Raw genomic sequence first — 548,560 nt, forward strand, 5'->3', positions numbered from 1 at the left:
TTCTTTTTTTCTCTGTTTTAATATTAGAATTAGGCAATCGAGTTTAATACTACCTTCGTTTTAAATATTATGCAACGAATTTTGGTTTTGGTTTTTTCTTGTTTTTTTTTGTGGTTTTTGGTTTTGTTTATGAATTTTTAAATGTATATATTTAATAAACTCATTTCCGTTCTGGCTAGGGCAACGTCCTATGTGTGTGGTTAAGGGTTCTTCCCTCCAGCCGCACACTTTGGGGTTGCTCTCTTGGTTTTTTTTTTAATTTTTTTAATTTTTACCTTTATTTGTTTGATGTGCTTTTCAACTCGTTTTTTGTTTTTGGTTTTTCCTTAATGCCGTGGGCGCTTAATGTACAGTTGCCTTGTAAAAATGTACAATTTAAGCGCTTGCTTTTAAAATATGTTTGTGTTTTTTTTTTCGGTTTTCATTTATTTATTTATAATCTATATTAGCTGAAAGTCGATTTTCAACTCTGCCCTAGAAATCACTTTAATAAATAGCCGCCATATCATTTTCATCGTTCTATTTATTTGTTTTAGCGCTTGGTTGTAATTAACATTTGTTGTTCGGGTTGTTTTTATGTTTAACTTGTTTTTTTTGTTTTTGTTTCTGGCTTAGATATAATACAATTTGTTGTTTATTATTATACTGCACTAACGATCGTGTGGATTGCATGACTCTGCTGCCTCATCATCATCATCAACATCATCATCATCATCCTCTTCTATCTGCATTTTTTTCGGGGACTTCTCGAGTTCTAACTGCCTGCGGATCGGCTCCTCTTCTCCAACTTTGATTTAGCTTATACTCTGCTTTTTTTTTTGTTAATTATTCAGATAATGTATGTGTTTTTATATGTCTGTGTGTGTTATGGTGTAACAATAGTTTAGTTTTAGTTTTTTAGTTTAGTTTTAGTTACTAATTTAGTGTAGCACATCCATGAGATGAGACGAGATTTTGCGTGTTTTCGGTATTTGGGATTTCTTTCATTCGCTTTTCGATCTAAAAAACTCTATTTATGTATTTATATATATATATGTATGTATATATATGTAATGTATGTATATATAGTATGTATGTATATAGTAGTATGTTTTTGTATGTATATTAATTTAAGTTCTTTAATTAGTATTTTGTCAAACAAAAGTAACGCAAAAGTTTTTCATTTAGTGCTAAAAACAAGTGTATGCCTATGCAATCTTCACATCCATGACATATTTAATATATGTATGTATGTATGTACTATATATTTTATGTATATAGTAATGTATCATGTTTATGTTGTAGAGAAGTTTCGGTAGAGTAGATAGCTCAGGAGTTGTTAATTTCTTACTTTCATGGAAATTCGTAAAGTTCGTTAGAAATCTGATGAAAGTTTCCTTAAAGTTTTTGGTTTTTTTCCCTTTCGGGGTATATCTCCCAATTTATTCAATAAACTCTTTACATTATCATAAATTACTTAACTAAATTGTTGGGTTTCTTCTTCACCATCTTCTGCTTGTTTTTTTTGTTGGGTTTTTCCTTTGCTTTTGCCATAGCCATACAAAATTGTTGTGTTTCTATTAAATGTATAACTTTAAGTACATACATAATATATACTCGTATATGCCATCTTTTTTGTTTGGTTTCTTTTAGTTTAATGAACACTTTGTTGGGTTCAATTTCAATATTAGTTTAAAAAGTTAGTTATAGTTAAGATTAGCGTTGGTTTTTTCACTTTTCACTTGGTTTGTGTTTGTTTGTTTTGTTTTTTGTTTGTTTTTTTTTTTGGTTTGTTTTCGGTTTTTAGAAAAAGTTCTTCGGCATTTCGAAATCAATAATATAGTTAAGAAGCGCTGTGCCCTGTTGACTTGTTTGTGATTGGTTTGTTTTCTTCGGTTTTAGTTTTAGTTTCCCGTAATTCTCATTATCTATGCATATGTATATACCATAATTTATATATATAAATTGCTAAAAATCATAGATACATCATCGATTAGCTTGAAACAGTTTTTGGTGTCCTGCTTTTCGGTTGAAGACATTTTCTACACAAAAAAGCAGTCAAAAATAAATGGAATTTTCTTTGGGATGATTTCGGGACATTATTTTGAGTCGTTGAGAATGGCACTTAATTGATTTATTTCATTTATTAGTTTCCCCAAAAAGATTCCATTTATTTCTATCTACCCCGTGTGTGTGTGTGTGTTTTGGATTAAAGAATACTTTTTACTGTCTTTCAGTTGTTTTTGGTTTTGTATGATTTACTGTGTGTTACCCGTAGTTTTAACTGGTTTCTAGATTATTTCGCTGATGTCATATCTATCCCCCTTCCCACCCCCCTATAAGGCAAAGTCACACGTTTTGCTCTCAGCCGATTAGGGAAATGAAATATAAAAGTTAACACACTTTCATTATTCTTTTTTCTTTATATATACTTCTACTGAAACCCTAAGGCAATTTTTCTTGTTTTCCTACTGTTTGTTTCTCATTTTTTTACACTATTCGTCTGGGTCTTTGAGGAACATAAAGGTAAGGTTGGAACCGGGTTTTTGGGCTTTCATTGGGTGGAAGAGAACCCTCTGCCTGGCTGGCTGGGGATTCCCCATTAACATTCTTCTGAAACTTATCCTAGAATTGGAATTCCTACAAAATGTGTGACTTGCCAAGTGTGGATCGTTGAGAAATGTGTGTTTAGACTTTTCTCTGGCCAGGCATACAGTGCGTTTCGAAACTGTAGGTGAGTTGAAGCTTCGACATAACTATGTAGTTGTTTAAATGCCTTAACAAGTGTCGGATAACTGAGATTTTTCATACACTATATATATCTTTATTTTTTGTTGTTGTATACTATCAGTTTTAATATTTTCGAAGCGCACTGTATGCATCGTCAGACAGAGGCCGAGACAGTTGTTGCAACGAAAGCCTGAAAGCTCATTCCCTCATCCCGCTCTAACATCAAGGCATCTCCTATGGAAAATACTCAAAAATTAATATTTAAAAAAAAAAAAAAAAAACTAAGCTTAAATAAAATACCCAAAATGTAAAAATATGTTTCACTAGATTTCTTTGGATTTAACTAATTTTTGCTTGCCTTCGGTGAGAAAACAAATGTGTGTGTTCCATGCTGAAGCTTTTCTTTTAGTTCTTAATTTTTTGTTTCGGTTTCGGCGAATTTTTCCCCGTCCAACATTTGGCTTATGCGACTAATTAAAATTACTTGCAATTGCTAATATTATTTATGCATATATTTCATATATATATAATATATAATGTTGTCATACCGTTCTTGTGTTTGTTTTTGTTATTAGAACTTAATTAGAACTTGATCTGAGGTTTAATTTATTTTTTATAGCGTGAGAGTCGAAAAGTGTGTGCCAAGAAATTCTGCATTTAGTTTTGGGGGGTTTCTTCTTTCTTCGTTTTTAGGTAAAACTCAATAGTTTAAAAACAAAGGAAATCATTTTGAAAGGACACTGAGAGAGGGTTCGTTAAGTATACACGATTTATGTTTTTCTGTTTGTCAGGCTTAGTTCTTGTTATATCGTATGTTGTTGTCGTTTGTTTTTCTGTACAAAAAAAGACATACAATATTGCGTATGTAGTTGTTTGTATATAAGTGTATATCTAAGTAATGTATAGTTTCCCTTTTGTTTTTTGGTAGTAGTATGTATATAGGCAATAGTTGACGAGTGTTTCGAAGTTCGATTTTGGTTGGGTTTTTACGCTCTTTGTGGTACGTGTGTCGTATGTATTATTTAGTTGTTGTTGTCGGTTGTTCATTCATTTTGTCGGTGTTGTGGGTAACATTACGTCATACAATATAGCAGTAAATAGGTATCGTAGCTGTTGTTCTTGTTCTTGTTCTTGTTCTTGTTGGGTTTACATTTTTCAGTTCAAAGAGGTTCTGTTCAGGGATGTCGCTTTATATGGTGTGTGTGTGTGTGTCAAAACAAGAAATAGAACAAAATCCAATTGAAATGAAAATATTTTAAGGATAGCAGGATAGTAGTAGCATAAGCGCTCCCGTTTTTAATGTACAAACATACATAAAAATAGATCAATATTTGATGATAGTTTAGTAGTAAGTAGTAGTTGTTCTTTTGTCACTAATAGTTTGTTATACACAAATAAGCCACAAAAACTGTACAACAATTGTACATGAATAAAAAACTTATGCACGAGAATTTTCTATCGACGGTTTTCCAAAAAGTCTCCTCATTCTAGGCTATTTATTGACCCCACTACATGACCCCACATCATTTTCTTTTTTTTTGCTGCTATTTTATCGTATTTGTATATAGTATAATCTAGTTAATCGAACATGCCACACACACACGTGCTTTATATGCTTTGTATAGCAATTATATATACTATATATGTACATATAACAAGAACTTTTCCAGGGTTTTCTCTCGGTTTGGTTATAATCAATTTATTTTATTTAGTTTACTATACAAATCTCGTACCGTACTCACGTCTTTGTGTCGTTTAACATAATTTTCATTTAATTAATTTCCCATTTTTCTTATAATTTTGTGGTTTTTTGGTTTTTACTGAGAACACAGTTTACTATGTAAATATTTAAAGCTTTGGTGGCGGCGAAAAATGATCCCAAAGAAAACAAAACGTACACGAATTAAGGACATACAGAAACATAAACTAATATTAGAGTTTATATCTCCATATTATATGTATGTATATGTATGTAATCTATTTATGATTACGAGCTGAAGATGTGAATTGAAGACCGCTTTAGGTAATACATACATAGTTGTTGTCCCACTTATTTTTTGTTACACACAATGCTTCACATTACATTTAAACAACCCAAATTAACAACAACAGAAATGAATTAACAGAGTTTTGATTTTGGTTTTTTTCTAGTTTTTAGTGTTTACCAAAAATGAGGCTAAGCAAATAGTACTGAACTTTACAAGTTTTGGCAGTACGCATCAGATTTTTCATCATCTTTCTTTATGTATCTTAGTTTTGTTTTTTTGTTTTTTGTTCTTCTAAAATTATGCAATATACAATGTTCTCGCTTCATCATCCGTCGACTACTTCCGGTATTAATCCTTTAAAAATATACCCATAACGCGCTACTTAATTGTTTAAAAAGTTCATTCTTCATTTTCATGTTCATTATTTATATATGTATATTAACTAAGTTTAATAAACAAAGTTCTTTTTTTAACATCGCCTTCTCATTTAACAGTGTTCCATTTTTCTTCCATTTATTTTTGCTGCTGTTGCTGCGGCTGATCTTCCTCTTGCCAATCGCCGCCATTTATCTGTTATTGTTTCTGTATCGATCGCCACGGGGCCCAAGTAAAGCCTAACCTCAAAATATAGCTACCTAAGAAATCATAGTCATAGAAAAGTTCCTTGCTGGGATACTGAGAGAGAGAGAGAGAGAGCGATAGAGACAGAGAGAGGGCCGTTGGTACGTTTTCGCGTACAGTACAGACACAGTAGAATTCCCTTATTTTGCTTTCCTTTTTTTCTACCATTTCACATTCAAGTTTTGAGATTATGTACAATATTATTTTCTTCGTTCTCTTGCATGACTTGGGAGAGTGAGTGGGTGAGGAGTGGTGTGGAGTGGAGTGAATAGAATGAAGTTGGGGTGTCCTGTGTTTTCTTTTAGGTTTCTACAGTCCAGATATTATTATTTGTTTTTAAGTAAGATATTCCATTTAGTGTTCGTTTAACTGCTATCACTTTCCGTTTTTAATATTAATTTCAGTTTTTCCTTTTTAGTTTTGTTTAATATTAATGGTTTGATTTTTTTCATACTTTAATAAAATACAATTTCACTAAACAAAAGTTTCTTGCAGTTTCTGGGAACAGTACAGGACGGGGACAGGGAATAGATAAATAGATGAAGATGGGCTGAGTTGGGACATAGGTGTAGGCTCTTGTGACTGACTTTTATCCATTTATGTTTGTATGTTCTTGAACCTTCAATTTGTTATCTCATTTTTGCTAGTTTTATGTATTTTATTTTATGTAATGCATGGGTTTTTCCTCTCTGTTATTGGTTTATGCTCAATATTTAAATCTTCTTTTTTGTTTTGTCTGCTATTATTTTGTATGCTGTTCTGTTTAGGAAATTTAATCATAATTTCTCCTTTTCTTTTTCCTGCAATAGAAACAAATTGCAAAATCGATTGAATTAGTTTTCTCTGTGGTTGGTTTGTGGTTGCTTGGAAATTCAATTTAAAAAAGGATTAAAGATTAAAAATTAGAAAGGAGAGAGTGGGAATTAAAGTGGCAATCAATCAATCAATCAATAAAAGATTCTATGCACCAAAATAAAATATTTAAAACAATACAGAATTTGATACTAGTTAGTACAAACATTATGCTACTTTTTGTTTTGTTTTCTAGCTTGGTTTGCTGGTTGCTGGTTGCAGTTGCCTTGCAGTTGTTTTTGTTATTATTTTTGCTATTGCTATAATCATAACTATTATTATAAATTATTGTTGTGATTGTTGTTGTTGTTGGAGTTGTTGTTGTTGTAGTTGTTCTTGATGTTAGTTACGACGCTGGGCACATTTTGGATCAGATTTTGGTTAGTCAAGGCGGGTTGAAGATGTGATTTGATCGCAATTTGGTTTTGGTATTTGGTTTTTGTTTGATTATTGGGGAGCGAGGATCTTTAAGGTTAGTTGTGATGATGATTTGCAGAGTACAGTCAACCAATTAATCGATCGAATCAAGCTGCAGGCTGTCTCCTATGTTAGCTTTTCTTTTAATTCAATTTTCGTTAAACTACGAGTAGAGAATGAATTTGATCAACTACCCAAAGGAAATTTCGGTTTATATTTATACGGATATTAATGGGAAAAATAAGAAAAGAATGGAGAAGACGTTTGATTAGCTTTCCATGATTATCGACTACGACGAATCACGCACAGTGGTTACCAAAAGCAATTCAAGCGTAAAGGGAGCCAATAAAAAACAAAAGAGAACAAACAATATGCAAGTACAATCCAATCCCTGGATGTACTGCACGACAAGCAATGCAAAACACTCAGGATCTCTATGAAAATAATATATACTATACATATATACACCGACAGATAAAATGTAACACAAAATCCAATTATTAGGGGTACTCCCCACAGCAAGCTTCAATGCAAAAAACTCAGGATCTAAGGAAAAATAAGAATTATTCACTGATAAATTAAACATTAAAAATGCAGATTGATTGGTTTTTGTTCTTTTTTTTTTGTTTTATTTTTTTAAAATCTTTTTTTGTTTAATTTACAATTGTATTTTTTTCTGGTTTGTTTGTTTGTTTTATATTTCAGTTGAAATCAATCTCAAAACGCACAAAATCATAATGAATAAGGTAATAATAGTCGGTAAGCAATAGCACAAGTGTTCAGATACTAGATAAACTCGTACAATAGAATCAGAGTCATTCAAAAATGTATACACAGCGAGAAATCAACAAAAATCAGAGGCGACAACTAAAGGGGAAATTAAACATACTAGTAAAGTGCGGGGGTAGGGAGGGTACTGGCGATACTGGGTGTACTCGGGCTTAGGGAAAATACTCTTATTTTCTTCATTTTTTTGTTGTGTGTGTACCATATACAAATAATTCTAATTATTATTCAAAATCAATGCAAAAAGGTGTGGAGCTAAGTGTGTGCGTGTGTGTGTGTTTTACTGCCAAGAAATTAATAAGCTTATATAGTCATTAATAATATACATAAGTAACGATTAAATCTGGTTTCGTATCTCTCCAAATTTCGAAATTTGTGGTGTGTTTTTTTGTTTTTTTAATGTATACAATTAAACAATAAGTACTTAAAAACAAAAGTTGATAACATTTTTGTTTGTATTCTTTTACACGATATAATAATCATTATAATATGGACTGGACTTTGATATAAAAAAGAAGAAAAGGTATGTGTGTGTGTGTGGTTTTTCGGGCAACAGAAACAAGCACAGCGAAAAACATACATATAAACTATTTTGTATTATTATTAATTGTTTTTTGATTGGAAAAAGGCAAAAAGAAAACTTTAAGGCGGCGGCGATTTATATGATGAATTATACAATTAATTATCTTATTTTAGAGCTAGAAAACTACATATTTTTTGTTTGTTTTTCCATCTCTTCGGGTGTGTGTATTTGTTTTGAGTGTTTGTTTGTTTGTTTGTGTGTGTAATCTGTTTCCGTTTCCGTTTTGTGTTTGTCAGAGAGGTTTGTAGGGCGCATCAAAAAAAATATATACTGCTCAGGCATATATCCCTTATCGCTTAGCACACATTGAAGAAATTATAAAGATCTACCAGTTTAGGTTTAGGCTTTGTGTTCACATTCTCTTCTCTTTTCACTTTTCCATCGTATAATACAAGAAATTAGCAAAGATTATCCATATACATGGTTCCATATCTAAACTTCTTTTGTTAACTTTCATTATTCTTCATTCACTTTTCATTTTATTTGTTTTTTGTAGTTATTAAAAAAATTGTTAACTAAGAAAATTTCACTAATTGTTGTAGCTGCTGCCGCTGTGTCCGTGTCCGTGCCATCCGTCCGTCAGTTGGTGTGTCTCTGTCTCCGTCTCAGTCTCCGTCTGTATGTATTTATGTAAGTACGTTGCTTCTGTGTCTCCGTAATTCCAAGGTGTTATGTTTTTTTTGTCTGTTCTGCATTGACTGCAGCTTCAACGTCTTTAATTTGCAGTATTTATAGTATATCTAAAAAAATTTCAACTTTTCTGTTTCCCTTTTCTGCTGCATTTTGTTTTTTTTGTGTTTAATAATATTTGGTGTTCTTTGTTGTTGTGGTTTGACAGTTGTTTCTTGTTGTTGATGTTGTTTGCTTTTGTTTGTTGTGGTTTTTTGTGTGTTGGTGTTGGCTGTTGTGGCTGTTGTATTGGCGGATTGGATATTTGGCAAACTTACTGTTCTTGGGGATCAGTATCACTCTCCTCCAGTTCACTCTTGTTGCGTCGCTTCTCATAGATGAGAATGATCAAGCAGAGAATAAGCACCTCAGCGCAGATGCCCAGGAAAGGCCACAAGGCGGCAAATTTGCCTGCAAAATTAACAGTGACATATTAATAAAGATTCATTTTGGGGTACATTAATCTCCCTAATCGTTATATAATACGATATATTGACTTACCCTTAACACGCACAGTTGTAAAGTCGCTGGCAACAGTGCTGTTTCCATAATCATTGGCCGCATTGCGTCCAATGCATTTGTACTCGCCTCTATCATCCAAAGTAACATTGTCCATTGTCAGAATGGCGTTCTCAATATTGTTCTCAGCTTTCAGTACAAAGCGATCTGTATTGTTTTTTAGCGTCACATTGCCTGCCACACAAAAAAGAGAAGAATATACAAATAAACTCTCCGTAAAGATCATTGAAGTAAAACAAAAAAAAAAGTCTTACCAAAAGTCCATGACAATTGTGGTGCAGTACCCAAGACAGAGCAGGTAACTGACATTTTTTCACCCTCCACAACGGCTGTATTTGAAGGCACTCGTACAACAACGCGAGCTGCAGGTTGCAATATTCATTGTTTGTTTAGTGTTTGGTCTTATTTGTGAGGGACTATCGTTCTACTCACCAACAGCATGGATATCCCTGGACTCCCCATTGATCTCACAACTGTAGAGGCCATCGTCGTGCGCTTCCGCTCTATCGATGATAAACTTCTTCTCGTCGTTGATTAACTTAAAGCGACCCTTCAGCACATCTACGTTCATCACGTTGGTGTGGTTCTTTTTCCTATAAAGGGAAATGGAATCAGGAATTAGTTTTAAATAAGATATGGATATGGATATGAATAATGAATGTGGTAACGTGCTCCCTAGTTTGGCCCAGACACAAAATATTTGTTGTGTAAATTAAATTCACATTGATGCTCCATTTAATTCACGCCCATAAGTGTGTTTCAACTATTTTTTATGCATTTAGGAGTCGACTGTTTACGGACAGCAAGTTCCCAAGAGTAAAAATCTACATTAGACCTCCCAAAATGTGTATAATTACAATCTCAACCATTTCTCTCTTAAGCGATATTCCCAATGGAACCATTTGTAGTTTAAAAACCCAAGAGCTTTTACTGTGCGATTTTTTATTTTACTTTCCCCTTAAAAGTTTTTTAAATAGTTCTCCTACACTATCCTCTTTGTTGAGAACAAAAAAAACTCATTTATTTAAATGAATTCTATAGTTATCGGATAGAGCGCGAAAGAACCTTCTTGAGGAGGAACTTGGTGCTGTTTTTTTTTGCCAATTATTCAAAGACTAATTCCGCAGCGAGGCGGCACACGCAAAGTTTTTGGCCCTGGCCCCCAGACAAGGGGTTCTGGAATGAACAAAAGTGTCATTACCATTACACCAGAGCCAGAGCCCCAACCACCAGTCACAGTCACAGACAGGAAGGCACTTTACAGGCACCACACCCCTAGGGCCCTCCCTCCACTGCAGAGCGAACCTCAACCACCACTCAACCACACAGAGAGAACGGAATGGAATGGAACGTTGTTACCAGGTTATGTCAGTCAAGTCAGGCAGTGAGGCAGTCAGCCCAGAAGAGTCAGTTAGTCAGTCAGGCCAACATAATTAAGCAAAAGTGCTTAGCTGTGCCGTATTAAAATGATTGCTCTTATAACTACTAACTATGTGGGACATAGTCTCTTCTCCATCCTCCACTGCCAGTACCATCCCTTCGCTGGCATTTTTCGGGGGGTGGTGGTAAATTATATTTTTTGATGACTTACCATATAAGCGGGTCTGTTGATTCGGATTTGCAGGAGAGCACCAGCGGTCCTCTAATATCATAAAATTTCATTCGATGCTCGACATTGTCGTAATTTGGCACCAACGTATCTATGGTAGAAGGTCAAGAAATAGAACAAACATAAAAGAAACAAATTAGTTTCATGTTTATAAGGCATCGTCGTCGTAAAGTTAAATGCATTCTAATACAAGAAAAACGTTTACATAAAGAATTATATATTATTAATAATATTTGTTGTATGTATAAAATATATTTAGGAATAAATCGAGGAACGAGCTTAAAGTATGAGAGGTGGAGCCATGGCTGTTTATATTTTTTTGGGTGTTGAGATATTTCTGAGGTTGGTTCTGAGAGATGAGAGCTTGAGGTTTCTGGTTGTTTTTTTTTACTAAATATTTGCTTATGGAAATAATACAAAAATTAGCAACTAAATTCACAATTCACTAAGACTAAACAATAGACGAGGGAGAGATGGCAAAAAAAATGTAGAAATTATATATATATTTAACTAAAACTAAGTAATCAAATAAAATAAAAGAGCATACATTTTTTGGGTGTAAATCGAATTTATTTGGTTCTCTGTTTAACATATGGTACGAGTATATGAATAGGTATATATTTATTGATACTATTTTGAAACTTGGTCTGAAATCAAATAAATTTGACTTTTACGCTGCAGATGAGAATTGAGAGATTACTTTATCGATTATTTACGCTTATGTTGATTGATTGATTTGGTTGTGGTGTTTTTTCGTTCTTTTTTATGTATAATTTTATTTAATTGTTTTTATTGGTAAGGTTAGCTGCAATGTAAAATAGTAGAGCAAAAGTTGATTGATTTATAAATTGATCGATATACGATATACGATTAAGCTACAAAATGAGTTGGAATCGATTTTTCGATCGATATACAGAGCGCGCAAGCAATAGAAACAACATGAAAAAAAAGTGTATGACATTTAGTTGAAATTCTAACAAGTTTGTTGACTGAAAATTAGCTTATTATAATATTTTCAAGCTGCCTGGTAGTAAATTGAATGTAAATTATCGAGAAAGCTGAGTAATAGTCTGAGAACCAGAAGAATTATCTGATAGCTGCTAGGAGAATGAGAAGCAGCAGAGAGGTAAAAGATTTATCTTATAAAAATAGTAGATTGATTAATTAAAAAAGCAGCATCTTATTCTGTGAAGCTGTAGACCAAAATAAAAATTTAAGCACAACATTGAAAGCAGCTTATTATGTCCTTCAAGTAAAAGTTTTAACCAAGTGTCATTACTCGTACTGCTTTCGACATTGTGTATTTGTTTGTATCCGTTGTTAAGTTTTCTTATCGGCGGTAAATCTTTGGCCAACGGATAAAAAATCTATAAGCTAGCCAAGGCCAATCACAAAACGTTGCCAATTGTAAAATGATGCGTCATCGTAAAGTGGGGGCTGCCAATCAAATTGAAACCGAAATCGAAAACGAAATCGACGCTGGTGCACCTGCCAGCTGTGTGTTCAACCAAAGTAAACAACTAAAGCACAAGGACAAAAAGATATAGAAGAAAAGAATGAAAGAAAAAGGAAGAAAGCAAAAACAAAATAAATTTGGCTTCGGCGGTCGAAGCTTTTGACACCCTAGAAGATAGCAGCTACATTCATATGTACATCCATATGTAATTTACATAAAATTTACATATAATTGAAGGAATTATATTTTAATAATTTGCATTTAAATATGGTAATATGGTAATCCGATATTAATCAACTTTAAGTCAGTTATGTAAAAACAAATGAAGCCATAGATTCTCGATAAAAGTGTTTCTATGATTTGGGGATCCGAATTTATAACATTAATATATTAGAAAGAGTCTAGTGTATTTAAAACAGACAGACGGAACGGCAAACATGGCTGTATCAAAAATAAATGAAAATATATTTTACTGTTGGAGTGCGAAAAAGGTTTCTTCCCTATGTAACAAATTATTTCTGCTGAAAGGGTATAAACACACAAAGAAAGGGAGAGAGATACAGCTACTCAGGCGATAAGAAATAAAGTCAAAAAGAAGAAGACGAATTGGCAAAAACAAAAAGAAAACAATTGTTGAAAAAGGTTCAAGCAAACACACACATCAACTGGAGCTTAAACTTAAAGGTGTTACCATATGTGTGGGTGTGGATGTTGTTTTGTGTGTGAGAGCCGGAGAGCAAACAGGGTGAACCACAGAGAAAGAGAGCAAGAGCGAGAGGGGGAACTAGAGCGAACGAGCTAGCAGCTAGGCGAGCGATTAACAGATTAATAAAAACCAACAACACCGAAAAATTAGACTAGCGGTTGATGCAATGGAGGGAGGGTAACAGCAGAGGGATAGAGCGAACGAATGAGAGAGCGAGAGAGTGATTGTAGTGGTGAGTGGGAGATATGCAGCGATGCGTAAGCTGATGAGCTCAAGGTATATTTATGTGAGGTGAGACTGTGCCAGTGGGCGCGCTGCTATGGCTGTGCCTGGATCTACCTCAAATATAAATACACCTTGCATGTAAGCTGATGTCAATGCAGTTTTTAAAATGTGACAAATACAAAGAGAGTGAGAGACTGACTGGGTGGTAATGACGACGCAGCATTTTTGTTTTTGCAGCGTATGACGTACACTTACGATTTGCGAGAGAGCAAAGCCGAATAACAACAAACGAACAACAACAACAAATGTGGACAAATTACAAGTTCAACTTTTAATGAGTATTAGTGTGTGTGTGTGTGTGTTTATGTGTGTGTTGTGTGCGTGTGTGGCTCACCCAATTTAACAGGCAAGACCGTCTTGGGCTGTTGCCTCATTTGACCACCCATCGAAGCGATTGTTGCTGTTGTTGCTACTGCTGCTGCACCGCCCCCCACCGCTGGTGGCACAAAGTGCGGCGCATATGTCTGATATCTCTCATTTTGAGCTGGAACTGGAACCGGAGCTGCTGGACTCTGTGCTGGATACGGCACTGGCGGCGGCAGCGGGAGCTGGAAGGCATTCAGCGTATGCTGCGCCTGCTGCTGCAGCTGCTGCTGGTGGTGCGAGTGATGGTGCGCCGTGGACAGGAGCGTGGATGAGGGGGAACCGTAGGAGCCGGCACTCGAATCGGTGGCCGTGGCAGTGGCAATAGCTGTGATTGGCTGATGCTGTCGATGATGCGGCAGCGTCTGATTGTACAGTATGGTGGGTGGCTCTGGCGGTGCCACAGTGTGCTCCATCATGTTAAGGCGTGGTGGCGGGAAATCAGGTGGCGTGGCCGAGTACACACGATGAATGCCGCCACCGCCCAGGCCATGGACACCCGTCGCCGTCGAGGATGGATGCCAGGGCAGTGTGGTCAGATCGTTGTACCGACTTGTGGGCGGCGGGCCTGGGGCGTACAGATCCCCCCGAGAGCTGCCGCTGCTGGTATTCCCATAGAACGGATGAGTCTTGTGCTGCTTGTGCTGGTACGGATGCTGATGCTGCTCCGGCTGCTGCTGATGATGCGTGGGCGTCACTGCCACTCCCGTTTGCTGCTGCTCCAGCCACGTTCTTGTGAAGATATCATCAGCCGAATTCGGCGTCAGCTCGTCAATGGTCTGATAGCCCGACTCTGTGGCCTCGCCGCCTCCGGGCGATGCTGCACCGCGTACGTGCAGCATGTGGTAGCTGCCATGTCGATGATTGCACTGGTACCGTCCCTCGTGCACCTTCAGTGCATGCCGCACACTCAGATGCGCCTCGATCTTGTGCTTCTCACCTTCAAGTCGGTCGAAGAAAGTTCAGGTCAGACCGGTATCCGCATTTCCGCCCTCGGAGCTAGGAGATACTCACCCTCGATGGCGCTCTCCGCCAAAGTGTAGGCATGCTCATCCCGTCCATGCCGCAGATTGTGACGCGTTATGGGCTCCCCGTTCTTGAGCCAATGGATCTTCTCCGTGATCGGTATGATGCAGGTTATCGAGAAGGGTTCGCCCAGATTCACATTCGAATCGCCATAGTAGATGGCTGGCGTCACCTCAAACAACTCTGCGGAGCTGGCGGAGGCTCCACCCTCATCGCTGGTGTCCACCAGAAGGTCATTGGCTACTCCAATGGGGAGAACAATCAGCAGCAGCATTTTTAAGGGGGGGGTCACGGATGGGATATTACACAGAGATCAGTGACAAGATCGGTTACAAGTATTTGATTCGATCCAAACTTAGAAAACCATAAGAATAAATCAAAACAAAAGTGGAAACCCAAAACAAATCTAGAAGATAATTGAATACATATATAATATATAATCTATTGAATCAGATAGTAGCTGTGTGCTAACGATTAATGGTGGGCTTATATTTAGGTGGATTTTTCTTTCTTTTGGTTTCTTTTGTTTTTATGGTTGGAATTAATTGCTGGTTGATCCTGTAGTTTCAAGCGATTATTTGATTTCAGCGCCAAGTTGCAAAATATATAGTACAATGTATATATCCATCAATGTTGTGGAATTTATTTGATCGAAATTCTTATGCTGTCTGGGGAGGGGGGGCTAATAAAACACACACTTACACATGTATGTACATATTTTCATAGGAAAAAACACACACAAACCGAACGAAACAAAAATAAATAAAACTTAAATAGAATTATAACCGAGAAAATTTGTTTTCTCAAATACTGGAAATTAACATTAATTTATGTATCGATAAATGGGCATTGGTGGGACTACACTCTGAGTGATTTAACGAGACTTAATCGATTTTTTGGTGGGAAAGGGGGACTTATATAAAGAGAGATTTAATATTTGTGTTGTGTAGAGAGGAGAAACAATTTTGAGTTGCAGAGAGTTGAGAGACAATTTTTATTAACAGAGAAACTATAGAGATAGATTAATAGTCGAGTCATGGCTGTTCCACATTTAAATTTATGTGAGAAATGTACATCTGAGGGTTCGCTCTTTGTTCGTCAAAACATAACTACAATAAGTATTATAGAAACGAATTGAATTTGCATGAACTTTATGCTGTTGGATGGATTCTAATTATTTTTCTTCCTTAAGACATCAAAAGTCATCATTTTTTCAAGGACTTCTGCATCAGTCTGTACCATTTAAAGGAAATGAATCAACAATTACGTGTCAAAACAAGTTTAGGTCACACGCTTCTGTTACGGTTGTCAATTTCTTCTTTGTTTTTGATCAAAAGTTGTTCCACATAGATAACCGTAACGATGACGTCAATGGCTGTCTGGTATGAACTGCATCGTCAGCCAAGCCAAGAACCCTCCCTCAACAATGACGTCAATGATGGCACCGGTTTGAACTGCATAATCCCGCCCGTTACCACCCCCAAGACCTGGCCATGATGCAACCTTGTGCCATTAACTTGTTGGATTTTGTTGGCAACACGGCTCGGCATCAGAATTGTTATCGTCGAGTGCGACTGTATGTTTTGATAACACAGGGACTAAAATGGCCATAAATATTTTTGTAATTGTAGTATATAAAGAGAGAGGATGTTGTGTTAGCGCGGATGTATTACAAAACGCGTAAAGTATAAACACACAATCTTATCAGCTGATTAAACGAGTCATCCAAACGGACAATTTCTTTATCCTTATCGCGCCGACATGTCAACGCACGTTTCTCCGTTCCTCTGTTTTCCCCACTTTCGTTCAGGCCCACACACACATCCGTCAGTCAGTCAGTCAGCCTTTGCATACACTCGTACTGTACATAACTGTATTTAAATTACGAGTATGTTTACGTCTCTTTTCGCCATCTGCTGACATTTTCCTGCCTCTTTCTTTCTTCCTGTCTGCCTGCCTGCCAGCCTGCCTGGCCTACACGCCTTTTGTTCTGTCTGTGGAAAAATTAAGCGCAAAGAAATGTAGATTTTTCCGCACTCGCAAACACACACACAGACACATCTGCAGAAAGCAACTACACCAACAATTTATTGTGCAAAAGTCTCCTGGGGATTGAAACTTTTGATACCCTTTAAGTATACAAAATTCCACTGGTAGAAAACATAACATTTTGATCAGTTTCATAGATATACATTTGCCAGATCGATTGCAAAAGTCCAGGAAATATCATAATGTTCTTTCCGCAAGGGTATGCCATAAATGTTATATGCGCTAGTCGCGGTGCCGCATTTACCCCGCCAAGTGAAAGCACCCATCGCATTTAGCCACCCAATGCTCGCCGAAAATGCTTTTGTCACTTTGGACAGCACTCACACACACACACACACACACACACACACCAACATTACATAGCAAAAGAGAAGACGAAGAGAGTCTTCAGGAGAGAAATGGCAGCCAAGGGAAGCATATTGCAAGCCGGTAGACGGACGACAACGGGGCCACAGCTGAGAAATATTACAAATTTATACAACACTGTCACGCACACACACAGACAAGTTCACGTATAGGTGCCAGGGCATCCAGGGCATCCGACATGGTCCAAATTGTAACTGTCTCTTTAAGCTTACGTTCAAAAAGATAAAATGTTCAACTATTACCTAAAAGATGCAGTAATTTGCAGGTATTTCCCAAAAAGTACAGGGGCACAGTACAGTAGAGCAACGTTAAGCAAAACTTTATCAAAAGCGAAGAAAATACTAAGCATTTATACACTTTGGGCAGCCCTAGGCAATGCATAAAACACACCTTAGTATTTCCTTTCCTCTTCTTTCGCTTGTGATTTGCCGTTTTCGGCCTTCCAGCTCTCTCTCTCTCTCTCTCGAACTACTCTCTCTAAAGATTCTTTCGACCAAAAGGCAAGCCCTTAACGTTTAACCGCTTGTGTGTGTGTTGTTGTTGTGCTTTTTTATTTATTCTTGTAGGCTGACAAGAAATTTATGGTTTATTGCTTGTTCATCTAACATAGTTTTTGTCGCATTCCTTGTGCCAAATAGAAAACGAACAGAACGAATGAATGCGGGGCGAGCCAGAGAACACAAGAGACCGTGCAGCGCGACACACAGACTGCAGACACTCAGACTGCACAGAAAAACAGAGAGAGAGAGCGTGAGAGAGAGAGAGAGAGAGAGGGAGAGAAAGCACCGTCAAAAAGCGCAAAAACTATAACTTTATTTAATCAAATTTATGGGGCTGGCTGTAGTCTATAGACCTCTGGCTGCTCGGCACTCTCCATCCCCACAAATTGTGACATATTGTTATAGGTATTTGTCTCAGTCTCTGTCCGTATTGGTATGCATGTGCCTGTGCCAGCCGCTTCGTTATGTGCGTACAAATTGGCATGCCCACAATCGTATGTAGGTACATACATGCACTTGCATGTCTTAGAAAGTGTCTTTGTGCATATACCTCGTACTATGCATATAGTTGTGTGGAAGGGTATGCACGGGCAGATGGAACTGCAATTATTCTTGCCCAAGTGTTCTTGGAAAAATATTTTCCTTGTTTCCTCTATTTCCAAAAAGTTGTAACTAATTAAGCACTTCCTTGTTCGCAACTACTCCCACATGACGGCACACACTCATACTCGACACGCACAAGCGAATGCTGTAAAAGAGAAAGACTTCTAACCGCTTATACCGATGAAAAGTAAATGGAATCACAGGTTCTTTTTTATAATAATCGGGTATTCTATCGTCGTAAGTTGTATTTTATTTTTCATCTATCATGTTTAAAGTTTTATTAGTTTTTAATGAACTCATATTAGTGCGGTTGTGCTCTGGGAAACTACAGGGCAATACAAAATCAAACAAATGGCCTCACTGCATCTACTATGTACATATGTACATATATCTGTTGTTGTAATACTTTGTGTTTCTGCGGTTGCTGTTTTGATCTGCTCTGAAGTGCTGTTTTGCTGTTGCTGCTTTGGCCAAAAGCAATTTAAAAAAATGTACACAGAGAATTGGCTAAAAGCCGCGAAAACGAACGCCAAAGTGCGCGAACTATACATTGTACAACACATGAACAAACGTTAAAAGGGGGCAACGAGAGGGTGAAAAACAGGCTGGATATATCTCAAAAAGAAAATAAAAAATTTAATTAACATCAAGCTAAAATTGTTGAGTGTACCTCTGTGTGCACTGTGAGTTTTTTGTAGGTGTGTATCTGTGTATCGGTATTATTGTATTAAGCATTCCCCTGCGCACGTGAAAAAGCACAGTTGAACAGGAACTGAAGAGGCAGCAACAGCCTGCGCAAACTCTTTGGAAAAACCGCACAAAACATGTTCCAAACTTTATGGGAATCAGATTTCAAAAGTTTCTTCCGAAAGTTTTGGCCCCGATTTGTAATGGGCAATTAGAAAAAGGGCAAAGCGGGGCCTAACGGGTCGAATACTTCATATTTAATATTTGAGAATAAATTTGCAAATAAAATATTAGTTTGTAATGATTTTGATACATTTAAATTTAAATATTTAAAATTAAACTCAATGATTAGAGTCGCTTACTTGGTTTTTTACACTCTCAAAAGTGGGCTACAAATACGCTGCTTAACCATGACATTTCTTTACTTTTTGTTTTGTTTTTCATGCTAATCATACTATATTTTTCACACCGCTTTGTGAAACATTTAAACGGAAAGTGTAGTTATACATAGCTACTCGTATTTCATTATATCTAATCAATAAATAATTAAATTATTGTTTGTCATGCTGATTGCAAAAACTTCCATGGATATGTGACAAAGCAAAAATATGAATGATTAAATCTTCCCAAAACAGGTATAAATCTGTGCAGCATGTAAGAAAAATAACCTTCGAAACATTTCTGTTTTTCTTTCGACAATTATTTACTTAAATTTAATTGATTTAATATAAGATAGGATAAACAAAGCAATTAAAAAATTATATATCTCATGTTTTACCTACACCGCACAGAACGGATACGGAATTGTCTAATTACACAATATGTAGAAACTTTTGTTTGAGAAATGTTCAATATGTGCTTGCTCAAGTGACTGACTGATTGATTCAATTGGAAGACAACAAACGATCGACAGACCGGATCGATCGCATCGAATGGAATTGTATCGACCGGAGTCGATGGGTCAGTGAACGCCAGGCCAAACGCACGAAACAAAAGCAAAAACAAAGAGAGTTCATTAAGTAAATTGCATGAGAAATGGCAATTAGATGCAAAGAAGCGCTAAACTTGACAAACAACGAAAGCAAACACACACACAGATACGGGTACATTAACACATACTCGTACATACATTTACCGAATGCTTACAAAACAAAGTAATTTAAATAAGAGCAACAACAAACACGAGCAAGTACTCATAAGGCGGGGCGGCAATGTGTCACATTTTTAAAATGCGCCAACTATCCATTATTGCGATTATCATTATCATCCTTATCATAATCAAAGCCCGAGATTTATAAATAAATATTTAAATACGCAGCCCGAGTTACGCGAGGAAACGCAAACAGAACAAAGGCGGGGTCACCCAGGGGTAGGAACGGGGCTAAAGCAGATTGCTAGAGCGGAAGAAGAGACGTCAGAGCGAGATGGCATCGAGTCATGTGTCTCGCGTGTCTGTGCTTTTGTACGGGTATATGTACATAAATGTGAATACATATATACATATGTACATATGTATGTGAGTACATATATTTTCTGTTGGCAGGAGAAGGTACTATGATTTTAAATAGTTGTTTTATAGAGATTGCATCTCCAAGCGACACTGCCAATAATATGTACATACAAATATACATATGGATGTACCAATATTTCCCGGTAATACAGACATTTATGGCAGCTTTTAGGCTTTTAAATTGTAAAGTGCTTTTCACTATCTTTGATTGATTTTTATATTTTATATTTATATTTTTATTATTTGTAAAACACAATCAAAATTAGTCAAAACAGATCACTAGATCTTCACTTTTGCAAGGGTATACAAATCTTCGGCTACCAAATGTTGGTCTTTTCAGTCATGTCTGGTACGTCTGATCTTGCGTGTTTGGCTGTATTTTGTGTGTGTATAGGTTGGTGTAAATTGAAATAAAAAATTGTTTCGTCTATTTTAAAATTAGCAAAAGGCAACCAAAATGAATGTGAAAATGACGAGGCGCGCTCTGGTCTGGGCTGGTTGCTCTGTTCTGAACTACCCGTGCGATGATAGTGCACACATGTGTGTGTCCTCGGCAGCATCCCCACTACACACTGCCAATACCACTTGCAGCAAGCACTACACCATATCTCTCTAACAAACTTGTGCAGTTTAACCTCAAAACAAATAAACATGTCCGCCGACACCGCTGCCGCACAGGAAGAAGGCGTAGCGGCAAAACGCGATGGCAGCGGAAGGAAGAAACTAGCTGGAAATAGCAGCAGCAGCAACAACAGTTACAGTAAACTTTTACAGCAAGTAAATTGGGGGCAGGGATCCTGATGCCGCCTGCCCCGCAGCACCTATCGATAGTTAATGATTCATCGAAACGTGACAGCAGCTTATGCTGGAATACCCTTAATGGGATAAAACAAGACAGATGGATAATACATGGGATTAAATAGTTGGCATACGAGTAGCAACAGAACTTGAAAAATTGATTTTATACTTTAACATTTTCTGCTCTCTGTGCTTCCATTCATTTATCATTTTATTTTGTTTGTTGCTGTAGAATTTTATAAATATTTTATAATGTTCTTCATTTATTTATTTTATATTAACTTTATGCTTTTATGTTTTATTTTTGTATGTTTCATTTATTTTAGCATTTCTCATAATTGACTTTTAAAAGGTTTTTACGATTTTGAGCTTATGAAAAGTTTTCAAAGTGCCGAAGCCAATTGAATGCTCACGTTTGGCCTTCTTAATTGTTTCTTTCTTTTCGTTTAATTTCGTACCAAACCAATGCACATTTGAAGTATTTAAAGCAAACAAAAAACATTAACAAAACACTTGTTTAATGTTTTCAAGTACTATGTAGAAATAACAGAATAGAATAGCTATATGGAATAGTACTATTTGTCTGTGGCTGTGCCTGCCTTTTGCCTTGTGTCGGTACATAAATATTTTATTTGCTTGCAGTTGTTGTGTCTAATGAAACGAAATAAACATGGTCTAAATTTAATTTCAAAATCTCTAGTGGCCGTTTTCTAATGGCCATGGAAAAGAAAATAATAAAATAAACCCGGAACGGTTAACACAATAGATGGAACTGAATAGAACGTCGTTCTAGATGTGAAATTTCGAGACATGAATTGTTTTTGACTGAGTTTTTGGACCAAAGTTTATTCTTCTCCGAGTGTAAGATAATTCAAATATCTTAAGGAGACATATACCACGAGAGAGCTAATTGGGGATTTGTGTTAGGAAAATTGAGTTTAAGCCGTTGCATTTCAAGTGAGTGGCAAAAAGCCAGTCGAGCGGCTACCTTGAATGATAAAAAGGCATTGGAATTGCTTCGCTTTGAGCACTTGCTTGTACTCCTAAATCGGGTTGTTAAACGGATCGTAAATTAACAATGGCAATAAAACAGCTTTCAAGTAATTGAGAGTAAGACGGGCACATTGAATAATGAAATATAGTTTCCAGCAGAAACACTATGAAAACCAAGTGGGAACTATTAAAGGAAATTTAAATGATGAAGCTGCCTTGCAGATTGAATATAACGAATTATAAAACTCAAAGAAATTGCACGAAAAAAATAATTTTATTGCATAATGAGAACTGATCTGAATATTTACAAATTCTGTCAGAACGGAGGGAATTGTCAGATTTTGCTATGAAACCTTGCGAGACGCCACTGTATTGGCTACAGTTTATCAGCCACTGTGTGCCTGACCGATCATTGTGTTTCGTGTACGTCAGAGAGAAGCCGTCAGAATTGATCAATAAATTTGTGGGGCTGTGTCAGCGTTTTTGTTGAATATTTCTCCATTTATGTGGTTGTGCCCTGCTTTCAATTCCATCTCCCCCTCTATGGGATGGATCCCCTGTCTGCGCCATTTATGTCAATTATTATTGGCTTTGGCACAATTGGAAACGTAACGCAAATTGATGCAAAGAAAAAGGAAAGCTCGTGCCTATGTGGATGTGGATGTGTATGTGCAGCGGTTGCCAATTTATTTATGTATTTATTGTACTTGTAAAAAATACACACTTCTACAGTGAATGCTGCCCATGTGGAAGCTACTTCGTGTTCAATTGTTTTCGAAAATTAACGCAGTTCACTTGGAATTTGTCCTTCGAACGGATCTCTATATTGAGTCATCACTGTGTGTACACTGTATCTGTACTTTTGAACTTTGAAACGCCATTATTTAATTGTTGCTTAGAGCCCACAAACCGAATCGAGTTCCAACAAAAAACAAAGCGATAAGACAACTCAGCTCTCGGTTCTCTTCGCATTCGACTTATCAATATTGTTTTTTATATGTATGAACAGTAATTCCGATATGAAATCATAAAACATATGCAGGCACCAACACCGCACACCAGTAATATAATAATAAAACCAAGAATGATATTACAATATATAAAATAGAAGTAAATGAAAGGCGTTTAAGAGAAAGAAAAAAACACCCACGATCTTTTGCAGATATTTTTGATGTATACTCAAAAAAGTTGAAGCCGGCTAATAAGGATAGTAAGCCGTGGAGTAAGCCAAAAAGAGATATTTTCTTAATAAATTGAACAAAGAGATGGTGGATTCGTGTTCCATGGATGGCTACAATTTCGTAGTTCGAGTATCGTGGCAAAAGCCTTAGATTCCCATGACCGTACCTGCTGCATTTCGCCTGTCTGTACATTTTCCTAGCATTTGCGTCCCCTCCGGACACAATGGAAAAATTCCTCTGGTCTTTCTGCACAGCGACAACATTGGCCAGACAGACAGTCAGTCAGTCAGAATGAAAATATTTGAGCAAAACGAACCAAGGCAATGGAAAATGAGAGAAAATTCCGGGTCTCTGGTCTGGCCAGGGGCCAGGGGCCACGGGCCGCATGGGGTCTGCTGGCCTGCTGATTGATTTGGCCAACCAGCAAAGGGTTGGCAGACGATGGCATACAGAGGGGAGACAGTGGCAGAGGCAGATAAACAGGCTGGCATTTTCTTGGTGACGTTGGCGACTTTTTTGGCATGGCTTTTTGTTGCTGCCATTTGCTGTCGATGAAAAGCCAAACACACAACAAAAACTGTGGGAGTGCTTCTTTCTGGCAGACAGGCAGACATTTAAAAAAAATACAACAACAAAAATTTATAAATACTATACGGATAGATACTTATAAATGCCATTGACTGCACAGTGGGCACCAGACGTTTGTCGCCAAGTGCAAAACGCAAACAGAATATGTGTAAGCACAGAAAAAAGCTAAAGATCAGTAGCGAGATTTATCCCCCATGCATTCCGTGAATTAAGAACCCATTTTGGATGTTCCAAAATAGTAATGCCCCCCGCTAAGGGTACAATAAAAACAAAAAGAAACCAGAAAGAGACAACTTGACATTTCACGCTCGAAGATGACAAACTAACATAATGTGAGTATGAGAGAGAGAGATTGAAGAGAGATGAAGCCTCAGAGAGAGGCAGGCAGAAGAAGAACGCGCCCGGAAAGAAGCACTCTCTTCTTTGTCCGCAGTGTGAGTGCGTCCGCAAAGAAGAGAGTGCGAGAGAGTGACATCAAGAGCAATGAAAATAAATATGTATGTTTGTATGTAAATGTAGACAGTCGCCTGTACGTAAAATGTACGAGTGTGTATATTTTTATTGTTCTCAGAAAAACAGCAACAACACCAGTATATTTATTTATATTTATTTTTAAATTAAATGCTTTTGCAGTATAACAAAGGCAGAGCAAATATTCAAAAGCACCTATAAAGAGACAACCAACCGTACAGATCTACTCGTATGTACATATGTACCCATCTTTATAAAAGGTCTTTAGAATGTGTGAACTCTCTCTGTGGTAGGTTTTTATCAGGTGCCCGCTAATATAAGAGCAGCTGTGGAGGGGAAACAGTGCGGATAAATTCTAGATAAAAGCGTTAAAATACAACTTTGTTTTTGCTTTGAAATGCCTTCTGTACTATACCATCTTTTTCTTTGTGTTCTTCTTGCTCTTGCTGTCTTGCTGCCTCCTTCCTGCCCACTCCCCGCCTACCACTCATTCCGAGTACAGTAAATTAGCATGGAATGAAATGGGAATGGCAATGCAACGGCAGTAAAAGGTGCACACACGCATATTCGCAGACTTCTTACAGTGGCGGCTAATAGAATAGTACCATAAACACTTATAAAGCTTTATATAAGCATATAAACAATATGTTGGTCCAAAGTAAATAAATATATACATACATAGGTATATTTTACAACAAAAAAACCCAGTCCTAGAGTCTCTTCAGAGATAGATTCTCTAACTGAGAAACTTGACCAAATGTAGCTGTAATAATTGCTCTTAGTCTACACTCAACATGTTTTATAATTTAATTCTGTAATGTGCAATACTACAAACTTTTAGTGCTACATTTAGTGTTTAAAACCGTTTGTGGGTCACTATTTAGTGCAGTTTTTATATGGACATTTGTTGAATTTTCCGTGACTCGAACTGAATGAGTGGAAAAACTGGTTGTGAATACAAATTCTATAAAGACTTATGTGCCAATACACACAAAATGTATCTACAAATCAAAGCGAAAGATTTGAGCATGCATTTTGTCAAATTTTATAGTGAAATCCCAGAGATTTTAACGTCGCTAAAATTCACAGTTTCTTTGCTATTAAGAAAGGTTTATTTCTTTAGACAGGCAATTAATTGGTTTAGTACATATCGTGGTAGTACAAATGTTCTGAGTGCATTTTGAAAATGTGTACATAAACTCTAACATTTTGACCCCAGGTGTGCGTACGGCCCTGTTTAAACCAACCATTATCTGGTACGTACCGGAAACACAAGGCAACCTCTATATTGAAGAAGCAGAACAACAAGAATAACAAGAGAAGATGAGAGAAGGACAGCAGAACAAAATGTGCCGAAGGCATTGAAAGGGAGAGAGAGAGAGAGATAGATAAAAAACGACCAAAGAGTTGTGTTGTTGGTGCTGCTGCTGCAATCGGCATGGCCCCAGACAATGTGCAATCAGAACGGGAGAGCTCAAAGGAGAAGGAAGCCAATGCCACGCCCCGCCTCCCCCCCACTATAGAAAAATGAAACTGGCAGCGGCAGAGACAGCGGCAGAGGCAGTAGCAGCAGCAGCAGCAGAAGCCTTTCTTTCATTCAATATGACGACGCCTTTCTCTCTGTCCATCCTCCTCTCTCCTCTGTCCCCTCTCTCAGGAATAAAAACCAACCTGAACCGTACCCCAAACCCCATATCAAACAGAGAACTCAAGCGCCAACGCCATGCAACGACGACATTGAAAGGGAAATTACATTTCATGTTTATTGTCTTAATAAAAATAATGTTTTCTCGCAAAACGAGAGAGGCGGGCACAGAAAAGACACCACAGAACACACAACATCCATCCCCCCACATTTCACACACACAAATCATCTCTCAGATTCAATGCAAAATGCAGATAGATACCCCAAGACAAACTGGGGAGGAAAATCTCTGTGTTTTCAATGTATAATGTGTTTTTGTAGCCAAATGCAACAACAAACCATTGGAAAATCTCTGATCTCTCCAAACAAAAAAACCACTTTGAATTATAGTTTAGCTGCACACAGTTCAAGGAGTTAAAACGTAATCCTCTTGAGTTAGTGGGTGTGCGGTTGAGGTGATTTATTGTATGCCCAGACAAATGTCCGTCAGAAGTATTTGTTCATTTAAACAGAATGGAATTCTCAAGATAATAACTTATGGGAAGGTTTCTCTGCTGCGCTGTAATATGGAATTGAGATCAAGGATTATTGAAATCTACATTTGTATGTTGCTCTCTATAGCAGACATCTGGGATCTTGGGGTTCTTCTTTAATTTTTTTCATATCCAAACAGAAAGGAAAACAAATTTCAATCTCGTTATAGGATTATCTTGAACTTTATTTCTGAGACTCTCAGGTTCAAGTTGCGTGATGTACGTAGAAACATGAAACTACTACGAATTGAGCTAACCCTGAAGAGTACTCCCAGTACAGGTGTAAAGCCACATATCATACAACTTGACGGAACCCGCTACCACACGAACACACAAACAATTACTTTAGCACGTTTTTCCAACTGCCTTTGTCCCACAGTCGACTTTGTGTCGACAGCACAGGTTTCGCTTTACTTTACTTTGCCTTTTGTTTGCGCTGGCTTCGCGTCCCGTCGTCGTGTCCTCTTTTTGGCTCTCTTTTGGGTGAGCCAAAATTTAAATATTTGACATTTATTAATGTAATGAAAATGTCATTAAATAAACATGCCAAAATGAAACTGGTTAGCCGAACATACACACCACACACAAACACACACACACAGTAACAAACAAGGGCAGATAACAGAAGAAAAACAACAAAAAACATTCGTGACATTTGGAGTTGCGGCAAACGTGAAGCGACACTAAGATGCCTGGTGTTCATATGCAATTAGCTATATCTATACGAACATGTGAACAAATCTACATACATATATCGAAACAAGATCTGCATTGCTCCAGTGCTCACCGACAGGGTGGACTTTAATTTGATATCTGTTCATTCTGGAAATAATTCCATTGCAACCAGCTTCCATTTTAATTTTTTATTTAATTTTAATTATAAAATTGGTGATCATGTCCTGGACTTAATATACTTTATATATTAAATATTTATTTTTTTGCTTTCCCAAAATACTCACTGTCTGCTGCTACAACAATTGTATATACACGCTTATTATCTTTGAGTACCAGTTGTAAAAACACTTGCCCATCGCCAAATTCCACCTGCTCAGTGAGGGAAGCACAGAACACTCAACCAAGACATGTGACAAGAGAAAAACAGACCATACCGAACCAGAGGGACTGTGAAATTGGAAGCAACATTATTTTTGGACTCTGCGCAAAATTTCGCGTTCGGCAACATAAACACCTGGACAACACGTGGTTTTTTCTCAGTTCTTTCAGAACAATTGGCTTTGAAGTAGCTTTTGCCTGTACTTTATATTGGCTTTACCTCCACAGACACGAACCCAAACAATTCAAAAGTGATTCATAAGGTGCAAACATATGAATGTACCCTCCCACACGCGTATGTTTCTTCTATCTGTCTTCCTTCCCCGATCTTGCCTTGGAGAGTAGAGCACCCTCTGGTCTATGATTTTTTTAATGTATTTCGTGGGATATCTTTTTTATTTCAAACCCATTGTAAATTGTATATTTACGCGAAGAATTTCAGAAATCATTGAGAATAATGGTGCGAAAATAACAAATGTTTAGTCATAATATTGATGAGGTAGAAGGCAAAGGACAGTGTAGAAATCCTATTTAAGCGAAAAGTACATTGATACATTAATCCCGAAACTTTTGATGTGATTTCATAGTACTGATATACGATCTACACATCCAAGGGTAAATTACTTGAATGATTGATTGATTCAATGAATCTGCATCAGACGAAACCAAATAAAGATACATAAATATTCATAGAAACTTATATAATTATTTATTCCTGACGTTGCTTATTTGGAAGATACTATATGTACCTATCTCAGATACCCTCAATCAAATGTGAATAAAAGCATGAATATGATAGAAAGAAAGAAAACCAACAACACAAAAAAACTCAATTAATACACCTTGAATGTGAAAATAGCTGCATACGGGGCATGGGGCATACGGGCTAAATAATGTACACGAAAAAAGAAAAAAAGAAAATCAAAATTCATGAACATACGTAGGTTTTTGGTCAGAAAGACAGACAGTACGGACAGTACGTATAGACATAGATATAGATATATGTAGATGGAATAAAATAGCATGGCTAAGGTAAATGGATAGTATGCATAGAATAATAAATAGATGGTTTGGAATAGAGCCCCAGTGGCATTATAGAATAGACTCCGAGCTGGGAGCGAGGTACGAGGTGGACGGAGATCCATTCCAAAACTGAATGTAAACAAAATGCAGTCCCGATGGACGGGCGTGTCGTATCGGCGGGGTAAATCGTTTCGTTTCGGTTCCGATCGGTTCGGTATAGAGAAGTTAATATAAACAAATCGGCCGGGGGCTAAAAGCCATTATTGGACCGCATGTAAAATTGCCTTAAAGCTAAACAAAAATTTAAAACAGAATGAACTTGATACTGGGTTCTTCTCCTGCTTAGACTAGTCTCTTCTGCTGCTACTGCTCTTCTGTTCTTTCCTTTTGCTTTTTTCTTTCATTTTCCTTTGCCAATTGTGTGGAAAATTGAAAATCAAATGAACAAGGGCAAGAGAGAGAATGAGAAAAATGGAAAAACTATACAATGTGGAGGAATGGTTGCAAGTCCAACAATATAAACTATAAAAGGCAACAACGAAAATATATCGAAGAAGCACCAATCAGCCCCTTCCGTCCGATTGCTTGACCAAGGGCCAAAAAGAGTGTAGAGATTGGTAGAAGAGACCTCGGACAACAGTCGTTGAACATGGGGAAGAGAGGGTGGAGAGCTAACAATATGAAAAGAGAAAAACATAAAGCCAAGCTGAAGGAAAATTGTGTGAGTGTACATCCACTACGTTCTCTTCGCTTCTAGAGGTGTGTCCGTGTCTTTAAAATGTATTCAAACATTTGAGCATTAACTAAATTTATACCCCTACTTTAAATTATATTTGAACAATCCGAATCTATTCCCAAGGAAATAAATCGATTTATTAACTTATTTTAAGCGCTACTATCTTTATTTAATTGATATCACTGCAAGAGCGAGGCACTGCTCAACTTAATCAATACGGTTCAATGACTTTTTAGACTCATCATCAAATCGTGAACATCAGGGCCGGATCTGGGGGTTCAAAGGCCCTAACGAAGGACATTCATTCTTTTTCGAATAAAAGGCACATTTGTTTCCCGTCAAGTCTTTCCTCAATTTAGGTACAAAAAATAAAATTGTAATGTTTTAATTATTTAAAGTCAAACAATTTGGTAAGGCCTGCCTGCCCAAAGTCTCCAAAATTCGCCCCTGGTAGACATGAATCAATATTTTTATGGAGTGGGTTCTACTTAGAGATGTACCCAGGTATGTTTCTTCAATTATAACGTACTTCGATTGAGTCGACCACAAGCTCTCTCTCTTGGGCTCAACTCCTTATGTGGATTTTTTTCAGTTTTTTTATAGTACCTTAAAAATACAAATAAATAAGTAAAAACTCTCTTCTCAATTCGTCGCCTTATCCTTATTTATTGAAATTCCTTCGATTAATAATCGATTCGTGTCACGCAACTAGCGCCTGCCCATCACTAATTTCGATAATGTACGTTTTCTGTTATTGTATAGAGTGTTAGGTTAGGTGGTAAAAAATAAAGACTTAGAAGGGGGAGAACGAGTAGAGAAAGGGGCTGGAGCAAGGGCCAACCTCTCCCTCAATTAGGGGGCGTAAAGGGTGTTGTTGCAGGGCCTGGTAAGGGGGTGTCTTATACATATACGTTTACGTATATGGTATAACCGCATACAATCTGCTTTTATTTATTTCTCTTGTTGGCTTTCTTTTTTTTTCTTGTGTTTTGTTTTGGGTTCTCTTGTGTGTTGTGTTTTGCAATTTCTGGGGGGTATTACAGCTGCATTTTCCATGTTTTTCTTTTAAGGGGTTTTCTAAAGGTAGGGGTTCTGAGAGGGACAACTTATAGGTTACAACGGTAGGGGGAGGGGTATGAATGTTTTCCATTGTTGTTGTTGTCGTACTTACCAAGTGATTGAGCATAAATCGCTAAAAATATCGAGAGGAATGAAAGAGCGCTAGCCAAGAATTTTGCCTCCATCTTTGGTATTGATCCGTTGTGGTTGTTGTTTGTTGTTGAATTTTCTTGGTGTTTGTTGAAGATGTTGTTGTTGCTGTAATTGCTGCTGCTGCTGCTGCTGCTACTTTGTTGTAGTTGTTGGTGTGGGTGTTGTTGTTGTGGATTTTTTTGTATTCGTTATTTCTTTGTCATTTGCATTGATTATTATTTTTTTGTGAAATTACTTATTTTCTTTTTTTAATTAATTAATTCATTTGTAGTTGTGTTTGTTGTTGTTGGTTTTTTTTTTGTACTTTAATCTTAACTTACTAAATCATTATGGTAGATATTAATTTATAAATTAGTTTTTTATTTTTATACGATTATTTTTAATTTGATATTTAGTTGATGCGATTGATTTTTCTGTTTGTTGTTGTTGTTTTTTTCTGGTTTTTCGTCTCCTTTTTGTGTTTTGCTATTTCAACTCGAATTTTGTTTCCTATTTAAATATTTAATCAGCTATTCCTTCCAGCTCTTCTTAATTTCGTTAAGCCTATGTATTTTCGCAAAATAAAATAGAAACAAGTTGTACTTTTCGTATTCTTCTATTCTGTTGTGTGCTTCGTTCGGTTTTAATTTTATGCTTTTTGCGAGAAAAAAAAGAAAAAGAAACAAACACACAAAAATTAGTGAGCGAAAGAGAAGGGAAAACATTTTCAAAATACATAAATTTTCACAAAAATAAAGGAAAGTAGAAGAAAATGAAAGCACGCATAGCGGGCAGAGGCGGAGGGACTGCGTGGGGCAGCGCAATCAGATATAAACGCAACTCAAGGATGCGACGACAGCCAAGTCGGCCAAAGACAGGCGCAGCGCCAAAGGAGGAGACAAGAACCGAAAAGCGAACAAAAAAAGAAGCCACCCGACTATAGGATACCCTCGCTACTCTAGAGGAACATATCGAATTATGCAGATGAACATATTTTCTGGTTGCTAATATATTTTTGAACAATCACAGACTTTTTTCATTTGCAGGGCTACAGTCCTCTTTGCTATCCACATAATACCATTCTCTATTTCCTCTTCGTGTAACGGGGTATCAGAAAAGCCAAAAACCGAAAGCCGCACAAACAACATTAAACATTCAACTAAGTATGTATATAATTTTATAATATTTGCGTTTTTGTGTGTGTATGTTTTTTTCAATTTCTTTATTTTCCTTCCTTCTACCCAGCCCCACCCCCGCATTTAGTTTGTCTTTCGTCAACGTCGTGCTGCACACGTGCTGGCTACACACTTGGGTGATGGGTGACGGTGGGCGGCAACGGGTGGAAGAGCCGTTGCAGCTTGCTAATTTGATGTTAACTTTTCTTCTCAGCTTTATTAACCATTTCCACGCACAGGCCACGAAAAGCTCACACCCCGACACGCACACACGAGCACACACCTCTGCACATAAATATGTACATATGTACGTACAAATACGAGTGCGAGGTATACCCGAACGAATCTGTCTCAAGTCCAAGAATTTTCAAATGATTTTTGTTCGGTTTGGTTTTTTTGTTGTTTTTTTTTTGCACCTAAAACCGAAAAACGAAATTATGGCACGTTGACGACGAAAATACTATTTTCTGGCTAGACACAAAAACGTAACAGGACAGAGTGAGAGACAGTGCAAGAAAGAGGCGAGAGAGACCACACAAAAAGAGCAAAAAATTATGATTTTTACTCAAGAAGCGCAACAATTTGTAGTTTTTTTTTAGAAACACTTTTTTCTGTTTTTTTTTTTTTATTTAGAAGCAATCTTTGGTATTTAGAGAAAATGTCTGGTTTTCTGTATATTTTGGTTTTTGTGTTAATAGTGAATGGGGAGGGTGTCTTTTTTTGGGTAGGAAATTGTTTTAAGTACCAGTCTTTTTTTATTTAGGAAAATTTGTTGTCTTTTTAATTCGATTTTTTATTTTATGTAAACTATATTGGATTTTTCTTTTCGTTAAGATTTCGAGGGAAATTCTTATAATCTTGCTCTATTTATCTTCAAAATCTTTTTTGTTGTTGTTAAGGACGATATATTCTTTGCACTCTTTATATTTTATGGTATTTAGAGACTTTATTTTATTGTCAATTGGTATTTAATCCAAAACCATAACATACTCTTCAGAACAGTTACACTACAAAATCGGCCCAAAACTATGGCCAGCGGACACACGGGGGAAACAGAGATGAACGAACGAACGAGCGAACGAACGGAACGGAACGAGCGAGCGAACGCAACGGATTGGAGCAACGGAATGAATGCCGCACATGACCAGGCGTGAGAGAGTAGCCTCCTCCTCGCGCTGCTGCTTCTGACCGAAGTCGGCCGCTGCGACTGCGATGTCTCTGTGTCTGTTTCTGTGCGAGTGTGTATGTTGGTGAGTGAGTAAGTGGATTGTACTTGAGAGCCTTATCTTAATAGTTGGGGCGGACCGTTATCTTGACCAGGTCCGATTAGGGATTGTTACACAAAATGGCGAAACCCAGGCAAATAACAGTAATTATCTGCATTACAAAGGTGATCCACAATTTGTGTACAAAAGCAGTTTGTAAGAATTTATGGGGCGATTGTTTTGAGTGACTTCTAGTGGAATTCTCTGAGTTTCAGTGCAACGCTTACGGAATAGTCAAACAATCTGAGGTGGAAAAGACCCATCCAAAAAGCAATACCATTTGGACAGTACACCATCCACTCAATTGACTTTATACTCCCAGTAATTCCAAGCATTTCGATGTGTGGATCGTTGTAAAAACATTTCGGTTAGAATTTGCTGTTCCGCCGCATGACGTCTGCGGATACTGATAACGACAGGCAGCCTAGCATGGATCACAGTTATCTCTAGCCTTAAGTTTCGTATTGCGGCTGAAAACTACAGCAAAGCGGGTGGACAAACAATCAGGAGAAGATAGAGCCTCAGCTGAAGCGTTTTTTGTTTGTCCGGAGGCGACGTGCTGGGCAGCAGCAGAAGGCAGTGACAAGAATCATATCACATTAAGATAAAGCATGCCTCAATGCAGTGCTTTATACAAACAATAATTATGTACATACGCGACCAATCGCCGTCACCGTCCACAACTGACCAGTGCTTCGACCTGCAAGCAGTTTCAAGCAGTTCTGTTTGGTTTATACATGTTTTCCTATTGAGCAGGGAACTTTGCTAATTTCGTACTGCTAGCGGAACAAAAGACGAACAGCCAGAATACACATAAAGTCGTCGTCAACTATATTTATTTTTACAAATTTGGCGAGAAAAATATAAAAATGTGCGGCAGCGTAATCAGCTGTTTGCCGTAATACAGAAGAGAGAGAGAGAGAGAGAGAGACAGTGCAGAGGCAGAGGTAGTGGGCCAAGAGAAAGCGGCTTGACATGTTATCGATCGAACAATACTATCGATTTGCTTTCCAGCTGCTTCGAGGTCAATCGAATGGAAGTGTGCTTGGGTATATGTGTTGAACACATTTCTAGGAAACTTTTTTTCGCCATTCTTTATTGGCAAACTTAGAGCATAAACACTTTGGAGACAAATTGCTTTTAACCACAGCTAAGCAGCATAACGTCATCGTCAGCCATGACTCAGTTTATTTGCTCTCTTTCTCACACTCACAGCCCACTAACACACACACACGCAAGCGATGCTCTGCCTTGCCTGATAGATAGAACGTGGGAGGAAGAGGGTGAGGCTGAGCAAATATTAATAAGTGAGAATTTAAATGAATTAAACTTATTTAATTGGTTTAATTAAAAGGTTTAGTATACGTAGCGCGCATGGCGTTCGAAACAGCAATCAAATTCACGCATCCCAAGAGCAGAGGAAGGCCTCCCAGTCCCAATCCCAATCCCCCATTGCCTCCAGGCTCCCTGCCGCTGAGGCACTGGGCCAATAAAAGTTCATTCAAATGACTTTATAGTGCACACGTGTGAGTGTTTGTTTGGTCATTGATGTTGAGTACAGTAAAACCAGGCTTTCGTGAAACATGTAATTCATGATTTTGCAATTTTTGCTGAGACCCAAAGATAGGCAATGTAATTTTCCGTACTACGCGGATAGAAAATATAATTTCTCAATGGTAGGCAAAACCTGTTCAAAGCCCATCTTTAGCTTTCATTATTCACTGTGCGGTTGTAGATGTTGGTGTGTCATGGCGCAGGCTGGATGACGTGATTGTCGTTGTCTCTCCTCTGCGCCCGCATATGATTAAAATGGGGAAAACAAGATAAAACTCGCTGGAGCAAAAGGAGCACTGCCTCTGCTGCTTCTCTGTGGTTGTCGATAGGCTTAGCCAGTGGGTCAGCAGGGGGAAGTAGTAGAAACAGGGGGGCAGCAAAATATACGCATGACACTCCTTGCCACCGCACACTCACACATATCAACACTAGCGCAGGCACGCGACACATGTACGCGAGGTCACTCACACAGGCGCACCCACCCGCACTATTCCACCGCTCCTTTTCACTGCCCCCTACCTCTCACCACAACCAATTCACCACACAAGCATGGCAAATATTATTAGTTTATTTTCCACATTATATGGTCAATAATTCATCGATTTTTACTTCAAACATCACTTATACATATCTTTATGTACATATGCAGACTGAGAGGCACAAACAATTGGTATTTTTCGCGAAAATAAGTAACGCGTTTTCTTTCGGCCGCTCGCTGCCTGGCTGGCTAGCGGTACCTAGCGGGGGCTGCTCTTCCTTTTCTTCTGCATTCTTCTTCTCTTTCTTTATTTCTCTTTTTTTACTAGGCGATGACGACAGCGTGCGCGGCGGCGCTTTTTTTTGCCTTCAATAACATTTACACTTTGCACTATTTATGTAATAGTTTTTCAATCGGTGGCGCGGTGTTTCATCTCAATTTGATTTGGGGTGGGTATGGGCAGGGAGGCGGGCACTGGCTGCATACTTGAGATACGGAATTATGTACATTTTTTCACATTTTTCCGTCGAGATGATTTTTCTTTTGTGTTTTACTACCAAAGAGAACAAACTACCAACACACACGCACGCAATCACGCACACATACACTGGAACGAGGCACGCACAAAACACACACATACATGCACACACACACTCTTCTTCTCAATGACGAAATTCTTTGCACAGCGTTGACAACTCTAGGTTCGGTTCTAGCTCTCCAAGCTCCCTCTTTCCATGCAAGAGTATGCGTATAAGCACATGTGTGTGTGTGCACGAGAGGAGTACTGTGGTGCTTTTCGTCATAATTTTTGCGTTGGGCAACCAAGCACCTTCGATTTCTTGACAATTTTTCACATCTTCACCGCTTGTTAATATACACACATCCACCGCTGATGCACAGGCATTTGATTAAACTTCTTTATTTTGCACACTTTTTGGAAATTACCTAGCACACAAAACACAAAAATTCGATTTTTTCCTCGCTGATATTTTCACGCGAATGACCTTACATCACACGCATACAATACACACACACACATACAACTAATACGCTGGTGTAGCCAGCACCAGGTTAGGTAGAAAATACCAAAAAATCTTTCGGAAATATACCAGAACGGGGCACCAATGTCAATATCGATATGTTGCTGCGATATTTTGTCGACATGCATTTGTCGTCTCGAAAATAATTTGTCATCTCTGTCATCTCATGTAAAATCAAAAACAAATCAGCTGATGAAAGATAAATTTGATTTGTTTTTGGGCGTCTGCTTGAAGAATCCAAATCAAAATCCGAAAAAATAACTACTATGCAATAAATCAAATCAATAATGCAATCAAGTCAAAATATGATAGAATTAAGCTAAGGACCCTAGTTTGAGCCCGTAAACGCTTGTTAAAAGTGCTCTACCTGAAGAAGTGAAAACGAATGACGGCACCATTAGTTACAAGATTGCCATTTCGGGATGTATACACATAGAAAGTAAATAAATAGTAAATCATTTTAATATTACGATTTGAAAAGCAACAAGCGGTTAAATACGTCCAATTCCATTTTCCCTTACGTTACGTTGTATGCTATTTTGTTTCTTGACCGTATTAGCTTGAAGCTTATTTTCTAAACAATTCAATAAACGGAAGTCCTAAAAGGTCTCGAATGTTGTGGGAAATTAATTCATAAACGGATAAAAATTATGTTTTGAGGGCTGAGGGTTTTATCCAACAAGTAATATTAAAGCGAACATCGAAATCGAGGAATATGATTTTCGATCATGGACACGCATCGGTATATTACGGTATATCTTTAAAATTAGATGGTATATTTCGACCTGAAAGTCATTCGGTGTATTTGATCGATAAATCCGCGGTCACACTGGAACTGTTTGTCATTGCGGGGTGTGTTCGTTCTGTGGTTTTGTTTAATTTAGTTCAAATTTAAGTTTAAAAGTTAGTTTTGAGTTCATTTTGTTGTTAAATATAATGAGTTTGGTTTGCCGCCTATCGTGAAACAACTGATTTCTGTATAGAGGTGAGTTCTCGTTGTGTATTTGAACAAATTCTAATGGTGACCCGCCCAAAATTTTGTTTGGTTTGTCCAAACGCCTGTCGTTGTTATTGTTGGTGTTGGCACATGGGCGTTGACCGAAAAATTGAAGAAAAGTCTTGAAGAGACGCGCTTAACTTTTTGACTATTGTTTGTTCTGAGGCAATAATTCCCAATAATCCAAATCCTTGAGAGACGCGAAAATGCTTTCACTGCAATTGTTATTTGTGAAAAATGGGAATACGCCAGAGTACGGCGGCCACCTGCTGCCCAATTGGATTTCGCGCGTCTGTCTCTTCTGAAGGCCTACTCAAATTTCCTTGTCGCTGTCGGGTAATGTCCTGGCCACTCTTAGGTCCTTTGACAATTGCAATTGCTCTTTTGCCCTCTTACACATTAAGTTTTGAATGGGTCTTCTCTCCGCTAATTAATGCCACTTTACACATCTACTTTTACACGACACACACACGCACACCCGTGTATGCATGTGAGCATGCTGTCTGCCTGTGTGTGCATTTAGCTGAGGCGTCTGCAGCGGCCAGCAAAGGGTGGATTACAAGCGTCTCAGTCGGCCGTTGAAATTATTACGAGTTGGGTTTTCTCGTTTAGATATTTGTTTTCACTTGCTCCGGGTTCCGGTACCCCCATAGGCCAGTAACTTCTGCTGCTTCAGTGCACCACAAACACATTGACATTGAGCGTATGTTTGTGTAGGTGTGTGTGTGTGTCTGGTCAGGTAGCGTGTGGTGCTCGTTCCACTACGCTTGCCGTACCGGCAACTGCATTTGAAATGATCCCTTCCTACTTATTCCTTCTCCTCTCCCTCTCGCTATCTTTGCCTGGGGGTCAAGTGTGGACGCGGCGAGCCGGTGCCTTATTGTTACTACTATTATGTCTCTTTTGTTTTGTATGGTTGCCTTGCCTGATATGTGTGTGTTGTCTTTTTACCTATGCGGCTTGTAGGGAGGGTCCTGCCACGAAATAATGCATTTGCGAGTATCCGTTTTCATTTTTGATCGCGTGGTGATAAAGCCAGGATAGGGTCCCGGGTCCTTGCAGTTGTGCCCACATTTTTAGCGGCCATTTTCCACGCCATAAAAATAACCGTAATTATGGATGAGTAATTTATACATTATGGTCGTGTGACACTACCATTGAAAACAGTTATAGTGCGGAAGCCGATTTATTTGTACCCTCAATTTTTGAGTGTGCAAAAAAAAACCAACAAAAATACGCACATTATAAATTATATTTCATATACAAACAAACAACTCTTAAGATTGCATGTGGGCATGTTCTCGAAGTCATTTCACTTTGAATTTTCCTAATCGTTTCTGGCTCAACATAAATTATGAGAGGATTTAAAGAACATGGAATGGTTTTGGTCATAGGAGAAAAAATAAAAGCTGTCAGCAATCCCTCTGTTGCTGGCACACAAATACCCGCCCGAAGATTCCTCAAAAGACTAATTGCGAGCACCCACTTGAATGACATTTTACTTAAAATTTGACATAGTTTTAATAGTGCTACACGCCCGCCATCCCCTCCCACCAATCCACACGTTCATTGCTCCTGCCAGAGCACGTATCAGTGTTGAGTGTGGCTGTGTGGGGAATCTATTAATAATACCAAACAAGCGCCCTCATTAATGCAATGCCCTGTGTGCTCACAGCACGCGGAAATCAGCCACCGAGAGAGTAAACCAACCGTAAACCGACAACCGACAACCTCTCGAAACAGGCCACAGCCTCCTCTGACTATTTATAGTGTATTATAGATAGATGCAACTTTGTTCGTTCACTAATTCATTCACTGACTTTTACTCCAAGCAGCCAAGCAGGCAACACTCTATGATGTGGCACCTGCAAGCTGTTCTGCTGACAGCAGCAGCAGTCGTCCTGGTAGCGGGTCAAAGCGACACCTACTACAACCAGCAGCCACAGCAGCCACAACTGCCCAGCAATCAGCAGCCGCAACTGCCCAACAATCAGCCACAGTGGGGTGGCAACACAGGGGACTACAATAGTCCAGGATACCCAGGCTCCCCAGGACTAACACCCAATCAGTATGGCAACAATGTGAATCCCCCTTTGACGAATCCTCCCTATCGAAGCGATGCAGGAGGCAGCTACAATGATCTGACAAACCAAAATGATTACAGCAAGCGACTGGGTGGTGGCTCCGGCTATCTTGACAGCGAGGAGCCCAGCCTGACGCGTGGCAAATCCTCGTACAATGTGAAAGCCACCTTCCTGGAGTCGCTGCACTCGCGAGAGCCCACCTACTTTATAGTGGCCTCGCGCATGGTGCGCCCTGGCCTGATCTACCAAGTGTCAGTGTCGATATTGCAGGCCCAATATCCCATCACAGTGCATGCGAGTATCTCCTGTGATGGCGTACAGATCAGTGGAGATTCCAAGGATGTGAAGGAGGGCGTGCCCGAAACACTGCTCATGCGGATACCCCCAACCAGTGTGACGGGAAACTATCGACTGCGAGTGGAGGGCTTCTATCAGAATGTGTTCGGTGGCTTGGCATTCCTCAATGACACACGCTTGGACTTCTCCCAGCGCTCGATGACGATCTTTGTGCAGACGGACAAGCCACTGTATATGCAGGGAGAGACAATACGCTTCAGGACTATTCCGATTACAACCGAACTGAAGGGCTTCGATAATCCTGTGGATGTGTATATGCTGGATCCGAATAGGCACATACTAAAGCGTTGGCTATCGCGGTAGGGCAAAGCACACAAGTAACCCATAGTTCTCGCTTATTCTCTTTCATTGTTCTCTTTGTAGCCAATCGAATCTGGGTTCTGTTTCGCTGGAGTACAAGCTGTCGGATCAGCCCACATTTGGAGAGTGGACCATTAGGGTGATCGCACAGGGCCAGCAGGAGGAGAGTCATTTTACTGTCGAGGAGTACTATCAAACCCGCTTTGAGGTGAATGTGACGATGCCCGCGTATTTCTTTACCACCGATCCCTACATTTATGGCCGTGTGATGGCAAATTTCACCAGTGGCCTGCCCGTGCGTGGCAATCTCACGCTTAAGGCCACCATACGACCAATTGGCTACTTTAGCAATCAAGTCTTGAACGAAAAGTTCCGCCTGGGCCGCAGTCCCTTGGAGCAGGCGAATCGCTATAATGAACGCTGGCGCTACAACAATGTCAATCAGAATCCACAGGTGCAGTACAATGTGCCACAGATATCGCAGGATGGCGCAGATCTCGGACAGGACATACTCTACCGAAATCAATATGTGGTCGAGCGACACTATCAGTTTGAAGAGGAATGGCCATTTTGGGTGAAGAAGCCCGAGTACCAAGAGTCGTACGACTCCTGGACGAGCACTTATCGTAAAGTGTTGCCTTTTCTGCGTTATTTTAATGGCACCTTTGACTTCAAATGGCCGCTGCGTGAGCTGGAGCTGCTTGTGCCGAATCTCTCACAAATGGAGATCCTAATAACCGCCACCGTGGGTGAGAAATTCTACGATGAGATCATCAGCGGCTACTCCGTGGCGCGTGTCTACAACTCGAGTCTGCGTGTGGCCTTCCTGGGCGAGTCGCCGCAAGTCTTTAAGCCTGCCATGCCCTTTACCACATATTTGGCTGTGGAATATCATGATGGTTCGGCCATTGATCCTTTGCTCCTGCGACAGGGCTTGATGGAGGTCACGGGCTTTGTGGAGAGTCGCAGCGGTGGACGCCGCGACTGGCCCGCCCAGCGGCTGGCCATGTCACAGCAAAGCGATGGCGTCTGGGAGGTCAAAGTGGACATACGCAACGATTTGAATCTGGATGATCGGCCACAGAGCAGGGACTTCCTCAATGGCATACAGAACATGCGCCTGCAGGCGGTGTTTATCGATCCTCGTGGCGATCGTGTGCAGACAGAGCTGCTGCTAGTGTCCCACTATTCACCGAGGAATCAGCACATAAAGATCACAACCAGCACAGAGGCCCCCGTGGTGGGCGAGTACATAATATTCCACATCAGGACCAACTTTTATCTGGAAGAGTTCAATTACTTGATCATGTCCAAGGGTGTGATCATTGTCAACGATCGCGAGACCATCACGGAGGGCATCAAGACCATTGCCGTGGTGCTGAGTGCCGAAATGGCGCCCATGGCCACGATGGTCGTGTGGAAGATCACACCGCAGGGACAGGTGGTGGCGGATTCGCTTACCTTCCCCGTCAATGGCATTTCCAGGAATAATTTCACCGTGTACATCAATAATCGCAAAGCCCGAACTGGAGAGAAGGTGGAGGTGGCCATATTTGGTGAGCCCGGCTCCTATGTGGGCCTCTCGGGCATTGACAGCGCCTTCTACACCATGCAGGCGGGCAATGAGCTGACCTACGCCAAGATTATCACCAAAATGTCCAACTTTGATGAGCAAACAAATGGCACATACAAACACATTTGGTACTCGCATGAGGGCAATCCCGATGAGCTGGTTTACTTCCCTGCGTCGTCCTTCGGCATAGATGCCAATCGCACGTTCGAGTACAGTGGATTGATTGTCTTCACGGATGGCTATGTGCCGCGACGCCAGGACACTTGCAATCGTACCCTGGGCTATGGCGAGTGCCTGAGTGGACGCTGCTACCGGCTGGAGAAGCAATGCGACGGGCTGTTTGACTGTGACGATGGCACAGACGAGATTGGCTGCCACACCAGGAATGACACGGAGTTGCTCAACTATCGCAAATATCGTTTCAATCGCGTGCTGCGCCACTACGAGAATGTGTGGCTGTGGCGGGATGTCAACATTGGGCCACATGGTCGCTACATCTTCAATGTGGAAGTGCCCGATCGTCCGGCCTACTGGATGGTGAGTGCGTTCAGTGTGAGCCCCTCCAAGGGCTTCGGGATGCTCAACAAGGCCCTCGAGTATGTGGGCGTGCAGCCGTTCTTCATCAATGTGGAAATGCCAGAGACCTGCAGGCAGGGCGAGCAAGTGGGCGTGCGCGTGACCGTTTTCAACTATATGACCACGCCCATTGAGGCTACGGTGGTGCTGCACGGCAGTCCGGACTATAAGTTCGTGCACGTCGAAGAGGATGGCATTGTGCGGTCGTATAACCCACGCATAAGCGGCGGCGAGCATCAATTCTTCATTTACTTGGATGCCCAAGGCACGACAGTGGTGTATGTGCCAGTGGTGCCACAGCGACTGGGAGATGTGGATGTCACACTGCATGTGGCCACCCTGCTGGGCACGGACACCATCACGAGGCGGCTGCATGTCGAGTCCGATGGCCTGCCACAGTATCGCCATCAGTCGGTGCTGCTGGATCTCTCGAATCGTGCCTATGTGCTGGAGTATATGCATGTGAACGTGACACAGACACCAGAGATACCCTACCAGGTGGATCGTTACTTTGTCTACGGTTCGAATCGCGCTCGAATCTCTGTGGTGGGTGATGTGGTGGGTCCCATCTTTCCCACAATGCCCGTGAATGCCAGCTCCTTGCTGTACCTGCCCATGGAGTCGGCCGAACAGAATGCTTTCAGCTTTGCCGCCAATCTGTACACGATTATGTACATGCGACTGATCAATCAGAGGAACAAAACGCTGGAGAAGAATGCCTTCTATCACATGAACATTGGCTATCAGCGGCAGTTGAGTTTCATGCGGCAGGATGGCAGCTTTTCGCTCTTCCGTTCGGACTGGAACAACTCGGACTCGTCGGTGTGGCTGACCAGCTATTGCCTGCGCATCTTCCAGGAGGCCAGCTTCTACGAGTGGGAGAACTTTATCTGGATCGATGCCACGATCATTGAGAAGAATATGCGCTGGCTGCTGCAGCATCAGACGCCAGAGGGTGCCTTCTATGAGGTTACCTGGATGCCGGATCGTAAAATCAATCGCACGAATTTCGCCAGCTATACGCATTTGAGGAATCGTAATATTACGCTGACATCGCATGTTCTCATCACCTTGGCCACTGTCAAAGATCTGTCCGGGACTCTGGGCTCACGTGTGGCCTTGGCCACGCAGCGTGCTGTGGCCTGGATTGAGCGAAACATGCAATTCCTGCAGGAGACACCCGAACCGTATGATGTGGCCATCACAGCGTATGCTCTGCAGTTGTGTAATTCACCCATTGCCGAGCATGTCTTTGGCATATTGCGCAAGCATGCCAGAACCATAGGAGAATTTATGTATTGGGGAAATCGAGAGATACCCCAGCCGCCGCGCAAGCTGGAAAATCAAAAATGGTTCTCACTGCCACGACTGCCATACGAATATGATTCATTGAATATCGAAACGACTGCTTATGCTCTGTTGGTGTATGTGGCACGTCGCGAGTTCTTTGTGGATCCCATTGTGCGTTGGTTGAACTCGCAGCGATTGAATGATGGTGGCTGGGATTCGACACAAGATACAAGTGCTGCCCTAAAAGCGCTGGTGGAGTACACAGTGAGGTCCAGGATTCGCGAAGTCTCCTCGCTTAGTGTGGAAATAGAGGCCTCGTCGACGGGTGGCAAGACACAAACGCTGCACATTGATGACACCAATCTGGCGCGTCTACAGAGCATCGAGGTAAATATTACACAACTTAATTTTATGTTAAAAGATTTCTAAACGATTTTCGTTTGTCTCGATAGATACCTGATGCCTGGGGCACCATTAAAGTACAAGCCAAGGGCGCTGGCTATGCCATCCTGCAGATGCATGTCCAATATAATGTGGATATAGAAAAGTTCCAGACCAAACCGCCAGTGCCTGCATTTGGGCTGCACACCAAGGCCATTTTCCATGGCAGGAATCAGTCGCATATTTCATATGTGGCATGCCAAAAGTATGTTCAGCGCAGGAGTAAAATAAGTACCTGACTAACCCTTGCCTTTGCTTGCTTTTATAGCTGGATAAATACTGAAGAATCAGAGCGATCGGGCATGGCTATATTGGATGTGGCCATACCCACTGGCTATTGGATACAGCAACAGAAACTCGACAGCTATGTACTGAGCAATCGTGTGAGGAATCTGAGACGTGCACGCTATCTAGATCGCAAGATTATCTTCTATTTTGATTTTGTAAGTACAAGAAATGATTTTAAGCAATAATCCACTCTAACACTTAATTAAATCTTAAACCAACAGCTGGATCAGGAGGATATTTGTGTAAACTTCACCATAGAACGCTGGTATCCAGTGGCCAATATGTCGCGTTATTTGCCTGTTCGCGTTTACGACTACTATGCACCAGGTATGCACTCTTATAAATAACCAAAGAATGACAGAAAATAATGATTTCTCTTTTAGAACGCTTCAATGAATCAATTTTCGATGCTTTGCCCACCTATTTGCTGAATATATGCGAGGTATGCGGCAGCTCTCAATGCCCATACTGTTCTATCTACAACATGGGCTGGCGTGCCTCCATGTCTGTGTCGCTGCTGTTCTTCAGCGTCTTTATCTATCTGCTGAGAAGTCGCACGCATTTGGTACTGAACATGATGCATTTGCTCACATAGAGAAATCCATTGAGAACAATCCCCACTGCACAATTCAATTATCCCCACAAAATGCATTGCTAAAAGAATTAGTTTTTATTTTTATTTTTTTGCCAAACGAAATTGCATTCCGTCCCAAAAATGCTGGTCAACATTTTTGTTTTTATTTGTTTAAATATTTTTTGTTTTTGTTTGCTTGACCCTGACCGCTGTAGAATCGAATGAATGTACAAAAGCAGTCCAAGCCACAGAGTTGATTCATGAATTAATTTTGTAACTTTATGTTTAAACGCTGAACAAAGAGAAGATTTTTTACAAAACCAGACACAGAACCTCCCCTAAACCCACATCTAAAATGTAGCCACCTAAAACCTAAAAAAAGAAAACGTATTTTATAAGCTATATTCGAACCATCCATGAAATGAACAACCATTATCAATGCCTTACCACAGAGCGGGCTCCAAGTGCCGCTGGAAGAACGGAAAGAGAAGCGTTCGAATATTTTGTAAGTGTCTTTTCACAAAATGATGCCTTTAATAGATTTTAGAAATCGTGTTAGCAAAATGTAACGAGACAGAAATGTTTTTGCATGCATATCGAATTGAAATTGAAACCTATCTATATAGTATAAAATAATGTATAATCCTTACGTCTTACTTTTCGAATTAATTTTAAAACGAAAGCGTATCGGAGTCGCACGTTGAAGGAACCGTAACCGTAACCGTCCAATTTTATTTATGCAACTTATGAATCTGCATAGTTTGTAAGTTTTATACGTACTTTTTCCCCCACTCCACAAATAGTTTGTATTGTAATCGCTCTTGACAACATAGCCATGTAAACGGAATGAGAATATATCTATGCTCGTTCGTGTGTAAAGTCCGTCCCTACTTCCTCCTTTACAAATAAGAAACGAAGAACCGAATCTCTCCATGAAATACATAATTTTGTGTGTTTTCTTTGTAATGAAAGAAATGTGAAAAATAAACGAAAGTAATACAAGTGGTTTTATGTGTGTTGGGTTTTTATGGTAATTATAAAATGCAAAAGCACAAATGAGTTGGTTTTGTAATAAAAAATGTAATGGCTGCTCGAGTTCCTGGATTCCTCGATCGTTCAAGGGTTCATCGTTAAAATCGGACTAAATAAAACTAATCCAAAAAAAATTCAAAAAACTTGCGTGACTATTTTACAAACCATTTTTATGTGTAACATTTTTTTGTAGAATGGAAATGCATGCATATATGTATGTAAGTATGCACATATGTATGTATGTACATATGTATATTGCTTATGAAAGTTAATCATAGTAGCTACACATCTAAATAATGGCATTGTTCGTAAAAAGGCGTATAAAAATGTTCTTAAAGTACCCGCAATAATAACCAACCCCCAGCAGAACGCTTCGTTTACGTCTTCCGAAAGCTTAACAGGATAGGCGAAATGGCGTCTAGACAGTCCATGATATCCTTCCGTGACTTGGCACCCGTAAATACCACCTTGCCATTGACAAATATCAGCAACACAATTCGCGGCTTGACCATGCGGTATATGAGGCCGGGAAACATTTCTGGTTCGTAGGAACTAAACTGGCCGTGCACTTGATTGAGGTTCTCCAGGCGTATGGGGAAGCGCAGGTCCACCGTAGCCACAATATTCTGCAGCTTGTACTCCATAAACTTAACCGGGAAGCCCAGTTTCTGGAGAATGCGCGCAAACTTGCGGGAACCAATGTCCGCGTCCATCTCGTTGCGGGCTCCCGTGCATATTATTTTACCTGTCCGAAAGATGAGCGCCGTGCAGCGGGGTGAGTGCATGCGCATGATAACGCCGCGGAAACGCTTGGGCGAGTATTCCGAGTTGCGGGTCCGGGAATTGATGGTCTTGAGGTCCAGTTCGCAGTTCACGGAGAAGGTGGCCACAATGTTTCTGTCACAGGGTAACGAAATCCAAAGGTTAAGGCTCTTTTATTGTAATATTTGGGTGTGGGACTGACTGCAACTTAATTTCATGTTGTGCATCCTTCGGCTCCACCAGAACTGCGGGCTGCTGAGGCTGCAATGAACTGTGCGGGTTGATCACATGGCTGGCAGCCGCCGGCACAAGGTCCTTGTCTTCGATTTTAAAAATAAATTGCATTGCAAGTAATTTAACTTAACAAACAAATAATGTACAATTCACACTATAAAATCAGACACAACGAACAGCTGATTGGTCTACGCATGAGAAAATAGTGATGGAGTTGAAATTCCGCGATTTTGATATTCGGCAGCGGATTACCAGCTAAATAGCATCCCCAGCACTGAACATACAATTTTCTGGAATAAATTCATAAATTTCCTAAAAGATTAGCTGGTTTTGGGTACTCATTTCTGTTATATTATTAATAAAAATAAGGTTTACTTAAAAAACGTTTAATAGTTTTTCCATAGGCAGTGTGACCGCGATGTGATCGATAAAATATACCGACAGACCTTCGAAAATATACACAAATATGCCCTTGTATTTTCAAAATATACTGTAAATATAAATTAGTCTTCAATCAGATTCCTCGATTTTGATGTTCTATTTGTTATTACTTATTAATATTATTATATTATCTGGCCTTGTGACCAGAAATACCTCAGACATATATATACCGAAATATACACCATGTCAAATGTGACATCAATCTTTACCGGTTTACCTTATTAGTTTCAGCGCCACCTGGTTTATTTTGCTTGCAAGTGAAACTCTAAATTTTTGGATGCAACAGATTCTTGTTTTAGTTTTGTAGTCAACTTTAATATACAAAATAGTCTGTACATGGAGTGATTATCACAGTAAAAACTGAAAAGAAATTTAACTAAGGATGGAGCTGGCTCAATCAGGGAGATGGTACTGTTATCTTCTTAAAAATATGACATTACTAGTGCTAAGTGCTGATTTAGTTCTTCTTTTTCTTTTTGTCAGGTTGGGAAGATCCTAGCGTCTCTTGATATTGTCGCACAATCTGTTCCTGCACATCGGGCAGGCACGGGGAGTATCGGGAGTACTCCATGGTGAACTCTCCTTTGCCTTGGGTACTGGATCTGTGGAAGTATATAGATCATAAATGTCTACTCTTAAGTGGTCTTAAGGGTGCTGCCACTTACCTCAATTCGCCCGCATAGCCAAACATATCATTCAGAGGCACCTCTGCGTAGACAGTGAACCAACCTTCCGTTCCCTCGGTGCCCGTGATGATGCCATGACGCTTGCTCAGCTGCCCCATGACGGCGCCCTGGAATTCCTCGGGTGCTGTCACCTCCACCATCATAATGGGCTCGAGAATTTGCCAATTGCCATTTTGGAAGACCTCCTTGATGGCTCCGTGGGCGGCCAGCATGAACGCCAGCTCACTGGAGTCCACAATGTGATGGCCACCGTCCTGCAGGCGGAATTTAATGCCCGACAACCTGTGTCCGGAGAGCATGCCTCGCTCGGCCATCTCACGGTAGCCCTTCTCCACGCCAGGCACAAACTGTTTGGGCACATTGGTGCCCACCGTCTCGTCCACAAACTCCAGCAGCGTGTTCTGATTTGGCGGCAGTGGCTCCATCACGCCAATGATGCGGGCATACTGACCCGATCCTCCAGATTGCTTCTTGTGCAGGTAATCGAATTCGCAGGGTCCCACGAGGGTTTCGCGGAAGGCCACCTTAGGCTTGCCAAGCGTCACGGGGCAGCCATACTCTCGCTCCATGCGCTGGGCATAGATCTCCAGGTGCAGTTCTCCCATTCCCGATACAAGCGTTTCCTTGACATCATTATCGAAGAAGAAGTGGAAGGTGGGATCCTCTTTGGTGAATCTGGCAATGGCTTTCGAGAAGTTATCCCGATCCTTTGTGTTGCTTGGCTTGATGGCCATGGATACCACTGGCTCTGGCACAAAGATCGACTCCATGGCCAGGTTGTTCTTAGGGTTAGTGGTGAAGGTATCACCGGAGGCGCAGTCCACTCCAAACAGTGCAAAAATATCCCCAGCGTAGACCTCGTTGACATCCTCCATTTGGCTGGAGTGCAGACGCACCAGGCGGGCGATCCTCACCTTCTTATTCGTGCGGGCATTGAAGATGTTATCCCCTTGCGGAGTACGCCCTGGTAGCAGCGGAGGTACGTCAACTGACCGAAGCGTCCAGCCTCCAGCTTGAAGGCCAGACCCACAAATGGATCCTTGCCATCGCGTGCTGGATTGAGGACAATCTTCTCGGGATCCTTGCCCTCCTGCTCGATGAAGCCCAGATTCTCCACTTCTCCAGGATTGGGCAGGTAATCGATGACAGCATCCAGCAGAGGTTGAACGCCTTTGTTTTTCAGTGCTGTTCCCACCAGAACGGGGGTGAATGTTCGATTTATGGTGGTCCTCCTCAAGGCAGCCCTGAGATCTGCCTCCGTGAAGGGTTTCTCCTCGAGGAAGAACTCCCCAAAGGTCTCGTCCGCATTGGACAGATGCTCAATGAGCTCCTGTCGCCGCTCCTGGCTCTCCACACGCATATCCTGCGGAATCTCGTCCAGCCTCACGTCCATTCCGTTTTCTCCCTCAAAGTAGATGGCCTGCTCTCGTACCAAATCCACTAGACCCTTGCAGTGGCTCTCCACACCAATGGGCAGTTGGATAAAGGCAGCATTGTGGTTCATTTTGGACCGCATTTGGGAGAGCACGCGATAGGGATTGGATCCCAGGCGATCCAGCTTATTGATGAATGCCAAGCAAGGAACATTGTAGCGCTTCATTTGCCTGTTGACGGTCAGCGTCTGGCTCTGAACTCCACCCACGGCACACAGCACGAGGACAGCGCCATCAAGCACACGCAGTGCACGCTCCACCTCCACCGTGAAGTCCACATGGCCGGGCGTGTCGATGATATTGACATTCGTGTCCTTCCACATGGTGTAGGTTGCTGCCGACTGGATGGTGATGCCACGCTGTCGCTCCAGCTCCATGCTGTCCATGGTGGCGCCAACATTGTCCTTGCCGCGCACCTCGTGCATCTCAGCGATGCGACCGGTGTAGAAGAGGATTCGCTCCGTCAGCGTCGTCTTGCCGCTGTCAATGTGCGCGGAGATTCCTATGTTGCGGATCTTCTCGATGGGCCGGTGCTCAGAGAACTTGGCATGCGAGCTGTAGCCGCACTGTGGGAAAATCAGTTAATTAGAGGAAATTCTTACAACAATTATATAACATGCCGACTGGGCTGGAGAAGGTCTCCCCTGTTTAGGCCTTACCCGACTCAATGTCTGCAGTGCATTGATGCGTAGCGGCAGATTTCCCTGCAGTACACGAGTTATCAAAGACATTTTACTTAGTTTTTAATTGATAAATACAAATTTAAGTAAAAAACACGCGCTCAGTGTGAGCCCCAAACAGCTGACGTCTGACCTACAGAAATATACCAAAATATATCTTCTCACTTGAGAAATATACCGTAAATATGCCGCAATCTCAAATCAAATTCCTCTATTTTGATGTTCAATTGGATATTACTAGCTAGTTAGGAGTCTCAGCGCTAAAACTTTAATTTGATCCGATTTACCAATTAATTCTCCACAACATTGGCTTGTTTTAACAACTTTGTCTTCTTGTTAAACCACAAAAATATCACAAAACGTTACGTGAGTGGAATGGATGTTACGCATTTGACAATTTGTCGCTTGTCAACTGGTAGGTATAGTATATGCATTTTTATACCCTGTTTCCACCTAAAACAAGCGATCCCAAATATATCTTTTCTGCAATTCGCATCTTGTTCCCATAAAATGTTGACAAACTTCAATTTTACACATTTATTTCAATAAATTGCATAGATTTAGGGAGGTATATCAGATTCAGTTTCTGCTTTGCCTCTTGATATGTTGCAATTTCGAGAATAATAACCAACGCACTTGCGAGATTCATATTACGTGACGGTTGGTACATACATACATACACATAAGATATAGACAGAGTAGTAGTTAGACACACAAATAATTGTTGTACTTATATTGTACAATTAGACACTAAAAAATAAAATTAAATCATTGACTCAAACGGATGTTTCTGTTGGTGTAAGATATCCACGCCACAATTGCTTCGACGTATCAAATTTTGTGTTCTGCAATAATGAAATGCCATTGTTAATGGGATGTTATCGGTAATCACATAAAGGGTAACCTAGACAGGCGTTTCTATAATTATAATGAATACATACGTACAATTTGAGGGTTACATAGACAGACATCAATCATAATGCAAATGAGGCCAGGCCATGAGTTTTTATTTAAATTTGTATTATGGAAAACAGAGTTCGTGAAAATAGGTAAAGTATGCATGAAAGAAGGAAGATATTTAAGTATTTGCCATCCATGAATGATATTTGCACAAACTCTGATTCCATATCTAATTCTTGAGAGATGGCTGATTGATGCTTGATTCGTTTTGATTGTGTGGTAGACAGGCAGAGTTCGAGTCTGGTGCTGGATGGTATGTATTACACAGAGATAGAGTATAGAACACTATGTGCCACACGCAACACTCACAACTATGCACAAAATACACTGAAAGAAAAACGAACGATGCATACCAAAAGTAATCAAAATGAAATATACAAAATTGGGTTTCGGTTTTCGCTTCTCTTGATAATTGATGTATTTTTCCACTTTAATATTTATTCAATATTTATTTGTATATATCATAATATATTCATGTGTGTGTGTGTGTGTGGGTATCTTAGGTTAAGGCATAAATTATAATACAATGGTTAATAGCTCTCTCTCTCTCTCTCCATCCTGGCTAAATGAGTGGCTTCCTTTTTCTAAAATCCCCTACCCCCGAAATTCACATCAAATCACAGCTTATCAAACTCCCCCTAAACCCTTCCGTAACACAGAATAAATCCAGCCAAAAGAAGAGCACAGAGCACATACATACATACATATAGGAAAAATGGTTCTGCTTCGGAGGAACCGAAGACTCGGGGATCTGTTCGATCAGTTTCTTCTTTGGAATTGACAATCGTCTCTATAAAAAATCGCCTCAAAAGTGTATACTTGGAATGTTTTTTGGGTTTTCTACTATACTTCTATTATATTTATAAATAATACTTGTATAACTTGAACCTGCTCCTGCTGGGTACAGCTAAAAATCTTTACCAAAATGTTTCTGGTGGAAAAACTACTACTACTTGTTGGATGTTGGATAAATTGAGAGTACAGTGAAAGATATTTCCACTCTTTATAGAGATTATGATGCTGGTTTATCTATGATGAACTACTACAATAGATGTGTGTGTTGAGTGTATGTTTTGTGCATTTGTTCGGTATAAATTGGATTCCTTAGTGTTCCTTAGACGATCTTAGACGGGTGTTATGTTGGCTGGATTCTGGCTGGCGAGCATGGATCCTTCGAGCTTGGCTGCCGCCTCCTTGCAGTTGCTCATCTGCTGTGGATTCGTCGGATTGATGGTGACTTCGTTCTCATCCGCCTCGTGCATGGGCGACAGGCGTGGCGAGAGGGCAGAGGCATTTGTTGACGCACTGAAGAGAGGGTAGCATGTGGGGGGAATGTATAGACGAGCATGAATGATATTATAGTCGATAGGCGGGAGATTGGGAAGCAGAAAGATAGATTTATATGTACAAAAGATCGAGCAGAAGCGTTCTAGCAGCTCATGATTGTGTGCGTCTGAATGGCTGAGTGTCTGATTCGCGGCTGCACTCTCTACTGGAACACTTACTGATTGCCATTGATCTGACGAACTTTGACGGTCACCGGTATGATGAGCTGCTCGGAAATGCCATTCCCATCCTTGTTGATCTGCTGCCAGACTGTGGTGCGATTCACCGCCTCCTGGGGTATATTCATGCCCGCTCCATTGCCCGAGACCGGCTTGCTGCCAGAGAGAGGAATGTGTATGGTGGTTGGACCCGCATTATTGGCATTATAGTTGGCTCCTGTGGCAGTACCCGCCCCAGGCGGTTGCTGATGCTGATGGTGATTATCCTTCAATAATAAAATTTCCATTGTTTTGGGTCCAAAAAGAACTCACAGAAACAGAGTAAGAGAGATGCAGATAGGTAGAGTGAAATAGCTTGGGTGTAGGCAGAGAAAGTGTGAAGAGAGAACGGGTGATATACGTATTGTGTCTATGTTCCACGATAGATATTTCCCATAAGCGAACGGACACACTGTCCTTCGCTCATGTGAATGTTCTGTTAATGGAACTGTGGATTTTATACGTTAGCCAATATTCTGCTGGTGAGTGTTGTACAGGTGAGGTGTATCCGTGTTCGATCTACGAGCCAATGGGTGTGTACAATTTTCTTTTATGCCAAATTTTCAGTTTTATTTTTCTGTGTGTGTTTTTTCTTTCTATTTGCCTATTAAAATTTACATCAATTTCGCTACAAATATGTGGGTTGTGGTTTTGTTTTGTTTTTTATCCCTGGCTAGTTTTTGGGGGCGGTTTGCGGTTAGTTACTGGGAACTTTTGATCCGACGATGACTATAAAATAACATAACAGGTTCCATTTAATACATTAAGGTACTTGTTGTACAGTGTAAACGTTTTGCGCACAGCATGACATGACTAACAATGGCTTATGGCTAGAATTTCATTTACATTTATAAATATCTATCCATTATGTGTACGTATAGTAAATATTTATAGAGTAGGAGTAGTATTTAGAGTAAGTTTCGGATAGATAACACATTTGATTGCACTACAAAAAACGACAACATACTACAATTTCTCTTCTTTTTTTGTTTTGTTTGTTTTTGGGGTTAGCATTTACAGTTGCGATCGATTTACGATTGGCAATTGGAAGTACAAATATATATAAAAAAACAAAATGCAAAAATATATATGTAGCTGCATGCCAAGATTTAAAATTAGGAAATGGAAATAAGGGGCAGAGGATAAACATTTACAAAATACTGGTAAAAACATGATCAAATAATAAAACATGTAAAACAGAGTAGATAGAGTATTATGCATATACAAGTAATATAGAGATATAGTTATAGTCGTGGAAATGTTTCATTACCGACAAAATGCAATTCAAAAGAATGATAGCTAAGAATAATTTAGTTTAAAGAAATCGGCACCATCGATGATCGATGTTGAACTGCAAACGCAAATGAAATGGATCTCAGATCTGAACGTGGAGGTGACTGTGCAAGTGCCAGTGCCAGTGCCAGGTGCGAGTTTTACTTTTTGAGCAGACTACTCTGTGCCTCGAACTCCTTTTCATTTGCATTTGAGCTGTTGCACTTGATCAGGCCTAGGCCGACGGCATTGCCAGCGCCGGCACCCTCAAGACCGGCCTTGGTCTCGGGCCGGCCGCGACCACCGCCGAAACAGGGTAAATATTTCTGAACAAAGCCCACCTCAGCGTCCAATTGATGCAGATCATCGGCGGCCGCTCGCTTCGTCATCTCTGGCATAATATCGTCGAGGATCTTCAGCTCGCGACGCGTGAAGACCAGATCGAGGGCCTTGCGTATGCCGATCATCACCACCAGCATGAGGGGGAAGAGTATGGAGGTCTGCGAGAAGGACTTGATCAGCCAGAGTATGATCAGACAGGCCAGCTGTATGATGGTGAACAAATGGACTCGCTTGATGGGAACCTGTCAGGGGAAATAATCATTTATTTAGTAAGGTTTGTGGTGTGCTTGGATGATCTCTCTCTGATAGTTTTACCTGTCGCAGGAACATGTAGTCTGGCTGGTATTTGGCTGGCATGAACATGATCAATATGCGATCGAAGAACTGCAGACCCTTGAGCGAGGCCACGCCCATATAAAGGAACACACCGAAGAGCACAGGCATGGGAATGTTACCGAGCAGCGGTGTCAGGAGCACCGAAACGCCGATCGTCAGGAAGATCATGATGTGTGTCACACGCTGCTCGCGAACACCCAGGAACTGTGGCTTCTCGCCAGGGGCCGAGCACTCCGATTCCAGTTTCAATGAATTCACATGGTTGATGCTCAAAACAGTGGCAGCCACGAACCTGCGAATAGAATGGGGTTGGGATCATTGATTGAATGAATCGAATAAATAGAGAGAGAAATCTCACCATGGCAGACCCATCACACTGCAAATGGCAATAAGAATTGAGAGAATAAACAGATCCAAGTGGTAGCCGCAGCCCTTCTTCAATTTGTTCTCCTTGCGATTGACAATCACAGCGGTGATCTGCTGATCCATGAAGATCAGAATGGTGCCCAGCAGAGCTGGGAACACGGCAATGATCGGCGACCACCAGGGATTCCTCTCGCTAAAAGGTGGAATGAGCCAACCCCTCGAGTCCAGCGTGGGCTTCAGCTCTGCAGGCACCTCCAGCTTCTGGGTGGGCACTCCCAGCGAGTAGTCAAAGAATGTCATGGCAAAGATGGCAATCAGCACGGAAAAGTCACTGATGTACTGGCGCACAGCCGAGGGGAAGAACAGGGCGTTCTTAAAGTCCTTCAGAATGGTGGAGATGATGAAGGTGCCGGTGCACAGAACCACCGACATGAGGAAGACATTCTCGGTGGGTGGAGTGCCACAGTCGCCGCCAATCAGCGTGCCATTGTTCGGCTGAGGGAGTCGCGAGTAGCGAGTTAGAGATTGATCGAGTCAAGACTTGTTTGTACGTTAACTTACCTCACAATAATCCCAATTGTATTTAGCATATTCCACAACACTGGCGTTGCTTCCCGGCGGCGGTATACAGACACAGTCGTATATGCCTTGATTGACGGGGAAATTCTTACCGATGACAACCACATTCTCGATGGCCTTGTAGATGAAGATGAACGCAATCAGGGTGGCAAAGTTCTCCTCGGTGAAGCGGGTTATGTAGCAGACGAGGGCACTGGCATCAATCGCGGTCAGGACGATACAAATGCCGGCGACCCACATGCCGATCCAGAACCGGAATGTCATATAGTCCCAATCCATTTTGGCGCAAAACTCATAGATAATTGACTCAAAGACCAGCACTGGACCGGTGGAACCCAATATTGTCAACGGCTGACCCGAAAAGAAGCCATAGCCCATGCCACAGACGAACCCCGACACCAGACTCTCCATCGCTGCCATATGCTTGCCCGTGGCCTCCGACAAGAGTCCGCCGAACGTGATGATGGGCGAGAGGCAGGCAAAGTACAGGAAAATCCACGATGCCACGCACTGCATGGAGAAGGCATCGCGATAGTCGCTCCAGTACCAGGGTACCTTCCGCTTCACATCGTTGATCAGACCGCCAAAGAGACGACCTGTCCGCGAGAGTCCCGACTCTTCCCTTAGACGCGCCTCCTCCTCCTCCTCGTCGATCTCCTCCTTTGGCAGCTCTGGTGGACGCTTGCGCGGGTCCTGCGAGGGTATGGCCGCCGGCGGCTCAATGCGAATGGTGGGATCCCACTCGCCAGGGGGCAAAACGGTGACCGCATCGAGGAACTCATCAACGCCGGCCAGCAGATGCTCCCGCTTGCGTGCCCGATAGGCAACCTCGTGGAAGATCTCATCCGACATCAGGGTAGCCATGGCACGTCCAATCTCATGGAAATTACTCTGACTGCCAGGCGGACCCAGCAAAATGAAGATGAATCTGCGGGAGGCAAAGAAGAATCGCTGTAGGTACTTCTTTATGACAATTTTAAAGCAATGACGCCCTTACCTTGTGGGCACTGGCACCTCTGTCAGATCACCCATGAGCGCCGCCTGGCTCAGGCGTATGAAACAGGAGAGTGTTCGCTCCAGAAAGTCCACTTCGCCCACCAGAATATTACTGGCCTCCGCACCCGGAGGGATCTTTCTCATAAAGTGTGTGTTGCCCTTGTGCTGCTGCTCGTTGAGCTCCGTGCCGCTGCTCGGACGTGCCATCGACTGGCTGCTGGGACTCTTCACCATATCCTCTGTGATCACCGGGAGATTTTGTGCGGGTCGCAAGTTTTTAGAATTAGATTTTTTCTCTGCATTAGTCGGGGGATTTGACACGGTTTACGGTTCACACGGGTGCAAGAATCGGTTGTGGTTGAGTTCGGTTTGATTTATTTTTTGGTGCAGGGTACGTGCGTTGATAGGTATTACAACAATAATAACAACAGCAACAACAACATGTCGTTCAACACGTTAAGAAACGGGCACAGTACAACAAATAAAACATACGAAAAAAGAAGTGCAAAAAGATATATTTTGGATTAAAGATCAAGAAGTAAATTCGCATTAAAGAGGTGCTGTAAGAAAGTTCAAATTGAGTTCAAAGAATGATCCATACATTATAAGGTGCTAAAAGCATGCATAAGTATAAAGAATATATTTTAGTTATTGGTTAGGTGATAAGCGTGCAGAGTGTATGTAAAATTGATTAATATCTTCTACAGAACCATTTCCTTCTTCTAGTAAACCTTCATGCAAAATATTTGTTGGGACTGCTGCTGTGGGAAGGGTTTTAGATGTACAAAAACTAATACCAAACGAACATTAGATAGTACGAGTATAGGAAGGGATTATTTATGTTGCTGTATTCTTTATAGAACCATTTTCAAAACCATTTCAAACAATTAACAGACACGTAAAATCAAACACGAACGATTAACATCAGTTCTTGAGTTGGTTTTTTTTTGAGGTTTGTGATTTTCTTTTGGGTTCTTTACCGAGCGTTCTGGTGCTGGGCTTTCCGGGTACTGTTAGAAAACGGCCCATGCCGCCGCCAGTGTTGGTAAGGCTCGCATTGCCATTGGTGCCAGGCGGTCCCGGTTCACTCGCCGCCAGAGAAATCGGCGTGGTGGCCCCTAAAGTGTTTCCGGACTGCTCTTCCACTGGAAAATGTTTGGTTTTTGTTGGTTGGTTTTTAGGAGTATTTGCAAAGTAGAAAAATCTCTAGGATATCTAAGTGTCTCGAATGGGAACTTGGATCATCATAAAGTATAATCGATTTGAGTCTTTGGAGCCATTCGGTGTGGTTATTCATATTTTGGTTGAGCAAAATTGTGTAGATAGACAGCACAAAAATGGGTAGTAGTCATCAGAGTAGAATAAGGGCTTAAAGAGCTTTAAATTGGTGGGGGGATATAAGTTTGCTATTGGATTTAAAGTGAAGATCAAAGTTTGAAGTTTCAAGTTTAAAGATAGAAGGAGCATAGTAAAATAGTTGATAGAGTTTCGAGAGACAAGACATTATTATGATCGATAAACGCAGCGTGCTCTTGAGATACGAGTAGTAGGTACAGTAAAAACCATTTGATAGGCTATAGAATCGGCTATTACTTGGCATTGATTGTGATTGTCCTTGCTGGCCCTGGCCTTGTCCCCTGGATTTGTTTGGGTGATGCTGAGGCGATGCCCCAGCATGGAACCAGGTGGTGACACCAATGGAACCCAGATGAGTTGAGGCGTCAGCTTTTTGTTTTGGTTTGGAATTTAAACAGGAGACGAACGTAGCGTGGTTTTGGTTAACGTTGGACAACACTGGTTCTCCTAGTGCTAGTAGTAACCCCCGCACGACTCACTTATGTAACTAAATGAATGATTTACTGTATGAAATGATGCTTGAAATGAGTGCCAAAGTGCTCTCTAAAAGGGTTGGATGCTTCCCAGTATGGTCCTAAGTTTAGCTTTGGTTCTGGGTGTTTAGTGCAAGGCAACTGAAAAATATTATTGGCAAGAGACAGAGACTGAGAGAGAGAGAGCGCGTGTGATTGAGTGTATGAGTGGGTTATTGCTGGATGGTGGGTTGGGGAGTTTTCTTTTCTAGTCATAAGGCTATACCTGTGGGAACAGCGAGATAACAACCACGCTGATCCTTACTCGACACACAGACGGCTGTCGTCACGAGGGGCGTACGGCATCCATCCAGACCAGTCGACGAGCCATGCAGTGAGTGCAGTGGATTGCTAATGCTCTTGCCCAGGTCTGCTTTCGACCCGGTTCGACATAATGATTGTTGTTGGTTTTTTAGTATTAGTTTGGATGAGTGAAAACTTTTAGTAGCGCTCTAGGACACACTTAATAGAATGAACCTCATGGACTCAAGATGATTTCTGAGTTGATTTGTGTGAATGACTTGAATGTAAACACCAAACGAACGAGATGAGCTTAGAGTATTCTAATGATTCCTGCGGAGGGCACCTACTCCTCTATCTATTCCCCTTTATACTCACTTTTCGATGACGAATGATTGCGCATATCGGCCAGAGAGCGAATGATGGGCAGCCGTGACTTTTTGGCATACTCGTGCTGATGCCGATGGCGACGCAGCAGCGCATCCTTGACCTTGTCCTTGACACCGGGCGGCAGGGTGCCGGCACTGACCATCTGGTCGCAAACCAGATCGGCCATTACCTCCAGATTGTGAGCCTCCATGTCGAGCATGACGGTGCCGTTGACCAGCAGGCGTCGCAGCTCGAACAGCGAGTGCAGGGAGAGCGTGGCCACGTGGGGCTTGGACCACCGATTGCCGCCCTCCTCCACATCCTCCTCGAACTTGATCCAGCGCGCCGTCTCCTTCCACTCGATCTCGTCGCCCTCCTTCACTAGCATGCCCATTTCCGAGAACAAAGGATGCGATACATGTGACCCATCATCCACATCCTCGCCGAGTATGAATTGCACACGTTGTGCGGGCGGTGTAACTGTTGAGGGATTTGCAACCAAGCAACGAGACACACAGAAGAAAAGAGTACAAGATTAGCGAGAGACCTTCATTAGCGTAATAAACATTTATGTATGTGTCCGCCCATTGTCCCTCCCCCGCATGTCATTAATTTTATCTTCATCATCCTTGACCTTAGTCTGCCTGCCGCCTGCCGCCTGCGTGTGCCGCAGAAGCAGCAACTAATTGGGGTAATAATTTTTGCCCTGATCCGTAAAGGGAATTGCCACACTGACCCATGTCCATAAGTCCTGTTTAGTATTATGTCCTTTACTCGTATGCGCTGCATGTCAGGATTGCGTGAGGCTTTTGGCAACAGGAATGCTCACATGAAGGTTTACTTGCGACAAGTTTGTGTGAATATTTATAAGGCCAAATGGATTCACATTGTGTGAAATTGTGGGGCCTAAAGTTGCAGTCAAAGGTAGACATTTTTTCACGGCATGAAGGAACATTCGCGAACACTCCCCGAAGGTGGCGATTGTCGTTGTTTCGCTGTGAAATTTTCCACATAATTGTATAAATCTTAAAATCTTCTTGCAATTTCTACGTTGACAACTTTCCATGCCGCTTCACACATTCAATCCCTAAGCCAATCATCTGTCATTTCCATTATCCCAGTGATGAGATGTGCGAGCGTAGAGCTATAATTTGTGCCACCCTCACAGATGTACAATGTAGCTCCTGCCTTTGCTAGGGCTTCCTGTAATTTGCAACAATTCTCAGAGCTTGCTGCAAAACTGATTGGCGGCATTTGTTGCCATTCCATTTCGTTCTTCACATCATTCCTCTCCATCATTCTTCAGCAACCATTTCGTAATTATATTTGCCATTCACACAATGCACACACACGAATACGGACACGGACATGGGCACGTTCACGGACACGCGTTCATGGACACCAGCCCACTCCCACTCCATTCCCCATGGCCACAGGATACCCGAGGCTGTAATAAAGCAAATTCTGGAACTCTACCTGGACGCTCCACTTCCTGTTGCTTCTCGCTGCCGCTGTCCTTGCTGGAGATGCCACCTCCCATGCTGCCGGAGCCACCGCCGGAACCGCCACCTCCGCCTCCCCCTCCTCCGGGGCCGCTGTGATGATGCTTGCGTCGGCGCTGGGAGTGGCGTCTGCCTCCGGGCACATGGACACCCACATAGACGGTGTGTGCGCGATGTCCTGCGTGAGAGTAAGAGGAGACAGGTGGGTTTTCAAAATTGTTATTATTAATTGCAATCGAGTTTCGTAATTCTGTTAGCTTAAAGTGTTTTCTTTTAATTTTTTTTGCGGTTTTCCTTTTTTGTTTGTTTCAATTTCTGTGAAACGTATTTTAAAACTCGCATCGCTCTCAATTAGAATCAAAGCTTAAAGTTCACTGTTGGGTTTAATCTACTGATAAGACCAGACATTTACTACACACATAAATATGTAGTCCGTCTGGCATGTGTTTTTCAATGAGCATTACGTGTGCGAGTCGATTCAGTTGATTCATCGACAGAACCCCAAACTAAGAAAGACTACAAATAAATTTATGTTTATTACCTATTTCCCTTGATTTTTGTCCTCGGCTTTTTACAGCAATTTATTAGCTCATAGACATTGCTCAGTTTACTAATTGTGATATCATCTGGTAGTCTTGCCTTTGTAGTTTTTCATAAATTTAAATTAATTATACACAGCACATCGCACGGCTATAGCTAAATTCTTTTTCAGTTATCTTCGAGTCACGCTAGCCGCGGTCTTACATATAAGGTTTACCCGTACGATACACTAGTGGGCGTTTTATAGAGACAAACCAAACAGATTTCTTGTTTAATGCAGTTTTTTTCAATGCAATTTCTGACAGACTACAGTGGGGATTGACATACATGGAATGTGTTTATATATAAAATTTTATTAAATGAATATTGAATCTACTCAAGAATTTAGAGGAATATTAGAGGACCAATCCCTTGTGCTTCTGAATTCTTTATCTTCCAACAAAGTCTAGACAAACATCTTCCATAATTAGTAAATCAAACACGACAAAAAACATCCCATTTAAACAACCTCCATTGCCCATTAGAATCCAAGCTCCAGTTCCGGTTCTTTCTACCATATTTCTGATTTCCCTTGGAGATCTTTTTAGTCCGTGTCCACTTTACTCTTGACGTGTTGTTCGAAAATGTCAACTTGCAATTAACACGACGCAAATTTCTTGTTCCAAAACACCTTGATTTACGTCCAACGTGTGACTTGTGGCTGGTTTTACTAGTCCGCCATCGATTTTTGGTATAGGCTTTCCATCAATCGTGCAGTCAGGTTTTGGCAAATTAAAAATCCAAAAACTTGTAAGAAACTTACCCTCGAAATCGTTCTCTGTAAATTGTTGCGTAAAGTCCTCGCCTCCGGTACGCGGGTCCTTGGGCGCCTCATCGTCACCACTCGAGGAGTTCATGGTCCAGGGTCTGCAAAGAGGAAAAGCATACAAATATAGTACACATTTTATTAAGGAATAAATTTTTGTGTGGGTGGCTATTGAAAAGGGTCGGCAAAAGTGTCAGAATCTCATAAAAGAAAATACAAATTATTCTTAATTATGCCAAGAGTCTCTTATCAGGCGAAAGTGTCTGTTAATTAGTGGCATTGTTACTGCAGCCTCTAGCAAAGGTCTGGATCCTGAGCTGCATAGGCAAATAGTTGTTTGTCAAGCGGCTAATTGAAATGCGTTTTATAAGTCGCTACTGAGACGAGTGGTGGGACTGGTTCAAATATGCAAAATCGACATAAATTAAATAGTACTTAGAGGTGTTTACATTAGATGATGGGTAGATACCCTATCCAAATGGGTAGAGTAATATTCTTGCTAAGTATTTATCCGATAATATATTTATATCCCTTCAGACTCAAAGTAATTCCCAAAGTTTGTTCCGTCTGTGACCCACCAACACCTTCTTAGGAGTATCATACCCTATTGATGATAGCAGAACAAGTGACAACGAGTGTGGTGTCATTACCATAGTCATTGTCACAGCTTCTGGCACACCACCAACACCCTTCGGAATCACTTGTCACAGCGAGTGGCACCCCCCCTAACGATTCGATGGGTAAACAATTTTTTAGAATCATTTTGCCTGTCGGGCGGTCTGTCGTTGGTTGCATTTCAATTCCCCGCATCGTATCCATTTCACAATTCAAACAGATGAATAATATTTTACGAGCCATTGGCACTCATTTCGCTTTTATTGGAAGTGCATTTTTGTTTTACTCCTGAGGCGGTGGCGTCGGGAAACTCTCAATGGGGAATTGGGACTTGCTGGCTGCTTGATTGTATAATTTTGATAAATACACGTGCTTCAGTTGCTTAATTGCCATATGAATATGGATATTTACGAGTATTTGGCCAGCAGCAGAGTTTACTAATGAATTCATTAGCATTTATTGTTGTTCTCTCTTTTCAGTTGGACTTACTCGTACTTTTTATTTGGTCTTTGCCTTTCGCAATGCAAACTGCACTTTAATTTGTGCGACGTGTTCCAGGTGTCATCTTGCATTAATGATCTAATGGTGGGCGTGTTTACGATGGCGGGGGGGAATCCATTTAAATGATATTTAGCAAGGGATTACATTGTTTCAATGTTAACTAATTCTTTTGGGTTCTCGTGTCAACATTTCAAATCAATTTCAATGTCGATTGAGCAACCGGAATTGAGGTGAAACTTCAGTCAGTTACAGGCACTTTATCTAGGGTCTTAGTGTCTCCAAAATAATATTTTATCTGGTGGCTAAATTTATTTCATTGATGGAAAAGCTTTGTGGGTTTTTGGTGTAGGGTTTTAGGGTGCTTAAGAGCTCTGCTTTGTGTCAAAAAATCACATTTCCCAGTCGTGAATAGACTTCTATTTTCAGCTGATTTTGGTTATTTCAAAGATTAAAAACAAGTGATGGAAAAATTTGCATTGCATAAAGGTTTATTTCTATACAGCCTATCATCTCGTTCTGTCTTATCAGCCAGTCAGATGTTTAATCTGCATTATATAGAAATAAAATAAACCGACAAACAGACAGAGAAAATTCACAGACAGATAGACAGTTCAACACTCCAGACTGTCTGCCATTTGCCGGTAAGAACTGGGTCCATCCAGAGCTTAAAATGTGGTAAGCCACCTGTCGCCACATTACTTTTGATATCTTTATCAGCAATGACTCAGAATAAGCAGCGTAATTTGGCTTTCAATATAAACTTTATGGCTGGCATATATTGTGTCAACACACTGAAACGAATTCCTAGACAATTTGCACTTGGCATTGTTTAATTAAACGCTCGTTGGTTGCTCTTGCTGTTGGTGTTTAGGCAAAGAAAGTCGCTAAAAGCGGTCTGGGCAAAGAAGTACTTGAAGATTATACTTATGGCATATCTGCTGTCTGATACTATCGCAGAAGTACTCGGAAAGTTGTTGTTTCCTATATTATATTTATGATTTCAATTGCTTTACTTTATCAGAGGGTATAAAGGTTTATTCTATGGCTTCGTGTCTTGGGTTTCTTGCTAGAAATGGGATGACGGATGAAGGATTTATGGGAAAACTGAGGTCGTCAGGATATGAAAGAACTTTTTCAGATAATTTAACCACACAGTGGAAATTTCTTGTATCTATTAAAGATATCAATACCATATCCCTTCTGAATCACGTACAAAAATAAATGTTGGGGTAGTGTAGGGTACTAAAAGCTGCGCCAAAGCCACCTCTTCTTCGTCTGATTCACTTGCTCTTGTGAAAAGGGAAGATAATCACACAATAAAAACAGTTTCACAGCTGAATTGAAGCTTTAGAGATAAGAAGGGATGGAGATCTTGGTTTCAACAAAAACTTTGGACTTTCTTGTGTCCGTCTTGTGTATATTTCCATGAATCACTCTGCACAAGGGATTACTGCGATTACTTACATTTCGATGTATTCATTGTTCTTGGCCATTACTTGTCGGCAGTTGAGGTCTTATCGGCAAGCCTTCTTTCTGGAGCACAAACACTCAGGTGCCAACGATCGGAACCAACGGGAAATGTGCGCGAAACGGACTCACTACGATATGTTCTTCGAATATTTCTATATTATTTCACACACCACACGTCGCGATTATCAATAGAGCGTGGGGGCCAAAGCGAATTCGGCGATAGCCGGAATATTGGGGAGCAATAAATGTAGTACAATAAACGACAACCAATTTGTTGTGCTGTTCCGTTTTGTGTGTGCGTTGATTTTAATCTTGTTGTAAAGTTTCTATTGATTTGGATTATATTTCGGTTGCGAAGCCCCCGACCCGACTACGAGCCCAGGCGAATGCAGACTAACTAACTTTGGCGATCTTTAAACTGAAGCAACTGCGCTCGCTTAACTTAACCCGCTGCCGTGATCGCAGTCGCTGCTTTGCGCTGCTGCGCTAACCGCTGCCAAGGTATATTTATGAAAGGTGGGTACGTGCAGCTCTTTGCATATTTTGTTTGCTAACTGGTGAGAGCGGCCTCACCTTACCTTCATACTACCTGAAGCGCCGCTCTCTAACGCCAACAGCGAAGTTGACAGCAGACGGGGGCCGATTCGGCACGAGCGCCAACACATGCACGAGTGATAGCAGTGGGGTGTGTGCGAACGGGTGCGAGATAGTGTAAGCCGGGCGCCGAAGTGCGAGCTCCGCTGGACAAGAGCGATCGAAAGAGCGATATGCGTAATACAGAGTTCCTTATGAAATGTGTTTTTAAATGCCAATTTCGCATCTAAACTCATCTTTATCACTAGTTTGTTTTTGATTCCAAGTGGATTTATTATGCTACCTATCGGTCTTTCCCATCAAGGGCCCGTGCTGTGAAAGTGCATTTTACTGGTTTATTGGGGAGATTAGTTGTTGTTTTATGCCCACACTGATAGCAGCAGTCGATTGACAAAACTGTTGACAACTGGGCCCCCCCGCCACACACAGTCGTATATTAATTATGCCATCATGTTTTCGGCATGTACTTTACTATTATTATTCGTTGGATCAATGTATGATAAATTCTGTCTGCTTTCGAGAGCTTTTCGCAGTGGTTTGTCTATTCTTTTGTTTTGTTGACTAATGAATATCCATAAACATTTTATTATCTACAAATGCGTATATCTATATGTATTTCTTTTTCGTATACGCGAGTGGGAATTATTCTCTGTGACTCGTATCATTTTGTTTATTTTCTGCTTTGTTTTGTTTGTTTCTCGATGACGAAAATAATCAAATCTCTCAAAATGTTGGAGCCCTTGAATTGTAAATTGAATGTAGGGCAGTGGGTGCCGTATAAAAACCACTCATACAAATTGTATTTGTACCTAATATTTCCCTTTAAAATAGCAGTCAAACCACTTTAACTGATTTACTATAGATTATTTTATACATTTCTTAGATTATTGTTATTACTGCTAAAAATGGATCTTGGAACTTAGCTTTGATTTGTTTATTATTACCCACAATCTTTGGGTTTTGTGCGAATAATTCTTCATAATTTATAATACAATTGAAAAACTTTCGCTTGCTGATAAAAACGAAACTGGTTATTTATTTCTTTATTCTACTTTATAGTTTTTTTTATGAATCAAACTGCTATATTTAATTGTATAATCAAGTATGCAGTGTGTATGTTTGCACTTCAACAATAAATAAAAAAATAGATTTATTAAAACGTTCTTTAATGGTTCAATTCAATTAAAATGTCATAAAGGCATTTTTTTTTCATTTAAAAAACATTTCGTTTGAGTGCTTTTGTACAACATTTTTGTATTTTTTCCAGTTAATTCGGTTGAGCTTTTTTTCTACAGATTTTCCTTAATTTGTTTTTCCCTTTTTTCATCAAAACCTACGCCAACGCCATTGGGTCGCATTTTTAATCGCGTTGGTCGCCAAATGTTTGCTTGAAGGGCCCGCCGCTCCGCTAAGCATTGTAATTAATTATTCAAATTTATTCAATGACCAAAAAGAGTTGCTCTGCATTGGTCAACAGCTGTTCCAACAAACTGAAATCAAAACAAAACTGGAAAACAATATAGAAATAATAATAATAATGATATGAAAAGTTTTGCGTGCTTGGAAACTAGAAATTATTTTAATTCAATTTGTGGATGCTAATGTTTTTGTTGTTGTGTTTGAATCTGGTGGTGGATGTGGCAACAACGACAACTGGGACTGCAAGGCGAACGGAACCGGCTAGAACCGGTAAGAGCCAAACGGTTCGAGTTTTAAGCCAAGAAAATTATCCGGAGCAACCAGAGGGACACAGAGAGAGAGGCGTCGACAGATTAGCAGAGAGAGAGAGAGAGATTTATTTTTAATTGAAGGGGGATTTTTTGTTTAGTTGGTAACAGATTCAGACTCTTCAAAATACGTCCGAAGCTGTTGAATTAATTGTTTGTTTGTCCCTATATTATGAATTCTGGGGAAACGAGCTGCGTCGAATGAGATTTCATTGTTAATAAATCTATTTTCGTGGTCCCTAAATAATTAACAACAATTAGCGCATTGACAAAATTTTGAATGAATCCAGAACTGAGGTTAATGGAGTTGACGTGGGACAAGGCCAGGCCAATAAAGATCTTGCAACGATCTTCCTCATAGACGTCAACCAAAAGTCTTAACTAATCTCTAGCTTTTGGTTGCACTTGAAAGACCGAATTAATCATTGTCAGCAGTCACGTCATGGAAATTGTGTCACAAATAAGATTTGGTCTTATTTTGTCAGGGTCTGGAGCTTATCTAGAGCCCACTCGAAACACCCTGACAACTAAATTGTTTAATAAACGTAACTCTTGTCGATAAACCTCGATCCTTATCAACGATCGCAGCCAGTCAGCGCGTCACTTTAACCACTCGAGTGGCCACTCGATAAGCTTTAGCTTCGCTCTTTAATTGGCAAACCTTATCAGACTTAGACTTGCAGTCTAGATTCTTTGCTACACATACATACGAGTATAATATATGGCTGGTATATATCTGGCCCATGACAGGTGGTTGTGGCTGGGGATTATTTACTTGATCGGTTTATGGCCTGGCGAATTTTCTTTGACACCTTTCCGCTCAGATTTTTATGAGCACTCTAATGCGATTTTAAATATGTATTAATCATGATATGATGATAGTTATGTATAGGTTGTACTAAGTTATAGTTGGTCTATTGACTCTAGTTGGTTCCTGCATGTGTCGCTGGTGTGTTTATGATGGTCTAAGTATATTTTGATAAGCTTTTACCTATGCACCGTTGACAGAATATTCTTCATGTTCATGATGAGTGCGGCTTTGTGGCTTATGATTATTTTAGGATCTAGGGAAAAGCTTTAAAATGGTGAGAACATATACAAAAAAGGACCCAATGAATAGTTATCCACTTCATCATTTGAAACTTTATTTACTTAAAGTTACATAATCATTGAGATACTTCCACATGAAATGCCATCTAAAATTCCTTTCACTTTAGTCCACGACTTAGCCCCTAATCATTCTTTAAGCTCTTCATCCTACTTTCCCTTTTCTTTATGACTTTTCCTAACAATTTTTTGCACATAGCTGACCTTCCATGAGCTCATCTTAGACCTTACCAAAATGCCTCAACAACAAATCAAGGTCATTGGGAGAAGTTGTATATGAATTCCTCCGGGCAGATAGACAGTCGTACAGCCGTACAGTCCTGCTGGATCCCCACACGGCCCCATATCACAGCTACCACTGTCACTTCTGTGCTGTCAGTGCCATTCCCATTAGGTTCCTTTCCTCCTCCGAATTGTGCTCCGCTCCCTGACAGGCGGCAGTCGTGTGAAAATGTTTGCTTGCTGCTGGGGCTGATGTCATTCTGGCCATCCGATTCCATTTTTATTGTCTCTCAGGGCCAGTCTCTTTCAGTGTGGAAAAAGTTGGTTGCAGCAGTGTGTCAATGGATGAATATTTGTGAAACAAATTTACAGAATATACAAACAGAATTGTACTTAGTATATCTAAGGAGAGGTTACAGTGGAGCTTGAGGCAGGCTCGTGGGGTGGCAGTGCAGGTGTGAAATGTTACCTCGGGCGCGATATGGCGCGTGCCGCTCGAGACATCCGCTGCACGCGGAAGTGACACATAAATATAACAAAGAGGGGTAGGGGGTTGCTAGCGGGGGAAATGGGATCAATGTCCCCCAATGAAGCGAGAATGAGGCAAGCAAAACAGAGAAGCCTGGGTAAAAGAGCGGCAAAAGAGCAGGAGCTTAAGAGAGTTGGGTTTTCCCTGCTCAGTGTCTGTTTTTCTCTCGTTTTGTAACCCTCTCAATTTGCCTCTCTTTCTGTTGCTTGTTGTATGTATATTGTTTGCATATCGAACGTTTCCCCCCCACCAACACCACCCACACATCGCTTATCACAACAAACACCCGAACAGACAAAGAAGAGATAAACACAAAGACAGGCCCGTGGAGGAACTATAGCACGCATCATACAAGTATCTCCCACATGCACTTGACATGTTGTTGACCCAGTCAGACAAGACAGAAACAATTTCCAGCCACAACCTCAGCAAACAAAATAGAGAGTAAGCAAACCACAACTCAAGATGAATAGATATAATACCAAAGATACCCCAAAGTTCCTCAGCCTTTGCCATGAGTCATCATAGATAATATCCCAGACCAGACCAGACATAATCAGAATTTGTTGACTATATATTTTAGAGACAGTAGATGGACCCTCCTCCTCCACTCTGTGTTATTGTGTGGACCTTCGCCAATGTGCGTGTGGAACTGAATTGAAATTTGAATTGAAGTTGGAAATTGGATGTAGAATTCCCGTTCCCCATTGTCACTTAATTGGGGACAGCAATACTTGATTCGCCAACAGATTACCATCTTTATACAACTTGATTATGGTTTGTATTGTGATTTCATTTGGCATCTCCATTAGTTTGGCTTCACTTTGCATTGTGCGAGGTCTTTTGAGTCGTACGAGGAAGTGTTTTTGAGTTGAGAAAGGTACATATTTATAAATATTGAAAAACTAAAAACGGCATGGAGATTTGCTATACAAAACTTCGAACAGTGAAAACAGTAGCACATTGATATTGAAACAGGAAGAAAGTTTAGGCAATATTTTGCGATTCCGCTTAAAAGCTCCATAGACCTTATTAAGCAGTGTAAAGTATAAACTCCTTTCTCCTTTATTCTTACTCAGAAGACAAAGAAGCAATTGTTTGATATTAAAAACCAATCATCCCCCAGCAAACAAAGAGCCATCCATCCCCCAATGTTTTCTCTACACCCACACTTTGGTTCCCGCCCTCATGGTATTTGAATATCAATTCAATTTCCTTGCTATAAAATATAATTGAAATACAGGAAGCTGTCCACTTTACCTGGTGCTATCTGTGGCTATGACTCTGGGCAATCGGCCATGTCCGTGGATGTGTTTCAGATGCGCCTGCTGCGGCATCCTTCTGGATGGATCCTAGTTTTCTCCACCAAGAAGCGGGCCAGTGCAAATGGTATTGGTTGCCCAAAAACGACTCTTATTTCTTTGTTTCTGTTTTGGGGTGTTGGTTGTGGGTGGCTTAACAAAGACAAATGTTGACGGCGGGGCGGGTTAATGACACCAGAGGCAAGGCAGGAGAGCCTTTTGAGGGCGGTTTGAAGCAGGTTTACAGGCGACTGCCATTTGTCCCGAAATTAATCACAATTAACTTTTCGGCTTTGTACAATTTCTGTAGATATGTGTTTTAAGGGATATATATTTTCCGAGTATCCCGTATTTTCTCTGAACCGCTGCCCGGTACTTTACATCCTCTACGGTTTGAGTCGCGCCGCAGACTAATCCGGCCGGCAAGCCCCACCAAAGTTTGGAGCTCTGTTTCTCTCTCTTTCGGCTGTGGTTCTGTGTGGAACTGCATCTCGAGTGCACTCTCTGGCTCTCTCTTAACTACTGCACTCATGCTGCTAAGTGAAGAGCAAGTTCTCTTCTATTTTGGTCTCTCTTTGGAATTCTCGGGTGCTTAACACGATTGGAATTTGCGGCATTTCATGTTATCATTCTATTATGAGCACGTTGCATGTTTGATGAGGGCCGAAGGGGGCAGGAGGAGGGACTCTATGCTGAAACTGTAGCTCAGCGGCAGTAATAAAGGGGAGGGGCTTTCGGCCATGTCAATTTAATTCTGGGTGGAAATTCGCTTTCGTCGCACAGAACCAACTTAATATGTGAGGATGTGAGCAGCAGTAGCAGCAGCAGCTCTCCATGCAAATTTTATTTTAGGTTTTTTTGCTAGAGTGCAAATTCAATTAAATCTTAACGGTTCCTGTCCTTCCAGAGATGGCAGTTCTGATATTGAATTCAATTACCCTAATGCGAAAACCTTGATTTGGTTCTAGTTGCAGATGGTTAAACTGCTTCAAAAAAAAATGTGCCAGATAAGTGCAAACAGATGGCCATTGAATGGGGTTTGGTAACAGTCCGAGTTTTAAGCTTTGACAAAAAATAATCTAGGATGCATTTGAGCTAAAATAAACCTTTAAATGTTGGATATCCAACTTAGCACGTGGGCAAGAATATCATCTAAGACCTCTAAGACATCTAAGACTAAATGTAGGATTTCAGAGTTGTTTTTTTTTGGACAATAGATTTATGAGGCTTATACTCGTAAGAGAAATTTAAAAATACAAACACAAATCACAGTATGTGTTCGCTTCCGCTTGAGTGAAATTAAATTAAATACAAGTTTGATTCGATTTTCCCTTGGATGGGGAAAGGTTAAAAAGCTTTTAAAGTTATCTCCAAAGAAAAAAAGGAATATTTAAGTTCTGAGTTAATATTGCAATCCTTGATCCCATTTCTATAAACATTTAAGTCTTTCATTGCCCCTCCTAATTCCCTTGACTTTTCACCATTTAAAATTGGGCCTCAATTCGGTGGAAATTCGCGCAAAACGGATATGGGTGGAAAACTGTTACAGTTTTCTAACTACCCACGTGCACACAGCTTACGAGTATGTGAGGAAAATGACATGAAAGAGGAAATGTGTAGCGAAGGGAAAATGTGTGTCGCTGGGTAGTGGGTGGTGGCGAAAGAGGCCGGACGGACCCGTGCCTCTGTCAAGTGTAAATGAAATTTCCAATTTTGCTGCAAATGAAAGCAAAATGTTGTTGTTGTTGGCATGTATTGATTTTTTTCTTGTCATCCCTCATACGCCAGTACGTCTCCCCTTGCCACTGTCCCCACGACAACGATGCGGTTAAATAGTGTCATATGAGAGGGTCTGAGATGGTCTAGAGAGGGACTCGTGTTGGCTTGTGTATTTTGCATTTTGTGGGTAAGGTCGCGCTGAAAGTGTCGCTAAATGGGATGACAACAGAGCGCTGTAGTATCTAGTTACTTGATGGCTTTGTCATATATGTGGATACACACGGGGACACACATGCAGTGACACGCAACTCTCAAGAAGCTCTCAGGCGTCACTAGGACATTAAGACGTGCACTGTCTATATATAGTCAAGGATTTATGCCTGAGACACGAATCCAATTGCTTGGAAAGGTAGAAGAAAATCAAGCATGTCTCTCTCTCCCCTATTAAGTTTGAAGCATGGAATTTCTCTGCTCAGATTTCAAACGATGCTTCAACCAGTTGTTCCTTGGCAATATTCTGATTTCCATACGAAATTTCTATTGAATGAAAGCGAATTTGGGGGAAAACAAATGCAAAAATAATGTGAATCGCCAGCTGAAATTACCTGTGTCTGTGGTGCGACAACTCAATGGAAACTCATTTACATATTCATATCAGGATGGTAAATAAATGTACGCATACAAACATATGTACATAAATATGTAGACAAATATCTGGAATAAAAATTGCTATCGAATGATTGATGGCTGAATACGGAGGCACACTAAAACCTTCAATGGGGAAATGTTGTACCTGTCACAAGTGAATGCCACATTTCATTGATATCGATTACATCACAAATTATGATTACACTTTTAAAGAATTTATTTGCACACGCAAAGAATCAGCTGTTGTTATGCACAAAATCATATTTATTTCACTGATTTTAATACTCTTTTGTAGCGTCACTTTGGTTCATTTTAATTTTCCAATAAGTAAAAGTTTTTCAATTACATTTACTTAATTTGCCAACTTGTCCCTAAATGTTCTTTCCACCTAGTTAGTGGCACGTCAAAGCCCAAAGTTGTAACAGGGTTAAGTCTTGATTTTCACTACGAAATTTCCTACACAGTTTTCCCGCAAACTTTCCTAACGAGGTGTTGTTACACAGAAATTCATTAAAACTTGGAAGTGGTACAACAATCGTTAAAAGTGCCCCAAGTTCTTTGATACACATCTTTGATAGATACGAAGTGGACAATGGCTCGGTTTTTCTTTTACCCCGTTCCCAATCATGCTCAAATTTCATAGCAGGCATTTCCATTAGCCAACAGCAGGATATATGTACTTAAAAGGACACACGCTGTCACTTGACATACTCGTACCTGGGCCGGGAGTTTAATTACCCTCAGCCCCACTTTGCTTTAGGATTCGGTATTCATTACCATCTAGGCTAATTATAAGACGACCTCCTTAGACCTTCAACTAGGAATCCGTCGGCTTAGGGTTGCTTACATCTGGAATGAATTGGATTAGATGGCAGCCTCTTGGTGCCATTCAATCGATTCCTGCCTTCGCGATTGGCTTTAAGTTGGTTGGGGGCGTTTGATATAGGTTCCGCTGTGAAAACATCCATCGATTATGTAACGGCATTTGGTGCTGACTTTTATTTTACGGTTTTGTGCGCCTTCCCCAATCCCGACCTTCTCGCAGTGACACATTTTGTTTGTAATCGCTTAGAACATGTACTGTGTGTTGTGTTTTGTTCGCTTTTGTTTTCGTATACACCCCACCACACACACATGTCTATTATGTAAAATAGTTGTGTGAATAGTCAGCAGATGAGGAAGAGGAATTCCGTAGAGAGGCCTGCTAATGGTCATTAGCTTCTGCCATTCCCCGATGCCAGCGATTTAACTTTGCCTGTGAGTTGTTTGCTTAGTTGGCCAAGCCAAAAAGTGCTTAAACGGAAACCCATACGATTATGATATCGGAGGTGTTTCTGTTTGGACAAGCTGAAGTGAGTCGAATGGCTACCGATTGGCTTGAATAAACATTCAGCTAGCCATAAGAGTGGTGGCAAATATTCCAAATACTTTGATTTTTTATGTGGGAAAAAAAAACATGTTGGTGATTCCTTTAGCTCAAGGAGAACCAATGTAGGGCAATAAATTATTCAAGAACTTATTAAGTGGGTTCTTTTTGTTCTACTTTAATAACTAGTACCAAGAAAGTAGCCACCCCTATATTTAAGGGAACCTTTTGACCCTTTTTTCATAATTTTTGTTTAATAAATATGTTCCACTTACAACCCCTACCATTAGGATTAAGGCAGGAGATATTTGGTACGACCCTAACCCACATGACAGCAGCAAATTGGCAACTGCGAGGCTGGGCCACTTTAGCAGGCAACTGGCCTGCTTTAAGTATTCTGGCCCCAAGCCAAAGATGGTTAGGTCAGGCATATCCTAACAATAGTTAAAGGATGTGAACCAAATACCCTGTTTTGATCAGAATTCGAATCATGACAGCAATAGAGTGGAAACTTAGTGGAGGATTCAGTTACTTACCGCTTTGAAGCGCAATGAAGGTGGATGCAAGAATGAAGCCCTCGATGGAGAGTGGCTTGGCAGGCAGTCGGCGGGGAACTGGTCCTGCCTACTGACCCAGTTACTGGCGCTGGGTACTGGTTACTGGGGGGCTGTACTGCCTCTTAAATGCTCGTTAACGTTTCGCTTTCGGTTATCTTGAGGTTGGTCTTTGCCTAGACTATAGACCGTAGATGCCCCTTAGTCGGTGGTTCTGGGGGTTACTTTGGCAGTATTTTGTTACCGAATCGCATGGATTACGCGCTATGATTACGCGGCAACAATAGAGCGTGGTGTCGTTGGGATACAATATTTATTTTTAAATTCTTTATCGATTTGTATCGCTGTGGCGGGTGAGGGGTCCGTTGTTGTTGAGGCTGTGTTCACACCTTTTTCTTTGCTCAATCAGTTAACTCCATTTACCTGAGCCCCCGTCGACTCATTAGCATCGGCCGACAAGCACATTTTTGATTAACTATGGGGCTATATCGTATAAACACCGACTTTATCTAAATATAAACCTTTTGCAGAGTTGCGAACTCTTTCGTTTTGGGGATACTTTGGGGCTAGTTAAATGCACTTTTGGGCTGAGACACAAAACTTAATTCTCACTTATTTCCCCGTTGAGAGAGATTGTTTAAAAATTGATTTGGTTAATTGGCTTGGGTTTCGTATTTGAGGTTTTTCCCTTTTCGCATCGGTAGCAGATTTTCCCTTTTTGCAGTTTTCCCTCGACTCTCCGCCACCGCGCAGCGCAGCGCACGATAACAACAGAATAGGAAAACACGTCCGTACACGAGAAAGGAGAACCTACAATTCAGTACACGGTCGTACAGCTATCGCCAGCGGGGCGAATGCGTCCCAACCAGGGTATAGCCTAATGGGGTAGGAAAAAGTCGGTCACAGGCCTCTTTTCGTATTAGAGATTAGCGTGAAGAGCACGCGAGAGAGTAACTTAGCTGAAGTGTACACACCTTACAAGATTCTCTGCCTTGGGCTTGCCCGCACCCCCGCATCAAGCACATACAGGCACGCTTTCGCTCTCTTTCGGTAGGGCATGCCGTGCCTTTGGCTCTCTGTTTTTACCGTATATTTTGGCGCTTTTGCACTCTGCCTCTTCCTCGCTCATTCTCTTGGCGCCGCCGCCCAGCGCTGTCCTGTCTGTGACATTTACAATGTCAGAAGCCTCAAATCAAAGAGAAAGAGAACAAGAGAGAGAGTGAGATTTGAGTGATGTGAGAGAGTGGGTTGGCTTTGGGGCAAACTAATTTGTTTTCGGCTTTATTTGTTGGGCATCACGCTCCCACTCCGGTGGGAAACACCTTTGGGTTACTACGCGCTCTTTAGATTTTTAAGTGAGGGAACACATGCATTTATTTTTCTTCTTTTTTTTTTTTGGTAGAGACATTCCGCAATCATATGTTTTGGGGTTCACCTACAGGGAATTGGGAATGTGTGAGCTGTGTACTGTTCAAGTTGACCTTTCCGTGGATTAAAAAGCGTTAAGCATGGCCTACAAAAAGATTAAATACCTTGTAATCCTTCTGTAAATACACTTTCCATACACATCCAAGTAGATGCTGTACTCGAATTGTTATTAAAAGCCTTCTCTTCAAACTCCACTCATGTGTGAGCGAGCGAAGGGCAAACATGGATCCCCATTTGCTGCACCCTTGCGATGGCCATCATCAGGTGGCCTGCCTGGGTTGCTCATGGGTTTTTCATTACGGGCGCGTGCCTCTGTCCCCCAGTTGAGCTCCGGCTGTGAAGACTGATAGCTGGCCCCGTCCCGGCCCTGAACTGAGGCACACTGCTTATAAAGCAATTCAATTGCTGACGTCGTCCCCAGCTCATTTGTCCAATTTGCATGCGGATCAAAGAGGTTCCCTAATTACCATGGGACAGCCCTGCGTCCGCTCCAACTTGACTGATGTGTCTCTTGTCTGTGTTTTGGTGCACTTGTTTATTATGTGGTTAACTTTGTTACTGGGTGCTGGTTGTGGCTTACAAACTACAGCCCTGGGGCCTATGATTTAGGTAAAGAAATTCTTGGATTGCGGATAATCGTGGTCCGTCTGCTGGAGACGCTGTCCGTACAGTGGATGATCGTGCTCCGCCTGGCAGGGATCTATGCTGGGAGTGGGATTTGGTGCTCGCATCAGAGCAGCTGCCTCCTCCTCGAAGTAATGCTGATCCTCATTGCTCTCCCTGTCATTGTGATTGTGGGGCTGCTGCTGTTGCTGCTGCTGCTGCTGCTCCTCCTCTGAGCATCCCTGATATCGTGGTGGCGGAGAGGAACGATTGCGTTGAACTGGCGCTGGTCCCGCACCATAGCCAGGTGCCCTCTGGACAGAGCCATATCCTCCTGTCAGACGTCTCGGTGGCCAATTGCGTTGCCCCTGAGCTGGTTGGGTGGGTGCCTGCTGGTACTGACCAGCCGGTGGATAAGGGCCCACCTGTGGATAGGGTGGACTCGCAGTCACATCGTCCACGCAGTCCACACCCCTTATAATGTTATTCATGTAGATCGAGTGGGGCAGACGCTGCCTGTACTTGGGCCTGAGTCGTGGCACAATCTGCTTGTTGCTCACAAAGTAGTCGCGACGCTGCGGCTGGGGCTGCGTTAATCCGATTCTCTGGCGCGGTTTGGCAAAGGAACCTTCGTACAGAATGGGTTCCACATAGTTCTTGACGGGTTTCCGAAAGCGTGGTCCTGCCTGAGGTCTGGTGTTTGCTGTGAATCAATAGGAAAATGATGAAAAGAAAGGATTTATCTAGATCATACTTACAGTTGCTGTAGGCTGGCATAAACTGCGGACAGAGATTTGTGTCCTGATCATCGGTGTCTTCACAGGGCTCCTCCGTGGTTGAGCTTCCATCCATGTCTGTTGCTGAAACAAAGAGATCTGAAATGCAGTTTAGACTCAGCTGCAACCACTGCAACATTCTGAACCAACAACCTTCTTCTGTTTCCTCTTCGGTTTCTGGGAAATATTCTTCTTCTGTTTCTGTTTCTGCTTCAGTTTCAGTTTCAGCTTCGTTGGTGGTGTCTATTTCGTCTTCGCAACTCTCTTCAGTTGTCGTTTCCGGCTCGGATGTTGTGGTTGTTGAAGTCTCTTCCGCCGCCAGCCTCATTTCACCCACATCTTTGGGTAGAACGACGTGGATGACCTCGCTGGGTTGGCCATCGATCTTGATTTTGGGCGTGTCTGGAACACTCGCTTTGCCATTGGCTTTGAATGGTATGTTAATGGTCTTTGATGGGTTGCCTTTCATTTTGTTCATTTGGTTTCGAATTTTGGTTCGTTGAGTAGTGGTTGTGGGCTTCTCCGTAGGATGGCCACCATATTTTGCGGACTTTAGTCCGGGGTCCTCGTTGAGTGGCAGTGCCCTGGTGGTGCGCGGTGTGGCTGCTTTCTTTTTCGGTTTTTTGCTGGTTGTTCTGGTGGGTGTTGGTGTCGTTGTCGTTGTTGTTGTTGTTGTTGTTGGCGTTTTCTGCTGCTCTGTTGTGCTTGTCGTTTCTTCTTTCGCTTCGGTAGTGGTGCTGATCTCTGTTGTTGTTTCTTCCTCTGTTGTAGCCGCCTCTTCTGTGGTCGTTGTTGCGACTGTAGTTGTGGTTGGTTTAGTTGTGGTTCTCGGAGTGGTTTGCTTTTTGTTCTTTCGATTTGTAACTCTTTTCTTTGTGGTGCTGCTAGTCTCAGTGGGTGTTGCCGCTGTTGTTGAAGTCGAAATTGTTGTGGAAGTTGTATCACTTTTTGTGGTTGTATTTTCGACAGCGTTGGCAAGTATTTTTGTTGCATTATTTTCAGTATTGGGCATTGCTTTCACCTCTTTTTGGCCAGTGTTGGGCGTCGCTTTCTCCTCACTCTGAGTCCTGGCGTTCTTTGCCTTTGCCTTGGGATCGCATTTCTTTTTGGGTTTTGGCTTCTCAGTTGTTTTCGGCATCTCTTGTGCCAGTGTGAAGTTGGCGCATGGATCATGCTTCAGGAGTGGAGCCCGCAGAAGGATCAGCCGCAGAAAGCAGGGATGATTTATGGAATAATCTTGCACCACTGCCGGCTCACAGGGTGGTAGAAAGTCATCACACTCTACGCTCTCCTCGACGTCGCCGAACATGTTGAAGTCCTCCTCGGAATCGTTCTCATCGCAGCCAATCGATGAAGCCGGCAACACGGAGATGTCCCTCAGCATGCGTCCACTATTCGGGTATCCATCTCCATCCCGGAGCATCATCTCCAGCAGTTCCATATCTTCTTGGTCCATGGGGGAACTAAGTGCCACTTTGGGTTAGTTTTGGCAACATTGGACTCACGCTTGACAACTCACCTTAACACAGAGGTTCCAGAAAGCAACACAAATAGCAGCAGCATCATCGTCATTGTCGGGGGAGTGCTTCTCTCGATGGTTTCCATGGAACTGTGGCCCCAGCTCGATCGACATTTGGCTTTTGTTGACCATTTTTCTAGTGTCGAAAGTCAAATGGTCGTCGGCACACGTATCACACAGCTTTTGCTCTCACTTTCTGCCAATTGAGACATCGTTCTGGCCCATCTGTAAGCACCCACCCGAACACTCTTTGCCCTTTCCCCCTACCATCTGTAAAGAGTTCATAATTTTGTGATCAGCTTTCTCATTAGAACGAACCGCGCTGGCGCTCTCCATCTGGATTTCTGTCTTGTCTGATCTGTTTTCACTTTCGTTCCGTACGTGACTTCTGCTGAGATCGGCAATATTTTTGTGTGTTTTGCTTTACGTTTTTGTTGGCGCCTAGGGGCAACCTACCCTACAGGTGACAGCTCGTAGAGGGTGTATATGGCTAGAGATACAAGGCTGTATTGGGATTGTTGGACTTTTATGTGCATCTCTTTACAGGGTATTCCCCAGTCGCTTCTCTCTTTAATTTTCTGCACTTACTGTCGTATTGTGTTCGCTTTTTATTTAATTTGTTTTTGAATGTTACCATTTGATTCAACATCTCATCTGACTTGTTTCCGTTTTATGTTAATTGCTTTTATCATCGCTTTCGTTTTGGGAGGAGCCAAGTGGGTGTAGACTTAGGGGGAGGTTTACGGAGGGAGCCCCTTGGGCCCTTGGGGGTCTCTTACTAAGTAATTAATACCCTTAGAATTGTTGCGGCTGAGGCTTCAGTTTATTTTTGCGGTATTCCAGGGGAAACATCTGTTCAATTTGAAAAGCAGTCGGTGACTGTTCGGATGGCATAGAAAATACCAAAAGAAATAATATAAGAAACACTATGGCCAAGTAAGTATCTGGTGACTAAGTTATTGTTGTGACTGTTTTGGCTTAGAACAATCATATTAGGTTACATTTTGAATTGTTCGTGACTGTTTGTTTGGGCAAATATGAGCGGGGAGAAAGTGATGATAAAACACGAATGGGATTGTGTTCTTAACTTTCGCTTTTTGATGCCCTGACATTCTTTTAGATATTATTTTCCTACTTCATATCATGTGTGCATATATTAAGGTACATAAATCCAAAATATTTTTAATATTAATGTTTAAAGTCTGGATGTTGCCTGTCACATTCCCAAATGTCAGAGCTTAGAGGAAGAGCAATGCGTGTTGAATTCTTGACTCGACTTGTCATTACCAAATGGAATTCGTGTGTAATTTTTCGTTTCCAACATATTTTCCAGCTGCTTTACGTAAAACGATGTGAGCGCTTGGGGCGAGAGGAAAACGCTTTCTTTTCCGCTTTCCTCTCTCTTTGTCAATCAATATTTGCCTCTGGGCAAAACGTTTTCCAATCAAATGGCAACCAAAAAACGAATATATGTACTTTGTAAATATTGTTTTTGAAATGATTATTAAATAGAAACCGCAGGATAGCGACCCTGAAATGTGTCTTGAAGAAGATAGTCCTTTTTGCTATTGTCATGCCGAACATGAAACAGTTTTTGGGCTCGCAACACGAACCATGTTGACAGAAGCATATCAATGTCACAGTGGTTTAGCGGCAGGCTGGCTGTGGGGTGAGGCATGCCCCGTGAGGCATGACAGATGGCTAGACTTCCAGGCAAATAATGGAACAATAATGGAAATGAGACATATACAAGTTAATTTATGGGAAAATGTTATTCTGGTTAGAGCTCGAAGAGGATTTAACCTGACACCTGGTCTTCGGGGTTAGGGCTCGGGGTCTGAGCTCTGAGGTCTGAGGTCTTCTGTCTCGTGTTAAGCAATGTCGCGTGGACATCGTGAGCATTCAATTTGGCAATTCGATGGAAACCAGTTATCTAACAACACTTATCGCTGTGGGCCGCTGTTGTGGCTGTTGTTTCTTGGGCATGGGACTTGGACTTCTCCGTCGGTTCTGTCAAGTTTGAGGCTGTTGAAACGGCCGCAGGTGGGACGAGGCACACACACTGGTGACACTGATGTCTGCGATCAATGTAACCCACCGAAAGTTGATAAGAGTTTGCCATTTTGTCATTGACTCGATTGCTCGAAAATAATGTGATGTATCGACATTTTTTTATGACAGGAATACGTTAATTGCCGAAATGTGTGTGCATATCTCTCTTTGCTCTGTTTCTGGGTCGACGTCGTCCAATCGAAATCGAAGTTCTGACTCACATTCGTTTAAGTTAATGTTTTGATAATTTTTGTTTATTTATTTGAGAAATTTTGCGATTCCCAGAATTTCATCCTGCTGTTGTTATCACACTTGCGTCTTAATGCCCATAAGTATATGTACAGTTGTGTTCAATGAAATAGTAGTGCCGAGCCACTCAATTTTCACCACTATTTTTGAGACCCTTCCAGTCTTTCGAATTTAACAAGTGATACCTTTTTGGAAAGCCTAAAATGTACACATTATAACCCAGAAAGAATCCTGGAACATTTGCATTCCATCTTCTTGTTTTACATGACTTAAGAAAAATACCTATAAAAAATGCTGTTCAATAAAATAGTAGTGCTGGGTGCAAGTATTAAAAAAAAATTAAAAAACAAATTAAATCAATTCAAAAAAGTTACCATCAGTAAGCTTAGTTTATATATTGAATATTTTGATGAAAGAAATGTTTGAATATAGCGGTACTTTTGTTTTTGGAGCGTAGAAGTAATCAATGAACGGTCCAATATGGGAGACTTTAGAATTCGACTAAAAACTAAAATCAGGAGGTATAATGAAATTCAAAACTAATTTGAATGTGCTTTTACTGTTATATTAAATAGTTTAAACTAAAAGAAGCACCCTGAAAAATGATTTTTTATGCGAAAAAATTGTCTTTTAGTAGATAGTCGAAGATGGTTGAAGGCAAGACCAAGGTCTTCAATATCCTCAAAAGTTATGAAAAAAATTTTATATCGCTCTGAAAGTGTTTTGATAGTTAATACACGACTGATTACACATTATTTAGTTGCAAGAGGTCCCCGGAAGCTACGCGTTTGAGAATAAAAGCACATGGGTACACGACTCATGTTTTGAAAAATGAGGACATGAGGCATGTGGACTGGGCCGTGTCACAGTCCGAAAAATACTTTTGACAAATGAGTGTAAAGTTGCTTTATATGGTAAGGAAGACTCAAAAGAATATGTTTGGTGTTCACAGATATCTGATAACTGACCAAATTCTTGAAAAAAACAACATTGGGCATGTTGGGTTGACCCTTATGCGCTACAGCCCATATAAACTCTTACTTCCTAGCCTTATACTGACGTATTTCATAAAGTTGTGTGTGCCAACATACTTTTTAATACAATACAGTAATATTACTATTGAAAAATGCCTATCAAAAGGATCTGTCATCAAGATAATGGTCTGAAATACGCAAGAAAGCTCGCTAGGAATGGAATTTTATCCGAAGAGGTCGACACTTTTCCATGTCTTGCTCAGTCTCTAGACCAAAATCCCAACGAAATCTTATTGTAAAATGTGAAATGTGTTATTACTATTACAAATCCGTCAACCAGAGCACAGTTTTACCAAGGTGTTTAAGAATTATAGTCTCAGATCTTATTTAAGCTTGGGCAGTACCTTATTTACACATGACAGGTAGGCGTAAGGCCATAGTGAAAACAAATTTGATTAAAAACTACATATTAAACCTCAAGAAACATATAGAACATGAAACATATGCACTAATTCCAGTTTCGTTGTTTTTTTTAATTTTCTAAAAAAACACTACTATTTTTTTGAACAGCATTTTGTATAGGTATTTTTCTTAAGTCATGTAAAACAAGAAGATGGAATGCAAATGTTCCAGGATTCTTTCTGGGTTCTAATGTGAACATTTCAGGCTTTCCAAAAAGGTATCACTTGTTAAATTCGAAAGACTGGAAGGGTCTCAAAAATAGTTGTGAAAAATGTTTGGCGCGGCACTACTATTTCATTGAACACAACTGTATAACTGTGGAAAACATTTCAAATATTTAATTTAATTATTGCGCCAACAGAAAACGGCGAAAAATGAAACCAGAAGTTCACAAATTCGCTACTTTGCTTGGAAACTTTTTTAGCCACACAGTCTTGGCAACATGTATGAAATTATCAAATTAGCAACATGCTTCCGCAACACCCAGTTTGTTGACAGATATCGATATCGCCCCCTATCGGTCGATAGCCGTAACCGATTGAACCGATTCACTTCAAAAGTAAGCGCGATGTTCAAACACTGGCCTCCAGTGGGCAGAGCAGAATCAGGAATTACTTTAACAAAGGATTCCTGAACATAACTTTCGGGGCTTTTGGGCTGCAAAGGAACGGGGCAAGAGTGAAAGGCAAGAGTGCTTCTGCTGGGACCTGGAAATATCAGATCTGTCATGAAACTTGGGAGAGGACATCCTGCATTTGGGACACAAAGCGATTTAAAAAGGTCTTTGATAAGACTGGACCCAGTTCTTATTTTTATGTGAAACTTTTTATTTCATTTCATTTTTGTGATTTTTTTTTGGTTTGTTTTGTATGTTTAAATACTTATTAAAATGATCTGATCTGGTGACCAAATCCTTTTCTTTATTCATCTCTCGTTTTTGTTGCAGAGTGTGTGTGTGTGTCTGTTGGTGTTTGTTTGTTAGCTTCTCCATTGTTTTTGTTGTTGTTGTTCTTTGTGTGTCAGTGTGTGTGTGTAGTATTTTTTTTTGGATTTTCCTTTTTGCTAAAATGAAGTTTTTGCCATTTTTTTGAGATTTTCTTTTGCGGCGGTAGAGCTAACTTTTACATTTTTTTTTTTTGTTACTATATAGGGGATTTTATATATATATAGAGATAGATGTATGTATGCATGTATGTGAGTATGTATTTGCATGGGTATGTGTGTGTGTGTGTGTGTGTGTGTGTGTGTGGTGTGGTGTGGTGTGGAGCCTACTTTTTGGTGCGCTTTAACACGCGTTTTACATATCATTTTCGTTCATTTTGCTTATCATTTCGTGAATATTTTTGTTGTGTTTTGCTTAGTTAGGAATGGAAAAAAATTACAAGCATTGATGGAAATCAACTTTACAAATTACATTTTCAAAAAGCACAAAGGGGAAGAGACAGCGAGGAGAGAAAGAGAGGCAGGAGGAGGATAGCAAAAGAGACGGACAGAGTAAGAGGAGGAGTCAGAGGAGTTGCCTATTTACAAAAGTATTTATCCTCGTATCGCTGGCAATAGTCGCAAATCAGCTGGCAGCAGCGTCCGTTGTTGAAGCGGCAGCGACACTTTTCCACCTGCTTGAAGACCTGCGTGGTGTAGCCCCTGCCGCAGCACAGATTCGAACAGTTCTCGGGATGCAGGCACTGGCGATCCTTGGTGACCGAGCAGTAGGTGGGCGAGGTCTCCAGATAGTACAGTGTCGTATATTGGGATTGCTGTGGCTGTTTCGAATACATATAAGAGGGCTGCATGAGTTAAACTTGGAGCTGTAGCTACAGGAGAGCAGCGATCTGCCCCTTTGGGAGCGGAACTCACTTTCTTGCGTCGCTGTTTGGTCTTTTTCATGCGACTGGAGGGCATCTGGCGCTTGGTCCGCTGATTGGGTGCCTTGCGTATGGCCTGGTTGTACTTCTGTCGCAGCAGCGTGGCCGTGGCATTGAAATCGGCCATCTTCTTCCAGCAGGTCTTCATCGAACAGGAGCCGGAGACGCCATGGCACTTGCATTTGTCCTTCATCAGCGAGGAGACGGCTTCAATGCCAACCTTTGAAGGTACAAATAATCCATTTAAATGCATCCAAATTAGCAGATTTTATTGTATTGGCTTACCTCAGAGTCATGTCGCAATATCTCACTGACTTCGTCTCCATCGCCGCCACGCAAATCGAGGAAGCTGCGCGTCACCCGCTTGCCATGCTTCAAATTGTCGTTGCAGCCGCCCCACTGAAAGTCCTGGTCCACTCGGTTCTGCTTGCGCGGTCCACAGCTGCACTTGGTCATCCTGCCCTCGGCGCAGGCCCTGGCTATCGAGTGCGTCATGGCAGCCGCTGTCAGGGCATGCACGAACGCCGTCTCCTTGTACAGCTTCTTGAAGATGTTCCGCTTGCCGCGCGTCTCAATCGAGCAGTTCCAGCGATCGTAGCGGAACTGATCCTCGCAGTGGGTGGTGGCCAAACGACGGGCCTCGCTCAGGGTGCCCGGCAGACCCGTCTCCTTGCGGCATTGATGATTCTGCCGCCTCGTGGCAGGCATATACCGACAGGGTCCACCCACTTGTCCCTGGGACGTGAAGACAGCCATTACCGTGTGCTCCGAAATAAAGTGTTCGCTGGAAGAAAGGAAGATAATAATTATAAGAATATGAATAATAAGATTACAAATAAATAAAGTGCTCTGTCCGCTCAGTGGCGTTCCATTATGTCATATTTCGAACTACATATCAGTTTCATACCAGCCAGCCCTTGAAAGAGTGTAGTTCGATAAAGCGATATCGATTTCTCTAGGCGCGAGTATTAAATGTGTTCCATTTCTCTTCATTTTAAATTTCCCTTCCCTTTTACTACATTTAACAATTAATTTCCACTCAGAGATAAAAAACACACCCAAAGCTCTTTTATTTGATTTTTTAGTTACAACATTCTTATCAGCCAGGCAGTCTTCTGGGAATAGCCGAAAATTCTCTTTTCATTTGAATTGGTTTGGGTTTGGTTTCGTTTCAGTGGAAATAATTCGTTTCGGCTCGTTTCCATCTATTTCTATTTTATTTGAGAGCTTATTATGAGGCGCTTTTCTTGTGTTGAAATGCCGACGCGCGGCTGCACCTCACATTTCCTGTCCAGCTTCGGTTATCACTCTGCCCCCCCACTGCCCCTCTGGTGCGCACACTCTCCTCTGCTGATTTGCAGGAAATCTTAAATTCTCATAAAGTTTAAGTGCATCGTAAATTGGCGTATGAGTAACGAGCTCAGCATACATATCTCTCTCTTTCTCTCTCCTCCGACTATTTCCGTCTCCGTCTTCGCCTCGAGGCCCCCTCCCCTCCCATCTCTTGCTCTTAGTATCTCGTATCTTGAATCTCCACATCCACCTCTGAGTAGTAGTATCTCCCCTCGTGCACCTCTGTGGATCGCCTCCGATTGGTTCCCTCCGATTTTGATTTAAACTTTCGCCACTCAAACGTCTGGTAATAATATTCGCCTCCGATTTGCCACATTTTCGCCATCAATTAATTAATTGAATGTTTGAAATGTTTACAAGTTGTTTGCTTTTGCAAACATTTGTTTGGATCCACCTCCGATCGGAGTGGATGGGGGCTGGTTAGGCCAATTTGTTGTATCTGTTTAGCTCCCGCTGTTTTATTTCGTTATTTGACGTAGTTTCGGACTTGATTAAATTATCATTTGTCGATTGACGGAAAACTAGTCAGGGGATTACGATTTACGACTAAACATGGGTGGCCCTGGAAGTGGATGATCATATGTACATTGGCATGGAGTGTGGGAATATCTTTGGCTGGAATTCCTTAAATATATTCCAAAAGATACGTGACTTGACATGTGTCGAATGTTCCAATGATCTGCTCCATCGAACGCCCATTGCTCTGCGGCTCTTGGGTCAGTATCGAGTTCTTCGATGGCAAAACATTAATCTCGTGTAAGTCGTCGTGTAAGCTTTGTATTGTTATCACATGCGCTGTCGTTACGGCAAGTGCAGTGCAAAGCGCATTAGGGCCCTACCCTACCTCGCACCTCTTGGTCTTTTGCCCATTTCAAGTTTGGATAATGTGTGTCGCCTTAGCCATTGAAAACATTGGGCATTACATGCCCAGAGGGACCTGCGTAATAGCCCCAAAGCTCTCAAAGGTAGTTTGGCTGGAGTTAATCCTTTTGACAAAACGTTTACAGGGCAGCAATGGACAAGAGACGATTAGCAGGAGCAGGGGCAAGGCATGGAAAATGACTAAAACAATTAGCCAGACATCAGGTTGGGGTCTTCCCCTGCATTCTCTTTTGCCCGCATGCACTTTAATTTCACAAATCTTAGCCGCCAGCTAAATATACTGCACACAGTCTATAGATAGATTTGTATCTTGGAGAAACAAAGTAAAGGAAAGCTATTAAAATGGCCACAAAGCAAAACAAAATGTGAAGAGTTGCTGTTGGGCCAAACAACAAATTGGTAGACAGACAGACAGACAGACAGACGAATGGACGGATGTGTGCCAGCAAACATGAGCGAATGAGACAGTCCCATATTGTGGGAGAGAGACAGCAAGCAGAAAGAGAGCGCCGTAAAACAAAGAAGTGTTGATGGACATTTTCCTCGTGCGATGAAGTTGCTTTGAGTGCTGCTCCCTCTCCGCTCCGCTCCGCTCATGGTCTCTGCTTTTCCCTGTGCATTTGTGGAGATTCATCAAATTTTCAGAAACGTAAAATATTCAACGCACACACACACGTGAGAGTATACCTATGAACACACACATGCATAAATCCCATCCCTTTGTGATGTGCGGCAAAAGCATTTTATGGACTTTACAGTTTTTAGCTGCTGCTGCTGTTGCATGCAGCAAACAGCATAGTAAATGTGCAACAGCAGTTCGAAAATACAAAGAGGAAAAGACGAAAATTGAAATCATTCCAGGGGCGGCGCATAATCGTTTCGGGCAGAGCGGGAGGAGGGCAGCATAAGCATATCGAATGCCTCGACTCTTGGCCTCTTTATGGCACTTTTTACCATTTGCGTTTTATTGCCAAAACATAAATGCAGCAACTTTCACAATTTCTTATTAATAAAAGAAATGAAAACTCTTGCTATGCAGCCACAGTCTCCATTTATGTTCCCCATTCTAGATATTTCTCTGGGCTACCCAGTTCCCGCCTCTACTCGACTCGACTCGACTCCCATCGCCAGCGTCATAATCATCTCGATGTCTGTTCCCATTCTTGATTCTTCTCTGGTGGCACAACTAATTGTTTATTTGTTTGTTGGTTGGTTGGTTGGTTTATTTTGGTTTCCTTTTGTTTGCTTTTGGCGTAGCTGTCACATAATTTACGAAAAGCCCCAAGACACCCCAATCGAGTGCATTTGGTCAAGCGATCGCTGCAGAAGTACGTGGAGAAGTGCCCCTTGCGAATATTGAAACCCAATCGGACTCTTGGGCCACAGAGGCAATGGGAAAATCGTTGGATATCTGGCTGCCAAGTTGCTTGGCAGGGAAAATCTTTGGATCTGAAGATCCCAAGCTTTGTAGAGTGTAAATCTGTGGCCCTTTGGGAGGGAGAGGAAATTGATGAACTTAAGCAAAACGCGACTCGCTCGATTTGCTTTAATTGATGGCAGCCAAAAGAGGCAGAGGCGGAGGCAGCAGAATAGAAGGCTCTGGGCTTCTCGCTTGTCTGAAAACAATGGGGGCAATGAGGCGTTTTGCTCTTTGGGCAATTTGCTGTCATGAAAGCAGCAGAGCAGCCTCTCTATATATACGAAATACGCACACATAAATACATACGAATAATCGTTAATAGTGGAGATCATTTGTGTGTTGATTTGCCCCATGAATTTTCTAGGAATACTCAAATCTCTTGATATTAATGTCAGTTGTCTCTCGGAATATGTTTTTTGATTAGATTTTGCTGCTGCAACTTCCAGGAACAGTAGATAAAACTTAAAACTGTTGCACAATCTGTCTGTAATATTTATCTGAATGCTAAAATGTTCAGTGGAGCGGAACCACAGTTTCCATTTGTAAATCTTTGCACAAGATTTTTAACTCTGCCTGCGGCTGCTTCCATAACTCTTTCGCTCATCTTCGATAATTCATGTGCTCCCATTTGTTTGGCTTAAGAGAGCTTAACAGTGTCGTCTCCTTTCCCTCCACTTTGTCCACCTTTTGTCATTTGCAGCGTCTGTCCGAATATCTGTCTGTCTCGCCGTCCCTCTGCGGCTCTTACTGCACCTGTCAGCTTATTTATTCATTTGTTTTATGGGACACGAAACACACTCCGAAATGCGCTGTAAATACGCGCTTGAGTCGCTAAATTGCAAGCGTCGGCAAAGCAGTAGCAGAGGTGATAAAAACAAGCAGCAGCGGGAGGAACATGGGAAGGAACAGCGCTAAGCGGTAAAAACTGCAGAGACGAGGGGAACAGCGGTTGAAACAGCCCAAAGCGTCCCCAAAGCGGTAAAAACAGCAACAATTGCTGTGGCAGGCGAAAAAAAGAGTCGACAACAAAATTGCAAGCGGTGAAACCACAAGACATACGTCCGCCCCCCAGTCACACGCACCCCCAACACCACCGCTGTCGCCGCCTCCTATAAATTGCTCGCTGGATGAGGGATGTGGGATGAGGGATGAGGGGGGAGTCTAAATGCTGATGTATGGGCTGTATGCTGTTGTTGCTGCCCAATTTCGACAGCGTTAAAACATAAAATATGCTTCCGCTCCGGCTTCCGCCAACACCGCCAGCCACCCGACCCCCTCATGAATAATGTTCCGCGCAAGGGGGGATAGAGAGAGGGGCAATATCCGAGTGGGTGGTGGTGGCAGCTACAACAGTCGGTGGTTGTTTTCTCACTGCTGCAACGGCGCTTCATCATAAAAAGCGCATCCTTTGCCGTGCTCCTTCCCTTCAGCAGCGGCAACAGCAGCGGCAGCGGCAGCAGCAGACCCCTTCACGCAGCAGTTTCTGTTTCTGGTGGCCGCCCTGAAGATTATGGCCATCAATTTTGGCATCATCCAACAAAAGCAGCAGCAGCAGCGGCAGCGGTTGAGGCAGCAGCAATAACAGTTGTAACCGTAAACATTGTCGCCCCCGTTGCTGGCTGCCCTCTCTGTGGGGTTTTGCAGTGGCAAAACCAGCAGCGGTAGCAACAACAACAAATGTGCCCCATGAGAGTTTGGCAGAAACACCAAAAAAAGAAACAACAAACAAAATTCAAGCAGGAAGAAGTCAACAAACCGAATTGTATATACGCTTGCAGATTGGATAGAGCTTAACGCACTCCAACGGAATTCTATCATTAATCTCATTCTCAATGGAAGGAACTGCAATTCTACCGTCCATCCGAATCTCCTTCTTCATCCGAACAAGAATGTTTCGCTTTATAATTTATGAGATTGTAGTTCCTTCCTCTCTCCAAATTAGTAACACCCTCTCTCCAGCAAGGGTATAAAACCGAAAACAAAAACGAAGAACGGTAAAAGGCATTTTTATGGGTTGGCTCATAAAATTTGTGCATGGGATTTTGGATTTGGGCAGTAAGTAGACAATAAAATGACGTCGCTACTTTTTGGATTTTTAATAAAAGTTTGTGGCAAATGATTAAAAGCAACAACATCATCGCATGGAAATGGAGATGGAGCCAGCAACAACAACTGCGCAGTAGCAACGGCAGTGGCAGTGGCTGGGGCAGTGGCAGTGGCAGTGGCAGAGAAGCAATCAATTTATGACCACCCAGGCGGTGGCGAGGGTCGCTATGCCACTTGCTTTGTTCTCTGATGCTCTCTAGAGCTATGAATGTGCACTCGCAAAAATAGTTTAAGTTTCCAAGATTTCAGAGATTATTGATTGATGATTTTCCCTTCCAATAAATCCACAAGAAACCCCCTATCCTTTCTCTCTGTGTAGCTGTGGATATTTTCATATTGAAAGCATTTTAACGGCTTACTTAGCTCACATTGCTGTGGATGATGCTGCTGCTGCTGCTGCTCCTATGAAGGTTCCTACTCATTGTGCTGCTGCTGCTGTTGCTGTTGCTGCTGTTGCTGTTGCTGCTGTTGTTGCTGCTGTGGTTGCAGCCGTCTGTCCGTTTATTTACTCAAAAATGATTTCTGTGGCAAACAAGGAATCGGAAAATGCAAAAGCAACGTTAAAGTTGATCATTAAGCAGCAGAAGCCAACCAAAAATGCCATGTTGCTGGTTCCAGCGGAGGATGTTGCTGTTGCTGCTGCTGCTACTCCTAATGCTGCTGCTGCTGCTGCTGCGTGTGCGCCATAAAAATGCAATAAAAATCTTTACGACACATTTCGCTTGCAACCCTCACATAGGGCCACACTCACGCACCAACACACAGCCACGGACACGTATATCTGTATATATATAATTTTAGACGGAAGCTGGCCACACTTCACACCTTGCCACGCCATCGGAGGCATCTTGCTGGCTGCTCCGTGCCCGACTGCAGTTAACGCCATTACCTTTGCCACGCCCCCACCTGCGTGTTGCTGCTGCAATGGAAATCATTGTAGCTGCCACTGACACCCGCTGTTTATGTCATCAGCAACGATTTCCTTGTGCTCCGTTCTTTCCGCTTTCCAGTTTCTATGCAGCCTTCCCATGCACTTGACAGCTTCATTGTGTGGCATAAAAATTGAATTGTAATTGCCAGTTGCAATAATGCAACATCAGCAGCAGCAGCCTCTGATTAATATCCTCATTTGTGTTCCATGAATTTCTAATAGATTTATCTGGATTTATGTTGCACTGCAATTCGCAGTCTGCGATTGAGAGCAATGTCTCCAGAGGAGCCTAAAGATAGCTGATAATATTCAGGGTTGGGCTGCTGTAAAGACTTGCAGTCAACTGGTTTTTTGACACGCCAATTTACACGCCTACCATGCCACATGCCACTGCCACAGCAACAACCTGGGTGTGTTCTTGCACCCGCTACTCGAGGAACAGAAGGGTTTGTTGTATATTCGTATTAATGTTGGATTTAGACAATGTTGGGAAAGGAAGAGAAGGCTTGATGGTGAGTAAGTTTCACTCTAATACGAGTAGCTATTGGCAAACCCCTTTTTCCACAATTAATCATCCAACTACTCGTATGTACCTTTTGACATTTATCATCTTCGATCCCGCCTCAAAATGTCTGGAATTGGCTTCATTAGCCATCCAACTCCAACTCCATGCACTGCCACTCAATCTTGCAGTGCTTCTGATTTTCAGTTTTCAGTTTTGAGACTGCTTCCGCTTGTTGTTGTTGTTGCTGTTGCTGTTCGTGCAACATCCCATTGCATGCTGCCCGTGCCCGTGCCCGTGGCCGTGCCTCTTCTTATGGAATACATTGCCAAACTATTTTCCAGCTAATATTAGACGATGTTGTGGCTCTGTTGCTTCTGTTTCTGGCATTTTGCTCCCGCTTATGCTTCAGCGGCATTCCAGCAATTTGTCTGCATTTCTTTCCATTTTCTCGGCCAGCATCGCAGCATCTGTATTTTTCAGCGATCTGTTGTCTTTGCCACGCCCATTGATGCCATGCTTTTCCTGTCTTTTGGGTGGAGGGCGGATAAATTTATCAGGCATTTCGTTGGAATGTGAAAAGAATTGTTCGAAAGAGTTTTTGACTAATTTACGGGCGCCATTTCCATTCGATTACTTAAATTGACTTCCAATTCCAACCAAAATTAAGAGACTCAAATGGATTTCGGCTTCCGCATTGTCATAACATTAACTCAGACTTCTCTTTCCTACCTCTAATTATTTTTGCTTGGCAATTAATTTTAATGGCTGGAATTGTTCAGTCTGCAGAGTTTTCCCATCAAATTTGAGCAGCAGCAAATAGATTTAAATTCATTTTCTTGGCAATTTTCTTTTCAAGTTTTTTTGTTGGTGTTTCGCCAAGGCGACCGAGCAGGGAAACAAAGCTTAAGCTTGGCTATTAATGATTAATTTTCCGTTTTGGCTTAGATGTGCGGAGGGGACTGCGACTGGGGAAGAGCTTTGTACAAGAGACTGGCATAAAAATTAAACATCAACGCGAAACGCAATCAACATTAAAAGTTTGCGAGGGAGCGAGACTTACGGCTTACATTTTATTTACTTTCCCATAAAAGAGAAACGTACGAGAATAAACCGATAAGAGGCGGACCACAGCCCACACCACCCGCACCCCCCACACAGCCCATGTTGTGTTTGTCCCAAAAGCCAGAAACCCACAGCCAGTGCCTCAGACTCCGTCAATTGTGGGATCCACTCAAATGCGTTTCGCATAAAATGCGTTTTTATGACACCAAAAAGAAAAAAAGAGCGATCCTGATATCACACCCCGAACAGGCGGCAGAACTCTGATGAGAACTTCACTTTCCACACACCATCATCAGCTCATTTTCGGAAGGAAACCCCACACACACACACACACACACTGGCAGCCGTGTGGGGCGGAAAAGCTAAAGCACCGTAGCTAACACTGCCGCAATGATGTATTAATGGACGGTCACGTAGAGCTCATAAGATTTTTACAAGCAACCCTCGCGATGGCCAACAGTCATCTCAGCTCATAAATGGCCTTGGAGGTGGAGTGTGTTTTGTGAGAGAGAGTGGGAGAATGTTCCTCGACTGTTTGAATACCCAGTAATTGTCGGATAAAAGCTTTGGGCTGTGGGATGTTCATAAAATAGAAATAATTTCTGCACTACTTCCAGCTACTTTCCAAGTAGGATTTTTCTGTCCCAATTGCAGGGCATATCCTAGTCGTATAAACAATTCTAACTCATAAACGTACTCTCTTTTTTGTTCAGCTCTTCAAGTTGTTCATTGAGTGCTAATTAAGAAAAATCCCGCCCCACAAAAACGAGGCCAAGTTGGCGCCATATACACAAAAAGATACCACAACCAACAGCAGCAGCAGCAAGCCAGCAGCAACTAGGCATATATACAGATACGAGTACATACAATATAGTATAGCCATATACATTCATGGCATGGAAAGGTCTGTGTGCTGTGCTTTATTTTCTAAACAAATCAAATGCTGCCAGAAAAGCATTCAATCAGTAGAGTTCACTTGCTGTAGATACAAATACTCGTAATACTCGTTGCGATACATATTGCTGCTGCTGCTGCTGCTGCTGCTGCTGCTCTGGAGGTGATAGAACAAGTTCAGGCTGGTACAGAAACGGCTGCAGACCCAGAGACTAGAGGCAACAGATGCATAGATCGTTCCCTTAATGTATCTTGTGGCTGGCATTGTTTGGCTTGCAGAGTTTACAAATCAAATTATTGGCCAATTAATCGAGTGAGAGCTCAGAACTTCATGGATATGAAGCATTCCAGTTAATGAATATTGATTCCACAGAAAACACACAAAAATTAATGGCATAAACAATGGGATTATACAAAACTTCAGCCACAAATCAAGGGAAGTTCAGAGATTCAAAAACAAATTCAAAATGCATTTGAAAACAGTGTTGGACTCTGTTGTATTGCCAAAGAAGTAAAGCCAGCGATTATGATATCGTAAATAATATATTTTTGAGCATCTTGCATCTGTTTTTTAGTCTTCTGTCGCTCTTTGGGGCACTGCAGCGAGAGGTTGTCTAAAGAAATGGCTAAACAAATATCAAAACTAATTTCATGCCCAATCTGTTAACAACTTCCGCCTGGCCTGCCCCATTCCCACTCTAACTCGGCACTCGAACAAATGTAAGCCAAACAAATGGCCAAACATAGCCCGAAAATTTCAGCTGAAAACAGAATGTTCCTCGGGCGCTTTTGGGGGGGACAAACTGTTGCTGCGTGACCACACAATTCGCCTGCTTTTCTGGCTATTTTGTGTCGCATTTTCCGCCATCGGCCTGTCAACGCCAAGATGCGCTTAAGCATTATTAATCGTTTTTGAAATGAACTGCGCCTCAGCCACTAAGCAAATGATAATGAGAGGCGAAATATGCAACAGTGCGGCAGAGTTTGACAAACCGATGAATGGATGGGAAGAGCAGCCACAGCAGCAACAGGATGGGGATGGGGATGGGTAAGCAAAGCCTTCAATGCAGTCCGATTCATTGGCATCTGCCGCTGCTTTTTGCTGCTGGCCAGAAACACAGTCAGAAGGCAATTTTGCATAATTTCCGAAACACATGTTGCCTTCAATCATGCGCGATGCAGTGGCAGCAGCGGCAGCCCCAGAACCAGACCCATACTCATGCCCATGCCACATCCCATACCAGAGACAGGAATACATTGGCATACAGGGTAAAGCGCCCTCAGGGCACATAGACAAATTGACTGACTGACTAACTGACTAACTGGCTGGCTGCTTGACTGCATCTGCATCTGAATGAGCACTGAGGCCTGACTGACTGCCTGCCCGACTACTGACTGTGCGCTGTCCCTGCCCCTGCCCCGGTACACTGCCACTGCCTCGCACTGCCAGAGAATCAAGTGAAAATGTGGCGGAAAACATTTTAATACTAATTACAAAGAATTTGTGCCGCCGCCGTTTTGCCACTTTTACTTTTTGCTTTTTTCGAACGGGTACGGATACCCTTTCCCCGAGGGTGGAGCCACTGAATGCTTGCCTAGGAATAATGCATCCGAATCTGTGTGATTTAATCCTATTGAAATTACAACAGATAGAGGACGACTAATTACTGAGGGAGATCTTTCAGTTAGTTTTTTAAAAGTCTTTGAATTGGTTCCTCCTGACATCCTCCAGCTACAATTCTTTGCTTCCTATTCGATAAAGACTGCCTGGAAAAGTGCATTCGGAATTCGTTGGCCTCCCACATTCCGTTTCTCCCACAGCTCACTCTCACTTTCTGTGCCTCTCCTCTGAGCTCTGGCTCCTGTGCTCTACGTCTGGCTCCCTACTGGGGCTCCATGCTCCATGCTCCTTCTCCGATTCCGTTTGTGCCCCTTTCGTATTTTTTTCGATTTCCGAAAATAAATGTTAGCGCATTGCTCGAGGCGACACAGGACTCTGCTCGCTGCTCGCTGCACGCTGCCTCCGACTGCGTTTTAATTGGAAAACAGAGGGAATCCGCAGGCGACCAGAGCGGGAGGGAGGGAGGTTGGGCATGCAAACTCGGTTCCCAGCACCATGAGCCCATTCCAGCTGTTCGACTTCCCCCCTGTTCCCTGTATCTCGCTGTGGTCTCCGATTGGCAGTCGAGACTCCTCTGAGCCTCGAAGGCGGCGGCAAAATCGCTTTAATCAAATCGTTTTATGACAGCTGAGCGTGCGCGCTCCACTCGCCGACAAATGACACAAGACACACACACACACACACACACACACTTACAGTGGATACACACACAGATTGACAAAAGAGACACATGAACGTCATTAAGCAAACAATTGGCTGGATCGAGGGAGCAGAGGCAGGGAAATGGTACGCCATGCGGGTGGCAGGTGAGTTTCCCCTTGCTTGACATTAAACGCGTGTTAATTTCATTTAATTTGGGCCACGATTCGCTTTCCCAGCGATGGAAAGGAGTGGAGAGTGGAGAGTGGAGGGTGATGGGGTAGCGGGGGTAGGCGCAGACATTTACGGTAAACGACCCGTCCGTGTTCCTGTCCATCCATCAACGCTCCGATCCATCGGATCGCTCTGTTGCTCACTCCCCTCTCTGCCCCCGACACCCGACAGCGCGCTGCATTTGTCAATCAGCGAATGGGGAAAATGGGGAAAACTCGGTCTACTCGGTCTGTGGCATTTTCTTTGACTTTGCCTTTGCCTTTGCCTCCAAGGTCCATCATCTCTTCTGCTCTCCCTTGCCACAGATAGTTTTGCTCTTGAATTTCGCTTGTGCAAAGTGAAACTCAGAGAGGGGAGGAAGGGATGCCGGCTGCTGCAAGTGTGTGGGGTAGAAGATCTGTTTGTGGCAGGCAGCCCATCGCTGTGGAGATCCACAGCGCTTTGTCAAGTGGATATTTATGTTCTTAGAAATGATCTCGAAAATCTTGAGATGTCAAGTGGGTGGCGCGATTTAGTGATTTGTGGATGGGGAAAGTGATACCATCTAATGAGAGCACTTCTTGTGGGGCGTGAGTGGTGGCTGGGTGCAGAGGGTGGGATTTTGGGTTAATCTATAAAAATATTTGGAGCTTCTTATTACAAATACTGAAAATATCAGTTGCAGAAATGGTCTGATTAGATTAAAATATGATACTTATGGGTACTCTTAATTATACTCAACATTTTCAGTGGCATTTCCATATCGATGTTAATTGAAAGTAGCTTCAAGCCGCGGGCTTCTTTTCTCCCCTTCCATTTTCTATGCTTTTTCTTATGTAAGCTCATTAATTCCCTAAACTTCTCCTGCTCCGAGAATAACCCAATTTAGCTACCCTTCCTAGACCACAGTTCCTGTGCTTTTCCCACAGAAACCTCGCGCATATCCATTTCCATTCATTTTATCCCTCAACTCGACGCGACGCACAAATTGAATTAAAATACCAAACAAGTTCTTTTTTTTGTTGGGTGATGTCTCAGTCGTTGTCGTCATTATTGGCGGCTTCTTTGGACTCCTGCTCTTACACAGCTTTAGCTGCTCATTCCCATAACTGTTTTCCTCCGTCTGATTGGGTTGACACTGGTTGGGGGACTGGGATGCTGGATGCTGTTGAGATATTTAGAGCTACTTTGGTGTCGCCGCCAGTGTTGTCGCATCTGCTGTCGGTCTGCCTTTCCAGGGTCAAATTGCCAATTTATATCGATCTGAGCTACTGAATAGTGCCACGCCCCCGAGTATCCGGCGGTGGAGTATAAAAGAAATGCGCATTAACACCTACGCCCCACTGCATGCGGTCGAGTGTTACGCTTGAGGAGGAGCACGAGGGGACTTGACAACAAGTGCGGCATTATCGCCAGCATCTTGGTCACACCTTTGAAGCACCAGCACCATCCGCCTGTCCCCAGCCCCCACTCAGATAGAGAGAGAGAGATGAAAGCAAATAAAAGCCAAGTGAAGAGAACTGACTTAAAACCATTAGGCCATGGCCTAAGCATCAATTAGGTTTAAAGACCCCGTCGACGATGTTTGACGGCATGCCATGACTCTTGTCGCTAATTTGCGCAAATTATGTGCCGGGCCTCTTAAAGTACCGCAAAGTGAGTGCCGAGCCGTGACAACGGGCCACCAGCCCCCAGCCTCTTCTGCCTTCCCCCCAAAGCCAACCCAACGGAGTCAAAGCCAACTGATCCTAGGCCCAGGCAGCAATCCAACAATCCAGCCATCCAGCTATCCGCAGCAGCCATCCAAAACTCCAATTATGTCAACAGCAACCGCAACAGGCGCAACATCAAAGCTTAGACCCAGCTTCCCCCCTCCAGACTCCGACCCCCCACGGAAAAGTGCATGGGCTGCCGCCATCTAGGCAACATTCTGCCGCGGGAGAAAGGCGGCTAAGGGTGGGCATGGTCATGTTGCCAGCAACATCTTTCGGTGACAATCGAACAATGACAAGATACGATATGGGAAGATAAGACTGGCTCTAAAGGTACCGAAGTGCATGCCCTAACAAATGTCCACATATAAATGGGGAATGCAAAGGGAACTGCATATTTAAATATTAGATATTTATTATGATTTAATACAATGTTTGCCATATCTCTGTAGTATCTCATAGACTTGTAATTTATTTCCTTAGCTGCACGCACTTTAATTTAATTTCCATCTGCAAATGAAGTGACAAATCTGCCAAGATATAGTTTCTTAGTCCCTTCGATAGCCCTAAGAAATCATTGACCTTGTCCTTACAGATAAATACGATGCATGTACAATTTCCGTAGTTAATAGGAAATAAATCTGTTCATAATTATGTGTGAGAAAAACCCTCCCAATCCGTTGATGCCAAACACCATCTAAAAGTGAAGCTATCCCAAAATGGGTTAGATAAAAACGTCAAGATTTTCTGGGTTAAACCGTTTAAGCAGGATGTACGAGTATTTGTCTGAAGGGGGGGAGACTTTGACTGCAATTTGGAGTCGAGTCGAGTTGAGTCGCCAACTGCGTGTGGCAAACGCTTAGCCTGCCCCTCTTTGATCTCCCTCGCGCTTTGATGTGTGTGGTGCGTGCCTCAAGGTCCACAAAACTTCAAGGTCTCAACGTAGAGTAAATGTGGGATGTGTGTGTGTGTGTGTGTGCGGGAGTTGGTCGGAGTGTGTGTGTGTGTGTGGAGAAATTTGTGTTGTTTGTCTTTGATGCAACTTCCTCAATGCGCTGCCAAACAGACAAAACTTTGGACGACCCAAAGAGAGATAGAGTGAGAGAGAGAGCGAGAGAGATAGCTACAGATACAGATAGAGAAGAGGAATACATATAAGATCAAAGGGAACTCGAAAAGCCATCACGCTTTTAGACACACGACCAAAACACGGCAAAACTCCAAGAAAAAAGCAAAGGCAGCAAAAGATTGAAGAAGTGGCAGCCGCATCTTGCACTTGGCAGCCATCTCGTATTCCATCTGTGTCTGTGTATCTGTGCATCTCAGCATCTGCATCTGTGTGGCTGCATCTTGGGATCCTCAGGCAGAGTTTGTCTTACTTTTTACACCTTTAAAAATTTGTTTTGTTGTTTGATTTTAGGCTTCACGCTTGAATTGCTTCCCAGAGGCATTCAACATCGGAGAGCCGCCTGATTTGTTTAACTCATTTGGGTTTTCCTTTTACGCACTTTTCGTCGATTACATGAAAATGCATTTTTATGTCATGGGAACGCTCCTCCATCGGCTGGCTCTCTATCAGTTCCATTGTTCGGTTCGGGGCTGCAACCCTCCTGTAGTCGTACTGCAGTTTTCCGCTTCTCCGTCCCATCAGTGGTTCATCATCGCCAGCCTTTTCTGTGCTGGCATTTTTATTGGGTTTCATCATGGGCCAATTTATGACTCTGATCCTCTGCTTTGTGCTCCGTTTTCCGTCTTCCAGCTGCTTTTTGTTTAAACTTTTATGGCGCAGCTTTAGCTTTTCCCCCGCTCCTCGGACTCTCCATTCAAATTCAACAAAAGGACATTCGGCATAAAGGAATTTACCAAAATGGGGGAAAACTTACTCGGGGAAAAAATATAAAATAAAGAAAAACGAAGAAAACTGAACCCCAGTTTATCATTAAGAGACAAAAAACCACAGCAACGGAAACGCCAACAGGAGTTGGAGATGTAGACAAAAATTCAAGTTGAGAGACAACGGCCTCATAAAACGCAGCCATCAAAAACGACAAAATTAAAAAGTTCAAATGGCAAATGGCAGCAAATTGTTGGCAGCAAAGCTACTAGAAGAAAAATGTACGAGAAAGCAGATTCTAAATAAAAATACTGAAAAACCACGACGAACGGAAGATGCTGCGGCAAGGAAGGAGAATCTTGGAAGGAATATTCAAGATAATCATTTGTGTGGATCTTTAACCAACTCCCATTGAAATGGGATGAAATATTAGCTAGAGGTTCGATCAGTTTGAGTGCAGAGAATATCTTTCATTAAGTGTTATTACATGAGTCACCAGTTCCGCCAAACACCAAATAACAACTGATTACCATCAATGTGAAATGAAATGTAGAAAATGCCAGCACACTGAGTACCATAATTACAAGAAAGGGAACAATTTCATTATATTTTCGCAAATGTAGAGAAACGAATACACAAAGGGGCAGCCGGCAGGTTCAGAAGTCGTCCAGCTGTTGTTCCTCAGCCTCTGATTCGGATTCTGATTTGTATTCCAACCTCAGAACTGTCGACGTTTTCATTGTCTTCGTGTCGTCTTGTCGTCGTATTGAGACAAATAAATTTTGGGTGTTTCGTGCCACATGGCGCTGCCGACTGCAGTTGAAGGGGATCCAGAATTTTCCCTGGATATTTTTAATTTTGCGGAGAGAATAAAAAACAAAACTTTGCACATAATCGTTATCGTCAATGCTGCTACCCTCTCAGGAGCCCAAAGCAGCCAAGAGGCAAGCCCACTGGGCCTGGACCCTCGACCATAATTTGCGGCCAACAAAAGCGGCGACAAAAGCTTTTCTTCTGTTGTGGAAATTAACATTTTTATGCTTCCGCCAGGGCTGCAGAAGGAGCTTCAACTTCAACATCAACTTCAACTCCATCTCCAGACACTACCGCAAGAGAGTGAGAGATGATATAGACAATGTCGTAGAGCCAGAAAGTTTTTATCCAAACAACAATGGAGCAATGGAGCAACTTACACTCATAGTTATGAGCGGAACATGAAAGCCGAAGGATCTCGCAGGGAATCAGCGGTAGCCAAGGAAACGGTAAGTAAGTTTTAATTACTCTTTGACAAATATTTAACTTTTGTGAGAAGCAGTCAGGGAGCAGGGGGAACCAGAGACATCGTTGTCTTACGCACAATTAAACAGATTTGCCGCTTGTAAGGCGAATGAAATCACGGTGGGACCAAGGGGAGTTTCGGGGTCGGGTTTTTGGTCTGTTCCGGGTGGGGTTGGCTTCTGTTACCCTGTAACAACATAATTTTGCGCCGTATAATGTCATAAATGTCTGTTAAACAAAACAACAGACGTCATAGAGTGGGACAGAGGGACAGAAGGACAGGGGAGACAGAGAGGCAGAGAGACAGAGAGACAGCTACCGGGAGACTGTCAAACATTATTACATTATTTGCCTTTTGCTTTTGCTTTTGGGTTTGGTCTGGGGTCTGGTCTGGTCTGTCAAAATGCTGAAATTGAAACCAACCCCGTGAGTCTCAGCTCCCCCCCTTCCACCGACAGCCATCATCGTCTATACGGTTTTTGTTTCTATTTGCTTTTTGGGCTCGTCTCGTGATTTTGGGATTTCTGGTTCTTAGATTACTCACTGAATCGCCAATGCAACCCCGACATCGGAGATTAATTGCGACTGAAAAGAGTTCCCCTTCCTTCCCCTCCTTTCACAAAGGGAACTTGGAGTAACTTCATTATCGAGTGCCCCCTGACGGCAATTATTAAATGTTCATTACATCCCCTAATCAGCATTTTGTGCATATTAATTGTACAAACAGGCGTCAGTCCGGCCTGTCCTTCTGCCAGTGATCGAATCTCCGCGATTTGTTCGGGTAGATTTGAGTTGTTAATGTCGTTGAAGGGTTTTCGCATTTGAATACTGATGTGATTTGCTTTTTGACAGGTGTTGAAGTGTCTAAGTAGTGGTCTTAATGGAAAAGGGGCTGCCATTGATTCAAGCTTCGATTGAAGGGTTAATTGGTTAATGCAATTTGTGATAACTTTGTATAAAGTTGAAGGCATAATGGATGCTTTTCACATGCCATAAAACCATTCAATTATGCCACATTCCGTAACATTCATTAGGATTATTAGCGCTGCAAATTGATCTCACGAATCTGCAATTATATTAACTCCAAAGATATGCCACTGCAAATGGCCAACCATCTTCAAAGCCCTCAAATGTTTCGTCAGATCTTGTGTAACATTTGAGTGTGTTGTGTTTGATTTGACTTTTGCGATGTGTGCTGACATTTCGAATCAATAAAATCGCACTTTGCACTGCCACTGCAGGTGCCGCAATCCACTTCAGGGGATCGGGCATGTAAAGACAGCGAGTCGAGCCCCACACACACGCATCCCATCATGCAGGCAGGCAGGCAAATGGCAAGCAAACGACGATGTCTTCCTCAAATAAGCCGATTAATTGTAATCAAGCAGGTCTCAAATGGACACTGACTGAACCCAGCTGTGTCCCCCAATCTCTATTCCCCTCTCAATCGCACGGAACTGCATAGACTTCATGGATGTTCATGGTAGATGGCAGCGCTCTTTAATGGTTGCCCCCTGGTCTATCGATTTCTGTTGTCTAGCCCGTTGGGTCAATGCATGCGGCGTGGAGCAAAGAAATAAATAAATTACACCAGAAAAAAAACGAAGGAAAGGCAAAACACTTTCTACCCCCACTTGCTACCTGAAGTACTCCTGAAGTTTTGTGTAATAAAAAAGAATTCAAATGGGAACGCACTACACAATGCTCCAGCGGGGATATTATGGATGTGGGTGCTCTCCGTTTTGATACTCTAGGAGGGGGTATTATGGCTGAGATCAGGTGTGGGCCCCTTCAACCAGATGACTGTATCTTTTGCTTCAACATCAACCTTATAAAAATTGCATTCTTATAACAATTTGATGCTTAAAAGTGGGCTGAAATTGGTGAAAATATTTGATTCCAGGGTAGCATCGATACCAGAGCAAGCCGAACCCCCGTTACATGCTGTTGGGTGGTTTTGTAATGACAAATAATAACCGGTAGTCGCTGCTGCCTGCACTCCACTCCCTCTGCTGCTCCCTGTGCTGGTGTTCCCCATGTCAGTGCGCAAATTAATGGTGAAGTGTAAGTAAAATTTACGCTCTGCCACCACAGGCAGTTCTCGGTCTATCCCCCAGCCCGACGCTGTTCCCATCTGCTAATAATCATAAAAAAGGCGGCTAGCAGCATTTTGACAACAGGCAACCTCCCCACCAAATCCGCTGCATCCACCACAGACGAGCGGCAATCCATGGTCATACCCCAACCCCGTCTCTACAGCCATCTCCACGCCTTCCCATTAGCGGGCTTCCTTTTTTGGCTGACAGCCGCAAAATAAAGCAACTGAGCAACAAAAACAAATATAAATAATATTACTTTATTGTTTAACTCCCCGCCCCAACAGTCTGCTACGGAGCATTGTCTGTGTTTGGATGGCTGTTGCATTTGTCAGCAGACTTTAGCAAAGGTCCAAGAGGCCCCCAAGAGGAGAGTGTGGCCCATCCGATTGTCTTTCTGTCCGTCTGTCTGACTGTTGCCGACTGTTGCATATTTCGAGTGATATTTATTTATTTGACTTGGCAAAGCCAAAGCCACAGCCACAGAGCAGAGATCTCCGGAAATGAAATCAAATCTCGTCAGATTCAAGAGAAAAGCTCAGCACCAAAGAGTTTTCAGAATGATGACAGCTCAATAAGTGGCAATTTATACGGAAAATATTTCTAATTTTATATCTGGAATGAATTGTGAATAGAAATTGAAATATAAATATTATATTTCTTTGGAGGAGAAATCTGGAGAAAGCCAAACAAATAATTGTTAAAAATAAAATGAGATGTTGCCCAAGAATCTTCCAAGTTCTAATCAAGCTCAAATTTGTCCTCAATCTACATGTAATCATTTTAATTGCTAAACGCCCTCAGAGAGCGCCCTAAACTCACCTAATTACCAACTTCTGACCGAATAATTTCTTAATTTTTATGTTATCAAAGTTCAGCGAGGTCGAGCAATTCGAGATTCAAGCAAACCAAAGTTCAGTTCGTGGGTTAATAATGGAACATGTAGCCAAGTTTTAATAATTGCAGTCAAAGATAATAATTGTGTGCGTTGATTTCTGTCCATTGGGCCCCATGGGCTCTACAAATTGAACAGAAAATTGCGAGTTGGGGAGGAGAATACGAGTACGCCATAAAAAAGAACGCCCATAAAGTGTTCGCTCTGCACACATGGATGGTCGTAGGACAAAACAATTTGATGGCTGAGTGAAAGATCTTCATCAATTGATAAGGTTTCTGTTCAATTAAGATGCTGATGCGGAATAACTGTGTTCTGACTCACTTGTACAGGCTCTGCATGTCCATGCCGTTGCTGGAGGCAACTCCAATCATCCCAGCGCCTCCCAGCATGCCTCCAATGCCGCCCACTCCACCTGGCACTCCAGCATTGAGCATTGTTCCGCCGTATCCCAGATTGGCGGGCAATCCTTTGGTTCCGGGCACAATGATGCCAAGGTTTGCCAGTCCAGCCAGGGCATGTCCGTGTGGGTGTCCACCACCTCCATGCGTTGGCACTCCTCCTGGCAGCGCTCCTCCTGCATGCCAGGGAGAAATACCTCCACCGCCTCCGCCACCTGTCGCCACGGAGGGAGCACTCGATGTACTGCTGCCGAGGCCTGCCAGTCCACCCAACTGATTGATCAGTGCCCCTCCGCCAGAGCCCGATCCCACGCCCTGGCCGCCACCACCTGCAGCACCACCTCCACCCATCAGGGTGTTCAGCAATGTGCTGTTGTGGTTCATGTTCATGCCACTGCTCTGGTGGTGCTGATGCTGGTGCTGGTGCTGGCTGTGCTGTCCCAGATTAGAGCTGCTGTCCAGGTTGCCATTGCCCAAGAGCAGCTGATCCTCACTCCGCACCTGGCAGAGCCCCAGGCGACAGAGGATAAGCACCACAAAGATATTCGCTGTTGTTGGCATTTTCACTGGTTTGTTTGCTATTTTTATTGGTGTGTATTGGTGATTGTTGATTTGCTAAATGCGTTTGCTATAGTCTACTTTTTGGCGTGTTTGTCGTTTGATATTTTGTTGAATTGATGTCGTGAATGCTATGTCGTAAGTACTTTCTTGTTGTGTAGTTAATAAATTACTAAATTCTAGATTACTACCTCATTAAATATTTATTACTTTATAGTCAATATTCGGATTCGATTCTGTTGTTCGTGTAATAGAAAACTGGGTAATAAAATTGTGGTATAAAAATTGTTTAAATTTCTATTTTTTACTTGTATTTTCGATTTCCCTATGCCGAAATGCGTTTTATAATTGAGATTATGTATTTGATAATTGAATGAATTTTGCTTTTGTTTTTGCTTTTGTTCGTAAACTTATTTTGGACTTCGTAATACTTTTCGTTTGATTTCCACTTGGTTTTGTTTCTTTTTCTCGCTCCTACATTTTTGTTTCCTTTGCCGACGCTGAGAGCTCTCCTTTCTGGACCGATTCTCGTTGGAATTATTTTCACATTGGCACTTCAAACGGCAAAAGATGTTTTATTTATTTAAGCGATGTGAATGTGGCTGTGATGTGCGTTTGTGTCTGAGTTTTCCTTGTGGTTTCGTTTAGTTTCTTTGTTTTTGGCTTCCTGGAAAACGTTTAGCCAGAGGCTCTTGCTTGCTTCATTCGCTGATCAAATAGGGAACATCAAAAGGCCGCGCCACACGCAGGCGTTCGATTTGGCCCCTGCCCAGTGATCGGATCGGGCGTATCGAAAACCCGTTTGAAAAGAAGCGTCGATGTTGCAGTTACCGCCACCGACGCCGTCCCAGTCGTCGCCACCGCCTCCTCACACCGATCCATCCATCTAAGTAGCTTAAGGGTTTTCCGATGCACATAAAAAGACACCGCCTGGCATCTACACTTGTGGGCCGGCCGGCCGGCCACTAGCCATACACGCACAGAAAGATCTTGGTGGACAAGGACGCGCTTCGGTCTCTCACCGATAATGGTTCAATCACTTTGGGTGTTTCCCAATTCAAAACTCCTCACAGTTTGAGTTTCTGGTTGCCGGATATAAACAGTTTTTCACACTTTTACACACTGAATTCTGAATACTCGTTTTCTGGAGTTTCGATTTCGCTTTCAGTTTCTGTCTCTGCTTCTGTTTCAGTTTCTTGTTCAACCACCGCGGCACACGTGCGTCCATCAGCTCGCTCGAAACTCGACTGAACCATCGGGGAACGTCGTCAGTGCCGAAGTATTCGTTGCCGTTTGCCGATGGTGCCGTTGCCGATGGTGCTGGTTCTGCTGTTGCCTGCTTTTTGTGGCCGTTCTGATAGGCACAGCGTCGTGGTCGTGGTTGGCGCATGCGTGCACAGCCAGTGGGTGCCAGTGGATATGCCCGTGGAAGCTTGCAGCCCTTGCTTGCCAGTTGTGGCACTGCCACCAATTGATCGCCGTCACAATATATAGACAACACTTCATTAATTATGACGACAAGTTGTCAGCTGTAATTGCCCCGCAGCTAATTGCCATGCAAGTGTCTCGAACTATGGAGAGATGAAGAGCATTTCTGGCTGCAACTTCTTTGGGAAGTTTATCTGGGCGCTAGCTAACATTTTCAGATAAACCCTGTTTGGGTAGCCGAGGTTTCTCCTTGTTTGCTCGCTTGTGGCCATCCATCAGGCAGTCTCTCTCTCACACACTTTTCTCCTCCTTGGGCTTATCCATGGCATGGCACACAGCTCACCTTTCCACTTGTCTTCAACTCTGGGATGTTTGTTTTTTACCTTCTCTGGCTCTGCCTCCGTTCTCTCTCTCCCTCTGCAGCAGCGGTCGCAGCGTCAACACATTCCCGAAAGGGCAAGGCACTCACTTCGCGGACACTGGCTTAACTGAGTCAAAAATTGCAGCCACAACTTTTGACCCAAAACCCTTAGATACTCGTACAGCACTCACTCCGTGCGGCATCCAATATTTGCACAAGGTAATTACAAAAACAACATTCCTGATGGTCGGTGGTTGGGGGTCGGAGGTTGGGCCAGAGAATCATCATTTGGTTTGTCTATTTGTCCAAACATTTGTCAATTTCATTGAGCTCTGACCAGGCATATTTCCTCATGCGATCGAAGGCGGCGGCAAGTGCTTTTGATCGCACCATCCTCTCGCGCTCTCTCTCTCTCTCTGACATTGTTGTCGACTTTTTCGGTTCAATTAAGATTCATTTTAACGCTCCCCAAAAGAGAGAGGGAACGAACAAGCGACCGAACGAACGACATAAAGCATGATTGTTCATTCTCGGCGTTTATCTAATTTACTTTTACTTACACTTACACTCCGAAATACAAGCGCCCCCCTCCGTGTACCATGGTGATCCGATAAGTATCTGCCCGATGGGAATGGGACACCAACAACGACACGGACACGAACACGGACACGAACGCAGACTTGTGCCCGCTCTTCGGACTGATGACCAGTTTTATTGGCTTGACAATGGGCCCGTGTGTGTGTCTCTGGGCAAGAAGGTGAGGAATTGTTGTTCAAGTGCCCTTTGATTGCGGTACTTTAAGTGGAGGAGTGGAGCGGAGAGACGGCGTCTAGCTGAAGCCTCAGCCTCGGGCGCATCTCTCCAGCCAACATCCCCCATTCCACCATTCTAATGGTTTCTAATGAACTACTTAAGCTGCTGATAGGGAAGTGATTGACGATTGACGATGATTCGACTCTGGCCATGATCTGCTAATCTGCTCCGTTGAAGTGCTGTCAAGCCACGACTCGATATCTGGGATTTTATAATGTATTGGCTGTGCGTCGGATACTCGTATCCCTAGAGGTTTATCTACGGCATGAGTCACACAATTATCTCCTTAGGGTTTGTGCAAGTTTATCTGCGAAAAACATTAGTTTGTTTATTGGTTGTACGAGCATAATCATCGTGGCCACAATTTTTTGAGATTTTAGATTGATTATTTTACTATCTCAGGCTTTTGTGGTTGATTTAATTATTATTATTTGAGTTTCTCTTTCTGTTTTGCATCAAGGTTATACCTAAATATAGAATTTTGTGTCTCTGCGTACTTTGATTTTCTACTTATCAGATTAATTTGTATTTTTTTATAAACTATTGCATATTTATTTAAAGTTGAGATAGTAGACATCTGTCAGACTGATTTATCAATAATTTCCTGAACGTTTAGATTTTTGCATTTTGTATATTATTTCCCATGAAATGTTCTCTTAGTTTGTATTGTGAAACGCTTCAAACTCATACACCAAATGCATTTTAGACTTGTTTCAAATGCAATTATCTAGCATAATGCAAATATGCATTCTCCCTTTCGTTTTCTGTGCAAAGCAGTTCAGTGGCCGTGTTAAATGGAGCGTAAAATTGCAATGTCAAAACATTTTGTGCAAATCAAGAACCCCTCCATTATGAGACCACCACCTCCCCCCTGGTAATGCCCACTCTAATGCGACAATGGCATGACTGGGGACCGTTTAAGCTGTACGCTAATTGTCGCCGAAATACCCAAAAGCCTTTTGAAGTGGCAACTCCACTTTGTGTTTGCGCTGCCCTTTAAAACTGCATTTGAAAACTGTTGTTGTGTGTAGACGATTTCCTGTGTTTTCCCAACTGGGCAACGAAAGAAATTTTCATTTCTGTCGAATCTACTTCAGACATAACTCGTTGTTTATGGAAAACAAACTTTTGGTGTTTCTCTTGGGAACGAACACTCGGGCGTAAATCAAACACTTGCCAAGCTTTTGGTCAGAAGTCTAAACATTTTTACAGACACCTGCCACCAATGACGTCTTGTTTTTGGTGTCTGCCAACGATTGTTGTTGGCCTGGATCGCTCAATCATGTGGAGTCAAGTGATGGCACCGCTGTTGGTCAGTGATCTTTGGGGGCTCTCAAACTTCTTAATTGGGAACGGGGCGCCACCCGAGTGCCGTGCAGTTATTGCGAGTGTATGATTATGAGTGTACTTCAAAGAGATATTCCACTTCAAAGAGTTGTGCCAAGGGAATGAACCAAATGCCGAGCCGACACACAGGTACGACACTACCATGCCACACACACAGGTTGGGGTCGTGGCTGCTGCTGCTGCTTCCTTTCATTTTGCTGCTGCACGCGACATTAATTTCAGTTCCTGCCAGGGAACTGCGACTAACTGCTGCCCCTCTGTTGCCCCCACCGCCGCACAGCTTCTGTTGGAGTCGTGTCCTCTCCTGAAATTAATTTCATAGCCAATTGCTTCGTCATAAAATATACTTTTACATCTTCGACTTCCACCACGGCTACTGGCTACTGGCTGATGGTTTCTTCTTTTTTCGGCTTGGTTTTATGGTTCTTCAATTGAAGGAAACGAGGAGAATTCTTTAACTCGCTGCAATTAGTGCGTCATTATTATTTGCAATTCGAAAACTATGTGGGAATCGTCGGAAGAGTTCCCCGCATTTGGGATTACGAGTACGAGTGCTCCTCCATATGCACATGGTACATAATGGACCCGCATGGAGTGTTCTGCCTGTCAAATTTATGACAAGTTATGAGCGGCAGCAGCATAAACAAAGGCAAAAAGAAATCATACAATAAACCCATCATCATTAAAATTGAAAGCGATTTCTCGCGTGGGGCACAGGGGCCAAGACGAAACTAAAACTTCTCCAACTTCTTCAGTCTGCTAAACATGCGATAAGTTGGTGGTAGCCTCTTTAAGCTCCTTACAGGATAAGTCCCCAATTTATAGGCACAAATCGTAGTCCCACATGGACCACATGGAGCCGAGAAAATTGTTTCTTAAAGCTTTCATCACACACAGCCGTACAGGCACGCGGGCGGGCACACAGAATCCGCTTTCCCATTCCTTCGGGTCAACATGTTTATGCGACAAATATCCATAAATAGTTTTACGCTCTTACGGGTTCGAGTACTCGGCAAAAGGACTCTCAGCCCAAGGATACACGCAGAGCGAGCCTGCTGCTGCTGCTGCTGCCACTTAAGGTAACCAAGCAGCAGAGGCAAGGCGGCAGCTAGACACATTTGCCAAAAATAAAGAGAAGGGGGATAAAGAGTGTGTGAGAATGTAATGATGGGAATTGCGACTATAAGACACCCCGCTAACACTGGATAAGTTTCTTAAGAGAAGATGAAAATAAAAGGAATTTCATTTAACAGTCATTGAAATTATTACCAAAGAAGAGGTTTAAATAGTAGAAATCAGAGCATTACTTTGCATCACATTAAGTCTCACTTGATACTTATCAAAGCAGCATCCTCTCAAACAGCATACCCTTTGAAACCCAACGATTTACAGGGTACATTACCGCTTGCTATTGAAAAGGTGGAACAAAGGCGGCAGCGGCGACGACGATGGCGATGGCGATGGCGATGACGACAACGATGGCTACGTCGTCATCCTCATCGTCTGAAGTAAGTAGCAATTTAATCAGCTCGCCCCAAGGAAAGGGGCACTGGCACTCGGCGATGATGTTGTCAAATGGTTAGTCTTACCCCAATCTCTCCAACGGGGTCTGCAGACCCCGAGTGTGTTTAATGTGGCGCACACCGAAAAGCGGAAAGAGAAAAAGTGCTTTGGATGCTTTTGCCTCATTTGCCTCATCTGAGCCACGGCAAACCAACGGAATTTGTAATATGGTTTAAATGTTGTTCAGTTTTCGTTTCGTTTCGCCTTGCTGTTTTTTTGTATTTTTTATTCAATTCAATTAAAGCGTATTTTGCTTACAGTTAATTAGCACAAGTCAAGAGCCTGCGGGCCATGAAAAAAGGGTGGCGTGGCTGGCATGCAAATGGGGGGGAAAAATCGCTCGAAACAAACAAAAAATCTAGCGAAACGGAGCCCAGCAACATGTTGCCCCAAACCAACGGCAATTCAAAAGCATTCAAGAAGTGGCGTGGCGCGTGCTGGTTTCCGATTTGGGTTGCGAAAACGAGGTGATGGGGCTGTGCTATATTATTCACGTATTTCTATAGACTTCCGAACAAACACACAATCAATTATCAAGTGCAAGCCAATGAATGAATGCCAGGCATGCAGCTCGAGAACTTTAACAAACGTTGCACTGAGTTGCAGTTATAGAATGTACAATTGTGGGCATTATTCATAAAGATTTTATTCGAAATAAAGCCAAATTGTTGTTTAAAGTTATTGAGTTCTGACTGTTAAATTGCAAAATTTCATCTGGAGTGTTCACCAGGAAAACTTGATCACCGATCCTTCGCTTCTGGTCACACTTAAAGAGCCAGTTGCCAACGTTCCATTGGAGTTCCGGACATAGAATCTTAGAATTATTGAAGTTCAACATTCACGACTAGATTTTACGAGGCTACATTTTGAGGAATCCCAGGTGTAGTTTTGCCTGCAAATAAATGGCGCCATCTGTCGATTTATGGACGCAATCAAAGTGCGGCGAATTGGTAGGAACTTACACTAGATGGCGCCTGTGTGGAAATGTAAAATGTGCGTTGAATTGCCTAGATGGCGTATTTAATATTTAAGATTTTAATCACCATGGTAATTTTATAATTCTATTGTTTTCTTCTAGGGCCACATCTGCGCTATGCGTGCCTAATGGACAATGCCCATCTGCACTTTCTGAGTCCAGAGACAGACATTTGACTTTGTGCAGCGGTACCAAAACTTTTCCTTGATAAAGGAGTTCTAAAAAATAGTAAATAGATCGAAACATATTCGTATTGTAATAATAACGGCACAGTATGTACGAGTCACACCGTCTATTAGGGATATATCAAATCGAATGCATACCCTTATATGTGTGTAAAACGCACTGATGGATTATATTATTTAAATAAGCTCTTGTGAATGAATGAAAATTCCCTACCTCACATTTCAGCCCATTAATGCTGCAGATATCAGTCTCAGTTTCATTTGGATGCATTTTGCTTGGCACTCTTTTCGTTTCGTTATTTACCAGAAATGTTGCATATGGATGCGGTTCTCGCTTTCTCAAGCGCTCTTTGCTGCTGCAATGCTGAATACGATGATGATGATGATGACGACGATGACGATGACGAGGACGGCCGTTGAAGTTGAAGGATGCGTGCGCCATAATAAGGCCTATCTATGCAGCAGCGTCCTTGTGGCAGGTCTGCGGCTGCACCAAAATGCGAAACGCCCGCAGCAGCTGCCAGCACATTTGGCGGGGCATGGGCATGGGACAGGGATTGGGAGTGGGAGTGGGACAGTGAGTGCGAGTGGGAGTGGATGCAGTGGTGCAGGGTACACTTGACGCAATCTTAATAACCATGAAGCAGCGTGGCTAATTAGCACAAAAAGCTTGGCAATAACCATGCTCAATGAGGCACAGGGAACACACTGAACACACCGTACGACAGCGCACAGCAAAGCTGGGGCAGTGGCAGTGCCAGAAGCAGAGGTACAGTGAGGCAAGGCAAGGCACAAAAGCAATAACAATAACAACAACAGCAACAAGAACGCTTGCCCCAGCGAGGGGCGTGCAGTACGCGTCGTATGCTCAACGAGCCGAGGGCATGGATTCGTTTCTCCCTCTGTCCATGCCTCACGCCCCATTCCTGCTGCACTTGAGCGCGCCACTGCTCCGCTTCGCTCTGCCCTCGTCCTAACCCTGCTACGCCCCCATGTTGCGTGTTGATTTTTGGTTCTGCTTTTGGTTTACATATCAAAACAATTAGCTGTCGATGCTCTTCCGGAGAGAGTATCATGGTTTGGGGCATCAATTGGGTGGACTAAACAGAGAGAATAAAGTAACCGAAAGGTGCTTCTATCAATGGGAAAAGAGTATGAGGATTGAGCTCCATTTAAAGATATTCCCCTGGTTCTTTTCGTTCCAGAAGAGCATCTAATGCTCGTGTAATTTCTGTCTCATGTTTCCAAAAGGTGGTGATGGATTCAGGGAACCTCTCGGGGGAGGAGCATTCCTTCTCCGCACGCTGAGTGCATTTTGCAACATGAACTTTGGACTGAATGCACTGCTGGCTGGCTCGATGCTGATGTGCCCCCAAGGCCGTTGCTGATGAACTACCTGGGCCGCACTCTTGCTCCCTTTCCGTGTGTTTGCCCAATCACCGAACCAAACCGAATGCTCTGCCACTTTCCCCCAGAAGCTCTGCTCAATTGTTTACGTGATGTTTTGACAAACTCGGAAAAACGTAGGCGAAAGAACAATTCCTGGTCATTGCGTATACGCCAAGGTGGGGCATTGAATGGAGCTGGCAAAACTGGTAAAAACTTTTGCGCCGGAATTGCAACAGTGTTCCCCCCCGATGCCTCCTCTTTCACTTCGGGAACAGCCTTGAGCGAAGTGTTTTTTATTTTCCTAGCTGGCTGACGCTCGGTTCCAGTAATTGGGCGCACATATTGCCAATTAAGTTTTGGGGGAAAACGGAAAATTAATTTGAATTTGAAAGTTCGAAAGGTGGTAATTGAAAAGTCGGGTTAACACGGGGATCGAGAGGCAGTAGCTGGGGGATGGAGAGTGACTGTGGCAGGGGACTTGCAGGTGGTCATAAATTCAGCAAGAAGCCAAAACGGTTAATTGATAATGGCTGATTGGAAACTAGTTTTCGTGCTCGTTGTTGCTGTTGCTGTTGTTGTTGTTTTCGTTTTCGTTTGACCATTAACATAATCGCTTTAAAATTGGAACTCACAGACTCTGGAAATGCAGTCAAATAAATGTGTGCCAGCATCTGTATCTGTATCTGTTTCTGTATCTGTATCTACGAGATGTGTATTTGCATTCTCGCCGGTGGCAAGAGTATTAACATATCAACATTTGTTAAATGACGTTTGACTTTTGTGTGACAACGCGATATTAATTCAGATCGACCATGCCAAGCGATCTCCAAAGACCAACGGCCAAACAGGCCTCTTGGCCTACCCACCTCTGCCCTGCTCTGCTCTGCTCCGTCTGTCCGTCTGTCTGCTTTATCTGTCTGTTAACTCTTCTTTTTTGGCCAGATAAAATATTTAAATAACTCAATTAAGCATAAAACGCAACTGGTGGGCACTCTTGGTCACGAATTTGGTAGCCACGGCCACGGGGCCGGGCGGAATTCCCAATGAAATGCCCTGATATATGGCCAAATAACAATAACTGTCAACGAACATTTTTTAATTAGCAAAACCCCCTCATCGATGTATCGGCTCTCTGACTAACGTGGGGCGTTCGCAGAGCCCCCATTAGTTTATGAAAAATACTCGTAGACAAAAACAAACAAAATATCTAAAAATTATTCAACTGAAATAAATAAGCAATGGGAATGAAGCCAAGGGTTGGGTCGACCAAGAGGCTGCTTGATTATGTTTAAATAGGCCTATAAAATGCACTACATAATGAGTAATAGCTTACGAAATATCAATGACAGATCTTGCTCATCAATGAGAAAGAATAATCATTTTTCCACAAAGGAAAATCGATGGAAATATAGCAGACTGCCATACAACATTCTAAACTGTTACCGCATAAACACATAAATTGCTATTAGAGAATTTATATGTGCACTAAAAATAAATAAATTCTCTAATTTTTGTGCGAAAATAGTTCAATCTCCCTTCAGCCTACAGGGCATCAATGAAACCCTATGCCGAGCAAAACAGAAAACAAATCTTGTAAAAATATTTAGCATATTTTAGAGATAACAGCGAATGATGATGATATGTTTTACAAAAGGGGCAACTCGTCAGCTACCATAAGATGTCGAGCAGAGTTTTAAAAAATTGCTTATTAATATGAAACAAATGCTTTGGGCCACCAACGACTGGAGGTTTCTTGTTGGCCATTTGCATCTGATGAATATGCTAACGGATATCTGCCGGCTATCTCTCTCCCAATTGTATCTCAATCTGTGGCTGCCTGTGTGTGCAGCTTCATAGTGTGTGTGTTAATAGATACATTTGGCTTACATTCAAAATACATTTTGTGTTGGGCTGCCAAAGGCAGAGGCATGCCAAAGTGGCCACCAAATGAGCGTAGCTGTTGAAATAAAAACATTTGGAATTTTATTTGATTTTGATTTGGATTTTGATTATTAAGTTGTATGCATTTCATTATTGCTCGCCGTTTTCGAATGTCTCCCTGAAGTTTCCGACAGTTTTTATAGGCCTCGAGATATTTTCGTTGCCTTTGGCCAGAGATATTTTTAGTGGCTGACGAAAATGAATCAATTTTGTGTGTGTTTATGACTTAATTACTTTATTTGAGATCGCACTCTCTCTCTCTCGGTTTTATGGCCATTGCTAATGGAGTTTTAATAAGAGCCGATGGAGGAGTTTGCTTTTGAAGAGAGGTAAGAAACAGCCAAAAATATGGATGGATATGGATATTGTAACCACAGCGAAATGGTTCAAACTCCAACATATTCTAATCCCATTCCTTCCCATTGATACCCTCACCGTTTTTCGACTTAATTTAATTTATGGAGATTATGTCTTTGACTTGGCATTTCCCACACACAGCGCTCTGCTCAGCTGAGAACTCGAAGAGCACCAGAGGGTAGAGTGGAGAGGGGACATCCATATGTTTAATCAAGTTATTAACTCGTGAAATATCAACACATACGCTTGGACCCCCAAAAAGATTAAATTATAAATATTAAAGTGAATAGAAACCCAACAACAAATCAACAGAAACAAAACGAAGCATCGAAATGTATGTGATGTGAAGATATTGAGACATGAATAATTAATTTCACTGATGAAAACTTAATGAAGAAATAGAAATAAGTGGAATCTCCAGCACAACTTGAAATAAATTTGTCATAGTTTCGGATGCGACGCAAAATGCTAAAAACCAGAGGCCCAAAGCTCGCCACAAACCCCAAGCCAGAGACAAAACCAAACAAAAAGACAAAGATACAGATAGCAGACCACACACTTGGATCGTTGAACCGATCGATCGATCGATCCATCGGCTGATCTCTGGCATTGGTGTTCGTATTGCTACTCCAATGCCTAAGCAGATGGGCAAGTTTTTGTTGCCCCTTCACGACTATCCGACTATCCGACTATCTATAGATGGAAGCAGCCCTGGCTATGGGCAATTAATTTATTATTGGCAACTTGAAAATTTATCGAGGTTGAGCGCGCACAAAAAACGCTCGATCAATTTGTAGATCATAAAATTGTCTTGGGGCTGCTGCTGCTGCTGCTGCTGCTGCTACTCTTTCCTCCCTACTTACACGATCGTAACTTATACAAATTTGACATTTTTACAGCTTTCTCGCTATGTCTATAAGCATCTGAAGTAGGAAGAAGACGCTGCCCTGGCCATTGATCAAACCGCAAACGATTCGCAATCCATTAAACGCCAACAAACCCAGGCAGCATGATGGGATGAGAGAATCTCCAAAGATCTCCACCTCGATAGGCAACAAAAAATGTTTCCTCTAATCAGCAGGCCAAATAACAACTTAATTAAAGGCCCTAAAAGGCAGCAGCTCCCCATGGCTTCGGTCGGTGTGGTTCGATTCCGATTCCAATTCGAATCCTCACCTGCAGATCTGTCCACAAACTCTGTCCGGGGTCTGTCTCTGTGTGTTGTGTGTGTGTGTGGTGTGTGTGTGGGGTGCACCAAAAAAAGCATTTCCAATTTACACTTTGCTGCTAATTTGCGTTGACGCTTTTAGAACCGCCTGGGGCGCTATCCCCCAGTTTCCCCAGTCATCCCAGTCAGTCAGGGGATCTGCCACATTCCATATCCTGTCCGTCCAAGTGTCTCTCTCTCTCTCTCTCTCTGTCTGTCTGTTTATTTGCCTGTCCCTCCATCTGTCTGTCCTTCTCTCTGTCTGTGTGGATGTGTTTTATTATTATGATGCATGCAGGAGACGTTTGGCAGGAGCAGTCGCCGTCATCGTCGTTGTCATCATCATCATTGACATGCTCCTCTCCAGAGCTCGCTCGTGCTTGGGTGCTTGCCTCTTCCTCATCCTCAAACTCTCTTTCCAGCCTCTTGGCGAAGCGAAGCTGCTGTTGTCATTCAAGTTGGTCGTCAGCGTTGAAATTGTTCATTTCGAAAATGCCTCAATAACAATAACAATTGTCGTAAAACTGCACAGGATACTCCGGGACAGAGCACTCCTCTGTGTCTGTATTTGTGTCTGTGTCTCAAACTCCAACTGAGCAGCTTTGCGTGCACGATTATCTATAAAAGGATTTTCGAGCAGATTAATTGCGCGTGATTGAAGCTCGCTGCTTAGTGTCTCTGTCTCTGTGTGTGATTTTGGAGGGGCACATTGGTTGCCAGACAATTGCCAGCCTGACTAGGGGGAACAAAATGAGAAGCGCAAGGAAAGGAAACACTTTTAATGAGAGTTTGCAGTGAAAGAAATGGCTAAGGAGTACATATATTAATGAATACAAGTCTATAGTCAATGAGGATCTCAAACAAAATGTAAGATAGATGAGCAATGGGTTGGGAATATGAGTCTGATATAAAATGAGAAGTTACAGTGAAGGTTGAAGTTGTTTTTGTAAACTTCTCATCATCTAGAGGTCTTGTTTTAGCTCCCTAAAAGTACGATTAGCATTCACTGCCTCATAATGAATATTTAATCTCACAGGGAACACATTTCAAACACTGCAAAGGCATTTTCCATTGATGAAATGTAGCAACCACTGTGGTTCCCTCTCTCTCTTTCTTTTAAGCACTCTCTCACTCTCTCTTGACCAAATTGGCATCTGTTTGTACCTCGCAACGCATTGCCATATATTGCCTGGCCCCTGTCCCTGTCTGGCACTGGACTGGCTCTGGACTGTGGCTCTGTGCAGCTCGACTCTCTGCAAGCACGGCAGTAATATGAGCAGTAATAAAATTTGAATTTATGACGAGATTCCATTAAAGCTTCTTCACAACACTCGTACACAGACGCGACCCAATATGTGCCTTATGCGCGATACATGTACGACGTGAGGAACAGGACCAGGGGCGACTTTGGGCTAACAGCAAATTTCGATGGCAAAAACAAAGCAGCCAGAAAGATGAAGACCAACAGCAGCGACAGCAGCAGCAGTTGAGAGCAAGTTGAATGGCAAAACACTCGTAATATTGTGATTTGATGGGGGATACCCCACGAACAGCATCAGCAGCAGCATCTGGGAAACAACTTTGTCTGGCATTCAGATACAGCTACAGAGACAGCTACAGATACAGATACATATTCAATAACTGTCCACAGTCCTTGTGCGTGGAAACGTTTATACGACTTCCATTTCATTACGCGTAAACGAATTGAAATGAATTTTTATTGCACAAAAGGAAAAGCAACAAAAAATCATCATCAGCAGCAGCAGACACAGAATGTCCGTCTGGCTGTCTGTCTGTCCCACTGACTTTATCTTTTGTTTAATGTAAAAACTTTGTTCAATTGCCCAGCGAAATTAGTGGTCGATTAATAATTTTTCAATAATTATTTCTCAGCCTGCGTAATTGCCTGAACTTTTGTTAAATTTATAATTAGCATTGCGCTAATTAATTAATCGCTTTGTCATAAATACCACACGTAAAGTGTGAAGGGTGCGGAACGAATCGGATTGGAGAGGAGAGGAGTGGAGGTTAAGCAAGTAATGATACTCCCACGCTGCAGATAAGAGCGTTAAGAGCGTTTTCTCTTATTCTCCCACGCCAGAGAGAGAGAGAAAAGGAGGAGAGATATTGTCATTAAACATCGGTGGTCGGTCGACCAACAGGTTGTCGTCAGGTTGTAAAGATCTTTGCCGCAAATGCAATTTCCAGGAATTTCCTCTTGCTCGCTTGCTCTCCTTTTTACGTACAAAGTCAAACAAATTTCACGAACGAAACGTTCCCATCGCAATGGGAAATAAATATAGAAAAAAGTACCTAATATAAAGCACTCTCCGGCAGGGCCAGGGCAAACACACAAGCCAACAACAAATTGTTAAACAACAAAAAATAAATCTTAATTGAATTGTGATACACTCGTACTGATACTGACAGACTGTCTGGCTGGCTGCCTGAGGTTGGGCCTGTTCTGTTCTGTTCTGTTCTTTTTGGTGTGCGGTTCTCTAGATTCTCAACATGTGGTGGAGCACATGTTCCAATCTGTGGGGCTGGGGCTGGGAGACGGGTGCTTTGTGTTGAAAGTGGGTGTGGTTCGGATGTGTCGTCTCTTTCCCATAGCAATGGCGCATTCCACACAACTCGAGTCAAAGTTATCTCCAAGATATTGTATGGGTAAGTATGCTTTATCAGGCCTCTTTTTATAGTTTTGCCTGCAGTTGAAAGTCCTCGTCTTTTATGGCTCGGTACACATGTCTTTATTAATAACCTTTATTGATTCTTGTTTGTTGTTCTTGGTAAAGTGCGAGGAAGTTGCAAGAGCTGAATGGGCTGTGTGTGGTACCACGCCATGAGAGTTGTTCAGGGATTGTGAAAGCTACAGAGAATGGGGAAAGGGAATGGCTTTTCGGTCAAGGTATTACATGGTTATATGTATCTTGAGGTAAGCTTTATGAATGAGAATGCAATGGTTCACAGATACCAAATAGTGGATCTTTCTGTGGTTCAGATGAGGGATAAACTTAGGCTCTGTTAACACTAATAAAACTGGGATATAGAGAGAGGAATTGCATCAAGAATTTGCATAAACTTTACAACTATTAACTATAATGTGACATCTTCTACTCTATGTTTAAGGAAGTTCTCCTCAATGCAGAGTATAAAGAATTAACAAACGTCTTAGGATCCGCTGTTTGCATTTCATCCAATTGTTTCTGGCGCAATCGATACGCCAAAGTGTTTGCTTAGGCGATTGGGAAAAGATGTCAAGTTCCGTGCGAGTAAGAGTATTTGCTCTTGAAAGATTTTGCAAGGAGAGAGAAGAGACTGAAGCGCAGTTTGGGTAAAGGCCTGAGGAGGGTCTAATCTTAATGCTTACGAAATGTAGTCCAATTTCCAGGCATTACCCTAACGCCCTTTTGCCTCTGCATCAGCCTCTAGGGCAGGCCCCTGCTTAGCAGATACTCAGATGCACGCGTACTTGATGGAGACAATGGGAAGAGATGAGAGAGAGAGAGAGGAAAACAATAAACATAACAGAAACAGAAACAGAAACAGATCGGAAACGTGTACAGAGATTTGGATTTAAATTAAGCTAAATCCGCTCAAGCGCACAGATCGACGAGCCGTTTGCAGCGGGAGAGAACTTCTGTTCGCTAATAGACAACAAAAAGGTACACGACAATCTGCACAAGATGCAGATACAAGAGCAAAGAGGGAACACAACTGAACCGAGGTGAACCGATCTGAACTGAAGTTGAGCTGCTGCTGAGGCACTGGCACTGGCACTGGCAGTGCTTAAGTGCCGCGAGTACCTACCTCCTCCTCGACAGTTGGACAGCTCGACAAGTGCCACAGCCATGGTAAGAGGCAGTGGCAGAGCTGACACTGAGCAATGCCCATAAAGTAGGCTAAAAACTCACGCTGCTGCTGTTGCTGCTGCTGTTGCTTAATTTGCATACAACTTAAGATACTCCAGAGTGCGAGAGAGGGAGAGGGAAGAGGAGGCTACAGATGTGTAGTGATATGCTGAGTGAGTGGGGCAGAGAGACGAGTCTTGAGCCTCGCGTGAATGAGAGTTCGCTCGTTCGTTCGTTCGTTCGGCTGGCAGCTGCGATGAGCAGCGCGCACGCCAGGCGCAACTTCCCGGAAAAGGACCGCCAAAGTTGTTGCCGCTGCACTGCTTTGCCCTGCGCTGCTATCATCATCTTTGCTTCCTCTTTGGCTGCTGCTGCTGCACAACGTGTACCTGTGCTAGAGATGGCCACGTGAGTGTAGTTTCAGTCACGCAACCAAAAGAATGAAGAAGTTTTGGTTATATAACAGAAGGATGGTGTTAGACATATGTAGATGGAAGTACATATATGTACGGCATGGATAGCTGTATATTTCTCAAAGATATTGCAGTTCATCTCCCATCACGCTTGCCTCACGCGCCCATCGCTAAGCCCAGGCGGCGTGTGTGAGAAAAGAAATGAAAAAGAAATGCCGTCCCAGATCATCATTGATGTACCAGTTTTTTTTTGAGCCGTGTTTAGCCAAGTGCAATCGATACTTTTGGCCCGGCAATAGGATTGCAGTGCGAGTAAACAGGATAGGGATAGCGGGAGAGTTGCAGAGGAACTCGTTTCGGAAAGACACTCATTAAATCTAATATCTCAGCTATCTTTATGCATCTGAAGAAGTCTAGTGGGATTGTCAACTTTGTGCACTTTCATGAATGAAAGCAGATCGGCGATGTCTGCTTTGTGATTAGCAGGGAAAAGGTAGAACAGGGAGAGCATCTTTCCGCTCTGATATTCTGCGTGTGGGTCCTGGCTCTGGCCTATCTATCGATCGTGTGTTGCCGAAAGGGATCTCCTTTCATCAAAGTTAATCATTGGAAAATCACTTCCTTCTCAGCATCTCAGCATCTCAGGAGTATGTGCAAGATTAGGCAAAAATTGCATTTGCAGAAAACTCCAAAAGAGGAAAAGATACAAAGGATCTGCTCATACGCATGTTTGTTTGTTTATTTGTTGTTTGCAACTCTCCGCTCGAGTGCTCTGCTCCTGGGGCATTGATTGAAAATGGAGTCTGGACTTGTACTTCCTGTGAGTCGGTACATTTCGTTTGTCCATTCCGCACAACCGCACTCCAAGTGTTTCGGTACATTTGCATAGCATTCCCCCCCAAAAAATAAAAGGACAAGGGAAATTAAATGCTACGTTTCATTTTCGGGGCCCACAACTTGACAGCTGTCAAAAGAGTTTGGCAAATATTTTGTCAGTCGTCGAACTGGAAAAGTCTTCAAGGGTTTTCCATCTCCCGACAAGTAATTAAGCCATTTTCCCGTCTCTTGGCTTTGGCTCTCTGAAAGTGCATTTTGATTTTGTGTTTTTTTAACAAATTCTCAAATTCCCGAATGTTTGTTGTGTCAATTTGAAGAACTCACGCGCCACGACTTGCTATAGGTAGGGATGTGCTCGTATGTATAGGGTTGGGATCAGCGACAGGTAGGAGGAGAGTGGAAGAGAAAAAGGTTAAGAATGCATTTAGCCCTTTGTTTGTACTGCGCCTTGCACGCGTTCATAAAATGCATCAGCGAATTGGGAAATGTTTTGGACAAACAAATCGCAGACCAGACCAGACCAGACGGAGGAAGCCTCGGAATCGGAGGAGGAGTTGCGCAGTGTGCAGTGCGCAGTGGAGAAGGAGTTTAGGTCTAAGCGGCAAAACGCTAAAATCTCTTGCCTTCTCTCCCTCTGTTTGCTCACATTCATGGGAAGATGGAAGCATCTCGTACTCCTACTCTCCCTGGTCTCGTCGCAATCCACTTGCCACCAAGAGACTGCACACAGCCAGCGCTGCGCACTTTACGATATTTGATTTCCTCATTTACGGATTTAATTTTCTTTCAAATTTACCGATCGCCAAGATCTCTCCACCCGTTCACTGTTCACAGCAGCGTTCAGCGATGTCGGAGATGGAGTCGGAGACGGGCCTCGATCGCCCTGGGCGAGTCATCCAAATCCACATCGACATCCACAGATCTCCACGATCTCTATGCCCCTACTGTTGTCTCTTTCTGTTTGCTTCGTTTTGGATGTTTTATCGCTTGATTGGTTTAGTTCGGTTTGGGTTTGGGTTTGGGTTTGCCGCTTGGTGGCCACTGCCACTGCCACATCCATAGATGCTTTGACTGCTGTGGCTGCTTCTGCTGTGATATTGACCCAGGGGCGATGGCGCGATGGCATGAATTGAGTTATGCTAGTGGAGCACACAGCACTTAGATCCATGGCCCATTATCCATGATAATGATAATTATTCCCATGATAATGAAGATGATGGTGAGCGTGGGCTTTCGACCAGTGAGTTTCCACTCTAGATGGATTAGATATTGATTATCCACCACGGAACAACTTATTCCTGTTTTATTCACCCGTGAGTCATTTGTTGGCATTTATTACTCATTGGAAATATCAAATAAAATCGTATTTCTATTAAAAGTAAGTTCCATTCTCCCCACTGATCCATTCTATATTTATTTCCCCACCAATGACCTACCCCAATGACCCAAATGGTTGACCAAACGTTAACCTTAATTAATTCACTCGTAAAGCAATTCCTGTTCAGCCATCGCTCTCACAGTAGGCCACACATCAACACCCCAGCATGTGTTCCCGCGGAACGACGACCCCAGCCGGATCCCTTGGGGCTCTCACATACGTAACCTCAATTTGTCGCCACATGTCACACCAAACGAAGCGATTCCGCATCGCCTTTTGGAGGCGCCACCATCTGCTGTTGGCTGGTGGCTGGTGGCTGCCGCTGCTGCTCCTTTCCATACGCCCAAAACTGATGACATCTCCGATCTCGACTGATCGACTGGCGTTTCATTTAATTGAGTTCACAGCCCAACGAAGACGAAAAATGTAAGGATGGAAAGAGAGAGACTATAACAATAAAAAAAGAATTAATTCAAAGGCAAGAGCAACAATGAAATGTTGAACCTTTTAACCTTTTTCCGTGTTCATGTTGTGGCCCGCTGTCGCTTAATGGTCGGGTCCAACATGGAGTTGGGGATGGAAATGGAGTTGGAGGTGGAGACCACTCCTTGATCGAATCGGAGCGTAGTTGTTGCTGTTGGCATAGCGCCAGCTGCTGCCGTTTTCGGCTAGGGCAGGGGGATGTCAATTCAATTAATGCCTAGACCGAGACCGGCACCGGGACCGAGACCTGACCACGTTGCTCTTGCTCACGGCCTCATCTCAATTAGAACCTCTTAGGCCCGAGCCAATAACAAATTGTAAAACATTAGGAAACAAAACAATATTTTGTGTTTCGAGCCCAACACGGAAAAGAAAGAAAACTAAATGTGAGTTCTTAACATTCCTGTGGTGATTCGTACCCAAGAGAGATCCCATCTTAATGAAGATGAAGCCAATCATCAACGCCCGCTGGCGGGACTTGACTTGTTGATCTTTTGTGCTACAATTAATGCTGCATAGGGCTCTGGCTCTGGCTCTGCCTCTGGTGTGCACTTTGTTGTGGATTGTGTCGAACGCTGATCGCTGATCGACGATCGTTGATCGCGCAATGAAGATATTTCCTTTCTCACACTTTCCATACAAAAACCTTTCCGAAAAACCCCGAAAAGAAAGAGGCTGGCATGAAAAAGCACAAAGCCTGATACGATGGATGACAGCGCAAAAAGAAGCGCCAGCCAACGTCCCAGTACCATTAAAACTTGACCAATGGAAACACGAATGATCCATCCATCCATCCAAGGAGGAGTGTGTCTGTCTGTCTGTCTCTCTGTCTGGCTGTGTGTGAGATCGTGTGGAGTTAATGTGAGTATTAAAACCTTTTAATAAAAATCTTTAATGAATCAATGAGCAAGCGAGAGAGCGAGAGGAATGAATGAAGCCCCGAGTCAGAGTCAAAGTCAGAGTCAAAGCCAAAGCCAAAGAGATCCCACAGCACCATTGTGGCTGGAGCAGAGATGCTGGTTGCTGATTAGGAGCATTAATCGATTTAAGCCACAATCATTCCCTCATTCCGAGGCAAGAAACCCCAACAGGAATGTGGGAGCCCGGTTCGGCCGTCCGGCCAGAGGCCAACTTTGTCTGCGCTTATCAAAAGGCATTTTTTTGAATAAAAATTAAATTAATTAAATTACAGGCTCTCAGGAGAGTGGAGAGTGGAGTAGAGTGGAGTGGAGTGGAGAAAGACTCGAAGCAGCCAAGCGTGGAGTCCACCAAACTAAAGAGCTGCAATAAAATTGTTTTTAATCTTATCGGGTAACGAACGGACAACGACGACAGGCTGAGCCTTTTAGTCGTTTGCTCTCGTTTTATGCTCTCCTCGTAAAACCCACTAAATGTGCTCGACTTATCCCGCATTACTTTGTCCCACATCTCGCCGGATACCAGCCCGATACCAGCGCAGCCCAGCCATCCCACAGCCAGCTGCCCAACTGTTCCGCATTGCATCCAGCAGATAGTATTTATTCGTAATTCGTAATATATTCCCATTGAGCGACAGAGATATCAGTTAAGGCCATTTAGTTGTTAATATCAATTTGGGCCGGGGATCGCCTTCTCCCTTCCCTTCCCCTCCATTTGTAACTTTTTGTGGCATATGCGGCGCCGGAACTGCCAAATGACCAATGGGTCCACACTGCTGATCGAGTCTGGGGAAAGGGAAAGGGAAAGCAAACGGAAGCACTTGACGACCAGCTGCCAATTTGCGAGTACTACGACCGAGAGAGAGATGGATAGAGAGACACCCAAAGACACTCTTCCCATTTATCTCTAGTCAGGGGCGACGACAGCTCAAAGAATGCCATACGCAACGGGCAGTCTCCGTCCCAGTCTCAGTCCCAGTCTCAGTTCCATTGCCATTCCCATACGAGCGGTCCATACAATCCCAGGTCTCTGGCTTGGCTACGGGAGCTGGATCTGGGTGGTCGCCTGGCCGCCTGTTTTGTTGGGCTGCTGTGCGGTTGGTCCGACATAGACTTGTGCATATGTTGATGATGACGAGCGGACTCTCTGGTCTTGTCTCTGGCTACTGCCACACGCGGCATGCGGTCGGTCTGTCGGTCGGTGGACGTGGATATGTGGCAGGGGAGTATGAAGATTCGATGAAGGGAGACAAAATCAAAGAAGTGGAAGCACTGAAGTGATGGTCAAACTGCAGCGGAGCGGCAGCAAATGAAGTGATAAAGTTATGCTCGCCAGGGGAGCCCAAGTGCAGAGCTACTACAGTGGTTCAAAATCAAAAGAAAAGCGGTGTGAAAATAACTGAAGAATGGGATCACCATGAGGAATATTTTGATTACAATTTATGCTGTAAAAATAACAGAAAGATGTTTTTTAGCCTTTTATTTCTTCTCGTTTCAAAGTGTTTCTTTTACCACTGAATTTCTTATCGTTTCTTGCACCACTGTACCACTTGGTAGCCTTCTTTTGGCTTCTTGTGCGACATTCCCAGCAGCGATAATGCAGCCTCATGTTGCTGGCCATTTGAATAAAAATTGTGTCATGTCAACCGGCAGGGGCCGGACGCCTTATCACAGCAGCGATACGGGGACGGAGACCCACAGATGCAGAGAGTGAGGAATGGACAGACCATCGGACAGGCAGAGAGACGAGCAGAGAGTGAGAATGGAAGATGATCGCACAATTGTGGATCTGGCTGAGGCTGGGCTGTGCTCATTGATCGCTCGGGGACTGAGAGTTTGGGCCCACCTAGATGGCAATTTTCAACGCTGTCTTTCACCTTTCCCAGCGAGCTGGCTAATATGTGTAAACCGCGTTAGTTACGCTTCAACAATAATGAAGACATTATTAACTTGTATTTCTCTACTTCATAGAGAGGTATTTGGTTTTCTCTTCTGTTTCTTTATTTTTTGGGTGATGCTCTCTGTCCGTGTCCGTGTCCGTGGGCTGTGTGTTGTTGTGTTTCCTGCCCTGCCGCAGCTGACGAGCATTTACTTTCACAAACACACACACGCAGAGGGGAGAGAGAGGGAGAGAGAGAGAGGGTCTATGCCTCCTTATCGCAGTGTTTCGACTAGGATTTTGGGACATTCTTTAGCTGTCAGTTGCTGGCATACAAACGCCTCTGTCAGTCAGTCAGTCGTTGTGTCCTCCTCTTCATCTTCTGCAACGTGTGCGATGAACAGTTAGTTCCTTTGTCGGTGATTCCGCTCTCGCCATGGGAGCGGCACATCCTTCGGGTCCTTCATCGATGAGGGTGGCCCATCCACCGACCAAACCAATTGCAAATGTTATTTAAACGATTTGCGCCACAAGTGGCCTGCCTCAGCAATCCATTCTCTTGGATCATTCCTCCATCCATCTGTCTTATCATCCATAACCTCGCCCAACTTCCTCATTAATGCTTTTTGCATGTGGAAAGAGTCAATTAAGCTGAACAGATGGGAGGAGGAACAGATGGCCCCCATGCACACACACACACACACACACACACACACAACACTCTCTAGACTCCATTTCAATGTCAATTTTCATTTCGATTTTCCATTTCGAAATGTTTTGCAAAATGCCTGGAAACGTGTATGATAATGTCGGGCCTAATGGCCCGTGTGCGTCTGCCTCAAAGTCTGCAATTTTCAGATTGCCCAGCAGCTCCATTTGCTCCATTCCCCATTGCAGATACAATCCCATTCCAATTCACTCACTCCCCTTAAGATAAACTCTCTGCAAATTAAATTGAGGGTCGGTTATTGACTTTGAGTTTGAGTTCCAGCTGCTGCCAAAGAGAGTGTTTCCCGCGGCACAAGATTAAGTAATCGAATGGGCAAAAAATGTAGAAGAGAACTTTGCTACAGGAATAAGTATTTGTACTTCATAAACTCCCAATGATTCACTGAACATTCCAGCACCAGGGACTACTTATGGCTTCCAGAAATTGACGCGTTTTACTCATCATTCTAATTGCAAATTGATTGAATGTACAGATCATTCAAGTGGGGATCCCAGGGGTCCATTTCGAGGCATCCATACACCGAAAAATCCATTAGATGAATCAAATCAATCGCTAGCAAAAAAAAAAAGAATATGCGATTGTCGCTACACAATTTTGAACCCTCGTTAAAAATGAATGAAAGCTTATTAAAAATATTTCTTTATTATTGCTCAAAATGCCCAGAGAGAAGAAACAAAAGAAAAGTTTTTTCGCTGTTCCCTGGAGAAGTAAAAAATGTCTAAAAACAAACAAAAAAAGAGCGAATATAAATGGAAAAAACAGGCGTACAAATGTTAAACATTTGCCACGATGCCATGACGAGAGTTGACTGCTTAAAGGATCGAACGATGCAGGAGGAGCAGGAGAAACCCCATACCAGACACCGACTGACGTGACAGGGCATCAATGATGAGATCTGGATTTGGAATTGGAGTTGGTATCGGGTATTTGGTATAAAGATAATGACGAATCGTTGGGAGAGGATCTGCAATGCAAAACCCTTTTGCAAGAAAAAGAAATCCTTAACGAAAGAAATAAATCTCCGACTTGGTTCTAGTTTTTTGTGCTGCCCAAGACAAAAATGTCTCCGGAGAATTGCACGCTACGCCCTAAGACAACAACCCAAGCGAAAAAAGGCCCACTTCACTCCAAACTCCAATGAAATGCGTACACAAAAATGCCAAAAAGCAGCAGCAGCAAGAGACAGCAATTTTTTGTGCAAGTTTTTTGCGGCTTTCGCCGATGCGAAACTGTCGTCGTTCGGGAAAAAGGATTTTTTGGACTTTCGAGAGATTGGTTTTTTCTGGCGGGGTTCTGGTTCGCATCGTGACATATTTAAAGTTATGGCCTCCGTCTTAGCCATTTAAAACGTTTTCGAAATTAATATTGGAAGCAAAAACTGTGAAATGCTGTCCAAGGAACGCAGAAGACCAAAAGACAGGCCCCAGTCTCTGGCAAAAGGTAATTTTTGCTAAATCTCAAAAAAATCAACCAAACCAAGATCATGATCAGGCAGGGAGGATCATCATGATGATGATGGTCAGACAGACAAGCGAATGACGAATAGCCCATAGCTGTGTCTTGGAACGAATGCGAAATTTACGGAATCCGCGAAGACTCAACCAACAATTCCCCGAGACGACAATTAAGCACGAACAAAAGGCGAGTCAAGGCGAGGATCCAAAGCTTAAAGCCCAGGGAATTCTCAGAGTTCCCTCTGAGTATCTCTAAGTGTGTGTGAGTGTGTGTGTTTGTGTGTGTGTGTGTGTTTGCAAAACTCCCACGGCCCACCCAGTGCTACAATTTTCACTCTTTTGCCGACACTTTCCCATGGGCAGGCAGCCCTGTGCCACACCTACTACGAACCTCATGCCATCAGCAAACAAAGAAATAGAGGCCCAAAGACAAAAGGCATTCGGACAACAAACAGGGAGGGGGAGCGAGAGCGAAGAGCGGTACAAGTGACTATAAAAAGTATCTATGTGAAATATTCTGTAGTGAAACATTTTTATGTGCTTGTCCATCCGTCACAAATTATATAATTATCACCTGTAGATATTGGTTAGGCCGCTTATCGCCGGTGTGAATCTGACTCTGACTCGACTCGACTCGATCTGACTGTGTCTCTCTCCCTCCCTCTCCCTGCACGAATCTGACTCTGGCTCTCTGACTTGAGGCTGCTCGAAATGTTCGATTAGCCACGCTTTATGTCTTCATCTTTTCTTTCGGGTGTGCTCTGGAAGAGCGCGCTTGGTCAATGGGTGAGGTCGTGGCGGCGGCAAGGGTAGAGAGCCAAACCCGATTCCGATTCCGATTCCCTTTTGGCCTTATCTTTCCTACGAAAAATGCCACCCAAATTTTAATCTTTTTATGAACCCAAAAGTTGCTGCTCACAGAGAAAGTGCCGACACTCATCGCAACTTTCATTGAGTGGAAGGAAAGTAATCGAGAAGGGAGCAAAAGGAGCTGCAGGATGTGTGCCACATACTCGTATCTCGTATCTCTCTCTTTCCGGCCAAGTTGTCCTGTGGAATTACCCAAAGACACACACAGAATCCAGCACTCTCTCAGGCAGTTGTCTTTCGCCTTGGGACTGGGAATGTTTTTGGCTAATGCTGCACTTTGTTGACTCTTCTCATGGGAAACCTTTCGAGAGGGATTAGCATTAGCTACACAGGATATTGAGTAAATCAATTGGAGATCAGTTAGCATTTGCAGAATGGGTTTATGACAGAAAAGTCTCAATGAATAAACGTAATTCGAATATTCCAAATCACACACGTAGTCACATTCTCTAGCTATTAGACAGAACACACGACATGTCCACTTTAAATAACAGATTAATGGGGAAAAACAGGAAGAGAATAACCAAACAGCGGCTTAGTGAAGAGCCAGGCCCAAGACCTACTTAGAGATTGGATAGACAGACATCAACAACATGCAAAAGTCAATGTACCCTAGAAAAACAAGCCGAAAGTCCTTGATCAAGGCACGGCACGTGTACGTGAGTATTTCCACTTACATTCCCATCTTATCGCATCCCTAACCCACTGACTTCATCTGTGCCAACCACTTAAGCGTGTAAATTTCCCAAACTACTCAATGGCGACAATGGACAAAAACAACAGCAACGAAAGACCATTAAGACGACACTTGCATAAAATGTGGAAACTTATTAACTGCTGACCAAAAGTTGTTCGGGGTGGATCCGTTCGGCATCGGCATCGGCATCGGGAAAAACGCCAAGGAATGTGTGAAAAACCTGAATCAATTCAAATATAAACAACAAAAAAACATGCACCACACCACTCCGACACGAAACGAAACTCTCTCGAGGATTTGGCGAGCGACCGAGAAAATACCAAAAATAGTTGAGGAAAATCATCAATGAGCCAGCAGCGGCAGTGGCGGCGGCGGCGGCACAAGTCTCGACTGGCTCTTGGAGTGTGGATTGTGGAGTGTGTGTGTGTGCATGTTTTTGAGGCTGTCATCTAATAATTTAAATGACTTAATTATTGCGTCAGACTATGGAGAAATAGAAAATCGAATACCAAGTAGATCGGGGCGCCTCTTTGGTGTCGCGGCATTTCCTGTTCTCCCAAAACAAAACTTTACCTAATAATCCAATTTTCGTGGGAGGCCGGGCCCCCATTAGATTATGCATTTTATGAAGTGCGAATCCAATGGGATCGTGTGGGAGTGGGCATATTCCGACTTGAGGGCATTCTTTTTGGCGCCAAGACTGCGTCGCGACCTGGTGACGCCTCCGCTTCGCTTCAGCTGCCCTTTGACCCGGTGCCGCCACAAATCGTGCCACGTACGACATCGCTCTGTCTCCTATCATCAACAACAAAGCGTTCGGAATCATCCATCCCATTCCATACCATCCCGGCAGGCCCCATTCGCTATGGCTGAAGGATCCGATGTGATCCTCACGGCCCGCAACAAAATTGATTTTAGTGGCCAGCTGTTACCCTCCTGTATCTGTATCTGTAGCCGAATCTGTTTGTCTCCCTGTCCCGCTCTGGCTGTGTGTGGGTCCATCTACGTGTGACTTGTGCCGCAACAAAAGGTCAGTCGAGGCCGACAAAAGCCGTGAAAAATAATGAACCCTTAAACAACTTAATTATTTGTGTAATCTTCCTGGAAATCCTCAGCGATCGGTAGCTAAACAATTGTGCCAAAAAGGCCACATATTAATTAGTCATATAGAGCGAACAAAGTCTGCATTTCCAGGAAGTGAGTGTTCCATTTTGGGTGGTCGGCTACGTGATGATGATGATAATCGTGCGAAAGGATCGCGAGGTGTTGAAATCGGGTGGGAAGTGGAAGTTCTCGAGGGGTGATTTGAATCGTTAAATCGCTTTGAATATTAATGGATCAATGGGGATCCTCAATAGGGAGGAAACAATAATCTTATAGAATGTTTTAACGATCGCCAAAAGAACAACCAATTAGGAATGCTTTCTCCCTGCATCATGAGAGTGATCTTCTTTCATGATGTGTCAAGGATCTCCAATACAAATGAAATGTTCTTTATGGTAGCTGGATCATCTTCTGAACAAACTCCATTCAAATTCAATGGCCAGAATGATCATCTGGAACAAGAGCCACCCACTTGCGATCGCCATTTAACGCCAATGATCTTCAATAATCTCGATTCCGCTTCTTCTCGCTTCTTCGGTGGCTTTGCGCATCAAGTTTTGTTGGCTTTTCCCACAGCTATTGACAGGCGGACCGCCGAGCAGCTTAAGGCCATAAACAAATAGACAAACACAGCAGCTGCAAGTAGTAGCTGCGACCAAAAGCCACGGCGACCAGGCCACAAGACAAGCCAAGCCAAGTGGCTGAGTGGCTTTTGGCCAACTTGTTTTTTGTTGTTGTTTGCTATTTAGTGTTGTTTTTTTGTGCTTTGTATTTTGGATTCTGCTACTAAGATCTCTCGCTTTTGTGTGCTTTTGTGGCGGGTCAAAGAGGCAAAAGAAAAAGCAAAAGTAGCAGCAGCCACCACACTTGCGGTAGCAAGTTGTCTTTGGCTGTGGGCTGTTGGCTGTTTGAACAGCAAATAATGAAGACGAGGCGGTGGCTGGCTACTGATGGGCGATGGGCGACAGGCGACGACAGCTTTGTCATTGTGCAATTAACGCCAGGAAAAATTCAAATTAATTGCCTCCAAAATGGCGCCAATAACGTCAACAAAACAAAAAAGAAACCCCAAGCTTAGCTGAAGGCTAATGGTAGTTGATGGCTACCTGACACGCCCAAGTGAGGCGGCCTAGGAGCAGCCAAGCCCTGTCTTTTGACTGAGAATGAGGGCCATCCAACGTGTGGCAAAAAAATGACTAGGGGCGTGTATCGGCTGAAGAGTTGTCAGTTGACAGTTGGGCAGGGAGCCCAGACACAGTTTCTGTACAAAAAGAAGTGCGTTTAATCAGCATTGATTTTACTTACTCAGCCAATTAACTCAAAGGCAGTGATTTTGTACAGCTTTGATAGCTGGAAAATAGCTTGAAGAGCGTATCAATGGATCCCATTTCCGTGTTCATTTTCTCCATTAATATAATTCCCATTACGAAGCCTTGTTACCAACATGTCAGCACTAAAATGGCTTCCTCTTACCACCGAAAAAGTGTAGCAGCACCACCGAAAAACCACTCACCATCATGTTTTGCACATGCCACCACCATACGCTCCAGTGAGTCCCCTTCTCTTCCGCCATACTGCCACTATCCATAGTCTCTCCTCGATGGCTGCTGCTCGACCGATCGCACTTCCGGAGCGCGGACCACCGTGGCTCATAATGATAATGCATTATGCATTCCACCGGCTGTTTTTTAATTGTTATTAAGTCGAGATAAGGAGAACTTTAACACCTAACACTAGGCTCGGGCTCTCGGGGTCTCTATAATTTCCAACATTTTAGGGGCACTTAACCTGAGCAGACCAAAAGAGACCAACAAAAAAATGCTCGCTCATAGTAGTAATTTCTGTTAGGGTTTTTTCTTCTCTCTTTTTTTTACTCGCGGGTGAACGGGAACGGGAAATATAAATTGTCGGAGCCCCGAAATTCTACACTGTCATCAAAGCGTAACTAAACGCCCATTTTTCTCAACTTTTTCGAATCGAGTCGGGTCTGAGAGGTCTACCAGCGAGGTTTGTAAAGGCCCGGGCCTGAATTTTTGGGTCCGACAACCATTTTCGGTAGTTATTAGTGGCATATTTTGGCTTAAAGTGCGTGAACCATGTCGAAGCCAACAAAATTTATTGTTTAGTAGGGAAGTTAACAACAAAATGGACCTCCCCATGAGTGAGCCAGAAAGAGAAAGACACGCAACACGAAGCCAGCGATTTTGGGAAAGGGAACGTGGAGCGGCACAAGAGTTGGCCAGAAAATATTAACGCCTCGAGCGGCAAGCAGTGGTTAGTGGTAACTGTTGTTTTCACAAAGGTGAGAGGAGAAGGAGAACAGCCCAACCTCTTACCTTATTGGCTGATGGTCCATACTCGACCACCATCATCGCTGTGAGATCCACAATATCTGCTGAGACTCTGGCTCTGGCTCTGACGCTGACTGCTGCCGATGCTGATGATGATGGCGTTGATTATGGCTTATTTTCAAATCTTACCTATGTGTTCGAACTGGTACATCTCTCATCTCTTTTTTCCTCCTTCTTTCTGCTTCTTGGAAGTGGCCAAAGCAAATTATGTGGAGTCATCAATGGCAGGCCACAGACGGAGCCACAAGCCACACGATGCCCGCATCAGAATCGTAGCACAAAAGAGAAGGCACTGTGGGAGTGGGAAAGCACACGCAAAGTTTCTTGGCCATTGCTAGTGGTTATGGCCAACAGATTGCAGCCCAGAAAGACGGTCTCTGAAGATATTCAGCTGATTGTTTCTACGTTTTGTTTGGAGCACCCTTTGGTATTGAACAAGATTTAGTTGCACTTGTATTTAAGGTGATCTTTTATCCTACATCAAGCACTTCCCTGTGAGATCACTCCTTATCAACGCTCTTGCTGATCCTCTATAAGAACTTGCAGTACAAATGCCTCGAGTTAATAGTCTCATGTCATGGCTATTAGGGCCATCAGGTCTCGATCAATATCGCTTGATGGACGATCATCTGCCGTGATCTATGCACAGAGTTTAAGCATAAAATCGAGTGCAATAAAGTGTCCGGGGCAGACACAGCAAGTGTCCAACATTCTGAAGTCAACAAAGGACACGACACGCTCAGCTGAAGGGTCTCAGATCGGATCAGAGGACATGGGAGGACCAGAGATCGCGAGCTGCCCATGATCGGAGCAATGATCACGGCCCAGGACGAGTCGAAGCGTAGCATTTTGGCACGGCGCATTAGCTGTTGGAAAAAACACACAGTGAGAGAGGGAAACAAACGGGGATAACAGGGGAAACAAGCAATTTTCAAGCAGTGAAACAGGAGGCCCATAAACACAGGCCCATCGGGAACGGACAGTGGACTCGGAGTGTTGCAAATTTTTATTTGGAAGCAATTTTCACACCCTGTGTGTGTGCGCGAGACAACAACAGGCGAAAATCTCATGCAGCGCAGTCACGGAGGAACAGAGCTGAACAGAACAGAACAGAACCGGGCCAAAAGTGACCCCTGGCCAGGAGATGGCCGATCGTGTAGCTGCTGACAGGACACAGCGTGGCGAATTCGCAACCAGGAACCCGGTGACAACTGTTTTGGGAGTGAGCGGCCGATGCAGAGTGAGACGACGCAAAGTTGCAAATGATGCCAAATGATTGCCGACCATATAAATTTCGATTGTGACTGATTAGCAGCAGAAGCAGCAGCAGTACAGAAACCCTACCTGAAGGCAGACAACGCCCCCCGTGCCCCGTAGGACACCAAGTCAGTCAGCGTTTTAGTTGCGCTTCATCCTCACAGATTATTTGCAATTATGAGCTGAGATTTTACACTTTTAGTGGAAGAGCAGACAGCCATATGACAACTCCCCCTTTTGGTAGAACATTGCAACAGAAGTTTGACTTCTCGACTTGTTCTCTAATCACCTGGAACGGGAATGGGAAAACTGAGAGTCCACACAACCTACAATATACTCTTCGGCTCCTTGTTGGTTGACCAGACAGTTGACCTTGTGCAGAGACCAGAGACAAGAAGCCTGTTCCAAGGACACAGAAGAAATGCTCTTACAAGGTTGAAACTCTCGGGGGGTTTTGGGTTTCTCGGTTTGGTTCGGTTCGGTTTGGTTTTTGGTGTATGTTTAGAATTGTTGTGGCGCGTTGTTTTCGGCTATATATTTTGATGGATTAGCCATATCGCATTGAAGGTCGGCCTTCGGTTAGCCTCGCATTTGTTACGACTTGTTTTGTGGTGGCTAACCAAAATACGAACAGCAATAACAGAGCCAACGACAATTATAAAGAGAGAGAGAGAGAGCGAGAGTGGCAAGATCGTAAATGTTCCTCGGCATATTATTTATCAATCATAAATCCCACATGTCCGTAGCTTTCCTTAGCTAATGGTAGTACTCATCAGGTTTTTAGTTGATGCTTTTACAACCCCAGAGAGACACCCATCATATGGTACAGAGATCGCTACCTACAGCAGCGACGAGCAGAGAGAGAGGTCTCGATTTTTATGATTTGTTTGCGTTTCAGCCTTCTGTTCTTACTCACTCTTCATGAATGCCAGTCCAGTCCAGTCCGGGAGTACATCCGAGTGTGTGTCTCATCATTTGGATTTTCCGCAGCAATAAAATTAATAAGAACGCGCTAATTTTTCTGGGCCCGTTGCCCCTTGCCCAGGGCTCGGTGCCTAAGCAAATACTGAAGTATTTGTACCATTTCCTACTCCTCCTTGCTTTCCCTCTAACTCTTTCTCAGCACAGCGCCCAGACTGTGCTAATATTTGCTAAGGAATGTTTCGTCTAAAAGCAGCTAACGGCACAACCCATTGAATCGCCATTTTGTCCGCCACTGAGATGATCTCTGGCGTAATTCCACTCTGAATGCGTAATGCTTCTGAATAATCGTCCATTAATAGCTTTGACATAATCTTTACAGCGAACAAATGTGTAATTCATTGAAAATGGCCGAAAGATCCCACCGAAACGGGCCCAAAGAGCGGGGGCTCTTCTCCACTCTTCGTTTCTGGAGGTGCACACACACACACACATGGCCAGGTCTGTCCAATTAGTGGAAGCAGCCAGGCAATGGCACAGAAGAGCAGGAGGAAAAGGTAAGACATAAAGCCAGCTCTGCCTTGTGGCATGCCCGACTGGAAATGTATGTGTGAGTGAGTGAGTGGAGAGCGAGATGTTGCTGCGAGTACATAAGCGGAAGGCCACTCCGAATTTACTCCGAAATAATGAAGAAAACTCGTTCTGGAGGAGCCATACCATTCACAGGAGATCATCTATGTGAATGGGCAGGTGATGGTAGAAATTGAGGAAATTTTCATATAATTTTACTCAAAAATTTAGAAAATTTATATAAATGAACATTAAATATTTAAAATTTAAAAATCGATCTGGAAAATCTGCAAAAAATCTGTAATAAAAAGTTGTAGATCTGACATCAATAAATTATTAAATTACACTGTATTCAGATACAATTTGGTTTTAAATTTGAGACATTTTCTTCCAAGCAAGAAACTTTAAAAAGCACTTCCTATACCCACAAATTTGTTAGCTTTAAACTTTATTTTATCCTCTTTGGAATCAGTTGAAACAATACTCATAAAAACAAACCCACAATGTAGCCAAAAAATGGCCACAAATAAATATGTTTAAATGCACTTAACGGCTAGCGAGAGATTGCGAAATTGCATCAAATTGGGCAAATAATCGCGCAATACAATCGATTTTTGGGCCGAAAAATGTGAGCGTGGAGAGCAGATTTCCAGTGCAACAGTTTTTCCATTTCCGCCATTTCTTATTGGCTATGGTTATATATACGGGCTATATATACACCAGACATGCACGAGCACGAACACACGCGAGCAGACGAAAACAGAGACGGAAGACGAACACGAACGAGAACAGAGCGAGAGGCGCGCACACACGACCGCGAAGAGAGGCAGGCAGCTGCTCGGACTGCCAGCTAGCCGAACTCTTCTGGCGCAGGCTGCGATGCCAGACCGTGGCGATTGCTCCTCCCACTCTAGCACACACACTCGCATATACTGGCGCGCAGGCAGACAGACAGAGAGATTATGTAGACGGAGATCGTGTGTCAACCGAAGGTTCGACTGCGCCTGCGCCCCAGCGCCTGACGCGATCTCTCGGGCTCGCTCGCTGCTGACAAACGCAGAGTCGGGGCCAAAGAACGCACCGGTGTTTCATTTGAGTTTCAGCGCTGAACCGGGCAACAATCTTTCACTCCTCCGCTCTGCGTCGCTCGATACCGTCGCGACATCTACCGTACATATCGATCTAGCCGTACAACTAGAGCAGATTGAAAGTGTTTTCCCCGAATAGAGAAAGAGAGATTGAGAGCATAGAGAAAAACTCGACAAGTTTTATAACCATTAATGATTAATCCAAAGAGTGTGTCCCGTGCCGCATGATTACCGTGTGATCGACCCTCGAATCGAATTCATTCGAGTTCGGAAAATTAATTGCACAAATATGAGAATCAATATCAATACGCGTATGCTAATGATGATTATGCCTCATTTATAGTGCGTTAATTGAACGTGAAATTGCCATAGAAATATACGTAATAATAATTCGCATAACAGCCCATAACCCAAACAAATAGTTCGAATACCCAATCTCTAAGTGAGTGTTTTGTGAGACGCAGTGTGAGTCGCAGAGTCGCAGCAACAAACAACAAACAAATAATGGATATAAGCTATATCTTTGTGATCTCCCTGATGCTGGCCCTATGCAGCAGCCAGGCCGAGAGCAAACAAAAGTCTGGACGGGGCCGAGGCTCCATGTGGTGGTAAGTCAATCGATCGACAATTCGAATTTCAAATGCAATTGAAAGCATTTAAAAGCATTCACCCGTGGTCTCTTGTGGGGGTTGACAATTAGCATCGAGGCCTTAACCATCAGAGCAAACAGCATACGAAAATAAGAAAACAAACCCCAAATAACCCAAAAGGGGCACAATGTCACAGAACAACAACCGCAGAACTTTGTATTATTGCGGCCGGGCACGCGCCAGCACTACATAACTTTCGGGCAACATTTCCTACAAAAAGAAACAAACACAAAAAAACCACAGAAGAGAAGTTAAAGGTCTTGTGCGTCACGCACAATGCGGAAGCTACAAAATGCACACAATCCACACCACATCAAAAAAAAAAACCACAAGCCTCTCTCGATCTGCGCTTTATGAAAGCAATTAAAAATTCTAAGCGCGCATTCAGCTTTTACTCGAGATGGCCATTGGATTGCTTTTCTCAGCCTCTGTGTGTGTGTTTGACACAGTTTAAGATGTGAATGGGAGTTGTGGCAGACACAGAGTTGGGGGTCTTAGAAGGAAGTCAGCTTTTTGGGATCTACCGCAGAGCAACATTTGAGCTGTGGCACCTGCAGGGCAATCAAGTTTGTTGCTTAAGTCTTTTGTGTGTTAGGGAAAGGAAAAGTTGTAGATTATAAGAAGCATTTAATCACAATTAAATAGTTGTTTTAAATGCATTAAAAATAAAACAAATAAATAGAAACTCGTAAGAAAGAATCTGTGAATGGTTTCACATAGATAAATAATTTAGAAAACTTTCTTCTGTTGTTCATTTGAACATTATTGGGTGCAATTAAATTCTGAAAGAGTAGCAGTAGCTTTATTTTATACAAATCTTTATTCTCAACTTAAATGAAATGACAAATCTTTAATAAACTAGCCATAAATAGTAGATACTTAAATATTTACACACTTTGTGATGTTTGTGATTGCCATTATGCCCTGCTGCTGAAGAGATTCCGGGACTTTGGAGCTTGATGAGTTGTTTGTTTGACTTTTATCATGTGCAAAACTTCGGCTAAGCCTTAATAACTTTTTATAACGGCATAAATTTCAACCGCAACAATAAAAAATCAACACAAAAATAAACACAGAAGATACTCGCGTACTACAGATACAGATACAGCAGATACAGAACGATTTTTTTGCTGTTGGAGCGAGCGAGCGAGTGGCTGCTGCGGATTGCCGTCGCATAAATCTCCGATGGGGAATCGATTTAATCCGCCTGGGAATTGAAATCGATTGGCAATCGCATGCCATGCCCCCGTCTGCCCGTCTGCCTCCTCACCCTTTCTTTTTTGCTTGCAAGATGTTACACTTTCGATCAAGATTTTTGTTTTATTTATGTGCTTGCTTTATTAATTTTTGTGTGCTTTGTGCATTACGCAATTGTTTCAAATGGAGGCGGTTTTTGTTCCCACCGCAATCAGCATTCAATTGAGATGGCAATTAATTTGCATTCAGCGCGACTGGCTGTCAATATAAATTTTGTTTAAGTAAATATATTTCACTTTTCTGCTAATGAAGCGGCGGAAAATATTATAAAGATCAACAGTTAGAACAAAAGAAAAATAAACGATGGCAGGTCAATGCGAGCAAAGAGACCGACAAGTGTCTGCAAATATTTATCCATCTATGAGGTGTACCGATAAATACTACCACACATTTATGTATCTGTATCTTTGTGTGGTTTATGCTTGAGCAACGCCGGCAATTGACGTGCACCGACCAGAAACACAAAAAAACGCTGGAAAATACAGAAAAGAAAAGCCGCAAAACGAAATGCCGTACAAAAACACAGCTCAAACTCAAGTCAAGTGGAAAAACCTACAACAAAAACCTGAAAAATACTCATGACAAAAAAACCAAAAACTAATAATGAAAATGTTTGTTGTTTGTTTGTTCAGGGCAAAGGGTCTGTCCTCATACTCATCCCCAATCCCTGTACTCATAATTAGGCGCAAGAACCAACTCAACCATTAAATAGTTTTGACAACTCCTCATAAACCATCTCTGTGACTGCCAAGATTGCTCTATTAACTTTCGGTTTATCTTGCAACCTCTTCCTCTCTCCTTTTTAGGGGCATTGCCAAGGTCGGCGAACCGAACAATATGTCACCCATCACCACTGGCATTATGTACATGGATCCCGCCATACACTCCACACTGCGGAGGAAACAGCGTCGCTTGGTGCGAGACAATCCGGGTGTGCTGGGAGCCCTCGTCAAGGGTGCCAATCTGGCCATCAGCGAGTGCCAGCATCAGTTCCGCAATCGACGATGGAACTGCTCCACCAGGAACTTCCTGAGAGGCAAAAATCTCTTCGGCAAGATTGTGGATCGAGGTGAGTCACAAGAAACGAAACTAAATAGCAGTATGGCATTTCCTTTGCCATCACTTAAGGTTCCCCTCTCAATCTCATTAGCTCTTTGCTTCTCCTTTCTTGTGGAAATATGATCTACCGATTGTGTTCGTTTTTCCTTTAGCTACCATAGAAAAACGCATCAACAAATTGCTTGCATAACCCAACTGCAACCTCATTTTCCTTTCGGTTTCCACTTTATTTACGAGTATGTTATGAAATGTCACTCCCCTGGACATGGACATCGTGTATGTTTCTCTCCCTCCCTCTCTGGCGGAGTGTGTGTGGCGCTTGTTTGTTATTGTAATACGATCTGGGCACTTGGTAATATGGTATTACTTGTATGTATACTTTGTACAATGCTCACGTATGTCTGTCTGTATATATGGGTTGACTACCCTTCAAGAGGGCACTTTCCCTGGCTGGTTGGAGACAAAGGGTTCGCCTTGTCATCATCTTGCAGTCCTCCATCCTCCATACTCCATCCTCCAGTGCACTTGCTCCACTTGCATTTCAGCATGTTTATGCTAATTGGCACAAGTTGGCAGCACCACCAGACCACGTCTGTGTCACTCACAATTGCTCATTCAAATCAATCAAATGTGCTTGTCTCGCTCTCGTGTCGTTGCGTCTCTTCTGGGAGTTGTTCGTTCGCTCGTTCGTTCGCCTGCTGCGAGTCGACTCCGATCCCAGGAGAGCGGCGACTGCAGAGCTCCCCCCGAGCGAGGCTGTCAACTGATTTTCATATATAAATATAAACAAAAGTCGCGCATGCGACTGACTGTCCTGCTGCTGTTTTCATTGGAAATTCTGCACTGCCTTTCATTTCTCCTGCCGTTTTATTAGCTACTGTTTTGTCCTGAATCCCACCAGAGCGCACTACCTGGGATCACTCGGATCACTCTTGGCCTCTGATTCTGTATCTATATCGTATGTCATTTGTGGGCGTGCCCACGTCGCGTGGCTCTGCCTTTGCCTCTGCTCATCTGCGCCGTACCTCTGCGCTCTGCGCTCGGCGATCCTCTGTCCGTCTGTCAACGGCAGCTGACTTTTATAGCCAGGCTCTTGACCTTATCAAGTCATTTTTACTCTCCGCTAACATCCTTTTTATGAGTCTCTCCTCTCGAAATCCCTCTTGACATTTTATGGATTACATAAAACGAAAACGAAATGAAAGGCTGGGAAAAAATTGCCTCGCCCGCTGGTGGTGACAGCTTTTTATCGCAGCACTTTCATCGCTTTCCACAATCAAATTTTTAATGTTCGCTCTTGCTCTCTCTCTTTTCTGTTTGACTCTTACTCTGCCCTTGCCCTTGGCCCTAATTAACACCTAGAGCGAAACCATTAACACTTGGGGTACCGATCGGATCCGAACCGATCCGAACCGAACCCTAGTGCAGTTCCAGTGGCTCTCAAACCAACCGACTGACGACTCTTCCTGTCCGTGTCGACCCATTTGCCAGCGGGGCACATTCCACTACATTCTTGTGCATTATTCACCTTTTTGTGTAGTTATTTTTTCGGGGTTTTTGGGGTAGAAGCCTAACTTGTTTTCTAATTGGTGACACCTTGTCAATTTGCCACGGCACACGGTTTAACAGGCTGTCTCTATTAGTGATTTCAACTTGCTTTTTGCATGGAACGAGCATCGATGTCTGCTTTGGCAATCATCGGTCGTGACGAACGAACCCACCCCGGGGTTGCCACTGGTTCAGGGTCCCTGTGGGTTTTATATCAAGGCTCTAAACTATTCCCGGAACTGTCAGTCTGCCAGTGGTCTCCTTCTAAGCAGCTTATCCCACAGATGAGCTGAGCCCTTCTCTAGGGTCCCTCTCCCTCTTTCTGTGCGCTAGGTACGTTAGTCAAGCGCTGTGCTTAGCCGAGGCTCATCTTGTGGTGCAGCTCCTGCTCCTGCTGCTGATTCTCCTCTTGGTCCTGCTCTCAATTTCAATTTCAATCAGTTTTTGCCACGCCCACACACAACGGAAATCCGTTTGTGGCAATTACGTGCACCAAAAACTTCTCATATTACATGCGGAAATACACGTATGTGTTCGTGGGGTTCCTTTTTTATCAGGTTTTTTTTTTTTTTTTTTTGGTGGCCCATTGCTCCATTTTGTTCGTGGAACGACACACCCTCCCAAACTCATTTCGCATTTCTTTTGTTAATTACTCAGGGCTCTTATTCCCATTGCCCATTCCCATTGCCGTATTCTCTTTAATTTATTATCTTTTGTTCGTTAACCATTTACCAAGCGCTATTTACATAAGAAAACCCACAAAAGCAGAGTATGAAATACGAAATGCAAACATAAAAACTCTCGATCTTTCACTCCCCCACCTCGTAAAAAGGTAACGCGAATTCTTGCTAAGCTAATCACCCAAAAAGCAAATGTCAGGCGCAATGACTGTGTCACGCCTCTGGCTCTGACTCTGCTCTCAGATACCTCAGATACCGTGGCAACTTTCGGTTCAGTATTATTCCCGAACGTTTGCGCATGCGCCGCCCGTTGTATCGTTATCGGGGGCCAAACATCTTGCACATATTTACACATCTTCTTCATGCCTTAAATTTTGGTTACTTACGTGAAATTATTTAAGGAAAACCGAAACCGAAACTGAAACCACCAACGACAAACAAGCAAACATTAACCGGGAATCGGTGGAAGGCTCTCCCGTGCGTAGTTCAAGAAAACAAATCATTTTTTGGTCGAATTCCAGGAATTGGAAATCAAAAGCGGCAAAATGTACGAGTAGCGTGCTTCAAGCGGAAGTTGTGCCTCGTCAATCGTCAAGCAGAGACTTGAGGCTAGTCAATCATAGATACATCCATCCACACATTCACACAGAAAGAGAGACGGGGCAGAGTTACTGAATGGAAACCCTAAATACATCATCTATAAATATAATATCTCAAAGAGTTAACACCCTGACGAACCCCCAAAACTAAACTCTTACCCATGAGAGTACAACAGTTGACAGTTTTCTCGCTCAGAGCCCTCCGAGTTCTGCCCTACCCTCTGTAGATCTTCAGCTACCTGACCCATCCATCCAGACGGACAGACCAACCATCCATACATCCATACAGAGACATACAATATATCATATCTTTTGAGCTATGAACTGAAGCGAAACCACTTGAAAAATTATCTGCAACATGTAAATTCAATTTTCATTGTTCTTTATCTGTGATGGTTGGTCTTTCAGAACAGAGAGTAGGAGAGTAGACACGGACACGGACACAGAAACAGAAACAGAGGCGAACAGAGGCAGTTTCGTATACTAAAAATAAAAAGTAAAGCAGGGGTACGGGTACGGGCACGGGTACGGTCCAGTACCCAAGAGAGACACGGAGAACTGTCCACTCGAATGGATTGTGTAGAGATGGGCAAAAGTGTTAAGTTGGAATTTATAGTTGAGCGTTTAATCTGTGTCAGGTTTGTGTGGCGTTGTGGTTTCTCCCCCCTGCAATCTGTTTCTGTTTCTACCTCTGCTCGAGCCTCCTGTGGCATTGATAACTTGAAGTGTCATAATTGACCAGACTTTGGAGGACAAGTGCCATTACTCATACTCATGCAAACGCAATGCCCCAACGAAATATTTGTAGCTCTCTTGTTGCCCACGTCGCAATCACTTGAGAGCTGAGATTGAGATCTTGTCTTGTCGTGGACCCCATCCACGGAACACCCAGAAGGCAAGCACCTAGCACCAGGGGGATGGGGAGGAGAAAAATGTGGTCAAAACTCAAAACTCATTCGCTTTCATTTCCATTTGCACTTGCAGGCTGCCGCGAGACGGGCTTTATCTATGCCATCACCAGCGCCGCGGTGACCCACTCGATAGCCCGGGCCTGCAGCGAGGGCACCATCGAGTCCTGCACCTGCGACTACAGCCACCAGTCGCGCTCCCCGCAGGCCAACCATCAGGCGGGCAGCGTGGCCGGTGTCCGGGACTGGGAGTGGGGCGGCTGCTCCGACAACATTGGATTCGGCTTCAAGTTCTCCCGCGAGTTCGTAGACACTGGCGAGCGTGGACGCAATCTGCGCGAGAAGATGAATCTCCACAACAACGAGGCGGGCCGAGCGGTAAGTTTCCCCTAGTCTTCATTTTGTCAGCTGCTGTTCGATGCTGGCCTGTGTTTGCGATTTACGACTGGGCTACTAAAAACCAGCGACGCATTGCTTCGACAGTTTCCCGTACGCTCCCGTAATTAATTGGAGGCGAACGCCAATTGGCCTAGGCTTAAGCTTGCTCTCTCTCGCGCATGGGAGAGAGGCGAACGGGAAAGCTGGCAACAGCTGGAACTGGTAGGATTGGCAGGGGGAGGAACTGCACTCGTTTTCGCTTGTGGGCCTCGTATATTAGCTTGCTGACAGCTTCCAGTTCGCCTGCACTTTCAGGAAAAATGGTAGGCCTTTAGTTTTGGGGCGTACAGTGAGTAAAATGATTAGACATCGATTAATTATCGATAGCATATAGAAGCGATAGCTTCAACTTCAACCTCCAACTAATTGTATTTGTTCAATTTATATTTGATGACCAATTTGGGCATTCAACTCCACTGTGGCCCAATTATGCCTCCTCCGGCGACGCTCTCTTGGCTCTTGTGGCTCTTGTGGTGTATGGATGCTGCGAGTGGGGTGTATAAAGTAGCCCACTGAGCCAACATCCATTACAGCTAGAGAAGACAACTGTAGATCCGGGGCCAGCCAATCCATGGATGCAGTGCTCCTCCAGTGTAGGGGCCCACCATCTGTGTTATTATTTTATTACTTGTTATGGGCTTCATCTTCGACTCCATCTCGATCTCCATAATCATTGCGATGATAATGGAGATGATGATGAAGTTGGTGGCTGGCTGCTGTGGCTGTGACTGTGGCTGTGGGCCCCCCAACTGCGTTGATTTCTTACTCTTAGTCGACGGAATCTTTGGGGCCTTGCACAATTACAACAAGAGGCAGCAGCAGCAGCATCAGCAGCATCACATGCAGGGGGAACATGCAACATGCGCACAGCAAGTTTCAACAACATTTATTGATTTTTAATAACTGCAACAACGTGGCAGGCGGGCCGCCAATCTCCAATCGAACAACAGCCGAGCCAAAGCAAAAAACAGCAAAATAATTAAGTGAAAAACATATTGGGACTCCATCGAGTCCATGGAGCGTAATAAAGTCATACTAATGAACAATCTCTCTCCCCTCCACATCTGTCTTGCAGCATGTCCAGGCTGAGATGCGGCAGGAGTGCAAATGCCACGGCATGTCCGGCTCGTGTACGGTGAAGACCTGCTGGATGCGTCTCGCCAATTTCCGTGTCATCGGTGACAATCTGAAGGCACGCTTCGACGGCGCCACCCGTGTCCAGGTCAGCAACAGTCTCCGGCAGAGTGCCAACGCCGTTGCCGTAGTCAGCCCGAATGCGGCGGGCTCCAACTCCGGCGGTTCCAATGGCCTGCTGCAGTCTGCAGTCAGCGTCTACGAGGATGAGGAGCGCATGCTGAACGATCACATGCCCGATCTGCTGCTGGACAACACTCATCTGAGCAGCAAGATTCACCATCCAAATATGCCATCGCCAAACAGTTTACCCATAGCGGGAGCAAGAGCCAGAAACGGACGTCGACAGGGTCGCAAACATAATAGGTAAGCATCGAATGAGACTTCTCTTTACATCACTCATAAAACAGAATAAATGAATGGGAACTTTACAGCAAAAGATAGTCAAAATCCACAGCTAACCATTACATATTCTTTATTGTGTCTCTGCAGATATCACTTCCAGTTGAATCCACACAATCCGGAGCACAAGCCACCTGGCTCCAAGGACATTGTCTACCTGGAGCCATCGCCCAGCTTCTGCGAGAAGAATCTGAGACACGGCATACTGGGCACTCATGGCCGGCAGTGCAATGAGACCTCTCTGGGTGTCGATGGCTGTGGCCTGATGTGCTGCGGGCGTGGCTACCGAAGAGATGAGGTCGTCGTCGTGGAGCGATGCGCCTGCACCTTCCACTGGTGTTGCGAGGTCAAGTGCAAGCTGTGTCGAACCAAGAAGGTCATCTACACGTGTCTATAAGTAGTTCCCACCCAACCCCACCATCCATCCTCATTCTAGGTATCTAAATCCACTCCCTCTTTTCTATGTACGTGTTATGTATTTTGTCTACGCTTAGCCTTTGTTATTAGCCACTTAAGAGCCTAGACTGTAGCCTAGTTAAAGATACAGCTACCAAGCCCCCACCACCACACTCTCTCCAACCCCTACATCATGTTTAACTCTTACTTTTGATAGCAGTATTACGGGAGGAATCAATGAATAGATTTCATGAGGAATACAACTTATGTTTGCCCAGTTCTTAGTTATGTAAGCCAGCAAATTATTTTGTAAATTACAATTGCTGCACGTCCATCCCATCCCATCCCATCCCTTAGTCTAGGGTTTAATTTTAGTTTAGCTTAAAGTTTTACTAGCGCGTCCCCCTCCCTCTAGCCCCTCTACAAATCTTTGCTCTTTCTTTCTCTGAACGAAAAAAAGTTTTAAATCATTTTTAAATCATCGAAAAACAAGACTGAACAAATTCAACATCGCGCCGCTCTCCCTCCGTCGTCTATATCTTTCGAAAATCGAATATTGCTTCCATGCTGCTTTGGCCGGGCTCAAAGCGGATGGAAAGCGGGAATAGATCAGAAATCATTTAGCAAGTAAGCGAAGAGCCAAGGCTGGAAAACACATTGGAATGGATCTTCCAAGATGGTATTTCCACCAAGAACCTTGGCTACCTCCCCCCCTCCCAAAACCATTTACTAATTTTTGTGTACATAAATAAGAATTAATTTAATGTAGGAGTCCTTGTCCAAATGAATCATCCACCCATTTTGTTGCTTGGAATTTATGAAATTTTGCACATAAGAGAAGAAAATCATATAAAATATATTTTTTTTGGTAACTCATTTATTTATGGAAGTGTTTTTAGCCCACCCCGCCCCGCTCCAACCCATTGTAGGTATTACTAATTAATTAAAATGCACCTGGCTGGTTAGTCGAACTATAAATAATGTCTAGGCTTACAATAGCTATACGCACGAGTATCTATAAATAAATATATTTAATTAATTTATACTAGATGATAGACATTCAATTTTGTAAAGTATTAATGCGAGCGAGAAACAACAACAAAAATTAAAAACAAAAAACAGCAAAAAAATACGAATCGAAATGCAAACCGAAAACACACAACAAATCAATAAAAAAGCAAATCAAAACAACAATTACAAAATAAAACCTAGAGTGGAATTTATTTACCTGTGGCTTTGGGCAATTATTTGGATCAAGTGTGCGGCAATTAGCTAGAGGCCAGAGGCCAGAGGCGGGCAGAGGCCAAGGAGCAACCGCAGCAGGTCAGGGTTTCTGCTTTGTGGCATTTCAATATTTGATTTAAAGCAGCAGCAGCCGCAGCAGCTCTCTCGGTGGCAGTTTCCCAAGCGCATTTTTTGCTGCTGCAACTGCAAGAAACTGTCAACCTGGGGCAGGCCACACCAGCAACAGCAACAACAGCAGACGACAGTTGCATCTTTTGTATATCGTCGGCAAAAGTCAGCGGACCTGAGGCTCCCCGCACATCTGACAATGCGAACGACAATTCCGCGCTGTCAGCGGCAAGCCATCGAATGTGGCTTTCAAGTTTCAGCGACGACGACTACGACGACGAGGAAGATCGGACCACGACATGCAATTGCCCGACCAACTATGCAACCTGACATCCGACAGATCTAGACGAGAGCCACAGAGCAAGAGAGAGAGAGAGAGAGCGACGAGAGATCTGGAGCTGGATGAGGCTTACATTGATCCTGATTTCAGCTACTGATCTGCAGATGAAGATGGAGTTGGACCCTGGATAGCTGGATAGCTGGATAGCTATGCACCCAACAATCGTACATTGTATATATATAAAAAGTGATCGTGCTACATGTGTCCAATGCGGTTGACAGTTTTGTTTCGCTTTTTCTTTTCTTTTTTCCGTTTTTTTGTTGATACGGGTGGGAAAACAATTTTTCGTCCGGTAAACGGGATTCCACAGAGATGTTTGATTAGCCGGGTGTTTGGGGCCTTGAACTGGCATTGCTGGAATAAAAAGGATACGATCGGAGGAAGTGAATGGAAGATCATCAAGCTTTCATTGAGCTTCAGCTTGGCCTAGTTTTGAGCATCAACAACAAAGCATCGACATAGAGAGAGCAGCTTGAAGATACTCTAATTAGAAATGAAAACCAATAGAGAACAGGATCGGATTGATCATCTAAAGAGATTCTAAAAGAACTCTAAAAAATTCTCCAATCTTCGAATCATCAACCTACTGTCCACTCTCTATCCTCCTGTACAGCTCCATGCTCTGACCATTATGTCAGCTGTAATTAGAGAATAGATACAAAATGCCTGGCAAATGATTCACGAGCTGTTGCCTTCAACGCCTCAGCGGAGACTCATATAACACAAAGGCTCGAACGACATACACGTACAGACTCCACTCCATCTCTAAAGCCTAACGCGTTGGATCCTCATCCTCGGGCATTATTAAGCATCATAACCCCACGGGGCACATAGTACGCCTAGTTAGAGAGTGACGTGCCATTGTTGTTATGTTATGGCACAGCGAGGCGACAATTGTTGTCTCCAATGAGTCGTCGTTGTCGTCTTCGTCTTGGACTTGCACTTGGACTTGGACGTCGTCGTCGTCGCTGTCGCTGTCTGGTCCAAAGAGACATTGCTCCTAATCAATAAAACTAACGAGCGGATTAAGATTATGTTTGCCGTGGCAGCTTCAGGCTCAGCATCAGCTTCAGCTTCAGTTGCAGCGTCTCGCACAGAGGCGAGAGACCAAAAGCGGCGCACGCTCATCCCAAAAATGGTCAGGCGGCCTAATGAATTGCAAGTCGCCGGAGCCTGTCCAGCATATACAATAAAGAAGAAAACAAAACAGCAAAAACCAATCGAATTGAATCGAGGATCCTCATCTGGGGTTCCTACTCGATGCGAGAGTCGTCAATCGGTCGGTCGCTTCGCTCTGCCGTTGCTTCGATCGATGTATCGATGATCGGTGGTGCGGTTGAGCGTTCAATGGTTGGCTTGATGGGGATGTGACAATGACAGTTGTTGTTCGTCATGTTTGGTGCATGTATAGCCAGCCGCCCGGTTTGTTTCCACCGATCCGCTCTTCTTTTGTGTTGTAATTGCAGACGCCACACGTTTCGCGCGCTGTTTGATTTGGAAATTGCAACAGATCGGCTCGGAATGGGCAATATCGCGATGGGGGCATCTCATTGACTTGGCATTCCAGGCACGCGCATGCCTTGGCATGACAAGACTTTCAAGCCCTCGCTCTCTCACTCTCTCACTCTGTGCCACCAGAGCCCACAAAGGGCCACAGATGAACATTTTCGACAGCAAGCCTCATGGTGTGCGAGTGTGTGTGTGTGTGGTGTGTTAATTAAGTGGCAATTGTTGCGAGGCGTGAGAATTTGGCGGATTAGGTAAAGAAATGTAAGTGACCTAAGACACAAACAAGTTGTGGAGGGAGGAGCTGGGTTCCCCATTAAGGAAGTGATCGAAAACTCTTTGCAGAAGTTTCTTTTTAGTGACCCAAACCAAACACACAAAAGAGTACAAGACTTAGTTGGGTGTAAGTTTCTCAATAAGGAAGTACGCTGAGGGAGAGGCACTGCATAATTTGCTGAGCAAAGTGAACTAAGCTCAGGTGTGTCGCAGTCAAATTCCTCAAGGAAAAGGCACTGAATAATTTGGTGACCCAAACCCAAACCAAAACCAACTTGAAATCTAGCTCAAGTGACCCAAATCCCTGAAGGGAAATGCTGTTCCAACTAAGGACAGACTGCGACTGGTGACCCCCACAACGCAACATTATTTCAATCGACAATCTAGAGAGGTGTGGGTAGAGGTACCCTTTTGGTTAACTCGGTGCAAACATTGGCCTAGTGCCTATGGCTATCAATCATCGGCCCAAGGCTGTTAACATTGGCGACAACTTCTGCGATTGTCACTACCAGGAAGCAATGACCAAGCAAAGACCACCAGAGGCGACTCGGACTCCCCATGCCCTCAGAGACTAGACCAGAGGCCAGCCAGACAGACTGCGACACTGGACACTGGACTGTTGGACCATGTAATTAACGGCACGCAAAAAGTGTTTGTAAAGCATTTATGGGATGTATGACGGGGTTGGGGATGCAACTGGTGGACAGGGACACAGGGACAGGGGATCCTCTCTAGCATAGCCATTGGATATGGGTGTCCCATTGGCTAAAGGCGACACGCATGTAAACATTACCATTTTTGGCTAAAGACGCGACAGCTGCTTGGACATTGGACTGTCCACGCAGTTGCCTTCCCGGTTGGCTAGATGGATGGATGGATGGATGGCTGGCTGGACTTCGACTTTGACTTCGACTTCACGTCAGCATCCACTGGCACTCCGCTCTCCAATCTCCAATCTGGGTGGCCGTCAGTAGTGCTCTGACGTTCGTAATTGAGTTACAAAAAGGTCAATCGATCGACGGTGATGTGGAGTGTCAGTGCTCGACTTTAATTTATTTTATAATTACACGCACTTTATGCCTAATTAGTTTTGTTTTTATATTCCCGCTTCCTACATCTGTCCTCCGGTCTTGTCTCTTCTCTCAGGTTGCTGCCTGGTTCAGTATCTGTGTCTGCGTCCGCGGGTCGGGGCCACAAAAAAGTTTCCCATCATTTGGCTTCCATTATGCAGCGTTCGCGGCCACCGAATTCCAGAGGTGCGCGCGAATGGGCGTCAGGTTTGCACAAAAAAGAAACGAAAGAAAGAGAAGAAGAAATAAGCTGAAGCCGAAGAGGTAGATACCCTCGTAGACACGTTGTTTTTATGGGAATAATTATTATTATTTAAAGCATGAAGAAAATAAGTTTCCCGGAGAGTGCGACTCTCGCTCTTTACCAGTGAGACTCGCATTTTGAATGTCCTCTCATTTAAGTAACAAAATTATTCAAAATGCGCAAACATCTTGTAAAAGTCAAAGTACTCCTTTGAGGGCACACACAAATATTCCCTCCGAACAAAGGAGTAAGGCTGACTGTGGACAGAGGTGCACACAGTGAAGTGTGGAGTGTGGAGAGGGTGCGCCTGGGTGCCCACTACAATTCCCAGTCAACGGATGCGAGCGTTCCCAGTCCTCCGCCTCCGCCTCCTCCTCCACCTTGTAGTAGTTTACTCATTCAGTGTGCCTGCCCCCGTCCCTGTCTTCGTCCTCGCCTTGTACCGTTTTGAATCCAGATTGAGGAGTACGTACGAGTGGACTGGAGCGATCATCTCATCGGGGCGCTTTTGTGGCCGCGTCTTCGTCTTCATCGCTACATCAACGCACTCCTTTGTTTGTCCGGGCCCTTTAGCCTGACCCTAGTGCTATCTCTCTCTCTCTCTCTCGCGTCTCTCCGTTCGCCTGAGCCTCCCCACCCCTGCTCTCCTGATCCATGCTCGCTGACTGAGTGAGTCGGTCGGTGCGCCAACTTTGTTTAAGTTCGCGTTGGCTTATTGTTTGCTGTTCTTTTTTTTACTCTTTATTTTTGTCTTATTGCTCTTGTGTTGTTGCTGTTCCTGTTGTTGGTTTTGTGTGCTGATGCCCTTGCCGAAAATTAAAGAGGAAATTATGGGGTATTATGATTGAGTTAGGAACTTGGAAATGCCATTTGAACGGGAAGTTAAAATCGTATAAAGATTGTTTTAGTTACAACTGTTAGAGAGTAGTTCAGTTAAGGAGATAATTTGTTTCATCAGAAAAACAGGAGAGGAAGAGATCTGTATTTGAATACACTTAAACTTCACTCAATATTTCCCTTAACCACCAAAAAGGGTATCCACGAATAGCACTCAACTAAAGAGAATGTTTTTGGTTGGTTGGTGGGTGCGATTTGATAATACAACTTATAAAGCGCAGGGCTGGACATCCTTACCCCCAATTATGTGAAGATGAAAGGAACTGCTGTACGCCGGAGACACACCCTCTCCGAGACAACAACTTGACTACAGGAAGTTTCGCATATCTGCCACAACAAAAGATCATATCCAGGGAAGGGACTCACCGAAACCATATCTACAATATAAGCACACAAAATATACGAGTGTACGCGAAAGTATATATAAATCCGATCCATCTTGCAACTTCCTTTGGACGCAGCACTTGAGACAGTTTTTTCTTGCACTTGTGCAAGAAAATGAGGCAGAAGACGATGAAACTTGGCGGCATCTTCTCAGTGCACCTTGATTGTGAGAAAGATACCGAAAGCAACAACAACCAGCAGCCGGCAGCAGGCAGAAGGCAGCAGAAAGCGAAGGCAAACAATGAGAAGGCCGCAGGAATTCCTCGACAGAGATTAAGCCAGAGGATCGGAGACAACGGAGAGAGGGTTCGGAGAGAGAGAGAGAGAGGACGGTGCTCCAAACAGGTGCTGAGCAAATGGCAAACTATGCCACAAGGTATTGGGGCAATTAGTGCTCAACTAATTGATTTAAGGCATTTCCTTTCTGTCCCCATGCCAGCGATGCAAGCGGATGGAGGAGGAGGATGGAAGATGGAGGCGGAGGCGGAGAGGCAGAACGATTTCCGCATGAGACAAAAGTCGTCTCCTTGTCTCGAGTGGAACGTCTTTTCCAGGCATCTATGGCATTTGGACATCACATCGCTTTATCGCAATTCTCATACTCCTTCTCCCTCTTTACCTCGCCCTCGATATATATCTGGCTCCCTCTCTTTCTCTGGGGAGGCAATTAAAAGCGTCTCCGCACTGATTGCAACAATTTCAGGTTAAATAAATGGAACGAAGAGCGCTCAACAACGACGATATCTCTAAGCTGGAGCTAGCTCCAGGAGCACTGCTCCTCCAGCCTCCGATGCTGCAGAGTTGGGCATGGAGCTCCTCATCCTGTGGCTTCATCTTCATTTCCATGGTCCCCGACCTGAAAGTATTTAGTTTCAATTTGTTGCTTTGTTAGTGCGTGTTTCGAGATTTTTCATTTCTCTGCTTTATTTTTGTCGCTGGAGTGGAGAGCTAGAGATGAGTGAGAGAGTGTGATGTGATTGTGTGGAGAGTAAGTTCGGGCCAAGACTCCTCGTATAAATCGTATTCTCAAACCTACCCCCTTCGATATTCCACTCCCACTTTCCTATTTCCGTGTCACGTTGACATCTTTAGCTGTGGAGTAGGGAACCTGCTTCCAGTCTCCTTACATCGCCTCACTCCCATGTGAACCCACAACGCTGATTAATTTTTGCGCTATTTACACGCTCGTTGGCCCGTTGTGCTCCACTGTGTGTGCCTCAGTTGATGCCTTTTAGCTGCAGCTTTAATTTTGCAAAATTAGTCACGCGATTTTTATGTACTCTCCAAAACGGGAGGAGAGGCGCTGCGAAGAGTACTTCGCTACCTCAAAGAGGAGGAGGCTAGCAGGCAGGCAGGCAGAGAGGCAGGCAGGCAGGCAGCGGGCAGGTTAACTAGTCGGAGCTCCAGTCAGATGACAAATGATTTTATTAGCTTAGTTGAGTTAATCAATGTTGATGGTATTTATTAATTATGTTGTGGGCCTTCTTGTGTCTTGTGTTGCCTGCTCGTTTGGCTGGACCGTCTTGGGTTATTCGATCGCCGATCCTCGATCGCACATGACGTTCGATGGAGGAAGGAAGTGAACGACGACATGCAGCTATGTGGATGTGGATGTGGATGTGCTTTGGTCTAGGGTTGGAGGCAGCTCCGCTCTGCTCTGGTCTCTGGTCTGCAAATATTAGCTTGGTTGGTGGTGGCGCATCGAATCCGTATGCCAAATTCAAGGCAAAAGTCAAATTACACGCGCCGACCAAATTGAGTTCAATAATAAGCATGAAGGAAGGTACAGACCACAAGACTGGACCTCAGTCATCGTCACGAAACGTCTTCATTCGCCTTGGTTCCCCAGAGATACTCTCAATACACAGGGAGATAGAGCGGGAGAGAGAGAGGAGAGACCTCCGGATGCGCCTCCGACTCTTATGGCTTAAGCGACTGCACCCGATAGTAGTCATCAAAATACACAGACAGACACAGCAGATATCCAAAGTGCCCTCAGGCCAAAGGGATCTCGAGACTGCCGACTGGACCCTGCTCTTGGTGTTGGTGTTGGTCTTGGAGTGGTTTTCCAACTCCCAGGTAGTCACGGCTCCAGTCACGGGTGGGCGACCATATGCAAAGGCTTCCTCCCTCTCCCTCTCTCACTCCCTCACTCGATGGCAATTTAACACACTTTGGCGCGTGAATTAAGGCCAATTTGGGAATTAAGTAATCTGGCTTTAGCCCTCCTCCTCTGGCTGCAGTTCGCTTGCGTGATGGGATGGCCCAAAAGTGTATTAGTGACACTTTGCAGATTGCACATATAAATATATAGAAGTACTGGGGATGTGCTAGTATCAATCTGGGTCTTGGATAATGAGAGAATTTGTTTGATAAGAGTGAGGCTCCTGAAATGTAAATGTCTGCATATCTATGTGCAGTGTGTGGCATTTCTTGTAATGTTCTTCGAATCCTTAGGGTATGCAATAAGTTTACAAATATTCTACAATATTCCAAGTTTTTTGTTGAATCTTTAAGATACGATCCTCCAATATTAAGACATCATCCTCCCTGTCAACAGCTTCCTGCTACCAAAAAGACTTTCATGTCAAGGTCAGACCACGAAATGACTTCATCCAAAGCCCAACGATTGACAAAATGTAACAAGAACCAGTCGATGGCCCAAAAGAATAAGTTGCTGTTAATGAGAAATGTCGGTTGTCAGTTTTAGTTGAGTTTTCTTTGGCTGCCGTGCCCCTGTTCTTCAGGAGATGATGTCTTGGTCTGGGTCTGGGGTCTGGTCTGTCAGGGTAAAGCTCATTTCGCTAATCGCATCAATAAAGCTTATCAAGCTCACCAGCAACAGAAACAGAAACTGAAAGGAGCACCAAGAGCAAGAGCAGCCAAATTAAATGCCCTCAAATGTCGTCGTCGTCGTCGTCATCGCAAAATGCGCTTAAGCGTGTTGATCGATAAATTGGCACAGATCGGAGGAGATCGAGGATCCCCCGATCAGTTGGAGGATCGGTGATGAGGAGCAGCGTATATCCACTCAAGACAAAACGCACACAAAATGCGGAATGAAGTCATCTGCCAGAGGAGCCAAGTCGCTTTGTCAACCGATTTCGCGTGTAGTTCGAGGCCTAATCTGACAGTGGATCGCCATCGCCATCGCCCTAGCTTCAGGTCTGAGTTTCAGCCCGAGGGTTGAGGTTCAAAATCACATCACAGATTCCAGATTCCAGGTCCAGCCGCTGGGGCCCTTTATTTTTCGTCAGTCACACCGCCACCGACAGCTGAGCGACATTAATGCCTCCTGGCAGTCGCCCTGCACAAATTAGCAAAAATGTCGAACTGCCGGTTTGGCTTCAACCTTCTTCCTCTCCCTCTCTGCTTTTATTTTGTTTTTTGCTGGGCTATCTCCGTGATCTCTGATCGCTTATGATCTCGCTTATGTTTCTATGATTCAGCACCCCGATTGGTAGCCATCCATCCATCCATCCATTCGGGCAAACCATTCGGTTGTGCTTTATATTCCAATCGCCCTTCGTCTCATTTCGCTTTGAATTTGCTGTCTTTTTGTCTGCGATTTTATTTTGTTTGCGGTTTTCGGCTCTCGGCTCTCGGCCGCGCATCATAATGTTTTTGCGCATGGCAGATCTAATCTTTGTCCGAATAAAAAAGGGTTCCGGCGGCGCATTTTTCGACATTTTTATGGGGAAATTATTGTAACCCAATCTCGTTTGGGCGCACCACAGAAACCTCGCATTGCATTTTGTCCTAACGTTGACGTCTTGCGGTTAACATTACTCTCCCTCCTCCTCCTCTGTCTCGCATCAAGGCAAATTCGCACCGACAAATGCATTGAGCATGGCGATCCGACTGGGAGGGATACTTCGATTGGATTGTATCTGGAGCGTGGCAAGAGGTATTGGTGGTAAATGAGGATGAGAAGTAAGATTTATATTTACTAATACTATTAAAATATCTTCATATCTTCAGCAGTCTACATTTGTTATATATTTTTATATTCGGTAATCAAAAGAATGAACCAAATCAGTACTCAATAACACAGAGAGGAACGTGGACATAAATTGGACTTTGTATTAACTGCTCCTTTGGCCATTGATCAACCATCCTGAAGAGCATATTTTCAGCACCAAAATTACACATTAAATACTCGAATTTGTTTAAAAAATCTTCCACCAAATTGTGTTGTAATTATCATTAATATTAATGAATATTTACTGCCAATTTTAATGTTCCCATATCCATGAGAACAAATCCTAATTTACGTTTATCCAAGCTTAAAGATCACTTTAATTCCCACTGATTCTTATTGATTGAACATTAAGTATACCTTACCGTTTTGATCTTTATATTCTGCTTTAATCCACTGCCCCTTGGGGAGGTCTCTCGCTATAGTTTTCATCCGATGCGTCACAGCAGTAATCGTTGACTCACCTCGATACAATTTCAAGAATTCACGAAATTCGATTTAGTTTCTCTGCGCCCTTGAATTTCGGAGCATCTGACTAATACTTCCTTCCGTTGCAGGGAGACACAACGCCCGAGAGCACAGCTGTAACTAATTGACGATACGAGGGGGGCCGCTGAGTTGAGTTTGGGTATCGGGCCGCCAAAGTAGAGCAGAGCAGAGGCAGCTGCACACGCTTCAAGCGCTCCAAAGCGGCATTCAAAAAGGCCGCAAACACATGTAAAACTCAAATGGCAACATGCCACACGCACCAAGCGCTAAAGCTTGGGAGATCATCGGCGTCGGCGTCGGAGTCGGAGGGAGTCAGGAGTCAGAAGTCCGAGTCGCAGAGTTGGAGAAGCGTTGCCAAAAAAGGCAAAAGACCGACAAACGATGAGCCGCGGACCGACTCCGACCGCAAAGCCACAACAGAAGCTCAAACAAATACATAAATACATATGTACATATGTACATGTGTATGTATTTGTATGTATATGTATATCTTCTGTTATTTTTTTTGGTAATAGTTTGTTGGTGTTATACGTAGGTATTCCCATTGTTGCCTGCGCGCTCATATTATTCCGTTTTATTTGTATCTGTTTGTGTCTCTCTGTCTGTCTGACTGTCTGTTCCCTCGGTTGCCCCTTTTTTCGGCTCTTCTCATATTTTTTGTATGTGAAACAATTTTTCACACAACCTTCAATTTGTGGGGCCGGCTCCCGAGCATACAGCCAGACATATATTTTGTTTCCGGAGCACACCTTGCGTGTGTGGTCCCTGGCCTCTTAATTTGCCTGCCCGATGCCCAGGGAATCCAAAAGCCAAGATCCAAATTCAGAGTATGAAATGAAACTCAATTAAGCCGCCGCTCGTCCGTTAGACAAAACGCCGCGTGTCAAAACAAACGTTGCCCAAAACAGACCTCAACACACACACATATCTACATCAAAATCTACATCTACATCTACATCTTTATGTGTGTGATCATGAGGCTGGCAGCCAGTCCATTTCCATTTTCATTTCGTTTTCGATTTCAGTCGCGCAGCGAGGTGGAATGGCCCGACTGTGGGGCCGTTGATGTCATAATTCATGTATATTAACTCATAAATAAACGAATGCAACTTCATGCTATCGTTTCAACTTCCAACCCAAACTCCCAGTCCTAGACGTTGTCCTAGTCCTATCCCATCCCATCCCATCCCATCCACTGTCTGCAACTCTGTCTGCAGCTCTGTGTCTCACTGCGAAGTCTCAAGTCTGGGGTCGGTCTCTGTCTGCGGCGATCGGCGGGAGTCAAATCGTTTCTTTCTCCATCTGCGGGTATGTACGTATCTCTCCGCTAGGCAAGGTTGGTATTTAGTGCACTTAATCTACGCCAAAATACCAACTAAGCGAGATAAATAGCTGCGAAATAAACTAAGTCAGCGCGGAGTCAGCGCTCTGGCGCTCCACTCTGCTCTTTGGCATGGGATGTGGTTGGGGATGGACTTGTGGTTGGGCTTGGGCTTTGGTTCGGGTTCGGGTTCGGGAGATGGTACTCGTACTGTGTCCAGTACCAGTGAAAATGGCTATAAAATCGGCACGACTTTTCAATAAATGTTGACAACACAGCCAGCCACAACGCAATGCGCCAAGTTTTATGATATCCTGAAGGAAGTGAAATATGATATTATGAATCGCCCGCTCGGACAGTTGGGACAGTTTCTTCTGCTCTCCCCCTCCATGTCTTTCTAGATGGACTTTCAGCTGGAATCGGCGCTGGAGTTGGAGGTACTTGAACTGTCTCTCTCTCTCCCTCCTGTTGTTGTTGTTGCTGCTCAGCTCTGTGGAAACCTGTTGCCATTGCCGTTGTTGTCTTTGTCGTTGTCGTTGTCGTTGTTGTCGCTGATGTTGTGTACGAGTATTATGGGTTTGCGGTTTGTCATGTTAAAGTTAAATGCATGCAGCACATGCCCTGCATTCGGCGCTGAGTGCCATTGACAGCCAACAACAACAGCAACAACAAGAACAACAGCAGCAGCAGCAGCAAGTTGACGTCTCTGCCCCGTGTTGGCCTCTTGCTGCCGCTTCTGCTTAATCAGGTTAAAAACCGTTGAGTAATTATCGATGTAATCAAATCTCTAAGCATAGCAAAAAAAGGGGTTGGACATGCGTGAAATGCGATCCTACGAAAATAGTCCTCAAAGTGGAATGAACCTTCTGGAAAAATCTTGAGTTGAAAGGCACAATCTGTTGAGGTGAGTGTCCTATCCATTAACGGAGAATTTTCCAGCAAAAATATATCTGCTGGAGGAAGAGCATAAGCTGCACACCTTCCACGAATCATACTTTCAAAGAAAGAAAGAATAAAACACTTTCATCTCAAAAACACTAAAAAACTTAACCAAACATTAGCAGAAAATAATAAAAATAACCTTCTGTTAACCAAGACTTTATCTTCTCGGGAACTCGACATAATTCATGGAAATTCTAAATTAGTGTCGCTGCTGATTCATAGAAATCTGCTGCCGTGTGGCTATCACTGCGTATGAGCAATGGATAATGGTGTATGGACCCAACACGCGTTCGCCATAAACTCACAATGCGCATACGCAATATCGTCTGAGGCTTACACACATTTATACACAATTTACCATATGCATTCGGATGGATATATAGAGTAAATTTGTTCACAATTGCCAGGCGGCAAAGTTGCGATAAATTTCTACATGTTTTTCCCAAAAATTTTCCATTTTCCATTTGAAATCCAATTGGCCAATTGACCGTGCAACAAGGCAGCCAGCCGCCTTGAGGGCCAATAAATTTGCAATTTAATGAACTTCGGTGCATAAATATTAAAATAAATTTCGGCATTGGCCCCGGCCACTAAGGCAACTAAACTAAACAGCCAAACTAATGCTAGATAAACAAATCGTTAACAATAATTATAATTGCCCATTTTGACGATCATAATTTGTGGGCGCCGTGGCGGGCAGGAAGAGCTCTGGTCGAGACCAAAGCAAATTAATGGGCTGACAAAATACAAACAGAAGTGCACTTACCGGATTGGCTTGTAGTGAAATGGAATGGATCAGTACGGAAAGCAAAGTGGGGAAAGGCACCCTGTACTGGAAGCGGTACTCTATTGTATTTGTGTTGCACCATTCATACTTTACCATGAATAGAAAATCGAAAGACTAGTGGAATATTCTATGAATGTTCTCACAACTTCGAAAGCTGTGGACATACTCGAGAAAAGGGACTCGATAAGCCCAAAAGATTCACCTACATATGTATCTACCATAGAATTAGCTAGTTCTTGGATAGTTTATAAGTATAAAATATGATTTAAAAATAGTTCAATGTCTCAAAATTGATTTGAACATTAATTTCTAGATCTGCCCTGTACTTTGCTGCCCACTGCCAAAATCCCTTGAATATTCGAAACCTGCTGCGACATTCTTAAGTGGAACGATCCGTGACAGGTAAATTGTTATTAATTTTATACCCATCGTCACCGTGGTGGGTGCAAAAAAGTAATTTGTTTTAATTTGTTCAATCGCTTAATCCGCAACAGACAGTCGGACAGTCGAACAGTCGAACACTCGGACACTTCCCAGGGAGCAGGAAGAGCAGAGTGAGAGCGGTGGAAACCTGTTTGGCAAATTATACAGACCTCCGATCTGTGTGTGATCTCTGGTGGTCCTTTGGCAAGGCTGCCTGCCCATTGTTTTTGATCGGCCGCTGAGCCCCAACTTCGGCTTCAGCTTCAGCTTTAACACTAAGACCAATTTATGATGAGGCTGAACGGCAGAGCTCGCTTTGGATGTGGCTTAATTAAGCTTTGGCACTTATTTTTCGGTAGGTGATCGGGATGGGAAATGGCAATGGCAATGGGCTTACCAAAATATATGTATATAGTAGTCGAACTGATGTTGAAATCAATTTTTTAAAACAGTTTTGAAGCAGAGTGTATACAGTGAGTGAGCAGCTGACAAAATGTGCATAAATCTTTTTTACTACACCGCCGCTTCTGATGCTGACTGTCCATTTCAACACGCCTGTCAGCACACACACTCATAGATACTCACACACACACACACACACACACACACACACACACACACACACGCATACCTGTTTAAAGACTCTTCTTCGGGGGCTGGCTAGTAAATCAACTGAATCGCTCGTAAAAAAGCCAAGCAGTTGACTTGAAATATATATTTAATTTTTGTGTCTGTTTTTTTCTACCCTTTTGGTATTTCTTTTTAATTGTTTGGGCAACAATGGGTGGTAAAAGTGGTAAATAAATAATAATAAAAGCCCAAAATAATTTATAAACTTATTCTTGTTTTTTGGCTTTGCGGTTTGCGGGAAAGAATCATTTCCTGTAGCCACACACTCAGCACTGTCTACGTTAATTACGACTAAAAAAATACAACTCAACAACAACAACAAAAAGGGAACCAAAATAAATCCAATTAAATTAATAAAATTTTATGACCACCGTGTGTCGGCGCACACAGTAAAAACAATTGAATTATGAAGAGAACATTGCGTAAAAAAGTATTCGTGGCGGAGCATTAACAATGTTCACTGTGGCTGCTCGGTGGCTACTTTGTTGTTTCCAATTTATAGGTTTTTAATTACAAAGAGCCAGAAACTCAGGCACAGATATCTCAAAATGCGAGTGGAGATTGAATGAACAAGAGAGAGAGAGATACATTTGTAGAGCAGAGAGAAACTTGGTTGTGATTTTTGGGAATGCAGTTTCAGATGTTAGACATTTTGTTGCATATTTCCAGGTTGAGGTGGAGGCTCTGATATGGAAATTATAACGATGATCTATAGACTTCCTTTGGCACTCATATCTTCCAAAACTCTCCAATACTGACTGCCTCTTTGCAGGGTATCCCATACTTGGAGTGCTCCCATTCTGCAATGCCGTTTTCCAATTACGTTAATAGCTCATAACACGACGTTTTTGTTTGTTGTTCTTTGCCTTTGCTTCGCTTCGGAATCTTTGAGCTGCTTGAGCACAAAACGAAAATTGTTTCCTCGAATCGGTCATTCGGTTGAAGAATACCAAACAATATTTAGCGCCCTCTCGACCATAGAAACTCCAGCAATTTATGTAGATCTCTCTATATTTTAGCTGACTTTGAGTTTAGGAAAAATTACGAGGAAGGCACTTAAATGAATTGCTGCTGCTGCTGCTGAGTATGCGTGTGTTCTCCACTTTTTTGCTTGGGCCATAACATTTTTATGATCCGATCCCGATTGATAGTGCCAAGAAATACTATATCCCAGTGCACACTCTGGGAGTGCCTCTACAAAGTGTACTTTTGCTCGTACCTTTCAGAACGGAGGGCAGGTGAGTGGAGCACTGAAGTTTGACAGTTGATTCTGATATTGATCGAAGCCAAATGCAGCTCTTGGTTCGGTCTCTGTCTCCTTCTTTGTCTCTGTGTTCTAGCCATGATTTTTGTTTATAGAATTTCGAAAGCGTTTGGCATCCATTAATCATGGAACGCAGCAATTGCTCTGGATTCATGAGTCCATCGGTTCTATCTGTCTGACTCTTCGTCTGTCCAATCGTTTCGTTTTTATTGTTTTTTAAGCAAGTGAAAGAAACTATTCAGCGGCTTCGTCAGTGTCTATTTTCATTTAATAGACATATTTGCCTCACGACTGGATTTCGCTTTGTTTATTTGTTGAATCAGCCCCGTCAAACCCGAACCCGAACGTCAGTCAGCCTTGGTGGGTAATGTGTTAACAGAGCAGATAAGTCTCTGGGCCTCCGAGACTTGGGCGCAAACATTTTGACAACTTGTGAACTTTAGACTGAAACAATCAGTTCCCCCTCCCCCTCCGCCACCCTCCGCTAAGCACTCCACTCATGGTGGGGTATTGTATCATAAACCATAAACCACAAAATCCCCTACAACAATTAAGGAACAATCCCGAGACTGCTGCCGAAATCTAGTACCCCTCGGCAGCTGCCCCACACAGATTTCAACGAAAAATAACTTGGAGATGTATAAACAAACAGAAAAAAGCGCCAAGCAGCAGAAGCAGCAGCATCATCATCATCCGATTGGCCCATATACGAGGAGAGCCATCGGATCAGATCGCATCTATGTATAAGGAGCTGTCTAGCGATGTCTACTAATTTAGAAGGTTAATAAAACAGTTAGAGTATGTACTTCTAGTAACATAATTAATAAGTCTTTTTGGCCTAATCTTGGAAAGCTGGAAAGTTGAGTAGGTGATGGAGATGGACAAACAAACTGACGGACAGGCAAACAGGCAAACAGGCAAACAGTCCACGGATATGTGGACACATGACAGGGCGGAAAGGAACCAACAGATTCAAGAATGAACAAACTAGCAGATGAATTAACGCACAAATGAAAGTGAAGTGGGACAGGGAAACAAGCAGAAAATACTGAGCGTGATGCAACAGCGCTCATCGCTCGGTTTGGGTTGCTGCCTGAGAATCGGGTACTAAATGTATTTCGAAATATTACTCCCATGTCAATAACTTTCTTCCACCCATACCTTCCACCTTTGCATACAATCTCCAGAAATATAGGCCAGTGGAATCAGATGGTGGATGGGGGGAACACACCCCTCTCTTCTGAGCAGCAGCACGAGATTAGCACGCAACATACACAGCCCAGACTTTGGCTGGCTGTTTGACTGTTTGACTGACTAAGCTTTTGGTAGCTGCTTCTGCTACTGCTCCGTGAGTGAGCTCCTCTGTGAAATCTCTTATTTTTATGGTATTTGTGGATGATTAGCTGAACAGATAGGCAGGCGAAGCGCTGGTACGCGAACGTGTCTGGGGATGAAGATGAAGTCTATGCAAAGCCACGAAGATTCATAGATACAGATACATAGATCGGAGCACAACAGCAAACTCTGACGGTTTGACAGTGGGACAAAATGGCACTCGAACAGTGGGAGGGCAGTGTTTGGGCACAAAAGTGGCACAATTTTTATGATCATCCAAATTCTCTTCTCTTTTCTTCTTTTTCGAGTATGTTTCGCTTTTGTCTCTTCTTTAATTCGACCATGTGGGGCCTTCATCTTCTTACCTGAGCTCGTGGCCGGCCTAGCCCAACAACTGGAGAAAAATAGAAGAGAGAGAGAGAGAGAGAGAGAGAGAGATCGCAGCGACAAGCTAACCTTTTTTATCATCGGAGATGTACACGAAGGAAAAAAGATGACAAGTTTGTCGCGTGTAAACAATTTGCGGCGGCCAAAAAGAGAGTACGGGTGCGGGTGTTAGTTCTGGAGCAGTGGATGGATGGAGGGGAAGGGAAGGGAGGAGCAATGTCATTGAAACGGAAATCAAGAGGAGTGATGTCAGGCCCATGGTAAGTGAGCTCTGGGAAGACAGTTCACAGTGAGTGAGGAAAGTGTGCGGCAAAAGGTAAACGAGGATTGAAAATTTAGACATAAAGAGGTTGTCCATTCCTGCCGATAAATAATGTATCCTATTTTGGTATCCAGTTCTAATTCCACTTAAGTTTTCTTTTTCTAAAAATTGTTAGACATAATTTATAATTTTAGTCCTGGAAGTTTTCTTAATCAAGTTCCACTCAGTGCGCATACAATTCGTAAGCAGTGTAGAGCACATATTCACGAAATTTAACACAATCTTACAGATACATTAGGAAATATCTCAAAAATCAACACAAATCTAGAGGCAGCGCCGACAGCAACGCGACAGAGATCGCTTTCGAGGAACACATTTTGAGTGCCCGAAGCGCGCGCATGAGTGAAATAAATTTTCACGCTTCTAAACAGAGAGTGAGAGCAGTCAGTGGCAGCAGCTGAAGCAGCAGCAGAGGAAGAGACGAGACTCTTTCGACTGCGACGTATCACAATCAGAAGCGAACCGACAACCGACCGAAAACCGACAACTGCCGTCCATTCATAGCCCCATTGCCACTCAGCTAGAGTGGAGAGTGCCGCCAAACAACCCCCGCATACACGCCGGGCCAGACGCAGATCAGAGTCAGTCCGAGACCAAGTGAGATCTGGCGAGAACGTTTTCGTGAAAGTGTTTCGTTATTTATTCGCGTTTCCCCGAGCGAGAGGTTTTTGCGCGTTCTGAGGTGGAAATTACCCCACTCGCATAACCCCAAACATATCCCACAGTTTCGCCGGGGCGTGGGGGGAAGAAGATTTTACGTTCTATAATGACTCGGAAAAATATCCCTCAGAGCATTTCGAACTGCGGCGGGCAACGGTCAAGCGATCGGCGCGAGTGTTTATTCTGATTCCACTGAGGATCGATCGGTCGACAATTCTTTTTCAATATACAAAACATACATAAATATATACATAAGTATCAGCAGTGTGTGTGAAATGTTGGTTCGATTGGGTTCCCTTAGGCCACGGGCTGGGTGCTGAGAAGAACATGGGAAAAACGGCCGCCAAGGATTCGCCAAAGAAACTACAACGAAATTAACAAAAAAATCGAAACCGAAAAGGAACAAGTTTAAAAAGCCAAAATAAAAAGTGAACAAAGAGGAGTCAGTCGCGCGACTCGCAGTTCCAACCTCAACATCAACCTCAACATCAGCCTCGACTTTGACTTTGACTTCGACTTCCACTTGGTCTTGGTCTTGGGATCTTAAGAAGCAGAACAGATGAGGCAGAACTCTCTCAGGAACTTGGGATATTCTGCTGGTGGTGGTGGTGCCGCTGCTGCTGGGATTCTGATTAAAGCGCGCGTTTAATTTCATTTTTTACGCTACTCCCTGCCCCCCGAAAGCCAGGCTGGGACTCCACCCTTGGCGGAAGGCTTTTGATTCGCTGTTCAACTTTTTGGCCTGAACTTTTGCTTTGTCTCGCACGCCGTTCGTTTGGCTGGAACCTGGCCCGACGACTCCTTGGCTGGCTGGCTCCTTGGGCGCTGCTCAGTACGCCGGCAGCTTTCTCCGTGTGCGTACGAGACTCACGCAGCCGCAGCAACAGCAGCAACAGCAGCAGCATCGGCAACACCGGCAACAGCAGCACTGATCTGAGCCAGTTGCCACAAAAAAAGTGAAAGAAATCGCGTAAAAAACAGAAGAGGCAGCGAAAGATCATCGGCGAAAGATCGGTTCACATCGGATCGGATCAGGCAGCGATCATGTCGCCTGACCTCGTCAAGTGCACTGAGCTGCCAACCGCCGACTTCCCCCCAGAGTTCCAGTAAAAACCAACCCACAAAAACGCAAAAAACACAAAAAAGAACACCGTGAGTCGCTTGATTAATTCGCACACGTCAACGATATTCAAACAAGCATCTCGTGTACTCATCGTGGCCGCAATAAAAACGGCTTTAACTTTAACTGCCTGCCAAAAAAATATATAACACTTAAACACAGAGAGAGAGATACACACAGAAACATACAGAGATCATACGAGCACGAACGGGCCAGAGTTTGGTTTGTTGCCGCTGCATTTGGCGGCTTCAATCGATATGCGTTTGTTCATGGTAATTGCAATTTTAATATTCGCAATGCCAATGACTGGATTCGGCTGGTAAGTGTTTTGGCAACAAGAATGGTTTATCTAAGCATAAGAGGGAGTCATTAAGGAGAGCGAAGTAGAGAAGGGGAAGAATTTTAGATTTTAGATTAGAGATGATCGGCCATAGAATTGAATGATGTCTCATTATGTTGGATAAAACCTTAACGTAGATTGGAGGTTGAAGATGTAACGTGTTAATTTTCAGTTTCCCATTGAGATCAGCAACATATTTATATGAAACGCACGAGTTTAATGTTTGTTTACAAGTAATTACCATTAGATAATACAAGAAGTGCTTCATTCTTTTGAAATATATAAACAAAACATTTATACCAAACATCTTAATAAAATAATACACTAATTTTCTATTCTTTGTTGAATGATCACAAAATATTCGGGAAAAATTTAAATAAGTATTGACTGATCTTGACTACTAATTGGTAAATTGATAAATGCTTTATTTGTTGCTAGAATTTTTATTTGGATGTTTTGCTTTTGGAAATGATAGAAGATTATTTCTATGCGTTGAACCTTCGTAGCAATGTAAAGCACTTCCTTAGTCACCTAATTACATCTGATATGATGGACAATTGAACTAGATTCAACTAAGTAAATTCAAAATCACTCATCGCCGTGTCTTAGTCTGCAATATGTAATGTTATGTGGCTAACAAAGTACCATCGATTTTACATGTACAACGTGCAATTTATGTTATGTTTTCAATGCCAAAAAACCCATTACCACCCGCTTTGAGGTCTATGCAATGGCTACTCGAATGCTCTTGCTTTGCCATCTGTGCTCATGTCAAATCGCATCAATTTACGAGATAGAGATTGGCGTAACAGCTTCCGGTAGAGCGACACAGTGCAAGCACAAAAATAAATATTCAGCTTGGTGACTCAAATGCGGCAAAAGCGATCCCAATGGTCAAAATGCTAATGCGAATCCAAATTCAGAGCCAATCGAGCGTGTCGAGTGGCGACCCAACGCACCAACGAACCAACGTTCGATGTCAACGGATGGAGGACCTTCAAAATGTGACGTTTGATTTAGATTTAATTACATGGCATTTTCCTCTCTTTGCAATGGGTTTTTGTGGCCAAAATAAATAACGACAAAGAGGAAAAGGTGGCACTGGTGGCAGCAGCGTCAGATGATGAAGCCAAAACCAAATGACACTTGGAGCAATTTATGCGCGAAATTACAGACGAAAAGGCAGACGTCCAAGATGAATAAATAAACAAACCGAGGAGGACAAACATCAAATAGAAAGAAAAGTGTTGCCCAAAGGTAGATCATTCGCCAGAGGGGGAACTGGCACACACACACACATAAGTTATGCACTTTGCCAAATTTATTTGCCACCAAAGCGGCATCAATGAATTCGCCCCAAAGAGATCTCTCCACCCCAGCGAAAAGGTAGAAATATTGTTGCTGTCAGCGGCAACGAAAGCTGAAATTTTGATTTCGTTTTCCGCCGCAGCATCCAACGGGTGTGGGCGAGGGCGAGGGCGAGGGCGTGGACGTCTTCGTCGCGTGTCGTAGACTGCATGACGATTTCGGTGGCAAATACTGGCGATTTTTACTCTTGAATAATACGTAAGACACATGATTTTGGATTATGGTCGGAGCAGCTTCATATTTATCATTTATCGACGCAATTCTGTTTCTTTCACTTAGGGGAAAATTGGTACAGCGAATGAATATACTGACTGACTGCCGCATACCCTAATATTCTTACATCATTTTAATTGAAACTATGTGCAACTGAGCGCGTCAACAATCGCCTCGCCACCTGCACCATAAAAAAGGTGGGGGATTGCTGCGACACAGCCACGGGGCAGGACGAAGGGGACGCATTTGGGTGGGTTGCGTCTGCTCCATGCACCCGGCCAACTTCAGCAGTCCGATGCATCCAATCCAATTGCAACTTTTTCACAATAAATTAATTAAATAATTAGAGCTCAAGTTCAACGCTGTCAGTTGGTGCCGCTTTTGATGTCGAACGCTGAACGAGACCGAAAGAAAGAGGCACTGCAAAAAAAAAGCCCCAATTGTGCAGCCTTTTGGCTTTGGTTGTGCCACTTTCTACGCTTCATCTGTGCCGCCCAAGGGCGGGCGGGCAGAACAGAACAGAATTTGTAGTGGCGACAAATGACGGCCACCAGGGCCTGACGGGCGACATACTGACTGATGGATAAACAAGGTGGAAGAGCAAATACAATGGGTAATATGTGGGCCCATTGAGGGTTTTGGTTGAGTATGTGTTGGGATTTTTATCAATCAAGTGCAAATAACTTTGAATGAATTGATTGATAAATTAAGGATAGTTTAAAACTAAGAGTGGTGACAATCTTTATTAAATAGTAATCCGAATAATTGTTTAAGTGTTCATTTTAATCGTGTAAAATGACAGCTAATCCGATCCAAAAGAGCCCCTCGATAAGCTGCGCAATTTTCCATTTAAAATGGGTTCGACTCGGAGCTGGCAACCGGGTACTGGGCTTGATGGTTGGTGATTGTTTGTGTGTGTATTTTTCCAGGCAATGGTGCACTAAATCAAATGGTCATTGTGTGAGCTGAGCGATTGAGATCATAATCAGTGGGGCAGCGACGACGGGACCAGTCGGATCCGAGTTGTGGGTGTAGATCTTCCGTTAAATGAATGGAAATTCCATATGGACTGGGCACAATTACAGAGAAACTTACAAGAAATTGCCGTTGATCGGGCAACAATTCTGCGCTGATGTGTCTGGAATTTAATTAAAAACAGCCCGAGACGATGATGATGCTGATCATGACTCAAGCGATGAAGATCGTCTAACGATTTATTCGATTTTTCCATCTCATTTCGGCTTGCAGCGAAATGAGCTCATTTCCGCTAGAAAATCGTTTGACATTTGCATGGGACAGTCCCCCGATTGCGTTTCCTGCTTTTCATTCAATTTGCATTTGAGATTTTCATTCATTGAAAATCGTTTCATTCATTCCACATCGAAGAGTCTCAGTCGTGATCTTTTTTTTGGCACTCACAGCATGTGAAATGGTAATTAATGCCATGCGGGGCATTTATGGGTTAAGGCAGGGAGATAGACAAAGAGCGGGAGAGGGTGAGAGACAAGGGGCCACTTAGTCTCAAGCTGCGCTGGCTCCACAGTCGGTGGTTGCATCAACATTGCTCATACGCCACCCCCCGTGCTTCTGTGTCTGTGTGTGTCAGTGGAGCAAGCCAGAAATCTCATGATAATTATCTTCTCGAACAGAGCAGAATTTGACACACTTTATGAGACCCAAAACAGCCACCCCCAACAAGCAACAAGCACAACAAGAGCTCCTGCAGCAGCAATCTAATAATTATGTTCAACTAACGAGCAGACGGGCAGACGGGCAGAAGAACTCGGCCAATTGCCAAATTCTAATGCAGATGAGTTGATTATGAGCAGAAAAGAAGAGTAGAGTCTCTGACACGATTCGGTCGACATTAACGAGACTGTCTCACTGTCTGCCATGTGTGCTATGCTTTCCGACCCAGAGAAAGTTCTTCTGCTCTTGCATCGGTGCAAAATGTGGTTCACGTTCAAGTTTCTTGCCCCAGCCCCGACCTCAACCTGAACTTCCCAAGCCAAAAACATGCTGCAAATTCTTTTAATTAAACTCATGCCATTTGTTTATTTTGCTAATTTGTCGCTTTCCCCACATGTCACATTGACGAATGCGTCTGTCTGTCTGCGCTGAACGCTTGATGCATCATAATTAAATCGCATGATGCCACAAATATCAAGACATGGGTCAAGTTGAAGGACAGCGTTGGATGTGAAAAGGTACGGGGGCTAGAAGATGTCTAGAAAAAATTCTTGTCATCTTCCTAGGGGAGAGGAACAGCATCTAGCATAGCTGGGAATTGGCTTGGGAGACTGAATGCTTGTTACTGATAGAACAAGGGAAACTTGGCAGAAACCCTCTAGGATCATCAACGTAGTAGAAGGTTTATAAATAAAATGAATAAAATAATTACATTTGGTCTCGATTACCAGAATTCAGCGGAAATCTTCACAGAATTCCAAGCTAAAGCTGCTTCTTTTATCAGCCGCAATAACTCGCTTAAATGCTCATATAATCTCTCCCATTATAGCCTCATATCAACATATTTTGCTCTGTCAAATGTCCGAGGAACTCTGAACCTAAGCCTGAACCTGAAGCCTCTCTTTCTCTGCCACCAATCATTGTGATTAAGTGCACTTTGGGCATCCTTGACATGAACATGACCATGTCCGTCGATGATGATCATCGCTATGCCTAGCTACGCCTATTTGAGCCATAATTAAGTTAAACGTTGTCGCAATTTGCGCACCTCCTAGCCCAGCCACAAAGGCACAAAACGGAAAAGATTGATGTCACCTTTGTCTTTGTCCTTAACGTTGATGCGAAAGTTTAAGTCGTGCCCTGCCCACTGGCCACTGGCAGCTTGTTAAAGGAATGACAAAGGCCGCGGTGGGAGAGGGAGTGTAGTAAATATGCCTGAAATATTAGCCAAGTTTTTGTTGCGCCAATTGGACATGGCCATGCCTGGGAACCGCTCAAAAGTAAAGGAGAAACATTCCTGCGGCTCCCCCAAAGATGCGGAGACTCAGAGAGAGGCGGCGCCTAACCAAAAGGGTGAAGCCCCTCAATATGCTAATTGCCAAATGACAAACATATCGCTGCCCCCAACCAAACAGAAAAAGGTGCCAAAAGGCAGCGTGCGACGGGACGCCCACACACGATGCCGCACCCACAAAGAGACCACAGAGCCGAGATCTGATCGCGGGGCAGACTCTAAGTCATGTCAACACCTTTTTCGGGGTGTCTTTTGGCCAGTAGCTGTGCAACTTCTGTCGACTGCTGTGGGACACTAATCGATTGTCAATGCTGCCGCCCACATCAAAAGCCAGAGTCCCCAAGCTTCTCTCCTGCATACCCATACGTGTTCGCATATCTCTCGGAGCATATCCGCAGTTATATGCACAAGAGATCAACACTTGCGCTGAGGCATTCTGTAGACAAATATTTGAGCGCGTAAATGAAACTGACCAGCCACAACAGCACTTGACTTGGCCAAGGCAGGCTGGCAGGCAGGCAGGCAGGCGGTTCGAGTCGATTCAGTCCGTCCAGCCAGTCGGTTCGGGCCATCAGGCAACGCAACTCAGGCGACCAATCCACTGGCCATTCATTCACTTGTCAACGCTTTGTTTAAATACTTTGCCACTCGCATGTTGACAAGTGGTTTAAGTCGTTGATTTGTTTGCACTAACCCACGACGGAATCGAAGACGTGCACGGAGACCTGGACAAGAGACTCACGAAAATGAGTCAATCAAACGATTCTACATATTTACATAAAAAAATAACACAAAGAGCAGACTTTCCGTTGGAGTTTCAAGTGCAACGAAGCTGGAATGCTCTTGTGGGAAAGGGCAAAGGAATAGCCCCGGCGAATGTTCTTTAGGGTGTTACTAGAAGGAAATTAATGAATCGATTTCAACATGAAGAAGCATAATATTAGTTGCAACGTAATTAATTTACCATAAATAATGGATCCTTATCTAAATTTCAAAATGGATTTAAAGCAACGTTTCCTACTAAAACGATATCAGAATTATTGATTAATAAATCCAACTATAATCTTTGCAATATTTTAATGAATCCATTCACTTCCATTTCTTGGTGATAACCAATCCCAAAGACACTGCATTTTATTGAAACAGTCGCCAACACTTTCAATTTTCTGCATTACACATTCCAGCATTGTAATAGAGATACTCCAACCGGGGAGTATACGAAACTCTGCGTCGAGTATCGAGTACTCGGAGTACTCGGAGTCTTGGGTATGGGATGGTATGGGAAATTTCAACCACTTGTCTGTTCGGGGGCAACCATTCGAAAGCCAAACTAAACCGGGCACTTTGATCAGAGGCAAGGCATAGGAAACAAAGAAAGAAAGAGAGAGAGAGAGAGAGAGAGAGAGAGTGAGAGAAGTCCATTGAGGCCTATAACGACACCCAGACCAAGGCACGCACACACACAGATACGCAAACGGAGGCACACTTGGAGTTTGTATCTGTGTGTGAAGGCAAAATAAAGATACGTTGCGAGCCAAGTGTTGGCTTGGCCGCTGGTTCCGATGCTTCGGGATGGCATAAGTCGGGGAATGGGCATGAGAATGGGGATGGGATGGGACCTGAGAGACCTGAAGTTGTTGGCTCCTTTTCATGTTTGCCGACTGCCGGTGCGAGCGGCGCTGCTGACGTCGCTGCTGACGTCGCTGCTGTATCTGGTGCTGGTGCTGCCGCTGCTGTTGCTGTTGCTGCTGCCAAGTAAACTTCAGTTCAACTTCAAAAACCAAAAAGTGTCGAACAATTCGGAATGGACGATCGCTCAGTGGATGGATCTCTCTGCAGAACTCTCCTGCTCCACTCTCCACTCGCTGTGCGGCTATTTTCCGCTTAACACAAAAATCTCTGCCTCGTTTTTTTTGTGTGTGGTGGCAACTTGTGTGGTTACGTATGTACGTCCCTGCAACACGCTTGAAAGGTGTTTGAGTTCTTTAGATCTCTCCAGTCATCAACGCAATGTGCAGGAACGACGTCATCATAATATTCGAAGTAGCAGCCAGTCAGCCAGTCAGCCATCCAGTCAGTCAGTCAGCCAGTCAGCCAGTCACAGATGAAGATCAGAAATCGTAGATCGGTGTGATCGGATCGGAGCAGGCTCCAGATGATCATTGTGATTTTAACTTCAATTGTTTTTACTTTGTTTACAAGCACGTCCATCATTTGCTGTTGTTTGACTGTTTGCCGGATGAGATCTGTGTCTGTGTTTCTGCGTTTCTGTTGCTTTGTCTTTGGAGTTAATATTTTTGTGGAGTACTTATGAGAGGCGAGTGGTATGTGCGAGTGCGAGTGCGTGTGTTTGCTCTATTTGTGATTTGAATTTTTCATTTTGTAGCTATTAAGTTGTCATAATCTCCTTGAGATCGAATCACTGCAAGTGTGTCTGACTCTGTTTGTGTGTGCCACAGGGTGCTTGCTGCAAGCCGCAGGCAACCAGCCAGGTGGCAAAGCCAACATAGGTGGGCACTGTGTTAATGGAAATCTGAAGCTGTTCAAGTGGTTTATCTACTTGTGTTCCAGCGCAAAGGGAAGCAAGAGCCAACTGGTCAGCAGATACGCGTACTCCATGTGCCATGTCCATCAGAGGTTTAAGAGCGTTAAAAGTGAACTTTAGATAGCTATAAATAAATATATTTTGTGTCGGGCTATGATTATAAATAAATTATAACATAACTTAAAGCAAATAAACCAAATCTCAACATGATTGGTAAACTAATGCAGAGAAAAACGAAGGAAAAAAGAAATACATTTTATTTCTTCAGATGGAATCCACTATTTATACCCGGTACTCGAAGAGTAAATAGGGTATATTGTATTTGTGCGGATAACGGTTGTATGTAACGCACAGAAGGAAACGTTTCCGACCCCATAAAGTATATATATTCTTGATCAGCATCAATAGCCGAGTCGATTGAGCCATGTCTGTCTGTCCGTCCGTCCGTCCGTCCGTCCGTCCGTCCGTCCGTCCGTCCGTCCGTCCTTATGAGCGCCTGGATCTCAGAGACCATAAGAGCTAGAGCCACCAAATTTTGCATCCAGACTTCTGTATGCTCACACTGTTACAAGTGTATTTCAAAATGAGCCACGCCCCTTCCGCCTCCGCAAAGGGCGAAAACCTCCCAAATCTACAATTTTGAAGATAGCAGAAAACTAAAAACGCCATTCCGTAGGGAATGACCATATCTATCAGATCACCAAATTGGGATCCGATTGGATCATTATTATAGCCACAATGAAGAAATTAATTTGCAGTAGCAAATCCCACCCCGTCCCGCAGCATTCACACTCTGCTTCGCGCTGTTTATGGCCTGGCCCCTGACACGTCACTGCCTCTGCCGCTGCCGCTGCCGCTGCCTCTGCCGCTGCCTCTGCCGCTGCCTCTGCCCTGACTCTGCAGTGTGTGTTTCTAGGGAAGGGTGGCGAGCTAAAGGAGCGTGTTGGCGTGAGTAGTGTTGTTGATGTAGATGACAGATGAAGAAAAAATGTAAAATTGGACAAATAACCGCTAAAGTGCAGATGTAGTACTGAGTGCCGGGTATAAAAGTTGTGACGCGTAAGAAGCGTCTCACACGTCCCTTCTCTTTTATGATCAAAACAAGCAGAGAACATTCTTGCATTGCACAAAGAACAACCTGCCACTTGTAAAATGCATATTCTACTTCTTGCATAACAAATTTTGATTCACAGATCACTAAATTATTAGCATTTATGTTTAAGCTTTGCACTTTTGAGCGTGGCGGCGCCATCATTCCGGGCACAAGTTCATTAAAAATAGTATTATTTATTTTTGCCGCGCTGCTTGGCCGAAAGTCTACGTTTATTTTCATAGAATGCGCAAATACCAAAATCCATAAGATGAACTCAATTTTGGTTCAATTTGATGCCGCACACCAGACGTATACGCAATGACGACGACGAAGAGAGGACCTCTTCATAGTGAATGGGAATGGAATCGTTTATTGATTTAAGTTCGCAACGTTGCCAAAGTCGATCAATAGAAAAAACCCCCGGCATAGACAGACAGACACTCCCACTCCCGGATTTTTTCGTAATTTTCCCAATCGATGCAATTTTGGTTTTCATTTTGAATGCCATTTGGCGGGGGCTGCAGCGTTAAAATTTAATTTAGGTGGAAAATTAATAATTACCCAACAATGTGGGTGCAGTAGAGCATATGTATAGGTATAGGTGGGAGTGGAGGGGTGGGCATGTGTCAGCATTCGGCATTAGCATCGGGCCACTGGAAATTGTTGCTCTGGTTGCTCGCCTTTGGCGTTGATTTATGTTTTTCCATTTCAGATTTATGACTTTTTAATAGCTCAATTTTTGTTGGTTTTTCTCCGTGTATTGTTGCTATTGTTGTGAATATTTTTACTCGCTTTTTTCTAAAGATTGCACATTCGCGTGAAATTTACTTTTGCTGATCGTGAACTTTGCGCTGTGAGTGCTCTCCTCTCTGTAGTGTTTGGGTTTCGGTTCAGGGTAAATAAAGCATTTAATAGGGCCTGCTGCTGGCTGTTCCTGTTGCTGACTGGCTGCTGCTCTTTTGCTTCAGCTAGTGATTGATTGGATTGTCCATCATCTATTGCTTCCAAGGAATTACTTTTTCTGGTATTTTCAGTTTCAGCCATAAAACTGAACCCGTGAGTCAGTTGGCGAAAAAGAAATCAGTGCCCAGACATCGGTAAACTTCAAAATAAATGGGGACTTTTGCGCAACAATTATTCACCGATGACAAAGTGCTCGGCCTGATAAAGCCTCGAGGGAGACAAACCCTTAAAAAATATATTAAAGTTCGTCATAGATCATCGACTGTGTGATTGCATATCGGTTGTGACGTTATAATAGGGTAAACAAGTGATTTGGATGTAGATTAAGGTGTGTTTTGGGTTGTAAATATGTGGAAATATATTGGAAAAGGGTTTAGTCAGAGTTGGACACAAGGCAGCAGTTTCTAGCACACTTCTGAATCACTTTTTAAGTAATTTGGTTTTTCCTTTTTATGTTTTTAGGGCCGAGGGCACAAACATCCTACTCGATCCGAATCTAATGTGCAAAAAGACACGTCGTCTGCGTGGAAAGCTGGCCGAGATCTGCCGTCACGATTCGGCCCTGCTCAAAGAGATCATCAATGGCATTAATCTGGGATTCCGCGAATGCGAATTTCAATTTCGTAATCGCCGCTGGAACTGCACTGTTCTGCGCAAGAGCATGAGGAAAATATTAATGCGCGGTAAGTAACGAGTACTACAGCTAGAGACTAGAGACTAAAGACTGCAGACTGCAGACTAGAGAAAACCAGACCAAAATGTGACCACTTTGATATGCGGTGTGAAGAGTCAACCTGTCAACACGTAGACCCGAGACAGTGTCCAGGTCTGAGTCAGAGACCAGCTGGAGATGCTATAAAGAGTTGGCTGCCTAATTACAACTGCTCATCATTGCATGGCTCCTCCGTGCTGGCAGGCAGGGACTGGCAGCGACTGAAGACTGGCGACCGCATCATCCATCAAGTTACATAATAATAAAAATGCAGCGACCCGCGCTGATGAATAGCGCCTGAAATGAGCCTACAAAGCTGTCAATTTTAATAAATTATTGCACTGAGAAAGGCCAGAAAGAGGAAGGCCCGAGCTGTGGCTCGTCCTCGCGGACGATCTCTGCACTTAATGACAACAATGCGCAAACAAAACTCGTACCAAAATGTTGTGTGCCATAAATTCCGCCAAAAAAGAAAGAGAACACCGATGGAATTCAAGCCTCGCCCTGTCAAGCTGTCAGCAGGGAGAGTGCCCTCCCCTCCCATGTAACACTGCATTTTGGGGTGGCTCCAAGACATATCACCTGTCCAGACCGCTTGGCGGCTGCACTGCACTTCACTTCGCATCACATCACCTCACCTTCAGCTGAGAGTTCTGTCGGGGAGCATTACAAGCATATGCAAATGCGAAACTCTGCCCGATTACAATTGCGATTCCGATTTCGATTTCGTTTTCATTAAACGTGACTGTCCCGACTGGCCGACCGAAGAGCTGGCTGGTCTGAGTCTTTGAGTGACTGTGATTTGCATAGATCCAGCAATCGTCGATCGTTGATTGCCAATCGAACAAGTAATAAATCATTTTGTCGCCTTGGCTGACAAATTACCATCAATCAGGCAACACGTGCTGACAACATCAATGATTGGGGATTGATTAAATGGAATAAAGTGCCTCCAGTTATGGGTTTCAATAACTTCAAATCCTTATCCATTCCTCTCCCCTCTCTAGACTCCCGCGAGACAGGCTTCGTGAATGCCATAACAGCCGCTGGAGTTACCTATGCCGTGACCAAGGCCTGCACCATGGGCCAGCTGGTGGAATGCTCCTGCGACAAGTCCCACATGCGACGTAATGGCGGGCAGCCCCAGATGGTGAATGCCGCCACCGCGGAAGCGGCGCTGGAGCGGCAGCAGCGTCAGCAGTTGCCCCTCGAGGAGCAGCAGCAGTACCAGCGGCGCCAGCGGGTCCTCAACAACGGCAGCAGCCTGACGGATCTGTCGCCGCTGGAGCGTCTGGGCAGGAACCGCAAGCCGGGGGGCAAGCGCGGGCGTCGCAAGTTCTGGGACAACATCAAGTTCCCGCAGGGCGAGTGGGAGTGGGGCGGCTGCAGTGACAATGTGAACTTTGGCCTGCGCCACTCGCGGGTTTTCCTGGATGCAAAGCAGCGGCAGCGGCGCAGCGATCTGGGCACCTTGGTGAAGCTGCACAACAACAATGCGGGCAGATTGGTGAGTAACCCTCACCCAAGGGGATTGCCTAAACGTAACCCTCCTTGTCTCTCTCTCTCTCCCTCTCTTCTGTGCAGGCCATTCGCGATGCCATGCGACTGGAGTGCAAATGCCACGGCCTGTCCGGCTCCTGCACCGTGAAAACATGCTGGCTGAAGATGCCACCGTTCCGGGAGGTGGCCGCACGCCTGCGCGAGAGATACGACAGTGCCCGCAAGGTGGCGCTGCGGAACGATGGCAACAGCCTGATGCCCGAGATGCCGCACACGCGGCAGGCGAACAAGTACCAGCTGGTGTTTGCCGACGACTCACCCGATTTCTGTGCACCCAATCCCAAGACGGGGGCCCTGGGCACACAGGATCGGGAGTGCAATGCCACCAGCTACGGCTACGATAGCTGCGATCATCTGTGCTGCAGTCGGGGCCACAAGCATCGCGTGGTGGCCGAGTACACCAACTGCAAGTGCGTCTTCAAGTGGTGCTGCGAGGTGACCTGCGAAAAGTGCCTCGAACATCGGGAGGTCAACACTTGCCTCTGATTATCATTATCATTATCATTATTATTTTGTATTATTGAAAGCTTTCCATTTCGCGTGATAGAAAACACATACAGAGCAGAGTCCATTCTTAAGTATTAACTAACCGTAACACGAGTATCTCTAATCCCTTAGACAGTTGTACATATACCACCACGATCGCCCACAATCACATCAGTCCTCTGGCATCTATGTAAGCTTTGTAAATAGTTGTAATAAAAGCCAAGAAAAAACTAAACCAAAACTATGAATTTAGGTGCAAAAGGAACGAGCATGCGGTAGGTAAACATGTTCTTGATTTTCCATATTTATTTCCCCAAATCAATTCACCTTTTCCCTCCACTCTACACCCTGAGATTATCCCTAAATTAATTCCAAGCAAATTGAGTTTCGTATAACAAGTTTGTGTCTCCCCACAGGCAGAAATACAAAGTTGATGCTAAACGGAAATATATTTCAAATTGATTGAAATCTGCATAAGTGATTAAACTGAGATTAATGAAGACAACAGAGCACACAAATCGATTGAACGAACAGTGGACGAGACGGGAAAACAAGTTCCCCCATTCGCATTTCGGTTTCAAGTCACTCGAATGACTTTCCTATAAATTAACACAATTTTATTGTTGTCGACACGAGAGATATTAATCTATAGAAATTTGCCTAAACAGCAAACCAAACAGCAACAACAAACATAAGAGTAAAAATATAAAATTGAACAGAATGAAAATGAATTTGCCTCTCTTTGCATAAATTACGATGCCCAGACAGCAGATCGATCGAGCGCCATTCATTGTATCTGTGAATGCATAAATTAAGAAATCAATTCGCTGTCGCCAAATGCATGTAATTAAGTGAATATCATATTGTGATGTTCGATCGTGAGCAACAGAAGCAAACAAATAGCCATTATGCTGGTTGTCAGAGAGTGAATGGAGCATGGGAAATATACAGCTAGAAAGAGGGTTAAAAATGAGACAAAATTTGGAGAGAGATGAGTGGAAAAGTTGTCTGTGTTTTATTAGTAAACTTTCTTTCAGCTTAAAAGTAACATTCAAGATTTCTCCCTTTTCTTCGAATTTGTAACCCCTAAATTACTTATTCCTCTACTTATTCCTTCCTTCTTTTCCATCTGCTATGTAACCCAGCCTTCACCTTGAGCACATGCCACTTCTCCCATCATCTCCTCTCCAACAAATCACCACCATAATCTCTTGCAGCTTACGAAGCTTACACAAGAATCTTGAAAAAAGCTGAAACCGACTGCTCCAAGATTGTAAGTGAATTCCCAACCCATTTGCCTATGCGGAGCTGTGATTCTGTGCCTCTCTCTCTCATTTGGTTTATTATTTCGGGGCTTGGGTCAATCTGCCGGAGAGACAAGCCCATCCCAGCGATAAGATACACTCAGCCACTCGGCAGCAGCAGCCGCAGCACCAACAGCTCCAACTCTCCAACAACTAATTAACAATCGCATTCATTTTATTTATCGTACAAATGCAAACCGCTTGACTTCCAAAAAAAAACAAGAAGAAAAGAAACCAAAACTGTATCTGCATGCATTTATAAAGCCTCCGATGTGGGTTCGGGGGATTGGGATCGGGATTGAGATTGGGGATTGGAATCTTGTGCTGCCCGAGCTGACCGTCTGCCCGTCTGCCCGTTCGCTTTGGTACACTTGACTGAACAAAATGTATGGCGAGAATGCATATGATCGTACACTGGGAGAGCTCTCCTGAGAGCTCTTTGCCGCTTCATGTCGTTGTTCTTCCAGATTCCAGTGGCTTTATCTTGGGCTCGTTAATGAGATTTGCTTGTATCTGAAGCCATTCGGTAGATGCATATCAATGGGTTTCAATTAATTGTGGCGACGCTTATTAGTCATCCATCTAACAAACTAAACACGGCGCTGGCGCTACCAATCTCATCCCATCCCTTTCCCCATCCTGTTGCCTCTTTCCTTATCTTTATCCTAGAGTGGCATTGACCTCAGCCTGACCTTGGAACTTACAGCTGAAAGATCTTACGGATCATCTCAATAAAAATGCATTTTTATGGAGTTTCTAGGCCGATTCTCCGTCCACAAGGCGGCCTCCATCCTTTCATGTGGCGCTTAAAATGGCGCCTGCCTATAAATCTGAATTATATGTACATATGGGATATCTTTGATGCTGCAACTAATGGCTTAATTTGGCGGTGTACATATCGGTGTACGATCGGAGAGTGGATGGATCCTCTCTCAATGATCAACCATTGCAACCATTTTCGCCAAATTGCAGTTGTTCCTTGCTCTCTCTCTCTCTCTTCTTTTGAAGAAGGAACGGTGGAGGGGGAACGGCGGGAAGGCGCTACAAACAATAAAGGAGAACAACTATTAAGACCGCTTGAACGCCTGTCCGAAGATCCAAACAGCAACAGCAACAAAAACTACAGAAAACAAAACCTGAAACATGAAATTCCTGCGTAATTTGTAAGGAAAGGCGTGAAGAACACCAACGAAGGCAACACCTTAATTAATGTTATTAAAATGGAACGAACGACCGACGGATGGACCAACCAACCAACCAACCAACCAACCAACCGTCCGACTCTCCAACCGAACCTGAACCTCGCCTGAACCACGTATCCCGGCCCAGACCTCCTCAGCCTGTGGAAGGAAGACTCAAACCAAACCAAACTAAACCGAAAAAAAAGCAGAAGGCAAGAACGAAACCTCTGGGAGCAGTGGAAAAGAAGAAGGCAAGCGTAAGAGAATGTGGCAAAAAAGAGGGAAACGAAAGGAAAGGGATGGAGGGGGAAAAAGGGTCCGCAACTTCTTCTTTGGGCTGGTCATTCGCATTGGATCGGTCCCCGACTTTGGCTCTGAACATGCACGTTCCGGTCGCTCGGTCGATGGAGGGCCGGTCGGTGGTCAGTGTTTAGTGTACTGGAAAATAGGAGAACGGTGCGCAGGGGCTTGGCCCTGTCATGGCGGAGGAGTGCTCCATGGATTGGCACTTTCTAAATGTTTGATATACAAAATAGCAAATAGGAATAGGCCCCTGTGCGTGAGCTTCACAAGTGTTTGCTTGTACAGAGAGTAAAGCAATATAAACACATAGAAATTCGTAAGAATTGTGATTCTTCTTCTCAACATTTCAGGCCAGAAAAGCAACATTACTGGAGCATTTTTAGAGACTCATTCACGTATTCCATAATTATCTTCACTTCAAAATTTGCGTATATTTTTTAATACTTTTTACATCATTTTCGGCTTCCAAAAGTGCACACAAAGTAGCTCCCAAAGGTTCACAGTCGGAGAGACAAAATATTACCAGCCACGCTCCATAAGCAAACCACAGGGAGAGATGGGGAAAGAGAGAGAGGAGGTAGCTATATGGAGGTACAGACGGAGACTCCTGCCTCTGCTGTCAATTGTAGCTGCTCCCATCGTTCTAAGACGTTAAGGCAGATTTATCACTGGACACTCTGGAGCGCTGACTACTTGACATATTCATTAAATTTGCCACATTGTTGCCTGGGAGCCGAAGAACAGAGCGCTGGCCCAGACAAAGCAGATGATGCTCATCATTTTGACACCTTAATGCGGTAATTAGGGTTTTTTTCTTCGACCACGAATGGCTGTGGCTGCGGCGGCGGCTGCGGCTGCCGCAGATCCTTAAAAGCCGATGATCATGAGCAAATATTAACACAGAGCGTACAGAGCGCGATGCAGATCGGATCGCAGATGGACGCGCAACGCCCTGGACGCCTCCAACCGTTAACGGTTTACGGCGAATTGGCTTAAATTATTTAAAGATTACACAGACACCACACAGCCTGCCCTTGGAGAGGGCCCAACACACCACACAATAGGGGAAAAGATCATCATCCCGAGCGATCATGAATCCTTTTTCGGGTGTGAAGATTATGACACAGCAGAAAAGGGAAGACGGCGGAACGAAAACCGAAACCAAGAACCCAGAACCGAAACGGTACGAAAGTGGCAGGCGGCAATTAATTTCAAATTTTTCTCTGAGACTGTGAAGGCTCCAGCTGCCTTCAACTGCTCGAGCAGATCCAAGGGAAATTGCAGACAAATTAAGATAAATGAATTGTTTAACAGTTGCCAGGCGGCGGTGTGGAGCTCTGCGCTAATTTGACTTGTAATATGATAAATGTCGGAAAGGGTTTGGAGGTTGCATCTTCCTATACAATGTTGACATTGATCATTGATTTTTGCTGCAAAAAAAAAGCATTTTGCAGATGTTAAATGTTGGGAAATATCTTATGAATGCCGAAGAAAATTCTCTTCCTTAAAGTATATTCTTTTTCCGTATTATCGCATCCCTGAAAACATATTAGTTAATCATTAACACCCAGATCAAGTCAAAAAGAATCATCAATCAAAGTCCTGATGTCTAAATAATGCAACACTCGCACACACACACTTGCAGAAGGTTCTGTCTGTGGCACAAAGGACTACCGCACTAATTAATACTGCCGCCCCAGAAACTGATGGCCAGATCCCAGATGCGTTCGTGCCTCAGTCTCAGTCTCAGCCACAATCCCAATTCAGCTTAAGGTTCAGCTTCAACTTCAGCCACACACGACTCACGATCGCCATCTTCATCTCCATCTAAGCTAAATAAAGTTATTAAGCCTCTGGGCCAAAAAGGGAAATGTTGCAGTGCCAAAAAAAAAACAAAACATAGCGAAAAAAGATGAAAAATAAGGAAAGAAGTGGAGGGAAAGAGAGGCCCAAAACGCAGCATGTGTTAAAATTATATAGAGAGTGCGTGTGGACCGAGTGGCGATGGACCCCCCTAATGGCGATGGACTCGCACTGAACTTGGACTGCACTCTTTGGGGCCTGCCACACGAGGAGTCTCTCCGAAGGCAGAGTTAATAAAAAACACATAATTGCGTATGTTTTGGGGTCTCGGAACGGAACGGAACGGAGATCCTCCATCAGTTCCATACCCGCACACCAATCTGCTGGGCAGTGCTGTGCGCTGTGTGGCTGTGTGCAACTCAAGTGCGAAGTTCTGCGCAAACGCCAAGCGCCTGTGAAAATATGATTTTTGTTGCCATTTCGTGTTTTGCCACTTTGGAGGTCTTCATCATTTTTTCATCGACGCGTCCAACGTCGAACGTCCAACGTCCAACGTCCAACGTCCACCGTCCCTGGTGCCTCTCCAGGCTCTCGTGACTCTGGCTCTCAGTTATTGTTCGTTTGTTGGCTGCTTCTCCCGTTGTTCCTTGCCTGGATGCTGTTTGTGTGGATCTGCGTTTTTGTGTTTCCATAAAACTGACCCCATGGGCAGTGAAATTAAGTTGATTTTTAATGCAGTCATGGTGGGTATTCAAGCCAGGTGGGTCCCTTATTCCGAGTACCTCCTCCTCTCACCCAGAACTTGCTGCAATGCAGAAACGTTAGGCTGTTTGTTTCTTTGAGAAAATGTTGAGTGGGAAACTCAGATATTGAATTTAGATATTGAGCAAGTAAATGGGGAATTACCCATCTTCTAGCACTTAGAGTTTGCGGCATATTTTGAATATTTAAATGGTTCATTTAACTTCTGGAACTTACAATGGAAATACGAAAGCCGGAACTACTTAGGAGCAGAATTTAATTCATAGCTAAACATTTACGGAGCACTATAATATCACATTTGATGGCTTAACATTGATTGAAAGAATATCCTTCAGGGTCCCCAAACTAGTAGACAAATTTGATTTAGTTCTTCAAGCGTCGATCAATTAGTTATGAACTTTACATGGAATTACATTCTCTTTTTGATTTTATTATTTTTATTTTTATTTAATATTTATTGTAGAATAATCTTTATAGCCTAAAGCTGTAATCTTTTAAGTTTGGCATCGCTTCTATTACCTGTAACTATTCCTCCTCAAAACTGGAAATTCTAACCCAGTGTTACCACTGTTACAATTCCTCTTAATAGCATTCTCCCAATTAGTTGCCAGCTGTTTTCATTCAACCCGTTCACTTCCCACTCGCTCACACACTCTTCTCCTAATGTCATAATTCCAACAATAACACAAAACCCAAAATACTTCCGTCTGAAGCACACAAAACTGTGGACTCTCCACTCGTGCTCCACACACTGGACAACTGCAACCCGTTTACTTACTTCAACGTCGCCATAATAAATTTCAACTTGTCTACACCTATTTTTACAAACATTTAAAAATTATTACACAGTCTTTTTCATTATGCTGCGCCTCTGCAACCCGGACATGCCCCCCGATCCACAGACGATGCCCCATGATGCCATGAAGCCATGAAGCGACGGCTTGCCCATTGCCCATTGCCCGTTCCGGGGCCTGATGACCTTAAATTAAATGTGCAGCACATGAATTATGTAAGCTGTTTAATAAAGTGATTCCATTTGCATGCAAGAGCCCCGCACGCATGCGCAGCGGGAAGTCTTCTCTTCAGTCCACAGTCCCCAGTCCCCAGTCCCGATCTGGAGCTGCACCCCAACTTCAACAACTTACTCAGTGAGGAGTGGGCCCCGGTGCGGAGCTGGGGCAGGGAATGAAGCTGAAGGTGGACCTGGACTGGGACTGCGACTTGGACCTGGAGAGTCACTGAGCTGGACTTGGCGCAGCGCGCGCTGATTGTCGCTTAATAAAAATGGTTATTGTGTTTTACTTTTTCTTTATTTTTTCCCCCCTTGCTCTGTATGCGCTGGAGCTGGATGCTCCTCTGCAGATTGCCCAGACGGCTATTTATGTGTGGCTTTTGTAAGAATTATTAATGTAAATCTTTCATAATTTTCGTAAGAGGTGCGCGTGCGCGTGCGCGGGCTCGAAGGCGTGGAGAGAGGTGAAGAGGAGCAAGAATCCTTGGGTTTTGGAACTGCATTTACAGTGATTTATGATGCCATCTGGCAACGCTGTGTGGGCATCCTGTGCTTAAAGCTTTATCCACAAAGCTCCGAAAGCTCTTGCAGCTGAGTTCATTTGGAGTTGGCTCCACCCACACACATCGCAGGGCGTTCATTTTGTCCATGGAGTGAGCCGGGACCTGCGCAGTGGCCACCAGAGGGTTGCGATGCACTCCGGCATTCGCCGCAGCAAACAAAATGAAGTTCCCAGGATGGTATGATGGTAGGAAAAGCAGAACCCAACAATGACTGACAGCAGCAAATCAAAGTCACAGAGAGCGAGTTCTGCCATATGGCCAAATGTTTCTTGTTTCTGCTGCTGCCTCCAATGGGAGCCCCTGGCAGCACATCTGCAAATTCCTTGTGCCTCTGCGTGGTTCAGGTTCTGGCCAACTGTTGCTGCAACTTGTTGGGCTCTGTGCAGATGACGAATGCAGCGCCACATCAACGTCATAAAGCGGCACAACAATGCCTGGACAGAGGCCCCGGCCTCAGCCTCAGCCGCAGCCCCTGACTCTGCCTCATTCCAATCTCTCATCATCTCTTCTTAGGTGCCCCCCCACCATGCCATGTGAAACTCTTCTTCTGGTTGGCTGCCAGAGCCACTAAAAAGCCAAGATGGCCGCTTGAGCCAACGAGTGCTATGCACTTGAACTTTCATTTTGATGCTGATGATGATGATGACCACAACGACGACTACGACCGCGATGATGTGAATGAGCTGCTGGCTGGCTGGCCACCGAAGGGGTGCACAAAATCTGTGACTTTAAGTCTTCAAGTGTTTTGGGGCACGGTTGATGGTTGAACTTTGAATGGGGAATGGATCGAAAGAGCTGGAAATGAATGAGAAAGAAAAGTGAAGGTTGGCAAACGAAAATCTCGAAATGTGTTCGCTGGAAGGAGTACAGGTTCAGGCTATGGTTTCTCCTCTCAAGTGATAGTAAATGCTCCAGCCCTGGCAGCTGCTCCTCCCGTGCTATGTGCGTGCTGCGGTTTGTAAACCACTTGAAACAATTTTTAATTGTAATTTGCGCAAAGCAACGCCTTCCTCCAGCCCAGTCCCCGTGCCAATCCCCAGCCCGTTGACTGTTGCTAAAACTTGACATGACTGCCGCACAGGGGAACTCCGCTCCGTAGAGATAGCAGAGAGAGATGGGTGGAGTACAGAGTACAGAATACAGAAAACAGACTACGGAAGCAGCAGCAGCAGCAGCCCTCAGTGGTTGCATAGTTCAGATGGGAACATTGCTGGGATGCCAGCCGCGGCTGCGACGATGCCTGATGGCAGGAATTTTCATAGAAAGGCGCTCCCGGTATGCAGACGCGCTAGCTAAGCGAACTTTGTATGCCACCCCATTGGCTCTCTCTCACTCCCTCTCTCTCTCTCCCTCTCTCTGGCATAGGCTGCGATGGGATGAGATTTTGTAGGTGGGCCCTGGCATATCGACTGTTTAAATTTTGGGACGACAACGCAACGCAACGTGCAATTAAAATTGAAAAATTTTCCCACACATCTGCAACCGAAAATTGTATGTCGTCCAGCGAACCAGCAGAGAGCAGGAAGAGAGAAGTATGAGGAGAATGGAGGTGAGGCTGGGGCTGGTGCTGGGGCACTGTGGGGCCGTGGCCCTGCACTGATTTCTTTTTCATGTCAGAGCAATGCAAACTGTGTGCACTGATTGGAGGCCAGCGGAATTTTTCCCATACACACACCGACCGAAGCCCAACTCGAACCCAAAACCAAAATCGACAAACCCAAACCCAAACCCTTTTTACCCAGTGCCACTTTGGCCCCTGGAATGCCTCATGTTATGTTCGCTATGTCGCCGGACTTCGCTAGGGGAGTGCCACGGGAGGGGATGGACCGGGAAGCGACCGAAGAGGTGAGTGGAGAGGAGTAGCTGCCGAAGCAGAAGCTGCTCTCGAAATTACTTCGATTAATTTTCGCTTAATTTTTATGATTATTTCTTACTTCGCGGAGAAATATTTGCTTTGATGCGAAAATTTGTGTCATTTTGCGAGCTGTTTGTCGGGATTTATGGACGTTCCCGCATTTCGTTGCGAGTTAATTAAACAACAAAAAGCAGCCATAAAAATAATGAAATTCAAACGAAAATTAACTAAATTACGGGGTCCTACGGTGTAACCGTGGGCAACATCATTATAATGAATTTTTCATGGATTTTTCCTTTTAATGAGCGCAAATTGCTCTGAACTTTGGCGGGGGCACACCTGCAGCCACGACAGAGATAGATAGAGAGTGAGACAGAGAGGGATAATCTTTGGAAAATCTAGACACTGTTTTTGAGTATTTCTTTTAGATTTCAGTCCCTCAATTTGGGAATAATTGCCATAACAAGATAAGGAAGAAAACTAGTAATTAAATAACAAATGAGTCGACTTTGGAGTACTCTTAATATCAAATAAATTTCTCTAAGTTCTAAGTTTATGTTTTAAAATTAAACTCATCTTTATCCACGCATATTTAGCTCCATAAACAATCTCAATTAGTTGACATTATCAGAGTATTCCCATCGTAATATCACTTCGCCTATGAAAATGTAATAACAAAAGCAACCCCTTGATGACAGTGGCACTCGTATTCCATCAACACTTGCCCAGGACTATGGCCGTGTCCCAAAAGTACACACATTTATCCCTGTTAATATCTGTGAAATTGATCTGATTTTAATTTTAACATGATGCTTGCCCGAGGCTTACCCCCGGCACTTCCTACCCCTTTCCGTTCCGCAGGAATCCCTTTACAGTTCACTGAATATTTAGCCAACAGCAACAACAACCATTCTACCCTCTCCAAAGGGGTACCAGTACCAGTACTGCCCTGCCCGTGCACTCCCTTCCCCTGTCAGCTGTCTGAGTCTGGTTGGCTAATCCTTTCGGTAATTTATGCGCTCTCCCGGTGCCCCTTTCCAATCCTTAAAAACAGCGAAGCGCTGCCACTTACCGAACTAATCATCATGCTGATTCGCTCCTGCTCCTGCTCCTGCCCCAGATCTGGACGGACTCCTGGCTGCCCTGCCGCTGATCTCATCTCATCGCGTCACGTGTCCTCTCCTCTCCTTGCCATCATTGTTTCGGGCTGCTCTTGTTGTCGTTCCGTCGTCGTGGTTGTATTGTTTATTGTGACAATTCTTGTCAACGGTCCAAGGAAATGTCAACGGCACATTGATGGATGTTCAGCCAGACCTCAGACCCCGAGGCACAGGCACAGGCACAGACTGTTGGCTGTAGCTGTGGCTGAAGCCACCGCCAGCCAGCCAGCTGATGGTGATTCATGGCAACTGTATGCGGTAGATGAGATGGTCAAATGCTCGTTCTTTGGTTTTTTCTTCACTGTTTTTTTTTTGTGGTTTTCTTTGTGGTTTGAGGTAAAGAGTGGGGAGATGGGAGTGTGTGTGACAGTTGCATTGCATCGAGCTGTTAACGGATAATTTTTAATGAGTTTAAACATTAACCATGCCAAAAGGAATGTACACTACAGTGGAGTGCATCAGGAGCTGCCAGAAAATGAATTTCAAGTGAGTAATTTGACATTTCAAGGCGTATTTGAGCGGGAAGTGCATAGGAGAAATGTTTTTTACTACTATTTTTACTACTATCTACTCTGCACTCTTCAAAGATAACTTCCCATTTCTAATGCACAACATATTGGCAGTGCAACAGCCTCGTAGAACAGCTGGCAACAAGTGTGTGGCCGCTCGCGTGAATCCTTTGAAGTGTAACAAGTAGCAAGGAAAAGTCAAAGAGGGTTAAGTTCACACACACACGGAGTCAAATGGAAAATAAAAGAAAAACTGACAGCCTAAACGACCCATATTTTGAGTCACTCCCCTGATGCTGCGACTGGTCCTTGAACTAACCAAGGAAGCAGCCGTGAATCAATTGCCCTGGCCTTTGTTTTTTGCCGCCAGCCTATATAGAAATTAGCATATTTCAAAGGCAAACAACAACAGAAAAAAAGACTCCAACAACAAAGGAACGAAATTGCAATAATTGGAGTCCTTGAGAGCACAACAATGGGAAGGAAGGAAGAGAGAGAGAGAGAGAGTGGCAGAGCCAGGATGGGGCGAGGCAGTGCACCAGTTTCACTTTTGTTGTGTGTTAACCCTTTGATGTTCAGCAGAAGTGGCACTCGGTCGTGTGTCCTTGCCACAAGAACAACAGAGAACAACACGTGGAGAGTGGCAAACACCCCGCATCGGGATGTGGGCAACAGGGAGCTGCTTAATCAGCCTTTAAAGGGCACCAGGAACCAGAAACCAGGACAGGTGTCAAGCTCAAAGGTTAAATCTTTAATCAATGAAATGCAACACAAACATATCCCGATCCCAGGCATGACTATTCCAATGTGTTAATTGGACCAAACATGGAGGGCAGGAAAGGAAACACTCTCGCATGCGATAAATGCACGAGAATGAGCAGCCCTGCCTCAATATATCCGTGGGCACATGTACGTGCAAAGGTGTGTCTATCCTTTGATGTGCTTCTACTTTCGCCAGCCAGTCGCTGAGCAGGCAGGACACCAGCCAGGACACGTCTAAAAATCGCAATCACCCCAAGCAAAGCCACGCGCACGCATCCCCATCAGCCATCTCCAGCCATACCCCCGTGCCGCATCCGTCCGCAGTTGCCAGCCGAAGCAAAATGCACACAGGACGATGCCGAGGACGAGGATAACGAGTACGACGATGTCGATGCCGATAACGACGAAGCCTGCCTGCTTCTGTTTCAAATATTTCAAATTTAATTTGCATTTAGAGGCTGGATGGCTCAACGCTCGTTTCATAGTCGCGCGACTCGCTTCCCTGACAGGACGTTCGTGTCCTGTGTCATCCGTGCTAGGGAAATATATCCACATAAAACAATAATTATTCTATAATTGCAAAATTACAAAACCAATTTACATAAAAACATATAAACAAAATATAATATTTTACACCAAAAAATCAACGAAATATTTAAATACAATTTCAATTTAAGAATTGAAACATTTCCAGGTGCGCTGGATAAGTTTTTGTTAATTTAAAATGTTATTAAAACATTAAACAAACGCTGAACATTATTTAAGTTTAATAACTTAGAATCAAGACCAAAAAACAAAAACTATTTTTAGCTATGAAGCCATCTATAAAATAAATAAAACTCTTAACTTATTTATATTATTTTAAAATTTCAATGTTATGTGTGAGAAGAAGAAAAATTAATTTCAAAAATATTACAATCAATAACACGAAGTTTTTATTAATAACAAACACTTAAATAAATGAATAAACATTCTTTAAAATCATCATAAAATATATCTACTATAATGTAAGAAAAATTAAGGAATATTATATTTAACGTTAAAAAATTACCTGATGAGATATTTTTCATAAGAACTTTTCTTAATTTTATTAAACCACTTTAAAATAAAAGATTTCCAAAGACATTCGCAAATTGCAGAGGAACATTTAAAGGCATTTAAATTCTGCCAAATGTAAACAATTTTTCTGCCTAACCAAACCAACAGCAACTCGAAATCCAATCAAATAAAAATAATAGCCGCCATTCGCTGGTCATTTGCCACACACTAAGAAATAACTTTCCCAACAAAAACCACAAATCGAATCGAACCCCGAAAGCAAACCACACAGAAGCAGAAGCGGACAACAATAAGAGGGGTTGATAGAGGGGGGGAAAAACTATGAAATGAAGCAGAACCAACAAGAATCCAAAACTTGTATTGCAGGCCAATCGTACAAGCCCAGTCTCCTCTCGTTACCCACCAGAAAACGATTGTAAATGAACAAAACAAATGAAAAAATAACGAATGTAACGACAAAGATTACGAGAAAACGATTTTGCAAGCCAGCCAGTAGCTGGAGAGCGGAGCTCAAAGTTGAAAGCCCAGAGAGGCAGTGGCAAAGGCAAAGGCAAAGACAAAATAGATCGGTGAATGTTCAGTCTCCAAATGTCTATGATGAAGAGGTGGCAAATCACAAAATATGTTGAAAAAAAGTGTGCAAAAATAAAAGGAAAGAAAACCCTCTGAGGAATGTGTGTTCATAAAGCTAATTTCCAGCAAGTGAATTCCATTTAGTGAATAATTGAAAATGTGTAAGAATTAGCAACTCAGAAAAGAAGAACAAGTTCGATGGAACATTTTCCGTAAATAACAAAAGGAGTGATAAACTGTGCAATATTTAAAATCTCGTTAAGAACAAAGAATTTGCAAATAGATTTATAATTTTAATCAAAACTTCTTTCAACTCCCCGCAGAGAATCAATCTCCAATAATATCCAACAATTACTTCAAAAAAAATTAAAATAAAAATGTAAACAATCTAAAAGAAAAATCCATAAGGAAATTGTTCAAGATAATTCAAATGTGCTCAACAAAATGTTTCCTGATGCCTGGCCTCAGCAAACGAATACATCAGCCGACCCAACAGCAAGCCGAGCAGCGACAACAGCAACAATTGAGAGCAGTGATAAATTGATTAACAGAAATGTTGCACAATTAAACATTTGGCTACAATTGTATGAAAATTTATGCAAATCAAAGCCGAGCGATGACTGTGTGGCAAGAAGCAACAATCAAAGGCCACCACCAGAAGCAGCAGCAGCAGCAGCAGAAACCGAAACAACAGCAACAAGAGGCAGGAAATACCAACAGCAGCAACACAAACCACACCATCGTGGTTGGCACACAAGCCGCAACGCGTCATTGCAATTTGCATTTAATTGTTGTGATTATCTTGGCCTGCTGCACACGCTGGTAAGTACGAAGTGGCTGGAAGCTAGAGCAGCTCTCACACGTCCCATCTAAGACCGTATCCATCACAATTTACAATTTACGAGTATGTAAAGCACAACTCCCGAGTGTAAATAGCCTGTCAACAAATTAACTTCAAGCTTCAAGCTCATTACCCCATGTTATATTGTGTGTTGCTGTTGCTGCTGCTGCTGGTTTGGTGGCGAGTTAATTAATTAAACGACATGCTCCAGCAACAGCAGCAACAATCAGCGACTAGGGGTTAATGTTGCTGTTGCAGCGACAACAAATTAATCAATTGCTGAGGGGGCTGCCGCTGATGCTGCTCCGTCCGTAGGCTGGAGAGAAACAGCTGTCAGTGCTAGGTGTTGGCATAATTAATATTGATCTAGTGATAGGTTTGGGAAATTAAGCTTACCTAATTGTACTTGATTAGCACGAGATTGTTGCGGTCATGGTGGCGCGCAGACTGTCTGCACCTTCACACATGATTCTCCGACATGGGAAGGGCATTTGGGATGGGAACTGAAAGAAGGGCTTTCAGGAAATTTAGGCCAGCAGCTACCTGTGTGAAACCATCAAGAATACCGAATTTTAGTTACTAAAGAATTGTTGTAAAATAAATAGTTTAGGATTGGGGAAATCGATTCAACTTTTTGAGATACCACGGAGAAAAATCAGGGAATATAGAATTTAGAAATGGGAATAAGGTAAAATAATTAATTTAACAGCCCTCAACATGCATCAGTTATGGGACTAGAATAAAGTCATAATTATGAAATATTTCTATAAATTCTCACTATTTAAAATAGGATTAGATATAATATTTAAAAAATATCAATTTAATAGAAATCAGGCAGATAGATTTGTATTCAATTCATTTTTAAATGGGATGATGAGTTCTCCGCAAATTCTCTCTCTCGCAAAATCTCTTAAGAAAAGCTTACCACAATCCCAACAAAAAATGGTAACTTGCGCGTTAGCAAAACGCCATTTTGGAACGCAGAAAAGCGAACAAAAAAAAATTGCCAAAGGCTTCCTCAGTAGACTGCTCAATCCGCAGTAGATGATTGGACTGTGACTCTGGCTGGTGCCCCCCTCTGTACTTGCATTACTGCTCGTAGTGGGGGTACCAGGGGGGCCCCTACACACAATTGAGCTGATTTCAATTGCAGGGTGGTCCCTGGTACTCAAGTTTTATAATGCGCCTGGGCCGCTGTCAATCCGTGTCTCAGTCCTGGGCCTCAGCTCTCGGTGTGCTCGGTGCGCAGTCAGTCAGGCGGAGCAGGGCGATGTCTGTCCGGACCGGACTGCCGCCTGCCTGCCTGCCTGCATTGCTGCCTGCCTGACTGGTTGCCTCGCCTAGTAGTTGCAGCTTGTTAATCTCGTTACTCGTGTTCCTCTTGTTGTTGTTGTTGTTGCTGTTGTTGCATGGGGTTGTCAACATACTTTTTGCACTGCTTGTTGACAACGGCGCAGTGAACGTACGTTGCAGGCAGAGATGCAACGAGCGAGCGAGCGAACGTTGCAGTCAACTCGAGACGGTAAAAATGCAGGCTGAAGCTGAGGCTGAGGCTGAAGCTGCAGCTGAAGTGCAGCCTGCAATTCGTTGGCATCGTCATCGTCATCCACCTCCTTGTAGTTGCAACGTCATAATTGCAACGCATAATGAGGCGCAGACACACACACATCCGAGCACGAGTCAGGTGTTGGTGCACCACAATTTGGCCGTTTGAAATGCAAATGAATTGTCAAGCTGCCACGCCTCTTGCTGCCTCGGGCCACTGCAGTTGCAACTTAATTGGGTGCATCCACACACAAGCTGCCACAGCCAGGATTTCACACGTTCAAGTGTCCTCCAGCGTATCCTGGCGTATGCGCAGCCCGCACCGCTGCTACTTTGCCAGTCTCTTCAGCAACGCATCGGCCATGTTCCCGCACAGCAAACATAATTTATAAATAGGAAATAAATGCACTACACACTCGCCAGTTTATTGTTACACTTTTCAAACAAATATTAAGGAAACTCAAAGATCATTCTTGAAATTTAAATTCAAAGATCTTTCTGCGCGTGAATCATTTTGACTTTCGCTGGAAAAATAAATCTGCCAGAGGAATGCGATAATTTGATTTAATTACTTGAAGTCTCCTTCTTTGGGGAGGCATGGAGATGAAATATTTCGAGTCGCAGCCTGCTGCCAGGTCACCCTGTTTAGTCGGATTGGATCAAAGACATTCCTAGCTGTTGCTGTGGTCGCCCCGCTCCCCCCGTTCCCCCCGACTGCTGCTGAGGAATGTCTCCAGCAAAGTTATCTACCCAGTCTGAAATGCTTCAATCTCTGTCCGTCCGCCTGTCCGCCTGTCTGTCTGTCTGTATCTGCATCTCTTGCTACGTATTTGGGAAACATTGTTTTACTGGCTGAGGTCTATGGCTATTGGTCATGTCTGTGTGTTCGGCTTATGCCTTCAGCGAACTACACAAAAATCCTTGATTTATGCATGGGCTACCGTTTGACAGACTCCAAAGACCGAGCCAGAAACGAAAGAGTTTCGGGTCTACTCTGGCGGCGCCTATTAAAGCCTCAAACTTTTTATGGCATTTCAATAGAACTCGCGAGCGTGAGAAAGGACTGCAGCAGCAGTTCAAGTTATGAAAATCAAAATGAAATTTAAAGTTTTTATCTCGAAAGCCCCAACACTTTGGGTCTGATAAGCAAACGGAACGTCTTTCGAGTTCGCATGGGGAACGGCGCGCAGATCGATAAATTTTATAAGCGAATCAATTGCATTGCTATCGCATCGCGTGAAATACGCATAACTCAGGCCGCAGGATCGCTGGAGCTCTGGGAACTGGATTGTCCGATTGGAGCTGCTGAAATGCATGACTCAGAGGACGCGACGGCGGCCTGCCTCATTCACTTTGTGTGTTTCTGTGTTGCTTATCAGTTTTATTGAAGTCGGCAAATGGCACTGGCACTGCCATTGGCAATGGTAACTAAAAGCCATATGCTTTATAAAGCTGTTAACAAAATGTGCATCAGTTTAAATTCTTTATCGGACGGAGATGTCTGGCTGTCTGGATGGTGGACGGGCCGGGGCGAATGCCCAGCATTGCATTGCGAGTGTATTCGTATCTCGGAAACGTCAGCCAATTAAAATGCATTTTGCCTGTAGCATTTCCACTTTTTATCATCTCGTTTTCTACCCTGTTGATATTTCTTTTACTCTTATAAATTGCAGTTTTGTTTGCTTGATTAGCAAATGATGATAATAGGCTGTGTGCAGGGACAGAGAGAGAGCGAGAGAGATGGGAGTGGTAAGCTGGCAAAAGCCAACTTTTTAGCGACAAATTGAACCTGCTCTGCGAATCTGTTGGCATCTGTGCTGGCCAGACAAACGGCTGCAGCTGCTGATGCTCCTGGCCGTGAATGGCATACAAATGATGCCCAATGCTGATGAGGATCTCTAAATCTTCGGCTCGTAGGACGTGTGTGAAAATGGCACGTTTCTACATTTGAGGCAGTGTTTCGGTGCGACGTGCCACAATTAACCCCCAGCGGGGAGTGTGGCGCGGGCAGGCGGCTGCGGCAGTTTAGGCATTAAGAAAATATACATTTACAAAACGAAGAAGGCAGACGCCATCGAGCATCACGTATACGCCCGGTGTTCCTCCCCGACCGACCAGCCAAAACTGCGTGTCGTAGATCAACGTAGCGATGCGATGTGCTGCGATGCAATGTGCGATGTGGCAATGGTCTGAGATCCCAGCCACAGCCACAGCCAGCGAGACTGCCACAGACTCGATGAAGTTGTCCAACGTCAACTGGCACTCACTCAAGCGCACACCACACACACCACACACACACACACACACTCAAGAAACTCGTATCTGTATCTCTGGCCCAAGATCTGAACACCTCAACTCAGCTCAGCTCAACCCAATCTGACCTTGAATGCCATGGCGCGCTCTTAAATGAGTTCAGACCCACAGAGACCTGGGAATATAATTTACAGTACAGACCCCTTTGGTCTATTTCATATTTAAAAGAACGAAGCAAACAATTTTTGGAAGCTTCTTGCGACGGATGATGAGGCAGTGATTCATCGCTCAGCGATTTTGAAAAAGATTTATGACAAAGTTGGCCACAGAAATTATATTTTCAGCTACTGTCTGTCTACGGTCTTTGGGGTTCGTGTCTGCCCGATTTAATCTGTTGAAGCAAATTTAATTTCAAATCTAGTGAATCCAAAATACAACAAAAAGTAAATAAATAAAATTAAATTAGTTTACTCTCGGAGTGTTTTTGGGGTTTGTGTCTTGTCTGCGGTTTGTGTGCCCCGAACCTCAAGGTTAATTACTTTCGTTGGCTCCAGTTTTTGGTTCGGGTTTAATTGCCAACTGCGGTGGCTGTAATTAAAATTTGATTGGAATTTAAATTCTCAGCAATGCTTGAGCTTTGCCAAGATGGAGGGGAGGCTGAAGCATGGGAAACATTCTCTGATCTTATAAAATCTGACAATTTCTTTATCTTCCAGGCTCTATGGCTTACCCGATGGTCGTGCCACCTGCCGTTCAGTGCCTGGTCTCACCAAGGATCAAGTGGAGCTCTGCTACAAGGCGAGTGATGTGACAGCAGCAGCGCTCGAAGGACTCGATATGGCCATACGTGAATGTCAAATACAGGTGCAAAATCTCTACCGAAAAGCATTCTCCGTAGCATACTTACAAGGCCCTACAAATGCTCACATATTTATTGAATGTTTTCTCTCTTGAACAGTTTCAATGGCATCGCTGGAACTGCTCATCGCTGAGCACAAAGAGCCGCAATCCGCATGCCTCCAATCTGCTGAAGAAAGGTAAGCAAAGGAGGAGCGACAGTTCCCAGGTTCTGGAGCTGGCCGCCTCTGGTAGCCATGGCCAAAAGCCATTAAGCTGACACTAAAATGTGCAGTAAGCGTGGCTCAGCTTTCACGCAAACAAAATCGCTTTATGGCCAAAGTCAACTCCGCCAACTGTCAACGGGTTTTGCGGTGGAGAGTCGAGTGGGGGCCAGGGGAGTGGACACATTGTCGGCCCACACGCAAACCGCTAGGCAAAGAGTCTAATTAAAATTGCCCATAGCGGGTAGACATTTGGTCAAGCAGACAATGTCCAAAGCTATTAACCGTCGCATTATTAGACACGACATGGCATAAAAGCCACAGCAGGAGCATCTACAGTTTCTAATGCCCCCACAACGATCCCGGACTAGATCAAATTTCTATGTTTTTGCCAGTAGGAGTGTTGACTGAGACTGCGACTTGGACTGCGACTTGGGCTTGGGCTTGGGCTTGGGGTCCAGTCCATCGTTTTGTCACAGTCCGGTGCATCTGAAACGGCGGCGATACGAACTTTGACTTTGATATCTTAATCTGTCCTCGAGGCATTGTATTACGAGTGGCTCTCTGGCGAACCTCTGCTGCCTGTTGCCTACGCGGCGTGTGCCTTATGACGGACAGATCTCACACACTCACCCGTGGCGTTGCGACATCGCGAACGGTGGGGGCATCTACAAAGAGCTTGCCGCATTCTAAGCCGCTTTTGTTGGCCAAGCAACAAGTAGCGGTAACCCTGATCACAGGCGCCGATCTCTCTATCTAGTTTTGTGCAAAGTTGCAAAGCTTTCTGCTTTAGCGCTTACATTTCTAGCAGACTTTTGCCATGACTCACCGAAGGGTACAGTGGCAAGGGGAGACTGTACGAAGTTTGTTTTACCTGAAGATTGCACTCTATTAATTATATGGAACTTAAGCAATTACTCAGATTGTTTGACATAATTAATTACGATTTTTCTAGATATTTTTGGAAATTATTTCTTTTCAAAAGTAACAAAAACTTACGATAAAAGTTCAGCATTGTATTTTTTGCAACCCAATTTCGCCAGAATTGGCTTATGCTCAATGGAGAATGGAATCTGGAATCAATGTAGAACTTATTCTTTAGGAGTTTATTGTTATCATTGTGCCCATTATCATTGTACTGCTGTGACTCCCCTCTTGCTGTGGACATTCAGTATAAATCAGGGCTCGGCACCCATACAATTAACGAGCCGTTTTTGCGTTTGTGTGTGAAGACGCATGCAAAACGGAACATTGGTATTGGTACGAATCACTGTAATACGCTTGTACGTGAGGGCAGCGCAGCAGCAGCGCCTTGTCCCGCACCCATGGGATAGGGCCGTGCCGATCCCTGGTATAAATGTATCGACTGCTGCCCCAGCTAAGTTCAGTTAACTTTTATCTCTTAGCCTCTCAAGTTCTCAACATCCCAGCATGAAGCTCCTGCTGATCCTGCTAGTGTTTGCTGCTCTTGCAGCCAGCTCTCTGGGCGTGGGTCTGGGTCCAAAAATCGGTCTGTCTCCTTGAGTTTTCCTTCTTTTCTGTCACTGAAGAGTATCACTCGATCCCCACAGATGTCTGTGAACTACCGCATTCCCAGCGAGGACTTTGCAGGGCTGCCATGCGCCGCTGGTCTTACGATGCGGCGAACAGGGTTTGCACTAGGTTCATCTGGGGCGGCTGCGGTGGCAACGAAAATCGTTTCGAATCCCAGCGTGAGTGTGAGGCACTCTACACAAACAAATTATTTTCCTCTATCTATCAATACCTTCTGAATATATCATCAAAGTCTGACTATATTTCCTCCAAAGTGTCATCTTGTACTACAAATTTGTAGCCACTATTATTACAACTAGCCAACTACAAACTCTTCCTCTGCAACTCTGTAATCCCTCAGCATCCAGAACTCCATTAAAACGCATAAATTGCCACTTAATGGTAGAGGAATTTGCCACTTCTATGCGCATGTTTTGCTGTCCCTAAACAGAATGCTTCATTAGTTAAATTATGCATCATGCGATTGCTGTAAAAATAACAACAAAAGAAGAGGGGAGCCAAAGGAAAGGAAAATACAATGGAAAGCGCTCAAAATGGCGGCATGGCAATCCAGATGCAAACGATATACGAGTACGAGTGTATGGCTGACGTTGTTCAAGAGATTTCTCACAAATTTCAATGCGACATTCGGACAAGAGCAAACAGGAGCCACGGAAGAGACTTCTGAAGTAAAAGGGAAAGGCTTGAGGACAGCGGCTTGAGGACTGAGAGCTGAGAGCTGAGAGCTGGTGCTCATCTCGTTTCGGTCTGGCCGTAAAGTCCGGCGTAATTTATTTGCATTCATCGTATAAATTATATTGTAAGCAAACCACTTCATTCAATTTCAATTTAAAAAATTGTTATCTCCGTTGACGGATGCTGCCGCAGCCGCTGACAACGTACAGGGGGAAAGGGGAATGGGAGCGGGAACGGGAACGGGAACGAATGGGCTGGAAGACAGCCATGGGAGCGGATCGAATACGGATGCACACAATCCCATTCCCGTCCCAACATTGTCATTGTCATTGTCATTGTCGTTGGCTGGGCCAGCAGCCAGTCAGTGATGTGATTATGTTTGGAGGCTGTGGCTGAGGCTGAGGCTGAGGAATCTTTTGGCCAGCAATAAGTATTAGTGGTTCTGGTGCTTCATTTGTGCCCACAAATACTTCCATTACAGCAAATTCTGTGCATATTATTTGCATTTGGCGCTGATGCCGCCACAATCTTGAGTGGGCCATCATGATCGGTCCAAATGCCAGACAGAAACGCGCAGGTTAAAGTTAAAGTTAAAGTTAACAACATTGCCAGAAAACAATGCTAAACCATAAATCTCCAAATGCATGCCACACCAGCAGCACTTCCAAGTAACTCTCGACTAGCCTTCAGCCAATATCGAATATGGTAAACGCAGGCTTATGTCACCGACATGTCTGAGGATCGTACGTCTGTCCCAGTGTACCAATGTCCAATGTCCCACTGTCCAATGTCCACTGTCCGTTTGTCAACCCGCCCGTTTCGTGCGTCCATTAAATAAGGAAGGAACTGCACATAACGAGAGTCAATATTGACAGGCAACAGCAACGCGTGCAGCGACGACGAGGTACGACTTATAAGGGCACAAAAGGCAGCCACAAAGTCAGGGATCGATGGACAGAGATCGGGCCAGCGATCGCTTCGAGCAAACCAAGTGAAACGAAACAAATCAAGTCGCCGAGTCGAGCCGAGTCCGCGCACAATGACTGACAATCGAAACGGCGCACGGACAGGTCAACTATTTTGCATACATACTCGTATCTACTATAACTTATGGAACTCGTCGATCGTCGATCGTCGTTGAGAGATCGTCGTTGCAGATCGCTGATCTTGGTTGCTGTTGAGGCTGCTGCTGCTGCTGCTGCTACCATGCATTATTGTCAATCAACTGAGGATGGGGCATGAGGCACAAAAGTAGTAAAAGGATTACGTACGACTGAAGATCGACGATCGACCTTTATCTTCGGGCAGTTCTCTCTCTCTCTCTACCGCTCTCTCTGTGTGTTTCTCTCTGGGTTCCAGCCAAATGCATGTGACAACAAGCGAGCGACGTATGTCGCAAACAATTACTTGGGATTGCAACACACGGCAGACAACGAGACATTGGAGACAGGGTACTCTGTAGACTGTAGACGTGGTCGCCACAGAGACAGGTCGCCAAGCCAAGCCAGTGTCCAGTTCAGCCTCTCCTCGATCGCTTTTTGTGGCCAATTTATGCGCAAGAGAGAGAGAGCGAGACCCCAAGGCATTGTCAAATGTAACTGTTGGCAATGATGTGATTTGGATTTGCAAATGGCTCGACGAGGGGCAAGACAAAGCGTGCATAAATCAAGTCCGTGATCAGCGATCAGCGATCAGCAATCACAAGTTGGCAGAGATCCGCACAGATGAAGGGGAAGAGCAGAAGCTGAGCTGGTCTTGGGGTGGGGTGGACTTTTGGCGAGGCTACTGTTCCTACTGATGCATTGATTGATGGCGTCTTAATCGTCAATCAAATGCGCGCTATACATACATACAATTTCCCATTGCACTTGCACCTTCGATTGCAGTTTGCAACGATCGATGGATGGATGGATCGATGGATCGGTGGATCGGTGGATCGCTGGATCCGGATTGGTACGACAACTTGTCACAACATTGACATTTGCATTCGTGCGCATCCCGAGCTGAGTGACGGACTGGCCGGCTTGACTGACTGATTGTTTGACAGCTGAGGCGGAGCAGAGGAGTGTCCGTCCGGGGGCCCGCCCGAGAATGATGCAAGCCTGTCACATTGACATATGTACTGTCGCTCTCGTCGCTGGTCTCTGGTCTCTTGTTTGGGCTCTGATCTGGGATTGAATTGAGTTTGGTTTTATGCAAAGTGGCGCTGACAATTTGCATGTCAATCGCTTGACAAATGTTGCCAACTTTGGGGCCACTCATGGCCATGTCGGCCATGATTAACGTCAACTTTTTGACAGCCATTTGACAGCTGCTGTTGCTTTTGCTGCATAAGGCATTTCAAATATCAAATCTCCTTCTCTATCTACCTCTCCCCCCTCTGTGTCTCTCTTGTGGGTGTGGATACGGTGGACACAGCGCACTCGTGCGGCACACTGCACTGCATCATTAAAAACGATCTGGTGGCCTGGTTGAACGCTTGTCCAGACCATGTCAAAGTCGAAATGCCGCTGAAATTCCCAGAGCGGCCCACCGCTGCTTCGAATGCAGCGTTAAAAATAACACCGCATAAATTGCGATAGTTTCCCCCCAATCCAATCCAATCCAATCCAATCGAATGATTCCCCAGGGGTAGAAGCGTCTACCACTTTATGGCCATCATGAAGAAACATTTCTTTGCTTTTAGGCTACAGGGAGAGCGCGTTTGCTTTTGCCATTTCGGCTGCCGGGGTGGCCCACAGCGTGGCGAGGGCCTGCAGTCAAGGCCGTTTGATGTCCTGCGGCTGTGATCCGACCATCAATCGGAAGACCCTCAACAAGAACCTCCGCCAGTCGCTGGACAAGGAGAAGAAGCAATTCTTGCAGTACTTGGAGACCAACCAGATTCTAACGCCCGAGGAGGAAAAGAAGTACGAGCGCTCGAAGATCGCCAGCCGCTGGAAGTGGGGCGGCTGCTCCCACAACATGGACTTTGGTGTCGAGTACTCCAAGCTCTTTCTCGACTGCCGCGAGAAGGCGGGCGACATCCAGTCGAAGATCAATCTGCACAACAATCATGCAGGCAGAGTGGTGAGTCCATTCAACATTCCAGCATTCCATTTTCCATATTCCTAATCTCCCATGCCTTTCCAGGCCGTTTCGAATAACATGGAGTTCCGCTGCAAGTGCCACGGCATGTCCGGCAGCTGTCAGCTGAAGACCTGCTGGAAGTCCGCCCCCGACTTCCATGTTGTCGGCAAGGTGCTGAAGCATCAGTTCCGCAAGGCCATACTCGTGGATCAGTCGAATCTGGGTAACGGCGAGCCGGTCGTTGTGCTGAAGCGTTCCCGCAACAAAAAGTCAAACAGTGGCAGCAGCTCCGGCTCCTCGTCCTCCGACATGGATGCCGTCGATGCGTCTGGCACGCTCGATGGCCCGGCGGGCGATCACGGGACGAGGCGGCACGAGGATCTCGGCTCGGAGCGTGGCACGCGTCAGCCAAACTCTGATAAAAATGCGGCACGAATGGCACGCAAGCTGGAGACATCCCTGTTCTACTATCAGCGCTCGCCCAACTTTTGTGAGCGGGATCTGGGAGCAGATATACAGGGTGAGCCAGCACATTGTCTTATTGAACATTATTTCTCCACGGCAGCTGGCGAGCTCTTTCGCCGGTCAAAAACAAGTCGATAGAAAGTGAGTGCGTTAATGATGACGAGATAAAGATTTACAGTTAAAGACAGGCGAACCAAATTGCCCGTGCCCTAATGCAAGCGGGAGAGAGATCGAAAGAAGCGAGGGAGAGCGTAAGAACAGTTTGGGGCTGCTGCTAAAGAGAAGAGCGCGAGAGAAGTACAGCAACGAAGAAGGCGGGATAGATAGACGAGAGAACGGCCGCTGTGCGCGTAAACTTATGCAATTGACAATGCATGCATATGTACATGCGTACATACATACATACATACATATGTTCATTCATACATATGTACGTGTGTGCAGTTTGCAGTGCAAAGAATAAACAGTTAATGTGGCTTCACGCTAGGCTGCGCCACTATGAATGAGCCGATTTAGATGAAACTTGGAGACGTTGAATGGAAATATTAGGCTGACAAACCCGACAACTCCCATTACCCATTAGTTGCTTAATTTGCAGTTTTGTTGTCGTCAAATTCGGTTCAACTAATTAAAAATGATTTATAGATACGACTCGAGCGATAAATTTGATTTGGCTCTAATAAATAAATCACAAATGCAAATTAACAGCAACCGCAGCAGCAGCAGCAGCAGCAAAAATGCAGCAACAAAAAGCAAAAAAAAAAAGGAAAACGATTTATAAACGAGCTACCAAAACATGCCACATAACTCAGCAAAAACAAAAGCAACAACAGCAAAATGTTGCGACCCACAGACAGCGACGACCCATGCGCCGCACAGCAGCCTCAGACTCAGCATTTCAGCTCCATCTCGGATCAACTTGGATCAACGCTGATCTGCTGAGATCTGGCTCGGGTTTTGGGGCTCGGCTCGGCACGTCCACATCTAACTGCCACTTGCAATTTTTGTTGGCCATTTTTGCTGTTGACACATTTGCAAATTATCAAAGGCCGCTCCACGCCGGGGAAACAGTTTAAAAGTGTTAATTACGACGCAAATTTATAATTAATCGTCGTCCGAGCTCCAGCTCCAGCCCCTTTGGGCGTTTTGATTCATGTGCCCCGTGTGCCAAGTCGTGTCGTGTCTAGGCAAATGATGGCAATTAACGTTGGCAATTATCGTCCGTACAACAATTATGATACTTTGTTTATAGGCCTTAGTTTAATAGTTTATTTATGGAGTTTTAATAGTCGCTCGCCTGCAGCGACGGAGCTGTCACTTAATCAAAATGTAATGAAAGCAAAATAAAAGATAGAAATGACAACTATTATCATATAAGAATTATATTAAGTGAAAGTGCACTTCGTAAGAGAAATTTATGAGAGTCCTTTCACTTAGGAAACTTTTTAACCAAACCTTTCTAACTTCCTCCACTTTCTTGCATTATCTGTTCAATTCCAGGCACAGTGGGTCGCAAATGCAATCGCAATACAACAACCAGCGATGGGTGCGCCTCCCTCTGCTGTGGTCGTGGCCACAGCCAAATCATCGAGCGACGTGCCGAGCGTTGCCACTGTAAATTTCAATGGTGCTGTAGCGTGGAGTGCGAGGAGTGCCACGTGGAGGAGTGGATTAGTATATGCAATTGAGAAGGACAACCGATCGCCCCAGCGATCACATAAGAAAAGACTTTTCTTCAATCTAAACAAAACAAAACTTAACACGAATCAGTATTAAACAATAAAGAATATGTTATAGGGCCACCATAAAACAGAAAACGATAATTGAAATGTGTAAATTCAATGATTAGTTTAGCAATCTCAAGACATATTGAAATATATAAATATATTTTGTAAATACAAATAATAAGATGCATAATTAGTCTGTCAATCAGCTGAGTTTCAATCGGTTTTCCAGCTTTTCCCCCACGTTTTGTTGTTTTGGTCTGCACGTGAATGTCGGCAATGCTAATTGAATTAGTCGACTAAATAGTTGCCCAAGGTGTTTTCTGTTGCCACTGCTGGCTACTGCCCATCGAGATTGCGGGGCTTCCTGCCTTCCTCGAGTCGATAGACCCATAGTAAAAAACCAGCGAATGCATTTGACCAGCCTTTAGTTGGCTTACGGCAGTGATACGTGCTGCATGCGTGCGGTCGGTTCGGAATTCTAATTGGAAACACACCAACATTACCATCAAGCTACCAAGGGAACAGCAGAGGTCTGTGTGCTGAAAGGATCAAGGATTATGTGTTGAGTGTTGAAAAGTTGGAAAGTTACAGAAAAGCTGGAGAGATAAACAATAACTAAAACCAAGTGAAGTGATGCGAGAAAGGACTAGAGGATATTCCCACTAAAGCTCTTCCAATTTAAATTTATCTGTAACTTTTGCAGCTCCAATTGAAGCGAAAGTTATATTCGAATGGATTTTAATTCCCTCTTTTTAAAGCTCCCATAAATATGCCAAGACAAACCCCTTTCCAACCCAGTTCATTCTTCAGTTCTTGCGTAACCAAACGAAGCCCTGACAATGCAGACACGGAACCCCAAAACCCCATTTTTCAATACCTCTTTCTGCACTTTTAAACCAATTAACAATCCCACAGAATTCTAGTTCAACCGTCGAAGGAAAGGGAAACTGAATCAGGATGTATTTGCCGTATTCGCAATTGCCGGATCCAACGGATAAATTCGAGATCTATGAGGAGATAGCCCAGGGTGTCAATGCCAAAGTATTTCGGGCCAAGGAACTGGAGAACGATCGCCTGGTGGCCCTGAAGATCCAGCACTACGATGAGGAGCATCAGGTGTCCATCGAGGAGGAGTATCGCACGCTCCGCGACTACTGTGCCCATCCCAATCTGCCCGAGTTCTATGGCGTCTACAAGCTGTCGAAGCCCAATGGACCCGATGAGATTTGGTTCGTCTTGGAGGTGAGTGCGGGAGTAGAGAGTCCTTAACAGTTCCCGAGACTCAATGTAATCCTTGCAGTACTGCGCTGGCGGAACCGCCGTGGACATGGTCAACAAGCTGCTGAAGCTGGACCGCAGGATGAGGGAGGAGCACATCGCCTACATCATCCGGGAGACGTGCCGGGCAGCCATCGAGCTGAATCGCAATCATGTCCTGCATCGGGACATCCGTGGCGACAACATTCTGCTGACCAAGAACGGACGGGTGAAGCTCTGCGACTTTGGGCTGTCCCGGCAAGTGGATTCGACACTGGGCAAGCGGGGCACCTGCATTGGTTCGCCCTGTTGGATGGCACCCGAAGTGGTGGCCGCCATGGAGTCCCGGGAGCCCGACATCACCGTGCGGGCAGATGTCTGGGCTCTGGGCATCACCGCCATTGAGTTGGCCGATGGCAAGCCGCCGTTTGCGGACATGCATCCCACGCGGGCCATGTTCCAGATCGTGCGGAATCCGCCGCCGACACTGATGCGACCCACGAACTGGTCCCAGCAGATCAACGACTTTGTGGCCGAGTGCCTGGAGAAGAACGCCGAGAATCGTCCCATGATGGTCGAGATGGTGGAGCATCCCTTCCTCACGGAGCTCATCGAGAACGAGGAGGAGATGCAGTCGGATCTCGCCGAGATGCTGGAGCTGTCGAGGGACGTGAAGAACCTCTACAAGGAGCCCGAACTCTTTGTGGATCGCGGCTACATCAAGCGTTTCGATGGCAAGCCGGAACGCATGTATCCCGAGGATTTGGCTGCACTGGAGAACCCCGTGGACGAGAGCATCATTGACTCTCTGCGGAATCGCATGACGACGGGTGAATCGTTCAGCTTCATAGGCGACATTCTGCTGTCCCTGAACTCGAACGAGCTGCCAAGTGAATTCCCACCGGAGGTAGGCCTGCTCTTTGCTGCTTCTCTTTTCTCAGCCTAAAGTCTGTTCCCCCGCAGTTCCATGCCAAGTACCGCTTCAAGTCGCGCTCGGAGAACCAGCCGCATATCTTTTCCGTGGCCGACATTGCCTACCAGGACATGCTGCACCATCGCGAGCCGCAGCACATTGTGCTGTCCGGGGAGAGCTACTCGGGCAAGTCCACCAATGCCCGACTGCTGATCAAGCATCTGTGCTATCTGGGTGCCGGCAATCGAGGCGCCACCGGGCGCGTGGAGACCTCCATCAAGGCCATACTGATGATGGTGAATGCCGGCACACCCGTCAACAACGACTCCACCCGCTGTGTCCTGCAGTACTGCCTGACCTTCGGCAAGACGGGCAAGATGAGTGGCGCCGTGTTCAACATGTACATGCTGGAGAAGCTGCGCGTGGCCACCTGCGATGGCACCCAGCACAACTTCCACATCTTCTACTACTTCTACGACTTCATCAACCAGCAGAATCAGCTGAAGGACTACAACCTGAAGGCGGATCGCAACTATCGCTATCTGCGCGTGCCTCCAGATGCGCCGCCCACCAAGATCAAGTATCGCCGCGACGATCCCGAGGGCAATGTGGAGCACTTCCGCGAGTTCGAGAACATCCTCAGGGACCTGGACTTTAGCCACAAGCAGCTGGAGACGGTGCGCAAGGTGCTGGCTGCCATCCTGAACATTGGCAACATTCGCTTCCGGCCATCCGGCAAGTACGCCGAGGTGGAGAACACGGACATTGTGTCGCGCATTGCCGAGCTCCTCCGCGTGGATGAGAAGAAGTTCATGTGGTCCCTGACCAACTTTATAATGGTCAAGGGCGGTGTGGCCGAGCGGCGGCAGTACACCTCGGAGGAGGCGCGCGATGCACGCGATGCTGTGGCCAGCACCATTTACTCCCGATTGGTGGACTTTATTATCAACAGGATCAACATGAACATGTCCTTTCCCAGAGCAGTCTTGTAAGTCACAACACAGACTATAAAACGTAGCCTTAAACTATATTTAATCTCCTTCCCTAGTGGCGATTCTAATGCCATTGTTATCCATGACATGTTCGGCTTTGAGTGCTTCAATCGGAATGGCATGGAGCAGCTGATGATCAACACGCTGAATGAGCAGATGCAATACCACTACAATCAGCGCATTTTCATCAGCGAAATGCTGGAAATGGAGGCCGAGGACATAGACACCATCAACCTGAACTTCTATGACAACAAGACGGCGCTGGATAATCTGCTGACCAAACCCGATGGCCTCTTCTACATCATTGACGATGCCTCACGCTCTTGCCAGGATCAGGACTTGATTATGGGTGAGTTTACACTGTCATTACCCCCTAAACTATTATAAACTCTTCTGATTTCCCATATCAGATCGCGTTTCGGAGAAACACAGCCAGTTTGTGAAGAAGCACACTGCCACTGAGCTATCCGTGGCCCACTATACGGGGCGCATCATCTACGATACTCGCTCCTTCACCGACATCAATCGTGACTTTGTGCCACCGGAAATGATTGAGACTTTCCGCTCCTCGCTGGACGAGAGCATAATGCTCATGTTCACCAATCAACTGACCAAAGCTGGCAATCTAACAATGCCCTTTGAGGCTGTCCAGCATAAGGATGAAACTGAGCGCAAGTCTTATGTGAGTTGTTGTCTCTTAAACCCCTGAAAACTCTACAAAACCCTCTCCCTCTTAGGCCCTCAACACACTGAGTGCTGGCTGCATCTCGCAGGTGAACAATTTGCGCACTTTGTCGGCCAATTTCCGCTTCACCTGCCTGACGCTGCTCAAAATGCTCAGCCAAAATGCCAGTCTGGGAGTGCACTTTGTGCGCTGCATACGCGCGGACTTGGAGTACAAGCCGCGTGCCTTCCACTCGGACGTGGTGCAGCAACAGATGAAGGCTCTGGGTGTCCTCGATACGGTCATTGCCAGGCAAAAGGGTTACAGCTCTCGACTGGGCTTCGATGAGTTCCTAAGACGGTAGATAAAACTCTTCTCTTGACTTTATCATAACTTTATGTACGATATCCTTACAGCTATCAATTTCTCGCCTTTGACTTTGATGAGCCCGTGGAAATGACCAAAGAGAATTGTCGTTTATTATTCTTACGCCTCAAGATGGAGGGCTGGGCTCTGGGCAAGTCCAAAGTGTTTTTGCGCTACTACAATGATGAGTTCTTGGCCAGGTAGGAAACCCAACCCAAGGCTTTCTTTAGAGACTTCTTTAACATATTTTTGCTACCCCCAGAAACTACGAGCTGCAAGTGAAGAAAGTCATCAAAGTGCAGTCCATGATGCGAGCCCTTTTAGCCCGAAAACGTGTCAAGGGCGGCAAAGTCTTAAAGTGTAAGTTTCCACCTAAAACTTTATGGAAAATTGCAACCCAAAATGTAAACTCTTTTCTACCCTTTGTGTAGTGGGCAAAAAGGGACCGGAGCATGGCGATTTGGCTGCTGCCAAAATACAAAAAGGTAAAAAGAGTCAAGTTGATAAGCTTAAGGAATACGATGAGGAGCATATCGACATAAGTGAGACGCCATCCGAGGCCGAGGAAATGTTTCTCGAGACGCGCATGGATGAGGCGCTCGCGGCAGTGCGAATATCAAAAATAGAGCAGGCATCGGCCGAAGAGGAGAATCCACAATGAAGTAATCTCGTACACGTATCATTATGTCACTAATACTATATCGCAGTGTAGCACTCGATCGATAATACTCTACTACTACTACTCGTACTACTACTACCAATAAAAACTCAAACAAATGTAATCAAGAATCAAGAAAATTCCAACTACAAAACTAGTGGCAGGTGGCAGGTGGCCGTAGGGATAGTTAAGCCGCTTAGTGGCTGCCACCCCGTTCCGTAGTTACATTTTGTGATGCAACCAATCGGCTTATAGGCCCTCCCCCTCCCCACTCCTGCTCCGAGACATAACACTTGACGAGGCGACACCACAGCGCGAGAGATGGATGAATTATAAGTGCTGCGTAGAAAAGAAATGAAAATTTAATTAAATTAAGGTGACTTCTCCCTCTGACCCGCTCTACTTTCTTTTCGCTCTGTTTCTGTTCCTGCAGCCTATCGTGGGTTCCGTGACCGCGTTCGCCTGCCGCCGCTGGTCAACGAGAAGACGGGCCAACGGAACGAGAACACCGCCGACTTCATTCGTCCCTATGCCAAGAAGTGGCGAGAGAAGTCCATCTTCCAGGTCCTGCTGCACTACAGAGCGGCGCGCTTCCAGGACTTCGTCAATCTCTCGCAGCAGGTAAGGACTCGATCCATTGATGCGAACCACTGACTCATCGATCGCCCTTTAGGTGCACATCTACAACCAGCGCATGGTCGGCGGCCTCAACAAGTGCACTCGGGCGGTGCCCTTCGAGCGCATTAACATGCGGGAGGTAAGCTCCGCACAGCTGGGACCCCTGCCCGTGCCCATGAAGAAGATGCCCTTCCGCCTGGATCAGATACCCTTCTACGACACACAGTACATGGTGGATCCGGCCAATTCGATATCGCGGCAAACGTTTCCCAATCAGCTGCTGGTGCAAAACCTCGAGGACGATGAGGCCTGGGACAGTCCGCTGCAGCGCAACCCCTCGATGACTTCCTGTGCACTGACCTACAATGCTTACAAGAAGGAGCAGGCCTGCCAGACCAATTGGGACCGCATGGGAGAGAGCGATAATATTTACAATCAAGGGTTCTTCAGAGATCCACAGCAGTTGAGGAGGTAAAGGCAGACAAATTCTACCCAAAACCGATGGAATATCAACCTCTCTTTTGCAGAAACCAAATGCAACAAAATATGAATGCCTACAACAATGCCTACAACAACTACAGCAGCAGCAGCAATCCGAACTGGGGTCGCTCCGGCTCGCGTCGTAATTCCCTCAAGGGCTATGCGGCGCCACCGCCACCACCGATGCCCTCGTCCAACAATTACCATCGCAATAATCCCAGTCAGCAGCAACAGCAGCAGCGTAACTATCAGCAACGCTCCTCGTATCCACCTTCAGATCCCATAAGGGAGCTACAAAACATGGCACGCAACGACATGGGAGATGTAAGTGGGTCCAAATTCTGACTTTGCACTTGGAAATCCTTCACAATTTGTACTTTGCAGAACTCCGAGGAGCCTCCGTTCAACTTCAAGGCCATGCTGCGCAAGACAAACTATCCCAGGGGCGCGGAGACCAGCACCTATGACTTCAACAATCGCCGGGGGTCGGACGCCGACCAGCAGCACACATTCCAGGCGCCCAAGCTGCGCTCCACTGGACGCCGCTACGACGATGAGGGCTACAACAGCTCGTCGGGCAACTATGGGATAGCAAGAAACTTTGGCCAGCAGCGGGCACCGCCCCTGAATCAGAGCAGCTCCAGTGTGGGTCGCAGCTTTGAGAACAGCAATGCCAGATCCTTCGAGCAGGCGGGCTCCTATGTGGAAGAGGAAATTGCACCGGGAGTGACACTATCCGGCTATGCAGTGGATATATAAACAGCCCACCAGGCAGCTCCCACATCGATTATCGGCTTTAACATTGTGTGGATTTCATGTGGAACTTAAATGTTAACTAACATACAACTGAATTTTCTTAACATTGTTTCTGCTTCCAAGAGTATCCCTTGGTGTGTGTCCAAAATATATTCTAGCTTTTAGTTATTTGTTAGCAATAAATTGAATTCAGCAAACACATTTGCATTTTATTGACGCAGGATTAAAAGAATAATTCGACAAACTAACATTGCTTATGAATTTTTGTTGTAAATGATTTCAGATTCTCACTTTTTAGGGTCTAAAACGCAACAACAATACTCTCAGTATTACATACATAAACTATATCCATTATACACTGTATATATATATATATATAAACATTAATAGCTAAACAAAACGTCTTGTAGGAATGGATTGAACAAATACTCTTTTGCTCGCAGGATCTCACTTTTTGTGTTTTGTGTTTCTGTTTTGTGTTGGATTAGGGGACTTTCGATAGGGGGGGAGGGGCTAAAGTAAAATTGAATTAAAAATTTTAACTGCACACCCAAAATGGGCATGGTCTCGTAAATTCTTGAACATGATAAAACCAAGCTTGCATTTGGCTAACATTCAGATAATATCAATCATCCATGCCGGGCTCACGTAGACCATCTGAATGCATTGTCTTGCCGGCAATTTCCAACATTGCGCGATCCTCCAAATTGCCATCTAAGATTGAGCGTTTCTACAATGGATTGCAAAATATATTTAAAGATTAAATTTACGTATATTTTAGGCATAACTTACCTGACCATCACCACCTTCTTCATCTTCGCCTTTGACGGGTAAATCGCCCACGGCCCAGACCTCCATATTGCGTATTTTGAACTGCTTTCGTTTGCTTTAAATAAAAGAATATTTAATGCTGCATTTATACATTGTGTTTATGCTCACCTTAGCTGCACATAATCTCGGTATGTGGAACAGGTTTCCACACTTTGTCCATCGCCAAACATGCAGTCAATCCACAGGCCCCAAAATTCGAACTGTCCACCCATTCCCTGCTCAGCCAAAAGCAAAAGTAAAACCGGTAATTAGAAGGGCAATCAATCAATTGTATAAGAGCATGACTCACCAGGCCATTGGGCATTGTCTGCTGATTCAAATTCAGATACTGATAATGATCGTTGTAGCCGGTGGCCGAAAAGCACCGCATGGCGGGGCTTAGTGTGAACAGCAATGAGCTATCATCGCCGCAGAATTGCGGCTTCAGAGACCACGATTGGGACGCATAGCCGCCAAAGATGTACTGATCCTCGTCTTCGATGAAGAACAACGTGGGTCCCTTGTCCACGATTTTGCCCAGCATGGTGGAGAAGCTTTCGCCATGGATTTTCGATGAGAAGAGAAAACGCCACTTGTGGCGCAGCTCGCGGGTTAATTGAGCGTTAATGTACAAGACGTGCGGCAGTTCGATGATTGGGCGATACTGACTATGGCTGGGAGCATCTGCAAAAAGGGGGAGCATAATAAATATCTCAGCGATAATCGGAGCATTGCTTTTGCCATACCACACAGCTCTGGGAGTATGGGAATTTCCACTTCCTTGATTATGTGACGCTTGCTGCCGCCATGACGGGAATACAATTGAACGAAAACCTCGCGCCACATCAGCAGAAACTGCGGCGTGACGTGCAGCCAACGTTCCAGTGCTTCACTGTGCATACTATGCTCCAGCTCCTTGCCCATGTTCCGCATGAGACCCTTGGCTAACGAGCAAGCCGAACGCTCTGTGGTGAGGAAGCCCAACTCCTGCCAGTCCTTGATGCTGGAACCCTTGGCAGTGGTCTCCAAATGCACGTAGCTCTTGATGACGGAGTACAAATACTGCAAGCAGAGACAAACAATTAGCTCGAATGGAGCTCTCTGGGGCATCCGATTCGCTGCTTACCTGCTCCAGTTGCTTGACATTGAAGTGATCGGCTCCATTTCGTCGCAGGGAGCCCAACAACATGTGCATTTTCTGATCCATCGTGCCGCGCTCCATGATGTAGTAGGGTTCGGCGAACTTTTTCAGCGGTATGTTGACAGTTTGCTGGCCGGGCTTCGTTGGAATAAACAAAAACTGAGCCGTGCTCTCGGCCAGCGAACGTTCGATGGTCTGGGACCATGTTTCCTGTTTTCATAATAAATAATAAGCATCAATGGGCAAAAGGAAATGCGCATTGCGATATCTACTATATAAACAAGACATTAGTGCTGCTGTCAGCACATTCTTCCAAGGTCTGCGATATGCTGACACACACACACACACACAACGGCCCAGCCAAGTGCTTGAGCAGGGCCCCACGAAACGGGTTAATATTGTTTATTTTTAATTCAATTTTCATTTCGCCCTAATTGGGGGACCCCTTCCATCAAAATCACGATTAGTTCGTGATTCGTTAGCAAGCAAATTCAACAAAGCAAAAGGCAAACACAGCAAACACCGAGTGGAGCTAAGCGTCAAGCGCTCTGCAAACAAATTAGACAAATTATGAGGCACGTTGTGTGTGTGTTGCTGCTTGTGGAATTATCAATTGAAAACTACTGATAACCACACAGCCCACACATTTTCACTTGTCACGCAGGCAGGCAGGGCTGGGCATTCCGCTCGAAAACCTTGACCCTTTGACCGTGCCTGCAGCATGCACTTTTCCGCATCTGCTTTCAATTTACATTGATTTTTTTGACCCCGGACACGTGTCACACATGGCACGCGGTACGCGGCAGCGGCCGCGGCCGCCGCACACATATTGATCATATAGTATATCCTTCAACACTCACAACAAGTCGGTCTGAGGTCAGCCTTTCCAGAGCGCCGCCCGATGCATTCTTGTAGGCAGACTCCAGCATCCGCATCTCCTCGGAGGTGTACATGTTGTCCGACTCCCGTTTACCGCTCGCATTACCCATGGCGATGGCGTTTCAATTGTCAAACTAATTCGTGTAGCAGCTGGCACTGTTTATTGCGTTGGCGATCGGCGATTTATTGGAAAGGAAAAACGAAAACAAAACACGCTAGTAGTGTGACCGTGGATTTGTCGATTCAATATACCGCTGGACCACAAATATACTGAAATATACCTTGTCATGTGCTATTATGACATATATATGGCGAGGAAAAAACAAATTTAACAGCAACGTTCCATTTAAACAATTTGAAACACGTTACCTACCAGTTAACTAAACTTTCACTTAAACTAAACGCTACAATTCTTAATTTTATACAATATTGTCGTATGTATGAAAATACCAACTGGTCGACAATGGGTTAATCGTGCTCTGTTTGCAATCGCAAATCTTATTCCTTTATTTTGATATAAGTTATAAGATTACTAGGCAGCTAGCACTATCAGCATTGAACACTTAACTTTATCCTATTGAAGAGTTGTCTTTCCACAAGACTAGAAAGTAAATGCAGATATGTCGGAAAATGTCGGTATTTTTGTGCGATAACTGCAGTATTGGCAAACATACAATTTGTAATCGATAAGTCAACTACAGTAGGCGGCTTTTTCAAATTTCTGCTTGTGTTTGGGTTACCTAAGCAACCCACTTTCGTATTTGATCAATAGAAATTCCTTTACATAGAAAACACCTGCCACGAATAAATTCCGATACAAAAAATAAAAATGATTGGCACCGGTTCGAGCAATACAACGCGTCAGCGCAAGATTCGCGAGCAATGCGGCTCCTGTCCAAATCGCTTCTCGAAGGACAAGCGCCAGGTGGTGGCCGAGGATTCAGACTCCACTGAGGTGGAGTCCTCTACGGACGAGGAGGATCGCTGGAAGGAAGTGGCACGCACGGCCGAGATACCCGCCGACTACTACAACATCCAGAAGCTCGTGAAGTACATCAAGGCGGGCAACCAGACGGCCACCATTGTGTCGCTCTGCTGCCTCAAGGACTACGATCTGAGCACGCAAATCAATCAGTTTGCCATCCAGGACATTGGCGGGCTGGACGTACTGGTCAACATCCTCGAGTGCAGCGACACAAAGTGCTGCCTGGGCGCCCTCACGGTGCTCTCCGAGATTACGCTCAACATAGACATACGCAAGACGATTGTGGATCTGGATGGCATACCGCTGATTGTGGACATTCTGAACTCCTCCATGAAGGACCTCAAGACCATGGCCGCGGAGACGCTGGCGAATGTGAGCAAGGTGCGTTTGGCGCGCAAATATGTGCGCACCTGCGGGGGCATTCCCAAGTTGGTGGATCTCGTGGACATCAAGCTGAGGTGAGTCCTTCCTTCAGAGAGAGAGTTCCCTTTTGAGAGTTATCCTTTGAGCACAGCATCCTGCAAACTCCTCGCGATCAACTCAATGGCGACGATCTGGAGTCCCTCAACATGGCACGCGCGGGGGCACGTGCGCTGTGGACCCTCGCGGACTCCAAGCACAACATGGAGCAGATGCGGAAGAGCGGCATTGTGCCACTGATGGCACGCCTGCTCAAGTCCTGCCACATCGATGTGGTCATACCCATCATGGGCACGGTGCAGAAGTGCTCCTCGGAGCCGAAGTTCCAGCTGGCCATCACCACGGAGGGCATGATCGCGGACATTGTGACGCATCTGAGTGCCGAGTGCACCGATCTCAAGATGGAGGGCAGCACGGCCATCTACAAGTGCGCGTTCGACGAGACCACCAGGGATCTGGTGCGCGAGGCGGGCGGACTGGAGCCGCTCGTGACCATCATCAAGGACAAGACGGTGCGGGAGAACAAGCCGCTGCTGCGCGGCGCCACGGGTGCCATCTGGATGTGCGCCATTTCGGATGTGAATGTCAGCATGCTGGACAACATGCGCACCGTGAACCACCTGGTGGCTCTGCTCAGCGACGAGGACGACGAGGTGCTGACCAATGTCACTGGCGCCCTCTCCGAGTGCGTGCGCTTCCAGAGCAACAGAATTGCCCTGCGGCAGGCCGGTGGCTTGCCGCTGATGGTGGCGCTGCTCAACTCCTCGCACGCCCCGCTGCTCGAGAATCTCGCCAAGTCGCTGAAGGAGTGCGCCGAGGATCCGGACAGCATGCGCATCCTGGAGGACCTTGACGCTGTGCGTCTGATCTGGTCGCTGCTGAAGAACACCAGTGCCCGGGTGCAGGCCCACGCCGCCTACGCCATCTGTCCGTGTGTGCGCAATGCCAACGACTCCGCCGAGCTGGTGCGCAGCCTCGTGGGCGCCATGGAGCTGGTCGTGGGTCTGCTCAAGTCTCGGGACATTATGGTGCTGTCCGCGGTGTGCGCGGCCATTGCCACGATTGCCCAGGACCAGACCAATCTGGCCATTCTCTCCGATCTGCGGGTTATCTACAAGCTGGCGGACTTGGTCAACACCACAGACGATCTGCTGCGCATGAACCTCGCTGCCGCGGTGGCCGCCTGCGCCTGCTTCGGCAACAACACGGAGGAGCTGGGACGCCTGCGCACGGTCACCCCCATTGTCACCTACATGACCAGTGACAATCCCCTGGTGCATCGCAGCACGGCCATGGCGCTGGAGAAGCTCTCGATGGATCCACAGAACTGCATCACAATGCACCAGGTAGGCCACGCCCCTCCTCTCTCGTTCTGCCTGCATCTCATGTTCCCTCTCTTTCCTTTACAGAGCGGAGTTGTTCCCTTTCTGCTGGAGTGCATTGGCTCCACCAACAAGGAGCTGCAGCTGGCTGCCGCTGGCTGCCTGCGCAACATCCGTGAGTTGGCTCTGCGCGCCGAGGAGTATCTGCTCAAGATTGACGATGATTAGGTGGAGCTTGGGGTCTATTTTATCCAGTTGGTTTCTGTTTGAAATTAAAATATTTGTTGTCCCATTATAACAGCTATCTATGGCATTTATTTGGCGCTACATTTCGACTAACTATTCACTCAACCCCCTCCCCCCTCAGTAGCTGGCATTGCTGCCCCTCGTGGAAATGCTCATGCGTCGCTCCACGCGATTTGTGTGCGGCAGCAGGCAGCCCGGCGGCGGATAACGCCAGCGCCTGGGCCGCGACAACAAGGTGCCATCCGTTGAGGCTCGACTGCGGAACGGTGCATCGATGTCGCTGCGAGAGCTGCTCAGGCTGCTGCTCGCAATCTCATCTGTGGATTCTGTGTGGTCGCCGCTGCTCTCCTCCAGGCAGGCGCTGCCAATGACCAGGAACGAGCGCCGCCCCGCGCCCAGCGACGAGGCATCGTAGAAGGAACACGACCCGGAATCGGGCGTCAGAATGCCATCGGCCGCATTGGCCACATCGCTGGTGGAACGTTTGAGCTTGGGGAATTTGGTGAACACGCGCCAAAAGCGAAACACATCACGGAACACATTGAGTACCTGCAAAAGAGTGTAAACAGTTATTTGCTGGTCGCTCTCTCTCTTACTGTTAATTCCCACCTGATCCACGCTCTCTCTGACGGAAATCTCATGAAAACAAGCACAGGAGAGCTCCCTAAAACGACGCTGTCCCTCTTCCAGGCTTACCATGCGATCTCCGGGCTGATCTGTCTTGTTGCCCACCAATATTACAGGTATATCCAGAGTGTAGTCCTGAGCAAAGAGATAAAGAGAGTTAAAGTCTTGATTGAGCAATGTTAAGCAGACATTTTTAGTAGCAGCAGTGCTGTTAACTGCCAAAGGTGACAGGCTGTTGCCGCACTTCACTAACGTGCGCTCTCTCTCACGCTCTCATGATCCACACAAAAGCAACTGCATCTTCAAGTGGATCCCAATTCACGCTGCTCCCTACAACAGTTATTTTCCTATGTTTACTCACTTTACTGGCTGATCCCAGCTTGCGTCTTCGCTTGTTGTAGTTAATGAGAAACTTCAAGCGACTGCACTCATCGAAGGAGCACTTGTCCGTAATCGAGTACATCAGAATGAAGGCATCCGCCCAGCGTATATTCGACTCCAGTGTGACACCATCCAGTTCCTAGGGAAGGAGACCAGTAATCAAATTCGAAATGAGAGACCAAGAAATGAGCTCACCTGCAGCTGTCCTGTGGCATCGAGTATATCGAACTGCACCTGCTCCTTGTCCAGTGTCGTTTGACACGTGTAGATCTTCTCCAGATTCGGGTCATATTCCCCTATAAAGCGGCGTGTGATAAAACGCACCACCATGGCTGTGGGCGAGGTGCAGATTAACGTATTTAAGGTTTCTAATTTCACAAATGTCGAGCGAAAATACGCACCCGTCTTGCCCACACCGCTCTGGCCGAGCACCATCACCTTGAGCGTCTTTTGTTTGTTGGTGTGAAGGCCGAGCTTGACCAGCGATGACTTTGGCGAGGTGGCATTCATGGCAGCCAACTAGGAACAAAAGTCTGCAAAGAACAAAATAAAGAAAAGGAAAGAAAAAACAATAAGTGGTTGAACTTTAGGCAGCAGTCAACGTTTAGACCAAAGGTTACCCATTGCTGAGATTTATTTGTTTTATGTTCCTAGCCACAAAAACAACAAACAAATATCTCTTCCGATTCCTGGGTATCGGGCGGCTCTGTTTTGCGTGTCACTTGCTGTGCTGTGTGTGTGGGTGGCGGGTTTCCCCATGGCTGAGACAATATGTCTGACCCAAATGACTGACATAACCTTTGTGTGCATAGATTCCTGGGCCCCATAACCCACATCAAAGCAGCTCTGGCACTGCAGGCCCTGTGTCCCATGTAGTCCCCTATTGGCCTTTATTCCTCGAATCGGGCTAGACCAGGAGGTCGCATTCTTATTTTGGACCCCGCTCCAGCCTTATTGCATATTTTTGAGGGCCAAGACAAAAGCGTGAACCTAAGAAGCGAACAACAAAAGGTTCGCTGGGCGGGGGGAGGGTGCTCGTGTTTTTTATGGCCACCCATGGATATACTTTTAGATACATATATTATCCAATGCATAGTACATTCATTCATATGTGGCTTACCATCGGGGGTGAAAGTCTGTTTGTGCTCTTGATAAGGTCAACAATGTCAGCGGCAACGAGCCACCGACAACTATGGAACATTTATTGGACACTTTTTGCGTTGTCCTCCAGTCCGTGTCTGGAGTCGCAGTCCCTGCATCAGGGACAAGCCCCGCAATACTAAACAACGCGTCATTGTCATGGCCATTAATATTATCATGGCCACGCCCCGAAAGCCGATTAGCGAGGGATGTCAAAACACTTCAAAAAGGAAAGAAAAACACTCGAACAAAATAGCAAACAATAAAATATCAATTATCACTTGGCACCGAGTGTCACTTTGCTCGCTCATTTGTGTCCTTGGGTTCCCTCTTCGATTATTGTCGCGTCCTTACAGTAGGTGACAGCCATCCTGTCGTGTGCTGTGGTGTGTCTAAGTGTGTACAGGAAATGGCAAAGGAAGCTCTTAAAACAGTTCAATGACACGTACCGACGACATGTTACTCAATTAGGTGGCAAATACAGTGCGTCACAGCACGTTAAAGCAAGAGACAGATAAGAGAAAAATAAGTTTTCTATTTTGGCTTCGAAGTAACTTCAGTAATAGAAATTGAATTGACAAATGTAATGCATCCTTTCTAAGCCATAAATAGGTTGCCGGAAAATATTATGAACAAAGCGCAGTCACCGAAAGAGAGAGATTATTTTGATAGCAAAATCAAAGGATGAGGAACTACTCCACACATCCTGGCCTACAATTATTAATTATCTCGTGCAAACTGACATAAAATCCATAATTATAATATTATTTAAACAGAAAGAACTGGGGCAGACTCGAGAAATAATTAATCAAACTCGAGACACTGAAATGTCTCTCTGTTTGCTCACAATGGTCACACTTTCGAAGCGCACTGTACACTCTACAGTCGAACACTAAAGTGAAATAAATCTATCAGACATCAGTCGTCGGTTACCTGCCACTGCCAGAGCGAGAGAAAGAGAGAGAGTGAGAGGGATAGCCATGAACAGCTCTGTGCAGACCTGTGCCGCATTGCTTATTGCGTTCAAAGTTTTGCTGCGTAGATTTTAATTAGTTGGATTTGAAACTCAAACACTTGAGCGGTCCATGATAGCACTGTGCGTGCCTAATGAAGCGTTTACCCGGACTGCGTTGGCCTCCATCTCTGGCTTGTGCTGGGTGCTGCCAGGACCAGCTGACGCCAGGCTGCGATGGGCCCACGATTTCCGCTTAACCTAATGCAGAGCATCAAGTGGTTTTTGGCAGGGGCTTTAAGGCTCATCCGGAAAGTTTTTGCTGCAGCCGGGCAGGCGACTTCAATTCAACTTTTCTTGCTAATTTGTATTTAATTATAACGAACAATAGAGCGAGCAGCTCTCTCACTCACTCTCTGTCTCTCTGTTTGTCATGGAGCAATACCCTCAGAGTCAGCTAATCATCCATTCATCCAGCAGGCTTTGGTTCTCACACACGCCCGTAGCCCAATAAGTGTGCCACACTAAATTGAATTGTTTTCCCATCTTTCTCTATGGCTGTGTTCTCTCTCACTCTCCATGTTTATTTTTTTATTGCGCAGAATATTTTCTGATTCAGGGAAGGGGAATGGTGGGAGCGTGGTGCAATCAGGCAAGGTGTAAGAGCCAGCTCGGGCGCACATTAATGAGTTCTGAGAAGCATTCTAAGGGCCACACAAAAAATGGTTAGGGGTACTCCATTCGGTACTGTTACAAGCGAATTCTAAAATGAAATCAAATGAAATGGAAACGTTGGCAAAAGGTTTGTGTTTGCTTTGACGAAATATGAGAAATATAATTTAGTGTTCCATGGAAAATGAATACTCAATGGGCAGGCTTAATTTTGGTACAGTTGATCCCTTTTTTAATGTAATGTAAGCTGAACACAAGAGTGGACAAAATTGGTTAAAAGAATAACCAAGAAAAAATGCGCCCATGTTTAGTTCTCTTCGAAATTCGAGTCTTCGGAAGAGATTCTTCTTCAGAAACCGCTTGAAGAACGGCAAAAATCAGCCAAAAATCAAAGCTTCAACCCAGTTTTCAGTCGAATCCATCAAGGCGTGAACCATGTGCCCCGAAAATTAAGGCCCCTCCACACCACATTTATGCAACAAGTTCCACCCACAAAGACACACAAATATTTTCTCATTGGCTGATTAACTGCTCATCTTTCAACTCCAGAATCAAGCCTCAAATAAGTGAGTACCCCTTATGTGAGGTAATAACAGGACTCTTGTTTGCCCTTACTCATCAGGACATCGACCGGACCTTGGCATAGGCATTGAAAATAAAAACTCACACACGCCCAGGACCCTAAGAGTGGGTCCTGGACTCAGGAAGGAAGGAGGAGTAGCAGCACCCGAACCTGTCCGGTTGATGACCCGTTTGTGTTTATCAACATACTCGTCCTCATACGGAGAGCTCTATTGCGCACTCTGACGCTAACCAGACGAAGATTAAGTTACCGTTGCTCCTCTACTCACTGTATAAATAGAGCTGCCCCCCCCCCTAGATGGGCACGTGTCGGGTCAGTTGTGGTTGTCATCGCTGGATGTTGATGAGGATGATTATGCCTGCTTGAAATTCCATAGAAAACAAATCAAACTGCCAGCCAAAAACAACAAGTGGTTAGGATGTTGATGATGGTGCAGGAGGGCATTGGGGGGCATTAACGGGGGTACATCATGTGGGTTGTCATGGTGCCGACGAATTCCACTTTCGGCTAAGGTCATGGGAAGTGCGGCACTTGCTGTGACTCGTTGTGGTTGTACACTTACGCTGGCAGAGGGTATAATTATTCTGACAAAATGTTTGTACGGCTGAAGAGGTGCCACGCCATTAAATAGCAACGAGGGGAATAGGAATTTATAGAATTTTAGGTAACAGCTCCAGAGCTGACAGACTAGGGTAACAGCCTGTACCGCACTCCGCTAACAGCGGACTGTTAGCCCGCTCTCACTCTCTTACGATCCACTCAGCTTTCGAGCACCGTTCTTTGATTCTAAGCGAACACTTAATACACTCCCCTACCAGTTGCATCTTATTTCTAATTGATCAACATTCAATCATCTACTCCAGGAACAGTGGCTCTTGTAGTGTATCTTAGCTTTCGGCTTTTCCAAACTATTCACTCTTTTATATTGGTGATTGAAGTTGCGACATGGTACTCTCTGTGTTGTTCCCCCCTCTCTCTCTTTTTCGCCTCTCCCAAAACATTTCCCCGCTCCACATTTCCCGCCGTATTTGTGCTCGTCATTCCGTGTTTCAGTGAGGAAGCGGGGCCAGTGGCAGTGCGAGTGTTAACATTAACAACAACGACGACCGTTGCTATTGGTTTCTCTCTTTCGGTTTGTTGGCTATGACCATGAAATCGAAAATGCGTAAAAGTGGTTGGAGTTGGCGGTCAACCTGCCCTCCATTTCCCCCCACTGAATTGTAGTCTCACCTTGGCTGGGATTTTAAAAATATAAAAGTGAATTTCTGTGATGTAAAAAAAGAAAGAAAGAAATTGCTTTCATCGAGTCTTAGACTGGGGCATTGTCACATTGTCACATTGTCGGCCAAATACAAACACCAGTCGAGCGTCATAAATGTTGTTTCAGTCGGCTCAAATGGATGGGTCGGTCCATGGAGGTTTTATTGTATTGGCTAAGCGTCGTTTAACCGAAATAAACAGGTCTCTTTTACACTGCAACCAAAATAAAGCACAAGTCAAGGATGGGAAAAGGGGAAGCCAAAGCATGAGAGACGGGACCCAGCAGGAGGTGTTGGTAAGTAAATAATTCGGTGTCTGGTGGGGTTTACCAACTAGGATAAGGGGTAAAGGTAACTTTAAAAAGTTTTAAGCTGTTTGAAACATAATATTGAAGCAACAAGAGCAAGGTTATCCAAAGAAAAACAAGAAGTAAACTTTTAAAAGGGAAATAAACGAAGAAAAAGACGAAGTAACCAGTCCGTGAATATATCTTAAGGGAAATGCATTTTGCAAGTAAATCAACAATTTAAAATTCTCTTAACTAGCATCTCAGCATAAAGAAAAGTCTCTAAAATGCCGAAAACTTAATTTTTGCCTGTAATTTGATACTCCACTTTGACATTTCTTTAAAAACAAATCAAATTTCATAATAGAAAGCAAAACAGAAGCCTCACAACAAAAAGTTGTGCTATATTTTGTCTGGCAACTTTTTGATAGTCAAATTACTTGGCATTCCCTTTTGGCAGCACCCACTGTACATGCAGACATACTCGTATATAATTATTATCAAATACTGTTGGCTTTTATCTGCTTTCATTTGGGCCCTTTTCATTTCATTTTCAATCAAAATGTGTTTCCCCCATAAATATCGATAGGATTTATGAGTGCCAAGTGCCCCTGAAAGTGGCTTCCGCCTTGGGCCGTCTACTAAAATTGAATATAATTCTCTTTGCTGTAGACATTCCTTGCCACATTCGCCACTTGTCGTAGGCTGTGATGCAAAATATCAATAACTCGGAAGGACCCATTACATTGTGCTCCCTCTTTCCTCTTCACTCTTTTGGTGTGTGCCTTTTACGATCCCCAGCCTCATAAAGTGCTGTCGCACTCGTGTTCCGTTCCCCACTCACTGTGTCATCTGGTCGAAACGATGAATTATTTTGCATACCCTGGAAAGTTGGGTTAGTTTGGGTTTTGCGGGGAGTTGGTATATAAGTAAATATAGAAATTATGTTTATGTTTATAATTTTAAAACACTTAATCAACTTTGATTCACTTTGTCTCTAGTGTCACCATCACTATGCTAGGGTATCTCCAATTTGTGCCCACTAAAACCTTTCTCTTCTTTGGTCGTATATTTTTTCCTGGTGGCTGTGGCGTTTGTCAACGTTTGCTACTGTTTCTCCGCCCTGTCTGCGGTCGGATGGCAATAAAACGCTTTTGTTTGTGACACCACAAAGTAAAAGCCGGCAGCCACCGCAGCACCGAGTATCGGGTGCTATTAACTAGTTGCTTTATGAACGTGCTAGATGCTTTTTATGTACTCGTAGGCGGTGGTTAAAAGTGTTAAGCTTCGCTCATTATGTATTGTTGATTTTGAGAGTATCAAAAAGGCAGCGGATACTGGCTAAAGAAGTGCGAATAATGCGTAGAAGAAATCGGAAATTCGACCAATGATGGATAGGCGGAATATATAGAATAAATCCCGCACTCGTAGACAACAATTAAGAACCTCACGAATAATTTGCATTTCACTTTTGCAAAAATAAACAAGCAAAGGCCTTGCCGCCAAATTTAAAACATATCAAACAAACAAATCAAAAACAGAACTAAAGAAACACAGCGAAATTTTGTTTTAAGCGTATTTCGAATAGAATTCTCAAAGTCAAACAGTTTTGCACATTCATAGATCTAAAAGCGGAAGTACGGAATGAAACGATCAAAGCTAATTAATATGATTTACAAATCCAAAGAGTATGTAGGAAAAAAACATGAGGTTAAAAGTTATGAGTTCGCCTGAGTTATGGTCCGTGGATGAGACACGAGTCAAGGTTGCGTGCTGGAAAGGCCAAAAATAGCAAACAGAGGTGTAGCCCACAGAGGAAGAGGGGTTGACACACAAAAATGTTCCAAAATAACTTAATTAAGTTGAAGTTTGATTTGAGTTTCAGTTAGAAACATTTTAGGGGAAATTCTGTTGGAATTCCCCTCTCGAAAAACCCTTCACTATGCCACTGCCCGCGAAATAATTGTTTACAGAACGCACAAAACTAGAAACAAGAACAAAAGTCAAACATTTGTTTTTAATTTATTATTTGTTTATGAAATGTTTCCTACTTTGTTTCGGTGTTTGTTGTTTACGCTTTTTTTACATTCAATTTAATAATTCTAATAAATTGAATATTTTATTAAGTTGTATAAAAATTAAGTATGGATACGCACCACGTCTGATCCACAAAAAATAAAATTTATCTTTTTCGTTTTATGGTTATATTAATTTTTATAACAGCACATTTAAAACATTTACAACAGCTCGGTAAATATGATTTATTTAATATTTTTGGATAATATTTGTTGTTATTAAATCCGTTGAATTTACAAGCATATTTGGCACAATTTTAGTTTGTGTTTATTTATATCTTTTTTCTTGAAGATGAGTTTTGATTTTAATTTTATTATTTATAGGTTGTCTTTTATTTAAATTTTAAATTTTATTTGTATTAATAATTGTTCTTCTCTGTTGTGTCAATTTATTTTGTTACAAAATTCATTGTTTGCATTTAATTGTTTTCGCCGAATTGTTGACACTTCAGGTTCTCGATGCGTATTAAGCCGCTGGCACATAGCAATTATGCTTTTATACAATATCCGTGCTCGTACTCGTCCAGCCAATGCCAGTCCGCCCAACCACTATCGGGTCCGGTGTTGCGATGTCATCGAAGTGGGTTTATTGCGACGCAGCAGTAGAACGGCCAGATGCGCTCCAGCCATTGTAACACTTCACCCACCACCCACACCACCTGCAGATGCGATGCGGCGGCGGCGATGGCGTCAATAAAGTGTTGGCGCGCACTGTGCGTGGACAAATGTAAAATGCACTCTTGACAACACACACACGAACACACGTAAACGCCCACTACACGAAAACCGGGAGCACAGTGGGTTCGAGCGCGAAGGAATGACACGAATGATAACAGCAGGAGACAGGACAGACACCGGACGGACGATATTAAGTTTTTATGCTGAAACGAATACGACACGTCTGCTGCGCTGGCGTTGGTTGAATGAGACGAGGCAGCAGCAACAATAACAAAAGCAGCAGCAACAGTTAGCCACAAAAGTTGCCAGACAAACGCAGCAGCGAAAGCGCGCGCAACACAAACCGAAATGAATCAAGACACCACACGGAGACAGCGACCATTGCGGATAGAAGTGATTTACGATTGTTTCGCGTAGATTAATGATTTTCAGAAGAATACAAGAAGGTTCATGCTTGTCAATACCACAAAATTGCATTCTCCAAAGTCTCGTGAACACTTCGAGAACATGCTGCGTGTTCGTGTAGCTTTCCCTGGCTGCATGTTGAGAAACAATGTTGCTGGCGAATGTTTGTTGCTGTGGAGGCAGGACCAAGTGGCTGATTGTCGGTGCCTTCTGTGCATGCGGCGTACATACATATGTATGTGTTTAGGTCATTTCTTTTCATCTTTAGTGTCTGTATTCACGCCTTGAGCTGTTTAATTATTTAGGGATGAAGGTCAACATGGCTATCGTGACTATTGAGATACGTTATTAAGTATCGACAGCTGAGTTGGGTTACATTTAAATAATTTAGGCAAAAACTGGGGGGAATATTCTTTAATATAAATTTCATTCATAACTGCAAAGAAAATGTTGTAAGCTTTAGCTTTGCTCTATTTAATATATTTTATTGGGTGCCATTATAATATTCAAACATCTTGATTTTGAATGATGAACTTTGTTTCCAAATCATCTCCAAACGTAATGGGATAAAGGGATTTATTATCATCCAATCATGGCCTTTCGTTTCAGACTGTCATCTCGAATCAACTGACAGTAGCAAAAATGTATCTGTCTCTGTGGCACGCTTCATCCTCGTACAAACATGCCTCCTCGACAGGAGGGTGGCCGGCAATCCAGGTTTCCGCCCAACTGACCTTCACTTAACATTAGGCCCAAAAAAAAAAAGGAACAAACACAAGCAAAAATACAAAAAAAAACAGGAGGAGAGTGAGGAAAGTATGCAAACATTTTCCATGTAATTGGCAATAAGCCATGCCCTAATGCTAGGCGAAACACGACGCCCACACACAGCACAGACACAGACAGACGGCCGCACAGACACCACGACAGCTGTTTACACGCTGGAAGGGGGGGACTGACTGGTGGGTGGGCAACCTGTTGACATCGAGGCGCCTCGTGGCACGTACACCTAGCCGCACTCACTAATTGCTTCTGACAGTGGCAACAGGTTAGATTTTGTCAGATGAGCTGAACATCCATTTCGGTTAACTCCACTCCACGGCCCCCTCCCACACACTCGACTGCCTTGGGGAAGTAGCAAAAGCCTTTACCCATACCCCAATTCTCGATTGATTTACGGCGAGCACAAAAGTGGCACCCCCATCCTCCTGCGTGAAGGTCAACGTCGTAGTCATCTGTCATTTTGCATTCTTGTTGTTTACGCACCACGAACGAAAAGGTGTTCAAAACCATCTCCCAACCCCACAACATCCCCCCTGCGCGTGTTTTTATCTTTTTTTGCAACTAATTTACGTAGGTGGAAAGCTCTGACAATTTTAAGGCTGCTTGGGAGTTGTTTTTAAGCCAAAGAAAAGTCCCACTGCATTATGATAATTATGTCTCAGACTCAGCGATTTTAGAGCAGGTGAGACTGCACATGGTTTAACACGATAAATTATTTACTAAATTATTAACAAAGGAAAATGAAGTCAATCCATTTGTACATTCAGCCCAAAAGTAGACCTTAAACATTTTAAAATTATTTGTAGAAAATAGCATGGCACTTCATGAGGATAATGCATGAATAATGGATGGTTGTTGGAGCTTGAATAGTGTCCAAATATACCAAAAACACACTTAAATAAAAGTATAAAAAGTCACTTTTCCTTCAAATTCATTCATATAATGATTGAGCTTGAAAATTAAATTTCAGGGTTCTAATTTGGCAGCTAAATCTATGAAATTAGATCAAAAAAAAATTGATATTCAAGCAAAACATAATTAAAGTTATCTTCCACCTTCCAAAATTCATTACAATTACCCTTACCCCATGTACGAGCATTTCCAACCACTGTGCCCACTGTTTGGCTACTTTGCTAAGTGAGTTCTAAATTCTATTTATGACCGCGAAGACCTCCTCGGCCCCCGTGGCCCATTACCTGTTCAGCGAACTTGTTCTTCGAGCTTTTGGAAAAGCTTTCCGAGAAAAACAAAATTCCGAATAGAATAAAAACAAACAGATTCAATCATTGGCGAAAATATTTACCATTGAATTTGTTGCAAAGTGGCAGCTAGTTTTATTTCCATTAATTGACACATTTCGATCTGACAAATTGCGCAAATTAGGATCCGTGACAAACCAATCAGTGAAAAAATTGTTGCAAAAGTGAGTGAGGAAATGCATTTGGAAAACAGCGAGCGATGTGTCCGAGTCAATATTTTGATGTCTGTCTGAAGGGGGCAGCTCTTCCACCCACTGACCAATGTCCCAGGGAGCTGTTGTTCCAACTGTCGAGAGGGTGCGGACAGATGTGCGATGATGCCACACCAGACACTTGTTTACAGTGCAACAAATTTGTTGTGATCTAATTAAAGCGAAATTAGCAGTCAGATATATTCGTACATACATACATATGTATGTACATAGGCTTCTGTGGTCATGTCGATTGCCCCAATTCGATTATAAACAACTCTCGGCTTGGCCGAGACAGAGAGCGAGCGCGAGAGTCCATTCCCCTTGGATATGAGTGGGTTGTCTGCTCTGCTCTGCTCACACTCTCTCCCTGCCCACCTCTCCAACGATGCGATAATACTGTTTGTATCGCTAGTAAACAATTTGGTCAGGTCTGGGTCTGGGCCTCGGTCTGGCACTCTGTCTGCATCTGAGCATGCTTCTGGGGCATGTTCTGGTTCCCCCGACTGCGTGATTCACTTGCCGCAGCACGCTTACAACCCGTAATATCGGCTATAATCTAGCAATGTCTTTAGCCAGCCATTGATGACGATTATCGATGGGAGTTTCCTTTGTTTAGCAAGTCAATATTTTCCTTTGGAATTGTCTCATGTGGAGTTGGTAGACACCGTTGATAGTTGGAAACATTTGAAGTCTCAATGGAAAATCTCTCTAATTTATTTGAGATAAATGAAACCTTAGTCTGTAGATCATCGCTGTAATGCTTATTTATCAACAAAAACGAAGCCTGGGCCCGTTTTATCTGAAATAAAGATAAAGGAACAAAGTGGACTGCTGTTGTGTATTTTTTGGTTCCCTGTTCCGTAATAAGGAATGAGTTTCATCCAAGTTTTACATTTAATTTTTCAAAATATAGTATATTTTTGGACTAGAATTATATAATAATTTACTGGAACATGATCTTCCTAATGAGTAACAGTAATAAATAGTAATAAAAATAGTTATGTAAATTCCAATTTATATCATCCAGAAACGAGTATAATTATGCATAATATATCTTATAAAACAGATTGCTGCCAAGGACTAAAAGTCCTTTTATTATTTAATCCGCAAAGCAAACCGCTTGTCCGACTGTCCTCTAAATTGTATCTCCACAACACCCATTAACCCTTTGGCACTCATGTCTAAGTATCTCCCCTTCACCTCTTTGGCATTTGTGTCGCGCTCATGCTGTGGCTATTATTAGAGGCGCTGTTGTCGCCTAATCAATTCCAGTGCATGCAACAAATATTTGTGCCCCCAAATCGCGCGGCCAGATTCGGTTGGGATTAGGAGATGGGCTGAAGAGTGGGTTACCTCCTGCCGACAGACACGCGCAGAGTCACGTCAAAGGGATTTGTCGGAGGAGAAGGACAGGGTCGAGGACATAACCCGATTTGCATTCTCATTACCAATTAAAGCGGATTGAAAGGGGGGAAGGGAGAGCCCTGGGTTAAAGGCGGTTGCATGAAATTAATGAATTTTTGGGGATTTTGTTTTTATGACCATCGAAATGAAAATGAAAATGAAAATGAATGAAAGAGAAGGCAATGCACGCGCCAGCCACGAAGGCAATGCATGATGCATGGAGAACAGAGGACAGATGACCCTCTCTCTCTCTGCCTTTGTTCCCTGCCCAAACAAACAAACAAAAACAAAAACAACAAGAAAAAGTGTTTGAGGAAACGAACGGAAAATCGCCATATAAAACTGCAGTCGGCAGCGAGGCAGCAAGTCAAAACGCGTTGAAGATCCATCAGGGGCAGGTGTCTACAAGCCAAGCCAATCGATTCCATTGAGAAAAGGTAAAACTTAGAGAGAGCGGGAGAGAGCGGGAGAGTGTGACTTTACAGCAAATGCGATTTCTTATCAATAGAGAGAGAGAGGGAGAGAAACTATCAGCCGCTTTATAGGAGGCAACCCCTCACAGTTGTAGCTCAGACATTGAGACAGCAGCAAGCAGATAAGACCTCAAAACACGGAACTAATATTCTTCCATTCAAAATTCCAGTGCAAGTCCAAGCAAAATTCATATACCTTTTGGTACTGATCGTCAGCGTAGCCAGAAGTAATCCGGAAGAAATCATCAGAATGCCCGAGAAGAGAGTTGCACCCGTGATCAGCCGCCTGGAGGAGTTCGAGCAGAAGCTGCCTGGGTAAGTCCAAGGCATAAATCAGCGCTAATCTGCGATGACCTTGTCCCTGTCATGTAACCAGGCAAATTGCTGATAAGAGTAATCATCTCTCGCCTCTCTCCTCTCTCCCCTCTCTGATTTTAGCTACCTGAATAGCCACAACAAGTTGGCAATTCTTTTGGATTACGATGGCACTTTGGCGCCCATTGCGGATAATCCCAGCAAGACACAGATGCCCGTGGAACTGGAGAAGACACTCCACAAATTGGCCAAGCATCCGCAAGTCTTTCTGGCTGTCATCTCGGGTCGTGGCCTGAAGGATGTCCAGGCTCACGTCAGCATCAATGGCACCACTTATGCGGGCAATCATGGCCTGGAGATCGAGTATCCCGATGGCTCGAGGCACGACTACGAGCTGCCCGCCGAAATCAAAAAGAACTACACGGACATGGTCAGGGAGCTCAAGGAGCAGGTGGAGAAGAATGGCGCCTGGGTGGAGGATAAGCGCGTGTCGCTCACCTATCACTACCGCGACACACCTGTGGAGCTGAAGGACGCGCAGAAGCAGCTGGCCACGGAGATCTGTCTGCGCCATGGGTTCCGGGCAAATCAGGCCCATGAGGCCATTGAGGCTAAACCTCCAGTCAATTGGAACAAGGGCGAGGCTGCCCTCTACATTCTGAAGCAGAAGTTTGGTGACAACTGGCACAAGGATGTGAGAGTTGTTTTTGCCGGCGATGATACCACCGATGAAGATGCCATGAGGGTGAGTCTTAGTCTCTTTTTGTTGAAGAAGCTTTTTCTATTTACATTTTCTATGCCTTTTCAGGTTCTCCAGGGCTTGGGTCGCTCATTCCGCATTGCCACCGATGAACAGATCCAGACCTTTGCAGACTTTCGATTGCCCAAACAGGCTCTCATGACTGATCTTCTCAAGTGGATAGCCCAAGTTTATGTGTCCTAGAATTTATGGCTTAATTAGTGATATAATAAGTGAGATTTTAATGTATGCTCGAGGCAGATTAAACAATAAATGTTTTAATTATGAAGACTGTTTTGCTACTTTGGAAATTTATAGTTTTGTTTATTTTGTGAGTACCTCAGATGCGTATCGGAAGAGGCTTTCAACTTAAGATGTCGAGAACGGAGATAACGTAATTGAAATTTTGCGTTTCTAGCAATCAACAAACATTTTATAGCCACCAGCAATTGCTAAATAAAATGTATGAAAAACGAATTATTCTCCTCATTTCTTCAATTTCTTCATTGTGTGCGATTTTTGTAAGCAAAGGGTTTGCCACAAACCTAAGGATAGAAAAGGTAATGAAGGGGTTTCGTTTACATTCATACAAAACTAGACATATTTGTGTTATAATGATGACACTAGATGATTAATTAAATACGATTTATGAGAAAAACAAGGAACACATTCCCGCATGTATATGTACAAATTGTCTCACCAATTGGATCAAGATGTAGAGATTGTCATGTAAGCATAAGCCTCCCGTATGCACAGCCATTTGTATACCTCTGAGATCAGCGGAGATGTAAGAGATCAGTATAAAATCAAGAATAGATATACAAATCAATATAGAACAATTTTAATACAATAAGTGCTAAAATCTGCAGCTAATAATATTATCTATTTTGATCTTTCATCTACAAAACACCTGCAAGATGTCAACTAAGATTTGCTAAAAGAATTTTCCATCAATCGGGATTAAGAACTATAAGAAACTTCCATAAGATATACATTGCAAGATCTAGGTCTTGTTTAATTGATCTGCTGATAAATTTATAGATTCTTTAATCTCATAGGAAACACATAAATAATCGCTGTTTGTTTGAAGATCAAAGAAAATTATTGAGTAGATACTTCTGAGCACAACATCTATAGGAAAGGATTAATTGTACAAAGATAGTTGTTGAAATGAATATATACTGAGTAAATCCATGTTCTCCGATCGTCCACACAAAGTCAACGCATTTTTCTCTGCCCAATGTGTGTCAACCACTACCCAGAATGATTCCAAAAACACGAACGACCTCAAACAAAGGTGCATCAAAGGCATCGTCACCATATAACCACTCGTTCTGCCTCCCGTTCCGCCCCAAGACTCTGCTCTGTCATTAGAGATTTTTGTGTGTATAGAAGAATACGAAGAGATCGTGTGTGTATATTCATTCTGTTCAGTTATATATGTACAAACAGGCCAACTTATACACGAGAAGATCCATTATAGAATGTGTTTTTTTATGCGCATATGCCTCATAAATATTGTGGGAATTACTTGGCCAACGTACAGCTGCCAGGGTTGCCACCACCACTCAACGTGAGAGAGAGAGAGAAGTTGGTGAAGAGAGAGCATGAGAGATGAGATCGGATCGCGGATACTTATAGATCATAAGCGATGTGCGGTTGTTGAGGATCGCTGGTCATTAGTATTATTAAATCGGTCGAGGTACGTCCAGCACGGCGCGCAGTTTCCGGTAGATACAAAACAAAATCTTATAAAGAGTGGCATTAAAATGGCAGAGCAAAAGAAGGCACCGCTCTTGAAGAAGGAGGAGGAGTACGTCAAGGCGCTCGAGGGGTAAGTTCTCCAAAGGAAATGCAGCAGGACAGGAGCTAAGTTTCCATTTTTGTGCACAGTTTCATTGCACCCGAAAAGGATCAGGTTGTCCTGCTGCTGGACTACGATGGCACCCTGGCCCCACTCACCGAGGAGCTGTCCGTGATGCCCAAGGATACGGAGATCAACATCAAGAAATTGGCTGCCAATGAGAAGATCTTCATGGTTGTGTTCTCCGGCCGCGAGCTGAGCGAGATCAAGAACCATCTGAAGTTCCCCAATGTCACCTATGCCGGCAATCACGGTCTCGAGGTGGAGTATCCCTCCGGCAAGAAGTTCAAGATTGAAATGCCCGAGGAGCTGCTGGAGAAGCACAACAAACTGGTGGCCGAACTCAAGGAGAAGGTGGGACTTGAAAGAAGGAAAACTCTTCTCAGAATATCTGTAAAGTGTATTCCCTTTTTTGCTTCAGGTCGTGTGCTCTGGTGCCTGGGTGGAGGACAAGAAGATCTCCGTCACCTATCACTACAAGGGCGTCACCGATAAGCTGAAGGCCAAGCTCATTGCCGAGGCCAAGGGTCTGATCCAGTCCCATGGCTTCCAGCTGATTGAGACCCCCTATGCCCTGGAGGGCAAGCCACGCGTCAACTGGGACAAAGGTTAGTTTCGTTTCTAAATATATTCGATTTATATCATCAAACCACTTGAGCAACTGTTGCCATCCATTACGGTGACTGCCAAGGAGCTGTCCCGATGGCATTCCATTTTCAACCCGTCCACACTTCGGCACCTGCTCGAAACAATTCGATTTTTGACTCGATGGTTCGATGATTTAATTATTGCCAACATTTTTCCCTGTACGTGGGCGTCTTTCAGAAGACGAAAAATATTTTCACGAAACAAAAATCGGACTAAATTAAAATCTCTCACACAAAGATACAAAAATAAATATATGTCTGCGGATGCCTTTACATATAAAGAAATATTCTTCTAGACAAAACATCCCGCAGCCAACTGATGTCAAAAGCACGCCCAAACATTTATGTATATTCCCTCATCCTACGAGATATATACATAGCTATATACTCTTATATATAGTCACTCACTCGCCCGATTCCTTATGATAAATTAACAAAACTTTGTGATTTTTCACACACAAAAGTTTTCACTTTCGATTCGAATCTTTGAGTCACAATATTTGTAGGAAATTTTTTCCTGTTCTACCAGATTCCGTCTAAGTTTAGTGGTGGGGAATGCGTAATTTTAGATGAATGGAACCAAATGGGGGGCGAAACGAATTTGATTTTGGTGACGTTTTCAGCTAACTTCAAAAGATACAAACAAATGTGCATAAATATGGCTGCAAAAGTGGAACAGCCTTTGAGTGATGCATTTTTTAAATCTATTCCTCACTTTTAGGGTCAAAATACTTGTAGAAAAAAATTAGGGAAGTCAACAAAGGCGCATTAGAAATGTTTAAAATGCATTTAAAATATAGAAAGTATTTTTTTTTCATCCCAAACTATTTAAAAAATCTGCTTAAAATCTTTGAAAATATGCAATATTTATTACCTCTTCCATAATTTACTTTCATTAATATTCAAGCTAGTCTATCTACTATTTTCCATGCCAAACTATATACAATTTATGGCTTAAACCATCTGCAATAATATTCAATTTAAATAAATATCTTTTATTCCGTTTTTAAATCCTCTTAAAAAATTCAATAGATTCCAATGCATTGCTTAAATTCCCCAGGCTAAAATTTGCCACAGAAAACAGTAACAAAAAGTGTGCATATGTATAGCCCACTGGAGATTTATGAGACCCACTTGTCGCCTCTGTCCTCTAAGCAAAGTCCCATATCAAAATCATCTCCCAGGCCAATGAGCCGTGGCGACAAAATACAAGATAAATATATATCTTTCAGACAGATATATGTTTCGTGTATGAAATGCGTGAAAATCAAAAATTAATTATGATTGTGTACGCCTCCAAAGGCAATAAATTTCTAACAGGCAGAACCGAAATTATTGCAAAAAGAAAGAAAGCAAAAAAAGGCACACGGAAAAAATGTTTATTTCTTTTCCCCAAGATAAATTTGTTTGAAAAATTTTAAAGTCTCGCCGGACTTGTACAAGAGAGAACAGGGAATTGTTGGTGCCGTCTGAAAAAAAAGAGAAAACTGCAACATGGCTGTGGGTCTGGGGACTTAAATGATCTATAGACTGCGTCACCAATTAAACAAAAATGTGGCGTTAAACGCCACAGAGTAAAAAGACGACAAAATAAAATAATAATCCCCCCGAGAGAGAAGTACAGACAAATGATCCATATAGATGATATATGTATGTTCCACTCCTTACTGTGTACCGAGCGGACGAGCCGCTAAATGATTTCAATTTCATCTTCTCCTCAAACACTCATTTACTTGGCCAAAGCAAACCAACAGCCGAAATGAAACCCAGAAGATCCGCCCACGTAGGCGGCTATAAATAGTTCCATCCACAGAAAAAAAGAGAGAGAGAAAGAGGCAACACAGATTGGGGCAGCATTCAGTTCTGTTTCTTGGCGCTGCAGGCGTTTTCTACAATCCAAAATGTGTGTCTAGCAAAACAATTCTTAAACTTTAGAACAATTTTTGTGTTTTGGAACAATGGATGATTCCCAGCAGTTCAAGCACATTTGCATGCCCATCGCTGGGGGTATTGTTTCCAGATCAAATGGCAACCGAAAGCTGATCGCTTGAGATCAGAATGGGATGAGCTGGAATTTTTAGACATTTATTATTAATTTTTGTCTGCCAAAATGAAGGTATTCCTGTAGATCTTATAGCCTTAATAGATCTCTAGATAGTGTCAGGGAGTATCCACTCCTATCTTGGGTAATAATATTTTTGTAAGGGATTTTCTTTACCCTGTAAATCAAAGAATTCCTCTAAAAAATTCTCTCCCAAATAAAGTCCCTTCTATAAACCCAAAATCTTTTCTTCACTATTACAGGAGAGGGCGCCAAGATGATCCTGGAGAAGCAGTTCGATGCCGATTGGGCCAAGAACCTGAAGATCATCTATGTGGGCGATGACACCACCGATGAGGACGCCATCAAGGTGCTGCATGGCATTGGCAAGACCTTCCGCGTCTCGGAGCTGCCAACGCTGAAGACCTATGCCAACTATCAGATCAAGACCGTCGAGGAGGTGGGTTGGTTGCTGAAAGCCATTCAGGCCTACTACGAGAAGAAGAAGAAGGTCTAAGCGATGGATCATCGAACAAACAAGAGGATTAGAAGCATAAGCTAAAATTCCACGCGCACGCACACTCACACATACACAAACACACACCAACACACACTACAGGAGATGGAGATGGAAATGGAGAATGTTCTTAAGGATCGTTTTATGTGGATGTTGTCTTAAAAATTCAATATTAATTATACAAAATTATCTTAGAAATGTATCCGATGAAAAATGCTGCACAATCTCTCCGCATCTGATTTGTGTCTTTTCGATTTTGCAAAAATAAAACATAACTACAACATTTTAAACCATTTTTAGGCTCTTATTCTAATGCGAAATCCCTGTTCATGTCTTGGATCGATCCTAAATCGGCTTATCGCCGTTCTCCTTTGTGGGAGGCACCACGTCCGCCGCCTCTGCCACCGCGTGTGCCCTGCTTCACCACTGTCTGTGGCACAGTGGGTGCGGCTGCGACTGCTGTGGCGGGGATGGTAGGCTGCACCACGGCTCCGGGCAGAACCACCGGCACGACGGCAGGAGAGATGCCCGCCGGACCGCCTTTGGCTGGCACGCCCGAGGGACCCACAGCGGGCAGACCGCCCGGCAGGACCACGGGCGACGCCACCAGTGCTGGCTCGGGCCTTTTGGGTTCACTCATGTTGAGGTTCTCGTTGAAAATCATGCAGAATTCGCCGATTTTGAAGACTTCGCCATTCTTGCCGGAATAGAGGGTGAGGCAGTGCCGCCAGAGACAGGCATAGCCCTTCGTCAGCCGAATGATATCCCCTGGAATGATTAGTTTTCCGGGCTCGTCCCAAATGGAGACATTTATGCTGGCCGTGTGGTCGCCCACCTTGAAGTTCCGCACCTCACGGTTCTCCTTCGTGACAGTGGCGGAGCCCACCTCCAGGACTATGAAGATTACATTGATGTTCTTCAGGCCCGGCTTGATGTCCTTGATGGGTATACAATCCACGTTGTACATGTTCAAATCTAAAAGATCCCAAAATTAATAATTTTTCCAGGAAAATATTTGTTTTGCTTCATTTAGAATTGACTTAGAGATGGAACAAATATGCCGGAACCTGTTCCTTCACATCAGTGCCTTTTTGTTACAATGCTTACTTAAAGTTAATAACTTTATTCAGTTTACAGAATTTATTTAACAATTGCAGAAACTAAGCGCTGAAGGGTATAATTGAGTGAAACATTTAACACAAAATATGTAAACAATTTCAGGTGCCAAAAACTTACATCTCTAGAAGATGTGACCAGCAGTGTTGGTAAACGACTGCACTCATCGCTGGTCTGTTTTGGTATTTTAATGCCAGAGCATGGCTGGTCACAACAAAAATTCAAAATAATTGTAAAACAATTAATTAAAGCTTCTGAAAAAAAGGTTTGTATGGAAAATGTTGCTTGCGTTTCTATCCAGTTTCTAAACAAATATTTAAAGAAACATTCGCCAAGTCTATTTATGTGTGACCATCCATCGTGAAATACCGAAATATTATTTCCAGTAGTGTGAAACGTTTGAAGTACTTCTCCCCCTCCCGCTTACAATCATTGTGTTTTGTTGCTTAAAAAATCTTTGTGCGCTCAAAAAAATGGCCATGGAGTCGGGGACAAGCAGCTCAGAGTCGGGCAGCACATCAACAAGTGGCTCCACCAGCTGCACAGACACGGGCAGCTCCTCGGACACGGATTCCAGCAGTGCAACGCCCGAGGAGAAAACCGCGACGACAGCACCAGCCTCAAAGTCCCAGCAGCAGCAGCCACAACAACAAACATCGAGCTCCACAGCACAACGCCGAAAGGCGGCAGAAACAGAGAAGCCCAAGCCTTTCGGTTCGACGCTGACCTCCGCTGCGAGTAAAGTGCGCTCCGTGGCGGCTTCCAATCATCGTTTGACCAGCGATGACGACGACGAGGACGATACGCCGCCGCCTGTGAAGAAAAATGCACGCGCCAACAACACAGGAACTGCCGCAGCCACAGCAGCGGCAGCAAGGCGAAAGCCACCGCCAGCGATAGGAAGAGCAAAGCCTCCACCGGCATCCAGAAGCAACAACCCACCGCCGAGAACCGCGCCAGTAGCTCGGGCCACAGAGAATGGCGACTGCAAGCGGCCCTCGCTATCCTCCTCCTCCAACAGCACAGACGACTCGATAAAGGTGGCCAAGAACGGCCGAAAGGTGCCCCTCAAGATGGCCAGCACGGTGCGGGCCAAGCAGGCGGCAGTGCGAGCGAAATTGCCGCAAGTCAAGAAGAATGGAGGAGCGGGACCACCACCAGTGGCACCACCGCAAATCAGCAGCGAGGGAAGCGATTCGGAAAGCGGTTCCGGCTCCGGGGATGATTCCAGCTCGGGCAGCGACTCGGAGGGCAGCGATTCGAGCAACTCTTACAGCTCCCAGCCGCCCAAGAATCCCAAGGGCAAGCGACCCGTGGTGGGTGGCAAGCCGGCACGTTCGGACAGCGAGGAGGAGCGCAAGGACAAGGCCAATCCCATGCGAAAGCTAACCCGGTCGCTGAGCATGCGCCGGTCCAAGCAGCAGCCCAAAGAGGAGACCGACGACTCCGAGTCGGATGGGGATCTGGAGGATGACAAGATGCTGCTCACCAAGAGTCCCGCCAAGAAGCCAGCGCCCTCGATCCTCAACAGTGCCAAGAGCAAAGTGAAGAAGGAGGGCGTGGCCATCAGCAGCGGCGTCTTCAGCTCCCTCAAGTCCCGCCCAGTGTCGCCCATCACACAAACGGAGAAGAAGTGCCCCATCGAGGGCTGCGACTCCTCCGGCCATCTCAGCGGCAATCTGGACAAGCACTTTCTGCCCGAGGCGTGCCCCATCTACCACAACATGTCCGCCTCCGAGTGCAAGGAGCGGGCCAACGACAGGAAGCTGCGCAACGAGCAGCGCGTCAAGATGCCCATCAACATTGTGTCGGCGCCTGGCAATCAGCACACAAATCTCAAATCCCTGACGCCCGAACAGCGTGAATTTCTGGCCAAGATACGAGAATCTCGAGCGAGTTTTCGGCCCATCAATAATAATTTCTTGGACTCAAAGGTGGGTTTACATGCCACAAACTGTTGCACTTCCTGTACACGTTTCTGTTTGCTTTCAGGTTAAGCTTGAAAAAGACTGCACGGACGAGGATCGGGAGCCGAGTCTGACGGGCCTGGTGCCCGACTATGATCTGCAATTGTTTCGCGAGGCCCAGGCTCAGGCCTCCGAGCGAATAGAGGACGAACTCAAGGATCTGCCCGTGGGCAAGGGAATCAAGTGAGTATTTCTGCTGTACCCAAAAGAGACGCACTCAAACCTTTGCCCTTCCAGATACATCAGCATGGGCAAATACAAAATGAAAGTCTGGTATCAGTCGCCGTATCCGGACGATGCTGCCCGCCTGCCCAAGATGTACATTTGCGAGTTCTGCCTGCGCTACCAGAAATCCGAGACGGGCATCAAGCGGCATGCCGAGAAATGCGTCTGGCGGCATCCTCCGGGCGATGAGATCTACCGCAAGGGCAAGCTGCAGGTCTGGCAGGTGGATGGCAAGCGCTACAAGCAATACTGTCAGCATCTCTGCCTGCTGGCCAAGTTCTTCCTGGACCACAAGACCCTCTACTACGATGTGGAACCGTTTCTGTTCTACATCATGACGCTGGCGGATGTCGATGGCTGTCACATTGTGGGTTACTTCAGCAAGGTGAGTGCAACAAGGGGGAGTTTAATTGCGGTTGGGATTGAGATTAGAAATATTAGAGTAGGTTTTCCACTAGGTGGAACTTATTGGAATGTACTTTGGGATAGTAGCTATAATAGGAATACATTTGAGGAAATATTTGCACCTTTCATTTTAGTTCTCTTTCCAATTTAGAATAGCTAAGAGATCGTTTTGACAATCCTTGACTTTTGGGGAATAAAATTGAAACTTAAGGATGAGGCTACTATAAAAAAAAATATGATGGCACATTTAATTAGCTCAGTTCTTGCATACAACGAAATATCAACGAAAGGTAGTTCTGTGGCTGGTTTTTAGACCAGTAGAATCGATTTTTGGGTACCAAAGTTTGATTTTAACCATACTCAAAGTACTACTTTGTGGCTAGACTCTAGCCGCTAGAGCCACTTTCTACGCTTTCGAATATATCTAATCTATTTCCTATCGATTATACTCATTGTGTAAATTTAATTAATAATTAAGATTCCCATGGAACATTGCCTTGCTTCAATGATACAATGATACAAGAAACTCGTTGCAGCTAATGATTGTGTTAAATAATTGTAGAATCTCATTGTAATACACCACAACGTAACTCTATACTCTCAAAATTACCCTATCGGATCAACATTTAATTCAATTTAAGTCGATTTGAGCACTGAGAGATATTACTACACTGATATTACTACAATAATGCAATGCGCAGTGAATCTACAAAAATTCCGTGTTCTGTCGTTCCTCTGAGTGGAAAAAGTTCTGCAAAACTTCTACGACTCCTCTGTCCAAATCCTTTTTGCTGCATAAAACCTGCCAGTCTGTATTTTGAGGTTTCCTCAGTAATTGAATTATGACTGTTTATCCATTATGGAATTAGCTGAGTTATTGCCAAAAGCTACAATTAACTTATTAGCATAATTGTCGATTAAACACCATTGCGAACTTTAGTCAATTACGTTATTTCATTAGGGACTTGCCTTAGTCATAGAGTGGGCTTGGAATGGAATCTGTAATTTAAAGAAAACTTTCAATTAATAATTGATCAAGTACAGATTTACCCCACAAAGCTGCACCTCTAAAAGTCTGACAAAACTTACTCTAATTATGCGCCCCAAAAGTTTATTTCCCAAAATTTGTTTGCTAATTGAAAATAATTTTGATAGTTTCACCATTGGGCATAGAACTTTTCAGTGCTGATTTTCGTGTATCAAAATTGAATAATGACATTTAACAGTTTTATGATTCCTTTATGTCTGGAGACAGACACCCCACATCCCACCACAGCATCTCCCAGTCCGAATCGCAGCCGCGGCCACAACCCATGTACGGTGGCGGGTACATATGTACATATCCCAGGATCCAGACGTCGCCTGCCTTGACCATGCCCCACCAAAAACAAGATGATATTTCTCTTCTATTACTTGGTTTTTTTTCTACCTTTTTTTTTTGTCAACCGAACGAAGCTTTTTGGGTAAATAGCCAACAGACAGAGAGACGCAGAGAGCGAGAGCGAACGAGAGAGATTTCCCCAGCTTTAAAAATCAGCAAATGGTTTCTTGACCTCCCCCATGGTGTGGCCCCTCTGCTGCTGCCGTCGCTGCTGTTGCTCCCTCTGCTGCTGCTCCCGCTGCTGCTGCAGTTTTACTGCAGAATGCAAAAGTTTTCGGGGCGCTGGCAGAGACTGGGTTTGTGTTACAAATTGCGCATGTCGTTGGTTTGCCCCTCCAAAAACTTGGCGCAGCATCCCCGTTGAATGCTCGGGGATGCAGCTCCGAATTGGAAACATCATCGGAACACACACGGTAAATGCCTCCGTTCCTCGTACTATTTGGTTTACATGGCCTGCCCCTCCATTGACGGTGATAATTTTCGGCAATCCTTTGTCCCACAGTTAACCTCCAAGCACTCAGACTCCCAGCAGGTCCAGCAGACAGGCCCAGGTCGGGTCCCCCCACCGGTTTTGGGGCAGGCCCAGACAGCAGCTAGACATTGAGGATTGGGGCAGGCAGGCAGCCAGGCAGGCAGTCCTCGTGGATGCTGTGCATGTTGGACACGATTGAGGTCGTGCACCTCTGTGCACCAGGGCTCTGCGTCTGCGCTTGGTGTGCCCGGGAGCCCGGGAGTCTCTATGTGGCTGCGTTACCAGACATCATGGCAGACAAAGGAAAAACGTACAATACGAACAAAAAGGAAAAATGTAGGAAAAGCATCAAGGAAAAACCCGCAATGTACATAAATGTATTTCCGAATGTTGCCATAGATAGGAGCACCGAGAGCAGCAACAAAAAAAAACCCGGTCCCGAATTCACAGATCCCCCCAGAGCCCAGTCTCTCAGCTCTCTTTTTTCGGGGACAAACTGTTGGGGGATAAACGAACTAACTATGTGCGAGTTGTACTACGTTTTCCATTCCATTCATGTGTACATAGTGTGCGGCGGAGAGTATATGTCTCCTAGATCCCCCCAACTTGTTGTGGATCCTTCTCCTGTTCCCTGTCCATGAATCTGCTCTTTCTGTCTCTGTTTGTACTCCAACTCCTGGGCCATGTCTTTGGCTCTTCCTGGCTCTGTTTCGGCTCCTTTTCCCCATCCTCTTCACCAATTTTCCTGCTATATGCGTACGTTTATATTATTTACGCACAGCTTCTCTCTCTCTCCCTGGCTATAGCCATCTCTTTCAGGCTGCGACTCTCCTTCTCCACGAATGTTTCTCTCTCCCTGTCTATGTCTCTGCTGAGCATCGATTCATTTCATTTTGCTGGTCATTGAACTGCCGAAAAAAGCCAAAAGCGACAGATGAATGTTGCCGTCATCTCTCCACACAACCACACCCCCCGCACACCCCTTTACCCAGCACTCTGGGTGTGTGTGTCTGGGCCCCATGTCTGGCCGATCCCCCAGCCCTATCTCCGCCAAAAGTACATTCCATCCCCCATCTACCCGAGCACATACATTCGTACGTATATCTCTCTGTCTGGAATTGTTCTTAAGTATTTGCCATTGATTCAATTTTTATAATATCTTTAACCTTTTGTTTGTGCTGCAGAATCAATAGCCACATTGTTTTAAAGTGCTTTAGTTTAAGATTCACCTAATATAGAATTGATTTTTATACAATTTTCGGTTTTGTTTTTGTTCCAGCACATTCCTTTCCTGCAAGAGAAAAACTCGTTTTACAATGTCTCATGCATCCTAACACTGCCGCCATATCAAAGGAAGGGTTATGGAAGATTACTCATCGATTTCAGTAAGTATTCATTAAATATATTTTATGAACGTTTATGTGGGTATAAATAGATTTAAGGCAGTTCGTGGCAGAGGAACAATTAATGCAAAAATATGACATTAAGTGAAGGAAAAGTGGGAGCCCTTTATTGAACGCTTGTGGGAAGAAGTTATTCGTTTGCCTTGCAAACTAAAATGTTTATATCTATACCTTCTTTACAACTTATGCTCATAATGTTCATCTTTCAATGCAAATTCATGCTCAAGGGCAAGTACATAGTTTTATATTAATTTGATGCTGTCACGTACAGGTTATGCACTGCAGCTCCATGAGATCTACTGCACCTGAGTCTCCCTCATTCTGAGTCTAAATTATAACTACTAGTTCACAGGCAACCTTAAATCTATTTCTTGAAGCTTTGCATCGACTTATTCCTGAATAACATGGAATACCTCCAATTAATCCCTGAAAGACTAGCTCATAAGCCATTTTTGAAATTCCCAAACATTTCTTAGTTTCGAACTATAAATTATAATAATCCAAAATCAACCTGAAAAATGAAAACATTTCGTTGCACTGATTACCAAAGTCTGTCTCTATTCCATTAAAACATTTTATGTGGAATTTTCTCTTTTGTTAGTTGACGTGCAATTCTTTAACTAGAGCGCCAATCTGTAAATTGATATCATATTCGTTTGACTAACCAGAAGCCGACAATTCCATTGAAAATGGTGGCTAAATGAGGCGGCTAGTTAGTAATGCCATGGTTAGTGGTTAGTGCGAGTAAAAATGGTAGCTAAATCATGGATTATAAATAATGAGACACTAAAAAATGTCTGGCTATATTGATTATGGCTGTTGCCTCTTCGTTTTCTGGTTCTTTTTTCTTTCGTTTTGTGGGGTCTTCATGTGAGTCATGGGTGTGTGTGTGTATATTTTGATACCCAGTATTTATTTGGGGATTGTTAAATTCGTTTAAATGTTTGCAAAGGGCCAAGGGGATGAAGTAATGAAAAATGAAGAAAGCAAGTTATGAGTCCGTTCGAGTGCACCCTCCATCAATCATGAATTTATACATGTACATCGAGCACTGAGTATCCCTATGTCGAGTCATGTGTTTCCTACCGTAGCCTTTTTGACTGCTTTTGCGTGTATTTGTGGAAAATAATCATCATTGCCATTGCATGAGAAAAGTTTCAAGCATGCCAGAGTCTTGGGACTGGACTTTCCAATTGAAATTCCCCCTCGCTCCAGCTGCACACACCCCTCTCCATGCCTTTACCCGCTGTCCGCTCAGGTAAGCCGAAACGAAGAACATGCAATTTCTGCATCAATTAAACGTAGACCAAAAGCTGCACTTACGAGCACACACACACATTACCATGGATATGAACGTGGATCCAGTGCATAAGTAATTTTTAACGTTGCTTATTTTGTGCCTTTTTTTTTTTTCTCAAAAATTGCTTAAAATTAATCCAGGCGAAGACTACAAAAGCAGACATAAATAAGACAAGACATTAAAATATGAGAAAAAAAGGCTGTGTTGGGGTCTAAGCTTTAGATACCCTGCAATACTGATCTACCCCATGAATATAGTCATTAAAATATAATCAAGTCTTGGAGATACCCAGAAACATGGAACTAATGTTGCTCGAGATGATCAAGAAAAGGTATAGGAATATTCCTTATAGGATTGGGAAATGCTTCCATGTCTTAATGGCAAAAGTTTAGTCAGAACAGTAATACCCCCTTGCCCAGGTTACAACAAAAGAGTACCCACGGAAAGAATCACATCACCCTGCTGCATCAGACAGTGGCTTCCAGGAGCTTGGAAGAGAGTAGAGAAGAGAGAGCAGAGCAGCACTTGAGTCATTCATTGTTGTTGTTTCTGCTGCGTGGCTGAATAGCGTCAAAGTCGACGTCGACGCCGGCAGAGGCGACGGTCTGTATGTACAGTGTACATGCAATGTGGTCGTCGTTGATGGCGTCGGCGTCGTCCAGCGGGGGGAACGAACGAACGAAACGAAACGACATTGACCTTACACACACACAGACACAAGCAGACACAGACAAGTGCCGGCCGGCAAAAGAGTGATGTGTTGGTCAAAGAGAGAGAGAGCTTACTAGCAAGTGTGAGAGAGGAAGGTACTACTATGTGAGAGAGCGGGCAAATCATTTTCGTCATTATTCAGAGAGGGGGAATTGGCATTGGAGGCAGGTGAACGGTTTTTGGACAGACAGCTGGTTGTGGGTCCGTTCTAGGGGTTACCTTAAGGGCAGTGGGAACCCCTCTCTCACTCTCTCAGTCCAGAGCATGTGTGCCAGAGCGAGAAAGCTATACCATTATGTCCAGGTGTAATAACTGCAACACGCAAAATGCAAATGAGTTGCAAAAAGAGGGAGACGGAGCGAGATGGACAGAGACAGAGAAAACTTTACGCTACGCAAGGGTTGCCACCCTATCTCACATTAACCCATGTATTAATTAATGGGAAACCAGACCCTTGTGAAAAAAGTTTCTCGCCCAAAAAACGAGCAGCCAAAAACAAAAAAAAGTTTGCCAAAAATTTGTTCAAACGTGCCGCCTTCAAGTTTCGCCTTTTATCTTTTTTCGGACGCTCCCGCATACGCAGCGGAAAATAAATACAATTCTGCAGACACAACAACAACAGGCTCTGACGGCGGCAGACAACAAAGGTCAGGGCAGGTCACAATGAAAGGGCGTCGTCCTCTTCGTGTTGGTGGCTACAGTGGCCACTCAAAAATGATAACTTTCATGAGTCAAAAAATTCAAACAAACTGAAAATTTCCAGAAATGGAAACTTAATACGTTTGGACAGCGTTTTTGTTTTAAGAGTTTACGTAAAATTCATTTTTAAATTTATTTAAAAAATAAATTTGGAGCTGATCAGACAGTATTGTCACAGTTTTGAAGCCATGCTTGGACCACTGTGCTGGTGGCACTTCTCAACCCAAAGAGCGTACGTGGTACTCATTACTCACTTTGTTGTTATCGCTTCGCCGACTGTCTAGGTCTAGAAAAAGGAAGAAAAAATAATAATTAGAGCCTTGCTAATTTGAGTTAAAGTTGCTCTCTACACTGCATCTCTCTCTCTTTCTCTCTTTGTTTTATTAAACATTTTTAGAGAGCATTTTTCTTTCTGTAAATCCTTACTCGGGTACTCAAAGCGCCTGTGGCTATGCAACATTCAGCAGAACAGAACTCGCATCGTCAGCGTTCGAGTTCGCGTCGCGTCGCCCGCCGTCCACCGAATGGGAATCAAAATGGATCGATAAAGTCGTCTCGACATTTCCACTCACACTCTCCGCCTTCAGCCGCACCTCCGATGTACCCGCTCCTGCCGCTTCGCCGTGATAAATTCACGAGCAGAGGGACGGTGCCCGGTGAGAGAGAGCGAAGTGCGGCACAAAGAAATCAAAGTGGCACCCAAAACGTCCCCCAGCGACCAAAAGCCACGGGCCATCTCTTTCCCCCCTCTGGAGTGCATAAAATGGTCTATACAGTGGGATAACTATAGCAGACTATAACATTTTTGATTACAATTCTAAAACATGAAAATGTTTTGACAGAGAATGAATCGTGCCATGTATGTATGTAATGTAATTATACATGAAAGTGCTCCACTTATTTACCCTAATTTCAAAAATAATATTGGGTATTAATTAATTTAGTTATAATTAGCACACATTTCATATTTTGCTGCATTTTTCTCAATTATTTCCCACTGTTGACAGCCGTGCAAAAAAGCAGCGCAACCACGATGCTCGTGGAAGCTTTTGCCAGCGTGCAACCCTGCGCCCAGCAGTCAGGATTTCCCTCCCGTTCTCCCCCAACAGCTGTGTCTGCCGTCTGGCCCGTTGAGTGTGTCTGCGCGTCTACGTTCCTCTGCTTCTCGGCTGTGTGTCTCTCACTCGCTCTCTCTCTCTCGCTGTCTATGTGCCTGTATTGGTGGCTGACTGCAAGTTTTTTTCCCGAGCCTGCCTCAGTGGATTTTATGTTGTGAGGGCACCGTGTGTCCTCGTCCTCGTCAATTTACTTAGCTGCACTCATTGTTGCTGTTGCTGCCGCTGCGGCTACGACGGCTGCTTTCTCTGTCGCTGTGGCTGCTGCCTCTGTTTTATATACCCAGTACATATTACAATTTTCAACAGAGAAGGAAGTATATTTCATCCAACACGAGCTACAGAAGTCCCTCAGTTTGCAAGAGTTTTTAGACCTTATTCATATGGTTTTCCAAATCGGACTTTCCTTAAAAAAAATTATAGCTTCTTCTAAGATCACCCAAATGTAACCAACCATAACAGTATTCAGTCTTTGAGGGTATCTAAAACTTCGATCCTCAAAGCTCGCCTCTTTGTTATCTAGAGTTGTTGGGAATTGTTGCTGCCAGACGTCGTCGTTGTCCTCGGGTCTTTTGGGGTGGGTCTTTGGGGGTGACACTGTCGCTGGGTTGAATGTACGCCAGAACGTTGTTTAAATGTACCCCCCATTTCGTCCCTTTCCAACCATTGAATACTTTGCGGAATCCTGTCTAGACACAACACGCACACACTCCCAAACCAGGCCTGGGCAGAGCAGAACACTTCTTACCGCACCACACAGCCGGCTGAGGGGCGGGACAAAGTTGGTCACCATAAATAATACACCGGAACTTGGAGTTGTTACTCTATCTATAGCATACTTACAGGGCTTATGCTGAACCTTATTTGACGATAATTTGTTCCTTATTTTGCAGGCTATCTCCTGACACGAGTGGAGGGCAAAATCGGTTCGCCGGAGAAACCGCTATCCGATCTGGGCCTGATCTCGTACAGGTCCTACTGGAAAGATGTGCTGTTGGACTATTTGTGCAATCGTTCAGGGAATTCCCTGAACATCAAGGATGTATCTCAGGTAATGACAACTAAGAATTATTTATAAAAGAAGAATTTATATTTATTCCCCATCTTTAGGAAATGGCCATATACTCTTATGATATAGTCAGCACATTGCAGGCTCTGGGCATGATGAAGTACTGGAAGGGCAAGCACATAGTACTCAAAAAGCAAGTAAGTAATTCGATGCGATCTTTGATCTTCTATAGATCACTTTACTAATATGCTAATCTTATTTGCCAGGACGTTCTGGATGAGTATGAGGAGCGTGTTAAACGTCGCGGTACCTTTCCCAAAATCGACGACTCCTGTCTGCGCTGGCAGCCCTTCATTCCAGTACAGCCCAGTGCTGAATCGCCTTAACGCCGTAGCTGGAAGCATGCCGCGGCATGCTTTATGGATGACGATGACTCTGCACCCATGTACCCTGCATCATCATCCTGATGCGTATTTGCCTAGAGATTTTATTATTTGTGGTTTTACTGTACTAGCTCGTAAAGTATCGCTAAAGTATTTGTGTGTATGTGTACTTTATTTGTTGCTAGCTCTAGATAGTAATTTTAGTACGTAGGTTTATAGTGAAATTTGCCCAAAAAAATAAATCTTAAGATAAAGAAATACATATACTCGGTTTATGATCAAAGATGCTTTTCTTTGGAAGACCTACCAACCATTATCTGCTCCTTGTACTCGTTACTGTGCGATTCGTACTATCTCCAACGCTCAATATTAGCATAGAAATTCGTTCTAATCACATCTTGCTCTAGAAGACCGGTACCCTTCCCAACCCATCATCTGTGAGACTCTTTGCTTTCATCACATCATCATATGGTTGCATGAATCATGGAAGAAATACCGAAACCTACAACACGTTTACATGGCCGTCTGGTGAGACAAAGCGAGTAGCAGAAGGAGGTTCAAGAATGGGAGGGATAGGGTATGGATCGGCGTGTGTAGCAACAGCAGAAAAAGTGCACACAGGCGCACACAACACACCAAGAGACAGAGACGAGCGCATTGACATTGTCGCTTGATGCAGAGACAGGTAGACATAGGGGAAAGGGCGGCTCTGCTAGCAGCAGCGGCAGCAGCAGACAGGATGTGTTTGTAGTTGGCTGGGGAAAGAAGACAAACATGTTTATAGCCAAAAAGCATACATATGCAACGGGCAGAGAGTGAGAGAGCAGCAGCAGCAGCAGGGCCAGAGAGAGAGCCAGACCCAGAGCCAGAGCGAGCATAGAAGTGCACAGTGGGCGAAATTAGCACTAAAACATATGGCAAATGTACGTAATTGAAGCTTTAGGTTTATTATAGGAAACAACTGAAAGAATTCCAGGAATTCTAATGCAATACTTTCCAGATATTCGCAAACAATCATCCACTTTTTTTTTTAGCAATATGATACTGGGAATTTCTAGAAAAAAACCCTTTCATAATCTCAGTGTCAGTAGATAAGCGAACCGACTAAAATAATGTTGATTCAACCTGCAGTAAATTTCCAGAAACTTAAACTGTACACATGTACTTAAATAAGTAAAATGGGAGCTCCATGAAACGTTTCGAGTCATTACAAATTCCAATAGATAAGAGAAACAGCTGGGTTAGTGTTTTCGCTAATTTCCATGTGTTTCCAGAATACTTTATACGTTTCACAGATGTTGACTTATTTATTGGTTAAGCCCACTGTGCAAAGCTTTTCTGTTGCAGTCTGTTGGTTGGTGGTGCAGTTTTATAACAAAGGAACTCGCCTGAGAACTGGCAAATGTATATACAGTGAATATTCGTGATAATGAACTTCCTAACACAAAAGCTCTAGGCTAAATCTAATATGTTTGGCTTTAGTATTCAAAACCATTCACAAAAATGGTAAATTTTCTTCATATTCTTCTTGGCAGCAACTGCCAAACGGAATGAAAAGGTGTGAATTTCAAATTGTTTGCATTTTGCCATTTAAATCATATCTCCGTTCAAGAATACCCACTGTACCACCAGCACATGCATTTGTGGAAGCAGGAAACAGAGCTTCTCAGTATAATATCCCGCCACTGTGCGAAAGAAACGGCAACACATACAGTGAACACATACAGTCTCGCTCCGACGACGCCGCAGTCGACGAAGTCTCTGCCAATATGTGTGTGTGTGGAAATAAAATTCGCGCATTTGGGTTTTGATTAAGCAGAAACATTGAGCATTGAGCATTTTGATCGCAACAGCCGGCGTGCGCGGTTCGCTCGCTCCCCAAAAGCCCCAATCTCCACTCTTCGCTCTCCACTCTCTTGCCTCTGCAAAAATTTATCTCTGGCTTTTTTGGCTCGACGAAGAGCTTGGGCAAAGTCAAAATCAGACAGGCGGCGGCCCCCGGCCCAGACGACCACAACGACTACGACAACGGCGGCGGCGACGACGTTCTCAATAAATAAAATAAAAGGCCAGGCCGTGTCTGGGCGGCCGCACAGTCGTTCAGTTTGCACCAAATGAGAGACAACGAAGACGGCGACAAAGAGCAATGAGACGAAAAAAGTTTAAAACTGTTAAAAGTACACTCGCGTGTGTCCGTGTGTGTGGTAGTGTGCGTGAGTGTTCGGTGAACAATTTACAAGAAAAATGCAACGGAAATGCCAAAGAAAGAAAAAGTTCAAAGCGGAACTGCAAACATATTGTGAAATTTGCGAGAGGGAGAGGAAACTATCAACGTGGTTTCTTTCTCCTGGAGCTTCTGGGGTTTTCCGCGAAGAAAAAAGGAATTGCGAAAAGAGCGAAGAACAGTACAGAGAGGCCGAGAGAATTGCTGGTCGAAGAAGAGGTTCAAGACTTATTTATAGCATTTTGATATCACAAGGCAGCAGCAGCAGCAACAATTAAGTGACGCAAATGTTTGAGGCGGCAGCTTGTAGGCTGAGTGTGTGTGTGTGTGTGTGTGTGTGTGTGTGTGAATGCGAGCGACCACATGATTCTACATACTTCCAAATTTCCTTTTTGCCCACACGCGCCACTCACACCAGCACAGAGTACCGCAGTCACACTCATACACACTAGGACAGAGTTGCCCCTGCAAAAACTTTTTGTCGCTCAAATATTAATTTTAGACAACATTTTTTCTGCCCCAGACACCGCACAAACACACATGAAAATAGCAAATTGTTTATGTGTGCGTGTGGCTGATCGTCTGTGAGCTGGTTTTAGCTTCCATTTTTTTTTTGTCGCTCAGTCAGGGTTAAGGGCATAGAAGGCGGCTTGGCTGGGGCCAAAAGCATGTGCTTGCACTGCAGCGCTGCATCAAGAGAGAGAGAGAACCAGACAGAGAGGGTATGGGCACCCACTCACACAGACATGCACTCGGGACGGCAGTTGTCGTCGTTGTTACTATTTGAGGTTAGGAATGCCCCACCCAAGCAAGACACATACACATAGCAGACATGGCTGCCTCGCATACCTACATGTATGTACAAACGAATATATAAGCGATATATATATGTACATATGTACATATGTATGTACTCTGCGACATTCGAACAGAAATTCGCAATTATTCACAAGTCGAAAAGCAAAAGCTGTTCGCGATCGCTGCCGACATCTCTGACACATCATAAGCTCGCACACACCCATTCGCGCATACATTTTCGAAGCGCGGCTGCTGCAAAATTTATGAGGCGTTGTAAAAAAGAGAATTAAAAGTTTCGGCTGAGCAAGCTGGTAATTTAAACGTACCAACAAAATTTGTGTGCAAAATTTTAATTTTGAGTTTATACCTCTTTTTGCACATGTGTGAAATCGTGTGTGTGAATGTCTTGGACAAAAGAGAATTCGCGAATGTAGTGGGGCGGGCACGTGTGTGTCTCTCAGCTGCTGTGTGTGTACGTGTGTGTATTTGTGAGTGATCACGCACGTAGCTTTGCTGCTTCGTCGGCCTGTGCTGCTGCTGCGTCGGTTAGTAACAGCGGAGAGAGGCGGACAGAGGGAGAGCACAAAACGCCGGTTCTTTTTTCGCGTTTTCTTCTCCCTACTCTTTTTCGTTGCTTCTGTCGAAGCAGCGCTCTTTGTCATTACTTCTTCTCGGGCTCTCTTGTTCTTGGCTTTCAAAGCGGTGCTCCAAAGGGTATGTGATACAAGGTGAAGCCATTGCCTATCACTTTTTCTTTCTCTACAAATATCACAATTTGCTCGTCTCAACTGTTTCCACTTTTCTATATTCCATTTTCACACTCCTCTCTTTTTTCATGAGATATTTCTTTCTTTTCGTGATCCACTCCGTCTGTCTGTTCGCTCTTTGCAACTTTTTTGTTCACTATTTTTCACTGCAGTCGTTTCTTTTGCTTATTTTCTTTACAGAATTTCAAATATAGAATATCAAGGGTCTCTAGCTGCCGGGCCCGACACCAATTGCGAAAAAATTTGCTGAATGAATGTAATAATCGTCATTTTTCGCCTCTGATGACGTCACGTCCTCGGATGGCTGGCTGGCTGGCGGCTCTCTCTCTCTCTCTCTCTCTCTCTGTCCCAGTGTCTCCCTCTCTTTTATGTAGTCATTAGCACGTAATGTCTGTGTATGGTGGCCAGAACGAGGTGTGCAAAGAAGCATATGACTAATTTGGTATTGTTATTGCATAAAATCGACAACTGGCAAGAGCTTCAGGGGCAGACATCCGCAGCAACAGCAGCAGCAGCCGCCACAGCGGAGAGGAAAAAAGAGCAAAAGCTTAACCATTATGTGGCGGCGTCGCATGAAGTCATCAGCGGCAGCAGCAGTAGCAGAAAAAGCGGCAACAGCCTGGAAAGAGACAAGCATATGCTGAGAGCGAGAGAGATCGTTAACCTTTAAGCTGGACATGGGACTCGGCACAAGGTCGTTTCCTCCCGTGCTTATGGCGCATGAAATATGGTCTCGCGCGGCATGAAGTGAAGTGGAAGCGACGCCATTTGTTGCAGTGGCAGCAGAACACAAAACCGCGTTGCCAAGCCAGCACCAGCAAGCAACATCTGGTCTGGTCTGGTCCCGTCTCGGACCTGGCTTTGGGCTTGGCTTTATATCTCGTCCCACAGCCCACCTTCTTGAAAGTCTCCTACCATGCGCGCTAATCAGAGACCGGGGCTGGTTTTTTCACTGCAGTCAGGTACCTGAAGTAGCGCGCGTGGTGCTAGACACGAACATCTGTGTGTGGCATCATCTTTTCTACAGAATGCAATATATATTATTCCATGTGTCTCCCATGTCTATTGTACTTCATCAGGTGCTCTGGTGTGTCCTGTAACCCGGCACATGTTGAAGTACACTCAATATGAGGCGAATTTCGTGCGAAAAAAATCAGTTGTGATGTCTAATTTTATAAATTGTGTAAACATATGCTTAATCTCTAATTGATTGTTAATTAAGACATTTCAGGTTGTATTTTGTAATAGTTAAATCAACCAACTGCATGAAAATTATGCAAAATCTTCAATAAATATAAAATGTATTAAAATAAGTGCTTAAATGTACAGCCTTGAGATTTTTCTGGCAGTTTGAGTGGTTTTTTGGGTTCCTGGCCACCTGTTCTGGCTTTTCATACAGGTGGCGGGTTCTTAAAAGCTAAAAATAGATGGCCTTGCCGCTGTTTTGACCCAATAAACGGAGTGAATTTGAATCAATCCGGGTGCCATTAATCATTTCTATAAATGGTATAAATGTATGCAAGATTCCGCCTACAAAGCTTTTGAAATATTCAAACAAAAGACAACCCTGAACTAGGCGCCAACTATCGATAGACTGTCAGTGTGACCCTGTATCGCTTTGGACGTCAATAAGACGATAATGACTCCCATCAACGATTGGAATGCTTGAGCTATCGGCAGGGTGTTCGCTTATTTACTTACACCTTCTTAGTTTGAACTTTATTTAGTAAACAAGCCAATAAAAATAAGCAAAGAAAACTAGTAAATCGTGTGGAGAATTGATGCCTGAATCGGATTAAATTATAGTTCCTTGGCCAAGGGTCTTAGCTTGCTAGTAAAATCAAACCAAATATCTAAGGCGAGCAAAGTGATTTCCGTCGACGGACTGTTTATTTTGAAAATGATTAGGTAAATTTCGGTATATTTTTGTGGGTCAGCCAGTATATTTTGTCGATAAGTCCGTCACACTGTTATCACTAGAGGTCGACCCCGTAACATTTTGTAAATTTGTTCGACTTTGCCGCATTCGACTCGATCTATTTGTCTAAATTTTAAACACCAAAGCAACGCGTCTAGACCGCCCGCTGCCGACTGAAATTCAAACGCTAACACAGAGATAGAACGGAGATAGGACAATGCTGCGCTCCCTTGCAACGACACGAAACGAATTGGGGGCTCTGCGAGCGGTGCTCCTCCGACGACCAGCCACTGCCTGCCTCCGACGCGGCGATGGACAGGTTGGAGTGCGTGCCCTCAGCACCCGCCTGCTGACCAATGCCAGGAAACTCCAAGCTAGCAGGTACCATCAATTCACATCCGACTCTTGCCTGCTGCCTGCTCTCCCCCTATCGTTGAGGTTAGAAATTGTTGTGTAATATTGCAAATGCTGCAGCAGGAGCGACCCAGCAAAAGGGGGAGAGTGGGCGGCGAGTGAGGTGCAGAGGCAGAGGCAACGGCAGAGCTATCTGCTGATTGACGGCGTCGTGTCCAAGTATTTAGCAATGTGTGCGTGAGCGTGTTTCAGTGCGTGTCGTTGTCGTGCCTCAAGGTCGTGCATACATATGATGCGTGATAATGCTGATAATGATGGAAATGTTGGCCAAAATTTGCTGCCGTGTGCTTTCCACGTGTGCCTGTGTGTGTGTGTTTGTGTGCATGAACATATAAACAATGAGACAATCAGCTGATTGAACAGCCAGTAAATGAATGCAAATTCACGAACAATTCTCGATAGGTCCATTTTGGTCAACAGCCGGCCCCGGTCGGTCAACGCCTGGAGCTATAATTTTGCCCGCAACTATGCCAGCCTGCCGGAACATCTCCGTGTGCCGCTTCCTGCCCTATCGCCCACCATGGAGCGAGGCTCCATTGTAAGCTGGGAGAAGAAGGAGGGCGACAAACTCAACGAAGGTGGGTAGGCTCTTGCTTCGGGCATAATCTACGATCCATTTATATGCAACTGCCAATTTCAGGTGACCTTCTGTGTGAAATTGAAACCGACAAGGCCACCATGGGCTTTGAGACACCGGAGGAGGGCTATTTGGCCAAGATCCTGATACCCGGCGGCACCAAGGATGTGCCCATTGGCCAGCTGCTGTGCATCATTGTGAACGATCAGGCGAGTGTGGCTGCTTTCAAGGACTTTAAGGATGATGCACCGGCTGCCGCGCCAGCAGCAGCAGCAGCACCCCCACCACCACCGCCACCAGCAGCCGCTGCACCTGCACCAGTCGCCGCACCACCGCCAGCAGCAGCACCCGCACCCGCAGGTACCTCCCAGACCGCTGCCGAACAACGTGGCGATCGGGTGTATGCCAGCCCCATGGCCAAGAAACTAGCCGAAGCACAAAAGCTGCGCCTACAAGGTTGTACATCCCATATCCAACTCACCCACATCCTGCTGTGTGCATGCACCGCTCGACTAAATACCTCTTATCCCCGACCTAGTCCCCGTCCAAATGTTCTGTTACTAATCCCCGGCTTTTGTGTGCAGGCAAAGGCAGTGGCGTCCATGGCTCAATTAAATCCGGTGATCTTGCAGGCCAGCAGCCTGCTGCTGCAGCTAAATCGGCACCACCCAAGGCCGCACCCGGTGCCCGCTACACGGACATCCCGGTGACCACTATGCGGGCGGTGATTGCCAAGCGTCTGCTGGAGTCCAAGACCCAGCTGCCCCACTACTACGTGACGGCGCAGTGCCAAGTGGACAACGTAAGTAAGCGACAAATCGGAAGAGTTCTCCAAACTCACTTTTCCCCCCTTTGCAGCTGTTGAAGTTCCGCGCCAAGGTCAACAAGAAGTACGAGAAGCAGGGCGCCCGCGTCTCTGTCAATGATTTCATTATCAAGGCCACTGCCATAGCGAGTCTCAAGGTGCCGGAGGCCAACTCCGCCTGGATGGACTCGGTCATACGCCAGTACGACGATGTTGATGTCTCTGTGGCCGTTTCCACGGACAAGGGTCTCATCACGCCCATTATCTTTGGTGCCGATCGCAAGGGCGTTCTGGATATCTCCAAGGATGTCAAGGAGCTGGCTGCCAAAGCGCGCGCCAATAAGTTGGCGCCACACGAATTCCAGGGCGGCACCATCTCAGTGTCCAACTTGGGCATGTTCGGTATGGAAATCTCTTTCAAAATTGTGCAGAAGGTATACCTTAAATTTTGCCTTTTCTTTTCAGGTGTCAACCAATTCTGCGCCGTGATTAATCCCCCGCAATCGTGCATCTTAGCCATTGGCACCACAACGAAACAGCTGGTTCTGGATCCAGACAGCCTCAAAGGGTGAGCTCCACTCAGCGCTCTTCTGCGAACCCTTAAGATATAATCTTTGTGTTTCCATTTGCAGCTTCAAGGAAATCAATCTGCTGACCGTCACTTTGAGTGCCGATCATCGGGTGGTGGATGGCGCCGTGGCAGCCAGATGGTTGCAACATTTCCGCGACTATATCGAGGATCCCCAAAACATGATATTGTAAATCGGCCCCGGCACCAACACCAACACCCACCACCCCAACTCCACCACAAGATTCTCGTAGGGACACGCCAACGAAACCAAAATTGGATAAATGGATTCTATTCGATGTTACCCCTATATACAAGCATACGCGTCCACGTATCAAATATTGTAAATTTTCTATTGGTTTTGCCGTCTTTCCTGGCACACACGCTGGCACTCATCTGATTCTTAGCGCTATTTATATTTAAATATTTAATTGTGTAACATTCGGTGTAGTGTCCAATCTGGGGAAACGCAATAATACTATGAATGATATTCGAATTAACTCACTCTCAGAGCTGTAAATTTCCGTTTGATATACATTATAATACAATACAAAACAATCTATATAATAGTTTATGCTTTAATCAAATTTGTTGATCATGTCCACTATGAAAATGGAGGCTAACTAGTTGAATGTCCAAGGACGCGTTGAAATAAACTCATAACACACACACACACACTCGCACGCATGTACTAGCCAATTCTTAAAAAGATATGAAAAAGGATTTTCATTTGAAAATGGTTGGGGAATATTCTCGTATTAGTTTGAATTGTAAATATGTGGATGGTACACAGATCTTGCCTAGGGTTTATAGATTTAAAAAGAAAGGAATTAATGTTAGATACAGGATTGTAAAGGGAATTACTTTCTCGAATTAAAAAGTTACTTCAGTCGGATCAGTGTTGAATTGTAATAGTTGTTGAATCGTAAATACTCTTGAATTGGTAGAGCTGTTCAACATAAGTAATTTTTGATCACATTTTAAGTGGGAACAGGTAGTACCTACAGGTTGTATTCAAGTAGTTGGTGAAGTACGATTCAAGATACAAAACTACTCGTAAATGTGTATAATAGATAAGGTAATAGGCAGCTGGAATTGGAAGTGATTTACTCAAATGAAAGTGAACTGAAAGAGTTCCTAAAAAATATTCTTGGTAGGCGACTGGAACAATATTCAAATTGGTATAGTAATTGATAGGGTCTGGAATTTGTTGTTTAATTTGAGGGGAACTTAAGGTAATCGAATATGTTTAGTAGTGCATCGAAAGAACTTAATTGGAATCTGAAAACATGAAAAGTCTTTCTGCAAATACTCGTATGATACCCAACAAGTACCCGATAAACGAAGTAAAAGGGTTCCAAAGAAATCTTCATACGAATAAAGAGCTGGTCAACAGAACCATTAGCAAAGATATTCATATTCCGCTTAAAGTCTCCCCCAAAGTATGCCAAGAACTTGCAGCTTCCCCCAGAGTATGCCCAACAAAATCCACAACTAAAGTTTAGTTTTCTGTTTGGTTTATAGTATTATGTAACTAGTTAATTGCCAAAATGTTACGAACTAAGAAAACACATGTTGCAAGTATTTACAAATGTAGTAAGGATAAGCTAGGATCGAGTGCCACCTCTGGAATGGTTGGGAGAGATGTATTACCACTGGGCGGGGCCCAGCTCGCTCCATTCGGAGACGTACTGGGACTGCTTCTCCAGGGCGGGGAACCACTCCTGGCCGCCATAGTCGATGGCTGGCAGAGAGCCCTTGTAGTTGGCCGGAAGGATAGAGGGATCGAGGAACTTCTGCAGGGATTTCATGTCACTGCCATGGAAGTGCATCTGTTTCGAGCCAGAGAAGAGAAGATAAAAACTCAGTAAAATTCCCAATGGTTCGTTTATGGTTGTGGTAACACTTACGCGCTTGTTCAGCTTCTCCTTGACGAAGGGCTTGAAGAGCGACCAGACCATGTTGAAAATGAAGGGCTGCTTGACGAAGTGCACCTCCTTCATGCGCAGCGGCATTGCCTCCTGGATGAAGGTGAGCAGGCGCTTGGAGAAGCTCGGCGACAGTGCCTTCACCTGCTTCATGGCCAGGCCATCAAAGTCCATAATGCAGACAACGCCACGCACCTGGGTCTCCTCCTCCAGCTGGGCGGCAATGTGAACCATGTAGAGCATGCGGAACATCTCATCGCTGCTGATCTCGCTGGGATCCCACAGTTTGCCACAGTTGACGATCAGCATGCGACGTCCCTTCTGGTCGCAGTTTTTCAGGACATTGATCACGCTGCCCTTGATGAACTTCTCCTTCACCTGATCGACCAACAGGCCATGGACCAATGACGCATACTCCTTACGGAACGTGGCGGTGGTTTTCATCTGCAAATAAAAGAAAAAACAGTTGCCAAAGGGAAGCATTAGTAGCGCCACATTCTTAGATTACAATCGGACGATCGATAAGGCCATTCTTCTGACCGTTGGACAGAACAATAAAATGCTTATAAAACTTATGCGATGCCGGCTTCCTATGATGATAAAAACAAAATGGCGTGACTCGGATTTGTGGCATGACATGGTCGAGTCTCCAGGCCACTGGTGTTGTGTATTCAGTACATTACTCTCTACAAAAGATGTACATATAATATACGTACAGATGTACTTGGTATATGCATTGAACGAGTCCCATTATAAATCGAATCCGCTTAGCGTTTGACTCCCTCCTCGACTGCCTATTTGTGTCAGCGGGTTCAAAAGCGTATCAGCAGCGAGAAATGGGAACATTGACGAGGTTTTGTCTTGTACTTAATCAATGATCATTTGTGGATCATACGTTGTTGGTTAAAAACAGGAAGATGGTATGCTTTTTGTGCTCCTATCCCTACTATTTGGAATCTGCCATCTTTTTCAATGCAATTCATTGCTCTCTAGCTAATCTTTCCTTCAGTTTCTATCCATTTGCTTCAACTTAGGTTATAGACCTCCTCTTTCCAATAACTCTCGTCTCTGTCCGATGTTTGCTGCCGATAAGAGACTCGAGACGCCCTAAACATTTGATTATCTTTCAAATACAGAGAAAAACAAAAATACCAAGTCACTTCGTCAGCCATTTGTTGATAGCGTGACAGCCATTGGGTCTTGTTTCTAAGGCGTTCGATTTATGTGTTTGAAAAAAGTGAACGATTAAAAGCAAGAGATGCCATTGTAAGTGTATTGAATGTGGAAATCAGTAGATAATAAATTGTTGAGAATGCAGTGAAATGCAGTTACTAAAAGATATGCAAAGAGTTTAAGGATTTGATGGATGGATATGGCAAAGAGAAACTTTTTTGCATGACTTTGTTCAAATAAAAATATAATTTTCTAAAGGGTAAGAAAGCGAAGAACAAAGTAAAAGGAATGCTCAATATATTAATGCCATAATGAACAAAGGGTTACAAAGAGTAGCAATCCCAGAAATCTTTCACTTTCAGGACATTTGTGTACGTACCTTCTCCAAAGCGCCCTCGGGATAGAAGTGGCAGGCGCGCAGGAAGACCGTGAGGAAGGCATCGTCGTCCTTGTAGTGCAGCTCGGGTGTGGCTTTCAGCAGCTCCCGCAGCTTCAGGATGGCCTCGGCTTTCACCTCCTCCGTCTCACGCAGCTCCACGCGTGCAATTTCCACTGTCTCGGGCTTCAGATAGCCAACACGCAAATTGAATGCCTCCTCGCTGATATCGCTGGCCGCCATTGTAGCTTTTGGATTTGTATCTGGATTCTGGTATTACTTTGTGTGTGGGTGGCCTGCGTGTTTTAGAAATGCGTTTTAGCGGTTAGTTTTTGCTGGAGATCACTGAATGCATTTTTCGAAAATTGCATCTTAATTTTGTGTACAATTTTGGACAGCACTTTTGATTTGTTTGCTCAACGAACGAATCATTGATTGATCAATCATCCTGATTGACTTTAAGTTGGTTGTATTTACCTAAGTCTAGCGGTTAGTATTCGGCTCTTAACTTTCAGCAAACTTTTGATACTTTTTCTAGTAGTGTTCTTTGTTTGTGCTTCCTCGCGACTCGTGCGGCTCTAGACAACTGAATTTCGGTTTGCATTTGGAAACCCTTGTGAGTTAACTTCTATATTATATATATGGCGTCGTACAGCGATACGAAGCAGCGCGACTTGGCAGCGAAGGCAGCAGCAGCAGCAACAGCGCGATCGGTGGACGTCGACGTTGGGGCTTGACTTGATTCGACACGACTTCCATTCCATTCCTTATCTCTTGGACGAGCGTTGACTGGAAAGACAGAGAAAGAGAGTTTCAACAGCGAAAAAAAGGTCACCATTCCGACTGTCAATCACCTTACGCCCTTACACAGAGTGCAGCCCCAGATGAACCCGAACCCCAAACCCGAGCCCGAACCCAAGCCCGAGCTTTAGGCCAGACCTATTCCCGCCTGGGTTTTTTGTGTCGTCATTGATCGTTGAGATTGAGGCCTGACGATGTTGACATGTGGCTCAGATCTTGAACCCCTTACCTTAGCCTGCCTCCCATCTCCATTCCCCGTTTCAGTTGTAGCGTGATAAGTAAAGTAAATTTGCCAAAAATTATAAGTACGAAAAAGCAATTACAGAAAGGCCAGGCCAGCCGTGCCTGCCTGCCTACTGACAGCGGAAACAGTTCACAGTTTGTGAAGCTACTCATAATGCCAATAAAACATCATGTTGACGCTTCGAGGTTGACTTGCTATTACCGTGTAGATGCCTAAGATTGTTATCTACCAAAGATTTGTGCGCTCAAATTAAGCTTAAATGTAATTTTGAATTTAGAAAAATGTTTCCTTGGATTGGAGTTTTACGGACACAAATTTTACTACATTTTCTGATATATTTTAGGTGGAATTTCCCAGCAAGTATTACTCTAAATTACCTTTAAATTATACGCTTTCACGAAGTTCCCAATGTTACATCTACCCTTAATCTGTTCTTTTCATTCTACAGGGTGTGCAAAACTACTTTCGACTAAAGTCCAAAAGCAGAGTCCTCAAGTCAAGTGATAAGAGAGCCCAAAAATATTTTGCTTCTATGGCTATTATCGAATGTTTTATGTTCTTGTTAAACGTACAGTCGAGCCAGAGCACAGCGGCAGAGACATGGCAGCGACATCGAAAGTATTCTAATCACAGCTCATAATCCTTATCAGTGGGCGGCCGAGCAGCGCCAGCAGCAGCAGTGGCGTGGGCAGAACGATCGACAGGCGCTGGCAGCCAGTAAAAGCAGCGCCGCTTTCACATGCATTTTTGCTCTGCTTTCAGCGACAGCGGCAGCGCAGCGACAGATGCATTAATCAGCGCTGAATCAAGGTATAATAATGCAAGGTAGGGAAATATTTTGTTTTAAAGCAACACAAATTTTTCTTTTAAATGTTGTCTCCGAATTTGTCACAGATTTCACTGCCAAAAGAGTTATAGATCGAATGAGAAACGCGACTCACAAGCACACCCCACACTATCATAATACACCCTGCGCTGACTGATCGATTGTTGGTGTTCCTTGAGCTTTTTTGGGCCAGCGAGCAGGTAGCAGATCGCAAAGCAAAGGGTGGGAGTTTGCGGGGGTACTCTTTTCACACTTTTTGTTTTGCTTTTCTTTCGTTTTAGTTCTTTGGGGCATTGTATCGTGTGGTGAACGTTATCATTGTTTCTGCTGCTTTTGTCATTGATATTGTTATTGGATTCCGTTTGTCGTGTGATTGCGGGACGTGTTCGATTCTTTGTTTTGCCATACCCGCAAATATCACCCCAGCCCCTTGCTAAAGTCGACTTATACTCATTCTCAGGCACACTCTTGCATTTCCTCACAAAACAGATATCGTATAATGTGTGTTGTGTTGCTTAGCTGCACACTTGGTGTAGTCATAGGGCAAAGTCTGCACACTTGATACGATTTGTTGTCGCTGGCTAAGGCGTCGACGTGTAAGTATCCATTGGTAGTGGATGATGAGGGTATATAAGCTGTAGATGATCTATTGGATAAAGGATCATACTTGGGAGCTAGAAAACCAATGAAATCTTCCACAATCCTAATTAGAATGGGGTCGGAGATGGGGAAATACTTTTAATATGTTTAAAATAAAATTAAATATGTTCCATCCCATTAGTGGGTATCTCCTAGTCGCAATTGCTCCTCATTCTTTGTCGTTCTTTCATTGTTTTCGATTTCCCTGAAGTATTTGTTGTTTGTTTTTATTGCCGAGCATTTGGATTCCTTTTTTTTTCAGTTGCTGAGCCAAGCATTTTGTTCGTTTATTATTTTGCTATTGTTGCTGTTTTGCGACCTCACCTGCTTTAGCGAGCTCCGCTTCTGTCCCCCCGTTAATGAGTATTTAAATACATTTGTTAAAAAGATAACGCACACAAATGCACTCCGTTCGATTTTCGTTTGATTTACTAGCAAAACATACGAAAGATTCGATCAACAAACTTATCTTATGGCCCCACACGGCAGGCCTGGCATCGAGCACTTTCGGAACAGTGGGACAAAAGCGCTGCAAGAGCTACACAATTCCATGCTAATATTTCTATGTTCTCTTAGCAAGTCAACAACCTAATTATTTATAGCACAATGTTAGGCTTATCGCTGGATTGACGGGCAAATGTATTCCTAATTTTATGGCCTTCGTATCACAAATCACTTAACTTCCACGTTTCCATCAATGCCATGACCAATAAAGGATTATATATAGAGCCTCTCCCCGGGAGCTCTAATCTGTAGATTTGCAACGTATACAAAACAAAAAGTTTCCATGGATTCCCACAAGATAAGCTAAAAGTTAGCAGTGGAGAAGTAACAGCTGAAACACCTGAAGAAACTTAATAATTTCATATCGAAATGTTAAACACATGGATCCAATTAAGATAAACCAACAAGAACGAGAACTGAAACTTGCACTTTGAACATCTGAGGGGGGAAGAGCTTCACACCCGCTCGATCCATTCATTCATGGGTGTAAAAGAACAACAAAATACAAATACAAAAGAACTTTGCTTGCTGAGTAATTGTTGCAAGAGGTTTATACTTAACAACTGCTCAAAGTACACAAAATCAGTTTCATTCGATTGGTGGATCATTCCGTCACCAGAATGCTTTCACTTGTAGCTACATTTATTTGCAGCCGAACACATGTCTCCCGCCCAGACCAGAGTTAGACTTTGACTTTGAGCAATCCAAATCGCTGACGTCGCATGTGCTTGAACCTAAGCTAAACAAAGCAAAAAAAACTACAAATGTAAGTTTATGCCCATTGTACAAGCACTTAGGGTTTAACGAGGGGGAAACCATGAATGAATAATATCCAAGTTTTGGGAATGGCAAAAATCTCTAAATGGTACTCGAAGGGATACATTTTTGAGGGTTACTTGACAACAAGTATGAACAGAACTGAATAGTATTTAAATAATGATTAACAAACTATTTTTTCGAATTCTCTCATATTTAAGTAAACGTTGGAAACTCCATGAATGACTGACCAAAGACCAACACTCGCCAAATTCCCAGCAAAAGTCCTATAAGGGAAAGTAGTTTTAAAAATATTTAAGCCATACTTCAACTATTTATTCTAGCTATTAAATGTATACCCCTTTTTGGGCACTTTTCCCCAATATTTGTGTATTTATTTATGACGTCGTAAAAGTGTTTTACAGCAACAAATTGAAACATTTTAACAATTTACACCAAGAGACCGCATATCGGTGTTTGTTTTTATTGCCTAGAAACCGCTTTTGAAACTAAGCAAACAGCCATAACAATGTATGGCAAAGTACTTGTAATTATATGAATAAACTTGACGCTTCAGCGACCGTAACTGACCTTGCCAGAGAGTCGAAGTACTCGCCAATTGCTGCACTATCTTCGATAGTTTTAATTTTAAGCCTTGATTTGGAACAAAAATAAGTCAACATTTTCTCTACTTAATTAATATTTTATAGCTTCAACTATTTCATGTTGTTGGATAATTTTAGCCTGGCTAACCGTGTTTACATAACACAATTATGTCATTAATCAACAGGCTATTTGGCTCTCAATACGCGGTCATTATCTTTATAGCAGAACGCCTTTCATGCCCCTTCGGCACGGCACAAATGTTTACGGCTGCAATAATTTAGATAGCTCAGAACTGGCAACACAATATTTATCAGCCAAGCAGATAACCGAAAGGTGTTCCAAAGAAGGCCAAAAAACTGCACACACGGTCAACTGAAGCAAAAGAAACTGCCAAGAACAAATGCAATGAACTTCACCCAAATGACCTTCAGGTTCTTCAGTTGGGCTGGCCTAAAGAAAGTTAAAAATTTGGAATTTTAAAGTGCTGTACAATCAGCACAAATTTGACAGCAAAAAACACAGAAATTACTGAAGCATGAAGCAAAGTTCGAACCCCAAGGGGGCGTTTCCTATACATGTGTAGCTAATTAATAGATTAGGCACCGCTGATAAACGTATCTCCAAGCTGATTAAAACAAGTTTATTGTTTGTTGGGGCAAGCAATTATTTAAAAACATAATTTAATATTCAGGTAAGTGGAAGGACCAGAGCCGATGCACTTTGTTTATACTCTTTCCATCTAAGGAAGGTGGAAACCTAAACCGGACTGGAAACTCCAAGCAACTCGTCTTCTGCCATTCATAACTGTGTGCAAGCCGGGAGCACTGTGTCCTGAATTGTTGTGTGAGAGGAAGCTCTGAATCTGTTCCCCTCACTATAACCACGGTAACTATTGAGGTGCCATCCAGACCCGATGTCACACCTGCGGTGCGCGCCACGGGTGCTGCTGAGTCTGCCAAATTCACTCATGAGCGGGAAGAGCAAATTGAATTACTATCCGACGTACTTGCCATGTCAATCCACACTCAAGGTAAAAGCAAAAATATTTTTCCATCTTATTTTAAATATATGTATCTAAAACAATAAGAGCATATCTTTCTACATTCTTATAGATGAGCTGCATTTTCAAATACTGGGGTAAATAGCTTAAACTAATAAATATTCCCATATGTGTTTCACATTTTCGTTTTCAATTGTTTTCTTTTGAATTTTACGCGCCCTCCTATTATTTATCAGCCCTCGTATTTCGGTATAGTTTAAGTATTTAAGCTCAAACCTTGCTCTTGGTTTTCTCTTTTGCACTCTTAAATTTTTTTCACTCAAGCTTGTGGCTCTCTTTTATAACGCAAAAATGAGCACACTCAACTGAAATTCAGAGCCAGTGTTGCTAATTTAGCTAAATCACAACAGCCCGAGCAGCTATATTTTGAGTTTTTTGGCTTTTTCTAGCTTTTTTTTCCAAAGCTAGCTTAGCTTTTTAGTGCCCCGATGAGTTGGCAGCACTGCTTAAATCTGAGACAAGAGTACTAACTGTGGCCAAAATAAATGTTGTGCGCGCGCTCTGAGTTTGCATTTCTGCGCACTCTATTTGTATTATTTGTTGTTTTGTAGTTTTTGTTTTTTTGTCAAGCTTGAGCTGGCCAGTTAATTAATAAGAAGAGCTTGGGAACGCTATTCAATCGCCATACCTGTTTTAGCCGCGTTGCCATTTGGACGTCGCCGCTCCGATATTATCTCATTCCCATTATCCCAGCCCATTGTTGGATATTGTCGCGTTCGTGCTTGTCTTCGAAGCCTTTCCTCCGTTTCCGCCCTTGCACTGCGCACAACAAAAAACTTTTACAGTGAAACGTGAAAACTCTTACAGTACTCGAAGTACCGTTGCCAAAAATATTATATATTACTTTCGGTCCGTGCAGATCTTTGTCGGTGCGGTTCGGTTCGGTTTTTGCGGTAAGTTGCGTTAACATAGCGGCTTAGGATGGGGGGCTGTGTGTGTGTGTGTGTGTGTGTGTGCTCTGGGGGGCTCCAGGTAATGTTTTTTGGGCATTGTTGTTTTTGTTTGTGGATTATGCGCATGCGCGAAGCAACATTTGACACACTTTCTGCCTTTGAGAGCGGAGCGGAGTGGAGTGGCGTCTCTTTCTGTCTGTTTGACTGCCACCAGGCAAGTTATGGCTCTGTGGTTGTTGGCCATAAAAACAATTACCACTTGCCGCTTGCCCCTGCCACTGCCACTGCCGCCTGCAATGTTTGATGCATTTCGTCAGTGCGCAGGCGCTTTGATTCCGGACAGCGAACGCCACAGAGAGAGACAGAGAGCGAGCATGCGAGAGACCAGTTCTCAGACCATGTCCAAATTTATCATAAGCTGTTGCACTTCCCCCCTTTAAGCTGCCGCATTCTCACAGATCTCAGATGCACTCTCAGGGGCGGGGCTTGGGGGTGTCTTTAGCACGTCGATCTTCCTCAATAGATGATAATATCGCTGTAAAGTTTTTCTTTTTGTTTGTTTTCATTAAGTGGAAATTGCCAAAGGCGAATGCGGTATGCAGCTGATTATAGAGGATGCTTACGACTTACAAAACTAACAACAATTTCGTGTGTGAAAATAAGTTGAGCTCTGAGATGAGTTATAAGTATTTTGTTACTGAATCTGTGTGAAAATGTGATGAGAGTTTTTAAAGTGCCCGCAAGTGGTGGGGAAATTGAAGTGCAACGAGTTTAGTGATTAAAATAATTAAATATTCCGTTTAAACTTTTAAGTGATAAAAGAGAAACTTTAATTATACAAAATATAAAAAGAAAAGAAAGTAAAAGCAATGAAGTGTTACAAAGTATTAAAACATACTGGGAATTGTTATTTTAGAAGGTTAGTCCTGAAACATTTTAAATGATTTGTGTGGGACATTTATTTTCTGAGAGTTCTTCCATTGATTTGTGAGCCTTTCTACTCTCAACTTGATTGATAAAAATAAAATGAATGAAAATCTGTAAGGATTACCTTCGCTTCAATATGATTGTGGAATATGTGATGTTTTTCTTAGCATTTTTTAATGCTTTCTCATAATTGCATGAGGATACATATTTTAAATTTATAGAAATGGAGTTCTATTATTCATTATACCACTCCATTTATAAGTTAATTCCTCTCAACCATGAGCAAAGTCTTCCTGTTTTATTGTTTTCTGCATTGCTATTTGTTTTTCTTTTTCAATTGTTCTAATGCAACCTTCTCGTTAATTCATTCCTCACTGAAGGCTGTTCCAGATGCACCACAAAATGTATAATTCCCCTGTAGATCGTGTTTCATACTTCGAAGCAGTGTTTCCATTGCAATTGATTAGACTGCAACCTGCATATCTATACGTGTGCATATGTATGCATATAATTCCATGCAAATGTAACACAAATGAAATGTAAATTGATTGACGACACACCAGACTGCTGCTGCTGCTGCTGCTCACACTGGCTGGCAATTTTCTGCACTTGTTGGCACATTCCACATGGATCTGGCGTCCCGCTCAATTGGGTTTTAATTTGTGCTTTCTGATTCACGGGATCGATGGTCGCCGAAGCCTATAAATATTTCAGACACCGACTGTCGAACCACTTGTGCTAATGACACCAGAAAAAAGTGCCTGTGCGTGTTTTCCAATTCCAATTCCCATCGATTGTGTGGCCTATTTGGCTAACTAATTTCGGCCCTCTTTCCATCCATACTTCTAATGCACACAAGTGCGCGTATTCTATAACAATTTGACCTTGCTGCTGGTTACGAATGTTCGAGTTAGTTAAGTGAACTCAAAACCAGTTGGACATCTTTTTTAGGCGTTCGTTTATGTGTGGGCTTTGGAGTTTGCCTAAATTGTTAACATTTTGTCAAGTGAAGGATAAAATACTGTTGGTAGGTGCAAAAAAATAAACACAAAAAACGCCGTTATTGAATTAGAAAATTTACATATCTCTGATACACAACAGAAGTCGAAATTCGTACTTGGGAACTGAAGGCGAGTTTTTATGGACATTGCTCGTTTCGATTGGATCGATCGCTGCGGATAGAGTTGCTTTTGGTTTTGCTGTTGGTTTTGGTTTTGGTTTTGGCATTGTGAAAGAAAACGAAACCGGCTATTCCTGATTCTATAGAATGATATTTATTTAGTATATGAGAGCCGGTTCGTTCAGTGGGTGATTCTCGTACCAAAAGTATGGGTGGAGGTTTCCTATTTTAAATGCTATAAGTGAGACTGCAAGTGTGAGCTTTGTTGACAAATTCCGCTTTGTCTAGTTGCCCCAGATAGAGGATAAGCCCCCAAAAGGTGTGATAAAAGAGGGGGTAGAAGTATCATAGATTATGTAGGTTCCGGTATAGAGAATCATTGAGACGAGTTTGAGAAGGTAAAGGAGGAGTTTCTATTAAAAAAAGAGTGCCAAGCGTTCTATGACGACAGTTTGAATTCTACACACAATTCTCACTCAACAATTATAGTTTTTACACATTTATTTACAATTATTTTACCCTCACTCGTATTTCTGAAAGCTTTGCTGAACAATTTTCTGGACACTTGGCTGTCAATTGCTGAGAATTATTACACTTCAGAACACACTCGAGTGCATGACATCATTTAAGATAAAAAGGGCAAATTAAAAGTCTTGAATTTCCATTCCACTTGGTTGCATGCAAAGGATTATCTGAGTAAATTAAAGATGCAGTTTAATAGCGATAAAGTCTAACTTTAGAACCCCACTCGAAAGTTCAAAAGATCAATTCATCTTCAGCTTATAGAATTTTCCTCAACGTTCAACTGAAATTGAAGCTAATTTACATTTCACGCTGTGATTACTTTCATTGATTTGTTTATAACCGGCTAATTGCAGTGGAATCGTGCCTGTTTATATCACAACGAGTACGAGTAGAAATACAAATTCAAATCGTTTACACTGGCCAATCGATTGATATTCACGGCACGGGATAGGCATTAGACTTTTGATCCACGCTGGCATTGTACAATATATTGTAGAGTACATCACCACATAAATATCTAGTAGAGTGTCCCATTTATGAGTCAGGGACAGCGACTTGAACTGATCTTGAACGCGGTTACAGTTGACTCAGAAATGAAAGATTGGCACTTTTTCGGCACAATCAGTCGGTGATTTTGACCTCCCCTCCGACTCTTCTTTGAGACATTTTCAATTAGCTCTTCATCAAAAGTGAAGTTTAATTTATTATGGCAAGTCATGCATTTAGTTTTTTATACACTTTCAGAGGGTATTGAAAGACTTAAAATTCTTTGTTATTTAAGTAAAAAGAAAATTAAATAAAAATGATTTCAAGACAACTACGAGGCATTCCTCTCGCTCAATGTTCCCTTTGTTACTTATTCAATAAATAATACAAAGATTAAAGTGTAAAACCACACAAAGTGTACTCCAAACTTCGACCTTTATAAGCTTCGTTTCCCAACTAAACAAACAACTGCTCCGTCATCTTTTGAGGCACTACAATCACTGCTACAAAAAAATAAATATAAAGAAACAATTGAGAAAAAGCCATAATTTGCATTTAATAGCCAGATAGTTGCTGCTATTGACTGGTTTATTTATGCACATCATGGTGGCTTTTATACCTTAGATCTAATATATGCAAGGGGCGGGAATCAAGTGCATTTTGAAATTATATGACATTTTTAAGGCTCTCGTTTTGTTATTGTTTTGTTGTGCAGTTGTTAACTGGCATTAGATTAGACAGCACAGTTTGCTTTATGGATTAATTCAGTTCTAATGTGTATATACAATAATCGTCTGGGAGGGGCCCCCGACTTCGGTGTGTGGACACAGCCCCGATTAGACTCTCAAAAGAAATTTGAATTTGAATGGCAATGTGCCATTGCTTCTTTGTTCTTTATTTCTTTTGTGCGGCCAGATACCAGCTATCAGCTTAGGAGTGTTACTGCTACTGGCATTATGTATTATGTGTTTCCAGAGTGATAGTCGAACAAATTGCAGTTCGTTTCTTGGGTCCACAGTTTCCGCTTGTCGCTCGTTGCAAGTGACAGAGCAACGCCTCACTTCAGTTTGGATTGTGGCAAGAAAAAGGCTACAAAAGTTCAGCAAAAACAAAAAGTAAGATACAAGCCAGTGATGTATTGTTGTATTTTGTATAATTATTGAGGCAGGGTGAAGTTGAGTGAGGCACATACCGGTAATGCCTGTTTATCTCCGCTGGTGTACTTTAGTAATTATTTTACTGGCTACAGACTTTGATCAGTCTGATCAGCAAGTAGTTTTGCCACTGAAAACATCGAAAAGGTTGAGATCGAGGTACAGTGTGCACAGGTACATATTAAAATTAATCAGTCGTATGACAATAACAAAAACTAGACATAAAATATATACAACAAATTATTTACTAATTATGGAAAAGTAAAAGGGAAGAGAAAAGTTTGTGTAGCTCATAAATAGGATGCTGAAATGATCGCCTGATAAACTAAAGGTGAATGGAAATTTAAAAATGTATCTTATATCAATATAAATTTATTTAATCAATTTTTAAAAGATGTTCCCAAGAACAACAGATCCTTATGGTGACTCAGTCAAGATCGGAATCTTCCATCAAGAGCTAATGGAAGTTATATTCCTCTCATTAATGATTCGTTGAACAAAAGTGTAAATTGTATATCAAGGATTTAATGGTACCAATTCCTTTCACCCTTTTACAACTTAAGTTTTTTCTGTACACATTAAGATCTCCAAATTAAGAGTTGTTTCAATGTCAACCAGAATCAGGATCTTCCCTTCCACGAAAAATGTTCCTTTCATTTCAGAAACTTGTTTTGTTGTTCCATTGTTCCACCAAAAACAATAAACTTGATTATCTCTTTCTTCTGCCTTCAGAAGTGCATGTACATCTGTGTGCATATATGTATTTATATATGACCTTAAAGAAACAGAATATCTTAACGAACCTGATCTTTAACTGCTGAATCATCATGAGTGTGCTCTAGTTCCACAACTGTGGGGAATGCCTCAACAAAGAGTAGAGTTCTTCGACGCAAAATCAACTGGAGAAGAGCGATCAAATCTAATAATTTATTCATAGCTCAAAGGTCACACAGTCTAAAGATTACTCCAACACCTTTCCTCTTTGAAAGTGATGAAATTAGACAGAAATTGGGATTTGAATTGCTCGTTTTAGTTATTTGAAATTAAAGTAATTGAACGTAACATGAATTATAGTAATGGCCATAAATGGCATCAGCTGGGGAGTGTTTTTATGTCATATTTTCATCTAAAAGTTATCCCCATTTCGACTTGACATCTTGCATGCGCCTAATTGAATTTAAATTAAAGTTCCACACGACAGAAATAGACTTAAACCTAATATATAACTTGGAGTATGTCACTTTTGGTTTTTGTTTCTTGATTTAATTGGATTTTACAACAGACCGAAATGAAGACAACAAAAAAACTGACCAACTAATTAATATGCGCATAACTTTATGGGCTGTTGAACTTCAAAGCAAATACAAAAATATGACAAAGTCAAATACAAAACACAGAAAAACCCAAAAGCAAATAAAAGCAAAGCATAAATAACCCGGAGATTCATTGACGAGGTTTCTGGAGACAACCGAAAAAATAATAATGACACACAAAAGATTTCACACAGAAGTCTGAGACCAAACGCACGTCGGGCCATAATTGGTCTCTGACTTTCGGAGTTTCTTAGATATACAAAACTTAAAATTGGCCTTGACTTTTACCTTGATTCGTCTTGACCGCAACAATGTCGAGATACATAATAAAAATCTCACACACACACACACACACACACACAGGAAAAGCCAATATCAAAAACTTACTAATTGCTTCAATCACAAGAGCAGCACTAAATCAGATTTAATGGACTGCGATTTGCAGTACAATTTTCGGTAGTTCACTCCAAGCGATACACCGACTGCTTCCTCCACTCTCCGCTCATTTCTCATACGGTCTTTAGTGTGCCATTGTCAAGTCCTTCATGACAGGGCATGGAAAAGATAGCTGCCAGCTCACATATTGCTACGTCACCGAATCGAATGGTCTGTTCGATTTTGTTGTGCCAGCCAAGGTGTTGCCAAGGCGTCTACGAGCCAAAGGGGCGGACCACGTTTCGGTTTTTCGAATAGCCAAAATAAGCATAAAATATTATGGAGGGGAAAGTGATTTCGTGGCATGCAGAAGATGGGAGACTCTTTCCAGCAATATTCTTTGCAATGTTTCAATATAATAAGTGTTTGATTTAATAACGAATATTTAAGCGCTTTTGATGAATAAAAGAATAACGAAAATCCCCATCAAAAGCAATATGTTCTTCGATCTAGATCTTATCTTCAATGCTGATAAATATTCATAGAAATAAAATCATTAATAATAAGCAAAAACTATCCTTGAGATGATTATGTTCCGGGGACTGCACTTCTCTAATGATTGCGATCTGTTGCATGAGCCCTGACCAACATTTGATACCCATTGCCGGTAAGGGTATACACTTATGTATCTGAGTGGCTGTCGAACGCACGTTGTGCGACCAGTTTTGGGCGCTATTGTCTATTCGTCAAACGATCTTTTCCTCACCCATGCACCCCCTTTGACCGTAAGTCTAGCTGTTTGTGCGAGCCGCTTCTTCCGTCGTGGCTATTTTTCGGCGTTTTTTGTCTATGAAGATCAGCATTGAGTCATACATAAACATGGGCATACGGACATAGACACACACACAGACCTATTGGACAGTTTCAGGCATTGAACTGCTGCTGCTGCCGCTGCTGTTGCTGCCGCTGCGGAAGTAACCCAGTTGTGCCAATCGACTTGAGGAAACGCTTGCCAAACCACTCAAAATGTTTAAGCCCAAACCTAAACAATTTTATTCTCGTTCGCAGCCTGAATCAGTGAACAACATCACAGCAGATCGGACGATCATCAGCAACTCAGAAACACTACAATGGGAAAGGCAGAGTGCATTAGCTACGATGAACAGCAGCTGCCATACATTGATCTGGGATCGGCTCGCATTCGCATGGAAAAGGAGCCGGCACCCGAATGGGCACTGAAGAAGGCACAGGATGAACTTCGGGAGACGCCGGGCCACAAGGAGCAGGCCATCAAGGAGCTAAGGGAACTTATTCAGAGTAAGTGGGGAACAACAACGAACTTTGGTATTTGATTTCTGATGTTTGATTTCTTAAAATTTAGATGAAAAGTATTTAAACTTGCCACTGGATGATGAGTACATGATGATGTTCTTGCGTCCAACCCATTACTATCCAGAGAGCGCTTTGAAAAGGGTGAGTGTTCCGTGAATTAAAGATGTAAAATGTGCAGCAAGAGTAGAGCAAAGGGAAGGAGACATTAAATTATAATAAATTCTCTTTTGTTCCCTTTTCAGCTCAAGAACTTCTATCACATGAAACTGAAGTATGGCGCTGCCTGTGAGAATATAATCCCCTCAAAATTGCGCAATGTATTTGAGGCAAATATACTGAACCTATTGCCAGAAAGAGATCAACATGGTCGTCGTCTGCTAGTGCTAGAAGCAGGAAGTAAGTCGTCAACAAACCGCACTTAAAAGATCTCTCTTAATATTCATTTTCACAACAGAAAAATGGAAGCCCTCGCAGGTGCCTTTGCCAGATCTCTTCCGCGGCATTCAGTTGACAGTTTTGGGCTCCATGGTGGAACCATATTCACAAATTTGCGGAGCAGTTGTCATTATTGATATGGAAGGTAATCCGCAACTAGAATTGGGATTTCAGAGATATTAATCTTTGTGTTTGTAGGTCTGCCACTTAGCCATATTACGCAGTTTACACCCTCATTTGCGGCCATGTTGTTGGATTATATACAGGAATGCATCTGCGTGCGCTTGAAGGCCGTTCACATTGTGAATAATTCGTACATATTCAATATGCTCTTTGCCATATTCAAGCCATTCATTCGCGAAAAGCTGCGCAAGCGTGTAAGTACTCAGAGCTCTTAGATATGCCTTTTATCTATTTACCATTCCACAATTTATTTGCAGATCTTCTTCCATGGCAAGGACTACAAGGCTTTGACATCGCACATTGAGGCCAGCGCCTTGCCACCGAAATATGGCGGCACTGCCACATGGGAGGTGCCCCCTGGCAAACTTCTGGGAGAGTTCTTCGAGTGTTATTCCAAGGACTATGAACGTGGGTTACTCTTCACATTTTCTCTTAACTTATTAACTAATTGACTTCGGTTTTGTTCAACTTTCAGTTGCTGACAGCTATGGCTACACTGCGGGCTATAAAATCAAGAAGTAGTCTACAAATTTCGCCAAGTTTCCCTGCCCGTAATACCCACACTTTCCCCCTTTTCGATTCGTATTTTAGTCACTTAAGTTGGGTCATTTGTGATATTGCAAATATTATTGTACTATTGTTAAGTAAAAGCAACGCTCAAAGATTCCCATGTTCGTGAACGAACCAATAATATTTCTTAGGGTTTTCTAGGATGTATATTCGTATACCTCACGGCACGAGTATATTGTTCTATTTGATAATTAACTGTTGTTAAAATAAGAAAGATGTGAAAATTTGTTGATAAAATTAAATGAAATTTCCTGGAAAATATTTAATACAATTGTAGGAGCTAAAAGTCAAGACAGAAAAGAGCTTCAACACGTTTCATCTTGTTCCAAGAACACTTTTACCCAAAGCAAAGAAAAAGCAAGTGAAATGTTGTATAAAATATATGCACTTTGATATTTTGGCCTTCTGTCAGCTTCCAGCGAACTGCAGAGACACAATTTGATTAAGAAAAAATGTACAAAATACAAAAATGTCTTTGGACAATTAGAAACTAGGGAATGGAATGTAGAGAGAGTATTCGCATGCCGAGCAAATGGCCTCGCCGGCTAACTCATCTTTGGCATAGGCACTGGGAATGGATTTGAAATTTTGATGGTCTTTGGTACTGGCAAACACGTACTACCTAAACTAGGAACTACGACTAAAGCACTAGGACGGCTTAACTAGCTAAATGGCGAATGGCGAAATGAAGTTTCTGCGTTACTCCTGCTTGTTGTCGCTGACGGAGGTCGAGGCGGTGGCGACACTGTCGCCCGTCTGCGACTTGGACATGCTGGCCGGGACAATGGTGGCCTTTTGGCGGCGCGAGAGCAGGGGAGAGCTGTCCGGAGTGCCGCTGGTACTCTTCTCGCACACCAGAGTGGAGGCCTTGGACTTGAGCTCTTCGGCGCTGGAGTAGTGGGAGCGGCTCTTGTGTTCGCCGTTTTTCTTCGTTGGGGTCTTCAGATCGTAGCGACGACTCCGGCACCAGGACAACATGTGTTCGACGGGTGCCCAGCAGAGGAGGACGAGGCCAATGGCCAGGCAAACGCCAGCAAAGATCTGCCCCGACAGCAGGACAATGGGCAGCACCTTCAGTTGGTCGGCCATTTCCGGTGTGATCCGCACCTTCTGCTCGAACCAGATGAGCGGAAAGAATATCCTGGGTACATCCTTGTACAAGGCTATGCCCTCTATGGGCTCCACCAGCATGTTGACCTGGAAACGGGCTGCCACCTCCAGTGGAATGCCCGTATTTGGCTCGACAACCATGTAGAACTCGTGATCCTCCTGCTTGGGCTCCAGTCCCTCCACCTGATCCACAAAGAACCGATCGCCATTGTAGAAATGTGGATAGGACATGAAGACGGGCGACCCAAAGCGGCAGGCACTGATGTTCATCACGCCCGAGGGCGCGCACTGACCGCCGCAGTAGCAAAGATTCTCGGGATAAAGTGTGCCTAAAACGAGAATTTCATTAGCTAATCCTTCGAAGTATTATTAATGCCTCACCATTATCCACAGAACGTGGTCCACCAGCGAATTTGTAACCCTTCAAGCCTTCAACGTCCACCGTTTCGACATAATCCAGCGGAACTGTGCGGCACATGTCGGGCGTGAAAAGTCCCACACTGCCACCGGGTTTCAAATGCTGTGGCTGAAACTCCCCTGCCGAACCGTTGGTCATGCCGCAGAAGGACTCGAAGAAGCCCGTGTTCTCCTGGTAGTTCCACGTGTGCATCTGTCCCAGCTTGGCCAGATCGTCGGCACCCGTAAAGACATTGAAGACACCCGTGAGATCGGCACTGCCGTTGCGAGTGTAGAACCAGCCAAACTTGTCGAAGGGCACCTTGACCTCATCGCCAAAGATGGGCATGGCCATGGCCACGTCGATCATGACATCGTTGTAGCCCGTGAAAAGGAGCTCATCGATTTTCTTGCGCACAGACATCTCGGGGCCGTAGACCTTGAGGCCCACATCGACCATGGCACGCTTGACACTGGGCCAATGCTTGGCCGTGGCTGCAGCGGACTGGGGAGGTGAAAACCATTAAAGTAAGGGATTACGAGAAGGAATATTCCTACCCACCAGAGCAACCGCATTGAGGGTGATAATCTCATCGTCCAGACTGCCGTTGCTGCCCTCCTCGTCGAAGTAGAAGAAACTTCTGCGGCGATAGCTCACAGAAGCGTTCTCCGGATGCCAATCGATGTCCACCTTGTCGGGCCGCTCGCTGAATCTGTAGGGACCCACCTGCTCGAGGATGGGCTTCGTCGAGAGATTGCCAAACTCCTCGGGGTTCGTCCAGTTGTACAGATAAATATCCAAATTGAGTTCCAGCGGCGGCGACTTCCAGTTCTCGTAGACACGTGTGTCGGGTGCCAGAGCCATTTCCTGTGGATCCCCCCAATTGCAATTGATTAAAAATCTCAACAAGTTCCCCTCGATCTCTGACTGGCGCCAATTGGGGCGGCACTTCTGCTTTGACTCCCAATTGGGCGCGGGCGGCCAAAGCTAATCAAGTGCAGCTGCTGGTCGCATCAACACGTGTCCGAATGTTGTCATTCATTAATTACCTTGTGCATGATCCAATTGAATAGGTCCTCCCAGAACATGCCGCACAATATGCCAAACAGTCCCAGGCTGAAGCCGAATATGCCGATAATTAATTTGCGATTGCTCTTCTGGCCCCACATGGCGCTGCTCTGCGCTGTGGGCATGGCTCACTCACGCTGTGACTTTGGTGCTACTGTAAGTCCGACTGTAACAGTAATGATATGCACGTTCGCTATTAGTAACATTGGAAATGGAAACAGAAACAGAGCCACAAGTGCACATCAATTGGGATACAGCCACAATCATATGGGAATGAGTCAAGGTCTGCGGGAAATTCATTTATATAAATACGTACAGACAGCTATTTTCGGTTATTCGTGCTTCCAATAATTATGTAGAGAATGGTAAAATAAAGAAATAAAATATATATATTTTTCCACACTTAATATAATTCAAATCAATATCTTTCAATATCCCAATCTCCTCTAAGGTTTATCATTTATTTAACTTGTATTTTTCTCCTAGAAATGTTTGTGTGTAAATTGGAAATATATTTAAAAATTAAGCGAGTCCCAAAATCACCCGACAATTAGCACCAATTACTGGACTAATTAATGGTAACAAGTTAAGGCTGTTAACCAAATCACAATACATTTAATTGGACTTCTACCAATATTAGTTCCCGCTCTGACTCGCTCCTATAGGTAAATTCTACATGGAGTCTACACAGCACACTGCTGGATGCCAAACGAATTGCATACTTTGTGGGCGTATTGACTATAATTCAAGACAAATTCCATTTGGTCTGAAAGGAAGGAATAGCTTGAGACAAAACGTTAAATTTGTGTTGGTAGTGTGAGGACTGCGCCGTGTTTTAATTTGTCAAAGAGGTGTGCCATCGGTGCCACCATCTCGCCTTAGTTTTTAGATACTTTCAACTTTTGCTTCTACATTTTCTGTACCAGATCGACTACCAGCGCTCATAATGCAATGTTTGTCCCTCAAATTTTTAATATCCCGGTATCACTGCCTTTACTTGAAGTTCTAGCACAATAGGAAAACATTTTCATGGTACATAAAATGTTTAGCTTTGAATGGTCATAAATAACTCACAATGTTCGCTGGACACATTTTGTTGCTGCCCAATGCGGGAGCTCTTTCTTGTGCCACCTGTTGCATACAACTATTTACATTTCCCATCTGCCAAAATGTTTGAATATTATAGAGGGAACATCTTGCTACAAGTGCAATTTTCTAGCAGCAACCACTTGAGCTGAGCGTTGATTGCTATTCAATCAGTAAGGGTATCAGTATGTACATAAACATATGATTGCACCTATACAAAAATTGTAAATATGTTTATTTCGAACCTATATTATTTAGTCAAAATGCACACTGGCATTGCTTTAAATATAAACAAATAAAGAACCTTAGAGATGGAACTGCAGCGAGTACAAAATATTACTAACGTCTCCTTTTTAATCAATATAATTGAATCAATTTAAGCAAAACGTGACTTCCAATTGATGTTCACACTCGTGTCGAATATAACCCATAGTTATAAAGTAAACGCAAATGCCATATAAATATGTACACACGAGTAAATAAGTATATTCTGATGATTACCCCGTATCAGTGGTGATAATTACAAAGCTTCGCCTGACACTTTACAATGGATTGAGCGTTTTAATTAGTTGGAAGCTTCCCCTGTGCACACACTCGTGGCAGAGAGTTTTCCATTGGAAATGTATGCAATAAATAGCAATAGGTGTATAGGGAGATGTTATTTGTCATAGCGGGTATCCACTGCATTCCGATAAGCGGGATTTCGAGCCACGTCTAGGTGAACAGACCCATGAGGAAGACATTGGCGAACAATTGAGGAAATTGAACTGCACTGCACTTATCGCTTGAATGCAGACCCAGACCAGACCAGACCACAGCCTATCTGTCTATCCACACAATCTCTCAGAAGAGTTCTCATCAAGCGAGCCACATATATATGTAATACAAATCAGCATAAATATAAATATGTATAAAGGGAGAGATATATGTATGTACATACATATGTCTGTATGTCTGATGGCATTGTTCGCATCGCTCTGATATATCGTCATAATTGAGTCTATCAATTGACCCCACAGTGAGCTATGGTTGGGTCTTTGACACTTTCCGTTATTGCACATGAATACGAATCTATATACAAATACATATGTACACAGTATGTATATTTGGGAGCGTGTCAACTTGTTCAATTGATATGATTATGTCTTTTTGAATGATGAATGACTGTCGCGAGCACTTGTCGGCGCCTTTTTATTGTTGGGCTGCACTCTGCAAAAATTACGAGAGTGACAGATGTTTTAATTAAACTGGACATTGAACAGGTGGTTCCTGAACAGCTCATCACACATCTTCGCCACCAAATGAGTCTGTTAATTCAATTAGATCTAAGGCACAACACAACACAACACAGAAGATTCACATTTTCACAGCGAAAGAGGACGACTCCAACACTGAATAATTGCCTTCAATTAAGTTCAAAAATGTTCTTGTTATTCATTATTAAATTAAGGAATCGTGAGTGTCTGTTGATCTTTCGTATTAGCATTTTTGATGTGCATTGAACGTGTAATGCAAGTGACCAAAGAGCCCTGAACCTTGGACAGAATCAAGGAGAAAGTGAAACAATTGTTGGACCACAAAGTTGGCAGAGATTCTCTGGGAAAAGTTGGGAAAAGTGCCAATTAGTTAGAAAATAACTGCAAGTTCTGGGTTGGTTGGTTGATATAGTCATTGATGAATGATCGGTGGCTTGTAAACACACAAGTAATGTGATACATTTGTATACGACACATCTCTCTATTCAACACCTTCTCGAATTCTCAAACAATTTCCCAACGCAAGCCGCAAAAGCCACCCGAGCCACACTCAACCGCAACTGTAGATTCGACGCAGTTTGCAAATAGTTCCGTCTCATCTCAGCTACAATGCGATAATTACAACTTGCAGTAACATTAGCCTAATGTTTAGTGTTTTCGATAATGTGCCATCGTTTATCAGCATGCAATTAAATGCTCTCAGCCTTTAATTATAGAAATGGCAGCGCCGCAACAATTAAAGACCAAAACCTAAACCTATAAATATAATATTTATTTTGGGAAACTGAAAGACAAAGACTCTCGCCAGTTGGCACTGTGCAACGTATTCATTTGTTTCTAACAAGCCGCACGCAGCTGCAATTAGTGTGCATCTCAGTTTGGACTCAACTTGAACTTGAGTCACACAGGTCGTATGGGCAATTGGCACTGAAACAGCTGTTAATTTCCAGATTTAATGGTATATATTAAGCGAAGGATGGCCAACTAAGTAAGTCATTCGCGATTTCTTGTGTTTGTAATTAAACTAGAGAGAAATTACAAAGGCAGCGGTAGAACAAAGCACAAAAATGCTGATAAATGCAGTTAGAAAGGTACAGTGGAGGCTCTGATGGTGGATGTAAAACACTTGTAGCTGCCACTACCTTTGGGTGCGCATTGTACTGAATGTGAATGCTAAGGGAGGTGTCTGCTGTATGAAAATCTTTATTTCCAGAGATCAACTCCCCATTAAACGCACAAAAGTGCATTCTAGAACTTTCTTGATCCCCTCTGGAGAGCCATCACTGTACTGGAATTCTCCGTTCTCAGCGGCAAAGCGACTTCGATTTCTTTAATTGGCTGTAATCTTAACAAGTCTGCCGGCGATTAAGCCAAATCAAATCTAAATTTTAACCGTCAAAACGGAATTTTATGGATGAGCTTTCCGCCACACATGAGCTATAGCTGCTCTCTCACTCACTCTCTCTGGGCACTCACTTTGTGTTTGTTAAACAGAAACAAATCGGGAAACCAGTACGACAGATACGTGTATATCCTTCTGGTGGAAATTGAAATTCGATCAGGATGTGCTGGACACACTCGAGGGCACTTGAGCACGTGGAGGTATAATTTACACTCTTTAGTTCAGTGGGATAGACACTTGCCACGGATATTTATATGGATATGGATAGATGGAAGAGAGAACGCGACTCGGAGCAGTACCGTTAGCCACGAATGCTTGATTACGAGTGCGGCGGACGAGAGTCCACAGAAACTACAACGACAGCCGCCGGTGACCGACCGAGCAGAGCAGAGCAGAGAGAATCAACGCCGGAGCAGCAGCTGCCGCCGTTTGCTGCCTTTGCCGCCGTTGCTGCTGATGATGAATGTCAGTCAAGTGCGCCGGCACATGGAAATACGGCTTGAGAAGAGCTTCCTCTATGTGTGCGCGTGTGTGTGCGTGTGTGTGGGTGTTTGGGTTAATTTGCGCTTTAGATTTTCCATAGTTTTGTCATTGAATTGTGAATTAAACTTAATGAAATCTGAAACTCTGTGGAATCTCTCAAGCTGCACTTCCAACTGACCGCAAAACTAGGGCACATTTTTCTAGTACATAAATCCCTAATCTCTGCGTCGAATGCAACTAGAATTTGGAGTGCACTTTCGCATGTCCAAAGTAAACAAATCATAAATGAAATAAAAAACCAAAATTGATAACAACTTGTCGAAACCTTATCATGGCGGCTAATCGTTGAGATTAGCTGAGTACAAATCAGCACACACTACACATGTAAGCTGCGTAAATTGACCGGGGAACCGTTCAGAGTATCACAGAGCTTCCCATTTTTCGCACATCGACCAACTAACAGCGCCAAACATTCAGCCAAAGCAGCACCAATCCATCCGAAACAGAAAACCACCCACGATGACTGCCTGCGGAATTGGCTGAGGCAATAAAACATTCAAATGTCGGAACAGGGAACACCCAAGTGCTTCAGCGCGTATTCAGGCTGGCTGGGCTGGCTCCCTTATTGGATTATTGGCTCTCTGTGTGCCGCTGCTAGGGGCTGGTGTTGTGGTGTTGGCGTGCGTATATGGATTAGCATTTTCAGTTGAGTGAAAGTGAAAGGTGAGTTACCCAAACAGATTATGTTGCACAGAACTAAATTAGGCTGACGGGCACAAGTGGAACACACGACATTTCCTGATGTGTATGTGGGTCTTGTCTTGCATTATACAAAATCAAATATTGTAACGGTTTTTGCATTTGAATTTGACAGTGCTGGACAGCGTGCAAGTGAGCTGGTTGTGAGGAACCAACGAACCGAACCGAACTGAACTGAACCGAACTCTGTTACTGCACTGTTAAGTGAGTTCTGTTAAGCGCGCCTTATGGCACAAAGCTTTGCAGCTGCTGTAACCAATATTTGAATTCAAATTGAAATTTAAATTTAGAATATGTGGGATATAATATCAGATAGTACCACTGAGGCAACAGATTACATTTTATTTGCATTTACTCTGCTCCCAATTTTATTCTCTAAATTTATTGAAAGATACTTTATATCATTTAACCTTATTTAAACTTTTTGCATATGTATTAGTCATGATTTCTGATACAAATCGCAGCCATTTTTAAGTACATCAACACAACAAATTCTAGCATTCTAGAATTCTTTATCCTTGTCCTTGCCTTGGTGTTCACTTGCAATGCCCTTGAAAAATTCCCAAAATTCAATGCCATAAAGGAGTGCAGCTACGGAAAATCCGAGTCACTGCAGATCTACCATCCACAGTTTGAGACTGGATGGAAATAGTCTGTATCTAAATTTTCAAATATTTGCATATAAATGCATCTTTATTTGTATTTCAACTTCAAAAGCAACACTTCAACGTATAAATGCCTAACGCTAGTCATGAAGAAAGTGAATGTGGGTGGCATTTGCTCCGACTGCGTCTTCCATGTGATGCGTGGCCCGGAATTGGATGAGTATAATGAGATAGCAAGTGGCGGCGCCAGTTATCTGCAACGCAATAGAATACAAATCGATAGAAATACTCCGAAAATGAGTCCCACACACTGTACACACCGTAAAGATGAGCGTGCGGTCCAAGCGAAAGAGTCCGGCGGCGGTGAAGAGCACTCTCCTGTGGGAGAGCTGCAAGGACAGGCGGAAGAGGCGATCTCGCAGCTCGGGGTCGTCGGTGATGTTGAGGATCTTGTGCACAATGGCTGCACTCTGGTTGCTCTGCAAAATGGTGCGACTGCTGGCCTCCACGATCAGTATGATGATGACAATGTACCAGATCATTTGAATGAGAAAGAAGGCAAAGAACTCATCCGTCTCGAAGACATCCAGTCGCTTGGGGTTCAGCACCGCTTCGAGGATGTAAAAGTCATCGAAGAGTATGAACAGAAAGGAGATGGCAATGATGCCCAGCAGGGGATAGGTGAAGTACTCCTCGATGGTGTGGCAAATGTCGCACAGCAGGTTGTGGATGTTGGACACCTGCTTGATGGCGTACTCCGGGTTCAGGCGTATAATCGAGGTCACACTGTACCGCTTCATCGGAGTGCTGATGAAATTGCGCAGGCGATGGGAGTATCGCTTGTGATTCACCACGGAATGCATGGGCGAGAGCTCCACGGCGCTGTACTGCTCGATGTGTGCGTCCAGAATGTCCTGCAGGATCTACAGGAATCAAATTAGTTTGTAAATTAATCCCCGATCTGTGGCAAAGCTGAACTCACTTCGTTGAGCATGCTGAAACGACTCTTGGCCAAGTCCGTGGTGCAGAGGAACTTGAAGACCATCAGGCTGATGTTGATGTGTGGCAGGGCGAAGGTGGTGAAGGTCTCGAACGAGGGCGAGATGGTGGCACTCACCAGCAGGCCATAGCTCACACACAGATAGATGACGTTGAACAGCAGCATGCCCAGGGAAATGAGGAAGCTAAACAGCAGGATCCTGCGATAGTCCAGCTTCATGCCCAGCCGCACGAATATCTCATCCACCACAATGTAGTTCTGTATAATGCTGACCAAACGCTGCCGCTTGAACATGGCGAAGCCAAAGATGGTGGACATGGCCAGGATGCCGGTCAGCCGAAGGGTTTTGTCGCCCAGCCGCGTGATGTTCGTCTGGAAGAAGTAGCCAATTATGGAGTCACCCTCCAGGCCAGAGGTCACGAAACACAACACGAAGAACAGATAGTGCACGATGCCCGCGACGAATGAGTACGTGGAGGTTTGCACTTCCTTCCGCGGATTCAGATTGAGCCGAAACGGAGCCAGCCCCAGCAGGGAGATGTATGTCAGCGGACGCAGTGCCTGAAACACATTGTCCGCCTGGGAGATGCGCTCCCACAGCTTAAAGGCCATTTGAAACCAACCGAAGTCCAACTGTTGCGTAGAAGAAAACGTCTGCACGACTCGCGTATTATCCGCAAACTGACACAACGGAAGGAAGTGCCGCGCGCTGATGATGATTGCCCGTGTGGCAGCGCGAGTGAAGGCTCATATATCAGAATCGTTAAAGGGTCTCGCGGCACACACCCCTTGCCACAAGGCAGACAGGGGGACACGATGGAGCAGCATAATAAGCTAATATCAATAGCGACAAATATTTAATTAAGCTTAAATGAGCCACCGAGTGAGGCGGTTGGACAAGGTCATCAGCAAACACTTTGCCAGCGGGAGTTCAGCGGGATTCGTGACCTGCCGGCCCACGGGCTATACATTACAATTGGCAAACAATTGATGGTAAGCGTAAAAAGGCATTTAGTGCCCACGCAGAAACGAAAATTTCACTCAAGATATGAGGAGCAATAACCTGGGGCAGCCATTGGGAACACGCCACTTGAAGTTACCTTTAAAACAATTGTATTTATTGCCAATAGCTAATAGACAACAACAAGATCAAAAAAATACATTTTCTGCTTGCACAAACATAAAATATTAAACGTAAACATCTGGACGTATTCGTAGTTGTATTCTAAAACATTTCACCGGCTCCAACGCTCTCACTTCACACTCCCCCGTAATTGTTAGTAGCTAATTTGTGTGATTCGTTATATTAGTGAGTGTCTCGCAACAGGGATAGTAATTCCCATTGCCATTGGCATTCGCATTGCTGGGGGAATTCGATGTGAACTGCAGCAGGATGATGAGGTACGTGGTCAGCGCGCCACTGATCTGTGTAGGCAGATTAAGTTAATCTACAGAAATATACAATTAGTTTATATCCACGCCACTCACCGTAAAGTATAAAGTTCTATCGATATTAAAGAGTCCAGCGGCTGTGAAGTTGATTTTCAAGTGCATTAGCTGCATGGAAAATTGCTGCAGCTTTGCCTTCACCTCCGGGCACTTGGTCTTGTTCATCAGCGAATGGACTATGCCGCCCGTCTTCTCGCTCTTCTTGATGGCCCGATTGCTGCCCTCCACAATCGAGATGATGGCAATCAAGTAGAGTATCATTTGACACGAGAAGAAAGTGACGAATTCCACCGTTTTGAATTTGCTTTCGCGCTTCGATTTGCCCAGCAGCGTCTCCAGCACGTAGTAAGCATCGAAGACGATGATCAGAAAGGCAATGGAAATGATGGTCAGCAGTTGGTAGGTGAAGTATTTGTTGGCCGTGGCGGCAGCTTCGCAAATCAGGTGATGGATCTCCATGGATTCCTGTATAATCTCTGCCGGGTCCTTGGTCACGATTGTGTACATGGAAAAGGAGTCGAGGCATTGCAGGGAGCGTTGCTTCTGGGCCACCGCCTTCAGGCTGCGAGAGTCCCACTGATGGGAGAGGTTCTTCAGCACCTGCAAGGAAAATAAATGCAACATTTTTAATGAGAAATGAGCGAGATTAAACGCATCTCAACCTTATGCAGCGCACTCAAGTAGATGTACAGTTTGATTATCAAATTGCCAGCCAAAACGCAAACGGCACAAACTATAAAATGCGGCGAGAAATAACTTATGATGGCGGACATGGAGAAGGTGGCCGTGTCCCTGGTGCTGATCATGAGAAAACTGCCAGCGATGTAGGCCGTCGTGCTGCCACCCATGAACAGAACCAAGCGGTTCATCCTCCGCGATGCTGCTCCCTGGTGATGGGTTATCCCTACGCGCGGAAACGACTCGCGTTCCAGGGCATCGTATATGGCCAGCACTTGCAGCAGTTTGCGCCGCTGGATCAGGGATATGAGGAGTATGGCTATGATGCCAAACATTCCATTGAATTTCTGCAGGCCATCGATTGCATTCGAGATCTCCGAGAGAAAGAAGTTCGACATCAGGGTGCGACGATCCAGGGTGCTGTACACAAAGTTCACGGCGTACATGAGCAGCCGAAAGATGATGTTGAAGTAGCCAAAGTAGGAGGAACTGAGTCTGGTGGATGCACTCGTCACATGGTAGGGCACAATGCCCAGCCAGAGTGCCAGCCACAGGGTCACCCGGTAGCAGCTGTAAACGCCGTGTGGCTGCGTCATGTAAACCAAACGATTGAACAGCCACATGGCGTATGAGCAACGGAATGGACTGCGAACAGACCGAGTGCGTGGATTGTAATCTCTATGATTAATGAGACGCTAATGAAAGTGAAGGGACTACTGATAAGCTAATTAAATGAAGAGCTTTCAAACCTTATTCAATGCCTCAAAGTGCTGCCACAGACGATGGAGGAAGGCACCGAAAAGTATCACAGTGCTGAGCAGAAAGATTATTGGAACATAGAAGGCCACTGCAGCGGGATAGCTGGGCCTCACATCATTCCGCAGCAGCATCCACGTGGAGCTGGCCAAGTACGCCAACTGCACGGCGGACATTAGAAGGAGCTGCGAGTGCCTCAGCCGCATGATTGCCGGATAATTGAAGGCCACACCCACATCCAGGAGATGCCCATCAATGTGGGATATCAGATTGCAGAGATGGATGAGCAGGCGCACCCGCATGGTGCTGCACAGGAAGAGTATGGACATGCCGGTCATGCCAATGAATTTCTGTAGCGAGTCTCCGACCTCGGAGATCTCCGACTTGAAGAAATATCCCACAATGCTCTGCTGCTGGATGAGTGCCCTGAGGAAGCAGTAGCTGAAGAAGCTCAACTGGAGCAGGGCATTCAGGTAGCCAATTCTGCTCAGTTGGAACTGCCTTTGTCCTGCCCGACCCCTGAGTCTAAATGGCGTCAGTCCAAGGACGTAGGTGCACAGGAGCAGCGTCTGCTCCGCGCCGTGTGCATCTCTCGGGCTGAACAACTCCCTCCAAAATCCACTCATCGTGAGTGCAACGAAAAAACTGTTACCCCGTCGATGGACACAAGTTTCTTTTATAGTTTTATCCTTAAAGTTCAGTTCTCTGATTAGTTACGGAAGTTTTCATGACACACGCGGACCCACACCTTGGACTCAATGGCTGGCTGTTGTCTACTTTTCGCCGCTGACAGGTCAGGTAATGGAAACCCGTCCATCACACATTCAGCAAGTTTTTATTTAATGACAGTTCTGCACCCACCAACCGCCTTTTGTGTGGGGCCAACGTTTATGAAATTATAAAGCGTCCATCTCAACCAGCTAACTGGCGGGTTCATGGCTGGGGATTCACGGCCAGTGTCAGAGCTAATTAAATTAATTGAATGGTAGAGAAAATGCTTTAAGAAATTGTAAATTTTCACCAATCTTTGGTGCGAAGTTCTTTGGGGCAAACGTAGCTGTTCCTTACCTTATTTACCATCACCAGACGCATCTCCACCAAGTACGTGAAGCAACTGAATACAGCAATGGCTATGGAGATGACTGTGTGCTGAATGAGAAAGGTAAAGTGCAGAGCCATGCTGGGTGCCACCAGCGAGGAGTACAGCACGGAGAAGGTGCCACAGGTGAAGCAAAAGTTGACCATGAACATGGAGAACAGAATCATGTAGCTGAAGCGAAGCACTTTGCTGTACATGATTTTGATGCCGACGGTCTGCAGCTGCACGTCCATGGTGTGGAATTTCTGCAGGCAACGCTCCAGTCGATGGTTGGGTATGATGGCCGTGAGGTAGATGACAGTGACGCCAATGAAGCCGCTGACAATCTGCATCATGTCGCCGAAGTAGGTGATGCGCGAACGGAAGAAGTAGCTGGCAATGGACTCGCAGTTGTTGAAGATCGTGAGGCTGTAGCAGATCGTGTAGACGGTGATGTGCATGATGCCATTGACAAAGCCGAAAAGGGTCTTCTTGATGTCCTTGCGGCCTGTGGCAGCGTCGCTGCTGATGTAGAAGCATGTGAGGCCGTGCCAGTAGGTTACATGGAAGAGTGGATGCAGACACTCGTAGAGCTGCTTGGCGGAGAGGAAGCGACGCACGCGACGGCGCAACGGCTGGCACAGACCGCCGGACTCGACCTCTATCTCCACCGTATCCGTATCCTTGGCCACTTCCATGATTCGTGTGCGCTCCGCTTGAGCTTCGCCCGGCAACTGACGCCAGAGACCACAAAATGATTTGCATTTTTCTTTGCCAGGCGACCACGTCGAAGCTGAGGTGGGGCCCTGTTGCTGCCCCAGCAGGAAAAGTAAATAATTTTCCATTTTCATGTGCTCGCACTGTCCCCGGCTAGACAGTCGTTTCGACAAGCTGCTTTCCCGACCGGAACCATTAACCTATTAGCTTAAGCTGCTGCATTTTAATTAATGGCAATTTCCCCAACGTTTCCCAAGGGACATTTTTACCCCAGGGTATTCTCTGTCACGGTCCGATTTGCCCCCATTCGGGGGAAGTTTTTTCCCGCGTGTCATTGTCGGGGATATTCTACATTTGGATCAGTGAATGACCAGAGCCCAATAATTGAGTTCCTCACTCTCTCCTGTTTTTTTTTTTCCCTCTACGTTTATTGAGCCCCATCATAAGCCTAATGAGTTTTATGGTTTCCGTGAACTGTTCAAATGAATTTATGTCAATTGTTCCACAGGATATTGCCATGTTTATTGGGTGTGTGTTTGCCTGTGGGTTTCCTGTTATCAGGTGAGATTTTGGCCAGCTTGAAGAAGCCTGGGGCCATCGGACTTCAGTGTATCGTAAATGACATGATTATGATTATGATTATGGTTTCAACTGAGCTCGTTGGCTGATTTAAATACGAGTAATGCGTAGAAAAGTGAAACTTTAATGCTACAAATGATTCCAAGAATACGCCTGAATTTGCATATTTTTGCATTGGAATTCGTTGGGCTTAGAAAGGGTTGAATCACAGAAAGTAAAAGCTATTTTTGTTGCATAATTTTTGCATTTTAAACCGAGTAAGCAGAACGAGATGCAGGGATGATTTTCGATACGAATAACCCTGTCGTTCGGTCACATTAAACATTGCTAACTGTACTGTTAAGAAAGTTGCTAGCATGAGAGATAAAATGCCAAATTATTTTTAGACAAATCTACTGACTACTGACACAGCCAGCAAGCCATGAAAATTGTTTCTAAAAAGTACAAAGAAAAAGCCCAAAGAATTTCCCATAAGGCTATCCAAATTTTAGCGGCTATTCTGTCACCATAATTTGTTATTAGAAATTGAAAAGAAAATTAAAACGAACGAAAGATAGACCTCATTATGGCCATTCGATTCATAAAACAGTGGCTTAAAACAGGCCTCCGACACCTAAGCTGCAGTCTAAATTGGTTATCAGGTGTGGTAATTTGGAGCCAATCGAATAAGAATGACTGTCAAAATAATGTAATTTCTGAACATAATTGCATGCCAAAAGATAGGATGGGGACAATTTCGAAGTCGCCCGTTCGCGCAGGACACAGTTTCAGCTCCAGTTCAGCTCCAGCTCCGGGCTTGAAAAAGAAAGTTGTCGGCGTGCGACGCTCGAACCGCATCAGAGGGAAGACAAGGCTCGTGCAGAAAAGGGGCATGGCTGCCAGTTCGCTGCCCATCAGCTTGAGAGACCAATTGGCGGAGCTGGCCAAAATGGAGGCCATCAACAAGCAGTTTCTGCGCAGCGAGGGTTTGCTCACGTTCCAGCTGCTCCGCGAGAATCAATATCGATGCTCCAGGCAGCTGAGTCGGGAGAGAGAGGAGACGGAGACGGAGTGCGACTGCTCCTGCAGTGGCGACAAGACGGCAGCGGGTCACTGCGGAACGGACTGCATCAACCGAATGCTGATGATCGAGTGCGGTCCGCTGTGCAGCAACGGAAAGCGTTGCACGAACAAACGCTTCCAGCTGCAGCAGGGCATGCCCTGCCGCGTTTTTCGCACCGAGAAGAAGGGCTGCGGGGTCGCAGCCGAGCTGGAGATCCCCGCCGGCGAGTACATCGTGGAGTACGTGGGCGAGGTGATCGACAGCGAGGAGTTCCAGCGACGGCAGTATTTTTACGCAAGGGACGGCCAGCAGCACTACTACTTCATGGCGCTGCGGGGCGAGGCCATCATCGATGCCACGCTGGGCGCCAACATGTCGCGTTTCATCAACCACAGCTGCGAGCCGAATGCAGAGACCCAGAAGTGGTCGGTCAACGGGGAGGTGAGGATAGGCATTTTCAGCGTGAAGTGCATTATGCCGGGGGAGGAGATCACCTTCAACTATCGCTACCAGCAGTACGGCAATATTGCACAGCGTTGCCACTGCGGGGCGGCCAACTGTCGCGGCTGGATTGGCCTCGAGCCAGGATCGGACGAAGGGGAGGAGAGCGAGAAGAGAGAGAAAGAGCTGAGCAAAATAAAGGCGAAGAGCGAAAGCGAGGAGAGCGCAGCTCTCGGAGTTGCTCAACACTGATGATGAGCCTTCAACAGTACGCAACACTTGTTGGGCATAACACACACACACAAACTAAATCAAAGCACACAATCTTGGAGAAACAACAACCTGGTTAAAACAACAATAAATATGCACAACACTCTTGTGTGTGTGTGTTCCATGGATTTACATAAATTAATTCTTCACACTTCATTGGGGGCAATAAAACTAAAGGTGGAGGCGATTCCCCTGGGACCAGGACAGCCACGCTGTCTGCCGTCTGCTATTTGCTGGTAAATATTTACCAGCGCACACACTCACCTGATTGATGATACTGAGTCGCCGCTCGAAGCTGAACGCAATCACGCAGAACAAGCAAATGGCAATGGAAACAACCGAATGCTGCAGGAAGAATGTCATGCAGACACAGAACGAGGGCGTCACATCGAGGGAGACGAGCAGCCGGAACACGCCCACAAAGTACACACCCAAAATGAGCAGCTTGAAGACCAGCACCAGTATGGAGTAGCGAAAGATCCGGGAATACTTGACGCGCACTCCAATGTTGGAGAAGTTCGTGTCGAGGCTGTGTAGGATTGTGAGGGTGCCCAGCAGCTTGCAGCGTTTCAGGATGGCAGAAGTGTAGATCACAGCGCCGGCAATGAGGCCATTGAAGATTTGCAAGCGATCGCCGACTGTGGAGATTTCCGTGCGAAAGAAGTAGCCCACAATGGACTCGCCCTGCCGCAGCGATGAGATGTAGCAGAAGCCGCACAGGCAGATGTAGATGAAGATGTTGAAGACGCCAAAGCAGGACATCTTCAGGTAGGACTCGCCCATCTTGCGGCGCACCACATGGAACGGCGTCAGACCGTACAGAAAGGTGAGGAAGAACAGGGGACGCAGTGCCTCGTAGACCTGCGATGAGATAAAGTACTTGCGCACCCGACGCAACGCGGTGGACATGACTAACTCAGGGGAGCAGGCAGGCAGACAACCGTGCACAACCGTCGGGATGAAAGTGTCAACGCAAACTGGCTGACAAAATGGATAACGATGTCCTACGAAAGAATTGAGACGAGCAAACGAGGCGTTCGGGTGGGTGGTGTGCCGAGAATAAAAACAAATGCCGGCAGCAGGCGGAGCAGCCAGAAGCTCATTATGATGTTTCCTGCGATTTTTTGCATGGCAGCAACAAGTGCCCCTGTGTGTGTGTGTGTGTGTCCTTGTTGAAAGAGAAGATGGCCATGGCGACGCCTTGAATTTTATTCATTTGTTTGGCTAGAATGAAAGCTGCCAACCAGCCAGCCAGCATGTGTGTCTGTCTGTCTCTCGGTCTGCCTGTCTGTGTACGCTTCGTGACGGGCAATTCATTATCTTCATTATCGCGTGACACCCGGGTAATCGCATATCTGGTCACACTTCACCTAGGGGGGGTTTGCTATAGGGGATGTGGCTGTTCCTGGCCATTTGCTTACCATAAGCTGATCAGATTTCTTCTTTCAATTTGCATCACACGACATTTCTCATGGGCATTGGTTAGTTAAGACTCTCGTCTGATTGACAGGTGGAATATGAAGATGGAAATGGCAAAAGGATTGAGTTGGGCTTTAAGCTAAAGGTTGAAGGAAAACAAAATAACAACAGCGCTAATATTCGAGGAATATTCTTGGATATATTCTTCATGCTTCAAACTCTCTTCCACGCAAATATGTTCAATAATCATTAATTATATTTGCTTTATTATACCCGGTACTCGAAGAGTAAATAGGGTATATTGAATTTGTGCGGATAACGGTTGTATGTAACGCACAGAAGGAAACGGAAACGGAAAGGAAATCTGGATGCTATGAAACCGCAATTCATTTTAGTTACTTGGCGACTGAAAAATGAATTGCGGTTTCATAGCATCCAGATTTTGACACAGTGAAAAAACATGGAAACCAGTAACCTTCTGCTGACTTCTGTTCGCCTGGTACTTTGTCTGAAAATTTTCCTGTTTTCGGCCATTTCAGTGAAGCAATTTCAAAAGTTCACAGTGGCGTCCCAACACAGATCGGCCAATTCTCGAACTACGTTATTTTAGTTCCAGAAATGACCGTCTTCATCGCGTGGGCGCCACTGTGCAAAGAGGTGGCTGTCAAAATTTGACAAAAATAACAGGAGAGATTTGTTTTGTTGTTTTCTCCTTTATTTGTAGTTCGTCCAGGATGTGCCACGCCCCCTCGTGATCGGCACAATGTCCTGGATCCTTTCCGACCAGTTCGGGTGCAAGGACATTACGGATAATGCCATTTTCACGTTGTTTTTTCTTTTCAATCTCTACAAGGCTATAGCTCAGCTGTTTCCTGTCGAAAAAGGACATGTCACGCCTCCTCGGGATCGGCAAAATGTCCCGGATCACTTCGGGTGCTAGGACATTAAGGATAATGCCATTTGAATATTGTTTTTCTATATAATCCCCTTCAACGCTGTAACTGGGCTGTTTCCTGTCGGATCAGGACATGGCATGCCTCCTGGCGAAGGTACGAGTCTCCTGTATCGCTTGAGTCCATCAAGGACCACAAGGACTGCACGATATGGCTGTCCTACGCTATTTTGTAATTGGGAACTTTTCAGCCTAAAAGTATGCTATACTTTTGAGAACAAAAGCAGCCCCCAAAAGATACTTCAGTTTATTGGCCTCTGCCCCTGACACGTCTCTGCCGCTGCCTCTGCCACGACTCTGCCCTGACTCTGCAGTGTGTGTTTCTAGGGGAGGGTGGCGAGCTAAAGGAGCGTGTTGGCGTGAGTAGTGTTGTTGATGTAGATGACAGATGAAGAAAAAATGTAAAATTTGACAAATAACCGCTAAGTTGCAGATGTAGTACTGAGTGCCGGGTATAAAAGTTGTGACGCGTAAGAAGCGTCTCACACGTCCCTTCTCGTATTTTACTCACCTTGTGCAGATAATTGAAGCGACGTTGAACCGTGCGCGTGATTAAACAAAACAGAACTATTGTGATGGATATGGCCATGAGCTCGTAGACCAGGATGAAAGTCAGCTGCCAGGAGGCGCGCACCTCCATCTGGGCCAGGCATACCAGACAGGTGACAATGATGATGGTGTCCAGCAGGGCAACCAGGCCCAAGACCAACGTCGCCAACCCAAACACTGCATTGAAATTTACAGGGTTGCGCAGGCTGTCCAGCCGTCGATCCACCTCCATCACATGTTCGCTGAAACGCTGCAGGTGCCGCCGCAGCAGCAGGGGCATAATGAAGATGAAGACAGCCGACATAATGCCACCAAAGTTATGGATCCGAGTGCTGAACTGTGAGATCCGATTGCGCATGAAGTAGCCAATGAGGCTCTCGCTGTGGATATTTATGTGCGTGTAGCAGTAGGCCAGCAGCAGCCATCGGGAGAGGGCATTGACAAATCCGTACCAGGACTGCTGCATAGCTGACTGTCCGCTGGAGTTGTGCGACACCAAATACGGCGTAATGCCCAGCACATAGGCAATGGCAATCATCATCTGGATGGCTCCGTAGTAATCGCGAGCACTGAGCGCGTCGCGCAATCGACGCCTACACGCCCGATACGATGCCAAACCGCGGCGTATCATGGCTAAACTCTGACTAAATGCCACTCCGCGGCATACTTTTGTGCGGCTCTGTCTAATTGAAGCTGTCACTGAAGTGCTGCTCCCTATCGCTGATTAAAATGCATATCTCTGCCCACCATGGCAACAGGTTTAATTTGTGCCAGGCCCTCTTGAATGGCTCCGATGGCATCGGTACACCAATTAGGGAGAACACTCGATTGAAATTGTTTCCCGAATGAATTGACGGTATTAACTCATAATGTGATGTGATGGGCTTAGCTCAAGTGGAGTGAATAATGTGAATTAATTTGCATAGGTGCACAGGAGAATGAATATACGAATTGTAATAGCTAAAAGTAAGCCAACAAAATTCTTCCAGAGCACAAACACTACATAGATATTCCTCTGATTAAAAGTCATGTCTCCTGATGACGAAATTTGTGGGCTTTTAGGTCGATGAACTATGACAAACCCTGTTATCAGCACGCTTCCTATTTTTTGTGCATAAACAAACACCCAACTAATCCATTAAAAGGCCCAAGGGTCGCCCAAAATATCGATGTTTGCTAAAAGTCCCCATGGTCCTCCTTCTCTGTGTACGATTTTGGCTCTGATAATAATCTGAGAAAGCAATAGAAAACCCTCAAGCAGAAGCCAACCGAAATAGGAACAGCAACAGCAACGAGCAGCGAGTGCTGCCATCATCTTCATGTGCTGCCAGAAAAATGAACAATGCAAACGAGATTGCATAATGGATCCCCCGGCTTAATGAGCTCTCAGCTGCTGCGTTGTGTTGTCGTTGGCTCCGACATCGTGCCTGAATGCAACAAATCATGTGTCTGGCTCAGAATTTTTGTCACACATTTTAGCTAACAACACAGCAGCGGCATAGTAACTAAGCCAAAAACAAAAGCCAGTCATAACACCAACCAAATGCAGCCGCATTGAAAGAAGGTCTTGAGGGGTCTCTGTGCTGGAGATTTTACTCCGGCTTGGTCTGGTCTGGTTCGTACCGAGCTTCTCGGTTGTTCTTCCATGACAATGGCGCCGCGTCGGCATTGAGCAAAAGTTGCTTTGGATTCAAGTCGACTCATTTGTCTCTTTTTTCTCACACGTGCAATGGTATGGAAATTTCCTATTCACTTGAGTGGTTGCTGCAAAAAAAACTTCAGGGATTTGCAAGTAAAATTAACAAATCGGTTTGCAGTAGATGCAAATGGAATGGTTTCTAGTTAAATTGCAAACTAATGTGAAGCTAAACTTGAACCTGAAATGGTTGAGAGAGCGATGAAAGTATTTTCTGAATTTATATACATTTTTTGCAGAAAGAAATGATTTTAAGCTCTTTCCGTACTCCATTTCGATATATATTTGTAGCTATTTGGGATCCCAACTTGTCCCTCTTTGGCACAAATTCATCTTAAAATAATATTAATTTGTTGACTCACAGCAAAGTGCATTCATTCATTCAAATAAATAATATTGGTTCACCTAAATAAACGTTGTGCAAAAATTAACATAACAAACAGAATTCGAGTAGTGAAAAAAGTTCAAAAATGTTTCCCTTGACCAAAGTGAACCGAACCAAACCGAACAATTATTAGTTTTGATGCGAATTCATTTCATGGCCAACAACGATGAAGGTTTTCCTCAATTGACAAGAAAACGAAACAAATACATATAGTAGCCGCAGCTAAAGAAAATAAATAATTGTTTTAGGTGGAAAATATTTTGGATAAAACTCAGCAAAAGACTGACCAAAGACACGATCTGGCCAATGATGAAACCCCTCCAGCAAACCGTATGGCGAAATAGTTTCTTTTTTTTTGTGTATTGTTGCTGGGTTACAGAACCCAAGGTGCCGACGCCACGTGATGCGGTGGCAAAGAGTCAAAGTCAGTCACTGGGTTATGGTTACAGACAGACATTGGCAGCCATCGACAGCCACATCCACATCCACATCCACCAAGAGATGAAGAAGTTAATTAGCATCAGCGTCGTCTCAGGCAAGCATTAATTATGTTATGTTATTGTAAGTTATCTTGGATTACGCTTTGTTACCGCACTTCTTGTCGAATGGCAACCGATTCTCCCATGTCATCATCTGTCCCTGGGGTGCTGACAGACTTTAATGAATGAAGCGTTGAGAATTGGTTGGAATTGAAATGGAATAAATTGTATGAATGAAATGAGTCTAAAGTAAAACAAACTCTTCTACCACAGGTACTCTGGATCAAGTAGATCGTTCAAAGCAAGTCGCTGTCAATCCTGAACCACTTCTTCCCCTTCGTTCATTTCGTTCGCAATCGACTCGATAAAGAGTTTTTATGTCAATCTAATGATGACTTTCCTTTGGCAATCGCCACGCAATGCGAATGTTGCATAACTCGACACAAAATTGCTGCTCAAACAATGAGCCCAATTGTAATTAAAAAGTTGTCTGCTTAATGGGAATGAGGTTTGCCGGCTGAGAGACTGAAAGGCTGCGGAGAGATGATAGATGTCAAATGGTAGATTAAGCGACCCAATTATTAGTGGCGGTGGCGGTGTGGGATGTTGCCAATTTTTGTGAAATATGTACACACATATGTACATCGGTACATACATACATACATATGTATATGGAAAAGGAAAGTGAAATTGCAGGCAATGGAAAATTTAAATCCGAATGTGTGGCCCACACGAGACTCTAGCTCGAGCCTGAGGTTGAGGGCCATAAAATACGACAAAAATCTATGCTCCATGCTGTCTGTTGTCTGCTGTCTGTATCCATGACGCCTAAGGTCTCTCGTACTTAACTTCATGGTAAACAGAGTTTTATTTTTATTGTTGCGCTGACGGCGAGACCCATTTTTAATTGTTGCTCGCCTCTGGGTAACCATTTGGAGTGCAGATCTAATTGCAGCCACAGCCATGGATATGCTTTTTGAATTATCTATGTCTATTTTTATATTTTATGTTTTCAGTATATATGTTTCTGTGTGCGTGTGTGTGGCGGCGGCCTTTTGCAAGTCAGCGTTCTTCAAGTTCAAGTTCGGGGCGCTCCATCATTATGGCGATCAAAGTTTGGCGCTGTTCACACTTAATGATTTCACCCAACTAAAGTTTCGACTGATTTTCAGCAGCTCGGATGCATAAATCACTGAAGCAAATGCGTTCAAAGTCATACCACAAACAAGTAAGGCAGTTTGGATGTTATGGAAAGATGTTTGAAATACCCTTAAGAATATTAGCAGAATATTTCAAATAATAAATAAATCTTGGCAAAAGTAGAGATTACATTTTAATAGTGTCTTAAAGATAGATTAAACCTCTTTCTTTGCATTACAAAACCACAAATACCCTTATCAAGGGTATTTGCACGGGTGTCTCAGCAAAATGTGAAGCGATTTTGAATCGATTTGAAGTTGTTGGCTGCCACTTGAGCGCACTTCTCGCCTGCTGGAAAATGCAATTAAATTTAATTTACTAAACGACCTCACATCGCCATCGGATGCTGCCACATTTCATGTTTTATGCGCAAGTGTCTATCGACTTGTTGATATTTGAAATGCATTTTGAAGATGCGCTCGTAAAGTGCGACTGCGAGTGCGTGAGAGGACATCTCGAACAGAATCAGAAGCTGATTCGCCTTGTAGGGGTGAACTTGAGCCCACTTGAGCATTGACAGTGCATAACTAAGCAGTTTCCATTGTGGAATCGTCATTAAGATAACAGCTAGCTATTTTTATTAAAGAATTTTTAGGTCTGTGAGTTTCATTATAATCAAAATTATTTTATCTGTGAGCAAAAATTATAATCTTGCACTTTCTTCAAGGACTTTCAACAAATATTACGCTTTGTTGCTACAGTTCGGTACTTGAATATATCAATAATTGTCTGTGAAAATATGGACAACCCTTCTCTCTTTTTGCTTATTATTTTGCTTGCCATATTATTTTATTTATTTCTCTTTCACCCTTTCTGGTTTGCTTCTTCAACACCTTTTGGCTAATGACAAGCAAATTGTGCCGGAGGCAATTTAAGCTTTATTGATTTTATTGACACCGTTTTTGTGCATCTTTTGTATCTTCAAATAATATCCAATTGTTACATAAAAGATAGCAGACTCGAGGCAAATTAAAATAAAATCAACTATTAATGCATAATCATTTGTTTGAGCCAAGCATGTAACGGTCTTAAGTGATCAATGTCTTTTTGCATTTATTTCTTTTATATTTTCGGCAAAGCATGCCAAAACCAATGATTCAGGCAGCAAACTTGTCCAACGAACACGTTCGACACGGTTTGATGATGCACCAGCAGCAGCACACTGACACAGTTAAGTGGCTCCAACTGCAACTGCAACTGCAACTTCAACGTCAACTGCTGCCGTCAGATTAATGCTCTTAACTTGCAAGCAGCCTCAGCTCAGCTCTGACATTACCGTTTCTTTTCATGCAACTCAAGAAGTTACATGAAACAGAAAGTGAGGTTCGGCATTGTTTTGGCTGCCAATACCAGCGTAGTCGAGAAACAGTTTTTACTCAAATTTGGATATCAAGAATATTTAATCAAAAGTTGGAAAATGTCTGTGTTATATGGTACACCTTACCTTCCTTTTTGTTTACCTTCCGATCAAGCCCCCGTAAGTCTGCGTTGAAGCTATGTACACCTTCGAACATCGAACCAATTCTCCAAGCTTTTATTTTTGTTATTTTTCTTTGCTTCGCTTTGTATCGCTTTGCTTTTGTTGTTGTTATTGGGCTTGGGTTTGTTTTGCTTTTTGCTTTTGGCTCTGGCTTTTGGAGGCTTGGGGACAGGCTATAAACCGTGGCAAGATCGTCATTGCGTTCATTGGTAAAAGTGAAGCGTGCGCGTGCGGTTGCCTCAACTACTTACAACTGCAACATAAGTTTGTCTCTGTGCTGTGCGAGCTCTGAGCTTTGTTTGTGTCGTTTGTTCCAATCGAGAAAGGTGATTATCACAGTTTATGTATCCTTTAAGGACTACCAAGTGACTACTGACCAGTGAATACAGTTTTTTCGAGCAACTTTTAGCGTACATATTTTGTTTCTGATCAGTTGAATGGTTTGTGTAATGGAAATTAAGGTGTGGACTTGTAAAATGGGTCACTGTTTGCAGGTTTTCATTTTAGTAAATACAAAAAAAAAATCACTTAATTTTAACTACAAAGTATGATGGTGGTGTCGTAGGTTTATCTTTATTTTGGCTCTTGCGAAAACTCTAATAAAAATGCCAATCAGAAGAGAATTGTTTTACAATTTCTTGACCAAGGATAAGCTTAAGTTTTGTGTAGCACATCAGAATGTATAAATTTATCCAATTCTAGTCAGACCTACCTCATACCGCATAACAGCAAAGAATATTCACTTTTTGCACACATTTTTCGACCTACCTCAAATAAATCTGTCACAGTAGATTCTGTCAGTTTGAAGAACATTGCAAATAGTGTGAAAAACTTTGTCAGTTAACTCGACAATGATGAAGTGCCTTTTTGCTACATTTTGTTTGTATTATTTTGCATGCCCCCATTTCGGGCAGCTTTATAGACCGACACTCCCCACACGCCCCACAGTCAGGCCCGGCCCCCATGCATTGAGGCAGAAGATTACGCAATATGTTTTCAGTGCAAATGAGTGGAAAATCTAATTTTCCAGCAGCATGCAAATTTTTTGGGTTGTAATTGCCAAAATGTCACGCTGCAGATTGTAGCAGCTGGGGCAGCGGCAGCGCCAGCTTCAGCCAGTGACTGTGGCAGCGACAATAAGCTACTGCCTCTGGCTACTGTGGCAATTTTGAGGTCGTAAAACATTCAAGCAACATACCAATAATATTTAATGGCTTAGCCATAAACGAACTTGATAAGAGAAGAGGAGACAGGCCCCTTTGGAGATCCACCGTTTGACATTTTTACAACTGAAACTGGATGTGACCTCGAGAATTAATGGCTAAAACTAAATAGCAGAGAGATAGTATTTGAGTTCGACAGTCCAGGTCCCTGGTTAAATACCCACACGAAAAGCCAACTGTGGAGGAGTAGGATCTCCAGCTTCTGCCTCTTCGAGGCTGCATCCAAGACATTCCACAGTAGAAATCTCAAGTCACGATTCCGTCTGCAATTGAAAACAAAATAATTTATCTCCTCGGAATGCGGGAAAGTCCACAAAAAAAAAACAAAATTTATCTTCAGGCTTCTCCTGTCACTCTCTCGGATGGATTCTGTTTAAAGGAAAGTTTATTATTTGGGCACAAATGGGCGTTTCTTGCCATTCTGCTGTGACTGTAATTTGGGTTCAATATGCGAGTATTTCCCTTCTGATTGTAGTTCATTTTGTTGGTTAACAAATTGTGCGACAAATTCCAGACCCTGCAGCAGTCATCATCATTATGCGACTATGATATCTGGGGAGATAGTAAGAAAAGGTCTGCCCAAATTTTGCTTTGGTGTGCAATGATTGGCATCGAAATTATGGGAAGTTTTTGAAGGCCTAGGGTGGGTGTTGCATAAACAGATGCTTTAACGATCGTTTTGGGTAATTTTGAGAGAGTTGAAAGTGCAGATTGTAGCGTTGAAGATTCCCTTGGGGGCTGGCTATTTTTGGGTATTACTTGAACAGCTTTGAAGTTGAAGACAACAATAATCTGGGAGATACTCTGTGTAGATTGGAATGAGTAATAGTTTCAGGTTTTACTTTAAGTGTTGGGAAAATTCTTCTTGTTTTGCTGTTTTCACATAAAAGCTTTAAACTCTTTTCTCTCTCCATATTCTTTGCACATTTATCGGCTCTCTTTGGTTCGTACCTATTCGTACCTGACCATGCCAACAGTTTACAAAATCCATTAGCACCTGCTTCAACAGCGGATTGAAAGATGAAAGTGAATATCCCCCAGACGCTGAGAAGCTTCCACCTCTGCCCCAACTCTTTCTTCGACTCATCTCGCCGTACAGCGCCGACACCTTGTCAATATTTATCGATGTGGCCTGCACATATACATAAATACATTTTTATGTCATGACCAAAAACTGAGCGCAAAAAAGCAGCAGAGGCAGAGACCATACCATACCATACCATTTTCACTATCATTTCAAGTTGCTTTGCTGCGCGTTGATGTTCATTGTTATGGTTTTTTGCTGGCTGTCTTTTGCTGGCTTTTGCTCATCTGAGAAAACCTGTAACCTGCGCAACCTGTAGCATGGTGTATGGTGTCCAGCAACGAACGACCGCAAGCGGGTGCTCCTTCTCCTTTTCCTTCTGTGTGGTTTGGTGTGCAACTTGGCCACCGCCGAACAGTTGACAGACTTTCTTCTACCGCCTGTCCAGTTTTTCTACATATTACTTTTTGAGCGCGACTTTTGTTTACTGTTGTTCAGCTGCTGCTGCTGCTGCTGCTGGTGCTGTTGCTTCTGGAAAGAAAACGTTGGACCAGACCAGACCCGGCCAGACCTGGCCAATTCCAGACCGACCAAGATCTGGCCAAGACCAGACCCGACCAAGACCAGGCAATTAAAATGTCGCCTCCGTTTCGCTGTTGCAGCAGCAGCACATCCGCATGCAACTTTCTTAACGGCAGGCAGCCAGCGAGAGCCCGAGCATCCTGCTTGATTAGGGGGCGCAACCCTTCCACACTTTAAAAGAGGTCAAAACGCTGTTGCACTTGTGGACAAATGTTGCAGCACCACACACAACAAACAGGCAAACATTCTAATTAGCACTACAACAATCCGAACCCCTTGAACAACATCAAAAGCAACTTAGCAACATATTTATGCATGTACATGAGGTGGGGATACCTTGTTGGTTGTTGCAACAAGTCATCATTGTGATTGTTGTTGTTGTTGTGGCAGGTGCTACTGCTGCTGCTGCGGCTTGGCAAATCCGTCTTCTTTATAATTACTGTCATCGCTCGCTGCAGTTGTGCTTAAAAAAAAGAAACAAAAACAGAAACTCGTCTTGGCTTGGTCTTCGCCGTTCTACAAACAAGCTGCGACGACGGCGAAGCTGCAACTGCAACTGCAAGTCGCTGCCCCAAGAGATTTCTCTAAAGAAATGTGCTTGAATGCGATTTTATCGATTGATTTCTAATTAGCAGGAAATGCCATAAACAAATCTAGGTAGTAAAAAGTCAATCAAAGAGGGTTGCAGTCGAAAATGCTGCTTAATTTTAGAGGTAAAAGTTCTTAGAAGACTTTGAGGACGCTCTTGAGAAACTATTCATGAAAAAAGAGCTAACACATTTTTTTTGTAATATTTAAAAGGCAACAATTATGCACTTAAATATGTAAAGTTTACATAATTCTGCGAATTTAATTGAATAAATATTTATTATATCTGCAAACGTTTCATTAAATATTTTAAAGTGCATTTCGTTTGGAGTTATTTACTGGTTTTTGAGTAAAGTTTTGCCTAATCCTATATTATAAAACTAATCAATATTCGAGTCTCCTCAAACACCTGTTCCCCTGTGCAATATTTCGCGAGATTTACTTCAACTGAAGTAATGCTTCAGGCGCGTGATACATAAATAAAAAATGTGTTTGCCTTAGAAGAAGACTGCAACTGGCTGTAAGCAAAAACCAGTTGGTCTAAGGCTGTAAAATGTAATGTATAAGCCGGAGATTAATTGCCCATGTATGGGGTGTATGGAATGGAAAGGAAAGGAATGGTGGGGAGCCACAAATGCTCGGCAGATGCAGCCACGAAGCCGTGCCACAAGTGGCTTGGAATTAATTATTTAACACAGACACTGCCTGACACTGGCTGTGTCTCGCCGGATCGGAATGTTACGCAGATGTGTTCACGATAGTGCTTGGAAAAACATTATTCCAAAAGATTGCAGCGTGGAGCTGCGCTTCTCTCTTCTTTTGGTATGCTGCAGTTATTTTGTAATATTTATTTGGCTATTGGGCACGTTTTGAAGGTTGGTTTTTGCACGCCGAACAAGTGTACAATTATGTAAAAGAAATCCACATTTGAAGAGCCTAAGCCATCATTAGTCATATTGTATGTCTCGGAGGTACATCTCCCACAAGCCAAGCAAAAAAAGAGACACCTAAATGCCTTTCTCCAGCAGTTTATAACTACAAGTGCCCCCCATTGAAATGTTCAATAAAGCAAATATTGCGTAACAAAAGAAAACAAAGCAACAAAAAGTACCCAAAAGAAGACTCAAGACAAAAATGAGAGCTACTTGTGAGCTGAAGAGAGACTCCACAACAAATTGTGGGGACAATTGGTTCGGAAATATGTTTCTCTGGAGCTGCCAATGCCCTTACCCACGACAATTAGTCGGAAGACAAAAAAGCCAAACGAAACGTGTGCTCATACACATACGCGTATCCGTATAATATATTTTCTTGTATAGGAAATGAGTTGAGTTTATGAAGCAACGGAAATTCATATTACAAAATTTACAAGCCGTGAAAAGGCAAAAACAAAAGCCACATGCAATTGCGCGTGGCCAAAATCCAAGCCAGAGTATATTTTTTTTGGGAATGTTATCAGCCGGAAGAGTTTCGTATATTGGCCAGAGACCAGAGACCCTTCAGCCATCATGTGTAATGCATGACCATGGCTACGCGAGGCCTCCAGCCGAACTCTTACAACTTTCTCCATCGACGACAAGCATTTCGTATTGGTATGCACAAGGCAAACCTCGCACACCAGAGTTGAGCTAGAAACGAACGAGTACAGAAGAAGACTACATACATGGTGATAAATACGAGTGTGTACTGTGCACATGGCTGGCTGGCTCCAGAGTTGGGCTGGCCAGTGTATGGAGTTTTCTTGCTGTTGGTCAAGGCTTTGGGTAAGGTCAGTCGCACCTGTCACACAAAATGAAGGTCAGCTTTGAATGCAGAAAGACATTTTTGGGAAATTTAACTAAGTTTGATTGGGAATGATTTTACCTTGCCGCTGGATTGTTTCCCATCATCTGCACTCAACTGAATCGCTTCGTTAGTTGAAAATTAAACCTAAAAATATAGCACGCGTTTCAATCATTCCCCCAGACTTGGAATGACCAGACAATTCCAATGCGGATCTGATTGCAAAGTTTGTTTTTAGATTTTATGTAAGACTTGCTCGTTTACTTCATGTAATTTTGATGAGTGAGTGATAAAAAGAACCAGTTGGCAGCGTCAAGGGTGAAGGTAAGTTTTTTATGTAGAAAAGCATTAAACAATAAAGAGATTTGCATAGGAGATGGGTGGGTAGAGTGAGGACTCGCTAACGGAGAGCGACGATACAGTTGCTGGGTGAAAAAAATGATGGGATGTGGCTATGCTAATTGGGGGAACAATTCTCACGTTACGAAATAACTAGAAGCAAGGTTGAAGGCAAGGTTCTGTCCCGTCTAGTACCCAATTTTCAAATGGAAAACTACTCAATTAGATCAAATGGAATCAAATTGCACAGAATGACAATTGTGTGGGACAAATTCCATCATACACACAAAACTCACAGTCAAAATTGATCAAAATCGATGCAAAACATTTCCAATCACTGATTTCGCATAATGTCCCCCGCTGGTAACCATTCAAGCGGAAATGCTCTGGGTTGGGCACCATCTGATCTGATTTGAAAACAGTTTTGGGGCAAAAGCTAATGAATCGCCTACACTTGTCTCTTTGCAGTTGCCCTGAGATGTCTGTGCTGCGGACGCTGCTGCTGCTGGCACTGAGCGCCACCATGGCGCTGGCCCAGCGCCGCTTGGCCCTGCCCGATCCCCGGAGCTGTGCGAATCGGGTGCGCCACGCCTCCTACAGGGATGCACGCGGAGTCTCTCACTCGTACTTCTTCAGCTGGGAGCATGCGCCGACGCGCAGCCTGGAGGTGGACTGGCTGGATGCGAGAAATATTTGCCGTCGCCACTGCATGGACGCCGTGTCGCTGGAGACGCCGCAGGAGAATGACTTTGTGAAGCAGCGCATATCCCGCGGCAATGTGCGGTACATCTGGACGTCGGGCAGGAAGTGCAACTTTGCTGGCTGCGACAGGCCCGATCTGCAGCCACCGAACGAGAACGGCTGGTTCTGGTCCGGATCGGGCGCCAAGATCGGACCCACATCGCAGCGCAACACTGGCGACTGGTCGCCGACGGGAGGCTACAACCAGCCGCAGCCCGACAACCGGGAGGCTGCCCAGGGCAACGATGAGAGCTGCCTCTCCATCTTGAATAACTTCTACAACGATGGCATCAAGTGGCACGACGTCGCCTGCCACCACATCAAGCCCTTCGTCTGCGAGGACTCCGATGAGCTGCTGAACTTTGTCCGCTCCCGGAACCCCAATGCCCGCTTGTAATTCTACTCGTAATTCTAATGCTAAGCTTAAACAAAAACAAAAAACAAGAAACAAGAGAAGATGAAATTAAATATTTATGTAGCCTTAGACGGAACATTGTTTGGTTGATTGATTGATTCATGGACTCATTGACTGTTCAATCCAATACTGATGCCTTCCACGCGCTTCTGGCCAATTCTGTTAACATTTTTTTCGTGGTTTTGTTCGCAGTGAAAATTCTAAAAGCAAAATTTGAATAACATTTCAGTGTCGATCCGCGCATGAAAAACAAAATTGTTAAATAATTTTAAAAAATTGTTAATAAATACAAATTGAACCCAACAAAAAACAAAAACCCCTCCGAATGGTTACATCTTTTATCTCCTATAACGACTTAGTTAACTCTTTTACAATGTGGTAGCATAAGAGTTAGGATAGTGCGGATAGTCACTGCAACAGCAGTGACTCTAGCTCCAGCGAGACTGAAGATTTCGTTATTATATCCACCCATTCCTCCATTCAGGCGGTGGACGTGGTGAACATCGATGAACAAATATATGAATTCACTTTCGATTGGGCAGCCATCTTTGCGAAGCTGCCGCCTGATGCCCAGCCGCAGGCAGAGCCTCCTACCTTCTATATTTGGTAGAACAATTTTGAAACTATCATGAAAAATCGACTTCTTACAGAACTAAGATAACAAAAAACACTGCGATTGTGAACATTTAATGCATATATTTTTATTTAATTCATTATAGTAATATTTCACTAGAAAATGCATGTAAATATATATATTTATTTTGATATTTCCTTTATCTGAATACTTTGGTAAGTTCTTTTGCTTATTGCAGCTTATTTGCCTAGTTACACATTTAGGTTTAGGAATAGTTAAATTATTAAACAATTTGTTAGCCATTTGGAGTTTGCAAGAAGACACAAAGTTAGCAGATTTCATCTAATAAAGTAGCTGATTCAGGTTACACCATGTACGGTATAGATTCAATTCACAATTCAAATCAATTTCATTAAAATAATAATATACAAATCTAAGGCTAAGTGTTTCAATTAATTCGAGGTTTCATAAGTGATTTCGGGCATGTCATAAAAATATACAAATTATATTATATAAAGTCCAAAATGAATATACAATTAAAATCAAATCAAAGATCTTAGTCACTTAAAAATGAGATACAGAAATTAACAATGGTTTACATTGGGATATTCAATCGGTTATGGATTATTTAAGGAGTTCTGTGTGTGTATGTGGGGATGGTGGTGATGGTGGTGGTGGTGGTGGGTGGTGTTGGTATTTTGCTCGACAAAATACAATCCTAAAAAGGTAAAATTAGAGACAAATTAATACACTGGTACAGGAAGACCTGCGATGAGGGGGGAACATAATGGCATGGCAATTGGTGTTAGTAATTTTCCAATAAAGCTTACACTTAAATTCGATTCGTGTTAATTTTCATTTAGCCAATCGTTAGATGGATAGACTTTCTTTCCCTTTGGAGGATGTTAGTTGGCATGCACCTAAACCCAAAATTCTCGCATTACCTGCCACAAGGGAATTTCAATTTGAACAACAACATCAAAGAAAAGGAACACCAAAACAAGTTTTAGGCTTAACGCTCTCTACGCTCTACGCTCTCTACGATTATTATCTCTGTGTTTTTAGTAGCTGTGCGTGTACTGTTGGTCTTTGGTAACTTTTTTGAGTAACTTATGCAGTACTTGAGTTATGTGAGGCGCCACTGATCGCGTTGAACAAAGCCATGCTGTTGCGCTGATTAATGCTTTCGGCATCTTCGCTAAGCGGCTGGAAGGACTCGTCGTCGAGCAACTCACTGAGCGCCAGACACAGTTTCTCGTAGTTCTCCTTCAGCACATGATGATACTCCTTCTGATCGGCACTGATCATCCGCTCGTTCACGCACAAAGCCTTGTGGCAGACGCCAATGAAGTCACTGCATAAAAGGAAATTAAGTACAAGACACACGTGTACGATAATGCCATAAAACATACCGAAAAACATCCTTCAGATCACCAACGCGATCGAGCGAAAAGTTATTGATCACCTTGGCATCGAGAAAGGCGTGTGCATAGGCCAGCGGACCGGCATTCACAGTCACCGCCACGCTGCCTTGCAGGCGCAACTGCAACTTCTTGACATCGGCTGGCGGCATGATGATCTCCTCCAGCTCTGAAACCTTTGATTGCATCTCATCGATGGCCACCTCGATGGGACTCAGTTCGATAATCTCGCGGGACTTGACGGGAATGCGCTTCAGCACATAGGGAAACGAGTATGTGGCTGAGGGAAAGACAAACAAGTTAAAATCAATTCGAAATTGAATTCTTTTGCTCACTCTCTATGACGGTCTTGCGTTTCCACTGCTCCTCGACGCTGCCACGTGCTGCTCCCGACTTGGTGAACGGTGTCTCGTACATGAAGGTGTTCACATCGTGATTCTGCTCGAATTCATTGAGACGCTGATCGAGCTCTGTTTTGGTAAAGAAGGGAATCACATGGGTGACCTGTATGTAGGCCAACTTGGCATCCAGTTCATCGACTTTTACCTGCAAGCAAGCGGGGAAATCAATCGTTAAAAAGCTTCCACCCAAGTTATCCTTGAAAATTATGATAAAACAATTCATTCACTAGAATCCACAACAGCATCTCTACCAAACTCTATTAAATTGTGTGTTTACTTTGGATTTTTTAATAATATATTTATAACGAAAACCACGACAAAATTCTACAAGAATAAACCACAGAATGGACGATGGTTTATGGCATCGCCAACAGTCTCTGAATTTGTATACATTCGGGCAGGGGTTGAAGAACGAGGAGGGTCTCACCCAAAGCCAAGGTGAGTCTTCATTGAATCCCGAGGCAAAGGAGTTTGTGCCCTCGTTTAAGAGCTCCGAACGGAAGGAGTTGGCGAACTTGGACGTAAAGGAATTTGTGCGCAAGTGTAAAAACGAAGAGGTACAAGACTTTCTGCCCTCATCAGAGAGCTCAGAAGTGAAGGAGTTTGTACCTTCGTATAAGAACACAGAGGTAAAGGAGTTTGTTCCCTTGTATAAGAAACTGGAAGCCAAGGAGTTTGTGCCCTCGTTTCAGACCCCAGAAACAAAGGAATTTGTTCCCTCCCGTAAGCAAAAGTCCCAGGAGAAGGATACAGCGTCCACGTCGAAACCAACATCGAGGCATAGTGACAGAATTGACGATGCAAAGACATCCCAACGCCATATGCAGAAGGTCTACATACAGCGGCAAATCTTCGAGTTTCTCACCGAACTGGGTGATGAACAGATGCCCCTGGACACCGTCGCCGTGGCTCTCTTGCCCAATGGCCGCGGCCTTAATGTAAAGTTTACGACGAAGGAGTGTGTCGGTGGCAAGCATCTGCTGGACGAGGCATTGTGCAGGAACACTTGCCTCACGCTGCAACTCAATGAGCCCGAGGTGTTTGCCAGCAAACCGGAGACTGTGCTGGTCAATCAGTTCCTCATACGCGTGAACGATCAGCTAAGCGAGAAGCTGGAGCACACCCAGGCCGTGGTGACGCCCAAGGGTCGCATGAGCAGGCATCGCAGCTACACGGAGCTGGAGATCGAGCAACAGATCGAGGGTATCAAGCTCTTTGACAACTTCTTCAGCTACACCGAGTCGATGCGCACACAGGATAGGGTCACCCAATTGGCCTTCAAGGAGCTGTTCAACAGTCTTGGAATGATTTCACACCGAAGCTGTGCCGCCACACCAGTTGAGAGTCCCCGCAAGTCGAGTCAGCCATGTCCGAAAGCTGCCATGGTCGATGATGAGGATGAGGATGAGGAGGTGGTCTTTGCCTCTTGCAATAATTCCGAGTCGGAGGGCGATGACATTACACTACGCGGCAAACAATTGGGAACGGATCTACGACAGTATATGAGGGACAAGCGCTATCGCTTTGATGACGACAATGGCCTGCAGCTGGTGAACCAACTCAGCGATGTGGATCTGCAGGAGATAATGCCGAATGACTTGGAACACTGCGGACCGCCATCCACGCCAGCCATCTGCCAGACTTTGGCCTACAAGGCACCCAAGAGCCAACCGTCCGCAGCTCGCAAGAATCCTCGCTTCAGCCAGAAGGAAAGGGTGTCCAGAGTGTCTCAGGAAATGCGCCAAACATCTGCGGTGACCAAGAAGCTGCAGCCGGAGCGACAAACACAATTCATTGGCACAGGAGTGCACGCCAAAACCCATCAGCGTGTTGCCAAAACGGGAGCAGCTGCACATAGTCAGCCTTCAAGCAGCATGCCCGGTCGTGTGGCCAGTGGCAGGGCTGCGGTTACCCAAAAGCAGCAAGTGAATCTCGCGTAAGTCTCAAGGTTCAGGTATTAGAATTCTCCATTTAACACGGGTTCTCCCCCCTAAAACAGCAACCAAGCGGCAGCTACTGAAAGTGCCAACAATCGTGGAGGAGCGTCTGCCACGAAGACAAAAAAAGTAACACCCAAGGGGGCTCCAAAAAGATGCAGCCACGTAGCACACATGCTTCGATGATGCGACAGCTGGAGGTCAAGCGGGTAAGTGGATCAACAAGAGATGCAGAAACTTCCATTGATAATTCTGTTCACAGCGCCTGAGTCTTATGCACGGCGACAGCGATCACGATTTGCTCTACAATGAGTACCTATTCAAGTAATTATTTTGGCATCAAGTGCAATTGTGCGTTCCGTTTGAGTTGTTCCTTTTGGGATTCAAATAAAAGTGTTTAGTGCCCCAATTGTGGCCTCCTCCAAATGAGTTGATCGATGAGTTCGATAGCCTAAATCAATTCCTAACTTTCTTTCAGCTGACGGAGCAATGTGTAGAGAGTGTCAGCAGCAAGAAGTGCCTCTGCTGGCAGTAGATCCTCCTCCCTCATCTTCGAGTTACCCTTCCGTTTATGCTGTCACTCACCGGCGACGAGTCCATGATTAACTTGACAACATCCGCCCCAAACTTCTCCTGATATTGCTTGGCCAAACGCTCTGAAATCTCACTCAACGAAGTGAGCTTTGGTTCCTTGTACACATACTCGATGGCATGATCCTCCTCAAAGTACATCTGCAAGAAGGAGCAGCAGTTAAAGCGATAATTCTTCATTATACTCTGGTCTACTCACCATTCCATAAAAGACAACTCTGTAGAAGCGACCCAGCATGCGTTTGCCCGACCGATTGACCTCCACAATCTTGCTGTAAGCCTGTGCCAAATGCTCGTAACAGTTGGAGAGTTCGATGAAGTCGCGGGCTCTCTCGTGTATGGGCAGAATGAGCTTGTACAGATCGCCGAGGCACTCGAAGCGCTCGGCACGATCCAGCAGATCGGCGCACTGCTTTAGCTGCTCGAGCAGCATGTATTCGGTGTACTGCGAGTCCTGGGCGCCAGCATCCAGCTTGAGGCCCTGCTCGTCCAGCGGTATGTTGCGCGAGATCTTGCCAAAGGACGCCGAGGACCAGGTGAGGCTGGAGCAGGCGGTGCCACGCAGGCGCAGATACTCGCACATGAGGGCGGCGATGTGCAGATGACAGCAGGCGGCCTCCGAGAGATTGCCGTTCTGCTCGTGATTGCGTGCCATGGTGACCAGCCAGGTGTGCCGCAGCTCGGGCGTGGAGGCATACGAATTGGCCAGCGAATACTGCAGTTCGAGCAGCCGCTCCGGGTCCATGTGGTGGGCCTGCATCTGGGCGGTGGCCATGAGAACGGTGCGCACGCGACGCGTTAGATCCTTCACCTCCATGGGGAAGCCGGTGCCCTTCATGGCCTTGTCGCTGTTGGCATAGCTGTTGATGATCGACAAACTCTCCTGGAAGCGGGCATTGTTCAGGCCAATCACATTGCCAATCATCTGCGACACCGAGATGATGACCTGCAGGTGCACGCGGGTCAAGGCCTTGCGACCGCTAAACTCGAAATTGCTGCGCATCAGCAGATACAGCACGGCGCAGGATTCGTGTCGGATCTCCACCAGGCGACTGTCGCAGGCCTTCAGCAGCTCGTACACCATCTGGCCGCACAGCATGGCATTGCCCTTGAACAGGGCCACCGAATAGTTGTTGATGAAGGCGCGCAGGGCGGCAAACACATGCTTGGAGAGCCTCTCCGACTGTCCCAGCTGCAGGAAGCGCAGATATACCCGCGCCAGCTTGCGCAGCACCAGGCTGTCGGTCAGCAGCTGACGGAACTGCAGCACATACATGCCCAGGCAGTCGAGTATGATCATGCCCACCTCTGTGGCCAGATTTGATTCGTACAATGCCAGCTGTGTCCTGGCCAAGTCCTCCAGCAGATGTTCCCTTGGCTGATTCAGTGTGCCGCTGCTCGGCTGCTCCTGCTGATGCCCGTTATCCAGGCCCGTGGGTGGCGTAGTCCGCGCGGGCAGCGTGTGCGCCTTCGTGGCACGCAACTGCCGCGAGTCCGGCGTTAGCTGCACATTCTTCTTGCCCACATAGCGGAAGTGCTGCAGCGAGAGATCGAGTATGGCCAGGAACTGCAGGGTCTCCGTTTCGTTGCAGTTCTGCCACCAGGCCACCATCTGATCCTGCGACAAGTGCTTCACAATGAACAGGAAACCCAAGAGCAGATCCCGGCTCTCGCCCACACTAAACTTGTCGCAGCGTGACAGGATCTGGGCATGCGTGAAGCTCACAGAACGATTGTGACCATTCCGCAGGGCCACATCTGTCTCCCCGTTGGTGTACGCCCCAATGGTGGTGGTGTCCTGCGAGTGCTGTAAGAAACCAAACATTAGATGGGTTACGGCACTTGTGGGCTTCTACTTACGCCTGAATCCGTGTTGGAATTGAGTGATAGATTGGATATGCCATTGCTTATGGGCTGTCCCGCAATCGCGGCCAGGAAATTGTTCTCCTTCATGTGCACCGAAGTGCGGCACGGACTGAGCTGATCGTTGTGCAAGGTCAAACGATTCTTGGAGCGCGGTGTGGATGTCAGCGAGCCAAATGTGGAGGAATCCTTGCTGAAAACATAGCTGCTCGAGCAGCTCAGCCGCTTGGTGTACGAGGCCGAGTCCACATAGACATGTCCGTTGGGCGTGGTCGCTCCCGGCGTCTCGGACAGATCGTCTATGCGATGCAGATTGTCCATGACTATGCCCAGCCATGGCACGTAGAGCAGAGCTATGCGGGAGAGCTGTCCGCGCTGCTGGTAGCGTCCGTCCAGCTCGTGCTTGGCCAGCAGATCCTTGAAGATGGCCAGCGCATGCCGCCGCACATGTCCCACCTCGTTGAGGCTGCTCTTCAGCTCCTGCAGCAGCAGACCCGAGAGGAAGTGCTGGCGACAAAACTCCTCGGAGAGCGTAAAGTGTTGCATCATCTCGGGCGGCCGATTCTTTGGGTTCAGCACAAAGGGCAGGTTGAGCGGCACATAATGCTCGTGCTGGCAAATCTCCTGCAGGAAGTTGAACTTGTATTCGTGCAGCACCCGTGGATTGCCGGGTGAAAACTCCTCCATGTAGCAGCGTATCAAGCGATAGACAAATCCCCGATCCATGTAGCTCAGACACTGCCGCACAAAGCGGGCCAGCGAGCGATTGAGTAGCTGCGTCTCCTCCCCCAAGTCATCGTAGCGCGTCGTGATGTATATGATCAGCACCTTGATCAGCTGCTCCACCCGATCCGCATACTCCTTGGGAAACCGCTCGTTCCGCAGCATACGAATCCTGCCAGTGGCCAGCAGATGCTGCGCCATGCTCTTCACAATCAAGTCGAAGAAGATGGCCGAGTAGCGCATGAATTTGTTGACAATGAGGAAGTCCGTGTTCTTGGGATTCAGCAGATACGGCAGATGCCTGCACAGCTCTCCGTGCACCGTGCGCAGTCGTGCCGTCTGCTGGCTGTAGTAGGGCGCATGGAACACGAACTTCACATACGAAGCCAGCAGATCGGGCCGCTTCGCGTCGAAGCTTATCAGATGGATGATGTTCGTCAGCAGACGGATCACATTCAGGCCAATCTCCTCGGACTGCGTGTGCACCAGCAGCGTAAACAGTTCGTTGAGCAGCGTCGGCAGGTAGCTGATCAGCGAGCGCATATCAATGGCATGCGCCGCCTTCAGTATCTTGCAGGTCTCCGTCTCCGCTGGCAGTGCGCCCGTCTTGCCACCCTCCAGCAGTCGCTCGCAGTGCGCAAAGAAGTTGTGCAGATGCTGATCCGCCGTCAGCACTGTGGAGTCCAGGCGCAGGGCCACGGTGTACAGGGGACGCTGGTTGTCGATCCATTGGATGTCGGGGCCGCAGTTCTGCTAAGAAATTGGAAGGGTTTGTAGGAGAGCCAGAGATTGTGGATGGCGGGAAGGTGCAAGCATGCGGATGCAACGTGCGGCGGCAACACAGAGAGGGGAAACAGAGAGCGAAGGTTAGTTTTTGAGCCAGAATGAATGTGGAAATGATTTTGATGGGGTTTTGTAAGAGACACAAAAAGAGACAAACAAAATCATGAGTGTGATGAGAGCGAAGCTTCAGCGCAACATTCACTTACCCCCTTGCCCCAGCCCAGCGGCTGTATGGACAGGTAACCCACTGGCAATGTGGCAGCCACCGGCAGCGGCTGCTCCTCCAGACATATGCGATTCTTTTGCAGCAGCGGCAGCCAGGCATACCCAATGGGCGTCTCAAAGGCTGCCTGGGCATCGCGCTTCTTGCTCAGATTGCAGGACACATGGTAGAAGGAGAAGAGCAAATGGTGCTCGGGAAAGAGACCCAAGGGAAGACGCAGCTTGATCTCCTCGTACCACGTGGGCGTGACATTATGATGGAGCACAGGGCAGGCGATTTGTGAGACTAGCAGATCCTGTCCAGGTCGTCCATAGATGCACTGTGATAAAGGTAACAAGCAAAAGGTTATCCCAGAACATACTTAAACTTTAGCTGCCCATAAACATTACCTTCAAGGGCTTGCTGTACTCCCCGTCGCCGTCTCGGAGCTCCACAACGACCGTGATGTTTCGGGCACGCGAGAACAGCTTCTGGCTGTCGAATTGCAGACTCAGCGGATAGACATAAAGATGATTGCAGAAGCTCGTGTACGGATGAGCCTCCCGTTCGCTTTGGTTTTGGAATTCAGCCAGCTCCAGCGTGGGCGGCTGCTTGGAGGCCGGACTAAAGGTGGAGAGTGGAGCCAGCGACTTGCTCAGGCCACAGGGCACTGTGTCCACGATCTGCAGCTGCATCTTGAGGCAGCCCGGAATGATGGTCAGCTTGCTGAGCTTCTCTGGCTTGCGATAGTCCACGAGGAGCTTGAGCAACTCCTCGTCCTTGAGCTTGGGCAACTCCTGGCGATAGATGGGACTAAAGTCGAACTCCTTGTGCGGCTCCACGTCCAGCTCGTGGCTGTAGAGCTTGAACAGAGGCTTGGCCGCCCACGCAAACGGCTGGCGATAGTGTCCAATGTGCTGGGCACAGTTCTTGGCCGCCTTGCACACCTTTTGACCGAGCTTCGGATCCTTGCCGGCCTTCAGGTAGGGCTCTGCGGCCTGGGCGATGCCACACTGCAGCACCTTCTCCACGCGCACCACCAGATAGATGTCTGCATGGGGCGCACGCACCGAGAGCAGGCACTGCCGCAACTGCTGGAACTGCTGGCGGGGGCAGCGCAGCAGCTCCGCGGACACACCATCGAAGAGGGAATGCGGCGCCTGCGAGGCATTCCTGTCATCTCCGTCTGCGGCACGACGGGGCACACCACAGCCCGCCACGGACGCCGGCACAGGCGTATTCGGCAGCAGTTGGGCATTCCACGAGTCGTTCACATTGAAGTAGAAGCTCTCGCTGAGCTTGCGGCCCGCCTTGGCATCGTACAGCGCCAGGCTGGTGATATACGGCTCCACCTGCTGCTCCGCATCCACCCCGGGCCCAGCATCTGCGGCCACACACTGCAGCCGGAAGCGCAGACTGTGGCACGTGAGGAGCATTCGTGTGCCGAAATGCTCGCGATATTGCTCCACACTATCGTTGGCTGTGGCCTTCGAGGGAGACTGATAGCAGGCAAAGAGCCGCCTCCGCTGCTCCTTCCGCGCCAAGGCAATCGAGTGATCCGTCTCCCTGCCGTATTTCATTAGCTGCGGATGCAGCGATTGATCGAGTCCCTTGAGGGTGCCAAATGTGGGCTGCTGCTCCGCTGGCAGCGCCAACTGTGGACCCGCTGACGGCTGACGCTCGAGCGACGCCTTGCGCTTCTCCTCCTGTGCACGATTCTGGGCCAGCACCGAGGAGAGTTTGCCCAGCCAATCCTTAAAGTCCTGCTCATTCTCGGCGGCCAGAGTGAAGGACTTGTGACCCGCTGTCATGCGTAGCTCAAAGCAAAAGCGTCCACGTTTGGGATTCTGCAAAAGGGAACAACAAATAATTAATAAAAGGGAATGATGGAAGGGAACCTATGCCGTCTCCTACTTGAACGACTTCTGTGCAAAAATCCATGACAATGGTGGCCTTGGCATCGCCCTGCTTCTCATCCTTGTGCAGCTCCAACATGTAAGTGCCGTCGATCTCCTGCCGCAGATAGCAATAGCGACGCTTAAACGATTTGTTGCCTATATTGGCAAACATTCGATCGGCGGCCGAATCGGGTCCCTTCAGCAGATATCCCTGCTTGGTGATGGTGTCCGCTTGGGAGCGTGTCATTTGTTCATCAATGCGATCCTGATCGGCATCGATTTCGTACACTTCCTCCAGCAGTTCCTCGCCAGGTGAGATGCTGAACGGAAAGTGGGGAGTGAGCGCTTTATTAATGATTCCTGCATTACATTTCAAGCACTTACCTGGGCAAATCATGACAGTTGCCGCCATAAGCATTATATTTATAGTGAATCAAATGATTCTTGGCTCTGTAAGTGTAGAGCGCCTGTCGTGTGAACCGTGTGCACTCGGCACGTGACCCCTGAGTGCTGGAATCTTCGCCAGGTGCCTCTTCCGACAACTCATCCGCCTCTTCGGGCTGCGCCAGATGCGAGCGTAGTGTGATGGAGGACAGCGCTGACTCGTAGGATGATTCCTGTGACACTTTCTGACTTGTCGAACCATTCGACGAGCACTGGGAACTCTTGCGTGACAGCTGATGGTGCCCATTGGCGCTGCTCAAACTGCTGCAGCTGCTGTGACCATTCCCGTTCCCATTGTGGAGACTGCCATTCGATTGAGTGCTGCCCTGGCGGCTCACCTGACTGTGACCGTTCCCATTCCCATTCCCCATCAAAGCGCCATGCAATGGACACACAATCGCCTCGTTGGGTGGCTCGAAGCGATCCGCCACTGATTTGGCAGTGGTACGCTGCTTCCTCGGCATAATGATCTCCTAAAGGGGAGGAACAAACATTGAGTACGGGGAAACTTCTCTTTTAAATGTATTTTTTACTCACTGAAACATCATCTGCTGGATAGATGAGCAACTCCCTTTGCGGATCATTTTGGATTACTGTTTTATTTTTGGCCACAAATGCCTCAAAATCTATGGGCTCCACCACAAGATGTTTGTTCTGTAAACCAAAAAGGGGGCGAGAAAAACAGAAATTAGTTGAGTTTTTTCTATTATTTTTCTTTTGCTAATTTATGCGTGCCACTTGTAAAAGCAAAGACCCAACACATCGACGTGTCCGTCTATAAATAGTAGGAACAAATAGTAGCAAAAGTAATGCCCAAAATGTGCCTCTTTCGGAGAGATTTATCGGTACAACGCATGCCATAAATTTATCCCCACTTTGTGATCTCTCTCTTCCACTTTTCCTCACTTAGATTTCCATATAGAAAATGCCCCCAGAAAATATGGTAGACCTTGACCGCGTTACAAAACGGATGCACGCGCCACTCTGCCTTCGCTGGCTGTAATGATATCTTCCATGTCTGACTTTTGGTATAAACAAATTCATTTCGTCTAAACATTTTGCTTTAAATATTTTGCAGCCTGTTTTGTGTATCTTTTGTGGGGTTTTGCGCATTAGATTTACCCATGGAAGTGCTGCGATGATAACGTTAATAATGTTGTATCTGCGGCATTTTTGAGTGCCCAAACCTAAGCCAGTAAGTCCCAATTTAATATTTGCTATTAGCACTCTCTTAAGACTTCAATATTTATGTACATCATTTTTTAACATTTTTTATATTTTCACACATTAAATCAGGAGTTGAACTGTAATGCATTGAGTGGAAATCGTTCTTCCCAAATGGTTTCTACATCGTATCAATCTCCTTTCGTTTATGGGAAACGTCATTCGCATCATTCAACGTTTGTGCTGCTAATGGAAACGATTCCCGTTACTCTTTCTCTCCCTCTCTCTTTCACTCTGAAAGGGTTAAAGTATCACTTCCGTTTGACATTCACCGCTCCTCTCTTTGACCCCTCTTTCTGTCTTTTAGCGTGTTGTCATTTTATTGTTTTCTTGAAATTCAAGGTGTGTGTGTGGTGGGATCTCTGGTGCTTGGTGCTCAGGAAGCGACAGGTCACAATGTAGGCCATGGGATTGGGCTGCGATGGCACATTTGATGGACGTTTAACTGCGCAGATACCAAGCATATGAGGCCATCGAGGACATTGAGGACATTAAGGATAGGATTGTCCTAGGTTGGGTAAGAATATGAAGTAAGGTCGGGGTTTTTTTCAGATGGTTATGGGCATTTTTTATGTCGTTTTTCCATACTCAGATTAAAGTTTAATGATTGCGTTCCATCCAACTATTAACTGACTTTTCGGAAGGATTGAAATATGTAATTTAATATTTATTATTGCAGAATCAAGACGCTTCAATCGTTTATGCAAATCCAATAGAAATCCCAGCCTTAACCCTCGTCTCTCTGCTTCGTTGCACCAAAACCAATCTACATATAAACCAAAACACGCCCACAAGCGCTAAAACCTTCTTCTACTCCCGCTCCCCTTTCCACTCTTACTCTCCCTGTGCAATGTCAATGCACTTCTGCCACTTAGCCCGACGGGCGTACGCGCCACTTTGTGTGTGTGGGGGAAAGGCATTTTCCATTGCAAGCCCAGGCCTACTCCTCCTCCTTCGGCTCACGACTGTTGGCTCTTGGCACGCACTGCATGCAAATTGGCAGACGGTCGTCGCTTGCGTAATTAAAAACCGGCGGCAGAAAAAGGTAAACGAACAGAGCAGAGCAGCAGCTGCCAGCTACAGCCACAGGCCGGGCCGGGCCGACAACAAGTGCATGGGCATTACGCAAATAAAGGTGTAGGCTTGCAGCAAATCAATTTTTGGACAAGTCCAAAAGCTAAGGCGACAGGCGATGTTCGAGAAAGTTGAGCAAACATTTGGCGGCCACACAAGAAACCTAAGCAGCAGCAAGAAGGGGAAAGCAACACATAAACTGTAGAAGGAGGAGGAGTTGCCACGACTTAAAATGCAGCAAACTGCAGCTCCCTATTAGTCGACACGCAAATCTTCAGTAAAAAATGCTTCATCAACCACCAAATCCGAGTCGTCCAGCAAGGCGTGAAGACATCAAATAGAGGCATCATCATCATCATCAGAGGGAGTTATCATCAAGCGTGATCAAACTATCATCAAGGTGAAAGGAAAGATTTCAAGAGTCGCAGATGAAGATACTCTTTTGGAACATTTATAACACATAAAGAGAGGGTACAGTGCGTTAAAAGGTGCACGAACGAGAATGTTAATGTAGAGAATGAGAGAGGAAGCGGATTTAGACTAAAATGTTGACTGGAAACCTTTAATTTTCTTTCTTCTTCCCATTTTAGCTGTGCAAACATCTAACAATAGTTATAATACTCCTTCTCTTTATGCAGAGTATAATAGATAATAACATCAGACATCAACCATCAGCCATCAGCCAGATTCAATTTTGCAGTCAGCGGTTTTTGAGGTTTGAGGCGCCACCATGGCAGGCAGGCAAGCTAAAACGTGACGTTTTATATGCATATTTCACTTGTAAAATGTATTGCCTCTGGCAATGAGTGCCTCCTGCCTCAAGTGGCATGTGGCAGTGGCAGCCACTGGACCGCCACTCTCTACCATTACCATTAGCATTTCTCCTACTCCCCCCCAAGAGCTTGACTTTCATTGATTTTAGCAGAGGAATTGCCCTGACGAATGCCTTTAATGTCACTTGAGTTACATCGCCTTGCCTTGCCCCTCTTGTGCGCCTCTGCCACTCGCTTATCAGTTGAAATTGCAACAATGCGGCAGAGATGTCTGCATTAAAATCTCTTGGGAGCTGCCACAAATGGTGTGGCTCTGTGGCGGGGGTCACTCGGCTCATTTGTGTTTCGCTTTGAAGTGGAAACCATTCAAGTGGTCTATGAATTTATACCCCCATTTTCCCTTTCATTCTCTCCTTAGCACTCAACCCTTTCAGTCTTCCTGATTGGCATTTTCATGGCATGGAAAAATTGTGACTAAATTTAGCTTCAACTTGTGGCATATACGAGTATGTACATACATATATGATTTGTAATTGCTGTTGCTGTTGGCTGTTGGGCTTTCTGTCTGCTGAACTTTTGACCCACACGAAAATAGTTCTCGTATTTCGATTTCATAAGTGGAATATTTGGTACGTAAAATCATTTTAAGGGGAATATTTATAGAAGTTTTTGGTACCTAAAATGCTATTTCAAAATTGTTGGTTCGGAATGCAGCAATGGAAGTTTCTCTAAGAGCAATCTTAGGCTCGAGAGTACCGGTTAAATATATAATATATAATTTACACTTATCAAATTATTCAATTTCCGCTACCCAAGGTCCCTCTCATATCATATTTGCTGCTGAAGTTGCCTTGAAATTCCGCAGATACTTGAGGATTTCTCCTCGTTCTTAAGTGGATAACATTGCTATAAAACATTTGTATTTGTTTCTTGAGATAAACAGAAATTACACAACATTGTAGTTTACTTTATTTTTGCAGTTTATGCGATATGGCGGACAGCTGGCATCCGTTGTGGCATGAACAATGTGGCATACATTTACGTAGGAACGCTCGTAAATTCCACAAAATTATGCCCAAGCAGAGCCCAAGATCGCACAGATGCATTCCGGATTCATTTTGGATCGCAGGAACCACATTATAAGCGGGGCGAATTATATTTACAGACGGGATTGGATGCCATGGAATGCACTGATAAAAAAGTTGGCTTTGCATCAACGTTCAATGTTTATTTATCTACGCCATAAATATTTATTTTATGAATATACAAAACATTTCTTTATCAAACGAAGAGGTTTGTCCAGTCACGGGCAACAACTGTTTTCTGCCCAGTAAGACTTATGTTTTGGTCATCATTGGCGGGCTGTTACTGTCGTCTGGGTGTAGGGGTTCAACGAACCCACATTTAATATAAAAATAAAATGATATGTAAGTGGAGATGGTGATGGAAACACCTCTGTGGAAGATGGGTTTTTCAATGCTTTTGCCCACCCATAAAGGTGACGACAAGTCAGCAGTTTTTCTCAGTCATTCCTTAAAAATTCCACTCTTAAATGGTGTTACATGTTGCGAAAAAAAATACAGACACGAAACAGTGGCAGAAAAAGCAAACACAAACAACTGGAATTTCTCGCATTTCTCTCTATTTCTTATATAAAATAATATAATTTATTTAAAAACTTTCTTTAGCAACGAATAAACATAAATACGTATCCTATTCATTGAAATTCGTGTGCGGCCAAGAAATTTCACCCAGTTGGAACTCTTGATTTGTTTAGAAAATTTACATACAAACATGCAACAAGCCATGCCCCATACTATGGTTATGCTATTGTTGAACAAATGACAGACAAATGAGGAAACTTATCATTAGCCTGCTGCTGCGCCGTTCAATTCACAAGTGAAGCCATTCATTAGTTGACTTTTTGTTAGCTTCCACAATGTCGCGAATGCATAAAAAGCATTTAAATCATGCGACCACAATAATGCGACAGACTAAACCATGGCATTACTTATACTGTATTTATAATGCACTAATCGCTCGCTGATCAGAGCATTGCATAAGCAAAATCATCCGATATGCGATCGATGATGATTCCATGCGGCTTAGAGGTGGAGTAAAAGTTCCGCCAAACACTTTCATTTCTTGCATAAGCTTTGGCTTTGATTGCTGCCGATTTTCAGAGAAAGAGGGATGGGTTGAGGTGTAACAAAAGATTATAGAACAATAACAATGGCAAATAAATTGTAGAAGAAATAAAAGCGACTGACAATTAAAGAGAGGATTAAAAGCAAGCATTAAATAATACACGTATTCAGGAAGTGTATCAATGGAGACACATAGAAAAGGGAGGCTTATACATTAGCTGCAATTTATTCTAACAAAAACTTTGACTTTTGAGGATTATGTACACAAAAATTAAAGATTTATGAATCTTTCATTGGAAAGCTTAATGCAGATTACTCTCTCATTCTTTTCGTCACAAAATACATGTGTCCCAAGACTCTCATGCGTCCACCAAACCCATTAAAACTGCTGCTTAAATATGAAAATAACCCTGACCTCTCCCAAACTGCCATAGAATATTCCATAAATAACCAACGCTTCTATATTCGAGCCCCCAATTAGCATAGAAAAGCATTTGTATGCATAATGGAGCAGGCAGGTGGTGGAAACCGTTTAAGACTTTAATCTTTAAGCTGCTCAAGGTCAAAAAGGTATTGTAACTGGTTTCCCAATGAAGCCCTCTCGGGGGGAGGCTATTAGCCAATTTAACCAGAAGTGAAGTACGTAAGAAATACAAGAAAAACCAGAAGCAACCTTGAGGCCAAGCTGCACACACAGACAATACGAGCAATTTGCCCTCAAAGACGGAACCCAACAGCGGAAAAACAGTTGGGCGGAAAGCAGCAAGTGCAGAAAAAGCAGCGAAAAACGCGACGCAAGAAAAAGTTCCCACGCAGAAAACCAAAGAAAAAAGCTACAACAAAGAGGCGGAAAACAGACAGAGACGAAAACTAATCATATAGGAGGAGCAGAGTGCGAGTGTGCACTAGGCCTAGGCCTGGGCCTATCCTCAGTTGCTGCCTCAGTTCTTGACAATGTCTGTCTTCAGCGAGCAAATACCCGTAATTAAACATCGAAGCTCGCTCTGAAAAGAAAGTAAAAGAAAAGCAAGAAAACATCGAAAAGAAAAGCGTACGCGTGTACACACACATTTTTTTTGTTCAAGAAAAACGTGGAAACAATCAAGAAAAGAAGTGTAGCTTTGTGGGCTAGATGCGTGAGTACCCTAGAAGATGTTGAAGAACTATGTAATTAAGGCATCAATATGAATTAAGCATGAAGGGTGCCAAACAGCTAAGACACACTGGAAGAGAGAGAGAGTCATTCCCTTAGATTGAAAGATCCAATAGATTCCAAAGCCTTTTCAACCAGAAATTACTGCTCCTTCGTCTATTACTGCATGCAAGTTCCTGCTTCTCTGCCATAAATCCTACGAAAAACACAATACCCTCTCGCTCTTGTGTCGGAGACAGGGTATCGTCAAACCAATCAGCAGACAACACAACAATTGAGGCGGTGGCTGGCAAACATTTTGCTGTCTGCTGGTTGCAAGAATATTGTGTGTCGTTTCTTTAATTACAGACATCTGAAGATAGCACCGAAGATATCTGCTTCATTTGTTGATGCCACTGGAAAGTTGACATTTTCAGTGCAGTCGAAAATTGGGTGCCGCCCGGCAGAGAGGGGAGGCCATCAAATGTGAGGTTGATGCGTCTGCCATGTGTGGCTATGTGTATGTGGGGGCAACTTTCTAAAAAAGAGTACTTAGCACTTTCAATTACATTCAACAAAGACAAAGACAAAACAAGAATCTGGCAAACTAATTACATTTATAGCCGCCACTGTTGCCGGGTCTCACTCAGTCTCTACCGATGCGATGGTTGATGGCGAGTGTGAAATATGTGTTAATTACACACCGCCGAATGGCCATAATAAAATTCAAGTATCTTCCCATTAATTGCTCAATTGTGGCTTATGGACATCCATAGAGATCTACACACAAGCGAGAGGTCTTTTAGCGGGGTTAATAAACTCTTCTCTTTGGCCAAAAGCTCAAGTGCCACACCCGTAATTCCATAATCTTTGGCTTGACATTTCTCGAGTGGCAAGAGAGGGCTGGGCAACTGGGCAGCGTTTCGAGGGACCTATTCATACAACAAGTGGTGGAAAAACAAGTATCAAAGAACAAGCAACATTTGAAGGAAGGCAAATGGCTTTTTGTGCCATCCACTACACTGATCAAAAATGTGTTGGTGAAGGTTTTCGAAGAGCAAACGGTTGATGTAAAAACGTAGAGAAAATGTATTACAATTAAAGATAAGATGTAGAATCTACAGGAGGAGTCAGGCCACAAATAGCAGCCATCTCTTCGCAATTTTCCGGAGAGCAGGAATAAACATACAGAGAAATAGAAGAACCACGATGCCTGTCTTTTTTCCGCTAATACAATTTTAAATTTTATTGTATCCGTTTCCGTTCCTTCTACGGTGAAATATTTTCTCATCCAGAAACTTTTTAAAAAATGTTTAAAAATTAAATAAAAATGTTGCATTGTTTTAGAGCTATCACAAAAGATCTTTGAACTTTGAAGAACCATTTAAACTCAACAGCAGACACAAAAGTTAGCAACGCATTGCCAGCTACAACAAATAGAGCACACAGAGAGAACATCACTTTGTGCCATTCCATTCCCTATTTTGAGGGCAGTAGTGGAATGCCAAATCCAACTTTCATTCAAGTAAACAAAAGGCTTTCGTTGACAAAACGTTGCACAACACAAAGCGCAGAACTAGGAACGAAAAACTCAAGAATAAAGGTTACTGACATCGTCGTACGTGTATATGGCTGGTATTGTATGCAAAATGGGAATGAACTTTACTGGAACTATGCCACTAACTCTGGAACTCTGCAGCAATCCATTCCGTTGGGGTTTATATTTGCATGGAACTTCAGCAGCAGCATAGAACTCCAAGCAGACAGGGAACTGACATTGTGATTTGCCCAAACGGAAGCCGAGTTTTAGTTAGTTAGTTAGTCTACTTAGTTTACTCGTTTTGTTAATAACTTTTCGTTGTTTCTCTTCGGTTTTTGTTGTGCAAAGTGTGTCAGTGTGTAGAAAACTGTCTGGCAAGTGCTAACGACTGACTCACGCCCTGCTCTTGGTCTCCCCCTCTTTCTGGTTAACACTTTTTCTGGCCATTTCCATAAAAAAAAGGTGCTCTAGAGTCTGACCGTATAAGTAGAATCGCTTCTATTCGATTCAATGCAAATTCTCTAACCATACACAGGACAAGGAGTAAGTAGGTGCAAATCATTTTGCTGTAAACAAACTTAAATGAATACAAAGTTGAATGGCAAATGAATGAGGCAGTCGGCCTCACATGGCGGTGTGGGCGAATGGGTAAAAAGCCCCTCCACTGTGCTCTTCAACAATTGATTTGTTGTGTCGATACTCTACAGCAAAAGGTATTATTATTTGCAGCAGGAGTTTGTTCAGAAGAGAAGATTGATCGCTGCCGAGTGTCTGGAATTAATCTGCAACCCAAACATTTACATAATTTTAAACTAATTTGAAAATTATTTAATTTTATTGCACATTAAATGAGAGGATTTCTAGGGTATCTACGTTTTCCTATGACAGCTCTTTTCTTGATTATTTTCATTATGCAATAGAGCAAAGTGCAACAGCAACAAAAGCAAACAGCAGCCTCCACTTGTAGTCACTCCAACTCCCCCCCACACCCCATAACAGTTGTCAGCAATAATTGTCGCAAATGAACAAACAAAATGTTGTACGATATCAAGTGGAGAGAGAGGATGGCGGAGGCGAGAATGCCAAAACACTGAAGAAGCTGTTTTTAAGCCTTGGGGGCAGCTCCCACTGTGCATCACTGTGCACCACTGTGGGTGTGTCTGTGTGGGCGTATCGTGTGTGGGTGGGCGTGGCTGAAGTTGGAGTTTAATTTTTCGATGATTTCATAGACTTTATGAACATGTAATATTTGATTAGTGGGTGGGGCTGTGCATCTTTTAAATGTGTTTCTATGTATGTTATTTGTTTGTACTTTTTCCTTAAAATTAATACAGAAATTGCTTCAAATTCATAGCCATTAACAACATAATATTCCCACATGATCTTCCCTAAAAATCCTTCCCAATACCACCCCAGGAAAACCTAAAATTTCCATAGATCCCTTACCCAGAAAGACCTTAAGATTCAAATCTCTTTTAATTAATCCTGAATAGCCATCGATTTCATTGCAACGATGATTATGATTCCCTGAATCCCCTGATTTCCAATCATAATACAAATATTTCCTAACTAATCTTCCCTATTAAGCACATCCAAAAACTTTCCCATTTATTCCATATCGAAGGAGAAACCACCTAAATCTTAAGAAGTAGACAAAAGGCCCTTCAAAGACATTTGTGAACTTCCCTGCTTCTACTTTTGAGAAGCTTACACGACGATGACAAACCATTGAAAACCTCTTCCAATGTCTTACACCTTTCACTTTGTCCACATAGTGAGAGTTTCTCCACAACAGCATGAGCCAAGCGAGCACTTGATTTTTGGCACCTTTCTTACGATATTCTCCAACCATTACACGAAGTGTATCTCGAAAGTCAATTGGCATTCATTTCAGTTACAGTGTTTCCCCCAGTTCTCATTTTGCCTGTGGTTTATACCATAATTTATCAGTGCATAAAAATATCTGCAATGAGGGGAAGCTGATTTTCTGTGAGAGGAGAAAATTCTCGGTAGGAAAAATTATTATTTTTTGTTGTTTAAATGCTTTCAACAGCTTAAAAGTTGGTGAAATTCTTGGTAAATCATAAAAAATGAACAATAAATAGACACACAAATAAACCATAAATAAGCAAAGAGAACAAAGATTTATTCTTGTATTTATTCAATTTCCATTTATTTATTTTGGCAGAGCGGTTTGTGTGGGTTTTCTTTTTTTTGTTGTGGGTCAAACGAGAGCGAAATTCAAACAATTTAATTCAAGCAACAATTGTTTGAACAATTGAAGGTCCAACACGGACGGCAATTTGCAAACTCAATTGGAGCGTAGCCGGCAGAGCGGATACTTCTGATAGTGGCATGTGTCCATGAGTCAAACTATGAAATTAAATGTGCAAAGAAAAGCGTTCCACAGTTGTGCCACCTGCTGAGGCGAATAGAAAATCTCGTAAGAGGAGTGTTTTCGAATATTTCGACTAGAAGATACCCAAATCGAAGTAAGTAAATATTCTTTTTCAAGAGAAGAAATCGTAGTTTAGTAGGGGAAGATCCCAAAATGGATCCCAAACTAGCTTCCACAATACAATACTCTTTTCTTACATCCAATATACCCTTGCGCTCAAGCAGTACCTCCATCCCGACTCATTCTCACTTCAAGACCTGTTTCCGATGATGCTTCAATGCTTATTTTTGATGTAGGAGCTCTCGTATAGATCGTGTTCAGGCACTGGTTCTGCTTGTAGCACGTTTTCAATGTCAATATTTACATGGGCTGTCGCACGGTGGGGAGCTTTATAAGGCGTTAGAAGCCAATAAACATACTAAATAATCATCAAACGGCAACATCATCATCATCGTCATGGCGATGTTCATTGCTTTTAATTGCTGTGGAAGAGCTTCTTCCTTGTTTGTCCAGTAGAGAAAATATGCATACAAAAAGAAAGTTTATCTCTTGTGAAAAATCAAATTAAAAACTGCTCATGACATATTAAAATTAATCATGTGGTGTGGCCAGAGCGGGCTAAGGGAGACCACCGAGCAGAGAGATGTGCAGATTATGTGCCCCCAAAACGAGGCGAAGGCGAGTCCAAGGTCAGATCAAGGAATCGATAAAACTTTTACCGGCTCCAAGGAGGACACATTGAGGTCACCCGTTTATTCTTGTGCTGGCTGACTGTGGTTGTTGTTGCTGTTGCTGTTGCTGTGATTGCTATTGTCGTTCGGTGCAAGGCACGCACTCAACTGGAATTGTTCTGGATATACTATGACAATGTACTATAATTTATCACAGTGAGAACTGCGTTAAGCGGACATCTCAGGGAAAGGAATTAGGTTGCGAAATGTAAATTTCCTTAAACTTCTAACGTTAAACGTAATGGGTATAATTCGTACAAAAGCACTGAAACAGTAGGAGTCCGCCCCAGGAGACCATTTTGCATCTGCCAAACGAAAGCTGAACATGACAAGTGGAAGAGGTCTCCATCTGAGCGAACCGTATGCCGTCCCCCCATGAGTTATTTCACTGTAAATGCATTAACTATTCAAGTAGTATATATTCGCTAATAATATATTATTTTTACCGCAATAGAGAGACTACGCTGATAGCTCCCCGTGCTGTTCTTCTAAAATGATACAGAGAAAAGTTATGGAATTAGGAGTTGGGGTTAGTATTAGATGATTAGGTGAGAGATATGCATACGATGACCATGATATGAGCGATAACACCCCATAGCTACAGCTAAAGCTAAAGCCACAGGTACGAGTTCAGGGGTAAACAACGAAAACAGAACCGAAAGTAGCGACCATTAAACAGCAAACGTCACGACAACAACAAAAAAGCCAGACGGGGGGAGAAACAAACGCTGAAATAAAATAAAATGATATTTCCGGCGGGGGATGAGGTGGGGGGAACACACGGCGGGAGAAACTGTGACCAACAGACGAGATATAGAATAGGATAGAAGCGGCACGGGCATACGGAATACGTCGAAAATAAACAATAAAGAGGAGATGCGCAAAAAAGAGCAAGGCAGCAACAATAGCGACAACGAAAGCGACAGCAAGAGCAACAACAATAACAGAAAACGAAAAAAATTGGATAGAAACAAACTAAAGGTTCGACCGCAAGATGACCTGCACTGATAATGTGTGTGAGTAAAAGCGAATGAATGGTAGGTTTATTAATGAGCTTTAAACGTGTGCATATTTAATAAATTCAATCAAAGCTGGAAAAAATAATACATGTAATAATAAATAATAGTTATCGAACTGAGTAGGGAGAAATTTTCATTGTAAATATACCCCACGTCCCTGCAGTCACACCTCAAAGTTCGTTCATTAACCGGATACACCCCTCTACAAATTACACAGTACCAAGCCGCCGGGTAGCAAAATCACCTGAGCCATGACCATTTTACCTACTCCACTTCCTTCTCCACACACTCCACCGCACTCTCCACTCATTCACACGTCACACGAGCGACAGAGACAGAGAGAGAGAGAGAGAGAGCATTCAAAAACAATAAAACCCTCATTAAACAGAGGAAGCCCCCACCAGCTTGCCTTCAAACATTGTGACACATTAAATTTAATTAAAACATAAAAAATATGCATATTGTAGACAAATGAGACAAATTAAGTTTGCATTACGTGTACTTACTAATAATTGATATTACAATCAAATGGATTAATCAACCGAAAAAAAGCGAAAACGGTTTCCCCACTTTGGATCACCCGTTGAGACATTGAGAAAACTTTCGAGTGATCTTCGCAACAGTTCGTTTGATTCGAGATTTGGTTTTGTTTTGCTGACATATAAGGAACCTTTATACACATTTATTTATGTTTTTTTGATGCTCAACATTATTGCGAGATGAGGTCATGCCCCAAAAAGGTAGAAGCTGCCTTGAAAATTGCTACTCTGAATGGGGATACAATGAGCCATGTCTCATAAATCATTCGTGAATATTTAGGGAATCTGTTGACTATGTGAGAACTACACATGTTGGAGGATTATGTGCTAAAACAAGGCTATGTTAAGAGATCTTTCAAAGAACATTCTAATATTAAGAGTTAAAACTAATTCATTTGTTATTAGTCAAAACTATTTAAATGGCCTTGAAAATGCAGTTCGTGTTTTAGGATAAATTGTTTCTTATATAAACGCTGCCATATATGGTATATTGCTTTCCACAAATATTTCCTCGCGTAATCAAGTCGCAATTAGCTGATGCAAAACATATTCAGACCTCTTTAGACCTTTGGCAGGGCTGCCTTTTCCCCAACGTAAATTTTTGTGCTTAATGCAAACCACACAAATGATATTTACCCTGCGATATCGCATGACACTGCGGCACATGTTTCGACAAAAAAGAACCGAGAAAATAATTTAATGCATAATTATTGTTGGAAGTATTTTAAGACATTTTATCTTTATTATTTTTTTTGGGAAACGTAAATGTTTGTTAAGTTCATTATGTTATGACCCCATGAACTACATTAAAGTGGACAACATTTGTTTGGTTATAACGAAACATTTAATTAATATTGGAGTTGGAGATGATAGCAGGAAAAGAAAACAAAGAGAAATGTCCCCCAAAATAGACTTGGAGCAATTTTCTACCATTTTGGGATGTGCAAAACTCCATGACAATGTTGAAAGAAGACACACTCCACTGTGACCCACAATAACCCACTCAACCATCAACCAATCATTAGAGTCGGTATGGTAGGGAATACTCTACAGTATACAAAGGGTACATTTCATTCGAGAAAAGAGCTCAGTATAAACAACAGGTGACAAGACTCTCTAACGATTGAACTTCGCGTGCACCTGATCTGCAAGGGTATCCAATACTTTGGCCTCGAAATCGAACCTTCTTTTCTGGTTTTTTTGTTGTACTTATCCAAGTATCTGTCTATCTATCAACAGCTGCTTATTATGGCTTGATTGCCTGTCTAACAGAGTTGATTGTTGCTGCTCATTTGGCTTCGACTCTCACTTTACGCACTAATTGAATTATGGGAGAAGCATTGAAGCAGCGAGAGGTGGTGAAGGGAGAAGAGCCCCACTCGTAATTGACATTGGAAGCGTGGATAATGGCAGCTCTAATATGATTTTCGTTGGTCTATAATGCAATTAGTGGGAATATAATGTGTGGGAGGTGGAGAACGGACCGCTACACGTGGGTGAGGCACCAAAAAATGAAGTCATGCCTTGTGCACAGACAAACATCAATAAGAGGAATTTGAACAGTCTAAAAATAATCGAAAAACAAACACAAACATACATTTTTTATTGGCCTTACTCAAACTTAACATATCCCTTGATTAGCATTAAACAAACATAACATTTTCTTTTAACAACATAAATTACCCTCAGTGATCCCTTCACCTTAGGGAATTACCACTGTTTTGTGTTCTTAGGCACACCTCATTATCATTTACCACGGAATGTAAACAAACGAGGATGCTGGGAAACGCTCACGGCCTTGACGTGTCAAGCTCTCGATGTGGAGACTCTAATCAAATCAACTTCACTCAAAATAGAAGAGCAGGAAGAGTGAAAGAAACAAGTCCCACCTGAGAGTAGCAACCAAAACTGCAGTAAGAGTCAAAATTAGGGATGGACTTGGGCTCTCCATTCGTGACAGAACCTGCATGAGTATTTTCATGTCTCATGTCATATCTCTTCCCGAACAAAATATCTTTACCATGCCCTACCCGCTCCCATCGCTAATAACAAACAGACTTCCACTCGAGAACAAGACTTGTTTTGCCCTGCCCTCTCCCACTCCCAATCTTACGATGACTTGGCTTATGCAATGGAACTTGAATGAAATATTTTTCCTTATAAAAACTTATGATCTGACGATGAAATGTGCTAAGTAAAAAGAAAATAATATTAAAACACAAACATTTTGGATGTTTGCCAAAGAAAAAGAGCCTCTGATTGTGTATGTTGCAATAGGACAGAAGAGTGGGGAGAAATATTTGTGGGAAATTCCGTCGAATGAAGAAAATATAGACAAAATTCTATGTATGTACATAATTTCGGTTTTATATATTCCTCTGATCCCACGCACGGCCACGACAGCAACAAATACAAAGTGCATGAGAGAGAGAAATTGACACACCCACATGGACAACAAAAATGTGCAGTTTTGTACGAAAATAAAACTGTAAAACAAAAACAGAGAGCGCAGAATGGGGACAGTGAGTGAGAGACACAGAATCATGAATAGAATCAAGGTACATTTATCGAAAATATGATGCAGTTTTGACTGAATCTACCTTGAGTGGAATGAGATGCAGGTGCAGGGAGTTTTAATACAAGATGAGTCATTCTATGTGGCTCAATTGGTCCAACTGGAATACCAGGAATGTCCCCAGCTTGTATTACTTTGCCGGCAAAAACAACGATTACTTACCAAAACGGCGCTCTCACGCACCAGCTGAGAGACATTCTCTCTCATCTGTACCGCCGAGCTGAGCTTATTCAAGCCGCGCGTAAATTTTCGCTCCATTCTCTCGATTTCCTTTTCACCCTCCTCCTACTCCAGCGGCAAAGGCAAAGGGTTCGGGAAGCGTTGAAGCATGGAACAAACAAGTTGTTGTTGGTGTTTTTGCTGTTGTGCAAAAACCGGCGACTTTACAAAAATAGACACCACTACACACGCACACACGTGTAAACGTACACAAACGGACAGGATGCGCCGCAGTGGGCTGCGCTGCCCTTGATGACTAATTCGTTGTCCTTATGCTTTTTTCCACACACTTTTCTCCAGCACACACAACTTTTCCACTGGCTTTTCTTAATTTTCATCCACACACCCGGTAAAAGCGTAAAGGACTTTGATGTACACAAAACTGGACCGCACCAATACACATAAACACCACATTCCAGTCCCTTTTAGGGTGGAGAAGGGGCCGCAGGGAGTATATTTTTCTGCCTCTCTAGGCAAAGAGCATCCATCCCAAAAGAATTTAAACAATATATTTTAACGAGTTAAATACAGCTGTTTACACATTTCTATGGACGCACACGCACGACTTGTTGTTTTCAGTTTGGTCGAGAATTTGTTTTCACCATGTTTTAGCGGCAGCGCGGCACGAGTACTACTAGCAGCTTTTTCAAAGCGCCAAACAGCTCCAAGCTCCACACGACCGAATTCAAAAAGTTTGTGGCGGATGGCGGTGGGGAAGAAGTGCCGACGAATGACGATGGGAGGGAGAAAACTAAAAGTACCGAAACATACCAACAGTGTGACCGCGGAATTATCAGACCCTCGGAAATATACCGAGATAGCCCCTTGCATTTTCAAAATATACTGTAAATATACCGTGAATCATAAATTATTTTCCTCGATTTTGGTGTTCTATTTAATATAACCAGCTAGTTAGGAGTCTCCGCGCTAAAACTATAATTTTATCCGATTTATCAATCAATTCTCCACAAGAGTGGCTAGTTTTCACGACTTCCTTTTCTTGGAATGTTTCCAAATTAAGTTGTGGGAAGGAAATCCGACGAACGACGATGGGAGAAAGAAAACGAGAAGTACCGAAAAATACCTCAGAAATATACCGTGTTATGCTCGCATGTAGCACGCATTTGCGAGTAAAAATATACCGCAAACATACCAATGCACCAATGTAGAAAGCGTGTACAAACGCCATGTGTAGAAATGCCCGGCAATTTGAATGTTTACCATGGCTGATGAGAGCGATAAAGTCGTTGGGCTGTTGGACATAGTGTCTCCCGCCAAACTTTGTCTTTAATTTTGGTAATACCTACTTAGTTTTCAGGACAATGGGCCCACCCTCGGCAATTGTGCATTTCCACAGAACATTTATGTTGATCAGGAACCCGTACATATATTCCAAACTTTGCCTGTCTAACACGCTCTTCGAGAGAAAATTCCCCTTTCATTCTTAAGCTACTACATAGTATATCTCACATAATTATTATGCTATCCATTTCCTTTACTTGGCTCAACTCTTGTTTAGGATTACAGCCAAAAATAACTTTGCCGAATCTCTTATCCAAATCTTGATGATGCATCATTTTGCATGTACGACATGTGCTTACAATTTCAATAAGGGATCAGCTTTCTTGAAGCTGCAACGAAATACATACATAAGTACGTAGCATATACCCAAAGAGGATATCCAAACTTAAATGTCCGACACGTGAGCCGTGTCCTCTTCGGTGTGTAGCTTGCGACTACGTGGCTATTCATGACGTTGCTGCACCTTCTGGCACTTTGACCTTATGAAATCACCTTTTACTGACGGATAAATTCGAAATAGAATCTGATGTACAAAGGTGAAGATACGCGATGGAAAGTGTTCAACACCTAATGCCGAAGTAAAGTCATATATCTTTCTCCAGAGATTGCCACTAAAGAAGAGACTTGGGCTATGCATTTTTCCGAACTCCTTAAGATGTCAGATACACTAGTAGTTCCCTAAGGCGTCACTCCATATGTTGAACCGGTGGCACCACTCCTGTTATGCATGCTCTGGCTGGTGGTAGTTCATACAGTTCCATTGGCCAGCGCGTGATTTTTCGACTTTTCGGCAAGCTCAGCGGAATGCATCGCTGGATGACGGGCGACGACGACGGCGATGACTGCCGGAGATGGGAGGAGGGTTCGTTCATTGAAAGACGACACTCAATACCGAGAATAGCGAGCAAAAAAAATACCATACCTTATTACCTATTCGAATCCGAATTATTATTTGGTAGAATATTTTCAGAACTGTCTGATGTTTATCCCGATCCAATTCAATTCACTGACGACTTTTTCTTGTTTTCATTCGTTTTATTATTGTTTCTTTCCTCTTTTGTTTTTGTGTTATTTACGAACATTCGGTTTTAGACACAAATACAAATACATACTTAGATTTTTTGATTTTTTTCGGGTTTTTCTTTTTCGTTGTTTCTTTTAAAAAACTACTACAAAAATTGGTTGTTGTTGTGGTTGTTGTTGTTGTGGTTGTTGCTGTTAGCGCTTAAAGATCTACAACATATATCTTATGAACTACAACATATAGCATTCTAATAGCATACATATTTAATGGGCATGTATGCGGGTTATACTCGTACAGATACATCATATCATATATATATATATCTATATATCAGTATATATTCATATAAAAAAATACAACAAATTTGCAATTCGTTTCACATTTAGTTTTTATCATTTGTTTTCTTCATCATCTCATTTCTCTTCTTCGTTTTGTTTCGTTTCGTTTCTTCTCTCCTTTCTTTCTCTTTTACTTTCAAGTTTATATTCCTCCTCTGTTCTGTTCTGGTTCCGGTCTGCGCCAAAAGTGCAGACCAGTGAAAATCGCAGAGACAGAGGTCAGAGGATGGAAATCACAAACCAAGCAACAACAAAAATTCACAAAATACACAAATATTTCCATCTAACATTGAGGGTATGGCAAAAAAACGTCATCATCATTTATCAGCATGATTGATTGCGCATCAATCATATTTTAGAATACATTTAATCTGGTTCTTCTACGTATTGGTTTTTTCTCTTTTTTTTTTGTTTTCTTTTGTTTTGTTGAAACGCAATTTAAAAAATGGAGAATTAATTTTAAAACTTAAAAATACTACAACGTACGAGATCCGATCCGCCGAAATCTCATAGAATTTAAGCAAAATTGTATGAAACACACAAATTACAAGTTAAATAAATTAAACGTAAATTAGGAGTTACATATAGGCATAAAGTATGTGGAGAATAATTGTTAATTTATATATTATAAAGAGAAATATTTGAAAGACGCTCGCGTGTGTGTGTGTGGGTGTGTGATCGATTCGATTACGATTTCGATTAGCCAAGGGGAGAATGTATGATCGATTCGATTCGATTTCGAAAGCGAAGCCAAAGGAGAATGCATAACAGGAAGCACGAAAGAGGTGATCGAGCTCGAACGAACATTAAGGCTGGCACAAGAGAACAAAATGGGAACAACAACGGGAGGGGGGGGCTATATAATTATCGATATCATATAAAGAAATTGCACTCAATATTGTGTGTGTGTGTGAGAATATATCTGTTGGACATAACGGAAATTGCACTCAAACATAAATCTATCTTTTAATAAAAAGTTGTTTAAAAGAACTCGTAATAGCGTTTTTTTTTGCCAATTGCACTTATTTTTTTGTAGTTGTTGTTCTCGGGTTGAATTCCTTTTGTACATTAATTCTTTTCTTTGTTTTGCCAATCTGTTTCTGTGTATTTGTGTGGGTTCTTAATTGTAAAAAAAAAATATTATAGATATATTTTTTCAATATTGTTTAAAGGAAATTACTATTTTAGCAACAATCGAGTGATCACATCGTTTAAACATACGTACATTTGACTTAAAACTACATCAAAATCAATCATAATAAGTATAACAACAAATATTAGAGCCACGGCCCAGTGCGGGCACAGGCTGTGTGTGTGTGTGTGTGAGGTGCAGGAGAGAGGGGGCAGGGGCTGTATGGTTATCAAAACCTTAACCTGAATTCACAAATTTCTCTGTGTGTGGGTGTGTGTTTCCCCTTTGTTTCCGCAAGTACTTTATATATATTTACATGAACACACGAAACAAAATGGTTTGAAGAACTATCGTAGAATTTCTTCAGAGGGCTACCCCTCCCCTACATACATATATACTATACACTATATAAATATATATATTAACCCTCCCACTCGATGATGACGACAACGCGCAGCGTGATAACAATATAATTAAAGGAGCAGGAAAGGGTGTGGGGCAGGGGCTTACAACAGATACAACAGATGCTTGACTTATCAATTATCACGCGAAATGCAGTATTACAAAAAAAGGATACACAAATATATGTACATATATACCATATATCGACATATGTACATACATATTTATGTATTTTATTTATGCATATAAAAAGTGTGGATTTCCTTTGTGGCTTTTAAGGGCTTCTAGCAAGCCTTTGCGGCTTACACACATACATACACACATATATTTATATATTGCATATATATACATATATGTCTATAGTTTAAACAACATCTATATGATCACCAAAACACTGTAACTACTTTTCTGGAGCCTGGGTTTTCTCTTTGTTTGCGGATGGTCCCCGAAGCAGTTGGACTGCAACGCCATCCATCCATCACACGACAACAAAATATTCATATACGAATATATATATATATATTATAGATGATGTATATATCGTATATACACATAGAGATAGAGAGATATATAGCTTTAGAGCGGAGCGCGAGAGGTTAGAGAGAGAGAGAGAGAATGATAGATTTAGATACAATAGAAACGATAGCTAGCCTGTGAGGGAGGTAAATGTGTGTGTGTGTGTGGGGAAGGGAGGGCGGGAGAGATTTTAAGGGGCATGCCTACTGCGATGTGCTGAAGTTTGATGGCGAAATGGAGGCCGGTGGCGTCTCAGTCTCACCACCATCCACCTGATCCTGATCGGAACGTACCCTGGGCGTCGGTATGGGCGCACTGCTGCTGCCCAGCGATGTCTGTGACGATGCCGCTGCCTCCTGCTCCCGCTCCATCTCCAACTCCTCGAGAATCTGTGCCCTGTTCTGCTCCCAGTAGTACACAGGCAGTCGCAGCGTCGTGGTCAGCGTATCGTTGTGCTCCTCCAGCGAATTGGTCGCATAGTGCTCCACGAGCTTCTTCAGCGTGGGATAAATGTTGTAGGGTGCCGCAAAGCCAAAGCCACTCTCCGTCTCATAGATGATGCAATGCTGAACATTGCCCTTGCACACAATCGACAGCGCATAGTGGCCGGCATTGCGCACACGGATCAGGAAGGTGCCAGAAGGTGCGCCACGAAGCAGCTCCTCGGCATCACGACGCGTGGCATCCTTCAGGAACCAGTAGGTCTCGTTTCTGTGTGGCAGATTCAAGACATTCTCGTACTGTTGCCGCCAATTCGCGAAACCCATCTCCAGTATGGCATTCAGATCGTCTTCCGTGAGATTGAATCCTTTCAGGCGCCTACAAATAGAAGAAGAAAGAAAGAAACGTTTGTGGTTACTGAGATTGTTTGATTTGTGCATTTCAAGTTTGCATATAAAATTCTTCAATAAAATGTCCATAAATCATTTACATAACTAGATTAAACAAAAGAAAACCTGTGCCAAATTTCACTTGCAGCGAATTAAAGCGAAAGACCTCTTCTTCGACTGGTGTTTATTTAACAATAACTTCCAAATAAATATAAGCCTAGTAGTCCCCCTGTGTGCAATTTCAACTGGACACGAAACTGCGACGATAACTGACGCTGCTGCTGCTGCCACTGCCACTGCCAATCGTTGCTGTTGCCGCTGCCGCCGTTGAGTCTACGCTCGTCTAGACCCCTAGGTTTCCTCATCACTGATCAGGCGATCAAAACGGGGAGGGGCTTCGGCTCCCCGGCTCCGGCTTCGGTTCTTTGTGTTGCGACTGACTATCCGAAGTGATTCACGTGTGGAAAGAGATAAGCAACAGTCTCTGTGCTACGCGTATCATATCGTAAATCTTTGCGACCAAAGCGACTAAATCAAGATACGAAAACGAAGCTCCTCCACAAGGAGATAGACTCATTCATTCTACTATCTAATCGTATAACCCAATTGAAGTCCCAGTTCCAGTCACAGTTCCAGCCAAGTGGTATTCCTCCCCCCATGTCCACTGTGTATTTTTTTGTTGTTTTCCTATCGCCATGACGGTCTCTAATCTTTGCATTTTGTTACACAAACCTTGGCGATTTTTTTTTGCACAACAAAATAAAAGCATAATATACATATGTATATGCAGTTCATTTAATATATACACATGTCTTCCCTGTGTAGTACATAGAAGACAGAACGGAACGGAATTATTAAGAACTTGGCAAACTTTTAAAGCCTGATAAGGAGAGCTATCTTTAGCGAAAAGTCGCTTGGCTCTATGCCTTATCTAACCGTCCGGAGACTGCCTCTTTTTTGGACTAGTCATTCGTTGGCTTGTCGGCGGGGCCACAGTCTAGGTAAGGCCCATAGAAACTCCCCATTAAAGAGAGAGCCTGCTACTAAAAACCATCCAACGATGACGTACAATGTACACTGTAAATGACTGTTGCTAGGCCGCGGCATCATAGTTGTATTGTTTAAGTATTTAATTAGAGAGCTGGTAGTATCTACAAAGAAGCGGACAAGTGTTTCTAATCGCAAAGTAATCAAGTTAGCAAATTGGTTTCAAATAAATGTAAGGGGAGTTAAATATTTGCACAAATATCGAAGGGAATTTAGGGAAAAAAAACCTTTAAAGCTTTATTAATATTAGGCAATATTATGGATCCATTGGAATAGGATATTTGATCGATAGATCATACGTTTCTTAAGAGAGATTGATTATAGAAAATCTTTTTTGTTGTGCGAGAAAATAATAACCATTTGAATGGAGAGAAACTCCGTATCAATGCTCCATAATGTCAAACAAAGAAATTCCCTTAAAACTAAATTAAAGAAACCCCAATAAAACCCCTCCATAAACTATACATAATCCTGGAAATTTTATACACATTATTCCCAATATAAAACATATACAAATACATGTAAAACTTTCCGCGATAAAATGATTCCTCGTTTAAAGTCTCAAGAAATTCTTGGAGTCTTCAATTGAAATGCAACAAAAAAGAAAATAATTGCCATTTACGATAAATACGACCTTGATGTGGCAAAAAAAAAGGAAAGAGAATATAATCGTATATTATATATTATCATTTCATATGGCCAAGCGATGATAAAGGGAACCCTTCACGCAAAGAAATTGAAATAATCCGAGAGACTTTCTAATCAAATGAATGATAAGAGAGGGTAGTGGACTACTTCCAAGGTGAATTGGGATATTCCGCCCCAAAAAGCAGGGGGCGATATGCGATAGAAGATACCAATAGCCCCCAACTAGAGATATATAAAATAAATATGTATATGCATGATAGGGTTGGTGGGGGTAATGCTTAAGTATATAGAGGAGTTTCCAGTTAAAGGCTTTACAGGCACGTAGACCCCCAATGCGCTGTTGCTGCTGGCGTGGCCAAAACCAAAACCAAAGCCAAACAGTTAACAATGTTATGCCATTATCATCGGTATCGGTCAGACTTTGGGACTGTTCGGAATGAGCGATCGTCTCATCGTCGCTGCTGGCCCGCGTGTAAAATGAGCCACAGCCAGAACCGAGCCACCGACCCATGATGATGATTTTTATGCATTAACATTCCCTCAGCGGCTGACAAAAACTGCAAACTGCAAACTGCCAACTGCAGTGCATGATACCGGCGAGTGACCAGGCCAGAGACACTCACACTCACACACAGACAGAGGCACACACAATCAAATAGAAGAAGTCTTTTTCCTTTGAGTGTGTCTGTTGCTTGGTGGGGCTGGGGCTTCTTCACGCTAATCAGCAAATCACTTGGAAAGAGCTTACATATGGGAATGACGTCAACGGTTTCGATTCGGTAGAAGCACTTACTCAATGTATTTGTCCTTGCGCAACTGCAGCATCTGCAGCTCCGGCTTGGTGGCATTGATCTGTCGCTCGAGCAGCAGCTCCTCCTTCTTCTTGCTCTCCATATAGTGGTTCAGCTGCTGCATCTTCTCCTGGATGGCTTCGAGCAGGGCCAGGAGATGGGCCTGGTTCTCCTGGAGGCTCTGTCGGGTATTGGCATTGTTGCTGCACGCCGAGGCGGAGGGGCCAGCCGTACCAGCGGCTGAGCCGAGCGGGCATGCTCCTCCGCTTTCCGGTGCACCGCCCTCGCCGGCGGGTGTCTTCATCACCGATTCGTTGAGTTTGATTTGATCGCGAAATATCTTTTCGGCATTCCCAAACACGCCCTGATGCAGCTTCTTCTCCTGCAGCTCCTCGCGAATGGCATTGAAGGAGTTCTTCTTCTGGTCGAGGCTCTGCTCCAGCTGCTGCAGCATCTGCGCGGTGCGTATAAACTCGTTGCTCAGCATCCCCAGATCCCCGTGCGGATGGGCATCATCCTCCTCGTACGTTCGCACAATCGGATGGCTCAGCATTATGTCCAGCGTCTTGTTGTACATATTCAGGGAGTTGGCCTTGTAAAAGTTCACCATTTCCACCACCGAATTGAACAGTTTCTTCTCAATGAACCCGTACATGCCATTGATGTGACAGATCTTGATCAGCTTCTCGTTCCCGTCCTTCATCAGCGTCAGTGTGTACTCTCCCTTTTTGGAGAGCGCATCGCGCACCAGGAAGCTGCCATCGGGCATACCGTGCAGTATGTTCTTTGCCTCCTCCCGGGTGATGGGCCCCCAATACCAGGGCGCCATGCGAAGCTCATCCTCATAGGGATCGACCAGCGATCCGGGAGCCTGCGGCCGCATCGTTGAGTAATGCAGCGGTGAGGGTTGCACTGCAAGACGAGAAAAGAAATTGGTTGCAAGGGAAATGTGATTAGATTAAGGAGGATTTCATTTTGTTCCTTATTGAATATATATGTACAAATTTATTACTTCAAGGCTGAGATATCTCCACCCATTAGACGTACACAGAAAATACAAATCTGAAGGCTCACAGCCAGAGAAATCTCAAATTACAAACTCAAATTATATTACAGGGTATAAGAGAGCGTCTAAACTTTCCATTAAAAATATAATTTATCATGGAGATCTTAGTTTGAAACACAAGCCAAAAGACTACAACTGCACAATCCACGAAAGATATCTCCAAACCAATCAACTCTCTCGCGCTCTCTCTCTCTCTAACGCTCTAAGCAAATGAGATCTCAGCCCCAAAAAAGCAAAAAAAAGATAGTACGATATGCAATAGAGAGGTACGGTACACATGTAAGCGCTTATAGTGGCGTCCCGGCTCTCGCTTGTTGCCAAGCGCTCTCGCTCTGGCCATGCCGTCCGTGCCATCTTGGGCAACCCTGTGTAGCGAAGGGGGAGGGGGGAGCGTTGACGATTTTTTGGAACTCACTTTTGTTGGCTGTTTTATTTGACTCTGGGGGGGAGGGGGGAGTAGGAGGAGGTTAGCTGGCGGCGGCTTAGTTTTGATTATTGAATTTCGATTCGCGTTTTTTCTTGTGGTGTGTTAATTTCACGCTTATAGCTCGCCACTACCACTACCGGAGCACACACATCTTTCTATTCTCGATTTCGCGGAGCACACGCACGCACACACACGCAGCCAGGCACTAATACAACGGCAATACGACACACTGGTTAAAAAAAATGGTTGGCTTTAATGTGCAGGATTCGTATGGTTTTGTGTGATATTTGTCGATTATGGAGTCAAATTTCGTTACTTTGCTTCTATGTGCATGGCCGGGTTTGGTGGGGTTAACTTAAAACATTTTTATACGGCACTTTTTGGACGACAAAAATCACAATCGCACACCATTTTTTTTGTTTTGGAAGAAGCGTGACCACGGAATTATCGATACAATATACCATCGCACCCTCGAAAATATACCGCAAATATACCGGAGTCTTAATTCATATTCCTTGATTTTTATGTTATATTTGATATTACTCGATTGCAAAGACTTTTAACACTGGAAAAAAAATTTAATCCGTTTGAAGAATCAGTTTGGCTCATTTTAAATACTCATTAAATACCTTAATGACCTTATGACATTACTACTACACATTTTCTACATACCATGACAGCCTAATATTTAACAGAAATTTGAAGGATTCAATGGTTACAAATTACAGATAAATTACAGACATTTGAAAATTAAGAGGAACACTTCAGCGCTTTGTCTGCCATTATGGTTATTTGGCTATATAAATGTAAGCATTTTATTTTATTCACTTTGATTTGAGTGTGATTGTTATTTTGAAATAAATTCACACAAGCGTGCGCGCAGTATGTAAAGTATGTAAACTATTAACAGAGAAAGATTTGGATGAGCCATGTTAGCTGATAACATTGAAGAATTTGAAAAATAGCGCGCGCAACAAAAGAGAAAAAGAAATTGTATTGTTTTTCTGGAAGGAAAAGGGAACGGGAACATAAGCAGCTCTTCTATCTTTACAACATAATTGGGGTTAGCCTCAGGATTATACATTGTAATTATTCCTTTCTTTTGCCAAGAAACACCGGATAATGAAGAAAAATCATCATTATCGTCTGACTTATCACCGATTTCTTTGATTTTACTTCGTTTCTTTTATTTCTAGATACCCTCACCCACTACCGATGAACTCATTTTTCTACTCTGGCACCACCGATATTAGTGGTGTAAAATAGCACACAGAACAGAGAACCTTACAACACTTAAGCGGTCTTTTCAAAATGGAAACTCGTGTGCCGTACCGTTCTTTGACTCATTTATTTTACATTCAAAAACTTATTTTAGAGCTAAGCTACAGCATATATTGTAGTATGAAAATAAGGATTTTGCGGATGGAGACCACTTCAGCCATCTGCGTAAATCAACTAGGCAGACACTTCGTTAGTTGTGTGTGTGTGTGTGTTTTGTGAATAATTTTCTTTAGTTAGTTGTAGTTATAGTCGATCTGCGTTTTAGGCGTTGCGATTTCTAAGGTAATGTTTAGCGATAATTGTTGTTGTTGTGTGTTGCCCTCTTCTTTATAAATTGATAAACGATAGTTTAGTTAAGAGGCTTGCGCCATAAAGGTGCAATAAAGTTCGTATAATGCGTATTATTGGTTTCTTTTCTTCTCCTGAATGTTTATCAATATGTTTTCTGTGTGTTTTGTGTATGTATATGGAGTGCCTAGTGTATCTGAATGATGCCCGATTCCAGCAGTTTCATTATCTTATCGGCAATTGCAGGATTCTGCAAGTGTCTGCAACAAAAAAAGAAAAATCAATTAATTATTGAAAGCTGTTTCCAGCAAGTGAATGTGTTGTAGAAAAACTTACTCTTTCACAGCATTTGGATCGTTCTGCATCTGTTCGAGGATCATGCGCATGGCCGGGTCTTTGAGGATCTGCTGGATCTCGGGATCCGACATGGCATTCTTGAGCACCTCCTGGGGATTGCGTTGGAAGTTCATGGAGCTCTGGCGATAGCCCTCGATGGCCTCGGCATTGTTGGGATCCAGCTCCAGCGCCTTCTGGTAGGCAGCCGATGCCTTCGAGGTCTGCTGCATGCCCTGCAGAATTTTTCCCTTGCGAATGTACCCCTTGATGAACTTCTCGTCCAGCTTGATGCAAGTCTCGCAATCCTTGAGGCCCAAATCAAAGGCGGCCAGCTTCGTGTAGCAGGCAGCACGATTACTGTACAGCTTGGGATCATCGGGATTGCGCTTGATGGCCTCCGAGTAGTGCTTGACGGCGTTGCTGTAGTCGCCCTTCTTGAAGTAGTGATTGCCCTGCTCCTTCTCCTCCTCGGCCTTCTCGGGATTAATGTAGGCCGTGCGCTCCTCCTCCTTGATCTTGGCCTCCATCTCGCTGAGCGATGTCTTGATCTCCGGCGTTCGGTGCTCGGACATGGCCTTCTCAAAGTAGATCTTGGCCTGCTTGTAGTTCTCCATCTTGCGGTAGGTGTTGCCGATGCGGGCAAACGATTTGGCAATCAACTTAAAGTCAGAGCGGTTCTCGCGGCCCACCTCGATGCCCTTCTCGCACTGCTTGATGCACTCCTCGTACTCCTTACGCTCAAAGTACACCGCAGCAATGTTGTTGTAGAACGTAATGTCCGTGGGATCATGCTCTATGGCCGCATTGTAGTGCTTGAGAGCAACGTCGAATTCCTTCTTCTTGTATGCCGCATTGCCCAGCTCCTTCTCCTGCTTGGCAAAGTACTTCTTCTTCTCGTCCTCGCTCATGTCCTCCACCCGCGGCTCGGCTGGCTTTGCCGGCTCGTTCGTTCGGCGCGGTGGCGATGGGGCCCGACGTGCCCGCGGCATTTGTGGATCAACGTCCATGGGAATGTCGCCCTGCGACTGCATATAGCTGAGCACTGAGGCGGTGATCTCTTGACGGCCCTGCAGCAAAATTGCATTTGTGGGATCGTACTTGAGGCCTGGTGGGGGTGGAAGGGCAGCGGTCAAGGGGGAGGCAAAGTGAGGTTATGTTGGGCCGAGACGGTATGATTCAACCACTTACCCTCGTTGTAGGCCTCGAAGGCCTTCATAAAGTCGTGCAGGCCAGCTGCGGCGGCGCCCTTGCGCGAGTATCCCTTCGGCCAGGTGGGATTCAGGGCGATGGTCTGCTCGGCGTCCTTCAATGCCTCAGCGAATTTCCCGGCCTTGGCGTAGGCGGCCGAGCGGTTGCTGAACAGAACATGGTTCTGGCTGTCCAGGGCAATGGCTTCTGTGTAGGCTGCAACAGCCTCGTCGAATTTTTCGGCATTCAGGGCCGTGTTGCCCTTTTCCTTGAGTTCATTCACCTGCTAATGGCCCAAAGGCTGTAAAAAGGATGTTCTCCTTTGTCCAGCAACTCCACCTACCTGGTCCATTCTTTATTCTGCCGATTTATATCAATCGATTTGGATCCTTTGTGAGTGACTTGTTGAAACACGCTGTTTCGCACGAAAAGTTACAGAAAATGCAAAAAAAATGCCGACTTTTCTAGAAATTTGGATGCTAACAGTGTGACAGTAGAATAAACCGCACAGACCTCAAAAATATACCGCCAAATACTAAATTCAGACTTTTCTAGAAGTTGGGGATGCTAATTGTGGATTGATGAATGAATCTATCGACATATCAATATGACTAAGTTGAGAATATGTTTATCACGTGATTATATTATTAAAATTACTATTTTTATGGGATGTATCATCAATACCCAATACATCAATACATGGACAGTTGTTTCATGTTGATACATATATGCCGACTTTGAATACTACTTATCGAACTGCATTTTTGTGCGATAAGCGCACTTATCGACGTTTTATTTCGAAAATAACACATCATGTAGTGTAATATATAATATTATAATATTATAAATGTACATAAGAGGGCACACATGGCATTTTCGTATTTCTTCAATACATTTCGTTTCCGTTATGGATATTCCTCCTATCCCGCTCGTAAGTGTGTCGGGAGTGCTATATCCAATCAGTTAGCTTGGAGTATAGTGTCTTCAACCTTTTCTGTTTCTCTAAATATTAACATTTTTTAAAGCTACTTTGAAGCCCATATATTTGTGTTTCCTGCATTTGATTAATTTTTAACATATTGAATTATTTACCAGTGCTGTTGTTTATTCTTATCGATAGTTTGACATAAAATATTCTGAGCTGGCAACGCTGTTGCAAAATACAACCAGACGCTGCTTTTTTTACGTGCGGCAGCTGAAAATATTTGGAAAAACTGGCAAAAACTACAAACAAGGGGAGGCAACGAATTAAATTAGCTCGCGTCAATCAACCTTTGCTCGAATTGAGGCACACCAGTTTCCCAGCAGCATTTTCGTTTCAGCTCCACTGTAATGGCGGAGTATTTGGCATCCATTTTTTTTTTTTTTTGGCACGGAAAAGGACAAGTAAGTCAGCATGGTTCCGCTTCTCCTGTACCTGGTGTTTTTGACTAATTGACGCTTGCACTTGCAATTGCAGAGTAAACTGCTCGTTCTACTTTAAAATTGGCGCCTGCCGTCATGGAGATCGCTGCTCCCGCATACACAACAAGCCGACATTTTCGCAAACAGTTCTCCTGCAGAATCTGTACGTTAATCCGCAGAACTCGGCCAAATCGGCGGACGGGTCGCATTTGGTGGCCAATGTATCAGACGAGGAAATGCAGGAGCATTATGACAACTTCTTCGAGGACGTTTTCGTCGAATGCGAGGACAAGTACGGGGAGATCGAGGAGATGAATGTGTGCGACAATCTGGGCGACCATTTGGTCGGCAATGTCTACATCAAATTCCGGAACGAGGCCGATGCAGAAAAGGCAGCGAATGACTTGAACAATCGCTGGTTCGGCGGCCGACCTGTCTACTCGGAATTGTCGCCGGTCACCGATTTCCGCGAAGCCTGCTGCAGACAGTACGAGATGGGAGAGTGCACACGTTCCGGATTCTGCAATTTCATGCACTTGAAGCCCATCTCGCGGGAGCTGCGAAGATATTTATATTCTCGGCGTCGGCGTGCCCGCTCCCGTTCCCGCTCGCCACGTTCGCGCCGCTCCCGCAGCCGGGGGTCACGCTCTCCCCGCCGACGTCGCGATGGCAACGATGGAGTTGGTGGCGGCCACTACGAGCAGCGCGACAGAGCTGCAAATGAAGGACGAGGCATGGACCGTGGCGGTGGCAACGATCGGGGTGGCAATGACAGAGGCGGCGGCGGCGGTGGCAATGATCGAGGAGGCAACGATAGGGATCGTCGCAAAGGCGGCGGCGGTGGTGGTGGCGGCGGCGGAGGAGGAGGAGGTGGTGGAGGAGGCGCCGGCGGTGGTGGAGGTGGTGGTCGTTATTAATCTTCTGGACTTTCTTCATACATCGTGTTGCATACTGCAATGGGGAAAACGGACAAGAGTCGCCGATTTGTGTATTTTATTTCGACGTTCATTTTCCTTCGGATTGTTTTGTTTATTTAGAAGAAAGGGGTCTTCACCACCTATGTACAAACCCCCTGCTAAATACTTTACCGAGCGCCCATTAGGATTGTAATTACTATACACACATTCGTAATAATAAAAATTGAGTAAATACTATATACAAAAACAAAGCCAAAACAAAAGTGCACCAAAAATGTTGCAGTGTGTTCCGTATCGTCAACTTTGTACTTCATCGTTGAACAATTTTGTGGTTTAAACTGAATCTGTGCTTGGTGGCTCCTTATTACTAGCCTTGAGATTGGTTGCAGGGCTCTTGGGCTGTTGCACCGGCTGCGATTCGGACTGAGTCTGGGACGGTGCGGAGGCCTCCAGTGCCTTCAATTGCTTTGTCATGTCAATTTGTTGCTGCAGCGTGTAGCGGTTCTCGTGTTTGCGTCGCTGCTGCTGCTCCACGTCGCGTATAACACCCTCGTGCAGTTTCAGGCTGGAGTGCAGTTCATTGAGTTTGGTTTCATTCAGCTAAAGCGAACGTATTCTACTCCACTTACCGGTCTTCGGATTGTTTATAGTGGACATAACCTATTATGGCGCTGGAAACGGTCACCGCCAGGCCCAGTGTAATCTTTGAAGTCAGCGACATGTTCAGTTTGTTCCCTTATTATTTGATTTGCAAAGCCAATACTTGTAATTTCGTTTTCTGATAATATTTCAAGCAGTTTAAATTTGTGATAATTACGACATTATTTTGAAAGAAAAACAATAGCAATATCGATGAAATATACCGAAAACCCTCAAAAATACACCGTAAATATACTGTAATCTTAAATCATATTCCTCGATTTTGATGTTCTCTTTGATATTACCAGCTTGCAAAGAATTTTAACACAGAAACAATAATTTAATTCGTTTGAAGAATCAATTTGACGCATTGTAAATATTAATTTTTATTGGTTTGTATACTTTATGACCTTATATTTTACTAATTTGTATTTGAATTTTTCATTAAAATCGCCCTTCTGGAAGCAAGGGAGCTTTGTCTACAGTTTGTAAATGTTTGTAAGTTATTAAAAGAGACATGTATATTAACTAATTACATTAAAAAATTTGAAAAATAGCGCGCACAACAAAAGAGAAAAAGGAAATTATATTGTTTCCTGAAAGGGAAAGGAAACATAAGTAGGGGCAGGTTTCCTATCTTTACAATATAATTGGGGCTAGACTCCGGCTTACACATTTTAATTATTCCTTTGTGAGTGTGAGTGAGTGGGAATGGATTGGTACGTATTTGACAATTTGTTGCTTGTCAACCGGTAGATATAGTATAGTAAGTGCACTATGATACCCTATTTACATAAATTTATATTAGTTTCCAACATTTCCTCAATTCGAGGATATCCTTCCCACTAGGGGTACTAAATGTTGCTTATTCCGTGCCTAATGTTGGGCAGCATGTTGCTGTCCAAGGAACACTTAAAAACATGTTAATGGGAGTTTCTAAACCCTATATTATTGTGGTGCTATTGTAGGGAAAACTTTCAACTGAATTCCACTTTCATTGGTGCTAACTTTACATAATTAATTTGATTAATTAAACTCCATTTAAACACCGAAAATGGCTGCTAATAGATGCAGAAAAATACCAGACATACCACCCACAACAATTCGATTAACTAGCAATCGAGAGGCATATATCGAATTTGCGCGCTCTGGCATTAACTATTCAAACTGGAAATTGCTCTGACTTTGCTATTTTTCTTATCTCTTGCTTTGACGCAATGACTAAAATATTATCTAAATATAGAGGATATAATATTGTTATCGTGTTTGCGGATTTCATGCGCTGATATGGCTGCATGATGCTCCCCCGTTCTGTTTGTCTGCTGTGGAAATCAAACTTACGAGCTGCAATAGTATGCGGCCCCCGTGGTTGCGATTCATTCAGATGATTGGCCATTAACAAATGTGGCCCAACGCACAAGGAAAGGGCCCAGGCACGCAGCTCCCCAATTCGGGACATGCGCACGACCAACAAAAGAAAAGGAATAATGAAACCAAAACCAAAAAGCCGAAACCAAAACCGAAACAGAAGCAACAGCAACAGCACAAGTACAACCACACAATACAACGGGTAGGGGCCAACGCGGCGTATGGGTAACATTTAGCCAGGTCCACAATGCGACTCCAGTTTTCCACACGTTCAGTTCACGTTCAGTAGTGCCGCCGCCGACACGAAGAGGAGAACAAAAGCAACACCACCAACAGGGGGGATACAAATAAGTGAATTCCAGATACAAAATAAATATTTTACGTGCGTGCGTTTTGCTTTTGGCTTACTTGTGATTTGTTTAGAGTAGAAATCAAAATTAAAACAATCAACAATTGTGTGCCTAACGGCACATAAAACACCATTAAGTTATTAACATGCAAAATAAACACTCGAAAAGCCACAGGGAACTTCAATTAGTGTTTGTGTGTCTTAAGAACGATAGTTTTGTGTGGATTTAAATATTTATGTCAGTGACGCAAATATTGATTTAAATTTGTGCGCGCTTTGGCCTGACTTGAGGAAGGCCTTTCGGCACGAACTTGTAGCCGCTTTTTATGTTTGTTTTATTCATGCAAAAAGCAACTGACAAACTGATGTTTCCCCCTCCCCACTTTGGCTTTCGTTTATAGCTGTCAGGATGACCAAGGTGGAGCTATACAAGTCGCGTTTATTTGTGACAATCATACACCTCTGTGCCCTGGGCCAATTCGCTTACGGCCTCTACTATAGCCACTTTGAGATCCAACGCAGCTACAAGCTGAAGACCACAGCGAGTCGTCGCCTGGTGCCGGACTCTCTGCCGCAGAAGGTTAAATTTCTGTCCTACTGGTGTCTGGTGAGTCGATTTATGGATCATTTATATAGCCCCATTCCCCTCTTACATACATATATTATGGGCATTAAAAAAGCGACGGAAATGCGGCCAGCTTTTGGTTATTTCAAGTGTGCAGAAAAGAATTATTGTTATTATTTGTGCCGCCTCCATTTATGTCTGCCATATGCTTATTTGTTTGTCTGCTCATTGAGGTTGTATTCAAGTTGTATGCTGCCACTCCCCACTCTGCCTCTTTGTGTTCGTTGCATTTCGATTGCACTTCTCGTTGTATCTTCTGAGAAATGATTTCTTTCTCCTGTGGGCCACAATATTTATTTGCTCAGATGAACCAACAGATTTATGGTACTGACGAATGCCAGACCAGACTCCATGGTATTTACTTATCGTTAAAATTGTTTAGAAAATCGATCGGTTATTGCACATTTCTCACTTCCACTCGGCCACCAAGTGGCCGGACTGTGCTCTCCGTCTGTCATCGGGGAAAGGCAATTATTTAGCCGAAATTTCTTGTTCAAAAATCGTTCATTCAGGAATGATATTCGGGCGGCACACGTTTTGGTTATAAATTATAAAAACAATTGCGGTTTGTACTGCCAGGAAAGTTTTTGTACTTTTAGTTTATTGTTGAACGACCTTGCCTGCCCTTGATTAATCTTCTCCACCTCCTCCGCCAGTCTCTCTTTCAACGCTTTGATCTTGTGAGCATAAAGTGCTTCATATCGAAAGATGTATATTCCTTGGCAAATGGCTTTTATGTAGTCGCACGAGCATTACCATTACCATCCGGTTCGAAACTTTTTTAGCTGCTGCTCGTACCATATTTTGTTTGGGGCATTCCAATGGCTTCCGTCAAGCGCCTCCGTAAACGCTAGACGAACGAACGAATAATTGTTTATATCAGCGCAATCAAAATAAAAAAATAAACTTCAACTATTTTGTGCGAAACAATTGCATTGTTGGAGCAAAAAGTGATCCAAGATATGTATTTTTCTATGTACATGGAACATATGTACAGATATGTACAGAGATGTGTTTGCGGATTGCTGGTGTTGCTTCGATTTTGTGTTGATTTCCAACGATTTATTAGTCTGATATTTATAAAGCGAATTTATGGATTCAGGCATGTTTGCGAGTGATCTGAAAAGTCCACTCATTTTGCTCTCAGAATTTGTGTAAACTATTTGATGTGAGTTTAAGTTTTAACATAATTCATCTCTAATCTAGAACCCTTTCAAACGGATTACTTAAGATCTTAACTCGTGGAGTTTGGAGTTGGCATTTGGGATTGGAAGTTCTCTCTCCCTTCCTTCCATAGGTACATATATTACCCAGGAAATCTCCTATAAATTATGTTTTCAATCTCTAGCCATTCCTTGCACCTGCACAAACCCGCTTAAAATATGTGCTATACCCGTTCCTGCGCATACCCTACGACAATCGATTTTGTTTGGATGTGCCTGTCCCATTGGGTTAGTTTATTTGCTCTCGCTGAAAGGTTTCGATCTTGATTGCTACATCAGTCTGTAGCTACATATTCCGTCTGGAATGGGTGGGGGTAACGCTCTCGTGATATCTAAATAAACGCCCCCAAAAACACACGCACGAAATTGTGGCAACAAAATTCAGTTGAAACTTCCATTCTGTTGGCATCATGTGGTGGTCGGTGTTGCTCGGGATCTGCCAAGTGGCCTCAGCCACCAAGTGGTACAGCGGTGGAGCAGACTTCAACAGTCCCAGCGCTTGGGTGGATGAGTACATGCCCTGTCCGCAGGATTTGGTGGTGTTTCCCACACACTTTCCGGCCATTCTGCCACTGCCAGAGAGCATCTCCATTGATGGCTTGGTTTTGCCCCGGGATGGGGCCATCCTAATAGCCGAGGAGTCCACCATAAGCTTCGGCGCTGCAAGGAACTCCAAGTGTGACAGTGACGAGAGGAAGGCACACCTGAAGCCACCCAAGTCAAGCAAATGGTTTGACCCACAGACCTGGAAGTGGGCGGATCTCTCGAAGAGTGGCTCCTCCCCCGTGCCGGAGCTGGAGCGGGTGCCCTGCGACGATGAGCAGGTTATTGTCAAGGGCCATGCTGCGCTCGCCTTCGATCTGGAGAATGTGCAGCACCTACGGTTGGGTCAGCTGATCCTCGCTGGCTCCTCCATCTCCAAGTTCTACTTGGAGCAGCTCTTGGCCCGAGATTTGGGCAGATTTCTCTTCCACAATGCTCGGGACGTTCAGGTGGAGTACTATCGCGGTGAGTTGTGTGGCTGCCACAAGGACTTTGATCGCCTCATCGAGCCCGTCTGCCACAACGTTCAGGAGCAGTGCGAGGCGCCACATTGCCTGTCGCCAGTGCGTCCCTTTGGCTCCTGTTGCCTCATCTGTGGCGCTGTCCTCACCATGCCCCGCCAGCACTGCTCCGAGGAGGATCGCAGGACTCTGCTAACGGAACTCAATCTAATGATGGTGGAGCAGGAGCTGGAGGATAAGATTCAGCTGCATGTGGATCACGTGAGCTCCGAGCAGTACGGCAGCTTCCTGCAGGCCATCGTCACGGATCGGGGCGGCTACAACCAGCGGAGTGTCGAGTTCGTGCAGTTCCTCACCGAGCATCGCAATCGGAGCAGCTTTCTGGCCAAGCAGCTGGGCGTGGAGCTGAAGGCATCCGGTCGTCCCCACAATCCGAATGTCAGCTTTGCCTCCGTTCTCCTCATTCTCTTCTGCATGGCCCTGGTGGGCGTTGTGAGTGTCATCATTTTGGCCCACTTTATGCCCGAGAATCCCCACCTGAATCGCATTCCCCAATGGATACACGATCCACGTCGCTGGCGCTGGCGCTGGCATCACTTGGGTGTCCGACTGCGTCGCAATCCGCTCTTCAATCGCTTCGAGAATGCCGCAGCTGGTGGCGGCCACAATGATGAGGCTGTCGGTGCTGCTGGCTCTGGTGTGGATCGTGTCACTGTCATGGGCTACGATCCCGGCAGCGATGAGGTGCGTGAGAGATCCTTTGACAATCCCATGTTCGAGCAGGGACCAACTGCGGACAGTCCCAAAGAGTCCCAAGATCGGCCAGAGTTGATGGCTGCTCCGCCTGCCATGGAGACCGGTGATCTGGACAGCTGCAGTGGTAGCGTGGAGGAGCAGGAGCTGACCGAAATCAATTTGGAGTCTTCCGAGGGCGAAACCGATGAGGAGGCGGAAATCTAACTTTTATTTGTATTTATAAGCATGACATAACCTCACATCGAATCAATTATCAGCGACCAATCGATAAATCAAAAAAAGAAGCAGTTAGCAGTCCTTTAATGACGCAGCCACGCTTTTAGTTGAGTTGGCCTTGCCCCTTGACCTTCAGCGGGCACTCAATGGAATCGATAGTTGCCGTTACTTGCGAGCAGCTATTGTCATAAATAAATGTACAGGTCTATTCATAGATGGCTCCACTTTCGCCTCCCTTTGGCCAGATTAAAGCACTGCTCTCAAGTTATCAATTCAACTTCTGTCAATTCATACTTTGTACCACGGCGGCGGTGGCGACAGATAAGCACACGCACACCCTAACCTTATCAGTGCGAATACATATACATACATACATACATATGCACATACATACATACCACTGCAACTGCTGTTGGTAGCTGGACTGGGGCCGCTAATCAGTACGTATCTGACATTCGAAAGTTTAACATGGCCAAACCCAAGACAAAGTCGAAGAGCAAAGGCTCCACATCACCGGGCTTCAATAAGGCGGTGCAATTAGTGCTCCATTTGACGGCCGCGCTGCAGTTCAGCTATGGCGTGTACATCTTCCACAACATTCAGATGCCCAATACGGTTCCCTTTGCCGGAAAGTTCAAGTTCCTAACGTTTATTTGTGCGGTAAGAAAAACATATTCGTCCATCAATTCGTCAGTCGTTTAAAATTATAGTATTAGTGCTGAGAGCCCCAACTAGCTGGTAATATTACATGGAATATTAAAATAGGGGAATATGATTTCCGAGATCAGCAAAAAGACCGTTAACCCATTGTCGACCAGGGGGGTTTACGTACACACTCGAATTTTATAAAACTGGAAGAACATTAGCGCAGTTCAGCTAAAAGATATCGTGGCAATATTTGCTACTAAAGAGGAAGAAAGGGATGATTCAGAAAGATACATTTACAAAACGGTAAAATTTTCCATGGTTCACTCAAGTCGTTCACCTGTTTAAATATAGGGGTATTAAGTGGGTTAATCTTGTTTTATCGTATATCGGCATTTAATATTCCGTTTTATACGAATTTTTTTGTTTTTATTTTTTTAGTTTTTACATTAGTTGACAAACAATCCAATAAAAGGAAATTATCCAATCTTTCGGAAAATTTCGGAATATTTAAGTTAAGTAACATATGCGGTATATTTTAAAAAGGAGAAGGTTTATATTTTGGTATATTTCCGATGTTCTGACGGTATATTTGATCGGCCATTCATACCAAATTATTACCAAAATCCAATCATCCCTGCGATGATTTATAAAAAAAAAAAAAAAAATACCAAATTATTCGTACTTCCATTCATTCATACTTGTTTTTCGTTTGCGATTTGTTGTGTGTTGTGTAAAAATCAATTAACTGCCTGAGAGATGAACCCAGCAGTTAGAGCAAACTCCGTTTATAGTGGCGTGTATGGGGCCCTGAGGACCCTGCTGCATCTAACGGCCGCCGTACAGTTCACCTATGGCATATACTATGATTATTCGTATGTGGAGTTCCCCACAACCGAGCCTGAGATGAGGATGCATCATCCGTTTGGTGGGAAGTTTAAATATCTGACATTTTTGGATGCGGTAAGGCAGCGAAGCAACCTCTCGTGCATACAAATTACAGCCTAAAGTTCAGTTGGTAACTCGCTTTGAATCTAATCTGAAAACGATTGGATAATGCGCTTACACGCAACCGTGATTGGGGGGAAGTAATTCCTTCCACTCCACTCAACAGAACAACCCTTCGACTGTAGTTATCACACACACACGCCACATATATTTACGTATCTGTCTGACCACCCATTTGCCTTTACCCACTTACAGATAATTCAGGCTCTCTACTATATCGTTTCGCTCGTCAATGATTTTGTGGGCACAAATGAGCTGGCACCCAAGCGGCCCCCTGCCATACGCCAGTTCAAGGACTGGCTGATGGCCACCCTCGCCTTCCCCGTGGCTCTCAATGTGGGTGTCACCTTTTGGTCGCTGTATGCCATCGACCGTGAACTCGTCTTCCCCAAAGTCTTGGACCCCGTTTTTCCCAGGTGAGTAAAGCTGCGTTTTCGTTCTATGAACACTTAACGAATGCATTTCTGTTGCAGCTGGCTGAACCATATACTCCACACCAATATTGTTGTCTTCATTGTCCTGGAGCTGTTTACCTCATATCGCGCCTATCCCAAACGCAGCAAGGGCCTCACCGGCCTCACCATCTTCATGGGCGCCTACTTGGTGTGGATTCACATTGTCAAGCATTATTCCGGTGTCTGGGTGTATCCGGTGTTGGAGGTGCTGCAGCTGCCGCAGCGCATTGTCTTCTTTGTGGCCGTGATTGGCTTCACATTGGCTCTCTACCTGGTCGGCGAGTTCTTGAACAATACCGTGTGGGCCAAGGAAGTGAAGCTGGCCAAGCGCAAGTCCAACTAGGCTGTTAGGCTGTGCCTCTGCTTGATGGGCGTTCGACGTTGTGTTGTAGTCACGTTTAATTAGTAACTATATACAAAGAAGTAATTCGCTTATACATATATTTTACATACCTATTAAAATGTGAAAATTAATGAAGTCTAGAGAAGAAAAAACCAAACAAAACACAAAACTTGCTAATGATATTCTATTCTTAATAAGAATTACATTCATTATTGTATTTCGAAGCAGACACACAAATTTTTGAGATTAATAGTCGTAGAAGGCCTCCTGCGAGTTCAGTGCAAGACAAGTTCTCTTTTTCTCTTATCGGTTTTAAATAGTTGGATCGTTAAGTGGAAAATTTGCCTTTTCAAATTGAAACAAAACCTCATATCAAGGCACATCAAAAAACACTTTGAATACCTGCGTTAAATCCTGTAATTTCAAAAATATAATATAATATAGTACGAGTATCACAATAAAGTCGAAAAACTCTGGTTTACTGTATTAGGGTTTTGAAAATGGGCGCTCAAAATGTACAGTTATTTGTTATCTGTCTCAAAACGGTAGAATTTTGTTTGTTTTGTTTGTGTTTAATGGTTGTGTGTTGGCGTGCGGGGGTGAGGTAAGGTAAGGTGCGAGCCAAGCCCCAATAAAACAGCTGACCGCAGCAAGGTATATTGCACGGAAGGTAGTGGCCCCACATTAGTCCGAAATTAAATCAAACACAGCAAACGTTTTGAATAATGACCAAAAGCAAAAAACAATTACGTGAATTGCACAGCGCCAAGGAAGCCGCTCAGGCCACCAACGACCGGCTAGACACTTGCAACGATGCCTACACAAGCGGCGCCTTCAAGTACCTGCGACTCCTTGTGCACGCGCTGGCAGCGGCACAATTCTCGTATGGCATTTACTATCACTACTTCCGTGTGCACTGGCCCAAGGACCTGCAGGACGAGGAGGAGCTGAAGGCACGCTGGGGCGGCAAGTTCAAGTATCTGACATTCCTGGACGTCATATTGCAGGCCCTCTACCACAGTCTGGCCTTGCTCAACGATCTTTTTGGCGACAATACCGTCAACGTGGCCACAAAGTCCAAGCTGCGGTCGGTCCGCGATTATGTGTTCTCGGCCCTGGCCTTTCCCGTGGCCCACAATGTTTGCATCTCGTTCTGGGTCATTTATATGTGGGATCGCGAGCTCATCTTTCCCTCAGCGTTGGACGCCATATTTCCAAGGCAAGTGCAATTACATTAATTACTTCTACGTGCCGCTAAAAACTTCCTTTTGCAGCTGGCTAAACCATGTGGTACATACGAATGTGGCCCTGCTGGCGGTAATGGACATGTTTACGTGCTTCCGTCGCTACCCCAGCCGCCTGGCCGGCGTCACGGGCAACATTTCGTTCATTCTGCTGTACATTATTTGGCTGCACATCGTGCGCTACTTCAGCGGTGAGTGGGTTTATCCCATTTTGGAGGTGTTACCCATGCCGCTGCGCTACCTGTTCCTGGCCCTTTTGGTGGGCTTCAATCTCGTTTGCTACTTGCTGGGCGAGTACTGCAACAGCGTGGTCTGGGCACAGGAGTTTAAGCTGCTGCAGCGGCAGCAGAAGATCAAACAGGGCTAGGACTTGAAATGGATTTAAAATCGTTTTATTAGTCACACACAAAAAAACATATGAGATATTTTGTAAACGTTGTAAAGGCACTTTTTTGTAATACTCGTAAACATTTGTGTTCCATTATTCGTTGTGTTGTGCGTTGAGCAGAGAGGCTGCTGCTGCACATATAATCTATAAGCTAAAGTCTAGTCGTGTTCAGGAAACATCATTTACATGCAGAGACACAGGGGATACATGGTTGAACTTAGCTGCTAAATGGGTTGAGATTTGTGGGACTTAATCTATGAGTATTAATTCGTAAAGTCGCTTAATTCTGCTCAATAAAACAATCATCGGACTTGTCCGACGCTCTTGTGGCATCCCCAAGGAAGACGCACACAAATATTCGAGTAGTTTATCGAAACTTAAGTAAATGCATTGGGTTGAGTATTGTTCTGCGCCAGTCTTACTATTTGGATGGGAGCAGCAGCATTTTCAGCTTATCCGATTCGCTCATAAATGTGGGTTCGCCCCGGTGATGCCGCTGGCCGTTGTGGCCCAGCAGGGAGTGCATCTCGGTGGCGGCTTCCTCGTCGTTGCGCTGACGACTGGCCGCATTCAGCAGTCGCATCGCCTGCTGCAGCTCCTCGTTGCCATACGAGGGTATGTTGAGGTTGGCAATCTCGAAGGGAGTGGCCTGAATGCCCACATCGCAGCTGGTCTTGCTGTTGCGCGAATGCGGCTTGCCCATCGACATGCCCGAATAGGAACTGTGCATCAGGCTGCCAACATCCAGGGCCACGTCCAGCTCCACTGAGGAGCAGCTGAGCGAGTCGTCCCGCACATAGTCGCGCTTGAAGTCCATTTGCAGCAAGTCAGTCAGGCCATTGCTGATGTTTTTGGCATGGTGATGCGACTTGGGCGGGTCCTTCCTCGACTTACGCGACTGACGACTTCGCGTGGAGTTGCGCGAGTGACGATTGCCGTTCGACTCGTTGGATTTTTGCACGTTCTTGATGAAATTCTCCAGAGCCACCTGCTTGCTGTTCGGCAGCTCCTCAATCTTTGGCCCCTTCCTCACATCCTCATCATCGTCGTCGTCCTCGCTGAGCTCCTGCTTGACCACCACGTTGAGGTCTTGGATTTTCATGGAAGCGCGTGAGTTCTCCTCCTCGGAGGATGTGGTCATGTCCTGATTCTGCAGAAAGGGAAAGATAAACTCGCCATTCTTTTGCAGAAACTCATTCAGAATCGAGGGATCCAGTCCGGCATTGGCCGTGCGCCGCTTCATGGAGCTGTAGTTGTGCTGCTTCTTGGTGCTGTGGGCGAACACGCCCACTTTGTGACTAGCATTTGGATAGGTTGTCTTCTTCAGGGCAATAACCTGAGACTCCACCGAAGTGCTGCTCTCCCTTCTCCCGCCTGCAGTGCTGTACTTGCTGCTCCTGCCCGTGGCGGCGGCAATGTAGTCTCTCCGCCGCTGTGTGCGCTTGTTGCTCGACGAGGTGCCATGTTTGCCCCGGCTGCGCGATGCCACTTTGGTCTTCATTTCGGCTATCTTCACGGACACCTGAGAGTCCACCGAATTGCGTCGCGACTCCACCGAAACGTGCCGCACACTCACACTGATCTCCGAGTCCAGCGAGTTCTTGCGCGGTCCCTGGCTGGAGGAGTTGGCCGTGGCAGCGCCCGTGAGCGCCATGCGACGCTTAACGCACTGCGGCAGATAATGCACCCAAGTGGAGCTAATCTCATTCGTCTCCGAGGAGTTCAGATCGTTGACATCAAAGTTGAGGCCCACAGGATCGGTGTGGGTGTTGTACAGCGTGATGGATAGCCTGCCCTTGTCCTCGAAGTCCTTGCGCTTGGCCCAGGTCTGGGCAATGACCTTGTGCTTGGGCATTTTGACCTCCTCGACGACCTCCTTGCCGCACTTTCTATAAAGAAACCAAAAAATAATCAAATTAACATTTGAAAGCCCAACAAATAAAAGAGAAACTTACTTTCTGATGTAACGTTTCCAGGTCTCAATGGACGATGGTGTCCAGCACCAGGTGGACATGACAATCCCCGAACTGAAGAGGCACAGCAAGTGCAGCTGCAGCACACCCACGCTGGGACGGTTCTCGATGCGACAGGAGCTCTTCTCCTCGAACACGGAAGTTATTTTGCAGCTGCAACAGAGAGAGATTAGCACAAGAATCGAAGGGATAACGAACCATTGCTCACATTATAAACGCCCTGAAGCTGGCAGCCCACTCCTCGGCATGCCGGAACTCCGTCACATGGCAGGCAATGGCCACCAGAATGAAGACCAAGGTGAGCAGCGCACAGATGCCCATGCGCATGATGATCAAATGGATTTTGTTGCTGGCCGATGTGGATTTAATGTCGTTGGCAAAGTGCTTCAGGCCGAAGAGCATCACCATGCCGCGCGTTATGAAGTAGCCTCCAATGAGAATGACACCGCAGAGCGGTCCCAGCAGCAGGCCAGCCCTCATCGAATGATTGATGTAGCCCACAAAGCAGATGCCGACAATGCTATTGCCGTCCACCTCGCTGAAGGCCATCGTGGTGATGGTCAAGACGAGGGGCAGCGACCAGGCGACCAAATGAAAGTACGAGCCCTTCTTGTCGATGCGATCTTGCACATGGCCCATGGCGCGCCAGTGCCAGGCATACGTGAGGAACACAAACCAGACCATGCCGGCCGTCAGGAAGTAGTAAACCAGCACAAAGATCACAATGCACGAGAGATTCTCGCCGGCGGTGGGCTCCGAATGGCGCAGAGTGCCATCCTTGCGACAGACAATATCCTCGCGGGAGCCGGAAGTGAATTGCAAGAGCCAGCTGGGGATAGAGACACAGAAATGAGACTGCTGTGGGGCTGGAGGAAGCACAAAGTGAACTCACCCAATGCAGGCAATTAGGAAGCACAAATTGATGTAGAATACAATCACAGCCGGATACTTGTTGGCATTCTGCCAGTCGATGAAGAAGGTGGCCACCACAAACAGATTGGAGATCAGGCACAGCGTGCCCGCCCATCCAATCAGCTTGTGGATCTGCCGATGCTCATCGTCCGTGTACAAAGGATCCTTGCAGCGTACACCACAGCCCTCGATGTCCGGATAATAGCTGGCCGCAGTCTCGGCGGGCACCAGCGGACTCAGGCACTGGCCGGTTACATTGAATTTCATGCCGCGAGCACCGTTTGTGCATTTCGTTGGAAAAAGCGTTTCGTTGCAGCGCAGGAATTTCGGGAAAAACGTTGTGTTGTATAGAATGCGACAGGGTTCCAGCGTAATCCGGCACATTTCATACGACGGCAGGTAGACCATGTCCTGGCCGTTGATTTTCTCGCACTTCGGCTTGAAAACAGCGCACAAAAATGGCTATAAGTGGGAGTGGGAAGGGGAAAGGTGTTAGCCAATAAAATCCAAACAATTTCTACTGCGAATTACGTACCTGAATAACCGCCCAACATTTTGGTACATGCCGCAGAGCGTAGTAATCGTTGAGCTTCTCGTTGAGCTCTTTCTCGGTGTGAAAATCTGTTAAATCGAGGCTACTCAATTCATAGGGCAATTTGGACCCAAAGCAGGTGTTCGTGAGATTTGTGGTGGCATAGCAGCGACCCCGTCGCACACACTGAATGTGGCGACTGTCCAGCCCATCGAACCAGGGCTTGTCATCCTTGCCTTTCTTTCCATACAGACGATAATTGAGAGTGCCATTGATGAGCTCCAGTTCCACGTCCACTTGCTTGACACTGCCCGGCGTGGTGCTGCTATACTTAGACAGGCTGCCTGTCGTCGATCGCACGCAGATGGAGGCCACCCACAGGCAAATGATCGCCAGCTCCCAGCAATCCCTGGTGTGCGGGGGGAGAGTAAGCGATTAAATGGTTTCACATAAGCCATTCGCTATTTACTTACATTTGCATAATTCCGTATGTGTCGAGAGTCGAGAGAATAATATTCGCTAATAATACATCCAATTGCAGCCAGCCTTTTGTGAATATCAATGGGCCCCAAGCGGCAGCCGCTCCTTGTTTGGGAGCCACTTGGCGGATAGGATCGCTTGGCGGAGCTACTTCAAAGCATTGTGCTGATGATTTCGTTATATTCGAGTCCTCCCTCGAAATGGCCTGGTTCGAGGAATATTTTGAATTGATTAAAAATATGGAACCAAAGAGAAAAACAAAAAAAAACGCGACTCCGCGGCCGAGAATTAAGAACAGTGTGACCGCGGAAATATCGATAAAATATACAGCATAAGCCTCAAGAATATACCTTATCATTTAAAGAATATACCGTAAATATACCGTCATAATAATCATATTCCTCGATTTTGATGTTCTACTTGATATTACTAACTAGTTAGCAGTCTCAGCGCTAAAACTATTATTTTATCGAATTTATCAATCAATTTTTCACTAGATTGGCTAGTTTTCGTTACTTCCTTTTATTGGAATTAAGTTTAAAACTAAGAAGTCAAACAAACATAGATGGCATAAAGACACTTAAATATACACCCGTATTGGAATATTGATATCAATATATCGATAAAAACCATCAAGGTATAATTAAACAAGCGTTATTAGGTGAGGTGCTTAGGTGTTGGACAACCCTCCAGAGGGTTGTCCAACACCAAGGCGACAGCTTTATTATAATGCTATTTTGGTTGGTTCACATTTTAAGGTTTTAACTTAATTTGAGAACATTCCAATAAAAATAAGTCGTGAAAACATGCCGAGCTTGTGTAGATTTGATTGATAAACTGGATAAAATTATAGTCTTAGGGCTGAGAGTCCTAACTTGCTACAAATATTAAATAGAACATAAAAATTGAGGAAAATGATTTAAGATTTACGATGTATTTACGGTATATTTTTAGAACGAAAAGGTATACTTTGGTATTTTTTTTAAGGTTTTACATCGCTAATTCCGCGGTCACACTGCATCCATCCCTACACCGCTTGGTTTTTATTTCACGGTCCAACAAAAATACAAAAAGAAAGGGCGCTTGGAGGCTTGGTTCTGAATTGAATTATCCAAAATACAAGCCATGGACGTTGCTACAGCAGTGCCCCAGCACACTGCGAACGAAGTGAAGCCCCAGGCAGCAAGCCAGCCGCCGGCCCCGGCGGTCGCAAAGGCAACAAACGAAAATGGTGTACAAACAGGAGGAGCAAAAAAATCAGAAACTAAAACTGGCTCTGGTGCGTACCCGCTGCCCGGATATGCTAAAACGCTAATGGATGGGATGGGTTGTGTGTGCACAACAACTAATTTCTTGTTTACTCTCAATGCAGAATCAACACATTCACATTCCAATATGGTGGCTGAAAAGGTGGAGGAGAAATCTAAGGCCGAGTTGTCCACTGAGAAAGTATTGATTACCATATGCAGTGCCGATCGCAAGACCAAGAAGACCTTCATGTCCTTGCCCTCGAGAAAGGATGTGATCGACAAGGGTAAGTAGTGAAATCTTTCCTTGGCAATTTCTTCAATTTACTGAAAATTAATTAAATGTTTTTTTTAGCCCACAAGTACGGATTGGTGGGCAACACCATTGTCCTGGAGACCAACGGTTGCGAGATATGCGAGGATGAGGTCCTCCTGTTTGCAGCCAAGGAGAAGATTCTGTTAATGCTGCTGGCCGAATCGGATGAATATGTTATTCTGCCTCCGCCCTCGCCACTGAGCCGATCGGAGCGTGCTGGCAGCTCGGTGGATCCCAGCTTCTATGCCAACAACAGTATTGTATCGAATGCCAATGACTCGACCGTCTCCAACGACGAGACTCTGTCGCTGGCCAGCGTTACGCCCAGCAATTCGAAGACGTCGGCGCTGTTTAAAGATTTCTCGATACCTTGGAACAAGGTACCCAACGACATAATGAAATTGCTGCGAGGAAAGAGCAGCCTGGGCAAGCGCCTGAACACCTTTGGCAATATCCTTGTGGAGGCATTGCGGGACCGCTCTGTCCATATACCCATAAAGGTGTTCCGGCAAGTGGCGCAGCAGGCGGCCGACAAGTACCCAGACTCGCTGATGGAAAAGGATCGCGAGGGCCAACTGCTGGCCACCACGCCCCAGTCGCTCATCTCGAAAATGATCAACCGCAACAATGCCCTGAACAGGCCACAGAAGCGAGCCAGCGGCTCCAGTAACTCGGGCAACTTTGAGATCCACATCACCAGCAAGAAGCGCAAGTCCAGTGTGGGCGGCAGCTCAGCGCCCAACGGCGATGCCAAGGCACTGGCAGCCAGCCGGGATCTGGAGGAGAAGAAGGAGCTGCTCATCTCTAGCTACCGTGGCAGCACCACTGTCGAGCCAGCCACCATAACGGAGTACATGAAGGAATGCTTTCCGCTGCAGCGCGCGTTCTTCAACAACAGCGAAAAGATCCCAGACATCACATCCATCAAGGACAACTGGCCGTATATCTTCAACAAGGAGCTGCTGTACCAGCACTTCGAGCTGCTCATGTCAATCGATCCGCGGGTGCTGGAGAAGCGCTTGACTGGCGAGAAGGAGCGCATATTCAGGGTCTTCAAGGCTTCGAAGAACAAGAAGATCAGTGCCCTGGAGGAGAGCAATGCCAATTTGTTGCGTGGCCTGGCCTACCATTTCAACGAGGATCCCGATTACATATTCAAGCAGCTCGACAAGGGCCCCTATCCCAAAGACGTGCTGCAGCAAATGAATCCAACAAATGCCCCCTGGGTGGCTCTAGTCAGTGAGTATACCAAACATTAGCCAAAACGAAAGCCAAGGACTAAGAAAATCTATTGCAGATACGCCCATGACAACAGCCGATGGTGTGGAAGCGCAGAATGAGGCCATGGTTTATATTGAGGGCCAGATAATGGCCCAATTTACCGCCAATGATGGCGATCTGCCCGACATAATTGCCCAATTGATCTGCTACTATTATACCTTCAACATGATGTACCCCAAGGAAGCCAATCAAACACTCGAATTTATGGTCCTCTACTTTCTGCAGCATGCCCCCGAGCAGGCGCGCAACTCCAAAAAGCCCCTCACGGCCAACAGCAAATTCAATCAGCTAATCGCCAAGTTGGCCAATGCAAATGGCTGAAAATGCATAATCTCGCATCAGCAGCAGCCGCATCAATCTCCACTTCCGCAATCTCTGGAAGCCTCTCTGCATGGAGTACATGGAGTCTCATTTTGTTTAGTTTATTTATTATTTTTGCAGACCTATTCCACATGTATTTGTACCACTATGTCTAAGATTTACATAAAGCGTGTAGTAATGTTGTGTATACATTTCTGATTTTGTCCCCCCACACACACACGCCACGACTAATATTCAATGCTCTGCTTCTGGAATGGGTTGTTCCTCATGGCATCCGTCAACTCCTTCTTCGGCTTGACCTTCTTCACCCTGGCTTTCTGCTGCACTGGAGCCGGATGTGCTGGCGCCTTCACGCCATTTCTGGTCAGATCTTCGATGGCAGTTTTTAGGCTCGCTTTCCGTCTGGCCATGGAAACGCCGAGCGTCAGTTTTCTGCGATAGAAGTCGCGTTCCTTGAAGGTAAAGTTCTCGGTGTTGGTTGGCAATTCCCCCTTTGGACCTATCGCACTCTTCAAATGTGGACTTTCCAGGCGGCATCGCGGGCTGTTTCTTATTCTTTCCCTTCTTTTTTTTGGACGGTGTGGGCTCATCTTCGAAGGATTCCCACGTGGTTGTCTCGTTGCGCGTAGCCTCGATTATGCTTCGCCTGTGGTTCTGCTCCCGTTGCCTCCGGAACTCCTTCGCCTTCTCACTGTCCGCATCCAGGCGGTTTGCGTAGCCCGCCTCCGCAGCATCGTCTATAATATCGCTCTTCACATGTTGCCACGGCTGGGCTGTCTCCTCGGGATCGGGAAGGGGTGCCGGTGCCCTGTTGCGTACAAACGGAGCGGGCTTGAACTTCTTCTTGCCCCATGATTTGGTGCGATTCTGCAGCATCTGTTTGTGGTCAGGTCTACCCATGTTCACCAAATTCTTGAGTTTGATTTTGAACGTGTGTTTATTCGACAGAACAATAGAGAAGGGGCTAGGGATAGAATAACTTTTCACTCGATATTTCAATAGAAAAGTCTATCGATACTTTGTTAGCATCGACCATCTCCAAGCAGCACAACACGTGCGCCGGTGGTATATGGTAAATGAATATTTTCATTCTGGCACTTTAAGAGGATGCAAAACGGACAAGGACATCCCAGTTCGAACCACCCAGTCCAGGACAAGTATAATTTTTTCTCCGGTGCCCCACAAAACACAGACATGCACAGGAAGAACGGCGGAAATGCTGACAGACAAGGGAATGGACACCACAACAACATGAATCAAGGACGTGGACGTGGACGTGGCCGCGGCCGTGGGCGTCGCGGTGGCCGTGATGGTGACCACTCGGACTCGTTTTCCAAATTCCGAGACCCTCATCAGCAGCCAGACCAAAGCAATGGATTCCAAAGAGCAAACAATGGAGGAGGAGGCAGTGTCGACCATCGTAGGAATCGCAGATCTCGTGATTCGAGAGGTGAAAATCGCAGAGGCGGTCGTAACGGTAGCTGGGGTGCCGCCCCACAGGAGCCCATACCTAATGCTGTCTTCTACTACGATCCTAGCGTACCACAACCACCAGTGTTGGGCGCTGGCTTGGAGGTGCCGCTGCTGCCTGAGGCTACCATGAACTATATTCCGATAGCAGCAGAAGCACCTGCAGAGCCGCCTGTCATCGAACCGAAACCGACAGTGCCACCTGTTGGCGTTAACATCAAGAAGGAGAAGAAAGAATCGCCAGCTGTGAAGCCTGCACCGAAGCCTGTCGAAAAGCCAGCAGAGAGCAGCGAGGAGAGCTCTTCCAGCAGCTCTGACGAAAGCGTAGAGCCTGGTGAAGTGGTCAAAGCGCAAGCTGTAAAATCGAAGGTGGAGGCACCATCGGCCAAGGCACAATCTTCCTCTTCGTCTTCCTCATCTTCCGAGAGTTCTGACACTGACAGTGATGATAGTCCGCCGCCAGCTAAAAGCAAAGCTGCATCAAAAGAGAAGGAAGCGAGTGGCAAGACATCTAAGAAAATGAAGAAAAGCCTATCCCAGGAGGATGTCATTTGCCTGGGCACTCAGAAGCGACACTACACCATAACCGATGAGGAGAGCAGCGAGGAGGACGAAGCTGAGCAGCAGAAATCCAGCAAAAGTAAAAGCAAGCAAAAACCCGACACTGGCTGTGCAATTTGTGACAAGAAGGTAAGATCCTCCTCCTGCTTTAGTTGTAGAAAAATTCTTATTTTGTTTGCATTTTGATTTCCCACAGGGCCACACATCCTTCGAGTGCCAGATGATCTGCAGGAACTGCTCGGCTCAGTATCATGGCCTGAAGGACTGTCCAAAACCACCGAACTTGAACATTGCTCTGCAGTCATATTTGGAGTACACCATGCAGCAGATGGCCGTGTTCAATGTGGAGCAGCAACGTTTTGCCGTGCCAGCACTGTCAACCGCCCCGCTATCGTCCACGCCTGTCAAGTCGAAGAAGGAGAAGGAGAAGGAGAAAAAGACTCCCAAGAAGACCAAGAAAACGCCACAGAAGAAAATGAAGCTGGAGGCCGCCGATGATGACGATGACGACGATGATGATGATGATGATGATGACGATGAAGACGACGACGATGAGGAGGCAAGCGAGAGCGCAAGCGAAGATTCTGAACCATCCAGTGGTGAACCAGCACCCGTCTCTAAGCAAAAGCGGAAGCGGAATACAAAGCAGACAAATCCTCAAACTGCCACAACTTTACCACCACAAGCGTTTCCATTTCCCATTATGGCTGCCGGCGCACCCTACAGCTCCATGATGTATCCATATGGGGCGCCCTTTAGCTTTCCTAAACAATAAGAACAGTTACAATAGTGGGAAGTAGTTTTTTAGTCTGTTCTATAAATGATTTTGGGGGATATTCCCGCCGCCGAGCTGTAAAAATCTTCAAAAATACAAACAATGATCCATTTATATATCTGAAAATCATCTAACTCTGTGCTAAATGCTCTCAAGAAATCTGTTGGAGTCAGTCTGTGTTAAAGTTCTTAATTTGGAAAATAGATACTGAGAATGTATTTAGATCAGCTTGGAAAACATAATTTTAATATTCATTAATAAAAGTGGAGGAAATTTTGTCTTTTGCACAATCTCGAAAGTCGATACTTTCGATAGTGAACCGAAACAATCGATGGTCGGCTTTTTTTCAACATTCAATAGTATCGATGGCGCTATCGATGTCTCTCCCAACCCTGCTGACCAGCTGTTGCATGTGTTTATAGTTTTAATTTTTTGTGTAGTGCACATTATTTTTATTAGATTCAAACTGTTATATTGGTTAAGTTGAGGTGAGTGTTTCCTACAATATATCAAATGCAATTTAAACAAGGCATATCCATTTGGCCAAAACATTCAAATATTGTGTACCCTGGGTTCGTGGGTTGTTCGTCTTTTCACGCGGTTTCATGTGAGTCTTTCAATATTAGCTATACACGGACAATTTATTCAGATACGTTTTACCAAAATCATAGAACGTTGGACATTGAGGGTGCTCTCCTAAGTCGTGCAAAGTGCAAATTGGTCACGCTCCCGCTCTGTGCCGCAGCTGCAAGGATGGTTGAGGCCGCGGGGATTGACGCCTGGCTTGAGGATGGTCTGTTGCAGATCCGTAATGACCTCACTGGACATTGCGCTAACGGCCAGCTTGATTATCGACTGATAGTTGAGCGGATTGGCCGCATAGCTGAGAATGCCGCGGGCTATTTCTTGGAACAGATACTCTCGGTCCAGCTCCAGCAGCTCCTCCCTCACGTCCATCATGCGATTCTCAAAGTGACACTGAATGGCCGCAAAGACCGTCTTGTCCAGGCCGACCAGCAGCTCGCGCTTAAACTTCACCAAATAGTGCTCGATGAAGACGATCTCGTTGCGATTCAAGTGCGGCAATCGCACCTTGTCCTGAATCATCTGCTCGCCAATCTGGCTGACCACCAGCGAGGCCAGGGAACCAGCCGGCGTGGGCCGACGCTCCGAGCAGGAACGTACATCCACAAACGGATGGATCTCGTAGCTGCCCACGCCAATGGTGCTGGCCACACCGCTGAAGGAGACGTGCGAGGCACGCGAGTTCTTTTGTGGAATGCAGGGCTTGGCCACCGTGGGGCCCAGGTCCATGCCATTATGATCCCTGCCAAAGTTAATGATCTGAGATGCTTTCTGCAAGAAAAAAGTGAGATTTCATATCTGCGTGGAAAGCCCTCAACAACTTACATAGTTGACGTATTTCATGGCGTCGCATAGGAAATCGCGAATGCGCGAAATCAATACTTTGAGGGCGCATTCATCCTCGCTGAGATCTTCAGTGAAGCCCGTCAGTATGTAGTTGAGTATGTACTGGGCAGCCTTGTAGATGGGATCGTCTGGGGCAAAGGTCACCGGCGAATGGCCCTCCATGGCAATGGCTGCATTGAGGGCATAGCAGAGCTCGCTGTCCAGCAGGCCATCAAAGGTTGCCTGGTACTCCTCGCAGAACGATGGCTGCACACGCTTGGGCTTCTTCTTGCGCTTGCGTCGCTTTGGCCGACGCTTGAGCACCGTCTGGCGGGTGCGCTCCTTGATCTCATCCTGGATCTGCTTCCATTTCAGTTCGTATTTCGCCTTGTGCTGCTCAATGAACATCCCACGCTCCAACTCAACTTCCTGGAGCAGAATCTGAAGGCGTTGCTGGTTGGCAATCCGCTCGTCCAGGCGCTTCTTCCAGAAAAGCATCTGTCCCTCGTTGTTCTTCGTCATGCGCTGCTTCTGCAGCTGACGCATGTTCTTGTTGAAGCGATCCTTCTTGAACTGGAACAATTTCTTCTGCCTGATGAGGTACTTTCTCTGCAGATCTTGGCACAGGCTGATGTGCGCCTGCACCCGCATGTTTGTCAGCATCTTGCGATGCTCCAGGAGCAGGTTCTGCATGGACGCCAGGTTTTCCAATCGCTTCATCTTCTCCAGCGTAATGTTGGACAAGTGCACCATGCGTTCGTGCTTCTCCATGTCCAGGCGCATCTTTCTGGCCACCACCTCCTCGTAGCACTGATGACGGGCCGCCAGATTGAGATGATCGCGCTTGGTGATCGCCTCGGCATTGGCTATCAGCAGGCGATCGTGTTGCTCTGCCTCGCGACGCTTGTACGCGTGCAGCACATAGTACAGCTGTGACTTGTGCAGCTCCTGGCGATGCTGGTTGAAGTCCTTCAGATTGCATATCACATCATTCGTTTGTGTGATCTCGCCGTTCTCCCTCAAACGCTTCAGATTGCGCTCGTTGGAGTAAAAGGTTCTCAGATTCGAATCATGCAATGGATTGTACTCAGGTATGGCCGCCCCAGTCACCGATGTATCAAACTCCTGTTTGTCGCTTTTGAACTATAAAATAATAGAGAAAATAATTAATCAGTTGGGACACCTTTCATCACTCACCGATTGTCCAATTTTGTTCTTGGAAAATATCACTTGATTACCGGGACACTTGAGCATCGGCAGCTTACAGTTGAGCGGAATGAGCTCCCATCCCGGCAGACTGTTGATCGGCAGCCCCGTCTTATTGCTGATCATCTTGAGGAGTGCCGCATTGCCCGCCACGTTGTTGCGGCGCGGCATTGACAGTATATCGATCATAATGCCGCGCTTTGCTTACGTTCTCTTTGCCAAACTAATATTTTTCTGTTAGTAACATTTATTTAATAAGCCTTTTGTGTGTGCGTAAAAAAAGTTGTTTTCGAATGGGGTTTCCGAGTACTGAGTAACTTTGAAATCTAAACGAATTGCCTACTAAAACGTTTGTGTGTGTCTAGCGTTTGGGCGAAGCTTTAACTTATACCCTGACACTGGGTACTATGGAAATAACAAATTGATCTACACACTGCTTCAACAAGCGCGTGCGAATTTCGTTATTGCATTCTTGCGGAAGAGTATATCTCGGAGCAATGGAAGCCGTTGGAGCAGCCACCGTTGCTTCCCCTAAGCTTTCTTTATTTTCTTGATGTTTACTGTTCCTGTTGCTGTACTTGTTGTTGTTTCTTTTCCTCATATTTTACTGTGCTGTTCAATGGAAGTGGTTATGGTTGGGAACCTCTGCTTATCAAAGCTTTTCTTGTTACATCTACCTTTGTGGACACACAGAGAGAGAGAGAGGCAACGAGAGCTTGAAGAGAGCGACAGTGCAGTGTGTGGGGTGGGGGATTTGTCTTTGTCCTGTTTGGTTATCGTTGCCAAGAGGTAATAACTGTGAACCGGAAACTATAGAAAATTCAATTTATTCACAAACAACATTCGATTCAATTTTGCTCATAAATTGATCCTAGATTCAAGGAAATTGTGGATATCAAGCGTTTCCCCTAATTCGCTTTACTTATAATATGCAAAATAAACAAACTAATACATTTCATTGATACACGCACTCACACATATTGTAGTTGCTATGTTTGTTTTGGTAATTTGTATGTCGATTTTACGATGTCCGTAAAAATCCCAGACCCATCATTAGTTGCGCCCCAAAGAGCACAAAGACGCCAATAGTTACACCATCTGTCTGTCTGCGGCTTACATAAATCCGTGATTCGGTTTCCATCTTCATCTCTGTCTCTCTCTCTCTTTGGGTGACCTCGTTTCCAGCATTCTGGGCATCCCATCAGATTGTTTGGCATCCCAGCCATAAATATTTACCCAATCGGTCAGGCAAACAGGCGTCAGCATGTCTGCAGTGCCATAACAAAGTAGAATAAAACAAAAGGTAAGGCAATGCAAAAGATTGTATGGTGTCCTATAATAATAAACACATCTATGGACATAATTTCTGTTCGCGTATGGGAAATTTGAACAGCGAACATCATTCTTGAAAATCCCTTCGAGTAATCCAGCTCGTAACTGCCCAACCTTCTCTTGAATATACCTTGAATAGTTCTTTTAAAATTTGTCTTCTTTTTGTTTCGTTTGCACCTATGCACATATATTGCCTTTCTCTTTCGCTCATGTAAATAAAATCACACCAAGTGCTGAAAACGTAGCACTTGCTCCAAGCACGTGCTCCAAATACGCTCTCGAGTGTGCTTTCCATTTCATCTAACACCCTGGCTGCTGGCTACTGGCGTTTCCCCCCACATGGCCAGCTCTCACGCGAACTGTCGATGCCATAAATAAAAAATGATGCTGCGGTGGCATCCCAAAAACAAAACCAGAAAAAACCTGGGAAAAGAATCTAAGAGAAATGCCGAAAGGTGCGTGCCAATCTCTAGTGGACCTGTCGGTGTCCCATTTACCGTTATATAATAGTTACTTCCTGTAACGATAAGAGCTGCTAGAGATGAGAGCGTGAGGCTTAACGAGCTAATAACGAGCAAGTACATATTCAGATTTGAAGAGGATCTGCCATCCTCAAGGTCAATTAGAAGGTTGACTGTCATTGCGATTATCGAGGTAGTGCGAGTTACCACCAAGTTACCAACCGACTGCAAATAGTTTGTATTCGCTCAAAAGTAATATTTTTCTGTATCGTTTAAAATAACATCAAAAACATAACTTTGAAGAGATCACGCACATGTCTCTACAAACCATCCCTTTAAAGCAGCCACAAAGCATCAGCATTCCAACCAACTCAACCCACCCACCGATTGCGTGCTGGGACACCTAGTCCCCCCTCTCTTCCCCTGTATCTTTTTAAGCCGAAAACGACTACCGGCAAAAACTTCACACAGCTGTGATGGCGTCTGCTATTGCTCTCTTTGGCTTGCGCTCCCATGTTCACACCCAAGGTCTGTTAATAAAGGGTGAATCATTTCGAGAGAGGGCTCTCGTGAAAGTTGTGTATTAATAACGTTTGAATTGATTATAAATTATTGGAAAACCGTAATCTTATGTTAGTATCTTTCTATAAGGGAACAAAGTTTAAAATGCAAATAAATATCTTGAGAGCGCTCACCGGCAATTCCTTACCTTGCAATAATACATACATACAAACATATTCCGTTGTTGCTACCACCCCCGTTGTAACAGAGAAGCCGCTTTCAATGGTGAAAGCTTTGGCTTTCAATCAACTGGCGACGAGGCTTTCAATTCGAAGAGAGAGAGCGAGACTTTCGCCCAAGCTTTGGCGTTGCTTGCGCTCAATTGTCTCGCGTCCATTGCTGAAGTCGGTTCGTTTTTGCGGCCTAACTGCACTTTTGTAGACGTTCCGTTTAACGGTATAAACGGAAAGAACGCTGTTGTTGTGTGACGCGCGGCACCCGTTTCTGCGTGTGTGCGTGCGACAGTGTCAGTGTGTTTCTATATGTGCGCTCGTGATTGTGTGTGTGTGAGTGGGAGTCAAACAAATAGCAAAACGCAAAAGCGAAAAGGGCCGAAAGAAATCATAGAGCAGGAATCCCGTACAAACGGGGGTGGCGACAAACCACTGCTCCCTGTGTAACCACCACCCCCCTCCCTGACGCACAACACAGCCCGCTAAATACGCTCACGTATGCACCGTTAAAGGCGCCATCCATTCTCAATTTCCAATAACAAAAAAATACAAAAAGAAAGGAGAGTAAAACAAGAGAGAGTCGGCAAATAAAAACAACTATAACCGTTAGACGAAAACAACAACAAGTGAAGCATAATTTGAAGAAGCAGCAGAACAAAAGGCAAAGCAGAAACAACGAAGTCGAAGAGAGAGAGAGAGAGAGCGGTCACTCTGCAAGAATTAAAACAACAACGGACATCGAGAAATAAAACAACGGACTCTGTTCGAACGAGATAGAAACAACGAAAAGCAAACCACAAAAAAGAAGGACATTTGAAGAAAACGAACAGCTTCTGAATAACGGAATCAGAAAAGAACAAGCTAGAAAAAAAATACTTGGGGCTGCATCATCTGTTGTGGGCGTGGCTAACTGCATCAAACTGTAATGTTCCATTGTCGACGATCCCTGTTCATCATCCACTCATCATTTTCATACTCATCATCATCATTAACAACAACAACAACGTGGGTTCCAACAACAAAATGTCCAGAGCGAAGGGAAGCATTGGACCCGCGCTAGGAGGTTCAATCGGTGGAGCAAACGGTGTTAGGACGGAGGATCACATAATAACCATCAGCACTGCCAGCCTCACGGAAACCAGCAACGGGGAAGCACTGAAGCAATCATCTGCCCGAGATATACCCATAGTTGTGCCACCATCCCTGGAGGTGCACCACCAATCGCCCAAAGCAAACAGCGCCCAGACCCATACGAGTAGTAAAGGATATTCCCTTTGTCGACTGTCCCAGCTGGTTAGCTACCAGAACAACATTGCGGATGTACAGCATCGACGCGGTAGACGCCTCCATGGACTGCAGCTGCCATTGCATCCGTTGCAACTATTCGGATGGTTGGTCCTCCTGCTCTTCGGTTTGGCCAGCTATTGGGTGTTGATCCCTGCATTTCATGCACCGCTACAGGGGCCGCTATATGGTCTCATCACTGGACTGTATCTCGTGCACATTGCCTCACATTTGACGGCACTGCTGACGGATCCGGCGGACAAGGAATTGCGGCGAGTGCATCGCAACGATCGCATTGTCCCAGAGTTCGATCGCACCAAGCACGGACACGTGATTGAGAACGGACGGTGTCATTTGTGCAACATACGCACCTCCTCGAGCCGCACCAAGCACTGCTCGGTGTGCAACAAGTGTGTGGGAAAGTTCGACCATCACTGCAAGTGGCTGAATCATTGCATCGGATCGAGGAACTATGTGGCCTTCCTGATGTGCGTCGTCAGTGCGGTGGTGGCCACTCTGGTGATTGTGGCAGCGGTGATCGCCCAAATCGCCTTCTACTACATCCAACCGGAGTGGCTGAGCTTCTACTGGTGCCGCTCCATCAGCGATTTGGATGCCGGACACCAAATGGAGCCCGGCGACTACATAAATCTCACCCTAAGCCTTGGCAATGGCACCATGATGCTGCTGGAGCAGCCACCCGATGAGGAAGAACCCATAAAGTTGGATGAGCAAATGGATAACATTACCATTTCAACGTTGCCCACACTCTTGGAGAATTTTACGGCCTTGATTGAGGCTTCGGCAACATCCCAGCCAGGCATTAATTTGACCACAAATCAGACCATCGCACCCGTAGTTGGCGGCATAGGCGTCAATGAAACTATATTCCTGCTCCTGTTGGGAGTCCTGGGACTCTTGGCAGCCGTGAGTGCGGGACTGCTTCTCCATCTGTGCTTTTTCCACATCTACATCTCGTTTTTGGGTCTCACGACGTACGAGTACATCAGGAATCATCGTCAGGCGCAGGAAGCCAAAGCCAAACAGCTGCTGGAGCACGGTTCAGACGTGGGAGTGGGCAAAAATGGAACAGTTCACTTTTCAGCCACCCTCCCAGAGCCGCACAATCCGTCCAAATCGATGCCAGGTGGGCAGCAGCTCTACTGCTTCTCCAAGGCGCCACATCCCAACCAGCAGCAGCAGCAGCAACCACAGGAGGCGGCACTCTGCACGGGCCAAACGGAGCAGTCGATGCGGATGCATTGCTGTGCCAGCTCCAGGGAGTTCCATCAGTCGCGGCAGGCCATCTATCTGTGCTCCCTGCTGGAGGAGCGCACCAGCGCCAGTCACCAGCGTCCTTCGCTGCAGGACTCTCTGAGCAGCTTCCATTGCTGCTCGAGTTTTGCGGCCAGCTCGCTGCAGCGTCGCGTGAGTGTGGCCAAGGGCACACTGATCTCTGGGGAGCCACGACCCCAGCGTCCAGCCACGTATCTGCAGTACACGGAACAGTGCACACTCTGCACCTTTCGCCTGCGACGCGAGGGAGCTGCAGCAGGCGCTCCCAGCAGTGCTGGGGGTAGCAGCAGCACGAGGACAATGTCCAGTCAAGCGGGTGTTTCCTCCGCATCGGCCAATGGGGCGGCACGAAACATCTCCAAGCATCAGCGTTGGCGCAGGAAATGGAACTGCTGTGCCAGTGTGCCGGATAGTCCCGATGTACCCAATGATCTCCTGGCGGCTCTGACCTTCAGAGAGCGCGAGAATGCAGAAGCGGCGGCGAAGCTGAATGCCCAGGAGCTGCCCATACAATTTATACGAACTCTCAACGGGGGCATGGATCATCCGGAGGTGGAACTGCCCATAAAGACAACGACAACAACGCCGCCGCGCAGCTCTCGATTGCGGCACATGCTGCGCCTCCTGGGACGCTATCGAAGACCGCGGTGTCGCCATCATGGTGGAGCCCATGGCGTGGCGGCCAAGGAGCATCATCAGCATCATGGAGGGGCCACTATCAAACAGAATCAGATACGTCCATTGCAACTGCAGGCCGCAGGACGTGGCTACGCCGCTTCATCGACAACAACGCCCCCTGGGAGTTCGCCCAGTCGGAGCTCAGCAGAGAGCAGCAGCGAATCGGTGAGCACCAGCACCAGCCCCTCCAGCAGCTCCAAGAAGGAGCTAATGCTGTTGCCGACATCCGTGATCCGAGATGATAGTGTTACAACCTATACACTCACCCTGCCACCAGCGTTGCCGCCACCCACGCGACGCAAGATGCCGCAGGCCAGTCAGGAGTTGGCAGAACTTGCCGAGTCTCTGGGCTTTGTCAGCAGTAATCATCATCATCCACCGCAGCAGCAGCAGCAGCAGCAACACTTGACACCCAACAGTCGACAGTTGCCCCATAGCCTGGGGAATGTCTATAGAAGGCAGAGGAGGAAGCATTTCCTGCGCACTCGATCGCCCACACTGTCGCCCATCCATGAATCCGGCCTCTCCAATCCGACATCGCCGCAACCGCTGCGGCATCATCCACACAATAATCTAGCACTCAGCTCTAACTCCAATCCGGCCAAATGTTCGTCCCCACTCGCCAACCGTTCATCGTTGCCCTCCTCCTCGGTGCTCGTCCAGAATCTATGCAGCCTGGCAGGCGAGACCCTGAGGAAGACATCGTCCAATAGTTCGCTCCAAAGCATCAGCTCCAACTCCAGCAGCACATAAATGAGATGAAAGGAGCAACCAAATTATAAAGGAGCGGTGCGCTGTGGTGTTAAACAGTTCCTCGAATGGTTTCTGTTTGGTCCTTTAGATGATAGTCATAGTCATAGTCATAGTCGTCGTCCCCTTGGTTCCTGGTGGATCCAGGAAATCAGTCAATCTGAAAACAATTATCCAAAGTCATAAGCAAATGAAATCAATTAAGGCACCCCAACGGCTAAGTGGCAGGAAATTGCCATTGGATGCAATGTGGTTTCATGAACCGAAACTGAATTCCCTCCTTTTATTTGGTTTATTGAATGCATATTTCATTTATTAGAAGTCCTGGCCTTGAGTATTAATTGAAAATTATATTAGTTTGTTTAAACTTCTCTGTGCCCAAAGGAAACCATGGGCAAGTGATTTACTCTTGAATGGAATTTGCACCTTGGAATTTGTGTTTTCCTTTGGCTTTTTGTACTAATCTTTGGAGGTTTTCCCAGGATTTTCTTGTTGATTTTGGGAATATTTAAAGTTGTATATTCTGCAATGATTTTCCTTTTTGTATTTGCGATTTTTCGAAACTTGAACGAATATATTTTTTCCAATCTCTAAATAATCACAGTTCTAATGGGACTCCTGTTTATGTATTCCCCACAAAGTGAAGCGAAGTTTTCCCTTGGCATTTCATTTGAGTCCTCCCATTGTTGCCACATCGTTAGAGACTAACTGCATTATCCCCGCTCTCAGGCACCTACCTACTACACACATAGTCGCATATCCCTAACAATATCTGCTTATCCTTTGTCTTCATTGAATGACTTTGCAGTTGAATTTATAAAATATGCAACAGCATGTGCTGCAAATGCAGCCAGGGGGTCGTGTCGTGTTGTTTCGTCTGCCCTGTGTGTTCTGTGTGAGTGAAGCATTTGGAGGACAGGTCACGGAAGAGGGGAGCCAGCTCCACACAGATATTGATTTTCATTTTCCACAAAATTTATAAGCAAAGGCGCTGGGGTGATTACGTATTGTACGAGTACGCGAGTATCTGTATCTGTACATATGTACGAGTACATCCACTCGTATATCCTGGCATCATCTGTACAGCAAGAGGGGCAGGAACCATTCCACCATTGGCGGTGTGCCTCGCCCCAAGGGAAGCAGGATGCTGATGCTGCTGCTGCATGTTGCCAAATTGTTACGCAAATGTTTTCATTCGATTTAAATTCAAATGCAGTGACAAAACTCGACAATAGACCCCAGAGATACGACAGATACGAGTGCGAGGTATCGCCCCATCCTGCCCTTACGCCAATGGTAATTGTCATTGCTCTAAGCTTGATTTTGATGACTGAGCTCAGACAGTCAGACAGACAGAGAGAGACAGCGAGAAATCCCTATTAAATATGCTGACAAAACTGAATAATTAATGAAATACAAGTCGAAAAAAAGCAGATCGAAATACAGCAAGGAAATGCGTCAAATGTGAGATTGAATCGGGGACTGTGCTCCGTTTTCTGTTCCTGTACCTTCAGCTGTCATTCAGGGGGGAAAAGTTTAACGAATGGTTGAATAGATATCAGGGTTTTGCTTTGACTAGTGCTTGCCATAACGAGGACGCACATCAGGAGCACTCCGCCAGGTCCTCCCATTTCCAGACAGTCGCCCATGTCGGTTCTCCTGTTATTGAAACTGACAGTCGAGGCAGAAAGCCAAATGGAAAGTCCATTTTTAACTGGCTAACACACACACACACACACACACACACTGGCGGCGGTGTGGGATGTGGCACGTGTAATGGTGTGGCATGATGGCGAGCATGGTGTGATGTGATGTGAGACGGATGGATGGATGGTTTGTAAGCGCGAGAACTGAGTACAGGAAATGGCCACAGAAGAGGTGTTCGATGTTCAAGGTGTGGCCGGTGTGGCAGTTCCTTCACTCAGAGTGTGATTAGTTTCTTTTTTCTTTCTGTTTCTTTCTGTCTGTTAAACAGACATTCCAAATCAATTTGCATGCCCTTCATCATTCAGGTTTCGAATGGGAAAGCCAACACTTTTTGAATTGTAAATAGCTTTTGATTAATTGAGAGACTTTTACCCTTTTCAATTGTGGTCTAAAAACCACAAAAAGTACCAGCAGATCATTATCAAGTTCATACATTTGAAGAACATTTCAGAAAGAAAAAGTTGTGAAATTTTCATTTCATTGCCCTTCATTTAAGAACTTAATTTTTAATGCACTTTCTATCATAATATTTATCTTTACCCTTATAAGTCCTAAAAATCATTTGGTTAAATTAAATCTACATTTCTTGACATTAAAGTACAGACAATTCAAAGCATATCTACTGAAAACTTTTGTTCGAAAGAAAACTTTTTTTGATTCGCCAAAAGTTTACCACAAACTTTTTGACTTTAAAGAAAGGGGATAGAAAGAGGGAAATAAATGCGCTTTTATTTGCGGTTTAGTTTTGTTCCTTACTCACATGTAAACCACAAGTGTTGAATATAAAACGACTGTACGAAAATGCTTAATTCGTTTTTTTTAACTTCTACCAATCCGAAGTACAGTCATCAGTCATCCTCCTGAAAACCTATTTCCCTGACCCCTTTCTTCAAACCTTTTTTCTTGATTAGATCTACTGTGAATAATTTATTTATTTCGCTTTATAAATTATTTCTTCCACTTTTTTTTTGACTATCGGCCACACTGACACTTCTGGTTAAATAATTAAGCCGTTTCACATGCGAAATGAGGCCAAGAAATAAATGAAAAGTTAATTAATTATACTCGTTGGCTCCACAGCGATGGTCTGAAAGCTCCACAGAAAATCCAAGTGGTACAAATATGGTTGACATATACAAAACTTATTTTTGGGCAGAGAAGGAAATGGGGAGAAACGAACAGATAAGAGATGGGGAAAGAGCTTGAAAGACAGTGTCATTGAGCCTTCGTTTGACATGCACTTTTGCAGCGGTATTCAGACACACAGAGAGACAGAGACGGAGACAGACAGAAAGACGCCTGGTAAATGACTGAAAATAACATAATGCAACAACTATAAATGGATTTTCAATGCAGACTTCACTGCACTGACAGCTGGAGCAACATACATTTTCATTCACTGAGTTTGCCTTTGCCTTTTCCCAGCTGTTCCCCCCTTTTGCTGTTGCTCATTTCCGTAGAACGAAAAAATCATGCTGCATACTTTTGAGGGAGCTGTTTCCTCTCTCCCTCTCTCCCTCTCTTTCTCTCTCTGATGTATGCCACATTTTCCATGTGAGTGTGTTAGAAGAGTGCTTTGTGTTTGGTGTGGTGTGGTGGGAAAATGTTTAATTTGATGGCACTTGGCATTAACATTTGGAGCTGCACCTGCCACCAGAAGACACACGGACACTAACAGAATACACAACTCGTACATGCATTTCTCCATGGTTCATTATGTATCCGACGTGTGTATATCCGACACTGAGTGGAGAGTGTGGAGTGTGTTCTTCCAGGCGTGTGTGTGGTGCAGAGTAAAGGGTTGGGTTTTCTTTAGAAGAAACTAAAATAATTCCTTTCATACGATATTCTTGAAATTGTTATCAGAAATTCCCAGCATTTTTTGCCATACTTTTCTCTATTTCATTGAATATTTATTCCAAGAACTTATCTTTATTATTTAACTTATTCTTTCATTAAAAAATATTTAAAATAAGCACTTCAGAGTAGAGTAAATTAATTTCACTTTGAAAAAAATGCAACTAAAAATATATCTATGACCTTTTCGCACCTTTTATTTACTTTTCTCTCCTCTTCGCTGCTTTTTGCTCAGCTCTTCTTTTGTTTCAGAGCGCAGCTCTTTTTGCCTCTGGCCATACATGTCCGGTCTAACCGACATCCGTCTGTCCTGTGGTCATCCAGCCACACTTAAGGCGACCCATAGCCATGGGAGAGCTGTCCATGCGTATGCTCTCTGAAGTCTGAAGTCCTCTGCGCCAGAAGGAGCTACCTCCTGTGTGGCTTTTCATGTTGCTTCACTTTCAGTTGGCAGTAGAGTAATTTCAACAACAAAATTAAAGTAAAATAAATTCATGTCCGTGTATACATGGGGAAGATATATTCCTGGCTATATGTGTTATATGGATATAAAAATATTCCACTTTAATTGCATGTTCGTGTCATGTACATGCAACGCCCATCCACACGACCAGAACCAGAACCAGCACAGGGGTCCTGGGTTCCAGGCAACGCCCTCGAGCTTCCATTTCGATTCTTTTCCTGCCGCCTGGAGATTGTTTATGGAGACACAAGCTCCTGGGGATCTCCATTTGGGTTGTTGTATTTTTTGTTCCCCTTTTGTGGGGGCGTACTCCCACTTGACTGACTTTCACCATGGCAACGTAAAAATGCATTTGCCGATGTTGTCATGACCACTTGTTGTTGGGGTTTGTTGGTTTTATTTCCACTGGTCGTAGTTGTTATTTTTGTGCATCAATTAAAATACATTTTCTCTCCCTGCTGCAATGTGCCTTTGACATGCAACAGAGAAAATATCCGCACAGACTTAAAATGTTCAGCGTACTTTGCCTACACTAATCGAAAAATGTGACAAATTTCTTTAGATTAGAGTCCTAATAAGTCCGAATAACCTTTGCAAAAAAAACGACTAGCGTCCTAGTTCCATTTATCATCTAAATTTTACGAAGAAATGTCAGTAAATCCACCATTTCCGAGAAGCTAAAAACACTTAAGAGGTTTTTAGGATAAGCATAAATTGACTCTCGTGCCAGCACTTAAGGTTACTTATTTAAAGCATTATTGGCACCACAAAATTAATTCCAGCGTTCGTGGAACATGGAAAAATAATTATTAGGAAATTTGTAGAAATAAGTAAGCGAAAGCTAAATATTTTCACAGGTTTTGGCACTTTTTCTGATCAATTCCTCTGTAAAACAATTTTTTTCCAAGTGTATTCCAAAAGTTTTGGCTGATTTCTCAGGTTTCCTTTTTTGAGTGGGTGTGTCGCCTGATAATATATCCGAGAGACCCCACTCCTTCCAACTCACTCTTCAATGCAAACGAATTATGATTGATTTGGGTGAAATTGGGTGCGATGTCTAGTCGCTTCAGACAGGTTTTACTCGTACAATGTACACCCGCTGGCAGCGGGTCTACGCCCACTGATTTCTTGGTTGTCATTAGCAATGGGTGGTATTTGGGTGATACATTTCGTTGGGGGGGTTCTGCTCCATGGTTGGCCTGACTTGCCTTTCCTCGTAGTTTTGGTATGCCCTTTCCCTAGCTAAAGATTTCTTTCCTCTAACTCTGGGATTCCCTTCCTCTAACTCTGGGATTCCCTTCCTCCAACTGTTTGCATTGTCTCTGGGCTGCCATGCAATGACATTTTTTCAGCTCTTTTCTTTCCTTTTTGGCTTTGGTTCAACGAACTCTCGCCCGGGGCTTACCCTACGTACCCATTGTGTTGTTCCATCCAGGTAGGATTCCGCCTACTCCGTCGCCGGGGGCCAGCTTTTCATATGCTTTTCAATTTGGTTAATGACTTGCCCAGATGGTAGTAGGCCCTTGAACCGATTTATGGGATCGGTTCTTTGCGTGTAACTCTATCTAAAACAAAGAATGTCCCTATAATATGATGAAAATGGAAAGAAAAACTAAGTGAATGAGACTGGAAAATAGCTTGCATATGAGAACGAATACGAATACGAAATGCAAGGATATACAACAATAATTATATTAATTTAGGCAGCAAATTGATTGTAACATTTTTGTGCACACAGAAATATATATTTTGATAAAAAGTGCGGCCAACAAAAAAAAAAAAAAGTCCATAAATAAGTTTATTTAAAAATGAAAACCAATAAAACCAAAGAAATTATATTTAGAAATATCAAAGAAAGAAGCATAGAAAACAATTAGAAATATTTCCACAACAAATGGAAACAATTACAACAAAATTAAAAATATGCTTTAAAAGAAAAGCGTTGCGTATATTTAGGAAAAACTGAGAAAAATGCTTTTCCATTTCATTGTTTATTTTTTCCAGCTTTTAAAAATAAAAGATTTCCCTTTTTATATTTTCTAGTATTTTGGGGCCCTCCCCTTAAAGAGTTAAGTGAATTGTGTGGCTCTCAAAAGCGCAAAGAAAAATAGAGCGAAAAATACGAAATAAAATGCAAGAAAAATAAAACTCTAAAACTATCAATGGCCGGCACCTGTCGTCCATTATTTGGGGGATTGTCGTGACCGGCTTCTTCAGTGGCATTTTAAATATTTAACAAGGCTGCTGCTGCCCCACGTGATGCTGATAGTTTTGTGGAGTGGATACCAGAGCTCTCTTGATGGGACTCCACTGGCGGTAGATGACGATGATGAGAGTCTCTTGTGGCAGTATGATGAGGTCCTGGGACCCACGCCCACAGCTCGTGTTGACATTTTCATTGCCGCACTGCGAGGCATACATATTTGTCCAATTTGCTCCACGTTGCGGTCATTACGCCTGGAATCACGCTCCCCACTTAACGGGTGGTCCGCCACTCATCGCCAGGCATGGGCCACGCTGTGCGTATGGCCAATTTTGTGGTCGGGTGTTTTAATTTAAGTTTAAGCAATCAATATACAAACAGACACATGCTAACATATGTACATACATTGTACATATGCATGTAGGCCAACTGTTCCACCTTGCCAAGTACAATTTAAAGCCAATAAAAACCAATTACCACATTATTCTGTTCCATTATTATTTGGTATTTTTATAGTCACATTTGCCATTAATATTATGCCTTAAAATTCTTTCACAAAATCTTTAAAAGCTATTTAAAAACAGGCCCACAAAATTGGTACAATTACTGTCCTTTTTTTACTTTTTCTACTCCGTTTTTAAATTAAATAAAATACAGAAAAGCATCCAATAAGCATCCCTAATCCCTAAAGTTCCAGTGAGGAGTGTGAAGGTCCATAAAAAAAACAATAACTAATATAAATGTAGATTTAGTTACGTAAAAATGTCAACCATAATAACAAATAGAGATATTACAATAATATTAGACAACCAGCAAAATCGTCAAACCGATTCCGAAAACCCCACTGTTGAAATTTCTTCAGGCTTCCCCACTTGTATGTTTGGCGTTTTATTCTTATTTTTTTATTTTATACTTTTATGATTTATGCAAATACTTGTGCGTAAATGAACAAAGTAAATTGTTGTTGGCATTTTTTATGTTTTTCCCGTTTGCTTTTTGTCGTTATGCCAGCCGCTCCCGTGTGTGTTTGCATTGGTAAAACAAATCACACAAATGACAGACACAGACACACACACTGAGGCACAGCTGTACGCACCCACCTGTGCTGGCATGCTGTGTGTGTGTGTGCGGGTGGGTGTGCAGCCCTAAAGCTTAGCGCTTTCCCAATAAAAACGTTGGGGATTTATGGGTACGTGTCATTTGGCTTGTTTGTCTTTTCCTTCCACACTCTCTTTGCAACAGATAAACATAACGAAAAGACATGTACGTACATATGTATATCTGTATGTATGTTTGTATGTATGTATTCATTATGTACCTTTGCAACACGGTGGCAACCTAACAAATAAAACCAAATCCAGCAGACGACGACCGACCCGCAAATAAAGGAGCAACTAATTGAGCAACGCCTGTAAAGTAGGCTCCAGTTGAGGCTTAACCTTTTAAGGAAAGGACTCGAAGGATAATAGCAGCGAATTATGGGAGTACAAGCTTTAAAGTAACCAAACTAAGACTGTACGTTGGGCAGGATTTACCAACGAAATTCAGCAGAATAATTCTTAAGAGACTTTTGCTTACTTCTTAAAGAATTTTAAAGTGGTAGAAAAATAAGTGAGAGTGAGCGGGCAGAGAACTAATGGTTGAGAGCGAGATATAAGTAAATTTACTTCTTATTTATGTGGGGGTTTATGTTTATTGTTTATAAGTAAAGGTTAACAAGTGATTAAATATGGTATAATGGTACAAGAATTAGATTTCTGCGTCGTTCGTCGTCTGTTCTCGCACAAAACCTTTTACGGCGCTCTCTCGCCGATCGGTTGTCCGCTCTCGCTCTCATCTCGCTCTCCTTCGTTTTCTCTTTGCGTTTGCTCTCGTGTTTGGAATTCGCAGTGACGCGAATTCGCGGGCAGAGAACTAATGGTTGATAGCGAGAAATACATAAATGTACACCATATTTATATATTGAATTAAATGAAACAACTTTTAACTAACAGCTCCCTTGGTGCGAATAAATGTCCAATCATATTGCTACGAGTATTTACAGCTTTTATCATCCCTATTAGGTGAATAATAAAACTAGTCCCCGGAGGCTTCATTCATTCATTCAGTGCTAAAAGTTTTCTTCGGTTCAAATCTGTTGCACAGCACTCAAGTTTTCGACTTAATGAAACTTTTTTCTTCAGTTTCTATTCGTTTCTGCGTTTAAGCACCATTCCCCCAACATCTACTATAAAACTTTTATGATATTACTTCAAGCTAAAGTGCAATAAATACACTTTTCACACTCTTCCCACTCATAAATCCTAGCCCCCAACTAAAAACTTAAGAAAAAGTTGTAGTTTTTTATAAATGTTCTATTTTATGGGGTAGCCAATCCAATCTTTAGCCCTGAGCTAACCTTTAGCTCTCCTGAGTAGCTCTCTCGAAGTCAATCAGTAAAATTCACGTTCAATTTGGCCATTTGGCCCCAGAGATGCCTGCCCCTGCCCTCATCATGGCAGCTCGTTGTCGTGCTCATCGTCTGGGCGTACAAATATAATTAAGTGCAAAGGCAACACACCAGACAGCCAGCCCAAAAACACGGAAGAAGGCTGAGAGAACATCCTTCATGGCACACACAGCCAGTGCCACACAAGGCCAAAAGGCACAGCCCCTTCATTATCGTCACTGCAGTTGGAAGGCTGTCTATCCGTGGCCCCCTCCTAGAGCTCGTCTCAAGTTTTCTGTGCTTCTCTCTCTCTTTTTTCTTTCTGTTGCTGTTGATCTGGAATCAGGGCTGACGGCCAACAAGCATCATTAGTCCTAATGAGCTGTGTGTAATAAAATTTCATCACAAAATGTGTGCAAACAACATTAAAGCAAAGGTAAACAGCGGACGGCAGGAGTTGCGGGTGGGTGGTAAAAATAACCTTCAATCTGTGGCACATGCTCAAGAAATTAATTAATAAACCAATTTCAATTGCGCCGGAGGGTTGATGCCGATGAATATTCTAGGAGATTGATGTGCGTTTGTGCAGCCTGCTCGAAGGTGCATCTGAAATCACACTGGGATAAAAAGAAAAACATGGAATTAAATCTATTTCTATGTAGATGATGAGCCTGCATTCATAGCTTGGCCCCGTTTCAATGATGTCTAACTGAAGAAGAACCGCCCCAGCAAAAGATGCCAAATTGTCGCCACAAGCAGATATCTTCCACCCTCTCCTCCGTCTTCTTCCCTGCCTGCCTCTCCTTTTGTGTCCTCGTCTCTGCTGTTTTTGTCATTTCTTTGCATCCCATTTTTGGGGCAAGCTTCCACACTTCTGTGTGTCGTTCCATTGTCCTTGAAAGGGGCACAATGCGGGCCTGTTACGCGCTTCGTCCTTTTATTATGGTTTTATTACGTCAGCAAAGGGAATGTGTGCACGTACTCGTACTACGTACACACAGGACACAGGGAGAGAGGGGCAGCACTAGAAAAGGGCGGCCCCTAGGATACAGGGCTACAGAGGCAGCATGGGCCCTGACTTTGACCCGCTTGCATAAGAAATGTCAGACGATGGGCACAAAAATTGTCAAGAACTGTGGCGTGGGTTTGGGCAGCGTTACAACGACTGCCTTTGATTAAGTGGCAACATCTAGTGACGCTTTAAAAGCCCAACCCATTAACCCATTTCGGGGATTTCCCGGACACGAGTGCCCCACTCGGGACTGCAAAGAATGAGAAAAACGAAGCATTTTCGGATGACTAAGTGGAAAAAGTGGGAAATTAAGTTTTTATTTATGACAGCCCAAGGACGCACGGTGTGTGTGTGGGTGTGGTGTGAATACTTATGAGTGGTTTTTGTTGTCTGTTGCTCTGAATTGAATGGGTGTGCGTGTACTTGCATGGGAAAAGTTGTAAAATGGAGGTAGTTAAATGTGTTATAAGGTTTCTAATGCCATATGTTAGAGCTATTTTAAAGTTACGAGATACTTGAACAACAACAAAAAACTATTACTAAAAGTAATTCAATGTTGACCTTAAATTGGTTACTTTTAAATACAAATATGTCCAGAAATAAACAGTAGTTATATGGAACTATTTAAAGAAACAGTCAAACACATGGAAAATGATTTTTAAAATCAACTTTTAAGTGAATCCACAGAGTGAACCATGCACAGATTTAAAGCAAACCCTAATAACATGTTTTAGGCAATTATGTTCAAGTTCGGGATCCCAAATATGCGATGAAAATCCAATCCAATCGACAAGAAATTCTGTGTACTTTGTGTACCCTACAAACCTATACAGGCGGCTCTCCCCATCTTCATTGCACGAATTAGGAAACCTACAATAAAAAGCAATAACTGAATTTTTTCAATTATCCAATTGGTTTGCTGTTTAATGCCAAAAAGATGCCTCCTCCAAATGAAATCAATTTGCTAAAGCTAAACTGCAGATAGCAGTCCTCATTCTGCTTGGCTTTTAGATTTGCGCTCCCAAAGTTTCAATCCCAAATGCAATTGCACGACTATTCGATTGTTTGGGTATTCCCAAAACAATTCCCTAAGGGCTTTCATCACCACCAAAACACTATTGGTTCTAAAACACCAATACCAATTCCCTTTAGAGTCTAGGCCAAACACGGAACAAATTCCCCTTGAATGTGGTGGGGTTAATCGCAATTCGCACGTCAAATGGCGAAATGCAATGCACGCAATAAAAGCGGTCAGTGCTGGGTCCACTTTTTCTTTCATTTCTTCTACTTTTTTCTGCTCTTTCTTTTGCATTTTGCTTGTGTTGTTTTCGGTGTTTGTGTCGCTTTTAGTTTTTGTTACTCTTTTCCAGCGGTTGCACGCAAAGAGTTTTTATTTTTCAATTTGATTGCCATCACGCCATGGGGAGTGGTTTTGGGCCAAGCCTGCGCTTTAATAGACCACAACTAGCCGTGTTCCCAGGCCACCGAGATCTCACTCCAATGTACATATGGTATGTACGAGTATGTACATATGTATGTATGTATGTACATATGTATGTACCTCCCCAATGCTACCATCCTTGACCACTTGAAATTTCATTGCGCCGCCTAGAGAGTGCCAAGAAAACAAAAAGTTCATTACAAGCTTTTGGATACCTCGTTTACTGAATTTATTTTCAGTTCCAAACACTCCCCTTGTTAAAAATCTCAAATACTGATCTTCAAACCCATCAACCCTTGCATCCAACGTCTAAGGGGTATCAAAACTTCACCACTGCAATTCCGTTCTTACCCTTCTACCCTCGCTTCCACCACTTTTTTTGCTGTAAACTTTCAGCTGTATGCGTAATACAAGGCGCAGTCATTCCGATGGAGTGCTCGCGTCCGTGTCCGGATCTTTCATGTATGAGTGCGTGTGTGCGAGTGCAAAGGAATGAGGTCATATTTTGGAGTCTGGCATCGCCGTTTACAGTAAGTTTGTCTCTCCTTTCTTTTGTCTCTTTTCGGTTGTCGTTCCGCTCGTTCGACAGCGAAACAAATGTAAAGCAAGCCGTGGCAATAAAACAGCAACAACAAGCAAAGGAAAGGGAAGAGGGACACAAAACAGCAGCCGGCGAACAGCTTCTAAGTAAATTGCGGCACTTGAGTGGAAAGAGCAAAGAGAACAAGATGAGTAGGGGAGAGATTAGGGAGGGAAATGTGAGGGCCAAAGGGAATATTAAGTATAAGGTAAGGCAGCGCCGGTTGACGAAGAATAAATCTCTGGTCATTATTATTTTGCGGCATTCACCACAATTTTTGTATGCAAATTCTGCAGCTTCTGTTTGATATTCCTTTGGACAGCTTGTTGGTGAAGTGGGAGAGGGAACAATGCAAAATATAACCACAGAAAAATGTATGTGAAAGCTAAATCTATTTGATCGAAGTTTAAATACGCTTCAAGTTCGCTAAGCAGCAATTTAGTATTCTTTTCTTAGGGTCTGGAATTGTTTAAAAAATATTTCATGCTTTCTTTTTCCCTGCAATGACAAAGACAGAAATTACAAAAAAGTGAAGAATTGCTAAAAACTGAAAATGGCAGCCGCAGAGTAACCGCTCTCCTCCCTTTTCCTTCTCTCACTTCGTTTCTGCTCTCTGAAAAGGATTTAACGCCTCGCTGAATGGCAAGCAAGTTAATTCAATTTTTTTTCGCCTTACCAATTTTTCATTGAGCTTCCACTTTGGCGCTGGCTTTCGACGTTCTGTGGGGAGGGACGACAGGTGGCAAAAGGGCGCCGCAAGCCAACTGCCAACGTTTGCACTTTTCCCATGAACCGGGGCTAATTCTTTTGCTGATGTTGGTGGAAACTCAGGGATCACGAAGTTGATTTGTGCGGGCTCAGTGAGTGCTTCAATTGGATTAGAATTTTCATTGGGATTAGCTCTCTTTGCTGGTTTCAAGTTCGCTAAACAGTTCATTGTCTTTTCCTAATCGTGATTAAATAAAAGCGAAAATAATTTTAGGGGAAGGCTTCTTTGTTACGCATTTGGTAATGAAATTTGGTAGCTACTTTGGTTCCTCGAGGGAATATTCCGACTAGCCAAATTATTTCTTTAAGATAATTCTGAATTTTTTAATAATTTTAGCGGAAGAATTTCCCTTCTTTTTGTTAGAACTAATTTCCTCCAGTCCAAGTCCATTCTCTAGTAGCTATGCAGCTTGCATGTCTTTTTTCCCAAGTTTAACTTTTGAATTTATAATGGCGGTTGACCACAGCAATGGAGGGTTAACATTAAATAAATATAACACTGCCCCATTCCTCTGTTTAGACCATAGAGGAGCCATACTGGAAATTGGAAATGCACCTTGCGGTTGAATGGAATGGGAGCCAGAGGATGAGTATGAGTTTGAGGAGGAGCAGCTCATGGAGGTGATGGGGATGGCCATGAGCCAAAGCAATTGCAATTCCCGCCACATGCAATGTGCGGCTGGGTGAGGGTGTGGCTTCATCCCATGCTTCACTGCCACAGCACCCAACCACCCCCCCACTTCACTCCGATATTGCATTTCTGCTAACCGTAGAGAAAGCCAAGATTGCTTTAGCTTTGGCTTTGGCTCTTGGTCCGCCTTAATTGGTGCGGAAATTATTAATTATCTTTGGCCGGTGGGGCAGCTCCTGCTCCATCTCGCTGGCCTTGCCCAGAAATCGAAAGCATTCAAAGGCGATTGCCAGTGTCCGGGCTACAGATTCAATTTTCTGCTGCCGTCAGCTCCAGAAATGCGAGCAACAACAAAGTGGAATTGAAATTGTCTGCGGTCTCCTAATTACCCAACCCGGCCAAGTGCATTGCAAAATGTTGCATAGCTTTTTTGGTCGTTCTGCGGTTGACCACTTGAGTGTGTCTGGCAGATTGTGGCCTCAAATGAATTCACTTTATTAGGGCGAAACTTTCTGTCAAGTGGGAAAAGTTTCTACTGCACAGTCGGTGTCGCAACGACTGCGAAAAGCCAAGACAATCATGGGCTAAAGCCAGAATGCAGCATAATTTAATTTCAATTCAATTCAATATGCAATTCTGCCATGAATTAGCAATCATTTGCAATTAATTTATAACTGCTTGGTGGCAAAGGGTACACAGAATTCCAGTCTGGAGTTATATTTAAAAGTCTCCCAATAATGACTTCCAAGAGCCAGCAACTTACACTGAATCGCTTCTAAGGCAAGTAATTGTTGCTGGCGGTTAAGTAAATCCTGAGTCTTAGTCTCGTATGAAGTAAAAAGCCTTCAACTGATGAGAAAATTATGGGCCAGCCCGTAATTTAAGATAATTGAAGGATTAAACAAGAAGATTGAGGAGCACTTCGACAACTAAAAGTACATGCAAAGGCTTCCGAAATGATGCAAGGAAATGTATAAAATATAAACAAATATTAAAGATTCCAATTGATCGTTCCAAATAGCTAAACTGCAATGCCATGACGAATTTTTGTGTTACTTTTGCTCCATAAATTATTATGCAAAATAATAAAAGCGCCAAGGAAACTTTTCTTACAACTTGTAAATCACTTTTTGTACAATTTGCCAACATTACCAGACTTGTTCCCTAGCTGCAGTTGTTACAGTCTTGTATATTCTGCGAAAAGTTCTTAATTGCAAAATGCCCAAAGCCTGCCCCAGGGGGGTCGCGCGGCCCCCTTTCAGCTCATTTTTGGTAAGTTGGCTGGCAATTTGGCCATAATTATGACAAAGCCAGCAGCTGTCAGCCAGTGCCACGCCTACTTAGCTGGTTGCTATTTTGTTGTGTGTTCCTTCCATCGTAGTATTTCAGTTCTTATGCAATTTGCAAAAGTTGTTCTGTGCATTTAAACTTTAATTACTCGCAGACATTGGGGGGCTTCAAAATGGCGTGCACTGTCAGCAGCAAAAAAAGTCCCCCCCCCCTGCCCAAGGGTTGTGCAACAGGAACACCGAAAAAACGACAACAAATCGAGTAACAGAAGTCCAAAAATAGCAGGGGAATATCTGCCTTTCGCCATTGATAAAATTGCATGCCATTTCCGGTCAGTAAACTTTCGATGGAAAAACTTTACTTTGTGTTTGTGACTGTATTTGTGTGTTGTCTCTGTGTGTGTGTGAAAAGCGGAGCAAAAGTAAATTTCCAATTGGGCAAAGTTATGCAAGTTATTGTGCAAGCAGCAGCGGGCTGAGGGCAGCAAGGCGCTGGGCTGGGGACTTGCCTCGCGTCTACCTGTCAAAGGTGTGTAAGGTTTGCATTTACAGTGCGTTGCATTGCCATAAGACAGGCTGCAAAGGTGAAGATATAGGGAAAGTTCTATTACTTATTCTAAGCGAAAACTCAGCTCTCGATGCTAGTGCTGCGCTTGCTGTTGTTTTCGACAACTAAATTGTATCCGATAACTTTCGCATTGAACATTTGACTTACAGATTTACAATTGATACTGTAAAGATAGATGTTATTCGAGGTACATTGCCCCCCAGCTTATAGCCCCCTTGCCACACTGTACTTTTAAGCCACTTAACTTTGTTGCTCCAACAGAAGGCCCAAAAGCGTAAGTTGAAGATTTCGTTAAGAAGATTTTGAAGTGCATGCACAACTCGAGTAACTCAATTAGTAAGGTCTTTGTTAGTATGTTATGAGGAGTAGCTGTAGTTTCTGTTGTTTGCCACTCTTTTTGCTGCTGTGCATTGACTCGAAGCGCAATTTTCACGCTTCTGTGACTGGGCCAAGCCCCAAAAACGAAAGCGAAAACGAAAACGAAAACGAAAAATGCTTGAAGAAAAGTGAAAATGAAAATGAAAAGAAAATAAGTAGCGGCGGAGGAGATGCAGCCAGTTAATTGGAACAAAAGCCCGCAAGTAAATGCAATTGGAAGTGCACTCGTAATAAAAGTGAAACGTTAACAGCTTTGAAAATACAAATTCCCAAATTCCCTATGCTCCACTATCAACGGCAAACCGTTCTACTTCACTGAGAAATCAGTTTTGCAATTAAGATTTGCTATCGAGGGAACCAAATGTAGAATATATGCAACATTTTTGAGCTACAACAACAAGTGATTTACAACCCAAAACTTATTCTACCACACTCGCAACCGATCGAGTGCCGGATAAAGCGTACAAGCAGGAAAGAAGAGAGCGGCAAGAGGATCTTTGGTAGGAACTCAAAAGAAACGAGCGGAATATTGTGTAACAAGGTGGCTTTGTTTCTGTGGGGAGCACCAATTACTTATTCACCACGCTCGCAGAGACAAGCGCGAGAAAGGGATAGAGATAGAGATTGCACTGTGGTGAAGAGACGTCAGCTGGTTATTAAGTTCGCCGTGGGCCGCTGTAGCTATGCACCGCGAACAAATACACAAATTCAAAGTGAAAATCCTCATTGGCATGGCACACTATCATGATTCGATATCTACGTTATTGTTTTCTGAATTAGTTTTCGTGTTTTCCCTCAGTGCACCCTGCTCCACCTCCAACTCGTGCTCCTCCTTCTGTGTGCTTTGTTGTTGTTTGTTTTTTTTGTTGTTCTTTGTCAACAGCTCAATGTAAATTTGTTTAGCTTTTGCACCTTGTCCACCTGTGCGTGGCTCAACCCCAGCCACACGCTCGGCCGCACCCAGTTCTGGCTAATGTGTCCCTAATTAGTTGCCACAAAACACTTTTGTGCGGACAGAAAGAACTCTCCCCCCCGCACAGTCCATGAGCCCAAGGGGTTTCAAAAAATGAGCCACAATTTTCCGCAGCATTGCGGGACATTTGTCACCCAATTTGCCAGATGAGTAATTTACGGGGGCAAAACACTTGAGAATCAATATGCACAAGGGAAGGGGTAATATTATATTAATTAATATTTACCCTTTACTAATCTATGTACTGGCTTTATGTATATTTCTTGCAGCTTACAACTGACTTTAACGATGGTCAACGATGAGGGAGACGCGACAAAGAATACCAAATTATTAGGGTATGACTTTTATCGCCGCACTCTGGGCTCCCCGCGGTACGTGGTGGCGCCCATGGTGGACCAAAGCGAGCTGGCCTGGCGCATGCTCTGCCGTCGCTATGGCGCCCAACTCTGCTACTCGCCCATGTACCACGCGAACCTGTTCGCCCACGATCCCAAGTATCGCAAGGATGCGCTGCAAACGTGTGCGGAGGATAGGCCGCTGATCATTCAGTTTTGCGGCAATGATGCTGAACAGATATTGGATGCGGCGCTGTTGGCGCAGGAACATTGCGATGCGGTGGACATAAATCTGGGCTGTCCACAGGCCATCGCCAAGCGGGGCCACTATGGTTCATTTCTGCAGGACGAATGGGAGCTGCTGACGGATATTGGTGAGTGGAATTGATTTGAATATGAGTAAATATTTTGAATTCATTTCTATCTCTTAGTCCGGACACTGCACGAGAAGTTGTCTGTGCCGGTGACCTGCAAAATTCGCATCTTCGAGGATCGGGAGAAAACTCTGCGATATGCCAAAATGCTGGAGGCTGCTGGCTGTCAGCTGCTCACCGTTCATGGCCGGACCAGGGAGCAGAAGGGACCACTCACCGGTGTGGCCGATTGGAGCTACATTAAGGAGTTGCGACAGCACCTGAAAATCCCAATGTTCGCCAATGGCAATATACTGGGACTGGAGGATGTGCACCGCTGTCTGGATGAGACGGGCGTCGATGGTGTGATGAGTGCCGAGGGCAATCTGCATAATCCGGCCATCTTTCAAGGCATAGCGCCGCCCGTCTGGCAAATGGCCAAGGAGTACTTAGAATTCGTCGAACTATATCCCTGTCCCAGCTCCTATATCAGAGGACATCTCTTCAAGCTCTTCCATCACATGTGAGATAAATATCTTATTTTTCCCCACTTTAAACTAAACTTTCTCGACTTTTCCAGCATGAACATAAGGCAAAACTCAGAGCTTAGAGACACGCTGGCCACTTCGAATCAGTTGGAGCAGTTCCAGGCAGTTGTGCACAAAGTTCAGGCCAAATATGAGCCCTATCATAGGGGGGAAGTGGTCTATGTGCCGGAGGAAATGGATGCCACCATAAGTACAGATGTAAGTGTGAAGAGCTGTTAGTCAACATGAGCTGTTAACTCTGTGGGGGCTGTTATACGCACGATAGCTCGAAAGACATCGATATCAACAGAGGCGATAGTTCTCTTTTGAAGTGGAAGCGATCAAGACAGCACGCGTCGAAGAAAACCTATTTCACAATTAATTCACTCTACATATATTTTTCAACTTATTATATCCAATAAATACTACTATACTACTCTAAAGCCATCCCTTCACAGTTCAGAAGTGGGATTAGTAGAGTTGTTATGTGCAGAGTGTAAAATTTTAAGAGAAACTCAAGAAAAGCAGCAAGAATCGTCGGCGTGGGAAGTTTGCAATGGGATGTGTTCCCTAAGGTCTATGTGACAAAGAAAATTGCAAATTACGGAGGTTTTCCTTTTCTACGTGGCAGACGGATTCAATGTTCAGCGATCAGGAACTTTAGTGGACCTGGAAAGAAAGAGTCTCAAGAAATTGCGCCAGGAATCTGTGTGAGCCTGGTATTAGACAGTCATACATACAAAGGGCTTGTGTGTATATGTAGCGTCGTTGGGAAATTGCACAACGTTGTGAAATACAAACATATCAGTTGTCTCGCTTGCACACATGCTAACAGGATTGCTTGTGCGTGCAGGTTAAAAGCAGACAAAATCATTGATAAGGAGAGACGATCATATTAACGAAAATGGTCAAAATAGCAGAACTTAAGGTGGACCAGTTACGGTTCCTGGTACGAGAGAGGAACTTGGCAGTGTCGGGCTCTAGAGCCGAATTAGTACAACGACTAATTGATTTTGAGAAATCCGAAGACGTAGAGATGCCACAAGCAGCTGGAATCAGTAGTCCATATGAGGAGGAGACGCTGACGTCACAAGCGGCGACGATTTCACAAATGCAGAATGAAATGACAGAGCTGAAGAAAATGATGGTTCAGTTGGTCATCATGCAAAGGAAAAACGCAGAAGCAACAGCATTAGGAGCAACAACAAAACAGCAGCAGCAGATCAGAGAAGAAAATATCGAAGGTGCGTCCCACGACATTAACCCGGGTAGACAGGCTACCAACAACGTAAGGCAAGCGTCGGTAAAGGAAATTGCGAATACCTTACCGGACTATGACCCCAGCGACGATAACGCCATCTCCGTGGACCAGTTCATCGATCGTGTCAACAAGGTAGTTGATGCGTACCAATGGGACGAGAAATTTCTCTTACTCGCAATTTATACGCGGCTCAAGGGGTCCCGCTAAGATGTGGCTCGACTCGTCGCCGGTTCTACACACCACATGGAGCAACTTCGCTACAGCTATACTAGAAGAGTTCGGATCTAACCCAGACGAAGCTGAAGTGCACTTCAATATGGCTAATGCAACCAGACGAGCGAAGGAGACAGTGAAGGAGTATTGTTTCCGGATGTCCGCCCTTGGCGTGCGGTACAAGCTTAGTGAAGCAGCTGTTATACGATATGTGAGATCAGGTCTACAGCATCGAGAGTTGCAAAATAGTATTGCGGCAATTCAGTTTTCTTCAATGAAGCAGTTTCGTGATGCAGCCGAGTCGTATTTTGTAAATAGAGGTCGGCCAGTCATAAACAAAAAGGAGTTCTTACCAAAAGGCAGCAACTTGGAGCCAAAACAGGACTACGATGTAAAGACAACAAAGCCAAAGGAGGCTCAAAAGTGCTACAATTGTGGAGAATTGGGGCACTTCGCTAATTCATGCCCACAAGAGAAGAAGAAGTCGCGTTGTGCCAAAGGCAATAAGTTTCATGCAAACAATGAGAAGTGCCAACAGGCAAATATGATGCGTTTGGGAGCATCGAATCAAGACAAGCTATTCACCAGGAAAATTTACATGCAGATCGAGCAGCTGACCACGGAGCTAGCCAACGAGAAGTCCAACTCGCAGAAGAGCGAGAATGGACGCGCTCTGCTCGAGCGCCAGAACAAGGAGCTGAAGGCCAAGCTGGCCGAGATCGAAACGGCACAGCGCACCAAGGTGAAGGCCACCATCGCCACACTCGAGGCCAAGATCGCCAATCTGGAGGAGCAGCTGGAGAACGAGGGCAAGGAGCAGCTGCTGCAGCAGAAGGCCAACCGCAAGATGGACAAGAAGATCAAGGAGCTGACGATGAACATCGAAGACGAGCGGAGACATGTCGACCAGCACAAGGAGCAAATGGATAAGCTGAATAGCCGCATCAAACTGCTCAAGCGCAATCTGGACGAGTTGGAGAAGCTACGAGCAGACGCTGCCAATACAGTCAACGATCATAGGGCTGCTGCGAAGAAACGTTACGATGCCAGACATTCCAAGCCAACCGTATATACCCTTGGTGATCTTGTATTAGTCGAGAATGAGCCGTTTAGCAAGGGAACGTCACGCAAATTGGAGCCTCGCTATAAAGGTCCATTTATTGTCAACAAAGTGCTGCCAAACGACCGATATCTGGTAGAAGATATCCCTTATGCCCAACGAAAGCAGAGGCACTATAAGTCGGTGTATTCATCTGACAGGATGAAACGCTGGTGCGAACTCCCACCTGATGAACCAGATGACGATGACGACAAGGAAGGCGAATCCCGCGAGGACGCTGTGATTTTTCAGGAAAGGCCGACTGTGAAGAGCTGTTAGTCAACATGAGCTGTTAACTCTGTGGGGGCTGTTATACGCACGATAGCTCGAAAGACATCGATATCAACAGAGGCGATAGTTCTCTTTTGAAGTGGAAGCGATCAAGACAGCACGCGTCGAAGAAAACCTATTTCACAATTAATTCACTCTACATATATTTTTCAACTTATTATATCCAATAAATACTACTATACTACTCTAAAGCCATCCCTTCACATAAGTGATAAAAATAACCTACAAATATCCATAAATTTCATGTTTAAATCCTTATAGAAGCTCGAGCTTAACGCCTGGCTCTGTCAGCCCTACATACGCGCTTCACCCGAATCGCATCGTCAGAAAATTGCCGAAAAGGAGCTGGAAGCCATTGATCCGAATCGCGCCAAGCGTCAGTACTTTGACAAAGATGGCAATGAAATCTCCCGTAAGCGCATGAAGAAGCTGCGCAGACGCCAGCGGCGACCCAATAAAACCGAGGCTCAGGTCCACCAGCGACACGAACGACGGCTGCAATACTGCACGGCATGCGCCAATCCGCAGGGATCAAAGTGTGAATTTAATCTGTGCCGCGTGTGCTGCAAGGACAAGTGCTATGGCGAGGACTGCGACTGTCCCGGCCATGGTATACTGATCAAATCGAGACGAGCCAAAGCCAAACAGTACCAGGAACATTCCAAATTAGAGGAGAACTCCCATTGCGATTTCCTTCGTGAGAATCTAGACAGTGATCCTGTGCCTGTTGCGGCTGGTGATGTTCCCTGATGTTCCCCGTGAATTTGTGTAGAAAATGACTATTTTAATTGTTCCTATGTCTACAAATAAAAGAATCAAAATATTTTTGCGTGTTAAATATTGGATTTTAATAGTTACTTTACTGTTGCTCGGATAGTTATTAATAACAGCAATTTATTTATCAGCGGCTTAACTCAAGCTGTTCACTTGTTCGAATAGAGGGTTTGAAGTGGGTTAAGTTTGTTTTTGTCTCGGTATATTATCAGTATGTACTGTAAAAAGTTATAAATATTTCGGTATATTTCTGAGGGTCAGTCACGCTTTTAGAACTATTTAAAAAACATTTGCTTAAATAACTTTTACTCATAAACAACTAGAGAACTTTTATGCTGCAGTCAAACACTAATCTCTCGCAGTTCCCACAATAATTACACTTAGTTAATTTGTGGTCATTAGTTAACATCAACCCTAGTTCGCACATGTCAGGAGGCACCAGTTGCACGCGTTTGGGGCACAACAATAAAACACAACATTAAAAATGGAACAAACGAAACCATTTTACGACTTTTGCGTACTATTCAACCAAGATGACAAGCAAATGCGCGCCATACTCAACGAGCTGGTGGAGTGTGAGTAGCGGGGGCAGGGAACGTCTCTAATTTCATTGACAATTTATTATCCAAATTGCAGTGGGCTATAAGACGATTGCCATCGATCAGAGCTTCGACCACAGCAAGAAGGATGCCGGCAAACGTGGCTCCGAGATGTTTCCCGCACCCCACAGCATTGAGCATTTGCGGAAGGAGTTTGCCGACAAACTGAGAATATTACAAAGGATAACTATACTCTTTGTGGATGCAAATCTATCTCATGCGATGGCAAGTTACTCGTTTTTGACTATACTTTATGTACTAATGCATTATGTCTCCTGTAGAGTGTTTCCTATAATCTGCGCAAGTTCAATCTTATTGCTGGACAGCCCAAAACCGATGCCGCACTGACAGTAAGCTAAAAGGAACTTTAGCTCGTGGAACTCCTATTTATTCTCCTTCCCCCAACAGCATTGCTGCACCACCTTCGCGGGCGACATTATAACCTTCGATCCTGTAGCTGGCTCGAGGCTTTTGGTCAACAGAAAAGCGTACCAGGTGGCCGTGCGTCGTGGCATGTTCTTCGAGATCAAATATGCCCCAGCCATTGCCGACTCCAACAATCGCAAGGACATGATTAAGTTGGCCCAGAACTACTCCATCAAGGGCAAGTCCAAGAACATAATCCTCAGCAGTGGAGCAGAGCACGAGTTTCAGCTACGCGGACCCTACGATGTGGCCAATCTGTAAGTTAGAAAATCACCAAAGTTTCCTTGAATTTTGTTTGATTTTCCGCCCTTTCAGAGCCTTTATATTTGGTTTATCGGAGGATCAGGGCAAGAACGCTGTAGATCGTTTCTGTCGTCAGATCTTTCTGCGTGCCGAATCGCGACGTTTGGGCAAAACAATAATGTTTGTTAAGGGAAATGGACCCATAGTGTTTTCCGACAGTTCCGACGAAGACCAAAGCGAAGCGGAAGATGACGAAATGGATGGGGTAGTCACCGAAATGCCAAATGACGGTGAAGATGAACAGGAAACTGATATAAAACCAGCCAATAAAAGACTGAAAGTGGCGTAAACTAACGTAAATCTGTATATTTATTCAAATCTAAATGTAAACAATGCAATGCGTTTTTTATCTGCGTTACGTTTTGCTGTTTTATAACTAACGGTCACACTAGCATTTCACGAGAACAGTATCGATAGTTATTCTCCTCAATTTTCTAGCAGCGAGCTTCAGTCAGCATCTATATTTCGATTTTACTTTCATGGAGATTCCGCGGGCCAGCTATAGAGACTTTCCACCAGATTTAAAATTCAGTAGCAATGAATCTACATTCCATAAGGAATGAAAGGCATCAGGACAGAGATATAAGCACAGAAAACCAATCAAAGACATAGATTAGTTAAGTTTCAGAGCGTCGTGGATACCCTTAGCTTGCTATTAATATCAAGCCACGGGCAGATTACGATTAAACCAATGACGATCAGTGGGGTTTTAAATGTACACACGAATATTCAGATGCAATATATTAATTTTGTAGGGATGGATACACATTAATAATGGAATTCACAAACTGCATTATTTTCCACGGTTTAACTTCTAAAATAGTGGGTTAAATTCGTTGTTTTTCGGTATATATCAGAGTGTCATTTTCTATTGTCGGGCTGACGCGGTCACACTGATTTCAACAAAACAAAATGGAGGTTCGTGTGGTGCGTTGTCCGACATAGAATTCTGCATTAAACGGTAATTAAAAGTGTAAATCAATTGATGAAATTAACAAGAAAACGCTGATAGAGTTGCCGGCAACTGGATAAGCAAGAAACCCAAACAAAATTGAGCGTATTTTAAGCGAAAAATGCATTTGAAAATCGCACCCGAAAAAGAGACACTTGAAAAGAAAAAAATGTGCAAAGAAGAAGAGAGAGGAGAGCAGAGCGAAGAGCGAGCACAAGACGACACACAAGCGACGAGAAAAACGGCAAAAGAAATATGTATTTCGCGAGACGACGACCGCACCGAGCGGCGGCGACTGTGACGGCGACGACAGAGAAAATCAAAGGCTGAAAGCAGCCAATGTCCAATTTTCAATTGTTTTTCCTAGTGCCAAGTGCATTTTGTAAATATGTATGTTGTGTGTGTTAATTAATTGGCAAAAAAAAAATTACAACAATTTCTAAAACAAGACATAAATAATCAAATCGAAAAGTGTGAGAGAGAAGTGAAGACTTGGAAGAGTTTTTTTTTCCTTCTGCTGTCTAATTAAAAATGGACCTCTCTGTGCAGCAGTGTGTGTGTTGTGTGTGTGGATGTGTGAGCTTCATCATGATGTTTGAAGTCTTTTGCGGGGGTGTGGTGGGGGACAAGCAAGCAGCAAAGTTGATTTCTTTCTTCAAGTCTGCTTTTGGTCTCTCTCGCACAAATTAGTTGCAGTTGATTTTTCCCGTTTCTTCTTTGTCGAAGAAATTTTGCGTTTGCTCGCCATTTATAATTGATGCCTTCCTTTTCCCACTCGCACAGTCTTCTTCTTTGACTCCCAAAAATGTTGTTGCCTTTTTTCGCGTATCGCGCGTCGCATAAATTTTGTGTATGTATTGGTCTCTGCTTTGGCTGTGTGAGTGCTGCTGCAGTATTGCCAACATCGGGAGATGCAGGCACAGAGCACCATTTGCACCTGTGCAAAAGACAATCTCCCTGTCCTCTTCACCCCCGCAGCCTGCAAATCCATGAAATGATACATTTTCTGCCCTCCCTCTGCTGCTCTCTCTACATTTTTTGTTATTGTTGCAGCATCTGGATGAGTTTTGTTACCACTCAAATTGAAGAGTAATTAAAGTTCGAACCTTTCTGATATGTTAATTTGAGCGCAAGAGCAGCACAGCAGGCAGATACATTGCCCCTGCAACGGTATCCCCATCTCTTCTTCTTACTCTGTAGGCTTCAACCATTTGATTGTTGGCTGCTCTGCCTCTGTCAACTCATCTGTCTGCCTCCCTCTTGCTCATTTTTACCCATACTCTCCAACACTCACACAAACACACGCTCGGACACACGTTTTTCTAGCCGGGCCACTCGCTGGCTGGCCTGGTCTGCTGGGCTGTGCTGTGGTGCCTGTGACTGCCTGCTCTCTCACACTATAACGCGCAATTGATGAGAGAGCGTAAAATTCATGCGCTTGTCGCTGCTCTCGACGCGACGCGTCTGTTGTGCGTCTCTTCGTCTGCTGAGACGGCGGCGGGCATCGGCTGTAACAATTTTTTGTCTTTTGCTTTTCATGACTTCTTTGCGGTCTTTTCCTTTGCTACTACTAAAATGAAGAAAAAGATATACCATGGGTAGATGAGGAGGCAGAAGCACCAGAGATTTCCAGTAATATCTATCGATTTCTTTGTTTGGCTGCTGCCGACGATGACGGCGGCGCTGCTCCAACTCTACGTGCGCGTATATCATGTTTAATTGTAATTATCGTGTGTGCGTGTGCATATGTGTGTGAGTTTGATTGACTGTATGTGAGAGAGTGGAGAGCAAGAAGCAGCAGCAACAGTCCGCGAATGGCAATCGTTGCGCTTTTGTAGTTTTGCTGCTTCTTCTACATTCCTCGTTTGTTGGTGCTGCTGTTGTTGTTGGTACAATTGTGCTACAATTATTGTATCTACACTTGAATTAGCAATTGTTGTAGTTGTCGTCATTCCTTGTTTCCGTCGTCATCTGTCATTCTCATACGAGAATCGACTCGCGCGCGCTCTTGTCCGAAAAAAATTGATTGCGTGACCACCAACCAAATGAACTGTAAAACTGTTTGTATGTAGAGGGAGAACGTGGAAACGGATTAGCAGCACCATTACCAGCGGAGAACCATTAAAAAGGTGAGTAAATATTTATTTAACCCTAGAAATTAAGTTATACTCTGATATAAGGTAGGCCCGTACAAAGGTTAACACGAAACTTTGAGAAATTTACAACAATGGGAAGGCAGAAAATGCTTTTTAGAAAAATAATTATGTATCTTCGAGCCCAAGCAGCAGATACAGGCAGACAGCCGCAAACACACTCTCACATACACACAGAAACATACTCACACAATCAAGGGATGCCCACACACACAAGCACACGAAATAATTTCAGAACCAGAGGGAGAAGCAGTAATAAAAAAGCGTCACACGCCATACCCTTTCCACTCAACCGCACTTCCCCCCTCCTATGACCACTCGTTCACTCATTTATTGAGAGAGTAGAGTGGGCAGCCCCCATTTTTTGCGGCGAAAACAGAAGAAAAGAAAAAAAGCAGCGCCGCCTTACGTGACGTGCAAATGAGAATAACAACAACAACATCAGCAAACAAGAAGAAGAAAACTGAAGCAAACAATTCATCGAAAGAGAAGACACACACACGAAGACAGGGGAAAGAGCGAGAATGAACGGAACAAATGGATGGATGGAAAAGCAGGCACCAGGCAAAGCAAAGCCAAAACCATATCATCCATCCCAAAAAACCGAATCAAAACCGACCAAACAACACAAGGCGCAAAACATATGAACGACAACGACGACCCCACACACACAGATATAGATGTACAGATACAGAGCCGCATGCATACCACACAAACAAAAGGCAAAGCTAAAAGCCCAAGCAGCGCCACGGATATGCGAATGCGAATAAAATAGCAACAACAACGAAGAGTAAGAGCAAGCAAGCAGCCGCATCAGCAGAGGAGGAGCAGCAGAGGCAGCAGCAGAGCAGGGCAACCAGCAACAACAACTATGCGGCGAATTTGCACGAATCATGCGAAATCTCCAATACACACATACACAGGCCAGGCCACACTCCTCACTCATCCGTACATATGCCCCATGCATAATACGTGTTTTTTTTTGTACTTGTCGCCGTAATGTTGTTGGTTTGTCGCCGCCGTCTTTTCCATTTCTCGCCGCCCAACTGCCAACCGCCATCCGCCGCCATCATCATCACGGTCTGCGCTTTGCTTTTGAGATTTTTCTTCATTCTCAGCTCTGTCGTTCTCGCCATCTCTTTCGCCGCCTTTGACCACCCAGCAACAACAGTAACACACAATCCTGCAATGAAACCTCTTAAAACCAAAGCTAATTTTTTCTGTCCATTTTATTTTGTTTCACTTTGTATTATCTGTTACCATATTCGCAGTTTTGTTTGTCGCTTTTGCACTCTCATTCTATACGAAAAGCTGTCGGCTTGCTGTCGCTGTGTCTCTTCTGTCTCTCGGTTGGAATCCCCCTAACATGGCGCTGACGCTGGCTGCTCTGCCGCCAAAGGCCGGCACACGACCCCTTCACTCTCCACACTTCTCTCTCCGACTGCACCAACAGCACCAGCCCCTCCCCTCCCTCCCCTTCCCCCATCGTCTGTGGCAGCAAGCAGCACGTGATATACTCGCTTTGCTTTTGTAATTTTGCTTTTGGCCTGCTCTTTAGCGCACGCTATGCTTTGCTTTCGTATTTTTTGTTGTTTTTTTCCCTCTTCATACATTCATTTCACTTGTTGGGCTGTTTTTTTTCTCTCTCCCTCTCTTTTTTGTGTTTCTGCTTTGTGTGAGCTTTTCGCCGCTCTCTCGGCTTTAGCCGGCACACAGTGCGCTCGTGTTAGTGTTCATTCAAGAGAGCGGACTCTCATTCTCGCACTCTCTCTCACTCTGGCAGTTCTTCTGCTCAAACGGCTGTTTCTTGAACTTCCTTCTCTCTGCTTCTTGTACTACTTGCCGCCTCTCTTCACATACTCTCAATCCACAATGACAATGGGCACCTCTATCCGGTTTAGGTCCAGGTGCAAATTTTTATACAACAGTTTTAACTCGATAATCGGGTCAGGACTTGTATAAGGAAGGACGACTGTGTGTGCATGTGTTTGGTTTTAGTTCTTTCCTACATATACACTTTCGGTAATTCTAGCGGGAAACATGGCGTCAGTTTTGTCACATTTTGACTATTCCTATTTAGGCTCAGTTCTGGTTTGCGTTCTTTAGCAACACTGTGACTATTTTGCAACGTCATCATATGCATCTGTATCCAATGCATGTGTCCACGCGTTAGAGATGGACATCGTTTTCTATTGATTATGTGCTGGGTCTTACAATATGCGTAGTGCCATAAAGAATTAACGCCTCATTTTTGGCACACTATCGACTAGGGTTTTCTATCACCTTGTTTTCGAAGGTGTTAATGATTGTTGTCAAAATATGGAGAGTCTTTCAGATTTGAAAATATGAACTCTTAGGTTAATCTTGTTTGTTGGTGTCTTTCTCTGCATTTCTTGTTATGAGGTTTCGCAATCATCACTATCGCTCATTGCTCATCTCTAATACCAATTGGGCATGCCATAAATGTACCGTTACACATTCAAAAAGCTGCGACTCGACGTGTTTGTAATTTTTGCCCAGCGAACTTTTGTGTGTCGCTGCTGTCTTTCTGTCGCTATTCGCGTGTTTGTGTGTGTGTGTTTAGGGGAGTTGGTGCTGGCGCTGCTCTGCGCTCTTTGGCTTTTCCGAAAACTGTGTGGCAGCAGCGTCGTCGTCGTCGTTGCTGCTGTTACTTTACCTATTTTATTACCATTTTTATGTACGTTTCTGTGAGAGTGTGTGTGTGCGCGCGTTGCGCTGCTGCGCCCATCTGTCTCTACTTCTACTTTTACCTCTGCCCCTATCCCTGCACCACAGTCTCTTTGGTTTGCTCTTTGCCTCTTGACGGACTTGCTGCTGCTGTTGTTGGTGTTGCTTTTCTTACAAAAACCAACTGTACTTTTAGTTACTGTTAGCGGGTCGAGCCAGGGGCCACTTGACTTGATTGTTATTAAAGCATGTACATAGGTCTATACATACATCCATGCCCACTGTGCATATGTGTTTATGTACGTACAGATGTATGTATGTATGTATGTACCTTCATAATTTGTTATGCATTCATTCATTTGTAGATATTCGTACACTCACACAGTGCACACATGATGTCTTCGTACAGATTGGATTTTCTTTTTATGTACGGCTAAAAGAAGGCCTACAACGCTATTACTGCTACAATAATAATTGCTAGTGTACACTTGCAGCACCCTTAAAATATAATTAAAATCCAATTAACAGTTAGTTACGTTTCATAATAAAGTAACTGTTTAACATATTAAATTTCCTTTAGATATTATTTAAAGATTTTGTGTGTATGTATATCACCCCTGTTTATAGACTTATAGGTTCCGAATATCTCTAGAACTCTCTGTAATGTTATAGAATGTCTTTTATGAGTAACACAAAACCCTAATCAAAAAAGTACAAACTATTTATACAAACATATTTGAGTTTATTTCCACTGGGATATAGGGCATTGCATTTGCATTAATTTCTTGAAAAATTATTTAAGTCTAAAAAAAAGAGATTGTATAATTGCCACATTTTGATTTAATTTTCGGTTACAGACTAATCTTGTTCAAGTGGCAAAGAAACCTGAATGAATGAGTGCTTTTACGAACACATCAAATGAAACTTATGATTAAACATTTTGCAACAACAATAGCAGTAACAGCAGCAACAGAGAAATAAGATTGAGAGAGACGAGACAACAGTTCATTCACCTTCTCTTCTCCGTCTTTAGTTAGCTCAAAGTTTTTTTGACAGTTGTGTTTTGCGCTTGTCTTCGTGTTTGTGTTTTTGGCTTGAGTTTTATTTGGGCTTCTCTCTTTACTCACCTTTTGAAATGTAACAAATATTTGACCCACAATAAAAGCGAGTGTCAGCAAGGCGTGTAAAAAACGAAAACCGAAGAGATTCTCCTCTTCCAGAGAGAAACGGTTCCTTACAGTGTTGACAATAATGTATTAGCACAGTCGTCTATATTCGACAAAATTCGGCTGCGGAATCGATTCCATTTGCTGCAACAAAACCTAAATTATTGAATTGTTATTCAGTAAATGGGGAGGTATTCAGGGCTGCTTCAATTCAGCCTTCAAAGCGCGTGGGTGATAGATTTAATGACACAGAAATCTGGTGCGTTATGTTATTGAGATGATTCCAACTATAGCGCAGGTGCTACAAAATTAACCAAAACTGATTTTGGCGACGCATGGCCCAGGTCTGGATGGCACTCTCCCAAGTCGTTACATAGAAAACCGACCGAAGGAGACGACGATTGCTTCTTGAGTGCACAGGACAATTCGTCTGGATGGACTTTGTGGGTTGTAATTTGATTGCCAGCTGCTACTCCAATGGTGGAGATTGCGAATTGGGCAAACATTTTTACATCACCTTTAGGCTTGGCCTGAACCCCAAAAACTGTGAGAAAATTCGCTCGCTGGCTGGGGCTCCATATTTCATGGCTCATTAAACGGTGGAGCATAAAGAAAAGAAGAAATATGGGAATGGAGACCAACCGACCCCACCCCACTGGTGTTGTCAGTCGGTAGGGTCATACCGAAATGTTGCGTTGCGTCTTCTCTGGCGTTGCTGGCGACACCGTTGACGTCGCTGCGGCTGCGGCAGTGACTGTTGGACTCACAGAAATTTGCCTGTATATTATCACCTTTAATCGATTTTTCGCTTATTTAAAACAAATGTACAGTTGTGCGCAGACACAGACACAAAGGCCGGCCGATACACCGACACCAACGCAGACACATAGAGCTAGAGCACTTTGGGAGCAGACACTGGCTATGGTTATGGGCTATGGCTGTGGCCTACACTCGCAATAAGTAAAGTATAATTTCAGATGTCTGCTTTGGCTTACACAAACAAACACACAGGCATTTATGCATAGTACAGGCAAACATACAGTAGCAGGCATTGGAATAGTGGCGTATACACATTCCCATAGTGCAGCTTCTTTTCTTAAGCCGCGTTCCCACCATAACCTTTATTTTTAAACCATATTGCAAGTCTTTTTGTTAATTTGTCTCTCATCAATATAGTTACCGTTAGTTCAATTTCCAACTAAACTCACGACAAATGTATTTTAGTAGATTTTAGTTGTTTTTGATTAGAAGATTTGAGTGATTTGTGGTAGATGATGTTTAGCTGTGACTATTTTGTTGTTCGCTACTGTACCCACAAAGACATACATACTCGTACATGTGCATATTACTATTGCTTTTAGTTTATTGTTTTTGCAATTACTTTGGCTGATTTGCTTGTGTAAAAGTGGCACGGCACTGGCGGCTGCAAAGGCAATGGCGACGCCACAAAAGAAGAAGCAGCAGAAGAAAGAAAAAACTGAAGAAGAAAAGAAAAAAAAGTAAACTCAATGACATGTACCCACACAAACTCACACAAAGAAACACACCGATAGCCATAAACACGCTTTGATAAATATCCAACCCAAGACAAAGGCGTATGCAAAAGGGGTAGCTACACTTTTATCGCCTAGATCGATCCCCCTTGGAAAGTCAAATAAAACTTGAATCCAGATAAGAAGGACTAAGATATGCATTGACGTTTCATAGGTTGTTCTTTACATTTGCACACCCATGATTAAAATCCAACTACCTCCTGCAAGGGCATATACGAAATTGATTTTAGTAACCCCTAAGCGCCTAAGCCACTGGAAGCTAGACAAACAACAGTCTATCTCTCCATCTCACTCTTGCGCACACATTTATGCGCTCCGTATGTACCTTTCGACTACTACTAATAATAATGGGGGAAAAGCTGGAAACTAAATAAATAAATAGCTGAAATTGCAAAAGCGAAATGTAATTGATTACACTCAAAGCAGCAGCAGCAGCAGCAGCAGCAAAAGAGCGGAGAGCAAAGACACGGAGAGATATGAGAGAGCGACAACTGGCTAAATGATTGTCCAATGAGCGCGAACAACTCGTGGGTTTCCAGAGAGGGTAGAGGCGTTGGTGGGGTGTATGAAGGGGGAAACGGTGCTAAGCTCTCCGCTTAGCCCCATGTCGGGCGGCCATCCATGCACTCTTCACATAAGTTTCGCTGATGATATGTTTCTCTCTGTGTGTGTGTGTATCTCTGAATGAATGGAGATGTGTGCAAATGCGAATGTGTATGCCGGTTGACTGGTTGACTGACTGCGGCAATGCCTCTGCCTTTGCCCTTACTCTATCAAAAAACACTCGAACCATAATGTTTGCGTACACCCTCTAGCAAACAATAGTTTGTTTGTCTATAAATTATGCTTTATATTCAGGGAAACCATTTTATGTCTCTGTATTCTATTTTATATGCAAGATAAAAATGTAATATTCCCAATGCATTCGTCATCACAACTCTCCTACAAACCTCAGTTTTTAAAGGGTGTACGAATGCACGTTGTATCTACTGTATGTGCGAACGTATTTATAACAGTACACAAGCAAGCGCAGCAGCAAATTTTCGGTTGTGTATGTAACTGCATATCTCTATGTATGTACGAGTGATATGGTTCCTCTCGTTGTTGTAGTTGTTGTTGTTGTCTCTATGTCTCTATCTCTATCTCTACTTTCCATTTGCGCACAGGCACACACACAAACATACGCAGAAACACGCCATAAAACAGACACCACACCTTTGCCACCCCACCTCCACTAGCTCCTCGAATCTCCTTCTCTTTGCTGGTGGCATTTGCATATCTTTTGGCTCTCGCAGCTTCCACCGCTCCACACTCCCTACCTCTGGCTCTGCTTGTGCAGCACTACACCACCCCACTACCCATGAACCAGTCAGTCAACCCACCCGCATTTTTCTTCTTTTTTTTGCCTCCTCCTTCTCGCTCTCTTTTTTTGTTGCCGTTTTTCTGCTACTTTAGATTTTCGGCTAAAAACGGGCAACTCGCGTCGGAGACAATGCGAGAAAAATCGATAGAGTTGCCATTGTTTTCTCACTGTCGCCGCATAAGATTTTCTACCCCCACCGAAAACATCACCACCACCCCCTTGAACCCAACACCCAGCACCCAACCATTAACCGATTCGAAAGCCCAACCCATTTACATTCCTAAAAGAAAACTTGAATCTCTGTTCTACCATCTACCCTCTTTGGGCTACGTCGAATCATTCAGTAAAACCAGTGAATCATTTAATTATTTTACACTTGATCTTTGTTTTATTTTGTGAAACATTTTTGGTGGGTGATTGCTTCACTCATAAGAGTGCATAGTAAGAACTAGTTCCAGTTCATTATATTTGTGTGTCGTAACCCAAGAAATGTTTCTTCCCCTTACAAGTTTTTCCGTTTATTCGTTTTGCGTATCAACTATAGTAGTGGAAGAGTTACTTACTATACTTATTTAAGTTTAGTTCGTTTCATCTTATATTTTTATAGTGTTGCATTTTGAATGAGATTTCTGTCCAAGAGTTAGTTAAATATAATATGAAATAATGGCATTTCATTCCCTTATCATGGCTTTTCCCAGACAACATATTTGGTGTATTTTTTACGTTTCCTTTTATTTGTTTATTGATTTATTAAGTGAACTATAAGACCCCAAATTCATTTCCCCATTTGCTCAAAATTTTGAGGGGTCAAACTGTACGTTCTATGTGACAATATTCGAAATTCATAAGCGTATAGCTTTTCCCCTTAAAACTTGATGCAACAGCAACAATCGCAACAAAAAATTCTATAGTGTTAAGTACCAACTTGTGAATAATATTAGCAACTATGTATCTTAGACTTTGCTATGCACAAATATTTATCATTGAAACTTGTTTGTGTTCTGTCTTAGTGCATTATCAGTTACTTCAGTCTAACATCATCATCAGATCCGATGGGTCTGGACGTGTAAAAGCTATAACAAGTAATATTTTAGATGTATTTAAGTACCAATCAAACACTTCGTCCTCAACTTATGTGTTCAACAAAAGATCATAACATATCTATAAATATTTCTATCCTACAATCAATCTAAAATTCTTGTTTTCTTCTTGTATTTGCAGATTAATCAAACTAAAACTCAAAAACTATGCAAAATTCGCTTAAAATACGCTCGAAAAAAAATGCACTCTCATCTGATAAATTGCCGTTTAACGTAGACCCATTTATAAACCAAAAATGTTTACTAATATTAATCCATTGATTATTTTCTTAATTTTCAGCTGTGAGCAAATGTGTTTCACTGCGAATATGTCAAAGGTCGGCCATGAAGTGCGCGAAACAAGAAAATCAAATGACTTTAATAATACTATATAAAAGCAACATCAAGACGTTAAATTGCACATCAGCTGTAATTAAGTTTAGTAGTTAGAAACAAAAGAAATCTATAAACCAATATAATATACATAAATAGTGAAAGAAAGTGTGAAAGAGAAGGCCCCAAACAATAACAACAAATAAAAGTATATATATTCAGGGGTCCCAGACAACCCCCTTTAAAACGGAACTTGAACCCGAACTCGAAACCCAAATCCAGTTCCAGTTGCAGTTCCCAGGATTCCACCTTTTTGACAACGGCCACGCGCAGAGAGCAGCATCAAAATTAAGCCAATAGACGACCAAACCTAAAAAAAACGCAGCGTCGCGTCTCCATCGACGCGTAACGGACATTTCTGTGTGCGCTGCGTTTCAAAAATCTGATGGATGGAAATGCACAAAATATGTTTCACGGAAATCATCAAGGGTGAGTTTTTATTGTCCTTTTTTTTTTTGTATTTTGCTTTTGTTTGATAAATGTCACCCCAACGCTGTTAGGAAAATGGGTTAAAAAGTTGAAAGTGGATGGGGAGTAGTCTTTTAATTTATGATGATCTATGATCCATGATCTGTTAAACATTTTTTAAAGAAAGTCATGAAAATATTATAGTCGTTAACTGATTTTGCTATTAGATGATGTTTAAGGATTTTAACAGTCGTGCGTTAGTATTACAGTCTTTGTTTTTAAGTAAATGGTGTGAGCTTCCATATACGAAGTTTTTCTTATAATCATTTCCTAAAAAATGTGTAAAATGTTACAAAGATGAAAACAAAAGGTTTTGCAAGTATCTTTAGGGTTAAAGAGAACTAAAGGGTTAAAAAGAACTAGAACTCCCTCCATGGTTCACTCATCTCAAACTCACTCTCTCCATTTTGTGTTTTTTTCTTCATTGCAGAGATCCCTATTACCGTTACGATGCGGCCGCCGCCGCAGCAGCCGCCGCAGCGGCAAATCCTCGGGCAATGGGCCCACCGGGCGGCTATCCGCCGCGCCACAGAGCCCCACATCCGCTACAGCAGCAGCCACAATATCCATCGTACCAGCCAACGGCGGAGAATCTGTACGGGCTGGGGGCCGCCGATCAGCATGCGGCGAGCATGGGCGTCGGCGTTGGAGTCGGAGTGGGAATGGGTGATCTAAGCGGATGGGGAGCAGCACCCTCGGTCCCGGGACAGGCAGCAGCGTATCCGGGAGCCGGTCTGGGTGCCTATGGACATCCGCAGGCAGCTCCGCCGGCGCAGCAGCAGCGCCAGAGCAATGCCAGCGCCTACCGCCAACATATGCCCGCGTACGGACAGCAGGAGCAGCAGAAACTAGCTCCGTACGGAGCCCAGCAGAGCATGATGACGGGCTACGGGAGTCTGGCGCCGCAGCAGCAACAGCAGCAACAGCAACCGCCCACGCCGCAGCAGCAACAACAGCAGCAGCAACAACAACAGCAGCAGCAGCAGAGCCAGCAGCAGGCTCGACTGCCGCAGCACTATCCGCAGGTCCCTGGCCAGCATCCGCTCTACCCAGGCGTGGGAGTGGGCGTGAGTGGGGCACCAACAAGTGCCCTGCAAGCGGGACAACCGGCCGCACCACAGGCCTATGCCCACAGTCCGTACGGCAGTCCGATGCAGCATCAGCCGGGACGTGGCGCCCCACAGCATGTGGGCTACGGGCATGCGGGACTCGATCAGGCCTCGGCCTATGGGCAGCATGTGCCGAGCGCAGCGCCTCCGGGCCACCATTTGACTGCGCAGCAGCAGCAGGCAGCGCAACAATTGGGAGCCCATCAGCAGCAGCAGCTCCAATCGCAGCAGCAGCAGCAGGCGCAACAGCAGCAGCAGCCGAATCATGTGGGTCTGATGCAGCAGCAGCAGCAGATACCAGGTGCCGGCCTGCCGCCACCACACATGGGCATGCCGCCCAGCTATGGGAGCCACCACCAGCAGCAGCAGCAACAGGTGAACCCACAGCAGCAGCAACAGCAGCAGCAGGCGGCGCCTCCTTACATGTCCTCGAGCAAGCATCAACAGGCGGCGGCACAGCTCAACTCCTCGCCGCAGTACAGGGCGCCGTTCCCTCAGCTCTCGCCACAGATGTCGCCGCGTCCGCCCACCATGTCACCGCATCCGCAGATGTCGCCGCGGCCAGTGGGCGTGTCGCCAGCGAAGCCACCGCCACAGAGCAGTCAGGGACAACAGCAGCAGCAGCAGCAACAGGTGAACGCCCAGCAGCAGCAGCAGGTGAACACCCAGCCCAGCCAGCACAGCATACAGGGAATGGTGGGTCTGCCGTCGCCCAGGCCACAGCCACCGGTCGGTGGGAGCACGGTGGGAGCCAGTTCCAAGGTGCCGCCCAGCGTGGGCGTGGGCGTGGGAGTGCCGCCCAGTGTCGGTGTAGTCCCTGCACCAGTAAACACTCTCCAGGCACTCGAACAAATGGTGATGCCCACCCAGGCGCATGGCCTGCCACCGATGGACTATCCTTCGGCGTACAGGAGCGCCGTTGTGGGTCCCAGAATGCCTGCCTCGCCATCACCCCAGCAGCAGCAGCATCACCAGCAATGGGGTGGCCCTCAGCATATGGCGGCCATGCAGCAGCAGCAGCAACAGGCACAGGTGGCTGCCCAGCAGCAGGCAGCGGCACAGCAGCAGGCGGCCGCACAACAAGCAGCTGCGCAGCAGCAACAACAGCAGCAGCAAGTACAACAGCAGCAGCAGCAACAACAGGCACCACCACCCGCCGCACAGCAGCAGCAGCAGGCGGCAGCGGCGGCGGCAATGTTGCAGGCAGCCCAACAGCATCAGCAACAACAATTGAACATGTACGGCCAGGCAATGGGGCAGCAGCAGCAGCAGCCACAGCCAACGCAGCAGCAACAGGTGGTTGTGCCATCAGTGGCGGCACAGCCACAGCCGCCAGTGGCCACACCACAACAACAACAGCAACAGCAAGTACAGCAGCAGCAGCAACAAGTACAGCAGCAGCAGCACCAACAGCAGCAACAGCAACAACAGCAGCAGCAGCAGCAATCCCTCAATGACCAACTGCAGCATTCCATCAACGATATTGTGGGCGGAGGCGGCGGCAGCTCTGGCGGCAGCAGCAGCAGCAATCAACAGCAACAGCCCCAAATCTCGGCCATGTCCTCGCCTTTGCATCAGCAGAGTCTACCCAGCATGCACCATTTGATGCAACAGCCCAACATGGAGGCAGCAGCACCTCCGCAACAGCAGCAACAGCCACAACCATTGACATCGCCGCATCATCAGTTGCAGCATCAATCGCCCATCCATCAACAGTCGCCACATCACCAGCAGCAGCAGCAGCAACAGCAGCATCTGCCGACTTACAATCAATCGCAGGTGCAGGTACAGGCGCAGCAGCAACAGTTTGATCCATTTGCAAATATATTGGGTGATGCCAGTAGCCAAGCGGCGGCGGCTCCACCACAGGCGCAGGCACAGGCACAGGCACAGCAGCAGATTATGTCGCCAGCGCACGTGAGCTCGCCAATACCACAACAAATGCAGCAGCAGCTGCAGCAGCAGCAGACCCCACAGCAGCAGCAGCAGCAACAGCAGCAACAACAACAGCAGACTCAGCCACAGCAAGTGCAAGTGCAACACCAGCAGCAGGCACCATCGACACCCTCACATCATTTGAGCAGCATACTGAATGAGACAGCCAACTCGAATGATTCGTCCACTTTGGCTGTGGCCGCAAATGACAGCAACAACAGCAGCAGCAACAGCAGCACCAACAGCATCGTGAACAATCAGCCAACATCCGTGCACGATAGCAACTCGCAGAGCAGCATCAACAGCAACAATCAGCAGCAGCTGCTCATGGACAGAGATACGAATTCGCATGGCGCGACATCAGAGCACTCCACACAGCATGCCGTGGGCGTGGATGTGGGTCTGTTTGATCAGAATTCCATGTCCTCTTCGAGTGCCGCCGTGGCTGTTGTGGCCTCGAATGCCGCCTCTGCGGCGGCTGCCCTGCTGGACAGCAATTCGCAGTCCTCGAACACGGAATTCGAGAAGAATCAAAGCGAGAGTGAGGGCTTGAGTGGCAGCACAGGCACGGGGGGTGCCGCGTCCGTAACCGAAACGGAACTGCCACAGGATGAGACGAGCATGTCCAAGACACAGGACATAGCATCCATGGGGCCACAGAGCTGCTGCCAGTGGTGGGGCAAGATGATCTGCTGGACAAGACCACAGAGGAGCTCGAGCAGACAACCCTGAGCCAGCCCTTGGGCGGAGATCTATCGACTTCGCTCTCAGAGGATCCGAAATCGGGGGAGGAAATGTCCGAAGAGAAATCCCAGCCAGCAACAGCTGTACCAACGGAGGGCAGTACCCCAGCAGCATTGACTGGAGCGGTACCGCCTGTCATTCCACCTATAGGTTTGCCGCTGCATCCCTTGGCCCCTGGCTATGATGCACAGGCACAGGTTATGCCACCAATGCTCCCACCATATGCAGCAGGAGCGGGCATGTATCCCCCCTATCCGATGCTGCACCAACAGGAGATAGCGGCACTGCAGCAGCAGATCCAGGAACTTTATTGCATGCCCCCAGGCCACGAGCATCAGGATAAGTTGATGCGTCTGCAGGAGCGTTTGAATCTGCTGCAGCAGCACGAAATGGCCGAACAGTGTGCCGGTGGGCCGCAGTGTGTGCTCTTCCAGAGCATGCCGCCGTACATGGGCGTGGGACCCAATCCTCTGCTCAGTCAGCAGATGGTGGAGTCTCCGCAGGTGTCCTCGACCACGGGCCGGGGTCGCAAGGGTGCGAATAAGCCAAGGAAACCGCGTGCCAAAAAGGGCGACAAAGCGGGACAGGCGGGCAGCCAGCAGGATCTGATGGACATCAGTGGGAATGTTGTGGTGGCAGCAGCCAATGCTGCCATACCCACCACACAGCTGCCAGTGTCCGAGGATTGTGTGACCCAGGGCGCGGGCGACACGAGTGTCGTCGGCATGCTCGAGTACAGCGAGGGGATGGGCGATCTGTCGCAGGATGTGCACTCGGCCAATGAGCTGGACACCTCCACCGATGGGAGTGGCAAAAAGAAGAAGCCGCGCAAGCCACGCACGCCCAAGGATCCCAACAAGCCGCCACGCGACAGAACGCCCAAGGTGAAGAAAACGCGTGATCCCATGGATCCGAATTCCACGGAGTCCCCGGCACCCGCACGCAAGCGCGGGAGTGTCGGCAAGCGTCGCAAGCAGTACGGCGAGGAGGGCACTGAACCGGCAGGGGATGGCAGCGAAGTGGAGGATAACAAGCCGTTGGTGCCCAAGGCGGGATCTGCTGATGTCGATGGCGAGGCAGAGCCCACATCTGGTGGAGGTGGGACAGGCGTCGATGGCGAGTCGCCCGACTATGATGACATTCCGGTGTCGAAGATACCGCGCAGCGCAAATGAAGAGGAAAAGGATCCCGAGGCGGGTGACGAGACTGTGGATTCAGTGCCGGATTCCGCTGGAGATGCTGCATCCACTCCGAGTCGCCGGGATCGCAAACGATCCACCGCCAGGAGTCGCCGCAATGCAAACTCCGAGGATGGAGGCAGTGCACGACGCAATCGTGGTTCCCTCTCGGCCAAGGCCCTCAAGAAGCGAAGGAATCGCGGCAGGATTGTGCCCGAATCGGATGGCGAAGACGATACCATGGATCGCACGCCCCCACCATCGCCACCGCCCGACTCGGAGCTGGACTCGAACAAACGCCGCTCGTCGAGGAACACACAACGCAAGAAGTACGTCGATGATGTGATGCTACGCTTCTCCGACGACGAGAACTCCCTGCTGGTGGCATCGCCCGTCAAGAAGGACAAGAAATCATCGGCCGCGGCCAATGCCGCCAACTCGAATGCCGGCAGCGATGTGGAGAAGGCAGAGCCACAATCAGGCGCTGAGGGTGAGGCCGGCAACTCTGCGGGCGAGGGCGAGAAGCCTTCGCTGGCCATGGACGAGAGCAGCCAACTGGAGGCTAGCTCCAGCACTTCGGCAGCGGCCGCAGCTGCAGCGGAGAAGGAGCGTCAGAGCTCGAGCGATGCGGCATCCGCTGCCATGTCCTCGAAGCCCAACTATGTGTACATCAACACGGGCGATGAGGATAGCATGGTGGTGCAGCTGGTGCTGGCCATGCGCATGGGCAAACGTGAGCTAATACCCGAGGTGCCCAAAGAGAAGACGCCCGAGCCAGCGACGGCCCCAAAAGTGGAGGAGGATAAACCGCCGGCAGACAAGGAAGAAGATGCCAAGGAAAAGGCTGAGGAAACTGAAGATAAACCCAAACCAGAGGGAGAAACAGAAACGGAAACCAAGGAGGTGGACATCAAACTTGAGGAAAAGAAACCAAAAGCCGAAGCAGAGGCCTCTGAAATGGAAGTCGATGACACCAAAGTGGAACCACTCGGCAAGGAAGAAACTGATAAATCCGAAGAAGAATCCTCGGACAAATCCGATGAGGAGAAAATGGAAATTGATGAAACCGAAGCGACTGAAACGACGACAGCTGTTAAGTCACCCGAGGCAGCAAAATCCGAGACAGAAGATGAGGAAGCCGCCAAGACTGACGAGGAAGAAGTCGCCACTGTAGCGCCCGAGGAAGCGGAGAAGGAATCGGAGACGGAGGATGAGACCAAAGAGTCAGAGACCTCCGACAAAATGGAAGTGGATGAACATGTTGGAGACACGCCAAAGTCACCCAAGCCAGCAGTTGCAGTAGCAGCTGCCGCAGCAACAGAAGAAACTGAAGCTGTGGAGGCCAAGACCAGCGTCAAGAGTCCCTCCGCCAAGCCAGAGGAAACGGAAGAAGCAAAGGCTGACACGGAGAAGGAAAAGGAATCTGCAGAAAAGGAAGCCGAACCCAAGGAGGGTGAAGAAGTCGCCGAGAAGAAGGAGTCGAGCGATGAAGATGGGGAAACGGATGCCAAGGACAAGGAGAACAAACCCGAACCCGTATACATTGACGTCGAAGAATACTTCGTGAAATATCGCAATTTCAGCTATCTCCACTGCGAGTGGCGCACCGAGGAGGAGCTGCTCAAGGGCGATCGCCGTGTGGCCGCCAAGATACGTCGCTTCCAGCAGAAGCAAGCCCAGCAGGTGAACATCTTCGAGAACATCGAAGAGGAGCCCTTCAATCAGGACTTTACCGAAGTCGATCGTGTGCTTGATATGTCCGTGCACACGGATGAGAACACTGGCGAGACCACAAAGCATTATCTCGTCAAGTGGAAGTCCCTGCCGTACGAGGACTGCACCTGGGAGCTCGAGGAGGACGTGGACAATGACAAAATCGAGCAGTATCTGCGCTTCAACAAGACTCCATTGCGTTGCGAGTGGAAGAGCCGCAAGCGTCCGCATCCCGAGCAATGGAAGAAGCTGGAGAAGACGCCCATCTACAAGGCGGGCAACAGCTTGCGTCCCTACCAGCTGGAGGGTCTCAATTGGTTGAAGTTCTCCTGGTTCAACACCCACAACTGCATACTGGCCGATGAAATGGGTCTCGGCAAGACCATACAGAGCTTGACCTTTGTCCATTCGGTCTATGAGTATGGAATACGTGGACCCTTCCTGGTTATAGCACCCCTCTCGACGATACCCAATTGGCAGCGTGAATTCGAGGGCTGGACGGACATGAACATTGTGGTGTATCATGGTTCGGTGACCAGCAAACAGATGATACAGGACTACGAGTTCTACTACAAAACGGACAGCGGCAAGGTGCTGAAGGAGCCGATCAAGTTCAATGTGCTCATAACCACCTTTGAGATGATTGTCACGGACTACATGGACCTCAAGCAATTCAATTGGCGCCTGTGTGTCATTGATGAGGCACATCGCTTGAAGAATCGCAACTGCAAGCTGCTCGAGGGACTGCGACAACTGAATCTCGAGCATAGGGTCCTACTGTCCGGCACACCGCTGCAGAACAACATTAGCGAGCTGTTTTCGCTGTTGAATTTCCTGGAGCCTGCGCAGTTCTCCTCGCAGGAGGAGTTTATGTCTGAGTTCGGTAACCTACGCAATGAGGAGGAGGTGAACAAACTGCAGGCACTGCTGAAACCCATGATGTTGCGGCGACTCAAGGACGATGTCGAGAAATCGCTGGCACCCAAAGAGGAGACCATCATCGAGGTGGAGCTGACGAATATACAGAAGAAGTACTATCGCGGCATACTCGAACAGAACTTTAGTTTCCTGAAGAAGGGCACCACATCGGCCAACATACCCAATCTGATGAACACCATGATGGAGCTGCGCAAGTGCTGCATCCATCCGTATCTGCTCAATGGCGCGGAGGAGCAGATCCAATACGACTTCAAGTCGCAACATGGCGAAGATCCCGAATCGTATTACAAGAACTTGATTCTCTCGGCGGGTAAAATGGTTTTGATTGACAAACTGCTGCCCAAGCTGAAGGCCAATGGCCATCGCGTGCTGATCTTCAGTCAGATGGTGCGCTGTCTGGACATTCTCGAGGATTATCTTGTCTACCGAAAGTATCCCTTTGAGCGCATTGATGGACGCATTCGCGGTAATCTGCGACAGGAGGCCATCGATCGCTACTCGAAGCCCGGCTCCGATCGCTTTGTCTTCCTGCTCTGCACGAAGGCGGGCGGATTGGGCATTAATCTGACGGCGGCCGATACGGTGATCATCTACGATTCGGACTGGAATCCCCAGAATGATTTGCAGGCCCAGGCCCGTTGCCATCGCATCGGGCAGCGTAAAATGGTGAAAATCTATCGTCTGCTCTGCAGGAACACCTACGAGCGGGAGATGTTCGACAAGGCCTCGATGAAGCTCGGCCTGGACAAGGCCGTCCTGCAGTCGATGAACACCCAGGGCTCCAAGGATGGCAACAACAAGCAGCTGTCCAAAAAGGAAATTGAAGATCTACTCAAAAAGGGTGCCTATGGCGCTGTCATGGACGATGACAATGCCGGGGATAAGTTCTGTGAGGAGGATATCGATTCGATCCTTAAGCGACGCACTCAGGTCATTACCATGGAATCGGAGAAGGGTTCAACCTTCTCGAAGGCCTCCTTTGCCGCCTCCGGCAATCGTTCGGACATCACCATCGATGATCCCGACTTCTGGACCAAGTGGGCCAAGAAAGTGGACATAGACCCAGATGCCTGTGAACGCGATGAAACCGAAGATCTGGTACTCTCCGAGCCACGACGACGCACTCAGATCAAACGCTATGGCCATGAGGATGTCATGGAACTCAATTCCGAGGATTCGTCAAATGAAAACAGCGATGAAGAGGGAGGAATAGGTAAGGGAACGGGATTTCTTCTCCCCCAAACTGGTGTCTAATGTGTTTACTCCTTTCCAGGTCTACGTTCGCGACGCCGCAAGGAGAAGCGTGATCGCGCCAGAGAGAAACGAGAGAAGGGACATGAGGAGTACATACCACGGGAGCGTGATGCCTTGGCTGCCCTCGGCTTGGAGGAGATTCAGTATGGCAATTGGGCCAAATCTGAGTGCTTCAAGGTGGAAAAGGGTCTGCTTTCCTTTGGGTAAGTCCAAACTAGAACGAGAAAAGAACTTCGACGAGTGTGGCTTGGCTGGGGTTCTGGCATAAAAGAATCAATCAAAGGATATTTATTTATGTTTTAAAAATCAGAGACGCGCATACGTCGGCGCATTAGATTGTTGAGCTTCATGTTTAGGATGTAGATCTTGCGTTGGAGCATCTTCTCCTCCTTCTCGAGTACGAGTGCCTCCTCCTTGCGTTCGATATACTCGCTGACACTGGGCGCCTCATACTCCTGCAGCTGGGCGCGCAACTCGTCGAGGGTCACCGAGTCCTTGTCGTTGTGCAGCTCAACGATGGCCACTTCCTTTTCCAGCTTGGAAATGGCACGAGCCACCTCCTCGGTGCGATTGTGTACCGTACGCATCTCGGACTCTAGGTTCATCATGGCCTGCTTCTCCTCGGTCATGGCCAGTGAGGTCTTGCCCGTGACGCCCTTCAGTCCCGCCATGTGAATGTTCTTCTCCTCCAGCTGATTGATTAGCTCCGTGCGCTTGATGATCAGCTTCTCAAAGTCGACGGCCGTGAGGATTCCACTTAGATCCGACTTGGTGATGAGATCAGCACGATGCTGCTGGCACGTCTCCTGCAGCGAGACAATCGTTAGCTTCATGGTGCCGAGCAGTGCGCGGGCATTCTTGAACCAATTGCTGGTGAATTTGCGCAGTTTTCGTTCGATTTGTCGCTCTGTGGCCGACTCCAGGAAGGCCACATCGTTCTCGTCGCGCAGAAAGTGCAACATGAAGTTGTTCTCCGTCTCCATGGTCTCCTCGCTGCGTGCACGCAGCTCTTCGATCTTGGCACGCAGCTGCTTCACCTCCAGCATGGCTGCGGAAGACACATTGGAGTTGCATTTAAAGGAAAAGATTATCAGTTTTACCATTCCTTTCGATGTCCACCACACGCTTCTCCACTTCGGCAGCCCTTTTCTCGGCCATCTCTGCCTTGGCCTTGAAGTTCAGTTTGTATTCCGTGCCGCGACGCCTGTCGGTTGCAGTGGGCGACAAGGACGCCAGATGAGACGTGGAGAGGGGTATGGAACGCTTGGAGCTCGACTGCCGGCTGCTCATTCGCTGACTGCCATGGAACGAGGCACGCTGCTTGTTCTGGAAACGTTTCAGTATCGAAGTGCGACGCTGTCGCAGTCCAATCAATAGCTTTGGATCATTCTTCTCCAGGAACTCGACCATAATGTAATTCTCCAGCTTCATGGTGGCCACATCGTTGTGTATTTGCTCGATGGTCCGCAGCATGTCCATGGCATCGAAGGTGGCCAACCGCGAGTCACGCTCCTCGGGCGTATATTTGCGATATTCCTCCAAATAATATTTGTACATAATGGCCGAAATGTCCAAGTCCTGCGGCGGCACAAACTCCTGGTGTAGCGCTGCCTTGCTGAGATGCGACTTAAGATCGGACTTGCGGCTCATCGACACATCCGTCTTCAAACTGTGCGGCGTGGTACTCATCTTGGGTGTTGTTCGGTCTACTTAATAATAGTGCAGAAATATATAGATTAAGATTTAAATTTTTTTGATGTATTCAGAAAGTTGTGCAGGAAAATAATGGATAACTAGATTAGTAAGGGGAAATATTTTGATATAAGAACAATATGATAGATGGATGATTTATAGACTGAAGAATCCCAGCTTTACCGACAGAACTTTCATCATTTATTTAAGCTGAAATACTAATTTCGTATGCGTTCTTTTTTGCAGTTGGGGCCGCTGGTCAGAGCTCCTGGAATTGGGTTCATTCAAGCGCGGCTGGCGTGACATTGATGTTGAGGATTGTGCACGCATAATTGTAAGTATTACAAACCACAAACAGTTTAATCACTTAAGGACTTTATGGACTGCCTCTTAATGATGACCAAGCTATGCTAATATTGAGAGAACTTTAGGTTTTCGCTGAGTAAAAACACAACTTCTCAACCTGCTGAAAGAAACCAAACCATCGAAACTTATAATAAACCAAGAACATCACAAGTCTAACCTCTACTCTTCCATTCCACTTGCAGCTCCTCTACTGCCTGCAGGTGTACAAGGGCGACGAGAAGATCAAGACATTCATTTGGGATCTCATAACGCCCACGGAGGATGGTGAGGTGCAGAAGATCAGCAGGGATCATAGTGGCCTACACAATTTGGTGCCACGAGGTAGGAATGCCAAAGGTATGGTCAAATATACATTCACGCACACTCCCCAACTGCTGCACGGACGCCTAGAGTTATCCACGAACAAAACAACGCATCAAATAATTGTACAAAAACAAATCCTACACACCTCTATAAATGTATATCTTCCATATATAACTTTGGACTCTTTGGACTACCTAATTATATTGGTTAAACCTTCGCAAAGTCTACTTCTATAAAATCTAAAGAATTTAATACAAGTCCGAAAGGTATCCTCCATTTTTGTGTAGTGATGTTTTGGGTCTGTGTACTACTGCCCCCCTTCTGCTTCCTGGCCCTCCTCTGGTGCCCTCCTATTGTATAACTCTCACTTCAAATCAAATTCTCTTGACTCGGACCACGACTTACTTTGAGTATTTTTACTCTCAACGACTCGACCGACCATTGACGAACCAAGGAAAAAAGTGTGTGTATATTTTGTTGCCATGCAATTACTATATTTAAATATTGTACATAAATATATTCATCAACTAATATTTAAACACATAATATTGTAAAATATTCATATTAATTTATATTGTAAAAAACTTCTCATTGCTTATTGATTTATTTTTGCATATTTGATTAGAAAATGTAATAGGAAATGCTAAGTATACTTAATATAATTTTGAGGGCTGTTAGGAACGTATAGGATCGACTTTTCGACTGTAGTTTTCAATTCAATTTAAATTCAATCATTAGGCTGATGTCCTTAAAGTTGTAGAAGATTCATAAAATAACCAAAAAGCATTCTCAGGAATGATACATCACAGCTATACTTTTTTTTGAGGTACTCTCTACAAGATTATTCGTTTTCCGAAAGCAAAGGCTCCCATTTACATATATAATAGATCAATCTTTGATAAAATAACAGTAAGGGAAACTCAAAACAATTATCCATAATCTGTTGTTGCATTACATAAGGTAATGCTTTTAGTTTTCTGAAGAAATAATCTTAAATTACAACCCAAAATCATCAACAAACGTTGATAAATGTCAATTAACGTCACTGCTATGAGGCCACTATGGAAATTGCAACCCATTTAAAGTGTTTTGGCTAGTATTTTGTAATGAAAATTAGAAACCTAACTTCGTTTAATAGAAGATGGCCAAAATCCATTGTAAATATTCATTAAAATGCGTTGCATTTGTAACCAATTTTGAAGTGATCGAAGATCAAGTAGAACTGCAAACTTATTCGCATTCATTAAACGCACAACAATCGAGCTGCCTTCAGTCGAATGCAAAACGATTGAGGACAGCTCGAAGGAGTCGAAGAAAATCCGCTAACACCATCCATACAAATGCTTGCCTTACAGGACGCAATGGTGGAAAGTCGAATAAGGAAACTGGCAGCTCAACCCCGGCACCGGGCACTGCGTCGGGCAGCAATAGTGGCAACACAACCCCAGCCCACAAGTCGAGTGCGCTGGAAGGAAGTGGAGACAAGGATGGACTTGGCGGTGGAGGAGTCAGTGCCAGTGCTGTGGCCGCAGCGGTTGCCACGCCCATGAGCATCCATGATCCGAATCACTGGAGCAAGAAGGAGAAGTACGATGCGGATGCATACCTCGAGGGCGCCTACAAGAAGCATTTGGGCAGACACGCCAATAAGTGAGTCACGTGTGGAATCGAATTTGTGCAGTTAACACCACTCCCCCCGTTCGGAGCAGCAGGAACAGCCTTTTACTAACACTCTCTATCCATACTCTTCTCCCTTCTCTTTCGCCTCTCCTTCTCGTTTTGTGTTTCGTTTATTGAATGTTCTTTTTCACAGGGTTTTGCTGCGCGTGCGAATGCTCTACTACATACAGCACGAGGTGATTGGTGAATTTGTTCAGCAGATCAAGGACAACACTCCGATCAGGTAGGAATGGTGCTTTAATCGAAACTCGCTCTCCTCTCAGCTTTCATCATACATCTTGTTTGTTGTTGATTGATTGATTGATTGACTGACTGATTGCTGGAGCGTGTTACATAATTAATTCATTTTTTATTGAATCTTTTATTATTTGTATTTGTATAGAGAATTTCTTTTTCTATTTATATACTAAAAATGCCAATTTGTCAATTGTTTTGATTATTAAATGTGTTGTAAATTAGTTTGCTTGAACTTTTTGAACAGCTGAAAAGAACTCTTATGGAATCCGTAATGGTTCCTGCAGCTGCACTAAAGTTCCAGCGAATTACAGCTCTGACTATTGCTCCAACTTAAGCTCTCTCTCTCTCCATAGTTCTCTATTTAACTGTAATTTCTCTCTCTCTCTGTCAATGTATTGTTCGATCGCTCGCTCTCGCTTGTCCATTAATGCCAAACAAATTAACTGCAAACATTCACACACAACTCTACATACATACAAACATGCTTATATGTATTTCTCATGTCTAACACACATTCCTTTTATGTACAGTACTAATTGGTTATGTGAGAAATCTGCCTAAATCCTAATGAAAATATTCAGCAATCTGTTTTTTTTTCGATATTCCCTTTCGATAACCGATTAAATATTAATCTAAAATATCCTATTTTGCGATAAACTTTTTCACGTTTCACATAACCTTTTATATCTACTGTACACGCATAAATACAACACTTTCAAACACATTTTGCCAACTTATCTTTGGCGCACATTCGTCGTTCACTTCTACCTATCGCTGTGTGTTTTTTGTGTGTATTTTTGTATTGCTTGTCAACTCGAATTTGTTTAACCAACCGAAAAATATTTAATTGATTTCATTATGAATATCTGTACAAACCCCGTACGGTACTACCGACAAAACTGCAGCAGTACGAAAGCCAAGCAGCAGCTGGCACTCCATATGGAAAGGTAATGTCCCCCGAAACCGCCATACATCGATCGCCCATCGTTCGCTCTCTCGCACGCACGCACGCATCGCAACACGCTCGCTATTTCGCTCGCTCCTCCATCCAAGCAGGCGAATAGGGATATCCACGCTACTACTCCCACTCTGTCTCTCTTTCTCATATACTCCTCGTACAGTCGTGCAGTCGTCCTCATCTGCAAAGAAAAATCAAAAGAAAAAATTTAACAAAATTAAATTTTTACATTTTATAAAAATAATTAAATTTGTATATTTTTTGTACTTGAAACAAAATTCCAAATTCCACAAAAATGGCAAAACCAAAAACGAAGTATAAGAAAACGTTGAAGAATTAAGGATAAGCATTTTGAGTTATGCTTTCGTATTGAATTTCTCTCGCATTTTGTAGTGGTAAAAATCTGTAGTGCAAATTGGCTATTAACAATATTATTATTTTTTATTACATTCTGTTTTATTTTTTTTTTTATATTTTATCATTTTTTCTTTACTTTTTTGATTTTATTTTGTTTTATTTATCATACAAACAAACAAAAAATTATTTAACTTGAAAAAATTGAAAACTTGTACTAAAAAACTGCATTTCTTTTTGCGCATTTCTCAAATCTTACGCTCTCCCTCCCTCCACTGTCGTATCGTATCAAAAACACATTTGAATCGAAACGTTTATCGAACGCAATCGAATGTCTATCGAACACGAACGAATGAATCATGTAGCGAGCTCCCCATTCGCCCGCCGCCAACGCCAGATCAAGTGCCATCCTCATGGTGGAATCCCATTTGTTGTGATAAGAGTCTATTGGTCGGAACCTACAAGCATGGCTGTGAAATGTATCGTCAAATGCGCGCCGATCCCAATCTGTGCTTTGTCACCCATGTGGGCGCTGGTGCCGGTGACGACTTGGCCGTCACGAATTTGCCGATGTAAGTGCTCATGAAAAACAAAAAATTGAAACAAAAGTAGTTAGCATAGCCATAAATACCCTCCATAAATACCATTAAGTAATCCCCTCCCGCATAAGCCACATACTATACTAAAACTAGAGATAATCCAATACCCCCCATACTACATGCTCAGACTCTGACCAGATGTCAACGAGAAGGATAAGGATGCAAAGAAAATGCTTAAGTCATTCGTTACCATTTGCACAATTACCACTCACACACACACAAGCATAAATCATTCAAAATACATTTCTTTAAATGCGTAAATTAAAATAGGAACCCATTTGCGATAAATAATTATAAAAAGTGTAAAAAAACGTTAAAGTCTGATCATCAGCGTTCACAAAAGCTTTCAAAACTGTTCGAAATCGTTGCGCAGGAAAGATTTTGATAGCTGTATTCGATTGTCTTAGAACTCAGAAGAAATTAAAGCATAGCATGGTCCCACTTAACATGCTCTTTCCATCCTCCTGGTCACTCTCACGTGCACACACATTGAAGCATTGTCGCATTGTCGCATTGAAGCCAGCCATTGCCATTCACTGAATGTGTGGAGTGTGCTGTGTGTGAGTGTCTCTTGAATTTTCTCTCAGTTCTTAAGCAAATCTTTATGTGGCATGTGCCCTCCGACCCAAAAGCAAAGTCTCTTATATATTTATGTACATACACCTGTGTTCAATCATTTAAATCTTTGATTAATCTCTTGTGTGATTTCTTGAACAGAATCGAAGACGATGCAAATTCGAAGCACGATGACGGCGACGAGGTGGACGATGATGGGACGACAACGACCAAAGATTCGGACTCCACAAAGTTGACGGGCGGCGACAACAAGGACTCGCTCGATCCGGAGCGTCCCAGTTCGTCGGGTAAGACCATCAGCAGCAGTAGCAGCAGCGGCGATGGAAACGGCACGGAAGCGGCCACCAAAGCTAAAGCTAAAGCGAATGCTAATGCCAGCAGCGACCTGGAATCGTCGTCGTCTGGCCCGACTGAGGGCAATGGCAGCGCCGTCGAGGCGATCGCCGATCCGCAGCCAGCTGAAGCACTCCCAGAATCGGCAGACCAAGATCAAGAAACGAAAAGCACTAAAGATAAGGCTAAGAGCGAGGTGCCATCCGGTGAGGCAGTCGGAGCTTCCAGCTCCACCACGGGCGGCAACACATCCTCCTCCTCCTCGACACCTGAAGCTGACTCCAGTTCGGTGGAGGCAGGAGGAGATGCTGCTGCGAGTGGGGTGGAAGCGATGATTGTCGACTCTGGAGAGGTGACCAGCGCATTGGACACTGAAATGGAAACAAAGACAAAGAACCAAAAGAAAATCAATGGCGAGGAGGCTTCTACGACAGCTGCTGCTGGAGGCGCCGCCGAGGATGCCGCTGCCATTGCTCTGGCCGATGCTGCCAGCTCACCCGAATCATGCACTAACGCTACCACAAATATCACCACCACCACCACCACTACTACTACTACTACTTCCATAACCAATCCATCCAACACCACCACCACAACCACAACCACCTCGGCGTCTGCAGCGGCGACGGCCAATTCAAACACCGAAAATGCTAACTCCAACTCAAATTTAGGCCTGGACGAGGAGGAGAGTGTCGCTGGTAGTTATCCACCGACAGTGGCCGCTGTCGAAGATGCCACCACCATGTGGCCATCGATGCAGGATCTTAATACGCGCCTCCGGCGCGTCATCACCGCTTACCAGCGCAACTACAAGAAGGAAGAGCTCAAGCAGCAGCAAAAGGCCAAGGTTAGTCCCAGCAAAATATTACTCCCTCAATCACAACCAAAACCCCACCATCTGTACCACCAAACACCAATCTTCATTTATATTCACGCAACTCACGATTATTTTGTCACCTCTCTGTCTTCCAATTATTCAACGAAACTTGGTTTCTAACCAAGGCAGAAATGTTATTCAAAAACCATTTTGTGTTTGGCTCTGAGGCTAAAAAAATTTGTGTGTGGATTAACTGTATAATATTTGGCTTTTAATGTATATTTTATACAATACAGTGCGTTTTGGAGGCATTAGTTGTTCGATAAAAGGGTTTAATTCAACCCTTCAACATGTTTAACGATTAATCATCTAATTCTATCGAAGATATCTAACGCAATCAAATTTAGCGGAAAAGCTCGATCGCTTTAAGATATTTGAGCGTTGACTCTATTGAAATTTAAATAACTCTTAAACGGAATCTTTTCGAATTCTTTAAAAGTGTTTTAAGAACCTAAAAATGATTTCCCACATGATCATTCTTGCCTACAAATTTCCTCACCTAACACACATTCAGAACACCTTTTAGTCCACTTTTCACTTGATTTTTTGTTTGTTTTTTCACCCGTTACTATTTGTTTAATCATTAAAATTGTCGTAGTGTCCAGTGTTGAAATGTACGTAGTTTTGTTGCTTAGCTGTTGGCCCGTAGCTTAGTTTTTGCGAACTGTACACCGTAGTTTAAAAGTAGAACAGAACGGAACAGAAGAGAACAGACGAAAGACAGACGAGACTTGCACGAGACAGAAGACTGAAAGACCCAAATCGAGAACCAACAACCGAGAACCGAATCCGTAATCCCAAAACTAAAGAATTGAAACAGCCAACAGCTGATTAACAAAACTATGTACCAGCTGGAAGATGCATCTATCCTGAAGGATGCATCAATCAGTCCATTGCCTTATCAGACATCAATTCATTGCCCAAACCAAACAAAAAACCCCCCAGCATATCATCCAGAATTCTCTGATTTCTCATCCATCTCTCCCTCATCTGTGACTCTCATGATTCTTGTTCTTGTTGTTAATTGAGTTCTTACCACAAAAACCCCAACCTCTCTCTCTCTCTCTCTCCCTCTCTGTGTCTGTCCCTTTGCCCCACAGCTACAGGCATTGGTCTCGTCAACGCCACCGCTATCGGTGCCCACAACGCCTACCCTTCAGTCCATGCAAATGCAAATGCAGGGCGGTAGTAGCAACACCGGCTCCTCCGTCGGTGGCACCAATTCGAGTGGCATGGGCAGTGGGTCGAACAGCCAGCTGCAACAGCAACTCGATCCGAGTGGACGCAGCCTTCAGGCACTGATGCAATCGCAGGGCGCCAGCACATCGGCAGCGGCGGCCGCTGCAGCAGCCGCAGCCGCTGGCGGCTCAGCGGGCGGATCGGGGTCGACGGGCGGCGGCCACGGAATGGGACAGCAGAGCGGCGGATCGTCGGTGCCGGCGATGCCCACCGCCGCCGATATCAGCCTAATGTTGAGCATCCTCAACACCACCGACGTCAGCCAGTTGGCCAATTTGGATATCAATAAGCTGGCCATGTACCTCGTCAGCATGAACAATGTACGCTAGTGATGAGTACCACACATTATACTATATTTATTATACACAATATAACCCCGACATTCATTCAATCCACCCCCTTTGCCCAGCCAATCAACCCCCTACTCACCCACTTAATTGACCGAAAACACTCCCTCTCTGATACTCTTTCGAGGGGTGTAATGGACCATGAACAGTCCTTTAACCTTCCCTTCCCCGCCCCCATTGGAAGACTGTAACCCACACACTGACACGAAACCAAACATCACGTCACGCCACACAACAAATGCCGTTCTTCCTATCTAACATAACCCAAAACACCACTTGTACAAATTGAATACTAACCTGCATGAATCATCGAAATAAGTAAACATCTACCAACAACTAAGGGTATAACTATGATCGGTAACTAACATGATTACTTTCACATATATACATATAATTTTCTATTGATTATAGTCGATATTTCTATCGAGAAATGTCTATAAATACTTACTATGGGCTAGTATTTGGTAGGATACTGGATATATTTGGAAGGAAAGATGTCTTAGTATTCCATAAATTACAATCCTTTATCGAATCATTGAACGATTTATCAACGATCGTCACAATTAGATTGTCGCCTCAGAACTTTTTGGGCTTGAACTCCATAGTGGGTAATTGGGAAAATGGACATCTTGAAAGTGGCATCGAAATTCAAAAATTAATCAATTAATCGAAGTACAATTATTTTTATAATTAATTTCCAATTGTTTGCAATCCGTTCTCTGACTTACCATTTTCAAAGCTTAAGAACCCATAGTTTATGTTGAACAGAAGTGGCGCTCAATTCCCTATTTTGCAACTATCCCAAAAAAAAGCGCATCATTGTTACTAGAAATTTCAAATCAGCGTTGCAAATTAGTCGATAACTCGATTCATCAAATTGTAATTATTTTTGCTTCCCTTTCGATACACAAACCCACCCAACCCATACTTGAGAATATCGACAAATCTTTTTAGTGGAAAACGAATGCTGGGAGCCATGTCGAAAAGCCAACCCAACAAAAGAAAAGGTTGAAATCTGACTAAATAAAAAGTAAATTTGACAACCGCCCATCCCCACCCATCAACACCAACTCCTCTGAGGTGTAATGTGGTGAAGTGAGGTGTGGGTGGGCGCTGCCGGCGGTCTGTCACCTCCGTCTATGAGTGCCTCTCTGTTTCGTTGTGTTCGTGTCTCTTGCCGAATGTACAAACAAAAGTGAACGATGACAAGAACCGAAGTCTCGACTAACTTCGGTAGAAAGGCCACAAAAAGCAGAGGTAGAGCAAAAGCAGCCACAGAGGGAGAGCGCAAATACACTTATGCTTAATTTATGCAAAATAAAAGAAATACATACACTCGAAACTTGAACCCGAAATGGTGCACACGACCGTTGCTCAGATTATGCTCGGAAGTCAGTCGCTTCTCTCCCTTAACACCCCGCCCCACTCCACTGCCAACTCTCTCCTTCCCAACCAGCAGATGCTTCGCGAATGAGCAGCCAAAGCGGAGAAAATGTCAAACCACTTTGCACACAGCAAAACACCCTACCTCTACCCCCGCATCTTCAGCAACCCATTCCATCCCACCCTCCGCTGTTTCCTAGTTGTGTTGTGTTGTACAAACCGTTGCTTTCGTTTCCTTTTGGGGCTAGCAACTGCCAACAAACAGTGGAGCCCACCATGTATTGGCCGAAAGGCTTGGGTCAAATTATGAGCGCAGAGTCAATTGTACAACCTGACGCGACGGCTTACCACTGTAGTGGAGAGTAGCCGACACGATGGGCAACCACGACGACGACGACGACGACGACGGCGACGGCGCCGAAGCTGCCGCCATTATCAAAAGGCACAGCGAGCCATCAATCAAACCTACAACAAAACCAAGAACAACAGCACTAAGAGTAAGAAAAGAAGAAGAGCAGTCGCAGCACGCAGCAAGAAGAGCAAATCCAGCTCTTGGAATACCCTCTAGGGGAATATAGTTTCTTTGAGCAGATGTTGGCAAAGCAGAAAGAAGGTTAATTTGTATGCAAAAATAGAGGAGCAAATATCGGTCGAAAACCAATGATAATCCAAATTATAGTTCCAGTTCGATTTTCTTGGAAATATTTAATTAACATCGAATTACCACATCATATAAAGTATAGATAGTGTATATGAGCTTCGACTCCGAAGCTGGCATTCCTTTCCTGCTGCTCTTATTCTTGCCATGCTATTGCTGTTGTTGTTCCTGTTGTTGTATTGACGAAGTGAAGTTCTTCTTTGGTGACGATGATTGTTGCGGCGGCGTTGGTGGACGACGACGACGACTACGTCTGGTCGTTGAGTATTCGATATCGGGTGGTTTCTGCTTGCCTGCCGCCTAGCTACACGTTTGGCTTGGCTGTACTTACCGCCGCCACTGCCTGCCCCTGCATGTGTATTAGTTTTCCATGCGAGTGTCTCTCTCTCACTCTCTCTGTGTGCGAGTGTAATTTTACATTTTCTGGATTTATCCAATGTTTAATTTTTTTTTCGTGTGCGCCCACCCAAAAGGCAGCGGATGAGGCTGTGCTACTCTCTTTTGCTCTCACGAACTGAATTATTGAGAGGAATATGTGACTTGGGGTCTGGCTCTGAGTGTGTGTGTGGTGACGGTGACCTGTTCCTGTTTCTGTCTCCGTTTCGGTTTCTGTTCCGTTCCTGTTCTGCATGCCCCAGCCGCAGGCGTTTCGATAAAGCAGCCTAATTGTGCTCATTTGAGCTCCCATCTTCATCTCCCTTCCACTCGACGTTGCTTGGCTTTTGTTTCGTTATGCTTATTTTTCTTCGCAAAAGGCCTTTCTTCCTTCTCACACTGCAGTCGCAGCTTAAAAGCATTTTTTCTGATTCCTTTTTGCATTTGCAACGTGTATTTAGAACACAGGCATAGATCTCTCTCGCTCTCTTGCTTGAGTGTGATTGAGTTTGCTTGTGTGTGTGTTTGTGTGTGCATGGCTTTGCGTTATTCTTTTTTGTACCAATCTTTGGCTGGAAATGGGGCCCAGCCGAGCCCACCTTCGATTTGCTTGGATGCTTTTGTTGCTGACCGCTGACGCTGCGTCGCTGTTGCTGCTCTGTCGCTGTTGCTGCCATTCGATTTATTATTTTATTAGCATTTGGCGCTGCTGCTGCTGTGCACAGTGGTGCATCTTGGATAAGTATTAATGTATTCATGTTCAATATAATAACTACTAGTTGGTACATGGTCGGGAATTCTGTACTAAAATGTTATTCCAGCAATGCTATGCAACTCATTCCAACCCATGAAATATCCAAGATCAATAACACCATTATGTATATAATTTTTGGAAATGTACCATTTTTGATGATCCCATATGTACTGAATTCTGATTTTCTTCCACTGTGCGCTTGCGCATCACGTGTTGCTGTCGTAGCATCATCTCGTTTGAATGCAGCTGCTGCGTCGGCGCATTTTTCCCTTCTTTCACACCTGTCAGTCGTAAAACATTGTAAAAAGTCGCCGTTGCCTCAGCCGCGGTACCCACTGTGCCGCATGGTCAGTCGTCAGTCTGTCAGTCAGTCCATCAATACGTGTGTCTACCTGCTGCTGCTGCTTCTTTTCTGTTTCTCTCTCTCTTTCTGATTTAGTTTTTGTGTTACGCTTTAGTCAAATTTACGATAGAGAACATGCATCAGACCTCTCCCTCGCGCTGCTCTCGCTGATCATGCATGCATGTGTTGGTGTGAGTAAGTGCATTTGCTGAAGATGTGTCGCCATTGCATCGATTGTGTGGCGATGGTGGTGGATACACAAATATACTTATGCATATAAACGTGTGTGTATCTGTATATCTGTATCTTGCGGATTGATTAATAATCTCGTTCCGTTTCTTGTTTTTTTTTGCTCTGGCTACGTGCTTATCGCACTTTAGTCATGTTTTCATCTTTCGCTTGAGTTTCTCATACTCTTTCTCTGAAAGAGGCAGGGACTCGTGTGCATGTAGATTGCCCAAAGGTCGAATTAATTAAACAATTGCAAAATGCCAATAATCAAACGGGGCAGCCAGGCACACATGCACACTTGTCATACACGGACTTTAAGCGGAATATTTCCAAGAACAGTCACCATTCTTCTGGCACACCCATTGTACCTGCGGCTCTTAATCCATTTTCATGGATTCGCCTTTTTGCCTGATTCTCTCTGTTTGGTTATTATTTCATTTTATCCCTTTTTCCGCCGAGTGCTGTCCTGCGTCTCCTTTCCCCTCCCCTGTCCCGTCATTACCGAACATCAGTCGCAGCCGTCGCTCGCTTCCCCATTCCCATCCCCCATTCTGTCCACCTTCTTCTCTTATGCTCGCTCTTTCGCTCTTTATTCCTCAACAGTGTTTTTGTGGTACATTTGTTTCATTGCTTTGGCGTCTTTTTTTTTGCCGTGTGATATGTTTTATTCCCCCCGCGCATAGCTCCCGCGACCCCATCCAGCGCACACGTGTATGTGTGCAGGCTCTGCCTTCTTTTGCTTACATTACACAGTTGACACAATGCGGTGCTTGCTGCCGCTTTGCCTCCTCATTCTTCAACTCGTCCATCCAGTGCACACACTCACTCACTCACACTTATGCTCGCTGGCTCTCTCTTGGTTTCTTCTCTCCCTCTGGCTTGGCTCTCTCGCTGCTTTCGGCTCTCACTCAGGCTTGCTATTGCTCTCTCTATCTCTCTCGTCCGCTCTGGCTGTTGCAAGTGACGCTTGCCGCTCATTCACCTCAGACTCAGACGACAGGCTTGTGCCTGCCTGCTTGCTGCCCATCTCATTCATATTCACATTCACCCAAAACGGCGTTTGGCTTAATCTCACGATTGTTTGGTTTTTCTGCTCTGCTCTCCTCTCACTCAATACTTTCGAGTCTGGCTAGCTGCTAGCGGTGCTGCGGCGGCGGCGGCGACTGCGGCTCTCTGTATCTGTATCTGGCTCTTGGCTTGGTTTTGGCTGATTCGCATTCGATTTTAGCTGCCGCTGTCGCTGCTTCCGTGCGCGTACGCGCCTTGATGTGACTGTATGGTTGTTTATGTGTGCCTGTGTGTGTCTGTGTGTGAGAAGTGTTTCTTGTATTTGAGTCCGCAATGCGCTCGCTCATTATTTGTTTGAGCGCCGCGGTGTAAAGTTGTAAAAAGTCCAAGTGCTCGTCCGTGGAGGAACGGCGGTAAACGAGAACGAAACGGAACGCGAACGCAAAACTCTTCTTGTCTCTGTCCTTTGCATATGTGTGTTCGTTCCCATAAGTGTGTGTGTGTGTGTGTTTACGGGCGAGAGAGATATAATAATCATAATAATCAAACGGAATGGAATAATGTAATTGACAACGTGCCCTCTCTCGATAGTCCATAGTTGTCTCCTCGAAACGAATTGAATGATAATTAGTGCTTAATTAAAATCAATAATCATGACGAGACCATAAAATCAAGCAAAACCACATTCGATATCAATTCTCCTTGTGATACTTGTGATATAGTCGGTGTCCGTACAAAATGGAGGTTATTAAACCCATGGACTTTAGCAGCTTCTCTGCGTTTTGCGAGCATCTCAACAAATCTTCTGTGGCATCAGCATCGGCAGCAGTTGCAACAGCCACTGCAACAGCAACAACAACTACTACGGTTCCCTGTCTGAACAATGGAAATGGCATTTATTTGGAGGTAAAGCGGAATGACAATTTATTGCATGGGGCATCTTCTCTCTGTCTCGCTTAATTAGAAAGAGAATGCAAAGGGCAATGGAAACTGGGAGTTGGGAACGGTGAAAAAAGTGTAACGGAGCAAGCAAACAATAAGTTTATGCCTATGGCGCTTTCAAGGAGTGTGAGGGGGAAGTGTGAGGGGGAAGTGTGAAGGAGCAGAAAGGAGCATGTGTGTAACACCAGCTTACGTACATGCCAAGGAAGGAAGAAGACAACCAAACTTACACTCACTCAATAACATGTATACACCTCCCCCTCTAGCACTAGCAATTCGCTCATTTAAATTCGTTTTTCCCCTTAAGCCTACCACTCCCTACCGCCCAACCATACCTCTACCGCTGCCTCTCTAACGATTCTCATACGGCCAGTTCCAGTTCCAAGTCAAAGTCGAAGTCGAAGTCAAGCCGCCATCGTTTTCGTTTCCCCACTAATAATCATAATCAATCGCTCGCACTTGTAGTATCGTGTAAATGCAGAAGACGACGGCGACGAGCGACAACGACTGCGATATATAACGGTTGGTGGGGGGCGAGCAGTGTGTGTGCGCGCAAGCGAGACGCAGATAGTTAGGCGAAGAGGGTCTCCGAGAGTCTCTTTATCTGGCTCTGCGCTTTGTCGTTTGTTTTTGTTTGTCCCCCTTTTTGGATTTCGTTCCTCCTGTTCATTCGTTGGCGGCTGGCTCTGCCAAGGAGTGTGGAATGGATACGTGGAGAGGCAGAATGGATAGGTGGGTGGTGGTGGGCTGGGTAGGGGGAATTTGTTGTAGTAAAAAAGCCGTTAGCTGTATAAACAGAAACAGGCGAACAGGGTTGCCAGCCCGTGCGCCATACTTGGCATCCTTTTGGAGCAGCAGCAGTAGCAGAACCAGAAGGAGACCCAAACACAAACACAAACATGTGTACATAAACTATCAAACAAACACTTGAACATGCAAAGACGAAACCACAGTGGAACTTGGCTATGAAGAAACATACAAAATACTTGATCTTTTCTATTGAAATCTTTGCATTAGGGTCACTGTTGCCGATCCGGAAGTTTCCATTTAGAAATTGCACAAAGTAGAATTTGCCATAGTCTGTATTTATTTGATCTCACATTATTTCTGGCTAAACAAATATTTCGTAACATAAGGTCGTCTTGGGGGAAGTATCACTGTAACGCCTGTTTCTGTTTTGGCTTGCATTTAGTTGTGGCTTTGATTTCACATTAGTTGAGATGGGCACACATTTACCAGCCAGCCAGCAGCCGCAGTATCAGCAACAACCTGGCAACACTTGCCCAGTGCTCTTTCTCACACTCGCGGGCTCTGCTCTCCCTTACGACATTTGTATACGTAGTTTCTCGTTCCGGTGTCTGTTAAGGAGTGAAGAGTAGGGGAGACATTACTCTTTGGACTTTGGAGAAAGAGCGGACGGTGGAGCTCCTTTTGCTATTTTGTGTATTGCGATGCTACTCACTTTTCCTGGGCACCCATTATTATCATAACTAACTAGGAGAAGACGACACGTACACGTTTACGAGTATGCTTATATATGTGTATGTATTGTATAGAGGAGACCCCTCTTAACTGTGTTTGTGTGCTGGAGAGTCGTCGCTCCTTTACGGATTGTGTGGGGCGGCGGCAGACCCGTGCAATTGGTCTCGCAGGATTCATTTGTTTGTCTCCGGGTGTGTTTGTGTGTGTGCACGCCATTGCTGCCTCTTGCCTCGTGCTCATGGCTGCGTCGCCTTTTGCCCTGTGCCCTCTGTCCTCGCGCTGCCCCGTTAGAGCAGAGCCAAAGCCAAAGCGGAGCGTTATTAGGGGTGTAAAATGGATTTTTTACTTTTATTATTATGATTTTATTGTATTTCCAGTTTCAGTTTGTTCGTATTTAGCCATCGTCGCACGTTCTCATTCTCTCTCTTCCATTGTCTCTGTGTTCTGCACTGTTCTGCTGCTCTCTGTTGTGTGCAATCTCCTCTCTCATTTTCATTCTCCACCTTTTGCTTTTGGGCTTGCCATTCGCATTTTGTTTTTGCGTTTTCGCAAAAATTGTAATTCAAAAGCCAGGCGGCTGCAGTCACAGAAGGGAGGGATACACCGAAGGAGGGCATAGATGATGGTGATGAGTGTGTCTGCCTGAGCCCAGGAAGGAACACCCTACACACCACTGACACCACCAACAGCAGTAGCAACAGCAGCAGCAGCACCACCACCAGTAGAAGCAGCACCCACCCCTCTGGGGTTCTGGTCGCATTACGTGAGGGGCTGCGGCGGCGACGGCGGATAGAAGGGTTCTGTTAGGTTCGGTTCCTGGTGGACGACGACGCTTTTTAATTCCTTTTTCTTCTTTTGCCTTCGAAATTGTGTAAATATTCGTAATGAATTTGCACTTGCAAAATGTACATATCACATCCGGATGGATACGTCGCTGGTGGGTGGCGGGCGGGGTTGTGGTGCTGTTTCCAAGCGAGAATGTGTGTGTGTGCGATAGAGGAGGGGGGCACAATAATTTATCCACTGCATGGCTTGGCTTACACGTTGCACGCCAACGGTGGGATAATTGCATGGAATTGTGACGATTGTTTTTTGCATAGATAATACCCTTCACTTGTACACATACATATGAGACAATCCAATTTGATAAACTTATTGAGACTTATTGAGAACTGAGGGGAATTGAATTGATTGAAATGGAACAATAGTTTATTACTTTTGTATAATTTATTGTACCTAAAAGATATGGAACCCTCAATTTACTACTATAATTTACCACCTATTTCAAGGTGGAAAATACAAATATGTTTTACAACCTGGAAAAAAATTAATTGTGTTAACACTTACCTGTTAGTATTGTGAGGACTCCAATGCCCCCAAAAGCACTATAGGGCTAAAGATATTTACATATTTACAGGAGAGTAACTGACTAATATTCTATATAATGGAGAGTAGGAATAAATGGAAAAGTGGGAGCGGAATGCCACTGGATGCACATAAGAGTGAGATCCCGTTAGAGAGCAACATCAGTCTGTATAGTATAGAGTTGTCCCACTCTAGCCACTGGAAGCGGGCCCTGGAAGTGGAAAAGAATGGGAAATGAAAGCTTTCAATCCATTTAATTCTCATATTTTCTCTACTGATTCGATATAATTGCTTACATTTTTTTCAATGGAAAATTGAAAGTGTCGCTTCAGAAAAGCACATTTTAAATGGGAATGGGAATAAATGTCATCATATCAGAGGGTGTCTATAGATAAGGAGAATAATATCTTATCTTTGACTTAAACCTCTAACAAATGAACTGGAATTTGCTTATGTGACGAGTGGCCTAGGCATCCCGACTAATCTATTGAGTCATGGAATGGTTAACAAAGTAAAATTACATCAGTATCTGCCGTACAACTCCCAACATACTACCCATAAACATATGTAAATCCCCTTAAAGTGATTCCAAACTAATCAATTTTTATTCGTTTTCTTTTAGAAAATGGAACGCCAGGGCAAGATGGAAATGGCGGCCAAGGAGCGCGAGGCCCAGCGCCTGCAGCTCATTCCCAAGAAATGGAACCGCCGTGAGGAATACGAGTTCCTGCGCGTTCTCACCGGCTATGGTGTAGATTTGCATATGGCCACACCCATGGGCGGCAGTGGAAGCAGCCTCAGTCCCGACTGGACCAAATTCAAGCAGATGGCCCATCTGGAGCGAAAGAGCGACGAAACGCTGACGGACTACTACAAGGTCTTTGTGGCCATGTGCAAGCGTCAGGCGGGGCTCAAGCTGGTCGAATCTGAGCGCGGACTGGAGGGCATCATCGAGGAGATCGAGAAGGAGCACGCGAAGCTCATACTGGATCGCCTGGAGCTGCTGTCGAAGCTGCGCGAGGTGGCGCGCCATCCGCATCTGGAGGAGCGCCTCAAGATGTGCGCCATGAATGCGGACACACCCGACTGGTGGGAGCCCGGGCGCCACGACAAGGAACTGATTGCGGCAGTGCTCAAGCACGGACTGTACAGGTCGGAGACGTTCATCTTTAATGATCCCAACTTTAGCTTCTGCGAGTCGGAGAAACGCTTCATCCGCGAGTTGGAGGCACAGATTCAGCGCACCATTAAGCTGGAGGCATTCAATGCGGAGAAGGCGGAGAAGCTGGCCGCGGCAGAGAAGGCAGCAGCGGCAGAAGTGGCAGCAGCGGCGGCAGCGGCAGCGGCAACAGCAGCAGCTGCAGCTGCTGTTAAGAACGAGGTGATCGACTTGGACGATGAACTGATGACCGATGAGAGTGTAATCAAAAAGGAGGCTACTCCCGCCACGACACCCGTCAAAGATGAGGTCAAGGCGGAGGAGGAGAGCCCCGAGAAGAAGAAGGAAACACCTGAATCCCCAACGGAAGCTTCCGCCAAGAATAGCGAAGAGGAGGAGGCTGTGCCTGTTGCAACAGAGGCAACGGAAGATGCCTCCAAAATCAAGGATGAAGATGCCATCAAGGCAGAGTCCTCGCCAGAGAAGGAGCCCCTCCTGCCCGCAGCTGAGGAAAAGTCCAGCGAAGCGGAGAAGGATGCTTCTGCTGCAGAAGTCGCAGATGAGTCCAAATCCAGCAATGATAAAATGGAAACGGATGAGCCGATAGCCGAAAATGGAGAGGAGAAAGAGGAGCCGACGGCAACGACATTACCAGAAGTGGAGCCAGAGGATGCATCCACCGAGTCCACATCAGCGGAGGAGAAGAAATCGAAAGCCAGCGAAGAGGCCAAGGAAAACCCCGAAGCCGTGGCAGAAGAATCCTCCAAAATGGAGACTGAAGATGGAGATGTGGCTGCCACGGAGGCGGAGGAGAAGGAGAAGTCTCCTGCAGTGGAATCGTCCCCAAAGAAGGTGGATCTCGCCACCGAAAAGGATGAAGAAAGCGCCGCTGAAGAACCAAAAGGTGATAAATCTCCCTCCAAGGACAAAACCGATGACAAAGAGGAGAAGAAGGCGCCTGCCGAAGAGGCGGAGGCTGCAGTGGAGAAAACGCCCACAGTGGATGCAGCAGAGGCAGCAGCAGAACTTACTGTCACGCCCAAAAAGGCGACTGAGAAGCCACCGAGTGAACAGGAAATCCTGGATCTGGTTGCCGCCGGCGCACCCACCGATCCCGATGACGATGAGGTGATGAAGGAGAAGGAGAAGGCCGTCGAGGAGGAGTGCAAGAAGCAGGCCGCCGAACTGAAGGCCCGCTTCCCCGATCTCGAGGTCATCCAGCCCGCCACGGTGAAGCAGCAGAAGCTCGATAAGCCGAAGCTGGAGATGTGCATGATTCGGTGGTTCAAGGACTTCGCCTTGGAACGTCGCATCGCCCATATTGTCACGTGTGTGGAGGCCAACAAGTGGCCGGTGGACAGCAAGTACAGTGCCTTCGCCAGCTGCAAGGGCACCACCGACCTGAACATCGCCCTGCACGAGTCGATACCCCATCTGATGAACAGCGTGGAGCGTCGCTCGACCACACCCGATGTGATCACCATCACGACGGATCAGGGTGTCACGAAGCATCTGCAGGCATCGCAAATGCAGCAGGTGGCTGCCAGCGGCAGCAGCAGCAGCAACAACAACAGCTCCTCCGCGGGAGGACAAGCCTCGTCGGGCATGGGATCTGGATCCCTGAAGCAATCGACGGCGCCCACGCTGCCGGGTCTCGATGCGAACAGCATCAATGCGGCGGTGGCTGCCGCTGTGGCCGCTGCAGCGGCTGGTGGCAATCCCACATCGCTGTCATCCCTGCTGCCGGGCATGTCCCTGAGTGCAGCAACTGGCTCCTCGGGGTCCAGCAGTGTCGGTGGTGGCTTGAGCGTGCCCAGCGGCATGTCCTCCAGTGCTGGCAAGAAGCGCAAGCGTCACATTGCCATCGATGTGGAGACGGAGCGGGCGAAACTGCACGCCCTGCTCAACAGCTCAACAAGTAAGTCGCAAGTCCTTTCGTTTCTATGTCAGTTTCTTATGCCGTTTCCACATTTCAGTGGCACCCAAAGATTGGGAGAGCGAAATAGCCAATATGGAGGCTTTGACAGGCACTGGCTCTGGACGCGGACGTGGCGGCAGCGGTGGATCCTCCTCGGCCGCGCTGAGTGGCATGCAACCGCCGCCGGCGCATCAACACGCCTCCCTGTCGCGCCAGCAATCGTCGGGACAATTCAGCAAGCCCGCTGTGCCGGCCATGAAGACGCCGCCACCATCCATGGGCGCACCCATGGATCTGTCCTCAAGGTGAGAGTTGCACAGGCAGGCAGACCGCAGACTGAAGAAATAACTAACACAATCCCTTATGCCCTTTCCCTGCAGCAGTCTACCCAAAATGAACATGACGGAAATGCTCAAGTCCGCCTCCAGTGCGGGGGCCATTGATCTGAGCGAAGTGCAGGACTTTTCCATGCCCTCGAAGAAGTCGAGTGTCCATGCGGCGCTCAGCTCTGCCTTCCCCTCGATGGGTGGCAGCAAGAGCAAGCTGGATGATACGCTCAACAAATTGATGAAAAAGAATAATTGCGTAAGTCCTTGGAGAGGGAAAACTCTTCTCTAAATATTAAACCCTTTTTCTGCTCTTCTTCTTTTTTGCAGACCATTGAGGAGCCAGTGATTGGCAAGGAAAAGAAACGCAAGAAGTTGGATGAGATCGTGTTGGGTCTGTCGGCCGCCAAGGAGCAAAAGACATTCCCGGATCCATCGTTGCCGTCCTCGAAGAAGCCACAGATACCGCCGAGTGTCTCGGTGACGCCTGCCAACATGCAATCGTCGTCGAGTCAGCAGCAGCAATCGAATCAGAAACCCTTCACCATCACTGTCACCACAGTGCCCGGAAGTGAGTTTGAGTCTCTGCGCTTTGCTTTCTTACAAATTGGCCCACAAGCGTCATGCGCCACCCACCCATGGAATCCCTCGACTAATCTCTCGATTTCTCTTTTTTCTATCTTGTTTTTGCAGAGTCCAAGGGCGGATCCTCCGGAGGGGGCGGCGGCGGCGGCGCAAGCTCCTCGGGCAGCGGCAGCGGCGGCGGGGGCTTGAGCGCCCTGCAGAACATGGCCATGGGCGGACTGTCGTCAAAGGACAGCCTGAATGCGTTGCTCGCACAGACCATGGCCACCGATCCGCAGACGTTCCTCAAGCAGCAGCAGAAGATGATGCAATTCCTGCCCCCTGCCCAGCGCAAGGCCTACGAGAACATGCTCGCCGAAATGGAGCAGGCGATGAAGCTTAGCTCCAAGTACGCCAACTCCCCACACGACACCAAGGTCAACAAGTGGCTCTCGGACATGACCAGTCCACTGAGCGATCAGCTAAGCATTGACTATGTTGGCGGTGGTGGCGGGTTGGCGGCAGCGGAGCTGGTGGCTCCTCCTCGAACAGTCGCCGCTCCAATCGAGGCGGCGGCGGCAGTTCTCAGCAATCTGCAAGTGCGGCGCAGCTACAAAAGCAGCAGCAGCAGCAGCAACAGCAGCAGCAACAACAGCAGCAGCAGCAACAGCAGCAGCAGCAACAGCAACAACAACAGCAGCAACAACAGCAGCAACAACAGCAGTCGATGGCAGGGCCACAGAACCTTACAGGCGAGGAGCCAGTGCCAGTGATTAACAAGCAAACGGGCAAGCGTCTGGGCGGCAACAAGGCGCCGCAACTGAAGCGACTAATGCAATGGTAAGTGCCAAAGAGCCGCTCACTTATGGGCACTCTCAACAGTTTGCTCTCTCTCTCTATGTTAATTCCCCATTAATCGCCGCATCTCCTCTGTCCACAGGCTCACGGAGAATCCCAACTATGAGGTGGATCCCAAATGGCTCGAGCAAATGCAGAATCCCATGTCAGCGCCCTCGCCAAAGCCCAGCTCCATGGACAGCTATGGCTCGCCGGCTGTCAAGTCGCATGGCGGACGACCCTCTTCCAATTCCAGCAATGCCTCTTCATCGTCCCACAACCAGCAGCAGCAGCAACAGCAGCAGCAACAACAACAGCAGCAGCAGCAACAGCAGAATGCCGCTCAATCCTCGGCTGGTAACCAATCGAGCCAATCGAAGAAGTCGTCGCGTCAACAGTCGGCTGCGGCGGCTGCCTTGGACCAAGCGGCATTGCAGTTCAGCTCACTGGCTGGACTCAATCCCAGTTTGTTGGCCAATCTGCCGGGACTGGGTGGCTTCGATCCGAAGAATCCGCTGGCGGCCTTTGATCCCAAGAATCCGCTGCTCTCGATGCCCTTCGGCGGAATGCCTGGCATGGCCAATCTGCCCGGATTGGGCAATCTGAACAACATGAATCTGTTTGCCAGCCTCGCGGGCATGGGAGGATTGGGTAATCTCGCGGGAATGGACGCCAATTCGCTGGCTGCGCTCATGGCTGCTGCTGGGCCAACGCTGGGGGGCCTCACAGGCGCCTCGGGCGGGGGTTCCGGCAAGAGCCAGTCGCAGGTCGGCGGTGGCGGTGGAGGCAACTCCTCCTCGTCCAGCAAGAAGAAGCAACAGCAGCAGAGCGAGGCAGCACAGCTGGCGGCCGCGGCAGCAGCCGCTGCAGCGGTTAACGCTGGCGGTGGCTCATCCGGCGGCGGAGGAGGACAAGGAGGCAAGAACTCGGCAGCATCACAGGCCTCCCAATTGGCCGCCGGCTTTCCGTTCCTCTTCCCCAATCCCTCGCTGCTGTACCCGCCCATGGGGCTGGGTGGCCTCAATCCCTACTCCCTGGGCGCGAGTGGCCTGGGCTCGGCCTACGACCAGCTGGCCCAGCAGTACAATCTGCTCAACGGAGTGGCGGCCACCTCGTCGGCGGCCAACACCTCCTCGACGCAGTCCAAGTCGCACCAGTCGCAGTCCAAGTCGAGCAACTCGCGCAACTCATCGGCTGCGGCGAATGCCGCCTCCAACTCGGCGGCCAATCTGATGAATGCGATGGCCAGCATGAGCGGTGGCCAGAGCGTGGCCAGCACCGTGACGACGCCGTCCAGCTCCAGTTCGGGGCGCGGCAGGCAATCGAGCAGCCGCAATGCCCAGGCAACGCCCACCGCGGCGGACATGGCGCAGCTGAGCAGTCTCCTGATGCCTGGAGCGGATCCTCACCTGCTGGAGTCGCTCAGCCGCATGAGCAGCATGGATCTGGCCCAGGCCACGCGCCTGATGAGCTCCCTGGGCATGCCGCCGCTACCGACGCCCTCGAGCAGCGGCAGTTCGAGTGCCAGCAGCAAGCGGGCGGCCGCCGCAGCTGCCAACGAAGCTTCCAACGCTGCAGCGCAGGCGGAGAAGATGGCCGCCAAGGAGCAGCAGAAGTGGCTCGAGAGCCTTGCACGCGGCGCCCTGCCCACGGATCTGGCAGCACTGCAGGCCTTCTCACAGGGCAAGATGCCCTCCACGTCGTCCTCCTCGAACTCGGGAGGCGGCAACTCCTCGTCCAGCAAGAGCTCCAAGTCCGCCTCGAATGCAGCAGCAGCTGCAGCAGCGGCGGCGGCAGCGGCTGCCGCACAACTGCCACAGATTCCGGGCATGTCGAGCGACTTCTCGCAGGCATTCCTCGCTGAGATGGCCGCCCAAGCGATGGCGGCGGCCGGTGGTTCACTGCCACTGAGTGGTCCCGGATCGTTGGCCTCACTCGCGGGTCTTACGGGTGGGTCGCAGGGCAACAGCTCCTCCGGCGGCAACAGCAACTCCTCGGCGTCGAAGCGGCAGCGGGAACAGGATGCCTTCAAGCAACAGATGGACTACTACACCAAGACCCTGGGCCTGGGATCGGGCATATCGCTGATACCAACGTCCTCGTCGGGCGGCAGCTCCAGCAGTTCGGCCAACGCGGCGGCTGCTGCCTACGCCGCTGCCCTCGACGCTGAGCAGCAACACCACCAGCAACAGCAACAACACCAGCAGCAGCAACAACAGCAGCAGCAGCAGCAACAGAAGTCGAAGCGATCCCGCAGCGAGATGCATCCCACGAAGGAGGAGCTGGCCAATGCTGCCGCCGCAATGGTTGCCGGACTGCCGCTGAATCTGGGTGCCAGCATGAGCAGCATCGAGAAGAGCCTGAGGGCGGGCAGCAGCTCCAGCAGCAGCTCCACGCCAGCTCCCATGTCCGTGGAGCAGGACAAGGTAACTCTGACGCCCCTGAACTCTGGCGGAGGTGGAGGCGGATCCTCCTCCTCATCATCGAACGCAGCAGCTGCTGGCCTGGCAGCCAATCTGCCCTCGCAGACGACCATCACCATAGCGCCGCCCATCAGCAGTGGTGCGAGCACCAGCAGCGAGCGCTCCGAACGCTCAGAGTCGCGCATCTCCCTGACCATCACGAATGCCGCGGATGCCGCCAAGCTGCCGCCGCCCTACGAGGAGGCCGACGAGCTGATCATCCAGCCGATACTCAAGAAGCCAGCGGCACCCGGAAGCAGTCACGGCGGCAGTGTTGAGGATCTCGATGCCGCTGGCAACACATCGGCGGCCAACCTCAGTGGCGGCTCATCCTCATCATCGGCCGCTGCGGCGGCTGCAGCTGCAGCTGAGGAGAATCGCCGATCTTCCAATCGCCTGAAGAGACCACGCTCCGGCAACGATCAGGCGGCCGCCATGGAGCAGCCGCCCGAGAAGCGACGCGAACTACGGTCCACCAGGCATACGCGCCAGTCGGCGGATGCCGCTACGCTGAACCTGTCGGCGGGCAGCGAATCGGAGGACCGGAACGAATGAGTATTGCGGAGATCCGAGCGAACGCGCTAGCAGGACGAAAGGGCCCCCGAAAGGGGGCCACAACTCGACGACAAAACCCCAAGGTGACAAAGAAGAAAGTAATAATCAAGAAAAAGAATATAAAGATAATTGATAAGAAGACGGAGATGGAGAAGGAGAAGGAAGAGCAGAAGCAGAAGCAGAAGCAACCCAGAACTGGTGGAAAAGCCGGAGCTGAAGAGATAGCCGCCGCCTCGTCCGCTGATCAAGAAGCTCGATTGCGTCGCTCGCGCCGAAAATTAAATTCTAGGCTATCTGTTACCACTAAATCCCTTAAGCTTAAAGTTGTGTAAAGTATAAGGAAGCATATATATATTATATATAGAAAGTAGGAAGAACGAGAGATCAACTGCTGCTGCAGTCGGAGGAAGACCATAGAGACTGCTGGAGGAGGATTACTGCTGCTGCTGCTACACACTCTGGCTCTGTCCGGCAGTCGCGGACACTGCTGCAACACCGTCCGCGCACTGATGGCCAGAGCCAGAAGAGAGCCTCAAAGAAATGGAAGTGTGGCGAATGATTCCCACCGATGGAGTGCTTCAACTGCTGCAAAATTTGAAGCACAAAGCGGTGGGAAATCATTTCTTCACAGCCACATCTGATTGATTCCCCCGGCAGCATATACATAAAATATCCATAATGTTACGAGTATATTAAAAAGCGCTTATAATTTAATTGTAACGAGAAGCAGATTGCTGCTGCATGCTGCATTGCATCAAGATTATCCGTTATCCGTAAATTATTGCAACAAAACCCACACATGTAGCCGATAAGCTGAAGAGCCGAAGAGCAGAAGAGCAGAGAAAGCAAAGCGCTGAAGGAATGTTTAGATCTTAGACCAGCGACACAGATCGATCCAAACACAAAACAGAACACACAACACCCAACACACATAATATGTATGTAGAATTTGTAGATCTATACAGACTCCTTATCCACACTTGGGTTTCTCGCATTGCTGCGCTGTCCTCACACACATGAAAGTTTAAACTATACATACTATAATGATGATAACGATAATGATAATGATACATACCTGTACATAATTTATGAAACTCCCCTTACGAAATGGCTCTCGCATTGCTTAACGTTTTTAAGATTGTAAGACAGACACCCTACCCCGTGCGTGTATTCTCATATACTGAATCATTTTCCATATTTTTTAACCGCCCCCACGCCACCCCCATCACTATGTTGCATTGTACCGCCCGCCCACTCCCACTCTCTCTCTCTCTGTATACCGACTGTACCTTGCGTCTCTTGTCCTGCGTGTAATTTTTATAATTATTTTAATTCGTGTAATTAGTGAAAGGGAAAACAATGCCTAGACCTTAATTTTTAACTTGTAATTTGTACGATTTCTAATCGCAATTTTGTGTCTCGTGTGTGCCCCAAGAAGATACCCATTCGAGCAGGCGCGTAACTAAAAAGAAGGAAAGTAAACCAGAATGAAGAATGTTTATCGAAAAAAAGAAATATAATTTTTTAATTAAATCAATTTTAATATGTAATTGACGGAGATTGAGAACGTGGCTAAGCGCCACGCGACACGCGCATGAATGCTGCATGAAGAATTATGAAATTATTTTGTTCGCACTCAATCCATTCAGACCCAGAACCAGCAACAGAGAAGAACGGAAGCGCGGATCAGAGTAGAGCGTAGAGCAGAGCAGAGCAGTTCAGTTCAGATCAAGCAACCAGCATAAAAACATAAAAAATATATGTATGGCATACTTAATTGTAAGTACGAGTACGAGTATAAATCTTAATTAAAACGTATAAATAATATAACAGCAGAGAAAACAAAAACAAAAACAAAAAAAACAACAAAATCAACAGCAACTACAGCAACAAGTAACAACCAAGCATCAACTATTGATATTGATGATAAATCAAATAAACATATAAAAAATAAATTTCAAAAATTACAAACAAACTTTGTGTTTTATACCCGGTTCTCGAAGAGTAAATGGGGTATATTGTATTTGTGCGGATAACGGTTGTATGTAACGCACAGAAGGAAACGTTTCCGACCCCATAAAGTATATATATTCTTGATCAGCATCAATAGCCGAGTCGATTGAGCCATGTCTGTCTGTCCGTCTGTCCGTCTTGTTTGTCGGCTAGTTCTCAGAGACTATAAGAGCTAGAGCCACCAAATTTTGGCACCAGACTGCTGTATGTTCACACTGAAACCAGTGTATTTCAAAAATGAGCACCGCCCCCTTCCGCCCACGCAAAGGGCGAAAACCTCCCAAATCTACCATTTTGAAGATAACAGAAAACTAAATTCCGTAGGGAATGACCATATCTATCAGATCACCAAATTGGGATCCGATTGGATCATTATTATAGTCACAATGATTACTGGTGATCTATGCGCGCTATTTTTCGAATTTTTCAATGTTTTCATGTCACTCTTAATAATTTACATACATTTACATACTGTAGACAAATTCTCGCACTCGCTGGCCCATTGTGTGGGCGCTGACTTGGCTATGGGCGCAGGCATAGCTGTGAAGTTCAAGGAGGTCTACGGCAAGGTCGATGAGCTGCGTGCCCAGAAGGCGGCCAGCGGTGATGTGGCTGTGCTCAAGGATAATGATCGCTACATTTACTATCTGGTGACGAAGCCACAAAGCTGGGGAAAACCAACATACGAGTCGCTGCAGTCATCTCTGGAGCAGATGCGCGAACACATGGTGAGTGGCTTGCGCTAACTTTTAGATCAATTCTTTGCTTATGCATTTCGAACCTTTTCGCAGCGCAAGAACATCGTTAAGCAGCTGGCCATACCGCGCATCGGTTGCGGTATTGATGGCTTGGAATGGGACAAAGTCAGCGGCGTTCTGGAGTACGTGTTCGGGCAGGAGCAGCTGGAGATTGTCGTCTACAACTTTGTGCCTCCACCAAGCAATTAAGAATCAATTCTAGGCGAAGATATCAAATAAAAGAAGTATACATATATGTACATACATATACCTAACATCAATTGTATTTATTATGGGAATGGGAAATATGTGCAATTGAATCCTTAATCCTCGATGTCCTTGAAGCGAGAGAGATTGAAAAGGATCGGGGAAGTTGTCCTGATTACGAAAAGGTGTGGCACATTCTGATCGGCCCACAAATATAGGAGAAAAGAAGAAAACAAAACTGTTCTGTCGTTGTTCTCAAAATTTGCTGTAAAAAAAAAACTTGTACATCAAAAGATGTTTTTGTTATTGTTGTACAACAAACACTTTCTTGTAGTGAACCAACCACGTAGTTAGCACAGTGGCGCTTCCGCGATCACGACGGCCATTTCTTAAACTAAAAATGCGTTCGCACAGTGGCGCCACCGTGATTATTACGGCCATTTATGGAACTAAAATATCGTAGTTCGAGAGTTGGCCGCTCTGTGTTGGGGCGCCACTGTGAAATTGGTCCACTGAAATAGCCGAAAACAGGAAAATTTTCAGACAAAGTACCAGGCGAACAGAAGTCAGCAGAAGGTAACTGGTTTCCATGTTTTTCACTGTGTCAAAAAGTGAAAAAACATGGAAACCAGTAACCTTCTGCTGACTTCTGTTCGCCTGGTACTTGGTCTGAAAATTTTCCAGTTTTCGGCCATTTCAGTGAAGCAATTTCAAAAGTTCACAGTGGCGTCCCAACACAGATCGGCCAATTCTCGTACTACGTTATTTTAGTTCCAGAAATGACCGTCTTCATCGCGTGGGCGCCACTGTGCAAAGAGGTGACTGTCAAAATTTGACAAAAATAACAGGAGAGATTTGTTTTGTTGTTTTCTCCTTTATTTGTAGTCCGTCCAGGATGTGCCACGCCCCCTCGTGATCGGCACAATGTCCTGGATCCTTTGCGACCAGTTCGGGTGCAAGGACATTAAGGATAATGCCATTTTCACGTTGTTTTTTCTTTTTAATCTCTACAAGGCTATAGCTCAGCTGTTTCCTGTCGAAAAAGGACATGTCACGCCTCCTCGGGATCGGGAAAATGTCCCGGATCACTTCGGGTGCTAGGACATTAAGGATAATGCCATTTGAATATTGTTTTTCTATATAATCCCCTTCAACGCTATAACTCGACTGTTTCCTGTCGGATCAGGACACGGCATGCCTCCTGGCGAAGGTACGAGTCTCCTGTATCGCTTGAGTCCATCAAGGACCACAAGGACTGCAGGATATGGCTGTCCTACGCTATTTTGTAATTGGGAACTTTTCAGCCTGAAAGTATGCTATACTTTTGAGAACAAAAGCAGCCCCCAAAAGATACTTCAGTTTATTGGTCTCTGCCCCTGACACGTCTCTGCCGCTGCCTCTGCCGCGACTCTGCCCTGACTCTGCAGTGTGTGTTTCTAGGGAAGGGTGGCGAGCTAAAGGAGCGTGTTGGCGTGAGTGGTGTTGTTGATGTAGATGGCAGATGAAGAAAAAATGTAAAATTTGACAAATAACCGCTAAGTTGCAGATGTAGTACTGAGTGCCGGGTATAAACGTTGTGACGCGTAAGAAGCGTCTCACACGTCCCTTCTCGTTAGTGTCTGTATTTCTGGGACTTACCTACTTGGGACAGTCGATTTGTTCAACATACACAACAAAATCAACCTCCAGCGATGCCATTTCGGGACACCCCTAGGAAGGGACAGAGGTATCCGTGTGTTCATCTGGATCACCTCCATAGATCTTTACGCTAGACTCTAGCCGCTAGAGACATTCGTAAAAAGTTGGTTTCATATCTGCATCTGAATCCTCACTGATTATGAGAACTGTTGGTCCATTTTCCATGATTTGAACTCCACTTTTGGCTCCACTGCAGAATCGTAGGGCTGACAGAGGAATGAAGATGGACTTATGGTCATTTAATGAACTTTTGATGAATTACACATAAAAGGTAGTTAATCTTGAAGAAGGATTACCGTCCACAGTGGCAGCAGTTTTTGCTTGTATTATAATAATGCATTTTTGATGTATTTACACATGTATGTATTTTCACAGTAATTGAGTAAACTTAGAAAAGGGGGCGGCAATAATAATAGCAGCAGCTGCGTGTGTGTTGAATGTTGGATAAAACGAAAACGAACTTCCCCATAATTCGATGGGCGCGAGTTAAGACTCCTAGCAACTCGTAGTTAAAAACTTTGTTTTGGTATACTTATTGGGGATTAATTGCTCTAGCCAATGAGGGGGGTGTGGGGTATGTGAGGGGGTGGGAGGATGGGTGATGGGGATTGGAAAGAACTTACAATAAATACAAAACGTACAAATATGTATAATATACAATATATAAATCTGTGTATCAGCAGTTAAAGCACTTCGCTTCGCTTCGATGCGGTAGTAAACTTCGAGTCTTAAAGTCTAAGATAATTTGCGCATGATTTTCTAGGGGCTGGCTTTTGGCTTGGCTTGGCTTGGCTTAGCCTGTTTCCCTCAAATTAGTGGTATGTGAGGAAGAGTGACCGTTCGCAGGCCTCCTCCAGCAGTGCCTGTTGCCGTTGCTTCTCCTCAGGCGTCGGTTCGGGTACCAGTTCATCGAAGCCATCGTCCGAGTAGGTAGGCTCCTCGTCCAGTGCTCCCTCCGGCTCCTCGCCTGCCACTGGCGGCAGTAGAGGCTCTCCAATGATGAGGCGAATGTCGTTGGGCAGCGTCTCGGATGCCTTCAGCTGCAAGTAGATGGCTTCGGCTATTTCCAGGGTGCGTGGCACGTGAATGTGGCCCGATAGCTCGTTGACATGTTTTAGTATTTCAGTGAATTCGTACTGACTCTCGATGATCACATTTGTCTCCTGATCCAGAATAGCCACGGAGAAGAGCAAGTGAAAGTTGGGACAGGGCAGCCGCGTCCACAGGCACTCCCACAGCTTGAGCACATCCTCGTTGCTCAGCTCCCGCTTGTACCACACCAGCAGCCACCTGAAGCAGAAGTACATATTGTCGGAGTCATGGCTGCGCATGTAGTTGAATAATGGCGCATTGGCAAACTCGATGAGGCGACGCAGCTGAGCAAACTGGTTCTTCATGCCCGCCTGGTCCATGTCAAAGTTGGTGAACACCATGTCCATGAACCCCACGAAGCACCAGAAGGCATCCACCTCGTCCACCTGAATCTCTAGAATGGGCGCCAGCAGGTCCGACATTCCTTGGACATAGCCCAGATCGAAGTTGTACATTACGTATGTCATCAGAATTCCCTGCAGCAGGGCTAGGTTGGGATTATCCTCTCCGGCGAAGAACTGAAGCGAGCGATCGGTGCGTTTCACATCCTTCTCGATTTGGCACTTCCGCTCACGATATCCGCAAAAGTTTGCCTCCTGTGCTGTGGTCATTGACAGCCATTGCGCCTTCATGTTGTAGTACTCCAGCGACTTTAGCCTGCGCCGCTCCATGCGCTCCGCCTCGGTGTCGGACCAATGATAGTAGTTCAGCAAGTACTTCCACGTCTCGCAGCGCAGTCCATGGGTTATGCCGCCACGAAACACGATCTCCTTAATAATATCGCTGTCCGTGATGCGTCCGTCTGGTGTCTTAAACTCCAGCCACTGGGCCTCAGTAAGGGGCAAGCCTGCAGCAAAATAAAACAAATTTATCGTTAAGATGAAAGTGAATTTAAGCAATTTTTTGTTCCTAAAACGAACCTCTTTCCACTCGCTGGCGATCGGGCAAGTTGTTGACAATTTTCTCGTCCTGAGCATTGAGGTTCTCCAGCTCGCTGTCCGCGGGTGACTTGTCTGCACTGCCGCCGCGGCTCTGGCTGTTCGATGAGCAGGCGCTGTTGGTGCTGCCACTCAATCCGATTATCTGGTAGTTGTCCGGCGAAGTCTGGCGATCGCCACTCAGCAGTGTGCCCGGCCGCGACTTGGGCGAGCGCTGGAACGGCGGCTGCACGTAGTCTGGAATGTTGCCGAGAAAGCCAGCCAGCTTGTTGGGCAGCCAGCTCTCGCGCGGCAAGTGACTGGACTTGATATCGCCAATGTCCAGCTCCGCAAAGGTCTTTTTCAGCTTTTGATTCTCGGTGGTCAGGATGGCATATTCCTCGCCGCCCCGAGTCGTCTCGGAGCTCTCGATGAAGTGCAGATCCCGCATGGAGCGCACAAACAGATCGGCGTTGCCGTGCTGAAAGAAGAACTCGCTGTGGACGCCGCCGCCGGACTTGCGGATGAAACGTATGGTCTGACCGCGATGACGCACCTCGACCGCATCCAGCTCGTCCAGCAGCACTCGCATGATTCTCGCGCGGGCTGGTGTCCCGTTGCCCTGCTCGCTGGGCTTTGTGTTGAAGGCGCGGCACTCGGAGGTGGTGCGGTTCCGCCCCGATATTCTGTCCACCAGTGCCCAGTCGCCCTGATCCTGGCTGTCGTCGGCTATCATGATGCTGTCGTTTGGCTGCCATTCCAGATACAGACGGCGGCGAGGCAGCTCCGACGACGTATACTCCACCAAGGACAAGGAGCCACTTGTGTTCAGATCAGAAATATGCTCCGCACTGGCCTTCTTCAGCAGCACCCCATCGTGAGTGAACAGAATCTACATAGGGGACGGAGCAGGCAGGCGAGAAAACGCAATATAATATGCAAAAATGGCTCATGAGTCAGTTGAACAATAGAAAAAAGAGAATACCTACGTTTCCTGTTCCCAGGGGCTGTGGGGGCGGCTCCTCGCCCGCCGACATCTGCGATTCGGTCAGGACACCCAACTGGATCTGCTGACAGCGGTCATAGCGCACAGATTCGTTCATAGCTGCCGGGCAATTAGTTTTTCGTATTAATTTTTAATTTTCCTCTTTGTTTTGATTAGAAAATGCGACGAAGTTTGCCTAGGCAGAGTTGCTTTCCGATACTCAAACGCGAACGCTGGTCTGGTCACACTGTTCTGCCGGGCAACAAATGTCAAAAATGAACAAGAAGAAGAGATTCGCGGGTAAAACAAATTCAAATATGGGGAAGAAGAAGAAGCCTACAAGCGAAGCCTTGCAAAGGTCTAGAACTACTTCGATGAAGGACCCTCGCTAAGCGAAACATTAGGAATGATGGGTTGACCCCTTAAATTAAATTGTTATGAACACATAGTACTTGCGACACACTTTATATTTACTCAGACGTCATGGCCACCGACCGACTCATCCCATTCCACACGATCCCATCCGACTGCTGCAGCAATGAAAATTATATCGAGAGCGAAAGTAATTCGCAAGCCGTGCACTGAGAATACTCAGTATGTTTTTTGGATAGAAAGACGAATTCCGAGCGAACTACGATGCCATTTGTTGTCGTGTTTTGTAAATAGATTGAAAGTGCCTGCCTGCCGCACACATTCGTGTGATAAGTGTTGAGTTCTTCGTTTTTGAAAACTGTTGGAGAGCGCTGCGTTCAGTTCGCTGTAGTACGTCCAACGAGCGACACACTTGACCACTCGGCGGGCCGCAGAATTCTCAAAAAGAACACAATTACAAAATTCAGATTTGCAAAATTTACAGGTGGGTGCGCAGAAAGTGATCCACAAACCAAACGCAAAACTAACAGCAGCAACCCCAAAGACAGCTCGGATCGAGTGTTCGGTCCAAGTAAATTGAGAGGTTTTCGAATTGGGTTGGAAAACAAGACCATAAGGATTATATAATAAATGTTAACACAATTATCTGAGAGTGTCAACAAAAGTGCAGAGGCACCTTTCGTTTCCCCTTTTTGCACACAAAATAAGAGCAGAAAGTGCCTGTGCCATTTACGCTTAAGGGCCCCCATGGATGAACAATTAGCTGAGAATCGTAAACATCATGGATCTATACATATTCTGTGTCCATTGTCCACTGTCACACTGCTGAGCGTAGAGGTATAAATATACCTATGTACACACATACATAAATATATATGTAAATATGTATGTACAGTTTGGTGTGTGGAAAAACATGTTTCGTTCAGGATTTTATCAATGAATTGCTCAATCGAGAATATCTAAACATGAAATCAACTCTTCGGAGACCCTTAACATACTTTGAATGTCTTTCCCTGTTGGGGGGAGGAAACTTTCTCTTTCTCTCGCTGATATCCATCCTACCTATCCTCTCTCTCTCCCTCTCTTGTGTTCTCGCGACAAAGCCAAAATATTTGTTTCGTTTCGTTCATTTGAGAACGTAAAGAAAACAGCAACAGAGCCAAAAAACATGAAAAATTCGTCGGGTCGGCCAGAAATAGCGCCACCCACCGAAAGTTTTGAAATTGAATTGACTTACAGAGAGTATTTATAAATGATTGGATTTGCTTTATTATCGTGCACAAAGATCGCTCATTCGTGTTCTCTCTCCACTTGCAGAGTGTCAGTGCCAGTGCCAGTGCCATGGAGAAGACTTCATCCTCGCGACCCAAGCGCAATCGTCGCCACAGCAGGTAAGTGTGACATGATCGGAGCATATCCAACATTGATTCGACCAGATGTTATGGTATTTGCAGACGTGCCTGGCCACCAGAGGACGAGCTGCAGCAGCCGATGCGGGCTGCCAAGCGTTTGTTCACGCCGGACATCAAGCGCATGCTGAAGGACTGGCTCATACGACGGCGGGAGAATCCCTATCCCAGCAGGGAGGAGAAGAAGCAGCTGGCGGGAGAGACGGGCCTGACGTACACCCAGATCTGCAATTGGTTCGCCAACTGGCGGCGCAAGCTGAAGAACTCTGAGCGGGAGAAGGCCAAAAAGTCGTGGGGACACCTCATCAAGAACTACAACCACAATGCGCGGGGGAACGTCGAGCAGTTCAGCATCTCATCGGAGGACAGCATATGGGAGGAGGAGATGCGGCCATGTGTGGGCGAAGACGACGATGGGGACTACGACGACGATGAGCTGGAGCTGTCCAGCCGCAGCACGGGCAGCGATGGCAACGCCAACAACGCCTCCACAGCTGTGTACAAGCCAAACTTTTACGTGGAGTCTGGGAACATGTCGGAGCACAGTAGTCAGCGCATTCCCATGCTGCCCACTGTGCCGGTGGGCAGGCCCAAGTACAAGCACCAAATGATGGAGAAATATCTGCGGGATAGCACGGCAGAGGACGCGGCTACGGGGCCAACGACCACGCAGCCAGCCACCGCCACGCAGCTCAACAAGTGGCTGGAGAGCGCAGCGAAGTTCACGCCAGACCGAAACAATTACCACATCGAATGGAATACGAGCAGGTAAGGAGTAGCTCCGTTCTGTGATTGATTTGCTATTGATTGCTATTGCTATAGACAAAAATGTAGCAGTGGACAGGGACAGGGGCAGGAGCGACCTGTCACGGCCACGGCTCGCGGTGATGGCTGGATGCTGCATCACAAGGACGAACTGGATGCCGCCGAGGCTCTGGCGAATCTCGCCTTCAACTGCAGACAGCGCTGGCATCACATGACAACGATCAGCTCCTGAGAGAGCTCCATCGCATCGGCACCCGAAACGCATCTGACGCCATCATTCCAGCAGAAGATTCAGGCCCGTTGGAAAAGTGCAATCTAGTCGTAGTTAACATTTCTAGCTGCTAGTTTAGTATGAAAGACAAATTAATCACTTTTTTGCTTTTCTTGTTATTTAACAATTACAATATTATGACTCGTCCGTCGTCTCTGTGCTGTTGCCATTGCTAGTGCCCTTGGCGTGCACGTCCAGGACCTGCACAAGATTGCCCTGATGCGCCTGCAGATGCTGGACCAGTTGGCCAGCTGCCAGGTTCAGGGTTTGCACGAGCTGTGCCTGAGCGCCTTGTAGTCCTGGCATTTGTGCATAGGCCACCAGCTCGTTTCGGCTGAGCAGCGTCTGCTCCACAATGCCACCCAGCAGCACCATCTGCGGCACTCTGCGTGTGATCTTCAGCAGTTGGCCAATCTGCTGCTGGTTTGGGGAGAACACAATGCAGTGATTCGAGTGGAAGAGCGGCATGATGGCCTCATACTGCGTGCCGGTCACTGCCTGGCTAATGATCTTGCGGCCGTACGACTTCAAATGCAGGTTCTGTTTGTGCAGCTGGACGCGCACCCGAAAGACCTCTTCGGAGCTGATGGAGTTCATGTGGAAGATGGCCACCAGCTGCGAGTGATTCAGCCAGTTTCGCACTTCCCGGGCAATGATCTCGTTGTAGGGATTCACTAGCTGTTCCTGGGTGCGTTCGGCGCGGGTCTTGAAGCACGAGCGTGCCTTCGGCAGCTCCGGGTATTTGGGTTGTGTGACGGCAATCACTCGGGCACGCTCATAATGCGGCTCCTTGGGACGCTGTATGTTGATTTTTCCACGGAAACGGAGGAACTGCAGCACCGGACTGCGTGTGCTAGCCAGGGGCAGGCCTGTAAGGGACAAATACGTACAATAGTTTATCGGATTGTATAACCACCAGACGACATTAAGTGCCGCCAAAAATCAGCATGGCAATAGAATTCCAGGCAGCACTTACTTCTCTGCATCAAGTTGGCCATGTCTCAATGTTGCTCTGTGTCCTTTGTGGTGTTATATTTATATTTTATTTACAGTTTTGCAATATAAATACAAATTCACTCGGTGGAGCTACGAAGAAAGAAGAGGAAAATGGTTTGAGTGTAAAAACGAGAGATCCAATTGGAATGGTAAAACGCTTTCCGTTACAGCCCCAGAATCAATTTCACAGGCTGATTGGACCTATGTCCAATTATTGACAACAGTCTATTTTATTAACCACAATTATTATCTTTTATTGTTATATTATTTACAATTTATAATGTGCGACCGCGGTTATCGATAAAAGAGATACCGCGCGATTCTCAATCATATACCGAAATATACTTTGTCATTTACAAAATATACCGTACATATAAAAATCATTTCCTCGACTTTGATCTTCTAATTAATATTGCCATCTAGTTAGGACTCTCAGCTTTAAAACTTTAATTTTATCCCATTTACCATTTTCCTCAATTCGAGGATATCCATCCCTCCAAGGGTACTAAATGGTGCTTATTCCGTGCCAAATGTTGGGGAACAGTGCTGCTCACTTTTCGCAGCCTGTTGTTAATTGAGTGAGTGTAAATTGAGTGAGTGTAAATCGAGTGAAATTTTTTTGAGTTTTTAGTGTGACCACGTTTAGTATGAAGAAAAATCTCAATAGCGAGACAGCTCGTTTAGCGTTCCCTTAACCGATTTAACCGGTTCGGTTATCGTTTAATGCTTATTTTTGTGTTTGAAAGCAACCAATTGTTGAAAATAAACACAATTATGGACGACGGCATATGATCATATGTATTTATTATTTCCAGCCATTTTTGTGTAGAGTTGTGGGAGTTTTCGTCTTCTTCAGGGCACTTGCAGCAGCTGAAATTCAAATATCATAAGCGTCGGGATGGGAGGGAGAATCGACAAAACACCAACACCGTCATAATGCATAGGTATAGAATTTATTTAATTACAGTTATAACATTAACATCTATATATATTATGTATATATGTATGTATAAGTTGCATTTCGCTAATGGGTTCGGTTCTGTTTTGGTATTCGCGGGCTGAGAGAGAGATAACGATTTATCTGAGCAACCAACAACGCTATTGTGAACAATCAAAGCAGACAGTTGTCTGGATCTGGGATCTGGATCTGTTAGGAGAGAGGTCGAAAGTGTCTGTTTCAATACTTAGTTGGAAAGGAAAATATAATAATAAGAAGAAACGAAACCAAGTGTAAGAAATAAGTGTAATTTAATCGTTTTTCTTCAAATTAACTTAGGAAATAACTAAAAAGTGGCTTAAAACATACAACTTATACATAAACATATGTTGAACAGCGCTTCGTATCTGTTTGAAATTTGTTATTATTTGTTTTACTTTCTGTTTATCTGTTTCTGTATGATCTCATCGGATCTGATCGGATCTGATCTCATCTCTTTCTCTGATCTGATCTCGATCGTTTCGTGTTTGTGTTTGTTTTTGCTTTCGTATCATTAGTTGTGTTATATAATGTACAGTTTCTCTTTAGTTTAGTTTTAAAACATACAACTAAATACGCGCTAAACACTAATTAAACTGTATTTACATTTCATATATCTGTGTTAGATTCTAAATAATTTAAATATTTTACAGTTGTGTTTTGTTTTGTTTTCTTTTCTTTTCTTTTTTTGTTTTCGCTTTTGTTTTTGTTTTGCATTTTCTTGTTATCTTTTCTGTTTCTTCTTCTTGTGTCATCTGCTTGTTGTCGTCACATAATTTACAAGTGGGCGTGAAAACGTACGTTTAAGTTTAAGGAGTGTACAGAGAGGGTAGTACTATATTGTTTATTGTATAGCATATGGTGTCGTGGGTATGTTTAGGTCTGTGTATGTGTCAGCATTGGGCTTATGAGGGTATAAAGAGGGTCCCCCCGGCCCAGCACCCCCGGTCCTTAAACTATCATCTTGCAAAGTTTCACGCGCACAAACTAAATGTAAATTGATCAATTGAAATATCTGGGACAAGGGACAGCGGAACGAAACGCCTCGATTTAGATTTAGTCCAGTGTGTTTTAGTGTTGTGGCAGTGGTGGTGTTGTAATGTAGTATCGACAAAACCAAAAAAAGATCCAACAGAAATAAATGTTCGCACTAAAAGACCCGCAACGACGAGAGTCCGGAAGGACCCCCCGTTGCGGGGATTTTGGTGTTAAATAAGGTGGTGCTCTGGTGCAGAGCGGAGGAAATCCGACACAAAACTAGTCTCTCTCTAAACTTTAAAATATTTGGCTTAACACATATTCGTTTATAATTAAATACGCTCTATATACTCGTAGTGTATGTGTATATGTTGTGTACGTGTGTATGTGTATGGTAATATAATGTAATGTATACGTGTGTATGTAATCGTAGGAAAAGCCTCTGGGCGCATCTTTAAACCTAATTGTGCTTCAAACAGCATTGGCGACAGATCAGACCACACCAGACAGGTAGGTTGGTTGGTTCTTGGGCGCTCGATCTGGGTACTTGGGTCCATGCCAGGCCTTTCTTCCAGGGCCTTCCATGGAGCCAATGAACCGATGAATGGAAAAATCAACAACAAATTCTGGGACTTTCTTTCTGGCGGAAACTTTGTAAGATGTGTAAAAAGTATTTGGGGCGCTGTACGGGACGGGACCCTTGAAGTAGTCACCAATCAAAAAACTTAAACGTGTTAGGCTAGAGAGGGGTATTTGGGGTTGATAGAATCGGATATTCATATTATGTATGGTATGGTATGGTATTGGTATTGGTATGGGTATGGTATGGGTAGTAGTATGCATAGTACAGTAAACAGTTATCATGTTTTAAGCTTTTTTTCGTTTAACATTTGCTTGTGTGTGTGTGTATGTGTGTTCTTGTTGTTGTGTTTGTTTGTTTGTTTTTTCTTACGTTTTCTTTCATTTTAAATTAAGCAAAAAATAAAACTTTCTTTTCTTGAGATCAAACTTAACGATACTTTGCAAGCTTTTCTTTTCTTTTTCTTTTCATTTTCTTTTTGTTTTTGCTTTTCTTTTAAAGGATTAAATTAGAGGAAGGTTAAATAATTAAATTTAGACAAATATATTTTCATCGTGTTTCGCTTTTGCGTTTGCTTTTGCCTTCAAAGTGTACAAGTGGTTGCGGAAGGGATCTTTTCGCTTTTCGCTTTGCTTGAGTTCTGTTTTGTTGGACATTCTTCATTCCTCTTTAGATACATATTCTCATCTCTCGTTGCTTGCATTTATTTATTCAATAAAGTTTGCATGTGATTCTGCTTCTTGAAGTTATTTTTGCTTTGCTTTTTGCTTTTTTAAACTTTTGCTTGTTTAACCGCTATTTAAAATTACTTAAAATACTAGAAGAGCGTAACTTGTTTTGTTGGTTTTGTTGGTTGTCTCTGGTAGTTCTTGTGGGGCTTTCTGTTTATGTCTGAGTCTGGGTGAGGTGTCGCATCCTGGAGTTTTACATAGTCAGAGTCGGGTGGTGCAGCCACTGCCAGTCGCTTAGACAGTGGCTATGACAATCAGGAGGTGTGCCAACTCGGCCACACGATTCTTGAGATCCGGAGCGGCACGCTCCAGGTTCTCGTTGGCAAAGTCGCAGGCCGGGAAGATGTGCACCACGTAGGCGGCCTGCTCACTGCCCGGTATGGGTATGTTCACAATGCCGGCGGCCATTTTCTGTTGCAGATAGGTGATGAATCCGGTCTGTAGGTTCCTCGAGTGCTGCAGCACATCGGCATGGTCTCGGCCGCAAGGCAGGGCCAGCAACATGCAGTGCTCCTTGTCCACCTGTTCATGGGAAACACATTCGATTATCATCCGATTACCACCCAGAGGTGAGAGAGGTGCACTCACCTGCATCTTCTTGGCCACTCCCTCCAGCTGCGTCTGCTCCAAGCGCATACGCTGGGCAATTCGCAGCAGCGGCGTGCTGCTCTCCGCCAGGCTCGGCAGCGAGGCACGCGCCACATTCGGGTTGCCGTGCACGAAGTGCATTTGAACGGCAGCCTGGTCCGTCTTGAGGGCCAGCAATCCCTGCCACATCACGGGATAGCGTTGCAGCAGCGTCACGAGCGAGTCACCCGGCGGCGGGGCCATGGCTGGCGGTGCCTGCTGTTGGGCGGCGGCCAGCTCCATGCCAGCGTGCAGAACCGCAGCTGGCATTTGCTCCTGCTGCTGCTTGACTGTAAAACGGAATGGAAAATGTGCATCAGTCGGGGCTGCTGTTCCTGTTCGAGCTCGTGAGTGCAGACACTTACCGACTGCTGCGATCATGGACATGCGCTCCATCTCCCTCTCGCGATCCTCCAGCTGCAGGCTGCCGTCACGACTGAGGAACGGACTGACGCTCGCTCCGACAGGCGGTGGCGGCACCACCACGCTGATGGAGGCCGCTGGTCGATGGGCTGGCGGCGGCTCCAGCTGTATGCCGCCGCTCTCGTAGTAGCCCGCCCGCGTGGCCATGTCGCTGAAGTGGGCATGGGGAATGCGTGCATTGTGCACATAGACCTGCGCCATTTGTGGGGAGTCTGAAGGGGAACGAACCAAGGGGAATACATAAATGATTTATGCTTTAAAGAGGCTCTTCCTTTGGCACTTACCCGCTGCTGTGCGATCCTGTGGACTCTGCATGCTGTGTGGCACGGCAATGGTGCGCGGTGGCCCGCTGCCTGGTCGCCGCAGCTCCAACGGCGGACTGTTGCTGATCATCTTGTCGTCGTAGTCGCCGCTGCGCATCAGATGGTGCTGATAGAGCATAAAGTCCCTGGAGGCAGCCACACCTCGATACGTGGCATCGTTCTGCAAGGAATAGAATGAAGAAAATAATTAGTAAAGGCTTTCCTCAAGCTGTTTGCTGTGTGCTCTCTCTCGTTCTTCTTTTGTTTGGATGGGTTGTTGGGATTACGCTACTTGTATGCTCCACAAGTAAAGCTCGTGCATTACCGGTGTTATGGGCGATGCCTGCTGATGGGCCGGCGGCGGGCTCTGGGTGCGTCGTCCGCTGACATAGGCACCCAGATCATGCTGCAGCGTCCACAATGTTAGCAATTTCAAGAGTTTAAAGTTAGTTGTAGCATTAGTTTTGTTCGCAATTGCACTTGGCATAGGATTAGCTGTGATTAGGAGTGAGCTGAGGGAGGTGCTTACCAGACTCGTATCGAACGGCGGCACTCCCGGCATGCCTGGCGGCAGCACCAGTGGGGAAACCCGCGGCTGTCCCTGCGGACTGATGTTGGGTATGGCTGTGCGCAACACTGCAAGGGATCGGGATCGAGAATTAGTTGCAGTCCTTCTGCTAGCGATTGCTGGAGCCGCCTGGCACTTACCCGCTGCTGCTGCTGCTGCTGCTGCCGAGTTAGCCTGCTGCTGCGCCGACTTGAGCACCGCGGCCACGGAGACGGGCGGCGGACTGCCCACACTGCCTGGCATCATCTGTCCTGCCTGCACCTGCAGGCTGTGCACCACGGGATTCGGCTTGCCGGGCGGCGGCGAGGGCGTCAACTGATGCTGCTGCGGCTGCAGATGCGCGGGGGCCTTCTGCTGCAGCAGCAATCCTGGATGGTTGGGCAGCATGGGCAGCCCATGCGGCGGCAGCTGCACTTGCACGCCCTGCGGCGGTGCAGTCTTCTGCTGGTTGGGTGGCTTGTACAGCTGATGCTGATGCTGCGCGACTGCTGCCGCGGATGTGGCAGATGGCAGGACGGTGGGCACGTAGCCAAAGTTGGGCTTTCCCAGCTGCTGCATGTGTCCGGTCGCCGAGGCGGCGGGTGGCAGTGGCTGCTGTGGCTGCGCCTGCGGCACCACTGAAGCCTTCGAGCTCACCACATGCAGAATCTGCGGCGGTGCTGCAGATGTGGCCTGCTTGATGACGAGCGTCTGCTGCTGCTGCTGCTGTGGCATGGGTGCAGCTGCTCCCATCTGCTGCTGCTGCTGGTGTTGCTGCTGCTGCTGCTGCTGTCCCTGAATCCTCGGGGAATGCGGAGAGTGTGCCGATGGTGGTGGCACATTCACCAGCAGATGCTGCTGCTGCTGCTGTTGCAGGTGTCGTGCTATGATTTGCGGCTGCATCAGCTGATTCCCAGCGGCATCTGTGAGCAGCATGTGCCCCGCAACCGTGGGCTGCTTGGTGGGCGTCAGCTGCTGCTGCTGCTGCTGCTGCTGGAGATTCTTCTCCCTGTTCAGGACATGCGCCTTCAGTGGCTGCGGTGGCCGCACGCTGCTCAGCTGCGCATGCTGCAACACCGTGGGCAATGGGTTCTGCTGCAGCACAATCGGTTGCTGCTTCGGTGGCGCCACCAACTGCGGTTGTCCCTGCTGCATCAAAGGTGAGGCATTGGCATTGCCCTTGACCAACACGCTGACGGGCTTGTTCAGCAGTGCCGCTGCAGCAGCTGCCTCCAGCTGCACGGCTTTGTTGCCGCCGAGCGCCGTGATGGGCGCCGCCGTAGCTGGAGCCAAAACTGTGGCATTGATCTGCTGCTGTGGCAGCGGCTGTTGCTGCTGCTGCTGCTGTTGATGCTGCTGCTGCTGCTGCTGATGCTGGTGTTGCTGCTGCTGATGCTGCTGCATCTGTGGTGCCGCCTCACTGCTGCTGCTGTTGGTGGGTGCTGCAGCTGTTGCTGCCGGCAGGTTGCCTTCCTTGCCCTGTGGCATTCCCGCGGTGATGACACCCGTGACGGGATCCACCAGTGCCTTGCTCACGGCATCCGCTGCTCCGCCAGTGATCTTCTGCGTGGCTGCCGGCGCTGCTGTCTGATGCATGGGCAGCCCGCCGCTGGGTATCGACGAGTTGATGGCCTGATACGATTCGATCTCCGCTGCGGCAATCGCCTTCTTCTTGGGATGCTGCGGTATCGTGGGCTTCGGCACGGGCATCACTGGCACTGCAGCAGGAACAGGAACAGGCACAGGCACGGGAACCGAGGGAACAGCAGTTGGCGTGGCTGTGGTGGCTTCAATCTCCTTGCTGTCCAGCTGCGGCATGTGCGGCTGCTCGGGAGCGTGCAGAATGGGAGTCGCAGGCGGTGCGGGCGACGAGGACTGCGACGAGTCCTCCATCAGGCTCGACAGCGGCTCCGAGATGGTCTTCCTGTCCTTGGAGCGTCGCGGACGACCCACAGCATTGGTGGTGCTCACCAGATCCGCTTTCTTCGTCTGTGCATTGCGTCCGGAGCGGCGTGGAGGCGTCTGAGCGCCCTTCGGCAGCTGCTGGACGAGTCCTGCGGCCATTTGGGTGTTGGTATTGCGCACCACATCCTCGATGATGTCATCCACTGTGCTGCGATCCTCCTTCTCCTGCAGGCGGCGCGACTTGCGCGTGTTGCTCGACTCGCTCGAGTTGTCGCTGATGATGGCATCGTTGTGGGGCAGGGATTGTGGCTGCTGCTGTGGCTGCGGCTGCGACTGTGCTTGTGCCTCTGCCTGTGGCTGTGGCGCCTGCGCTGCTGGTGGCTCCACTTCGGTGCTGCTCTTAATCGACGGCTGCGCCTTGTTGATTGTCAGAATGAGACGCGGCCGCTGATCCTCCACTGGCGGCACCACAGCCGCAATCTTCGGCTTGGGCTCCGCCTCTCCGGAGTCATCGTTAAACTCATAGATGTCCTGGCTGGACCTAGACACACCGGGCGGAGTCGCCTGAGTCAGCGCCTGATTCCGGGCCTTCTTCTCCGCGGCCGTCGGCACCGGAGTGGGCGTCACCGCGGCAACAGCTGCTGCCGTGGGTGTGGGTGTCGCCATTTCCATGGACTTCTGCTGCTGCTGGGCGAGTTGCTGCTGTTGGAGCTGCTGCTGCTGCATCAGGAGATTCCTGGGCGGACGACCCTTCCGGCCGCGTGTCACAGGCGCCGTCACCGGCTTCCTCAGACGCGTCTGCACGCCATTGTCGCCGGGAGTGATGCCCAGGCCAGCATCTGCGCCTGGTGCAGCGCCTGGCGTGGTCAGCGGGAGTCCTCCCTGCTTCTTGGCACCACGCGGCTGTCGGCCGCGCTTGCTGGCGCCTCCACGACCCGGCGGCCTGCCCACAGTCGGAGTGCTGGGCTTCGGCGGCATCTGCCGTGTCTCCGTCTCGTCCTCCGTGTCGTGATCGTTCACCGAACTGTTGACGGTGGCAGCTGGCAGAGGAGCAGCAGGAGCAGGAGCTGGAGCGGGAGCTGGTGTTGCCACTGGTGTCTCCACTGGTGGCAGCTCCACAGGTGGAGCGACTGTCGGCGGCATTGGCTTTTCGATGGGCGAACGCTTCTCCTCCTTGATGACGGCGGGCGGGTCCAGCTTCTTGATCACACTGTCGATGTTCACCTCCTTGGCGGACCAATAGTCGCTGTCCACCTCCTTGGAGTCCTGCTCGATGAGCTCATCCTGCTTGGGCTGCGATATCTTGATGAGATTCTCCTCCGTCAGCAGCGATGAGGTGGCGCTGGCTGCCGCCTTTGGTGATATTATCGCCGGACTGCCGCTGGTCGTGGGTGTCGGCGTTCGAATCACCGAAACACTCTCCGACGTCTTGATGGCCAGAGACTTCTCCACTGGGTTCTCCTTCGGATTTGCAGTCGTTTGCTGCGTTGGGTAGTGAATCGCATTGGCTGTGCTCGGTGCTTGTCCCTGTCCCTGGCCTGCTGGCGCTGGCGCTGGCACAATGTGCTGCTGGACAATCATCTGCTGCTTGTTGCTTGGACTCTGAATCACATTCAGCTGCGGCGTTGGGTGCGGCATTTGCGTGGCTCCTGGCGAGGGTTGATGCTGCATCGATTGTTGCTGCTGCTGCGGCTGTGGCACTCTCACCAGCAATGATGGACTGTGCACCAATGGGTTTGGCTTGCAGGGCGGACTGTGTGGCAGCTGTTGCTGCTGCTGCTGGTTCGGCATGCCGCGTGGCGGATGCTGCGCAAACATCGGTGGCGGCGGACCCAAGTGTGGAGGCTGCTGCTGCTGGGAAGGATGTTGTTGTATCTGTTGTTGCAGCTTCTGGATGTGCAACTGCTGCGCTTGCAGCGCCTGCTGTTGGTTCAACTGCTGCTGCTGCTGTGCCTGCACTTGATGTTGCTGCTGCTGGGCCTGCTGCTGCTGTTGGTTCAACTGCTGCTGTTGCTGCTGGTTCATCTGATGCTGCTGCTGGAAGTGCTGCTGCTGTGCCGTCTGTTGCTGCAGCTGATGCTGTTGCGCGGGCGTCAACTGCAGCTGATGATGCTGCTGTCCGTGGTGCTGCAGTTGCTGCTGCTGCGACTGCTGATGTCCATGTTGCTGCTGTTGCTGCTGCATATGCTGCTGCTGTTGTTGCTGCTGCTGCTGCTGCTGTCGTTGCATCATCTGCTGATGCATAAACTGATGCACTTGCTGCTGATGTTGATGCTGCTGATGCGCTGCCGTCATCTTGGACATCATCTGCGGCGACAACTGTTGCTGCTGCTGTTGCTGTTGCGCCTGGTGATGTGACGGCTGTGGCTGTGCATTCACGTGCAGGTTCTTGTGCGGCGGCAGGCTGCCCAAAGGCGGTGAGCTTGCCACCTGGGACTGGGTGGCCTGCTGCGGCTGCACTGTCACCACCTTGCTGATGATTGTCGGGTGGTGTGGCACCTGCATCGGCGGCATCTTCTGCATGGGCATGGGAATCAGTTGTGGCGACGATTGCAGATCCATCAGCGACTTGGGCGATGGCTGTTGCTGGTGTTGCTGCTGCTGCTGCTGCTGTTGGGGCTGTGCTCGTGGCTGGTAGCTGCTGTTCGGCTTGCTCGTGGTGGGTGACGTGGCGTTGCTGGCCACCACACGCTGCGTGGGACTGGCCAGCGGACTCATGTTGCCGCCTTGCGGGGATGTCATCAGTGCATGTTGCTGCTGCTGTTGTTGCTGCTGCTGCTGGTTCACCCCTGGCACGGGACGACCTGCAGGACTCAGTTGACCCACCACTCGATTGATGGGCGGTCCGCCTCGTCCCGGCGACAGCAGCGGACTGTGTGGCGACTGTGCCCGTATGCCCATCATGTAACCTCCTGGCGTCGGCTGCTGCTGCTGTTGCTGCTGCTGCTGCGGATGGTGGGGGGAGAGTACCATGTGGGGAACCATGAAGTGCGGCGTCTGCTCCGGTATGGAGATGGTCGGTGGCTGCATGATGAGCGACTGCGTGCGCAGGGCCAGCTGTTGGGGCGTCTGCTTGGGCGTCGAGGCCTGCGGCATGCAGGGAATGCTCTGGCTGGGCGTGGGACTGCCGAACGAGATCGAGGGAGAGACGGAGCTGCTGCTGTTCGAGCAGTTGCCCATCACATTCGACAGATCCAGATTGATGACGGGCGTGGGAGTCGTGTGTGTTGCAGGTGCCGCTGCGGGCACCGCTGCTGCCGCTGCAGGAGCTATCGATACGGACACGGTTGGTGGCTGGAGCACCGGGGGTGCGGGCAGCACCGTCTGCACGGGCTGCACCAGCGGCTGCTGCAGTTTGCTGATTGTCGGCGGCTCAATCTTCGCGGGGGAAGATGTCATGGAGCTGCCGCTGATCATCACCGATGGTGGCTTCTGCTGCTCCAAAGATGGCAGCTTTGTGATGACCGAAGGTGGACCCTTCTTCTCCTCCTTGGGTGGAGATGGCTTGGCCGCCGCTTCCCTGCTGCTCGACATGGACTTCTCGGGCGAGGAGGAGCTCTGAGCGGTCTCATCAATCTTGAGGCTCGGTCCGCTGCTGTCTGCCTCGTCGGGATTCTCCTCGGTGTCCGTGTCGATCTGCAGATCTCGCTCCGACTGCGGCGTGTCCGCCTTGATGTCCATCATGTCCTCGTGCTTCAGACTCTGCACCGCCTTGTTGATCTCATCGGGATCCAGGACGCCTCCCGCGCCCACCACAACCGGCGGCTCTGCTTCCGCTTCCGCTTCAGCTTCTGTGGCTGGTTCTGCCTCGGGTTCGTCTTCCAGAATGGCTGGTGGCTCCACCTCGACGGCTCCCTCGATGGCCTTGGCCGCCAGGGCGGCCTCCTCATCGGGTTCGGCCACCGCAATGGCCGGCGTCTCCATTTCACTCTCGTCCATGCCGTCCAGCGAGTAGTCGGCCGTCGAGGAGGTGCCAAAGCTCTCGCCCAGCAGCGCCGACACGGCGCTCTCCGTCTCCTCCTGGGAGATGGTCACCCGCGACTTGCTGTCCTCCATTTTATCCAGAGGTTTGGTGGCGCCCGGGGGCGAGGCCACCGGTATCTTGGGCTCATCTCCCAGAGGATCCAGCAGGGAGCCGCTGTTGAACTCCGCCGAGATGGACTGCACCGCCGACTCGCTGATCCTGTCATCCAGCTGGCCATCGAAGCCGGGAATGAAGATGTCCTTCTTCTTCCCGAGGGCCGCACTCGTCGGAGAACTCTCCGCGGAGGCTGCTGCGGCGGCCGCAGCGGCTGTTGTCGAGGATGTGGGTGTCGTGGCCAGGGCCGAGGAATTCGCACCCGCCGCTGCTCCACTGCTCACTGGCGTCTCTGCGGACTGTGTGGACAGCATGGAGCTGTTCGTGATGGTCGGCGTCTTGGGAATGGGGCTGATCAGGCGCGGCTTCTCGCGCGATGGCGTGAGGCTGTCGCTGCCCCGTGCGCTGGTGGTGGGCGTGCTCGGTGGCAGGCTGACTGAGGGATGCACGGGCACCACCTTCGCGGGCGCCACATCCTCGTCGTCATCGTCGCCAATGAGGCAGGGCAGACTGGGCGAGGGCTTGCACAGCGGCGGCGATGCCGGGCGATGCTTGGCGTCCATGTGATCCTCCGCATGCTTGGCGGCTGCCTGAACGTTCACCGTCAGCTTGCCGGGCGTCGGGGGAGCGGACAAAACAGCCGCAGCAGCGCCCGGCGTCGGCAATGATTCCCTGCGCAGCAGCTTCTCCTGCTTCTCCTCCTTGGAGCGCTTCTTTTTCTTCTTCTTGTCCTTGCTCTTGTGCTGCTCCTCCGCCGGCTGCTTGCCGAGCTTGTCCATCGACGCCGGCAGCTTCAGCTCCACCGAGTTGTTGTCCTCGTTGTCCGAGAAGCGGAACACATCGGCCATGTCCGATCTGTAGGTGTTGGCCGTCGACGGGGTGGCCTCATCGGGCATCATCTTGCTGTCAAAGTCGTCCATCAGTTGCGCCTCCAAGGCACGTCCCGCCTCATCCATGTCCACGCTGTTGTCGTCCTCGATTTTCGAGGCATTGGACGTGGATTGCTGCTGGGCCGCCGCCTGCTGCTGTTGCTGCTGCTGCTGCTGCTGCTGCTCGATGGGACTTTTCGCGTCGCTTCTTCTCGCGCTTCTCCTTGCGATGACGCTCTCTGTCCGCGTGCGAGGAGGAGGAGGAAGTGCCGCCCGTCTGGCGGGTTCTCTCCACTGGTGGCTGCTCCTCTTGGCTGGGCAATTGGTTCTCCTGCACCTGTACCTTCGCCGAGGTGGGTGTGGCTGGTGGCTCCTGTTTGTAGGTCTGCAGGGCTGCCGACACAATCGGTTCTCGCGTGGAGATCTCCTTGGCGCCGCCTTCTGGCTGCTCGTCCGTGAACTGCGACTCATCCTCGTCCGAGATGATGCCAAAGATGAACTCCATCTTGTCCTCGCCCCGCGTCTTGTCTCGCGAGACAGCTGGCGCAGAGCTGGGCGTGGCAGGAATGGGCAGGGACACAGGCACAGACACAGGCACTGGCGAGGCGGCAGCTGTTGTGGCTGCTGCTGCTGCTGCCGCTGGTGCCACAAGGCTGCTGCCGGCGGAGGCATTGTACAGCCTCGCGGAGGAGGAGGAGGATGAGGTGTCCAGACTCTTGGACTTCTTGGACTTTTTCAAGCGGTGTCGCTCCTCCTTGGAGAGTTTCTCCAACTTCTCGCCGAGCTCGTTGCTGCTGCTGCTGACAGGTGGAACAGCAGTTGCCGTTGCTGTTGCTGCCACTGCTGCGGCTGGTGCTCCCTGGCTGGTTGCTGCTGCTGCTATGGCTGCTCCAGCGTTGGTGACGCTGCTCCCGCCGCTGTTCGTTTCCGCAGTGAGGTTCCTCAGCTTCTCGCGCTTCTTCTCCTTGCGCTCCTTGTGCTTGCGCCGCTCACTCGCCGAAATGTCCAACGATATGGGCAGGACACTCTCTCGCTCGCGCTGCTCCCGTTCCACCTTTAGATCCTCAAAGCTGTCCACAAACTTGTTGCCCTTCAAATCGGATGTGTGCACATCGAAGATCGAGGGCGTGGCTATGGACACAACGAGGGATGGCTGGGGTTGCTGCTGCTGCTGCTGCTGCTGCTGGGCTTCCACGTCTCTGGAGGAGGATGACTTGAGGCGCTTCTTGCTCTTCTTGTGCTTCTTGCGCGCCTCCGGGGAGTAGTCCTTGATCTTGCCCGTGCCAGAGTCCGAGTAGGCATTGGAGTAGCCGCCGGCAGAGGCGTAGAAATCGCCATACTCCTTCTTGATCTCCGTCTTCAGCTTGCGCTCCTCCATCGAAGAGTTGGAGTCGTGGCGCGACTTGAACTCTGTCTTCGGCTCACCCCCGTCCGACAGCTGCTCCTGCTTGATCTCCGAGTCCAGTTCCAGTTCCATGTCCAGCTCCATGTCTGCCTGCAGCTGTGGCTCCTGCTTGATCTGCAGCATCTCGGGTGCCCCGGGCTGCGACTGCGACTCCGAATCGGAGGCAATGCGCGTCGTGTGGGAGTTGCGCTTTCCGTGCTGATTGTGCTTGGTGAAGTTCCTGCGTATCTCGTCCTCGGAGCTGTCGTCCCCGTCGCACAGACGGCGCAGATTCTGCTGCATCTGGAGCACGCGACTGGCCACCGCCTCGTGATCCACTTCGGATCTCGCATCCGAATCGGAGAATATGCGGCTCTGGTTGTGGCTGTGCATCATCTCATCCTCATCGTCGTCGTCGTCGCTGCTGGACAGGCCAATGTGGCGGCCGTGGAAGCTGCTGCTGCCGCTGTTCCTGTGGTGGCGATCCTCGAACTCCGTGTCCGAGTCGCCGTCGTAGCTGGTGGAGCGCTTCTTCTTGGCCCGCGACTGCTTCAGCTGCGAGAACTTGGCCTTGATCTTCTTCTCCTCCGCCTGCCGCTGCATGTTCTTGCAGCTTCTGGCCTTCACCTTGTCGTACATCGAGACATTGGGGCAGTCGTCGGGTATGTCGAAGATCGAGTGCTTCTTGGAGGCATCATCCGTGTCGTCGGAGTCCGCGGAGCTGAGCATCATCAGCTTGCTGCGCGACGATTTCGAGGAGTGGTGCCCCTCGTCGGAGCCCCTCGACGACTTCCTGTCCACGCTCCTCCTGCGGTGGTGGTGGTGATGGTGTCCACCCTCCCGATGGCCCTTGCCGCTGGAGGTGTTGGTCGGAGCGGAGCTCAGCTCTCCCGCAGAGCCACTGCCCGTGGCTGAGGTGCGTCTATGTGGATTATGATGGTGCTCCTGATGCTCCTCCTGCTGCTGCAGCTGCTGCTCCTCCTGCTGATGGTGAAGCTGGAGATGCGCGTGCATGAGCTGCGGGTGCTGCTGCTCCTCATCGGTGAGGATGGACTCGGCCACCGAGTGGCGCTTCTTCTCGCGATGATGCTCTCGATGGTGCTCACGCTCTCGCTTGCTCTTGTGGCGCGAGGAGGAGCTGCTGCTGTGGTGATGGTGTTCCCTGTCGCCCTTCTCTCGGTCCCGCTCCTTCTCCCGCTTGGGCTGCGGCTGTGCCTGCTGCTGCTCCTCCTCGCTGGTGTTGAGCAGCTGTTGCTGCTGCTTGAATGCTGCCGCTGCCGCTGCTGCTGCTGCTGCTGCTATTGGGAAGTTCGCCTCCATCGCAGCCATCGCTGTGACATCCATCGAGGAGGGAGCACTGGCACTGGCAATGCTCTTGCAGTGATGCTTCTCCCTGCGATGGTGCTTCGAGGAGGAGGAAGAGCTGCCGCCACTGCCATGCGACTTTGAGTGCGAGGAACTGGAGTTTGTCTTGGCGTCGCAGTCCTTCGAGCTGCTGCTGTTGCTGCTCTTGTGCTGCTCCTTGGCCACGTCGTGACGCTCGTTGAGCCGCTGGTTCTGGCTGCTCTGACTGTTCTGGCTGGGTATGGGATTCTGATGGTTCTCCATGCGTATCCGCTTCACATAGTCGTCGTGATGATTGTGCAGACCACCGCCGCCGCCTGCGTTGCCGCCGCTGTGGTTGCTATCCTGCGAGCTCAGGCGACGCTTGTGGATGCGGGGACCTGGAGAGTTTCTGGAGGATTTCCGCGAGCGATCCTTGCCGGCAGTGGCATTGCTGCCATCATGCGCTGGCGTCGGACACGAGGAGGGTGCGACTGCTGCTGCATCGGCGGCATTCTCTTTGTTGTGCTGCCGATCGCATTCAGTGGAGGACACGCTGGGCGTGACATTGTGCGAGTAGAAGCTGCTGGCCTCGGAGCTGGCATCCGTCTTGCTCTTGTGGTATGAGGACATCTCGCGCATGCGGGACATGCGGGACTCTTGGTCCGAGTCCGAGATGGATCGCCGGGAGGATTGTTCCTTCTCTCGGTGATCCCGGTCGCGATGCTCCTTCTCCCGATGCTCCTTTTCGCGCAGCTCTCGCTCTCGTTTCTCCTGCTCTCGCTGCTCCTGTTCTCGCTGCTCTCTTTCTTCACGCTCCTTTTGCTCACGTTCTTCTTGAGCCTTGCGCTCCTTCTCCTTATCTTCTTTGGCCTTGCGCTCCTCACGCTCCTTCTCCTCCAGCTGGGTCTTGCGCTCCTTCTCCTTCTCCTCCAGCTGGACCTTGCGCTCTTTTTCCTTTTCCTCCTGGTGGTGCGCCTTCCGTTCTTGGTGGGCCTTTTCTTTGTCCTCCGGTTGATGGTGGGCCTTTCGCTCCTTGTCCTTATCTTTATCCTCTCGCTCTTGGTGCTTGCGCTTCTCCCTCTCGTGGCGCTCCTTCTGGTGCGCCTTTTCCCGCTCCTGACGCTGCTCCTTCTCGGATCGCTCCCCAGGATCGTCCGTGTCCGTGGAGTCTTCGATGCGTGGAGTCGCCGACTTGGACGATTGAGATGTTGCGGAATTCTTGCGCTTGTCGCCGCCAGGTGTTAACGTTGAAGTCGAACTCTTGTCGGAGGTCTTTTTAGCCTTTTTGTCGCCACCATCCGAGCGGCTGTTGTGCCTGCTGCTGCTGCTGCTGCTGTGGGACCTATCCGTGCTGTTCGAACGGTTCGTTGGTCCGCTGTGCGACTTGTCCACGCTGTTCGAACGGTTCGATGTCGTTGCCGTTGCCGTAGCCGCCGTCGTCGTCGTTGAGTGGGACTTGTCTGAGCTGTTCGATCTGTTTGTGGTATTCGCCTTGTCCGTGCTGTTGGAACGGTTCGCACTGCTGTGCTTGTCCACAGAGTGGGACTTATCCACAGAGTGGGACTTGTCCACAGAGTGGGACTTGTCCGTGCTGTTGGCTCGGTTCGAGCTGTGGGCCTTTTCCAAGCTGTTGGATCGGTTCGTGCTGCTGCTGCTGCTCTTCTTGTGGGAGTGCGAATGCGAGTGGGAGGAGGAGGAGGAGTGTGAGGAGGATGTCTTGCCCTTGTGCTCCTCTTCGCTGCAGTTCTGTTGCTGTTGGGACTTTTGTACATGTGTTGTGGTGGTGGTGGCTGTTGTTGCTGAGGAACTGTTACCGTTGGACGATGATGTAGAATTGGATGAGCTCGAGGGTGCATTGCTGGAGGTAGTTGTTGTCCCCACATTCGTGCTGCCCGGCACCGAGGCAGACTTCTGCAGCTGTGCCCTGGCGCTGGGCGACTGCGTAGCCAGTGGCTCGGCGGGCACACTCAGACTCTTTGTCAGACTGACATTGGCTGCTGGTGGCGGAGTCTTGGCTGCCGACTGCTGCTGCTGCTTCACCGTTTCTGGCGGTGGTGGTGGGGCTGGCTGCACGGCTGGCGGTGGTGCCGCAGTGTTTGGCAAAGGCGGGTGACTGGGGAACGGATACTGCAGTCCTTTGGTTGCGCCCGAGGTGGCTGCTGGCGATGCCGAAGCCGAGACAGCGGTGACCGCCGTTGCCGTGGCAATCGCTGCTCCTCCTGCTGCTGCACCACTGCTGCCGCTGCTGCTGCTGCTGTTGCTGCATCCAACGATGGGCTTCGCGGACAGTTGTCCGCTTGGCGTGGCCGCTCCCACCGATGGCGAGGGCGAGGGACTGTTGTAGGGAGACATCGAGGCCTGAGGCGAGTTCATGGGCGACAGGCTGCTCAGTCGCTGGAGCAGTCCGCTCGTCGTCTTGTTGGAGCTCGTGGAGTTGGACAGAATCGGCGTGCAGTTGCCTATGATGGGCGTCGTCTTGATGGCCGCCAGATTGGGCAGCAGCGCTGGCGAGGTGTTGCCACTGCACAGGCCATGCCGCGATGCTGTCGCCGTGGAGCCCATGGAGGTGGAGCCGATGGCAAAGTCCGCGCTGCACGGATCGTACCACTGGTTCTTCTTCAGCCGCTGCAGATCGTCGTCGAAGATGGACTTCTTGGCGAGCAGCGACTTGACGATATCCGAGGGCTGCAGCTCGTCAATGTCGAGGAACTTGTGCCGCGAGTTGCTCGCCGAGTGGCAGCTGGAGGCCGTGCCGCTGGAGCTGTTGCTGTTGCCCGAGTTGGCCGGATGCGTGCTCAGGCCGCTCAGATTCGTGTGCATCGACAGCTGCCACGAGGGCGTCGTGCTGCTCGACTGTTGGCCATGGCTGTGGCTATGACTGTGGCTGTGGCTGGAATTGGTGTTGCTGCTCGTCTGCTGCTGCTGCTGCTGCTGCTGTTGATGCTGCTGCTGCTGCTGGGTGTTGCTGCCGCCGGACCATCGCTCGTAGTTCTCCTCAAAGTTGCGGAGGCGTTCGTCCAGCGAGGGACTCCCACCGGCATGTCCAGGCACATCCGAGTCGCTCGAGTTGGAGCTCAGCGAGCGCGGACGCGCCGGACTGGCCATCAGGCCCAAGGAGGAGCCCGAGGACGACTGCTGCTGCTGCTGCTGCTGCTGCTGCTGCTGCGAGTGGTGCGAATGATGGTGATGCTGGTGCGAGTGGTGCGAGGAGGATCGCCAGTAGCGCGAGGAGGGGCTGGGCAGAAAGGCCGATGATGATCCCGTGCCCAATCCACTGCCAAGTCCTCCGCTTAGACTAGAGTTGCTGTTGCTGTTGGTGCCGCTGGAGGAGCACGAGGGCCCACCAGCTGCCGAGGAGCATCCCAGCAGGTAGCTGGAGACACTGCTCGATGAGCAGCCGCTGCCGCTGCCTCCGCCACTGCCGCTGCCAGGGCCGCTGCGATGCTGCTGGATGAACGAGTAGCCAAACTTGGGCATCGGCAGCCACATCACCTCCCTGACCCTCTCCCTCGTCCGTTCTCTCGGCGGGGGCAGGCGTCGGGGCTCGGAGGGCAGCACTTCGGGCCGCTCATCGCACAGGGGCGTGCCCGGCCGCGATCCGTCCGCACTCTCCCCGCCGCTGGCCTCGTGCGAGTGATGGGAATGTAGCTGATGGCCGCGTCCTCGCGAGGCATGATGATGGAACGCCTCGTCGTTGGGCGTCACTCCAGTGACTCCTCCGCCCAGCAGCTGGCCGCCGCCAGAGCTGCTGTTGTTGCCCATTGTCGGTGGCTGCTGCATGGGCGCCACACGGCGTCGCTTCGCGGCCAGCGAAGCAATCATCATGTGCTGATGCAGCTGCTGCAGCTGTTGCTGTTGCTGCTGCTGATGTTGCTGGTCCGAGAGTCCATGGCGAATGGCCGAGAGCGCCGTCAAGGAGCCCACATCAATGGACGGACGGCGGCAGCTGAGCATCAGGGAGGACGGTGGCTGGTGTCCAGGGAACTTCATGCTGTTGCTGCTGGGCGATGCCTCGGACACTCGTCGGATCTCGCTCTTGCGATTGAGCGGATCGTGTATCACATCACAGTTGGATAGGGTCAAAGGTTGCTGCTGCAGCTGCTGCTTGTCCCCCGAGGAGGCATAGGGATCCACCAGCTAAAGAGAGAAGCGGAGTGGAGAGTGTGAAAAGGAGTCCAAGAGAGAGTTTCATAGACAGGCACTTACCCCTGAGGCATTGGAATGATGATGAAGGTGATGGTAATCCATTTTGATGCGCTTCCTGGGACTGACCACGCCTCCCCCCTCATCACCACTGGACGGGCATTCATCGAGGATGAGTTGTTCTATGGGAAAAGGAAACGAAAGCGTTGATTGTGGATTGCTGCAGCTAGAAAATCTTTGGATAACTTACCGCAACGTCTACGACTGGCTCCACCCAAGCTTATGCTGCCGCTGCTGCTGTTCATCAGCGTCGCCTCCATGGGAGTTTCTCCAACGCCGAGTGCGGGGCCCAGACGGGCAGCAATCACTGGCGAATCGCACCGACTGCCCACTGTGCTGGCTGTGTCCTCGTCGTGCGGCTCCTCTATGTTGCCAGCAGCAGCGCGAAATCTTCGCTGTGTCGCCACATCGTTGAAATCAAAGTCAATGGTGTGCCGCGCGCTCCTGGCCATGCGCATTCTTACCTGCGCCATGGCAGCCGGCGACATTGGCGGCATCGACGACGCACAGCTGCCGCTGCTGCTCCCCACCACAGATGGCAGTGTGGCACTGGAGGCGCCTGCCACAGAAGCAGCTGCTGATGCTGCGGCTGTTGCTGTTGCCGGTGCACCGCTGCTGCTGCTGCCGCTGCTCACAATGGCTGAGGCAATGCTGGGCGCAGGCATGGCAGAGCTGCCCGAAGGTGTGCTGTTGCCACCGCCGCTCGTGGGCGTATTGCCGCCAGTATCGCAGCCATCGTTGGAGTTTGTCTGATGGCGGCTAAACGAGGAGGCACGCGACCTGGACTGCTGCACGGAGGAGGCGGAGGAGCCCGTAGAGGATTCATAGCGATTGAAACGCGAAGAGGAACCTACCAAGGAGAGACAAGAGAACCATTAGCTGCTGGTCTGATGGTAGATTTAGCTTCACACTTACCCGCATTCTGTTGCTGCTGCTGCTGCTGCTTCTCCTGCTTGTCATAGAACGCATCCTGGCACTCCCTGGAGGCAAAGTCCACCTGCAGCTTCCTGCCACGCATGATCGTGCCGCGCATATCCTTGACCGCCGCCTGAGCATTCTGCACCTGATCGTACAGCACCAAGGCCAGCTGCCGCATGCGATCAATGCTCACCTTGGTGACGGCGCCAAAGCGCGTGAACTGCGACTGCAGAAAGGACTCGGAGACCTTCTCGCCCACCCCGTCGATCCACACACAGTTGGTGGGCATGGACTTGCCAAAGCCGAGCTTGATGCGATTGCTGCCCAGATGCTCGCCGTCCATTTTGCGCATGGCCTTCACGACCGAGACAATGTCCGAATACTGACAGAAGGCGTAGGCGTTGAGGCCCTGCTTCTTGATGTCGATCTCGATGATCTCGCCGAAGCTCTCGAAATGCACGCGCAGCTCGCTGGCCGTGATGTCCTTCTCCAGGTTGCCGATGAACAGGGTTCGCGTGGACTTGGGATGGTATTCGTCCAGCTCGGCCTCGTAGGGGCGGAACTCGTTGTCCTCGACGTCGTAGCCCTGGTAGGGCTCCACCTCGATTTTACAGCCGAAAAAGTGCTTGTCGTGGGAGACCTCCAAGGCCTTCTCCACATCGTCGGGCTTCTTGAAGCAGACGAGGGCATAGCGCTCCGAGTTCTGGCCCACGACCTTCACCCACGTGACCTTGCCGTGCTTTTTGTACTCATGAAAGAGACCATCCTTGAGGGATGTGTCCGAGGAACGGGCGGGCAGGTTGCGTACTCGTATCGCCAGTGGGCGATTGTCTTCGGAATGCACCACAGGATTCACAGCCAGGCAGGAGGAGGAGCCGCCGCCACTGCCGCTGCTGCTGCTGCTCGAGCTGCTGCTGCTGCTGCTGGAACTGGAACCACAGCCGCCGCCACTGCCACTAGGGATGGCCACGGCTCCAGCATTGCCACTGGGATTTGAAGAAGTGCCTGAGGGAGGAAAGGAGTTGAGGTTCATCGAGGAATATCTATGCATGCTAGAGGTGTACTCACTGTTGACAGCCACCGACTGGAGACTGCGGGAGATGCTACGACCATCTGATGCACATTGGATGCCCGACTGGACCGGACTGGACGCGTGCGAGTGTGACGATGAGTGCGACGACGCTGATGAGGAGCTGTGGGAGCTGCTGTAGCTGCTCGGCGAACGCGAGTGCGACCGACTTGACGAGGTGGTGCTGCGTCCATGCAGTTGATGCTGATGCTGATGATTATGATTATGATGGTGATGATGGTGTCGCTGGTGTGGCCTCGACGTGGACGAGGATGATGTCAGTGCTAGGGAGCAGGCGGCGGCGGAGGCGGCGGACGCTGATGCTAGTGCCGAGGTGGACGTCCCATTATCAACGGCAGCTGCCAGGGCAGCGGCCACATTTAGAATGTCACCGCCACTGCCGCTGCTGCTACCCTCTGCAACTGCAACTGCTCCTGCTGCTGTGGCACCTCCAGGGGATGCAGATGCAGACACAGATTCAGATGCAATCGTTGGCATCGTCGGAGTTGCCGTGGTTATTGTATTATTTAAACTATTATTACTAAAACTATTGTTTGTGATTGTACTTGTCGTCGTCATCGTCATCGTCGTTGCAGCAGTTGCTGCTGCGCCTGCTCCTCCTGCTCCTCCTGGCGATTCAGAGCCACAGCGTCCTGTCGCTGCACCCGCTTTCAGCAGCTTATTGAGTTTACTGCCGCTGAGGCTGCCGCCGCTGCTGTTGTTGTGGAGGTGGTGGTTGTGGTGACTCTTGCTTGATCGCATCGCATCGCGATCATCCGCAGCACTTCCCGCATAGGCGACACTGCGATGCACGGCGGTGGTCGCCGCCTGGGCGGGTGATGAGTACGAGGCGGAGGTGGCGGCTGCGGTGGCGGCACATCCCACGGATGGCGCTGCTCCACTGGTGGCGCTGCTGTAATGTAAATGATGCGGAGGAGGATGTGGCTGCTGCTGCTGGTGCTGCTGATGCTGGTGATTGATCGGTGAGCTGCTCATTGCAAAGCCGCCGGCTGTACCTTGAGCTGTGGCTGTTGTAGCTGCTGCTGCCGCTGCTGTCGCTGCTGCTGTGGTAGTAGCTGCTGAGGCGCCGGCATTGCCACTGCCACCAGGACTCTTTAATTGGGCCGTTGCAGCAGCGGCGGCTTCGTACCATGACTGCGGTGCCACCACCCGAGGAGTGTTCTGATGATGTTGTATATTGTTGTTGTTGCTACGATCACCTAACGCTTGTGGCGGCGTCGGCGCAGCTCCTGCTGTTGCTGTTGCCGCTGCCGTTGTTGTCGATTGCGTATTACTGGCTGCTGTCGTAGTGTTGTTCGTTTGGGCGGCTGCTGAACCATTCCTGTACAGGCGATCTCTATTCCTCGATCTATCAGTGGTTCCTCCTGTGCCTGTTACGCTGCTGGCAGAAGGGCTACTGTTGGCGTTTGCTGACGCTGCTGTTGTTGTTGTTGTTGTTGTTGTTGGCTGGTAATTGTTCAGGCGACTGCTGCGATCGTAATAGTTGTTCCTTTCGTAGCTATTTGTCGGTGGTTCTTCTGTAGACCTAAAAAATTATATCAGAAAGCAAACGAGGGATTATTATGGGTATTTGGTATTATTTCCACGGGAAAGCACAAGTCTTATCTATGGGGGGAATAATTTCCCCATCAAATATAATCATATTTTGGTTGGCTATACCTCCGCATAATATATTATCTCGCGGTTTTCTCTGCCGGAATCTGTGTCCTCAACTGTTCACTGCTTGTCCCAAGCGCAGCCCCTTTGGCGGGCAATTTTCTATTAGCGCCTATCATGGAGAATTATTTTTCACTTAATTTAATTGTTTCTCCTCTTCTTTTCGAGTGTTTTCTTTTGTGCGAAACACTTGAGAGTAAAATTTCACCAAACCAAATAAATAAACGGGCGCCAAATGACGTACGCCGTCCGTCGTCTCTTGTTTACGCGGCAAGCAGTACACGCACTCGCACGCACACACACACGCACAGCACACACAAACAGGCACGTACGCCGCCGCTACATGCACACAAATACTATCACACAACACACACAAAAAAAAAGCCGGGCAACGGCGAGAGCCACGTTCTTTGGCTTCGAAAAACGGCGGCTGCTGCTGACTGCTATTTCTATGGCTGTAACCGGTTTTTGCTATACACATATATTTTATTTATTTCTTTTATTTTTTGCTTGCTTCTTTTTCGTTCTGCTTTGCGTTTTGGTATTTGTTTCATGGGATTCGCTTTTACGTTTTGCCGCCTCTGCAGTGTGACCGCGGAATTATCGATAAAATATACCGCTCTGACTCGCAGAAATATACCGAAAAATACTGTCTGCTTGCCATTGTCCATACCTTATTGTAGATTCCTTGCAAATGTTGCAGGGGAGCCTAAGAATGTTGCTCTGCCACATGTGCTAGGTAAAATTGGGGTTTCGTGTAGAATCTACGTAGAATTTAGTTCTGGGGTAAGCTGATTTTGGGAGTTTCTTGGGCAAAATGGAACTAAATTGCGTTTAGCCGGCACAGCTGATAGTGCAAAACAAGCAGTTTAAAGGCAATACTTTGCCTTGGATGTTGATAGAATGTAATTAGTCTGACCAAAAGTCTGATTCAAATAAATGCACCATTAGGCATTATTGGTGGTTTCAATTTTTAGAACTTTAACTGGAACATTCCACATTCCACATTGAATATCGCGTGATGCCAACTGTTGTTATGGATCTCAACGAAACAATAAATTAACCTACAAACGAAATTTGCTGCTTGCTATCTACGAGCAAGAAAGAGATAGAGACAGAGAATGACAGATTAAGCCTCATTTCTACCTGGAACCAAAAAGGAGCCTGGAAACAAAGCCATTAAAGATGGTGAAGCCGAAACCAACCCCCAATAAAATAAATTAACGCGCAAAAGGCTCGAAACGAACTCTCATCGGTGCCGTATATCAACTCCATTGAAGGACGGACGCCGTGGAATGACTTGAGGGTCGTCGTCGTCGTCGTGGTGTTAGGGTCCTGAAATAACGAACCGAAAAGCAGGCGCGACCTTTTGCTAAATGTTGTTTTCCATTCTCATTGTATTTGCTGAAGAAAGAGAACGATCACACAAACAGTACCTCTTCCATCTCCCTCTCTCTTCCTATCCCTCTGAAATATGTAGAAATTCCCAAAATGCAAACAGAGCAAGCAGTAAACGTGCGTTGTGTGTTTTTATAGGCTATATAAGCAGATATGGAAAAGTATGGATTATGCAGCTACTTTTTGGCAGAAGGTTTCTCGTCTCTTCTTTTTTTTTTGGTGTTGCACACAGATCGATTTACAATTGAGGCTTACGAACGCGTTCAATGGCACGGCACAGCACTGCTTAAACGATCGATCCAACGGGTCATCGTCGTCGTTGTCTCTGCTTGCTGGGTCTCCCCTCTCTCTCTCTCTCTCTCTCATCTCGCTGGTGTGTTGCGTGCTAATCTGTTGTGTCGATAAGCCCCAGCCCTGCCCCCCTCCGAGCAACCCTGCATCCATACTCCCAGTCCCAAGTCCTCAGTCGCAGTCATAGTCTCTCATTTGCATTCCATTGACAGGGAATGTGCTGTGTAATATGGAATAACTTTTAATCTTAACAAATATCAAGGGAATCTCCCTCTTGCTGTCAAACGTAAGGGAAGCTGCAGCCAAAGGGGTTGTGGCCTGTATCCATTTCGTTACGCATATCTACCAAGATTCATCTATCCCGGATATCTATCATCCATCAGTGACGAAATTCTTGTGATCATTTCGCTCTTGCCAGAAAGGTTCCCTTTCCATGAAATTCTTTGAATTTGTAGAGGGTTTCCCTAGCCCAAAGTTCAAGGTTTCTAGATATTTGATTCGAAGAATTGCAGTTTGTAGTCTGTGCATAATATATAATAATTATAATTATATTAATGCAAATTTGTGCATCATTCAGATTTTGTTTTCAGAGATTTCTCCTACAAAGAATTGAGTTCGAAGTAAGAGAATGGGAGTATCCATCAAAGAAGAAAGTCCCAAGTCCCATCAAAAGCGTTTTCCAATGTTCGATTCACAAGTGAAAAAATAAAATATGAAATGCGAACTTTTACGTATGTATTTCAAATAAATTCTTTAACCGTAACTCAGAGAAATAATTAATTATGAACTCTGCAGGAAAACAAATAACTAGAAAATTAACTTTCCAATAAGAAGAGTCGTGTGCTTAATTTATAGATAAAAGCCAGCCATAGGAATAAGCTGAACCTAATCCCAAAAGCTGGAGACACAGAGAAACTGAGAGATGAATTCTCGTTTAAGATTGTGATTTGTGTGGGGATCCCCACAGCATGATGCAGCCAGCTGATTTCTCCCATCTATCATCTATCTATCCATCTATCAACTATATTTTTACATTTACCAATCCATCGTTCTACATCGTTTTACATCTACATATCTATCCTTGGGTGTCTTCTCTCTGTACTTCTGGGTTTTCCCTGCATTTCTATCTCTTCTCTGCATCCAACTTTTCCCCTGCATTTGCCCCATGTGTCTCTCTGGGCACAAGGAACGATTTTTTAAAGCCGCATTAAGCGCTTTAAGCAGAAGCACTTAAAATATGGCCAGGCCATATAGAACGAGCAGCACTGAGCGGGAAAACGGAGGCACGGACGCCAGCAATCCCCCAAACATATACAGAAACGAGTATGTGCGGCAGATACCAGATACATCCATGTACATAAATATATTCCCATAAATATACATATGTAGGATTTGCGAGACTGCTGCTGCTGCTGCTGCTGCTGTTGATGCTGCAGTTTCCAGTCCACAGGCAGCAGAAAGTAGCAACGTTTGCTCAGGTCAGAGCATGCAGCGAGCAGAGACAGAGGCAGCAGCAGCAGCAGCAGCAGCAGCAGCAGCACTCTGTGTGGCATGTGACTCAAAAGAGGCGGTTGCGGGTGGCACTCGAATGATGTATGAAAATGCAGTCCCAGCAGAGTCCAGAGACAGCGAGAGCGAGAGAGAGCGAGCGAGAGCGAGTGCCCGGCATGCGCACTGGAGGTGCCACAGAAAAATCAATTCAGCTAAAAGTCCGCCCGGTTTTAGGGGCCATAACGTGAACGCTGGCACGGTGCACGGTGCAGGGCAGGGGCAGCCCCAGCAACATTTGTTGCGCCATTTCGACCGCACGAGGGTTGGGCGGCACACATACTCCTACACCCTATACGTGTGTGTGTGTGTGTGTGTGTGGGTGGAGTGGGGTGGTGTGGCGGAGCAGCGAAGTAATGCTGCAGAGCGGCGGGCAGAGAGCTTTTGGGGCGTCTGTAAATTGCATTACTGTCATGTTTTCGTGTGTGTGTTGGGAGTGGTGGGAGCTCAAACCGCACACCGCACACCGCACACGCCTTATGTAATACATAAGAAGCAGCAGCACCCCATCCCCTGTGCTCGCAAAAAGTTTCTCACCGAACGTCCTTGTTTGAGGTTATTTCTGTGTATGTTTCGAATGGGTGGATGGGCTCTAGATGGGATTTGGTGGGGCAGGAATCCCCTCAGTACATACACACACCCTCAGTACATACACACACCCACAGCACTGCACACACAGTTGTGTGTGTGTACACAGAGTGGAGAAATTCCTGAAATCCTTTTTTAGCCTTTCATTCAATCATTGTTGGGCGGCATCCTGCCAACCCCCGTGCTCTGCAGGAAAGGACTGCAGTCAAAGTAATTTCAGGGGAAGCGAATTCCCTGGCTGGTGTCCGCCTGCAGGGCGTGAAATTTATCAACATCAGGAGCTGCAGGCGGCAGGCGGCAGGCAGCAGCAGCATCCATCCTGGCAGACCCATTGGAGCCTCGCACAAAGTTGAAGGACACGGGAATGACAGGACATGAGGACGTACAAATGGCTATTCTCTGCCAAAGGAATTAGATAAAACTTTTACCCAAAAGACAGAGAGGGACTTGCCCCAAAGGTTTAAACTTTTTCCCTAAAACGCAGCCCGTGGGAGGGAAGGTAAATGGTAAATGACTGAAATGGCTCGAATTTGTTGGCAAAATGTCTGATACGCCCAGGAGGATACGCAACAAAACTTATTAAAAGCAAAGAGCCCCTGGAGCTAAGCGGAAGATTAGGGAATAAACAAAGATAAAGACAAAAGAAAGAGGAAGTCTAATGGTTGATAATGATGGCTTAAAAGCTTTGCTGGTGCTTTGCTGTGCAACAAAATTTTATCTTTAGATTTAAATCCATTGAATGAGCTTCCAATACATTTAAGGTAACAATTTTGGTAGGCACAAATGACTATTTACATGGAAAATGTATCAGAAAGGACTTGAAATTTCTTTGAAATTGTATTCCCAACATATTTTGCTGGCCTTTACTTTTTACATTTTACATTATTTTAAAGATCTTCAGGGATTTTTAATTTGTCTAAGAAATTCTGAAAGTTATCCTGCTGCTAAGATATTTTCATAGTTAAAGCAGATGTTGGAGTAGAAGTTGCTCTTCTATAACCTCCATTGAATCTTAAGCTCCCACCTAAAGGCATCTACAGAATCTCAAACTCTCTTTTGCTTCCGCCACAAAGTTCATTCCCCATTGCATTCCACAAACTAAGTTCGACTTAATTCCCAAAACGCATTCAAGAATTCATTTCCATCTGCAGCTGATTTTGGTTCTGTCTCTCTCAAAGGACCTGCACTTAAATTTGTTTCATTATTTTCGTGGCCCAAGTCCGGCATGTGTGCAGTGTACGAACATTTTACATAATGCGATGCGCACTTAAAGCCTTGGGCCGCCGGACATGGCAGGGCATTTGCCATTGCAGTCGTCGCTCTGCGACAGAAGAACTTGCAGCTGGCAGAGGCTTTAAAATTATATAAAATCCCCAGAGAAGCAGAGCCACAGAGGGACACAGGGAGAGAGATACAGCAGCCAGTGGGTGGCGGCTGGTGGCGCCCATGGCTCGTCGTTGCGGCTGCAGGATCCTCTCTCTCTCTCTCTCTCTCTCTCTGTGCGCTCTCTGCTTATTATTAACTTCAGCGGGGACGACCTCAATTAAAGAGACGTCGTTCGTGTGGCAGTTGCAAGCTACTGCGCCTGTATGGGTGTCTGCGACAAAGTCAGAGGGCAAAGTTGAACAAAAGTTTAAGCCAGCAAAACGACAAAAGGGGAGAGACAGCGAGAGAAAGAGTGAGAAAGAGAGAGAATTGACGCAGAGCTGCTGGCAGACCCAGAGCATTCCAGCCAACCTTCGAGCCCTGGCAAAGTGACGCAACCGGAAGTGGGTGGCTGGACAGGAGACTGAAGTGAGGCAGGGACAGGCCCGGCTCCTAGTATTGAATGAAAAATGTATGCGAGACAGCCAGGCAGAGCTCAGGAGGGGCTCAGGCTCAGCGTTGTTGTCGCTGCTGCCCGCCTGCTACTGCGTTGTGCTTATTCCACACACAGATAGGAGCACACAGAAGAGCGCTGTGCTCAGCGACAGAGAGGAGCCCAGAGAGAGCTTCAGCGCAGGCGCCTCTCAAAATTCCTGTACATGCACAGGGAAATGTAAATGCCAGATGAATGGGTGGGGTATTACATAGTCGAATACATAATGTTATGGGGGGCAGCGTTATCTTTCATGTCCTGTGGTGTCCACCCACAGCCGCGGGCTAAAAATAAACAACAACAGCAGCGGCAAGCAATAATAAAAACAGCAAAACAAGCAGCACAAATTGCAGCAGCAGAAGCTGTAGAGGAAGCAGTGCCAAGCAGTGCAGAACGGGAGCTCCAAGAGAGCAAGCAGTACGCAGGGGAGGACACAGCCAAAAGACAAAAATAGCTAAAGAAAAGTGGACTACAGGCAGGCAGGCAGACAGACACAGGCTAACAATCATCTATGCCTCGTGCCAGTGCCACTGCTCCGAGCTGCTTCTCTTCGCTCAAACTCCAACCTTAGAGGCGATTACTCTGCCTCTGTCTCTGCCTCTCTGGTTGCTGGCTTAAAACGAGGTCGTGCAAATGGAAAATGAAAGCAGTTCGACGAAGACGAAGCGACGCCATGTTGGTTTGAACGGGATAAGGGACACGGAACACGGGACACGGGACACAGGACACACCAAACGCAGGACGCAGTAAGCAGCGACAGCGACAGCGACTGAGGCAGAATCGCACTCGCAGCGGCAGTTCTACCTCTCTTTGGCCGTGTCTCTCTCTCTCTCTCTCTCTCTCTACTGCACTTACTAATGCCGCCAATATAAATTCACATCATTGTTGTTGTTTTTAACTGCTGCTGCTTGCTGCCTGCCATTGCTGCAGTCGCCCCTTCTGTGTGCAGCAGCTACTAATGAAGCTTTTGCAACAAGAACAATGTCAGCTGAAATGTTGTGCACGGCTTTGGGAGTGGCTTTAAAAGTACACACACACACACACGCATTATATGCAGAACAATGGACAGAGCAAAATAAAAACTGTACTTGGTGAGGCTTTATGGAAGCAGTGGGAAAACGTTGTAGCAGAAGCTCTGGCAGCACATTTGGTATAAGAAGCTGTACAAGTTGTAGAGAATTCATAAACAGTAGAAGAAGCAGTAGAAGTAGTCGATAGAAGTAGCTTCAGAATTGGTGGAGGGTAGGCAGTGACCGCAGAAGAATTAGAAGAATGAAAGGAGCAGTTGGAGAGTGGAATTAACAGCCCTGGAAGAATCTGCAGAACAATCAGTGGAACATCCTGAAGCAATACACAAAGACGTAAGAAAGGCAGTAGAAAAATCAGCAAAAGTAGCATCAGAGGAAGCTGCTGAGCAAGCAGTAAAAGAAAACAACAGAAGACGTAATGGAAGCTGCTAAAAGAGAACTCAGGAGAAGCGCCAGAAACAGTATAATGGCATTTAGAATTAGTTCGAGTGGCTGTAACGCTAGTGGCGGAGTAGTAGGCGTGTTGGAGGAGCAGGAGGTGCCGAAAGTAAGAAAGAGCACACGCAGGCAAGAAAGCAGTGCAGGAGAGAGCGAAAAGGGACAACCGTTTTCATTGCCTACTTTTGAGCGCGTGTGCAAATTACCAAGAGAAAGCTCAGCCAGGAGCAGAAACAGTGCCAAGGCGGAGGCAGAAGAACATGCACAAAGGAGATGAGCAGAATCCGTGTGGAGAAGGATGAGCAGAAACAGGAGATTGAGCAGCAGGACGAGGCAGAAACCGGAGATGGACTGGCCGGAGCAAGACCACGAAGAAGCGCCAAGACCGGAGCAGGAGGCCGGAGATGAAGAAGCGCTCCAGAGACGTCAAAAGGATTGTATGGGTGGATTTCTGCCACTGCCACACCCTCTCCCCGAGCAACAAATGCAGAGTAATTAAATTACAACAAATGGAATATGTATTCCATCTGCCCGAGGACTGTGTACGTGTGCATGAATCTACTCCTCCTGGGGTAGTTGAGAACTTAATGCAAATGGCTGGCATACGAAAGTCGAGCATAAAGTTGCAAATGCCAGCAACTGCTAGAGCATCATTTTCTTTTAGCATTGCAAATGGAATTAATGCAATTCAAAGGGGAAATGTTGAGTGCAAAAGAAATGTGTGAAGGTTGCAGACCAAAAATACAAAATTTAGAATGTCTGGACAAAAATTGTATTAAGAATTTTTTTTGGGAACAGTCTTCTTATTTTATCGCAAAAATATTGAACCTTCCCCACTGTACATGCATTCCATAGAGAGCCCAAATGCAAGATCAGAAGCTTTTATCTTGAAAAGCTCGCTCTTTCGAAATTGCACGTGCGAGCGCCGTTCACATGTGAGCTTTTCTCTCCGCAAGCATAGCTTACGGCTAGCCCTTCGAGAACCTTCTTAGCTCTCTCATACCCAGCTTTTGGAGGGGTAAAATAGTTAGGCTAAGTGCATGCTGCACAGAACAAAAAGTGCATTCAAGGTTGGAAGACTTAATTAATGTGCGTACAGAACGTATAAAAAGAAAAACGTGGTGAAAATTCTGCAAAACCATAAAAGGGAACATAAACCCAATAAAACCATTTGAAAAGTGTTGTGGCTGCAAAGAACAAAAACTAAAACCAAACCCTGGATAAGGTACGCAAAGAAAATGAAAAAGTGACCTTATTACATAATTTCACGTATGTACTGTACATACATAGGTTATGATCCACGTGTGGCAGAAAATTGCTGACCTGGCCTGACCACCCCTCAAGGAGGGGGGGTCCGCTTCATGACGATCATCAGTCCTTCTTCTTGGTGCCACCGGACCTTGCCTGCAGGCATAGAAACGGATGGACTTGGCGATCGGGACCGAGCCGTTTATATACATATATCTCACGCGCAATTAAGCCGCTCAACAACAACGACAATATAAAACCATCTAAAATATTATATCACCGCGCCTTGTGTAAAGAAAATGTTGGTGCTTGCACATGTAGGGTGTGGAAAAATTAGCTCAGCGGTCATTGCCCTTGCGGCTGACCATACACCTATGCGCATTTAACTAGACCCACCTGACCGTATGTCACCTATTCTCTCCTTTTCTCAGGTTATTAAAATTGTTCGATGCCGACATTCTAAAAGCCACTTAAGGGAAGAAAAATAAATCACAAAATCTAGAAAAGAAAATTTAATGAAAAGTTATGGATCGAAGAAAAAAATAGAAAAGAAAATTGTTAAATAATATTAAATATTCCTAGACGTTAACTTAGAAATAGAAGAAGAAAAAAAAAAAAATTTATGCCTAGTTAAGAATAGATTTTAAAAGGTGCATCATCGGTCTCATTGTGTCCATGGAAGGGTATTGGTAAAATACCTCTTCATAACGCTTCTTGTTATTTTGCATATTTCTACATTTCTTTAACAGTTTTATTGCAAACGTGAAATTGGGCCCAACGACACCAGCAGCTGTTTAAAAGTCTGTAAGTAGACACACATATATACACATACACTCCGGGTCAGGAGAATAGCGTCTACACAGTGAGACATGCATGCTTAACCATATATAAAATGAATTATTATTAACTACAATCACTACAATTATGCCACTTAATTCCTTTAATTAATTCATTCTTACTTTATATTTTGATTATATTATTTTTATTCATATTTGATCATTCTCTTGAATTCCTATGTCTTAAATTAGCCCCACATATATATACACATGCAGTAAAAATAGTTTTAAGGGTTAGGGTAGAAATAATGGGGGTTACAAACAACATGAAGTTATACAAGTCAAAGTAAAATTATAACGATTAACATGCATTTCTAATCTGATTTTTGGGAGGGGTTCCTAAGGCACATAGCGCAGCAGCAGAAGGTTTTGGGTAGAACCATAATGGCATATTCTTATGTTATTCTACATGGAGGGTGGGTCAAGAGGGAAGAGCACAACCACCTTGTTCTTCACAGTAGGTAGTGGACCTTAAGTTCCGTCCGGGTTTGTAATTCCGATCCCAGTTCCCGTAAATCTGTCTACGATTTTGTTAGGTGACGGAGTTCGTTTTCGCAGCACAACACCCACCCCATTTTCCCTGAGCCTAGCCGGCCAACCTTTAGTAGACAGAGAGTGCTGACGAGACGACACTTCCCGTGTCCGTTACATAATAAATGGCGCCCAACGTGGGGCCCAAATGGTCCGTATCTACCAACGTGGGGCCCAAATGGTCCGTATCTACCAACGTGGGGCCCAAATGGTCCGTATCTACCAACGTGGGGCCCGAATGGCCGTACCTACCAACTATATATTCTATGGTTATAGGTTCCCTCACGTTTTCCCCAATAACCTTCCCAATCCCTTCCGCAACCCAATATTGATCCAAATTTTAAAGTAGTTCAGTTTTGTGTTATATATCCAGCTCGGAACAGCTGGGAATCTGATCATTGTCGGACCCAGACCAGTGGATATATTGCATAGAAGAAGATCACAGTAGACTTCATTATATCATTTCATCAGGATACTAGGAACGATAGTTCTGAGTAAATTGGTTCTATACCTAGTAGCGAAGATGAATGACCTTTATTCTCTCGAGATTAATTGAGACTTGTTCAGACTGGAAAATTCGGTCCTGTTCCTCTTTTTCTCGAAAGGATCAACAACAAAATTTTGTTTTCTTTCTTTCTGCTTACGGACTTAAGGTTATAACAACCGAAGACATTCCTTCTGCTGTGCTGGTGCCTGATAGGAGACCCTCACAATCATTGCCCATATTTTCGAATTTAGAATCAAAAAAAAATCTTTCATAGTCTTAAAGACTATATCGTTTTTCCTTAATCATAATTTGTTACAATGGCGGTAAGGCGAAGCATTGACAATATAAATGTTAATCTCGGCGAGGTAGTCGTACACTGCACTATATGCAATGATACCAGCCAGGACACCGACATTGTAGAAACCCATTGCAAACACAAATACCACCGGTCGTGTTTATCGGATTGGTTGACATCCAATGAGACATGCCCGATTTGTTCGTTACCGTTGCGTTCACAATCTCAATTGAACTGTAAAGAGCTGGGGAAATTTAACATTAAGGATATTTGGTAGCTAGAGACAAAAGTCTGCACCCTTCCTTGTTGTTGTTTCAGTTTTATCTTGGGTCAAAACCCTAAGATAAAATCTGGCGGGGGGGTGTGAAGGTTGCAGACCAAAAATACAAAATTTAGAATGTCTGGACAAAAATTGTATTAAGAATTTTTTTTGGGAACAGTCTTCTTATTTTATCGCAAAAATATTGAACCTTCCCCACTGTACATGCATTCCATAGAGAGCCCAAATGCAAGATCAGAAGCTTTTATCTTGAAAAGCTCGCTCTTTCGAAATTGCACGTGCGAGCGCCGTTCACATGTGAGCTTTTCTCTCCGCAAGCATAGCTTACGGCTAGCCCTTCGAGAACCTTCTTAGCTCTCTCATACCCAGCTTTTGGAGGGGTAAAATAGTTAGGCTAAGTGCATGCTGCACAGAACAAAAAGTGCATTCAAGGTTGGAAGACTTAATTAATGTGCGTACAGAACGTATAAAAAGAAAAACGTGGTGAAAATTCTGCAAAACCATAAAAGGGAACATAAACCCAATAAAAACCATTTGAAAAGTGTTGTGGCTGCAAAGAACAAAAACTAAAACCAAACCCTGGATAAGGTACGCAAAGAAAATGAAAAAGTGACCTTATTACATAATTTCACGTATGTACTGTACATACATAGGTTATGATCCACGTGTGGCAGAAAATTGCTGACCTGGCCTGACCACCCCTCAAGGAGGGGGGGTCCGCTTCATGACGATCATCAGTCCTTCTTCTTGGTGCCACCGGACCTTGCCTGCAGGCATAGAAACGGATGGACTTGGCGATCGGGACCGAGCCGTTTATATACATATATCTCACGCGCAATTAAGCCGCTCAACAACAACGACAATATAAAACCATCTAAAATATTATATCACCGCGCCTTGTGTAAAGAAAATGTTGGTGCTTGCACATGTAGGGTGTGGAAAAATTAGCTCAGCGGTCATTGCCCTTGCGGCTGACCATACACCTATGCGCATTTAACTAGACCCACCTGACCGTATGTCACCTATTCTCTCCTTTTCTCAGGTTATTAAAATTGTTCGATGCCGACATTCTAAAAGCCACTTAAGGGAAGAAAAATAAATCACAAAATCTAGAAAAGAAAATTTAATGAAAAGTTATGGATCGAAGAAAAAAATAGAAAAGAAAATTGTTAAATAATATTAAATATTCCTAGACGTTAACTTAGAAATAAAAAAAAAAAAAAAATGAAATTTATGCCTAGTTAAGAATAGATTTTAAAAGGTGCATCATCGGTCTCATTGTGTCCATGGAAGGGTATTGGTAAAATACCTCTTCATAACGCTTCTTGTTATTTTGCATATTTCTACATTTCTTTAACAGTTTTATTGCAAACGTGAAATTGGGCCCAACGACACCAGCAGCTGTTTAAAAGTCTGTAAGTAGACACACATATATACACATACACTCCGGGTCAGGAGAATAGCGTCTACACAGTGAGACATGCATGCTTAACCATATATAAAATGAATTATTATTAACTACAATCACTACAATTATGCCACTTAATTCCTTTAATTAATTCATTCTTACTTTATATTTTGATTATATTATTTTTATTCATATTTGATCATTCTCTTGAATTCCTATGTCTTAAATTAGCCCCACATATATATACACATGCAGTAAAATAGTTTTAAGGGTTAGGGTAGAAATAATGGGGTTACAAACAACATGAAGTTATACAAGTCAAAGTAAAATTATAACGATTAACATGCATTTCTAATCTGATTTTTGGGAGGGGTTCCTAAGGCACATAGCGCAGCAGCAGAAGGTTTTGGGTAGAACCATAATGGCATATTCTTATGTTATTCTACATGGAGGGTGGGTCAAGAGGGAAGAGCACAACCACCTTGTTCTTCACAGTAGGTAGTGGACCTTAAGTTCCGTCCGGGTTTGTAATTCCGATCCCAGTTCCCGTAAATCTGTCTACGATTTTGTTAGGTGACGGAGTTCGTTTTCGCAGCACAACACCCACCCCATTTTCCCTGAGCCTAGCCGGCCAACCTTTAGTAGACAGAGAGTGCTGACGAGACGACACTTCCCGTGTCCGTTACAAATGGTACAGTCGAGCAAATAGTACAGCTCAAGGGATTGGAAGTTACAATTTGTAGATATTTAATATGTAAGCATTAAACCCATACGAAAAAAAAACCACATCATTGGGAAATAGTACTAAATATAGCAGTATCTGACAAACCAGTAAAATGCATAGAGAAATTTCTACTGAAAAAATGAGAGAGAATAAAACAATTTCAAATACTGAAAGCTCCCACACGAAAAGCTGTACAGAAACATAATCATCGAGAAGCTACAAGCCATTTCTGGATACCATTTGCTATTAGAGATATTTCTACACTTTGTTAGCACAGTTTTATGGGTCCCATAAGGAGGTTTCAGAATGAAGTACAGGATTGGAGATCAGCTTTAGCAGTGTCCTACATAAAGCAAGAAATTTCTTTAGTTTCAAACACGCACAGAAAAAAGGATTATAAAAAGGTTGGGCAGTTAGAGGCACTTCACAAAGCGATTTCATTCAGAGAAGATCAAAAAGATCAAACCAATGTATCTACATGTGATTAGTTTCGCAAAGAGTTTAACAATTTAATTGAAATTATATGCAAAAGCCATTTAGAGTGCTTTCCAACTCCTTCTGCTTCTATTCCCTGCATTAAATTCGCATTTTCAATCAAAATCTCTCCCTCAAATACTGACTAATCCAATCCACATTTGGTCCATCTCCCAGGCGAGTACTTAGTTCAGCAAAACTCTGAACCAATTAGCAAACGTTTTAAATCAGCTTAAATACGGGCAGGCAGGCAGAGAGACAGACACCGAAACCTGACCGCGTGGCACGCTTAAGCGCCACATTTTCATCATTATCATCATCATCATCCAAATGGCAAATGCCACATCCATGGCCACATCCACGCAACATTTACATTTGTCCTGGTCTCCTGCTAATTTGTTTAGTCGCACATTTAAAACTCTCTCAGGCCACGTAACTTTGTTTGTGGCAAAGCGAATCAAGTGAAAACAGAGCGAAGCCAGAGCCCAAATGAGCTGAAAATGCAATTACGCATAAGCGGATGGGATGGAGAGACGCAAAGATACAAAATGCATGTACATAAATATTACATACAGTACATATGTATATGTACAGTAAATATGTAGTTACTGCTACATGGATATTACATGTGCACATAATCAGTTATTTTCGATGTAGGGTGGCGGCAGGTGGCAGGGCACAAGCCGCAATGGGGCGTAAAACGTTGACAATTTAATTAGAATTGATTTTTCGATCAATATTTTCCAGGGAAGTTCACAGTTGCAATTGACGTGTGAGTGTGTGTGTGTGTGTGTGTGTGTGCATATCGATGGATGGTCGATGGTTATATAATACACACAGCTACAGCTACAATTTTGGGAGCAGGAGCAGCCATGGAGAAGGCGCATTCATCAGTGTGTGAAATTTAATTGCATTGCCCATTGCCCCCACCCCATAAATGTGCCCGCCCGTTCCTACTCAACTCTCAATTTAATGAGCAATATTTCCTCCACACATATATTTCCCTCTCTGTATATCTCTGCCCATATCTCTGCTCGCTTTCTGCTGCAAAGCAATGAAGCATTTCCACATGAAGATTGATTATGGCTCAAGTTCTTGCCTCCCCTTCTCTGCATTTTGCTTCCTTTTAATGCATTTTGCAATTTATTTCAATGCATCGAAAAGGATGCTGGGACACGCCCAAGTGGCAGAGCAGCAAAGGAGACGCAGGACGAGCTGCGAGTGTGCAACCACAGCAGCAGGACAGCAGGACAGCAGCAGCAGCAGGACAGGGGGCAGGGGGCAGAGACAGGGCCAGTATCCAGCGATAAATAAGGAAAACTGAAAGAGAAAGAGAGCGCAAAACCAAAAGGGCTTTCACCCATCTCTCTCACTCATTTGCAACGGTTTGTGGCAAATGGATTCTCGGCTGTGGCAACATTATTAATGATGAGCTTTGGGCGCTTTCTGTGGACAGATAACCACAGAGATGCATCGATCGGGTGTACGTTTTGGGGATACATTTCTGAGAGATGAATGGATCGTTTAACGTTTTGTTGGTTGTGGATTTACGGAGAGAAATGCTGCTTCTCGCCTCTCAATGCAATACAAATTCCATTTTCCATTTATAAATGAATTAATAATAATATTTCTTATGTACTCCTTATCCTTCGCTGCAGAATTGAGTTATTTTTAGGCAACACTTCATTGCTTTTTTCCATCGAAATTGATATTATTGCTGAGCATAGGCTGCACTCTCGAGAGTCCTCACTGTTTGCGAGGGCAAGCCTTTGGATATTGCTCTGGCCTTAACCACATTGCAGGAACCACAGCGCTGGAGACAGCGCGTCAGAGCAATATGGAGAGAGGACAAGTACTCTGGCTGGCCGCCATATTGCGGTCATCCTCCACTCCTATTCGGGGCAAGGGCCGCTCTTCCATCTCCTCAATTGTGGCCATCAACTCTCTGGGCACATGCACAAATTGGTGTTCAAAACTCATGTCCAGCGCACCGAGTGTCGTCGTTATGGTGGCACATCGAAAAAGTTTGAGAAAATGCATTTTTATGGCCACCATTTCCCACAAACCCCGAACCCAAGCCCAAGCACAAGCCAAAAACCAAAACCCACAGAGAAAAACTAAAGAAAGAAAGTTTATTGGCAAGTGCCAATGATTAAGATGCCCTGCAAGAGTGTTTGTCGATGGCAAAGGTACATACAATTGAGTTCTTATGAAAGAGAATTCTTGTAATATTTCTACACCCTGCAGCGTTAAAGAAATTGAATTTAATATTTAAACAAATCAAAGTATGCTCTGGCCCGACGCTAAATGAACAGCCAAGAAGCAATCCGCTTATGCTCTTCTGCAAAGGGAACAAATTTACTTCGCGCTTCCAAGGTATACCCAAAGGGCGTGGCACTTTGTGTATAGAAACCGATTTTTTAATTAAATTGAATTTAATCCATGGGCAAACGCAACGCATGTCCATTCGTATAGGATTTACATATTTTAATTGAAAAACCAAAAGCAGAAAAAAAAAAGAAATAAAAGTAGGAGCAATGGGAGGAGGGCGTGGAAAGCCCTTTGCCAAAGCCCCTGCCTGTAGCCGTTGCATCTGTCCATGAACATTGCTGTGTTATATATAGAAAAGCCTTTTCAATATAAATTGGCACAGCCACATGTCAATTCACATGTCCATTTTGAGGCATAATTTAAACTGACATTTTCCGCGAACTTTTCCAATTTAATCTTTTTCTCTTTCGCACTCTCCACGCTCTGTCGCTGTGTCGCTTTTTTGTTGTTTCAATTTTCGCTGCTGGTCAAAAGGCAAAAGCAACAACTAATCAGCAGGCGGCTGGCCATGCACTGAGAGAAAATTGGCAAATACTTAATGAGAGTTGCAAATAGTGGAGCCAACTGCACTATTTGGTATTCCCCTCAAAGAGTGAGTCATCTTTTTGTATCTTTGTTGTCTCAGATACAATAATAAAAGATGAGAGAGAGCCTTTTGTGGTTTTTTCTGGTACGTTTATCTGTTTATTCTTATGTCTATAATTATATCAGTTCTTGAATCATTTATATGCCAATATTTGTCCAAATGTGTTACTCCATAAACAGCAGCAGCAGCAGCAGCAGCAGCTGATGATTCAGTTGTTCTTTACTCTGAAATGACTTCACAACCCAATGGCAGATACTTCAAATAGAGTGCAGATTCTAGCCCTTATTTGTACATTGAATTTGGAAGAAAGTAAACTTCTGAATGGTACAGAAAACAGTTGCAGTTCGTTTCAGATAGAAAAAACCTTCTCTTGGCAGTTTTAAAGTATTAATTTTTGATTTTATATCTTTCCATCGAGGAGCTCAAAGCTCCAATTGTTATTTGTTATTCAAAAGTTCATTGACTTGTGAAGACATTTTAGTGTTTTCGTCCAAAACTTCGCCCAAATGCATGGAAATCCATTAAAATCAATGGACAGACTGCACGGATCATGAATGTATCATAAAAATCCATTAAACCCATGGGTAACCATTGATAATCATGCCACTACCACAGCACGAGTTTGTGTTTATTTAGTGGCAATAATTAACTAATATTACGCATTTAGTAGCCACTTTTAACGTATTTTTATTACTGCCAAATGATTGCATATTTTTTGGTTTGGCCAAAGAGTAATTTTTCGCTCAGTGCCGCCTGTGACATTTTCAGGTGAATGCCCATTTGCCCATTTTCCGCCATTTTTCCAATTTTCAGCTGTTGAATTTGTAATGCAACTGTTGGTATTGCAGGTACATTCACAGCGGCAACTATTACATACATACATACATATATTTATGTACAAATGTATGTACTATATGTAGCTCTTCTTTCTGGCTCTCTGATTCTCTCCCTTCTGTGAAAAAACTCCTAAAACTCAGAAAATATGTTGGGAGTTTTCCTAGAACTTCAGTTTTTCTTTCAGATTCATTTCTTACATATTTATGTTGGGCATCGCCTGCGCTTTTAGTCATAGAACCCCTCAAGTGATCGATTTATTTTGTTTCTAGTGTATCTCAAGCAGCGTCTTGCCCCCAAACTATGTTTTGTTTTTGTGCCAATTTTTGTTATTTGCGAAATATTTGTTGGCCAACGAATAGCTGTGGGGCAGGGGGCGAGGTGTAGTAATTTTGTAGACCAGACACCAAGCAACGCCCCCGCATGTCGACGCGAGTCATACGAGTATGTCCGGCAGTGTCTGTGGCTGTGTCTGTGGCTGTGACTGCCTTTTCGACAAAAGAAAAACGCCAGAAATAATAGCAACAAAGTTTCTGGCTTGCCGCCTGTCAATTATTCAAATATTTTGCACACACACACACACACACACACACACACACACACACTCATACACTCATACACTCATACACTCATTCATTTAGTCAGTCATTCATTCATTCATTCGTTTTGCGTTGGCCGCTGCCCCTAGGATTTCCTCATAGGATTTTTGTTTGCGAACACAAAATTTACATACGCATTAATAAGTATTTCTTCGGTTTGCAGTTACTGTTTGCAGTCACTGTGTTGCAGTCACTGTGTTGCAGCAGCAAATGCATTGCGTAAGCCTTGAGCAGTACCAAAACCAACCAACAAATCCACACTCTTTGCTCGATTTTTCGACAGTCTTTGCTGTGTCGTGCTGGGCTTTTCCCCACTTTTCTCTGTGTTTTTCCCTAGTCTTTGCCCCCTTTTCTCGCTGTGTTTTTGATCATTTCGTATCTGTGGCACCATCTAAACCATGTTTGACAGCAGCTGTCACACAGGTGATGCAGGCCACTGACAAGACATCACACATTGAGTTTCAACAGAGAAAAGAGAAAAAGAGCTGCGAGCAGGACTGATAGCAGGGAGTTGCGAGGGAAATCGAGGGAGCTAAGAGAGTAGATGGGTTGTGGCTTGCATGACAGAAGATTGAAGGTATTTAGGGGGCAGATTGAAAGCAATTTCCATAGACATTAGGAGGGATTTTCGACAGTGCTTGTGGGAGGAATGATAAGAGAGAGGTTAGAGGCGCTACGAACAGAGCTAGAAGAGAAGGTAAGAGCAGAGAAGACATGACAGAGAGTTGGCACTGCATTTATAGAGAATTTACAGACACATTTAGAGCTTTTTTCTATAAAGATTGTATGAAATTTCTGGCAAGTTACGACACCTATTGGTAGGCATTTATAAGAAGGCAACCAACATTCCTGCACTCCTTAGCTAAAGCATTGAAGGGGCACTGCACGAGCCATTGAATGTGGCAGCGAACGTGGTTCAAGCGAAACATTGAACAAGTCGTTGACTGTAAATTGAATTTCTGTTTTTGGTCTGCAATAAAGCGACAACGCCCACCCACACACAGCACACACACAGCAGACACACACACAGCAGACACACACAGCTGACACACACCAGTTGCAGACCCTCAAGAGACTGTAGTCCAAAGTGCATTCAATGCGAGGTTCAATGCGATTTTCAGATATGGATTTGGGCGCGTGGGCGTGTGGGATAAGAGGTCAAGTCAAACGAATTTTAAATGCTGTGTGTGTGGGGCTCAGCGAAGGTCTTGAAGCGACAACTTGGAATAGAAAGCTCTTTCAAGCTCTTTCAATGAACCCCAAAATGAACCCCCAACAACTAAAATGTTTAGCCGAAGTTGGGAGTTTCAGCACCTGGATTCAGGAGGAAACTCTAGGCACAGGAAATCATTTCAAGACTTTACCTTTGGGCAGAACTTGCACTGAAATTGCACCCAATCTGTGCACAAATAATGCAAACATATGGCACTTCATCTTGTTCAGAAAAACCCTTCAGACTCCCCACTATCCCTGCACTTTCTCTTCCCTTTTTCCATTACAAACTGCAGCTGCCAGAGGGGAAAAACTTTGTTGTTGTTCCTCAAGTCTCAGGGCACATTTTACTCCGCAGACTAATGAGCAGGCGTGAGCCGGGGGGGGAGGGGAGTTATTGGGGATCTAGAGACAACTGCCAGGCAGTGGATGAGTCATGACAGCGAGGCGGCGTCTAATTAATGCACAGATATTAATCATGTCGCGAAATTTGAGGCACTGCCTGTAACACGAAGCGAAATCAACAATGCCAGAGGAGGCTGCTGCAGCATCCCAGCCACAGTCGCACTTGCTGCTCATCATGATGTTGCACTGACGATGGGTTTTGTCTCCAAATGAACACGATGATGATGATGGTGCTGATGGTGGTGCCTGCGCGCTGGCTTAACTATCAATTAGGCAATGGAGCAGTGACAAGTGCCACAGGCGCCACAGCATCAGCAGAAATGAAGGGAAAATATGTGTCCAAAAATAGCAGAGAAGTCCACTCCTTCAGACCTTATGCAGCCACAAAAATATTCCCCATTTCTGACTATGAAAACGAAGCAATTGGAATGCTTTTTGGTAGATCCTTAACTCTGGCAATTATCGTATTATTTTTAGGCAGCAATTCAAATGTCTTCTCTGCTCCCTCAACGAACTTTCTACACAGAAAACTCATCTTAAATATGGAAATAACCCTGAGGCTGCACCTTAGCTGCTCCTCTAGGCTGTTAGCTCATATCTTATCCTGTCGCAAACAGATCCTGCTGCCTGTGACACATCTCAAGAGCGCTTACAGCATACCAAAATCCAGATATATACGCACAGAAATGGAGCAATTTCATAATGCAAAACAAAGCAAAAGAAGAGCCGAGTGGGATGTAATTTCTTCTATCGATTGAGTAATAAGCCCACTGCTAGTCCCCTCTGCGGGCCACACGTAACTGAACGACGACGCTACTAAGCGGGGGCGTGGTCGCCTCTGGCTTGGGGATGCTGCATCCCTCGATGCCCGGCTACAGCCCATCCCTCTGCCGCTGCTTCGTTAGACGAGCTGCAAGAAGGAAGGAGCAGAGGGGCTCCAGGGAAAGGCTGGGCAGGAGCCCCAATCGAACATTGCCTCAGCAAATTGGCTTACACCTACCCAGCAGAGGATGTGACACAGGATAAGGCCCAACGCTGACGATGATGAGGATGAGGATGAGGATGAGAGTGCGGGGGCCACATGCCTGATGATGGATCAAGGCTGGAGCATGACACGGACATGGGCACGGGCACAGCGCTCGTGTCTGCCTTGATTGGCCTTTCTCTCTGACAATCCGCCCCGGGGAGTCAGAACAAGACACGGAGATTGCTCAGGTGGTTGTCCCCTTGTCCCCTTGTCCCCTTGCCATCTCCCCTGATTGCTGACCAATGAGGCGTATGATTAATGCAGCACCCTCCTCGCACCCCTCTCTCGCTGAAAAACTAACTTTCCATGTCAAAAGAAAACGCACAACTCGTGTCAGCACAAGTTTCTGCGTTCTGCCGATTTGTTAGTCAATGAAATGGGATTGGAATTCATGGGAAATCGTAGGGAATAATCAGGAGTTTGCGTGGATTCGATTACGCTGTTCGGTGCGTGCACAAATTAAAGCAAACCCAATGGGATTGGGCATCATTCTCTATGCTCTTTCATTATGCGAGCACTTTCAATGAAATCTCTAACGATTCTTGCACTCACTGCCTTGAATTTCATTTGTTTCTAGAGCTGCAGTAGTTTTCCACCAAATACAAGATTTGTCTCCACTTTAATGTGGAATTTTACCATAAAACGTTAAGCAGCAAGACACGACAGCGTGGAGGGGGGTCGTGTCTGTGTGTCTGCAGCTAAAAGCGACTCAAAAGATGACCTTTTGGCTTCTCTTGGCAACAACAAAACTCCCGTTAGGCATACATTTTCATAATCAAACAGACAAGCCACAAAAGCCGAAGTCAAAACCAAAAAGTCTATTGACCCAACTGAAACAAACGGCGTTTGTCTTTTTTTTTGGTGTCTTTTATTTATTTTTCTAGCATAATATATTATTGTTTTGGTGTGTGTTGCGCCGCGGGGCCAAGAGGCAACCGGACCAACTCCGGAGGAGACTGAGACTGAGACTGAGACAGCGAAAACCTTGAACGGCTCTATTAATTTAAGGTGTTTTTTATTTCGCGCCAAGTTACTTAAACTGCGAGCGGCATGTGGTGGCATCTCGGTATCAGAAAACTGATATTATTTGCTTAATTTTATTGGTTTAGGTTTATTTTCTGGGCTTGGTCAGCCAGCAGCAAGCAGCAGCAGCAGCGCTCGTCCGTCTTGCTGTTTTGTGTTTGATTTCCTCGTTAGAACCTGTTTCGGAAATCTATTAACGTTTTTTGTTGCTCTCAAAGTGGGTCAACATTAACATATATTGATCTCTGGTACACACACACGCACACACACGCACACTGGAGTGCTGCTGGCTGTAACTTTGGCTCTGCCATCAGCTGATCATCATCAAGTCAAGTGCAACAATCAACGAAAGCAAAGCCACAGCGAATTGAGCTCAATTGAAGGCAATTGTGGAGACAAAGCTCTCGTCGTGTGGAAAGAGCATGTCGAGAAGACAGGGCGAGATGGTGAACACGTTGCGTATACGTTACGAACTGCCGCAGTGCAGCCAAGTGCCAAGTACCCTCTATCAAGGGTATTCACATGAGAGGTTCAACGACTTTGGAAACAGCGGAAAAAAGTGTGGAAAATGCGGGCATCATTTGTTACTTTGGGCCATGGGCAGTTTATACCAGATTTGAATGGTATTTTATGTTAGTATTTTAGTATTTTTATGGAATTTAATTAGTTAATCAGCCAAACCCAAACAATCGACCTGTTTCCTCATTAGAATGATTCAAAATTACATTCTCTATTCTCCCTCAACATTGTATGAGCATTTTTGTTGTGCAAAGTAAACCCCCCACCGTCTATAGAAACTTAAGACTTCCCATTGAGACTGAATCAATATTTGAGTTTAATTTGCCCGTTGTGTTGCCCTCTTCCTACTGTGTCTATTATTACACAAAGCAAGATACGATCGTATCTTCTTCCTACTGTTTCTATTATTACTCAGGCAGAGACACTTTTGCTGCTGAACCTCTCTGGGGACACGTGTGTGTTTGCTTAGGTAGATTGCTTATTACATTTGTTGTGCTGTCCAATTTGAGCGCACAATATGCGCGTAATAAAACTAGGGAGAGGTCAACTTGATTAGCGTGTCGTCTCTCTGATTTGACTGACCAACTACCAGACACGGAGGAGTACTGACTGGCAGACAGATGCATCTACCGAGTGACTGACTGACACATCAAGTGACTGACTTACTGACTGACAGTTAAAATAGTTGTGGTAAACGACTGATGTTTGGGGGGACTTACATCACTATCATCATCACTCAATGGCCGCCTCAATAATCCAGGACTTGAGGCAGGCAGCAGTGTCGCTTCAAGGATACGCACCTGCAAAATACAAAGGATAGAAAATTGTTACAAAATTTGCATTTGCTGGCTAAAAATTCCTAAGGATTCAAGTTGTACATTTGGTATAAATATGGGAAAATAAATGTTTGTATAAACGAGAAACAAAAGTACTAAAAAACCCTAAGAAAAGTAGAAGTGGAAATTATATTTTGCTCAACAATTTAAATGCAAAAAATAAATTATGAAAAATATATAAAAATCGGTAGAACTCTTTAAAGAATTAAAATATCAACAAACTACTTTTAATTAATGAATTTTTTGTAATGTACAAAGCATTTGGCATCAACAAATTGAATCTTTGATCTGTGACTTTGCCTAATGATTGCTGTTTGACATCTATATACATATATAAGCTTTATCATTATTAATTATCCATAAAACCAACTTGTTTTGACACATTTTAAATATTTGATCCAACATTAACTATGGTAAATAATGTTGCTATGGAACATTTGAGAGAATTAACTCCCAAACATAGAACTCTGACAAAAAGTTCCCTTTTCCAGGATTATTTTTCAAGCCAAAGCTTATTTTATTCTTACAAAGTGTTCCTTTTGTCTTTCCCTTTTTATTTTCCCCCCACTAATACGCTTTGAAAACTCTTATCATTAGCAAATAAATCCGCTGGCAAAAATCCCTAAAGATTGCAGCTTTCGCGTATATTTATTTTGGTGGCAGATTTTTCGTTGTGTCTCTCTCAGGCATGCACAGCACAGACCCAAAGCCGGGCCAAAACAACTTTAATGATGATGACGAGAAGATTTTTGTTTATTTTTGTGCCAAAAATAACAACAGGAGCAACCGCGAAAAGTCGCAGCAGAAGAAAGGGAGAGACACAGTGGGAGCAGACACAGAAAGTCATTGAGTGAGCGGAGGAGGGGTGGCAGAAGAAAGAAGAAAGAAAGACAGACAGACATCAGCCGGCAGTCAGTCAGTCATTCCCTATGATGCGGTGAGGTGCGGTGCGGTGAGGGGGAGGTTCTGTCTTTCTGTTTTGTATTGTCTGTTATTATATAAATAACGACAGATATGCACACACACACACATACATATATGTATGTATGTATAGGCAAGCGAGTGGCGGAATGGGCAGATGAAGCAGAAGAGGCGACCTCCGCTAGAGATTGCGAGAGCTGGAAGCGGCGGGGGGAAGGGGGGTAGGGGAGCCAGACATCAACTCCGAGACGGTGACAATCGGCCATGTCACCGCCCCCCGTTCTCTCTTTCAGTACGACTCTGTCTGGCTCTCTCAACTCTCATTCAATCCGTCTGTGGATCTCTCTCTCTCGCTCTCTTGCACACTGTCTTTGAACCTCTCTTGCAGTATTTGAACGCCCGAACCCTTTCGCACTTTGTATGCGCCTGCTTGTGTACCCTTTTTGTGAGAGTGTGGAAATAATTACTTATTTCTAAAGAAACTTTAGCCGTTGGAAAAGTGAAAATAGGATCTTCGAATGATCTTCGAGGCAGCCGGTAATTTTATTTCAAGATATTTGTGGTAAATATTTATAACCCAATCCAAATCTGATGACTCTATCCTCTCGCTGTACTATACTTTAGAAAACAATCATCGATCTTCAAGGGAATCAATAGCTTCGGCAAGCCTTTCTTTCCCTCTACATCCCCCAACTCCCTTTAACACTCTGTCTCTGCAGCTGTCTCTTTCTCACTCTTTATCTGTCGCAACATTTGTTGTTGTTGTTGTTTCTCTGCTCACTTTGTTGCTATTTCTTTTACTCTGTAATCTTTTTTTCATGCGCTTTAATTTGTTTTCGTTTCTCTTCTTTGTGTCTTTTTCTCAGCTTGGCGATTCCATTTCTTGTTATTTGCCAAAAGTTTATTGATCTTTCGCTGACATTGGAGCAAAAAACCACACACACACACACACACACACACAGGCAAAAGAGATAGAAAATGAAAAGGGGAAAAGTGAGGAAAAGAGAGCGAACGTTTTCGCATAGGAAAACTTAATCTTTAAGAGCCAACACCCCTCAACCAACCCAACCCATCTTTTGTATTATTTATGAGCCACACAAAACGCAAACAACGGGGGAAAAATTCAAAAATTCAAAATCGAAATCGTGTCAAATATTCCAAGGGCAATAATGCTAAAAATACTTGTTTAAAATAAAGAATAATATTCACGCAATCTTCCCCCGTGAAACATAACATACGGCAGAAGCAGAATGGGGCAGTGGGGGGAAAACAATGTCCGAAAACCTGAACGAACACCCCCATAAAAGAAAAACAGAAAAGCCCGCGCAATGCTCGCGCAACAATTAAAGTCAAATTGGAAAATTTACGACCTGGTAAACAAAAGCTGATAGAAAAAAACCTGGTCCGACAGTCGGCGGTCAGCTGTTGTTGTCTGTTTTGAGAGATTCACAAAGCGAAAGACCATTAACAGCAGCACCAACAGAGACTGGTGAAACGATCATTAATATCCAGCAGATGGATGGATGTGAGATGTGAGAGGTGTTAGGGTAAAAGGAATATAAATTTGTATGTACTATGTAGATCTTAGATTTAAAAGGAAATACCAGCTGGGGGAAGGGCAAAGCTCATTCGAAGCCTTTTCTCAGCTGTTCCGTAAACATTGGCAAACAAATTTTTATATGCAAGTTTGAAATAACAATAAATCAACGTCAAATCAACATCACACTTCCCTTCCGCACAATTTCTTCTATAGAACACGATTGATATTTTTATTTGTGTGGAACATGCTGTATCAAGTGGGGTAAATGGGTAAGAGCAACGGCCGTTAGTTGACCCAGAAATCAACGAAACATAAAAAGAACACAAATATTATCAGCTGATTTTTTGCCACCGAAAAAATAAACTTAAATCAGCAATAGAGCGGACGGCAGAGGCGGGGCTGCCAGCATCCTTTTTGGGTCGCGGGTCCCCCAATAACAATATTTATTTACAACACTGGAAAAACAAACAAACAAATAAACAGACGGAAATGCAAATGAAGCTCAAGCTGAAGAAAGAAGAAAAGGAGCAGAGAGTAAAGGGGGCAGGCTAATAGGGGAAAATGTTGTCAAAAGCGGGAGGAATATGTGGAAGAAGAGTGCGAGGATGGGCCACACGCTTGCGACAAACAAAACATTGGAGAAATCATAAAACAATAAACTTCCCTAGAAAAAAAAAAAAAACAACAGGGAAAGACTGGCATTGGAACACCGAAGCTTTAGATGCCCTTATGGATTTATCTTTACTTTAGTTTCTAGTTACCAAAATATAAATAAATAAATAGATTTTGCTACATTTTCAAAGCACAACTTTCGAAGGTTTTGGGGTGTTGCCATTCTAAGGGAACCCCGAGCTGCAACGAGGGCAACAAACCGTACCCCAAAGTCATAAATACTCTCCAGACAAAGAGAAGCGCATGAAAAACAACAAAAATTGAAGTGCACGCAGATTTGTCTGGCAACTGAGACGCGGCGTCGGCGTCGCACGACCACTGCAGCATTAGTCAGCAAGAAAAAGAGAGCGGCAGCGGCAGCGGCAGCTACGGCGACGGCGACGGCCTCCCCGCCCCACACCACAAGTGGAAGCAAAAGAGTGAAAGAAAAAGAAACTTCCATTCCGCGGGGGAACCGCAAAAAAAGTCATTGACACCAAAAAAACAAAGAAGTTGAAGTTGAAAGAGCACCCAAAAACAAAGAAGAAAAACAAAATTAACCCCAGCATAACCAAGAGAATAGAAATTTCAATCCCAAGATGCAAATAGAAACGAAATTAACCCCAAGGTGTTTCTAGGGATTGCTCCGAGCTGAAAGTTGACAATAGGAACTTCAATGTTTTACTTAATTTGGAAGTAAATAGAATATATAGATCCATATCTATATTTCTTTATGAATCGGGTTGGAGGAAGTTACATGGGGAAATCGAAGAGCAGCAAAAAAGTATTTAATTCTACGTCTGTACATTTTCAAATGTTGCAAAAAATCCACCCGTTTTGCCTTCGCTTTTCCTCTGGTTCTGCCCTCTTTCCATGACTTTTCCTCAACTCTTTCCGCGACCAAACACATTCCCGGTCCGCGTGTTTCTACCACTCTTCTAACCATGTAATTTCTTGCCACTAAAATGGTAAACTTTTCCCAACTTTGCGCATACGTAAATTTTCCACCGTTTCGTTGAACTCTTTTTTTTTTGTGTGTGGTTTTCTATTTGCGCGAGACACGCCCACCGGGCCATTTAAATGCTAACGCCCACCTGCAATGGTCTGGCCATTGCAATTTTCGCGACAACTTTACCGTTGACAAAATAACCGTTGATTTTGGCGCACACCAAGAGAGAGAGAGAGAGAGAGAAAGAGAGCAGGCAGCTACGAAGTAACTTTGTTGCTCCAAATCCCGTGTTCGAGAGGGAGTAAGTCACGAATGTGAGACAAAATAAATAAAAAATTGTACAAAAGTCGTAGAAGAAGTAGGAATAATTCCATGAATATAATTATATTATTAAATATTAAATTTGTGCCTGCTTATGGCAGCTTCTTACGGCAAGAATAGCTTCCAAATATATTTCCTTTTCTTTTACAATAACATTTCTGCTTCCACTTGATCCAACAAAATCTCTGCTACGCCTAAAGCATATTGCAACTTTGTGCATAGTTCCCCTGGTTTGCCTAAAGCTAGTTAAAGTCTTTTTATCGGTTAATCTTTTGGTGTTTTTTGTGGTGTTTGCTTATGCAATTTGCACTCGTGCAAATGTGTAAGAGTGTGTGTGCTCGTTTCGAGTGCCCGTGCCCGTGCCCGTGCTCGTCTGGTCGCGTGCAGTGAACAGCCACGGCTGAAGCTACAACCACAGCAATCTCAACAATGTATGCGTTCGCTTCTTTAGTGTGCTTTGCTTTGTTGTGCAGTGTATTGGTGAAATTGGGTTTAGTGTTCAATTCCAACACCCACGTTCTACATTGGGTTTGTTGGCCCCGCCACAAACTTGAGAGCCGGCAAACGGCATGGCCATTCGCTGCTGCTGCTGCCGTTTCTGTTGCTGCTGCAAGAGCCAAATAACATTCACTCAGTGTTTAATTGTTTATTAAATATGCGAGTTGTTTATGAAACTTTAAGTTTGTAAAAGAGAAAATACGCCAGACCAAGAACTTATGCTGAGCTCTGTCAATCATTTAGATATTAACAGAAGGAAAATATTTTGTGGATTGACGTTGAAATTGGTCACGGCTGAACATCGGCTTTCGTACCTTGATTTTCTTTCATTTCTTTTATTTTTAAATACTTAATTGATTGATAAACCAATTTTCCACAGCTGAGAGACATGCCTCCACGCCATCACAAATATTTTGTTCTTTGTTCAACCAACTTGAAAAAAAAGGAAAAATAAATATCTGCCACAATCTGGAAGCATTTTCCATCCACGGCCCACGTCTAAAGAAATTAACATAAAAATGTTGCACAGATTAGTTTCAAAGATAAAAATAAAAAAACAACAAAAAAAGGGAAGAGAAAAACCCAAAGAAATCGACGAACGAAGGGAAAGAGAGTGAGTGAGAGGGCGAGGTGGTTACGGATAGATGGGCGCAGACATGCATTAATTATGGAAATTGGTAAGGAAATGCAAGGAATGAGGAAAAGGGAGACTAGGGAATGGAGGAGGGCACATGGAATGGGTGGATACGTGGGCTTTGGAGACACTTGAGCAAGAAAATTTACTCTGGCTTGAGAGTATTCTAGTGGGAGGAGAAGAACAGGTAAATTTCTTGGCTAATTTGCATATTATAATTGTGTTCCTAAGAGGTTCATTTGCTACAGATAATAGTCTACTTCGATGACTAAATTGGAAATGGTAGAATGAAAATGCAGCAGCAGCAGGATGGGTAGGTAGAGTGGAATAATCAAGAGAAAATATGTACATGCAGCAGCTCCCCTCGGTCGGAGTTACGTTTCTGGATGGGAAGCTTTATAATCCCCAGGAACGTTCTCTTTTTTTTATTACCAAAGCTTTATGATTCCACTCGATTCCCTCGAGAGCCCCCGTGTCGAATGTAACATTCTGTTTGTGTGATTTTATTTGATTATCATTGAAATTTCGGTTGAGCGCACAATTAGTTCAATGCTCATCGCCATCATCATTATCATCAGCAACAAAGCATCATCATCATCATCTTTGGTGTATGGCCGTCATAACAATTTGGCTTTAATGCCGCAAATGATTGTTGTACAAATGAATTTCTGCAACACGGAGAGTGCGTTGCACTTGCCGCCACAGCAGCCACCATATTAGTGGCATGATTGTCTATCGAGGGGTAACGAGGGGAGCCACACACGCACATACGCAGTGCAACACACACACAGACACACGGACACAGGCATACCACTATCCCAAAGAGATGGGTGAAAGCCACCGCCGCCGCCGCATCTCACAGACACTCGGTACTAAAATTTGTATCCATCTCTCTCTCCACAAAGCTGGCAATTACAACGTTTTTGTCGCTCCAACTGCAATTTCCAAAATTATATAGGGATGCCATTAAAAAGGGGGACAAGAGAGCGTTGCCACACAGCAAAGCGATGGGCTGCCAGACTATCCTTGATTGCAGTTATCATCGTAAGTCAGGGAAACAGAAAAAAACGTCACGAAAACCACACAAAGGCAAGTGTCCAAGCAACTAAAAACCTCAAATTGAACCATCAAACAAAATCCTGACGTCCCGTATGACCTCATCAAAGACAGTTTCACCATTCATCAAGCTTCAGTCAGAAGAAACAGCGTTGAACATTCATCAAGTCAAGCCTCCCCAGAAGAGCAATGACAAAGAGTACAAAGAGACGGCATTTGGCAAATGATTCCAGCCAAGAACAAGATTTATGTGAGAAAGGAAAGACTGGGGGAACTAACTCTTCGCTCCCTTTTGTGGAGAGATCCAGAAACAGAACCAGAACACAAGACAACAAGAAACAAATGGAAACAGAACAAGAGGAACTTGAATTCGAACTTTCAGATGCTCTTAAAAATACATTTAGATAGCTGAAAGTAGTTGGAAAACAATTAGATTTATGAATTTATGTATTGAAATCGTAGAGATTTAAAATTAAAAGAAACATTCGTTATAGCTTAAAGCATTAGCTTCGACAAATACTTTTCATGTCATATAGAAACGATGGAAATAGTTCCTTCATCAGGAAATTCTGAGACTCTCCCAAAGAAAATAATAAATACGCTCTTCCGCAGAGTATGAAAAGAATACCCATAAGCTATTATGGAATGCTCCTATTCGAAATGGTTAGGAACCGGTTGGACCTCCTTCTTTTACTGCTTCCCCAGCTCCACCAACACCAACTCCTTCTCCTCCTCCCCCAATTGCATTTACAATCAATGCAGCAGGTGGCCAGCCACCAGCAGCAGAGAACACGCGATCAGACCCAGAAAACTGAACCAAAACTTTCTGAAGAGTGGGACAATGGTTAATGACAGCAGTCGACGTGGCCCCCCACCCCTTTTAGGGGGGAGTCTCCCCTTATTTTGGGTTGGAATGAGTAGATCCGGTTATGCAAATGAGAGATCAGCAATGTGGAATGGAATATCATGAATATAATTCCATGATTCCCGTGGTGGCATCTTCAACAACAAAAGAACAACAAAATCAATCCTTCAAGGGAAGGTCTCGTCTCTCCTTCCTGTCTTTCTCTTTCTTATGCAGACAATTAAATTTGATTAAGCCAAAAGGAAGAGAACTCTTCAAGTGTTTTTTGTTTCCCTGTTATTTCAAGTAGTCGTGGTCCCTCAAGAGCAGAGAGGCAGATGGACAGGCAAAGAGAGGCTGCTTATCTGTCATTAAAGGGTCGGGTCGGATCGGATCGGTTGTCCTCTCCGTTAAATGCCGATCGCAGCAGCCTGCTCTCATCATAAGTGGAACCGGGTGGGAAGGCAGGAGAGAGAAGGTAAGAAGGAGACAGCGAGAGATCCACTTATGGGAATCGGTTAAGTATGCGAGAGGGAGAGAGGAACAAAGACATCCCACTAAGTGGAAGCAGCCAAGTAGGAGAGAGAAGGAGCGGGCAGAACTGATGGCGACGCATAAATTATGCTGGCGACGCTTTCAATGCCGTAAGCCACAGGCTACATAAAAAGAAGAAGAAGAACAATAAGCAGAAGCAGCAGCAGCAGCAGAGAAAGCTTTCAAGTAGCAGCAGCAGAAGCAGAATTATCAAAGCCGAGAAGCTTCCAAGAAATGCAGAGAACAAACCAGCTCCAGTTTCCAGCTTCCTAGCTTCCTGATCATCAGCAGCAAAACCGTTTAAAGCATCATTTTGAAAGCAATAACAGAAAAGAGGCGCCATCACTGTGGTTAAATCATCAATCGAAGCAGAGCAAAGCATCAAAGCAGAACAGATCACAGGAGAAGCGCAAACAAGAGCAGAAACTTCAAGCGCAGAGAGAGAGAGGGGAGCGCACTGCAAGCACTGAAAGCTCTGAAAGCAGAGCAGCAGCTACCGATGCAGCGATCAGCAGAAGTGTCAAAGCAGAGCGACAGCAGCAGCAGCAGCGAAGCTCCTTTCCGAGCAGAGGCAGCTTCTAACTAGAGCAGAGGCAGCATCAAAGTTCATAGCAAACTGTAGCAGCACAGAAGATTTTAGATCAGAGCAGAAGTTTATTCAAAGCATAAATGCAGAAAAAATCACAGCAGCAGCATCGGAGCATCGAAATAAACGAGCGAGGGAGGTTTACCCCCCACCAAAAAAAAAAAAAGAGTTATGTAGGTAGACCCAAAACCTTGAAAGCAAATAAAAAAGCAAAGCAAGCAAATAAGAAAAACAAGAGGAATCAAGATAAAGAGCGCAGGTCTGTTGTGTCTGCAGGGATAAGGAAATGGAGAAGAGAATGGAGGCCTCTCCACTGTTTCACGTGCCCTCTCTCTTACGCTTACGCTGCAGCCTTCCTACTCTCTCTCTCTCTCCCTTTTACTCTTACACTAAGTGGCCCAAAAATGATAAACATTTTCAAGGTTACCAATTTCGAGGTCTGGTCTTGTCGGCTTGTCGATTTGCCCCGTCTGGCGGCTGTGTAGGAAGCAACATCAACGGAATCAGTCCCAAACATCAGCCTTGGCGGCATCTCTACCCGTGAATCTCCTTCAGAGCAGCAGCAAACAATTCCTTAAGCCAGATTATGGTACAAATTTTAATGATCTATAACTCATAGAAGAAACATATTGACACACCCCATACAGGGAGGGTGGGCGAGTGTAGTCCATGAGAAACACAAACAACATAAAATGTCGCCGCTTTTAAGCTTTAAAACTGGTTTACATAGCCAGACAAATGCACGAGACAGACAAATTAGAGGAAAACAAATTAAAACTTAGAAACCATAATTCTTTTTTATACTATTTGAAGTATCATTGTACATCGGGGATAGGTACAGAAGGCAACATGAATTCCTAACAACATTTAAATCAATTGAAAGAGTTTTGTATTGTGCGAAATGTGGGAATGCGTACAATGATATCCTGATATCTCTGGAGTTATGATCCTTCATTCAGACTCTTAAATGAATCTTCAGAGTTTCGTTCTATAAAACTCTTTGAAGTTGCTATTAATTATTCAACATTTCTTGAGCTACTTTGAAGATTATCTATTCTTAAGAATTCTATATGGCTCAATCATGAAATGTTTGCTCATAATAAATCGTTCTTTAAATCCATGTTGCTTTACCAATCGAAAACACTACGTGCTTCTCTTTTACACAGCGCCTTAGCACCGAATTCGTGCTAGTATTTCGTATTATGTGCATGTATTTGCTGTCTTTCTTTATTGTTAAGGAGAGTTGGCAGCACCTACGTAAACGTAAACGTGAACGTGAACAGGCAAGGCAGTACGTACGCTGGGTTGGAGCCGTGGTCGTGGTCGTGCCGAGACCGAGACCGATGCCATGCCGCCAACCGGTTATGCGAGAGACCCAAAGGTAAGACTTGAATAACATTTTGAACGTCGCGACGTCTGTGCTGCTGTTGTTTGTGGGTTTCTTTATGCTTATATTTCTCAGTCTCTGCCTCTGTCTGTCTGTCTTTTCTTTTGCCTTAACGCACAACAGGTACATTTGTGTAGCAGAGTGTAGGTAGATGGTGTACATGTGTGTGTATGCATTTGTGAGGCAGTGTGTGAAGGGGGTTGGGGGTTCTTGTTCTCTTTCTGTTTCTGTTTATATGGAGATTTCCTCTGCTGTCATTCTTTCCGCTGTTTGTGTGCTGGTTGCCTTGGTCTTTTGTTGGGGCTCCTCTTATGTACACACACATATGTACATAAGTACATACATACATATGTAGTATGCATATAGTATAAATGGAGTGGCCTTTGTATGGTTTGGCATAACCAAAAGAACTCAAACCCAAACTCGAACTGGAACCCAAAAGAGTGAACCAAAAACCAAAAGCCTTTTCAGCATTTGCTTTGTCATGTGTTTCCCCAGACATTGGATATGTACATATGTATGTACATATTTATGTACATTATATAAAATGTATATTATATTTATGGCCATTATGATTTCGTATAAGGCTTGTTTGTTATGCTGATTGCGCCTTTTATGAGGAGTATGTACGTACACATCCATTCTTCCACTCGAATACTCCAAGGCAAAAGGCAGTCAGTCAGCGTCCAAAGTTCTAAGAAAGGAAAGGAAAAGCGGTACTTGGAAATTCTATCTGCAAATAGTAATGCTGCTGTTCTGCTGGACAGTAATTGCTTTGAGTTGGTGGCTCTTCCGCATAAAGAGAATATTTTCTTATGAACTTGGAAGTAAATGCTGCCATGGTTGGGTGAGACTGAAATCACAGCTGGTTACATAAGGTTTAGACTCTATTCTTAATTAGAGATGAGAACTAGCACTTTGTAACAGTATTTATAGAATTTTAGAGCATCTAAGTAAGTGTTTAAGTAATTGAAATCCATCTGTAGCAAAAGTTATCCAATATCGGAGCAAAAGAAAAACACACAAAAAAATTTCAGCTAATTAATGTGCAAAAAAAGACACCCAATAAATGTCAAATGTTGCCTAAATTGGCACTAATTATAAATACTTCAATAATAATATCTTACTGAAAAAGATTCCATTAACTAATCAAGCAAATAATGAACATATTTCAGCATTAAGAAATCAAGCAACAAATTATGATTAATTACAATTCGATGGCAGGCAAACAAAAAATATTCGGCAGTTCTTTCCATTCGATTATTTACATTTATAATCTAGGGTGCTAGGTACGAGCAGATACCACAGCGAGAGTGGAGAAACAAGACCCCGAGAGAATTCAAGTGGCCCAAAAGTTGCTCCAAGAAGCCGAGATGCCGAAAGATCCGCTCTAAGAATCCGAAAAAGAACAAACAGCAGAGGAAAAAAAAAGTAAAAACCACAAATAGAATGGACAAACAAAACAAAAAAGTAGACAGACAAATTGGGGAAAAAATCCCCTTAAAAAAGCTCCAAAGTTTATTTCAGACAATCTCCCAAAGGGAGAGAGAGAGAGAGAGAGAGAGAGGGAAAAGTATGGCTAAAGGGGAATGGTTATGAGCGTATCGCCGGGTTTTAGTTTTGCTTTCGCTTGAGTTTCGATTAATTTCGGAGATTGCTACAGCTACTTTTTAATAGATTTGCTTGCTTCAATTACAGGTCTATTGAAAATCGTTTTATATAAAAGGGCATCAGCAAGAGAGAGAGACTCCCCATGCCAAAACTCCATTTTTCCAAGGCTCAAAATCATTTTACCTATGGCCTACAATACAGGAACTAGTAGAAGTTGTCTCTGGAACCCAGCTGATAAAACCCTCTCCACTTCACGCTCGAACTAGACCTGAAACGCCAGACGCTAGTCGTTGGGCTATTTGGTTGATAGAACGCTGCTAGATTTTCGCTGCTAAAACGCTCAAGACAGCCGCCTGGCAAAACGTTTGTACATTTGCGATAAATCAAATATCCAAACGATTCAATTATTCAAATGCTCATTAACCCCAATTGTGGCCAGAGCTCAGGAGGCGTCCAAGGGGCGTGCGGTGCGATTCGTACTGCTGTTCCATGTCGTGACATGTGCGCATCTAAAATGTTTTTACCGATTCATTGCGGTGGGTCTATGCAGAGGGAATCAGAGGTGGAGGAGCATGCAGGGAGCATCAGCGGTAGAGGTTCTACGGAAAGTGTTGGGTCCATGGGTATTATCAGGTCCTAGGGAGGGGACTCTCATATGGATTCCTTATCATGATATTTGCTATGCGTTAATTTCCATATGATACAATGAATTTATTCTACTTTTTGTTGCTGCTGCCGCTGCTGCTGCTCTTTGCTTTGTTTTGCTCCGAGATACTTTTGCGATTTCTCGTTGACGTCAATGGGCTCGATTTTACTGCTGTGTATAGACTTTTTTTGGCTGTTTCATATACGTATAATGAAGGGGTATAAACAGAGCATATTGAAGGGAAAGCAAAGAGGAATATCGAGAGAGGGGATTACAGAGGCATTTTAGGGGCGGCATAAACTGGGAAATCGAAGCGGTTGGGGGGTAAAGAACGTTGATGGCGGGGGAGGAATAAAAGATTTAATCATATTTAAATGCTTTAAAGAACGCTGCTTATTGTTTCGATTGTTTACAGTAAGAACATTGTTGGAACAACATTCAATGAATGGAAGTTCTTGTGTGAATTCTTTCTTTTTTTATTCTATTTTGAAATTGGATCTTAAAAATCCAGCGATTGTTGATTAACATTTTCCTATGATTTGTGTTGCTTGTTTAGGAATCTGCTTATTTCCATCGCTTATAGATGGTTTCCCCAATGAATTCGTGGATTCAGGGACTGTAATTTTCTGCGAGTAAAAATATGTTGGCCTGCCGGCAGCTCCTTAAAGCGGGGTGTACGTCCATCTAGCACTCTATCTGTGGCACTCTGGCACGAATACTAAATTGATATATTTATTTGTGTAATGCAGAGAAATGTGCACATGTTGCCCCGCAATGGTTGGGTGAGTGGGTGAGCTCTGATAGCAGCAAAAGCAGTTCCATTTGGAGCACTTTTTCGAATTCAGTGATAAGATAGTGATAAGCTACCCCCCCGCTGCCAAACGATTGCAACCCACTCATCAGCAGCCACGCAGCAACCTTTTCCAGAACCCACCAAATATTCCAACAACAAACAAAAGAGTGACACAGCAGGGGAGGTGGGGGTGGTGGCGGGGTGGAACCAGACGTTTAGTCATAATTTCCCACCTCCAATTCCAAGCGCTTATATTTTTATCAGGTTATCAGGCTAATTTTTGTTTTTGTTTTCGTTTTCGTTTTCGTTTTTGGTTACCATTATCAGAATGGCACACATAACATTTGGCTGGCACTCTTTGGGTTTCTGTACTGCCCGGGATTTATGGCACCCCTGCCGTATCCCTGGCAATCGTGCCATCCACAGACCTTGTACACAAACCCAACCACGTCCGCTCCGAGAGAGATAACTCTGAAACTCTGCAGCAATTAGACAATAACAATGGCAGCACACTCGCATGACAGACACAACACAAAAGCAGGCCTACACTTTGATAAAAAAAAAACCATCTATGGAACGCGCACATGGAAACTCACTGGGAAATTAAGGGGGGGGCTGACTGGTCTATGATTAATCAGAAATTTCTAGACCATATGGTGGCCAGCAAAGTGGTTTAAAAGAGGAAATTAAAGCGCTTGTAGGAAAGGTCAAGTCTTACTGGCTAAATTTTAAGTTTTCAATGTGTCTCAGGTTGCAATTTTGGCGAAAAGTAAGGAAAAAATGGAGGGGAAAATAATATTCATAAAATGCTCCAGAAATTACCATGGACATGCTGCTAAAATAATAATAGAGTCAGATTAAACATTAAAAATAACCCAAAATGCAGTCTTAACGCACTGAAACGCACTGTATTCTGTATATGCCATATGCCATATGCCACATGCCATGTACTCGCGCATATTTGATTAATAAATGCGTTTTCCACTGCGGCGATTAGATAAGAGCCCCCCTCTGATAAGGCGATAAGGTAGGCCCATGAACATGTGAGTAACGGAACAGCTAGCAGCTAAATGCCGCAGGTAAATGCCGCAGAAAGATCTAATGATAGCTAGCAAAATGTTATTACACTCCAGACTCCAATGCAATGCAATGTACAGCTTATATGGAACGCCCCAGACTTGTAGACAATTGCAGACATAATTCTTTGTCTAGCAAATTCCTCAGCTTATTGGCGGAACACTTTTCGTATTATTAGAGGGATAGATAAGGTCTGAAACTACATTTTGGTGTTGTGTTGCAGGAAAGTTTGTCAAGGCTGCCAAGTGACCTTCAGTTGAGGGGCGGAACTTCGCTGATTAGGCCTAGTGAATACTACAAGAGTTTGTAGTCAGTTGTGGGACTTCGTAGTGCCACAAATTGATGAATCGTTACTCACATCAAAGCTTTAGTTGCTTCTGTGGTGTGTTTTCTACACTGGAAGAAGATTGTTACCAAATAACAAGCCAGTTCTTGGTATAAGAAATATTCAGTAATATTCCACAAAACATATTCTGATATGTGGAGCTCTTCTCAATCTTTCGATGATCTTTCTTGGCTTATTTGCGATCAGAACTTCCATCGATTTAAGACTCTAACAATGCTTATAATACCCCTCATTTTACCCCGCAAAACACAGTCTGAATACCCATCTCCCTGCTCTATTCAAAAGGCCAAAATATAATATATATTTGCTTGAAGAACATCCAAATTTGTAAATCCCTTTTTTGGCAGCGAAACACACAAATGCGAGCCAACAAAAATCTTGAGAAGCAAAATTGAAAAACGTTTTCCAACTGCATTTTTGCTGGCTATTTTTGTAATAGATGAATCGGATTGAATCTTTTGGGATCGGGCTGGCAGGGCAGGTTGTAACACATAAACATCAATGTGTTTTTGTTGGCAAGCGAACTAAATTATTGAATATTTCAGTTGAGGAAAAACTGGTTCACGCGGATGCTCGTTTGTATTACAGATGCATCTGCTTTTGGGAGGGGTAAAAGTATGTTCGCATATTTACCAATGGTAATAATTCATGTGCTCTACGATTACATTCATCGGCATTAGGACACGTACCTGAAAAGATCGGAAAGAAATGCATTAGTTTAAGGGGAAGTGGAATGTGTCTTCTGATTGCAGATCTAAGAATCGAAAGATTTCTTCTACTACTTCTTCTACTTTCTGTACACAATAATTTGCTATAACAATAAAGCTCCATTCTATCTGGAGTGTCCTTGGAGAATGGCAACCAGCGGTTACAATACAATGTGTGGGTCTCATTCTGCCATTCTATTTGCCATATTCATTTCAACGATTTACAACCGAGTCTTTAATGTACAAAGCACATTTATTGTTCTTCAATTTGTTTATGGCAATCCACTGCTGGGAGTTTCCATTTTCAATGTGGAGAGAGGTTGACACAAAAGGGGAACCCGGCGTTATCTTTACGCAACATTTGACAATGATGCAAAAAGAGAACAGAGAGAGGAACAGAGGAAAGCTCAGAGCTACACCCTTCCATTCCCTCATCCAAGCATTTATTTGTTCCCCATTTCAAGCTCTTATACAATCCCTGTGCCTGACTCCTTTCCACTCCCTAGCTCATGCTCTTATACAATCCCTATTCCAACGTCATACCGTAATGTTATTCAATCCCTATTCGAACCTCCCAGCTCCCATTCATGGTCCTGTTCCTTTTTTTTATTCCGCATCCATGGGCTTCTTTTCTTGACTTTTTCTTCTATTTTTGCGTCTGGCTTCTGCCACTGAGCATTGTCTCATCTGTCTCTAAATATTATTATACATTTTCTACACACACACACACACACATTTCCATAACAAGCCTTTTCAGGCGAAGGCAAACCACAAGAAAGTTGAAATAATAATGAATAGGAACCAAAAAAAAAAAAGGGGAAAAAGTAAAGAAAAAAGGATAAAAATGTATCTGGGGCGGGGCAAGGTTGATCAAGCATTTGGCAGCAAAAAGTATTAAATTACGCACAACAGAAGGAGAGCCCATGACAGGATGGACTAATGAAGGAACGAAACGAAGGCACAGGGGGGATAGTATGGGAGGGCACAAGGGATACTCATACGCAGAAGATGCGATTATTCACACACATCCATTAGCCCATGCGACATGTTTGCTGGCGTTAAAGAGAGAAAATACAATTAAGCGACCTCATTTGCAGACGGCCTGGCCTGCACAGAGCAGAACAGAGAACAGAGAACAGAACACACAGACAAACCCGTACAAACCCGTACAGAACAGAACAGAATCGGACGGGACGGACAATGTGGAGACGACATTTAGAGGCAGTTGCAGCCACTTTGACTGACTTAAAGAGCAAAAGGAATAAAACGAGCGAGCAAAACGCACTGCAGCAAAAAACAAGCTCGACGAACAAAGAACAGCAAGAGGGAATGTTCAAGATGAAACTGGTGGCAACTGGGGGATGCCCATTGAAGGACTTGGAAGCTACTTCTGTAGATGTATAAAAACATGCAAGAAGAGGTGAACTATCCACAGCAGAAAGCAGTACTTCCAGAAAAGAATTGGAATAAAACTAACTCGTATGGGGAAAAATTCCAAAAATATAGAGAAAATATTAATAAAATTACTACAAAAAATATACCAAAAATCCAAAGATAATTATAAGTAACTGAACAATTAGTAAGCTCCAAAAAACAGCATACAAATACGGGAAATATCAACGAAAATGGCAACCAAGAGTGCCAAAAATATTGAAACAATTCTAAAAGGAATGCACCTACAGAAAGAAACTCTTCTCTAAGCCAATATACCCTTCATCTCTCCCCCAAACTACTGGGTATGCACTGCAAAAAGCCTGCAGAGTCTGAAGCATCCAGTCTGAGCTGAGCAGAAGCGGGTGAAAACGTTGATAGTTCACGAACTGAGACTAGACCAAGCAATTGAGCGAGCTCCAAGTGGAGACTGAGACCGAAGCTGAGCTCATTCTGCAGCAGCAGCTACAGCAACAGCACCAGAGATACAGATGGAAAGATACGCGATACGTTGCCATCCAGCTGCAACAATAATAAGAGCGAGCAAAAACTAGTTGCAACTAGTGCAACACCACAAAACGAGTTTCCACAAAGACTCCAAAACAAAAAGAGCCAAAGACGAGACGCTGCAGTGGGCGCTATGTGTGGGTGAAGACCTCCTGCATGAGAGACTTGTAGCTGGCTGGCAGAGCTGCTTGCAGTGTGAGAATTCTTTCAGCGAGCACACAGCTGGTCGCAGTCGCATCTGACGGATGGCACAGCCCGCATCAGTCGCAATTGATGGATGTGCCCGATGTCCAAGCGGAGGCAGCTTTATGGGATTGCTGATTATCGCAAGGCCCCAAGCCTAAAGAAAGTCCAGTTAAATTAAAGCCGAAGTTTTAATAGATTTCAATGAACGCGGGTAAGCAGTGGAAACGCTTTTGGTCGACTCACATGTCCCCCTTATGATACTCTATCGAAATGGAAGCCATAGCCACTTTTCAGACATTCAAAATAGTTCTCTTTATACCCTCAAATCACCTAGCCATAAGTGCAGTCTGTAGACATTCAAATAATGAACTCAATTCACCTCAAAACTATACCAATAAACCATTAAATAATCCATCTCTATGGTTCATTTTGTCAGCGACTTTCGTCACATCTCCAAAGACTGTTCTGCCATGATCCATCATGCCAAATAAGTCTTTGATCTATTGATCAATTGTGTGGCCACATCTAGATTCTAGAAACGTATTTGAGTACTCGAGACACTTATCAACTTGGGAAATGAATGGGAAATTCAATCATCTTGACAAATATCTGTCAAATTATACAATTTGCATTTGTTTTTGCACAGAGTTTGTCGTTGTGCCGGCAATTTGAAAGCAATTTCATGAAATACATTCTGCATGTGTGTGCAGCAAATAGAATACTTAGATCTATGGCTGACGGAGAGGTGCAGAGGTGTAGTGGAGGGTCGCTGAGATCAATAGTTTGCGTAGAGAGGTGGCTGGAGGTTGTAGAGCCTCTCCGAATGTGGGTGTTAGTATCGCTATCCGTCTCGGTGTCTAGACAGCCATAAAACACAGTCAGTACATTTACGTGTTAAAGCAAAAATTGTATTCCAATATGCAAAAAAATAAGCAAACAAAATGCAGGTATATATAGATAGAAGATAAATATATGGCTTATGGGGGAACCGTACCGCCTGAAGCCAAAGCAAAGACGACAATTTCCGGGTGTCTAAATCGGTCCCCGGTGCTCAGTCTACTCCGTCCTACCGTTCCGAATCCCCACCCCACCCCACCCCACCATCACCGTCACAGTCGCTTGAAGTTGAAGTGAAATGACGTGTAACGATTTAGCAGGCAGTTCGGTTCTCAGTGGAAGTTTTCTTTCGGGGTAGATCGGTGAACGAACATATGGTGTTCTTTCTTTTATATCTTTTCGGCAGTCTTAGTTATGGGGGAAGTGATAAATTTAGAGTTAATTATTGTCAGTTCATGCAATAAATAATTTTGTGAATAAACGCGCTCCAGAGACAGAGTAAAACTTATAAAGGAGTCACTAAATCGGAGTTTTTAATTTTTTTAAAACGAAGAACCTTTGGAGCACCGCGAAATAAATTGCTAAAAATTCCATTTTCCTTACCATCCCACATCTAAAACCGACTTTTGGCTCGAACATTTTAGTGTTTTTTTGTGTTCTCGAAATAAAACCCTTTAGTCAGGGCCGACCTACCCCCTCTGCACGCTTTTTCGCGGACAATTAACCGCGAGAGCAGAAAATCAAATGTGAAATTTAATGCTTGCAGTATGGGAATGGGATTTGCATAACTTGACATAAATCAAACGGTAAAGGCCTCAGAAAAAGGGTTGAAGTTTAATGAGTGCAAGGGAGATGGGTGAGATGGGAGAGCAGCCGCTGCCTGGCCTAAGCCATGTGAGAGAGTGCTAGGCAGGCAGCAGCCGCAACCGCGTTAGAAAGAGCGAGACACCCATAGGAAAAGAGTTTTGCACGGGGGTTCTCTATGCTATGTGTGTGTGTGTGTGATTGCTGGAATATTTGCATTTTGTTTTGTATTTTTGTTGTTTGCCTGTGCATAATGCACAGCTGCTATCGCTGCTTTTCGCTTCCCCTCCGCCATGGCTTCCTCCGCTGTCGCTGCGCTGCCCGTGCCTGTGCCCTATGCTGATTTCTGCTTTTGTGAGTCCATCCACGCTGTTCTCAATTCCCTCTTTCGCATTCTTTGCTGCATACCCTGCCAAGGAAGGGAGCAACTCCACTGGATTTCTATTTGAAACATTGCAAAGTTCCTGATTTGATATTAATATTTTCAGGGTATTCAAAGCTTCGACCTGCGCTCTTCCTGCACGTGTATTCATAATGTTGTACCGCGGACTTCCTTCCGTTGGGCATACATACATTTGTACATATTCATGTACATATTTTGAATGTCAAAGTTATTGTATGGCGCTGCATAATAATCAAGCAGCAGGCAACATCGAAATGAAAAGGGTCTGCTGGGTGGGTCTCTGCCTCTGTTGACTGTTGTCTGCGACTGCATATCCTGTGCAGAACAAGTTTAGCTGTTTAACTCCCTCCTCTCTCTCCTTTCACTCTCTCCGCCGTTACGCCTGCAGAGAGCATATGCTAGACAAAGCGAGAGACAGAGAGTCAAAGCTAAGGCTCAAGGTCCAAAAACCGCTAAATAGAAAAACAGTAACGCGAGGGCTTTGTTTTGTTTTGTTTTTTTTTTTGTGTTTCTTTGTCATTCCACTCGCATGATGACGTTTTTCACGCTGCAGGAAGCCATATGCATACAAAAGTATGTACAAATGTATGTACCGATATGTACATATGCATGTGCAAAAGTTCTTGTATCTCTTTTGCTTTTGCTGGATCATTTTTTGTGTTATTATCTTTATAAGTAGCTTTTGCATGGGTCTCTTTGTTCTATCCACAGACAAATAGATGTTGGAGAGGAGCACAAGAGTGGAGAGAGTGGAGAGTGTGGAGAGTGTGGAGAGTGTGGAGCAGATGGGAGAGTGAGCATGAAAGCGAAAGGCAGCATGAATGAACCACTCTCACACACATTTATCTCTCAGTTGTTGTGTGAGAGTATGCGTAAAACTATAATTGAACTTTGGACCTGCGAATAAAGACATTGCCAACACCCCCCGAGCAACAGAACAGTTCCCAGGAGGCACCAACATCTCTAGAATAAAAACTGGGAGATGGGCCATGGATTGATCATCATTTTCATACACTGCTGACGAATCATCTCCAAGTAGATTGTTCGTGCCAGCAGTAGGTTTATATAAAATAATGGCATGACTCTTTCACGATACATTTCATGACAGGGATAGGTCAGTAATGACACACAATTCAGAGACACTAACATATTATTTATTAAATTAGCTCTTGATGCATGTTTCTCCCCAGTCATTAAGTTGGAAAATTTAAATTTATTAAATTGTAACTCAATCAATTGAGTTGTTCGAACTCAAAGGCTTCTTATCCGCTCTTGTTTAAAAGAAAGCAACAACAAAATATAAATATATTGCTGTAAAGACCAGACCCTGGGTCTGGGCTCTCTGTTTATGCCGCAAAGTTGTGTCTGACAATTGTCTAGGACTGGGTGCCGCATGGATTGCCCAACAAGTGCAGCATATTTTGGCATTTATCTTCTCGCGTGACGTGTCCGTGGCTCGCTGCTGCAGCATTGAGAATTAGTGTGCCCAAAGGGCACCAAACAGCGAGTTCAATGACCTTTTCTTTCACAACTGAACTGCAATGAATGTCGACCCTCTAACGGGGTGTCTACATGCGGGTCGTAAGGCCTTTAAGCAATTAGAAATAGAACGCTAGAAGTGTAGTTGTTTCTTTGCTTTTTCTTTAGATATTTCACTCACTGATGATGTCAATCTGTTTGGGTAGGTGTATTTATGGGGCACGTGATATAACTGTTTAATGGCTGAAAGCGCAGTTTTTTATTCATAATTACGGGATTTTTATTATTATTGTTATAGGCTCCCTCCCTCCCACTCCACTCCCCGACAATTGAAATCTATAAATTAAAACTAGCCAACAAAATTATGCAAGACTGGAATTGTTTTAATGAGTTACGGCTGTTCAAATTCAATTTTATTTTAATTCACGCTTCAAAATATTATTAATATTTTGTGAAGAACTTTGGTCTGAATTTCTAATACCAAATAAAATGATCAAGCTTGGGGTGCTTTTTGGCTGTTGACTAGTGTAATTAGCCAACGGATTTATATCGAAGCGGATGTTGGAGGGGCCCGCTGTGGGGTGGGTGGTTGGATACACCGCCTGTCATGTGGGTGTACAAAAGTGTGTGTACATATACGACTGTCTGACTGAAACCAAATCAAAGTAATTTACGGAATAATTACGGAAATTATTGTCAATTATTGCAATTGCAATTGTGCAGGGGCCCCCACCGACCGAGTGTTCCATCCAACAGAATTATGGATGAATATCACGAGGTATTCGGCGAGCATGTTGGTCGCATTTGAGTGACATTTTGATTGCATCTCTGCAAATGGGAATCTCTGTGTCGCAACAATCCTCTCGTTAACGGTTCCCCTTTGTTATTTTTTCATCATTGTCACTCGGGGCGTATACGTGATGTTTTTTTCGTTAATTCAATTCTCGCTTTATGTGTTTTTTTATTGTCGAAAAAAAATTGTATATGTATATGCGACTGTTTTGTATATAACAATGGATATATCAGACATAATTTACGTAACAATTTATTTAATAATTTTTTGTGCACTTGTCAGCTGTTTTCAAGAGTGACAGACAGAGAGGGAGGGGCAGGCACTTCTTTGATAATAATTATTATTTTTAATTGCTTTGCTAATTGGAAAAATTGAACAAAAAATAAATGAAAAAGCAGCCTATTAAATGTGTAATATTTGCAATTGGAATTGCCAATTTCGGTGTGTGATTTGGAGGGGAAAAGATTCGAATAAAATATTGCCAAATTGAATTTGGCGTAGAAAAACATTTGGATTTATGCATTTGAGGCAATTGAAAAATGGGCCAGATATAGTTTCTATCTGTTTCTCATTTCGTTGCATTAGTTTTTGAGATAAAAATTTCATTTTAACACCAAATCAAAGAATAATTCCCAATTGAAGCAGGAACTGGAGCCCCTCCACGACTTCTAGGTAAGAAATAAATTCCTCAATAAATAACGAATTTCCTTTCCTTTGATCTCCACTTGATTTGCTTCTTTCTTTTCTCTTAACATTTGCAGGGGTCGGAAAGCTTTTGTTTCCACCAAGGAAAGTCCTCAATAAAGAATAAGAACAAGAGATTGAGAAGCAGAAGATGCAGAGAGATTCTGGGAAGGAGAAATAGAGGCAGGATGAAGACCACAAATTGAGCTTAGAAGGGAGTGAGATACAGAGAAAGACGGGGAGAGACGGGGAGGGGTACCCCGATTGATTGAAGGAGTGAGTGAGCCAGAGCACTTGATGGACATTAATCATTTGCTTCCTGCACGCACGCGGTTTCTCTTCTCCTTTGAGTTCTTCTTCCAGCACAAGCAAATCAAAAGTCCAATTGATTAAACACAAAAAATAGGAATTAATAAAATGAAAAAATAAGAAGAGGCGAAAATAATAATAACAACAACAAAACATGCTGACCAAGCACGGACTTTGAATTGTACATGTGTTCGCCTGTGTGTGTACCGATTCTCCACTCAAAGCGTCTGTGTGTATGTGTGTGTGCATGACTCATTTGCAATTAAACGACAAAGAGAGCCAGCCGCACGCAAGAGGGAGCGAGAGCAGCCGCAACGAAACAGTGCACAAGAGGGAGCGAGAACGAGCGATTGAGAGTGCCGCAAAAAAAAATGCCAGCATAAAAATAAAGCATTTGCCGCGTCCGCCGTTGACGCTGACTGCGACTGCGACTGAGAAGCAGAAGAAGTAGCAGAAGCAGGGAGAAGGCGAAGAAACCCAACAAAAGCAGGCAGACCACAAAGGCACCAGAGCAGAGGGCAGCGCATATGTATGTATATGTATAGTCGGGCAGAAATCGCAAATGAAGCACATGTGTGTGTGTGTGGATTTGCACATGCCAAAAGGCAAAATTCAAAATTGGCTGCGACGTCGACTGCGACTGATGTTTACACAACGTGCGGTATATTTGCACCACCGCGAAAGCAGCGACAGCGGCGCGATTGCTGCTGCTTCTTTTTCTCTCTAATTGAAAACAAGCAAAAGGCAAGACAACTGTATGTCTCTGTGTGTGTGAGTGAAACAAGAAAAACAAGCACCGCACACAACACAAGGAAAGACGAAGGGAGGGATAGGGAGAGGCGAAACGTCTACAGCTGGCTCTGCTGCTGCTGCTGCTGCTGCTGCTGCTGCTGTTAGATGCGAAAAAACGTTGCCAAAGGCCGCAACGTTGCCAAACTTCAGCAACGAAAAAAACAAAACTTTTGTGTTGCTTTGTGGCAGCGGACTCTCTCTCTCGCTATCTCTTTCCGACACACTGCTGTGTGCTGTTTCTGTATCTCATGTACAATATCTCTCCCCCCACCACCCCTTTCTGTAATACCGCTCTGAGTTTCCCTGTGTTCCTGCTTTTATCTCCTTGAAGCCATACTACAGAATGATGATAAAATTGCTGCTGCAACAATGTAGCCATAGTAATTTGTAGGCAGGACAGAGCGGCGTGTCCCTCCCCCTCCGAAAAGTATTATGCATGCAGCACCTGATCGTATCTCATGGTATCATTCTCCTTTATGGAGGAAAAAACAAAAACCGGTTAACAACGTCATCATCACATCGGCAACAGCATAATCCCCGGGTTCCATGCTGTTCCAACTGGTTATCAATATACAAAAACAGGTAACAGAACCCAACAGAGAGCCCGTAACCATACCATCATCGTCATCATCATCATCCTCTTTTCTGTGCTTTCCTTATATACCATATGTACATATGTACATACATGCATGTATTTTTTTTCTTGAGCCCGTTTCTCAGCTCTTTTGGAATAATAATCGATTTCTTTGCTTTGTTGCCTCTTCTTTGTTGGCCATCTCTTTCTACAGCTCAGCGTTTCCCATCTCTTTCTAACACACTCGCCAGAACGAGTGTCTTGATGATAATCTTTTGTGTGTGTGTGTCTGTCCTGCTGTCCGGTTCTTTAACACCGCACCTTTTGTCAACGTGTGTGTGAAGTGCGGCAACGTTGCCTACGTCAAAGCCTAAGTCTTGAGCTCCGGCTCCGCTCGTCTCATCCATTTTCACGTGCGAGAGCAAGTGAGACAAAGAAATGGAAGCTCACATTGCGAGTGCAAGCGAGAGCAAGATGAGGGCGGCTCAGGTTCTGGCTTTTGGGTTCATCTTGCCAGCTTATATTTCTGAGAGATGTACTACAATGTATACCACCTACACAGGTACATTTCTCATGTTTGAGCCTCTGCAGATTCTATGTCATCTTCTTCAGTTACTCTATTTATCTTCCATTTAAATTTAAAATTAAAATATATTCCATAAATCTCTTTTAGGTTGCTCCAGAGATAATTTAAGGCAGAAAACTCTTTCAAAAATTCACTCTAGAAACAAATTTTCGTTGCTTATTTTTATGGATGTTTCTTCCTTGAATTCTTCCACAATAAACATTTGTAAATCTCTGTAAACTGCCACTCTTAGTGTCTTTCCCTCAATCAATATGGAAAACCTTCTTGGCTCATGCCCATGCCACATTTCCAAACACTTGACCAAATATCGCATATTGTGTACGGAAACCGAATATATTATACATACATACATATGTGTACATAATATGTACATATATATTTTTGTAGTACGCTTTGGAACGCCAACTGGGCCCCTGTACCCCCTGTATGGAGGCATGGGAGGGAGGCATAGCGGTTCATGCAAGTTGAGCAATTATTTTTCATATATACATATAATCGCTAATATAATCGTACGAGTATTCGTACGGGTCCGTACGAGTATTCACGCTGTTCCAAAGCTATTGTTTTACATTTTTGCACAGTATTTCATGTGTTGGCATTGTTTTTGCGACGTTTCGTAATACTCGAACTCGAACAAAAACAAAAACAAAAAACAATTGTAATACAATACACAAGAAAATGCCATGCAATATGCGGAGGAATTGATAGAGATATCATGTGGGGGGCAGGGGGCAGAGGCAAGTCACAGGCGATGAGATAACCCAACCTTTTGCCTGGGAAAATTAGAAAATTCCCAAATAATTTCACACATGAGATGATGGCAGACTGGAGGATGACGGATGATGATGATGCTGGTGGTGCTAGAGGGCTGTAGATGGGGGCAAAATGATGATGAAGATGTGTCACAGAAGAAGATTAAATTGAAGGAACTCGTATGACGCTGAAAGAGACTAAAGATACAGCAGCAGAAGGCTAAGCTGCATCTGAACCTTTAAACATAAACTAATTTGGAATTCTATTTAGTTATTCTAGGTGCTGAATAGTTCTCAAAGCATTTCTCTGGCAGAGTAATCCGATATGTGAGACTGAGACCCCTGGCGGACCCGTAACAAAACAAAAACAGACCCGACCCCCCACAGATATACATTTGTACATTTGTATGTAGATACTATATATATATATAGAGAAAGAGAGAGAGAGAGAGAGAGAGAGAGAGTAAGATGCATGGAGAGGGGGCAATAGGGAGTGAAAATTACTAAACATTTGAATAATTATCACAGTACGAAAGTACAATGAAATGGTAATTATTCGAAAGACTAGATGCCGGCAATAATTGAGTTGAGTTTTTAGAGGAATTGTTATAGAACTTGCATTTAAAACAAGCTATAAAAATATAAACATGGTCGTGCACATTGTATTTTTACTTTTAGAGTTTTTTTATTGGGGTTTCTTTAGACTTTTCGAAAAACATTGATAAAAACATTCGGCATAATGAATTAGATATCCAAAGAACACATTAATACCACTAGAAAATGTTCCACGTTTGTGTAAATATTTCCCTAAATATTAAGAAATAAAATTTACATTTTTCAACGCAAGAAAAAATATTGAAAATTCAGAAAGAATTCACTGGGAATTAAAAAAATGCGTAAAAACTCAAAGGCAATTTAAAGTTATAAGGTTAATATCTTCATAATGTTCCTCATTTACTTAGGAGAAATTTATGTTATTTAATTTCATGAACATCAAACTTTCCATCACCATTTCAAAACCTTTAAACAAAACCTTCTCTAATTGAAACTTGGCTCCTTCCCTTTGGTTCTCATTATCTCTCTGCTCTAGGTTATTTTTGCCCCACAAGTTTGTTAACAAAATGCTTAAAAATAGACGCAAAACAATTGCAAAACACACAGAAAAAAGAAGATGCAATCGTGGAAGCAAAAGCAACGGTAGAAATTTATCTACACAAAAAAGTGAAACAAAGGCAACGAACAAAATCAAAGAGAAGAAACGATGGATAGATGGTTTCAATGATGCATTGAAGCAGTTCAAATGTATCTTCACATATGTATGTGCAGAATTTACAACGCATTTCAGCTATAATTCATATTTTCTGAACCTATTTCTAGATGGTCCTACGGGTTCTAAAGGGTTGCCCCAGCGAATTTGTTCTTTAAACACAAAATAAGAGAGGCAAAATAGGTGCCCCAACAATAAATGAGCGAAGAGCTGGTGCAGTTCCCTTTCTGCCATAGCAAGATAGAAGCTCCCTCCCTACTGCCGCCACCAGAAAATGGGAGAGGGGCACGTAATTGGCGGGCGTGCAACAATAATAAATGTAACATGACATTGAAACAAGTCAAAAGCTCTAGAAAAACACACATGAAAATACATGCATACACACATACATATGTACATATGTACTTGTATATGTACATAGAAAATCTGATATAGATCATTGTTGTTGCTGTTTTATGGCTTTTGCTGCGGCGATGGCCACATCTCGTGTTAAAAAGCGAAACACGAAATACAATTTAATAAAGTGATCTGAAAGATAGAGTGGGGGAAATGGGGGACAGTAAGTCTATGGAGGTCGCAATGGAGCGGTCTGAATGGAGGGGTTAGCAATCGAGGGATCTCTGTGGGTCAGGGCGCAGGGTCTCTTGGGGTTTCTGTGCTTTAGATGTGGGACACTATTTTGTACAAATACAAAAAGTATTTCAGCATTTCCAATGCTAATCGACGCATCAAAAAAAAGCCTTGAAGATGGATGGAAGTTTTTGTATATCAAAATTAATGAGAACTAATTGAAAAAAGCTAGGCGCAGGGCTGTAACCAATTTAATGGCAGTAAAATATGAAGGGAATACGAATACTCTCTCTATCTGCCTTTGTCCTTGTCTTTTTGCTATTTTTCTCTCTAATTTGTATTTATTTTTCGGTGCAGTGCAAGAGTTCAAATGTTTTAATTGCTTCATTAGTCACCGAACCCAACCGAACCGAGAGTCAGCAAGAGAGAGAGAGAGAGGGTAGGGAGACCTACACCAACAACAGATGTGTGGCACTGCCAGTGGAGTCGGCTCTAGGCCCACCAAGTGTTTGGTGCATTAAACCCGCATCAACGTCAGGCAATAACAGTGGGTCTGGGCCTGGTCTCTGTCTCTCGATATGCCTCCATAATACTCGTCGCTGTTTCTGTTGGTAATTACCGCCACACAAATCACCAAATTGAAGGCACTCTCACAGCGGCACAGACTGAGGCCCACAGCCCATGGTCGCTTCTGACATTGACACTGAACTTGCCAGCATGATATGAGAGTCATAAGAAGTGAGGCATAAACACACTGACAATAGTTCAACAATTGTGGCCTGCGTTTGTTTTTATTATTTATAAAAACATGTCTGTACACATTACGCACTTTTAGAGTGTGGTTTTGACCGGTTTTTCGTTGCTTTGTGTTTGCCATTTGTTTTTTCCGCTTCTTTAAAGATCAGCTTTGAATATCTCGGATTGCTTGCCGTGTCTAAGGAACATTCTGTTGAATATTCATACTTTTCCATCCATATATTGCTCATCTTTTACATAGATATATTTGTTCTATATGTTTTCAATATTTCATCAATTTTTCTTTGCTTTTTTGCAGTTTTTAGCATAGTTTTAGTTTGGTCATTTAATTTCTTTACTTTCATTTAATTTTTCGTTGATTATTTCTCAGTTCGAAATGTTTTTTAAACACATTTCTCAGGCATAAACATTCTCTAGAGATACAAGTATTTGCAGCTTGAATTTTGAATTGTTTTAAGCACTTTGTGTATTTTTTAAGCATATGTTTAGAGCGTTCTGACAGGTGTTTTGTTTGCAACGTTTTTAGGTCTTTTTTTTGGGCGTTGTTTTGATTTTTCTCTGTTTTTTTTCGTTACGTTTTTTGACCCTGGGGTTTGGGTCGTTTGTGTGTAAAATGTGGGCTAAAAATCAACGAAAGATCTGCGTTTAAATAGATAAAACTATGGCAGCGTTTCAAAGCAATAGTTAAAGGAAAAGAGATGAGATAAACTTAGAAAATTCATATCAAATAACGGCCGCAAAACCAGTGGCTCCTCTTGCGTTTAAGTTTGCTTCTAAGCAGAGAGAAAACCGCAAAAAAAAATGGTACATAAATATTACGTAATAGGAGAACCCGATAGAGATTTGTCTGAAAGCTGGAAGATGCTGTTGAGAGGTGGAAGAGAAGAGAGAGTCTGTCTAAGCAGCAGCAACATCCGCAGACACTGAGTGCCACATGTTGTGATGGATCTTTCCTCAACGATAGCAGCTGTAAATGTATCTCTATCTTTGCTGAGCCTCCTGCACCCCCCTGCACTGCGAAAATATCGCCCAGTACTGCGACTCTCTTCCCTACAAGCATCTGTATCGCCCTCTCCCTCTCCATCTTTCTTCTCCTCCTCTCCTATGTGTATCGTTTGCTGTTGGCCTTAGTTCTGATGCCTAATATTTGTACACGTAGCCACCGCAGCGCGCACACAGACGCCCACGAGAGGGGGGCCCACTCAGGTAAGACACACAGAGGCAGATACTCGAAAAAGACCAAAGCAGAGGCAAAAGATACACAGAGAGACACGGCGACCGAGTCAAGGTAAAAAGCGTTACGCATTCTTTTTCGGGCACGGCCCCAAGAGAGAGCCAAGCCATTGGCTTTTCGTATCTCAACGATTACAGCAGCAGCAGCCAGAAGACTGCCACAGCAGCAGGAGCCGGAGCAGGAGGTCGCCCTGCCCTGTCAAGCCGTCAGCTGGGAAATGCATCACAGATACAGATACGTGTCCCCACTCGTGATAAGAGCTGCTCCGTGTGGGCCGCGAGTAGCTCCCATAAGTGGCCTACGCTTCAAATTTACATACCAACTGTCTGCGTATCGCAGAGCTTTGCTTTTTGTATTCTGGCCTCCAACATGGGCAATCGTGACTAAAGCATTTAGTGACACCCACACACAGTCACGCACAGATACACATACGCATCTAACAGATACGACTTCTGGTGCGAGATAGTCAGACGGTTTGTCTTTGAAAAGAAGGTTGGAAAAGATTCAAATGGGTAATGGGATTGGTCTAGAACAGATTCTACGTGGCTGCCAATAGATCTGTGAATTTATATGTAACAAATCCACCGAAAAGGGATAACCCTTTGCAATTTATTGCTCCGTAAACCTAGATGAATTCCTCACAAACCTTCGTCCATGGAAATTCTTTACTTTTCTTCACTCTAGCGTAAAAATTTGTATTCTAAAACAAATGAAAAGTGACCCAAAAGCTCTACAGTTTTCCCCTTCACAGTTCCACCATTTGCTTACCTTTTTAATTTCTGATTATTGTTATTGTTATTATTGTTAATATTATTATTATTAATATTATGAATATTCAGATTGTTGTAGTTGCTGCTGCTATCCACAACGAATGCTGGCTGCTGCTGCTGCTGCTGCTGCTGATGATGTGGCTGCGGCTGCGGCACAGAATGTTGCAGGATCTGTTGCTGTTGCTGTTGCTGTTGCGGCGTTGTGGTTGTCGTAGTTTCGGCTAATTTTCCAAAACAAATGTCACGGCTACTGTCGCGTACCATGTTTCGACAACATTCGAGCACTCACAGCAGTTGCTTCTTCCACGGATATTTAGGCGTTGCATCGCGTCGTATGCCACAAGTGGAGGCCACGGCTGCGGTGGCGCATCTTTATCGAATTTAGATGGAGTGCGCACTCCACGTTGTTGCATTCAACATTATACACACATTTCAATCGGTGTTGAAAGGATCTTTATCTATATCTTCGTTATCTTTGACTTTTGTTTAGATACTTTTCTTTTTTATGGAGGATTTGCACTGGGAGGGAAGAGGGATACATTTATTAGATACACTTTACAAACACATCTTTGGGATACATTTGGCACCATCACTCTCACACCACATTTATTTGGGGAATGGTTTTGCACTTTCTTTTGGGGTTATTTTTGGGATCTCCGTGGATCTTTAGATTTCTTCACTTGCGCCAATTGATGTTACTTTAAGCAACTAAAAATGGAAAAATTGCAAAAGTATCTTTAATTTAATTTAATTCCCAACAATTTAAACATATTGAAAACACACACACACAATGGGGGACAATTCACAAGCCTCTCCAGATCTCTCAGCGCACAATTCACCCGCCCCAAGTGCCACAGCCACAGAATCTCTGTAGAACCTACAGCGAGCCCTCAAGTCGGATGTTGATGATTATTTCCCTCATGGAAACTCACTGCAATGATGCGGGAGAGCGGGGTGGAAAATGGGAATTGTATAGCGAAAAATATCTCTTGATCTTTTGGGAGCATAAAAGATGCATCAAAAAAAGTTATTCAATAATGGGATGCTATTTGTGGTATCAGAAAACACACACAAAATGGAGAGAGACTTCATCAAGATTAGCTGGGGTTGACTATCTTCGTTTTTTGCATCGAAAACTTAGATTTAGATTCCGAAAGTACTCAGAAAACAAATTTCCAATTGAAAATATAAATATTATCGCTAGGAATATGAGTTTTCCACAGAAACCTTTCATTTATAACCAGCAAATATAAATTTTCCTTTTCTCTGGTTTCTGGTCATTTTCATCTCTTTTCAAAAACGAACAGAAGAAGGTGGAAAATGAGAGAGACGTTGTCCGTCGACAGCGGCACGTTATTATAATCCATTCCAGATCCCAGACCGGGGTCGTCCTACCCCTACCTCAGCCCGTCCCCGTCCCCGCCCTAGCTATTCACTCTCCATAAGAACATCCCGTGTCCACCATTCCATTCGAGGAACATGGTCCGGTACCCGGGAGTTTTGGAAGGGGGTCCATTGCGAGGCCGAAAACCAACCCAACGAAGCGTAGCTACGCGGTGTGGTGTGGTGTGGGGCGGGGCGGGGCAGGGAGCTGTTCAGAGGGTTAAGGGTGGGAGAGAAGGAAAGGGGGAGGCAGGAGGAGAGCATGTTAAAATTCCATGCATTAAAGAACCAAAAGAAGAGAAACAAGAATAGCAAATACAATTCATGCTGCTGTTGAAGTTCGGCAACGTTGCCTCAGCCTTAGCTCTCTCTCACTCTGTCTCTGTCCCTCTGGCCTGACTCTTTGCACTATCTCTCTTTTTCTTGCAGCCTGTGCTGCTGCTGCCTGCCTCTGCTGATCTGCCTGCTGCTCTGCCGGATGAAGTTCGGCAACGTCGCTTTGTTTGCTTATAATTGACGTTTGCACTGAACGCCTGGGGTCTCTTCGGTGGCCAGAGTGAGATAGAGCTGCTCACACTTGGTTGCTAGAGTGAGATGGAGCGACAGGTTTTCGACGTTCGTTTCGTTCCATGTTGTTGCTGCTTCAGCGCGCACACACAGAGAGCACAGAGTGTACGCGCGTGTGTGTGTGTGTGTGTATTGGTTGTGTTATGTACTTTTATGTATATAAAGAATTTATAGCTGGTACTTTTTTCTTCTTCTTCTTTACGGCATGGCATGGCTTGGCTTGTGGGGTGGGGGAGGCCGCATGGAAAAACGAGTATCTCTCTGCTCTGTCGCTCTCCGTTGGGTTTGTTTTTTTGCGCCCGTCCGTCCGTCCGTTCGCCCGTTCGTCATTGTTGTAGCGCTGTCGTTGTCGCTGCCTCTGCCTCTGCCACTGCTTGTATATTTATAAATGGTTATGTAGTCATTTTGCCGTCTATGCCTGTGGCTGTGTGTGTGTTCTGTGTGCTCTGTCGATGAGGGGTGCTTTGGGAACGCGCGCGTTGTTCTTCCGTTTGATGACGACGTATCCCCATCCACGGCCTGATACGGCATAGAATTGTAGCTTTGTAGCCCGCATGTTGTAGTTGTAGTTTTTTCCATTTTGGGGGCGCAGGCAGGAAATCACATATAACATGGGGGGGTCTCTCTGTGTGTGTGTGATGGCTGTGCAAATGACTGTATGTACGTTCATGTGTGAGTGAGTGCTAGCTGGCTGTACAAAAATGGTAACTGCGCAGCCGCTCTTCGGAATACATATGTATACCCAGCAAAACGAGCTGCCTCTCGCTCGCACCTATGCTAATTTATACAAGGGAGGTGGGGGGAAACACAATGGGGCTGCTGCTGCTGCTCCAATCGATCGTGAAAGTTTCTCTCTCGCTCGCCAGGGCCTGGCTGTACTTAAAGTTGGGGCCCGTGCGACAGACCCGCTTTAGTCGCCTTACATGCTTGATGGGGTGCGGTTGTTGTTTCTCTCTGCTGCCTGCTTGCTCTCTCACTCTGTCTCACTCTGCAAACCGACCACCCCACCCACCCTCTTTGTTGACGTGTGCGAAAAAACAAACAGAAAACAAACTGAAAGAAATAACAGAATTTTACACAGAAAAAATAGTTTCTCTTTGTGCGTTGTTCACGTTTTTTGCGTTTCGTTAAGTTTTTTCGTTTTGAACAGGCGCCGCCTGACGCCATTTTGAGACAGCATTTAAGGCCTGCGCGCTCGGGTACCAATTATTGCGATATTTGGTTTAGTTTTTAGGAGAACTCATATTGAATGATCTACGGTGATAATTATGGTTATGGGGGGAAAAAACCCCATTAAAGAAGATGATTGCCTAGAATTCATGAATTTTCCAAGCAGAAGAAAATCCAGTTTTGACACGCATACACATGAACGGGAGTGTATGTATTTAGCGCGCTGCTACGTGACCACATATACATGCATGCACACAAAGCAGAAGCAGAAAGAAGAAGTAGCAACGGCAACGACGACGACCGACCGCATTTGCAGTGGCTGTTGTCAGAGAGAGGGGGCTGGGAAGCATTTGCAGTATTTGAAGCAAAGACTTAGAGCAAGAGAGAGAGAGAGGGGTGTGGTAAGAAGAGATGCCACCACATGCCGCGACAACTTTGTAGTTTTTCTCGCCACACACAACGACGTAGTATTCCACACACATACACACCCATACTAGCGCAGGCGCACGCATACAAAACGGGTTAAGAAGAAAAAACAACCGATTCGACGCGACGCGACACGACAATTTCTCTCCAACCCAAAACGCTGGCCATCTCGTTTTAACCTGTGCAAGCAGCGCATATGTCGCTCCCTCTCTCTCTGCCTAGTTTATTTTGCGTTGTTCGTTTGTGTAGTTTTGCTGCAAACACACACACACACGTAAAGGCGAACAAACGAGCGCCATGTTACTTTTTCGTTGGATTTTTCGCCTGCCTGCTGCTGCTTGTAGTCGCTGCCAACGTCGCTGCCGCCGCTCTTTATTTTCAGCCCCGTTGCACGTCATCCGTCGTTTCCCCACCTCCCAACGAGTATACACGAATGTCCATGTGTGTGTGCTTTGAATTTCTGATGAAATTCTTTGCTTTCGAGTTAATTGCTGCCCGCAGCCAGCAGAGGACAGCGACAGAGGACTGCGAAGCCGGCAGCATAGCCCCAGCCCCAACCCCCGCCCCAGACAGAAGTTGTGCCATTTTTCTTTGTGCTGCAGATCGGATCGGCTGGCGAATATCCTCTATATAGAATGTGTGGAATTGTTTCCTTTTTCAGTTGAATTTTGACTTTGTTTTTGTCCGATTTGTTTTTGGTATTTTAAGAGATACTTTTGAATTTTTCATATTTTTGTTGGTTTTATTAAGATATTTCATCTTTTTGTGTATTTGTCGGGATATTTCATTATTTTCTGGGGTTATTTTGAGGGATATTTCAACTTTTAAATAACTTTGCTTGGGTTTATTGCTCTTTCACTTGTTTAAAACACTTTTTGTACACTTTTTGTTGAAACTACAAATGGATATTTGCAGCTCCATAGATTCTTGCACTATCCAAACTCATTTATTGGTTGGGGTTTCGTTGCGTTTTGATTTCCTTTCTTACCAATTGAAGTGAGAGCTGCAATGATATGGAACAATGAAAGGAAATGTTATACACAAGTGTTAATGATTATCATTTTCTAATCCATAGTCATATATTTATACAGACTGAAGAAATTTCTGGGAAGAAATTAATATATTTAATTCTGATGAAAATAAAGTCTGGTTTGGCAGATGTTTTTTATTCTTATGACAATCGCCAGTTATGAAACTTTCGTATAGATTTGGAAAGAAAATTGACTAAATTAGTACTCATTTTTATAGTTGTTTAGCTAAAAAAGGTGAAAAATCTGCCTTTAAATAAGAAAACCAATAAAATGAGCCAAGAAATGTAATTTATATTTTTTTGGTACAAGTAAATATGCCTAAAATCTTCCATGAGGATCTGCTATATTATTTAATTTCCTGTGATTAAATGTCTCCCAGAAACATGCTAATTGCTACTGAAATCGTCCCCAAATTAACTCGTAATCACATTTATTCCCTGCCTCAGCTCAGTCTCCACTTAGGAACCTGAATTTTTCTGGCACTAGTATTTATTACAGAATTATGGCACTATGCTCTGCTTGCCATTTCCTCTTTATGAAAGTGTGCATATTCCCCCTACAAGAATGCGTTTATTTCCCTTGAATGGTAGGCGTATCTCCTTAACAATTCCCTCCCCCCAATAATGTTTGTCTGACCCTAAAATCGAGCACATATTACGGGGATACACCTCCAGTTCCACTCTTTTATCATGGGTCTGGGGCATGGGGAATTGGGTAAGTGCCCCACCTGTCTGCTCCTGGAAGCTTCCACGAAATGCAGCAATACTTACACCATTGATGAGGTGTTCCTTAACTGCTGAGCGATCCTGTTTTTTGTCGGCTTATTGTACACCCGTTTTGGACTGTATTCGAAATTTACGCATTTTCCTGGTTGTATTGGTTTGCTGGTATTTTTTCGAAAAACCTCCAAAGAAGCGACGTAACGACCGACCGGTACAGTTCTTTAACCGTGGGGGCTCCTAAGCTATGGCCCAACGATCCCGTACCGAATCGCGAGTCCAAATATTACCGTTTATATGTTATTAATTATATACTATTACTCGTTTGGAGACACAACAAATTTGGGGGATTTTTTCTTGCGGCTTTTCTACAAATTTCATTCAACAGAAAAAGCATCACAAAAAATTATTTTTGTATTGAGAAAACAACAAAAAAAATTGCATTATTTGTTGGTATTTTTATATATTTGCTTTTTCCTTTTTTGTTTTTGTTTGTATTTGATTGTATTTGCTGTGGTATTTTATTTGCTGGTATATTTTTTGCTGTAGCTCTTTCGCCTTGGAATTGCTGTAATTAATGCATTTTTCACACACTCACAAACACTCGCGCACACACACAGATACACTTTTATAGATGGGGGGTGTTGGTGGCAGCAGGGATTTTGGGGGGCACTTTTTGCAGATAACACTAATTTTATTTATTTTTTGTGTGTGTTTTGGCGGCGTTTTCTTGATTTTATTTATATTTTTGTGGTATTTTTACGGAAAAAACGCGCGCGCCTCCGTCTTGACTGTTTTGCGGCGGTTTTTTTTCTTTCGCTACAGCACAGCGATGAGCGATGGTCGCACGACGATGAATCCGCATTGACCAGGTACTTTGGTTCGATGATGGTGCTGTCGATATTTTCTTGCTGATGTGTGTTGCTATCGATGATTGTTGATGAGGGTATGCAAGGTGTTGCATTGGAAATGTTCTTAGAATTTAAACAATATGATGCTTTGTTGAAAAGTGTGGTAGTGTGTAAGAGGTTAACAAATTATATAATGTGGTGCGATGTCATTTAATGGATTGATATGTGAGTGTCGGTGTAGAAACAACAGAAGGTTGCTCCGCAAGACTTCCGATGGCTTCTGAATTAATCCAGTGGGTTTTGAATCACAACTCCAAATTAAATCATCTATAAATTTGGCCAATATTCTAAAAAGCAAGAACTCCAATTTTTGACTTTCTTTATTGAGTTTCAAATTGTTCGATGGTAACGATACTGTCGTGGGCTTTCATGGAGTATCGTTGGGTGGCCACTATCGATGATTTACCAGTTCTAGTTTCCAGAGGAACTATCGATAAAGTATACTAAAATATACCTTCTCGTTTGGGCTAATTGGGCTAATACATTATAATTACTCCTTCCTTTTGCCAAGGAACGAGCTTTTAAACACCCTTCACAAAGCAAATGAGCTTTGATGCTGTTAATTTGTATCAACAACTAAAATACGTAAGTGGGGATGGAACAAAGACTCATTGTTGCGATGAAAATTCCCATGTTGCAAGAGAGAAATATCCCTCGAAATAGGGAAAAATCCCCTAAGGAGAAGAGAGAAAATCCCCGAGTAGTTAAAATATCCCCAAAAGTATAATATCCATAAATGGTCACCCTTTTTGTTAAGTTCAGTGTGATCGCGGAATTATCAATTAGATATACCATCTGACCCTTGGAAAAAATACCCTAAATATACCGAGGACAAAAAAACATTAGCCCACTAAACTTCCCAATGTTTAAACTGGTGAGCACCTTGTGTTAAACCGCGCAAAGATTTCAGTTTTTGAATTCTTGCTGCTTCCTCTTTACTGACAATATAACAACTTCTTCGATATCTTTCAACTGAACTGCGCTAAATGGTCTGGTTATGTAGTTTGTGCTATGTCTAAGCTATATCTCTAACTTTTTTGCAATCAATCCAATGAAGATAAGACATGAAAACAGCCAATCTTGTGGAGAATTGAATGACGAATCGAGTAAAATTATATTTTTAAAGCTGAGAGTCCTAAATACTTAGTAATATTAAATGGAACATCAAAGTCAAGGAAAATGGTTTTAGAGTTGTTGTATATTTACAGTATATTTACAAAATGAAAGGGTTTTTGGTATATTTTTGAGGGTCCGACGGTATATTTGATCTCGATCATTTCGCGGTCACACTGGTTGCCGCGGACGGATCTTGTCTTTGAAAATATCTTCTGTTTCTTGTTTCTTGTTTTTCTTCGTATCTCTGTGTCTTTGCGCGAGTCTGTTCGCGCGTGTGTGTGTGTACTCCCTGAAGTTTATAAAAAGAAGTCGAAAAAGTGTTGGCGCTGCAACCAAAAACAACGTTCCGCTGCGCGCGGCTTGTTTGTTGTTTTTCTGTATAACAGAAAATGTGTTTGGGGAAACGTAGCACTCTCCTGCCCCCACGCAAGGAATTTTCATACATAAATCCCAATACGTTCTGTAGCTGGAATCAGATTGTCCGGTAAGTGCATTTACAGTGGTTTTTCCCACTCCACGCGGAGTTTTTAAGCAGTTTTTCCTACTTCTCCACTTTGTTTCTGTTTCTCTTTCTCTGTTTATGTGCGATCTCAAAAGTAAAAAGAGAGTGAGAGAGAGAAAGAGAGTGACCTGTTAGTAACTATTATACGAATCGTAGGGATCAACTGTTATATTGAAGGTCTGTGTGGAAATGTTTTTCCATTTGGTTTTTTGATGTATTTGTGGCTAATCAGCTGTGGTGCAAAGTACAGGGTATCTGCCAACTGATCTATAAATTTCTGCCATGAAATTACACTCACAAATCCCATATTCGTATGTCCCATAAGACACTACTAATTCCATGTACTCGAACCTGCCATGGCATGCCTAGAAATTTCAGTGTGGATTGTGTGCATTGCTGTAACATGATGCCATGCCTCAAAGTGAAGACATTACTCGTATTCATACTACAAGGCAGGGGGACTCGCAAAAAGTGCACTTCTAAGCGCTTTTCGGCTCGGCAACAATGGCAGGCAGGGAGCGAGGGTGGGCTGGCTGGCTGATGGCTAATTAAAATGTGAGCCAAGCTTCGCCTTGGAGGCAGATTGGCATTCATCTTCTAGATTGTGTGGCATGGCGGCACAGGCAGGATTTGTTGTGCAGTTTGGGGGTCTCTAATTATAGTACAGCATCTGATGTCATATGTTAGATTCTACAACTTCCACAACATGTGTGCTCCAGACCGAACACCAACAACCACACTGGGTCTCATTCTGTGTTCTCAGCGATCTCTCGGCTGTGTTTGTGTGGTCAAATCAAATTGGAAATATAAACATACAGCACTGGAGAACAGAAAAGAACCCAGAAAATTGTATGAGCAAATTTTTATACACTGCCCAGAGGAGTCTCTATATACAGACACGCATACATATGTACATATGTACATATGTACATTCCACTGTACTGGCACATGAAGTCGTCTGCCGCTCCATTATGTGCATAAGTATGTGTGTATGTAGTGCCCGAGTACCGATAATAACCCCATCTGTAGATGTGTGTGTGTGTGTGTGTTTGTCTTTTTTGTTTTTTGCCGTTTTGTTTATTTGCCCGTTTCCTCAGCCGCTCTGTGCCGCCTTTTCAAACGAAACTGAAAACGAATTTAATCAACGAACAAACAGAAAAAAGACAAATTGAACAATAAACGATTTATTTATAAGGAGTACGAGCCCCTCGATACCCCTGCAAATCTACTAAATTCAATGCGAGGTTCTGAGGTTTTAGCTGCTAGATTCGGCATATCCTAAGCACTATGGCAAAAACTCATAGATTCTGGCGTTACTTCGGGTTTACGGGACCAAAAAAAAAAGTATATTCATGTGGGGGCACATCTTTTATCTGTATCTGTGAATGAACTCTTATCTGGGGGACAGTTGAAATTATGAAATATTTTTAGCCTGCGGAGCAGCCAGCTCCCGACAATGTGCTCCCACCGCTCCCCATCTTGTTTGCTGGATTGCCCGACGGCATTTCGAGACTTTGGGGCATGCTTATCGCCAGCGCGTAGCCCAGTTTACGTTTTTGGTTTCGAATTGGTTGCGTGCACCCTTGGCCCCTCTCTCGGGCGGCGACTAGGCGATAAGAGATGAAGCAGAAGCCCAAACTATGGCTTCGGGTATGGGAAATCGGGGAAGGTACTAGACGAGGGCCACGAATATGCAATGCTCTCCAGTGTAAAGCGAATTAACTCCAGTCCTAACGGAAAGAGGTTGAAGACAATTCCACAAAGATACAAGAAAATATCCGAAAAGTAACAAAATTAATCACGAATTTCCCTGCCTTATAGTTTGCACCATTCTACCCTTTCTTTTCACTATAAACAAAATACAGTCCAGTGGCTGATTTGGTCCAAGTGGATCCAAGACTTGGAGCTGATAAACCAGGCACCAGGCAACAACGGATTAAACGCTGGGGTTTATCGCCTTTATTCTCATTCGTTGTACACAGTTGGGGTTTGAGTTCATTCAGTTTTCCGTTTCGACTCTGCGTCTCAGTCGGTGCGTAAGATTCGTTGGGTGTGGATGGTGGCTACTATTTGGTACGACAAAACGAAAATAAATGTGAAAATTAGAGCATCTCGTGTTGATAAGAAGATCAAAGTTTGTGTGTGGGCAGAGAACGAACAAAAATCTAACCAATGTTGTCGCTTTTTCTCTTGCTTTTTTCAGAGCTTAAGGAGAGCGCAGCATGAAAGGATAAAACGGTGCACAACAGACAAGAAGAAGAATCCGAAAAGCAAAAGGGTAAGAGGGAGCCACAAAGCTTGGCAGTGCATCATATAACTGTTGTTGTCTTTTTTCAGATTTCAGATGAAAGGATAACGGCACACAGCAGAGAGCGAAGAAGAGTCAGAGTAAGCAGAAGAGTGTGCGGGATAAGCAGCTGCGTTTATGGATTTAATATTCATAGTTTTCCCATTTTCAGATTATCCTACAGAGGATCACGTGGCAGAAACCAAACGAAATAAAAAGCTGATTAAAGACGCGACCGGAAGTCCCCCAGTGGAACACGACCCCAACCGCACACAGAGAGTGAGAGAGAAAGAGAGAGAGCGACAGCTAAAGAATCAGAGAGAAGACAAGTGTGCGTGTGTGTGTGTGTGGAGATAGTGTGACCGTTTGCGATGTTGGAGCTGCTGCGACCGCATCGCAGCGGCCTTATCGCGGCTTTCTTTGTGCTCGCCGTACTCACCCCACTGTGGGGCACGGAGGCGCAGAGGCCACCGCAACATGGGCGCCGTGACCGGCCGCGCAATCCCCCGCGGCAGTACATCAAGACGCATCCGTGCGAGCGCTCCTCATGCTACCCGGCCACCGGCAACCTGCTGATTGGACGCGAGAACCGACTGACGGCCAGCTCAACTTGTGGCCTGCACTCGCCGGAACGTTTCTGCATTCTGTCCCACTTGCAGGACAAGAAGTGCTTCCTGTGCGACACGCGCGAGGAGACGCGCCACGATCCGTACAAGAACCATCGCATCGGGCAGATCATCTACAAGACGAAGCCGGGCACGAATCTGCCCACCTGGTGGCAGTCGGAGAATGGCAAAGAGAATGCCACCATTCAGCTGGACCTCGAGGCGGAGTTCCACTTTACCCATCTGATCATCACCTTCACCACCTTCCGGCCGGCGGCCATGTACATCGAGAGATCCTTTGATTTCGGCCGCACCTGGCATGTGTATCGCTACTTTGCCTACGACTGCGCCGACTCCTTCCCGGGCGTGTCCACTGTGCTGCACAACATTACGGATGTGATGTGCACGTCGCGCTACTCCAATGTGGAGCCCTCGCGCAACGGCGAGGTGATCTTCCGCGTGCTGCCGCCGAACATAAATGTGTCCGACCCGTACGCGGAGCACGTGCAGAACCAGCTGAAGATGACGAACCTGAGGATCCAGCTGTCGAAGCTGCACAAGCTGGGAGACAATCTGCTGGACAGTCGCCTGGAGAACGAGGAGAAGTACTACTACGGCATCTCCAATATGGTGGTGCGCGGCTCCTGCTCCTGCTACGGCCATGCCTCGCAGTGCCTGCCCCTGGACATGGCCATCCAGGGAGAGTTCGGGGATGGCATGGTGCACGGCCGCTGCGAGTGCACCCACAACACCAAGGGCCTGAACTGCGAGTCCTGCGAGGACTTCTTCAACGATCTGCCCTGGAAGCCGGCCTTTGGCAAGCAGACGAATGCCTGCAAGAAATGCGAATGCAACGAGCACGCCGTCAGCTGTCACTTCGATGAGGCACTGTTCATCGCCTCGGGCCATGTGTCCGGTGGCATGTGCGACAATTGTCTGCACAACACCCAGGGCCAGCACTGCGAGGAGTGCATGCCCTACTTCTACCGCGATCCCTCGCAGGACATACGCTCGGAGCATGTCTGCCAGCCCTGCGACTGCGATCCGTATGGCTCGTTGGACGACGGCATCTGCGACTCGGTGAACGACCCGGAGAACGGCGCCGAGGCTGGCGCCTGCCACTGCAAGGCCTTCGTGAAGGGTCGCCGCTGCGACAAGTGCAAGGATGGCTACTGGAATCTGCAGCCCAACAATCCCGACGGCTGCGAGGAGTGCACCTGCAACATACTCGGCACGATCAACAACTCGGGCTGCGTGATGCACACGGGCGAGTGCAAGTGCAAGCGCTTTGTCACCGGCAAGGACTGCAATCAGTGCATGCCCGAGACCTTTGAGCTGTCCGAATCGGAGGATGGCTGCTCCATGTGCAACTGCGATGCCGGCGGCTCCTACGACAACTTTTGCGACGTGCTGACCGGACAGTGCCGCTGCAGGCCGCACATGACTGGCCGCACGTGCGCGCAGCCCAAGCAGAACTACTTCATACCCGATCTGCATGTGGTGCACGAGGCGGAGGTGTCCGATGTGTGCATCTCGTATGGAAATAATGGCAACTGCAGCACTGTGGCGGAGGCGCCCACCAGCGGCACCACTGGCTTCACGGGCATTGGGTTCACGCGCGTGCCCGAGAACTCCGAGTTGGTCTTCACCGTGGACAATATTCCCCGCTCGATGCCCTACGATGTGGTGATCCGCTACCAGAGCACCTCCCGCGGCGACTGGGATGACGCCTACATCACGCTGGTGCGCCCCGATGAGATCGACCCGGATGGCGAGTGCGCCGAGCTGGTGGCCGCCACCGCCTCGGAGACGAGGATTCCGTTCAATCTGCCCGATCGCAATCGCCAGGTGGTGGCCCTCAATGATGTGTGCCTGGAGGCGGGCAAGGTGTACAAATTCAAGATATACTTTGAGCGCAGGCGCCACAACGAGGACAGCCCCACGGCCACCATTTTGGTGGATTCGCTGACGCTGATCCCCCGCATAGAAGTCACCCCGATCTTCACGGGCTCGCCCATGGCGGATCTGCGTCGTCGGGAGTACGCCAAGCACAACTGCAATCAGTCGCTGTACGACATCAACTACAAGTCGGATCCCGAGTGCCGAGACCTGGACAACTATGTGAGCACCTATGTCCATGACGGAGCCAGCATGTGCAACTGCAATCCCACCGGCTCGTACTCGAAGGTTTGCGACTCCAATGGTGGCTTCTGTCACTGCAAGCCGAACGTTGTGGGACGGCAGTGCGATCAGTGTGCCCCAGGAACCTGGGGCTTTGGGCCGGAGGGATGCAAGGCGTGCGACTGCAACAGCATTGGGTCGAAGGACAACAACTGCGACTTGATCACCGGCCAGTGCCAGTGCGTGCCCAACACCTATGGCAGGGAGTGCAACCAGTGCCAGCCGGGCTACTGGAACTTCCCCGAGTGCCGCGTCTGCCAGTGCAACGGACATGCCGCCCAGTGTGATGCCCTCAAGGGCACCTGCCTCAATTGCCAGGACTTCACCACTGGCTACAGCTGCGACAGCTGCCTCGATGGTTACTATGGCAATCCGCTGTTTGGCAGCGAGATCGGCTGTCGCCCGTGCCGATGCCCCGAGACGGTGGCCAGTGGCCTGGCCCACGCCGACGGCTGCTCTCTGGACACGCGCAACAACAACATGCTGTGCCACTGCCAGGAGGGCTATGCCGGCTCCCGCTGCGAAATCTGTGCGGACAATCACTTCGGATCGCCGGAGAACGGCGGCACTTGCGCCAAGTGCGACTGCAGCAACAACATCGATCCGTACGACACGGGCAACTGTGATCGGGAGACGGGCTCCTGCCAGAAGTGCCTCTACCAGACGACAGGCGATCACTGCGAGCTGTGCCGCGATGGCTTCTTCGGCGATGCCCTGCAGCAGAATTGCCAGCAGTGCGACTGCGATTTCCTGGGCACGAACAACACGCTGGCCCACTGTGACCGCCACTCGGGCCAGTGTCCGTGTCTGCCGAATGTCCAGGGCCTGCGCTGCGATCAGTGTGCGGTGAACCACTGGAAGATTGCCTCCGGCGAGGGCTGCGAGGCCTGCAACTGCGATGCCATCGGTGCCGTTCAGGAGCAGTGCAACCCCTACACGGGGCAGTGCAAGTGCAAGCAGGGATTCGGCGGCAGGGCGTGCAACCAGTGCGAGGCCCACTACTGGGGCAACCCGAACGAGAAGTGCCAGGCCTGCGACTGCGATCAGTATGGAGCGGCGGACTTCCAGTGCGACCGGGAGACGGGCCATTGCGTCTGCCACGAGGGCATCGGTGGCTACAAGTGCAACCAGTGTGCCCGCGGCTTCATTGGCCAATTTCCGCACTGCTCGCCCTGCGGCGAGTGCTTCAACAATTGGGACATCATCCTGACGGCCCTCGAGGACTCCACGGAGGCCACCATTCAGCGCGCCAAGGAGATCAAGCAGGTGGGCGCCACCGGTGCCTATACGGCGGAGTTCAGTGAGCTCGATAAGAAGTTGCAGCACATCCGGGACCTCCTCCAGAACACCTCCGTCAGCCTGGAGGACATCGACCGACTTGATGCCGAGACGAATGGCTTGAAGCAGCAGCTGTTGGCCTCCCACGGCCGCCTGGCCGAGACGGAGCGCAACCTGGACGACATCTACAATTCGCTCAGTCTCTCCGGCGTGGAGCTGGAGGGTCTGCAGAATCACTCGCGTCTGGTGCAGCAGCTCTCCAAGGAGCTGAAGGAGAACGGCATTCAGCTGCAAGAGTCCAACATCGAGGGAGCCCTGAATCTCACGCGCCATGCCTACGAACGGGTGAGCAATCTCTCGACGCTGAAGGACGAGGCCAACGAGTTGGCCTCCAACACGGATCGCAACTGCAAGCGCGTCGAGACGCTGTCCAACAAGATCAAGGACGAGTCCGATGCCATTGCCAACAACGACAAGACCATCGATGATTATCGCACGGAATTGAGTGCCCTGACCTCCCAGATTCCCGAACTGAACAACCAGGTGTGTGGCAAGCCAGGCGATCCCTGCGACAATCTGTGCGGCGGTGCGGGCTGTGGCAAGTGCGGTGGGTTCCTGTCCTGCGAGCACGGCGCTCGCGCTCACTCGGACGAAGCACTGAAGGTGGCCAAGGACGCCGAATTGGCGATCACCACGAAGAAGGATCAGGCGGACCAGACCATCCGGGCGCTGACGCAGGCCAAGCTCAATGCCTCGGAGGCATACCAGAAGGCCAAGGCAGGATTCGAGCAATCAGAGCGGTATCTGAATCAAACCAACGACAACATAAAGCTGGCCACCAAGCTGATCAATGCCGTCACCGACTTCCAGGAGAACAAAACGGCCTCGCCGTCGGAGAGCAAGAAGCTGGCACAGGACACGCTGCTGCTGGACCTTAAACTGGATCCCAAGGAGATCGAATCGCTCGGCATGAAGATCAACGATGCCGTGTCCTCGCTGAAGAATGTCGAGTCGATCATCTACAAGACCCGACCGGATTTGGAGCGTGTGAATCGACTGCAGAGCACTGCCAATGCCACCAAGGAGACGGCCAACAATATTCTGGAGGCGGCCAACTCTGTGGTGGAGAATCTGGCGGCTGCAGACGATTCGCAGGGCAAGGCCCAAGATGCCATACAGCAGGCGAACAGCAACATTGAGCTGGCGGCCAAGGATCTGGAGAAGATCGACGAGGAAACGAATGCAGCCGAGTCGCCGGCCAATCACACGGCCCAGCAGGTGGAGGAGCTGGCCAAGAAGGTGCAGCGCCTGCAGAACAACATCGTAAAGAACGATCGCGACGCGAAGGAGATCACAAAGGAGGCCAGCCGCGTCAAGCTGGAGGCCATGCGCGCTCGCGGCGAGGCCAACAATCTGCAGTCATCGACCAGTGCCACCAACCAGACGCTCACTGATCGCGCCAGCCGCTCGGAGAACGCCAGGGAGCGGGCCAAGCAGCTGCTGCAGCGCGCCTCCAAGTTGACGGTGGACACCAATGCGAAGCTGAAGGATCTGAACGATCTGCAGTCGGTGTATCAGATCAAAAACCAGGAGCTGGTCGAGCTGGAGTCGGCCATTCAGCCGTTGAACGATCAGTTGAATGAGTATTTAAGGAATATTCAAGATCGGGCCGTCTACTATCGCCAGTGCTAGAGGGCGGGAAAAGTGAGTACCAATCATCGAAACAATATTCCTATCGATCCATCGATTATCACCTTGTTCTCTTCTTTTTTGGCAGCCTCCACTGTGCGCGAGCGGCCATTTTAATTGCCATATTCATGAACAAATACACTACGAGATGCGAATGCGAATAACGAGAGAATTACAAAAGGAATCAAAGCAAAGGCAAACAAGTTATTATGTAGTTACCGTTAGTTACCGTTACGTTCTGTACTCTTAAGCAACAACCACACTGCAATGCTAATTTTAAATTGAAACACACAGAAAAATTCAAGAAGCCTTTTTTAATGTGTTACCCTCTTCTTATACTATACCCCACAAAACTTGTAATGCAATAAATGTAATTAAATAAACTACTTAGATGTGGACATTTCTATTGTTGTTTACTTCGGTTAAAGAGATGGATAGAGAGACTTACAAACTCTTCTTAACCGGCTCAAAGGCCAGAGGGGTAGTGGTCACATCGAACACTTTTCACTGCTTCTATTTCACTCTTGAATGGATTCATATAACACTAATTTCTGGGTATGTTCAGCATTCAACTTCTTCTGTACCAATTAAAATGCGCGTTTAGCCTGCATACTTTAAAATTATAATAAATTATGAAAATTCTCTTAATTCTTTTGTCATGTTTTGGTCGTCCTGAAAAGGACGTTTGGGTTTATGTGTATGTACAAGAATGTATATTGTTGTTGCTATTGGAGCACTTATGCCTTCTTCTCGGTCTTCTTGGGCAGCAGAACGGCCTGGATGTTGGGCAAAACGCCACCCTGAGCAATGGTGACGCCTGAGAGCAGCTTGTTCAACTCCTCATCGTTGCGGATGGCCAGCTGCAGATGGCGAGGGATAATTCTCGTCTTCTTGTTGTCACGGGCAGCATTGCCAGCCAACTCAAGAACTTCAGCGGCCAAGTATTCCATCACGGCAGCCAGGTAAACAGGAGCGCCAGCACCGACACGCTCGGCATAGTTGCCCTTGCGAAGCAGACGATGAATACGACCAACAGGGAACTGAAGACCGGCACGGTTCGAGCGAGACTTTGCCTTTCCCTTCACTTTGCCACCTTTACCACGTCCAGACATTTTAATAGCAGATATTTATTTTTCACTGTTCACAAACGAATGTTGAGAAGCCGACACCCGTCGCTATATTTATACTTTTTCCGTCAGCCTGGGCGTTCAACCTAGGGGTGGGTTTTTCGTCTGTATCTCAAACCTGAATAGACTGCCCGAATAAAAGTATAAGGTTTTGTGGTCCACCAAGCCAGGTACACAAAGTGTAAACTGTAAAAGTGAAGTGAAAATAACATGCCGCCCAAGACCAGTGGAAAGGCAGCCAAAAAGGCTGGAAAGGCTCAGAAGAACATCACCAAGAACGACAAGAAGAAGAAGCGCAAGAGGAAGGAGAGCTATGCCATCTACATTTACAAGGTTCTGAAGCAAGTCCACCCTGACACTGGCATTTCGTCGAAAGCGATGAGCATCATGAACAGCTTTGT

The 548,560-nt window shown here is 44.9% G+C and overlaps 52 protein-coding genes and 1 long non-coding RNA gene across 96 annotated transcripts in view; 27 read left to right on the top strand and 26 right to left on the bottom strand.

Moving 5' to 3' along the window:
- Window positions 1-5,466: 5,466 nt before the first annotated feature.
- Window positions 5,467-30,739, bottom strand: LOC117902159. Of its 2 annotated transcripts, none has more exons than XM_034813298.1 (9): window positions 30,497-30,739; window positions 14,578-14,829; window positions 13,535-14,503; window positions 10,736-10,844; window positions 9,577-9,737; window positions 9,399-9,506; window positions 9,127-9,318; window positions 8,904-9,036; window positions 5,467-6,118 (listed from the first exon to the last, which is right to left on the bottom strand). In XM_034813298.1, the coding sequence occupies exons 1-9, from the start codon at window positions 30,567-30,569 to the stop codon at window positions 6,091-6,093; spliced, it is 2,025 nt and encodes a 674-aa protein (XP_034669189.1). In that variant the 5' UTR covers window positions 30,570-30,739; the 3' UTR covers window positions 5,467-6,090. The 2 variants fall into 2 exon arrangements, with proteins under 2 accessions (XP_034669189.1, XP_034669190.1); XM_034813299.1 differs by lacking the exon at window positions 5,467-6,118 and adding an exon at window positions 6,602-6,777.
- Window positions 30,740-30,826: 87 nt separating this feature from the next.
- Window positions 30,827-36,057, bottom strand: LOC117902160. Of its 8 annotated transcripts, none has more exons than XR_004649372.1 (2): window positions 32,682-36,057; window positions 30,827-30,856 (listed from the first exon to the last, which is right to left on the bottom strand). It is a non-coding gene; the product is annotated as an uncharacterized LOC117902160 (long non-coding RNA). The 8 variants fall into 8 exon arrangements; XR_004649370.1 differs by lacking the exon at window positions 30,827-30,856 and adding an exon at window positions 30,984-31,170 and having other exon boundaries at window positions 35,934-36,057; XR_004649371.1 differs by lacking the exon at window positions 30,827-30,856 and adding an exon at window positions 30,984-31,170 and having other exon boundaries at window positions 35,818-36,052.
- A 798-nt stretch (window positions 36,058-36,855) lies between these two features.
- Window positions 36,856-45,506, top strand: LOC117901689 (CD109 antigen). The gene is made up of 7 exons (XM_034812532.1): window positions 36,856-37,013; window positions 38,861-39,765; window positions 39,830-43,592; window positions 43,658-43,851; window positions 43,915-44,089; window positions 44,156-44,261; window positions 44,318-45,506. The coding sequence occupies exons 2-7, from the start codon at window positions 38,879-38,881 to the stop codon at window positions 44,527-44,529; spliced, it is 5,337 nt and encodes a 1,778-aa protein (XP_034668423.1). The 5' UTR covers window positions 36,856-37,013; window positions 38,861-38,878; the 3' UTR covers window positions 44,530-45,506.
- Window positions 45,507-45,726: 220 nt separating this feature from the next.
- LOC117901695 (TBP-related factor) lies at window positions 45,727-46,883 on the bottom strand. Its single transcript, XM_034812558.1, has 2 exons — window positions 46,505-46,883; window positions 45,727-46,437 (listed from the first exon to the last, which is right to left on the bottom strand). The coding sequence occupies exons 1-2, from the start codon at window positions 46,645-46,647 to the stop codon at window positions 45,918-45,920; spliced, it is 663 nt and encodes a 220-aa protein (XP_034668449.1). The 5' UTR covers window positions 46,648-46,883; the 3' UTR covers window positions 45,727-45,917.
- A 396-nt stretch (window positions 46,884-47,279) lies between these two features.
- On the bottom strand, window positions 47,280-49,912 carry LOC117901692 (elongation factor G, mitochondrial). Its single transcript, XM_034812553.1, is given in 4 exon segments — window positions 47,280-47,579; window positions 47,643-48,615; window positions 48,618-49,662; window positions 49,756-49,912. Coding segments are annotated over 4 exon segments (2,235 nt in total). The 5' UTR covers window positions 49,828-49,912; the 3' UTR covers window positions 47,280-47,434.
- A 391-nt stretch (window positions 49,913-50,303) lies between these two features.
- Window positions 50,304-74,644, bottom strand: LOC117901690 (sodium bicarbonate cotransporter 3). 18 transcript variants are annotated; one of them, XM_034812539.1, is made up of 12 exons: window positions 69,521-69,623; window positions 61,493-61,596; window positions 60,125-60,328; window positions 58,658-59,128; window positions 57,152-57,316; window positions 56,173-56,410; window positions 55,158-56,103; window positions 54,589-55,091; window positions 54,210-54,522; window positions 53,894-54,136; window positions 52,242-52,507; window positions 50,304-50,621 (listed from the first exon to the last, which is right to left on the bottom strand). In XM_034812539.1, exons 1-12 carry the CDS (start codon window positions 69,595-69,597, stop codon window positions 50,540-50,542), a joined length of 3,612 nt encoding a protein of 1,203 aa, XP_034668430.1. In that variant the 5' UTR covers window positions 69,598-69,623; the 3' UTR covers window positions 50,304-50,539. The 18 variants fall into 18 exon arrangements, with proteins under 18 accessions (XP_034668430.1, XP_034668434.1, XP_034668438.1 ...); XM_034812538.1 differs by lacking the exons at window positions 50,304-50,621; window positions 69,521-69,623 and adding exons at window positions 51,504-52,041; window positions 73,831-74,644; XM_034812535.1 differs by lacking the exons at window positions 50,304-50,621; window positions 57,152-57,316 and adding exons at window positions 51,504-52,041; window positions 58,266-58,409 and having other exon boundaries at window positions 69,521-69,625.
- A 1,168-nt stretch (window positions 74,645-75,812) lies between these two features.
- Window positions 75,813-78,288, bottom strand: LOC117901693 (cell wall protein DAN4). The gene is made up of 4 exons (XM_034812554.1): window positions 78,175-78,288; window positions 76,809-78,118; window positions 76,638-76,754; window positions 75,813-76,582 (listed from the first exon to the last, which is right to left on the bottom strand). Exons 1-4 carry the CDS (start codon window positions 78,258-78,260, stop codon window positions 75,882-75,884), a joined length of 2,214 nt encoding a protein of 737 aa, XP_034668445.1. The 5' UTR covers window positions 78,261-78,288; the 3' UTR covers window positions 75,813-75,881.
- A 4,827-nt stretch (window positions 78,289-83,115) lies between these two features.
- On the bottom strand, window positions 83,116-105,432 carry LOC117901694 (protein Wnt-4). 2 transcript variants are annotated; one of them, XM_034812555.1, is made up of 4 exons: window positions 103,542-105,432; window positions 84,062-84,560; window positions 83,769-83,996; window positions 83,116-83,698 (listed from the first exon to the last, which is right to left on the bottom strand). In XM_034812555.1, the coding sequence occupies exons 1-4, from the start codon at window positions 104,177-104,179 to the stop codon at window positions 83,432-83,434; spliced, it is 1,632 nt and encodes a 543-aa protein (XP_034668446.1). In that variant the 5' UTR covers window positions 104,180-105,432; the 3' UTR covers window positions 83,116-83,431. The 2 variants fall into 2 exon arrangements, with proteins under 2 accessions (XP_034668446.1, XP_034668447.1); XM_034812556.1 differs by having other exon boundaries at window positions 83,117-83,674.
- A 31,093-nt stretch (window positions 105,433-136,525) lies between these two features.
- On the top strand, window positions 136,526-146,250 carry LOC117900625 (protein wingless). The gene is made up of 5 exons (XM_034811054.1): window positions 136,526-137,151; window positions 139,257-139,519; window positions 143,321-143,622; window positions 144,758-145,182; window positions 145,309-146,250. The coding sequence occupies exons 1-5, from the start codon at window positions 137,048-137,050 to the stop codon at window positions 145,613-145,615; spliced, it is 1,401 nt and encodes a 466-aa protein (XP_034666945.1). The 5' UTR covers window positions 136,526-137,047; the 3' UTR covers window positions 145,616-146,250.
- Window positions 146,251-164,035: 17,785 nt separating this feature from the next.
- Window positions 164,036-177,841, top strand: LOC117901616 (protein Wnt-1). 2 transcript variants are annotated; one of them, XM_034812435.1, is made up of 4 exons: window positions 164,036-165,662; window positions 175,311-175,531; window positions 176,568-177,067; window positions 177,145-177,841. In XM_034812435.1, the coding sequence occupies exons 1-4, from the start codon at window positions 165,601-165,603 to the stop codon at window positions 177,604-177,606; spliced, it is 1,245 nt and encodes a 414-aa protein (XP_034668326.1). In that variant the 5' UTR covers window positions 164,036-165,600; the 3' UTR covers window positions 177,607-177,841. The 2 variants fall into 2 exon arrangements, with proteins under 2 accessions (XP_034668326.1, XP_034668327.1); XM_034812436.1 differs by lacking the exon at window positions 164,036-165,662 and adding an exon at window positions 174,949-175,147.
- Window positions 177,842-190,851: 13,010 nt separating this feature from the next.
- LOC117900550 (protein Wnt-10b) lies at window positions 190,852-203,698 on the top strand. The gene is made up of 6 exons (XM_034810953.1): window positions 190,852-191,274; window positions 195,808-195,955; window positions 196,050-196,128; window positions 201,068-201,450; window positions 201,514-201,970; window positions 203,416-203,698. Exons 1-6 carry the CDS (start codon window positions 191,039-191,041, stop codon window positions 203,601-203,603), a joined length of 1,491 nt encoding a protein of 496 aa, XP_034666844.1. The 5' UTR covers window positions 190,852-191,038; the 3' UTR covers window positions 203,604-203,698.
- A 343-nt stretch (window positions 203,699-204,041) lies between these two features.
- Window positions 204,042-210,543, top strand: LOC117900301 (neither inactivation nor afterpotential protein C). 2 transcript variants are annotated; one of them, XM_034810615.1, is made up of 14 exons: window positions 204,042-204,172; window positions 204,558-204,884; window positions 204,943-205,806; window positions 205,863-206,800; window positions 206,861-207,153; window positions 207,215-207,486; window positions 207,542-207,828; window positions 207,885-208,034; window positions 208,097-208,194; window positions 208,266-208,319; window positions 208,926-209,113; window positions 209,166-209,581; window positions 209,638-209,914; window positions 209,975-210,349. In XM_034810615.1, exons 2-14 carry the CDS (start codon window positions 204,600-204,602, stop codon window positions 210,347-210,349), a joined length of 4,497 nt encoding a protein of 1,498 aa, XP_034666506.1. In that variant the 5' UTR covers window positions 204,042-204,172; window positions 204,558-204,599. The 2 variants fall into 2 exon arrangements, with proteins under 2 accessions (XP_034666506.1, XP_034666507.1); XM_034810616.1 differs by lacking the exon at window positions 204,042-204,172 and having other exon boundaries at window positions 204,600-204,884; window positions 209,975-210,543.
- Window positions 210,530-213,377, bottom strand: LOC117900302 (MTOR-associated protein MEAK7). Its single transcript, XM_034810617.1, has 7 exons — window positions 213,158-213,377; window positions 212,283-212,507; window positions 211,903-212,218; window positions 211,467-211,840; window positions 211,286-211,392; window positions 211,139-211,232; window positions 210,530-211,076 (listed from the first exon to the last, which is right to left on the bottom strand). The coding sequence occupies exons 1-7, from the start codon at window positions 213,284-213,286 to the stop codon at window positions 210,972-210,974; spliced, it is 1,350 nt and encodes a 449-aa protein (XP_034666508.1). The 5' UTR covers window positions 213,287-213,377; the 3' UTR covers window positions 210,530-210,971.
- Window positions 213,378-213,910: 533 nt separating this feature from the next.
- Window positions 213,911-216,138, top strand: LOC117901872 (armadillo repeat-containing protein gudu). The gene is made up of 3 exons (XM_034812829.1): window positions 213,911-214,619; window positions 214,676-215,927; window positions 215,991-216,138. Exons 1-3 carry the CDS (start codon window positions 214,006-214,008, stop codon window positions 216,129-216,131), a joined length of 2,007 nt encoding a protein of 668 aa, XP_034668720.1. The 5' UTR covers window positions 213,911-214,005; the 3' UTR covers window positions 216,132-216,138.
- Window positions 216,139-216,242: 104 nt separating this feature from the next.
- On the bottom strand, window positions 216,243-217,685 carry LOC117900424 (ras-related and estrogen-regulated growth inhibitor). Its single transcript, XM_034810788.1, has 5 exons — window positions 217,559-217,685; window positions 217,353-217,489; window positions 217,138-217,296; window positions 216,759-216,911; window positions 216,243-216,698 (listed from the first exon to the last, which is right to left on the bottom strand). Exons 1-5 carry the CDS (start codon window positions 217,665-217,667, stop codon window positions 216,267-216,269), a joined length of 990 nt encoding a protein of 329 aa, XP_034666679.1. The 5' UTR covers window positions 217,668-217,685; the 3' UTR covers window positions 216,243-216,266.
- Window positions 217,686-229,419: 11,734 nt separating this feature from the next.
- Window positions 229,420-230,643, top strand: LOC117901611 (probable trehalose-phosphate phosphatase C). The gene is made up of 3 exons (XM_034812430.1): window positions 229,420-229,636; window positions 229,760-230,381; window positions 230,445-230,643. The coding sequence occupies exons 1-3, from the start codon at window positions 229,572-229,574 to the stop codon at window positions 230,577-230,579; spliced, it is 822 nt and encodes a 273-aa protein (XP_034668321.1). The 5' UTR covers window positions 229,420-229,571; the 3' UTR covers window positions 230,580-230,643.
- Window positions 230,644-232,048: 1,405 nt separating this feature from the next.
- On the top strand, window positions 232,049-235,464 carry LOC117901128 (probable trehalose-phosphate phosphatase C). Its single transcript, XM_034811766.1, has 4 exons — window positions 232,049-232,209; window positions 232,269-232,593; window positions 232,661-232,847; window positions 235,191-235,464. Exons 1-4 carry the CDS (start codon window positions 232,145-232,147, stop codon window positions 235,442-235,444), a joined length of 831 nt encoding a protein of 276 aa, XP_034667657.1. The 5' UTR covers window positions 232,049-232,144; the 3' UTR covers window positions 235,445-235,464.
- Window positions 235,465-235,569: 105 nt separating this feature from the next.
- On the bottom strand, window positions 235,570-236,687 carry LOC117901129 (SOSS complex subunit B homolog). 2 transcript variants are annotated; one of them, XM_034811768.1, is made up of 3 exons: window positions 236,478-236,523; window positions 235,800-236,419; window positions 235,570-235,767 (listed from the first exon to the last, which is right to left on the bottom strand). In XM_034811768.1, the coding sequence occupies exon 2, from the start codon at window positions 236,409-236,411 to the stop codon at window positions 235,800-235,802; it is 612 nt and encodes a 203-aa protein (XP_034667659.1). In that variant the 5' UTR covers window positions 236,412-236,419; window positions 236,478-236,523; the 3' UTR covers window positions 235,570-235,767. The 2 variants fall into 2 exon arrangements, with proteins under 2 accessions (XP_034667659.1, XP_034667658.1); XM_034811767.1 differs by lacking the exon at window positions 236,478-236,523 and adding an exon at window positions 236,552-236,687 and having other exon boundaries at window positions 235,570-236,419.
- A 288-nt stretch (window positions 236,688-236,975) lies between these two features.
- Window positions 236,976-247,648, top strand: LOC117901125 (histone acetyltransferase KAT7). The gene is made up of 7 exons (XM_034811764.1): window positions 236,976-238,494; window positions 238,553-238,710; window positions 238,765-239,137; window positions 242,290-242,395; window positions 247,132-247,289; window positions 247,349-247,444; window positions 247,514-247,648. Exons 1-7 carry the CDS (start codon window positions 237,034-237,036, stop codon window positions 247,631-247,633), a joined length of 2,472 nt encoding a protein of 823 aa, XP_034667655.1. The 5' UTR covers window positions 236,976-237,033; the 3' UTR covers window positions 247,634-247,648.
- A 5,736-nt stretch (window positions 247,649-253,384) lies between these two features.
- Window positions 253,385-256,378, top strand: LOC117900941 (dihydrolipoyllysine-residue acetyltransferase component of pyruvate dehydrogenase complex, mitochondrial). Of its 3 annotated transcripts, none has more exons than XM_034811507.1 (7): window positions 253,385-253,718; window positions 254,154-254,329; window positions 254,392-254,784; window positions 254,961-255,130; window positions 255,187-255,535; window positions 255,599-255,701; window positions 255,766-256,378. In XM_034811507.1, the coding sequence occupies exons 1-7, from the start codon at window positions 253,555-253,557 to the stop codon at window positions 255,893-255,895; spliced, it is 1,485 nt and encodes a 494-aa protein (XP_034667398.1). In that variant the 5' UTR covers window positions 253,385-253,554; the 3' UTR covers window positions 255,896-256,378. The 3 variants fall into 3 exon arrangements, with proteins under 3 accessions (XP_034667398.1, XP_034667399.1, XP_034667397.1); XM_034811508.1 differs by having other exon boundaries at window positions 254,392-254,688; XM_034811506.1 differs by having other exon boundaries at window positions 253,386-253,718; window positions 254,913-255,130.
- An 823-nt stretch (window positions 256,379-257,201) lies between these two features.
- Window positions 257,202-259,801, bottom strand: LOC117901473 (clavesin-1). The gene is made up of 4 exons (XM_034812236.1): window positions 259,656-259,801; window positions 259,182-259,474; window positions 257,612-258,073; window positions 257,202-257,533 (listed from the first exon to the last, which is right to left on the bottom strand). Exons 2-4 carry the CDS (start codon window positions 259,419-259,421, stop codon window positions 257,351-257,353), a joined length of 885 nt encoding a protein of 294 aa, XP_034668127.1. The 5' UTR covers window positions 259,422-259,474; window positions 259,656-259,801; the 3' UTR covers window positions 257,202-257,350.
- Window positions 259,802-265,197: 5,396 nt separating this feature from the next.
- Window positions 265,198-274,169, top strand: LOC117900298 (alpha-tocopherol transfer protein-like). Of its 2 annotated transcripts, none has more exons than XM_034810611.1 (8): window positions 265,198-265,507; window positions 272,476-272,724; window positions 272,789-272,880; window positions 272,982-273,135; window positions 273,194-273,319; window positions 273,373-273,551; window positions 273,615-273,765; window positions 273,833-274,169. In XM_034810611.1, exons 2-8 carry the CDS (start codon window positions 272,538-272,540, stop codon window positions 273,877-273,879), a joined length of 936 nt encoding a protein of 311 aa, XP_034666502.1. In that variant the 5' UTR covers window positions 265,198-265,507; window positions 272,476-272,537; the 3' UTR covers window positions 273,880-274,169. The 2 variants fall into 2 exon arrangements, with proteins under 2 accessions (XP_034666502.1, XP_034666503.1); XM_034810612.1 differs by lacking the exon at window positions 265,198-265,507 and adding an exon at window positions 269,663-269,680.
- Window positions 274,170-274,299: 130 nt separating this feature from the next.
- LOC117900297 (protein peste) lies at window positions 274,300-276,668 on the bottom strand. The gene is made up of 4 exons (XM_034810609.1): window positions 276,484-276,668; window positions 275,996-276,301; window positions 275,419-275,938; window positions 274,300-275,366 (listed from the first exon to the last, which is right to left on the bottom strand). The coding sequence occupies exons 1-4, from the start codon at window positions 276,625-276,627 to the stop codon at window positions 274,627-274,629; spliced, it is 1,710 nt and encodes a 569-aa protein (XP_034666500.1). The 5' UTR covers window positions 276,628-276,668; the 3' UTR covers window positions 274,300-274,626.
- A 5,565-nt stretch (window positions 276,669-282,233) lies between these two features.
- On the bottom strand, window positions 282,234-283,705 carry LOC117901229 (putative gustatory receptor 28a). The gene is made up of 3 exons (XM_034811901.1): window positions 283,076-283,705; window positions 282,414-283,016; window positions 282,234-282,347 (listed from the first exon to the last, which is right to left on the bottom strand). Exons 1-3 carry the CDS (start codon window positions 283,703-283,705, stop codon window positions 282,234-282,236), a joined length of 1,347 nt encoding a protein of 448 aa, XP_034667792.1.
- Window positions 283,706-284,377: 672 nt separating this feature from the next.
- LOC117901230 (putative gustatory receptor 28b) lies at window positions 284,378-287,752 on the bottom strand. The gene is made up of 3 exons (XM_034811902.1): window positions 287,045-287,752; window positions 284,582-285,142; window positions 284,378-284,518 (listed from the first exon to the last, which is right to left on the bottom strand). The coding sequence occupies exons 1-3, from the start codon at window positions 287,750-287,752 to the stop codon at window positions 284,378-284,380; spliced, it is 1,410 nt and encodes a 469-aa protein (XP_034667793.1).
- Window positions 287,753-298,460: 10,708 nt separating this feature from the next.
- Window positions 298,461-305,029, top strand: LOC117902706. The gene is made up of 2 exons (XM_034814261.1): window positions 298,461-298,589; window positions 304,270-305,029. Exon 2 carries the CDS (start codon window positions 304,280-304,282, stop codon window positions 304,937-304,939), a length of 660 nt encoding a protein of 219 aa, XP_034670152.1. The 5' UTR covers window positions 298,461-298,589; window positions 304,270-304,279; the 3' UTR covers window positions 304,940-305,029.
- A 665-nt stretch (window positions 305,030-305,694) lies between these two features.
- On the bottom strand, window positions 305,695-331,862 carry LOC117902704 (dedicator of cytokinesis protein 11). Of its 8 annotated transcripts, none has more exons than XM_034814253.1 (14): window positions 331,109-331,862; window positions 327,260-327,301; window positions 316,332-316,448; window positions 315,735-316,267; window positions 315,367-315,670; window positions 313,863-315,299; window positions 313,457-313,792; window positions 311,742-313,217; window positions 310,081-311,688; window positions 309,876-310,022; window positions 307,288-307,498; window positions 306,944-307,232; window positions 306,653-306,885; window positions 305,695-306,249 (listed from the first exon to the last, which is right to left on the bottom strand). In XM_034814253.1, exons 1-14 carry the CDS (start codon window positions 331,202-331,204, stop codon window positions 306,149-306,151), a joined length of 6,930 nt encoding a protein of 2,309 aa, XP_034670144.1. In that variant the 5' UTR covers window positions 331,205-331,862; the 3' UTR covers window positions 305,695-306,148. The 8 variants fall into 8 exon arrangements, 7 of the variants coding, with proteins under 7 accessions (XP_034670144.1, XP_034670149.1, XP_034670142.1 ...); XM_034814258.1 differs by having other exon boundaries at window positions 306,767-306,885; window positions 311,742-313,220; XM_034814251.1 differs by having other exon boundaries at window positions 311,742-313,220.
- LOC117902705 lies at window positions 307,599-309,653 on the top strand. Of its 2 annotated transcripts, XM_034814260.1 has the most exons (4): window positions 307,601-307,982; window positions 308,046-309,289; window positions 309,353-309,499; window positions 309,553-309,653. In XM_034814260.1, the coding sequence occupies exons 1-3, from the start codon at window positions 307,698-307,700 to the stop codon at window positions 309,474-309,476; spliced, it is 1,653 nt and encodes a 550-aa protein (XP_034670151.1). In that variant the 5' UTR covers window positions 307,601-307,697; the 3' UTR covers window positions 309,477-309,499; window positions 309,553-309,653. The 2 variants fall into 2 exon arrangements, with proteins under 2 accessions (XP_034670150.1, XP_034670151.1); XM_034814259.1 differs by having other exon boundaries at window positions 307,599-309,289.
- A 1,768-nt stretch (window positions 331,863-333,630) lies between the features above and the next one.
- Window positions 333,631-341,125, bottom strand: LOC117900656 (phosphatidylinositol 3-kinase regulatory subunit gamma). Its single transcript, XM_034811090.1, has 3 exons — window positions 340,677-341,125; window positions 339,198-340,107; window positions 333,631-336,698 (listed from the first exon to the last, which is right to left on the bottom strand). Coding segments are annotated over exons 1-3 (1,527 nt in total). The 5' UTR covers window positions 340,678-341,125; the 3' UTR covers window positions 333,631-336,082.
- An 892-nt stretch (window positions 341,126-342,017) lies between these two features.
- LOC117901131 (stress-induced-phosphoprotein 1) lies at window positions 342,018-344,286 on the bottom strand. Of its 2 annotated transcripts, none has more exons than XM_034811772.1 (4): window positions 344,125-344,286; window positions 343,782-344,064; window positions 342,594-343,698; window positions 342,018-342,517 (listed from the first exon to the last, which is right to left on the bottom strand). In XM_034811772.1, exons 1-4 carry the CDS (start codon window positions 344,131-344,133, stop codon window positions 342,445-342,447), a joined length of 1,470 nt encoding a protein of 489 aa, XP_034667663.1. In that variant the 5' UTR covers window positions 344,134-344,286; the 3' UTR covers window positions 342,018-342,444. The 2 variants fall into 2 exon arrangements, with proteins under 2 accessions (XP_034667663.1, XP_034667662.1); XM_034811771.1 differs by having other exon boundaries at window positions 343,782-344,067; window positions 344,125-344,285.
- Window positions 344,287-344,924: 638 nt separating this feature from the next.
- LOC117901502 (splicing factor U2af 38 kDa subunit) lies at window positions 344,925-346,030 on the top strand (the record flags this gene model as incomplete). Its single annotated transcript, XM_034812272.1, is given in 3 exon segments — window positions 344,925-345,137; window positions 345,139-345,167; window positions 345,241-346,030. Coding segments are annotated over 3 exon segments (843 nt in total), but the record flags the coding sequence as incomplete, so codon positions are not given.
- A 349-nt stretch (window positions 346,031-346,379) lies between these two features.
- LOC117901503 (protein PET117 homolog, mitochondrial) lies at window positions 346,380-346,932 on the bottom strand. Its single transcript, XM_034812273.1, has 2 exons — window positions 346,732-346,932; window positions 346,380-346,667 (listed from the first exon to the last, which is right to left on the bottom strand). The coding sequence occupies exons 1-2, from the start codon at window positions 346,821-346,823 to the stop codon at window positions 346,436-346,438; spliced, it is 324 nt and encodes a 107-aa protein (XP_034668164.1). The 5' UTR covers window positions 346,824-346,932; the 3' UTR covers window positions 346,380-346,435.
- A 1,927-nt stretch (window positions 346,933-348,859) lies between these two features.
- Window positions 348,860-355,204, top strand: LOC117900002 (androgen-induced gene 1 protein). Of its 3 annotated transcripts, none has more exons than XM_034810175.1 (3): window positions 348,860-349,065; window positions 354,131-354,351; window positions 354,409-355,204. In XM_034810175.1, the coding sequence occupies exons 1-3, from the start codon at window positions 348,868-348,870 to the stop codon at window positions 354,731-354,733; spliced, it is 744 nt and encodes a 247-aa protein (XP_034666066.1). In that variant the 5' UTR covers window positions 348,860-348,867; the 3' UTR covers window positions 354,734-355,204. The 3 variants fall into 3 exon arrangements, with proteins under 3 accessions (XP_034666066.1, XP_034666067.1, XP_034666064.1); XM_034810176.1 differs by lacking the exon at window positions 348,860-349,065 and adding an exon at window positions 352,723-352,942 and having other exon boundaries at window positions 354,409-355,022; XM_034810173.1 differs by lacking the exon at window positions 348,860-349,065 and adding an exon at window positions 353,648-353,890.
- LOC117900000 (protein amnionless) lies at window positions 350,503-352,496 on the top strand. The gene has a single exon (XM_034810171.1). It carries the CDS (start codon window positions 350,717-350,719, stop codon window positions 352,268-352,270), a length of 1,554 nt encoding a protein of 517 aa, XP_034666062.1. The 5' UTR covers window positions 350,503-350,716; the 3' UTR covers window positions 352,271-352,496.
- A 205-nt stretch (window positions 355,205-355,409) lies between the features above and the next one.
- LOC117900001 (androgen-induced gene 1 protein) lies at window positions 355,410-356,445 on the top strand. The gene is made up of 2 exons (XM_034810172.1): window positions 355,410-355,952; window positions 356,008-356,445. Exons 1-2 carry the CDS (start codon window positions 355,459-355,461, stop codon window positions 356,342-356,344), a joined length of 831 nt encoding a protein of 276 aa, XP_034666063.1. The 5' UTR covers window positions 355,410-355,458; the 3' UTR covers window positions 356,345-356,445.
- Window positions 356,354-360,560, bottom strand: LOC117899998 (protein smoothened). Its single transcript, XM_034810170.1, has 6 exons — window positions 360,256-360,560; window positions 359,786-360,191; window positions 359,231-359,712; window positions 358,547-359,167; window positions 358,321-358,491; window positions 356,354-358,254 (listed from the first exon to the last, which is right to left on the bottom strand). The coding sequence occupies exons 1-6, from the start codon at window positions 360,261-360,263 to the stop codon at window positions 356,787-356,789; spliced, it is 3,156 nt and encodes a 1,051-aa protein (XP_034666061.1). The 5' UTR covers window positions 360,264-360,560; the 3' UTR covers window positions 356,354-356,786.
- A 705-nt stretch (window positions 360,561-361,265) lies between these two features.
- LOC117902561 lies at window positions 361,266-363,616 on the top strand. Its single transcript, XM_034814002.1, has 4 exons — window positions 361,266-361,541; window positions 361,635-361,796; window positions 361,865-363,064; window positions 363,123-363,616. Exons 1-4 carry the CDS (start codon window positions 361,388-361,390, stop codon window positions 363,425-363,427), a joined length of 1,821 nt encoding a protein of 606 aa, XP_034669893.1. The 5' UTR covers window positions 361,266-361,387; the 3' UTR covers window positions 363,428-363,616.
- On the bottom strand, window positions 363,515-364,400 carry LOC117902564. Its single transcript, XM_034814006.1, has 2 exons — window positions 364,005-364,400; window positions 363,515-363,934 (listed from the first exon to the last, which is right to left on the bottom strand). The coding sequence occupies exons 1-2, from the start codon at window positions 364,325-364,327 to the stop codon at window positions 363,655-363,657; spliced, it is 603 nt and encodes a 200-aa protein (XP_034669897.1). The 5' UTR covers window positions 364,328-364,400; the 3' UTR covers window positions 363,515-363,654.
- A 49-nt stretch (window positions 364,401-364,449) lies between these two features.
- LOC117902562 (protein mushroom body miniature) lies at window positions 364,450-366,347 on the top strand. The gene is made up of 2 exons (XM_034814003.1): window positions 364,450-365,587; window positions 365,655-366,347. Exons 1-2 carry the CDS (start codon window positions 364,535-364,537, stop codon window positions 366,231-366,233), a joined length of 1,632 nt encoding a protein of 543 aa, XP_034669894.1. The 5' UTR covers window positions 364,450-364,534; the 3' UTR covers window positions 366,234-366,347.
- Window positions 366,348-366,597: 250 nt separating this feature from the next.
- Window positions 366,598-396,586, top strand: LOC117902563 (tRNA-dihydrouridine(16/17) synthase [NAD(P)(+)]-like). The gene is made up of 5 exons (XM_034814004.1): window positions 366,598-366,721; window positions 391,952-392,391; window positions 392,449-392,893; window positions 392,951-393,116; window positions 396,023-396,586. The coding sequence occupies exons 2-5, from the start codon at window positions 391,971-391,973 to the stop codon at window positions 396,509-396,511; spliced, it is 1,521 nt and encodes a 506-aa protein (XP_034669895.1). The 5' UTR covers window positions 366,598-366,721; window positions 391,952-391,970; the 3' UTR covers window positions 396,512-396,586.
- LOC117902559 lies at window positions 366,707-369,129 on the bottom strand. Its single transcript, XM_034814001.1, has 3 exons — window positions 368,841-369,129; window positions 367,644-368,786; window positions 366,707-367,589 (listed from the first exon to the last, which is right to left on the bottom strand). The coding sequence occupies exons 1-3, from the start codon at window positions 369,036-369,038 to the stop codon at window positions 366,930-366,932; spliced, it is 2,001 nt and encodes a 666-aa protein (XP_034669892.1). The 5' UTR covers window positions 369,039-369,129; the 3' UTR covers window positions 366,707-366,929.
- LOC117902558 lies at window positions 372,018-378,351 on the top strand. Its single transcript, XM_034814000.1, has one exon. It carries the CDS (start codon window positions 372,400-372,402, stop codon window positions 375,385-375,387), a length of 2,988 nt encoding a protein of 995 aa, XP_034669891.1. The 5' UTR covers window positions 372,018-372,399; the 3' UTR covers window positions 375,388-378,351.
- Window positions 396,587-396,824: 238 nt separating the features above from the next.
- LOC117900231 (ribonuclease P protein subunit p30) lies at window positions 396,825-398,153 on the top strand. Its single transcript, XM_034810517.1, has 5 exons — window positions 396,825-397,110; window positions 397,172-397,359; window positions 397,416-397,484; window positions 397,543-397,817; window positions 397,876-398,153. The coding sequence occupies exons 1-5, from the start codon at window positions 397,020-397,022 to the stop codon at window positions 398,150-398,152; spliced, it is 900 nt and encodes a 299-aa protein (XP_034666408.1). The 5' UTR covers window positions 396,825-397,019; the 3' UTR covers window position 398,153.
- Window positions 398,154-398,741: 588 nt separating this feature from the next.
- On the top strand, window positions 398,742-446,127 carry LOC117902012. Its single transcript, XM_034813060.1, is given in 21 exon segments — window positions 398,742-398,824; window positions 409,119-409,639; window positions 410,109-411,813; window positions 411,898-412,155; window positions 412,222-413,370; window positions 413,373-418,509; window positions 418,570-418,753; window positions 420,489-420,576; window positions 420,791-420,929; window positions 422,267-422,561; window positions 422,725-422,814; window positions 424,506-424,712; window positions 425,457-426,495; window positions 427,626-428,084; window positions 437,275-439,729; window positions 439,788-440,034; window positions 440,113-440,314; window positions 440,386-440,626; window positions 440,749-441,131; window positions 441,134-441,459; window positions 441,560-446,127. Coding segments are annotated over 20 exon segments (17,562 nt in total). The 5' UTR covers window positions 398,742-398,824; window positions 409,119-409,595; the 3' UTR covers window positions 444,474-446,127.
- On the bottom strand, window positions 418,845-420,259 carry LOC117902009. Its single transcript, XM_034813057.1, has 2 exons — window positions 419,651-420,259; window positions 418,845-419,598 (listed from the first exon to the last, which is right to left on the bottom strand). The coding sequence occupies exons 1-2, from the start codon at window positions 420,237-420,239 to the stop codon at window positions 418,850-418,852; spliced, it is 1,338 nt and encodes a 445-aa protein (XP_034668948.1). The 5' UTR covers window positions 420,240-420,259; the 3' UTR covers window positions 418,845-418,849.
- Window positions 446,128-446,872: 745 nt separating the features above from the next.
- LOC117901247 (ADP-ribose glycohydrolase OARD1-like) lies at window positions 446,873-447,470 on the top strand. Its single transcript, XM_034811928.1, has 3 exons — window positions 446,873-446,882; window positions 446,964-447,214; window positions 447,278-447,470. Exons 1-3 carry the CDS (start codon window positions 446,873-446,875, stop codon window positions 447,431-447,433), a joined length of 417 nt encoding a protein of 138 aa, XP_034667819.1. The 3' UTR covers window positions 447,434-447,470.
- A 2,004-nt stretch (window positions 447,471-449,474) lies between these two features.
- On the bottom strand, window positions 449,475-452,329 carry LOC117902008 (TBC1 domain family member 17). Its single transcript, XM_034813056.1, has 3 exons — window positions 452,127-452,329; window positions 451,141-452,029; window positions 449,475-451,067 (listed from the first exon to the last, which is right to left on the bottom strand). The coding sequence occupies exons 1-3, from the start codon at window positions 452,238-452,240 to the stop codon at window positions 449,941-449,943; spliced, it is 2,130 nt and encodes a 709-aa protein (XP_034668947.1). The 5' UTR covers window positions 452,241-452,329; the 3' UTR covers window positions 449,475-449,940.
- A 544-nt stretch (window positions 452,330-452,873) lies between these two features.
- LOC117902010 (homeobox protein Mohawk) lies at window positions 452,874-455,024 on the top strand. Its single transcript, XM_034813058.1, has 4 exons — window positions 452,874-452,978; window positions 453,812-453,885; window positions 453,949-454,671; window positions 454,726-455,024. Exons 2-4 carry the CDS (start codon window positions 453,836-453,838, stop codon window positions 454,898-454,900), a joined length of 948 nt encoding a protein of 315 aa, XP_034668949.1. The 5' UTR covers window positions 452,874-452,978; window positions 453,812-453,835; the 3' UTR covers window positions 454,901-455,024.
- Window positions 455,025-455,035: 11 nt separating this feature from the next.
- Window positions 455,036-456,223, bottom strand: LOC117902011 (39S ribosomal protein L10, mitochondrial). Its single transcript, XM_034813059.1, has 3 exons — window positions 456,208-456,223; window positions 455,916-456,025; window positions 455,036-455,808 (listed from the first exon to the last, which is right to left on the bottom strand). The coding sequence occupies exons 2-3, from the start codon at window positions 455,935-455,937 to the stop codon at window positions 455,075-455,077; spliced, it is 756 nt and encodes a 251-aa protein (XP_034668950.1). The 5' UTR covers window positions 455,938-456,025; window positions 456,208-456,223; the 3' UTR covers window positions 455,036-455,074.
- Window positions 456,224-457,165: 942 nt separating this feature from the next.
- Window positions 457,166-479,275, bottom strand: LOC117902007 (protein split ends). Its single transcript, XM_034813054.1, has 14 exons — window positions 479,202-479,275; window positions 476,851-478,397; window positions 475,780-476,787; window positions 475,055-475,714; window positions 474,868-474,986; window positions 472,244-474,798; window positions 468,136-472,207; window positions 461,261-468,104; window positions 461,082-461,188; window positions 460,878-460,958; window positions 460,535-460,733; window positions 460,193-460,462; window positions 459,789-460,117; window positions 457,166-459,722 (listed from the first exon to the last, which is right to left on the bottom strand). The coding sequence occupies exons 1-14, from the start codon at window positions 479,258-479,260 to the stop codon at window positions 459,435-459,437; spliced, it is 18,138 nt and encodes a 6,045-aa protein (XP_034668945.1). The 5' UTR covers window positions 479,261-479,275; the 3' UTR covers window positions 457,166-459,434.
- Window positions 479,276-538,698: 59,423 nt separating this feature from the next.
- LOC117902680 (laminin subunit beta-1) lies at window positions 538,699-547,286 on the top strand. The gene is made up of 6 exons (XM_034814212.1): window positions 538,699-538,974; window positions 541,196-541,270; window positions 541,330-541,394; window positions 541,452-541,606; window positions 541,637-547,047; window positions 547,121-547,286. The coding sequence occupies exon 5, from the start codon at window positions 541,651-541,653 to the stop codon at window positions 547,033-547,035; it is 5,385 nt and encodes a 1,794-aa protein (XP_034670103.1). The 5' UTR covers window positions 538,699-538,974; window positions 541,196-541,270; window positions 541,330-541,394; window positions 541,452-541,606; window positions 541,637-541,650; the 3' UTR covers window positions 547,036-547,047; window positions 547,121-547,286.
- Window positions 547,287-547,699: 413 nt separating this feature from the next.
- On the bottom strand, window positions 547,700-548,192 carry LOC117902681 (histone H2A). The gene has a single exon (XM_034814213.1). It carries the CDS (start codon window positions 548,142-548,144, stop codon window positions 547,770-547,772), a length of 375 nt encoding a protein of 124 aa, XP_034670104.1. The 5' UTR covers window positions 548,145-548,192; the 3' UTR covers window positions 547,700-547,769.
- A 123-nt stretch (window positions 548,193-548,315) lies between these two features.
- LOC117901248 (histone H2B-like) overlaps window positions 548,316-548,560 on the top strand; it is an 810-nt gene continuing 565 nt past the window's right edge. Inside the window, exon 1 of the mRNA XM_034811929.1 lies at window positions 548,316-548,558. Coding sequence (XP_034667820.1) covers window positions 548,370-548,558 — 189 coding nt within the window. The 5' untranslated portion in view covers window positions 548,316-548,369. The remainder of the gene's footprint in view (window positions 548,559-548,560) is intronic.

Source organism: Drosophila subobscura, chromosome U (genome assembly GCF_008121235.1).
Source record: "Drosophila subobscura isolate 14011-0131.10 chromosome U, UCBerk_Dsub_1.0, whole genome shotgun sequence".
In the NCBI taxonomy this organism is placed as follows: domain Eukaryota; kingdom Metazoa; phylum Arthropoda; class Insecta; order Diptera; family Drosophilidae; genus Drosophila; species Drosophila subobscura.

Excerpts from the sequence above, each read along its gene's own strand:
- LOC117902159 (XM_034813298.1), bottom strand. The coding sequence starts at position 30,569 with ATGGAGGCAAAATTCTTGGCTAGCGCTCTTTCATTCCTCTCGATATTT. Across the intron at positions 10,845-13,534 it reads GGTCTTGCCTGTTAAATTGG|ATACGTTGGTGCCAAATTAC; the intron begins GTGAGCCACACA and ends CTTCTACCATAG. Across the intron at positions 6,119-8,903 it reads GATACTGATCCCCAAGAACA|GAAAAAGAAAAGGAGAAATT; the intron begins GTAAGTTTGCCA and ends TTTCTATTGCAG.
- LOC117901689 (XM_034812532.1), top strand. The coding sequence starts at position 38,879 with ATGATGTGGCACCTGCAAGCTGTTCTGCTGACAGCAGCAGCAGTCGTC. Across the intron at positions 44,090-44,155 it reads TTATCTTCTATTTTGATTTT|CTGGATCAGGAGGATATTTG; the intron begins GTAAGTACAAGA and ends TTAAACCAACAG. Across the intron at positions 44,262-44,317 it reads TTACGACTACTATGCACCAG|AACGCTTCAATGAATCAATT; the intron begins GTATGCACTCTT and ends TTTCTCTTTTAG.
- LOC117901695 (XM_034812558.1), bottom strand. The coding sequence starts at position 46,647 with ATGCAATTTATTTTTAAAATCGAAGACAAGGACCTTGTGCCGGCGGCT. Across the intron at positions 46,438-46,504 it reads CAACATGAAATTAAGTTGCA|AAACATTGTGGCCACCTTCT; the intron begins GTCAGTCCCACA and ends ACCCTGTGACAG.
- LOC117901690 (XM_034812534.1), bottom strand. The coding sequence starts at position 69,597 with ATGCCGCAGCAGGCGCATCTGAAACACATCCACGGACATGGCCGATTG. Across the intron at positions 56,104-56,172 it reads GAGGTGCCAGTGCCCACAAG|ATTCATCTTCATTTTGCTGG; the intron begins GTAAGGGCGTCA and ends TGCCTCCCGCAG. Across the intron at positions 55,092-55,157 it reads ACAATTGGGATTATTGTGAG|CCGAACAATGGCACGCTGAT; the intron begins GTAAGTTAACGT and ends CGACTCCCTCAG.
- LOC117901693 (XM_034812554.1), bottom strand. The coding sequence starts at position 78,260 with ATGGAAACCATCGAGAGAAGCACTCCCCCGACAATGACGATGATGCTG. Across the intron at positions 76,755-76,808 it reads CGAAGAGGAAACAGAAGAAG|ATCTCTTTGTTTCAGCAACA; the intron begins GTTGTTGGTTCA and ends ACTGCATTTCAG. Across the intron at positions 76,583-76,637 it reads TATGCCAGCCTACAGCAACT|CAAACACCAGACCTCAGGCA; the intron begins GTAAGTATGATC and ends ATTGATTCACAG.
- LOC117901694 (XM_034812555.1), bottom strand. The coding sequence starts at position 104,179 with ATGCCAACAACAGCGAATATCTTTGTGGTGCTTATCCTCTGTCGCCTG. Across the intron at positions 84,561-103,541 it reads GACATGCAGAGCCTGTACAA|CGAACACTTTATTTCGGAGC; the intron begins GTGAGTCAGAAC and ends CCTTTCTTCCAG. Across the intron at positions 83,997-84,061 it reads TATTGCGACATGACTCTGAG|GTTGGCATTGAAGCCGTCTC; the intron begins GTAAGCCAATAC and ends GTACCTTCAAAG.
- LOC117900625 (XM_034811054.1), top strand. The coding sequence starts at position 137,048 with ATGGATATAAGCTATATCTTTGTGATCTCCCTGATGCTGGCCCTATGC. Across the intron at positions 143,623-144,757 it reads ACAACGAGGCGGGCCGAGCG|CATGTCCAGGCTGAGATGCG; the intron begins GTAAGTTTCCCC and ends TCTGTCTTGCAG. Across the intron at positions 145,183-145,308 it reads CAGGGTCGCAAACATAATAG|ATATCACTTCCAGTTGAATC; the intron begins GTAAGCATCGAA and ends GTGTCTCTGCAG.
- LOC117901616 (XM_034812435.1), top strand. The coding sequence starts at position 165,601 with ATGCGTTTGTTCATGGTAATTGCAATTTTAATATTCGCAATGCCAATG. Across the intron at positions 165,663-175,310 it reads CCAATGACTGGATTCGGCTG|GGCCGAGGGCACAAACATCC; the intron begins GTAAGTGTTTTG and ends TTATGTTTTTAG. Across the intron at positions 175,532-176,567 it reads GAGGAAAATATTAATGCGCG|ACTCCCGCGAGACAGGCTTC; the intron begins GTAAGTAACGAG and ends TCCCCTCTCTAG.
- LOC117900550 (XM_034810953.1), top strand. The coding sequence starts at position 191,039 with ATGAAAATTTATGCAAATCAAAGCCGAGCGATGACTGTGTGGCAAGAA. Across the intron at positions 201,451-201,513 it reads ACAATCATGCAGGCAGAGTG|GCCGTTTCGAATAACATGGA; the intron begins GTGAGTCCATTC and ends ATGCCTTTCCAG. Across the intron at positions 201,971-203,415 it reads TCTGGGAGCAGATATACAGG|GCACAGTGGGTCGCAAATGC; the intron begins GTGAGCCAGCAC and ends GTTCAATTCCAG.
- LOC117900301 (XM_034810615.1), top strand. The coding sequence starts at position 204,600 with ATGTATTTGCCGTATTCGCAATTGCCGGATCCAACGGATAAATTCGAG. Across the intron at positions 207,487-207,541 it reads AAACTGAGCGCAAGTCTTAT|GCCCTCAACACACTGAGTGC; the intron begins GTGAGTTGTTGT and ends TCTCCCTCTTAG. Across the intron at positions 208,035-208,096 it reads AATGATGAGTTCTTGGCCAG|AAACTACGAGCTGCAAGTGA; the intron begins GTAGGAAACCCA and ends TGCTACCCCCAG.
- LOC117900302 (XM_034810617.1), bottom strand. The coding sequence starts at position 213,286 with ATGGGTAATGCGAGCGGTAAACGGGAGTCGGACAACATGTACACCTCC. Across the intron at positions 212,219-212,282 it reads ATGTCAAGCAACTGGAGCAG|TATTTGTACTCCGTCATCAA; the intron begins GTAAGCAGCGAA and ends CTCTGCTTGCAG. Across the intron at positions 211,841-211,902 it reads CATACTCCCAGAGCTGTGTG|ATGCTCCCAGCCATAGTCAG; the intron begins GTATGGCAAAAG and ends CCCTTTTTGCAG.
- LOC117901872 (XM_034812829.1), top strand. The coding sequence starts at position 214,006 with ATGATTGGCACCGGTTCGAGCAATACAACGCGTCAGCGCAAGATTCGC. Across the intron at positions 214,620-214,675 it reads CTCGTGGACATCAAGCTGAG|CATCCTGCAAACTCCTCGCG; the intron begins GTGAGTCCTTCC and ends CTTTGAGCACAG. Across the intron at positions 215,928-215,990 it reads ACTGCATCACAATGCACCAG|AGCGGAGTTGTTCCCTTTCT; the intron begins GTAGGCCACGCC and ends TTTCCTTTACAG.
- LOC117900424 (XM_034810788.1), bottom strand. The coding sequence starts at position 217,667 with ATGAATGCCACCTCGCCAAAGTCATCGCTGGTCAAGCTCGGCCTTCAC. Across the intron at positions 217,297-217,352 it reads ATGCCACAGGACAGCTGCAG|GAACTGGATGGTGTCACACT; the intron begins GTGAGCTCATTT and ends CTCCTTCCCTAG. Across the intron at positions 216,699-216,758 it reads TCAGAGAGAGCGTGGATCAG|GTACTCAATGTGTTCCGTGA; the intron begins GTGGGAATTAAC and ends ACTCTTTTGCAG.
- LOC117901611 (XM_034812430.1), top strand. The coding sequence starts at position 229,572 with ATGCCCGAGAAGAGAGTTGCACCCGTGATCAGCCGCCTGGAGGAGTTC. Across the intron at positions 229,637-229,759 it reads TTCGAGCAGAAGCTGCCTGG|CTACCTGAATAGCCACAACA; the intron begins GTAAGTCCAAGG and ends CTCTGATTTTAG. Across the intron at positions 230,382-230,444 it reads CCGATGAAGATGCCATGAGG|GTTCTCCAGGGCTTGGGTCG; the intron begins GTGAGTCTTAGT and ends ATGCCTTTTCAG.
- LOC117901128 (XM_034811766.1), top strand. The coding sequence starts at position 232,145 with ATGGCAGAGCAAAAGAAGGCACCGCTCTTGAAGAAGGAGGAGGAGTAC. Across the intron at positions 232,210-232,268 it reads TACGTCAAGGCGCTCGAGGG|TTTCATTGCACCCGAAAAGG; the intron begins GTAAGTTCTCCA and ends TTTTGTGCACAG. Across the intron at positions 232,594-232,660 it reads TGGCCGAACTCAAGGAGAAG|GTCGTGTGCTCTGGTGCCTG; the intron begins GTGGGACTTGAA and ends TTTTTGCTTCAG.
- LOC117901129 (XM_034811767.1), bottom strand. The coding sequence starts at position 236,411 with ATGTACAACGTGGATTGTATACCCATCAAGGACATCAAGCCGGGCCTG.
- LOC117901125 (XM_034811764.1), top strand. The coding sequence starts at position 237,034 with ATGGCCATGGAGTCGGGGACAAGCAGCTCAGAGTCGGGCAGCACATCA. Across the intron at positions 242,396-247,131 it reads AAGATTACTCATCGATTTCA|GCTATCTCCTGACACGAGTG; the intron begins GTAAGTATTCAT and ends CTTATTTTGCAG. Across the intron at positions 247,445-247,513 it reads ACATAGTACTCAAAAAGCAA|GACGTTCTGGATGAGTATGA; the intron begins GTAAGTAATTCG and ends CTTATTTGCCAG.
- LOC117900941 (XM_034811506.1), top strand. The coding sequence starts at position 253,555 with ATGCTGCGCTCCCTTGCAACGACACGAAACGAATTGGGGGCTCTGCGA. Across the intron at positions 253,719-254,153 it reads AGGAAACTCCAAGCTAGCAG|GTCCATTTTGGTCAACAGCC; the intron begins GTACCATCAATT and ends AATTCTCGATAG. Across the intron at positions 255,131-255,186 it reads CGCAGTGCCAAGTGGACAAC|CTGTTGAAGTTCCGCGCCAA; the intron begins GTAAGTAAGCGA and ends CCCCCTTTGCAG.
- LOC117901473 (XM_034812236.1), bottom strand. The coding sequence starts at position 259,421 with ATGGCGGCCAGCGATATCAGCGAGGAGGCATTCAATTTGCGTGTTGGC. Across the intron at positions 258,074-259,181 it reads CCGAGGGCGCTTTGGAGAAG|ATGAAAACCACCGCCACGTT; the intron begins GTACGTACACAA and ends TTTTATTTGCAG. Across the intron at positions 257,534-257,611 it reads AGGAGAAGCTGAACAAGCGC|ATGCACTTCCATGGCAGTGA; the intron begins GTAAGTGTTACC and ends GGCTCGAAACAG.
- LOC117900298 (XM_034810611.1), top strand. The coding sequence starts at position 272,538 with ATGGGAAAGGCAGAGTGCATTAGCTACGATGAACAGCAGCTGCCATAC. Across the intron at positions 272,725-272,788 it reads GCTAAGGGAACTTATTCAGA|ATGAAAAGTATTTAAACTTG; the intron begins GTAAGTGGGGAA and ends CTTAAAATTTAG. Across the intron at positions 272,881-272,981 it reads CAGAGAGCGCTTTGAAAAGG|CTCAAGAACTTCTATCACAT; the intron begins GTGAGTGTTCCG and ends TTCCCTTTTCAG.
- LOC117900297 (XM_034810609.1), bottom strand. The coding sequence starts at position 276,627 with ATGCCCACAGCGCAGAGCAGCGCCATGTGGGGCCAGAAGAGCAATCGC. Across the intron at positions 276,302-276,483 it reads TCAATTGGATCATGCACAAG|GAAATGGCTCTGGCACCCGA; the intron begins GTAATTAATGAA and ends GGGGATCCACAG. Across the intron at positions 275,367-275,418 it reads ACCACGTTCTGTGGATAATG|GCACACTTTATCCCGAGAAT; the intron begins GTGAGGCATTAA and ends TTCTCGTTTTAG.
- LOC117901229 (XM_034811901.1), bottom strand. The coding sequence starts at position 283,705 with ATGGCCTTTAAGCTGTGGGAGCGCATCTCCCAGGCGGACAATGTGTTT. Across the intron at positions 283,017-283,075 it reads GTTTCAGCATGCTCAACGAA|ATCCTGCAGGACATTCTGGA; the intron begins GTGAGTTCAGCT and ends TGATTCCTGTAG. Across the intron at positions 282,348-282,413 it reads ACCGCACGCTCATCTTTACG|ATAACTGGCGCCGCCACTTG; the intron begins GTGTGTACAGTG and ends ATTGCGTTGCAG.
- LOC117901230 (XM_034811902.1), bottom strand. The coding sequence starts at position 287,752 with ATGGAAGTGGCCAAGGATACGGATACGGTGGAGATAGAGGTCGAGTCC. Across the intron at positions 285,143-287,044 it reads GTCTGGTGATGGTAAATAAG|GTGCTGAAGAACCTCTCCCA; the intron begins GTAAGGAACAGC and ends TTTTCCTTGCAG. Across the intron at positions 284,519-284,581 it reads ATAGAACTTTATACTTTACG|ATCAGTGGCGCGCTGACCAC; the intron begins GTGAGTGGCGTG and ends CTGCCTACACAG.
- LOC117902706 (XM_034814261.1), top strand. The coding sequence starts at position 304,280 with ATGTCTGTGCTGCGGACGCTGCTGCTGCTGGCACTGAGCGCCACCATG.
- LOC117902705 (XM_034814259.1), top strand. The coding sequence starts at position 307,698 with ATGGACGATGGTTTATGGCATCGCCAACAGTCTCTGAATTTGTATACA. Across the intron at positions 309,290-309,352 it reads AAGCAGCAAGTGAATCTCGC|CAACCAAGCGGCAGCTACTG; the intron begins GTAAGTCTCAAG and ends CCCCTAAAACAG.
- LOC117902704 (XM_034814251.1), bottom strand. The coding sequence starts at position 331,204 with ATGGAGCGAAAATTTACGCGCGGCTTGAATAAGCTCAGCTCGGCGGTA. Across the intron at positions 316,268-316,331 it reads ATCCAGCAGATGATGTTTCA|GAGATCATTATGCCGAGGAA; the intron begins GTGAGTAAAAAA and ends CCTCCCCTTTAG. Across the intron at positions 313,221-313,456 it reads CGCTGGGCTGGGGCAAGGGG|CAGAACTGCGGCCCCGACAT; the intron begins GTAAGTGAATGT and ends CCAATTTCTTAG.
- LOC117900656 (XM_034811090.1), bottom strand. Across the intron at positions 336,699-339,197 it reads CGCAAGGACAAATACATTGA|GCGCCTGAAAGGATTCAATC; the intron begins GTAAGTGCTTCT and ends TTCTATTTGTAG.
- LOC117901131 (XM_034811771.1), bottom strand. Across the intron at positions 343,699-343,781 it reads CTTCGAGGCCTACAACGAGG|GCCTCAAGTACGATCCCACA; the intron begins GTAAGTGGTTGA and ends CACCCCCACCAG. Across the intron at positions 342,518-342,593 it reads GATCCAAATGCTGTGAAAGA|ACACTTGCAGAATCCTGCAA; the intron begins GTAAGTTTTTCT and ends TTTTTGTTGCAG.
- LOC117901503 (XM_034812273.1), bottom strand. The coding sequence starts at position 346,823 with ATGTCGCTGACTTCAAAGATTACACTGGGCCTGGCGGTGACCGTTTCC. Across the intron at positions 346,668-346,731 it reads TATAAACAATCCGAAGACCG|CCTGAAACTGCACGAGGGTG; the intron begins GTAAGTGGAGTA and ends ACTGCACTCCAG.
- LOC117900000 (XM_034810171.1), top strand. The coding sequence starts at position 350,717 with ATGTGGTGGTCGGTGTTGCTCGGGATCTGCCAAGTGGCCTCAGCCACC.
- LOC117900002 (XM_034810173.1), top strand. The coding sequence starts at position 353,687 with ATGAACCCAGCAGTTAGAGCAAACTCCGTTTATAGTGGCGTGTATGGG. Across the intron at positions 353,891-354,130 it reads ATCTGACATTTTTGGATGCG|ATAATTCAGGCTCTCTACTA; the intron begins GTAAGGCAGCGA and ends ACCCACTTACAG. Across the intron at positions 354,352-354,408 it reads TTGGACCCCGTTTTTCCCAG|CTGGCTGAACCATATACTCC; the intron begins GTGAGTAAAGCT and ends TTTCTGTTGCAG.
- LOC117900001 (XM_034810172.1), top strand. The coding sequence starts at position 355,459 with ATGACCAAAAGCAAAAAACAATTACGTGAATTGCACAGCGCCAAGGAA. Across the intron at positions 355,953-356,007 it reads TTGGACGCCATATTTCCAAG|CTGGCTAAACCATGTGGTAC; the intron begins GCAAGTGCAATT and ends TTCCTTTTGCAG.
- LOC117899998 (XM_034810170.1), bottom strand. Across the intron at positions 358,492-358,546 it reads AGCTTCAGGGCGTTTATAAT|CTGCAAAATAACTTCCGTGT; the intron begins GTGAGCAATGGT and ends TCTCTGTTGCAG. Across the intron at positions 358,255-358,320 it reads TGGAAACGTTACATCAGAAA|AAAGTGCGGCAAGGAGGTCG; the intron begins GTAAGTTTCTCT and ends GTTTCTTTATAG.
- LOC117902561 (XM_034814002.1), top strand. The coding sequence starts at position 361,388 with ATGGACGTTGCTACAGCAGTGCCCCAGCACACTGCGAACGAAGTGAAG. Across the intron at positions 361,542-361,634 it reads AGAAACTAAAACTGGCTCTG|AATCAACACATTCACATTCC; the intron begins GTGCGTACCCGC and ends CTCTCAATGCAG. Across the intron at positions 361,797-361,864 it reads AAAGGATGTGATCGACAAGG|CCCACAAGTACGGATTGGTG; the intron begins GTAAGTAGTGAA and ends TGTTTTTTTTAG.
- LOC117902564 (XM_034814006.1), bottom strand. The coding sequence starts at position 364,327 with ATGGGTAGACCTGACCACAAACAGATGCTGCAGAATCGCACCAAATCA. Across the intron at positions 363,935-364,004 it reads TTCGAAGATGAGCCCACACC|TGCGATAGGTCCAAAGGGGG; the intron begins GTCCAAAAAAAA and ends ACATTTGAAGAG.
- LOC117902562 (XM_034814003.1), top strand. The coding sequence starts at position 364,535 with ATGCAAAACGGACAAGGACATCCCAGTTCGAACCACCCAGTCCAGGAC. Across the intron at positions 365,588-365,654 it reads GTGCAATTTGTGACAAGAAG|GGCCACACATCCTTCGAGTG; the intron begins GTAAGATCCTCC and ends GATTTCCCACAG.
- LOC117902559 (XM_034814001.1), bottom strand. The coding sequence starts at position 369,038 with ATGATCGATATACTGTCAATGCCGCGCCGCAACAACGTGGCGGGCAAT. Across the intron at positions 368,787-368,840 it reads AGAACAAAATTGGACAATCG|TTCAAAAGCGACAAACAGGA; the intron begins GTGAGTGATGAA and ends ATTATTTTATAG. Across the intron at positions 367,590-367,643 it reads CCATGAAATACGTCAACTAT|AAAGCATCTCAGATCATTAA; the intron begins GTAAGTTGTTGA and ends TTTTTCTTGCAG.
- LOC117902558 (XM_034814000.1), top strand. The coding sequence starts at position 372,400 with ATGTCCAGAGCGAAGGGAAGCATTGGACCCGCGCTAGGAGGTTCAATC.
- LOC117902563 (XM_034814004.1), top strand. The coding sequence starts at position 391,971 with ATGGTCAACGATGAGGGAGACGCGACAAAGAATACCAAATTATTAGGG. Across the intron at positions 392,392-392,448 it reads GGAGCTGCTGACGGATATTG|TCCGGACACTGCACGAGAAG; the intron begins GTGAGTGGAATT and ends TCTATCTCTTAG. Across the intron at positions 393,117-396,022 it reads ATGCCACCATAAGTACAGAT|AAGCTCGAGCTTAACGCCTG; the intron begins GTAAGTGTGAAG and ends AAATCCTTATAG.
- LOC117900231 (XM_034810517.1), top strand. The coding sequence starts at position 397,020 with ATGGAACAAACGAAACCATTTTACGACTTTTGCGTACTATTCAACCAA. Across the intron at positions 397,111-397,171 it reads ACTCAACGAGCTGGTGGAGT|TGGGCTATAAGACGATTGCC; the intron begins GTGAGTAGCGGG and ends TCCAAATTGCAG. Across the intron at positions 397,360-397,415 it reads CAAATCTATCTCATGCGATG|AGTGTTTCCTATAATCTGCG; the intron begins GCAAGTTACTCG and ends TGTCTCCTGTAG.
- LOC117902009 (XM_034813057.1), bottom strand. The coding sequence starts at position 420,239 with ATGAGTACCACGCCGCACAGTTTGAAGACGGATGTGTCGATGAGCCGC. Across the intron at positions 419,599-419,650 it reads GGTGGACATCGAAAGGAATG|CCATGCTGGAGGTGAAGCAG; the intron begins GTAAAACTGATA and ends TGTCTTCCGCAG.
- LOC117901247 (XM_034811928.1), top strand. Across the intron at positions 447,215-447,277 it reads AGCAGATGCGCGAACACATG|CGCAAGAACATCGTTAAGCA; the intron begins GTGAGTGGCTTG and ends ACCTTTTCGCAG.
- LOC117902008 (XM_034813056.1), bottom strand. The coding sequence starts at position 452,240 with ATGAACGAATCTGTGCGCTATGACCGCTGTCAGCAGATCCAGTTGGGT. Across the intron at positions 452,030-452,126 it reads AGCCCCTGGGAACAGGAAAC|ATTCTGTTCACTCACGATGG; the intron begins GTAGGTATTCTC and ends TCCCCTATGTAG. Across the intron at positions 451,068-451,140 it reads TCGCCAGCGAGTGGAAAGAG|GCTTGCCCCTTACTGAGGCC; the intron begins GTTCGTTTTAGG and ends ATTTTGCTGCAG.
- LOC117902010 (XM_034813058.1), top strand. The coding sequence starts at position 453,836 with ATGGAGAAGACTTCATCCTCGCGACCCAAGCGCAATCGTCGCCACAGC. Across the intron at positions 453,886-453,948 it reads CGCAATCGTCGCCACAGCAG|ACGTGCCTGGCCACCAGAGG; the intron begins GTAAGTGTGACA and ends TGGTATTTGCAG. Across the intron at positions 454,672-454,725 it reads ATCGAATGGAATACGAGCAG|ACAAAAATGTAGCAGTGGAC; the intron begins GTAAGGAGTAGC and ends CTATTGCTATAG.
- LOC117902011 (XM_034813059.1), bottom strand. The coding sequence starts at position 455,937 with ATGGCCAACTTGATGCAGAGAA. Across the intron at positions 455,809-455,915 it reads GGCCAACTTGATGCAGAGAA|GCCTGCCCCTGGCTAGCACA; the intron begins GTAAGTGCTGCC and ends TGTCCCTTACAG.
- LOC117902007 (XM_034813054.1), bottom strand. The coding sequence starts at position 479,260 with ATGTGGCAGAGCAACATTCTTAGGCTCCCCTGCAACATTTGCAAGGAA. Across the intron at positions 476,788-476,850 it reads CCAGTCGGTGGCTGTCAACA|GCACTTCTTCAAATCCCAGT; the intron begins GTGAGTACACCT and ends TTCCTCCCTCAG. Across the intron at positions 472,208-472,243 it reads CGAGCCAACAGCACGGACAA|GTCCCACTCTGTGGACAAGC; the intron begins GTCCCACTCTGT and ends CTCTGTGGATAA.
- LOC117902680 (XM_034814212.1), top strand. The coding sequence starts at position 541,651 with ATGTTGGAGCTGCTGCGACCGCATCGCAGCGGCCTTATCGCGGCTTTC.
- LOC117902681 (XM_034814213.1), bottom strand. The coding sequence starts at position 548,144 with ATGTCTGGACGTGGTAAAGGTGGCAAAGTGAAGGGAAAGGCAAAGTCT.